General features: G+C 28.5%; 10 protein-coding genes and 1 long non-coding RNA gene across 16 annotated transcripts; 5 read left to right on the top strand and 6 right to left on the bottom strand.

The window, feature by feature from the left end:
• Positions 1 to 25884: 25884 nt before the first annotated feature.
• Positions 25885 to 28206, bottom strand: LOC147801360 (uncharacterized). The gene has a single exon (XM_087154479.1). It carries the CDS (start codon positions 28204 to 28206, stop codon positions 25885 to 25887), a length of 2322 nt encoding a protein of 773 aa, XP_087010605.1.
• Positions 28207 to 28208: 2 nt separating this feature from the next.
• LOC147801359 (uncharacterized) lies at positions 28209 to 30290 on the bottom strand. The gene is made up of 2 exons (XM_087154478.1): positions 29041 to 30290; positions 28209 to 28890 (listed from the first exon to the last, which is right to left on the bottom strand). The coding sequence occupies exons 1-2, from the start codon at positions 30288 to 30290 to the stop codon at positions 28209 to 28211; spliced, it is 1932 nt and encodes a 643-aa protein (XP_087010604.1).
• A 2729-nt stretch (positions 30291 to 33019) lies between these two features.
• Positions 33020 to 75902, top strand: LOC107456646 (ER degradation-enhancing alpha-mannosidase-like protein 2). The gene is made up of 9 exons (XM_016074557.5): positions 33020 to 33261; positions 40785 to 41041; positions 44444 to 44569; positions 60391 to 60602; positions 63026 to 63167; positions 68103 to 68227; positions 68313 to 68451; positions 70925 to 71046; positions 72836 to 75902. The coding sequence occupies exons 1-9, from the start codon at positions 33152 to 33154 to the stop codon at positions 73862 to 73864; spliced, it is 2262 nt and encodes a 753-aa protein (XP_015930043.1). The 5' UTR covers positions 33020 to 33151; the 3' UTR covers positions 73865 to 75902.
• On the bottom strand, positions 47534 to 49673 carry LOC147801358 (E3 SUMO-protein ligase ZBED1-like). Its single transcript, XM_087155094.1, has 2 exons — positions 48350 to 49673; positions 47534 to 48272 (listed from the first exon to the last, which is right to left on the bottom strand). Exons 1-2 carry the CDS (start codon positions 49474 to 49476, stop codon positions 47570 to 47572), a joined length of 1830 nt encoding a protein of 609 aa, XP_087011220.1. The 5' UTR covers positions 49477 to 49673; the 3' UTR covers positions 47534 to 47569.
• Positions 75903 to 82314: 6412 nt separating the features above from the next.
• Positions 82315 to 257624, bottom strand: Epg5 (ectopic P-granules autophagy protein 5). Of its 3 annotated transcripts, XM_087155460.1 has the most exons (48): positions 257493 to 257624; positions 257165 to 257232; positions 254074 to 254145; positions 239856 to 240476; positions 237249 to 237416; positions 236207 to 236423; positions 230919 to 231055; positions 230588 to 230799; positions 225498 to 225594; positions 220350 to 220458; positions 220119 to 220272; positions 213707 to 213835; positions 211741 to 211886; positions 207763 to 207911; positions 203796 to 203936; positions 201309 to 201473; positions 191859 to 191975; positions 188356 to 188621; positions 187326 to 187466; positions 183577 to 183688; positions 175164 to 175388; positions 171090 to 171323; positions 168480 to 168637; positions 160547 to 160701; positions 155764 to 155845; positions 152992 to 153115; positions 150039 to 150159; positions 148229 to 148397; positions 143781 to 143871; positions 137165 to 137230; positions 136948 to 137090; positions 133557 to 133731; positions 130683 to 130880; positions 128600 to 128731; positions 125218 to 125299; positions 124144 to 124295; positions 122537 to 122572; positions 122280 to 122454; positions 116660 to 116833; positions 115809 to 115987; positions 113525 to 113704; positions 106449 to 106612; positions 99927 to 100129; positions 97803 to 98048; positions 96616 to 96850; positions 90529 to 90613; positions 87465 to 87583; positions 82315 to 83596 (listed from the first exon to the last, which is right to left on the bottom strand). In XM_087155460.1, exons 2-48 carry the CDS (start codon positions 257207 to 257209, stop codon positions 83254 to 83256), a joined length of 7644 nt encoding a protein of 2547 aa, XP_087011586.1. In that variant the 5' UTR covers positions 257210 to 257232; positions 257493 to 257624; the 3' UTR covers positions 82315 to 83253. The 3 variants fall into 3 exon arrangements, with proteins under 3 accessions (XP_087011586.1, XP_087011587.1, XP_087011588.1); XM_087155461.1 differs by lacking the exon at positions 239856 to 240476; XM_087155462.1 differs by lacking the exons at positions 236207 to 236423; positions 237249 to 237416; positions 239856 to 240476; positions 257493 to 257624 and having other exon boundaries at positions 257165 to 257186.
• On the top strand, positions 243311 to 245299 carry LOC147801357 (uncharacterized). The gene has a single exon (XM_087155463.1). It carries the CDS (start codon positions 243589 to 243591, stop codon positions 245221 to 245223), a length of 1635 nt encoding a protein of 544 aa, XP_087011589.1. The 5' UTR covers positions 243311 to 243588; the 3' UTR covers positions 245224 to 245299.
• A 10107-nt stretch (positions 257625 to 267731) lies between the features above and the next one.
• LOC107456647 (fatty acyl-CoA reductase 1) lies at positions 267732 to 301862 on the bottom strand. 4 transcript variants are annotated; one of them, XM_016074558.4, is made up of 13 exons: positions 301677 to 301862; positions 288127 to 288290; positions 283469 to 283585; positions 282215 to 282390; positions 280939 to 281011; positions 279175 to 279284; positions 278150 to 278327; positions 276993 to 277037; positions 276788 to 276906; positions 274149 to 274391; positions 272725 to 272854; positions 269755 to 269882; positions 267732 to 268104 (listed from the first exon to the last, which is right to left on the bottom strand). In XM_016074558.4, the coding sequence occupies exons 2-13, from the start codon at positions 288220 to 288222 to the stop codon at positions 267981 to 267983; spliced, it is 1539 nt and encodes a 512-aa protein (XP_015930044.1). In that variant the 5' UTR covers positions 288223 to 288290; positions 301677 to 301862; the 3' UTR covers positions 267732 to 267980. The 4 variants fall into 4 exon arrangements, with proteins under 4 accessions (XP_015930044.1, XP_015930046.1, XP_015930047.1 ...); XM_016074560.5 differs by lacking the exon at positions 301677 to 301862 and adding an exon at positions 300371 to 300642; XM_016074561.4 differs by lacking the exon at positions 301677 to 301862 and adding an exon at positions 299660 to 299829.
• An 8939-nt stretch (positions 301863 to 310801) lies between these two features.
• LOC107456641 (glutamate receptor-interacting protein 1) lies at positions 310802 to 368259 on the top strand. The gene is made up of 19 exons (XM_016074550.4): positions 310802 to 311390; positions 335549 to 335620; positions 336095 to 336166; positions 338782 to 338845; positions 339489 to 339634; positions 342269 to 342428; positions 343803 to 343948; positions 344058 to 344202; positions 345783 to 345964; positions 348512 to 348712; positions 350061 to 350238; positions 354047 to 354264; positions 355525 to 355740; positions 356029 to 356173; positions 357222 to 357367; positions 362529 to 362557; positions 364293 to 364431; positions 365455 to 366128; positions 367702 to 368259. The coding sequence occupies exons 1-19, from the start codon at positions 311345 to 311347 to the stop codon at positions 367927 to 367929; spliced, it is 3207 nt and encodes a 1068-aa protein (XP_015930036.1). The 5' UTR covers positions 310802 to 311344; the 3' UTR covers positions 367930 to 368259.
• Positions 365311 to 386836, bottom strand: LOC107456644 (uncharacterized). Its single transcript, XR_001585737.4, has 5 exons — positions 386699 to 386836; positions 384790 to 384862; positions 377285 to 377470; positions 367723 to 367897; positions 365311 to 365727 (listed from the first exon to the last, which is right to left on the bottom strand). It is a non-coding gene; the product is annotated as an uncharacterized LOC107456644 (long non-coding RNA).
• Positions 386781 to 440834, top strand: LOC107456643 (monoglyceride lipase). The gene is made up of 7 exons (XM_016074552.4): positions 386781 to 387261; positions 396658 to 396764; positions 418684 to 418820; positions 423635 to 423745; positions 425601 to 425774; positions 430651 to 430782; positions 440509 to 440834. The coding sequence occupies exons 1-7, from the start codon at positions 387143 to 387145 to the stop codon at positions 440605 to 440607; spliced, it is 879 nt and encodes a 292-aa protein (XP_015930038.1). The 5' UTR covers positions 386781 to 387142; the 3' UTR covers positions 440608 to 440834.
• A 31145-nt stretch (positions 440835 to 471979) lies between these two features.
• LOC147801356 (uncharacterized) lies at positions 471980 to 477534 on the top strand. Its single transcript, XM_087154477.1, has 4 exons — positions 471980 to 472463; positions 473316 to 475689; positions 475792 to 477121; positions 477520 to 477534. Exons 1-4 carry the CDS (start codon positions 471980 to 471982, stop codon positions 477532 to 477534), a joined length of 4203 nt encoding a protein of 1400 aa, XP_087010603.1.
• Positions 477535 to 488154: the final 10620 nt, after the last annotated feature.

The raw sequence follows: 488154 nt of genomic DNA, 5'->3' as shown, positions 1-488154 counted from the left end.
CATTAAAAATTTGTATTTATACAACATACCTTGTAAGTTCCTTATAAATATTAGTTATATGTTCTTTATAAGTCAAAAATGCATAGTAATAAACTTTTAATTTTCTTAAGTATCAAAAAGAAAATTTTTTTTTAAATATATTTAAACAATTTTTGTGCAAAATTTTTCTGCACATGCATTTGAATATAAATTTCTGAGATTTTAAATCTGTTATTTTACCTTAATTTTAATTAAAAAATATTTTAAAACCTGCTGATTACCTATAGTATAATTAAATTTCAATATAATGCATGGCAACTGTTGGTAGTTTTGAAGTTTATATATTTTCTTGGCAAACTTCAGTTTTTGACATTTTTGACGGGTTTTTGACAGTTTAAACCAGTATTATACCCTTGTCATGTCAAAAACCACTTTTTGACGTCAAAAACCCAACCCTGATTTTTTATACCTTATAAATACCTCAATATCGTTAGTAGAAAAAAGGTATATTTTTTATGCCTCGTAATTACCTCACTCTCGTTAGTTGAAATAAGGTTGATTTTTTATACCTCATAAATACCTCTTTTGTTACAAGTGTAAGAGTAACAACCTCGTATACCTTAAAAATCATCTTATCAGTCTGGATGATTTGAAGTGAATTTAAAACAACCTCAAAATAAGCTTAGGTATAAATAAAATGACTTCATATACCTCAATAAATACCTTTTTATCGTTAGTTGAAATAAGGTAAGAAATTTTATACCTCAAAAATACCTCTTTTGTTACAAGTGTACGAAAATAAACCTGGTATACCTTAGAAATCTCCTTATCAGTCTGGTTGATTTGAAGTGAATTTTAAACAACCTCAAAACAAGCAGAAGTATATATAAATCAACCTCGTACACCTTAATTACAACCTTTACGTGGTATAATTTTTATTGCTGTTTTCTCTGCAACCTTAAATATACCTCAAAACAACCTTAATACCTCAAAAATACCTCACATCAACCTTAAATATACCTTAAATTTTCATAAGGGTGAGATCAATCAACCCATGCATGTGCACGTTTATCGAACAGAACGGGGAATTAACCGTCGCTTGTTTTTGATCAGTGTATTTTTTCGCGTCTATTACGGGGGACTTCCCGCAGAGCCGCTTAATTTTTTCCCCCGCACTTCTGTTCTCGTCGTCAAAGTGACAAACTTGTTTAGTTTACTAATAACTGTCTTGACTACCAGAAATCCTCTGATCCCACTTGTGATAATGTTAATTATCACAAGTATTTGCTTTAATATGTTAATTATCACAAGTATTTGCTTTAATTTTGTTTTCTTAATTTGCTTTACTTTTATTATCTTAACTCTCAATTTATTAGTTACGAATTACTGCTTTTAACTTCATTTAACATTCACTTTACATTTGAAAAATCTATCAATTTATAATGTACATGTTTATTTACTACATTTTTTTAATTATTAACTTTAATAGATTTATTGTATTTTATAATTTTTTTTATGCAATTGTAATTTATTTATATTATCAATTAGTGTTTTTTTTCCTTTTTCGGTCATGCACTCCCCTCATGTGATATTTCCCAATCTTATTTTTTTGCACGTGCGGTAATCTGATATGCGCTGCACCCATCATCTTGGCCCCCTCTTCCTAACACCTGCGTGGGAGGATTTTGGACCCTTTTTTTAGTTGCAGCTGCATCCGATGGTCAACCGTGAGTATTAGATAGTTTTATAGGTTTTTAATGTCTTGTCCCCTTCACCGCGTGACTTTTTTTCTTTTTCTCACACGGCTGTGTACTTTTAATTGCGAACCGGACGGTAATCGTCTTTTTTAACCTTTAGCCTTTTTGACCTCGCTTCCCCGTTCACACGAGGGTGTCGCGAACCCCTTCGACCACGTGTTGTCCTTTACTTGCTCCTTCTATCGGCCAATGGTTTCTTGAGGGGTTGAATTTTGAACAACCCTTAATTTTTTTCATTGGTCTACTTTTAAGTTGTCCTACCCCTCGTTTCCCTCATTGGCTTTTCAAGGGTGACCCCCGAGCTTACATAAGGTGATGCATGACGGAAAAAAAGGATTCTGGCTCTTATCTCAATATGTGATTGGATTTTTTGAATGACAAGATTTTGATCTGGTGATGTAAAAAAAATGTTGGAAATACTTTGTGAAAAATATGGTTTTTCTATTGTGATTGTGAGTTTACGAAGGCTATGTTATAGTGTTTGCGTCGATGTATAACAACGATTCAAAATAATAAACAGATTTATTTTTACGAGTTACCTGCGTCATGTGTCTTCATATTATCACCTTACAATTTAGTTATCAACGCCATGTTGGGGTGAGTAGTCATTGTTTTTTTAGTTAGCACAGATGATTATCAATCTCACAAGAATGTGTTTTCCTTTAAATATTTCTGTATGCAATTCTCCTTATCATTTATATTAATAGTTTTTGTTTATCTACTTATTTTTCTAAATTTTTGGCCCATTGGACCTATTGGGTTATTTCGGAGTTCAACAATGCTGAACCACCACTATTCGGCCCTTTATTTAACGCGATTTAATGTATAATTTTTTTACCTTGCCATATTCATTTAAGTATTATTTTATTTTAATTTGCTATGCATTCTTGTGGGTTTGCCTTGCCACATACACATTTTTTTATTGTATTTATTAGATCATGTACTTGAGCTGTGAATCAATTGTCTCTAGTTAGTGTTTTAGGCATTATTCTTTCATTAGGTCATTTAGCATTAACCTTATTTTTAATCTTAACTTTGATTAATTGTTTTAATTTCATAATTTGATTATTTTCAATTTTCAATCCCTTTATGACTTTAACTAACTTATTTAAATTATTAAACTTTAAGAATTGGTGCCGCTCCTTTTTTTTTAATTTTGTCATTTATGCATATATATTCTATTTTTGGTTCATTTTATATGTTCAGTGTATATTTATATTACAACGTGATCTCAATAATGAGTTTTAATGATGTATATATTTGTTTTATTTGTATGGTAGGGGCATTATTTATTTATAATTTCATTGATTATGAGTGAGGTTTAATGTTTAACTTAATCCTTTATCCTAAACAATTGTTTTGTTTACTTAATGTTACTGCGAAATCACAAACTGATCATGAATAGTAATAATAATATCCAAGAGGGTGTGCAAAACCCAAGTAATACTAATCAAAGTCAATTCATCAAAAAAAATATATCAAATATAAACATTCAAAATTTTTCGGGCAATGAAGACGTAAAATGGTTTTTGTCACAAGTAGATGATATAAAAACACTAAACAATTGGGACGATTCTGTGGCACTGGTATTTCTAAAATCGAAACTTGAGGGAACGGCTTTAAAGTATTTTGCGCAATCTCCACTATGCAAAAATGCATTATTTAAAGATGCTTGCAATGCTTTACAAAATTTCTTCTCAACTGAAACTTCTGGTTCCGCCGCCCTCGCATCCTTTCAAGGCATTTGCCTACTCGAGGGTGAGTCGATAAAAAGTTTAGCCCATAGGCTCCAAGTCGCAGCATCCAAAGTGTACAATAATGTACCAACCGACTCGTTAGATCAAATTTTGGCCTTACAATTCATATCTATAATGCCACCCGCAATCAAGCAAAAACTCATTTTTGATGGCGAAGAAAAATTCCAGTCACTAGTTGATAAAGCTCAAAGATATATTCAGGCTGAGCAGTCATTACAAACTGCTTCTTTCGCCAACTGCATTTCGGCAAATAACACCATAGATAAACTTCAGAATAAAGTAATTGATTTGGAAAAGAAATTAGAAGAGATGTCAATCTCAAAAGCTTCCGTGAATCAGATCAGTAGCAATACTTTTAAACCAAACCCCAATAATGTTAACAGGAGTTTTAATCATAATTTTCAACACGCCACAAGTAATCGGGGCTTCAGGCAAAATAACTTTAATCAATTTAATGGCACACAGAGACAGAGGTATCAAACGTCCATATTTTGCTTATTTTGTGGTCGCAATAATCATGTGATGGCCAATTGCCGTCAGTACTTAAACTTGAATAGACAAAACATTCCTCACACCAATTACACAAGTGCTCATAATTGGTACCCAGTGCCTTATGATCATTTACACACACAACATGCACCTCCACAACAACATGCTATTCCACAACAACACACATTACCTAAACAACGATCTTCATTCACACAACAACAAACACAGCAACCTCCGTTAAACTGAAAAGTCGGGTCAGAAAGGGTGAACTGGTCTCGGCAAATCCTCACATAACACCCAATAAGTCTTTTTTTAATAAACATGTTTCATATTGTAAATCAATGGATATTCAAACCTTTTTAAATCTTCCTATGTCTAACACTACTAAATTTAATAACATTAAACATTATTTTGATTATGAATTTCTAAAAATTACTAATGATAAACCTATTTCCCTCATGATTAATAGTGTCTTTGCTAATAAATCCTTACCCATAATTGAACTAAAATTTAACAAATTAAAAGCTCTATTTTTATTAGACACAGGCTCTTCAGTATCTTTACTAGATAAGAATGTTTTCCGCATCTTATCTCAATTTCAAACTTTAAAACGATTATCAAGAAATGTCATTATCTCTACTATTAATTCTTCCCTAAATTTTGAAGCTTGTATTGATGCCTCTTTCAAAATTAACAAGACTTTTTTTAAACATCCTATGTATATCACTTCTATTCAAAATCCCCATTTTTCTGGTATCCTAGGATATGAATTTCTCCTAGAGCATAATTGTATAATAGAACCTCAAAAACAAATTGTTTCTTTAAATGGACAAATTGTCCCTTTTATTAAACATGATGAGAATACACAAAATTGTTACATCCAATCTGATTTAGACTCCCCTTCCATTTCTCAAAATATTGATGAGGTTCCTAAAACATCATTGGTGACCAATGAAATAATCAACATTAACCAAACGAATGATTCTCTCATATCAAATTTCAATCACTCCGATGAGTCACTTGATCATAATAACGTTAATTGTAATAATTCTGAAACTGTACCTCCTTTATCTGATAAACTGTGTGATGAGCAACCAACGTCTGAACAGAAAACATCTGTTCCTATCCTTCCCACTACTGAAAAAACAGAGACTAATCCCAATAATAATTCGTCAAACTTTGATAAAAATTATAATACATCCTATATCAATAATCAGTATATATTTAATGTAATTCTTGGCCAAAAGATAAATTTAGAACCCCAGGAATCTCAAATTGTTAAGCTGAAAATTGTCAACCCCCAAAATATAAAAATTCATGATATTCTTTTTAAGCCAAATGACATTCGAAGCATTGAGCTTCATTTTGCTGTACATACAGCTGTAAATGATACTTTCACGACTGTAGTTAAAAATTCATCATCAAAAACTGTTCACCTTAATAAATCAACAATTGTTGGTGAAGCTTCTTCTAATTTTGATATTGACCCAGATTTTAATTCTGTTCCAATTGAGGACATAATTAATACTTTCCCTGAAAATAATTTAGATGAAATATTCATCACTAATGATTCGCCTGTTAATGATAATCAAATGTGTAATTCAATTCAAGCATCTGATGAAATTTTAAAATTGAGGAAAGAACAATTATCTACTGATGATTTTAACCTTAAAAATTTAAATGAACATGAGAAGTCCTCAATTCTTTCTTTATTAATGAAAAAGTATTCAGCTTTTTCAAAATCTCTTAAAACTCTAGGTTGCACGGACAAAATTCTTCCTGATTTAAAATTTAAATCTATCACCCCCATTAAGACTCAACCGTTCCCCATTCCTCAAGCTTTACATGAATCTACACAAAAAGAGCTTGATGACATGATTGAAGCAGGTATCATTGAACGAACAGTTAGCTCTTGGGCTTGTCCCCTTTTACTTGTAAAAAAGAAACAAGACCCTGAAAAATCTGATGCCCCACCTAAGTATAGATTAGCACTTGATTTAAGATTACTAAATACTATTATTGAGCACTCTACTTATCCCTTACCTAACATTCATTTTCTCATTAATCAGCTATCAAAATACTCTTATTTTTCTGTAGTTGATATGCGTAGTGCTTATTTTCAAATCTCTCTCCCAGAAAATTTACAACAAATACTAACCTTTGTTACACCTTTTGGTTCTTTCAAATCTAAGAGATTAGTTTTTGGCTTGAAAACGGCAGCTTCTACTTTTCAAGCGTTACCCAAGTAGCACAATTCACAAAAACGATATCGTAAAAACTTAGCTTTGAACATTGTACAATATCGTAGCGAAATATTGTACTATATAAAAATGGACCCCTTTTATAACGTATATTCAATATTGCAAAACAATATTGTTCGATATTGTAAAAACGTTGGGGAACGTCGATCGACATCTCTCTGCATTTACAAACGTTGTACTATGCCAACCGACATCGTCAACACGATATTCAAAAAACGAATGCTGTGGAATGCCGACAATCGCCAAAATTACGTTATTTGAGAAAGTAAAAATTAGCTTTTGAAAATATTCATGCCTGTTTGTAACCTGGAAAAAGCTGATAACAGAACCATTCTAGCTTGTTTAAAATTAAATTATTTGACATTACCAAAACTTATAGAATTTTAAATTCTGCAGCTTAGTTATTAATATTTAATAAGTTTGGGTAGGCAGGTATATTTTACTAATATTCTAGAAAATAAGCTAGAAAGTAAATAGTTTTGTTAAGATATTTCTTCTCTTTTTCAGGGTACAAGCAGCCATTTACACTGAGAAATAATTTTAATATTTTAAGTGATTTGTGCAATAATTTTCACAGCATCTATATTTTACTATGTAGATTAAAATTACAATATGTTTAATTTAAAACGATAAACTTTTTTGCTGTGACGTTTTAGTACTATATAATCTGTATTTTACTTAAATAGTATGCATGGAAAACAAAATTCCTTATCTTCAAAGCATCAGGTTTGATTTTAAGAAAACTGATTAAAAAGAAGAAAAAAAGCAATATTTACACTGATATTGTCATAATAAAATAACAGGAGTCACTTCCTCAGATTTCTGATTTAAAAAAGGGTAAGCATGGCAGAATAAGCTGCGATTTAATTTACTTATAGCCTTTGTCCATTAAAGTGTTGCCAAAATATCTATTCAGTTATCTTATTATCTATTCTCTACGGTTGTCAAATCTGTAAATGAAATATAGTTTTTATTAAACAGTAAAGAATAATATACTAATTTCTATAATTTATTATATTCTTTAATACAATCAATTGTTTCTAAAACAAAACTGTCAGTTGAGACAAACTTAGTCTTCCTGCCTTCCCGGTCGTTGGCGGTGGCAAGAACTTCACCAAATTTTTCAGCTTTTTCTAGTCAGCTAGTTTCTTCAAACAGTCTGAAGGTAGCAGCTGAAAAAAAAAAAAAGACATGACATGAACTGGGGTTAATTTTAACATTTTTAAATTAAAAGACAAATAGTTATATTGAGAACATTACATGAACTAAAGTGGACAGAAGCATAACGCAAGTACTACTAGCAGCGTTTATGCTAATCCCTAGGTTGACAATTCTTTTGTATAGAATCAGAGCAGTTTTTATGTTTTCAGTAAGTTTATAACATATGGAATATGAGTAAGTTTACAGTAAGAACCTTACGACCCTTTACGAGTAAGTTTATAACATATGGAAAATATTATATTTTATAATATAATAGATGGAAAAAAGTTTTTCTTTGAATAATTTTTAAAAATTATTTGGTCACCTTTCGATGAGGTGATCCGGGTTCCAATCCCAGTATCGGCAGGGATTGGAACCCGGCTGGGTCAATACGAATTCCACATCTAACATGTGCTTACCACAGTGCTGATTCAGATATAGTGAAGTATTTTGTGAAGGTACCGCTAAGTGGTAATAAATTTGGCTTGGACACAGATCCCTGTTCTTTAACTATTAAAACAAAGTTTCAATTAGCAAACCATAATTTTATTTAAAAAGTGAGATTTTTTTCTCTTGATTTTTAATATGATAGATTCATCAATAAATAAATAAATATTTAATCATTTTTATATTAAAATATTCATTTTTAATCTTATATCAAAATAGATAAGTTAAGCTAAAAAAATTTTTTTTTAAAAATATGTACTCATTGGAATTTTTTTTCACAAAATTTCTTTATAGAAAATCTGATAATGTCAAAGATACTATAAACATATTATGAGGAAAAAAATACCAGTTAATAACTCTACTGCTTCAAATAGACTTTAAAAGGGAAGAATGACACTATATCAGGAAAAAACATCTGAATTCATCAGCCCCCTTTTTTTCCCTTCTAATATAACCTCAAGCTTTAGAAATAGACATTTTCCACCAATAAAATATAATGTAAATTTTAATTCCATGCTTTTTCAATCAAAAGGTAGAATTTTAATTTACATTTGCATTTTTTTTAAAAAAAATTCATGTTTATTAATTACTTTCTACAGCTATGCAAGTCTATATTAAGACAGCATTAAATGTGTACTTTAATCTGTACACATTTAATGCTATCCAATCAATCTCAAGAATCAAAAAGATTTTTAAAAATGTAATTTCAAATTTGTTGGAATTTAACATACACCAAGAAAGAAAGTAATTTCAATAACTAAAATTAATTAATGCAGCAATTTATTTAAAATAAATTTTAAAACTAAGAAAAGAAAACAATAAAAGTATCAATAATTTAAAACACTGTTTTTTAACTTTCAAAATCAATGATTTAAAAAAAAATCATTTGATTTAAATCATGTATTAAATCATGATTTGAATCAAGCTGATTTAAATCAACAAACCCTGATAGCTAGTAGTTGAGAAAAGACGCCATGAAAAACATTACAAAACTTTAAGAGTGGCTAACCTTTGAAACATACAATGCTGTAAAATGTAAAAGTATTAGAGTTTAGAATACAAACTAAACAAAATAAAACAGGAAGGACCAGGGTAATTAATTTAAGGAATAACTGATCCATTTTAATACAAGATAATGACTCATGAAAAAGTAAAGTCTTATTACAAATTTTAAAATTCTATGTCTATAAAATTACCCAAGATGGCGTTTGTAACAGCTGAGAGGCTTTCAAAACACTGTTTCCCTTTTCATTCTAATTTACAATACGTCATCGCCAATTCCAAGATGGTGCTGAAGTAAAAGAGCATAGATAGCCTTTACAGATGGTTTCAAAATAACATATCTGAAAGAAGAAAAAAAATATATACATATATAATGTTTTAATAACCATTACAAAATGTATCTCATATTTTATCATCAATTAAGACCATACAAGTAAAACGGGCATGGGATTGCTGAAGGAAGGAATTATCTAAATTTTTCATTTTTATAATATATTATATATGACTTCAGTCACTTTTCACTAAAAGAGTTCTTGCATTAGTTCTTTACTTTGTATATGAGAAGCTTTCAAAGCAATTGCCTTTGCATAAATATATTAAACATTGCAGTATCAGATCGTATGTTTACAAATTCAATTATCACAAATTCTAAGTATAAATTGTGTGCGGAGAAATACCTATACCATCAAAACACTTATCACAGTCATATTTGACTTCAGAATCACATACGTTAAAATATGTTGCAAAGTTGGGACATATTCAGCTATGGATTGCTTTTCATTATGTACGGGGTATCTGCGACATTTAAGATTTTCAAATCCCTGACTTTCCATCAATAATTCCAAGAAGTTGTCGTGACTTACCGAAGTTACTATTTTCTCCGACAAAAACACTAACAATAAATTTAAAAAGGCAATATAATAACATTAATTGAAATGATAGGTATAACCAAAGCTGTTATACTCTGAATCCTTGAGGCAGAATTTTTTCGAGCTATCTGCGACAAAACTCTCTAGCACTAATATCTTTCTGCAAGATACCTTTCATAATAATAAACATGTATGCTGCTAATTTAAAATAACAAAAGCACTGTGTTTAAAAAAAAAAAAACTATATATAACTTTTTTTAAATTGAACATGTAATTTTTATTATAACATTACATGTAACATTTTCGCATTTTGTTGGGAGGCCGGGGGACACAGAAATTATTTCCTTTACCTTTTGTAACTAATCATCACAATAAAAAAAATTGCAAATCATTAAATACGCAGTAGTACTTGGCAAAAAAAAAAAAGATTGACGACAAATTCACACGAATCGGTCGCCTCAAAAGAGTGTTTCATTTCTAGATTAGGCTGTTGTATAAAAATATCGCATGAGAAATCAGCAGCAATAACTGATAAAATTCAACACAATTATTGACTTAGAATGTAAATACCCAAATACAAGATTCAAATTTTTCAGGTTGTTTATCGGGATATTTAAATTCAACATCAATAACTAACGAAAATACAACAGAAAAAATACATCAATTTACGCTACTATTGGCGTATATTGAACATGTCAAAAAGTTATTATTTTAAGGCATGATTAAAATATAACTGGTAAATTTCTGTCAAAAAATAAAAAAAGGTAATTTTCGTCATATTTCAAGTCTTTTAAACATTTTTTTAGTCCGAGAGGAGCAGACAAATTGTTATAGTGCACAGAACCAATAAAAGTAAACAAGATCTTTGGGAATATCAGAATTGAATAATGTGATATAATTTAATAGTTAACAAACTTGGACTAAAAAAAAAAGAAGGGGAAATTGGCATAATTCTAGCAAATATATATACACATATCAAAACCCTGTCTGAAATTATTTATTACTTAATTAATGAGCTATTATTCGGTTCGGTAAGTAAGATGTAGACATATAAAATTTTCATGATTCAATTCTTTTTATTTTGTAATTTAAACAGTATATATATATTAACTAAATACATTAAACACAATAATAATTAAACATATATATATATATATATATATATATATAGCTGCAAACTTGTACGGTTGAGAAAAAAACTTCTTACTAGCAGCAATATTAGAGATCTTATTAAATCTTCAGCAGACATATTAAATCAATCTAGTAGACATACTAAATCATCAATTTAAAATTTCGAAAAAAAAAGACATTTCAATCTACCATGACAAATTAATAATTGAAAAATATGCAAATATGATCTATTTGCTAGCTCGCTTAGCTCTTAAATTTTTAATTAGTTTAAGTATTAAAAAATATTTTTCATCGAAAGTACAAGTTGCAGGTGTGAAAAAATATAAACATAAGCATGTCAGAAGGCTTAACACCTCCAAACATACTATAAAATTTCGCCACTGTTTTGTGAATATGAGAATTGAATAATGTGATATAATTAAATAGTTAAGCTGCCTGGACATGAAAAAATCAATGTAATTCTTGGAATATATAATTATATATATTAAAAACAGAACATACCTGCCAAGATCAGAGAATTCGCTCACTTCCACAAGGTGCATTAATTCTCCTTCATCTTCAGCTGGTTTGAGTTTTCGGGCTCGCTAAATCGAAATCATTTTAATTCCACTTACATTATACGCTAAGATATAAATCTTATGAGACGAAATTGGATTTAAATATACGATAGCATTGTTGATGAGCTTAAAGTATCAGGAATTAATGATATTTACCCATATCAGGATGATTTTCTGATTGGCTCATATGATTTTAATGATTCTCTCACTAAATTAAATGCACTTCTTGATATTCTAATTAAGTATAATTTGACTCTTTCACCTGACAAGTGTACTTTCCATCAGAAGGAAATTAATTACTTAGGTTTCTTCATTTCGGAAAATAAAATCATGCCTGTCGAGGCAAACATTAGTAAAATAACGAGATTTAAACCACCTCAAAATTCTAAACAAACGAAACGTTTCTTAGGGGTTTGCTCATTCTATAGGCATCTTATTCCGAAGTATGCTGAACTTACTTATCCTTTAAATCAAGCATCTATTAAACATTCTAAATTTAGATGGACACCTGAATGTCAACACGCTTTTGAAATTCTTCAAAAAATTTTCTTTTCAACTCCTTTCGTCAAATTACCTGATTGGAATAAACCGTTTACCCTTAACACTGATGCATCCCGTTCTGCTATTGCTGCTGTTCTTCTACAAGAACATAACAACTGTCTTCACCCAGTTAGTTACTATAGTAAAACCCTTTCTAGGACAGAGCAAAACTACCCGGCTCTAAAACTTGAACTTTTTGCCATTTTTAAGGCTATTACTGCCTTCAAAACATTTCTGTATAATAGGCATTTCACTTTACTTACTGATGCTAAATCATTACTGCATTATAAAAAGATTCAATCTCCTGCAGATCTTATAACCAGATGGTTACTGCAAATCAGTGAGTACGACTTTACCATTAAGCATGTTCCAGGACTTAAAAATGTTCTACCTGATTATCTTTCTCGAATTACTGATATTGATTATATCAAAACTGATGTTCCCAACCAGCAGACTGATAGACAATTAATTCTGCCTTTTGTTGAAACTGTCAATTCCACTTCATTAATTGATCCAGCTAACGAAATTTCTATTCAAACTATTATTCATGAGCAAACAACTGATTCAAATACTGCGGAAATAATCAAATCTCTTAAGGAGAATTCCCTATTAGACTTACATAAACTTAAGTCATTTTTCATTGATCCTAAAACTCAACTCCTTATGTTCTATTCTGATAAGAAATTAGAACCAAAAATTGTTCTTCCCCAGTCTCTAAAACTGAAGGCTTTATATATCGCTCATTTCTCTCATTTTGGTTTCCAGAAAACTTATAAATTTCTTACTGATAAGTATTTTTGGAAAAACATTTATTCCGACTGCAGAAACTATGTTATGTCATGCGACATTTGCATTCGAAATAAACATCACACCCCAAAACCTTCTCCTTTCTTAAATCAATGGATTCCAACATCCCCAGGTCAGTTTATTTCTCTTGATATCTTAGGTCCTGTTCAGGGTGGTTATGTATTAACTATTCTCGATCATTTCTCTAAATACCTTGTTCTCTACTCCTTAAATAACTTAACTGCAAATCATATAATGAAGCACTTCATTAATTACATCATCAATCATGGCAGGCCAGCCTTTACTTTAACCGATCAAGGTACTCAATTCACTGCTGAAATATTTCATGCAATTAACTCATGTCTAGGAATAAAATTAGTCCATACAACACAAGCACATCCGGCTGGAAATGCTCAATCAGAACGAATTAATACCTCTATCAAAGCTACAATTAATACACTGAAAGAAAGAAACATAACATTTGATCTAGCTGTATCAATTCACCAACACATGTATAATTCCTCTGTACACTCGTCAACTGGATTCAGTCCTAATATTTTACATTTTAGTAGAAACTTGTCATCAATTTTTGACACATTTCAACCTGACACCCAAGCACAAATGCTTGATACTGCTAATTATCTTGATCAACTTCTACAGCAGTTAAAAACAACTTTCGAAATTGCTTATGATAATCTCTTCACTTCACAAGACCAACAAAATAACAGACAGCTATCTATATCGAAACTTCGAAACATTCAAATTAATGACATTGTCTATCTGAAAGATTCGTGTACTTTCAAACCAAAATTTATTGGTCCTTACACTATTGTAAAGAAAATTAATTCTCATATTTTTGAAATTCAATTACTTGATAATCCTCATTCACAAAAAAAATGTGTACATATTGATAGACTTCGAACTGCACCTCCTAGACACAATCATTTAATTCAGGCCCCTTCACAAAACCAAATTACTACTCCCACTCATCAATATAATCTTCGTAAGAGACCTACTATCGTTACCGCTGTGTAACTTCTTGATTTTTTTCAATTCTTATCTCGCAACGTTCTTACGAAATTAATTGTCTTGGTGTTACGTTGTAAATTCTTACCTTATGTGTTGAAATAAGCTCCAGATCTCTTTCACATACCCTGAGAAGACGTTCTCAGTTAAAAAAATTTTTTAGATTTGTTTTTTTTCTCTCATTTGGTTCATTATTTTTGCCTCGGTTTTTCCGAGACCAGTTGTCCTTCTACCTTCTAATGTAATTGTATTTCTCCCTAACTCAATTGTAATTTAAAAAAAAAAAAAAAAAAAAAAAAAAAAAAAAAAAATACAGATACCTAGGTTATGTTAAACTTTTTTCTTTGTAGGATATTAAGCATTTTCTTCTTTCTTGTTTTTTGCCAAACAAGTGATTCCCATAATTTCACCAGACAAATTTGTCATTTTTGCTCAATGTATAAAACTATTGTTCTCTGTTATGATTCATGGACAGCCCTATTTGCAAATACTGAGTAAATAATGTTTGTAAGGATTAAATTTTTGTAAAAAAAAAAAAAAAAAAAAAAAAAAAAAAAAAATCATAATTAGTGGGAGAGGCAAATAATTTTTTTCGTGTGATTTATTTCACACAAATTCTTGATTCATGCAAAATTGATTTTATCAATTTATTTTTTTTTCTCAATTTTCCCATTCACCACAAAAAAAAAAAAAAATAAATAAATAATATCCAGTACTGGTTTGTCGCGTGTGAGACAATTGATTTTTTTTCTTTTAATGTTACTTCGGTGTACATATTATTTTTTTGTTGTATTTATCATGTGTATATTTCGTATACTCATTTTATACCAATATTTTTTGTATCTCAAACGTATTACCCTGTTGAGATGTATACCGATTCATACACTCAAGCATTGCACTCCATCATAAATTCATTCAAGTGTGGATGGATTGAAATTATTTCACTTTATTTTATTTTCTCTGTCATCAGTGTTGTGCATATAAAGGACATTAATTATCCCTTGATGAGTTTAACACACATGAGTAATGTTCAGTGTGTTTAGAGTGGATGATGAATCCATATTTGTGTGTGTATTCAAAAACACCCATCAACAATTGGTTTCTACATATTGCAACTTTCATACTCACTAACTAACCACGCTAGCACGTTAATAACCACGATATTTGTCACAATTGCATATAATGCTATTGATTGTAATGAGAAAGCGTCGTGCCCATTCAGTGTTATTGCAGCTCTTGCCAGATCTATTTTCGACGAGTGTGCAAAATTTAAAATATCACACAAGCATTTCACATTCAAAAAAAAATGTCTGCATCTTGAATCAACTGAACATCTTGGATCAACTGCCTCATTGATAGACTTCCCATGCCTTCTTCCGGGAGTTGCTGTCGTCGGTTGGTATTAGGAACATATCCGGAATGTTCTGAAATACCTGTCCTCCGAATGATGATCTCCACTTCGTCAAGAGGTTCTACAAATTTCCCAGCAGTGTGAATACAGAACGTATGAGTTGGTTCTTCAGAACAATAGTGATCTGGTGTACTGTGGTAATAAAGTGGCTGGCAATAGTGGTTACGTTTGCTTCGATACAGTGAGATTATCGCTGATATGGTTCAGTCTCCTTCAAATAGACTATTAGTGAGCATGATACTGAAATTTCGTTAACGTTATTTTTGTAACGTTATTGGTTGATCATACTTAAAGAAATGAAGATATGACTGAGAACTTTGAACTTTTTGACACATGGATTTAGAATTGTTGCTTTAGTATAACATTTTACATATCTGATGTCATGTGAAGCCTGTTTACATGAGTTGTTTTCTTTTACGAGTGCAATTCTTGAGAGTACGCGCCTCACAATCATCGTGTCTATTCCGTTTGCTTTATTTGATTTTGGCCATTCTACCCTACTAATTTTTTTGTTTGGCTCAAAATTTATTTTTTTATTCATTTTGTTGGTAAATACCAGCAGCTGTTTATTGAGGATTATTCGATCAAATATTTTGTTCTAGCACATTGAGTGAACAAAATCTATCCATTTTTTTTAAATTTTTTTTTTGATAATTATCCCTTCAAAAAAAAAAAAATAATAATAATATTTTTTTTGCATCGTCACATTTTTTGTTACTTATAAAGTGTATAAGTTAACATAAATTTTTTAAGTTTTGATGCACTGTGGGTATACAGTCTCAGCAACATGACAATTTATCCACTTCTTCATTTGAATTTTAAAATTTTTTTCATTTGCCTTTAGAGCAAAATGTGTGTTTATATATATATATTCTAATTTTTTTGATGTATGTGGCTTGTTATCTGTGCTTTCTATTTTTGTCCACTCTGCTCACCCACTCATTGCCTAGGCAGTCACAACAACAATCTGATTTGTATCACTAACATGTGCAATATAGCACTCAATCATCTCATCTTCCAATTTTTTTTCACATTTGCAACAACATGAACTTTCTTTTCAAGGAACTTTAACATAAAAGAAGACAATGTATTAAAACTTTAAACCTGTATACACCAATAATTACTGAGGGAACGTACCTCAATTTGTAAATCATTTTGTCTTCCATTTACTCTTAAGTTGATACATGTAATAATTGAAATGAAAAATTTTATTCCCGTTAGGAATATAATTTTTCTGGGAGAAGGTGGAGAATTGTGATAATGTTAATTATCACAAGTATTTGCTTTAATATGTTAATTATCACAAGTATTTGCTTTAATTTTGTTTTCTTAATTTGCTTTACTTTTATTATCTTAACTCTCAATTTATTAGTTACGAATTACTGCTTTTAACTTCATTTAACATTCACTTTACATTTGAAAAATCTATCAATTTATAATGTACATGTTTATTTACTACATTTTTTTAATTATTAACTTTAATAGATTTATTGTATTTTATAATTTTTTTATGCAATTGTAATTTATTTATATTATCAATTAGTGTTTTTTTTCCTTTTTCGGTCATGCACTCCCCTCATGTGATATTTCCCAATCTTATTTTTTTGCACGTGCGGTAATCTGATATGCGCTGCACCCATCATCTTGGCCCCCTCTTCCTAACACCTGCGTGGGAGGATTTTGGACCCTTTTTTTAGTTGCAGCTGCATCCGATGGTCAACCGTGAGTATTAGATAGTTTTATAGGTTTTTAATGTCTTGTCCCCTTCACCGCGTGACTTTTTTTCTTTTTCTCACACGGCTGTGTACTTTTAATTGCGAACCGGACGGTAATCGTCTTTTTTAACCTTTAGCCTTTTTGACCTCGCTTCCCCGTTCACACGAGGGTGTCGCGAACCCCTTCGACCACGTGTTGTCCTTTACTTGCTCCTTCTATCGGCCAATGGTTTCTTGAGGGGTTGAATTTTGAACAACCCTTAATTTTTTTCATTGGTCTACTTTTAAGTTGTCCTACCCCTCGTTTCCCTCATTGGCTTTTCAAGGGTGACCCCCGAGCTTACATAAGGTGATGCATGACGGAAAAAAAGGATTCTGGCTCTTATCTCAATATGTGATTGGATTTTTTGAATGACAAGATTTTGATCTGGTGATGTAAAAAAAATGTTGGAAATACTTTGTGAAAAATATGGTTTTTCTATTGTGATTGTGAGTTTACGAAGGCTATGTTATAGTGTTTGCGTCGATGTATAACAACGATTCAAAATAATAAACAGATTTATTTTTACGAGTTACCTGCGTCATGTGTCTTCATATTATCACCTTACAATTTAGTTATCAACGCCATGTTGGGGTGAGTAGTCATTGTTTTTTTAGTTAGCACAGATGATTATCAATCTCACAAGAATGTGTTTTCCTTTAAATATTTCTGTATGCAATTCTCCTTATCATTTATATTAATAGTTTTTGTTTATCTACTTATTTTTCTAAATTTTTGGCCCATTGGACCTATTGGGTTATTTCGGAGTTCAACAATGCTGAACCACCACTATTCGGCCCTTTATTTAACGCGATTTAATGTATAATTTTTTTACCTTGCCATATTCATTTAAGTATTATTTTATTTTAATTTGCTATGCATTCTTGTGGGTTTGCCTTGCCACATACACATTTTTTTATTGTATTTATTAGATCATGTACTTGAGCTGTGAATCAATTGTCTCTAGTTAGTGTTTTAGGCATTATTCTTTCATTAGGTCATTTAGCATTAACCTTATTTTTAATCTTAACTTTGATTAATTGTTTTAATTTCATAATTTGATTATTTTCAATTTTCAATCCCTTTATGACTTTAACTAACTTATTTAAATTATTAAACTTTAAGACCACTGAAAACTATATTGGTGTTCAGCAAGAGGGCGGTAATACCGAGGCGGAAAGAAATTTAGAGAATATTAAGTTTGAGTTTGAGAAATATCCCAGAAAGCATGTAACCTTACGACAACCTTGTGTTTTAACTTAATTTTCATAGTCACGAAAAGGTTCGCAGTAAAAACCTTTTTTCAATGACGTAAAAATATTGCAATTTCCAACCTTTCCTCCTTAAAGAAAAACTAAATGATTTTTAAATCTTTTTTAAAAAATATTGTTATTTAGGTTGTTATTTTTTAACAAGCAAATTGTAAACCTTATTTTTTGCATTTTTGTTTGCTGTCATGATTAGGTTTGCAGAAATATTAAGCGAAAGCCTTTTCCAATGGAAACGAAATAAAGCAAATATTAACCTTTTTAGCGAAAATATAAATAAATAATAAGAAAATATTTTGCAAGGGACCTCATTTAAGGGAAAGCAAATAAACGAGCATAAGACCATGTTTTTGGATTGTTTTTTAAGGTCTGCGAAAGTACAATACAAAAACTTTCCTTTAAAGGTTCCTCGACACAAGTATAAGTAATAGTTCTTTTTTAGAAACTCTTCATTCGAACAATCTCATTAAAAAATAAATAAAATTTTAGGAAATTTGAATCTGGAGTTTAAAATTGACTCTTCAATATTTTTTTACAAATTCTATTTTTTTCTCGAATTTGGCTTTAGGGGTCCTATGCGTTGCGCTTCCTTTAAAATGTGTGGCCTTCTCTCGTTCATTTTACCTTATTGCAAACCTAATTATGTTATAGCAATAAAATATCCACGCGAGGAGAATTTATTTAAAATATTTATATACAGAAAAAATTCGCCCAACAGTCTATTGTGAGCTAGAGGGTCATCGATATTAAGACTCCACGATTTATGACTAACGAGGATTGATGGTGAAAATAAAAGCAGCATTGTGCACCTACCGCCTTTATTTCCCTGACAAGCTGGTACCCGCTCTAAAGCTGGGTGGATTTAAAACCTAGACCCACAGTTTTTTTCATCATATCTTTGGAGAGAATTTAAGAACATTTTGTTCACAGAACTCGATGTATAGTGTGCAAAATAAAAGACAGACCACCCTGAATAGATTTTGATCTAATGATTGAATTTTCACGTTTTATAACTCAATCTTAATTTTTCGAAGGGGTGATCTCAAATGTGCCAATTAATTAGTGCAGGCGATTATTTAAGTTACGAAATTAAACACAAAAATGTGTTTTCTCTGAATAAACATACCTTTTTTCCGACGGATTCAAATTTTGAGCCCCCAAAATATAAGGGGTAGCCACACTCTGGGGAATATTGTCCCTATAGTTTGATCATGAGGGAGATCCAAAGTTTGGATGCCTCTATCTTAATTTTATATTTTGCATATTTCGCCATATATAGAGACCTTTTTAAGCGAGTTAAAAAAATTTTGAACATAATTTTAAAATTCGTTTATCTAAAGGTATTTGCATACAGAAAATAAACTTTAGTGGATTTTATTATTTTTTATTACGTTATTAAATAATAGCTGGAAAATTTTGAATTATAAGGCATACAACTTTTTATACAATTTTTATGTATGTAATTTTACATGGCAAAATACAAAATCGAGCTAAATCTATCGAATTGTTCCTGTGTATATTTAAAATTCGATTTCTCAGAAACTATTCAACCGATTAAGCTCAAATTTTGCATTTTGTCATGTGAAATTACATATTTTAAAAGGATGTTAAAATTTTATACCTCTCAATTTAAATTTTGTCACTGCTGTAAAAGATTTTCTCGAAAAAGTTTATAAGTTAGCAGGTATGTAAATGTTCAACCATTCCTGAAATTTTGCAGCAGTTTTTTCGTGTCAAGAATTTTTTCTATACATTATCGGCAAAACACTGTTGAAAATAAAAATTTAAAATAAGAAAAAAAAATGTAAAATGAACTAATATAAAGAAAAACAAGTTTTTCTAAAGGGGGGGGGGAGAGGCTAAAAGTCTGTTTAATTAAGTCGTTCAAAAAATCGGAAGACAGTATTTTAAATCTGTTCTCTTTCTTTTAATGTCTTATTTGAGTAATCAAACAAATATACGTCTAAAATACATAAAATTGAAATGGAAAAGGAATAAATAAAATTTTAAACGAAGTTCTTTTAAAAACTAGAAAAACTTCTATTAATTAGCCTTATTGCACCGAAACTTTGAGGCAATGCTTAATGTTCAAACTTCAATATTCTTATATTCTTATTCAATTAAAAATAATAATAAAAATAAAGGAAAATAAAAGCAAATAATCTCACTTGTTGTTGTTGTTGTTGTTACTTTACGTCGCACTGGAGCTGCACAATGGGCTATTGGCGACGGTCTGGGAAACGTGCCGGAGGCACTCACGGAAATGCTCACGGTTTCGGCACCGCTTGGCGCGGTCGAGAATAAGCTCTTTGAAAACCGCAAAATTAAGAATATGGTAACCCAACCGATCTATGCGTCACATCTTGCTACAGCGTGCAACCCTATTACGTTGATTGAGTAGGAAAATGATGGTTCTATTCTAGTTAAAAATTTCTTTCTTATTCACTTCTATCTTCACACCGCTCTTGTATTTTTTATAAGCGGTTTTCGTTTTGAATGAAAAATTCATACTTAATTTAATGTTTATGTCTCAGAATTTTATTTAAAAATAGATTCTTGTAAGTATTTTACTTTTCAACTTCTTTTTTTTTATTTTTATTATTGTTCTTGAAAGTGTAAAATCTATTGTTTTTTTTTATTTATTTTATTTTACTTGCTAAGACAGTTTACCATTCTTTACTATGCTATATATATAAAGGCTTGTGTGCTCACTATATACTAAAGCATATTGCGTTCAGTTTCCAATTCAAATGTAAGAAAATTTTATATAAGGTATTTTTATTGCAGTACATTGCAAAAATTACCTTTATCGCTAAATTCAGCATTTCAGATGCGTAATTAGGAAAAAAAATTAATTCTTTTATTCCAAATGCATAATGAAAATTCTTCACAATGAACATATTGTTTCGCTAATAATGAACTATAATAGATTTGAGAAATGAGTTAAAGAAGAACTTTATACAGTTAAAAAAAATTGCCTCACTTGTTTGCTTTATCAGATGGAGGAGATTTTATTAAATCGTTTTTTCTCAAATAAAACATTTAATCAGAAAAAGGTGATAATTTTCAATTGGAAATATATATAAGAAATTTTTCGCAAAGGAATCGATACTTTTACGCAAATAATAAATTAAGATAGATCTGAAAAAATAGACCTGAGAAAGCAATTAATACATTTAAAGTGCTTTAATTTAACCTTATCATTTTAGTCATTCGTTTGCAGTTTCAAAAGCAATAAAAGTTTTAAAAAAAAATGTTTATTTCATTCTCATACGCAGCACTTTTCTTTATTCTTATTACTTTATTCATTTTCAATAAGATGAAGATTTTAATGACACTATTTCAATATTTTGAAAGTTTCAAAAATTATAAAAATTCAGAAAAAAAGTTTTATTTAATTTTAATCCGATCAAATTTACTTTAACATTATTTTACTCAAATGCAATTTCAAAAGTGATGAAGTACACGAACCAAGTTTTATTTTATAATTATACGACTAAAAATTTTGCCATTTCTTATAACATTACTAAATAAGATATTATATAATAGTATAAGAAAAAAAAATGAATGGTAGATTCAAAATAAATAATAAGAAATACTTCACAGAAAAATCGATATTTCTACACAAATAATAATTAATTGGGGAATATCTTAGGAAATGGATCTACAAAAGCAAATTATACAATTAAAAATAATTTATCCTTAGATAATCCTTAGATATATATATATATATATATATATATATAACCATATATATATATATATATATATATATATATATATATATATATATATATATATATATATATATGCTCTCTTAATAAATCTAATAGCACGTAATGTATTCTTTTGACAGAAAGTTTTATGTCACTAGAACTATTTTGTTAATATGAAATATATTTCAGATGTTTTTGTAAATAGTTTTAAAAACTTAAATAAACATGTATAATAAAATTAGTTACAATTCCTTGACATAAGAGTTTCTCTGTTTCTTCAGTTTGATTAGACCAATCTGAACTTAAGTATACATAAAAGTAAAATATAATTTATATTTCAGGGCTCTAAGAGAACTTTTGCTTTTATTTGTTCTTTAGCATTTATGCTATTTTTAACCTAATTGATTTGTTTTATCCACCGTGATTGCTTGCATCTTGAAAAATATCTATAGTTGATTTATAGAGAAAATTACATTGTCAACTTTTATCATAATTAACAACACTTAAACTCGAAAAAAAGTTGTTCGCAAGTATAACACTAGTTTCCATTGCAAGCATTTCAATTATAAATTTGGAGTTTAATTCAAAAAAAAAAACTATAACTTTAAACGCGATAAAATGATTTTATTAAAATTTAAATCAAATCAGTAAAAATAATATTTCATTTATCTATTTAATTATTATTTTTTTTTAACTAAGAAATTGAAAATAAAAAATACTTCTGAGATAACTCCAAACAAGTCAATACAATCAATGTATCAGAATACGTCATCAGGTCAATGCCCTTCACAGTCATAAAATTTTAAAATTAAATTCCAGCTTAGAAGTTCAGATTAAAACTAAATTTGAAAGATTTCATTAAAATTATTACTAAATATTGCAAATAGAATTTTGTGTTTTAATATGTGAGTTACATGATCTTATGAAAACACAAAAACAATGAAAAAAATTGTAATAAAATAGTGAAAACAATTCTATCCCTTGTTTATAAACACTACGCAAAAGCAATTTGGCGACAGAGCAGGTTTGACTTAAAATTTCCGCCAAGAATGCCAAGCGGTGCCGAAACCGTGAGCATTTCCGTGAGTGCATCCCGGAGGATAATCTGAAGACATGCCATCACAATTTTGATCCTCTGCGGAAGGGATGGCACCCCCGCTTCGGTAGCCCGACGACCACCTGCGCGCGAAGTTGAGCACTTTACGGTAGCACAGTTTAACGAGGACCAATACCGCACACCCTCGGTCCCTACGCAGACTGATCCAAGTGGTCACCCACCCGCACACTGACCGTAGCCAGTGATGCTTGACTTCGGTGATCTGCTGGGAACTGTGTCTTAACGATCAGTCCACCGCGGGACAATAATCTCACTAAATTTAACTTTTGGAAATTATTGCAAACCCCTGATTCTCCTCCCTCTCAAAATACTGTCTTAAAAACTGCTGCTTACGTCATGCGCAACTTTGCACTAATATTACAGCTGCAGATCATTTACACTCTTGGAGTTTACTTGCGTGACTAAAGTTTAAAATTGAAGTTTCTTAATTATATTCTGTTTTATTGTTCCAAGTTTAAGATATTTCCCTTTCGCTGATATAAAAAGTAGGTACACGGATTAATTTGCATTTCATTTGCCTTATTAAGTATTTAATTTACGCATTGTTATTTGTTGTTTTAAGATTATCAATTAATATTAACTTAAGAATTTAAAACTTAAATTTATGCTTGGAACGGCCTTACCTAAAGGACATTAAATGGTTATTATGCTCCCTTCTTAATTTCAATAAGTTTCAAGTAAACACTGAAATACTTTAATTTACTACTGTTATTACTATTTTACCTTATTATTATTTTTTTTCTGGATGCATGAAGTGCCGATAGATTCAAGTAAATAGCATTTACAATACATTTATAGTTATTATAAAAAATGGAAATTAGCACTAACGTTAGTTAGATTTACATTAATACCAAAATATAGCTCAGCAAATAAAAATAATATTTCAGAAACTGAAGGTTTATCCATATTAAAAAGTTTTATGAGGCTCCAGACTATTTATCAGGATTTTAAAATAGAAACTGTGTATTACTATAATTTGAATCTGATTTTTACCAAACGTAGCATTTATAATATTTTCTTAACCCACTTTCGAGTGTATTCATGGCTAGAAGATTGCAATTTCGGTAACTTTCCAATTAGCTTAAGCATTTTTAATTTCAAGACAGGATAATATATGTTTTATTCGTTTTCTAATCACCATAAGTAGAATTGGTTGCTTATAGGAATAATTGTGATTCATTTTGAAATTGGAATTCATTTCAGAAATTTGATCTCTGTAATTGATCAAAAATCGTCGAATACTGTCAATTTTCGAATAATGGTCATGAAAATTTTTTTGACCAGTACTAAGACATCCTAGTTCAGTTTGTTTTAGGCGATAGTTCGGGTTCAACCTGGAAGATAACGTGATCGATTGTAGCGGCTCTTGAGTGCTTCAAATATAGCGAAATACTCAAAAAGCTGTGTTAACTTTAAGAGATCCACACATTCAATCGCTCTCCTGTCCCGCAGTGGACTGATCGTTAAGACACGGTTCTCAGCAGATCACCGAAGTCAAGCATCACTGACTACGGTCAGTGTGCGGGTGGGTGACCACTTGGATCAGTCTGCGTAGGGACCGAGGGTGTGCGGTATTGGTCCTCGTTAAACTGTGCTACCGTAAAGTGCTCGACTTCGCGCGCAGATCGTCGGGCTACCAAAGCAGGGGTGGCATCCCCTTCGCAGAGGATCAGAATTGTGATGGCATGTCTTCGGATCATCCTCCGGGATGTTTCCCAGACCGTCGCCAATAGCCCATTGTGCAGCTCTAGTGCGACGTAAATTAACAACAACAACAATCGCTCTCCTCCTAAACATTTTTGGCAATATTTTCAGGCTGGAAAACTTTTAAAATATTGACTACCTTCCATATTTTGAGGATCAAAAATTCAAATCTATCGGAGAAAAAAAATCTTTTTTTCTGGTTTTGTAACTTAAAATATCGTTTGTATAAATTAAATGGCATGTACAAGATTATGTCCTCGAACAAGAAAAAAAAAATTTGAGACTCAAGATGTAAACCATTTACGTATTAGATTGAAAGTTATTTAAGACGAATAATTTGTTTTGCACTATACATAAATATGAAGTCGAATCAATAGATAAACTACATTCAAGTTCCGAAAATTTTGTGGTAGAAGCAATCCATCAATAACTTTTTTAAGCGAATCATGAAATTTTTGCACACTATTATAAGATTCGTTTATCCAAAGATGTTTAGGCAGGAGAGCGTTTAGATGTTAGGCAGGAGAGCGCAAGGTTTGGGGTCCTGTACGTACAATATACGTTTGTGTCTATGTACATACATACAATTCATGTGTATATGCATAAAATTTCATTCAATATACGCAAGTAACGCACACAAAAATTTCCTCTTATTTTTCAGAGAAAGGAGCATATCTGACGAGGAAGTAATTTATTTTAATGAAGATTGTTTCTCTAATTCCTTCATGTTACATATGTTGTGTATTCACTGGTGGTCATTATACCTGTGATTCGAATTCAACAATAATTACACAAATTGTAATAATAAAAAGGATTTTATTTCATTGTGGTTCAGTGGTTAAATCCAAACTGAAACTTAAGAAGTGAAGAAAAAATAATAAGAAATTGTTTGCGCTCAGCGCCATCTGGTATCATGAATCCTCAACACTCCCCACTTGAACTCCTCCGAGTTCACTTAAATTTTAAACATAAAAATTAGACAAAATGTAACATAAACAAATTTTAAAAAAATAACATTTAAATGCAAATAAATTTGAAATGAGATGCAAATATTCACTTGAAAGATAATAAAAAATAAAAACATAAACTATTAAAGTTTATCATTATTCATTTCAGTCATTGAGTTCTAAAGGATAAATAAGTTGTACTGGGCGTTTATATTCGCCGTTGGATTTGCGAATAAGGCAAGATCTTACAAGTCCATCACGCCCTTGAAATACTTTTGTTATAATACCTATGTCCCATAATAGTTTTGATTTTGTGGTGCCCTCCATCAAAACCACATCTCCCACTTTCAAACATTTTGTGAAGTTAGGAGAAGTAAAGTTGTGTGCAGATCTCAAATTAAACAAATAGCGCTCCTTCCAGCGCTTCCATAAATTAGCCAATAATGTAGCTTGGTATTCTTTTCTTTTTATAAGAATCTTTTTGGTGGATTCTCTATGGATGGTTTCTATGAAATGGGCTGGATACTCTGCCTTTTCTTTACCAGGGGTTAAAAACTGTGATGGGGTAAGAATTTCCGGTTCACCAATTTCGTTAGTGACGTAGGACAAGGGTCGAAGATTAGCGATGGTTTCGATTTCAGTCAATATAGTGGTCATCTCTTCAAAATTTAAAAGAGCTTTTCGAAGTATTTTCTTTAGAGGCTCTTTGACACTTTTTACCAATCTTTCATAAAATCCTCCCCACCAAGGGGCAAGTTGAACGATGAATTTCCAGGATATTCTTTTAGCAGCAAGAAAGTTTTTGAATTCGGAATTTTCCAAAATATCAAATAATCTTTGAAGCTCTTTATCGGTACATTTAAAAGTCTTGGCGTTGTCGGAGTAGATTGTATGACAACCACCTCTTCTAGAGAGAAATCTTCTGAATGCGAGCAGAAAATTTGAAGTAGACATGTCTGTGACTAATTCAAGATGTATTGCTCTCGTGACTGCGCATGTGAACAAGGCTATATATGATTTCTTTATTCCATTTTCACCCTTGATGTAGATTGGTCCGGCAAAATCAATTCCGCATACAGTAAAAGCAGGAGTTTCACTAATTCGATCTTTTGGAAGCTGTCCAGTCATTTGGGTAGAAGGCTTGGCTGCGTATCTGCGACAAATCAAACATTTCGAGACAACCTTTTTTACTAATTGTCTTCCTTTAGGCACCCAAAATCTTCTCCGAATTTGTACTAGAGTGCTCTCTACTCCAGAGTGAAATACATTTTCGTGTTCTCGCTTGACAAGCAACTCTGTAAATTTAGACTGTCTTGGTATGATTATAGGCTTTTTCTCCTCGAAAGAATAATCTCCTTCGTTCAATCTTCCTGTGATTCTCAGGATACCTTTTTCATCAAGAGAAGGAGCTAAATTGAAAATAGTAGAAGAAGCTGGAATACGCAAACTAGATTGGAGAGCTCGTATCTCACTTTCAAAGAATTTTGCTTGAGTAAGCTTTACTAGTATATCTTCAGAATTTCGGAGCTCTTCTGCAGTCAAAGTGTCCATATTCGGCTTAACTTTCTTTAAACAGTTCAAATATCGCACTACCCACGCTATGGTTCTAACAACTTTTTCGAGGTTGCTAAAGTTAGCGATATTTATCAACTCAAGTTCTTCACCATCTACACATTTCATAACGGTGATTTCATTTTTACGATACTCAATTTGTTCATCATTTTCTTTGAAGAGTTTCAATTCTGGCCACATTTCGGTCGGAAGGGACAACCAAGGTGGCCCCTTCCACCAAATGTCGGAATTCTTCAATATACTCATGGAAGCACCTCTACTAATAAGATCGGCAGGATTGTCAATTCCGGGGCAGTGGAACCAATCCTTAGGTTGAGTAATCTCTTGAATTTCTTCCAATCGGTTACGCACAAATTGTTTAAAACGAATGGCAGGAGTTTTTATCCAGCAACACACAATAGAGGAATCGCACCAAAAGAAACTGTCACACGGAATTTTTATGGCTCTAGTAATAGTTCGAAATAATCTAGCAGAGAGGAGGGCACCTAGTAGCTCAAGTCGTGGTAATGTAATCATTTTGAGGGGCGCAATTCTACTTTTAGCTGAAACAAAACATGTAGAAATATGCCCATCACTAGTTTCTGATCTGATATATGCTACTGTACCATAACCCTTTAAGCTGGCGTCAGAGAAGATATGTAACTGTGAACTTATAATTTCTTTGTTACCTGCTTCGAGAAAATAATAACGCGGTATTTTCAAATCATTAAGTTCACCGAATTGTTTACATATTTCGCGCCACTGATTTTCCATATCTAAGGGTAGCTCTTGATCCCACTCCAATCCGCTTTTCCAAATGCTTTGAACTAGAGATTTTAGAAGCATTGTAAAGGGTCCCAAAAATCCTACTGGATCAAAAATACGCCCAATGATTTTCAAAATAAATCGTTTCGTTATTTGCCCTGTGTCTATCATTTTTAACAGATATTCGGACTCAAAGTAAAATAGATCTTTTTCAGGATCCCAACAAACTCCCAAAACTTTAAATGGAAAGCCTCTGATTGACCTAACGATTCCTTTTCATTCTGAACATCTATACCTGCATTCTTCCATAATTCACGTAATTTTTTATCATTTGTTTGAAACTTTCTCAATACCATGCCCGCATCCCGAAATATTTCAACACAATCAGAACTTATTTGAAATGCTGTACCTGTACTGTCACTTCCCCCTATGACGTCATCGACATATACCCTTTCATTTAGTAATTCATACGTAAGAGGCTTTGATTTTGCAAACTTTTTAATATGCTCTTTAATAGTAGCCGCTAAGAGAAAAGGGCTACAGTTGATACCAAATAGTACGCGGCAAAATCTATAAATTACTGTAGACGAATCATTATCGGGGTCATCTGACCAAAGAAATCTTGTGACATCTCGATCTTCTACATTAATCCCTATTTGTAAGAAAGCTTGTTGAACGTCCCCTATAAAAGCAATCTTGTTTTCCCGAAACGCTAGCATAAGTTCATATATATCAGGGTATAAATTTGGCCCAATATACAAACAGTCGTTAAGAGACAATTCATTTTTTTTATGCGCGGAACCGTCAAATACAATCCTTAATTTGCTAGTTAGTTTATCGTTTCTTATAACAGCCCTATGAGGTAAATAACATTGTTTATAATTTTGGGGATCAGTGTTTTTAACTTTCTCAATTATCCCTTCATTTTCGTAAGTTTTTATAACTTTTTTATATTCTTCAAACAAGGATTTATCATTTTTAAATCTCCTCTTTAATTTGTCAAACCTCTCTGAAGCCAGCTCAAAGTTATCATTTAACAAATGTTTTGTATTTGGTCTCCAGAGAAGTCGCACACTATACCTATTATTTTCAAAATGCAAATCAGAATTAAAATCTTTTAACAATTCACTTTTATTATCAACATTTTCTTCGTTCATAGTATTTATTCCTAATCCTTCGAGGTTCCAAAACAAAGAATAATCAACATCAGATATTATAGTATTGTTTACAATCCTACTTAATTGGCAATTATTCATGAATCTCCCTTGAACCACAAAACCAAATAAACTATCGGTTGCAACGAGCCCTTTTCCGAGCCTCAAAGACGTATCAGAGATTACGTCATGTAGGAAATCGGCGCCGATCAAAATGTCTATATCAGCAATTTCTCCGGTATCCGAAAGAAAAATATTATTTTTCCTTGCTAATTGTTTAATTCTCTCATGGGGTGCGGCTATTTTCCCACACGTTATTTTTTCTACTACAAATGCTTCAATGCAAACATTTAATTTTTTATCGTTTTTGTTCTGAAGATTCACTTTCACTAAATCATAAGAACATCCCTTGGAAATTTTTTCTCCAAAACCGAAAACATGCAACCGTTCAGTTTTAATGGTCCTGAGGTTCAACTCATTACAAATATCCCGTTTCAAAAAACTGCGATGGCTACCAGAGTCAAATAAAATTCTAACCAACTTCTTTACATTACCATAAATCAAATACGCTAAAGAAGTCTGTAAATAGATCATTTCATTTTGTTTTCGTTTCGAAACACATGAAGCGGTAACGGATGCCAAAATATCGTTTTTCTCTTTCGACTCATTATTAATTGCTGATTTATCACAAATTAATTCGCTATGCGGTTTCTTACATGCGGTTTCTTTTTTTTCTTCGATGGTCAGAGAACAATCTTTCGATTCGTGATTTTTGGAATTACAAAACAAACAAAATATGCTGTTAGATGCCGAAACTAATGCTGAGGAAGATGAGAACTTCCGATTATAATTATGTTTACTATGGCTCTCCGACCTTTGCTGTGTTTCGAAATGAACACTTAGTTTTTTAGAACTATTAGACAACACATGTGAGGCTTCTCTACATTCTACCTCTTTTCTAATAAATGAAATTAGTTCATCAATATCAAAATCTACACTTGATTTTCTATTTTTATTATAATCTAAATTTAAATCCTCTGGTAGCTTTCGTAAAATAACAGGACAGAGTAAATTACCATAACTACCTTTTGTTACATTCATTGATTGCAAACTGCGAATGTGGATTTCACATTCGTCATAGAACTTACGTAGAGCTTTAATGTCATATGAATTTCTTACAGAATTAATTGATAAAAGTTTATTCATATGACTACTAATAATTAAATCTTGCCTACCAAATCTTTCGGTTAGCAACTTAATAGAAGAATCATAATTACTTTCAGTTAATGAGAATCCAGAAATTGCACTCAAAGCAACTCCCCCTAAATACATCTTAAGATAATTAAATTTATAAATTTTTTTAAGACTCTCATTACTATGTATAGCTATGTTATAGCTATTCCAAAAACTGTGCCACTCACAAGCATCACCAAAAAATTTGTTTATCTCCAATTTAGGTAATTTAACGTTAGCAACGTGCGAGATATTTCCATAAGTTATATTTTCTTGTAAATTATTGCTACCACTATTAATCGTTACTTCCTGTCTTGTAGTCTGGCATTTCATTAAATATCTTTCAATTTTGCCTTTATAAGCCACTACTCGATCTTGATACTCTTGACTTTGTATGATTTCACTCTCTAATTCATCGCTTTTACCAAAATAATTTTCAATTTTCAAATCAAGATCCTTTAAAGTTTCGTTTTTTACATTTAACTGGTTTAGATAATCATACAAATCAGGATAATCAGGAAGTGTTTCTAATAACGATTTATCAATTTTATTTATTAATTTTGTAATCAGCTGTCTGATTACTGCTCTTTTGGACTTTAATTTTTCAAAATCATCCATTATAAACAGCTCGCACGTTACTAAAACAAATACAATACAACTAATACAATGAAAAATCAAAATAAATTACCGACTTAAGGGAGACCAAACAAAACAAATGTTAACTTACATTTCATGCAGGTGGCCTATTTTCGGCCGGTGTAGCACCTTGATTCGAATTCAACAATAATTACACAAATTGTAATAATAAAAAGGATTTTATTTCATTGTGGTTCAGTGGTTAAATCCAAACTGAAACTTAAGAAGTGAAGAAAAAATAATAAGAAATTGTTTGCGCTCAGCGCCATCTGGTATCATGAATCCTCAACAACCTGTAATATCATTTGCTTATGTATTGACGAAATAGTTGATTTAATTATGGTACATCTGTTTTGTATTATTCACTAATGGTTATTATACAGATAATATTTTTATATATTGACAAAATGCCTAATATAATTATGGCATATCTGATTTGTACTAATGCACTTGTCATATACTAATTGTTATGATAATCATAATATTTATTTGTTGTTGTGTGCTAAAAAAAATATGTTTGGAATTTCTACATTCATTAAAGGACTTTTTTTAAAAAATATTTTGTTATCATTAAGTTTCCTACATTTATCATAGAATACATATTAAGTAAGAGATAAATAATCAGTTGCATTTTATTTATTTTGACAAAAGAAGATATTTCATGTTAATTTTCTTTGATATACAAAAAACTGAACATTTTTGCACTCATCAAAACTTCTCACACTGCATAAATTTCCGAATAAGAAAGAAGAAAATACGCAGACCCTCTTTAAGTATTACTTACGTTCTATTTATATTGTGTTTTCATAAATCGTTGAATAAAAAAAAAATTCATATTAGACGTTATTTTATCTTGTAAATCTTTAAGTTCTTACAGCAAAGTAAGTCAAACTGATAAAAAATGACTATTTCCCCCAAAATAATCAAGCGAAATTGATGGAAAGGAGAATTTTCTTCGGGCTGAGAAGCTATAAGAAGTAAAATATAAAACAAATAATGAAACGTGCCGTCATACAATCGTGGGAGAGATGACATCACGTTCAGAATGACGTTTTAGCTGACGTACACTAGCAATAGTATTAAATTGCATTGTCAATGAAAATCTCATGACAAGGTGGATTTTAACTGAGCATACGAAACGCTGCAAACAGAAACCTTATAATTATGTAGATTTAGAATGATTTTTCATCTTAGAACTAGCGTTATTCAAGTTTTTTTTCTCTTGAAAACCCTAAGACAACCTCGTTTTAAGGTTGTTAGGTAGAAGGTTGTTTTCCAAGGTTTTGTATTAGGGTAATGTGCGTAGAATAGAGCAGATTCTCGCAGACCTCGTTTTAAGGTTAGAAGGTTTACACGTAAACCGTGTAAAAACCCTTTTTAGGTTTACAGGAAAAGGTTTTTGTTGGGTGAAAAAAACATTATATTGCTATCTGGGTTCGGATCATCCTCAGGGATGTTTCCCAGACCATCGCCAGTAGCCCATTGTGCAGCTCTAGTGCGACGTAAATGAGCTACAAAACCAACAACCTCGCACTAGAGCTGCACAATGGGCTACTGGTGATGGTCTGGGAAACATCCCTGAGGATGATCCGAAGGCATGCCATAATAATTTTGATCCTCTGCAGAGGAGATCGCACCCCCCGCTTCGGTAGCCCGTCGATCTGCACGAGAAGTCAAGCACTTTATGATAGAGTAGTTTAAGGAGAGCCGATGCCACCCTCCCTCGGTTCCTTCGCAGACTAATCCAAGTGGTCACCCACCCGCACGCTGACCGCAGCCAGTGATGCTTGACTTCGGTGATCTGCTGGGAACCGTGTCTTAACGATCATTCTTCCGCGGGACCTCTAGTGCGACGTAAATAAGCTGCACCAACAGCCTATCTTTCACTCTACAATAAGCGAGCTATAAGCAAAATACTGCAAGGAGCTCCAAAAATGCCTGTTAGTCAGCATCATCTTAAAGCAAATCCTGCAACCTGGATCAATCTCTTGGTTGTTGATAATCGACGAGTAAAACTGCACCTGCTATTTTCGACTAATGTGATTTTATTGTTATGTTTTTTATTACGGCAATGGTAACGTGAATGTGGAAATATGCGTTACGTGTGTATCTTTTGTTATGTTTATATTTTGATCTTCAGTATTATTACTTTTGAATCGCATTCATTTCGAACATTTTCTGACGATGATGTTAAAGTGTATAGGTAAGCAAATAATAACAGTTGTGCCATACGGTTAATTTCTAGATGTAATAGATTTCTGTATGTTGAAATTATGAGATAGGTATTGAAAATCATATTCTTTGCCTTGTCTCCCTTTATTTTTGCATTTGCTAATTCATAAAGGTGAAAATAATTGTAGGAATAATTAACGGAAAAAAAAATCAAGTTTTTGTATCCTACCTGACAAATTTTTAAAAACCTGACAGGATTTTAAAGATTTGAAGCATTGAGAAGATTTTCGTATCGGTATCTATGTCAAAAGTGGGATATTTCCGTATTGTGATCTGCCGCTCAACAATCACCAAGTTGCCAAATTGATTTTATATTGAAAAAAAAAAGAAAAAAGACCTGTAGAGGTTAGCTAAGAGTTATACCCTTGGAGTTGGTCCCTTTCTGTGATGTCTTTATTTTAGTTTCTTGCAAGCTGCTAAGACTTCATGCTTATTCTGCCACAGATCATGATAAGGAAATCTTCCCGTCAAAAGAATTACAAAGTTTTTTACCTTTCTTTTAAAACTTGAAAAACGACATGACCAAATTAGACCAACTCAGAGATAATTTGTAACTAGAAAATTTCAATATCATGATCTTTCACGCCAACTACAATCGTTAAAGAGATTTTTAATTTGCAATTTGAAAAAAAAAAAGCAAGTAGAGGTTTGCTCAGAGATGACCATGAGTTACACCCTCAGGGCGCTTTCTTTGTGTGATTCTTTTATTTTATTTTAGTTTCTCATGGGCCACTGCCTGGTAGTAGCCAAAACTTGGTGATTATTCTGTTGCAGAGAACGATATAGAAATCTTCCCTAGCTTACAAATTCATCTCCTTCTGTGCTGTTTTTACAGTTTCCCTTGGGTTGATGCCAAGATTTAGCAATTATTCTGCCATAGATCACGATAAAAATTATTTTCCCCCAATGAATTTTAAACTTGTAAATTCTTTTGATAAGAAAATATTTAGAGGTTTTCAAGAGGGTATCTATGAGGGAATATTTCTATGTCTTGATCTTTTTTGTTAATTACTGTTGCCAAAGCTCCAAATGGATTTTGAACTCACAAATTTAAAGTAGAGGTTTGCTTGTAGGGAGTATGAGTTATACCCCTCGAGTTGGTTAGGATTTTTATCATAATTATGAGGAAGCCAAATATTGCCAACCTCTTGGTGATCTACAAAAAAAAGGTCACCATGGGGTTGCTAGACAGATATAAATCTGGTAAGGAGAAGAAGAAAAGGGGAGAGAAAAGGTGCTCCCTAAGAGGAAGGAACTAAAGGACAGTAATAATGTCATGATGTCTGGAATGGAGAGAGAATTGATGTAACAGGTATAGAAGATTGAAAAAAAATGTGAATTCTAATGAAACATGTCAATGTAAGTTCTAAAAAAACAAATATTTAAAAAAAAATCAAGGATAAGCATAAATGAATATTTTCTTTTGGAATCCTTATTAATGGATGTTAATCCATGTTGACAATGTTCATTAAAACCGATGTAACTTTAATCAAAAAAAAAAGTTTGTCAAACATAATAATTTTACATTTATTTGTATATTATTTATTATGTTATTATTGAAACAATTTTAATTAAAAAATAACTAATATTTTTTTTAAAATAGAAAATTAAATTAAAATTATACAATTAAATTTCAACATCTGACTGAGGGATTCCAGTTGAGTGCCATATCAGTCACCGATGAATGACACTTAACTTTCATTCATGCCGCACCAGTCATCTGTGATTGAAAATGTAAAATATGATACAAACAAAAGTTTTCACTTTGTTTTAAGCAATTTTTTTTAGAAATTTGATTCCAGTTTAACAGAAGGTAAAAAGCAATATTTCTGATTAACTAGTTATGTATAATTCTTGTGAATAAAATGCATGTTTGTTGACCAGATGAATTTAAAGTAGTTTAAGCGTTTGTTATAAAATGTTTATCAGCTTTAATTTTTAGAAATTTTGTTGTTCTTTATTTTAGACCTGTGTTACTTAAATTTTTAAAAAAGACTCTTCTACTTCTAAAAAAATATTGATAATTTTTTTTTTTTTTTTTTTTTTTTTTTGAGAATGGTGTCTTTTTTGGCTTTAAGGTCTTGAATGCATCCTAAGTAGCACATAGTGATTTTATTTATGAATCTAAATATAATTATATTATTTATATATTTATTCTAATACATTATTCTGGTTCTGTGCAAGAGCATTTTCTACTTATTGAACTGCTTTAAAGTTTTGAGCAAAGATGTTTCTCTTACTTATTTGGCGAGATTTTTTGTACACAAAAAAAAAAGATCAAAACTGCTGTTCTTAATTGCATTTTAGGATTTAAAAAATTAAAAGAATTTTTTTTTTTTTCATATCATGTAACTAGTGAAAAGTGTTTTAACTATGCTTATGGAACATTTATAATGATTCTAAGTAGATAATAAGTTAGGAAACTATGTTAACAACTTAAAATAAGAGAAATGCAGTAAGCTTCATCAGGAAAAGGCCAGAGAATTTCTTTCACAGTTTCTGTTTCCGTTGCCACCCTGTAAAGTCTGTCTTTAAAAGCAAAAACATTTGTAAATCGTTGAACAGAAATGAACAATTTATTTATATTAATCTAATTTTCCTGAATGTTTTTAATAATTAATGGAAATTTTTTTAATTATTAATGCATATTAATTCTCAGTCAGACATTTAATGCAAGAGAAAGGTTTTCTCGTATTGAATTTTTATCTTCAAGTGAGGTTTTATTGATAAATGTCAAAGAGAAAAGGAGTGACATTTTAAATGCTATAAAATTTTCTACTCCTGATCAGTCAAATTTGAGATTTCATTTCTCCGAAAATGATAATTTGTTTCAAAGATAGATATTCAGTAAATTTACTTAATTCGACTGCTTTGTAAAATCTTGTATGGTTTAATAATTCTTATGTTTTCCTATTGTTGAGATAAATATTTTAATCGTAGATGTTTTTTTTGGCAAATGTGTGGATAAAACATTTGGTTTGCTGCAGAGCCAAAAACCTATTAAAATAAAATATTCAGAGTATAATTTTTATAAACTTTTTAGATCTCACAAACTTAAATAATATTACCCTTTTTACTAAAAATATATAAATAGAAAACATCTTATGAAATAAAGAGTGTTCAATTTATTTCATTTTTTTAAAATTGTTTTTTTGATTGAGAAACTGTCAAATGAAATTTGAGAAGCTGTCATAAGAATTCATAAGAAATAACGTTTAGCTTTGAGAAGACCTGTTCCGAAAATGAAAGTGCAAGTAAATTACATATTGTATCTGGTGTCTTGGGGTATTAATCCACTTTTAGATGCACCTGGATTTCAGCCCCCACCCCTCTAAGAAGCTGCAGCTATGATGGAGATAATGATATAGGGGGTTAAAGAGGACTGGTAGACTTAGGGTTGCACACCCCTTCAACTTCAGAGCATGATGACCACATTTTATGTATTTATCTAAATTATTTAAAATCCTTCCTTATCCAAATGCTTTTTTAAATATAAATTCCAGAAAAATATGTTATTAATTGCCCAAAATGTTTAATTCCCCCCCCCCCATTCAAATGGAGCTTTTACAGAATTTGTCGAAATTTTTTTTTGATTTCCACACCTGCGCTGTTTCTAACTACTATTTTAAACACAAAAAACTTGCTAAATTATTATTGGTTCTTTTGTTTATTTTCAAATTATTAAGTGAAAAAATGCTATAATTTATCATTTTGCTATCATTTATAGACACAGCGGTCGCTGTATCTTATTAAAAATATAGCGGTGGGACAGAATATTAACAAATCGAATAACCAAGTTGAAAATTTAATGGTATTTTTATTTTATTTACTTTTTATAATTAACAATTGATTAAATAATTCTTTTTATAACTTATCCACAATAGCCCCCTCACGTGTCTACATTAGTGGTTAATTTTTTTTAAACAAAACGATTATTAAAAAAGTATACTTCCAAATTATTAACATCATAATGTTCGATTTTTTCATTCAAAATGAAGATAAATGTTCGAATTTTCATTAAAAGAATACTACAGGAGTTGCACAAAATAATCGAAAGACTTCGATACTAACACATTTTTTGATATTTCTCAGAAAATACTTAGAGAATCAAATAATATATTTAGATCCTGCGATTTCTTATACATATCAATGAAATTTAAAGCTTTTTGAGGGTTGAGGCACCGAGAATGAATAACAAACGGAAAAAATGCTTTTGAACACCCTATGACAAAAAAATTTAGTAATAAATTTGTAACTTATTATTTTGGTTCTTATATACAATAATTGAACTAAACTTCGTAAACGTAGCTTAAATATTTTTGAAAATATGAATATTTTTATAAAAAATTAGAAAATAAATTTTTTTTTTAAAAAAAAAACAAATTTTTTTGTCTTGCGTTTTTTTTAATAACTTTAAAAAAATTCAATAAAATAAAAAAAAAACTTTGAATTAATTTTAAATTGATTGAAGAATTATTGACATAAAATTTTTTAAAAAATGTTAAAAACTGCTCCAAATAAGTGTAATTAACGTTTTTTTTATACTGCACATATACGCAAAAAAATAACTAAATAAAATAAATAAATAATTTAAAAAATTTTCTTAATTTTGTAGTGCATCTTATTTGACAACTACTTAAATTTGATTTGAATATCTTAAGCAATTTTCTAAGGAGTTTTTTTCTTTTTAAAAGAAACCTCAAAATAACAAAGGATTTTCCACAAATTTCATTTTGTACTATTAAACAAGATTTATAAATGACACCGGTTGGAGATTATGCCGATTAAAGTTTCTTTTCTTTCGCATGTTTTATTTCCTAATTCCATCACACTTTGTTGTCCAGACCATCATTAGTAGGATATTATCATTTGTTAATAAATCTTGTTTAATAGTACAAAATGAAATTTGTGGAAAATCCCTCATAATTTTGAGCTTTCTCTTAAAAGAGTAAGAAAACTACTTAGAAAATTGCTTGAAACTTTTTTCATTTTTAAGATATTCAAATCAGACTTGTTAGTTGTCAAATACGATTCACTGTAAAATTAAGATAATTTAAAATTTTTTTTTTTCCGCACATGCGCTGTATAAAGCAACTACTTCAATTACTCTTATCTGGCACAATTTTTATTATTATTTTTTAAATTTTAAAGCAATAATTTCGTTATCAGTTTAAAATTGATTCAAACGCTTTGTTTAATTTTTTTAAATATTTAAGCTGTAGCAAAAAAGATAAAAAATTCGTTTTTATAAAAATGTTCATACATCACTATAAATATTTAACCAAGGTGTACGAAGTTTTGCCCAATTATTGCATATAATATCCAAAATAATAGTTATGAGTTACAAATTTATTGCACACATTTTTTGGCACAGTTGTTGAAAAACATTTTTTTCCGTTTGTAGCTCATTGTCGGTATCTCAAACTTCAAAAAGCATTAAACTTCATTGATATGTAGGAGAAATCGTACCATCTAATATCTTTTAAATTTATGAACTGATTCTCTAAGTATTTATTTTTTAAATATTAAAAAATGTGTTAGTATCGAAGTCTCTAAATTATTTTGTCAAACTCTTGTATATATGATTAGACACATACATATATATAAATTTAAAATAAAAAATTTTATTAATGCATGTTATTCCAATGTTTTTTTCATTTTTATTTAATAAAATCTCCTCTCCTAAAGATTGCATTATTACACTATTCTTTTCATATCCTTCTTATCTAGGAGTTTGCTCCGGCAGCACACCCCTGTACGTCATTACAAACAAACTACTTAACTAATTTGTTTACACCTCAACGAATAATTTTTACATAATTCTAACAATATTTTCTAATTGCCTTCTTGCGAAGTATGTAGCTAGATTTGAGGAAATAAAATACTTGGGAAATATTTATAATTAAAATGACATAATCAGAAAGCTATAATGGTTAAATGAGATATATAATTTTTTCCCTGTCTTAAAGCATTTTAAAACATGTGGTGAATTTATTATACTAAAAATTTCATGACACAAATTTATTCAATTTTTATTGCATCTAAGGCATTAATGAAAAACTAACTTTTTATTTGGTGAATCCGTTTGTTTTAAAATATATCTGTGAATAACAAAATAAAGTGATTAAAATAAAGGTGATTAAAAAAAGAAGAAGAAAAGGGAAAAAAGAAAGAACTATAGAAATGAAGATTGGTACATAGTCAGGTAAGCGAAGAATCACTTTAACCAGTTTAATGATCCAACGGAAACAGAAACTAGCATCCACACAGAAATCGGTACTCTTCTACTACATTTTTCATTCCGGATTCAAAAAATAAAAATAATTGGTTTTGTTGGCGATGATCTCGTAAGACAATAAAGAATCATGCATAGTACACACGCAGAGCATTCAGAATTCTTTCAAAACAATCACTCAAAGACTAATAACAATGCCTTCGATATTTGACGGGTAAGGAAGGGGATATGAAATTCTCCTCGAAGGAAAAGTGGATTAATACCCCAAGGAACCATTGTATCTTGAGAGTGAGTTTTAACTTGAGAGATTTCAAAAGGTAAATGTATAGAGAGATATATATATAGAAAGAAATTTAAATGTTGGAAATTCAGGTCAGTCAATTTTAACTTGACACTATTATAAATTTTGTGAATTTTATGGTGTGATAGATAAAATTTTACAACAGGTAAGCTGTTGACTGCCCTATGCAATCGCTTCTGATTTATTTTTTTAATTTTTTTGCAAAGTTTGCATTTGTAATCTTTGTCAAAAGAATTACATGTAAATAAGAAAGGTATAAAGCTTTTTACATTGAAATGTGTTAAGGGAATGAGCTTTCATGAATTTTAAATGTATTATAAGAATAATATTTTTCATATTTACATGCATAATTCCTTCAATTTTAACCAAATTTACTTGAACCTTTAACGATGCGTAATACAGTTAAAAATGGTATTCCTTTCATAAGTTTTAATTAAGTAAGTGTGTACCAACTTGCTTTTACACAACCTAGGCGAATTTGTACAAAAATGTTCTTGCTCAGCAAATTTTTTAAATTGAATGTCAATGAAAAAAGTCATTAATTTTATTAGTAAACTATGTTTCAAGTTAACAAACTTAAAGCAAAATAAAAGAGAACTATATAAAATTCATATGAGCTCTTTTATTTTTAAGTAATTTAGGTGAAAAAGTAAAAAAAAGTTACTGTAAGTATACCTATATGAGAAACACTGTTCAAAGAAAACGCTATTTAAAGTTTACAAAATTCATTAAAATCATTAAGCTTTAGAAACATAAATATTGGCTGCTTAGTGTGTATTTTTTATTGTTTTTATTTTTAATAATTTGATACCTCTTTATATAATTATATTTTTAATTTGTACTAAGGGTGTTATTTTATTTAACTAATATTTTATTTTAAATAATATTTATTTAAATTCTTAATGTAATTCAACATTTAATTTTACTCAAATATATTTTATTTTGTTTTGATCTTTAGAGAAAAAGTTGTGCAAATGTTTCAGCATGCTTATGATCACTACTTAAAAAGCGCATATCCCTATGATGAATTGCAACCAATTTCTTGTCGAGGCATGGATACTTGGGGAAGCTTCTCTTTAACATTGATAGATGCATTAGACACTTTGGTTGTGATGAAGAACTACTCAGAGTTTCGCCGTGTGGTTAATACATTGCTGTCAACTGCAGATTTTAATGTCAACATCAATGTGTCAGTGTTTGAAACTAACATCAGAGGTAAGTATTTAACCAAAAACTAACAGTAAATTTCAATCTGTTTAAACAGCTACATATTTAAAATTCGATGTCTTGAGAACTATTCCTCTTATTTTGTTATTCAAAATTACATGCTTTAATTGATAAGCATAGTTAAAGTGCAGCTCTTGAACCATAAAGATTGAGACATGTGAAAATCTGGTTATTAGATCAAAAGTTAATCAAGGTGTTAACTTTTTGCACATTGTACTGTATGCATGATTAAAAAATAGGAGAAAGCTCTTCATTACAAAACCCAAACTATAGTACAGGGTGCCTAGCGTTTTTTAAAGTGCTTAAAGGTGCTTATTTTCAATTTTTGTTTTTTAAAAGCCCTTAAAGGTGCTTTTTTCCATGGAGGTTTTTATATTTTTATATTTCTCCAAAATTTTATATTTTTCTTTACCATGTTGATTTTCGCCACAAATTTTGCAAAAAGACATTGTCTTATTTAACGTTTTCCCAATTAATTAACCCCAATCTATTTTGGCGTACCGCCGGTCTGTAGTGTATGAAAACACCGTGTTTGATGAAATGCTTGCGGGTCCGCACTTGCGTATACTGAGCTGGGGTGGTAAGGATTTTTGACTCTCATGATGTGCAACCCTGCTGCATTTTGCAAGATATTCTCAATTTCAGACTTCATTTTATGCCCTCCGTAATAGAATTGAGAAATCTCTCGAAATTTTGCTGATTACGGGGACCAACTAAGCATTGTAATTTTTTTTCTCTCTTAGTGACAGAAAATTTCATTTCTCTTGTTAATTTCATTGTTTGTGATGTGCCATCGTCTTCGTCACTGTAAATAAACTGGATAAAACCATCAATTGTCAGAAACTTGCCAACCCTGTCTAATGATATTTTTCAAAGTGCTTAAAAATATTTTTTGAGTGCTTAAAAGGTGTTTATTTTTTGTTGACTACACCTGTAGTATGTCTGTTTATGAGGCATTATTTATGCGTTTTTCATACACTCATGGACAAAAAAATTCAATCGTCAAAATGAAATGAAATTTTACACACGTAATGACTACTTTGATGTAAGCAAATGATTAGAAAATCAAAGATTATTGTTTTTCTTTGATTTTCTAATCATTTACTTATATCAAAGTAGTCAATACGTATGTAAAATTTCGTTTCATTTTGACGACTCCTTCTTGGTGCGCTAATATTTTTGTCCATGAGTGTATGTATCATTTAAGAATTTTTAATTTGTCCCGCAGTGGACTGGTTGTTAAGACACGGTTCCCAGCAGATCACCGAAGTCAAGTATCACGGGCTGCGATCAGTGTGCGGATGGGTGACCACTTGGATCAGTCTGCGTAGGGACCGAGGGTGTGCGTTATTGGTCCTCGTTAAACTGTTCTACCGTAAAGTGCTCGACTTCGCGTGCTGGTCGTCAGGCTACCGAAGCGGGGATGCCATCCGCTCTGCAGAGGATCAAAATTGTGGTCGCATGTCTTCGGATCATCCTCATGGATGTTTCCCAGACCATCGCCAAAGGCTCAAAAGCCAGCTCTAGTGCGGTGTAAATGAACTACAATTACAAATTTTAATTTCTGACCCTCAAAATAGCCTCAGTCTGGAAGTTATGGTCCCAATTATTTAACAAGAACAGTCAAAAGTTTGAGCCCCTTAATATTAATTTCCCCTTTTGCTTATTTTTCTGAGAATATTAAAGCAAATCGAAACTTTTTTGTTTATTCAAACATAGTTTCTTCTGAAAAATAATTCTTTGCAATATCTTATCATTTAATTCAATAATGTTATTAAAACTTTTGAATTGTAAGACATACAAATTTTTACATTATTTTAGAGTATATATTTTTAAATGACAAAATCCAAAATTTGAATGATATTGGTCATAATTCTTCGGAAATAAAAATTTAAATTTATGATTTTTTAGAAATTTCATTGTTAAGAAACTTCAACCAATTTTGCCTAAATTTTGAATTTTGTTCTAAACAAATGTTGAAATATACAAAAAGTGAAATAAACCTTAAGGAGCTCAAAGTTTCCACCACTTTCTTAGTTAAACTATAAAGATGTTGGTTTCCAGAGTGCGGTTACAAACCATGAAAATCTTATTATATTAGTTAGTTCATGAAAATCTGATGGTAAAAGCATTGCTTTTGACTTGAAAAAATTTTTTTACTACAAAATTTTTAGAGGAAGCCAAAAAGTTGAATCTTTACCTTGAACATATAAAATGTTTCATAATAATTTCATGATTCCTTAGTGTGTATGAAGTTAGTTTTATAACTTTGTATATTGTCTAACTATGGATTAAACCAAATTATAAGCATGTTAGTGTTGCAGTTCAATGAAATGTAATTTTACCGTATTATACCGAACAAGCACCCCAACTCGATCAAAGCCCCACTGCAATTTCTAACAAATTCAGATGAGTAGTGAATACTGAATAATAGCTCTTTCCATTAAATACTCTCACGTCACCATTAAATACTCTCATTTTTTTAATATCACTGGTGTATTAAGATCAAATTGAAATGTCATTGCTTTGCGGAAAACTAAAAATGAAACTGTGTAAGAGAGACAGGTTTAAAAAGAATGTGAGTGAATGAATTGTTGAAAGAAAAAATTAAGGCTTTGCTTTCTTAGAATTATTCAGGAGAATACTAAAAAATTGGTTCGGTTCAAGGATGCACAGTTTTGCCTTTGTTTTTTAGGAAGCAGAAATGGTTTGCTTCATTCCTATTTAGTGATGTAAAAGTTGTTACCCAGAAAACAGACATTCTTAATGATTGTTAAGATATTATTTTTCTCAGTGATTTCTCTTTTAATTGTTTTGAAGATTTTGATTAATTTTTCTTTAAAATTTGCTTTAAATATGTTTGATTTTATATTCATATTACATTTTTCATAATTTCACATGTTTATTGTTCAGAGATTGCATGTATTGCAATTGTGTTGCCATTTTTCTAGGAAAAACAAATGATGCTGTTATTAAAAATTCTCTAAATTAAGATACATTTCAAAGATCTATATTGTTTTTAATTATACTGTTAAAGTCTGTTATAACGATGATTCAGAATAACACAAGATTGTTTGAGTGAGCTTGTCATTATAAACATGTTATATATTGCATGTTTGCCTCAAAATTTGGGGGGAGGTTAAGTGACATTTTATTTGTTTGGAACTGTTTGAAGTTTTTTCTTGTTTGTAAAAACTAACCTTGCTACTATTTAAGTAAAATTTCTCAAATCTTTATAATTGTTATAAGAAATAAACAGTTGTTAGTTGCATCTTATAGTATGCCTCATGTTTTATGTATATCAATCTTAAATTTAATAAATTTCTATATTAATAATTTTTGACAAATTACATTGTACTTATAATTATTGTGCTTTTATTTTTGTTAAAGTTGTTGGAGGTTTGCTCTCTGCTCATCTTCTATCCAAACGAGCTGGTCTTGATGTGGATCCTGGTTGGCCTTGTTCTGGACCATTACTAAATCTAGCTGAGCAAGTAGCTAGACGATTATTACCTGGTGAGGTTTTAAAGTTATGTTAAAATGAATTCCCAATTGTTACAACTTACCAAACTGTTTTAAAACTGCACTACAATAGAAGATCTGTATAATGCAATTCTATTGACTGCAATTCTCCATAAACCGCAGTAACTTTACAATTTTTAAAGAGAACTAAAATTTATATGCTGGTTTTTAGCTCTAATTCACTTGGTTATTTAAATTGTTTCGGTAAATAATAAATACGTTGGTGCATATTTTTGTTTCAAACTGTATTTTATAAATGATTTTAAAGAATTTATATTAATCTGTTCCAGTTGCATATTGCCATGTTTTGTCGATTTACTGATATGAGAAATAATCTATATAATACTAAACTTTAAATTTCACATTATAAAAATCTTCTACTTTGTCATATTTCAGGTCTTAAATAGATAGCAATTAGAATCAGAAAATTTATTGAATGCCACTAAGTGAATTACAGAATGTTTTGAAGTAACAGTTGTATTTTTCCTTGCCTAATCATTTATAATTTTTTTTTCGAATTGGGAATGACCTCATTGATGTTTAGTTTGGGGGAAATAATTTAGCTATGTAGACTGATATAATTTTATGTGTAAAATTGAACACCCAATGTAAAACTTGATCTTTGACTAATTAGATATCTATGTGAATTTCAATACAGTACAGAACCCGTTATCCGAAAATCAGAAAACCGGAAAACCAAAAAACTGGAACGAAATTTGATAAATTTTCCTGCCATTTAAAAAAAAAAATTTTTTTTCCTCATAAAATTTTAGGATTTTTCTTTCTTTTTTGAAAGATGTTCACCTTACCATCATTTTGGAAATAATCATTAGTGTATTACTTAATCTTTTTTTCTTCTTTTTAAGATTATTTCCAAAAAAATGTTTTTTTTAGTTGGGTTTAACAATAAAAAAAAGGCTTTTTGTAGCGATTCAGAAAACCGGAAAAATCAGTTATCCGGAATAGCGATGGTCCCGATCGTTCCGGATAATCGCTTCCCTATTGTATTTCTTTATAAAATTTCAATAACATACATACTATTTAATCCAATGGTAGGTCACTTGCTCAACTTATCCACTCAGTCTTTTTTGAACTTTTAGATACAGGTTTTTCAGCATAAAAAAAAGTTTTCCATGTTATTTCATGTGAAAGTAGTGTGTAATGGGAAGTTTCAACGCAATTTTACCGGGGGGTTCAACGCTTGCAGGATTAAAAATGTTGGTTTCCAATTATTCATTATTCTCAAAATTTAAAAATAACTACTGACATTTCTTAATACTATTCAATTATCTTTTTTATTTGCTTTACTAGCAAAATGCAATGCAATCAATGTACTATAGTACATTAGTGGGTGATTCCTTTTTGTTTCCTAAGCTTTTGTAGCAACTTCATATGAATTCAGTGTGTCATGGTGCTTCATATGTACTGAATGCTGTACAAAGGATAAAGTCAGAGACAAGACTTGGTCTAGTTAAGCTCTTTAAAAAAGGTGTTAAATGTTTCCTTACAAAAAGTGAAACTAACATAATAAAAACACTTCTGTTTACATTGATGCTTACAACAACTAAAATAAATAAAAATATAATCTAGCAAAAGTTAACTCATTAAGTGAAACATTTTATTTGCTTCACAAATTAAGATGAAAAAATTCTTCTTTTTGAGCACTCAGATCCACCTAAACATACCACACATAAATTAGGAAAGCAAAACACATTTGGAAAAAGAAATACAAAGTTGACAATGAAAATTAAAAATGAAATGTGGGAAAAAAAATTAGATTATGGTGAGTGAAGTGATGGTGACCAAAAGTGGCAAATCAAGGTAGGATACATTTCCAAGTAGTATTGTGAGTCATTAATTAGAGAATCAGCATTTATATGAATAAAACAGGATTTCTAAGCATCAAGATGAGCTGAAGTGAAAGGGGTGTCTAGAATTTTTGTATTATTGAAGTTCGACAATAGAAAATATATCGAATTTATGACGACAAACACATCTGTCATGTTCTTTTAATCTAAATTTTTATAACATGTTTGGTTTGTCCAATTTCCCCAAAGTTGCATTGGTTAAGTATGTGGTAAATGCCCAATGAAAAATCAGCAGTGATTTCCAGTGCTGATTTGATCTTTAAAAGATGTAAATTAAATTTGTTACCAGGTCTGGAAATGATTCTAGAACTAAAGCGGTGCAGGATGTTAGTAATTTTGTACAGGGTTGCCACAGGCGACTAAAATACTATTTGCAACTATTTTTGGCATGAAGCGACTATGGCAACTTTTTTTGCCTGAAAAGGCTGAAAAAGCAACTATTTTCAGAAAAGGAGACTATTTAGAGTCTTTTCTCCACTCCTAGCAATGTTTTTTTTTTTTTTTTTTTTTTTTTTTTTTTTTTTTTTTAAAGCATAAATTGGGTGGAAAATCTGCACTCCAAGATAGTTTCTGAACACACTGAACTTTTTTTTTCTTAAAAAATTTTGAATTTTAAATTTGAGTCTTCACTTTTTAATTCGTTCAATCTGCACAGACTCCATTGTAAGCATTTCATTTCTCTATCGCCTTTTCAATGATTATTGCTACAAAATTCTGCATGACTTTAAAAAATTTTTTTTTATGATGCATGAATTTCGAATTTGAGTAATCACTTTTCGCACACACACTAGGGCTGGGCAATGTCAGAATTTCGATATTGTGGTATATTGTGTGCTTCATATCACGATATTATGATATACCGCGGTAATTAAATTGTTATGCATATTATAAATGCTAAGACTTTTTTGCAAATAAAAATTTATGTGTTTAAAGAGCATCATTTAAAAAGAATGGGGAACTTATCCTATATTAGCTCGCAGCATAAATATCCCATAGAATCAACTAATTATGAAGCATCATCATTTTAAAACAGAAAAATTTTATTAATATAAACATCAATTACTAATATAAACATCAACACAATTATAAACATCACAACACTATTTCTCAAAATTTTGCAACACAATTAAACATAATTGGAATTTTTACTTAGAAAGATCTGCATCTCAGCTTTGTCAGGCAATAAAGATGCACGATCTTTAGTAATAACATTGCCTGCTACACTGAATACACTTTCAGATGGTACACTTGTCCCTGGTATTGCAAGGAAGCGCCTCGCAATTAACTGCAATTTCGGAAAAGAGGCATAATGTCTTTTCCACCACATTAATGGGCATTCCGAAATGCTAATTTTTGAAATATTTAAATACTCATTCATCTCCCTCTCAGATTTTGCTATTGGTGTACATTCCCTAACATTTAAGTCCTCTTCTTCATCTGAGTCAAAAAACTTAGCAAGTCCTTTTCTTTCTGTTTGAGTACTGGATGAAGAAGGAACACTCATTTGTGGGTCATCTTGCATAGTATATGATTCAGCCATAAGTTCAATCGCTCTACTTTTAACTGCAGACTCATTTTCTAGATATTTAACTTTGAATCTCGGATCACATAATGAACAAAGACCCAAAATCAATGCCATGGATGAATCTTTGTATTTGGCCTCCAGAGCCCCCAGAATTTCTTGTTTTATACTCCTGCTAACTTCAGAGTCACTGTCATTAACTTCAAGATTTTTTTTTACTTTATTCAACAGCGGCAGAACGCAGGAAGCTGTAATATAGTTGCTTCCACTTAAAGATTTCGACATTTCTTCAAGCAAATTCGTGACGCTTACAAAATCTTGAAGAACATTTATGTCAGATCCCTCAAGCATTAAGTGTTTTCTGGAGGGATAATCCAGCAAAACTTTGCAAAGAGGAAGCTGGTTGGACAAAAATCGCCTGCAAAGTTTTGTTGTGCTTCACCAACACTCGCACATGCACTCGGCAAGCTTTCAACGTTCATACTCAATTGCTCTTGAGCTCTTTGTAAGTCTCTTTTCATCTTCCATGAATGAGAAATCGTGTTCTGTAGCTTTTTCAAGCGAGAAATTGCTCTCTTCAAAGAAGACTGTTGTAAAGATTGGTTGACACCAATGTTTATATTGTGGGCAAAGCATGAAATCTGGTTTACATTCAGATCTCTGATTGCTTTAACAATGTTAGTGCCATTGTCTGATGTTATTGAGGGCAATGTTTTAACATCAATATTCCACTCTTTTAAAGTATTACTTAACATTTCAATTAAATTTTCTGATGTATAGTCCTCTATGAAATGTTTGCAGTTCAAACACGCACTTAGAAGTTGCCATTCATTAAAAATAAAATGAGCAGTCACTGCTAGAAAAGGAGTATTGGTTATCGATGTCCAACAGTCAGTAGTGATTGCGATATCACAACTCTGTATGGAAGATATTTCAGCCTTTATCTTTTCAACCGTATCATTATATAATTTCGGGATAGCTACAGTTGAAAAGTGCTTTCTTCCAGGCAGCTTATATTTTGGGTTCAAAACCCTCACCATTTCGTTGAACTTCGGATTTTCCACTGTGGCAAATGGCTGCATTGATGTTGCAATAAATTTTGCCACAGCTTCGGTGCAATTTTTAGACGATTTACTGTCCAGCGGTTGAAAATCTAACATAGTTTTTTGCCGCTTTTTCACACTTTCACTTGGGTTCTGCTCAGCATCAACTGGAACTGAAGGATCATCAACATCAATGGCAGGTATAGTACTTCTTGTCAATTGTTTGCTTGAAGTGTTTAATTCCCTAAATTTTAAAGGATGATGATGCTTTAGATGACTTGTCAGGTTACTTGTACCCCCACTTTTTGATCCAACAGTTTTTGAGCATAATTTACATACAGCAATATTTTGGTTTAAAATCCGGCCTTTATCATCAACTGGTAAACCGAAATAAATCCAGACAGCGCTTTTAGTGTTGGGCTTTGATACTACCTGGCAATATCCTGGACAATCAGTAAGAGCATCCATAACAGAAATATTCTATAAAAGAATAATAATGAAATCAATATAAATTTTTTTTGACAAAAGTTTTCAGTCTTACTTTACAACTCAATAATTAACATAATCCATAATGTGACAAAATCTTTGCTATTATTATTATTTTTTTAAATTTTTTATTTAATTTATAAAACATAATTTTGGCAAAAATAAACAGAAATGAAAAAAAAAAAGTACATACAATCAAAAATCTTCCAGTGTACTATTTTAAAATAAGACTACATATTTTTTATAAGAAATTTAATTCAAGAAAATTTACTCTTTGATTTTTTAAAATTCCACAAAACTGCAATAGAAACTAACAATCTTTCAAGTTCCAAAAATTCAAGCATTTTCTAATGCAAGTGTTTTGCTAAAATTTAAATACAAAAATAGTATAATTTTATTAGAAAAAAAATTGCAGCCTTTACTCAGGGATGAGATTTTTCCGCTTTTTAGTGGATTTACGCCTTTTTCACTTTTATCTCTTGAATTTCAGCTTTTTATCAAAAATTCAGATTTTCTAAACATTTCATATTTTTTAATAAATATTCCGCTTTTTCAGAAAATTCACCGATTTTCAAAGAGAAACAGAAAATTGAAACTACATAGTTACCAATCCTTCCTCATTTTTACTTATTTTAGCTATTTTCTCCCCTTTTACATGCAGCAAATGAGATTTTTCGCATTTTTACCCGCCCGCCAGATAGCTCCGATTTTCGTAGTTCAAACGACGCTGCTTCTGACAAGCCTTTTACAGGTCCCAAGCCTGGAATCTGCTAATATCCCGATTCTTATTCACACGATTTTAATATTTATTTATTATTTTCCTAACGGCAGGCACTGAACTTTAACGTTTTTCACCGAGGAAGATGCCAGAAATGTTACTCATTTAACGTTATCCGGTGGGCACCTGTGAACCTAAGTCACGGAGGCGAGCGACATTACCCACGCCACACTGCCACATACCTGTTTTACAGGGCGGGCCACATTCACACAATAGAGAACAAAACACAGAGTGAAACATCCATGCCCTGCGCCGGATTCGAACTAGCAGCCAATCGCTTGCAGTCAGGCACGCTAATTACTCGACCATCGGCCGGCACGATTTTAATATCAAACATAGCTTTTCAGATTTGTGTGATATAAAAGTTGCATGTTGCGATTCTTATTCACTCGATTTGAATATTGTACGTTGCGATTCTTATATCAGGGTGGCCACCCACCTGGAAAACCTTGAAAACCTGGAATTATCAGGGAATTTTTTTATACTGGAAAAAACCTGGAAATATCAGGGAAATTTGGATAAAAACCTGGAAAAATCAGGGAATTTTAAAGAAAAGCTGGAAATTTTTCTTTGATAATTTTTTTAATTTCACTAATTTAAATTATTTGCTAATTTTCTTAATTTAAATTATTTCATCCATTATACCCACTTTTTTTTAACGGAAATGTATCGCCAAACAGTTGAAATATCATCAACTTAGCAATACTTTGCTTGCATCAAAATTTGCTCCATTATAGTTCTGTTAAACTAGAATGCCATATAAAATTCTCCCACGGTTGCTAAACAAATGTGGAAACCTTTGACCGCTATGGGAATTTAGGAAAATTTAGGAAAGATTCTGGTGGAAAAAGGGATTAGGTTATTAGCTTCTGTTTTTAAATTCTGTCCTTGGGCTGAATCCATTTATGGCTCAAGTTTGTTCCGATGCTTTGGTGGTTATTTTTTTTTCTCGATTTTGACAAAATGTTTTTGTATTTTTAACTTTATAAAATTCTCCAAAAATTAGTTGGTTAAATTTTATGATAATAGATTTTATATCGCACTCTTTTTCTTTTTCTACTCCCATTCAAAGAAATCTGTGAATTATTTTTTCTGAGCAAACCAACGAATCACACATTTTTTTACAATCGCTAACAGCAATGTTTGTCGACAAATTGTTACAATTGTTGCATTAATGGCAATTTTTTCTATTTCATTTTAACCTCTTATAACATATTTTAATTTTAAAAAAAGGCTCCTTTGTTGGTCAATATATGATTTTTGATTCAAAATTTTGTACCAAAACATTAAAAAATAAATAAAAAATCTTGAAAATTTTCAAAATAAATTATTTTTTTCAAGTATGATATGTTAAAAAAGTAACATTTTGAATAAAATATTTTATAATATAGACACTTTTCTTGTACACATCCTATACTTTATAAGAGAAAAGAAACAAAAACCTGGAAATTTTAAGATTTTTATCTGGAAAACCTGGAAAAATCAGGGAAATTTGAAATCTGATTCGAGTGGCCACCCTGTATATACGAGGTTTAAAAATCCGATATTGTGATTTGTATTTACGCCCTTCTAAGACCAATGTAGCGATTCGTATTCGCGCGAGTTTAAAATTCAATGTCTTGATTTGCTCATGCGGTTATAATATCAAACATTAATTTTCGTATTTATATGTGATTTAAAAATAAGACATTAAAATTCACATTCTAAAAATTATGCATCATAATTCTTATTTATGCAATATAAAAATTACGCATCATGATTCGTATTTACGCGATCTAAAAATTATGAATCGTGATTTGTATTTACACGTTTTGAAAATTCTATATCCCAGTTTGTATTTTCTCATGTTCAAAATCGTATATCTAGTTTCATATTCATGTGATTTCAAAATCCATAATTGTTATTCATCTTCATGCAATTTTAAGATCAACTATCGCGATTCTTGTAAGAAGTAAAATTTTTTTTAAAAATTGGTTACTATAAAGGTGACCGTTTTTCTAACGACGATTATTAGTATCAACATCTGAGAAACTGAAAGGGAATATATTCAAAACTAACATTCTGTGCTTGCAAGGAAGAAAAAGTAAGATTTGTCACAAAATATATGAAGATGGACTAACGACGAAATATAGCAAACATAAAAGATATAGCAAACAAAAGCAATCACTTAAAAAGTGATTAATTTTTTTTTTTTTTTGGAAACGGAGTTAATTAACTCATCATCAAAATTTTAAATTATAATTGCTGTTATTTATGCTATAAAATGCAAAATTCTTATCAAATGAAAAATAATTATCTAAACAGTTGCTGATTGTCATTTAATTTTTCAAACTAAAATAGCAATTTTGTATGTTAAGGAGTTACTATATATTTCTACTTCACTGTTATTGATATGTTTCACAGGGCTCTAGTTAGATTAGACTATAATATGAACATAATGATTCTGCCCATTGTAGTTTTTCCCCCAAAATAATTAAAAAAGTAATATTACTGATACATTTGCTATAAATCACATAACAGTATTTATTAAAAGAAATGAAATATTTATGTATATACTCAGTAGTTTTAATTTGCTAAACCAGGTAGTTTTTCAAGTAATAAGTCTCTTATGTGAACTGAGGACAAATATAGTTTCCAGCTTTATTTTTTCAATTGGTAATTTTTATTTTCACTAAATGTTAAGTATCAATGTAATCATTAATATAATAATAGATTAGTACACAATTGTATGTCAACACATTATTTATTATCTTAAACTGTCTGGAATTTATTATTAAAGGGTTGCGCTTGCGTAAAATTTACTAGTGTAGAAATTCAGCTTTTTTGCCTTTTGGCTAATCTCATCCCTGTTTACTAGAATATTTCGCCTTTACTAATAAATATTTCGCCTTTATTAAAATTGCAGCCTTTACTAATTATTATATATTAACTAGAAAATATCAAAAAAAAAAAAAAATCAAATCCCTAGAATCAAAACAATTGTTTTCAAATGTGCTACTTAAAATACTAAAATATTACCTAAATATATTTTTAAAATGAATTTGAAGAATTCGATAAATTTCCACTATTTTCTAAAATTCAACAAAGCCTTAATAATAATTTTTTTTTAAAAATTTGCTAAAATTAAAGTAATTTTTTTATTTTAAGCCATTGTAAAAAAAAAGGTAAAATATATTATAAAAGTATTAAAATATTGTATTAAATTACAGCATTTTCTAGAATTCTTCATAACATAGATAAAAATGAATAAAGGATTTCAAATGGTTAAAATCAAAGCAATTTTTTCAAAAGACGCTATTTAATATTTAAATTCTAAACTTTTGTCAGCAAGGCATTTTTTCTTAAACACAAAATTTTTTAAACTATAAATTCCCGCAAATCATTGCTAAATTTCAAGCATTATTTTTAAATGAAGGCTATTTTAAATTTAAATACAAAAATATTATAATTTTAATACCGTTTTAAATAAAACTGCAGCATTTTCTAAAATTCTTCAAAGCATCGATAAAAATAAAAAGAATTTCAATCGCTAAAATCACGGCAGTTTTTTGCCATTTTAAATACTTAAATATTACTTAAATATATTTTTTTAAAAATTAAAACTGCGGAATTCTATAAATTCTCGCAAAACATCGATACATATGCATTTGATTTTCTAAAATTCAAAGAAACTCCAAGTGCTAAGTTTTTTAAAATTGCTAAAATTCAAGCATTATTTTTCAATAAAATTCTAGAATTCTTCAAAATTGCAGATAATAAAAATGTAAGAAATTTAAATCACTAAAATAGAAACGATTTTTTTTGAAAATGCTATTTCAAATTTAACTACTTAACCATTTCTATCTGAAATTTTTTTTTCAATTCAAATTGTGAAAATTTATAATTTCCACGAAACATCAACAGAAATGCATTTTGGGGGAATATTTCCGCATCGTGATCTGTCACGCCACTTCATTCGAAAAGGGGCGAAATGGATTTTAAGTTTTTCAAATTAAAAAATAATTAAATAGTAATAAATGATAAAATAAAATATACGAAGAGGTTTTGCCCGGGGGTTCAAATTCTTCTGTTACTTATTATTCAGCCACAGATTACGATACGAAAATCCCCATTTTTTCTAATCGAAAGTATTTTTTCTGTTCAGTAATAAATAAATAGAGATAATTTAATGCAAGACAAATAAAAAAAAACAATTTTTTATTTAAAATTGCTGAACTTTGAAACATTTCTCAAAACATCTATAGAAACGAAATTGCATGATTAAATATTTATTTATGCATAAAATATTTATTGAAAATAATAGATACATACCTTGATTATTTTTATTTCCTCTGTATTATTCGTTTTTCACAGGAGATCCAAAAGCAACATCGACAATCTCGGATATTTTTAAAATCAGAAGCACGCTATTTCAAAATGAAACCAAAATCAGTAACTAAGTATACCGTGGAGGGTTGATATAACGTGCGGGTGTTTGAAATCCGATATCGCCAATACCACGGATATGACGCATGCGCTTTAAAGTCAAATAATACCACAATATATTGTAGGAGAAATTTCTTGCTGCCGAGAGGAGGTACCGTAAATATTACGCTCAAGCCTTTCAGTTCTTCACCCCTAAATCAATCACGTGCCAATTTGGCAAAAAAATCATAATTTAGAATATTAGTTGAAAAACTAAACATCTCTTCTACTTAGTTTATTATTCACTGATAGATGGACTAGATGACAGCTGGGTATTTTTGATTAGTTCAGTTCAAACTGTGAAATCAGGCACTGAAAAGCAAAAAACTTTCTACACTTGTTGAAATATTTCAATAAAAATAACTGTATTTTTCTGATATTCTGAATTTTTAGTAAAATGAATTAGTTATGACGCTTGAGATTAAATAGCCCATTGTGCAGCTTTAGTGCAACATTAATATTAATTAAGTATTACTACTTCTACAATTTGAGATAAAGCTTATTTTTTACATTTTAATGATTACTTAAAACATAGTTTATTTAATATTGGTGAATTATGTTTTAAACATAGAATGAAATTATTTATTTATGGAATGTGGATGCATGTTGTAGGTTTTGTTTTTTTTATGATATGTTTTGCATTGCCTTTGGTCTTTTACGATGATGTTCATTGAAAAATCTTAAATTATATACTTGGAATGCTTAGAAAACAAATGTTTAAAATTTATCATCCTTGTCATTCATTTTAAAAGCAAAACGTTTAATGAAGATAAAAGTTTATTAATTTTTGTTGAGTGTTAAGACATGTAGAGAATTCATACATTGAAAAATACAAACAAACATACCATGCATTTAAAAAGATGTGTGCATTTCATTTATGTATATACAATTCTTCTAGAAATTCCATCAATTAACTTTAATGCAAATTATATGTTTATTTATAATTTAAAACTAATCAAATAGCATGTTATGCTTTATATTTTACAAAAAATTAATTCAGTAACTTCATCATTATGCAATTCATTATACATTTAGAAAGCAGAAACATGGCTGAAATAGTTATTTTCATAATCTTTTTTATTTTTATTTTATTAATCCCTTTGGTTATAGTCAAGCAATATTTTTTAGTAAACACTACATATTATTCTTACGGTTTGTATGCATGTAGAATATATTTGAAAAAGCCCACATTGGCTGGCTTTTTCATAAAAACCTGGGTTTATGCAATTCCTGTTAAGGAAACACAACAGAGTCTGTCATCAAGAATTTGATAAATCTTCTATCGCTTCACCTTGTTGGAACCTTGGTTTAATTAGTTAATGCTTTAAAGTAATGCCAAAATTATTTCACTTTTTCACTTCAGCTTATCTTAATGTTCTTGAGTCTAATTTCATCAGACAAGTGATTCTTACGCTAATTCGTAGAATTCTGCGAATCTCAAGACTAATCTAAAATGTAAATTTTGTTACGGATGAAAAATCTTTTTAATGAGACATTTATTTTGCCCTTATCTGCTTCCTCTTTTTTCATCATGCATTTAATAACGACTTTTTACGCAAATTTTTATTTGGCTATAATTAGATTGAATTAATATTTAATACATTATGGAAATTTCGAATTGCGCATTTTAATAAAGACTTTTTAATGCACTTGATACCATTGTAAATCCGTGTTCTGATCCTATTTTCCAGTTGCAGTGAATGAATTCGATTTTCTTATAAATTTTGAAATTCCAATATTATTACCACATGCAAAATTTGAATCGCACATTTGAGGCATCACTTTCTGACACGCTCAATTTGCATGGATACCAACATCAATCCGTGTGGTTTTTCGATCGTTTAAACGGCTATTGTTACTATGAATTTTCTTAATGTTTTTAAAAATAAGTATTTTTTTACCATTATTATTACAACATGCAAAATTCAATTTTTGCATTTGATAGTCACTTTTTGACACAATGATGCCAATGTTTTTCTGATTTACTTTTTTTCACAGTTATTGCTACTGATATTCATACGGTTTTTTAAATCCATATATATTTTCATACAATATTATTTAGAAACGCGAAATTCGAAATGCACATTTAAATTAATTTAAATAATTATAATGTATTTTATTGAATATATGTCCCGCAGTGGACTGATCGTTAAGACACAGTTCCCAGCAGATCACCGAAGTCAAGCATCACTGGCTGCGGTCAGTGTGCGGGTGGGTGACCACATGGATCAGTCTGTGTAGGGACTAAGAGTATGCGGTATTGGTCCTTGTTAAACTGTTCTACCATAAAGTGCTCATCTTCTCGTGCAGGTTGTCAGGCTACCGAAGCGGGGGCACCATCCCCTCTGTAGAGGATCAAAATTGTGATGGCATGTCTTCGGAGCATCATCAGGGATGTTTCCCAGACTGTCGCCAATAGCCCATTGTGCAGCTTTAGTGCAACGTAAATGAACTACAACAGCAACAAATTAAATATAATAAAATTTAATAAAATGCACATTTAAATAAAATCCTTGTATTGTGATATAAATATTTCCAATAATGATACAAATAGTTGCTACCGAATATTCACTATTTGACATAATAATTCTATGTTTTGTTTCTTACAATCGATTTTCTGTCAGTTATTGCTACTGATTTTTACATATTTTTAAATACTCAATATTTTTAGTGTGATATTATTTATTACAACACTTGATTCTTGAAATGTACATTTAATTAACCCCTTTTTGTTGTGTCAAATTCATGTGATTTCATCATAAATACACATGGTTTTATCATCAATCTTTTTCAATTATTGCCATAAATTCATGATTTTTTAAATGTCTTTTTTTAATGCGGTGATGACTGCTAAAGTGCAAAAAAGAAGCAATGTGTAAAATGTAAAAAAATAAAATATAATATAAATTTTTTAGATATGTAATTATTAATATTAGATATTAATAAAAATTAATTAGATAAGAATTTTTCTTTTTCTCTTTTTAAACTTTGTAAATGTTAATGACAGAATGGCAGTTTTTTAAATGACAGCTTTTTAAATATCTTCTATGTGTATAGATCTTTTTTAAATACCTATTTTTAAAATAAATAGATTAAAATAAATAAATTAAAATAATATATTAAAATAAATGGAATCTATTTTAAATACAGTACAGAACCCGTTATCCGGAAATCAGTAAACCGGAAAACCAAAAAACCGGAACGAAATTCGATAAATTTTCCCACCATTTTTTTTAAAAAAATGTTTTTTTCCTCATAAGATTTTAGGATTTTTATTTCTTTTTTGAAAGATTTTTACCTTACCATCATTTTGGAAATAATCATTAGTGTATTACTTAATCGTTTTTTCTTCTTTTTAAGATTATTTCCAAATATTTTTTTTAGTTGGGTTTAACAATAAAAAGAACGGCTTTTTGTAGCGATTCAGAAAACCGGAAAAATCAGTTATCCGGAATAGCGATGGTCCCGATCGTTCCGGATAATCGGTTCCCTACTGTATCTTCTATGTATATGAAAAGAGAAAAAAACACTTATACAGGGCTGCCAACTTTCTCCGCCTTTTTAAAAATTTTATTCTAGCGGTAGCTAAGTTAATTTAAGGCATTATTCTTTATTCATTTAAACTTATTTTCCACACCACTTGATATAAATGATTTAAAAGTTCATATGTAATGCCACTTTGCTCCAGCTCTTTCGTGGTGAGGCTTTTAAAATGTTAGGAAAATGGCTTTGTTTTTTTGAGTTTTTTTCAAATCTATTTTGTCATATCTATTTTGTTATTAGTTTGTTGCGAATCTTAAGAATGGGCATCTGTTTTCACTGCTCAAAAAGTGGAGTTTTTTCACCTTAATTTTTTAAGCTAATGAACTTTTTCAAATAACAAGTATATCTTTTTGCTTCAGTTTCTTGAAATTTTTATTCATTTCATGGCAAAGGTTTAGTCTTAATTGAAATAAGATCTAATGAAACAAGTAAAAATTAAAATTTTAGTATGCATGTGAAAATTGTTATTTCAAGTATCAAAGTGTAAATTACTTTGAAAAAGTTTTTTTGTTTTCAAAAGGCTGATGAAATTGGAAATTTAGCAAATTTCAAAATTAAGAACAGCTTGAGGGAGGTGGTAATTAATCAGAATGTTCTAATGTTAACATACATTTCATTAGACTCATTCCCTTTGATATTAAAAAATTTAAAAAAAAGGTCTTATTGCTGCGGTATTTCTGTTAAATTTTTTGTGAAAAAGTACAAAATTGCTAAAAAGGACTAAAATTATAATTTCAATTTTTTTTGAGCCAAAACTATAACAAGAATCCTTTTTTATAGACAAAATTAAAAAAAAAGAAATCACAACTTTTTGATTTTTAAGTTGAAAAGTATAATATTTCACATTATGGGGAAAAAATTAATGCGTGAAAATTTTTTTTTATGACCAAAAACAAAAAACACTATCTTGATTTTTTTTCCCCTGTATTGAAAATATGATTAGCATAAAGTGAAAAAATTATGAACCAGGAACATTGCTATTGTACTATAAAACCACTTATTTTTTTAATGATCAAAAACAAAAAACACTATTTTGAATTGTTTTATGTTGAAAGTTATGTTGCTGTTGACTTGTGAAAAAATTGACACATTGAAACTTGTTACTTTACTGTAAAAAATTTCTTGAAATTTGCAGAAAAATTTCCAAAAAATAATTTTGATGCAATCTTTTAAAGACTTCTATCTGTATTTCTGGCATTTTAATAGTTTTATTACATAGTACTCACTGCCACCTTTTCAGTGACACTAAAATTAAGAAAATTGGCTCTTAAATAAAAAAATATAGGCATTAAGAACATATGAGCCACCTTCTCTAGTAATGCTTCAAAATGGTCCCCATATCATTGTTTTGGTTTAAAAAATGTGAAATTTTTTTGCTGTTGTCTTTCTTTTAGTATGTATTTTTTCACAAAGCATTCCATAAAAAATCTGCAACATGACTGATAAGGCTATTGGATAATTTTACATCAAATCAGCCATTGGCCATCAACTTAATGTGACCTGGTAACCTTTTTTTTCCTTTTTGTTTTTCATCCAGTTAATTCTTCTAAATTTCGTTTATATGCCATAAACTTTTCCAACATTATTTTGTTTATTTTTTTTTTTTTTAAAAATATGATTTTTTTTTAACCTTTGCTTTGTACAGCATAGTCATATCTAGCTTTTCTCCCCTCAAACTGTGCATTCTATCTAATCAAGTTAGATTACAAGATTATGGCCAATTAAAAAAGTATTTATTATTGTGCTATTTATTTGTAACAAAAACACATATTACAAATCTTAGTCATAAAAAATTTCTTGTCCTTTGTCTGCATTGCTGAAATCAATACTTTTCCAATAGGTGATCCACTAATAATATACCAGAAATTGTTATAGAATAATATTAAGCAATGTTAACAATGTAATAAACAGAATTACTATTATTTTATTTAACTTCTACCTTAAGCTTTAATTGAGATATAGTTAAGTAAGAGTCATAAATTTTATTTTTCAGATTTAAGTAAGATCAACTACACATATTTTCTTTGGTGTTTATCTTATCAACTTAATGTATATTGTTTGATTTTTTACTGGTTTGAATTTTGTATTTTTATAATTCCTTTAATTTCTAGCATTTGAAACAAAAACCGGCATGCCTTTCGGAACAGTTAATTTGCTCCATGGTGTTCCTGAAGGTGAAACCCCCATAACATGCACTGCTGGAGTATCTACCTTCATTGTTGAGTTTGGAACACTTAGTCATTTAACTGGTGATCCTATTTTTGAAAAAGTTGCCGTGAATGCTTTGAATGCTCTATGGAAAAGGAGATCTCCAATGGGATTGGTGAGCTTATTATACATTTTATTACCTTTCTATCATTACAGTTAAAATTTTATTGACTTTCTTAGGACCTTTTATAGAGTCTAGTTTTAACTACAAAATGTTTAGTGTAAATATCCAAACTAACCTCATGCAGAAACTTTTTTACATACCTTTGCTCGTTATCAAAATGTTGAAGTTTTGGTGATTTATTATTTTCATGATGATAATTATAAAACTATCCCTATGACAACAGTTCTGCTATGACAACAGTTCTACATCTTTTTAATCTTAGTAATGTTAGTAAAAATCACAAAATTCGTTAGTTCAAACTTCTATTGTTAACTAATTATTTACAGATTCAGTCTTACTGGCAGGATTAGTTGCTTCAAACTTTTAGGGAATTTAATCATTTTGTGTAAAAAAAACCTCAATGTTTATTATCAAATTTTTATGGTGATTAATTCAGGGGTGTGATGCCACAATTGGCATACACATATTTATTTTCTATCTTTTAAAATATCTTTCATTACTTAAGCTGATTTTTTTATTAATGGAATTATTTTTAAAATAAATCAAAAACTTAATCTTTTAAACGAACATAAAATATTTATTTCTTCTCTTCTAGATTAATGTAACGGATACTTTTTTTTATTTCATTACTAATGCAGACTTATATATTCACTGTTGCCTTTAATCGAAAACAAAAAAATCTATTTATAACTTTTTATTCTAAATTTCCAACGGCTAAATGTTTTGGTTGCATGGTTGTAATAATTCACATAAATTTGTTGGCGACTCGTGATCGCCAAGGTATTATTTTAACTCTATATTGATATGCTGGTTGGCCTTGTTTTGGCTATGCTATATTTTAATAAATCGCCAATTTTGGATCTCCTACCCATGCTTCTGTGTCCGTTGAGAACAAATTACATGTACTTTTTAATTTGGCTTTTGACTAGGCAGGTTGTGGGGGATTCGTCTCCCCTGGCCTGACCTATTTTAATATTATTATGCAAAATTGATTCAACTGAAATTCTTATGGATAATATATTTTTATATTTTGTAACTCGAGCTCTGCAAATATACTACTAAATAAAAGCCCTTTTTTTATTAATTCTAATCCGGCTCAACTATTGTTTTCATCATCCCCTGATTTCTGCATTAATCTTCAGTTTATCAATATCTCCAACTACTCCTCACCACCTGAATATTCCATCATCACTGAAAATACATCCCAATATAAATGACCCACTGAATCATTCTTTTTCTCCATAAGGGATTTATCTATACTTTTCAGCAAAAGCAGTAACAAATATTTTAGGGGTATTTTGTAGTTTCACAATTATTAATTCATCTCTTAACTTGATTTTAAAAATTATAGATTCCAATCAACAATACAGTAATCATATAAATTTTTTTTGGCATCATATATTAAATTAAATTCATAAAAAAATGTTGAGCAGCATATTCAGTGCATTTTCGTTTCAAGATTTAAAATCCTACTGAAAAATTATTTGGTAAAAAAAAATCTTGAATTTGATTGCAAATTTTAATTAAATATTGGTATTAGAAAATAATTAATACTAGTTTTTTTTTAAATGTGATAGTAGTTAAAAAATTTGTCTATATTTAGATCACTAACCATTATGAGTCAGTGTTTCATTTATAAAACTAGTTTTACTTGAATTTGCTAAAACTTTTTGTCCTAAACAAAGTAATTCTGAAATTAAAAATAATACACAGTAAAATCTGCCTTTATTATACTTAAGGTCAGTTCTATCAGTTATTAATATTATATTTGCTGGCTTTAATTGCATTTATATCAATTAAAAATATCAAGTGATACTGATAATTTTTGTTAAAATAGCTCTGGAGTTTTACTCAACACTTACTCAAATTTGAATAACTTTTAAAAACGAATTTTTTTCTTTTAAAAAAATTTCAAACTGGCTGTCCGATACATAGCATTTTGTATTACATCTCTAACATCCCTGTTGTTTGCTTTTTTTTTCATCTCTTACTTAGCAGCTTGATCCACCTTTACTACCAATAAAGCATTGCGATAAATAAAAACTTATTTATGCTAATTTATTTCTTTTATGGCAACATCACTGTGATCTCCAAGTGATGGACTCTTTATTCCACGTTTAACTACATCATTAGTTTCTAATTATATTATCTTATTCTAATTATCAATCAGTTATTCATCCAATTGGGCCTTCCTACCACTGTTATTGTATCTTTAATTAAGTATCATTAAAAGTAAGTTCTTAACATATTAAAGTTATTGTTTGTCATGGCCGAGGTTTAACTGTGTAGTAGTTAATTATAGTTAAACTTTTGTTTTTGTATTGTAGTTAAACTTTTTATTGTGTTCTACAATATGATGGTAATTTTTTCTGTTACAATATGAAAACATCTCATACTTTTTTTATTTATGTAAGGTAGGCAACCATATTAACGTTCAAGATGGAAAATGGACAGCCTTAGATTCAGGTATCGGTGGAGGTGTTGACTCTTATTTTGAATACTTGGTTAAAGGAGCTATCTTGTTTCAAGAACCTAAGTACTTAAAAATGTTTCGTGGTGAGTGGTTTATACTTTTAAGCAAAATTTGCAAAAGTTTTTTCCTAAATCATGTTTTATCGCTTCTTTATGCTATCAATAATAGTTCGAAGATTTAACTTAAATATTATAAAATCCACTGAGTCATTTGTCATGATTTTAGTTATAAATTTCTCAAAACTGTATGTTTAAAAATAAATACATTTTTAAATAAACATTAATATAATCAGAAGGCATTTTATAAGATACTATAAAATAATTCATAGAATTATTACATTATTTATTGTTCTAAAAGTTGTGGTTTAGGTCCAATATAGATACCTAAAGTTTGCCTCCTCTCCCAAGGTGAGCTTTTGCTACCAACTTAAATTTACTGAAGGGTAAAAGGTAAAACTTAAACATTACTATCTAGGCAAGTTAAGCATCGTTTCCTATGTATTTTTTGACTCTGATTGTGAATGAGATCAAAATCTAATCAATAGAATGATTAGTTCAAAAGTTTTAGGGGAAATACTAGGTATAAAGCTAATAAATTTAGATTATGCCTATTTTTGTTTGTCTGAAATGCCTATGTAAACAAATGAAGTCATTAGTTTGGTATTGTTTTAAACTGAATTGAATGAAACTGAAATAAAGGTAATAGGCTTAATAGTTCAAAAGGTTAAAGTTTTTATGCATGAAAAGTGCAAATTTATACTGTCTACCTATGTGTCTGATATTACTACTATGAAATACCAATCAAGTAAACTTGACCTTCAAGATAGATCATTTAAGCATTTCACCCTCTCATTAGTTTTAGAGAATGATTTGCATATTTTTCTTTTACTTTTTTTTCTTCATACCTGCAGCAGAAGAAAAAGGGAGAAGAAATCATCCTTCTGACGATCCTTATAAGAGACTAGTCGTAGGGTGATAGCGGGTGGGGAATCTGTCAATGGTTTCTTTGGTTGAAAGGGAGAAGCGTCTGTTATACTATTGTTACATTCTTGCCATCTGTTTTTCACCTGCATTGTTGGTAATTTTTTAAATTATTATTGATTGTAAATTATAAAAATCAATAGCTGCAAAATATAAAAAGATGAAGAGTAATAATGAAATTTTGAAGAATCAATTCAACAAAATAGAATTTTCAATCTCAAGTAGTAAAAAAAAAACACTGGATAGGCCACCCCATCAGTAATGCCCCAACATATCTCTGCAAAATAATGATACTAAAATAACGAAATTTACTTGTCAGAATAAAAATGTATAAAAAAAAGTAGAATTGCAAATGCCATTAAATCTGAAATGCCAAAGACCTAAAAAAATCGATAAATGACAATGCCTTACTTCAGAATCAGCACAAATAGAACATTTTTTAAAAGTAATACCCTAGAACTTGACATAATATCGTATTTAAAATATCTAAATTATCAAAAACAAGTAACCGTTTACAAATAGTCATTTCTGAAATCTGAAATTCGAGTGTTTTAATAAAATTATGCCATATGTAATTAAAAATATCTACAAAAATGAGAAATGTAAAAATATGTTTTAAAAAATGTCAAAAAATAATGTGGATTTACCATGGAATCGTAGCGAATCTAGCAGTTCAATATGTGATAACTGAAATTTGTATCAACTGAAATTGAAATCACGTATTGTAATTACATCATATTCAAAACATCATAATGTGAAAAGCCGCGTGAAAATAATTTTAAAAAAAACTGTGCAAAAAAATAGAAGGGTTTGTGCACCCTACAATCCCCTTCTAGAATTAACTGTGCATTGATGATTTTATATATTATTGATGATGGTATGTTTTTATTGGTGGTGTTAAATAAATTTTGTTTAAAGTGGGAATTTTATTTAGTTTGAAATATTAATCATATTTCTTACATTTAATAACTTAAAATCCATACTTATTTAAATATCATATGAGCCTGCAGAAATAAATGCTAAAAAGATTTTAGTTTCATACGAGACTTATTAAGTAAATTTTTCAAGTATATATTAATTTAATTCTTTATTATTTTTCTATTACATCTTTTATTAAAATTTAATAATGCCTTTTTTTTCAGGCTCTCTTGTATCTAAAATAATAAAATAAATTAAGGGTCTGTGCATGTTTCTCTTAGAACTCCTGAACCACTTACACTTTAGTACTACTCCTGATACTTGGATAGCAACGGCAAAGAACAAATTTAGCCCCCTGATCTTGAAATTCATTCAAAATTTGCAACTAATTTGTTCCGTAGAGTTGTTTGAGAAATAGAATTTTCTCATTGGTTAGGCATTAGCCTTTGTTTTGAATTAAATTATCAATGTTTGCTAGTTTATACCTCTATTTTTGGTAAAAATTATTTTATTGCTCTTATTTTATATTCATTAGGTCAGGTAAAGTAATTGATAAAATTGAACATGAATGATGCTTAGTTTTGTTAATTAGCACTGTTGGTATTTCATGTTCAGTTTTAATATGTACCAAATCCATTAATACAGTGTATTAATATTAGTGTATTTGCTACCTATTTAAACAGAATTGATATGGCACTGTTTTAATATAAATATTGGAGAAGTACATTTTTACAGTTCCTCTTAAAGAATAAGTATTGGAAAAAATTGCTTGAAATTGAAACAGATTTTGATTATCATGAGTTGGTCTCGAGCAGCAGCAATATGCTAAATACTGTTAATCGTTATTGTGATGGAATAAAGTTCTTAAAAGGTGTTATGTTTATAGGCACTTGCATGTGCTTGTTAGGCACTATTGGTATTATGGTGATTAGTGCAGTTTTAATAGGTATCAAATCCATTAATACAGGTATTATGCTAGTATATTTGGGAACTATTAAAACTGCATTAATACGGTACTGTTTTAATATAAATATTGGAGAAGTACATTTTTACAGCTCCTCTTAAAGGATAAGTATTGAAAAAAATTGCTTGAAATGGGAACACATTTTGATAAGCATGAGTTGGCCATGAACAGCAACAGTATGTTAAATACTGAATACAGTTGATCGTTATTGTGATTGAATATACTTCTAAAAAGGTGTTAGGCATATTCTAATAACAAAGCCACCTGAAGGGCAAAAATTTATAATAGGTAAGTTTTTTTTAATTGTATCAGTATAGAGACTTAGATAAAATAAAAAACTTTTAACAGAATCTCTACTTAAAAGCTCTCTGTAAGTGATTTAGTGACTCTTTTAACTAATTTAAACTTTTTTATATACCAAGCAGTATGCCAAATACTGAATACAGTTAATCGTTATTTTGATGAGGTGAAATTCTAAAAACGTGTTTTGCTTATTCTAATAACATAAAGCCACCTTGAAGGGCAACAATTAATAATAACTGAACTTTATTAATTCTGTCTGTTTACAAACTTGATGAAACAAAAACATTCTGTGAACACAAAATCTCTGCAAAAAAAAAAAAAAAAAAAAAATAAATAAATAAATAAATAAACTTTCTGCAAACAATTTATTGACTCTTATCACTACTTTCAACTATTATTTTTTTTAAGATTTAAACTAGTGTTATTAACTTGCCAAATTTTCTGTTTTTGTATCCAATTTTTCTAAAACTGACAGTGGTGTAAATTATAGAAATTTTGACCATTTAATTATATATATACATAATATTTATTATGCTGGATGATGCAAAAATCAGTTTACTTTTTAAAAACTTTTAAACTATTTACAATAGAAAGATGTGGTTTGCACTGAAATGCTCAGAAACACGAGGGATTTTTTTAACTATGAAAAAAATATTTATACTAGTTACATTTTTGACTGAAATATGGCATTGCAGTTAATTTACTGTCTTACAAAATTATATTACAATCTATTTTGAACAATAAAAGTTTTTTTCACATTATAGCTATTCAATGTGTTTCCCATCATTAAGAATTACAACCGCTAGATGATGGAAGACACTCTGCACAGTGTTAAATAGCATTTCAGAGGGTATATTACACATATAGCTTCTTTTAACTGGGCCAAAGACATTTGCCGTTCTCTATGTACCCGTTACTTTAAATAGCCTCACAACCAAAAGTCACAAGGTGTAAGATCTAAAGTCCTTGAGGGTTTTTGTGAGGAAAACATCAACTGAGTAGATGATTTTCAAACGTCGACCTCAGAAGTATCTTGGCAGGAGTTGTTATGTGTGGAGACACTCCATCTTGCATAAATATTATTGAATGGAGTGCTTGCCTTTCTTGTAGATAAGGGATGACTTTATTTTTGAAGATCGCTTCATATCATATATCTGTGACAGAAACTGTTCTAAATGTGTCCCCATACAGTTCCTTAAAGAAAAAAAAGGACCAATGATGAATGATGTGGTAAAACCGCACTAAACTGTAACCTTTACGATATGAAGCAAAATTTTTCGCGAGCAATGTTCAGGCATTTATATATATTATGCATATCTGTCTGTATATATCCTTTGTATATTACTTTTAAATTTGTGTATGATTTCATTCAGTTCTGATTTATATACTTCCTCCCTGTGCAAAGCCATTCAGTTGTATGATATAAAATGTTAATTTATTTGCCCAAAAACCTAATTTTGAAAGCACTATTCTGTTCTAAGTATAAAGACTATTGGTTCCAATCTACTACAAAATGTAAATTTATTTGCTCAAAAACACATTTTTCCTGCTCCAAAACAATTATGCTGCTGTTCCACCCCTGTACTTCGGAACTTTTACTTGTTTTATATTTTTTGGTGTCATTCGATGTGGTGTAAAAAATGCATAGGAAACAATGCCTCAGTTGTCTAGATAGTAAAGTTTTTCCTTTCAACCCCACTCTCCCTTGTTAATTCATGAGGGAGGCTTACAATCATCAAGGGACTAATCGCATCTTTCCATATTGGGCAAGCTTTTCCCTAATTATTTCTGTTTTGGGTTTACTTTTGTGACTTGGAACTGGCTTAATAATTAAAAAGAATGTTTTTTTTTAGAATATGAAAAGCTTATTTCCAAATTCATGAAACGAGATGATTGGTACTTCTGGGTTAGCATGAACAGTGGCCAGATTACCTTGCCCACCTTTCAATCATTAGAGGCTTTCTGGCCTGGACTTTTGGTATAGTTTTGATAAAAAAGTTTTTCCTCTTGCCAAGAATATTATTTTGATTATGCTTGTACTGAATGTTTGATTTATTTTTCAGACTTTAGTTGGTGATATTGAACAAGCTGTGAAGACCCTGTATAATTATCATCAAATATGGAAACAGTATGGATTTACACCTGAAATATATGATGTTGCACACAGTCATGCTAAACGAGAAAATTATCCTCTTAGACCAGGTTTTAATCATAAATCATATGAATGCAGTATATTTACAGTCATATTTACTACTTATTTTAAGTTTTTATCTCTATATGTTATGCAAAGTAATTTGAGAAAGACTGCTATTTTTATATATTTGTAATTTATACAGCATTACTAATAGAATATGTTTGAACACATAATCTAATGCAAAACTGCCAAGACCAAAGATATTTGTACCTGTAAACTTGATTGAAAGCCTTACAAAGGTAGTATGTCTGGCCAGCCATAGTCTTGATCGGATTATATCCAGTATTCGAAAACATTAGTATCTTCTTTGGAGGAAATAACGCTTTTTGTTAATTTTCTAAAAGAAGGTGCAAAGCTGAATTGTTTAAAATGTCTTTAAATTTTTTATTTATATATTTTATTTTTTAAATAGCAATTATAGTTATTTATATTAACTATTTAAATCATAAGTAGCTAAATTATTATGAACCCAATTTTCCAGAACTTGTTTTTATTTATTTTGCAAATTATATGGTCTAATAAAATTCACAAAGACATAATTACCAACTCTCGGACTTTTTTGCTAGTTCTCCCTCTAACTTGATTTTTCACGCGTTCCTCCTACTTTGTAATACTTTTAAAGTTATTTTTACCAATTTTTAAATAATTTCCTGAATTTTTTTTTATGCTTAAATAATCATTTTTATCTATTAAATGTTTGCTAAAAATCCAAATATGCTTACATTGAAGATATGAATAAGCTACTTTGTTTAAGCACTTAAATGAAAACATAAGCCTGAAACGAAGCACCGTTTGACATTTTTTAATTATACAAATTTTCAGTTCTATTTTTAGACAAAGGGCAAAGATGATTGTAATAAATCTGGTAATTTCTGCATAAATGAGTTCTTTCTGTGTTTTAAATTTTTAAGAAAAGTTAAAAATTCTGCTTTTTTTTGTTTTAAGTCCTACCTTTTCTTATCTACAAAAACAGGATTTTATCAATGACCACAATCCATTTGGAAAATCATTGTGCTGATGAGCATCTCTGACAGAATTTGCTTATAATCTTCATTTTTGTGTATGGATTTTGTTTTTTCTAGATATCTAATATTTCCTCGAATTTTAGAATTGTCTTGTTAATTTTATTGTTCTTTATTTAACTATTTATTGTTTTAATTTTATTAATATGGTAGACTTTTGTTTATGTTAAAGGATACTTACTAAAATACCGAATAAGCCAACCTTTGCCCCTCTTGTCATTTTAGGTATAAGGTTCTATACATACGTTTTTATAAGGCTAACACATAAATGATTAAATAAGCACTTAAATTGAATCAAATTATGAAAAGTCGAAAACATTCCACTCTTTCAGTAAGTTATTTTTTGAACTACAGAGCAAAAAAAAAAAAAAAAAAAAACAATTGCTGTTTTTCTTGTGTTAAAAAAAATATCCATTTCTCATTTATGCAAATCATAAGTTTCTAAAAGCAGAATTGGCCACAATTAACGTTTAATGCATATACCTCTTACATTAACAGCTAAAGTTTAGAATATTTTTTCATGAAGTACGCTTATTACTTGTTTCACTTATACTTATATAATTAAGTACTTATGTTTGTTATGAGTTGCTTGTGCTTTTGTCTGGATAATTGTTTTATTCATTTTTTACCTAATGGAACATTTTATTTATTTATTTATTTCCGTCAAGAAGTAATGTCCAAGTTTTAGAAAAAGTTCAACAAGTCTGCATAACAATATTTATAAGGCTTATTGCTATTTGGTTTTCAATTTGAATGACATATTTTATTGGTTTATCTTTTTTTTGTATAGGAATACGGAATTTTTTTTTTAGATATTTCTGTGCTGTAATAAGATTATTTCAATTTTTTTTAATAAAAGAATGATAGGAAAGTTAGAAGTTTACGTTGTTATGTGTTAAAATCTGAAATTTGTTCATTTGTAAAAGATTAAAAACATTAATCCTTGTAATTTGTGCAACCATAACTACTTAAGTTATGTAAGTAAAAAACTTTAAAAAGAGTTAAAACAATATTTTTAGCACAGATAATGGTGAGTTAAGGCAGAAATAAAGAGACCCAGATGCAGCATATAAATCACTGTGACTTTATCTTTCTAGTTGTCATCAGAGCAAGTTCAGCATATATGAATTGCTAACATGTTGAAAATTTATAAAATTCTCTTTTCCTCACTTCTGCCAAAAGCCACTGTTTCTATTGTTAAAGATGTTATATCTACTTTTTATGTTTTTCACCTTTTGATGTAAGAATTGCCTTTTAGAAAATATGAAATTCTTTTAACAGTTGACTCTGTGAGCTAGATCATTTTTTTAAACATTATTCTTGTAATTTTGCTATCCAAAAATTTATTTTGTGAGCTAGTTGTTAGCTATTTGATATGAAATAAACAATACTTATTTTTATTCACCCTTAGTTTGTGAATTTTCATTTTATATTTATTTATATTTTTTACTAATTTTAGAACTTGTGGAGAGTGTTATGTACCTTTACTATGCTACTAAGGACCATCATCTACTTGAAATTGGTGTTGATATATTAGAATCTATTGAACATAGTGCAAAAACAGAATGTGGTTATGCTACAGTATGCTTTTTAATGTCTATTGTTATTAACTGTTAACAGGATATAAGTATCTGTTTCTAAATATTTTATTTGATATAATTATTAGTTTTTATGTCTTATATAAAAACTTTCAATTAATTTTATCATATCATTTTGATACATTCATTTTCAATATTTTACTAACTATCATTTAGGGTACAGCTTGTTATTTATTCATTTATTTTTCTTCATTGATAGTTAATTTTAAGAACTGAAAATTATAATTTGAAAAGGATAAAAAAAAAACTCATATTTTTACCTTGCAAATCAAAATACTTCATCTTGATAAGATTTACAATTATTTAAAAGAAGGGAATTTTTAAATATCAACATATCAACATTGGTAAATATTTTTTTTATAACCTTTTATTCTTTATCTCTTTTCATACAGAGGTTAGAGAAGTTTCATTTTCTGTTGAAATCTGACCTTAACACAGCTATACATTTGAACTTGTGGAGTCTTGTTCAAGCAATAAGGGAGGGGAAGGGGCTTATCACTCTTTTCATTCTAAATACTTGTTTATATTTGACAGCTTAAAAGAAGTTATTAATCAATGATTGATCGCTATTTTATGCAGGGTATCTGCTAAGTCATGAAAAATCTTGGAAAGTCATGAATTTTGGTATTGATCAAAATTTGTCATGAAATGTCACGATTTTAACTATTTTTTAAACAAATCAGGGAAAGTCATGGATTTAGGTCGCCAAAAAATCTAATTTTTGAAATGGAATCCCCCCCTCACAATTTCATGGTGTTCCGAATATCTGAATTTGTAACAAAATCCCCACTCACAGTCATATTTTATTAAAATAAAAAATGTTCTTTAAAAATTATGGTGTAAAAAATATAATTTCTGGAGCGAATTGTCTTTTAAACTTCTGTGATTTCAGAATTTTTGTTATTTTTATAATTTTTTTTTTTTACCAATTTAAAATTCTAGCTGAAGCAAGTCAGTCATTGGCAAATTTTTTTATATTCTGAAATGAGAACAGGAAAATCAGGAGTAATTCTTTCCTTTCTGATGAACAAGTAAAGTATCTTTAGAATATAATTCTACGGAAAAAAAGAAGAAAAAAAAGATTTGCTTTTGTATTTTTTTCCAGCTATTTTATTGCTTCTACTCTTTCTTTAGTCTGTTTTTTAAATTTAAAATCTATTATTTTAACAATGCAGAATACCTTTTGGTTATACCTATCATTTCAATTAATGTTATTATACAGCTTTTTTAAATATATTGTTGTGTTTTTGTCTGAGAAAATAGTAACGTCGTTAAGTCATGAAAAATTATTGGAATCAGTCTTGGTAAGTCATGAATGTGAAAATCTTAAATGTAGCAGATACCCTGTTTATGGTAGATTTTTTAATTTTCCAATTGATCTTTTCTATAAATATAAATAATATTTTTAATATTTGTTTAATTTTTTTATGAACTTTTCAAAATTTTCGTTATTTGAGCTTTTGTATTGGTTGAACTCCAAATAGTCATTTTTTTTACTATACCTGATTTCTTTAACTTATCACCTGCACATTTTTTTTGTATGTGATAATAACATAAAAAGTAAATTAAAATTAATTTTTGGTTTTCCTATAAAAAGCTAATTATTTATGATTTTTTTTGGATTGAAACAGGGAAAGAATTAAATTGTATAATTTTTAAACTAAAAGAAAAATTCTAAAATGGCATTGCATAATTGTCTGCTGTAAAATATCTTTTTACTTTCTGGAATTCTTTCTTTTGCTCTTTTACAGTTAGCTCTATTTTTTTTTCAGATTAAAAATGTACTTGACCATAAAACAGAAGATAGAATGGAATCTTTTTTTCTTGCTGAAACAACTAAATATTTGTATCTTTTATTTGATCCTGACAATTTCATTCACAATAATGGATCATGTGGAGAGCTCATACAGATGTCGGGAGGGAATTGCTTGATAGGTGGTGGAGGATATGTATTTAATACTGAGGCTCATCCCATTGATATTGGTGCTGTCTATTGTTGTAGTGCTAAACATCAAGATCATGAACTACTTTTGTATGAATTTCAAAAAAATTTGGATTTACATTCACTTCTTGAAATTAAAGATAATGAAGAGTTTTTCAAAGTTTTTAAAGGAAATCGAAAACAAAACCCTAGGCAAGCAAATTCCAAGTCTATTAATCTTGCTGAAGTAAATGTTACAGCGACTAGAATTGTGCCAAATAATTATTCTATGAACAAAAAGGAACCTTCTGTCAGTTTTTCTTTTTTTAGTGATGTTTGGAATGAAACTATTGAAAATTCCAGCTATAATACTATGTTTTCAGCTAGTTTCACCTTTGAAAATTATAAGAAATTATTATTGTCTTTTTATAAACGAAATTCAACAACTAAAAATAAATATAATAGTTTGTCAAACATCAATTCAGGTCTAAGTGAAACAATTTTAGTTAATATTAATTCAGCTAATATATTTGTCAAAAATAATGGAGTTCTGAACTCTTTTTCAGAAGAAAGTGGAATTTCTAACAGTACTTATGAACAATTGCAGCTTAAAAACAACTCTTCTTTGGCTCCATTGGAAAATCAGTCATATGAAATTAATGGCAATTTCTTTGATACTAATGTTTTTAACAAAACAATACTTCAAAATTCTAATGTGACTTCAATAGATAATGATAACTGTCTACAGGAAGATGAGGAGGAAGCAAAAGTGCTGCAGCAAATTCATAATGAGAATTTTTATAATTATGAAATTCTTAAGTGTCCTATTCAACCCTTTCTTTCCAGATTGAATGTTATGGGAGAAATGTTTAATGTGTAATTTGAGTACTTAAAACTATTTTATACTTACTCCTTATCTTTTTTTATTATTATTAATTTTCAATTAAAATTACTGAATCATCAGGAGATTCTTTTAAAAAATTCATCAGTAATGATACAATTTAGCCAAGAAGAATAAAAAAAAAAGCTTTAGCTATTACACATATTGGCCAATAAATTAGAAATCTTAGATTAATATTTTATCCCCTTTTACACTGATAACAGTTCGTATCAAAGAGGGCATCGATTCTACCAGCATCTGGAAGGCATTATGTCCAGGTTGATTCAGCATTTACAGACTTTTGTATCCTGTAAATGAGATGGAAGAGAAAATTGCTGTCAAATGTACCTGGCCAAATGTCCCAAACATTTTCTATTAAGTTAGTTATGTTCCAGGCTTTGCGGTGGCCAGGAAAGGTGTTGGAAGCTCAATTGATATTGAATGAACTTTTTTTGAACGCTTCTGACGTGAGTCACCCATGATTCTGTTGGGGCATATTGCCCATGATGTATGTGCCACCTTCAGATTAAAATATAACATTACAGAATGAATCTAATCTGCTACTATGTCCAGATATTGCACAGCTATTTATTTACTCTCGATAAACAACAGGGAATCACTTCTATAACAGCAGAACATGTCCCGCATCATGATACTCTCACCAGAGCTTTGAACAGTGCAAACTAAAAAAGATGGGTTAATGGCTTCATCTTTCATCAAAGCAAAGCAAGGTGTTGCGTTTTTTATCCGTCCACATTACCCATTTCTAGTTACAGTGTTGTCTTACTTGACACAATGGCAATAGAATTCTAGCCTTTTGGACAGAAATGAGAAGTATCCTCATAGGCATCTGACCACATATTCTTATTCTCAGTGATCCTTTAGGTATAGTTTGCATCGAGATCAGTTGAGAAGAACTTTGGTTGAAATTTTTTATTAGCTGAAGCAAAATGGGGTCTCTTTTTTTCCCCTGTTGCACAATTCATTGGAGGCGACGCTGATCAGGGTTTTGGTAAATTGTGTTTGAACCATAATTATGTCTTCTAGATGAGGACTGTGGTTTCTGTTTCCAACTTTTGAAAACCTTTGATACGAAATTTAACCCTTTTTCAAATGGCGAAAGATCTGTCATTTTTTCATTCTGCTGTGTTTACCGTTAAATGAGTCTGCTCATTTTACTTATACTAACATTCTGATGCGGTGTAACCAACATAAACATTTTTTGCATAGTTTGCTGTTAGTGAGCATTTAATATAAAATCTTATAGGTTTCTAATTTATTGGTCTGATTTCTTCTTTTTATATAGCATGAACAACTTTGACAATATTGTTGAAAGATGCCATTAAACATTATAAAATAAATGTCTTTTCAAGCTTACCATATATTTTCCAAGATACATTAATTTTCTAATTCGTTGTGATATCCTGAAAACTTTATTATTTCACTCTTATTGTTTTCTAACAAAAATAATTGTTCTATTATTGCATAAATGCTATCATACATATTATTTGCCCTGTGATAAATATTGAGAAAGAATGAACTGAGTAGTGATACATTTATCAAAGAATATGTCTGAGTATAGTTTAAATAGATTGAACTTTTTAAATGGCTAATGATAAGATATTATAGGATAATATTCCTATAAAATTAAATAAAACATAAAAATAATGTTGGTTTTTCAATAAGTTTATTGTACCCTATATTTATATACAGCTGACTAATAAAATAATAATTTGTGCAAGGCTTTGAGATTTTAATAAATTATAATTTCTTTACCTTTATAAACATGATTTAAAAATTTTTCCAATTTATTACCATGATTATTAATGGTATCTAATAAGTTATAAAATGAACTAATATTTGGATAAAAATTTAAAACCTTTTAAATTAATGTCTTATCCTTTTAAATTAATGTCCTATCTTTTTAAATTAATGTAATAGCTTTTTAAATCATGTCTAACATTAAAACTATAACATTAATAGTACAAGCTTTAAATTACATTTTATCTTTCTACATTCAAAATTTAAATAATAAAAAGAATAACACTTTAAATAAATACAATATAGTCCTTTTATTGTATTTTTTAATACTACAGTGGTCTTTCATTAATATAGTAGCATTTTAGTGGGATTTGTTAATGAATGCAGTTTAGCTCACAGTAATTACTATCTTTTATAGTAATATATTTTAAAGACAATATTTGATGAATAGAAATTAAGGGATAATAACTAATTTGTATTTTTATATTATTTCTTTGGCCATTACATTTTATTGCATTGTTTTATTTTTATAATTTTTTTCCAATGTAACCTTATAATAGTAAAATTCCTAAATTGTAGAGATATTTATTTATTAAAATCAAAATAACCTTTATTTAAAATTTTTTGATGTATTTATTCTTTTGAAATAAGCATAGCTTTGTGCATAACTTTTATAAAGCATAACTTAATAAGCATAACTTTTTTAAAATAAGCATAGCTTAGCAAAGTTAGCATACTAACTTTGGTTTGCGCTGTTGAAAAATCTTGTTTCTTACAATAAAGAGAGGCTAATATACTTAAAGACTTAATGTGTGGAATATTTAGGTCTGTAGCCAAAATTTCTATTCAAGGAAGTAATCCCACCTTTTTATTAATTGATAACTTTTTGTTCAAGATTTGTACATTTATTATCTATATTTGTTTATTATGTATTAGTATGACAAATATGATTTTTTGCAATTCTCATAGAAGAAGTTTAGAAAATGCTTAGTGATTCTATCTTCTTTATCCATTAAATGCTGTTTATGTCCTATAAATCAGCACCAATCACGTAACTTAAAAACTTTTTTAATTTAAAAGATTACCACTTGCTTAGTCTTATACATTAAAATATATTTAAACAAATTATGTATTGACTTTTTATCTCCCAAATTATTCTATGAGTTATATTGTTGTAAAGTAATTTATGGAAGTTTTAAAAGATTTGTTATCAATAGCATTTGTGCTTCTAATGTTTAATATTTGGGTCATAATAGTACCATCCTCTTGTGAATTGGAGCTTTTAAATGCTGTTGATAACAAGGAATTTTATGCAAGTCACAGTTAAAATGATGAACCGAAATCTTCAGAGGGTTATTCAGCAGAAATTAACTCCATTTATTTTACATTGTTTATTCCACCCATTAAATGCTCAACTTTGCTATGCTGTTTTTAAATGTTATTTCTCTTATTAATTGAATTGCTCAAGCAGCATCCTCTTAAATGTTAACTCTTTATTATCTAAGATTTTTTAGACTCTCCGCTTGGGACTGCTCAGGCTCTTTGTAACTCTTTAAGTTATCTTTATGAGACAGAACTGTTATTCCTTCCTCTTCCATTCCAACTAGGTTTTGGATATTATTGTTCAACCTCTTTTTATTGCTTTTTCTCTGCTATATTTGGTTTCGTATTTGTTTTACTTCCCAAATACTGCTGATCCTTTAGATGAGATTTTCCAGACTATTCATGTAGCGCTTCACATCTCAAACATTGTTTATCTCTTAGATAAGATTCTTCAGAAAGTTTATGTTGTTCATCTTTCCACCAGTTCTTATTTTAAAATAAATTATAACTTTCTTATAGAAAATTTTATCTGAATTGCTCTGAAATTTCGTTCTGATGAATCTTACTTTTATTTATCACAGATATCTTTCTGTGAGAAATTTTCTACAGCATTGCAATTTCTGCACATTAAAAGTTTTTTCTAACTTTTAAAGTTCTTGTTTTGAACTGTTTTCATTGTTCAAAAGCAATTGCTTTTTACTCGTACAGCTCATATTTTTAACTCTCAAACTTACATCAACAATGTTTGAAATAAAATGGAATTAGACTTTAAAAATATGATAAACTGTAAAATATGATAACAATAAATATTTAAAAATATGATAAAGTTTTTGTTGAAAGCAGTTTCATATTATCAATCTAATCAATAAAAAAACCATAAAATATTATTGCGCCAGTATATCCACTTGTTTTTCAACTCAAAGGAATCACTAACATAGCATGTCTAACATATTCTTACATCCTAATTTCTGCAAATTTTTCAATAATGTGTACAAACCCTTTTTTTCCCCTTTTCTATTCTTATTGCACTTAGGGAGGTATGGTATCCTTATCAATTTGTCATGCTAGGTATAAAAAGCTTTTGGATTATTTCTGAACTATTTTCTTGTCATTTTCCTTTTGATTTATTCTCCTAAATGTTTTATCTATTATACTCTTGAATATTGAATCTATTGTTCATTGTAAATTATTACTACTATTAAAAGTATTAACTGCCATTAAAATTTAAGCAGTAAATTGAATAAAAATTTCAAATAATTTTCCTGCAAATTCTAGCATTTCCAAAAAATAGCTGATTTTGGAAGTAAAATTCATGTAAAAGCTTGCAACCCTACTTATGTAACACAAGCAGTCGAAAAATCCTACTATGAGATTTGGGGAAAACCTCTTTTAATATGTAGTGTTTTTTATTTTACATTTAGCAAAAAAAGAAAAAAAAATTCCCCAAAAACTATTGTGAAATTTTTTTTCTATGTTTATATAGAAATATTGTAACATTAAGTTTAGAATGCTTAATTGCAATTGAAGAATACATCTTCCCATGCACACATTACAAATTAGTTTTAACATTGTAGGGCATGATGACAAATAACTAATATATACTATAATATTCTATATACAAAAAATGTTATGGTACTTCATCTTCTTCAGTCCAATGTTTTCCAGGACTCTTTAATGTCCTAGTGCTCTCTCTTTCATTTTGTTTGTTTCTTCATTTGACATAGTTTCTAGTTTTGTTATCTTAAGTATGTATAATGGTAGGTTTTGCTGTGAGTATAACTATCCTGTTTGTGTGCCATTAAACTCTACATTTGCAACTTTGATAAAACTAAAATTATTCTGGTGCTTATTTTGACTGTAAATTAAGTTTATAGTTTAGAAAATTCTCCTTAAAATGGGTTAAAAAAAAAACTTTCCGCCAGTACTAGAGAAACTTGGTGCTGGAAGAGATTTTTTACCAATCACATTCTTTCAGTTCACTAATTTCTAAATTTCAGTTCCCTGTAAATAGCAGTTGCCTAATTTCAAATCCCCATAAATTGCAGATACCTCTATAAAGATAATTATTTTTTGGTTAAATGAAACAAAAATTTCCACTTAAAAGCTCATGCAAATCCAGATTTTATTTAATACAATATTTATTTATACATTGATTATCAACGTCGTAAGTCAAATAAAATTTTTTAGATCTTAAAAAAATTGTTTTAATAAACAAATATAGATAAAAAAAAAGTTCTGTAAATATTAAATTGTTGATTGCTATATAACACTGTATATTATTAACTGGTTTTCATTCAGTGCCTTAAGTACTCTGGTTGCCTTACTGAAATCTAATTAGTTTTTAAATGTTGATGTGTATAATATTGTTTATTAAATTGTGATATCCAGTTGTCAAAAATTTGTGTTCTTAAAAACTGATGCGTTAGAAGTGTAGTAAATTAACCACAACTTTTTATAACATTTCTACAAGTGAAAAATATTTTGTCATATACATAAAAAATTTTACAGTTAAGAGAAGTTCAAGTTCATAATTTGAAACTGTTATTGATTTATGCTAAAAGGGATCAATTTCATACTTTTACTGGTTTTTTAAATTAGTTTCTTTATTTTTGGAAATTCTTATTTTATTTTTTTATTATCCTGTTTACAGTTGTCTTACTCTTCTTTTATTTGTTGTTGGAAAATTAGTTTTTTTTTTTTTAAATCTTTGGAGAGTTAACTTCTTTAATTTTCCTTCATTGTATCAACCATATTCAGTAAAGTAAATTTTAGTAATAATTTTTAATCTCTTATATTTTTTCTTTGATGATTTCCTTTTTATGTGATGGAATCAGAACTATTTCTTTATTTATGACACGTTATTATTGTTGTATCATATTTGAAAACAATTTTATAAAATGTTTGTTTTTTCATTCAGTAAAAAATACCTTCTAAATATTTGTCTTATTTATCTGATCTTTAACTGTGAAATTAAAGCTTATAACAATTAGCTCATTGTCATTATAATCATATTTTATTAATTTTTTGAAAGTGAAATACTGACTTTCTAATGAAAAATAATAATAAAGATTATGAAAGTATCTAAATTCATTCAGACTTTGTGATGTGTTTATTTTAAATATGGCATGTTTTACATACTGGCTAAAAAAGGGATATCTAAAAGACACTAAAATTTGATCTAATAAATTTTAGATTCATATATTTAATTATTATGTTTCGAAAGGTGGAAAGTTTTCCTAACCTTTTTTTATCTGATGGTGAAATAGCACTTTTCTATTACTGTTTATCTAACTTGGTCAGAAGAACAAAATTGTTATATAGTAAATTATTTTTGTTTTCTTACATCTTTTGTGACTAATGTAAAAACGAAGGTGCTATCTACAGGCATTGTCAACATATATAAAGGACACATATTCTTGTATTAGGGGAAAAGCACCCTTTGGTTATTTAATTTAAAGAAAATAAATTTTCATCACTACAATTAACAAAACGATTTTATACATTTTTATTTTCTGAGTTGCCAACTCTACTGGTTTTTTTCATTAGACTTCTGGATTTTTCTAGCTTCTGGTTTAATTGAAAATTCTCTGGGGTTTCTGTACATTTAAGAAAGGCAACATTTCTATAGGAATAGATTACTCGAGTCTTAAAAATAAATGTTACTACTATGTAATCAATGTTGTGAGCCTCATTTAAAGTAATAAGCTATAAGGCTGAGGACAGGCTGCTTTTGCTTTCCTCAGTGAAATAGATATCCCACAATTACAAATTGATAATTTGTAAGCAACAAATCGTTTGTGGTCGCCCCCTTTCACATGGTGGATGCTAGAGGAAGGGGGTTTGAATGCCAAGAGGACCACTCGTCTGGGGAGATAAGGAGTGATAGATTTATGAGGAATTAGGAATGCCTTATCTTAACAATTTAATCTTGTGGAATATAACATTTCTTTCAATTTGTTTTTGTGGTATATCTATTTCACTGAGGGACGAAAAAGCTGCTTTTTCCAAGCTTGAACTCAGGCTAAAGTTGGTGCAAGTTGGAAAAAAGGCCAAGACTGAAAATTTTTTGAGGTAAACATAGCTTAAAATGATTTAATAAACGATCTGAATCTAAGAAGCAAAAAATGAATAAACATTATTTTTAAGAGGAATAATGTTTTAGAATATAAAATATTAGAAAAAAAATATTATTGCTGAAAATATGGAAAACGAAAAAAATTTAACAGTTTTAAAATATTAATCTGCCATTTTGAACTAGAACGATTCAAGCAGGAAGGGGAAATTCATGTTTTTCTGGAACAATGCTTAAAATGATCTAAATCTAAGAAGCAAAAAATAAATAAACATTATTTTTAAGGGGAATGATGTTTTAGTATTAGAATATCTAATCAATAAAATATGAAATATTAGAAAAAAAATATTATAGCTTAAAATATAGAAAACGAAAAAAAATTGACATGAAAATAATAATCCGCCATTTTTAACTAGAATGATTCAAGCAAGAAAGGAAAATTCCCGTCATTCATTAAGGTGGGTAGGTGGAGGAGAAAAATTCATTTCCTCCTTATTTGTGAAAGAAAATAAGTGTAAAGAGATCATTTAAGTTGAGGGTGGGGAAATAACAAATTATTGTTTTCTCTCCAATCATTGGCTATCAATCAAGCATAAAGGAGGGGCACGCTGATCGGGTTCTCTTTATTTTTTCTTCTATGACTGAAAGAATCTGCTAAAGAAAGAATGTTACCCCCTTTTTCCCCCTGCCTACTAAATATTACATGGTATGGGGAAGAACGAATGTTTTGTTTCTCAAGGATGTGTATCCTTTTAGACCTTTTCAAATTTTCCATTTTGACTCCCCCTCCACCTTAAGGCTTGCCCCGTTTACCCTTTTCCACAGTATTTCTTTTTTCAATAAAAAGGTTCCAGGAAATGCCTCTTTTACTAGCCACCTGCATAGGAAAGGAGGGGGGGAGGGGACTCAGTTGCAGTCTTTTGATAACAAATCTCCCTCTTTTTCCTACATTCCAAGGGAGGAGGAGCACCACTAACGGTCACTCAATGGTCTTGGTAGATCTTTACTTCCCCTTTCTGGTGATTTATGGGTTCGATGCATAAATCAGAGGTTCAGTGCAAGCTAGAAAAAGAGAAAATGTGTCAAAAGATCTTTTTTTTTTAAAGGAAAGGGGAAGATGGAGAGATGTTTATTTTGATTGTAAAAAAGTGTCCAGGAAATCGACCCTTCCGGGAAAGGGACGTCCGGATATGGGACGTTGCACTGTATTGATACTGATTAAAAGTGGTCCAATATATAATCAAGCTAGTTTTTGAATATTTTAAGACAACAAAGCTAAAAAATACAATTCAAATGAAAACTAAAGAGTTAGTATCACACTTTATTTGTTAATAATGTCATGAATATACAACATGGAATGAATCTTTACAGAGTTGCTGTTTCTTATTTATGTCAAAAAATTACTTTAGTATCACAAATAATCAAATACAATAGCGAGCCCAGATGTTTTTATGAGCTGTGTTAGAACATGGTGCGTAGCATTTTTAAAGAGTGTTTATTTTCGATTTTTAAAAGCCCTTAAAGGTGCTTTTTTTATTGGGTGTTTTTAAGAAGTGCTTAATTTTCCTTTTTTCAAAATGAGATTTTTCCTACGAATTATGCAAAAAGACACAGTTCACATTGTTTTAATCGTTTTCGCCATTCGTTTTACATGATACAAACTTCATGATTTCTGACAATTGTCAAAAACAATGACAGAAGTTTCTTTTTTTGACATGACGGTTAAAACAAGATAAAACCGTCAACTGTCAAAAACTTTCCAACCCTGCCTAATTATATTTTTTGAGTGCTTAATTTTTTTTGTTGAATAATCTGGCTACGCACCCTGTAGAAGAAAGTACAGTACAGAACCCATTATCCGGAAAACCAAAAATAACCGGAACAAAATTCGATAAATTTTCCGACCATTTTAGTAAAAAAAAATTTTTTTTCCTCGTAAGATTTCAGGATTTTTCTTTCTTTTTTGAAAGATGTTAACCGTACCATCATCTTGGAAATAATCATTAGTGTATTACTTCATCCTTTTTTCTTCTTTTTAAGATTATTTCCAAATATTTGTTTTTTTTTTAGTTGGGTTTAACAATAAAAAAAAAACGGCTTTTTGTAGCGATTCAGAAAACCGGAAAAATCAGTAACCCGGAATAGTGATGGTCCCGATTGTTCCGGATAATCGGTTCTCTACTGTAGTTTTCTGGGGCAAAAGATGGCAAAGTTACCAGTTCCAATTCTGTATTTACAAACCAATACTATATAAAAATGTTTGTTTAGGAAAAACCAATAGTGAGTAACTTCTTAAAAATTGACGACTATCTGAAAGACAATGGTTTGAATTTAAAATGTATTCTATTGCACTACTGACTAGTTCACGAAGAGCAGAATAAGATTTGTTTTTTAATAAGGAGCGCAAATTTTCCAAAGATTGAATGGCTTCCAAACTAGGACCTGGCTCAGATGGAGATAGTTTTTTAGCATCTTTGGGCATGTGTCCAGTTGCCATTGGCTCTAATCGAATTCCAGCATTGACAGGTAATTGATGAAGAAGAAATGCAGAGATAATGCGACAAACAAACCTGAAACTTTAAAAACAATGAAATTACAAGTAAAGAATTTATTTATAAAATGGCTATCCTCCTATTTTGAGGGTAAAAAACCAAATCCCCCAGAACGCTTAGTAAAGAATGATAAAATCGTAACTAGGAAACAGTACGAATTTTTTTAAAATTTATTTTAAACTAATATTTTTTTGTCTTCCTATAATATATTTTTATTATTAGAAAAGATGATACTTGCTTTACTTGAATTTTTATTGCCAAATTGCACTGTGAGGAATGACAAATAGCATAGAAAAATAATACTTGAAAAGTTATAACACTGTACTATTCGATATGCCTATTAGAATAGTGTATAATGCTTTAGCATATTAATAAACGCATGTTCTTAATATTGGTCAATGGTCTGTCGAAAACTTTCTACTGTTTTTATATTTAGCTAATCATATGAATGTAAAATGTATTCAATATGATTTACATAAATTAAATAATTTATTTAAAAGGAAAGAATTGGAAGTAAAATGCCGTGAAAGAAAAAGTCATGAAAATTAGTTTTAGGGTAGTGAATTTTTTCTCCTGGAACCTGGCGAACACCTTATTAAACTTTTAAGACCATGTTTCTCTTCCAATTCTGTTATTTACAGAATCTGATTCTGTGTCAACAATTGATTTCAGGTTTGCCACCGGGGTATGACTCCAAAAACAGTAGTTTTACTTGCTTCAGATACGAAAAAATCTCTAAAATTACATACCCTCCAACTTATGAAGATTTTGAAAATAATTCTTTCTAGTGGTAGCGAACCAAAGTAGAAATTTTTAAAGCAAATGGATTTCTCATAAAACTTTTATCAGAACTTAAGAATCTAGCCATATGGCCTGCACTTTTGTAAGTAATAGTGGACAAGTTACGCTAAAATTAATTTTTTTTAAATATTAAGACATTAATTTTGCTACCGTCTGAAAAGAAGATTTCTGAAACTACGGAAATTCCGTAGCAGTTGGAGGGTATGAAATTATGTCTCTTGTCTTCTGGATTGGGTTAAAAATTACAAGGCTTCGAAATTGACGAGACCCAAAATTGGATCGACGATGGTTATAAAATAAAAATAAAATTGATTTAACCAAAATCCAATTCAGTGCACCGTCAGTCATTAGCGTATGAAAGCTTACATGTTTGATGAAATACTGGTAGTTGGCATGTAGCTGAGCTTGTTTCGGTCGGAAAGATTTTTGTGCTCTTATGTGCAACTTGACTGTATTTTGCAAGAGATTCTGAATTTCAATCTTAATTTTCAACCCTTTGAAATTTTGCTGTTCATGGGAACCAACTAAACATACTACATTTTTTCCCTAACAGTGAAAGAAAATATTATTCCTCTTGTTATTTCCATCGTTGGTGAAATGCCATAATCTTCGTCACCGGCAAGAAAATGGCTTTCTTGTGCTCTTCTATAAATAGATTAGTACCATAATCCATGAACTTGACTTGGGAATCATTCACTAATTACATATTTTCACATGGGTTCAGAATAGTCTACAATCTCAAAGCTTAATCACCTCAAAATTTCTATCTCCCTTTTATACATTTAATTTAATAAAAATTTGGGGCAGAGATAGCTTGGCTGGATGGGCGCTCTAAGAGTGTAGTAAACGGTGACTGGTGCACATTAAATTTGTCGGGTCACAAAATTCCGCCTGTTCTCATAACAAATTATACCTCTGGGGTGGAGTATAATATTGGAGATTGATTGTTCTCTGGTTCAGGTCAAAATTACAATTTATGGATGAATGAATAGAGGTGCGATTGGGTCCCCCTATGAAACAGGTGTGGCAGAACTCAAATTCTTGGTCATAGATGGCGTCACTGGAAAACAAGTACAATCTCACTCCCTCTGCCTAAATGGCCAACAACAACAATAAAAAATAAGAATTTTTTATCATAGGATTTTTACTTCAGGGTGCCTCTCTTTTATTATTGTATTATTACTTATAAGATTTCCAGAACTTTTAAGTTCTTTTATTAAAAAATTCAATATTTAGCTGCAAGGTTTTAAAAAAGTATGAAGTACTTTCTCTATTTAAGTACTTTCTCTATTTGAAATGCAGCAAAAAATCTTATACTATTCAGATTTGCCATTCCAAAAAAAAAAAAAAAATTTATCTCTTAATGGTTTGATTTCAAAATAATTCAAATAAAAAATTCAATAACCTCAGATTTGTTAAATATTATGTGTATGGAACACATAAAAATTTACTTCTGTCAAAAATGTTTAACTTCAATACTCATTTTTTAAATTTCGAAATTATTGCAAGTTTTTTTGATCATTTCATTAAAGAAATACTCAATCAAGTAACAAATTTTAATAAAAATTAATTAGGGGCCATTCACTAATTTACATTAGTAATATGAATTTATTAAGATTTTCTTAGTTTGCATATCTTTATAAATTTGCATTCTTTACACTTATCTTTATGAATTTAGTATGATCAATAATATTCTTCTTAATGTTTTGTTGAATATACTTTCATAAATAATTTTTTTAAATTATAGTTTCATTATTTTGAATTGAAATTTAATTTTTTTACGTGATAAAATAATTGTTAAATTAAAAAATAGAATGAGAGCCACTCAAAATTGAATATATTTAAAAATGTGCATAAATTGTTTTTATGGAGCCGAATTCAATCAAGAAAAGAGTTTCTTGTCTGAAATGAGTTATTTTAACATGATTATGTAAAGCTTTTGGTAATTATTTTGCGTTTAAATATATATATATATATATATATATATATATATATATATATATATATATATATATACACATACCTTAGGAATACAATATATCAATACAACCTTTCAATAGGAAGACATTTTTTTATTATAGAGCATATTCTAATAATTATTATTTCTTTAAAAAAGTGCTTTAAAATATTTTTGAGTGCTTGAAAAGTGCTTATTTTTTATTGAAAAATTTGGCGACACACCCTAATAAACAATCATCCAAGAGTAATTGTAAATGCACAAAGAACAAAAATATAAAACTTGAAAAATCAACTGACAGTATATCCATGTCTTATAAATTCTGTTTATTGAAAAATGCACAAACAATAATAAAATGTGGAATTAAGTTTTTTTTGTCTAGAATTGCAAAATGTCAAATTAAAAATAATTGGAGCATACTAAAATTAGCAAGCATGAATTTTTTTAAAATTTTTACCAAAAGTTGCACTAATTTTTTGTCAATAGTTTATTATTCTTTTGAATTATTTTTTAGATGGGGCATGCATGAATAGAAAATTATGTTATTTAAATTAATATTGCTAGAATTTAAGAAAAATGAAATGTTCACAATTATTTAAACAATATTCTGAACCTTATTACAATTTTGAAAATCCTATTTTTATTTTAGAGGTAAATTAATTAATATATTTAGGGTTAAAGTTTCTTGGCATCAATTTTTAATCAATGCAAATATCAATATTGCATTAAATGTGCTTTATTTTTGATTCAGTAATCTGAAAATATTGACACCTTATCTTTTGGTGTGTAATAATTTTCTTAATAATAAAATTATTTTATAATGATACGACCTGTAGATTTTTATGACTTGTTTAATTGCTGAGTGACATAAGAATATATTAAAAAACTTGTATTGCAAGTACAATTTATTTAAGATCAATTTATGCAATGAACAATCAATTATAAATGTTATATTATTAAGGAAGGAATAAGATATTTAAATCGTGAAAAAAAAAGAAGAATAAAAATGCTATAATTGAAATTTTAAAATATGAAAGGATATTTTGTGAATATAAAGATACAAATAAAATGACAAGTAATGTATATCAAAAGTATGATTAGCATCATGGTAATGTTATTAAAAAGTTTTCTTACTTTACAGATAAATGAGAACTAGATCCCAGCCCAATGGCACCTAAAATTCCATTACTAGTCTTATCTTCACCAAGTAATGATATTCTAAGACAAAATGCCTTCAATGATCTCTGGACAACCTATAATATATTAATAAGCAAATTAAAAAGGTTTAATAAAAAACTATTGCATGATTATTCATTAATTTCAAAATTGTTTAAAAAAACAAATGTACTTTTACTATTTTTTAAATAAAAGTTCCAATTATTTATTTAAACCTTTAATTAGCATATGGTTTTATTTTTTTTTGAAATGTGTTAAAATTGGTTAAACAAAGGAAAGCTTCCAAAAGCAAGTTATGATTAAATGTTTAGATAAATTTATAAACAAAGTGTTAGAAGATTTAGCAAATTGGCAGCAACGGTGAAGAAATATTAAATAAGACAAAAAAACATCCTCAATTATTGCTGTTTACCAAGTCTCTTGATTGAATAGCAAGTAATCATTATTATTTGTTAAAAACAGCAAAATACCAAATTTCAAAACTTTATCAAGATACAATAGCCTATACATGCAGATTTTATTTTCATATCAGTAATTACATATTGTTTAGTTTTTACATGTCTTTTTGTAAATGCTTGTAAGCAATTTTTGGAACTTGTCCAATGATAAGAAACGAAATTGTTGGCTGATTTTTAAAACTATGATGTCTTTTTAGAGCAAGGTTTCAAGAAAAACTATTTTTACTTTAAAAACAGAGATGCAAAGTTGCTCTCGATTGCAGATGAATATTTTCTAGTGGTAGCAACATTTATGTTTTAATGTACGATTCTTAGTTTAGCAATTTGTAAAATATTTCCCCATCATTACTTCTAAATAATTCAAAGGCTTATATGAAATGCCACTTTTTTACAGTTATTTAATATTGAACCTTTTAAAATTTTTGCAAAATGAATAAAAAAATATATAGATTTTAGTTTATAGTTCTCAACTATTTTTTTTATAAACATTTTGTAGAATTCTTAGCAGTTGACACCTCTGTAAAAATGCTAAAAAGCTTACCATTTTTATAACACAATTTGAATTTTAAAATATTACAATATGTTTCTAAAATTAAATATAGGAAATTCAAACTTGCCATAGTCTATCAAATTATATCTAAACATTTAAAACAATAGGTATCCATAATGTGCTAAATATGGATCTTAAAAAAATAGCTTTGTTCAGTCAAATCTTAATATTATGAACTTGATGGGAGACATAAAAATTTTATGACAGTGACAATTCTGGTTACAGAAAATCAAATAGTATTTCAATAAAATAATAAATATTTTTTAAAATATTTTTTTTCAAAGTGAATATCTTGATTTTTCATTTGATTATGAAGAATCAATGAATGGATGAATCATCCATAAAGAATCCCAGCCCCTCTCCTTTTTATTATTTTCCCCAATAAGACTTTTTTCAAATTACAATTCTTATTCATTTATATTAAGTGACCCAACCACTGTAGACTTCATGCTGTTAATTATATCTTTGTATTTATATAGTTTCTAATTTCTGACTCTCCAAACATGGCAATTCAAAATTTTTTGCATGATTTTTCTGCCCCAAGTCAAAAGTAATTTTTCTTTATATTGTGCAGTTATCCAGGTTTCCTTTCCATGAGTTATAACTGGTTGGTAAATTTTTAATGCCTGATATACAAGATCTAAATATTTTCTGGAGTGAGAAAAAACTTCTGTTTCCTGCAGTAAGTGCGGTTTTAATTTAAGTTTTAATGGAATTATTTTTAGTCACTATAGATTGTGATCCTTAGCTACTATAGTGACTAGGTATGTAAATTTGGATATTGTTTCAAACTACTTCATCAGTGATTTTTAGTGTTGATGAAGCTTTTCTTTTTCTCCTGTACACCACCATGCATTTGGTCTTTTGACTGTTAATTACCAGTCCTATTTTCTTAACTGCCTTATCAAATTAATTATTCATTTTTCCAGATGCCCTAACCTCTTTCAATATTTCTGATTCTACACACTCTCAACACCTACTGAAACAGTACCTACTTCATAAATATCAGTTCCTTTTGAATTTATTAAATAGGCAAGTTCTTTCCTATATCATGAACAGTCTACTTCTTTAGGAATAGATAACTCAGGCAATTTCTTCTCAAACATGGTAATTTTTCTTGTTAGGGGTTCAAGAAATTATTTTAAATTGTTAAAAAACAGTTTTTAAGAATTGGAGTTCAAAAAGGATTTTAAATTCTTTAGAAAACAGGGGAAAATAATTTAAGTGATCAAAAATATTTTGCGAAATTGAGGGTTGTAAAGAAATGTATGTACAAGAGATTTTTTTTTATTAACAACATAAAAAATACATAGGGCACTCAGATTTTTTTGTGATACAGTGTACTCTCGAGAAAATTTTTTTGAGATAGCCAGTTTTTGAGATAACAAGTTCAAAACTATACAAGTTCTAAAAATTAGAATAATATATTCTAAGACAGTTCTTTGAAAAGTAGAGTCATGGAATATAAAAATAAGTACTAATAGATATGTATGTAATGATAGTTGGCTATTACTCTAAATACAGTAATGATATTTTTATTTTTAAAAATAAGGTTTACAATTAACTTATATTGGGATTTTTCTGAAAAAAATTATTTTCTATTTTGTAAAATATTTAAGAAAACAAGATTTTGAGAAAAAACTCTTCGACAAAGGAATTCAAATTAACATTATGTGGATATGTAATGCCAAGGGGAAATAAATATTTTTGACATAACAAGGTTTTCAAAATATAGAAGTTTGAGATATCGAGAGTAAACAGTGTTAAAACTGTGTTATCAAAATTTGTATTATCCAGATTTGATTGCATATTAAGACAACATTGGTAATTATTTAATTAGAATATTACATAATTAATATTATTTTTAAAACACAAAAAAATCCGATGAAAAGTAATAAAGACTATTGACACGATAAATTTAATAAGGACAAAAATTAGTAAAGACAAGAAAAGAAAAAAATACTGTATCACAATAATGAAAAGTGAAGACTAGAATTTAAGAAATAAAAAATACCTGACATTCATCTTCATAAGCAAGTAGAATACTTAATTCTAAAACTTTATCCCACAACAACAAGCACTTTCCTTCATCAGACTCTCTACAATTGATTCAATATTAAAAGAGAAACATTAAGTAATTGACTGAACTATTTATTTTTCAAAGAATAAAATAAAAAGCAAAAACAAACAAAATAATTTATAATACAAATCTACTAATTGATGAAAGTACAATAAAAAAAAATAATTATGTGAACTAGCTTATTTGAACTTAATATTTTTAGATTTTCTGTTATTCAAATAAAAACAAATGAGTTTCTTCCATGTATCACCAGGATGTGATTCTTTTGCAAATCCTAGGATTTCTCATTTTTTTCACTTTCCTTGCTTTTTCCAATAAAATTTTTTTTGCATAAGGGAAAATATTTTATTAGGAATTTTATTTTCCATAGAGCGAAAGTATTGAAGCCCTCATTCCTTCCTGTGAAGTTCTAACATACAGACCCAGAGGATTTGTTGCACTTATGGACCATGTTAAATCAAAGCATAAGTCATTTCTTCAGATACGGAAGGAGAATTTTGCACTACCTGGTGAATTGATTTAAATCCAATTTTGTTCATTTTTCTTACTTAGCTTATTTGGTTTTACATTTTAAGTATTTAGATTTAATTATTAACTTTAAAGTATTTTTAATTGATTTTGAAAATTACCGTGATCGAGATCAGAATGTGATGACGTAATCACCAGAAACAAAACTCGTTTACAGAAAGTTTTCTACCACGATGAGTTGAAATATTTCTAGAAAATAGTGCTGTGCCATAAAAGGAATTTTTTGTTTTCAGTGTGGTATTATCCTAATTTTGGCATTTAACATCGGGTTGAAATGGAAAGTTACAGTAACTGCGGACAAGAGATATCTTTTATAAATTGTTTTTTATTATATAGATCTACATTGTCTCGAATATTTTTCTTCAAAAATAAAAAATAAATTGCAAATCAAGACTAAAATAGAAAAAAAAGAGCAGCGTTATAAAATGTTATTTATTTTTTGTGTGGTCTAATGAAAATAATCTTTATTTTGGCTTTGAACATCGTGTTCAAGTGGAAAGTGACAACGGACAGACTTAGAGCAGCGGTTCCCAAATGGTGTCTGATAAACCTTAGGGTTTCGTGGAAGAGGTTCCTCAGGTTAGTACTTTTTATAATCAGTGATGAGTTGTGTAATCTCTGATTACATAATATATATTTAATAATATATTGAAAATTTTGGTTCATACTCATAATATATTTAACGTTTTGGTTGCCTTTATAAAATTAACTAAACTAAGATGCCAAAGAAATAGAAATTGCATTTTTAAAAAGAAAATATATTTCTTCCAACAATATATTGAACAAATTATGAAAAAAAAAGTATTCATAAAATATTGCATTAGCACTTCCTATTGCGCTTTTCAAAAGAAAGGAAATAATTTTTCAATAAAGAAATATGTTTAACTAATAACCATTTTCAACAGCAGTTTTCATCTCAAATTAAATCATAATTCGATTTTATTTACTCATTCATGTATATTAGACTAGATTTAGAACAAGGACTGCAAATTTGATTGTCGGAAATGAAATCTAATATAAGATTATTAATGATACAACTAAGAAAAATCTTCATTCCTCTAACTGAATATTTTCAATGTAGTTTTTTTACGTTCACAATTATCCCAATAAACAGAATCTATATAGTCAGTGTTCCGCCGGAAGAAGAATGATTATTTAAGGTTCAGCAGCCAAAAAATTTGGGAAACGCTGTCTTCTCTCATGTTGGCTAGTTCGTCCAATTGCTTAATCCAGCAGTTACCTTGTCTTCTGTGTTAAGTTCAAAATTATAAGACAACAGAGTTTGGGTATTGAGATTTTAACTCAGAATTGGGTCGGCTGTTCAACGGCAGTCATAAAATAAAATCAAAAATAATTGCAGACAAGAGATAACTTTTATGAATTAAGTTTTTTTTAGAACTATTTTGTCAAGCTTTGTTTTCTTGAATAGAAAATGAAGGAAAAACAAGCAACAAGCTCTCTCTCTCTTTCATTTTTTTTTACTGTATAAATAAATTTTCAAAAGAGTGTTAATAAGTGCTGGAAAATTTTATTGTAGTAGATTTTTGTTATCTTTTTCCTTGCAAGCATATTTATTGCGACACACGATTTTGTTATTATAATCAATTCTATTACCTTAAGTTACGTACTGTTTTTGTTAAGCAAGATTTTATTTCCAAGATTATTTTTCAAATGATGACATATCACTTTAACTCTATAATTTCATTATTTTTTTAAAAAAATTGGCTAATTTTAGAATCCCCCCCCCCAAACTGTACAAAATTTTTAAAAGCAAAAAATATTTTTTTGCTAGCGGCCTATTTTCGAGTATCTTTTTTCTGCTACATAAACAATACTGGAAAGTAATAATAAAAACAATTTGATAGAAATAAAAAGAAAGAAAAATAATCTTTTTCCTTTCATAGAAGCTTTTTTAGACTGAAGGTCAAAGACAGTAGAAACTGCTAGAAAGTGATTGAAAAGAATAATGATGGTTGTTTTATTTTCGTTTTCTTTCTAAAGTGGCTGTTTTCGTTTGATTACATATTTTTTTTTGTTTATTCATGATTAAATATATAAAGAAATGCTGAAAAATTCTTACAGAAGTTGTTGAAAAATTTTTAAGACTTAAAAAAAACCAAGCAAAAAATTTGCAGGGGGATTCCACTGTCCATATTTCTGGATTGCAACTATTTAGGTCAGAAAGATAGTTACAAATATTTGAAAATTAAGGAAAAGATCCCATGATGAAGCTAGACCACTTATTATTTAAGGATTTATAAAGCTATTTATTTGAGTTTAATATTTCCTTCAACAAGAAAAAAACTTACAAATTGTTAAAGAGGTTAAAGATTTACTAATGGAAAATGTTAAAAGTTTCATTTAATATTTTGCAACTAATGATTCGATCTTCTTTCTTTTTTTGGCTTTATTGGATTTTTCTTATAACAATGCTACAACCAGACTTAGATAAAATGAAAAACCTGCAAACACAAAATCTCAATAAAAAAACTGCACACAATTCCTCTAACTAGTTTCAACCTTTTCGCTGCTACCACATTTGAGTAAAATTTGTTTGAAAAATCATGGATTTTTTAAAAAAATGTTTAATTGTTATAGAACTTTATATTGGTTTATACCACAGGAATGAGTTTGAAAAAAAAGAAGCTGAAAAGAGAATTCAAAAGTGTTACGTGGAAAAACACTTTTTAAATAATTGAAAAATAGCTGAAATTTTGGCAAGAAAGAAGTATGTAGGTAGCATTTATCCAAAGTGTGTAGCTAAATCTTTCGACAAAAAATAAGCACCTTTTAAGTATTTTTCAAGCACTCAAAAAATATTTTTAAGCACTAGATACATTGACAAAATTAAAAATAATTGTCAAAGACTTAACACGATTATGATAAAATAACTAGTTTCTGACAAAGAACTCTTCTTGATTATATTAGCCATTATAAAATGATCAAGAGATTTTTCGGTTCAATATCAGAGGATGGAAAATGAAGCTAGAAATTGAGTGTATCTTGCAAAATGCAGCAGAGTTGCACATGTGAGTGTAATAATCTCACAGAACCCTGCTCAGTAGACGCACATGCGGACTCACAAGTATTTCATCAAACATGTAAAATGATTGGCTCTTTCATACGCTACGAACCGATGATACACTGAAATAAATTGTGGTAGAATAAATCGTGAAAATGTTGAATAGAACAATGCGAAAAGCCCGATTTTGCATAATCGAATCGACATGGTAAAGAGAAAATCTCATTTTCGAAAAGGGATAATTAAGAATTTTTTAAAGACACACAATGTAAAAAGCACCTTTAAGGGCTTTTAAAAAACGAAAATCGAAAATAAGCACTTTTTAAAAACGCTACAAACCATGTTATCTACAGAATGATATCAACATTTAAATAAAATATCAATGCAATATTTTATTTATTTATTAAAATTGTGTGAGTATGAATCTTAATACATGATTTTTAAATCACATGAATACAAATCTTGACATTTAATTATTAAAATCGTGTGAAAACGAGTATCAATGTTTGATTTTAAAATCTCATGAATATGAATTTTGATGCACAATTTTTAAGTCACCTTGAACACGAATCATAATTATGGCTTTTGATTCACATGAATATGAAATGCGATGTTTGATATCCAGACAATTTGTGAAAGGTTCTGTTTTTGTAAAATTGTGTAAAAACTACTCCTAATTTGTGAATATAAAATAAGCGTTAAGTCATATTCTTTCAACAAGGGTACTGCTTTTGTGAATTTGTACAAATAGGGTCCTTTTATTGCAAAAATTGCTAAAAACCTTTTCAAGAAGTTTTTAAATTGTAAATAGATACAAGATTCTGCAGAACAATTGCTGCTACTAAATTAGAGATGCAACATACAAGTATTTGGTATTTAGCCTATACTGCTCAACACAGAATATTCATTTCGGACGAATAATGGAAACAAAATCACTCATGTTTTTAATTATTTCAATTGACATATTTTAAATAACACAACTTAATTATGTATCACTTTTAATGTGTTATGCATTAAGTAAATTTAAACAATTCTTGCATTTATAATATCTTATTTAAAAAATTGCCAAAAATTAATTTTTATTTACATAATATTCTATTAATTAATTTTATGAATGAATATAAAATTATCATTTATTTATTTACAAAAAAAATTATTATTTAATATCAATAGTAATGTGCACACGATGTTTGTAAAAGTAGAAATATTTTCTTAGAATACTGCATTCAGAATTTAAACTTAGGGAAACTCAGTTCGTTTTGAACTGAGATTCGATTAACAAAACAATAATGAAGATAAACAAATTTGTGAAGGGTTTGATTAAAAGATAAATTATTTTGTGAAGGGTTCGTTTTTATTAAACGATATTTTGTGGAGGGTCCATTAACGGACCCAAATTTCTTCTAAGCAGACCCCTGGATACAAAATCGTAAAAATACGAAACATGATACACGATATGTGATTTCAAACAAGATTAATTTGAAATCGCATTTGCGTCAAAAAAGGTTTTTTTTTTAACTTTTGTAATTCGAAAAAAAAAAAACACTAGGCAAGGAAAAAAAATCCGCCTCTTCATGTTTAGACTTGAAGAGGTCTAGACTTTTTTGTTAGTGATAATAATTTTTTTTCTGTGATGTTGACAAAGCTTCCGCGAACTGAGTTCATGTATTCTTTTATATTATATGGGTCTTGCTGCAACTACAAAAGTTTTCAGTTTGGTGAAAAAAATAAAACTACAGTACAGAACCCGTTATCTGGAAATCAGAAAACCGGAAAACCAAAAAACCGGAACGAAATTCAATAAATTTTCCCGCTATATTTTAAAAAAAAATTTTTTTTTCCTCATAAGATTTTAGGATTTTTATTCCTTTTTTAAAAGATGTTTACCTTACCATCATTTTGGAAATAATCATTAGTGTATTAGTCCATCGTTTTTTCTTCTTTTAAAGATTATTTCCAAAAAAAAAATTTTTTTACTTGGGTTTAACAATAAAAAAACGGCTTTTTGTAGCGATTCAGAAAACCGGAAAAATCAGTTATCCGGAATAGCAATGGTCCCGATCATTCCGGATAATCGGTTCCCTACTGTACATTTCTTCCAAATGTTAAGAACCAAAACTTAATATTCTTTTTTAATAGAAAATCAGTGAACCATCCCTGGTATCATGGTTTCTACAAATTTTACATTGCTAAATAGTACCTCTCATTCAACACAATAAAGGATAATTTTGATAAACACTTTAGTGTTAGAAAATTTAGTGCAAACTTCTAAAGTTGGTAATTATTAATTATTGTTTTAATCGTGTGAAGAACTTAGGTTTGTAAAGTGCAAATTTTTTTTTGGCTCAAGGAAACTTTTAAGCAGCAGTTAATTAATTTAAATGGTTACATAAATATAATCTAAAAATAAATATTAAGCAGAGGGCAAGTAATTATTTTAATGTTAATTCTTTATAATAAAGGGTACTTACTTAACATTTTTCAAATCAGCTCTTTGTATCCAGTTAACAATATTTGTTAACAACAGTTTCTTAGTTTCTGAGGTAGAGGATTTTAAAATTCTCTCTAGCACATGACAGTATAAAGTGAGAAAGGCGTTTTTATATACACAGGTATTAATAAATTCGTCTCTTGACATAGCTTGGATTTGAAAGGAGTTGTTAACAACATTCCATATAATCTTAACATCATCTGGATTACTCAATTCTAGAAAATAAACAAATGAGTTTGAATAATTGAAATTTAGGATTGAAATGTAATTGCGTTTGGCACAGATTTAAAAATGAAAAATTATGCTTCTAATTAGTTTATTAGTCAATTAGCCTTTTTTTTCAATTGTGACCCATCTTTAACATAATAGAACATATAAAGATATGATTTCAAAATAGAATGCATGATTATTACTCTAAACAGCTAAGCTAACATTTTTAATTATTTCAAGAAACTTATTATTTCTCGTGAATATCGTGATAAGCAAAATCATGTACTTATAAATGAAGGTAATATATTCTTTCTGGCAGCATGAAATATCAGAACAATTTTTAAAAGCCTGATTAAACTATAATTATAAACTTGTATGTTTTTTTAGTAGCAACAGAGGGATTAACATTATAAGTAAATCATTTTGCCTAAATTAATAAAACATTATTAAGAGATTGTAGAACAGTTTTATTTTACAGAAAAGCAAGCAGAAAACATTCTAAAAGAAATAAGTTATAGGTTAATAGAAGTTAAATTTTTTACTCTCTGTTTTGGGTATTTTTTTTAATTAAGTAAGACATACAAATCTCACTAAAAGAACTCTATTTAATAAACATAAGGTAAAATAATTTAATAAAATCCTAAATATGTTAAAAGTAATTTGTTTTGAACAGCAGCTTCCTTTCATAATTTTTTTTTCGAATTGAAAAATAAAAAATATATATTTTTGTAGGAGAGCTGAGATTTATGTTTGGAAAGTTTCACTATGAAGTAAAAAGCATACATATTTTAAAAAAATCCTACTTGAAGCTGTATTAAAATTTTTCTTGTTTTTCTTTTTGAAGCAAATAACAGACTCGCATTATTTAATATCCTAACAAACTATGCATTGACAATGAATCTTAACTATTCAACAGGTTCAAGTTAAACACAGATCAAGAAAGGAATTTGTTATTACCTATATTAAAACGAGATACAATGCAGCATTCTGCAACAGTAACTGCACTTGAAACTGTGTTTAGGCATTGACAAGCTGTTTGAAGACACGGTAAAAGAACTGGACTAGTGTGGTGGCATTTCAACCATGAGACAACTGAGTTAACAGCAATTTCTTCAAGACTAGATTCCGGTATGTTATTAAGAAATCCCAAAATTTCCCGAGCCAATGGCAATGCATGCGACATTTGTTTGTCTGGCTTTATATCTAAAAAATAAAAGATATATTATTATTCTAAAATGGAAGTAAATAAAATAATTTTTATAGTTTAAATGAATAAAATTTTAAATCCACCACCTTAAAATTTTAAATCCAATTTATAAAAAATAATAATACAATAAAACCAATAGCAGCAAAAAGCAATATGTTTATAGAAGATGCCTGTAAATATTGAAAATATTTTGACATTAAATTTCCTTTTGCCAAGTAATGCAAAAGACAGTAAAATACACCAGTTAGTTAAACAGCAATGAGGGTACAGTAATAGTCATTTTTAACAATCTGAGTATTTGTTCCAGGTTTTTTCCAAATTTTAAGCAGGTTGCTTTTCTGCAATAAAAATTGGTTTTTGCCAAGTAATTTAATGACAAAGTAGTGCATAACTGGGAAACTTTGTAAAGTTTTACAAATAATTGTAACACTATGGGAATATCAAATTTATAAAGAAAAATGCTTGAAAAAAAAGAAAATAAAAAAAAATGTAACAAATAAAAATTTATTTGGTTAATAGGTATAATGTTTACAAATTTTAGAAATTGACTAAGGGTAAATTGAGTTAACTGAGACTTAGTATGTGTGCACCCAGAGTTGGTCTGAAACAGGTCTTAGGCTGAAAAAGATATCTTTAAACAAGTTTGAACCACTGGTCTAAAACATGCCTAAAATCAGCTATTTTCTATTTCAAATAAAAAATTAGTTACTACATGCAGAAATATTTAAAAAAAATAGTCAAAGAAAGCAAACTCTAGTTAGATGAAATATTACATTTGCTCGGTGAAAGTGTTATAGGTAATTAAAAAATAAATAAGAATTTTAATTCTTCTATAGTTTCTTCAAAAGAATTACTTGCAATTGCTGAGCAAATATTCCTTCCAGTTGAGTTTCGTCAATTATTGAATCCATCAAAGCGAAAACAGTTGAAGCAGTTTTTAAATCGAAAACTAATCGTTTATTTTTAAATGTGCCCCAAAAGGATGTAAATGCTAGTTTATCTTGGTTTTTTAAAGAAGGTTGAGCAGACAGAAAGCATTAGAAAAGTCGAAACAGTAAAAAAAGCGGTAAGTAGAAAAGTTTAAAATGATATTTTATTTTGTATCTTAGTAAGTGAGAAAGTCGAATGTTTAAAGATGCTATTAATTAATCATATATCTAAATTTTTGTTACTGTTAGGAGAATCATTTTTATTTCTTAACCAAAAGTATTGGGCATGACTACTGGATTGTATTCCGTTCAATTAATCCTGCTTCCACCATTTCATCTAATTGCTTAAGAGTTTCTTGTTGAAGAGTTCTAGGCACAGCAACTTCTAAACTACGAATAGGATAATCATGAATTTTTAACTGTTATTTTTGCATAAATACGGTCTGCAAGATTTAATAATATTTTATGATTGCTAGTCCTTTTTGTTTATCTGTTTAGTGCCTGGATGTTGTTTATTTATATTATGAACCTCTTCATAAATACTTAACACAGTATCTTCATCATAATCAATGTTTATGTTTTGTTGTATATTACTATGTTTTTGTGCTATTAATGGTACCCTGTTGCCTTTAATCGTTATAGAATTATCCTTAGGAGATTATTGGATATTATGCATAAGCATGAAATCATATCCCAATAACAATTCAAAAAACTGAATTATCTAAATATGAATGAAACTAGAAAACTAAGTTGTTACTAATTTACACAAAAGCTCTATTGACATTTAATTACATAATGTACATCTTTGCATCTATGCTTTAATTATATAATATACATCTTGCTTTTGTAAAAGCAATTAGTGAAAATATATTTTTTACAAATGCACAACATCTAAACAAATTTTTCAAATAGGTAACTTTTTCAGAGCAATTAAATGTTAATTACTTCTTAATAAGTTATCAATGTCACTGAGTAATTCTGGCAGAATCTTAATTAAATTATGTTCATTTCTTAAAGGTGATTCTTTTTTAATAATGTCTTGAGATAAAGAGGTACTGAAATAATGAAAGAAAATAAGTTGCTTTGGTTGCATATTGAAACTTTCATCTCCAGTAGTCAATGTCATGCCACAAATTATTTTCAAAAACCTAAAAATTAAAAAAAAATTCTTTAATAAGTTCAAGACACATTCAATGAAATAACTATCAATAAGTTTAGCAACAGATAATCATAATAAAAAAAATTATGAGAACAGTAAAAAAAAGATATTCTTGTACATTTTTGGGAAGAAAGTTAACACTGAGAAAGTCTTTATTATGCACCAGTTTTGAAGTGATTTAGCCTATGATATGGAAAAATCATTTTTTATGTTCTATAGTCTAAAATAAATCATTAAATGTACTTAAGATCTAAAAAAGTAAGCCCCATTCAATCTAGAAAAAAAAGTTTAAATTAATATATTTCAATTTTATTTCAAATTATTTCATAAAATTTGACTTTCCTGTAACTAATCAAGTCACTTCAGTTTCATTCAGTAGACAAAGATTTATCATCGACTTAGTGATAGCCAGTTATAAGTCCAATAAAACTTATTGTAAGATAACAATATTAAAACAATTGTTGTTCATTAAAGTGTTTTCATTTGGCATATAAAGAAGTTGACAGCATAACAAAACTTATAGAATTTTTTAACATATAAATAAAAGTGAGTGAGAGGGAAGAATAAGACTAGAAATTGTATATTACAGGTAGTATAGGGTTGATTTATTTGATGGCTTTCGAACAGAAGCATTTACAAATTCTTTGCAGCATTTTCAAACAAGTTTAAATAAAACTATTATTTGATAACAACAAAAATCCCTGAAATTATTTCTCAAACATTAAAAGCAAAGAAAAATTTAATTTTACTTTTGCCAGGCTCAGAAATAACTCAAAACTGAGAGGTAGGTCTTTGGTTACACATTTATCAAAAAGTAAGATGGAATAACCATTTTATAGTTCTTATAATTTTTACAAGCTTATTTTTTGTGTTAATCAGTGAAATTAGTATCAAAAGATTGACCTCTTCAGTCCTATCATGATTATTTAAACTGCTCTTTTATATAAATGTATTTTTTAATAAAATAAGACAATCTAAAATTTTTTCACGAATATCAAAGATAATGTGTGTGCTCATCACTTCATTAATTTACCTACATTTAAATTTCTCTTATTTAAAATTGTTGTAAATTGAAAGATTTAATTTGACATTTATATGCAATCATTATAAAAAAAACTGTAGATGGTATAAAGATGAGTTTTTTTAATTTGGTGATTTTGTAATAAAACATAAGTTAAAATGTAGTCTAAAGCAGGTATTTTAAGAAATTTGATGGACTTTTTATATTTATTTAATAAAATTTTTTCTTTTTTTTTTGTATTTTATCACTATAATGAAAACATGATAATTTATGTAACTCAGCGGTTCTCAAACTTTTTCGAAAAACAGCGCTTTTTTTCTTCCTCAAAATAAAATTTTTCGACAGCTACCCACTTAAATCTATGAGATAGCAAATTTCTCTTTCAAAACCTAGTTGCAAGACAGTTTAATGAGATTCTTTTCTTCTCAAGAAATTAAACTCAGGCAAAGCACTGATGTTAAAAGGATATTGAATCAAAGCCAAACTATTGAAGCTTTCATTTTGATAATATTTGTCAAACCATATGATTAACTATGAAAAATGCTCTTAAAAATGTTTCTATAGAGTGAGAGAGCAAGTTCATTTTGCGTCAAAAATTGATGCAATATTTAAAGACAGTCATTGTACTTCTATTCATTTTTCTTCTTTAAAAATTGAGTTTTTTAATGACTGCTGTAATCTTGTAATGTTTTCTAGTGACCTAAAAAGGTACATGACTTTTTTGTTGCAGTATGAGGTTCAGAGTATTAAAACGTCTCAAAAATATTGCAAAAATATGCTAGTTTTACTTTTAAAAAATCTTCCCCAGTGAAGCAGTTAGCATCTTTATGGCCTACTTCTTTAAAAAAAAAATTCATGTTGCATATAGAATTATTATTGTATTACAAAGAGGACTGTTTGTTTGCCATAACATCAGTTTTTTTTAAAATTCTAGCCTTCAGTGGATAAGTTTTTAATCAGTCTGAATAATACCATTAACACTTGCTTACCAAGACAGGCTGAATGATCTACTTGTAGAAAACTAGGCATTTTCTTTTTATCAAATAGGTTGTCTCAGTATTCATTCCTTACCACTTTTTATCCTGCTCATATTTCAGTTGGGGAGGTTGAAATTTCTAAACAAGTTTTGATAAGTGTTTTACAGGGAATTTAATCTTTCTTTACTTTTTTTCCATTCTACAGTTAGAAAACCACCCATATTTTAGAATTTTAAAGCCCATACATGACAGAAATTGTTCCAATAAGGCTCAGTGTTGTAACTTTTTGGGTAATTTTAACAGGTGCAGCTTAAAAACTGGAAAGACTTTGTGGCTCATCAGAGTGCCGAGACGCACACTTTGGGAAATGCTTGTTATTTGATGTCTGGCATTCATCGGGATTGGTAACAAATCCTGCTCGTGAGAAAATGTTTTCTTTACGGGAGAAGTCAATTACTACTCCACTTTTTATCTACCTGTAAAATAATTTATGCAAGATGCTCTGTACCTTGTAATTGGTTGATAACGTGGAATTTCTATGTTTAAAAGGAGAGACTTAATCAGCTTTCTTTCCCTTTGTTTGGTAAAGCTATTATGTAAGATATTTTCAGAAGTTGAGTTGCTATGTATAGTTATGATTATGTTATTTTTCTTTCATCAAATCATTAGTATTTTATTCATGTGTTACAATAATCAACTAAATATATATTTCTGAAGAAGCTTCATTTTCCTGAGTTCTGCCACCACTTAAACTCACTCTTCCATTTATTAATGTATCTATGTAGTGATGTCGGGTGAAAGAGGCCCATAGTGAAAAGTGTTAAGTTTAAAAAATATAAACATTCAAATTTATTAAAAAAGAAAAGAAAAAAAAGAGAATATTTCTGTAATGGACCTATTAGATATGAGTTATCCATTTTGTCTGTATTTTTATAGAATAGTATGTGTATAAAATATATGTATATGTAAAGAATATTTTGATTTTAGAAGAGTGATAAATTTTGAATTTTTTCAGAGTTAGTTTTTCTCCTCCATTGAATTGACAATTATAACTTGATGGCTTCATGTTGGTTTAATACTTCTTTACATTGACAAATTAAGAGTTATAAAGCTTGTTTAATACGAACTTTTCAAAATGCAAATTTTTATTATTAAGACTTCTGTTGGACACCTGAAATTTCTATATAATCACACATATATAAAAAAGCAGTTAACCCTAGATCAGTGGTGGGGAATCTGTGAATCAGACGGGCCATTTGTAATAACTAGACAATCATAGCGGGCCAAAGAATAATGCTTAATCGTTAAAAAATTTATGTGTTCTTTAAACATATACATATATTATTACATACACTTATTATTTTAATAGTAAAAAAGCAAAAGGAAAGAAAATTATAAGCACAAAATATAAAATGAATTTAGTGTAGTTCTTGATGTGAAGTATTATCACTTTATTTTCTGGTGTCATTACTGGTTGATGGTGCATGAGAAAAATGAAATTGAGATTGTTTCTTCAAAATTTCATCATAGTCCGGTTCCATTTGCGAAGCAGAAATTCTTAAAACTGATGAAAGGTGCTCATCTGTAATTCTGTTTCTTAAAGAAGTTTTCCTAAGCTTCATTGTTGAAAAGATTTGTTCGCATATATAAGATGAGCCGAAGATTGTCATTATCTTCATTGCATGAGTAATTAGATTTGGGAAATTATCTGGACTTAAATTTTTATAAAATTCTAGTAATGGTACTGTATGAAAAGTTTGTTTCAGGAGAGTATTACAGTTCAGTTCTATTAACTCAAGTTGAAATTTTGCATCAACTTCTTCGTAATTATCATTGAATGGGGTCGCAAAAATACTAAACTCTGGTTCCATTTTTTTAAAGTCCTGAAATCTCCCTTCAAATTCTGAAGATAGTTTTCTCAAATTAATTTCGTATTTTTTAATCTTATTGTTTGATATAGTGAATTTCAAAGATTGTATTCTTGGAAAATGAGAAAAATCAGATTTAGAGATCTGATTAGCAAATAATAATAACTGTAATTTGAAGCTTTTCAGGTATTGCCAAATATCGTGAAGAAACTGATTTTTCACTTGCAATTTGAGATTAAGTATATTCATGTGTATGAGGAGGTCTGTGAAAAAAGCGAAATCATAAAGCCACGTTTCGTTTTCTAAGACGTCAAATTCATTATAAATGTCTTTATCAAGAAGAAAATTCACAATATCGTCTTTTAAATCCCAAATTCTTTCAAATACTTTTCCAGCACTTAACCAACGAACTTTTGAATAATACAGGATATTGGAATGCTCAGCATGTATGGACTCCAAAAACTGTTGAAACTGGCGATGTAATAATCCTCTGGAACGAATCATATTTACTAGTTTTACAACAATATTAAGTATATGGTCAATATCTAAAGTCGATTTACAGAGAGCATCCTGATGTATAAGGCAATGCAAAAAAACAACATCATTTTCCGGATACTTAGAATTAAATTTCCCAACAAATCCTTGATTGATTCTAACCATATTAGGAGCACCATCTGTAGTTACATTACATAACTTATCAATAGGTAAACAAAGTTTATCGATCAAATTTTCAAATTCACAAAATATATCGGCACCAGTCGTTGCTTCTTTCATTGACTGCAGCCCTGCAAGTTCTTCCGTAATTTCAAAGTGGGCGTTGATTCCTCTTACAAATATGAGTTAACTGTGCAGTATCGCTGATATCTGTACTTTCATCCATGGTAATTGAATAAAAAATAAATTTTTGAGTTTTTGTAGTCAGTTGTGAAATTAGATTTTTATCAATATTTTCTTCTTCTTGAGAGAGACAGTGACTGAAAATCATTCTTCTTTTCAGGGCACATAATATCGCACACATCTATCATGCACTGCTTTATAAATTCACCATCTGAAAATGCTTTATTAGATTTAGCAATATTATAAGCCAACACATAACTGGCTTTCGTAGTGAATCTTTGAGAATGATTAGCTCTGTGAAATAATTGTTGTTGACTTGATAAATTTTTTATTAAATCTTTCGATTTAATTTTCTTAACCTCTTCACTTAACGATGAGTAGGAGTGGTTTCCATGTTTGCTCTTGAAATGGCGTTGAATGTTATATTCTTTTAAAACTGCAACAGTTATATTGCAAAGTAAGCACACAGGTTTTTCTTTAAATAAAGTAAAGAAATATTTCCACGTCCATTCTTCTTTAAAAACTCGACATTCTGAATTCACTTTTCTTTTTTTAGCGTCCATTTTAGACGTTACCTACTACGGAGAACAACACACAGAAACGCAATTGGCGAAAGCTTACTGCTAACTAATGTTCTTGCGCGGGTGTTTGCGCAGGTCCTCTTAAAATGAAATTATAATTTTATTAAACTTTTATAACGTTTATACAAAAATTGTAAAGCAGTTTGAAGCAAAGGAAACAAGAACTAGAGCAGACGCAAATCGCGAAGCTTTTTGGTTGTGATTGGTCAATTTATTTGCATGTTACGTCACAGTACCCTCCTCTTTGGATATTCATGGGCAAAATTCTGTATTCATGAAATTAAAATTGTTCTTCAATATTTTGATAACTGTCAATTAATGGCCTATTATATTTTGGAGAACTTCGCGAATTTATATTTCCCAGGCAAGATTGAGTTCTATTTTGGAAGATTAAAATTGCCACTTGAGTGTAGGAACGAAAATCAGTTTAGAACTGCTTTTTAGTCTTCGGCCCACGGACTATTGAGGCAGTGGGAGTTTCGGGGATTACACAAACTATTACTCGAGTCACAGCGGGTCGTTGCAGATGACTGACTAAGTCGCTAACTAACTGATCTTCGGGCGGCCTCGCTTGTATTTATACCTACCTGCAAGGATTGTTCAGGAATTGGATTTTTCCGGTTCTTTCGAGAAAACAGAACAATGATTCAAAAATGCGAGAGTGTCTGGAAGTTTCGAGCGAAGATGAGTCATCTGTTTTGGTCGGATGGATTAGTCCAGAATACTATTGTGTCTTGAATATCACTACAGGAAGTTTTTATGCGGGTTGTCACATTACGAAGTAAGAACACGTTCAAACATTCTCACGACAGCACTCTTAAACAGGCCGGATTAAACTTTTCCGCGGGCTGTAGTTTCCCCATCACTGCCCTAGATCATAGGACACTAGTGCATAGCAGGTAAATATAAAAACTATATTGCTAAGGGGCTCAACACTTGTAGGGTCTGTGGGATTGAAATTCAATTATATTTTGCTTTTTATTTAAATGTTTAAGGAGAAAATGTAATTAACTATGCAACTTACTGCAAAATATAAAAATTTGGACTTCCTTGAGGATCATCTTTAATGATATTTTGAGGATTATATGATGAGTAATACAAAGTTAACAAACTTCGAACATCTTCCAAAGTCAATATGAACCATGGTAGATCTTCCAAAACTCCTATTTTATTTTTATGTGCATTGCTCTAAAAGAGATAATAGGTTTGGTTTATATGAGACTTTATCAAGAAAATACAAAAACATTATTGAACATAAAGCTGAATGGAAAATAAATTGGAATTAAAATAAAAATATAAAGTTGAATGGGAAAAATAGGAGGGGGATATATTTGTATTTTTTTTTAATACTGTTTATTTTAGGAGAATAACATTTAACAAAGTAGGCTGTTCTGCAAAGAATGCAAGCTTGAATAAATTTTTTTTTCATGTGAAACTATGAAAGGTTAATGTTTTTAAAATTAGGTTGACATAATATTAGTACTTCTGTGGAAAGAAATATGTTAAGTATTAGAAAAGCAAACATTAAAAAAAAAAAAAAAAAACTTTTTAAATTTCTGAACTTACATTTCTTTATAAAACTGAAGTATGAAAAAATGCAGGGAAAATTCAATAAAGAAATTTTTAAGGTGATACGGTATAAACTAAGAATAACTTTTAAGTGTTTACTAAAAAGTTCATTAGTAAAAAACAAAAAGTAACCTATGCATTATAGTGTGTGAATTCTGAATTAAAAACTCGTTAACATAAATTAATCAAACATCGATTTCGTTTTATTGAGAAATCTTTCCTCGAGTAATTCAGAGTTAGTTTTTTTAATTAAAAAAAATTAAATTGGGAGAATCAGGTAAGATTGGATAAGTGACATTTTCGATTTTAGTGAAATTTTCAGGATATGTTCTTTGCGTAAAACTGTTAGTGAATCCGTTTTTTATTTTTTTGAAAAAATTTTCCCTCAATTTTTCTTCTTTGTAAGGCGGGGTCAAAGTTGAAAAATACTTCTATTCAAACACACACACAAAAATCACATATATTTACATGCAGTATTAATTTTTATCAAATGAGTGGACCATGGCACTGACCATTACTTTGTGTTCTACTACTTCCACACTAACTATTAAGACATAAATACTTTTAATGGACCTTTGCACTGAAGGTCAAAGGTTATTCAACATTTTTTGAAATTAAGCTTTTTTCTTAGACTGTTAAAATCTAATTCTGACAACAGTAAACCATAAAAAGATTTAGTTTGCTATGACATACTAATAAGTATTACCTAACAAAATCAACATATGTGTGGTCGACATTTGGCGTGATCTTAAAATTCACCTTGGAGTAGCAAGAAATTGGAGGTTTGTATAACTTTCAAGACATTAACTGTCTTTGCTAAAACTAGACAAATATTTTATTTTATTTTATAACCGTCGTTGAACAGCCGACCCAATTTCATGGGTTTACGACTACTAACGTTCAACTCCGTAGCCTTGTAATTTTGAACCAATCCAGAAGACAAGGAAACTCCTGGATAAGTACCCCCAGAGGTATTGATTTGTTGTGGGAACATGGAGGACTTAGACTTGACAGATTTAACGTGCATCAGTCACCATTTACTACACGGGGAGTCTTCGGCCGGCGAGGATCGAACCCACGACCTCTTGGATATGGGCCCAGCGCCCTACCGACCAGGCTATCCCGGCCCACTAGACAAATATGAAATTTTCTGGAAAAGAAGCCTTAAGTATAGCTTAAAAAAATTTCACAGATATATAGATAGTGACTTAACTGTTATATAATATGGCCTTATGTTTTGAGGCTCAGATCTAAGTAATTGAATACATAAATAATCATGGAAAAAAAAATGAAAATTATTTTAAAAATAGTGATTTAAACTCAACATGAATATCTGAAGTTTAAGGGGGAAGGGAGAAAACATATTCGTTGCTATCTAGACAGTGTAATTTTTTACATTGATTAGAATGACAAATCTAAAATCGATAGATTTAATTGTTAAGAAGTTATTTAAGCTAGATATAGAAACAGAGCAAAATCTGATTCATACATATTTATATGCATGACAGTGCTATACAGGTATGTGAGGTGTTGATTCCATTGTATTAAGCAATCGATAAGAACAGTTCAATTCATTAACAATTTAAAAGTTTCAAGTAGATGACTGCTAACTGTATTTTTTATGCACAAATCTTTTATAACTTATAAACTTTAGTGAACTGAAGTGTTTCTATCAATTACTTAAATACATCGGAATCAATAGCTCATGTGCCTGGATAGCAATGTCAGATAGATTAATATGAAAGAGTTAAAATTGTTGTTTCGATATAAAACTCAAATAACTTCTTGACCAATTGATATATTGACTTGCATAAAAATTACACCAGAAACATATCACTTGCCTAGACTTTAACAAGTATGTTTTGCCCCTTTGCATCTTTACTCTCAGTAAATTCTAGATGAAGGCTAAGGCTCACCTAAGGAGATGGTGTAAACCTCAGATATTCATATGGCTTGAATCATATTTTTTAAAAACAATTTACAATTTTCCTATAACTATTTCTGTATTCAATTACTCAGGTGCATGCATAAAAATTTAGGGTCATATCATATAAAAATTGAATCAATAACCTTAGTTCTGAGAATTGATTTTGTTTCTGCTATACTTAAGGCTTCTTTTCCAGCAAATTTCATACATGTCTAGTTTTGACGAAGGCAGTTAATGACCTTGAAAGCTGTGCAAAATTTTAGTTTCTAGCTCCTTTAAGGACAACTTTAAAGTCACTTCAAATTTACACCACATACATATTTATTTCTTTGGGTACTACTTATTAGCATCAGTGGCGTACCAGTGGGGGCGGTGGGTGCGGTCCGCACCGGGCGGCACTTACCTTGGGGCGGCATTTTTTATATTTACTTATAGTTGTAAAAAGCAACTTATTCATTTCATATTTATTTTCTTTCTTGAATAATAGATGATTATTATGATAATTATAAGTTTAATATTTGGTTTATATAAATTATGATTAACTATATGATTTCGAATATTATTCCTCGGTGTATATAAATGCATTTTAGTGTTTTGAATTCTAATTCAAGAACAAGATAATAATTTTATTTTATTGTATTCATTAAAATTCGTTGAATTCGTAAAAGGATCTTTACGATTTTGTTCGGCAATTTTTCCTAACTAAAATTTTTTGATATCAGTTTATAAATGTCATTTCTTTTGAAAAGTTTATATGATTACTTTGAAGTGATATATCAATATTTTTTTAGCAGGGCCGGCGGAAGGCGTGAAGGCAGAAGACCGCCGGTCTGCTAGGTCTGCAAAGCATTAGGGCGCCGGTATAAGAACTATCTTTTTCAGACAACAAAATCTAAACGAGACAAAACAAAAATACTGACGAAGTTATAATTTCAGGAATCGCAAATAGATAAATATACTCAGTCCGTTTTGAAGAATTGTATTTGGAATGATAAATTGCATATAAACCATTTTGTTCATTCGCGATTCAATCTTTTAACAGTGAAGAGTGAAACAAATTATTAGGGTGCCAGTGCATTTGGAGAGTTTATTATAGGTAAGTATATTATATTACGTATAGATATAGATGTTATTCTAAATGCTATTCAGAGTAGTAAAATGACTTTGCCGTTTTCTGTACATAATATACTATTTATTTCGACAAGTTATATTTTTATTATATATCCCTAGGATGAAACGAGTAAAAGAAAGTGGTGCGTCATTTAGAAAGAAAAGGAAGAAAAGGGAGGAAATACAGACTAAAAATACTGGAGCACTACTCAAATATATCTCCCATAAGTCAACTTCTAGTTCTTTTAGTATTGTTGCCTCAAATACGGGCGAAGAAGCAGCCCTCGAAGGCGAAAAAACATTTTCCAATGTTGTTCAAGAGGAAAGACCTGCTTCACACTGGCGAAGAAGTAGAAAGTTCATCAAGTTCTGATGAAGAATCTGCTGCACAAATTATTCCGTCTATTTCTATGAAGGATATTGGATTATGGCCTAACAAAATTGACGACAATACAAGAGTATTTCTGGTACGTCAAGGTCCCTTTGCAATTCAAAATTTTGACGCCGACTTCAGCGAGGGAGTAAAACGTCCTAATAATACAATCAAAGCCAAAGGTGAAACAAGAAAACTGAGTCAGGACTGGTTTTTTCAAATTTTGCCTAATGGCGAAAAGCTCTTACGATCGTGGATGGTATATTCACCATCGAAGAAAAGTATTTATTGTTTCTGCTGAAAACTGTTTGATAATCTTTGTCAAGCAGGTTTTAATACGGAAAATGGTTTTGACAAATGGTGGAAACTTAATCCCAAAATTAGTTAACATGAGGTGAGTCCACTGCACATTCGATCATATTCCAAATGGAAGGAATTAGAAATAAGACTTGGACGTGGCGCAACTATTGACAAACTACAACAACAGAATATTGATAAAGAAATAAAAAAAATGGAAGGAAATTCTAACAAGAATACTTGATATAATTAGATTCTTAGCAAAACAAAATTTGGCGTTTCGAGAACATCGTGAAAGTGTTCATCAGGAAAACATCAATTCAATGGAAAATAGAGGAAATTTTCTTGAGCTTGTTGACTTATTGGCTAAGTACGACCCAGTATTACATGAACACGTAGTAAAAATTAAGATGGGTAATAAATATAGTATCTCTTATTTGTCGCCGAAGATCCAGAACGAATTCATAGAGCTATTGGGAGGCGCAGTCAGAAAAACAATTATGGATCAAATAAAGCAGGCTAAATACTTTTGTATTATATTTGACAGCACTCCTGACATTTCACACAAAGATCAAACCAGTCAAATTATTAGATATGTAGTTATTGATGGTAGCGAAGTTAAAGTTGTGGAATCGTTTATTGACTTTGTAGAAACTATAGGAAAAACTGCTGGTGAAATCACAGATATGATTTTAACGAAATTAGAAAATGACGGTTTAGATATAAAAAATTGCAGAGGACAGGCTCACGATAATGCTGCCGTCATGGCAGGAAAGCACAGCGGTGTTCAAACTCGTATTAAAGAAATAAATCCAAATGCAGAATTTGTAGCATGTACAAATCATTCTTTAAACCTGGCATGTTTACACGAAGCTTCTACAGCTATCAATTCCATCACATTTTTTGGAACTATCGAACAGTTGTTTTCGTTGTTTTCTTCTTCCACTCATAGATGGAATATTTTACTTTCTGTCACTGGTCAAGGTGTTAAACGCAGTGTAGAAACTCGCTGGAACGCTAGAGCTGCCGCGGTAACTATCGTAAAAAAACCCATTTTTTTTTACATTTTAAGCGCTTTGGAAAAATTGACACCTGAAGAAGAAAATAGTAAAACGAGATCAGATGCTGGAGTATTACTCAATTCTATGCAATCTTTTTCTTTTCTATGTTACCTTCATTTATGGAAACCCGTCCTTTTGGAAATTAATGACGCTCAAAAATACCTGCAAATAAAAGGGTTAAATGTCCACCAATGCCATATATAACTAAATTCTTTGCAAACACATTTCATGGAACAAAGAGATACGCTAGTACAAAACGCTGTTATAGCAGCCAAAATAATTTGTGAAGAGTTGGAGATATCGACTGAGCGTCGAGTTAGAAGGAGAAAAAATATGAGTGGGGAAAATTCGCGAGACGTGGGGCTATCCTCAGAAGAAGTACGAAGAGAAATGTTTTCATCTATGGACAGAATTATAAAGGAAATAAAAGAACGCTTCGATCAGTTGCATGGCCTTGTAAGAAAATATTCGTGTATAATACCGTGTAACCTACTAAATGAAGAATTTGAATGTCAAATAAATGACTTGATTGACATTGATAAAGAACAGTTCCATATTGAAAGAAAAAGGATTCAGGTTTTTATGGCTGTACCTACACTAAAAGAAGAGGCAAAACATTGGAAAAACGGGGAGAAGGGCCCTCTTGATCTGCTAAAATTTATTCAGCAGTATAGGTTAGAAAATTCTGTTCCCAACATTGTAATTTTGTTAAGAATTTTTTTAACAATTTCAATCAGTGTCGCTAGTTGCGAAAGAAGCTTCTCAAAATTGAAGTTGATAAAAAATTATCTTTGTTCTACAATGAGTCAATTAAGACTACAAAATCTTGCAATATTGTCAATAGAACAAGAAATTACAAATAATATAAATTTTGAGAGCATTATACACGATTTTTCTAGTATGAAAGCTAGAAGAGTAGATACAAATATGTCTAAAAAATTTAATCTGTGTATTAATTAATATTAATTAAATAACTTAATAATTTATTTATGTGTATTAATTTATAAAAACCACTATTTGATTGACTTATAATAGAAAGGGCGGCAAACTGGAGATCGCCCCGGGCGGCAAAAGTTCTAGGTACGCCACTGATTAGCATGTATTTATTGAAATATATACCTTTGTAATACATTATTGGTGCGAGTAGATTTTGACGATTCAAGTCTATATAAAAAACAAATAGAGAAAATATATAAAGAAAAAGAGTCTACATAAAGAAAATACCTTTATATTTATGATTTTTTAATGACATTTGACCTTCAATGCAAATATCTACTGAAAGTTATTTATATTTTAATAATTAGTGTGAAAGTAAAACACAAAATAATGGTCAATGCTAACTCCATTCATAAAAAGTATTACTGCATGTAAATAGATGTGTTTTTTTAAAAATTCCAGTGGATCTGCAGGTTTGATTTTACAAAACCTTGAAAAAAAAAATTTTTTTTTGCAAAAAAAAAAAAAAAAATTCTAAAACTCTTACATAAAGAAAATATCCTGAAAATTTCAACAAAATCAACTATAAAACTCTTCTTGACAATAAAAAAAACTGGCACTTAAGTCATAAGTGGGAAATGTAACTTTAGGTTTATTATCTCCTATGAAATGATGCGTTAATATATTAATTTTATACTGCTGCTAGTGGATCCTTATCATTTTTATAAGAGTAAGAAGGGAGTGTATAACATGCGAAACACAACTAAAAGAAATTAAACGTTCAATAATGTAAAAGTCAATATATTTCAGAATATCTGAATTATTACCTGAGTCAATGAAACATCTAGTCCGGATATAATGAGTAGTTTACCAAGTGTAGCTAGTATTTTTTGAACTTGTTCACATGATTGAAATATACCAATATTTTTTATCAGATCTGACCATGGTATTTTTAAACTTATTTTCGCAAGGAACTCTTTACTTTCATACAGATCACTTTGAAGAACCTAAAATAGTTTTTTAATTATAATATGAGAAGTAAATATTTTAAAGGTATAGTATAAAAATATGCTAATTTCACTAATTTACATGATTTGTCTTTTAATTATAGACAATAGAATGAAAATAAGGAGCTTTAAGGAAAACTAACTACTAAGTCATCAAACACTTGAAAAAAAAGCAAGATACAATCTTGAAAAACCTTTTTAAAAAACAACACTCTTTAGATACAATTTGTATAAAAATTTCCTTGGTGCATTATCTGAGCATTATTTTCCTACTAAATAGCACTGAATAATTTATAAAACTTGTAATATTTTTCGAACTGGAAAAAAGTAAATTATGTATAGAGTGCTAAAGAAAGTTATTTGTAAATGAAAATCAATTTCATCTTAAAATTTGATTATCATCAATCCATGTTTATTTTAGGAAAATATCATAAATACAGTAATGAGTTTTTTAACAACACAAAAATTTCTATGTAGAAAACCTACTTGTTCAAAAAGAATGAGCTTCATTTTAACACTGAGTAACTATAGCAGTTTGCAAAAGCAACAAATATATTTTAGGAAATAAACATATATTTTCTTTGCAAATTTTTTTAATTAAAATTATGTAACTTTCCAAACTTTCTTGTGAAACTTTAAAAACCTTAGTTAAAACAAATAAAGAAAACTGCAATAAGCTTTTTGTTGCTATTTGGAAACACTCTTCAGGACAATTGGATTGCTGCATGCAGAAAGGGTTTCTTTCTAACTATGTTTTTAAAAAAACTTCTTACTTATATCAGTGTCAAACATCCGAAAAAATTATATTTTTATGAATTATTTTTTTATATAAGCAAAGGGGAAAGAAATTATTTTAATTTTTAAGCAAAATCTAAATTGAAGTGTTCAGGCAATTTCTGAAAAAATTAATTGAAAATAACTAAAAAAAAATCATAAAAAGCAAATATATAGAAAGAAAGTATTAAAAAAATAAATGGAAAAAAATCATTTTTACAGCATATTATTTAATTTTTCCAAGCATAATGTAGGGCAGGATTTATTTCTTCATCATGAAAATAAATATAAAATACTTTAAAATCAATATTCAATACGTAATATGCTTTTTTCAGTTTCTGTTTTTTCTGGGTACTGTAGAACCCAGCTGTTTTAATTGGTATTTTTTTCTGTACTTTAGAAGTTTAATTATTTTTAAAATTTATAAGTATTAGATTACGAATATAAAAAAACTGCTTTTATATAATTTTAGTACTTTCAATTAATAAAACACTTAAAATATATCTGCAATCTCAATAAATGCATATTTATATTTCTGTGTGGGTAAGAATTATCTTATAGCAAAGGTAAATGAAGGTAAGCAACATAAATCATTGGAAGGCAGATATGAATTACCAAGCTCTAGAACAAAATGTTCCATTTCTGCAAATCAATCAGAATCTGTGATATCTACTAAGAATCTAGAAAGGCAGTGATTTCTCACGATCCCCACAGTTTTTAGAAAATTTTTAACACATAATACATAAATAATTTATAAAAAAGAGAAAATGCTAGAAAATAGTAAATTCTATAAAATAGAGCTGCAAATGTAATAGAGCTTGTTTTATTAAAGTATTCAGATTTTTTAGACTACTGCTAACCGAAGATACAGCAATCAAGGACCCTTTCTTGTAAAACAAGAAAATTGCCTCTCTGTACCACATTAAGAAATCCTTAAATTAACGTTATTTGAGTATACATTGGTAGATGCACTGCCAATTATGCTGAAATCATGATTATGACAAAAAAGGCTATTAAATAAAGAAAATAAAAAGAGAGAGATCATTAGGGTAACTCAGGTTTATGAAACACGTGTATATCTGTAGAAGGATAAACTGTATGAGGCTACATATTCAATTGGAACTACAGAGTTTTGTTTCATTAAACATTATATATTTAAGGTAATAAAATCAAATAGTATTATAAACAAGTCAAATGCAAAAACAAAATTGAAATGCGAGCAATAAAAAAATTAAGACAAAGTTCATTTAAGTGTCTCAGAGTAGTAAAATTGCAAGAGCAAGCAGCTTAAGAAAAATGAAGTGAAAAGTCCCTTCCGAAAAAGACTTACAGTGCACATGTTATCAATGTCTTCTGGATCAGGATAAAATTGATGCCAAGGTAAGTTTATATACTCTGAATGACACACTGAAATCGAATAATGACGTAATCCAGGCTTTACATAAATACTGACATACTGAGTCCAACAATGAGAAAGAATATTTCTGCTCTCTTCATCTCTGAATTCAGCTAAAAAAAAACAATGTGTAGTTTAAGTAAAGGGGAAAAATCATTACATAAATGTACAATAACATTTTATAAAAATCTTAAAAATATTAGCACATAAAAACCCATGACTTACACTTTTTTTTCCTATTATTATCCACCACAGTTTCATAAAAAAATATTTCGTTAGTCATGGCATAACCATCAGGAGCATTCATTATTTGTAGCGATAAAATTAAAATACATAGTTATAATAGTTCTGATAATTTAAAAGAAAAGCAAAACATTTTTCTTCCAAGAGGTAAATATATTAAAAAAAGATAAAAATTTTCTTTTATTTCTTAACTTTGTTAAATGAAAGTATTTGATGAGTCAATATTTTTTTTTCTAGAAATATTAGAAGGGGACTTTTAGAGATGTCTAATTATAAAGGGAAAATAAAGCTCTTCCTGATGTCAATTGTCAGATGAGTAAATTCAAAATGACTATTTGAGCATAAAGCTATAGAAAAGGAAAACAATTAACTATGATTAATTTCCTACATTTGTTTAATTTTAGCATTTATTTTTTAAATAGGTCAAATAAAAAAAATAACAGCCACATTATAATGGGTGAAAATATCAAAAATGTTATAAAAATGTACAGATTAAGTAAATAAAATAAAAGTATCATACACATTCTGTTAGAATACTATACCTCTTTGTAGCAGCTCGTGTAGATTAGTCAAAGTTAAAGTAAACATTTGAAACATATATCTAGCATTTTCTATTTGAATATCAGACCAGGGAAAATTTAAGTGAGAATTATGAACAGTAGGATGTAACCATGGAGTAAATGAATCTGAGATTAATTTCCATACGTTGACAACACCTATGATATTGAAACAAAATAATTTTAGAAAGAGGAAAATAAATATGCCATTAACAAAAATGAAATTTACAATGAATAAATTGATATCCAGTAGAACTTGGATTATTGAAACTTCTTACTAAAATTAAACAAGTTAATTATGCAAGGAATTAGTTTTTACTTACTTGGCAGATAAGTTAAAGAAATTCTACAACTGGTAAGACGAATGAAGGTAGTCGTGACTAATTCGCACATTTATACATGGGGCCTTCATATAAAACTCTTCAGGGATAAGATTATAAAGAAAAATTTGGAATAATTTAAAGAGAAATTTTAAACATAAATTTGGAATCAGAGCCTTCACTAAAAAAATTATTATAAAAATAGACCGTTCATAAAATATTTTATGGAAAAACGACCTTTTAAAAAATATAATACTATAAAAACATACAATTCACAAAATATTTTTTCTTAACTGGGCTGATCATTTCATCAGAATCTATGAAAAAATATTTTTGTGTCAAAGCCTTTCACTAATTGGAAAAAGAAGATGGCTAAAACAACAATAGTTTGATTCTACGGAATTAGATTTTAATGTTATTGGAGTAAAAAATTGGCAGTTTGTGGCAAAAAATAAATTGTCTTGGAGAAACTTCAGAGAAGACCTTGGCTCATCCAGGGCTGTTGTGCCAAGTATGATAAGGATGAAGTTAAATTTATAGAAGAAAAATTTAATGTTTTTGCTTTACTGTGAGTTGCTAGTGTTGGTGTAACAGGCCCTTATGGGAAACCAAAAACTATCACCAGATGGCGCAGCAGAAGTATTAACTTTTCATTTTTCAAAAACTTAAAAACAGTAGATGTAATGCAACTAGAGAAGCGGCTTGACACCCCTCGTAGCTTACTCAATCTTTTCATCACTTTATAATTATCATCTATCATTTAATGTAAATTCATCATCTTTGTCATATTTGTAATTAAATTCAATAAATGTTTTACGATAATCAAACAGGCGGTCATAAAAGAAAAGAGCAAGAATTCATTTTAGATTGAACAGTTGGGCATAATTTAGGATTTAAGAACTACAACCTTTTTGAAAGACTATTATTTTTTGAGATTTTTCCAAAAATCAAAAAAATATCTCTGAAATTGAAAGAGCAGGACTCAAACTAAAAGAAGCCACTTCAATTATAGTTTTGGATTCGCAAAACTGAGTAGATTTGTCACAATTTTTATAAAAATAGGATGATAAAAATTGATCCCTGCACTCAGTTGTACAGCTTAACAGACATAAAATTATCCATTTTTTATATGCAATAAAATTTTTTCGTTAGTTGAAGTTAATTGTATGATTCAGATAAAGAAATTTTATAGTTGTCATTTTTTTATTTTTTTTTCCAGTTTGACGAGCAAGGTTTTCCTTTTGCTAAAAGGAAATTCTTGAAGTTATACACAATTATCTTAATTGCTAGAATTCACAAGCATAAGTATATGATTAGAACGCTGAATAATTATAATCCAAAACATTTTGATTTCTGAAGTATGTTAAGATCAAACTGCTTCAGATAATCACCCTTTTAATGCAATTAAATAATAGATACACTTCTGCTAAAAAGTTTGGGCTTGCTTTCAGACATATCTGTAATTTTACATCAGGCATTTAAAAAACATTAAAATTAATAAAAGACATTTTTGTCCCATGTTTATAAGCAAAATTACAATCTATGAAGCATGCAGAACCCTTAGCTTTCTAACCTTACATATTACATTATATGTACTTGCGCTGCATTACTTTAACTCTTTAAATACCGAGCCCTCCAAACCACAGCATGCCCAGAATACCGCAAACGCCCGAAGTAGGAAAACAAGTTGCAAAAATTTCCTACCCCCAGTTTTACTCTGGAATGACAGAATGACTGATCATCTTTTTATTCACCTGTGGAAATATCCCCAAAATAGGAGTTCAAAGGAAAGAAAGACATAATTTGAGGCAACAATATCGCTAACGTAACGAGATTTATAAAATGTTAATAAATGCTTGCATTTGTTTTTGGTGTTTATTTTTTTTAAATTTTATTATTTATATTGAAGCATAAGTATGTAATTCCATGTAATCCAGTTATACAAAATCTAAATAAAGCATTCAAATTGATAATAATATTCTCGCACAAAAAAAATCCTTTTTTTTTCGTTGTAAAATAAAAACTAATATAATTCAATAACTTAAATGATTGAAAAATAAATTTTGAATTTCTTAGACACCAACATTTAAAATTAACATCAGTCATTAAGGAGAAATTAATTTGGTGATAGTACTAAAATATTATTCTACCTAAATGTGTTTCTTATTTTATATCAATTTACAATATGAAATAAGAGAAACTTTTCTTATTATTTAACAAGGCTCTGAAACCATTAAAAATATTATCCCCAGAAACTATAATTCCTCCTCAAGGTATAAAAAATATTTTTCGCTTTAGCCAGCATTAACTTCATTTCAATTAAGTAAATTTAATTCATTTGTAAATTATATTCCTTCAAGCGCTGTACCATAAAAGAGTTTGTAAACTTGTGCATAAAAATTAAAAAAATGCTGAAGAACTGTTTTAACAATAATATTTTAAGCACAATATTTCTATATTATTTTAAAAAATCAAAAAGTTCAATTTTTTTTCAAATAAATTATCTTATCTGGAAACTATATTTTTATGTGAATTTCAGTTCGGTGCATTGGAAAAAAATTTCAAGTTTGAAAATTAAAAAGTATAATAATTAATAAAATTATTTGTTATAAGGTTCTTGTAAATAATCTAAATTGTTTAACTAATTTTTAATTATTTGAAAGTTAACGACTCGAAATAGATGCCAAATTTTACATATGTCTTTCCATAATTCATATAAAAATATTTTGAAGCATCCATTTCTTCGTTTTTGAAACATCCATTATTGCTGTAATTTTTCCACGTGTCCTCTTCATACGAGTATTTGATAATTTTTCTCAAGAATTTTTGAAACATTGTCGTTAAAAATAAAAATGCATAAATATGTGTAATTAAGTAAATTGATCTAAAAAAATTATATTCATAATTAAAACAATAAAACTGCTTTTGAATTTCTATAAATAATTGCTATAGTAAAAGTAAGTTTATGTGCAATTTAATAAGAATCTAATATTTGGAAAATTATCATAAATTGAAAAAGTGGATTGAAAGCAAACAAAATAAATGTTCATCTATATAACAATATTTTCAAAGCTTATCAAATATATATATATATATATATATATATATATATATATATATATATATATATATATATATATATATATATATATATATATATATACAATGTCTAAATTTTTATATACTAACTACTAATTTTTCTTAATTTCATTTTTAAAAATTTTAATGACTATATTAAATGCATAATTTTTTGACCTCCGACCCCATCGTTAATCAACCGGACAGCTATTCTTCACGTATGCTAGGGAACACAATTACTTCCTATTTCAACAATGCCTTCTAGGCTAAGATTTATCTTTCTGTCACGTTTAACTTGTAATTATTTCTTTTTGAGTATGGGACTAAATTGTTCTGCATTTTACTGAACAGTTGGAAATCGGCATCTGTTTATAGACATATGGTGCAGTATATATGGGTGTGGTGACAAGAAATTTCTTTGAAAGAAAAGGGGAATATCAAAGAAATTTCTTACACTACCACACTGTAATTTTGGTGACAAAGATATCAGTCCCAACTTCAGGTAGAAATGGAGAAAATCTACTATATGACATGTTAATTTTCATTTAACAATAGCCTTTAGAAGCTATGCTGATAACGCTTATCTTCTACAGAAATGAATGAGTAAATTGTAACACATCTGGGTGGTCTGACAGCTGAATATAGAACATTCATTATGAAGGAAAAAATGCGTTCCTGAAAAATTAGAGTTAACTACAGATAATCCTCCTGTGAAGAAACCCTTTTGTAAGAAGATAAGGCGTAAACTTGAAAATAAATAAATTCATACAAATTTAACTATTTTAAGAGATTTGACACCAACACATTCTCCACTAGTAAAATTCGTGTTTTTAGACCAGGTGTTAACAATTAATAAAAAAAATGGGTCGGTGCAGCTTCAAGTACAATACCTACGTAATAACAAGCATTGAAAAGGTGAAAATAGCGAGGCATTCATAAAAAAGCAAGACAACGTGAATGATTTACAGTTGTCGAACTACAAATGCAGAATAAAGTTCAAATTTCAAATAATAGTTTTGGTACCCATCAAAGCAGTTTTTTCTCTTGGATCCTACTGTTATAAATATAAAAACTATTTTGTAAGGCATCAAAGCCTACGATCTAATTCTAATAAAATAATGTTTGATTATTTATTTTATATTTAAAAATAGATTTATAATTAATTGTATTTAGTTTTCTATCAGTCTTGTAGAATAATATATTTTTAAATTACTGCCATTTCTTTTTTCTGAAAACACTGTAAATTTCGAGCTGTTTATTATCTTGAACAATTGATATATTTTTAAAGGCACAATAACTAAATGATTTAATGTTTAAAAAAATACTTTATCACCAATACTCCAGCTTATTCTTTTCAACGTAAGTAATCAAAAAAGTTCAGATAAAAAGAAGTAGCCAGCTTAATAATTTAGGTTAATTAATTTTGAGTTTATACTTGTTTCTACATATCTCTCTGTCTTTCAAAAAAGTAAAAAAATACTATACTTCTTAACTATAAATTTTAAGCTTATGAGAATATGATTTTATTATTACAATAAAACGTTTCATTTAACTTTTTCTCGAGAAGTATTATCAGAAAAAGTTCAGTCGTTAGGGGCAACAGTAGTTTCAGTTGGTGTTACATCTTCGAATTCATCTTCATCCCTTGATTCATAAAATCCGACTCATCCTGTCTCATCATTGAAAATTAATTTAATTGAAAATTATTTTCGGTCGAAGGACCTTTACAGAGAAAATACATTTTGGTTTATATATATATATATAAACAGGAGAAAACAACTTTACAAAAGCGGAATGATATAAAACAAAACTTTTGTTGAAAAATCCCTCTGCTTTCTTCCCTTTTTGTAAATTACCTTCAAGGACGATTACTGCCACACCTCCCCCATTGTGCGTTATTTTTCGAAAAGGGGGAAGAATCTCTAACTCGTTTCACGGGCACTTCGGGCGTTTTCGGTAGTCTAGCTTACGAGGCGTCTCGGGCGTTCCGGTAGCGAAAGAGTTAAAAAAAGTTAAGTGCTTTTATTTTTAGTTAATATGAAATTTTAACAAGCCATTGATCAAGTTAATATGAAATTTGGTAAAAAGTTTACAAGATTTCAGTAACATATGCTTTAAATGAGATTAATATGATCACCCTTACAAAAATTTTAAATAAAAAAATTTTCATTTTATTTATAATTTCCTTAAAAAAATTTCATACTTACTGCAAAATTCTTTAGTGAAATTTTCAGTCAATAGGAGTAACAAAGAATGATTTAAAAGAGCCATGTATAATCCAAAAGGTTTAATATATTTGGCATGTGTCTCATAAAAGTCTAATACTTGACATTGCCTTGTTCTTTCAAATTTTTCATGCAAAAACTCAAGAGTATCCTTTACCTAAATATGGACATAAATAAAGTTACGTATAATTTTAAAAAAATAATCTCGAAAACTCTTATTTGATAATTAAATATATTACCTGCAGAATGTTTATGGGATTACTAGAGACATATATCTAAAAAATGGAATAAAAGTAATGAGTTTTAACATGATAAACTAAGAGAAAAAAGAACACAGGCAAAGGACAGCAGAAACTATTTTTATCCTAATTAAGAATATTTTTGTAGTTCTTTGTTTAACTAAGTTTTTAGATAACTGTGGAGACTTAAGGTTTACAGCATGGCAGGTTGGCTGATTTAAATCAATTTCGTTTAACAATGTTTTAAACAAACGTTCGTTTAAAACTTTTGCTCAATAAGACAGTAAAATTAAATTCTTAAAAACATAGCATCAAGAAATTCATGTCCAGAATGTTTTTAAATACATTTAAATAATTATAGATTGAGTTAAGATAATATATCTACCAAAAATTAATCTATCACATGATGAATTTTTTCAGATAGTAAAATGAAAATTTAATTATAATTTTAGGTAGAAACATACTATGTGTTTTGTAAAAGTTTTAACACAAAACAGTGAGTTAATGTATTTATATGAACTTTTAATTTACTTAAATGTAGTGGTGGTTTAAATCATTTTGAATCTGTTCATAATGCAATCATTCATAAATACAAGGAATAAAAAGAAAGCATACATTTTATTATCACTTTAAACATAATATATATAATTTTACACAAAATGGGCAAAAATTGGCAGTTATGTAATAAGATAAACTTTTTTTGATTGGAAATAGATAATTACTGTGTTAGACAGATTATGATGGAAAAATAGGCTGGATTAAGAAACGTCTGTTTAAAACAAAAATTTCGAACTGTCTCTAGTAAGTTTTAAACGTATATTAAGATAAGATAAAAAACTTAAAAAATTAATTGAAAACCAGGTAATAGAATTTTGATAAGAACTACAAAATTCAACTAAAATGATCGATGTTGACCGAATTCTATTTGCTGGTCTAGTAAATTAATTTGACATTTTAAACTCAGATCATGCTATTGCAAAAAAACTTACTGGCAATTGCATATTGTAGCAAACTTTTATTAAATATACATACATATACATACAAACAAATATGCCTGCTTAAATTTCAACCCTTTGGACATTTATACTTTTGTTAATGCAAAATATTTTTAAAGAAAACTGACTGCCTATTTTCTATAGATTTATTAGATATCGATGTAAGAAAATAAACTCATTAAAATTCATTATTTGGTGTATAAGGGATTGCAATTACCCAAGCCTAATGAACCAGTAAGGTTGGTTTAAAGGCAAAAATAGCAATTAAAATCAGGCATTTGGATCCAAAGATTTTGGAAATATACTCAACTCATTGTCTCAAGTTTTTTAATAATATGTATGCTTTTTAGACAAAGTCTGTGCCGATTGTTTGCTGACTTTTAATTAGTTACCAGTTACTCAACAATTAAGTTTTAACAAAACATAAGAGATATTTTGATTTAGTGTAAACACATAATTCTAGTTTGTACTACATATAACTCTAAGTGTCAATTCTAACGGATAAATGAAACATGACAAAGGTCAGTTTGAACTTTTATGTAATCGAGGAGAACAAAAATAGGAAAGGTGAAACAAGTAATTAAGTCCAGTACTATTAAAATTCGTGTTTACCTGTTGATCAGGAGGTAAAAGCATATTTTGTGCAAACTTTTTCAAGGCATTTTGGATTTCATGCATAGAAGATTTTTCATTTAATCTAAAGCAACCAGTACAGCATATTGTTTCATAGAATATATCAGAAGATATTTTTTCTTGTTCCATACCTACAAATGAATTTAAATATACTTACAAACTTTAGTTTTATAAACTGTAACTTTATATATATTTGAAGAAAAAAACATCTTAACTTGATATAATTGTCAAAAATTACTTACAAAGCAATAACAAAGTGCTACAAAATTTTTTTATTGAAGAAGAAAAAATGGGTACATATAATACCTGTTAAAAAATTTTTTGATCTTCATTTTATTCTATTCTTATATCATATCTATTATTCTTTCCTACTTTTATTATTGCATAAGATTTAGAAAATCAGTACAAAAAGTTGAAATACTGCAGAACCTCAATCATACAATAGAAGAGAGCACTATATCCCTAATTAATACTGTTTAAGTAAAACAGCTAATGTCATGAAAACAATCAATACAATACATTATATCTATATAATAGTGCTATGATTTAAAAAAATATATCATCATGATATAATGTTGTAGAATTTTGATAGATAATTTCTTAAAATAAAACTAGGAATAACATACTAAATATACTGAAATTAAATATATTTGTTGATATTTTTGTCTGTTGTTTCAAGTTTTCATTTACTTGGGACCAGTTTTATGATCACTATAAAAGATAAAATAAAATTTCTATATTAATTTAAAACATTTCAAGTAAAGAGTTAAAATGTAATTTAAAAATATATTAAAAAATAACTTCAGTAATTTGAACTCAATTTAAATAATATTCTTTAAAAATGCTATTTATTAAAGAAAAGGTGAAAGAATGAATAAATATTTTTGATTAAAACTTTCAACTCAAATAATAATAGTCACTTTTCAATCATATGTAATGATAAATTTTATCTACTAGTATTTTAAATCTTAATAAAAAAAACAAAGATATTTATAGAAAAAGTACTTAGAATATTTTTGGTAAATAACCGCAGTAAAACTTATAAAAAAATACCTTCAATACAAAACCTAGTAGCATCACAAAACAGTTCAGGAAACATCCATAGCATCAAGGCAGAGTATTGTTTTTTGAGAACCTATAACATTTTTAAAATTATTACAAAACTTTTATATCATAATACATACTTCAGTTTAAATATGTGCCTATTTTCTATGAACTAATACAATAAACTAAACCATCATAACTGTAACAAAGAATAAAGCAAACAACTGATATAACACTGGTAAATAAGCACTTAAGAAATTGCCAGACTGAATAGTTTTTACTAAATTAAAATTTGTAAAACATATGTTATCAAAGCATAAAAGTTATCTAATGTAAATCAAAATAGTTAAAATGATGCTTCAAGCTTTACAGAGGAAATACAAATTTAAAATTGAACTACAAATTTCTTAATATTGAAGACAAAAATGTGTTAATTTTAATACAGTAATATTTTTTAATTAAATCAACCACTATATATATATAATAGGGGTGCACAACCTTTTTGAGTGAAGGGCCACATGCACAGCAGGCCACATGCCAAAGTATTTAGATAGACATATTGGCAGTAATTCTAGGTAGTAATTGTTATATAAACATCATTGTTCTAGGCACTAAATTATTTTCGCCAGTTAACCTTGTAATATCTTTGCATAAAATTAAATACTTTTGAATGTTCAAAATTAGAAATTGCAAAATTGGCTACCTAAGAAATATGAACAGAATTTGAGAATCAGAATCAATTTATCAGAAAAAAGTTTTAATAAATTGAAATAATTAAAAAACTATCGCAAAATTCATGTTTTTTTTATCATATTATATAACACAAAAGTCCATTTAAACATAAATTTTAACATTAAAAAATTGGTTCATAGAATTCAATTTAAAAAAAATAAATATTCTAGTTATCAAAATAAATGCAAGTTAAATACTTTGATTTAAAGAAAGTTTATAGGGTTAAAATTGATTAAAATAAAAACCAAACCCTTTCAGCAGAAAATGAGAATTAGCATTTAGTAGGGAATATACTTAAACTTTAAAACATTTATTTTAAATTAATTATAAGAGGCATTGGCTGAGAGAGGGAAGAAAAAGAAAGACAGAAAACATTAATTTTAAAGGAACTATTTTCCTTAATAAAAGACTATTTACAACTTTTGCTACTTGTTTACAACTTTTTATGATGAATATTTTTTTTTAATATGACACTTACTATTTACAATTAATACACATATATATTAACAATTAATAAAATTTACAATACTTTACGAAACTTATCTTGGTAACATTTTTTACAGTTAAAATTCAATGATATACAAACAATTTCCCAGCATATAATCACAAACTTAGGGTTTGGGTCGACTGTACCCAAACCCTAAATCATGATTAACAAAAAAAGCTTCATAGCTGAAACAAAGTTTAGCAAACACCTGACAGGAATATCTGGTAATTCCCAGGTCTTAATGCATTTCATATTTAATTTATATATATATAATTTTAAAAGAATTATATATTAAATATAATCCATAAATAGAGCTAGTATCTAACGCGCAATAATTAAAACCTTTCCCAATAAGAAAGTAATAATATTTATCTAATTATCACAGAAAATGTGATGATGTGTCTTTAGTAGCTTAAGAAATTGATCAGTCCCATGTTACTAAGATCTATTAATATTTAAATATATTGTCCATAAAGATATAAAAACCCTCATTCCAAGGTCAATTTGCTCTTCTCTATCTATCCACCAGCATGTAATGTTCTCATTTCTGGGCCTGCGGGTCTTACTTTAATAAAATTCTATTATTTCTCCATGTTCCTGTATATTTCTCAATAAAAACTGGCCAAACTACGAATTTACAATGTTAATGCTTTCAAAGCGTAACATATATATACATACATATATGATAATAATTAGGGAAATTGGAATAAAATGGATTGAAATCAAAAGTAAAATCTTTCTTCAGCTTCAGGGTGCAATGATTTCGCAAGGGAAATTTGAGATTAAATGGCTAATGTCATTAAGTTATAATTGGCAACTAAGATTGAGTTATTTCCCTCTAAAAACATAAATAAAACAAAATTAATTTACTGAAAAAAAGCACTGTACTGGAAAATTTTGTCCTATTCAAGAGTTTAAATAAAATTTTCAATAACAACAAAAGGTAATGTATATTGTCACACCTAAACATAAAGTTGGTACAAAAACATAAAGATATTGAGAGCTATTACAACAGCTATTTGAAAAACAAATTACATTAACAGAATTAAGTGACAATAACTGATAATGACATTAAACTTTTTAAAATAAATATTAAGAAACATAAATAGGAATTACAATTAGAAACTTAAAATTTTTAAATCAAAAAATACTTCTTTTTCAAATAGATATACACCATATATCCCGGTGTAAAAATCCACTTACTGTATAGGTTATTTGCTAAAAGAAAACAAATATGAAAACTTATAAAATTAAAAAACAAAAAGATTATTAAAACCCAAAAATATTCTCAAGTTAAAAAAGCTTAAAATTTATTACTGGTGTATGAATAGATCCCATGATTTCAGAAAAATATTGTTTTTTTTAAGTCCAATTATAGAGGATGTACTATATATTAAAATTGATAAAATTTTATAAAAATAATAATTTAGGCATAGATTAAAGCAAAAAATAATATCTATCTTTTAGTACATATTAATTGAGACAAGTTGTATTGATTGAGTAATAGAATCACTATCAGAAATTATACTTTTTTTGGAAAAATATTTTTTAGGTAACTATTTCCTCTAATTCTATTTCCTTTGCCCGGATTTTTAAGTTATTTTAATTAAATTCTCTTATTCTGTAAGATTGATTAAGTTTCTTGACTTTTTTTCAGTTTTGTGGAAACCCCAATAACCGCTTTTATTAAGGAATTTATTTCTTAAATCAAAAATTTTCCTCCTGCACATATCAGGTAAAAGTTGTACATGAATAGAATTCAAATAAAATACATTTTTATAAATAGTTGTGCACATTTTAGACCTTTTTCTTTGAATAAATTACATGGTCTTTAAAGGAATCAATAAGAACAGTTTTGATTTCTTCAACAGAAAGAATTTTTTTGCCATTCAAATGAATTTGTTAGTGAAAATTTGAATTAAGAGGGAAATTTGAATATAGAAGATATTTAGCATTACAGGCATTTTGATCAAACTTTAGCTATAAGTTGTCATAAAGTTAAACTCATAGTTAAGTCAAGCTTAAAGCTCATCTCCACAACAATTAGTTGGCCATATACCCCAGCCATCGTGAAAGACACCAGGGACATACAACACTTTTTTTGTATAATTCAGATCAGGCTTGAACATTTGTAAATTTTAAAATACAGAAAAATATTTTTTATTTACTAACCTCATAAAATGGAAGATCTTCTTTCTTAATTTTATAGCCACATGCAAACAAGGCAGAGCATATACAGTCAAAGATTTTTTTTCGGACAGAGATATCTGGTTTTTGTTGTTCTAAAATTAGTTTGATATCAATCTATAAAAAATAATTTTTGGTAATTATCAATAGAAATGCAAGTGAATCAGGGATATTTTATAATAGATGAGAACAAAAAAAAATATTTTTTATATTGACACTAAGATTTATAGCATTTAACAGTTAAGTTTTAAAATTATCTGAATTTCAAGAAGTTATTAGGAAATTTGTTTCTTTAATGAAAGAAAAGTGAGTCAAACATTGTTATTCTAACAGATTCAAACTGTGTAGTTGAAACTATATTTTTAGGATCAATTTTTAACTGTAAAACTTCGTTTTGACCAGTTAATCAACTGCATTTAGCACAAGTTTCCACCTGTTTTTATTTTTCTTATTTTTCAGAAAAATTTAAATTATTTTATGCTTAAGAAATAAATAGTTTGAATTACATAAAATAGTTGTGCCAGAGAGCAAACACAAGAGATGGAATTTCCTTAATGGTATCTGCAAAAATTATTGTTTTTAAATATAAATTTGTTATCTTTATAGAATGAATTAAAAGTGAAATATATTAATAATACATTTTAGTCCCCTGTGTGGCATTTGAAAATAGAAATTTCTATATGGCACTGATATTTGGTAACTTTTTCATTAGTCTCATTTAATTTATACATATGAGTCAAAAGTAAATGAAATTAAATAAAAAGCTTTTAACTTATAACTTTTTTATATGCTAAATTAAATGCAGAATATAAATTCTAAAGTTTCAAGAAGTGATATTTTGAATACCCGTATCTTTGCATACATTATATGAAATTTATGATAACATTTTTTTTAACTTTCATAAAAAAGATGTGAATTTAAAATTATTCAACACATTTAAAGTTATTCACAAAAGATATTTCACAGGCAAGGATTAAGAACAAAGGCTGAAAGAATGAGGAAATTAAGAAAAAAAAAAAGGCATACAAATTTAATTACGTTAGTTTATTTGGATCTATTACTTTACTCTTTAAAAAGAATAACATTCATAAGAGAAGTTTGAAAAACGGAATCGAATGCCATTTATTTTCTTAAATATGCATTTTGAATAGTGTCATTTTTCTTAAACATACATTTCAGGCTATGTTCATATTAAAGTCTCTGATTAATGATTTTCAGCTATAACTATTATCTTAAACACATATTTTGGGCTGTGTCCATTTTCTTAAACATACATTTTGAGTGGTGTTTAGAAAAAAAAGATCGTTCTAATCATTATAGCATGTTTTACACAACTGTAACCAGAGTTTGCCAATATGCATATGGATGTCTATTTTATGTATCAAATTTAAAATTTAGCCCTAAAAAATTTTACTGGGAGTAAAAATACTTCTTGTAGAATTTATATTAAAATTGTTAGCTCTTTTTTTCAGTAGTAGAAGAAGTACAACATTTTCACAAATCAATCATGGAGTAAAATATCTGGAGTGTACAGACTGTGATAATTACACATACTTAAATAAAGAAATATAACTTAATAAAGAAAATAAATACTTAAATAAAGAAAAACATGGTTTAAACTTGGTATTTTTCATCTATTCTGTTAGCTCAACTCGTAAGTCAAAATTAAAATTAAATCTGGTTCACCACCAACACTCGAAAAAAAAAACAACTACTTTCTAACTTTTATAATGATTGGCACAAATTTTATTAATAATTTTTCAGTTATACCATATTCTTTAACATAAAATATATTACAACACACTTTTACTTGTTATAAAAATTTAAATTAAACAATTTTTTGGAAAAAATATTTTGTGCCTGAAACTAAAATGAATTAATTTTTCTTGACTTTATGGTTATTTCACTTTAAGTCCCTGACATTTAATTGGTTTTTCTAGATTGATAAAATTCTTCATCTTTTTCTCTGTTTCCTATTCTGTGGCTCCAAGACCTGCCATTCTGAATAATGGTTGATGTGTGGTATCACCCATAAAAATAAGTGGCACAAGACATAATTATATATTACCTTACTAAGTAAGACAAAGGCAGAATTAAAACTATCATGAGTCACAGCATAGGTAACAATTTCATACAAATCAGGCAACAACAATACTGGAGCAATATTTGGCAATAGTAGATTAGAAGCTAGCACACCAGAATTCTCACAGTGTACTATAGCTGTTGCTAAAGGTAATAATTGACTTGCTTGGCCAAGAATAAATTCCTGGAAAGAAAATATAAAATTTATAAATTCAAGTTTTCACAAGAAAAATATTTATCTTAAATTCTAAAAACACTCAAAAAGTAAGTGAAAATTAAAAAAGTAAAGATTAAAAAAGTATGCACCTTAACCTATTTTTACATTAGAACACTGGACAATTTGAATGACAATTATTGTAATTTTTACGGAAATTGTAGGAAAAAAAAATTTTCCTACTTACTTAAATTATTTTTCCAAAAACAATAAGCAACACAATACATCTGTTTAAATTCCAATTCTTGATTTAAAAAATAAACTTTTAATGAGTGTTCTGATTTTTCTTAATTATACATAATAAAATCATATGATATACTTAATATTAGTGTATATAATTAGGGCCCTACAAATTATGCGGAAATTTTTAAAAAATTATGCGGCTAGGATGCGGCGATTTTTAAAAATTATGCGGCGTCTTTTGAAAATTATGCATGCAGGTTGCGAATGACCCAGAAAATAATTGAAACTGAAAAAAAATCTCTTAAAAAAAAGTTTAATTTTTTTTCTCCTGTTTTAATAAAAAAAAGATTTCAATGAATACAGTAAAGATTTCAACTAAATTACCTTCCTATGTATTGTACATCCATTTTCTACATCAGAACAATTATTAAAGTTTATTAAAATGGAGAAAAGTTAGTCCAGAAGCTACGTTTTCTTTCAAACTCTGTCTTTGTTTTGTAAAAATTTGGCCGTAGCAGGATACAGCTCTTTCACAATGTACTGAATTAGGAAGCACTTGTCTTGCTTTTTTTGTAAGTTTTGAAAATCTCTCTGAGACTACCTCTGAATTCCAGAATCTAATTAAGTCCTGGTTTGAACATTCTTTTACATACTCTTTGTAAGCAGCATACTCAAGTTTTATATCTTGACCACTCATTCCTGGAATATTCTTGAATACATCGTCGTCTTCAATATTGAGGTTGACTATTTGTTCTGGATCGAAAACTCGAGCAGCTTTCATGAAGTTTAATGCAAGTTGATTAAACTTGGGCCCGCGTTTTTTGAATACGTCTAGTTCTGGAGAGTAGTAAGTATTCAACCTTGCAATTGTTTAGTGAAACACTTCTTGAAGAAATATGTTGCATGAATCTTTTTGTGAGTATGATGCCTGAGAATTACATCGAAGTTTATTGTAAAAATCTTATTGTAAGCTTTGTGAATAGATACACTACATGTTTCGAAAAAGAGAAGAGTATCCATTAATATCTGAGCGTGTTCTGTAATAAACTGAAAGTCTTTGCAAACGTACTTGCTTTCCACCAAAACTTTGCACTGATTGCGACAAGCAGCGTCAGGAGTAAGGTTTATTTCACTGCTAAAAAATTCCAGGAGTTCCAGGAACTACAAAGAAAAGAGGTGGGACTGGAGTTTGGGAGGGGGGTCATTCTTCCCCAACTTTCTAGCTCTGTGGTCTATACCATAGAGGTGACCTCTATGGTCTATACACCGCGAAAGCTGTTCAACCAGCTTCCTATTGAAGAGGATGGCGACTGATAAGAAGCTATGTGCCAGGGGGAGGAGATTCTTGGAAAGATCAGACCACCTGACCAAAAAGATTCTTGGAATTGAAAAAGAAGATATATTTCAATTGAAAAAAACTCTTGAGGAGAAATTTATCTGGTAAACGAATACATTTTGCTGAAAAATAAAAAAATATGCAGATATGCTGCGATTACGCGGAAAATTGTAAATTATGCAGATAATTGTGAATTGTGCGGGTTTCAGCATCTTCGCATAATTTATAGGGCCCTATATATAATGTTTCAATTAAATTTTGTGACAAGTTAAATATATTGATAAGGCAAGCTAAATATATTGGCAAACATTATGAAATGTTTCATTATAATACAATTTAAAAAAAAATTTACCTGTTGAGCATTACCTGTAAAGCATTGTCACAATACAATTAGTGTACTTATTGGAATTCAGAAAAATTAAGGAGATTTTAAGGAAAAATTAAGTCCTAAAAATTTTATTAAGTAGTAAGATTAAATATTTAATTACTTTAAATTTGGACTTAATTTGATCAACAGCCTAAATCTAACTGGATGTAAATTTAAATAATTGTTAAAGTGATGTTTTTTTCTAACATGTTATTTTAAAGATTTTTTTAGTCCTTGTTTTGAGAGCTTTTTTATGGGTTTGTTTCAATGTTTTTTCCAAAGATCTTTTTTTCTGTATACCGTTTACTATGGTGTGGACAGTCAAGATGTATACAACACTGAAGTATACCTTAGATTAAGGATGCATTTTCATGGGATTTTATATGAGCTGTATTTTGAACTAGATATTTCTATACAGTATATATGTGAAGTGACTTTATCTGACTGTTATCTTAGCCAATGTTATGTTCATGAGTATGCAATGTAACAGTAAATGGCATAGTAAAATATAAATGGTTGAAGAAGTATATCTAAAAAAATGGTGGGTGATCGAGACAGTTAGAATATTTTGAATCAGCACATTTAAATTAACGAAGAAAATATATTGAATACTAAGATATTCATAACTTTTTAAAATTTCTTTTTATCATATTATTTATAGAATATTGAATTATCTACTATTATCAACTAGACATTCTTCTTGAAACTCATTAAAGCAATTACTATCCAAGAAAATAAGGTATTTTATAAAATTTTTTACCTTTCCCAGAGATTCTATAATAGTGGAGAAAAACTGTCTTGAAGGAGAAAAATTTGAGACAGTTGGTAAAACTTTATCAATAACTTTCAACTCATGATAAAACAAAGCTTCTCCTATTTCTCTAATTTTTTTAGCACTTTCACCTTCAGCTGATTTTAATTTCAAGGATAAAGTTCTAGAAAAAAGAAAAACAATTTTAGAAGATTTAATAGTTTTCAAAGAATACTTTTTAAGCTTAATGAACATACATTCATTAATAAAAGTCTCAAACATGTTGAGAATCTTTTAAGGTAACGATAAATTCAGGAAGTGCAAAGTTTCAGTTTCAAAAACAAGTTTTAGTCAGGTTTGCATGCGCAGAAATCAATTTCTAATTTAATAAAACAATATGTCATTAGGTAGTTTTACCAGATGGGTTTTAACAGGAAAATGTGTTTCATATTTAGATTCTGACTGTTGCTATAATTTCTGAAGCTGATGTTTTTATAATTACTAAAGTGTCACTTAGAAACTTCCACTAAGCTCTTCAATGTGTAAATTGGTGTATTTAAAAAAAACACTGTGATGTTAGGATAGAGTTGGATATTTTTTTTTCTGGAAGAGACTTGAAAAAGAAACACTTCCTGAATTAAAAAGAAGAAACGTTTCCTTATTTTTTATGTACAATAAAAAAAATCTATCGAAAAAATGTTACTATACATTAAAAGGAAAAATAAAATTTACTGTTTTTATTACCCTATAAAAAAATTTCTGTGAAAAAAAATAGTGCAAGAAATATGCTTACCTAATAGCTTTTTTTTTTGCCTGCATAAAATTAAATAATCATTTTGTACAGGTCTTACAATCCAAACTAATATATTACAGTATTTGATGTTTCAAAATAGATATATTAACCAATCTACATTTTACTTTACTTTTGTGGCATAGCTAGCAGTGAACAAGAAAGAGTATATGTCTCCAGTTGTAGCATTGGAGATTATTCAAATTTATGAAGTTTTTTTTTAATATGAATTCTAGAAATTTTTTTTATTTCTTTTTAATACCCCCCTCTACAGTTTCATTTGCCAATTACAGGCCTAACAACTACTAACAATTTTTATCTTCCTAAAATTGAATAAGATGTGTGTAATTGTTGTAGTTTGCTATGCAAGTAGATTTAATACTTTTTCAAAAAATTATTTTTTTCTTTCTTTTACTAAAAAAAAAAAAAAAATAAGAAGAAATATATACAAAAAAAATTACAGAATGTTATGAATTTGCCTCCCTCTAAATACATACATTTTTCACGATTTAAGAAATTATTGATTCATAATGTACTAAATGAAGTTAAATTGTTTCCAAAAAAATTAAAACTGAGTTGCTTACCTCAAATAAAAAAATTATAATTAAATTAAAATGAAAAATATATAAAAACTTATAAGATAAATAACTTAAAGTACAGCATAGTTAAACAAATTTTCTTAGGTTATTGAGGTGAAATACATTATTGTAAATTAATCTAAAAGATTATTTAGATGGATTTTCTATTCATATCTCACTTCATTTTATAAAGAAAAAGCAAAATAAGAGATGGAAATAAATAAAAACAAATGTAATGAAAAGAAGTGGTGTCTGAAGTAAAAATAATTAATTACTAATTTACAATAAAAGTATTTATTATTATTAAAACCTTGTTTTAAGCAGAAGAAATAATTTAATTATATTAAATCCTAGTGGCACAGTACAATTATTTATGTATCTTGGTGTCACATGCAAAATACCAAAAGGGTATCTAGAGAATTTATTTTGTACATCAAAATTTGAAATGTTTCTACACATTTGCGCAAGATAACTTGCTTTGTTACAGTTCACTTTAATTATTATTTTTTTCCAAAATATTTCAAATGATGTATCATTTCATTTAACAGCCTACAACTTATTAAAAACTGATATTTATAAGTTAAAAGTCATTATTTCTGAATCTTAAATTTTTTACCTTGGAAATTATATCTTGTTTACTTAATATTAAGTTTAAAATTTTGGTCATCTGGTTGCCCAACTTAAAACTTGTACCTGTACAATGCAGAACAAAAAACAATGTTTCGTTTTCTTTCTTTTTAATAAACAAGTATAAACACATTTTTTTATATTCTAAATTTATACATCATTTAAAATATTTTCCATACATTCCATTGTTTTTACAAGCTTTTTAGGGTAACAGGAGAAACAGTTTCAGAAATATCATCTCTGGAATGTAAGCAACATTTACAAACTTTTGACACAGTGATTAATACACAATTCGAATTTTGAATCAAAGATCAAATATTTACCAACAAAACAGTAAAATTTAATGTTAACATCTAGTTCGTTCATAAAAGAACCTTTTAAAAAAATTAATAAAATATGTTATAAAAGATTAAAACGAAATCCAGAAAATTAGCATCAATGCAATAATTGTAACGATTTTGCTGTTAGCGATTCAAGAAAATGAGTAATTGGTTGGCTTTGCTGAGAAAAAATAATTTATAGGATGGAAGTACAAAAGCTTTTAGAAAAAGAGTACAAGATAAAATCTATTATTAAATTATAACGAATTATTCTTTGGAGAATTTTATTATGTTAAAAATACTAAAACATTTGCTTAAAAGAAAAAAATACCCCCAAAGCATCCGAACAAACTTGAATGGTGAAAGAATTTAGCCCACTGACTAGAAGATAAAAAAAACCTACTTTTATAAACAGAAGCTAATATCTTAACCCCTTCTTTCACATCCACTACAATTTTTGTCGTTCCTAAACTGCATAGTCCCATGATCTTCAAAGAGCTTTAAGATTTTTTCATTCTTTTAGCAACATCGGAGCATTCAAGTTTAGCACAGTAATAATGGAGAGAATTTTAATGCAAGCAAAGTATTGCTACATTGATGATATTTCAACTATTTGATGATAAATATCCATTTAAATAAAGTAGATATATTGGATAGTAAAATAATTTAAATTACAAAAAAATTCCCTGATTTTTAGGTTTTTTCCAATATAAAAAAATTTCCTGATAATTCCAGGTGGGTGGCCACCCTGACAATCCATAAGTTGAAGAGAAGAGGAAAAGGTAAGAATTGCCACTTATACTTTTAATGGGGTTTTATTCTGAACAAAGATAAATAAACTAAGAATGCTAGGCATAAGAGAAATTGAAAGTTACCAACTAAGATAGCATGTCTTATTTTTTAGAAGCTTATTTATTTGTAATTAGTTATACATCAGTTTATTAATTTATAATTAGTTACATGCCGGCTTATTGAATTTTGGATGAATTTTCAAAGAAAAAGTATACTTCTGTTTTATATATGGACGGGCTTATATTTGGAAATGTATCATAATTAAAAACACATTAACATAGTTTTAAACATACTTGATGTAATTTTCAACATGAATTGATGCCGAACACAGTCGATGCATTGGAAAATTCAAAAGTTGCTCTGTAATCATTCGATGGTCAACTTGATTCTTTTCTAGTTTTTCTTGTATTCTTAGATTAGGACTATATCGACGAACCTAATATATAAATAAATGTTACATATTAAATCAAAAAGTTATTATTATTATATTTTTAAGTTGAAGAGACTTACTTTTAATTTGAAATGTCTTGGGCCAGAACAGTTAATACCTTTAGAACATTCTTTCTTAACTTCAATCTAGTCAAAGAAAAATATACAAGACTTTTTTTAATTGAATAAGTTACATTACCTAAGATTTATATTATTTGAATGCATAAGAGATGTTGCAATGTTAAAATAATCCTCAGGTGAACAATTTTATTTGAATAAATGAAACCAGACTTATTCGTCAGTGTTATAACTTTCAATACTTGAGAGAGAGTAAATGAGAGCGTAAAAAAGTTGTTTTAAACATCACAGACACCTTAAAAACAAGAACCCACACAAATCCACTTAAAACAGACTGTTATTTTAATAATTTCAAAATGTTTACCCATTATGCACCAATGGGACTAAGTTCCACTAATAATATTTTTATACAGCATTGAAAAGGAGCAAAATATCCCATCGAAACTTTCTGTTTGCCATTAATAGTTGGCAACACATAATTATTTTAAGTTAAACATCGCATATGGAACTATTTAGTTGTTTATATATCATTTGAGGCATTTATTTTATAAACTTTGTTTTTTTGACTCTCACTTTCTATCTTAATCAATTTTACAAGTAAGTCTTCTATATATTCTTTTATTGATTCTTTAACAAGGGTCTGTTTAGAAGAAATTTGGGTCCGTTAACGGACCCTTCACAAAATATCTTTTCATAAAAACGGACCCTTCACAAAATATTTTAACTTAAAAACGGACCCTTCACAAAATGATTTTTCTTTTAATCGGACCCTTCACAAATTGGTTTATCTTCATTATTATTTTGTTAATCGAATAAACCCTTTCCAGGGCAGAAAACAAGAAAGATGGATGTAAACGAATTAAGTTTTGTCTTCGGCAGACGATTCTTCCATTATTCGTCCGAAATGAATATTCTGCGTTCAGCAGTATAGGCTAAATACCAAATATTTGTATGTTGCATCTCTAATTTAGAAGCAGCAATTGTTGTTTATTTTTTAAATTTTAATTTTTTCAATTACAATTTTACAGTGTTGAGCATAATCTTGTATGTCTATACAATTTAAAAACTCCTTGAAAAAAATTTTTTTTTTGCAATAACGGACCCTATTTGCACAAATTCATAAAAGAGGACCCTGGTTGAAAGAATGTGAGTAATTTTTTCACAATTTCACGAAAAACGGACCTTTCACAAAATGTCTGGACTGACCCCTGTTTAACATTTTTCACCAGTTATGAAATAAAGCATTAAATGTATATCTCTTAATAAAATTTCATAATGTGTTGGTTTTTTCTTGGGGCTTCTAAGTCGGTGAGGCTTCTAAGGCGGTGAGTTTTATATCCATACTCAATATTTTTAAAATTATATTTAGAATAGTGATGACTTATTTTAAGTGGTTTGGTTACATTCATTTGAATATTTATGCATGATTTGCTTTCTCTAGCAAGTTGTAATAATATTTTTTTATGTAAGTTCAATATTTAATTTTTATTTGCAGATGTATATAGAAGTCAAGGCTTGGCAGGTGAACTTGACAATTGAAAAAATTAAAAGTGTGTGGGCCAAAATTCCATCAGCAACTAAATACAGTTACACAACAAATGTAATTGCAAATATAAAAATATCCCAATTTGAAACAACAATAAAAAATTTAAAATAATTTCACTGTAAATGTGGCTTACATTTTAATATTTCTAATTAATATTTAGAAATCAAAAATATATACATAAGTATTTATTACTCTTTAAGTTTTTATTGTATAACTTCTGCTATTAAAGTATCATCAGTTATGTACTGAATCCTGACGGGACTTTTATTCAGTCAAGTTAAAAACATTATTAATTTATTTAAACCTAAATTAATTTAAATTCTGAAAAATTAGAAGATATTGAATAGTAAAAAAAAGTATTCGTGAATATATAAAATAGAAATTTCTTAATTTAACAAAAAAGTTTCACAAATTTGTGATATTTTTTTAATAATATGGTAAACAAAGAGTTAAGAAGCACATTTGCCAAGTAGAATACAAGTCTCTTTAGTCAAGACTTAGAGTATTAAAGATTTATATAAATCCTGGGTCCTGGGAGATACAGCTGAGATTAAGAAATTTTTTTATTTTTTCTATGGCTTTGAATAAAAGCCTCAATCCATTATACATTTTACTCAATACATTTTACTAGTTCTAATTTCAGTAGAACATTGAATTTAAATATCATGACATAAGGGTAAAGGGGAGAAGTTTAAGGATTTCCAAGATATTTCTTATCAGTCTTTAGCTACACCAATGAGCAAAGAGCTATTTTACTTAAGTTTCTAAAATAGATTTTTAATTTTTTAAGAAATCTCTGGCAGACATATAAAACTATCCATATAAGATATATTATTTTACAAAAAGCTTGCATATTTTAATCAACATATAAAATTTTGACGGCAAGATCTAAATGGTTCATTTGGTAAAAAGCTTCAGATAAGGCTGAAGGAGCTTTCTTCAAAAGAAACTATTGCCAATGCTTTAAGATAGTCATGATGAACTTAGAAATATTATAACGGTTGGGAATTTCTAAAATCTGCATCAGAAAAAATTATAAGTCATTCTCCCTCATTGTTAATAGCAGTTTTCTTGTTTACCAACAATGGGTTTGAACACTGACTTTAAGCTTTTCACTGGCCAAGAGGATTTGAACTACTGAAACAAAACATTAACACCCAGGACCTTTGAGAACAAGAACAAACTAATGTACACAATGAAAAAACATGGTTTCTCTTAAAGTGGGTATAGAAGGTAATTCTTACAGATCAAGAAAGTGCTTCAAAGCTCTTCATGACGGTCTTACACTATTGGTGGCAACCATTTAAAAACTTTATAAATTATATGTTTCCTATGCCTTCTTTTCCCTTAGACAAACTAAATCACCTACCACAATTTTCAAAACAGCACAATTAAAATTTGTGAAACTTTCTATTTAATTATGTTATGTAGGCGACTGTAAAATTAAAATGTAACAAACAAAATAAAAATGGAATAATTTAATAAAAATCAGTTTAACCTTTTAAATATAAAAAATAAGTGTTCGCAAATAAATAAACTTAGTACAATGTTTGTTGAATAAATAAATAAAATTGTTAACATTATAAATCGTTAACTTAATACTATTTGAAATTTAACTGACATTCTATTTAATTATGTTATGCAGGCGACTGTAAAATTAAAATGTAACAAACAAAACAAAAATGGAATAATTTGATAAAAATCAGTTTAACCTTTTAAGCATAAAAAATAAGTGTTCGCAAATAAATAAACTTAGTACAATGTTTGTTGAATAAATAAATAAAATTGTTAACATTATAAATCATTAACTTAATGCTATTTGAAATTTAACTGACTTACTGTTTTCTTGTGGACGAACTCTGATTTACATTTTACTAGTAAAAAATCATACCATATTGGTGTGTTGTAGAATAATTAACGGTGATTGTGTGGATAGGCAGAGTTGGATAAAACAAAAAACTTTCTGTGAACACAAAATCTCAATTAAAAAACTTTCTGCATGCATTGATTAACTCTTGTAATTAGTTTCAACCTATTTTGTTGCCATCTCATTTTGGGGATATTTGTTTGAAAATCTTGGATTTTTTTGAAACTGTTCCATTTTTATTAAACTCTTTACTGATCTATACCACAGTGATGAGATTAGTAAGAAACCAAAAAAGATGAGAATCGATATCTGAAAATGTCACAAGCTATAACTTTGTAAATAATTGAAAAAATACCTGATATTTGAGCAAAAAAGTGTATGTAGGAAGCATTTATCCACAGAATGTTATCAACGTAGTAATAAAAATTTCGAAGCAAGATTTTATTTAAATTGCGTGAATATGAATCTTAATGTTTTAAAGCAAATAAGATTCTTGACAATTTATTTTAAAATCACGAGAAAACGAATCTCGATGTTTGATCTTAAAATCCTTATGTAGGAAGCATTATGTAGGAAGCATTTATCCACAGAATGTTATCAACGTACTAATAAAAATTTTGAAGCAAGGTTCTATTTAAATTGCGTGAATATGAATCTTAATGTGCGATTTTTAAAGCAAATACGATTCTTGACATTGAATTTTAAAATCATGAGAAAACAAATCTCGATGTTTGATCTCAAAATTCAGCGAATATGAATCTAGATGTTTGATTTAAAAATCATGAAAATACGTATCTCGACATTTGATTTTGAAATCATGTGAATACGAATCTTGATGCTTCATTTTAAAATCATGTTATTATGATTTGTGATGCATAATTTAAAGTAACTTGAACATGAATCATAATAGGGACTTTTAAATCCTGTGAATACAAAACGTAATATATGATAATCGCCTAAATTGGAATCATGATGTGTGACTTTAAATCCTGTGAATGTAATTTTGAAATCACGTATGCATTGGTTGGAAAATGAGTAAATATGAATATTTTTTTCGGGAATTCCAAAAAAACCACAGGCCGAATTTCTTGCGATGGTGACTAATTTTTCGGGATCGGAGTTCATGCATATTATACAGGTTGATGGATAAGTTTGTTTTACTATGTAAATTCTAAAATGTTCTCTTATTTTAAAACTATCCTTATTTATTCGGGGATGAGAGAAGTCAAAGTAAAAAAGAGGAAACAAGAATGAATACACATGCATGATTTTAAATTGAGAGAATATGAATCCTGATATGAGGCTTTTAAATCACGTAAATATGAAACTCTATATCGAATTTTAAAAAATTCGAAAATACAAATCATGATGCGTAATTTTTAAATCACGTAAATACGAATCACGATGCATAATTTTTAAATTGCGCAAATACAAATCACAATGTCTAATTTTTAAAGCACGTATAAATACGAAAATCGATGTTTGATATTACAACCGCAAAAACGAATCAGGACATTGCATTTTAAGCTTGCGCGAATACAAATCGCTACATAGGGTTTTAAAAGAGAGTAAATACAAATCGCGATATTGGATTTTTAAATCTCGTAAATAAGAATCGCAATGTACGATATTTAAATCGCCTGAATAAGAATCGCAATGTTCATCTTTCAAATCAGGTAAACACGAAAATCGATGTTTGATAATAAAATCGCGATTTTAAAAATGCATGAATACAAAATGCGATATTGGATTCTTAAATCTCATAAATAAGAATCGCAACGCGGAAGTTTTAAATCAGGTAAATACGAAAATCGAGGATTGATATTAAAATTGTGTGAATAAGAATCGAGATATTTGCAGAGTCTGGACTTGGGATTTCTAAAAGGCTTGTCTGTATTGCTTTTGTTTAAACATAATAAATAAAAATTTACAAAATTAATTGAATGAGCAAATAAGTATTTTCACTGCAAATCCACTTCTATTTATTTATTTTTCTTTCCTTTCACAGCAGACAACAGGGTGACGACGTCTGAATTGCGAAAATACGAGTTATCGGGCGGACGAATATAAATACAGAAAATCTTATTTTCTGTGCGTAAAAGCGGAGAAAATAGTTAAAATAAGTAAAAATATGGAAGGGTTAGCAGCTATGTCATAGTTTGAATTTTCTGTTTATCTTTGAAAATCGTAAATAAATAAAATTATTTTACTACAACGACTGAATTAAAAAAAAAAGAAAAAAAAAAGCAGATAATTATAAAAAAAAAACGAAACTTTCAGAGAATTGGAGTTTTTGATAAAAAAGCTGAAATTCGAGTGGCAAAAGCGAAAAAATATCATCCCTGTATAAAGGTCAACCAGTTTTATCCCAAGGAAATGATTTCTAGAGAAACTTCAGAGGGAGGAATGAGGACTTCAATACTTTCGCTCCGTGGAAAATTAAATTCCTCATAAAATATTTTAACTCGTTCAAAAAAACTTTTCCGCGGAAATTAGCGAAAAAAATAGAAACACCTGGAAAAAAAGGCGGAAATCCGCAGAAAAAACTATTTTTAGTACAGTGTTATTACATTTACATAAGATTCATACCCTAACAAACAATAAGAAGTTAGCCCAATAAGTAGCGTCATTCTGTTTTGCTTTGATAACCTCTGCTTGCGGTATAAAACTGAGTGTAACCTGGTATAATGTGCGCCTAATGGGACCGGTGTGTCCATGCGGGGCTTTCAAAAATTACAATGCAATGGGGGGAAAAGATAACTACATTCAAGGTTGAACAAAACTTTTACAGGTTCTAGGACAAAATTTATTACGGGCATGTGCCATCCTCAAAGCACAAAAAACATTATTGGCATATTTTGTAAAATTTTCGATGATAAGAAAATACAAATTGTAAGTTTATATAAAGAAATTCTCTGTCATTTTCTTAAGAAAAAACATTTAATAAAAGCTATTTTTTCTGTTACCCCTGTTTAACTGTTTTCTCTCGTCCCTCGAATACGCCCTTGACTACATCACATGTAAATTACATTCAAAACTTTTTTAAATTGTCATATAAAATAGAAATGTCTGCTACTTTTTTTACTGAAATAGCAGTATTTCTAAATTTTCCATGTGGAGCCTTAACCTCAAACGGCCCAAAACGGGATGATGTAGGAATGCTTTACAATACTTTATAAATAAATAAGTAACAAATATATATTTACCTTAGTATCATAAATATCATATTCTTGAGGAACTAAATTTTCATAGTCAAAGTTAAGTTGCGTTAGTTTGTTTGAAAAATCTGTAAAGCTTCTAAAAAGAAAAAAAAAATAGTTAAAAATATTGAATAAAATGAAAGTGTATGAACACCATGAGATGTTGACAAAGCTTGATGTGCAAAAGTTTAAAAAAAAATCTGATCTATTCTGATCTTCTTTTTAAGGTTTTTACTCATTATCTTAGACTCTCACTAATACGTAAAGTACATTAGCTAGTCTTTCACTTATTATTTTAGATTCTTACTGGAACACAGTGGGTTAGATATATATCTAAAAGGCAATAGCCATTTATAATATTTCGTAATTTAAAACAAAAATTATTCCAGATTTGAGCAATATTTTTTTGTCATCTTTAGTCATATTTATTTATTAGTTTTGAAGTTGTAAAGGCATGCAATATCAAGTAATGCAATAGAAAGTGCAATTTTAATAATTAATAAACTAGTGCAATTTTAAGTCAGCTTAATTAGAAAGATTCATTAAAATTCTTAAATATGGAAAAAAAAAGAAAAAAAAATTCAGAGCTCGAGAAGCAAAAATAATGACTGTTTGAAACTCATTTCCTTTCAAATGATGACAAATCAAATAATGTATGAAATATTTTTAAACTATTTTCAACCATTATAGCAAAAAACTACAAAAACGTGATTAAAAAATTGACATGAATTAAACATTAGTTTCAAATTAAATTATAATAAAATTTGCAATTTAACAAAGCTATATTAAATAAACCTTGTATTAGATTAAAAAAATATGAGTTATTCAATAAAAAATAATAAATGAATGATAATTAACATCGTTTTGTTACTAGTTAAATAACAGTTAATTAAAAAGTTTAGTATGATAGAATAATAGATGATAAATAAAAATTACTACTAAAATATACATATAAAAAAGAGAAAGTAAGCACGAGTTAAGTCAAAACATTCTCCTTCACGTATAAACACACATTTTTCTCTCTTCTTTCATTTGGTAAGAAGGGTTAGTAGCATGGGCATTAAAATAAAAATATCATTAAAAACAAGCTCCTAACTTAAAAAAATAAATCAATCCTTTTTGATAAATTCAAAAAAAATATTTAACAGGGTACAGAATTGAGTTGATATTTTTTACAGAAAAGATTTATAATATAAATCAAAACAAAGCCAATCTGCTGGTTTTTCTTTCAAATATTATTAATATTCATAGTTTATTTCTCTCAACAAAGTTTTTTTTTTTAACTGCTCTTGTCTTTGTAACAACTTTAAGGTGTGCACATTAAAGCAGTTTAAATGTTAAGTTATAGCTATCCTAAATTCATGAAGAATTTTGAAAGGATTCCTGTAGAAACAAATAATGGAATTTTTTTTTAAAAAAAAGGTAAAGAGATTTATTTAATTCGATTGTCAAAAAGAGTCCAGAAAATAAGCGTTTTCGGAAAATAGACCTCCAGGTATTTATAGATAAATTTTCCTTCAGTTTCAGATTAAAAAAATTAGGTGGTTGTAGAATTGTTAATAGGACATTTGACGGTGTGACCTTTCTACCAAACATTTATCTAAAGATCCTAAGTGAAATAAAAAATTGGATATAATGGATAAGGTTTCTCGATCAAATTTATACAGTTTGTGGATTGCCACAGATCAATTCCAGTATTGTTAATTAAGAATTTTTTTAACCAAGCAATTAAAAGATTGAATATCAAATGCAATATAAGGTCACCACTTAATGCTTTTGAGAATAAGGACTTAAAAATGAAAATTAGATTTTATAAATTTGAAACATTAAGCAAACCCATTACTCAATTATAATATTGGTTTACACCAATTCAGCAAGGACGGGTAAAGGAGACTTCCGCAGAAAATTAACACACTTGGTAAATGCTGAAGCATTTACTTTATTGAAATCTAGTAGGGTGGGTATTTTGTCAAGAAGAAAGAAAGCAGTTATAAAAAACTAAACAAACTGGACAAAGAGGAAGAAACTAAAAATGATTAATACAACAAATGTCTTAAAATAGGCATTATAAGAATAGCTTTAATTTAAACAAATCATACTTAGTACAGTACCAGAAGTTAAAAGTTTTTCACATTAATGCTTTAAAAACAAACTACAACTTAATATTTGTTTTAGTTTCATAGCAAATTTCCAGATCTATATATCATATTATTTCAGAATTGATTAGAGCACTCAAACTTAATACTATTTGACAATAAAAATTAGTATGCAATTTGAACTTGTGAATTCACAGTGTGACTAGTAGCATAGTTTAAGTTTAGTACAGTGTAACGTCCCATATCCGGACGTCCGTTTCCCGGAAGGGTCGATTTCCTGGACACTTTTTAACAATCAAAATAAACAAAAAACTCCCGTTTCCTTAAAAAAAAAAGGTCTTTTAACACATTTTCTCTTTTTCTAGCTTGCACTGAACCTCTGATTTATGCATCGAACCCATAAATCACCAGAAAGGGGAAGTGAAGATCTACCAAGACCATTGAGTGACTGTTAGTGACGCTCCTCCCTTGGAATGTAGGAAAAAGAGGGAGATTTGTTTTGAAAAGACCGCAACTGAGTCCCCTCACCCTCCTTTCCCATGCAGGTGGCTAGTAAAAGAGGCATTTCCTGGAACCTTTTTATTGAAAGAAGAAATACTGTGAAAAAGGGTAAACGGGGCAAGCGTTAAGGTGGAGGGGGAGTTAAAATGGAAAATGTGAATAGGTCTAAAAGGATACACGTCCTTGAGAAACAAAACATTCGTTCTTTCCCATACCATGTAATATTTAGGAGGCGGGGGAAAAAGGGGGTAACATTCTTTCTTTAGCAGATTCTTTCAGTCATAGAAGAAAAAATAAAGAGAACCCGATCAGCGTGCCCCGCCTTTATGCTTGATTGATAGCCAAAGATTGGGGAGAAAACAATAATTTCTTACTTCCCCACCCTCAACTTAAATGATCTCCTCTTTACACTTATTTTCTTTCACAAATAAGGAGGAAATGAATTTTTCTCCTCCACCTATCCACCTTAATGAATGATGGAAATTTCCCTTTCTTGCTTGAATCATTCTAGTTAATATTTTCATATGTCAATTTTTTTTCGTTTTCTATATTTTAAGCAATAATATATTTTTTTCTAATATTTCATATTTTATTGATTAGATATTCCAATACTAAAACATTATTCCCCTTAAAAATAATGTTTATTTATTTTTTGCTTCTTAGATTTGGATCATTTTAAGCTTTGTTCCAGAATGACATGAATTTCCCCTTCCTGCTTGAATCGTTCTAGCTCAAAATGGCGGATTAATATTTTCATAACTGTTAAATTTTTTTCATTTTCCATATTTTCAGCAATATTTTTTTCCTAATATTTTATATTTGATTGATTAGATATATTTTAATGCTAAAACATTATTCCCCTTAAAAATAATGTTTATTTATTTTTTGCTTCTTAGATTCAGATCATTTGTTAAATCATTTTAAGCTTTGTTTACCTTGGGGGTCTATTATAGGGAAAAATCTATTATACGGGACTTAATGGAGTCCCACCGATTCCGGATACGCGACTTAACACCGTATATGATTTGTTAATTTAGCAATAATGAAAAATTTTAATAGGATTTCTTGCAGTTCTTTATAATAAATATCAGATGTGGTTTTATTATTCGAATTTATGTAAAATATTGAAGACTTAAAGTTATTCAAATTTCTAAAGAAATTTATTACATTGATTTTTTTTCCAATCCTTGTTTTTTAGTTTTCATATATTTAAAAATGATAAATAAATAGCTTAGAAATTAACACTATTATTTATAATCTTCCTTGTCAGCGCAACAGCTTCTTGCACACCATGGCTGCCTCAAAAGCTGACAAACGCCAGCACTTCCTGTCCATGGCAACTCCCTTCCAATCTTTAGGGTTTTAAGGTCATTTTTGCTGTCATTGAGCCTCTAGTAGGAGGTCTACCTATGGGACATGACCCCTTGGAGTTCTTAAAGGTGACGTTTTTCATGGTACTATTTTCAGGGCTTCTCCACCGATGACGCAGCCATCTCAGCCTATCACTGCAGATTATTTGAGTAATATTTTAATTTTTATAATAATATTTGTAATATTTATAATAGATTGCAAATATAAACTGTCAATTTTTTTTCTCGATATTATAGTTATTTCTTTATCTTGAGTTGGTTGAAGCCTATATTTTCCAGAGTGGCTTTTTCAACTGTGGATGAAATTTGCCATCCCTAATTTAGACCAACCTTTTGTGGATATGGTACAGAGCACCATTTGCACCAGCTAAGATAACTTTTAATTTAATGTTTTTTTACAACCTAATATGATAGTTAATTAAATGTAATTAAATTTTTAATTGAATTATATAAAGATATAATTTCAATTAAAAAAATATAAACTCACTTGGCTTTTTCAAAAATCAGTCTCTGATTGGTTTCAATTAGCTTACGCAGTAAATCCCAAGAAGACAAAGCAGCTTCCTCAATGTCCAGTGTTGGTGGTTCAATATCAGCAGTACAATTGAAAGATTTTGCATTACAAAGCTTAAGATGTCTCGTGATCCGATCAAAAGCTGGTTAAAAGATAAAAAACATCACAATTGTTGACAGTGTTTGTGTTAGAAGGATAAATACAGTGGTCTTTCATGTGCTTTTCTACGTTAAAGCCTAATATGACATGAACAGTTGCTAATCGGGTTTAATTTTTTAAAACATTTATTAAGCATATAATAAATGCAATTAATGCTTATTTTAAATAGTGAAAACAAGCATACTTTGCTATTTAGAAAACCTGAGAACTATAGACAACTGATTTCTTAATTCCTTCAAATTTTAAAGATTTGGGAGGAAACATATTCTTAAAATTACATTTTCTAGATTCACATTAGACTTTCTCTTGAATATCACAGTGGTGTGAGTGATGAGCTGTGATTGCATTTCCAGCAAACTATTTCAACTTTAAATAATCATTATCAAGGAAATTGAAATCCAAATACACTTGCTCAGGCAATTGCATGACACTAAAAAGGATTCTGAAGCAAAATACGATAGAAAATGGCTTACACTTAATGGAATACACACAAATATGTACCTTAAATTCTTTTTACAATATTTCCTTTATTTAATTTTGTAATACAAAAAATTATTGCCCATAGAATGAATTCATTATATATTTGAAATCAAAATAAAATGTTTCATAACAACCAGCTATCCTAATTCATTTAACAGACAAAAGGTGTATTTGTGTATTCTTATTATTTTCTATAAGGGACACCCTCTACTTTAGGAACAATTCTATTGGTCAAATTTTTTTTAATAGAAGGCATAATGTGTCTACATCAAACCAAGACATACAGATAAGTTTCAAAAAGTAAGAGAGAGGTAGAGAAACACAAAAGTATAATTAAAATATCCTTTGTTAATATGTTTATCTCTCTCTTTTAATGATTACTGCTTCAAGGTAGAAATGAACAATTCAAACATGTGATGGAATTAATGATAATTTAACATATAAAGACTTTTGTGGGTAGGGAGAAGATGCCATACCATCCAGGAACCCCCATGGCCATATAAGAGAAACATTGATCAATGAAAAAGTAGTTAGATGGTCAGACTGTTCAGTTATAGTGATGTATTGCTAATTCTAGAGAACATTCTAATGTGGAAAATGTAAGAATATGTATATTTTTAGATCATGCGAGGGCTGTGAAGTTATATAGAGAAGAGAAGTTTAGTGTTATCTATCAGGTTATGAGACATGCTATTATGGTGGTTTGATAAAAGAAAAGATTAAAATTAAAATAAACAGTGTGATAAACACAGTTAGAAATTGAAAACGCTTTTTTCGAAATTTAAGGCAGAGATTTGGAACAAGTAAAATTAATTTAGACTTCAAAACACCAAATACTTGGTTTGACAAGTTAAAGCAAAGTCATAGACTATAAGTAGCAAATAAAGTTTAAGACTTTGTAGACAAGAAATATCAGTAGATATGCAACATGCAGAAGAGTAGAAAAATAATTAAATGAAATCTGTTTACCTGAATTACTAAGTATTTTTAACTATTAATTATTTTTTAGTTTTAATGTAACCTCTGAATAAGGGAACTTTTATTTAGAGAAAAATGTCTGGTCTCAGGATGCCTCTTATAGGGAAGTACAACAGTACTTGCATATCTTTACACAAAAAAATAGTAATCATGAAAATCGATTTACAGTTCTTATCTTGCGACTGAAAGCTCTCCATAGAAAAGGATTTTTTTACAGTCCATGAGGAAAGTTTTTGTCCTAACATCTCTTGCATACCATTAGTAGATATTAAATCAAACCAAAGTTCCTGTAAATAAAGCAAAATAAAATTTTAAAATAATTCAGTTTTTCAAAACTTCTTATAGTAAATATCAACCAAAGCATTAAATTGTTTTAGTGTCTTAAATTATCTATTATTGCAATTATATCTTATTCCTACATTCCCTGGACTGCTTCTTTCCAAAATAAACTTCCTTCAAAATACTTCATTGGAGCAAAATCAATCAAAAAGTATGGCAAATAAAGGGGTCTTACTTTTTTTCAAAAAATTGTATAAATTTTTTGTATCAGGAAAAATCTAAGGGTTTTGTAACAATTTGTATCAGGAAAAAAAAGAAAACGTTGAAATATAAAAAGATCTTTTTGTAACAAGTAGACACAAATATCACATTACATATAAATAGATTTCTTTTGAGATCCATTTAACATAATTTTTTAAAAGATAAAACAAAAGCAATATAATAATTATTTTATTTTTCTAGGTAAAATTTTTTTTGAAGTCAAAATTGCACGTAGCTGTAAATTTTTAAAGTAAACAATGAACTATTTGTTTAATAATATCAAAATAGATCATATCAAATAACAATAGAAAGTGCATTCAAGTTTTAAAGCTTAAAGCTTATTTCAATCATGAAGCAATTTTCTGGGAAATTCTTTGCTATACATATTAATTTTTCTTCACTATCATAATGAAAATAATCATCTTCATAATCTTGTTCAAGTAATATTTTGTTGACTTGCTGCCAGGTTGTCTTGTTGCTTCTTAGAACACTGCGCTTAAAAAACTATGCACTTAGGCAAACCCAACAGATTTGAGATCTGTGAAACTAAGCGAATCAATGGTTTTGATATTCACAAAATTTCAAGAATTAATGAAAAAATCACACACCACCCAATAATGTAAAAGGAAGTTACTTACATGGTTAACTTAGCATCGGGACAACATGCATATTAGAAAAAAATGAATAAAAAAAAATTAGAATTTTTTTTCAAAAGTTCATGCAGAAAGTCAAACTTGTGCTTTGGCACTAAACTAGTCAAAACAATACATTTGCATAAATTCTTTCGTTTAGGTTGGTAAATGTGTAGGACCCCTGCAACTTATTATAAAGAAGAATAGCAAGTATCCAACCAAAGCAAATAGGTGGAAATAAAAAAAACTTGCATCATAGGAAAAAAATTAAGAGAAATAAATATTAGAGTTAATTATGTAGTCTTTTGCATCAAAATATTTTTTACTATACATGAATGTTTGTGCAGCTAAATAAAATCCCTTAAAAATAAATTTCAATTTTTGAAATACAAGTAAAATGTAATTTGCCAAAGTAAAGGTGTCATAATTAGTGATAAGATTTCAAGGATTCACATATGCCTTAATTTTAAAAGGTAATACTAATTCTCACATTTTTATATGCTTTATATTTTAATTCAATAGCATTGCTATTTTTCGCCAACATTGCCAAATTTTTTTCAGATAAAATTTTAAAAATGTAATAAATTTTATGTTTTATCATAAGTATTTTTTTTTTCTCTATAATTCAACTCTGCTTTTGACAACCAACAATAAATAACTGTAAAATTATATCAAATTGAATACAGATTATACATCTCTAGAGCTTAATAAAATAAAAAACAATTTAAGAAAATAAAATTATTAGCAGAAACAATGAATAAAACACATTAAATGTTATGAATTAAGAGATATTAAATAATATTCCATAAGTATAATACTAGATTACACTACCAAACTGAATAGGTATTTTAAGAAGAAAAGAATGACCTCAAATATTATAAACATTAAATTCTGTTATTTAATGGAAAACCTTATTTAGCATATTTTCTAAAAGTTGAGTTTTAGGGTTATTAAAAAAATATGAAAAAATGAAGAAATTGTATAAATAATTGATTTTTTCCCCTCAAGCATAGATTTCAGGATCTTTTTGGCAATTACATTGAAAATTAAATTGTTAGCATTCAATTATAGTGTCCTGTGAACCATATTTCTCACACATAGTATACAGATCTAGGCCAACTTGTGCCTTTACTTTGACATGTAAGCTGTTTTTCTTAATTCAGTTTGTGTATTTTGTAAACAGAACTCATGCTGTCAATGATGACAAATATTTTATGACTTTTTAAATTTAACATAAAGCTTACTTTAAAGGATTTGTCAGTATTTCACTCTAATATGCATAGGTATGATTTGAAGAATGGCAATTGTGAATGTTTCTGTTTGGTAGTAGAATGACATGTAAAAATGAATTACTCTGAGTTCACAAATATGCATTTCTGCTGTCCTGGATCGTTTATTATTTTCAGTAATAGAATTCAAAATATCACCAAAATGGATAGGAAATGGTGAATATCTAGGTAATTGTCTATTTCAATAACTATACAAATAAAGGTTAGAGGAAAACATTGAATATCTACCATACAGCTTGAAATATGCATAATTTCATACAGCTAATCTAAATTCACATTTTCTGCCAAATACCACATATGTATACCTAATTTCACACATTGAATATATATTTACAGTGTCTATATTGCAGTAACTCTTAAGTTAATTATATGAATACTGTTTATTAGTGTCAGGTTTTAGTGCTCCAAGCATAATTTAAAGTAACTTGATTTCATGCTAGATGCTAGCTTTTGTTTCAAAAAATAAAAAATGGAATAAAAAATGAATAAGTGATAGTAAAAAAACAAAATTTTAAACACAAAATGTCTAGCAAAATTTCGTACACTTAATTTGAATGCAGTTGTAGCATTTTTCTAATAACGAGAAAGAAATGTTTTTAATAAAAAAGCAGACTAATTAAATTCTTAAGAGAGAGATAAGAAGAAATTTTATAATTACTTTATCATCATTATAAATTAATTGCAGACGTTCACAACAATATTTTGGATCCAAAGCAGAATAGCAAACATTCGGAGTATGTAGATTTAGGTCAGTAAGCCACAAAGAAAAACCTTTAAAAATCCTATAAGATATGAGCATATATCATTAAAATATAATTTTTTTTCATATTAAATTAGCATTACAGGCATACTTGTGTGTCAAAAAAATTTCAGTTTATTTATTTTCCAACAGCAATTAAATATGCATTGCTTTAATAAAAATATGTAGATTTTTTAAATAAAAATATGTTTTTTTAATAAAGCTCCATTCTTGAAGAAATTATATTATTCTAACAAATAAAAAGATTAAAGAAAATAATGACAAAATAGATAAATATAACAGTAACAGGTTGTGAAACTAATGAATCTCCCTATAAAGATAGCAAAATATTTACAAATATGTAAAATTAATACATATTTTTTACTTTTTTCCATTAAACGAGAAAGTTATTATTTTTTTAAAAAAATGCGAAATTTAAAAAAATGTTTCTTATTTTAATGGTACTGAAATTATCAGAAATTTTTAATTATATTAAAACAAAAATTTTTAGTGGAATAATAATATGCATACACATAAAATACAGCTTTTCTTAAAGATACACCTAAGAAATTATACTTATTAATTCTGGCATGAAAACATATAATTTGAAAATAAATAAAGAATTGAAAAATATTGCAATTAAGAGATATTTACAATTTGAGCATTAAGCCCTTTTGGAAATCAATGATACAGGTAACTAAAATTTTGTTGCATGAGTAAAAAGTTCATAGGCACGAATTTGTGAAAATAATAGCTCTTCAACCATTTCGAAATGCATTACAGAAAATATTACTTTTACACTGTTATGATAAACATTTTACTTGATTATGATTTACATTTTACTTTCATAGTTTATCTATATACTGGTAATACTTATAATGTAATTATGCTACATGAAGCAACAGAAAAAGAAATCAAGTCATTGTTTTTCATATGCAAGTTTGCTGATGTAATGTACACAAAGAACTAAATCAAGTTTCATTAATTTTCTGATAAAAACCTACATCTTTCTCATTTTGCTCTTTTGGAATACTTCTACATACTTTATCACAACCTTTAAAATGCTAATTTCTTTTTTACAACAAACGAATTTTAAATAGCATATGTGAGCTTTTGACACCCCATTTATACTAACTCTATAATAAATCCACACAATTTTGTTGATTTTAGGTAGTACAGTAGAGGACCCCTAATCCGGCAGGACCTGAAATTCGGCACTTAATCCGATCTATTTTTTTAAAAGAAATTTTTATTAATAAGAGAAAAAACTAAGTAACTTAGTTTAACTTCTGTTAAACTAAGTAACTTCCTTTTATCTTTCAAAATCCAAAGAATTACGAAATGCACCCCACATTTCCCTCTCCAGTTTGACCATAAATTAGCCACACCCTTTTGACAATGAAACTACCACATGGGGTACAAAATGAATTCTATTCCTTTTGCAGCTTCTTAAATTTGATGTAAATTAGAGACTTTTGTTTTTTTATAAGATATTAACTGTTAATTTTTTTTGTTAATTGATAACTTGTTTTTTTAAAATCATATTTAGTTGTTAGCTTGTTTTTTTTTATCGTTATTAGTTGTTAGCTTATAAAAAAAATTTTGTTAGCTTATAAAAAATATAAATTGTTATTTTTATTATATAGATTATTTTAATTAATGAAATTTCTTAAGATGGGACAGTTTTAAATTCACCTCATCATAATCTACAATCAAAACTTAACTAAACTTATTGAAATTAATTAGTTTTCTGAAATAAACAGTATAATAATTGAATTATTGTAATATACGGGCGCCATATTGGAATTTCCAAAAGAGATCCGAAATTCGGCAAATTCTGAAATACAGAATTTTGTCGGTCCCGTGAGTGTCGAATTTGGGGTCCTATACTGTAATTGTTTTAAAATATGTCTCAGTTAAGTATTTGCAATAAAATAACCACACTTCGTAATATTTGGCTCTAAATTTGACCTAATTAGGACAATAAGAGTGATATAAGATCTTAAACTATATTTATGCAAAGATTAAATTCCATTCAATATAAATTTCTCAGTCACACCTGTCATAAAACTATTTTTCATCATGCCAATTGAATAGTTATCTAACAATTCATCCACTACCAACATTGTTTTAAAGTATTCACTTTCATAATTTTATTTATAGTCGTAATGATTTGATTCAAAATATTATAGGACTGATGGGATTTATTACCTTACTTCTAGAGGAATTATTAAATTTTCAGCTCTACCAGAACTTAACAGAGCTCCAACACTTCTATGTTGCTGATGAAGAGCGATTATGGTACTTATAGTAAAAGAGTGCAAAAATAAATGGCTAGTAAAAAAGTGGGTTTATTGTAATTTTTGAATTTCTATCCAATATGTTTTGAGCATCTTTTAACAACATTTTTATAGGAAATCAACAAGGAAACATTATACACTGCAAAAAAGCAATTAGTGAAAAATAAGTAATTTAATTTGCAAAAGTGCATTTTTTTATCAATTATAAAATTATTTTGAAATTAATCAACTGCAAAATTAATTAAAAAAATTTAACATTATAAAGTGCTACTTCCCCTAAAAAGTTGAATTAACCTCACTTGAACCAAACTATAAATATTTATTTCTCAGTAAGAAAGCTAATACTCTATATCTACAGTGATAAACAAAATTAGAAGGATATTTTAGTTACCTGCATAGTTCTAAATTGAAGGACTGTTCTTTAGTACTTTTACATTTTTCAACACCTGTCTTACAAGTCTTCAAAGGTTCTTCTACATGAACAACAGGAAAAAAGCAGGCATATAAGAAACAAACAGTTTTAGATTCAGTTAGTTATGCTTATGTTCAGTTCATACTTAAACATACAATTTCTAACTACATGATATTTTAATGTAAGATTTTTGTTCTTTCATAATTTTTTTTCTGGAACTTAATTAGATTCCTAATTATGTAAGGAAAAGAGATTTGTCAAAATATAATCACAGGCAAAAATCATTACATTAATGCAGAAAACATGAGTAACCATACTTAAAGATTTATGTAAAAGAAACAGAAAAAAAACTATATACAATGATTTTTAGTAGTTACGCCGTACCTGAGAAAAAAATCGCTAAAAATTTTAATTATGAACTCATAGGTTGCACCGCCGTAAAGGCTGCACTTCCGTATTTTTTTCTTTCACTAACATACAATAAAGTTTGAAATGTCCCTAGATTTACTCAATTATACTGATAAGTACTACATATTAATCCGGTTACGACTCACTTTCCAAGTACAGAATTAAAGTTTGAAATTAAATAAGTTGTTTGCAGTTAAAAGAAAGAAGGTAACATCTTTAAAAAGGGGGAACAGTGGCCTCCACATCGGTAGCCATATCAATTTTCATCAAATATCACATGAGTGAAAATACACTTGAAAAATAATAATCTTTAAAACAAAATCTATACTTAGAAGACAGTTATTAGTTATCAAATCTTTTTTATTATTATGAAAAGAAAGAATTGAGTCTGACTTACTCAGGTTGTGTAGCCAAATGTTAAAAAAAAAAAGCACCTTTTAAGCACTCAAAAATATTTTAAGGCACTTTGAAGAAATATCATGAAGAAATATCATAATCAGACAGCATTGGCAAGTTTTTGACAATTGACGGTCTTATTTGCTTGCCTGACGTAGACGATGGTGCATCACCAACGATGAAATTAACAAGATAAATGAAATTTTCTATCGCTAATAGAGAAAAAAAATGACAATATTTAGTTGGTCCCCGTAATCAGCAAAAATTCGAGAGATTTTTCAATTCTATTACAGAGAGCGGAAAATTAAGTCTGAAATTGAGAATCTTTTGCAAAATGCAGCAGAGTTGCGCATTAGACACAAAATTCCTTACCACTGAATCCAGCTAAGTATACGCAAGTGCAGACCAGCATGTATTTCATCAAACATGTAAAACGAACGGTGTTTTCATACAGTACAGACTGACGGTACGCCTAAATAGATTGGGGTTGAATAAATTGTGGCAAAAATTAACATGGTAAAAATAAATATCACATTTAGGAAAAAAGGAAAATTAAGCACTTTTTAAAAATACCCATGGAAAAAAGCAAAATGGAAGTTTGTTAAACGGAAGTCCGACTGTATAACCAATTAGAATCATAGTTTGAGAATGTGTATGCGATAAAAATAAACTAATCACAAAATGAAAATAAATCGCCAACTTCTTATTTATTTTCAAATATTTCCAATCTCATATTTAATCAAATCCATCAAAATCAGATTCTTCACTTTTGGAACAAAACTAACGTAGTTCAAAATCGAGTTAATTCTCCACATCAACTTTGTCATCAGACATCAAGCAAAGAATTATCTCTCACGTAACTGTAAGATAAAAGAAAAAGACGAAAATGCATGAATGGAATTCTGTAGAATTAGTAGGAGAGATGAGCGAAAGTATTTAAAGAAGGCAGTGCTATATGTTAAAATACCTGTGCTCCCTCTTCACACATTAGGTCGCCTAATTCCAGGAAGAATAGCTATATCATTCACTAGTTACAATAGTAATACTAGGCCAAATGGAACCACAGTCCATAAAATGCAGATTCTTCAGTGACCTTCAACCTTCAGAATTGAAAATGAACAGCCAAAAAGAAAATGCATGATTACAGCAGTCGCGGGAGGGGCAAAACTCGCTGAAGATGTTCTGTGATGTCAAAAATATTTATGACAACAACAGAACATAAATTTAGTGTGAGTGAAACTAAAAAAAAGAAAATTCCGTCTCTTCCAACTGAGAAACATTTCAAATTCGAAAGGGAGAAAAAATGTTTATTTCCTTCTCCCCTCAACCTCCTGCTACCACTATCACAATGGCTTGTGTGAGGAAGTCTAGAATGACAGCAGAACATAATGAAAATTAAAAACTAACAAACTGTTCATTCGATCACGTTATAGACAGGCAATTTTAATTTTTTGTCTATTTTTCATTTCATTTCAAAAATTTGTTTTATTAGGAAACTGTGTTTTTATCTTGCTACATAGAAAGGGCAAGGTGCTGAAGTTTCCTCATAATTAAAAGATCAGGGTTCTAAAAAAATATATTAAAAAATTAAGTTCTTTTTGCTTATTTTTTCAAACCAAAACAGTTAAATATAAAAAAAAATCATTTAAAAACTACTTTGGGAAATAACTTATTGAAGAAAAAACTACGATTTCATTTAATTTAAAAAAGAAACATTTCTGATAAAACAAATCTCCATTTTTCTCCCCAAAATTTACGCTTCAATTATTTATTATGAAACATTTATATCAGTGATAATAAAATTTTCGGATGATAAAAAAGTTTTAAGTTTAGTACAGTGTTAAAAATTTTTAAGTTTAGTACAGTGTAACGTCCCATATCCGGACGTTCGTTTCCCGGAAGGGTCGATTTCCTGGACACTTTTTAACAATCAAAATAAACAAAAAAACTCCCGTTTCCTTAAAAAAAAAAGGTCTTTTAACACATTTTCTCTTTTTCTAGCTTGCACTGAACCCCTGATTTATGCATTGAACCCATAAATCACAAAGGGGAAGAGAAGATCTACCAAGACCATTGAGTGACCGTTAGCGACGCTCCTACTCCGGAATGCAGGAAAAGAGGGAGGTTTTTTTTCAAAAGACCACAACTGTGTCCCCTCCCCCCTCTTTTCCTATGCAGCTGGCTAGTAAAAGAGGCATTTCCTGGAACCTTTTTATTGAAAGAAGAGGGTAAGAGCAGCAAGCGTTAACGTGGAGGGGGAGTTAAAATGGAACATTTGAATAGGTCTAAAAGGATACATGTCCGAGAAAAACATTCATTCTTCCCCTGACCATGCAATATTTAGGAGGCGGGGGAAAAAGGGGGTAAGATTCTTTCTTTAGTAGATTCTTTCAGTCATACAAGAAAAAATAAAGAGAACCCCATCAGCGTGCCCCGCCTTTATGCTTGATTGACAGCAAATGATTGGAGAGAAAACAATAATTTGTCACTTCCCCGCCCTCAACTTGAATGATCTCCTCTCTACATTTATTTTCTTTCACAAATAAGGAGGAAATTAATTTTCTCCTCCACCTACCCACCTTAATGAATGACGGGAATTTCCCTTCTTTCTTGCTTGAATCGATCTAGTTAAAAATGGCGGATTATTATTTTCATAACTGTCAATTTTTTTTCGTTTTCTATATTTAAAGCAGTAATTTTTTCTTCTTCTAATATTTCATATCTGATTGATTGGATAATCTAATACTAGAACATTATTCCCCTTAAAAATAATGTTTATTTATTCTTGCTTCTTAGATTTAGATCATTTTAAACTTTGTTCCAGAATGAAGTGAATTTCCTCTTCCTGCTTGAATCCTTCTAGATCAAAATGGCGGATTAATATTTTCATAACTGTCAAATTTTTTCGTTTTCTATATTTTTAGCAATAATATTTTTTTTCTAATACATATTTTATGTTTGATTGATTAGATATTCTAATACTAAAACATTATTCCCCTTAAAAATAATGTTTATTTATGTTTTGCTTCTTAGATTCAAATCGTTTATTAGATCATTTTAAGCTTTGTTTACCTTGGGGGTCAATTATACGGAAAAATCCATTATACGGACTTCTGGAAGTACCACCGATTCCGGCTACGCGACTTTACACTGTATACGTATCTGCAGAAATTAGATTGATGCATAGAATAAAGAGATTTTATTTTCCAGTTTCATGACAATTTGAAAATAAAATAGTTATAAAGAAAGTATAGATAAGGAGAAGAGAGAAAGAAATATAGCATATTAGTTTATTTTTAAGTTACAAATCGGAATTTGTAACTCCATTTATAGATGACGTCATACGGTTTTTCGTCAATCAAAACTTCTTTTATCACCTCATACTTTAATTTAAAAAATAAATACGGGAAAAAAAACGTTTTCAGAGCAAACATTGCAAAATAGGCTTGTAATATTGATAAATCTCTGTAAAAATCAAGTGTTGAATAAATCTACTGCAATTGCAAAATTATTACGCATGGCTTGTGGGAAATGAATTTTCGCAAAGCATGACAATCAAACTTTAAAACACAGACAGGCCGAGGCCTATCTACTGGAAACTACTGTAGCTTTCAGAATCATTTCTTATTCCTAAACAATTAAAAAAAACAAATTTTGAAAAAAAAAGAAACACATTACAAAACTTAGTTAGCTTAATTTATCAAATATTTATGAAACAATTTTGCATTATTTACATAAACAAGTTAAATATTATTCCTGTGGGATTTGCATATGGTGAATAATAACATTTCTATTTTTGAAATATTGAAAAAACAGAAAGAATCTAAACAGTATTATAATAACTTAATTGTAAAAGCTGACTATTGATAAACATAGCCTATATAAGTGGACATATTGGCAGTATTAATTAATCACAATTTTGTTTTACAAACATAAATTGAAAAAGTAATCAACAAACCTGGGTTCTCTGATTCTTTAGAATGTTTAGTTGTTTGCAATTTATCCAACCAAAACTTAACAGATTCATCCAAGCACTTTTTTAACCTTTCAAATAAAAGTCTTGAATTACCTGTTCTAAAATAATATTCACCCAGGCTTCGAGGAGCTTGAGTTCTATAATAAACAAATGACAACATAATTTCTAAATTGATAAATATAAATTAGATCAAAGGAAATGGAATTATTTAAAAAACTTTTAGATTACACTAATAAGCGTATATTTTTTAAAATTTTAAATGAAAGGTTCCACATTCAAACAAATATATCAATAAATTTATGTATAAAAAATAAATAGAAGACTCTAAACTTTAGTTAGTTGATTTCAATGAACACTAAATGGTCACCCAAAAAGAGAATAGGACATACTTTGTGCAACATAGCATAAAGCAAAAATAACACGAATAAAGGAACAAAAACGGACACAGTTGGTGAGTTTATTATTCTGCACACAGCTCAAAATCTAAAACGTAGAATTTTAATCAAAATCTTAAAGAAAACAGAGGTAGTCCGAAATGCATGTTTAAAAAAATTAACGCAACCTAAAATGCATGTTTAAAAAAATGAACACAACCTAAAATGCATAGTTAAGAAAACGAACATTAAAATTTGTTTCCATTTTTCATACTTTCTCTTGTCAATATTGTTCCTTTGCAAAGAATAAACAGATGTATCCAATAAAATTTGTAACATGATGTCCTCCACTTGCCTATATAACTTCATGGAATTTTTAAAAATAGTCTTTTCTGATAAGACTTTAAAAGTCAACAGTTGTTTTTAGAAGGTTGCAACCGGTCCTATATATTTATAATAGTAGTACAGTACCTTTTATTCAATATCCAAAAAACCATAAAACAGGGAAATATTTTGTTTTCACCCCATTTTGAATTAGAATAATTGAGACAAAATGCAAAAATTCCAGTGATCTTTGAAATTGAGACAAGGGAAAAGTGTGGGAGTCTTTGATTTAGAAGGAGGAAATGTATTAGATATGCTTATCAGTGAACAGAAGGTGGAAGGGTAGTAAAAAAAATACATTGCTATTCTTATACTATGTAAATATAATAAAATAAGAAAAAGTGAAGAGGAATTACAAATTTTTAATTTGAATATGAAAATTGCTAAAATATGACAATTTCTTAATTAATAATTAAGTAGGAATATAGTTAGCTGTATAGCAACAAACCTTTTATCCAGTTTCCAGAAAATTTGGAAAAACTTTGCTGGCTTTCCCACCATTTTCAATTAGAACAACTGAGTCATCCTTGATGCTAAATAGATGGAAAAGTGGGAGAATTTTTTTCTCAATGCACAATCAAATGCAAAGGAGCGGCAAACTTAGATAAAATTAAATGAACCCTTAATCTCATGAAAAAACTTTCAGCAAGCAAATTATTGACTCTTGTAACTAGTTAACCCTTTTGTTGCCACCTAAATATTAAAAAATTTGCTTGAAAATCACTGAATTTATTAAAAGTGTTTTAATTTTAATTTTATAAAATACTAAAATAATTTTTAAAAATAATTCCAGAATTGAGGTGTTCTTACTAAACCAGAATTTAACGAGATGCGCCGAGAGCCTTTGCTTAAAATCCCATGACGTCACCAAAAATCGATAATATACATAGAGGTGAATTTGCAAACTGAATGCTGAAGAAAAAAAATGCTTTCTGCCAAGTAGAAAAACCAACTGCTGTCAATCCGATTCTCTATGCCTGAAAGCCAAATGGAATGATGTAACCACATTAGGTGGGTCAGAGGGCTAAAGCCATGTGTTGTAAAACAATATGAAATAGTAGTCTGCCACTGAACGCCGGATGTAAAGCATCGGCTTCGATGAACATAATTTTGTATTTGTGGTATTGCTTTTATGATGTTTTGTTACCATATTTTTAATTCTCTGAAGGGCGCCACCCTAATAATATGGAATTTGTAAAATAAATGTATATATTTTTGATTGTTGATGAAGCCCATCATTTTGTGTTTTCATCAGTGTTCAGAAGCAGAACAACTATAAGTTTTTTATTTTATCTCAAAAATATAAAATGTACAAAAAACAAAGAAAAGAGTAAGAAAATGAGTATAGTTATAGAAAAAGTTAAAATTATAATAGTCAGTTAAAATAAAACTTTTTGTTTAAGTCATTGTTAACAATTCAAATTTCTCCGAAGCAATTCTAAACCTTAATTTTGTTCTAAATGCAAATATAAATATATATATATTATATATATACAGTGAAACCTCCGTTAAGCGGACATTCATAGGACCAAAAAATTTGCCCGTTTATGAGAGTTGTCCGTTTACGGGAAGGGTACCCTAATAACGAAATTTAACACCGTAAATTGTTTTTAGAATATTCTCAAAGATGTAGAAATAATGAAATAATACCTACAAGGATATTGTAAATATCTACAAGAATATTTATTTAAACAATAAGAAAGATAAAAAAGAATATATAAAGAAGTTTGATATAAATACATAATTCTGGTTGTAGCTACAGATAAATAAATATAATTTTCCTATTAGCATAGATACTCAAGTTAGACATATGATGCCAAATAGGAGCGTACTGTCCTCAATCCGTTTCAATTATTAGGTTCACATCCCCTTACACCAGCTTATCATTTGATAGGGAACATGGTTAATACCTTCTTGGAAAATAAACCTCCCATGATTCACAGTAATGCATACCTGTAAGTCATGAGGACCTATGGAGATGATTATTCACAATTGATCAGCTATCAAGTGTCTGAATAAATGTTTCATTTATATAAACACCTCAAAGATTGTACTTCTGTTCCCTTTTTTTTACCCCAGTTGTGTTAAATACAGTCTTCAAATTGATAAGAAAATTAAAAAAATTTTCAATGGGGAAGAAGCATTGAGAGAAGTCATTTCAACTTGAGGGGTCTCATAACCTGTGTGGTCCAGATGAAAAGATCAAAAGATGCCGATGTCAGAATTATTTCAGGAGTGCAGTACCATTTTCTCTCCTTTCTTTACAAAGATAAGGCAAGGTGACAGGAGAAAGATTGATTTTTCGGTGGTGAAATAGCTTAACAATATTTTTAGTTATGGATAAGGCAAAAAGTTTTATTTACATGCTTTAAAAATGGTGAAAAGTTGCATTTTTTTAGCTTGCAATTTATTTTGAAAAAGTAGTGTCCGGTTTGTAGAGATAAAAAACAATGTTTCAGGACCAAAATGACTGTCCGCGTCCGGTTACGGGAGTGTCCGCTTGGCGGAGAATGTACGTAATGGTTTATTCATAGGAGATTCCCGGGGAATTAAAAATATGTCCGTATTGAGAGGCGTCCGTTTTGCAGGAGTGTCCATAACAGGAGGTTTCACTGTATATACAGTGGTGGCCAAAAGTGTGGACACTTTTTGAAAGTTTCATGTTTTCCAACTTTGTGTGCTTGTAGAATATATTAATTTTAACTTAAATACAAACGTTTATATATCAAATTGAAGGTAATTTAATGTAAAATGTAATAATAAATACAGTATTACAATATCTGTATTGCGAAAAAAGTTACGCAATTAATAGTAAGATCTATCTCAGATTTGTATTTTTTTAAAGTGATACTTACACAATCAATACTTAGTAGGATAACCCTTATTTTTTAAGACAGCTTCACAGCGTCTTTTCATCGAGTGAACGAGTGTCTGGAGTTCATCTTTCGTAATCACATGGTGCAAAGAATCAATTATAGCTTCACTTAGTTGTCTTTTATTGGATGGACGTTTTTTTCGTACAAGAATTTTCTAACATCGCCACAAATTTTCAATTGGATTGAAATCAGGGCTGTTTCCTGGCCATGGTAATATATCTATGCCTTTATTTTGAAAGCATGCTTTGCATACTTTTGCTGTGTGGCATGGAGCTGAATCCTGCTGAAAAATAAATGGTGCGTTGTTGGGGAAGAGATCCCTGATGGAAGGTATCAATTTTGGTTTCAGGACAGTTTCAATGTATTTTTTGGCATTCAGGATGCCAAATCAGGCAGAAAAAAATGCACAAGTGCTACTAACGATAGAAAAATTAAATGGCTATGCCATCATGATAGAAAAATGTCATCAGATGCCATTAGATGTGAAATGAATGCAGCTGGTATTGCAGTAAGTTCAAAAACAATAAGAAGAAGGTTATCAGGATTTGGACTACAAGCTAGAATTCCAAGGAAAAAACCATATTAAATCAAAAGCAACGCGAAAAACGAGTTAAGTCGGCAAAAGAACACATTAAATGGTCAGAAAATCAATGGAAGCAAGTAATCTGGAGTGATGAGAGTAAAATATCGCTCTTTGGAAGTGATGGTAGAAAATACGTGAGACGTAGAGTAGGCGAAGCGCTTCACCCTGATTGCATTGAAGCAACTACAAAAAATCCAACAAATGTCATGATTTTGGCATGTATCTCTGCAGATGGTGTGGGCCGAATTCAAGTGATTGATGGCATCCTGAATGCCAAAAAATACATCAAAACTGCCCTGAAACCAAAATTGGTACCTTCAATCAGGGATCTCTTCTCCAACAACGCACCATTTATTTTTCAGCAGGATTCAGCTCCATGCCACACAGCAAAAGTATGCAAAGCATGCTTTCAAAATAAAGGCATAGATATATTACCATGGCGAGGAAACAGCCCTGATCTCAATCCAGTTGAAAATTTGTGGCGATGTTTGAAAATTCTTGTACGAAAAAAACGTCCATCCAATAAAAGACAACTTATTGAAGCTATAATTGATTCTTGGCACCACGTGATTACGAAAGATGAACTCCAAACACTCGTTCACTCGATGAAAAGACGCTGTGAAGCTGTCTTAAAAAAATAAGGGTTATCCTACTAAGTATTGATTGTGTAAGTATCACTTTAAAAAAATGCAAATCTAAGATAGATCTGACTATTTGTTGCATAACCTTTTTTGTAATACAGATATTGTAATACCGTATTTATTATTAAATTCTACATTAAATTACCTTCAGTTTGATATATAAACGTTTGTAGTTAAGTGAAAATTAATATATTCTACAAGCACACAAAGTTGAAAAACATGAAACTTTCAAAAAGTGTCCACACTTTTGGCCACCACTGTATATATTATATATTATATATATATATATTATATATATATATATTATATATATATATTATATATATATATATTATATATATATATATTATATATATATATTATATATATATATATTATATATATATATTATATATATATATATTATATATATATATATTATATATATATATTATATATATATATATATTATATATATATATATTATATATATATATTATATATATATATATCTATTATATATATATATATATATATCTATTATATATATATATATATATATATAAATATATAAAGAAAAATAAAAAAGGATCATAGTAATTATATAAGTAAAAATTAAGGTAGTATTGTCAAGCTGAAACACAATATTTTTAGTTTTGATGTCAACAATACAATTCAATTTTTCACAAAAACGATTGTTTCCATTGCTAAATTCAATGTTCAATTCAAATTTTTCTGAGGCAACTCTTAACCTCTAAATATTATTTTTTTATGTACACATTTCTAAATGTCAGTATTCAACCACAAAACAACTTAAAGTCCTCAAATTTAGCATGAAGTTGTAAAATGTAATGAAAGAGGGTCATAGCAATAATGTAAGTAGAAGTAAAGTTAGTACTGTAAAATTAGAACAATATTTTTAATCAATGAGCCAAGTTCTTCAAGAAGCAGTTGTAGAAGTAGCTGGATAGAAGTTGTAGAATTTCTTTAAAAACACAATTGTTAATTTGGGCATTTGGCAATATAACACTTATAGAATTGAAGGATTTCACCCTTGATTGACCAACATATAACTGACCGTGGCTATACACTGGTTTAGCTAAATCTAAATTTTTTTTTATCAATTTAAGATTCATAATTTAACTCTCATTAAATTTAACTTAAAATATGAAATAATAAAACGGCATCTAATAATATAACAAAACATGGAATAGTAAAGCGCTCAACTCAAAATAAAATAGCAATAGCATAACATTTCTCATTTCTGCCAATGAAGAGGAACTATTTCAGAACTCAAAACAAACCAATCGTTTTTTTCTCAGTGACAATCGGAGATGTGGCACACCCATATTTGGTTAGAATCGAGGACAAATGCTATTGTGTTTATGTAATAAGTTCACAACTTCTTAATTATGTGGATAAATACGAAAAAAAGTTTAGAGATTTGTACAAAAGGCCTTCAATTAAAAATGAAAACTGTTGCCAATGCAAGAAAAGAAATATCATCGCTTTTATTGATGCATACATATTAGCGTTTTATATAATATAGATGATGGTAAAATGAGAAATTAATAAAAAAAATATAAAACATTTATTAAAATCACCAAATTAATATAAAACATAACGAATGAAAAACGTGATATATTTAATACCTAATTAAAAGAAAATTCTAAAATACAATGATAACCTATCAATCAAATTAAATAAGAACCACACTTAAAAATTAACAGACGGAATTGAAAGTTGAAAGTGCTAACTTGATTTTAAAACCTGGGACAAAGGATATAATGCAATCAAGTGAATAAAATATAAAATCTTTATCATAAAATTTACAAATATGAAGAACTAATTTTCATTAAGTACAAATTTTATTGTGACCAGGGAATGATAATTTTATTTTGAAAAATTCTTTCAATAAAAGCACATTTAATTGTTAAAACTACCAGATTCCGCAATTTGACGCTAAAAACGAATTTAATAAAAATGTAATAAAAAACTTATGCACAAATTAAGTAATTAAATACTAAAACATGTCAAATATTTATTTATTTTTAGATAAGATTATATCTGCATACATAAAACTTAAAAGGTCATGCTAAAAACACTACACGAATTTATCAGCAACTAGCATAAGAGGGAAAAAAATCTACATGGAATACAACCAACATAGTAATAAAAGACTAATAATAGATTAGATAAAAAAAATTAGATGTGAAGAATAATTGATCAATAATTATTGATTTTTTATCTTTGGATCTTGTAATCTTGAAATGTATCACTAGTAAAAAGAGAAAGCAGCAATCTGCTTCATAAAATATTGCTTATGTGTAAATAATCTTCAGCTTTTATTTTTTTTAACCAAACAGAAAAAAATATTATGAAGCAAACGATTTTTAACGAAAGCGGATGTGATTCCACATCAGGCAAAACTTACTAATGATACCGCAACTCTGAGAAATCAGAATTCCCTAATAAAAATATTGCTACTTTAACAGATAATAAACATAGTAGTATATAAAAGACAATGACGTAGACAATAGTATAGTAGTAGTAAAAAATAGAAAAATATCAAGAATGATAGTAGACAATAAAAAATATTTTGTTTCTAATAATTAATGTATTATCCGAAATTATAAAGTACTAATTTGTCAAAATAAATTAAGGATGGCGAAAATTGAGACACAAAAGTGGATTTAAAAAAAAACCTAACAAGTCAATACTTTCAAGGCAGAAGTTTCAAGTTACTTAACTAGGACATTCATTTGACATCACTCCAGGAAACGCTTAAGAATAATCGGAAGAAGTTGATTATTTTTTAAATCCCCTATTGTGCAAGCACAAATTAAGGTAGAGTAAAATCGCACAATTTGATAGGTTGTCAAATTCCCAGTTTTGGGGAAAATTAAAGGCAAAAAAAAAATTTCCCTTACTTTTTTATCATATCTCATTTTCCCTGACAATTCCCGGTTTTTCCGATATTCTCGGTGGGTACAAATCTAATGATTTAGTGTATCTAGTATGCAAATATAAACAAAAATGAATAAACATATAATAAAAGTGTACTTTGGATTTACTTACTCTAAAGAAATTCTTTGAAAGTAGAGTAGAAAGAACTGTTGCCACATTATTGGCAAAGATGGGTGAGACACAGGAGTGGCTATTATTTGTTTACTCCATCTATAAATTGGGAGAACATCTGGAGTTGGAAGTGGAATTTTTAGAAAAAGAGCTGACTTCTAAATAAAGAAAAATATTTATACACTAAACTGAAATAAGTAGAATAAGCCAACATAATTTATAAATTTTTGAAAACAATGTTTCTTTGAAGAAATACAAACCTTGTGTGAAATACATAAATATGTAACTCTTAAGACACCATATAACAGAATAAAACGAACTATATGTTTCAAAATGGTTGTGCCATTATTCATCAGGTAGTTAAAAATGATAATAAGATAAAATGAATGTAAAGAATCAAAAGGACAAACATTTTAACCAACTCAGCAATAAGAAGAAAAAGCTAAGACAAATCAAAAATTGGGAATCTTAAATGATCCCTATTTATTCAAAAATAGGGGTAGTTGTATTAGTTCAGTAACATGATATCTTCAGAGCATTAAGGAAAAAATGCAACTGTATCTTTGCAAGAATTTAAAAAAAAGAAAGATTACAATGTAATACACTAGAAAAATAATGTTTTAAGAGCTTACTTTCAAACAAACAAGGTAATAACAATTCAAACACAAACCCTATTTCATGCAAAAATAAGACCTTATCAAAAAGAGCCTTACTGCAGTGTTTCAGAATTATTGCAAGCAAGATTTATCTAAAAATTTATATTTACAAAAACTCATAATTTGATACTCATTGAAACTGAAATTGTGGCTCCAAAGACGAAGAAAAATTTGTGTATAAAATTCTCTAAGATATAAAAAATCTCATTATAATGTGTCTGAATATAAGAAATTTTGCTTCCAAATAAAGAATTATTCAATGAGGAAAAAACAACTCTTACAGGGGTCAGTCTAGGTTTTTCTGAGAGGTACCTATTTTGCGAAAATTTAGACATAATTTGTGAAAAATTAAAAATTATATTGAAAAATCAACACAAAAATATGGTAAAACTATGGATTTATCGTTTCTTAAGGGATACAAAAATAAAATTTTAATAAGAAGTATTTTGTGAAACTATCGTTTTTCATAAAGTTGAAATTGTGAAACTACCATTTTTCCTAAAGTTGAATTTGTGAAGGTACCGCTAAACGGTAGTAAATTAGGCCTGGGCAGACCCCTGTCTTATGACATAAATGTTAACGAAGAATGATATACATAGCTAATAAATTATAGATATTGTTGATAGTATATTAATAACAGTGATTACACTATCTGGTCAAAAATATCCTGATTTTCAGTGGTGTGACCTCAGAGAATTCTGAGGCATATATTACTATGTTTTTGGTCCCCCTTTTGCATTTATTGACAGTTTACACGTGTCAGGAGAGATTTGCAGTCTTTTAACAGGTGGCTACAGGAATTGATTCCTAGGCATGCATCACAGCTGATGTGTGTGCAGTAAGTATTTGCAATTCAGTTGGTTACAAAATCAGGGTTTTAATTTGTCCTAAAGGTATTCCATGAGATTTAGATTAGTGCTCTGAGAAAGCTAGTCTAGTTTTCGAATAACCACTTTGAAAAACCACAACTGTCCAAATCTTTATGTGTGAACAGAGTAGTTACCCTACTGGAAGAGAAATGGGCCTTCCTGACATATTGCCATGGAGTTCTGACAGCAGTATTGTCCTGAATAATCACATACATCTTGGAATTTAGCACTGGACCTAAAGGTCAAACTATTAAAAACATCGAAACCCACACGCCGATGATTTTATTGACTGCTCAGATACTTTTTTCCAGATAATGTAATTGAAGAATATAGTAAAAAAATTATGTTTTCATGTAACTATACTGTATTATTGAAGTACAATGAAATTTAAGCACCGTTAAGTGCCTTTAAAAAAAAAACTAAAAAAAAAGCATCTTAAAGTTTTTTTTAAAAATAATATTCACCCTGCTTGGACCCTACAAGCTTGATAAATCTATATAAGTTGTGTCTAACGTAGACATTTTCAACTAATAAATTAGTGGCATAGAAGCCTTGTGTAATCACCCTCTTATATCTTTAAATACTGACCTAAATAAGTCTGAATTTAAATAAGAATACAAATTTTAATCTAACATTATAAAAATATAATAAAGTTGGGAACATAACAAAATAACAATTGGGAAATAGTAAATAAGAGCATTATTGAAAATAGTCAACATTATCAGAATAAAACTTATTATTAAAATTGGAAAATATTATCGAAATCAATAAATAAAAATTAACTTACAAAATCAATATTACAATTTAAAAGCTGGAAGTTTGATTTTAATGACATTAATTTCAAAGGATTTTGATAGTATGTGCATGGTAATACTATATATTTTCAAATAATTGTTATAAAAATGCAGTGATTGCTTATGAACAACATTTCAGCGAATATTTATAGTCATCATGAGACTTTTTAGCAACTTAAAATAGAGGACTTGTAATTACTTCTCAAGTTCTGGAGCAATTTTATTTTAGGTTAAAAAACAATTATAACAGAGATCACATATGAAAGTAAGGTAAATGAAATAAAAATATACTTTAATGGCTAGGGAAATACTGATTTTATCATCATTGTATATTTCATTTTGAACTCTTTTCCACAAAGCTTGCATAAGTTCTTGTTTTGATTCAGACCAAATAACACTGAATGCTAACCATGCAAATTCTGATGATGTTTCTTCTTGTAATATTGAAAAAAAATTAGAGTCATTATTTTTATTCCATTTGTTCCAAAATGATGAGTTAGCAGTGTTATTATCGGACAAATGAATCTGAAAATGAAATAATAAAAGATTAGAAACAAGAATCACCTGCAATGATATTTAATGTACTGAATAAAGAAAAACAATTTGAGAAAAAGGTTCCTAATAATCAGACCTTAAGATACAAATTTTATTAGTAAATGTGAGTAACAATAAGTAATGATACTTCTGTAGAATTTTTGCAATTTCAATTTGAATTTTTGCATTTTTCTCATTTTAGATTGAGATAAGAGCACTGGCCTCACGATGGTGATCCGGGTTCGATTCCCAGCGATGGCTGGTCGAAACAAATTATCATTTGACAAGTCATCATTAAAATGCTAGATTGTCTCCTGCACCTTCCAAGAGCCTCAACAATGCAGAACGACCAGTCTGACGATTGTGTTTATCACATAATATCATTATCAATATCATTATCAATATAGTTATCAACTATATCACATAATTTCCAGGCAAAAGAGTTTCACCCACATATAACTAACTCAAAGTACAAAATATTGAAACAAGATATAATAAATTCTCAATCCTTATAAATTTCTAGACCAGAAAACTCTTTAAACTTTGAGAGAAGAATAAAAAAAAAAAGTGGCTGCCTCCAATAGAAACAATGTAAATTTCTGATAATTAAAACTTTTTATTTTATCAGATAGTGATCAGTATGTCAAAATAATGTGCTATGGATCACTATACGAAGTCCTTAAACTTTCTATGGTTTAATAAAGATATCACAAATTTGAAATATTTTTCACTGATAATAGAATTTAATTAAAATATTTCAGTTAATCATTAAGAGCAAACATTATTCACAAGGGTATAATATATCATCAACATACAGACAAAACCACTTAGTAGAGAATAGGAAAAAAGAAATTAGTTAAAAATGGATTTCAAAGCTGGTTTTTACTCCCAAAATCATAAATAGCTAATTAATCAGTTAAAAATTACATTGTCATGAACAAATTTAAATCATTTCAAATTTAAAAAAAAGGAACTTTTTGTGACATCTTAAAAAATAAGTGAAATCATCTTATTAATTTTATTTGTGTACGTAAATATCTTTACATACTTGCAATATAAGCTTGACCATCTGGAATGTGACTGAATTGGCTATTTCGATATATTTGAACACCTAAAAACTCGGGTTTTTTATATTCCCTTATTTTTGAGAAAATGCAGTATCAATAAACACATACAAATTAGCACTTATCTCATGAGTACTCAAGCTCTCTGGTAAGTTTGGGCAATGTATTTAAAACCAATTAGTGCATATCTAGATAGAGGTTGATAAGTGTCCTAAAGAGCACAATCCGGTAATAAACATTAAGACAGAAGAGATAACATTTAATTTTATTTAGTGTACTATATTTTAGATAAAGTGTTTTTAGATAATTTAGATTAGTGTCTTGTTACTATAATATGCAGAACAAGGGTCCCAACTAGATGAAATGCCTCCCTGCAATTTCAAAAAATTTGGACAAGTGGTCCAAACAAGTGGATTTCTTACAAATTTTGACAAGATGTTTTTATTAATCAATCACAACTGTGTCAAGCTGAAATTTAAAAGTTCCCTCTCAGGATAATAAAAATGAAACAAAAAAGAAATACAAGGGAGAAAGAGGGCAAAGGGAATGAATAATAGAAAGTAAAAAAATAGCTTTGCTTTCTAAGAATTATTCAAGAGGATGAGGGAAATAATGGTTTAGCATAAAGGTCCTCTTTTTACTCTCTTTTTCAGGGAAGCAAAGAGTGTTTGTCTTATTCCTGGTTAATAATGTAAAGAGGAAAGGGAGAACCTGCGGCAGAGGGGGAGAAAGAAAATGGTTGAAGGAACAGTAGAACAGAAAAATACAATGTATGTGTATTACTCTAATACTCAGTCCTAGTTAATAATGTAAAGAGGAAAGGGAGAACATGTGACAGAGGGGGAGAAAGAAAATGGTTGAAAGAACAGTAGAACAGAAAGATACAATGTATGTATATTACTCTAATACTAAGTTTGCATTTAACAAATGATCAATGAAATAATAAGCTTTTATTATTTGGGTTTCTAGGACTAGCATCTTATAGAAGTATAATAGAAAATAATTCAAAGAAAGCAATTTTTTCTTACAAATCACACATTATTCTAATGTTGTAACTAATTTAAATATCATTGAAGCTTAATTTTCTAATAAATAAAAGCGACATGTTAAAAAACCACACCATTTGTTTTAACAAAAAATTTAAAATATAAGTTTTTGACAGTAATTTTAATTATTTTTTAAAAAAGAACCTTTTTCAAATTTTATAAATTCTAATGCAGGAATGAAATTGGTCATCGGTAACTTTTAACTTCATTTTAACTAGAAAGCATGCTTTTTACTCAATAAATTTGTAATTAATATGTTAAATTTTATATTTATCTCTTATTTGTTTATTGCTCATTGATTGCATGCGTCATAACGTGCTGACATTTTTCATGAAAACAAAATAGATCACAAATGTGGTTATTAAGAGTTAAACACATTTCTGAAATCTATTTTTGTAATTATATTTCAAAAATCTATTGAATGAAATTTTAAGATTTTATACATTATTTGTATTTCTTATGAATATTATTATTAGTATTTTTGACATACATCATATCACTGATATTGCTATTTTACCGATTATTATCGGTATTTTACAATCATTACTGTTTAATTGCCTCCTCACAAAAAAACACATTTTTTGTCAAACTTTGAGGGGATGCTTAACTGGTGCTTCTATAAAATTTAACCTAATATTAGATGATTATTTGCACACAAAAATAAGAACTAATATTTTAGCTAACCATAAGCTTTTGTAGACATAAAATATTTAAAAACCACATAATGTCAAGAAAATAAGATAGTATAGTGTAACCTCAAAAATCCATAAACTTTAGAAAATCAGGCAATTATTTTTAGGTCATGGCAAAAAAAAATGAGCTAAATCTATTTTGAACTAAAAAAAAATGTGGAAGTTTATCTGTCGCAATACTATTATGTTAAAAAATAAGCGACTTTGTAATAATGTGGAAGCCTGGAGTAAAAACTTCATTAAAAGTGCACGACAAAACCATATGGATTTCTGATGAAATCATCATGAACCAAGCATGTCAAAAAGTGAAGCTCAATTGCTCGACTAGAGACTCAGTTTGCATGTCATAATACTACTGTATTGAAGACATTGGGAATTTAAATGCTACAAAGAAATTCACTGCAACAATGCCAGAAAAGCATTTTAGAAAACTACCTAGATTTGCAATGAAATCTTCATAGGTTAAGGGTTTAAAAAGTTTTTACTCAAATTCGCAGGTATTAATGCTATTGCACGATTAAGAACTTTTACAGGCAAACAGTACAATTACAGGCAAAAACTTATGGGTAAGAAGACACAAATTAAAAGTGGAATTGGCAGATCAAAGAGTAATTAGGTACTCAGTTGTGCAGTTCAAAATTTTCCTGTTGCGATGAAATCCTTTCAGGAGCCTGTCTAGGTTTTTCTGAAAGGTACCTATTTTGTGAAAATTTAGACATAATTTGTGAAAAATTCAAAATTATATTAAAAAATCAATACAAAAACATGGTAAAAATATAGATTTATCGTTTCTTATGGGATACAAAAATAAAATTTTAAGAAAAAGTATTTTGTGTAACTACCGCTTTTCCTAAAGTTGAACTCGTGAAACTACCGTTTTACCTAAAATTGAATTTGTGAAGGTACCGCTAAACGGTAGTAAATTCGGCCTGGACAGACCCCTGCCTTTTCATAACACCAAGCAATTTGGATTTTTGAGATTCTGCCGCACTTTTAATTTTTGCACAAAATAAATAGGCACATACTTACAGCACCAAGAGTATAAAGGAGATCCAAAATACTGTCTCTAGTATAGGAGTCCGTAAAAGCTATTTGCAAAACAATATCTAAAAGATAATGTATTTGTTTTGAATAACCTTTAATACATGATTTCAATGATGGATGGGCCAACACTTTTAACAGAAGCTTGATCCAGAGTTTTAAAAGAGGTAAAGCACATTCAATTGTCAAACTACCAGCTTCTGCAATTTGATGCTAAAAAATAATTTTATAAAAACTTATGCACAAATTAAGTAATTAATACTGAAACATAAAAAAATTCTTATTTTTAGATAAAATTATATCTGCATACATAAAAATTAAAAGGTCAAGCTTAAAACTGAATATGAATTTATTAGCAATTAGCATAAGATGGAAAAAAATTTGCATGGTATACAATCAACATACTAATACAGTAGAGAACCAATTATCCGGGATGCTCGGGACCATCGCTATCCCGGATATCTGAATTTCCCGGTTTTCTGGATCGACCAAAAAGTGTCGTTAATCGATGTTTTATCGAACCCGAAGTACAAGGAAAAAGTGTAATGTATAAAGTAAGAGAAAAAAGAAAGGTACTCCTAACTTTAAAAAGAAAAAAAAAATGGTAGAAATATAACATTTAAAAGAATAAAAAAATTTGCAAGTTTAGACAAGAAAATAAAGTTTAAAAAATACAAAATTCTCATATTTATTTTTTAAAAATAATTACAATTCCTAAAATAAATAATCTAAACAAAACCAATGATTAAATAACGCAATATATTTCATACCTAATTATACGGGGGGAAACGATAAAATAAAAGGAAAACTTATTAATCTAAATAAAAACACTTGAAAATTATCAAACCGAAACGATAGTTAAAAAAGGCACTAGCATAAATATTAAAACCCAGAACAAGGCAAGATCAACGGAATTCAAAAAAAAAAAAAAAAAACCTAATGATAAAATTTATGAATAAAAAGAATTAATTTATTGAGTGCGAAATTTATCGCGAAAAGAAAAAAAATCAAGCGTAGTGGAATCAGAAAAACAAAACTGCAATCTGCTTCATAAAATAATCCTATGTTTAAATTAATAAACAATTCTCCTTTCATTTTAATTTTTTTTGTTGATAAAAACAAGATTTTTAATTACAGCAGATGTGATTCCACACCAAGAAAAACATGCAATTGATACCGCACTTCCAAAGAATGAGAATTTATTCAAAAGAAAAAGATTTTATTTTTATTAGTCGATGTCAAATAAATATATTTTTCTCTTTTCTTTTTCTGCTCACTGATATGCATGCAATGCATTTTCCCCACCCCCGTCGTAAATCAAGCAGAAAACGAAATCAGCATGCCACACCCTTGAGTTTGATTGACGGCCTAAAGGAAAAAATAAAGCATTCCTCCCTTCCCTGCCTTCAAGGTCACGGAGGAAATGACGCTTCTCTGGGTAAACGGGGAAAAAAAATTTCCCCTTCCTTACATTTTCTTCTACAACTTCAAGGATGAGTCCAATTTCAGCTTTTTTCGTTTTAGCTTAAAATCGTTCTAGTTTAAAATGGCGGGAAAATCGAGCAAAATTTTTCCCGGTTATCTGGATACCGGATAAATGGTTCTCTATTGTATAACTGTGAAGAATAACTATTGCAATAAGATTAGAATGTGTGAAACATTACAATTTTAAGTAAAGAAAGTAAAATGCTTGCTTCAAGAGAAACACATACACCTGGCAAGTACATGTTCATTCAAAAAATTATCTTGCCTTTTTTTGTCATTTATTTTAATATGTGAAACCATTAGCTCTTTTTGTTATATGAGGATGTTCAATATGGTTTTTCTTAACGAAAAGAAAATGTTTAATAGAAATGAAAGAAAACATTACTTAAATTGCAAAGTATAGATAATAGATAATATAAGAATAATAAGATATAGATATAAGATTTTAAATCCATGTTGTACTTCAAATTTTAATAATTTCTAATGTGTGCAGACTTCTTCTGTGAAAACATTCTTTATCAACTCTAAAACAGTTAACAGATGATAGCTATATAGTGCATAATCAAGTGATTTTGTACCAGTAGGTATTACTGATAATAGTAAAATAAAGCTTATATAATCCATAATTATTGATATCCATTTATTTCATTAAAAAACTGAGATAGTCATACAACTTACCTTTTGCTTAAATAAATGGTCTAAAAGAACTGCCCTACTATATTGCAAAAAAGACTTTCATACAAACATCTTTTGTATACAAACATCTTTTTTCTGAGAAAGAAGTGAGACTGTTAATTCTTTAAATATTTACAGCTACTTAAGAATGTAAAAACCTTAGAAGGCAAATATAGATTATTCACTCAGAATTTAAAAAACCTATAATGCATTGGCACTAAAAATGAAAATAATCTATTGAAATGCCATTTCTTGGGTTACATTTCTGCAATGCTTGGTGTGTCATTGCAGGACAATAATTTGTTGAAAATAAATATTTTTGAAATACTTAGAGGTGCCAACTTTCTAAACTGGCTATCAGAAGTACAATAGCATAGAAATATACAGTTGACATTCATGTAGTTCAAATTAGCGCAATTATAAGGTGTATGCGCAACTTTATTCAATAAAGGTGTAAATGCTATTATACATGCCATCCTTAAAAAAAATGGGATATAATTTACGAAATATATTCAACGGATTAATGGCTTTTTCAGACAAAAAATTGAAGCAATAAATTTGTCAATCCACTTGTTGTACTGCACATAGAAAATTATAATTTTTCTTAAACCTCTCAAATGACCATGCACATACTAAGCAAATGCCTCACTCCATTTCCTACTAACAAATAGACCTTAACAAAAAAGAAAACATCTGATTTTTATGGACCAAAACATCAACCTATCGAGAATTAGAAGGTGAAAAATGATGTTTCATATAACCTTTTTTTTTCTTTGATAGGAGGGAGATTAGCCTGAACCACAGTTGCATAAAAAATGTGTGAACATATGGAAGCAGTAAAAATGAAAATGTCAAAAGCATCACTGGTTTAAACATATAATAAATTATTAGAAATTCTAAAAAATGCAAAATTAAAAAACAACAAATTGAAATAACTGAATTGAGAACACAGGGTGCGTAGCCAAATTTTTCAACAAAAAATAAGCACCTTTCAAGTACTTTTTAAGCACTCAAAAAATATTTTTAAGTTTTATATACATTAATAAAATACAAAATAATTTTCTTTGCATGATCATGATAAAGTAACTAGTTTCTGACAAAGAACTCTTTTCTTGATTATATTAGGCATTATAAAATGATCACGAGACGTTTTGGTTCAATAGCAGAGGATGGAAAATGAAGCCTAAAATTGAGAATATCTTGCAAAATGCAGCAGAGTTACACATGAGAGTGCAATAATCTCACCAAACTCAGCTCAGTAGACGCACATGAGGACTTGCAAGTATTTCATCAAACATGTAAAATGATTGAGGCTTTCATAATCTGAAGATCACCGGTACATCAAAATAGATCTTAATTGAATGAATTATAAAAAAGTTGAACAGAATAATATAAAAAGTACGATTTTACATAAGACATGGCGAAAATTGACATTACCTATTCGAAAATGTTACTTTTGAAAAGAGAAAATTAAGCACTTTTTAAAAACACCCAATGAAAAAAGCACCTTCAAGGGCTTTCAAAAAACGAAAATCTATTATAAACACCTGCAAGCACTTTTAAAAACGCTACACACCATGGAACAAGAAGCAATAGAAACCAGTAACAGGGGTGATCATGGATTTATGAAAAAAGGCCTTACATTTTAACACTGAAAAACACTATAGATGACTAAGACATAGATTTTCAGATTAACACACACTTTGATCATTCTGAAGTAATAAAAATAAATAAATAAAAATAGATTCAGGAAAATGATTTAAAATTTTCTAAAATGATTATTTTTTAATTAACTATGTAAGCCATGAATTTGGATGTTACAACTATGTTTTGGAATGCAAGTTAGATACAAAACTCTTACTTTGCTTTCTATCCATAGAAATAATTTTTGTGAATAAGAAACATGATGTTTGATTTTGAAATCACTAAAAAAATATGACTGATGTATGAATTTTAAATATTTTGAGAAGAAATCACAATTATCGTATTTTATATTAAAATTGCGTAAATATGAATCACATTGTGATTTTTTTTTAAAAATTACATTGATTGAGAACTTAAGTAAAGTCAGCTTTTGAGCAAAGAAATAGATACTTTTGAGAAAATGTAAGATTCTTTTTAAAAAAAGCAATGTAAAAATTTGTGCATTTTTTTTTGATGAAAAAACAGGGAAAAAAAGTCTTACTATGGAAGATCAAGAGACAGTAAAAAATTTGGGAATCTATCATTAAAAATAGTAGAGTGGGCCTTTGTGTAATACATAAATTTTACTATCAAATAAAATAAACACTTAAGCAAAGGAACCAAATTTAAAAATATACTTCACTAAAATTTAATACTTTAATATGAAATGATAAAATTGAATTGATTACTTCGAATCAATGTTCTACTTTTTGGTCAAATTTAAACTAACCCTTTATATTGCCATTTTAACATTTTTCATTTGAGCAACTGCACATTTTTCCCCACAACATTTCAGATTTCAATTCATGTTCTCATTTTTTCTATAAAGAGAGAAGATGAAGTTTCAGCTCTTAAGAGTTGAATGAAAAACAGTCTATTTTTTCCTGATCAAGTTGAAAGCTCTGTTAGATGCAGCACTGCTATGCGAAACAAACATCAAAGTCAAAAGTTGTTTTGTTAGTGCTACAGATTTTGTTTTCTGCCACATTCATCAGGAAGATACTTTGTACCACATTACATTTGCACTATTATTTTTAAATCAAAATTAGTGAGCTTTCACATCAGAAAATAAATAAAATTTTGCTGCTAGAAATTTTGCTGAGGAATAATCTTCTTGTTACATGCGCCTTAAGCATGAGCTGGCTCCAGTCTGATTTTCTGGGGCCCTGAACCAGTCTTGAGAATTTCTCCCACATCATTCAGCATTTATATTTAAGCTCCATGGCAAAATTACCAATGAGCAATGACGGTCCGAGACAAGTTAAGGAGCTGAATCGTGACTATCCCACTGTACGTCAAAAAGAGCTTCTTAAGCTAAACAGGAACAGTTTGAAGAAAATCATTGGTCTTCTCACTGGACACTGTATCCTCAGGAGACACCTATACGTAATGGCTATTGAAACTAATCCTCTTTGTAGAGGTTGTCATCTTGAAGAGGAGACTTCACGACATATACTATGTGATTGAGAGGTCTAATCTGCTCAAAGATTTGAGCATTTAGCGCAATACTGCACGAAGACCTGGGAACTGCAAGATGTTCCTGTAAGGTGTCTGCTAAACTTTATTTTAGCTATAAGGCTTGCTTGCTAATCATGATTTGGGTTTTGGGTACAATAGAGCTCTGGTTGATGTGCCCTGCTCTCTAGAGCTGCCCATCCTCTAAATCTAATCTGATCTACATGCGCCTAAGAAAAGGATATTCAACAGGAAATTTTTGTGAAATAAATTTATTAAGAATTGAACAAACTTTTCTCACATTTGTGAGAAAAAAAAATTGATTTTATCGCTCTAAACTTTTTTTAAGTGATCTCTAGTATTTCTTCCTATTACTAGATCATTATCAGTCTTCTGATATTTCTTTCTACTACAGTCAAGATTTCATAAAATTAATGGTAGAACATCAGTTGCAAATAACTTATTGAGTCTTATTAGATGTCTAAATTAATAAATCTTCAACCACTTTTATCAATCCGTAAAATAAAGTTCTTGCTGAAGAAAAGTATTGTAACTCACAAAAGGGTAAAAATATTTTCTATAGTAAGAGGTATATGAAGTAGTTTGCCTTTGAAGATTTTACAACTTTTGTAAGGATTAAACATTTCATTTTTAATATTTATCAATACATAAACAGAAAAACCTTACAACACAATCAACTGAAAATCCTAACTTGAAAAAGAAAATTAAAATAAACCCATCGTCTGAAACGTCTAGGCAGTCTATTTCACCCTTGACCTTAGTCTACCAAAAAGAGAGCTTGATGGAATGGGGAACGATGAGACTGTATTTCTTTGATTTTATTACTTTAACATGTCATGTTTGCTTTTATTTCTAATTTGTTGGTTTTAAAATTATATAATGTAGAAAAAATTTATCAAAAACAAAATTTTACAAAAAACAAAATTTTAAAACTTTTGGCAGTAAAAGAGGAAAAATAATGTACTTTAAAAGATTATTACATAAGCTCTCAAAAAATGCAATTTTTTTAAACTTAAACAGCAAGATCATAATTTTGACTAAAAATTTAATAAATTAATTGTAAATTATTCTGATAGTATATATCAGTTTTTTTAAACTAAATTTTGGTGTTCGGTTTTAATGTTAGATAAAATGCAAGAAGCAATTTTATATGTATAAAAGCTTACTTAAAATTAATTACTTCAACCAAGAAATATATATTGCACACAGACTTGTGTGCCATAGTTTCATACTTTTTTCTATTGGTTCTGCTTCAGTGGGAAAAAAAACTGTTGAACTACATGAATTCTTTTCAAGAGATAGGGGTACAACTTACAAACTATTTGTGGTATAGAGTAGTGAATGCAGACTAACACTATATTTATGATGAAATTTAAAATCAAATTTAAAAATTATACATTGTAAGTACAAATTTTTTTTAAAGCTCATTGAATTGTCATGCTTCACTGGTGAAAGCAATTGAAAGGACAAAGTTTGTTTTTGCAATATAAGAAACTAACAAAGCATATAAAACTAAACCAGGCCAAAATATCAACTGATACAAGAGCAATATATGGGAAAACAAAAATGGGCACAACCTGTACCCTAAACAAGGAAACTAGTCACTTGTCCAGCACAGCAACTGAACAACACCTTATCATTGAGAGAAAAACACGTCGGTGTATGATTGCCTCTAACAGTTACATCTGTGTTTCATACTAATTACCAGGGTCTTTATCAATCCCTGTGGCAATTGCATTCAATTTTGCAGCAAGGCACTTTTCAGCTTCTTGATGGTCATTAGAGCTGGTTTTCAACAGTAAATTGTGCATCAAAGTTTATCCCATATGTGTTTAAAATTATTAAGGTCAGTGAGCATCGTAGGCAACTACAACTGTTGAATGTATTCTGATAAGAGGTATTCGTCCACCAACTAAGCTCTGTGTGGACAGGCATTTATCGTAGAAATCGATGAAATTTGGTCCATATGCTCCACAGGAAAATCTCATAGGGTGCATGGATCTTGTCCCTGCACAAGCTGACCTGTCAGAGTACCTCTATCAAACACACGAAGGTCCGTCTGCCATGACCATGAGACCACCTCGACCATAGTGGCCCTTTTCGACAATGTTAGAGGGCTGATATTGAGTCCTGGATTCTCTCCAGATGAGAACATGTGTTGAGTCTGTCCAGACTGAATCGTGACTAATTACTAAAGAGAACCCATTCCAATCATCTGCTGTCCAAGATGGGTGTTCTTAGTATGATGCTAAACAATCTTTTCTGCAGTTCATAGTCAATAGAATGCAAACTACATGGTGCCCGGCACACATACCACCTGCATTAAGTCTCTGGGTGACTCTTATATGTGAAATGGATATTCCTGTTGCATTATACTGGTTGTGAGACAGTTGCATCATTGTCACAGGCTTATTCCTTTTGGCTAGAAGCTACAAATCAGAGTTGACCCGGCATTGTTGCTCTTTTTCAGCCATGGCTAGGTTTGCGGACCACTGTTCCTACAATAGGTAGCCTGTGATAGGCCTGTTTAAAGTATTCCATCTATTTACCCTATACTGGCATCATCTAGACAATGATGACTGACCATACTAAAGATGGATGAGCAAAATATAAGGATTGGGCTAAGCTATGATGTAAAACGGCCTAACATTACAAGCCTGGGCAAGTAAATTACGTCATCATACAGCCACTACCTTATGACATCACAGTTTACCGCAGTGCACAGATGTCTGTGAAGAGCTTAGTTATTATCTTATACCTAATTTACATACAGTCATTGCTTATTTTGTTCTTTTTTTTCAAAAGAAAATGTTTCTCATTTATTTGTTTTCATTGGTGTAAAATACACACAATACATAAAGTACACATAAAAAATACATACAATACATAAAGTACACATAAAAATACATACAATACACAAAAATACAATATTCCAGATACCTATTCATAACTTTTTCTGATATCTGTGCACGAAAATGTTTATTTTTCCAAAATTTAGTAGCAAGATTAATAGTATGTATCTCTTTGATGCATTTATTAAATATAATTCTAAAATAATTCAATGAAAAGATTTTTTAGCTACCTTTATCATTGAGGCAAGCTTCAGAAGAACTGCACCAACAATAGCTTCTCCTGTTATCTTTGAAATTACTGACGCATCTGCTATCATTAAACTACCCATAGCTTTGATGAATCTAAAATTTATAAAAATGAAATTTTAAAAGAGACAGCAAAAACAATGAAAACATAAAGTTAGTTATAAAATACTATATAAATCAATTTACAGTGAGAAAATAAGAGATTAACTAATTAAATAATTTAAGAAAATAATAGAAAAAATAAACCTTAATGAAAACCATAGGTGGATACACATGTGATGATTTGGTTTTAAGAAGTATTATTAAATAATGCATGATTTAGTGGTTGTTACATTAAACACATAAATGAATCAGAAATAACACATAAACAAAAACATATTAGTAGGCACATTCATCCTTTTACAATATAGAAGAAATAACTAAATCATTAGTGCAATTTCTGCCAACATCAGATCACAGCAAGGCAAACAGGATTTATTGAGCTACAAAAGGCATATATCAATTATTTTACAAAGAAATCCAATTGTGGTATTGTATACAACTTATGAATATTTGCTTTATAATATAAAAAACTTATTTATATTTAACCTTTGCAAATTAAAATATATGCTTTAAGCAATTTGCAATCAATGTCATTAGCAGGGCCTACGCTAAGCATTCGCCAGATGCAATAAAATCGTAAATTTGGCAAACAAAATAGTGTTTTGGTGAACGATTTTTTCCAGTAGAAAGAAATGAAAATTATGTCAAAATGAATGTTTCTAAGCAAATCAGTATTTTTTAATTCGATTACAGTAATTTACGGTAGATGCTAAAATAGTTTTCTATGGGGAAAAAAATTAATCATAAAAAATGAAGATTTGAATTTGGCGAAGACTTTCGAAAAATGGAGAATACTTTTGATATTTAGCTAATTTACTGGCTAATAATTTGAAATACAGGCCCTGATTTATTTAATTATGAAAAGTTGATGTGATTTCATTACTTCCTCTTTAATGTAATTTATGTAATCATTTATGAATTACCAGTTTCGTGTGTGAACTAAACTCATTTTTTTTATATTTACTTCCACAACATTGGATTAAAATATTTTAAATAATTTGTTATTATTTAAATAGGAACATAAGAGGTATTGTATACCACATATGAATATTTATTTTAAAACATTGAAATATTCTGTTATATTTAACCTTGATAAATTAAAATACATGCATTAAGTAATTTGCAAACAATATCATTAATTTAAATATGTTACTTTAATATGGTATATTTTTGTTAAATTAATTTTTAATTAAGAAAAATAGTTGTGATTCAATTTCTTCCTCTTCAATGTAATTTATATTATCATTTATTAATTATTAGCATCGTGTGTGAACAAAACCAATTCTAATTTTTTTAATATTTGCTTCCACAATATTGGGTTAAAATATTTTAAATAATTGGTTATTATTTAATACTGAAAGAAAACACAAATAATTAAGATCAAAAGGATAAAACTTCTTTGAAAAAAACGCGCTAAGAAGCAGCAGAAATTTCAGAAAAAAGTATCAATACAAGAAACAAATGAAATAAAATAAAAATATGACCACCGAAGCCGACGTCTTCAGGGGGTACCGGCCTCGGTAGCCATTAAAAACAAAACCATTTCTATTTGAGGGAGAAGCAAAAGCTTAAAATATCTCCCTCAGTACCCCGATGGTTTTGTATAGAGGTCCAGGAAAAACAAGATACATTCAAAAGAATAAACAAATTACGAAAAGAAAATCAATCAAAATCATCAGAAAATTAAAAACTCACAGTCACAGGTCAATACAAGAAACAAATGAAATAAAATAAAAATATGACCACCGAAGCCGACGTCTTCAGGGGGTACCGGCCTCGGTAGCCATTAAAAACAAAACCATTTCTATTTGAGGGAGAAGCAAAAATTGAAGTTGATTCTTGACCTGTGACTGTGAGTTTTTAATTTTCTGATGATTTTGATTGATTTTCTTTTCGTAATTTGTTTATTCTTTTGAATGTATCTTGTTTTTCCTGGACCTCTATACAAAACCATCGGGGTACTGAGGGAGATATTTTAAGCTTTTGCTTCTCCCTCAAATAGAAATGGTTTTGTTTTTAATGGCTACCGAGGCCGGTACCCCCTGAAGACGTCGGCTTCGGTGGTCATATTTTTATTTTATTTCATTTGTTTCTTGTATGGTTATTATTTAAGTAATTGTCTATTAGAACATTTGTTTGTTTTTTTAATTTTATTTTTGAATGATTAATATCGATTAATTCTTAGTTTAATTTTTACTAAGAAAATTAACAATATTTTTACTTTACTCCACATATTTATTTCTGGCATTTCATTGTTTGTGGAAAGTTATCTTATTATGTAGTCCTCATATTGTTACTGACTCAAACCAAATATCCTTTTCTCATGGGAATTACTGTGTGACCTTTGCAGATGAGGATGCTTTCATCACTAGTTTAAGACTACTATAATTTAGCTACCATCATCTCCGCAAACTATTTAAAAGCTGCAGATCCACCTAGGACTTTGAGGTAACTCCTTTTGTTTTAATAGCTCCTAGAATATTCTTTTTTGACTTGTGTTACATATTCAGCAACCTAATTGTGACCTTATTCTTACTTTTTTCTAGCCAAATTTGGCTTATTCAACTTCAGTCCTAAACATTGATTGGGTGCACAATCATTACTTTTGCCAACCATTTTAGCTTTCCAGCCAATGTAAGCCAAGATTAAAAAGACGATGTCTCGTCTGTTACTGTGTCACTTGCAATTTTTTTCTCACATTTTGTATTGAGAATGCTTAGCAATAAAAGGCTTTCTAGAAGCCTGCTGTTTTTGTCGGTCGTGTGTGTTTGATTTTTTTCCTAATGAAGTTTGAGAGCAACCTTTAATATTTTATTTTAAATATATTTTAGTTTATTTTCTGTAGCTGATGTCTTTTTGGTCATAGTGAGGTGAGTAACGATTTTTTTTATTTAAATATGCTTGGTTTTCATTTAGATGTTTCTGCTGGGCCTGCGGCAAAACCTATGTGCTGCACTATGGATAGTGATAACTAGTTCTAAATGCTAATACTCTATGCTGATTTTTCATTTTAATCTTTTCGGCTATTTAATATGCAACCTTTTTTAATAATTTTTAATCTCCTCACCACACCAACTATCATGGATCGCCATCATATTTCTAAGGCTGCAAATTATTGTATGTGTTGACTTGTATCTAAGAGACACATAGTTTGCAACAGTATGTTTCTAAACTAATCTCTATACCACCCACGTCCTTCTCCAAACTAACAGTAACAAGCTAACAGTAACAGTCCAAACTAACTTATGTAACAAGAGAGATTAAAGAGTAAAACATGGAAAACTTGGCTTTTATTCTCAACGCATTTTTTATTAAGTTGCTACCAACAACTAACACATAAATAAAAAAAATCTAAGATTAAGCAGATGAATAAAAAACCTTGTTTCAAGTCTTAAAATCTCTGCAGCCAAAAATATAATTATAATAACATGATTGGCTAAATTAATGAAAAAAATTTTTTTTTACACCTTCATGTGCAAATATGATGTTAGAAATTTTCAGCAGGAGTCTCCATACTTATTTTATTAATGCCTTGATGAATATGCTATGATTTTGAAACATATGTATTCATTAATCAAGTACTGTTAATTATAGATAAAATGAAAAGACAAATAAACTGAAAAATACTTACTCTGTTTGTGCTAAAAGTTCATCAGAATTTTTCTCAAAAAAAGGTAAAACATAGTAAAGAGACTGAATAGCTGCCAAGTAATGCTGATTATTAATGAGAGATATCAAACAATCTAACCCATATTTCATCAATTTTTTTACCCTAGAACATATCGCATTCCATTAAAAAAATCAAGCATATTATAAGTTAATTTTTAATTTACATTAGAAGTACATTTAAGTATATTTTTACTAAAATTATCATTAAAATAGTGGAACATTAAAAGAGATTGAGAAGTGTTATGACATTTTTTATGGTGCCTGATTAATTCAATGTAACATTTTCTTTACAATAAATAATATTGTCAATGTCAGTTTTTACAAATCAAAATAGCATAAAAAACTAAGTTATTGAATAAATCAAAACAAATATACTTTTCAACTATAAATTTTTATACTTCAAAAATAAGGTAGAAGTTTATGGATGCTAAAATTTAGCATAGCTAAATCAAAAATAATGCTTTAAAAATAATTTCAAAAACTTGTTCTGTTTTCAGAGTCAAAAATATTTGAAGTATAAGAATTTGTAAATAAAAAAATTATAAAAATGTGCAAGTTTTTATTTTTTTTGAAAGTAAAAAGCCTCTAAAACTTTAAACATAATAAGTACACAATTTTAATTTCATTCGATGCAGGATGAAAAAATTAAGGCTTCAATAAAAAATATTTCCCAACTTTGAAATATTATGAGCATAATAAATTCTTATTAATCAATATTAAATATTTAAATTATTTCTCATCAACACACAAAATTTTAAAGATTTTGTTTCTTGCTTTGGACAAATAAGTAAATAATATATACATATATATGAGATGCAAGTGAGATATTGCATCACTTCTCTAGTATCACAGATCTATATTTTTGGTAATTTACTCTGGGAATCATGAAATACAAAACAAACAGAAGATATAATAGATTAACTCTAAAATAGCTCAGATACTCTACCAATATACCATAGTTATAAATGTTTCTATCTATACATGAAACTTACCCATGTCCAATATCTGTCATCACAAGCATTAAGTAACATGCTGCAGGATGATTTGATTCATATGCTAACTTCAATGGATGCAGCCAAAGGTCCTCAAAAGGATTAGGTAAATCATGAATTTCTATTAATCCATCATAAACATTTACCCAATTCGGATGCTTGCTGTCCAATGCATGTAGTTTAAGAGAGAATAAAAGTCTCCAAGCCCAAGGAACGAAACCTTCATCTTCTTTAGAAACACTTTTAAGTGAAGTATAATGCAAGATCTAAAACAATAGTAATATACTAAAGCAAAAAACCAACATGAATAAAGCACAAATAAAAGTAAAGAAATGGACATTCAGTTTCAGTCTTATAAATAAGAACTTGACTCATTGATGATGGTAAAAAGTAATGAGACAAACGCATGCAATGTGGTTTAACCAATAGAGACAGAGGATCACATTTGAACAGAATAATGACAAGGGGAGGTAAGAAACAAGAGTGAGGGGATTTGGTGAGAACCCCAGGGTGATACAGAATAAATTAGAAAGTTCCAAATATTGGGGAATGGGATAGTAGAAAGATCATTAACGAATTTTTTAAAATTTAGAATGACTCTCAAAAATCAAGTTCTGTAGATGAAGAGTAGTGTTGAATGATTTTAGCAGAAGGAAAAAACCTGTGAGTTGATTTCCAAATATACAAAGCGATGAGATTGGTGAATGTCCTGATTTTAAACATATATTTCGTGTTCTTTAAAACAAAGATTAAAGGTACATTTAGTTTGTCCAATATACACAAGACCACAGTGACACAAAATTTGATAAATACCCCAGCTAATAATATTAGTCACAGATCTTTAAGGTTGATGAAATTTAGTTTATTTACATGGGAAAAAAATTACTTTAAACTTAAATTTACTCAAAACTGTCGTAACTAGAGGACTGATCTTTGAATAATAAGGTAAAACACTGAAATTGTTAAAGTTCTTGTTTGTGAATTTGATGGATTGAGAGATTAATTTTCTCTTTTTTATGAAATCAATAATATTAGAAGGAAAACCAGGATCAACAAAGGCACCTAAGCCTTTAAGGTAAAAGAGCTCTTCATTGAGGACATAACTATTTGTACATATTTTAGAAGCACAATAAACAAGTGCCCGTAAAAAAACTTTAATTTCCAATAAACATTAAATTAGAAATTTTTCCCAAATATGAATATGCTTTGCAGGTTGTAATAATATTTGAATTTAAAAAACAATGGGAAAATCAACTGCATTAACAGCAAAAAAACGGAATGGTCGAAACTGATGAAGCAGCACGGGCTGGCTCTAATGCAATTTTCTGGGGCCCTGAACCTGCGCTGGGAATTTCTCCCACCTCATTTAGGGCATCCATTTTCAAGTTCTACGGCAAGATTGCCCATGAGGAGTGGCGCGTTGCTGATGGTCAGAGACTAGCTAAGGAGCTGAATCGCGACTGTCTTAGTGTATGTCAAAAGGAGCTCTTAAAACTTAATAGAAACAGTTTAAGGAGGATCATAGGTCTTCTTACTGGTCACTGCATCCTCAGGAGACACCTGGTCGATGTGCCCTGCTCGTCAGAGCTGCCCAACCTCTAAGTCTAACAAGGATTTACAATGGTTTTGGGCGTGTTGAAAAATATTTACGGACATGTGCGATTCAAAATTTCCATGTTGTAATATCATATAAAACATAAAATCAATCTAATTGTAGGCAAATAAAAAAGATGTTTAATTTATCAGATTGATTAGATAATTCTTCTGTAACAAATCAGAATTTGCAACAAAATTATAACTCCTTAAAATACAAGTTTTTAAAAAATATACTAGTTTTATAGCACAAATATACTACAATATACAGAATTTTTACGTTTTTCTCTAACAAATCTGCATAAAAAAGTTATTGCAGGTGAATGAAAGTTTGGGAAGAAAAACAAAGGGTGCTGCTAAGGGCTAAATAAATGCCTTGTTAACGAGATTTTGCAAAAGTAATAAAATGTATATGTTTGATTAGCGAAACTGTGAGTAAATTTTGGGGGATTATAAATGATTGGTGGAATTCCATAAATCAATGGTCTTGAGATTCACGGAAATTCATGAATTAGCAAAAGAAACGCATACCTGATATGTTTCATTATATCGAAATTATGCACTAAATTTAGCAAAATATACCTGAATACAATGTTTGCTTTATCATTGATGCAGTTTCAGTTAAAATAACAAGTAGATTAACGGATAAAAAAAGGACATTATTTTAGTTTTGTGTGGCGCAGTTCTAAGAGCATTGTACAATTCTTAAAAAGTGCACTTTTAATTCCATTAAATTTTAATAAGAACTTGTCTAATCCTCTTAAACTTAATTTTTCTCTTTATCTAAATTAAGCTTAATGCTTGATTTTTGTGTCTTTTGATTGTACAACCTGAGCATTATGAATCATGGATTAGCATTTGTTCATTCTAAACCTTAAAAATGACAGAACTCAAGAAACGGAGTAGTCCACTATAAGAAAGGGCATTAAAAGGGTGTGTTTTTTGGGGACCTAAAATATTTAATTTTTCTTCTAAAACAATTATTACTGCAATGATTTTATTCATTGCATATTCTACAAATTAGTATTAAAATGTTAAAAAGTCTTATAGGTTAAAATTTTTGAGTATTGTAAGAATTATAATTGCAAAGCATAACTACTCTTATTTGTATTCCACATGTCATAACAATTAACCACATCACAATGACAAAAAAGACGTACACAATGACAATGACGATAAAATTATTGGGAAGCAAAGTGTATTTACAATGGAACCATCTTTAATCTAGATGGGATGACTCTTAATTCAAAATTTATGTCATAATACAATCCTGTTAAAAATATCAGAATTTGAAAAACCACGTGGAAAGGGCCGAAAAAATTATCAGAAATTCAGACCACAAGAGGTTATCAGCAATTCTAGTAACTGCGTTTTTTTTTTGTTGTTTTTTTTAAGCAAGCCTCTGATTTTTTAACCGAGTTTCCTACTTGCTAGTGGTGGTCACGAAGGATAAGGCTTTACATTTTCATGACCAACAGCATGATGGTGGCAATGTGATTAGCATTGCACACTAGTCTGTACTTGCTAGACAAGTTGGTAAACATTGAGTTGAAGCTGAGACTGCTTTAAGTCACAACTACGGATCAAAACTTAATTCTTCACAACGAGATCTAAATGCCTTAGCCAAAGATCCATTGTGATTAACCTACTATATATAATTGTAATTTTAAAGTTCAAAGTTACTGATAGAGTTATTGGAAAACTGCTAATAGAACTTTTAGCTATTAGGAATAGATCATTTACATAATGTACTTCCTTTTTTTTTGCTCATATAAAGAAAAGATAAAGAATTGTTATGTTTAAAGAATAACATGCAAGGAATTTTTTTCCTAATTATATCTTAGTAAATTGTTTTATACAGTGGATCTTTTTGTACACAAAATATTAGGTAATTTGAACAAATAGTTTACCTGGTTTAAGCCACGTGATACACTCCATTCATTTCCATTATTATCAAATTTCATGTAAGCTTGCAAAACTAAAACTGCAATTTCTCTGTGTAGTTTAAGGGGCAAAGTCAGATCGCCCTAAGACAAAAAGAAAAAAATCACAAGAGTAATATAACAAACAAATGCTTAAAAGTAATTTATAAATAGGAATAAAAATCTGAAATCTGTTTATTATCTTGAAAAATATACAGGGTTGCTACAGGGGTCAAATTATTCATCAGGTCTTTGATACACTAGTATCTACCGGTAACATACAGTAATCAAATAAATAAACAGTCCTCATCAGGTCTCAAATAAATAGTCCAATGAATCATATAATTACACCGCTAATTTTCAAACAAAAAAAAAAACTTGGTAATGATTAGTGTTAAACATACTATGATTTTGACAGATTTGAATTTCTGACCCTAAAGATATGAGGGGATGCCACAATCTAGAAAATATGGTCAATTATTAATCTAGAAATTATGGTCAAATAGAGAAAGATGAGGAATCAAAAGTTTGAACCCCCATAATCTTAATTTTACATTCTATGTATTTCCCTATGTTTTAGGAACTTTTTAGGAAAATAAAATTTTTTAAATGTATAATTATAACATTTGTTTAACCAAAGGTAATTACATGCAAAAATAGTTTTTAATGATTATTTATTACTAACTTATTTAATAATGGTCCAAAATATTTTGAATTGTAAGGAGTGCAAAATTTTACACCAATATAAATATATGATTTTAAATGATAAAATGCAAAAATTTGACTGAAATCGGTCAAGTAATTTTCAAGAAGTAAAACTTTAAATATGACCTTTTTAAAATCGAATCACTCAAACCTTTTGACCAATTTATATATATTTTATATTTAGTCTTTTAAAATTGCCTATTTTAAAATTGTACAAAGAATTAAATACCTTACAATTTAAAACATTTTGACTATAATTAAATAATAGAAAGATATAATTATTAAAGATTAGTTTCGACATGGAATCAACAAATTCAAATAAATAAAACTTATAATTAAGAGTAAAAATGCTTCAATTCACTTAAAAAGTTCCTGAGATATAATAAAATATACAAGAGTAAAATTAACATTAAAGGATCCAAACTTATAATTGCTCTTTTGCCTAAATTATTGGGAGCATTTTTTTCAGATTGCAGCTACTCTTGATATTTTGCGGGTCAAAGATCCGAAAAAAAAAAAAGTATTTTATTTCAGAGAATATAAGTTTTTTTGTTTGATTACAGAACTAAAGATATCGCCTGCACTAATTAATTAACAAGTTTAAGGTTAGGCCACTAAAGACCTGGTTTGTTAAGACAAATGCCTTCTCTGGGCGTCAGTGGGAGGTTGATGTACCCTGACGCCAACAAAATACCGTTTTGTAAGCTCAGCATGAGCAGTCGTTTCAACTCAGACATTATCTCGTACTGGGCATGCGTTAATGACGTAAACAAATATTTATTTTGATTTTTGTAGCTAGTTCCTATAACTTTATATGTGTTATTTCCGACCAGTGCTTTAGAGGGAAAAAAATGACCTTTTAATCTGTAACCACAGATTGTTTTAAGCACAGAATCTTTGTATGATTTATATCTTACATTATACAAATTAGGTCATTTTTTAAATTTCAGATATTGATTTCTCCTCGAAATCAAAATCGTGGCTGATTTCAATGCTCTGTTGGCTGTTGTCCGCCATTGCTTCTGCCGTTAATGTTACATTGCAATCCAACAGCAGCTGATTCGAACGGCAGTTGTCGTTCAAGCTAAGCATTTGATGACAAACGCTATTTAATACACAAATTGATCAATCAGAGGTTAGGGCTTGCTTCAAGCTAACGATTTGTAACGCCGACCTGTCCTAAGAAACCAGGCCTTAAGCAACTGAATCTTAGTTCATGACAATCCAATCATTGGATGAAAAGTTATTAATGTCTGTACTTTTCTATTTTGCATACTGCACAAGGAAGCGTGTGAGTGACATTTTTATATCTCTTACTTAACATTTGCTTCAAATCTTTAATGAAATTAGACAATGCAAGAATCGGCAGTTTTTTATATTAAGATTATTTATTATTCTAATGATAGGAATAATGCTTTGCATTTACTCCATCAGAGCTTATTAATGCAAAACAACCGATGGACAATGAAAACAATTCTTTCAATGTTTATTTGAGCATAATACTTCTTTTTTAAATGACACCTAATACTTCTTTGTTCCAGACCTAGAACCAGGGTTGAAAAAAAAAATTAACTAATCAGAAGTTTTACATAAAAAAAAGAATTGCTCACTATTATATTTTATACATATTCCTCTTAATTTATTTTTAAATCTGCTAGAATCTCATTTTAAATCACATTTGTTTTAAGAATATAAAAATGAACTATTTATTTAGAGCTTTGAATATTGTTACAAGGTTTGCAGTCTTAGCAATACCTAAACAATTTCTTATTTTACTGCGTACAAAAGAAATTTTGAAAACATTCGTTTTAATCCTCCTGTTGAACATGCAGCAGTATGCAACTATTTAGTAATAACATGTTCATTTTCCTCAATATCTTTTGACAGGCAAACCACAAAGATAATGGGAAAACGTCAGTCTGCTTTAGTTTTCCCAAATTCTTCAGAAGGAAGTTTAATGTTCAGCAATGAGATGCTGTTTCTTTTCTGCTCAACATTTCTATCATTACATCAACCATATGGGGGAAAATAGTGCTAACTTCACTAGATCATTAATATAATTTTTTTAGTTTAAAAATAGATAGATTTATATGTTTTCATCAATATATATTTGAATAACTTGAAATATTATTTAGAGATAAATGATTTGAAATGAAAAAAAAAGAACTTTAAATTTATAAGATTACACTTTCTGCCTTACAGTTCTTAGAGGGCAATTCCACCATTATGGTAACATTTGTCATCTTTGAATTTATATAACTTAATTAAAAATCATCAAATGCATATTAAAATATTTGTAGGGATATCTCTTGGAGTCCACTGCACTTTCTCAGAAACTTTTTAACTTTCATAAATTTAAAAATAAATAAATAAATAAAAACTGACTGTTACGAACATAACTTACACTAATATCAAAATTGCACAGTGGACAATTAGTTTTCATATTTCTATTGATTTTTCCAAAATTAAAAAAAAAAAAAGTTTTTTAATACATATTTAGAAGATATGATAGTTTCAAAAGCATTCAAGTATTAAAGATTGTGACTTTTGATAAACATGAAAAATGCAAATTACTTTGTAACGGATGTAACATTTGCTGTTATGAACTCTCTAAATCTAAATTATAGATCAGTTTTTACCAACTAGGAACATAAACAAATAAAAGATAGCAACAAGAAAATTACTATAATTCAGAATAAATAGTTTTAATGATTTTATGAACACATTTTATAAAAAAGCAAGAAAGAACTTTAAAAACAAATTTTTGAGTAAAACGAATATTTTTGTACACTTCCTATATACAAGAGATTATTACATAATGATTTATAAAGCAAGAAGCTCATTTTTTATTTATGTTTGCAATTAAATAAGAAAGAAGTAGTGTTCATATTTTAATTGTTATATAAGAAATTTACAATGCCTCAATGAACTTCACTACAGAAAAAAAATTAGAAAAGCTTTTTCCTTTGGTCTGTGATAGGCTCAGTTGGCACTTTTTTTATTCAGGTTTTTCTATCATTGCTTAAAATGTTGAGCCGCACTATCAGAAAAAATATCAACATACTGAAGATGAGGAAGTTTTTTTTATTTTGTAAATAAATTGACATAAGGCAAATGATCTCAGATCATTGCATATGAATATTTTCCTTGTACAGTGTATACAACTGCTGTGCAAGTGATAATTAGACATTTGTCTAGTGTGCACTTTTTACTACATTTTGTTGCTGCGTAATAGAGAAGTTCTCCCTATAATCCACCTGGCGAGTACATTTCTTGTCTGATTTTAGCGTTCTCAAAAGTGAAGACTTTTCTCTTTTTTATGTAAAGCGATTTAGTGATGGTTTAAAGCGATTTAATGTTTTAGTGAGTGTTAAATTAAATTTAGAACAGTTTCAAGAAAAAAAAATCTCATAAATATCACAAACTTGTACAAAAATAATAAAAAAATATGTTTCTTTTTTTTATTTGAAATTAAATTTGGTAGTTGATAAAAAATTTCAGAACAAATAACTTAATTAACTTTTATAGTTCTTAATTTTAAAAGAAATAAAACTACAGATTGTTTGTCATTCGGAAGTTTTTCTGTTACCAGATTAGAATATTTAATCACCATCAAGCCTAGGTAAAAATGAAGAAGATTTAGTCACTGGTCTGAAGGATCAGCTACCTAAAGATATTAGTCTGTTCACATTTTTGCTGGTTCATATGTCTCAATTTATTAAATTTTTAAGTTAATAAAATGAATTTATATGAAAAATTAGATTACAAAGTTTGTGTAGTGTCAATGTCATGATAAAATTTGCTGTTTCAGAACAAAAACAATCACCAAAACATGCAACCGAAAATCTAAAAAAATTAATACATCCTTTTACATTGGTTGCTAGTGTCTGGGACCACTGCTAATTATTTCATGATGGTCTGAGTTACATTTTAGTGGTCTTGAACTAACAAACCATCAATGATTTAGAGCCCTGACATCAAATGTTGCTGATATTTAAAATGCAATTTATTTTTAAAATATTATAAACTTTTTAGTTAAACATTCCATCTAAAAATATTTGCCTAATAAATATGTAACATTTAAAATGATATAGTATTGAATTTTTGTATAATTAAAAAGAACAAAAATTTAAAAATATAATTGTTTAGTCTCTCTCAAATATATCTAAAGATTGATTTATTTATTTTTTAAATTCAAGTTCATGATTTGTTACGAATGTGGATAGGTTAGATTCATAAACACAAAATGTTACGTTTATTACAATTGCATGCTTGGAAAAAATTGCTTTGGCATTTAACTTGTCATTAACAATGATAAAAGGGCCAGAAAAGATTTTAAAGATATAGTTAAATAATGAAAAAAATTAACCTTTGCTTAATTTTTGTAACAGACACAACAAAAAATTTGCCTATCAAAATTATTTTTTCAAAGAACTACTTATTCTGTACATAATTGCAGTATAATGTTACCAAAAATGATCAAAATAGGTAAAACACTAAAATTTTTTTATTTAATATTAAAATGGACTAAGTAAATAAATCCTTTATTTCACATAGTTCTTGAAAAAAATGAAACAAGAGTTCCGAGTTGAAAAATGGTGGTAATTACAGGGTGGTCACTCAAAACAGATTTCAAATTTCCCTGATTTTTCCAGGTAAAAATCTCAAAATTTCCAGGTTTGTGTTTTTTTTCCTTTTTTCTTATAAAGTGTAGGATGTGTACAAGAAAAGTGTCGTTATTATAAAATATCTTATTCAAAATGTCATTTTTTTAAACATATCTTGAAAAAAAATTTATTTTCTTACAAGATATTTTTTCATTATTTTTTAATGTTCTGGTACAACATTAATTTTTAAAAAATTAAGATGTGGAGAAAATAATATGTTTAGCTTGCAGAATATATTGTTGTTATTGAATAATTTTAGTTGTTTTTATTGAATTTAATGTGTTACTTTAAGTAGTATTTGCTCAAAGTGTACCTACAAAATGACAAAATCAGAATAACCAATAAAACCTTGGATAAGTATTGTTTAATATATTTTCATTAAGGAAAAGAAAACCGTTTCAGGTGATTATATATCAATAATTTTTAATAATTACAGTGGCTCCCAAAAGTGCTCACTCACTTATAACTTATATTGAAATAGGTAATAAAAATTCAATAATTAAAATGAATATTTCACAATGGGTATTTGATAATAAGATGTATAATCTAATCTTAGCAAAACTGCACGGAATATTTTAAAAACAAAGCAAAAGTTAATTTTTTAATCAAATAGTAACAAAAATGTTACCCCACGAAAGTCATCGTACATTTAAATGTTTTGGATCTCAGAATTAAAGATATCGTCAATTGCTTTTTTTATTTAATTATTTTTTATTAAATTTTTCATTTCTTTATTAGCAATTTAGTATCAAACCTATAATAGCAAAATTATATTTTAATTTTTGCTTGTTAACTCCGTAATACTTTATTTTATCATTTAAAAATTACTTGTAGTCGTAATAAAATAGACCAAATTTGATTATTTGTCTTCATAAGAGGTAAATCAGTAATGAATATGTTAAATTAGTTTACGGTATTCAATTGAACTGTGCAATATGTGATAAAATGCTTAAAAGAAGGACTTCAAATCAGAGATTAAAATTATAAATTTTGTGGAAAAATTCATAAATTTGCAATTGAGTGTTGTAAAAGTTTCTGTAAAAATTTAAAAAAATATTCTGCACGAATTTCACCTGACAAAAAAAAAACTAGTTGCACGTATTTTCAACCTTTAAAAGCTATTGTAGATGCTAAAGGAAACTCCACTAAATGTTAATTTAACGAAAAATTAGATTACTAATAGACTGAGTTTTTTCTTTAAAAGTATATGATGACTTTTGTGGGATAAAGTTCTTGTCATTTTTTGATGATTGATTCCTTAAAAATAAACTTTTCCTTTGTTTTTAAAATATTTCATATTGTCATTTAAAATATTTCAGTTTTGTTAAGATTAGAACACATCTTTTATCATTAAATATACATTCTGAAACATTCATTTTAATTAATGGATAGTCTTATTTCATTGAAAGTCATATGTGTATCAACACTTTTGTGAATCACTGTAATTACAATTCAATATAAAGCTGTACTGTATACTGCAATATACTGTATTTCATCTTACCAGTGCTTTTTATAAAATTCACTGATCATATTTTCCTTAAACCAATATCTCAAGTCAAATTTTTAAATAATGGTATTGTGAAATAGTATTTTTATTTTAAGAGACTCAGTATAAAAAAATTAATGTCAGAAATGTAAAATTGTCTAATTTTTAGTTCCATACTCTATAGAAGAAAAAAAATAGATAAAATTCCTTAAAATTTATACTTTTTTGATTTTTTTTCTTATTTGAAATTAAAACATTTAAAGAATTCCAATCTAAACACACAGTTTTTCAGTTTAGCATAGTTAATTGTTTTTGTTTGAACAACTGGAATCTTGAACAGTGCAGAACTAAAACACTAAGTTTCGTTTTCCTTCTCCTGACTAAACACATATGAATAAAAAAAAATTATTTCATGTATATATATAATTTAATATGTTTCCTATATATTCCTTAGTCATTGTCAGCTTTTTTAGGTAAAAAGAGGAATAGTTTTGAAATATCATCTCTAGAATGCAAGCAACATTTACGAACTTTCGATATTGTGACAACTATACAATTCGAATTTTGAATCAAAAAACTAATATTTACCAACAAAACCGTAAAATGTGATATTAATATATAGTTAGTTCTAAAGAAAACATTTTTCAAAATAAAAATATACTATAAAAGGTTAAAATGAAACAGAAAAAATTAGCATTAATGCAAGAATTGTAACAATTTGTCGAAAAACAATTTGTCGACAAGAATTAAAACAATTTGTGTGCGTGATAGGTTGGTTTGCTGAGAAAAAATAATTTACAGATTTCTTTGAATAGGAGTTGAAAAGCTTTCAGAAAAAGAGAGCAATATAAAATCTATTATTATTAAATTATAACCAACTAATTTTTAGAGAATTTAATAAAGTTAAAAATACAAAAACATGTTGTCAAAATAGAAAAAAATTACCACTCTCAATTGCGAAGAAACTTGAATCATTGTGTGAACACGGGCAGAATTTAAAAACCGAATCCTAACCCCGTCTCCCACATCCACCATAATCTTTGCCTTTCCTAAATTGTACAGTCTGCATAGAGATCAAAGGTTTCTACATTTGCATGGGAGAATTTTATGTTGTATTCTAGTTTAACAGGGTTATAATGGAGCAAATTTTGACGAAAGCAAAGTAAGTTGATGATATTTTAACTGTTTGGAGATACATTTCCGTCTAAAAAATGTGGGTATAATGGATGAAACAATTTAAATTGAGAAAATTATTAGCAAATAATTTAAATTAGTGAATAAAAAAATATATAAGAAAAAATTTCCAGCTTTTCTTTAAAATTTCTAGGTTTTCCAGGTTTTTATCCATATTTCCCTGATTTTTCCAGGTTTTTTCCAGTATAAAAAAAATTTCCTGATAATTCCAGGTTTTCAAGGTTTTCCAGGTGGGTGGCCACCCTGAATTATTAACAAGCTACAAAACATTAAAATACACATTTTTAGTTTTAAAATAATATACAAAATGTTAAGTTTACTAAAGTTAGAAATTTTAACACTTCCGTTTACTATTTGTGGAATTGCTTTGCAGTTAAAAATTTAACAAGAATATTTTTTAATAATAAACTGATTTTTTCACATGCAAAAATTAGATTTTTCCATACCCAAAAGTATATAATTATATAAATTTTAGTATTTAATTAAAATTTTTTGAATTTACTATAACTTAGTAGTGTACCTTAGCTATTCTCTTTACAAGAGCCAATAAATATTATCCTAAATAAATTAAAATGGCTTTTCAGGCAGTGCTCTTCTTTTTTGATAAATAGAATTTGTTACTGAGAATTTCTAGTGGTAATTTAGGATGAGTTGTAGCTGAATGCCTATCATTTTCTGAAACAAACTTAATGCTAATTTTTTTTAAGTGGACTGTGACCTAAGAAGGTGGGAATAAAACCTGTATCGACAGCTATATAATTAGACAATTAGTATTAAGTTCATTTAGGAAAATTAATGGATTTAACTGCTAAAACTTTGTGCACTATTTAACAGTTATCATTATCATAAGCCCAAAAGATTACAGAAATAACATTGCCTGAAAAAGCTCCATCAGCTTCATTGGTATGAAAATAAAATAGTTTATTTTATAATATAAGGATAGATTTAAGAAAGATAATAAAAGTATTAATTTTTAAATCTAAAAATAATCATGATTGACATTGTTACCAAGAAACACGGATAAAATTAGGTTTCAAATGCTGTATTGTTAACATTACACATTAATATTACTTTTTTACTATTTTCAAACAGCTATTTGTATTAATAAGTTAAGAAAGTGATAATAATTGAATTTTTAAATTGAGTGCTTTTTTAAATGACCTTAAAATATTTTTCTATTAAAAAAAATAATAGACCATCTATTTATTATTTCAAATTAGAAATTTTACACTTTATAATCAAAGATATATTTAAAAAATGTATTTGTGTTAAAGTAATAGTTTTAAGATAAACTTTATTTATAATAAACAATTTTTGTTCAAATAATTTATTAATTTAGTACATTAAATAATATATAATATACAATTAAAAAAAATTTCCAACAACCTGAGGAGAGAATTTCCAGTTCATTTTTTCAAGTAAAATTCGTGCAATATGGTTTTTTGCCATCGATAGATTATAGGACAACAGCCATTGAGAAATATTAACAATATCTTTTGGTGTTGGAATCCACTGCTCCAAGGAAATTTTTTCCAAAACATAAGTAGCATGCTGAAATGTTTTTAAATTAATACATGTATTCATCTAGTACCAAAATTTACATACAAGATATAAACTCATGTATAAAAGTCAGATTGTTCAAGTTATTTAAATATTTATTTCTACTTGAAGTTAAAGCAATATTTTATTATTTAACCAGAACATATTTAATAGCATTAAAATTCAGATTGTTTTATAATCTGCAAAAACATTTATTTATTTTTCTATTTTTGCAATAATTATTAAAACAAATTTCAATGCTTTACAAATTAAAGCTTTTTATAACTCTAAGTTAATAGCAGAACAAGCTGCCATATTTGTAGTCCCTGTCACAAAATAAATTGACATTTAATAAATTGAATTTTAAAAATATATTAGGTAGAAAAATATGAAACAATTATATATATATATATATATATATATATATATATATATATATATATATATATATATATATATATATATATATATAATAAATAAATACAAGAAAACACTAAGAAAGTTAAGGACCCTGAGGAATTAATCTTACTTCGTAATCATGATGATAATATTAATTTCAATTTTTTGGATTTGGGTATTATGAAAGTTGAAAATATCTGCTTTGTTGATTTATACGATAAAAGAAATGATTTTAGTTTTAATATTAATAAACTAGTTACTTGGAATTCTAATGTTTCTAGGAGCATCTATTTAAATACCACTTTTAATGAAATGAACAGAATTAAAAGAATATGTAGTAATATTTATTTATCCAAAATACAAATCGATAAACTCTTTCAAAATCTGATAAAAAACAATGGATACCCAACTAATGTAATAAAATTTTATATAAAATCATTGAATTAATCGTATATTTTGGTGGATATATTTTCTAAACATTTTTTTTGTTAATTTTTATGATTTTCCCATGTGCAAATCCATTTCAGGCCAAAATTCATTGCCAAAATTATTTACTAAATAATTTCTTTGTTAATTTATGTAATTTTTCCATGTGCAAATCCATTTCGGGCAAATCCGTGGCTATAATTATGTACTAAAAATTTTTTCTTTGTCAATCTTTCCATGTGCAAATCCAATTTGGGCAAATCCGTGGTTAGAATTATTTACTAAAAATTCCTTTGCTAAATAATTTCCCTTGTTAATCTATACAGTTTTTCCATGTGCAAATCCATTTCGGGCAAATCCGTGGATAAATTGTTTGCTAAAAATTTCTTTATTAATTTATACAATTCCATGTGCAAATCCGTGGTTAAAATTATCTGCTAAAATTTTTTCTTTGTTAATTTTTCCATGTGCAAATTCATTTCGGGCAAATCCGTGTTAAAAATTATCTATTAAAATTTTTTCTTTGATAATTTAAATAATTTTTCTATGTACTAATCCATATCGTGCAAATCCGCGGCTAAAATTATTTACAAAGCAGGCAATTTATGTTTCTCTTTTCTATTTTATATTTTTTCTTAAATAAACATCTATCTTCTAAAACTATTTATGATCAATTTTTAAAATTATCCAGTATAATATTACCTTGTGTACATCCATATCGGGCCCATCCTTGGTAACTAACAAATCAAAACTCAGAATAACAAATCACTTCAGCAGTGCAGTAAGAACGACACTTTAGAACCCTTTTGTTACACTCAATTTGCGCTTTAGTTTTCATCTTTTGTTTTCATATTTTGTAATCTGGCAATCTTTCTGCGAAAACATTTTTAAATCATTCTTGAAAAATAACTGTCCATGTAAGTTGTTATGATTTTGCTACTCGCTTTATAGTCCCCCCTTTTTAATGTTTTTTATTTTTATTTTATTTTTTATTTTTATTTTATTTTATTATCTGTTTTTACATGTTATATTTACTTTTTATGATCTATTTTTATGTAGTTATTTTACAAAAAAATTTTTTTGAGTGCTCCTCACACTATTGTATTAATATATTTTGCTTTGGCTTTATTGATACAATATCAGAAAGCACTCTGTTTTGCGGATATAATCGTGTGGGCTGAAGAAAAGATTATATCTTTTTTTTCCGGTTTTTTAATTAACATTTCACTTTTTTTTTTTTTTTTTTTTTTTTTTTTTTTAAATAAAATATTGTTTGTTGTTTTTTTTCATATGTCTATAATTTTTCTTTGTTTTATTCTTCATTTTGAACTTTTATATATATATATTAATAATATTAGATTTTAGTTTGTAACATTAAATTCTATCCAAAAAGTCTCAATTTCTATATTTTCATAAGATTCAAACAGTTCATAAAAATTTGAATAATTTTTTTTAAAAGCAATACTAAATTAACTCAATGCAGTTGTTTAAAATCTAAAGATAAAATACCTTAATAATTTTCTCTCCATCAGTTTGGTTTACTTCTTTTAAAAAAGTAGACATAAGATAAGGGTGCTTGCCAATAATAGATCTGAATATTATAACACTATCCTTCAGCAAATGATGGAGACTATCCTCAACAAAAGTAATCTAATGTAAAGTAAATGTTTATATATTTAATTACAATAATTCGGAAATACATCAATATATATTTAAACTATTGCAGAAACTTTGAACTACTAAAAGTATTTTATCAAAAAGCCTTTAAAAATGAAGTGAAGAAAAGAAAAGAGAAATTATACAAATAAAAGAGCATTTGATTTCATTAAATACTATAAAGCAAAGTAAAAAAAATTTAGCATAGTTAAAATATATCTCCCCGTACAGTAATTTTTCATAAAATATGGCTCTCTTTTTAAGAAACTAAACATGATATGAATAATGTATACTAGTTCAAAATGATAAAGTGTATAAAAACAGGAATAGTAACACAGTAGAGCTGCAATGGCTCAGGGGATAGAGCATTCCCCTTCCATTGAGGTGAACCGGGCTCGAATCCAGCAATGGCTGGTCAATCCGAATCCGGCTTGCACCGAACACAGTGCTGACGTAAAATATCTTCAGTGGTAGAAGGATCATAGTCCATTCTCCATCAAGCTAATCGTGGGAGGTTCTTATGGTCTATCTCTCCATATAACGCAAATGCAGGTTAGTTCCATCAAAAAGTCCTTCATGAAAGCAAATTTCACCTAATGCTTGATCCAGGAGTTCCATTGTCTTCTGGATTGGATTCAAAATTACAAGGCTATGAAGTTGAACATTAGAAGTCATAAACCCAAAAATTGTGTCGGCTGTTCAGCGCCGGTAACAAAACAATAAAAAAAAATAGTAGCACAGTAAAGCAAATAAAAGTGCATTAATAATAATCCTAGTTGATTCCAGAATCCTAAATACATAGTAGAGTCAAAAAGTTCCCAGAATAGGTCAATTACAAATTATCTAAAATTAAACAATAATTTTATTTTATTAGACTTCAAAGTACTTTCTTCATGCATCTACACACTTCTTTCAGCCTTCGTATAACTGTTTAAAACACTCCTAGAATCCCTTTTTTGAGAGGTCCTTGAGCTGCTTCATTGCATTTTTGATTACTTCATCTGAACCCACAAACCGGTGGCCCTACAATTTCATTTTCTGTCATTGAAACAGGTACAAATCTGTTGGTGCTAGGTCAAGAGAATAAGGAGAGTGTCTCTAGAGTGGCTATACTCTGTTTGGAAAGTACTTTATTACAATCAAAGCGCATTGTGGGGGAGCATTGACACATAAAAGAAATCAATCATTTGTAGCCCACTTTTCAGGTTGTTTTCATCTGATTGTATCTCATAGTCCTTTAAGGATTGCTAAGTAAAGTTCTTTATTGATAGTTTAGCCTTTAAAATAAACTTGTAGAGAATGACCCCCTTGTAATAAAAAAACTTTCCCTCAGTTTTTGTCCAAACAAAACTTTACTTTCCTTTGTGATGCTTTCCATTCACATGACTGACGGTTTGTCAAAAGGTCATAGAGAAAACACCCTGTCTCATCACCTGTTATTATTTTCTTTAAGAAGCTGTCCGCTTCATCAGCCATGTAAACAAATCCTAACACATGTTCACTCCTACTTTGTTTTGTTCAGGTGATAAAATTTTTTGAACCATATGCAATTCAAATCATCATGAAGAATGCTGTGAACATTCCCATGTGAAATTCCAAGTTCAGAGACAATAGCATCAATAGACAATCACTTATCCATATGCAAGATTTTTCGAATGCGCTCAACATTTTTATCTGCGGTAGAATAAGAGGAACACCCAGTCCGAAGATTATCTTAGATGGTTATGGCACTTTCACGAAAACGCTAATGCCACTCATACACAGCCATTTTTTCTTTCTTTTGTGACATCGTTTTTGTATGCTTTCTGCAGCATTTCGAGCGTCTCAGAAGGAGATTTCCCTGGTAAAAAGCAGAATTTAATGTATGCTCTAAAGGTGACAATTCAAAGTTCGACAAATTAAAAATTTGCTCAGTCAGAAATGACCTGCAGCAAATGACAATAGTACTAGAAATGAATTCTAGATGGCTGTTTTTTTTTTATTAGTCCTGCCAACCTCTAAAAAATATTTCCCTTCCAAAGAATACCTGAGTGAATGTAGGTGAGCATTCTGGGAATTTATTGACTCCACCTTGTGAACATTGTTGAAAAACATTTATGGCTTGAGAGTTTATTTCAAAAATGACTAGAGTCAAGTTTTTACTCATAAATCAGGAACAAAATACACTATTCAAAATAAAAGGAAATAAAAGAGCAAATAAATAAAAACAAATTCACTTTAATCTTATTTCTTGATTTTACATTAACAGTTGTAAAATTTATTTAAAAAAAAAAACTCAGGGTTGTTATTGGTTAAGCTAAATGTTAAATTGTCAATGATGATAAAAAGCAATAAAATAGACTCATTCATTTTAGCTTTGTCTTGAATTTGTATAAACATACGTATCCAACACTGATTGTCTTCATCAGTACAAATTGTCAAATGGGTGAAGGTGAAGTAAATTTCTACTTTATGAAAGGTAGCAGAAATACTTAAACAATAAAATTGTCCAAGGATATTCAATACAAAGGATTAATAGATTTGTATCATGAAGCCTATTTTTGTAAAGCATTTTATCAACAATCTATTTTTCTGAATACCACACAAGTTAAATTTTAGTGAAAAGTACAATTTTATATAAATTTTTTTTTTAATATGACATTAAATAATAATGTTAACTATTCAACAACAACAAAAAATTGGTTTTAGATCTAAAGAAGACATAGTGATGGGACGTATAATTTTATTTTAATATTTTCTAAAATCTGAAAAATTTAATGATAAATTACAATGAAAAATATGATATATTATAGAGATAATTCATTATAGGTACATTAAGTTACTTATTCGTTAATGTATCATTCATTAATTAGAAATTCAAAAATTTTAATTTTCGAATAGAAATTTTCTTTTCTTTATTATTTTCATTATTAATAAATAAGCACATATTTGGCAGTAAGAGTTTATAATGGTGCTAATAAACTAAAATAAAACTGTATCAGTTTCTGAATTATAGCAAAAAATCTTTTTCCAAGAAAATCTTTTTTTGGAATTTAATTTTATCTTCCTCTTTATATGCTCTTCTTTTGAAATTCATGAAGCATCTTACACTAAAAAGATCTCAACAATCCCTCAGAAGTCACTGGTAATATTAACAAGAGAATTGCATATTCTAGCTGTTAAAGTTAGCACACCGGCTTTAATCATATTTTAATTGCTCAACAAGTTTTAATTTTGCACTTCAAATAGCTGAAAAGAAAGAGACAGGAACATTGAGGGAAAAAACATTTAAATAAACTCAATTTAGCTCAAGTTGTTGATATTTAATTTATATAAACAGATACATATCCAACATTATTTACATTACTACTTTATTGAAGGAGCGTCTAAAAATGGTACTATATATGTTTCGCTTAAAAAAATATAATTTATTTAAAAGGAAGATATAATGTAATATTTGGTTGAAGTAATATAAAAATCATAATAATTCTCTTCTGATTATAATTAATTCATATTTTAAAAAAAAGGAAGAATACTTAACTTTAAAAACAAGCATTTTGAAAGCAATATTAGGTACAAACACATAGTTTCATCATTGGCTTTTTAAGCAATTATTCTCCATTTGGAGATCCTTTAAACATTTAAGATTGTAAACTTGAGGGGAAGTATAGCTTTATGTACGTAAAAAATTTAATAAGTGATATACAAACATCAAACATGAGCCACTAATGATGGAATCAGTAAAAAATTATAATTAAAATTTATAACTAAATTTATTTTTGTGAATCACTGAACAATAAAACATTTAATTTAACGAAAGAATTAATTGCATAAATCTTACTTGAAACAACTCATGCACAATAAACTCAAGAAGATCTTCATTAGGATTTCCAGATATAACTATGGATTCATAAACATGAAGGAAAAATGCTTGATCACTACTTTCAACTTTTTTTAATTCTTCTATCAACACAGAAGTAGGAGAATAATCTGAAATAATAGAAATATTATGAAACTTTAATGGAAATGAGTATACCAATCAAAAAAAAATTTTTATACAATTGAAAAGCTGTTTTCTTAATTTTCTTTATTTTTAAAATAACTCCAAATCTGTTATTAATGACATAGAATTTTTGATGGCTTAGCATCGTAACCATCGGTTTTAAGCCTCTCATGGTTAAAAGTAACTTCAATTAAATTCATTTAGTCAATTAATTCATTCATTAATAAATTTTTAACTAGGCAAAATGTTACAATTAATTTCAAAATAAGTTAGCTTTAATGAGTTTATTATTTTGGATATCTCTTGAATGAATTTAATGGAGCATTTGAAACAATTATATAGTGTTCCTTCTTTTTATTGTTTGAAACCAATGGAATTCTTAGGTATATACTTAATACTTATTTCTTTTTTTCCGAAATACAGCTACACTAGTTATTTCTCTCTCCCAAAACCTTTCCTTTACAGAAATAATTTAAATTATTAGTTTAAACGAACATCAATTTTTCTTTAATTCATAGAGATATGATCATTTTTGCTTTCTTTTTCAAAAAAGGAGAGAAATTTATTCCCTTTAAGGATTCTTTGTATGAAATTTATCAAAATTTTACTCAATTATTATAATGAACATAGCATAATGTGGACATAGGTTATAGCAGCTAAAAGTGTTCTTTGAAGTTTGCCGTAACAAGAGGCAAATGTATGTAATTGGAATGGGCAGTATTTACGTGCATACCAAATGTTCTTCCTTTCGACATTTTAAGTTTTTGTCGTGTGTGTGGATGGACAAAATATAATTGTCTTGTTTGAAATTCAACATTAAGTTAAGCGAGTTCCTCACAATGCATCTTAAAATTCTTTATCCTCTCCAACTTTAACTGATATATACAACACTTTTTTCACGCAATTCAGATTGGGCATACGCATTTGCTATTACAAAATATACCAAATTATTATGCAAGACAGAGGTAGTTTTTCTTTTATTGGACAGTTAATTTAGTTCAGTTTTTTAGATGCAGGTAGTTTTTTTTCCTTTTTTTTTAAAAAAAAAAGAAAGATTGAAGTATTTTTTTTTTTTGAATTGACATTCTCTGATAGCATATATTCATAAATTTTTTACTTTTAGTAATGACTTATTTCTGGGTATCTTTCATAAAAACTTAAAATAAAAAAAACTAGTTTAAAATTTGAATAAAATAATATTTTTCAATGATAAAAAGAGATGGGAATTATGTAAAATATTTCGTGTCTTAAGCATTTTCCCCCTTACTAATTTCAGTTCTTTATTAATAAATCACATAATTAATTTCAGTTGTTAATTTCATTAGAGATAATCAAGGATTTAATGTGCTTAGTTTAATATCAACAATATCAGTGTCTTAAAAATTGAAAAGCAGTTTTACAAAAAAAAAAAATATATATATATATAATAATACTAAGCATATCAGGACAGAATTTCTGGTAGCAGTATTCAAGGTCATATTTTCCAGCTGGGGAAAAATGAGACCTACTCTAAAAATAGATTTTGAGAAACACATTTGAGGGTTATGTTGTAACCATGCTAGTCCTAACATTAGTAAAATTCTCATTTCTCCAGTAAGTCTAGGGCAGAGGTTCCCAACCTTTTTTGAAGCTCATTACCCACTTTGCAGGTCAAAAAGTTTTCAATGCCTCCTCTATATTTCTTCAACAAAAGTTTATCAACCAAATTAAACACGCTTTTTAATTCTTTAAATTTTCTGATATGATGCACTTTTAACTGTATCATTATTTTATTGAAAATTCTTACTGATCAATGAATTTATATTTTAACTTTTATTTAGCTTTCACTAAAGTAGCCCCAATGAAAAAATTTAAAGTGTTTGCATAGAAATCAATTCACTGAACCACCTTTCAATTTAACTTAGCCAATCAACTAAATATTATCAATTTAAATATAAAACTACACATTTTTAATATATCTGGGAAAAGTAATGAACATAATTGGGTAAAACTGAGATCTTTCAATGTTTTAGGTACATGCATTACAAGGTCAAACATATTTAACAACCAATGAAATCCAAAGAAGAACGTGAAGAGTTTAAATGCCTTAAACCTCTTGATCTTTTTAAACATTTTGGTGAAATTGTACCCCCTGCTTATATGGAAGTTCAATAAAAATAATTTAAAATTCATACTTATATCACAGGAAACTTTAACATAATTAGAATACAATAGAATTCTGAAGTGGATACTGCAAAATAATAAGTTACGAATAGCTGGATTTGAAATCTAATAGCTAGATTTTAAAAAAAATCTAATTTATGCTATATTTTCAGAAAGAATTGATTTTTATTGCAACATGTTAAAATTTAGTGCAATTTGTATTAATAAGAGTTTTATTTCAATTTAATATGAGTTGTAACTGTCTAATTTATATGAATCGTCTATTGAATCAATGCAAATATATATACGCTTAATTTTATACGTTGAATATTATTCAGTTATGGAAATTTTTACCTATTAATAAATATGATCATGATGATATTTCTACAAAGTTTTTAAAGAAATACAATGAAATCTGAAGTCTATGAAACATGAAGATATAGGCAGTGGGCTTTAGAATTTAAAACTTTTAATAAGCCACAATATCTTTAATCAGCTAAAAGTTAAATTTAATTTTAGAAACCACATACAGAGTGTGGAATTAAAATTTAGCAATGACGTGCTGAGGTGCATACACAATGAACACAGAGCTAGTTATAGATTTTATGAAAAACTTACTACTAAGATTTTTTTAACAGTTGCATCATAAATATAGGAGTTTTTTTCCATCCAAAGTAAAGTTAATAAAGATGAACAGTTTATAATTGAAAACAGTAGTATATTTTTTTCTCACAAAATCTTGCTATATACGGAATGGTTTTGTTGCAAGTTTTCCTATTGTCTTGTTTTTAGGTCTGTTTCAAATGCTTCAAAAGGGAGAGCTTTTGGATGAAATGCTTTTGATTCTTGTATTCAATTCAAAAATGTTTATGACTCTGCTTTGTAGAGCAAAAGCCAGTAGTGGCACTATTAATTGTTTATGCAATTTCAACGTAATTGTTCGAGTAACACAACTTTTGGCGTTCAAATCATTTGAATACAAGTAACATAAAATTAACATAAACTTAAAATATTTAAGAAAAATAAAAATGCAAGTTCAATGGCACACAAACAACAGGTCCATAACAGGAGAATGCCCTAGTAATGTAAGATGACATTTCCGGTCATGGTTTCCTAGGTAATTCTTAATCTTTATGATGTGCTCTACTTCCCTTGTTGTAATATTTACGGGACATCCTATGTATGTATGTATGTATGTATGTATGTATGTATGTATATGTATATATATATATATATATATATATATATATATATATTTATATATATATATATATATATATTAGGTTACAACCAGTGTAAAATACTAAAAATCAAATAATAATGGCATTAAATAGAGTTTAAAAAGAATCACCAATGTAGTTTGTCAAAATTGTCTTAAAAATGTATAATAATAGAAGTGTACTGGAATTTTTTAATGTATTATTTTGTGCTCCCCAGGTAAGTATGGTTTGCAGACATTAATTGATATTTAAATAGAAGAAATGGATTAAGGAACAAGATACTCTGCCCACGTTCTCTTAAATTAAAATTAGCATAAATGCTCACAGGTTAATAATAATTTGCATAATGTTTTAAAATATTTAATGTAACTAGAAACTGAATTTTAAAAATGAGGTCGATGAAAATAAAGAAAATTTAATTTGAGAAATATTAAAATTAAGAAAATTAAACAACCTAAAAGTTTAGCATCCACATCTCTTTCATCATATATGTTTTCTGGAGTAGTGCTTGGTGAATGAAAAATCCAAACAATTTGCCACAGGTTTTTTGGTGATACATTTTCAAAAGGAAATGCAGATAAAAACTTCCATAATTTTATTCTAAAAAACAGAAATTTAAAATTAAAAATTCATCTTTTCAAATTTTTGAATGAAATGGCTACATATACAGTAAGAATTATAATACAGTAGAGAACCAATTATCCGGGATGCTCGGGACCATCGCTCTCCCGGATGTCTGAATTTCTCGGTTTTCTGGATTGACCAAAAAGTGTCGTTAATCGATGTTTTATCGATCCCGAATTACAAGGAAAAAGTTTAATGCATAAAGTAAGAGAAAAAAGAAAGGTACTCCTAACTTTTAAAAAAAAATGGTAGAAAAATAACATTTAAAAGAATAAAAAAAATTTGCAAGTTTAGAAAAGGAAAACAAGTTTAAAAAATACAAAATTCTCGTATTTATTTTTTAAAAATAATTACAATTCCTAAATTAACTAATATAAACAAAACCAATGGTTAAATAACGCAATATATTTCATACCTAATTATACGGGGAAACAATAAAATAAAAGGAAAACTAGTTAACTAAATAAAAACACTTGAAAATTATCGAACCAAAACGATAGTTAAAAAAGGCACTAGCATAAATATTAAAACCCGGAACAAGGCAAGATCAACGGAATTTTAAAAAAAAACCTAATGATAAAATTTATGAATAAAAAGAATTAATTAAGTGCGAAATTTATCGTGAAAAGAAAAAAATATCAAACGTAGTGGAATCAGAAAAACAAAACTGCAATCTGCTTCATAAAATAATCCTATGTTTAAATTAATAAACAATTCTCCTTCTATTTTTTTTGTTGATAAAAACACGATATTTAATTACAGCAGATGTGATTCCACATCAATAAAAACTTGCAAATGATACCGCGCTTCCAAAGAATGAAAATTTATTCAGAAGAAAAAGAATTTATTTTTATTAATCGATGTCAAACAGATAAATATATTTTTCTCTTTCATCTTCTGTTCACTGATATGCATGCAATGTATTTTCCCCACCCCCTCGTAAATCAAACAGAAAATGAAATCAGCATGCCACACCCTTGAGCTTGATTGACGGCTTAAAGGAGAAAATAAAACATTCCTCCCTTCCCTGCCTTCAAGGTCACGGAGGAAATTAAGTTTCTCTGGATAAACGGGGAAAAAAATTCTCCCCTTCCTTACATTTTCCTCTACTCAAATTCAAGGATGAGTTCAATTTCCGTTTTTTTTCATAATCGTTCTAGTCTAAAATGGGGGGATAACCGATGAAAATTTTTCCCGGTTATCTGGATACCGGATAAATGGTTCTCTACTGTACATGTTATATTAATAACCATATGAGAAATATGTAACATATGCTAAGAAATTATACAATAGTAAAAGGCAATTACACTAATTCTACGACCTAACAAAGCTGATAGAAATGTTTCGATTGAATAAAATATTCCATAAACTTTCTACTTGAAAAGTTGACTTTTTATTTCAGGTTTAAATTACTAGATTTAATATAAAACAATAAATTCAATATGCAATTGAATTAAACTTCAAGATATACAAAAAATTTAGTGCACTAATTTTTGATTATAAATTGCATTGTTAATTAATATTTAAATGGAATAAGTAAGACGAATTTAGTTTTGGCTTAATATTTTTATTTTAAGAAAAAAAGTTGAATTTTGTAACACTAATAAACTTATTATTATTTTTTTAAGTTAATACAAAGACACCTACCATATTAAATTTAATAAAGTGGCAGTTTTGATAAAAAAAAAATGTAAAAATGTATGTCCCACTTACCAATTTACCTCTTAACTTAAACACTAACATTGAATAAAGGCCTTCATCATAGTATAAGAATCAAAATTTTAAATGTAACTTACTTGCGAAAATTAAATATCTTGAAAACAGCAGAGAAAAAAAATTTATCAAAGACTGCCTGCAAATCTGTTGAAACTGTATCTAACGTACGACAATATGTCCAATGGTCTGAAATATAACATACAATGTGCCTGGAAAGAAAAAAATATCAATCACTATCTATAATTAGTCCAAGTGTTTATTTTCAATCATGTTTACATCAACTAAATTAAGAGTAGAAATCCTTACTTATACTGTAATCAAGGCATAAATAAATTGTCTCAAATTTGAGTGCTTCAAATAAGGAAAAAGTTACTAATTTTTCATGCCAACTATAGTTTCATTCACTATAAATTTTGAAGTTAAATATTGACAGATGGAAACTAATCAGTTTCACATCTATAGTCTTTTGCAATCTAAAATGGTATAAAAAATTGGAAATTAAAGAATGCTTTAAAATATATCACATATTAAAAGGTAGAAAAGAGTTTATATTCATGGCTGTTTTATTGTATCAGCTAAGTGAACTAATGGCAAAGTGATTGGTCTGCAAAAATGCTGGCTAGAAAAGTGAAGTTAATTGACTCCTTAACCCATCCTATTCAAGGCTGCACACAGATCTCGGAGATCGCAAGCAAAGATGTTATGAAAACTCTGTATCATTCTCTATGCAAAATTAAATTCGACTTTTTCTTGATATTAGCTTTCAAACTTTTTGGAAATTCAAATAACATATTATTTCCTTTCAAAAACAGTTTTAAAAATTTATTTTAAAATTTTCCGTTTTAAATTTTATTATTAAAAAAGAATCTAACGCATATATCGGCACTTTTTTAGCTACATATTGTTTGATAACAATAATAATAATAATAATATATATATATATATATATATATATATATATATATATATATATATATATATATATATATATATATATATATATATATATATATATATATATATATACAATGGAAAGTCCCACATCTGGAATCGTTGAGACTTAGACAAGTCCGGAAATAGATTTTTCTGGATAATAGGTCTTTAAGGTAAACTAACATAAAAACAACCTTATTCAATAAAAAATAACAAATGGAAGATAATTAAAATCAATTTCAATCAACAACGTATATATTACACGTAGTTTGTCAATTGCTATTTTAGCAACTATTGTTATTGTATTGTTTTTAAAATCTTGATATTTTAATATGCCATTACAACATACTGCAAATTACGAATCACACACTTCAGTTAGTAATAATTTTTCCGACGATTCCACAGTGAATCTGTATGCTCTAATACATTATTTCGTTCAGAAATTTTTGAGTTGCACATTTTGCACTCGATTATTAATGATATATCCACAATCCCGTGTGGATTTACAATTACATTTTGGTCAATTATAGCTACAGATTTTCATTGCTTTTTAATGTTACATTATTATACACGAGAAATTTCGAATTGCACACCTTATTTATTTATTTATTTGATTCACTCAACTAGGGGCGATTTTTGCTATCCACCTGGTTTTGTTATATGCATTTTCAACAGCTTGAAATTTCCACATTTTTGATTTAATATAATATATAATCCTATTATGATGTGTGAATTCTGATTCCCGCTTTTGAAAAATCACTTTAAGGCACACTATAGTCATGACAATTTCCTCAAATCTGCAATCTTTTCAAAATGTGAAATTTTTGCACACTCTGAAATTGAGCGTGTGATTCTAGGCAGTAATAATTCATCCTTTCATGTGAAGAAAAATACATGATTTTTTTGTGATGAAGTGAAATGCCAAATTTTGTTTTCGTGATATCCTATTTTTTCATATTATGGCGGAAATCGAATTAAATCAAACAAAAGTTGGAAAATGGGAGAAAAACATTAGGCGGAGAACTCTCATATCTGCATAATTTTTTAACAGGTCGGAAGTAAAACAAAAAAAATTATTTCAAAAAAGGGAATAGTTTTGTTTAGTTTGATTGTTGGGCGATTCTTTCGTTACGTGTGTTACTTTTACACGACATATTTCAACTTTAACACTTATTATAATAAACTTGTTAGATATTTTTTATGTTTTTCTTAATTTGTTGTTAAATCTATATGTGTTGTAAGTTTACAAAACGAAGATTGAATTCGCAAATTAATTTGATGTTGAAAAAAAAAAATTCTGAAATTTTGTTACGTGTGTTACCCTTTATAATGCTAGATATTTGAAACTTTGAATATATTCATTTAATTCTGTGAAGTATAAAGGCAAAAAATTAAGATATTTTCCTTTATAGAGAGATACAATATCGAAGCTGTGTTTAGTGATTTTTAAAAATTTCTTGCAACAGTAAAAACTTCTTTATTTTGGTGAAATTGGTGCGTTACGTGTGTTAACTGAACGTTACGTATGTTACCCTCTGTGAATATTTCAACTGAGAAGTCATAAATGTTGCACTAAAACATTTATTTATTTTAATTTAGCAGAAGAAAAACAATTTATTCTAGCAAATAAAATAGTTAATGGTCTGGAAAGATGGTTGTAGCCCTTCTTTATACTGGTTTAGAGAGTAAAACATAGCAAATCTTAGGCACATCTATTCCTTCAAAATCATTTCTGTTTGGAAACAAAAATATGCATATTTTCCAATTATTTTATGCAAATATTGCATTTTAAGTTTAGAAGCATGTGCATTTGCGTCAATAATGTTCCCGAGATAGAGCATATGTCGTTTTAATTTCAGTTATAGGTACACTTCTGATCAGGAGGGAACAGAAATTGACTTACTGACTATTTGTGTGCCACAATGTGCATCTATGCATCTTATTCAAGTATCTAACGATACTTATGCATAGATTTTATGCTTTGTATTACCGTTGCCATGTATTGATCTTTTCAATTAATATCTTTATTTCCTTTTGGCTAATATATAATACTGTTGTATTAGGCATGAGTTGATTGATTAGCTTTGCAAACAACACTGGATAGCAAATAAATTTTTTTGCATAACAACACAATGATATAAATAACTTTGCTTTTTGCTTCGCTTTCAAGATTTTGTAATACACACCTATCCCATAGAAGGAACTTCTGCATGTGATATCGTAAAATATTTCCAAATTAATTTCTTTTTCTATATTTTGATTGACAAAATATGAAATAATTCAACCATATATTTATTTTTAAATTCTTAACTTGACTTATTACTATAGAAGGTTTCTGTTAGCTCATCTTCTGAAGTAGAATCGTTTTTAAACAGTCTTAAAATAAAAGTGTAGACATTGTTTCACCTTTGTCTTTGCCTTAGGAAAATATTGTAAAGGACTCTATTTTAAACTCTTTAGGAGAGTATCGTCTAAGACAACAGCTGCTGTGAATAACGGAACTGTGGCTGGATAGCATAATGCTGATTGAAATTCGTTTTGATATTCAAAAGAATATGTCTCTGCAAAGTCAACTTGAATTTCCCTGGTTTTAATGCTAGATATGTTTGTTTGGAAAGTATCACCTCGGATTCTTTTAACTCTTACGTATTATTGAAAGTTAGTTCAATTTTCAAGAGTTATTTCAAAACATTCTTCTTGCACATTTGCCATTATATATTTTTTATTGTGAGCTATTGTCATCTTTTTCTCATCGTTACCAAACTACAATAAATTATGGTTAGAAACCTGTAACAAGCAATGAGAAATAAGTATCAGAAGCCCCCTTCTAACAATTAGATCCAAAATTTCTTTTACTTTATATACATAAATACTTCTACCATCACCATGTATTGTCATAAACTTAATTTTAGCCTTCCAATTAAAGAATAAAAATTTCATGATATTTGTTTTGATTCTAAGTTTTACAGTAGCAATACATTTTTTAGTCATAAAGCACTAAATATGGAAAATTAAACAATGTTTAGGATGCAACTGACAAAAATCAGTATAAGCCTCTCTTAGAAACATTGTTAGATAGTTCTTTCGTTTTATTGCCTGTTTCTCCCCGTAATAATCCAGAGAACCAGCTCTTGTTTCAATACAAGCATAGTATAAACAATCTAACTTTTGAAGAAAATCCATTTATTAATAATTAAGTTCATCTGAAATACTTAGTGGTGAACCTTTTACATCATTATCAATCTGTTTTGAAAGTTCAAATCTAACTTTCATTATTTCCTTATTTTCTTTCCTTTGAAGTGCAGAATCTTATGCTCTTTTCTTTTTTTCTTCATCTTCTTATTCTTTTAAATCCAGATAAGGACACTATTTTAAGCTTATCCATTTTATAATAATCTAGCAAATGCAGTCGAAATATTCTACTTAAACATAAACGTATAACAAATAGAAGTTTGGGAAAACAATTTCCAAAAGTTTCAAAATTATCGTCTTATTATGCTGTTTGTTTATTAATGCTTATACCGACCTGATTTTACAAAAAACCACAATCTTACAATTCCGTATTTGGGGCATTGAAGTTGCGCGGCGGTTATAAAAAATGTCCGAACATGATTTAAATCTTTTATTGAAAATAAATAAATAATTAAAGTGTATAAGTACCTCTAACACACATAACAGTAACGCGCGTAACTTTTCGTTACGTGTGTTACCTTGAATAAAATTAATTATAAAATTTTAACTATTGGCAGTTTTAATTCGAGAATTTTTTCCGTTGCATATCTTGCCTTCTTAATTTATAAAACAAAAAATTTTTAAATTTTCTTTTTTACTAAAGTTTTTACAGAAAAAAATGCAAAATTATGTTACAGGTGTTACTGGGAAATTAGACTATCTTGATTAATCGACTTTCAAACAAGCAAAAAAATTCAGGCCAAATTAAAAAAATACATTAAACAATGATAAAAGAGTAAAATAGCTATATTTATTACTAAAAACTATTTTATTGCTCTTTAATATTTTAAGAACTCCATTAGAATATAACATAACAAAGAAGAGAACTCCTGTTAAAATTCATAGTGTTCCACCTTTTGTTAGAATTCACATAAATATTTTTTGTAATTCAAAAAACTATCTTAACTATTAAAAAATGTACATCTTCTAGATTCCGAAATTGTGTCATTTTTGATTTTACGATAATTTTGAAGATTTAGTCACTCAGGACCACTTTTCGTGGAATCGCCCTGTTACTAAGTGTCTGGAAAAGATACCTTTCTGGAAAATGAATGTCTGGATATGGAACTTGGTACTGCATGTAAGTATGTGTACAAATATACTGAGATGACAAAAGTCATGAAATAGCAATATACAAATATACAGTTGACAGTAGTATCACATACAAAATGTGTATATGGGTAGAACACTGGTAGGACTTACCCGTGTTTAAGATATCAATGTGAAAATTTTTCTGTGCAGTTATGACCATAAGATGAGAATTGACAGACTTTGAATATGGAATTGTAGTGGGAGCTAAATACATGGAACATTTCATTTCGGAAAGTGTGAGGGACTGCAACATTCCCAGATCTACTGTGTCAAAAGTGTGCCGAGAACACCTAATTTCAGGCATAATTTCACATCATGGATGAAGTAGTGGCTAACTGTGTGCACCTAATGACCGAGATCACCAACTAAGTGCAGAACTGTCAGATAAATAATATAGGGCCAATTAACAACAAGCATCAATGTGGTACGTGTCCATTAGAAGAGTGCAGCAAAATTTGGCTGTTATGGAATATGACAGAAGACTGACTCGAGTGTCTTTACTAACAGCACATCCAATGCTTCTCCTGGGCTCATGACCATAATGCTTGAACCCTAGACTGTAAAACCTTAGTTTGGTCAGAGAAGTCACGATTTCAACTGGTTAAAGCATATGGGAGAGTTTGACTGTGGAACGAACACCACAAAGCCATGGTTCCAAGTTGTCAACAAAGCATTGTGGGGGTGGCTTGCTGCACTTCATAGATCTAGAGGAGGTCCGACACAATATTAAGAGGTATCCCAAGGCTTTTGTCACCTCAGCATATGTTTATATATAGAGAGATTTAAAAGATAAGCTAAATCCATTAATTAGAAAGTACTTAATTTCATAAATACAGAGAAGTATCCCCTAAAAGGGGGTAACCATAAGTATCGATACAAAATAATCAAAAATGTGGTCGTCTAAGTTATTTTCGTGTTCCAAATAGTGTAGTTTTAACTATCAGATGACCTACATACATTTGCATAAAAATTTTGTGCCAAGCTTTGCTTTGTCTCTCACATTTATGTGAAGATAAACATTATAAACAATGCTTTAGAGCTTAAACATTCTCTTAAAGAGCAGAGTTTAATCAGTAGAATAGTAAAAAAAAAATTTAAATAGCTAAATCGGCTATTTCTTTTTCAGAATAATGAAATATGAAAATAGAAATTAAACAGTAAGCAATTTAGAAGACTTAAAGAAAAGGTATGCTTATTTTAAAGACTTGTACAACAATATACTTTACAACAACTAACCTGATCATGCTACAAATGTATTCTAAAGATAACGGAAATTCTTCCTTTGACAATGCTTCTAACCCACCATACAATACTTCTAAAAGAGCACTTGAATAAGCAAATATCTTTATTAATCTCAATTCTGATGGATTCTTTATAATTACTTCAGCATCTATAAAAAAATGTGTTTAAAACTAATTGTAACAAATTATTTAATTAGTTCTATCACAAAGTAATATGCTTTTTTACCTTTAGAGTTCAATAAAATATGTTCACACATTTTTGCTATTGATATTTGATTTAGCAGAGATACTAGATCACCATCAGACCAATTTTTAGTAAGTTCAAAATGCTCTTCCTACAAATATTTTAAATAAAAGCAAAATTAATTAAAACTAATATTTCTTAATTATATTTCTATACATTATAATATTAAATACATATTATAATAATTTCTTAATACATTAATATATATATAAATATATATCAAAATAAGTAAACTACAAATTAGTTAACTAAGTTGACTTTACAAATGATGAACACACAACTGAAATTTTATTAAATATGTCTATAATTAAAAGTGATCACAAGATGAAAATTTCCAGACTACAGAAAAAATTATCTTAAATTAAACAAAATAAATTAATTTAAGAACACTAACAAAACTTTGTTGCCCTAATAACCTGTCTATTCAATTTTGTAAAATAATTAAATGGATAATTTAAGTATAACCTATTTAATAAATTTAACTGTTTTCTGTTGAAGCACTTTTTGATGAAGTTACAAGAAGTTTTTGATTACATCATATTCTAAAAAGTGCAACAAAATTAAAAATGCCAAGTATCCAACAACCGCAAGACTCTAAAAAAACTGAACATTAACATAAAAAATTAATATTTAAACCAAATCAGTCAGTTAGGAATCATATAAATTATAAAAAGCCATATATCACAATGTTACTTTCTCAAAATCTAGAAAACAAATTTATATTTTGTCAAATATGATTTTTTTACTTCAAGTGGAAGTGTAACAAGTTTTATAGTTAAAAAATTCTTCGGTCATTTTTAAACTCAACTATTTTTGAGAATTGTATTTACGATTGCTCAAAAATATGTTTTGCATGAAATGATCATTGGATAAATGAATAAGTAATTCATTTATCCAATTCAATAAACAGTTTATAAATGAATTCAAAATAAGTTTTACTTTCACATTCAGTTTCAGAGAAACAGTAAAAATGAGAGTGTTCAACAGTAATAGGAAAATATTATAAAGAGATTTAGTAAATAAGTCTATTTGTGTTCATATTTTTTTAAAATCACACATCATGATTCATGCATATATGCATAAGAATACATTAGAAATTTATCAAATACAGCACTGTTTTATAAGCTTGGTTAGAGATAAAATTTATAAACTATACTATCTTTATACATGCATACATAAAAATGCATGTATAGAAATACAGTACAGAACCCGTTTATCCGGAAATCAGAAAACCGGAAAACCAAAAAACCGGAACGAAATTGGATAAATTTTCCCGCCATTTTTTAAACAAAAAATTTTTTTCCTCATAAGATTTTAGGATTTTTCTTTCTTTTTTGAAAGATGTTCACCTTACCATCATTTTGGAAATAATTATTAGTGTATTACTTCGTTTTTTCTTCTTTTTAAGATTATTTCCCCCCCCCCCCCAAATTTTTTTCGTTGGGTTTAACAATAAAAAAACGGCTTTTTGTAGCGATTCAGAAAACCGGAAAATCAGTTATCCGGAATAGCGATGGTCCCGATCGTTCCGGATAATCGGTTCCCTACTGTATATTGATTCTGAACTTAGGAGTTATTTTACAAAAGCAAAAATAAAAAGCTGGTTATAAATTTAAGTTATCAGTTATTTAATGCATAGTTTTTTATGCAACGAAGATAAATATTTATTAACCAAGGAATATATGATTCAAAGGTAATAGATGATTTTACCTCGAAAAAGTGGGAGTTTTTAATTTCTGTTCACTAATATTTTATGGGGTGGTAAACAGGATTACACATTGGGGATCTAAATTATTTCCAGAAAATATGTTTTCCAAGAAAAATGGAGAGAATATCATTTTTTTTATGGTTTAAGATAGAAAATTTCCTACCAACTCTATACCTGCTATCGGTCAGAAGGGAAATAAAATAAAGAATTATGAGTATGGGAATAATGACTATAACACTGGAATGATGTCTCCTCTCATTACTTCAGCAGTGGTAACTAGAAAATTTACAGAGGCTTGAAATTTATAGAAAAATTCTTTTATGGGATTTAGTAATATATATAAAAAAAATTCTTTCATCCCTTGAGAGGAAAACTATCCCACTCTCCCCAACAGTCCATTTTCATTACTAAACCTTCTCTGAAAATCATAATTTTAAAAAAGTAATAATATTTCTTTATCTTTTGTAAATTTTTCACTTAATATGTACTTCCAACAACACTCATATGAGTTTTCCCACACCCTCATCAATTCATTCTCAACTCCTGAGTAGAGAGTTAACCCCTTAACCCCCACACATTTCAAATAACCATAATTTTCTTAAAAACTTTCCTATAACCAAGATGTTTAGTCTCTCTCTTTTAATCTGCGTGTAAATCAAGAAAGTTTTTTTCCCCAATTTTATACTTATTCTAAGCAACAAAAATGGTCCTCCCTTCCTCAACTGTCTCACACCCTAAAATCAAAATTTTAAGAGCATTTTTCACTTAATATTTAAGATCTTTTTTGTTAATTTTTAACTAATTAAAATTTAGAATATGAATCTTAATATTCTGATGCAAATGAAAAGTTTATATGAAGCAAAAATAATAATCTAACAAAGTGAAATTGGAAAAAATCATTTAATCAGCATATTTGGTACAAAGTTGGTTGACTTTTCTAATAATTATATCAATGTTTTTTAAGGGTGAAATGTATTTTTCAGTTCAATATGAATGATGTTATTCTGAAGTTTTGTTTTTTGTAAAAAAAAATGCTAGGTTTCTAACAAAAAATAAAATTATAGCCTCTGGGTTGCTATATTCAAGTTTTAAGACCTAATCATTGCTAAGCAATGAAACTATAAACTAGTTAAATTCTGTATGCGGTATGTCAAGTTAATTTAGATTATAAACTTTTATTTTAACCATTACTATCTATAGTATTCCAAATTTTTAATAAAAAAGTAATAATATAAACAAGTGTATAACAAAAAGAGGAGAGACTTTAAGGCATATACACACATTTTACTTGACCATTGATTTTTCATACAATGAATGTTAAGGACAGGAATGATAGATGCTTTACAAAATGAACATGTGAAAATGAAATTAAGATTTTAGGTATATTTATTATCTTTCTTTCTTTATCTGTGGAAGAGTTCAACTTGACTCTCCTTGAAAAATTAACAGCAGATATAGAGATAAATATTATAACCAACCTAGTATATCATGCACATTATTATTATGCGAAAATGGTAATTTTTATACTAAACTTAGAAAATAAAACTTTTGTTTCAATTTTTTTTTTTTACTTTGTTAGATTGTTATTTTTAGATCGATAACAATATGATATCGACATAGTTGGAAGAACAAAGCGCTCAGTCATTGACGCTTTTGTAGCGCTTGAGAGTGCGGCGAAGGAGATGGGACTAGTTATAAATGCAGACAAAACCAAGTTTTTGATCGCAACAAATAAAACTCCTGATCGATCTCCTCTGGAGATAATGACTTACTCTTTTGAAACTGTTAACCAGTTCAAGTACCTAGGAACCTTGATCTCTAGCCACAACAACCTGAAAATCGAAATAAATAACAGAATTTCCATGGCTAACAGAAGTTTCTACGGCCTCAGAAACCAACTGAAATCCAAGTTCATCAGTGTGAAGACAAAGTTAAACATCTACAAAACTTTAATCAGGCCTATAGCTACGTATGGAAGTGAGTGCTGGACCCTAAGCAAAATAGAGGAGGAAAAACTGCTAATTTTTGAAAGAAAAATTTTGAGGAAAATCTTTGGATCTCTTCAAGAGAATAACGTATGGAGAATTCTTTACAACCACGAAATTTACAAAAAATATGACAAATTCGGTGGGACCGACATTGTGAGAACTATTAAAGCATCACGCATTAGGTGGCTGGGCCACCTCTTCAGAAATTCTGATGCCGTCCCTGCCAAAAAAGTGACTTTTTCCACAATTGAAGGGACGAGACGTAGGGGACGACCACCTACAAGATGGATAGACGACGTGGAAAAGGACCTCAAGCTGTTGGGAGTCAACCGATGGCGGGCCGTCGCACCGGACAGGGCCAGATGGAGGAAAATCTGCGAGTCAGCCTTGGCCTGTGAAAGGCTGTTGCGCTTATGAAGAAGAAGAAGATTGTTATTTTTGTTTTATGTTTTCATTTGTATCAAAATGTTAAGAGTCAAAATTTAACTTTTAATTGCTTGAAAATTATTAAAAAAAAACTTAATATTAGATAAAAAAAATGACCTTAAATTTGATTTTATGGGAAAAGAAACTTGGGGGGGGGACTACATTTTTGCTTAGAACAAGCATAAAATAACTGAGGAAAAAACATACATCTCTTACTTTATTTACACACAAATTAAAAAAAAGAGAGACTGAAAATCTTATTTCAGGAAAGTTTTCAACAAAGTTATGGTTATTTGAAAGGTGGGGGTTAAGGGGTAAACCTTTTCCTCAGGAGACGGGAAAACTAACAAGAGTGTTATCAGAAGTCTAAATTGAGGCGAAAACAGGAAAAAAATTAAAAATGGAAATAACTGGTTTTGGTGGAGATGTAGGAAAAATTATGAATATTGAGGGGGTGGGGAGTTCTCCCTGCAGGGGAGAAAATAAATTTTACTAATTATTACTAGATCCCACAAGAGAATTTTTTTTTATAAATTTTTAACCTCAATAAATTTTTCACCACTGAAGTAGTGAGAAAGATATCATTCCAATGCTATAGTCATATTTCTTTAATTTATTAAGTTATGAGCACATTGTAGGCATAGAATTGGTTGGGAATTTTTGCTAGTTTTCAAATATGCCATAAGAAATTTTTTTTACGTTAAACCACAAAAATATTTTTAAAAAATCTTGATTTTTCCATTTTTTTTTAAGGAAAATATATTTCTCAGAAAAACTTTTGGTTGCAAAATGTAAATTCTTGCTAAGCACCCCAAAAAGCATAAATATACAAAAAAATAAAAACTGCCAATTTTTCCAGGTATCTTTCATTTTTCAGCACTTTCGTCTTAACTAATATGTTCATGCAAAAAAATTAACAAAAATCTTGAAAACAATAAATATATAATGATGAAAATTATAGTATGCTACTTAAATCTATGACTATTTTATTAGACCAGAATTACATACTTCCTCTCCATCAGAGTCTAATACAGTGAATGCTACATCAATGCAATCTACTGAAGCAGCTCTCTCTTTCAAGTCTTTCAAGAAAAAATCTCGATCACTAGAGCAAAAAATGTCAAATTCAAATAAATGAAATCTTTCAATCAATATATATATTTAAAAAATAATTTCAAAAAACCATTAAGAGTCCATTTTATATTAATTGCAATTAAAAGTTTTCTAAAATAAATAGTTTTTTGATAAAATAAAAAAATTCCAAAATATTAAGTCTCATTAATTTAATCATCATAATATTAAGTCTCATTATTTCAATAAATTTAAAAGACAATAAATACACCTAAGTAAACAACAAATTTGAATCCCATTTTAAATTTACAACAAAACCTTGATAATTTAAATTACGAGCAATCTACATTAGATAATCAAAATTTTTGAATTAGAGAAGGTTAACTTTTTTGTTTCGATTATCCACTTCAATATTATTAGGTATTCAAGATAATCAGTTATAACATAAAATTTCCTTTTAACAAAAATTAATGTCATGACAGTTAAACTAAACTACTAATGCATAAGGAGATGAAAAAAGAAAAATTATAACTTTCATAGTCCGTCAGTATCTTTGGCAACAAGATTTTATTTGTTCTCACAGAAAATGGACATTCCTAGGAATCAGCTCATTAAATAGTAAATCATGCAGAACAAACCTAGAATAATTCAGAGTCTACATACAGTTGTGCAATGTAGCTAACTTGTCTTTATTCATCAAACATAATGATGCACTTATGGAATTTTTTATCATAACTAAAAATTCTTACTTTGCAATGTGAGGCACAATATTGGCATTGGCAGAAGCGGAATTTCTTTAAAAGACATAAAGTGTTTTGCTTTTTTTTTACTATCTGGAGTAATTTTTTAAACTATTTAGAATACTTTCATTGAATATGGGAGAAGCTGGAGTCTTCAGAAGCTTGAGCATCACAGCTTATATAAAAGCAAATTAAAGAGGAAAAAAACCAAATATTATATTAAAAATACACAAGAGTCAATTTTCAGGTTAAAAAAATAGACTTTAAAATTAAGAGAGATTTACTTGCTGTTTATTCAAAGAGGGAAGCAGAGAAAAAACTCAATAAAATTTCTGTAAAACTGCATTTTAGGTTCCATTCAGGGGCACTAAAAATTCAGGTTTTCTCCAAAAAAAATTTTTCTCAAATTAGCCAGCTTATTTCTTTTGTCATAGAAAAAAAAGATTAAATTAGATATTTTCCAATTTCATCACCAAAATCTGAATACTGCAAAAATTCCAATAAGTATTTGCAATTAAATAGTATAGCTTTTCTATTTAAGTTAATTTAGCAACATAAAAAAATAAGACTTTGAGAGAAGAATTTAATTTCTCTTTTGACTACCTAGCCATTTTAAGATTTATTACTCTTTGTTCTGAAAATAAAATCCCATTGAACTCAACTTACTAGTCCGGATTGACATCATCAACATCACTTCAGAATAAACAAAAATAAATCAAATGCTAACGAGAACTATCTGAATTCTGATGCCAGCATGTAACTTTTTAAGTTTGTTGTTCATTTGTATTTCATGGGGGAAAATGGAATTAATAAAAAACATTCTTTTGCAACTGTCACTTTTGTTTTTCCTTTTGAATTGCTGTTTTTAGATATTTCACTTTCAATTTTTATTTTTGTATTTACAGTAGGGAACCAATTATCCGGAATGATCGGGACCATCGCTATTCCGGATAACTGATTTTTCCGGTTTTCTGCATCGCTACAAAAAGCCGTTTTTTTAATTGTTAAACCAAACTGAAAAAAAAATTTTTTTGGATATAATCTTAAAATGAAGAAAAAACGATGAAATACACTAATGATTATTTCCAAAATGATGGTAAGGTAAACATCTTTCAAAAAAGAAAGGAAAATCCCAAAATCTTATGAGGAGAAAAAAAAAAATTTTTTTTTAAAAAATGGCGGGAAAATTTATCGAATTTCTTTCCGGTTTTTTGGTTTTCCGGTTTTCTGATTTCCGGATAACGGGTTCTGTACTGTATATGTTTTGTAGGTGCAGTTTTAAGATAGTTAACTAATCCAGTCAACCCATCGTACTTTAGCTTTAGAAAATGTTACAAATAATCTCGGCCTACATTCAAAGTATATTGTAATTCAATCCAATTACTAATTTTGCAATAGATATGAAAAAATTTATAAAATAAAGGTTAAATTTTAAAATAATGACTAACATTAAAGAGAGGGATCTATTGAAAAGTTGTATTCATAAATTAAAAATTTGTATTAAAAAATAAAGAGAATATATAAAGACAGGGATTGATTGAAAAAAGAATAAGAATATTTATTTGTAACATTTTTGAATATTAAAAGAAGTAATAACTTATGGAGGAGAATGAGTAATTGAATTTTATCATTTTTTATATAGTGTTATTGTTATATATTATAAACCATAATATAGAAAAATATAATTTTTTATAATATTTTTTATTTAGTAGATAGTTTATATACCTTAAATATGAATAATAATGAGAAAGAATTGCAATTTGTTACAGAAATTTAATATTATACCATAATACGAACAATGTGATATATTTCATACTTTCTAATCAATTGAAAGTTCAAGTAGTTTTTTTTAGTCAATTTAAGTAAAAGTTTAGCACAAACTGAAAACTGAATCCTTTAGCTCAAAAACTAATTTCAAGATAACAACTGAAGTATTTCTTCAGCAGAACTACCAGATAAAAAGACAGATCATTATAAACTAATCAGCAATGTTATGCAACATATTTCTAAGAATATTTTTACAAAAATGCCAGGATTGCCACAAAATATTAAAAATAGAGAAAAAAATTTTTTGTTTCAATTGATATTTGTTTTCATAGAATAGAAGAAAGAGTACCGTAAACCGGGGCGAGTCTACCCATTTTAGTTTTATTTAATTTTCACTATTTTAAATTGCAAATAAATTTTTTTTACCGACGGAGGACTTAGTTCAGATGGCGCTGTAGTAGAGTGATCCGTTTTTATTTATTTGGTGTCTTTTTAACCCACCTGTTCAAACGTCTTTTGAGAGATTTGTATTGAAAATCAGCAAACTTTTAGTTGGTGCTCCGTAAGTATATTATTATTATTACTATTTTCACTTTGGGTAAGTGATAAACTTATCTAAGACAAAGATTACATTAATTTTATATGAAAAAAAAAACAAAAAGAATGTAAGTTTTGCTGTTGTAAACAAAAAGCCAGAATTCGCGGGGCGAGTCTACCCATTCGTATTTAGTTTTAATAAAGCATAATAATATAATTTAGAACTTTGTTTATATTAAAATTAAGTCATTTTAAATGAATTTGAGTATATTATTTTAATTCTGCATTGATAAATTTATCATTAATAAGAAAATTTATAGGTTAAATATAAATATAAAATATGTTTATTTTACCTATTTTTTAAATTTTTATATTACAAAATTAACTTTTTTTATTTAATGCAAGTTAAATAAATTATTATTTATTATTACAGATGGTTCGAAATTATATTCGCAAAACAAATGGATTTAAATGTTACAAAAAAATGCCATTGCCACCTGAGATGGAAAAAGCTATCCAAAGGATAAAAGCCAAACAAATAACAATTCAAGAAGAAAATTTATATTAATTTTAATTTATTTTTATCAACAATAATCAGAAAAAAATGTTATTTTATAATGTTAATGATTATAAAAACAAAACTGCGATCAAAATGTGATAATCGATCAAATACTCAGTTTGTGTTATTTTATGAATAAAAAAAATGGAATATATAATAAAGCTATGAATTTTACTTCATAAATATCCTATATAGTAACAGAAATAACAATTTAATAGTAAAATTTGATTATTTACAATGTTAACATTCATTTTAGTAGAATGGGTAGACTCGCCCCATACGAGAGATTTGTCAGCAGTTCTATAAAAATATACAGTAACAGCGTAACTGTTAATATTTTCTAAAATCGATTTCACAGCTTTAATGAGGTTTACAAAAGTTTGACCACTTGAAAGTTGACAAACTGAAAAAATGGGTAGACTCGCCCCGGTTTACGGTATTTAAAATTCTGACAAAACAAGAACAACAAAAGAGAAAAAGATAAATAGAATTGTTTAAAGAAGGAAAGGTAAGCCCTTAATAGTTTTCCCATATGACTAACTCACAAAGAAGTTCAAGTTACTTTTAAATACTTTTTTGGCAGTTTATTAAAAAAAAATTCTGGTCAACCTTATTAAGATTTTAGAATGGCATTTAGTATGAACATTAAACAAATTTAATTTATTTCATAGAAAGGTTACAACGATTACATTCTCTTTTATTACTTAGAATAAATTTGGTTATTGATAACAGTGTTTACTTGACAAGACAACTTGACAGGTTTTACTATAACTCTTAGAAAGAATAGATGACTAACTAGCAAAATAAGGAAACATTTTGTATCTTCTATGCATGTGCAGATAAAACTTATTTCATTTGAAAACTTCCATCTCCTCTCCTATTTTTAAAAATACATTAGTACTGATTAATGAATTAGAAATGTAGTCTAACCACAAAATGACATAGGGTCTCATTGATTATTTTTGTCAAACAAAACAAAATTAGAAAATAAATTACCATCAAATCCCATTCTATTCAAAGTTCTTTCTTGATATAAAATATAAACTGTTTTTAAAATCAATTACGGATTTCAGTTTTTTCTGAAAACACTGAAATTGCTCAATTTCAAATATCCAAATGAAAGACATTTTTTGATTCTAATAATAGTTTAATAAAAATTAATAGAGTTAGTTTTAGAAAAAAAAGTTTAAAACATAATTCAGTTAATTTACATAAATGTAACCAAATAAATTTAAAAAAAAAAATAGGTACTCCCAACATTTTTTCTTACTTTCGAACCACGAAAAATTATTCTCTTTTAGAAAATGTCCGCATAATAATAAGTAAATACAATTAGAAATTAAATAATGACATTCTCTACAAATTCTCTGAGTTAGTTCTAAAATTTTAAGAGAATAATAAAATATGAATTAGAGTTTACTCACATAGCAGGTTGCAAAATTAAACGCAAAACTAACAGCAAGTAATAGAGACAATGACAACTAATATTATCTTTAAAACGATTAGTGCAGCTTGTAGACCAAGACAGCTGAATGAATTCTGATGCCCATTTTTCTATGCCATAAGGACATCTTATGACATGATTCAGTAAAAATATGTTATCTGCCATATTTCCCTTTTGAAGCAGAATGGAAACCTATTGAAAAAAGAAAGTGTTATAAAACTAACGATTCAAATATCAAGGAAAATTAATAAATAGATCAATAATATTTGAATTACATTTTTGAATTACACAAAAAATAAAAACCACAGTACCAGATATTTTATCCATTTTCGGCTAACTTCTAAGAATTGTTTATCATGAGATGCCTGGCGTTGGAAAGCAAAAATTGTAGTAACACATCTCTTAAGCAATTGTAGCTTTTCAAGTCCAGATGGTGAAACTTCAGTGACTAGGGAAAAATATACATTTCTAAAATAATAAATTGCAGATTTCTTCAACAGAAATAAAAAAAAAAGACTACTTATAAACTAAAAGCATAAGAAAGATAACTTTAACTAAAATATGGCGACAAATTTTCAATACCAACCAAACTCTTTAACCCAGCATCTTTTGTAAAGATTTTAAATTTTAAGAGAAATTTAAGTTTCTATTAGATTCTTGATTCGGCTTCTATACATTGCATTTATAAATTATATAAAAGTAAATTTTTAATTAGAGATTACTTAAATGAAATTTCTATTAAGGAGCCAAAAGTTTTAGATTTTAATCATTGAATTACAATCCAAAATAACAGACTTGAACGGAAAGAACATTAAGTTTTCAGTCAAATTTGATTCATTGTTGCAACAAAATTGTTTCACATTTGTTCCACCAAACACTAAGAATTGTGAGTAGATAGGAAATAAAAATGGTATTTGAAGGGCTAGTTTTAGGATTCAGTACACAGAAGTGCTAGAACTTTAAATTTTTTTCATGATGAGCTTGGTTGCAATATAATTTAGTGACTAAACCTTGACTAAAATCATAACACTGAACTAAGTTCAGTCTATTCAGTGTTAAGTTGTACTTAGAAAACTTGATTTACTGAAAGAACCAAGAATAATAGAACTAGTTTTTTTTGTTCAAGTTAAGCTCCAGTGATATACAAAAACAAAGGTGTGGTAGTTGGATACATTGATCCAAGATACCCAATTGGTTCAAAAATGATGAAAAAATGCATATTTAACATGGGAAAAATCCATTTAGATAGCAAGCTTTTTTCAATTTGAAATGCTAGAACTGCTTCCAAAAATATCAAATCCTTTCAGATTGCTAACTTATGTGGCTCTGGTTTGGTGAAAGTTTAAAATAATCAAGCATTCAGCACTTGTGAGATACAGTCAGTTACCAGATTTCCCAAAATGGAGAATACCAAAGCAAGTGAAAACAACAAAAAAATTTACAAATGTGAAGAACCAATGTGATGATTGATTCTCTGGTCAGAAGGTAGGTGCAATAATGATGAAAGATACATGGAGAGCTCATCTCTATTTATGATCACCCCGATCTTGCACCTAGTGACTTTCATCCTTTCAAGTACCTGAAGTTCTTTTGTGTTGACAATCAGTTTTGGAACAGCCATGAAATTAGATCTGTTGTTACCTAATGTTTGCATTCAATAGCAGCAACTTTCTTTGATGAGAGCATTCAGATATTCATGTCCCCATACAATGTTGTTACCAATGTGAAGAAATAGTTTGACTATGGGACTTTATTAGTTAATAAAAGTTTGTCCCAAACTATATATTTTTTTTTGCTTAGCTGGACTTACTTTCTGTGTTGTGTTTCCCTCATAAATAATATTTGCTATCTTCTGAGTCAGATAGTTGTTTTTGTTTACATGATGTCACTGAGTAATTCAGGATGTGAGTTTCTCCTTATATTTATCATTTAAGTGATATCTGATTTGAGGTACATGGCATGAAATATTAATTGTTTTCTTTTGTGATTACATACATTATTTATTTATTTGTGATATTCATTATATATGGAGGAATCATGTTAAGATAATGATAAGCCAAAAGTTTTCAACAAATGAATTTTCTTAGCATAGGTTAGAAAACAGTATAACAAGCAGCCACCATAAAACCAGTTCAATTATTTGTTATATCACAAGTTTCACCTCAAAGGTTATCGTTATTATAGCAAGAAAAACTGAGATTATTTATTATTCAGCATATGATAGTCTAAGTTTCATAAGTTGTGAAATAAAACTAATTCAATAATAGATTACAAGCCCAAAAATATTTTGAACCTATCAAAAATGCACCAAAATAAACAAAACTATATAGTGTAAAGTTATCTCTTCATATACATCAATAACTACTAAGGCATATTTCTAGTATTTCAAATGGAGTCGAATTTGACATTTGTATTCCTTTTTATTATTCGATTATGTTCAATATTTTTTAACAGAAAATATTTCTTTAAACTTCTTATAATGAAATTTGTTTTAACATATAGATTTTTATTTTATTTTATAAATTGAATTAATACTGATGCAAATAATTCATAAGTATGATATTTTCATATTACAGACAAGCATAGGGAGGAAGCATTCTTTTCCAAGCATTACTAAAAAAACATTGAGATAATGTTTATTTGCATGTTAATTGTAGCTGTAGAGTAATATAAGCACATTGCCAGTATTCAGTTATTCTTTTATTAATAAGTTGTAACATTTATGAAATCAAAAGGGATATTTCTGAATTTATTAAAAACATTAACAGTAAAAAAAAGTTTTATGAATTTACCGCATAAAAAAAATTTATTGCAATACTGCTTTAAAAAATGCTAATATAAACCTTGGTTTTGCTACTAGTTTTTTAGCACTAGCAAACTCTGTGACAGATTTTAAAAAATAAAACCATGCTCTGATTCAGAGTAATATATTTTTTTTACTAATATATACTTTTATTTTCAACTAAACATTACTGCAATCTATGAAATAAAAAAGTTATTTATTTTAGATTTTTTTAAACAATGTTTCATATTAAGTATTAAGTTAGAAACGGAAGAATTTAATAAAAATATTATTACAAATGTAAGATTAATACATTTTTTTTAATTCCTTAAATTTCAGTAGAAAATTTTATTTGTTTAATTCATTAAACAAATTCATTAAATTTAGTAACTATTTGATCAAATGCTTTAAAAAACTTTTCTTGTTTCTTCCTACTTTTAAGTTTATAAACGATAAGAAAAAGTGATTTTCTTTATAGATTCCAATAATTAAATCTGCTTCAAAAAAGAATCAGGGTTGGCAGGTTTTTGACATGTGACAGTTTTTGACGGTTTAAACCATGGTTTAAACCGTCACGTCAAAAACCTCACTGTCAAAAATGTCAAAAACCTATATTCATATGTGAAATTTAATTAATACATAAAATTTATGTATTTTTTATAAAGGATAGTGTTTCTAATTATGTTCTAGAAAAAATAAATTTAAAATTTTGAAGAAACACTTATATTTTGAATAGTGACCAAAATCTTGTACTTTTGAAAGCTCACATCATTTGTAATATTATGTATTCATTTTCATGTGTTATTGAAAATCTGCAGTGATATAATTAAGAAATTTATTTATAACCATATTTAGTGTATAGTATAGATTATACTAAAAATTAGACATTTTTAAAGATAAACATTAGCAGTTTTGTACATTAGACATCTTTTAAAGAAAAATCTTTTTAATATTCTTTTAAATCTTCTTAATAATCTTTTTAACACAAGACAATACAAATTTAAGTGCTTTCTGTTAAATACACAGAGTAGTTAGTGTCGATTTACAGTATATTCAGCCTATTCATTTACTATGCTGAAAATTTAGTTTATCCAAATACTTGTGAATTTCATTTTGCTGAATACTATATAGTTTTGTTGAATATCTAAATATTCAGCTGTTGAATAATTACTTCTTGCTTTCAAGATATGCATTATTTGTATTCTTAATACAAGTGGAGAATAAAAAATTAAGAGATAAAAATTGTTTTAAAATGATAAGAGTAATAATTATAAATAAATATAATAAACAATATGAATTATATTTATCATTATTCACAAATATAACTACTTTTAAATTCAAATTAACATACTAGATAATAAAGATATTCGGTATAACAAAAATAAATTTTAATAATTAATTTAATTTAAATAAATTTAAATAATGCAAATTAGGGTCTAGAAGTGCAAATCTTAAGAATGGTACAATGCTATCAGAATTGCGTCACATAAACCAAAGTAATATCCTTTTATTCATCTTATATTATAAGTTATTTTAGCCAAACTGTATTAACAAAATAACAAAAATTTAATACCTGAAATATATACTGATATTATATACTTAGCATGAAAATCATAAAAAGCAGTGTTATTTAAACTTACGCACAACTATAAATATTTTATATTAACCAAAATAGTAATAATTTGATTACAATATGTTCTACAGTCATGATTTTGTTTCATTCTCCGCATCACAAATTTTGCAACTAATCATACTACAGCAATACCAAAAAAAAGATGCTTCTTTTTCATCCTTTTTAGCAGTATCATGTCCTAGTCTAAACCTTTTTCTTGTTGATCTACCCTCATCTGGCACATCATATGTTTTTAGAATAGCAGCCAGAATTTTGTGGTTATCTTCATTTTGAGCATATTCTTTTTCTGCTTGGGCATTCATTTATTTCTTATTTTTCCATAATTGTCTTATTTTTTCAAAATTAATTTAATTTAAAAAAAAAAATTTTATACACTTGTATCAAATTTGTATTTATACAACATAGCTTGTAAGTTCCTTATAAATATTAGTTATGTGTTCTTCATATGTTAAAAAGGCATAGTAATAAACTTTTAATTTTCTTAAGTATCAAAAAAAAAATTTTTTTTTCAAAATATAAATATTTAAACAATTTTTGTGCAAAATTTTTCTGCACATGCATTTGAATATAAATTTCGGAGATTTTAAATCTGTTATTTTACCTTAATTTTAATTAAAAAATATTTTAAAACCTGCTGATTACCTATAGTATAATTAAATTTCAATATAATGCATGGCAACTGTTGGTAGTTTTGTAGTTTATATATTTTCTTGGCAAACTTCAGTTTTTGATGGTTTAAACCAGTATTATACCCTTGTCATGTCAAAAACCACTTTTTGACGTCAAAAGCCCAACCCTGAAAAAAATGCTTGATCAAATGTTTAATTTTTAAGACACTGTTAACATTGTGGTAGTTTTAATCAAGCAAAACATGCTCAAAAAATACTTTTTGTGAAAAATTAAAATGAATTTTAAAAATGTAATGAAATTAATAGTTTTTTAATTATAATTATCAGTCATTACTTCAAAACAGTAAAAAGAAGAAAAAAAGATTTTATGAAATTTAAACAACCAATTAGAAATTACTCTTCCTCTAAGAGCTTCATAATTTAGTGTTACAGTCACATAAATTTTAATTTATAAAAATAAGTTATAACAGTAATCTAATTTAAACATTTCCGCAAATAAACATATCTCTTTGTAAAAGCTGAATAGCAATAAAACAAATATATATATTTACTTACCAGAGCTTGTGACAACCAAATTTTGTGTTACATTATAAAGATATTGTTCAATACGTAGCTTTGCCAGCTGTTCAGCATATAAATAAAATGCATCTGAAAGAACATATTCTGCTAAACTTTTTGTTTTCTCAATCACATTGGCAAATATTTCTTTTTCTAGTAATTTAACTTCATACACATATTTTGCTTCAACTTGATAACCATCCTTACATCGACCCTGTACAGAAAAACATTACAGAAATATTAAGAACAAGTAACAAAAAGCATGTTTAAAAACGACTAGAATTATCAAATCTAAAGGTATTCCTAATAAATGAAATTTTTTAAAACATACAAAAACAGGAGAATTTTTGACTGGAAAAAATCCAGTAGTTTGTTGGAAAATCTGGTAGAGTTGGCATATATTAATAGGCACACTAGTCGTTTCAAGAATAAAAACACATACTTATTTTAAATAAAAGCATTTACTATAATATAGCAGTTACTATTTCCAAAGTTAACAAATATTTTAATGATGAATATTCACATGCATTCAGAGCTGTCAGAGATAGTAACTTAAAAACACGATAGAAAAAGCAAAAACAGTATTCTCAACAATATTGTTAAGCATTAAAATGGATGAGATGGTATTATAATAGACAGAAATTTTCATAATATAAAAAACTTACAATGAAAATCACTTATTTTAATAAAAATAAAGATATTATTAAATGACTGAATTTAACTGATAAGTATTAGATAAATATATTTAAAAATATCAGACAATTTTCACATAAATAGTAAGTTGACTGCTTCTGATATCAAAATGATTTTGAAATACAATTTATGTTTTTACATTACTTGTAAAATTATCTAAGAATAGTTTAGCTTTTTATACTTTTAATAAAGTTTGGTAGAAATTAATACCCTCAATACAGGAGTAAGAAGTTCTTAAGAAATTCCTATCAATATTATTTTAAAATTTTACATCAGTTTTTATTAGCAATGTCATAAACAAGATACTTTTAAAGCATTTAACGATGTTTTATTAAAAATGTTTTACCTTCTCTGAAATTTTGTGTTCTTGAAGAGACCACACTGATTCTCTTTTCCTTTTCAATTGAGAATTTAAACATTTAATTTTGGAACGTATTTCAAGAGAATATTTTCTAGACTGTTGATATACATGAATCAACTCATACAAAGGATCATTCTCTACTCCATAAGTTTGCTAAAATAAAAAAAAATATAGCTAATACTTGCTAAAATAATATAATTAGAGATATAAATTACAATAGATTATAAAATAGAAGAAAAAGTACCAGACTCTAATATCTTTAAAGATATTCCCCTTCTGTTTGTTTTTTAATAAAAACATGAAAAAAAAATTTGTAAACCACTTTGATAACAAAAAATATAGCAGATCAAAGCCTAGTTGTGGCACAAGTATTAATGAATACTATTTCATAATTGACATTGGTGCTTTTTGTTCAAAAAAATTTGTTCATGAAAATAAAATTTAATCTTATAGAAAATGTTTTAAATACACATTTTTTAATGAAAACATCTTCAGGAATGTCAACATAATTTTTTTTAAAAAAAATTACGAATGGAGAGTTTCTACCAAGTTATGCTACTATGTGAAACAAATATTATTGCATTACGAACACTGTGATAAATAACAATAAATTTTGTAAAATTCATAAAATTTTATACTAAGTTCTTTTATACATTTTTTAAAGTTACTTGCAATAGTCAAAAGAATTGAAGTCTCTGGACTACAACACACTTTCTTAAAACTCAACTTTAAATCTGTTGTAAAAAATAGATTAATTAAAAAATATGTATTTTCATGTCATATTATGTAGTTGATTAATAGTATCGCTGGACTAATCCCCACACAGTTAAAATTGTTAGCATGGTAACTTAGTACTGATATCCTATTAATGAATACAGAATAATTAATTGTCTTACATAGTCTGGAGTAACGGAAAAAGGTTAGAATTAATAAGTAAAATATATAATGAGGCATACATTTTTATAGTTTATGACAGGATTGAAAAACAAAAAACAGATTTTTTTCCAAACCAGGTTTTTTAGGTTTAAACCAGCTTTTCTTTTAAGCAATATGTATAAACCTTTCAATTCAAATCAACTAATCCATTCCAAAATATTTTATAGCATATAAGTATTTTACTTAACCAATAATAAATGTTTTCAATAAACAATTAAATAATATTAACTTTTGTTCCTTAATATAAGGATAAAATAGAAAAAGAACCGAATATTTTAAACATGTTCTTATACTACCTTACTCCACTTAACATGCAAATAAACACTCAACATTTAAACTTTAGTAATATATGTAAAAGAGTGGTTCCACCTATTGCTTGTCTGTAATGTAAAAATGCTATGCTTCAATACTAATTAATTAAATATTGTATGATGCATATGAAATATACATATTTTTTTATTCTGCATAATCAATACAACTTTTATTATAGGGCAATATATTTATATATTAATAATAATAATTTGAAAAGAATAGAATAATAAAAAGGAACAAAAATGACACAGATTGTATGCATAGTAAAAGTTCAGTTTTAGTACTAATGATTTGATAATAAATAAAGGATAAACTGCTTCTTTTTAACAAAATAAAGCTTTAAGTTTAATAATAACTGAGTTTGTAGTTGTCCTGAAATTTACTAGTTGATACTGATTATTCTTTTAATGCAACAGTACTAACTAAATCTTCTAATTAATAATCTCAAACTGTTATGAGTTGCTTGGAGCTTTATTAATAGAGTTTTATTTGAAAAATTATTTAAACAAATTATGAAGAAACTTTGGAATTAAAAATATGATAGTAAGTAAACTGGTACACATATAATGTACTAAACAATGTCCTGGCCTTTTCTATAGCCCACCACACAGCCTTCTATTTAATTTTTAACTTATGCAGCATTAAATTAAATGAAATACAATGTAAATATTGAAATTAATTCTGAATATTTTTGTGCTAGAATTGATTTTTAATACAAAAAATGTATTTTGAAAATATTACAAAAATGAATAAAATCATAATAAAATACAAATTTGTTTACACTGATAATAGAAAAAAAATTCTTAACATGAACCGAAAAATAAAATATAAAACTTAGACAAGTACTTCATTTCCATTTTAATTTTGATTGTAACGAGCATAGTTTGTCTTTAATAAGATAGAAAAAAGTTTTTCTAACTTTTACTTTAACTCGTACAATAATTACATTATTAAACTAATTTTAAAAGTAATCAGAAAATGAAATTGGTGATGCTAAATTAAAAATTAAGCCTTTTTAAGAAATTTTCATATCAATTTATTTTTAGATAATTTTGCAGGAAAGATACGATATGGAAACATTTAAAAAACACATATTTATGTATGTATGTTTAAAGAAATGCAGATTTCTATTAAATTTAAAAGGGAAAAATATTTATGAGAAAATTTAATAATTTTTCACTTTCCTTTATTTAAACTATTACTAAAACTATTTATATGAACAATAAAAAATGTAAACTTTTAAGAGAAATTTTACAGAAAAAAAGTTTTTTTTAAACCAGCTAATCCTAGTTTATAACTAAAATTTTTTATTTAAAAAATAAAGATAAATTATTAAAAACTTACGTTTATAAATTCTTGATATTTTTCGAGGACTTCAGATTCCAAATATCTTAAATATTCTTCTTTAAAAATAGTTACTTGTTTTTGTAAAAAAATGATGTTTTCCAACTTCTCTCTGTGCAAAATACTTTTTAAATTAGGGTACATATTTTCAGTGGTAGCAACTGAAATTTGATTTTTCTCATTATCATGCAATGATAATTTATTTAAGGGCACTTTAGACAGTTTTTTATTGCACTCATTGGATATATTGCTCACAATTTTAGAATCATATAACTGATTTTCTTTTTTCAAGTTTTTAACACAATTTAAGGAATCAGAAATACACTTTTTCTGTTCATAATTTTTCGTATCAAATTTGTTTTCAATATTTATATCTAAACTCTCATCATCACTAGTCAAGACAATTGGTTTCAAAGAAATTTCTCCTTCATTCAATTTAGTCCTTTCAGTATCTTCAGTACTTTCATTTTCAATTTCAAGATGTTCATTTTTAAAGGCTGCAGATGAAAGAGATTTTAAATCTTCTTCATTATGGAAAGAATCTACACCACTTCTTTCAATTGCAAGATGTTCCCTTTTGTTAAAATCTTCAGTTCCAAGAGATTTCAAAACTTCTTTTGGCTAAAATGCATAACATATGTATGTGTGTCTATATATATATATATATATATATATATATATATATATATATATATATATATATATATATATATATATATATATATATATATATATATATATATATATATATATATATATATATATATGGTTGATGCATAAGTTCCCACGTTTTTTTTTTAATTTAAAAAATTTGCGTTGAAAATAAAATGTTTTGGCATAATCTTTTGTGTTATTCGAAAGGGAAATTTTTGCTCTATAAAATAGTGTATTTCACTCTTTTGGTGACTTTCATTTTTGTTACTAGAGCATTTAAATATAGTATCAAGTCGACAAAAATGAGCATTTCTGACACCACTTTATTTTTGTGTTTAATCGAGGTGCCAAAGTCATGGAAGCTGCTAGAGAGATTTGTGTTGTGCGCCTACAAATGCTGTAAGAGGCGTTTTGTTTAATTACGTCAAATTACGGGCTTGGTTGGACAACATTTTCAAGATGCTTCCAGGTGATTTCTACCGAAGAGGCATCGAAAAACTTGTTAAATGTTGGGAGGATGTCATAAACAACAACAGAGAGTACATCATTGATTAAATTGTTGTTATTTTATGTCAAAAAATAAAGTTATAAATTTTTCAAAAAAAAAAAACACGGGAACTTATGCATCAACCCAATATATATATATATATATATATAATATATTTATATATATATATATATATATATAATATATTTATATATAATATATTATATATATATATATATATATATATATATATATATATATATATATATATATATATATATAATATATATATATAATAGAGAGAGATATTATCTATATATAAATGCATATATTATAGGTATATTAAAAGAGTATATTATGTAAAACAAATTGTAATTAAAATAGTAAAAGCAGACTTTACAAAGGAGCAAAGATTACATTAAACCTCCAAGCTTTGATCCCATGGGGGTCATTCCACAGAATTTCAACAAGCATGAGTTGCCAGACCATTTTTGATTTTTTTCATACTTAGTATGTGGAAACATATGTACCAAAGAAGTAAAAATCCATTTGCAATAAAATTCTATCTTCTTAATTTTTTTAATTAGGGGGGCTTGAAAATGGCGACCTTGCTCATTTTTGTGAAATTCAGGGGTGTCTTAAATTTTACATATTTTCTAAACTAATAGAGATAAACAAAAAATTCAAAAAGATATTAAATCTGTGTAGTTTTTCAAATTAAATCATGTAAAATTTGTGGTTTTATCTGTACTTAAAAAAAATTGTGAGCACTGTAAAAAAAAAACGAAACATTACTCAAAATGCCAGTTTTTGAAAATAAATATCTCATGAAGGGGAAGAGATAACAGTTTGGATTTTTTATATGTGTTATTGCTACATATAACATATTCCTGGAAAAAAAAATCAGGCAGTTATTTCCTTTCCCTTCTGAATTATAACAATTGCAATTTTGAAAATTTTCAAAAATTTGCATTTTTGACACCCTGTAACTCAAAAGGGGGAGGTGGTATTCACATTAAATTCGTCAAGGTAGGACCTCTACATATAACATCTATAATCTGTAAATTTTATTCTGTTATTCCAATCAATCTATGAGATACAGGGTCTTGAAATTGGATAAATGACAATCAGCTGTGAAGGACTTAGTTAGGCCTAATCTACCCCAAGACAAGTATTAAAAAACAAAAAAAACATCTTTATTTTTATTTTAATGCTTCCTTTTTATTATTTAATAACCCCCCCCCCCAAAAAAAAAAAGAAAAAACACTATCTGCAATTTAAAAAAAAAGAAGTTAAGGCAGCAGAATTGGGGGAGAATACCTCAGCTTGTATATTCTCCCTTCCCCCTACTATTTCTTTCAATAAACAATAAATACTGTTTATTAAGTTATTGCAACATAGTATTGTGTTTTGGTTTCAGTTGTGTTACAACCAATCAGGTAGAACTTTGGGTTTTAGTTCTCTGTCTGAACAGCCTATCAGCTTTTGGTTTAAGTTTCATTTTATTAAATAGCCAATAACAGACAAGTTACACTTTCCCTTACTTTAGGTTTGTGTTTCAACTTATATTAGAGCATAAGCAAGTCAACTGGTTATTTCTACTTTGTGGTATATTGTTGAAATAGTAACTTGTGAAGGGAGTAATTTTATAGCATTTTTTGTTTGTTAGTTTTTATAGAATGAAAACATGAAATGCTCTATTAGTGAAATTACTAAGGAAAGCTGTGAAAACAGTTCTTATAGTTCAATTTCAGAAATCAAAACTATTAATGACTTAAGCCTAACTGATAAGGAAATTCTTAGCTTAAGAATTCCTGGAGAATTCCATACTATTTGCACTTACCATGAAAAAAAGTATTTGCACAAATATCACCATCTTTTTGGCCAAACTTGCTGTGATCCTATGTCAGTACATAAGAAATATATTAAAAAATCTCTTCGTGAAATTACTGTTGAATTATCTAAGAATTTTTTGGGAAAATTGGCAATAATCCCCGGAAAATCTTTATGTTCTGCATGTTATATGAAAATCCAATCATTGAATAATGAGCTCTTTGCATGTGAAAATTTGGATAATGATGAGGATCCAGAATATGAACCTTCATCTTCAGCAATGAGTGACTTAAACAAGGTCTGTGAAGTCATTGGTGTCTCACCTTTGAAAATTCAGAAATTAAAAAAAGAGAAAAGAACAGGTGCTGCAAAGAAAAAATTACTTAAAATTCAGCATAATGTAAAAAGAAAACTTGAAGCTAGTTTTGATATCAATCCCAATAATTCAGATACAGATAGCAACAATGAAGAAAATTTTCATTTTGATTTGATGGAAAAACTTAAGAAAAAATTCAAAAGGTAACATGTGTATCTGAAAAGGTAAAGACTTTAAGTCTGGTACCTACAGCATGGTCTGTGGAACGCACCTCGGGTGAATTTGGTGTCAGTCAATATTTAGTTCGCCAAACTCGGAAACTTGTTTCAAATTATGGTATTTTGCCTGATCTCGAAAATAGGAAACCTGGAAGTGGTAAGACATTAAGTGATGCTGATCTTAGAGAAGTTTACCAGTTCTATAATTCTGATGAAGTCACAAGAATGTGTCCAGGCATGAAAGATTATGTAACAATAAGAAATTCAAATGGAGAAAAGAAACATGAACAGAAAAGACTTATACTCTGTAACCTAAAGGAGCTACATATTAAATTTTGTGAAACTTTCCCAGGTATCAAAATTTCCTTTTCTAAGTTTGCAGAATTGCGCCCTAAATGGTGCATATTGGCTGGAGCTCATGGTACACATTCTGTATGTGTATGCATGAAGCATCAAAATGTAAAATTAATGATTAGTGCTGCTAAACTTTCAATAACATATAAGGATTTGCTGTCAAAAGTTGCTTGCAATGTTGAAAATGAAACTTGCATGCTCCATGGTTGTCCACAATGTCATGGACTATCACTTTTACGCCAGTACTTATGCGAAATAATGGAAACTGACAATGAAATTATTCATACTATAAATTATAAACAGTGGACCACTACAGATCGTTGTGAATTGTTATCTTTAACAGAAAGTATTGATGATTTTATTGAAAGGTTAACTGATCAGGTTATAAAACTTAAGTCACATCATTTTATTGCTAAAAGTCAGTCACGGTACTTAAAAAATAGAAAAAGTAATTTGAAACCTAATGAATGTATTATTCAAGGTGACTTCTCAGAGAATTACACATTTCTGATACAAGACGAAATTCAATCTTACCATTGGGAGAATGCACAAGCCACTCTCCATCCTTTCATTTTATATATTCGGAAAGAAAATGATGAATTGGCAGAAGTAATAAGCAAGAGTGTCTGCATAATAAGTGATTGTCTAAGTCATTCAGTGGAAGCTGTTTATACTTTCCAAAAGGAAATAATCAAGTTTTCGAAAGCCTGTGCTCCATATGTAGAAAAAGTGGTGTATTTTTCTGATGGTGCATCAGGGCAGTACAAAAATCGAAAAAACTTTGTGAATCTCAGTCACCATCAACATGATTTTGGATTGAATGCCGAGTGGCATTTCTTTGCCACTTCACATGGCAAAGGTCCTTGTGATGGCATTGGAGGCACCACAAAAAGACTTGTCTCAAAAGCCAGTCTACAAAGAATAACTGAGAATCAAATCATAACTCCAAAAGATATGTTCAAATTTTGTGAAGAAAATATTCCTGGAATTCAGTATATTTTTGTATCACAATTAGAGGTTCAACAGGCAGGAGAATTTCTTGCCAACAGGTTTGCCTCCTGCATTAGAATATTAAATACACGAGGTTACCACAGTTATGTCCCAATAAGTGTTCATACTTTAAGAGTTCGAGAAATCTCATTTTCTGAACACTATACTGACACAAAAATCATAAAAGAAAATACAACAGAAGATATTTGTTTTGAGAGTATCAAGAAAGAAAGCTATATAGCTTGTATTTATGAACAAAAGTGGCTTGGAATAGTTAAAGATGTATCTAATGTTGAAAAAGATTTCAAAATTCAATTTTTTCATACTTCTGGACCAGGTACTAGCTTTAAGATTTCGAAAAATGATAGTGTATGGGTTGAACAAAAAAATATTCTGATGATTTTATCTCCTTTGGATTTATCAACACCAACAGGACGAGTGCACAACATTAAGCCAGAACTAAGTGCTACAATTTCAGAGCTTTTTTTTAAAAAAATTGAAGCATTAAATAAATGAAATGTAAACTTTAAAAAGAAAAATTAATTTTTTTGTTTTTCAATAGTTGTTCAATGGCAGATTAGGCCTAACAAAGTCCTTCATGGCTGACTGTCATTTCTTCAATTTCAAATCTCTGTATCTCACAGACCAATTGGAATAACAGAATAAAATTTACAGATTATAGATGATATATGTACAGGTCCTACCTTGTCAAATTTAATGTGAATACCACCTCCCCCTTTTGAGTTACAGGGTGTCAAAAATGTAAACTTTTGAAAATTTTCAAAATTGCGATTGTTATAATTCAGAAGGGAAAGGAAATAACAGCCTGATTTTTTTTCCAGGAATATGTTATATGTAGCAATAACACATATAAAAAATCCAAACTGTTATCTCTTCCCCTTCATGAGATATTTATTTTCAAAAACTGGCATTTTGAGTAATGTTTCGTTTTTTTTTACAGTGCTCCCAATTTTTTTTAAGTACAGATAAAACCACAAATTTTACATGATTTAATTTAAAAAACTACACAGATTTAATATCTTTTTGAATTTTTTGTTTATCTCTACTAGTTTAGAAAATATGTAAGATTTAAGACACCCCTGAATTTCATAAAAACGAGCAAGGTCGCCATTTTCAAGCCCCCCTAATTAAAAAAATTAAGAAGATAGAATTTTTCTGCAAATGGATTTTTACTTCTTTGGTACATATGTTTCCACATACTAAGTATGAAAAAAATCAAAAATGGTGCGGCAACCAAAAAAATAAATATTTGTTGAAATTCTGTGGAATGACCCATGGGTAAAATTGCACCGAGATTTCCTTGCTATATACTACTCGCCATTGAATAACAACCAGAACTGAAACCGGTTTTTTGATGCAGGAAGATTTGCAGCTAAAAGTTCAAAAAGGTTTAAAGTGAGAGGCCTATTATTTTTAATAGATATTTTGAATTTCTAACTATCTTTTCAGCAATATTAAAAATTATTTTTGTACATTATTTAACTATGTCCTGTTTCAATTTTTATGTGTGAGTATTTTTTTTTAATTTTTTTTTATCATTTCTTAGAAATTACTAAAAGAGGATTTTCAAAATCAGACCATTTAATGGCCTTGTTTCTGAATAACTGTGTGCTCTGAACACAAGTTAATAAAATTTAAATATTTTATTAATTTTAATATTTTATAAATGCATATTAAATACTTTAACAAAATTTTCAGAGTTTTAAAATAATTTAAATGAAAACAAAATGATAATAGCACAAACAGATTAAACATTTATTATACTTCAACTTTAGGAAGCTAATATTTAATGAATTATAAAAGTTTTTATATATGTCAAACATTAAAACTTTTTTAAAAAATTACTTTTAATATTGAAAATTAAAAAATGTATTTTTATTTGAAGCACATAGATATAATCCTAAGCACGACTCATGAATTCAGTGGTCTTCATATTTGTAAGGACCTTGCATAAGAAAAACGTTAATAGAAATCAAGAGTTAGTCATTGAGTTAGAAAATAAAATTTATTTAAATATTTTTAAACAATTGTTTAAGTGGGATGGGAAAATTTCTTCTATCTAATTTATAGGCTTTAATGCCTATAAAATCAGTAATTCAACTTAAGTAAAAGAATAATGAAATTAAATAAAATAGAAAAAATTTCTAATAATTTTTTCATTGTATTCAGATGCTGTCCGATAACATTAGCTGGCAGGCCACAGGTTAACAATTAACAATTTTTTTAAAACACATTAGACATTTTGATTAAATGTCCAGCTTTTTCAATAAGTATTTTTGATTCTTTCTATCAAAATTATAAAACTAAGACTTTCTCTTATAAAACTGTTCTACTTAAGAGCATGGACATTTATAGATACACCTGTATAAAACTTTAATAAATATGTTTTGTCATTTCATTATGTCATTTCATCAAGCATCTGTCAATCATAATTTAATAATTTTAGTAGCACATTAATGCTAAAAAATTTAATCCCTTCTTTGATTAAGGGGATTAAAGCAAAATTTTCAACAACAAAAAAAATTTTTCATCTTAACATAACTTTTTGTTAAATTTACGGAAATGATTTACGTAAAAGTTACAGGAAAATGCAACGCAGAATGCTCTGTGATATGTATGATTATGTGAATTAGTGCTCTCAGTTGATTAATGGATTAGCCCACTCCTATCAAAACATGTTAGTAAAATACTATCATTTTAACTCTTTTATTGAAATGATTTATATTCATTGAAATTGGCCATGCATTTATAAAATATAAATCATCGAAATTGGCCACTTATTTATTTGTAATACCTTTTAATGAAGGTTGCAAAAGGTTATTGACAATTATGGAAAAATAAGAAATAAATGAATGCCCAAGCAGAAAAAGAATATGCTCAAAATGAATTTAACCACAGAATTCTGGCTGCTATTCTAAAAACATATGATGTGCCAGATGAAGGTAGATCAACAAGAAAAAGGTTTAGACTAGGACTTGATACTGCTGAAAATGATGAAAAATAAGCATCTTTTTTTTTTGGTATTGCTGTAGTATGATTAGTTGTAAAATTTGTGATGCAGAGAATGAAACAAAATCATGACTGTAGAACATATTGTAATCAAATTATTACTATTTTGGTTAATATAAAATATTTATAGTTGTGCGAAAGTTTAAATAACACTGCTTTTTATGATTTTCATGCTAATAATATCAGTATATATTTCAGGTATTAAATTTTTGTTATTTTGTTAATACAGTTTTGGCTAAAATAACTTATAATATAAGATTAATAAAAGGATATTACTTTGGTTTATGTGACGCAATTCTGATAGCATTGTACCATTCTTAAGATTTGCACTTCTAGACCCTAATTTGCACTTTTAGACCCTTAAAAGACCCCAATTTGCACTTTCAGGCCCTGTTTATAAGAACTCATCCAATCAAAGTAAACATAGTCTTTCATTTTTTCTAAATTACAATTGCTGTATAACTTTTTTATTTTTTCATCATATAATGTCACCATTGTGAATATAGATTATAGTATGGAGTTCGTTCTAAACCTTAAAAAGGGCAGATTACACAAAAATGAATGAGGCACTATATCCTTAAGAAAGAGAATTGTATTTCATATGAGAATATAGAGAATTGTATTTCACATTAACTATTTCCTTTTTTGAATTTTGCAAAGCATTACTATATGAAACAAAATAATTAAAAATCGTGAAACCTTGACAGTAACTATAGAAAACAATATAGACGACAAAATCGGTCATTATCAGACTTTAAAGGGGTTACAAAAATGTGTGTTTCGTTTCAAGATTTGGTTGTTATTATAAATAATATTGTATTGAAGATATTGGGTCTTTAAAACTAGGTAAAATCAAAAGCAATAACAATCAAAAAAATTGAAAAGGAAAAAAAAAATGATGGAAGTAAATACTAAAAAAAAAAAAAAAAAAGCTTTAACAAATAAATACTCAAATGCGTAATTTGAATTTCCCACATTGTCTGAAATATATCGGGATATTTAAAACTACATTAAAATTAATATCAATAATTGCCAAAAATATAATCAAAATACTACATGGACTTACGATACTACTGGCACAAATTGAGTGCATCAAAACGTAATTATTTAAATGCACGATTCGAATTTTACGCGTCGATACTGACAAATACCGGTATTTTAAAACACACGTAAAAAATCATTAGTACGATCAAAAACTGTAGAAAAGTCGAAAAAACAATGAAATCGACACATTCAAAGCAGATAATCGAATGCGAGATTTGAATTTCACGAGTAATAAAATTATATAAAGAAAATACAGGGAAATTTTTGTTTTTACAAGTTGAAAATTTGTCAGTAAGTGGGTGTGTGATCACTTTGATCTGTCTGCGTAGGGACCAATGGTGCGTGGTATCCGTCCTTGATAAAACATTCTATTGTTAAGTGCTCAACTTTGCACGCAGGCCGTCAGGCTACCAAAGCAGGAAAGTCACTCCCACTGCAGAGGATCAAAACTGCAAGGACATGTCTTCCGATCATCTTCAGGAATGTTTCACAGAAAGTCGCCAATAGGCCATTGTGCAGTTCTAGTGAGACGTAAATAAAGCACCAGAAGTACCTACCAAATGTAGCAAAATCAATTGAACCACCTAATGGATTAACTATTTTATCGGCATAAGCAGAGTGTGTCTAAGAGTCCTCGTGTCCTTGAATGGCAATTCGAATTTCGTTATTAAAAATATTGAATCGATTTCATTTCCACCATATTAAAAAAAAAACATAAAAATGAAATGCACCGCAATGATGAATTTATTCACGTTGTTGAACATTAGTAGTCGTAAAACTAAAAACTGGGTCGGCTGTTCAACAATGGTTTCAAAATAAAATATGGTGTTCTTTAAAAAAATGAAAGAAAGAACACAGAACTATGTTTTAAATTTCTGGAGTTTTGGAAATTCTTTTATTTTATTTTACTTCATTAAAAATAAATTCTTGCTGAAGCAGGGTTCGCCAAGTGGGCCCACTTTGAAAAAACCCGCCCGGGTTTTAATGGGTGGGCCCACCTTGAAAAAACCCACTTGAAACGATAAGTGGGTTTTTTTAAAAAAACATTTTTATTGGAACTTATTGTTGCACATTTAATTTTATGTAATTTATTGTACAGCATGAGTTTGTCAAATAGAGTTGCAGGATTTATATAATTAAGATTCTAATATTTGTAAAGTAAAAGGAATTCGAATCTAATTTTATAGTAGGTACTATTGAAAACTTTAAGTGGGTTTTTTCAAAAAGTAATATTTTAATGAAATTAAATCAAATAGAAATTTAATAATATAGTCTGAAAAGATCAATTTTTCAAATATAGTTGCATGCTTTATATATTAATAAACAGGTTATTATTGATTCATATGTTTAAAAAAATTCAAAGGAAACTTTTTTTTTTCTAAGTGATACATTAACAAATTTAAACAGTTTTATTTTCTGGCTTTAAAAAATAAGCTAAAACTTTCTATACAAGAACATTTTAAAATTATTTATCTAAAAATGAAATCATTTTCCTAGGGTAAATTATTTGACAAAAAAAATGGAGTAAGTAACTGATACTCTTTATAATTATACGCAATTTTAATTTCACTTTCTATTAATATTATTATAAAAACATGGAAGACCATTAAATATTTATTTCAGTTTCTTATTAAAGTCAAAAGTCAGATGAAATTTTAGTTTTTACTGACTATAATTTTATATTGGGTTTTATACATATATATATATATATGTATATATATATATAATTATATATATATACAGTCGACTCGTGTTATAACTACCCTGTGAAGGAGTCCCAATTCACATCCATAAAAGATAACGTTATTTTACTCTTGCTATAACGACCGTAAAAATGGTCAACTCTTAATATAACGACCCTCTCTGAATTTGAACACAGCTCTTTTCTAACTTCCTATTGGAAACTGGGGTTGAATGGTTGACCTTGAACAAGCACACCTCCGTTAAGTCCTGTTAACATGTAACTTCTACAAATTAATGCGCATCAAAAAATTAATGTCTTCGTATAATGAAGCCTCGTTTATGTTCCTCGGTTTACTCTTCTTCATAATACTGCAGATTATGTACATAAAAAAAATTCGTTATATATACCGCAAATAATGTACATCAAAAAACTAATTCATTAGAAACTAGATTTTTTTTGTCACACTATGTTTTTCAATCTGTACTTTAAAATAAAATTCTTAATTGGTAACAGTTGTAAATCAATTGTTAAAATGTCATTATGTTTTATTAATGTATGTATCTTATCCTTTTTTGGTTTATAACATGTATACCACAAATAGTATATGCATGCATTATGACGTTTAAAACCATTATGTGACCGATTTTCAGAGGAAATTTGCTCATTTTGATATAGCGACCATTTGATATGACGACCAGATTGGGGCAGTCCCAATGGGGTCGTTATAATGCGAGTCAACTGTATATATATACAGTAGAGAACCGATTATCCGGAACGAACGGGACTATCGCTATTCCGGATAACTGATTTTTCCGGTTTTCTGAATCGCTACAAAAAGCCGTTTTTTTAGTGTTAAACCCAACTTAAAAAAAATATTTGGAAATAATCTTAAAAATAAGAAGAAACGATGAGGTAATACACTAATGATTATTTCTGAAATGATGGTAAGGTAAACATCTTTCAAAAAAGAAAGAAAAATCCTAAAATCTTATGAGGAAAAAAAAATTTTTTTTTAAATTGCGGGAAAATTCAGTGAATTTCGTTCCGGTTTTTTGGTTTTCCGGTTTTCTGAAATCCGGATAATGGGTTCTGTACTGTATATATATATATATATATATGTTTAATAAATATAATATGACATATTATTAATAAAAAAAAATATTTACACAGTAAAACTTAAAGTTTATGAGCACTAAATGAAAAAACCCAGATTTCTCCGGGTTTTTTCATATAAAACCCAATTTTCCCCAGGTTTTTTCAATAAAACCCAGGCGGGTTGGAGGTTTTCTAAAATACCCGGGTTTTTTCAAACCCTGTGCTGGAGCCAGCCACTCATCGCCGAATTTTTTTAAAAAAATTCTTAAATGAGAATAGAAAAATCGCGAGCTTTCCTTTGTTACGTGAGAAAGGGGTCTTCGGAATATAATTCGACAGAAAAAATTGTTTTTTTTTTTAAATTTAAATTCTGAATCGGCAAAAATGAAAAATCTTTTTGCCTTTTTCCAAGAACTTTGTAACATTCTGCAACAATGTCGCCATGATTCTACCACGAGGTACTTAAATAAGTTTAGTCATTATTGAAAAATAATCAAAACTTAGTTATATTATTGGTATGGGGTAAAAGGAAAATAACTAAAATAGTTTTCCATTAGAAATATTTAAAATAAATAAAAAATAGACTAACACCCATTTAAAAAAAATTTAAATTTGTAAAGCTAAAAAAAAGTGAAATAGTAAAAAAATTCCTCCTAATTCTTAAACAAAACTTAAATGGTAAAAATAATATTTTCTGGGAAGTATAGCATCTTAAAATGTTAAAAGAGATTCTTATAGAAACTCTTTTTAAAAATGTCTTGTTACCTTAAAAATGCACAGAGAAAAATTAAAAATATGCACAAAAGCAAAATAGAAAAAATAAAAATCAATCTTAATTTTTGAACGAAAATTTTTAAGCTGAACATCTCAGTTTTCCAATCATCATCTTTCTTAGGAAAAAAATTATGAAAATTGACTTAATTCAGTGTTTTCACTACAGCGCGAGAACGCGAGAATCTCGCATATTTTTTTATATTCTCGCATTAAAAAATGATTACCGCGAGAAATTCGCTCATTTTATAAACCAATTTCAAAATTCGCGAATTTCTCGCATTTTGATAGAAATTTCTCATTTGCGCCATATAGAATAAAATCCGTTTCACTTTTCTTCCTGGATCTTTTATTATTTTCAACATCTGCCCCATTATCTAGCTTCCCTATTTACCAGTATTGTTCAGAACCTTTAAGAACAACAGAACACCATCCTTCCGAACCACGGAACCTCTTTCAGAGCGCATTTCTCTGCAACCACGTGTTTACCGTAGGTAAGGTTTCTTCATGTAAGACATTCAAATTTCTTGCTCGTTAATGTAAGATGGACAAATACCTTATAAAGCTAATATCTTCTGCTCCGAAACGGACAAATGAAAATGAAACAAATGTGGGTAGAAACGATCAAAACGAAACAAATACGTATTTGAGCAACCTAATGAGAATAGCTGATGAAAAAGTAGATGTAGAACATTTTCCATACGATGATGCAGCAAAAATATTCAGTGTTTTAAAAATTAGAAGATGTTAAAAATGCATTATAATTAAAGAAATGATTTTTTTTTCAAGTCTCTTTGTGTTTTTTTTTTTTTTTTTTTTTTAATTTTTGAAATCTCACTTAACTTTTTGAAATCTCACCCTGTTTTTGAGAAAGGGTGAGAAATTCTCACCCACTTTTTTTCTGAGATGAAAACACTGTAATTGCTGCATCATAATAAAAAATTTGATAAAAACGGAAGTTTTTTAAAAAAGAAAAAGCTAGGTAGAAAATAAAACAAAAATCATTCGTAATTTTTAAATTAAAAATTTGAAGATAAAATTCTCAATTTAACTTTTTCAAAATATCGTATTTTTAGAAAAAAAATTTGGATAAAAGACTGACGCTTGTTAAAAAATACTTAGTCATAATAAAAATGATAAGAAAAATTAATAAAATAAAGAAAGCTAAAGAGAAGGACAGAAAATAATTGTTTTTAAAATATGATTTAAACTTTGAAAATCACTATTATATGTCTTACCAAGCAGGAAAAAAGTGATAATAAAGAAAGAAATAAGTCTATCAGAAACATTCCGTTAAAATGATGCTCTATAATAAAAACAAAAAAACAACAAATGGTTCAGGTTTGGTTTTATGGTTTGGATAGATAATTGTTATGAATGAGTGCCAAAACCTTTTATCTAAGCTTTATGTATTCAAATGCGTTGGCGGAGAAGATGTTAGAAATAATGACTTTTAATTAAAGATAAAACATTTTAGCACTCAAAGAACAGTTCCCGAATTTTATGCAAATATAATAGAGGGAATCTTTTAAAATAGTTAGTTTCCGTTTTCATGTCATCGTTGAATAATAAAAAGATTACTGGTTATATTAATGCTTAATTTTATTACGAAATGATTAAATAAATAATTCTAAAATGATATAAAATATGCAATGCATATTTTTTCATGACAATAATACATGTCCCTATCTTAGACGTCTATAAATGCATTAATTATTTTTAAGGTAAATCTAAAAACTCACTTGCGAAAAAGACACAGTCAATGTTGCTGGAGAATTAACTGCTTCAACTTTCTTTCTTGGTAAATCAGATTTCTAAGAAAAAAAATCAATAATTATAAAAATATTTTATCAGCCTTTACTTTTGAATCAGTTTCGAACATGAACACTTGGAAAAAATCATTGCCCTAGTGGCATTGAAATGAAAAAATATCTTTGTATAAGTTCTTACACAAATTAAAATCATGAGAAGTTTTAATAAAGTCTACATATTAAGACCTCATAGGGATAAAATATCAAGAAATTTTTCCAAAAAAAATATCAGGACATAGATTGGAATGACTAACTAAATAAAGTGCAATTTGCTTTACCTAAGAAAAAAAGGCAAAATTATTTTTTCTTAATATAATTCCTTAAGTATTTTTTACATAGATGAATAATACACTATCATTTATTACACAAAAGCAGGGTTCATGATTTTCTTGATTTTTATTCAAACACATTGTAAGAACTTTAATTTATGATTAAAAATACTTTATAAATGTTTAATCAAAATTAACTTAATAATAAAATAATATAAGAATATTTTAGAAGATCTAACTTACTAATATAATTTTACATTACAATACATAGCTTTGAATGATAGCAGCCATTTTGAAACAAATGCATAATTGAAATATGAAGACTAGATGAAATAGAGAATTTAATTAAAGTGGTCTGTCTAGGTTTTTCTGAGAGGTATTGATTTTGTGAAAATTTAGACATAATTTCTGAAAATTAAAAATATTAAAAAATCAACATAAAAATATGGATTTATTCGTTTCTTACGAAACACAATAATAAAATGTATTTTCCTTTGTTGATTTCCAAAGTTGAATTTGTGAAGGTACCCTAAGCAGTAGCAAATTTGGCTTGGACAGACTCTTTAACTATTAAATTAAAGTTTCAATTAGCAAACCATAATTGTAATTTAAAATTGTGTTTTTTTTCTCTCTTGATTTTTAATATGACAAAATAAATGTAACAGATTGTGTTTATAAATGTAGTCATTCATCAAAAAATAAATAAATATTTAATCTATATATTTTTATATTAAAATATTCATTTTTGATTCTATATCAAAATAGATCAGCAAAAAAAAAATTTTTAAAAATCTATGCACTCATCGGAATTTATTTTCACAAAATTTCTAAATAGAAAATCTGATAATGTCAAAGATACTGTAAACATATTGTGAGAAAAAAATACCAGTTACCAGTTTATAACTCTACTGCCTCAAATAGACTTTGAAAGGGAAGAATGACGCTATATCAGGAAAAAATATCTGTATTCATTAGCCTTTTTTTTCTTCCTATTTTTGGCATATTAGGGTAATTTCTTTTTAATATAACCTCAAACTTTTGAAATATACATTTTCAACCAATGAAATATAATGTAGATTTTAATTCCATGCTGTTTCAATCAAAAGGTAGAATTTTAATTAAGATTTGAATTTCTTTTTTCAAAATTCATGTCTATTAATTACTTTCTACAGCTATGCAAGTCAGCATTAAATGTGTACTTTCAATCTCAAGAATTAAAAGATTTTTAAAAAATGTAATTTCAAATGTGTTGGAATTTAACACACACCAAGAAAGAAAGTAATTTCGTTAACTAAAATTAATTAACGCAGCAATTTATATAAAATAAATTTTAAAACTAAGAAAAGAAAATAATAAATGTATCAATAATTTAAAACACTGTTATTTTAACTTTTAAAATCAATATATATATATTGATTTTAAAATTGATATAATTCAGTTGATTTAAATCAATGATTTTTTTTAAAAAAATCATTTTATTTAAATCATGATTTAAATTGTGATTTAAATCAAGCTGATTTAAATCAACGAACCCTGCACAAAAGTAACATTTTTAAAATTTAAAGAAAGGAAATTTTTTTTTATCCTATACACTTTTTATACATGAAAGAATACATATACCATTATCGCAGGTGATATTATTTCCCTTTAAAAAAATAAAATTACATATTTCTCCCTTTTACACATTTTGCAAGTCATCATTGTAGAGAAAAACCACATGATTTCAAAAACCTGGACAACATCTGCCAAAAAGAAATTAACAATGATTGACAGAACTTGGGAACATCTTAAATAATGACAAGTTTTACATGGATCACAATTGACAGTAACTAAAATAAACTGTCTGCATGTAACATGCATGGTTTATAATCACAATATCAAAGGGAAATATTTTAGACAACAGCAAATTGTATACAACCTGCCTGAAGCCTTATTTAGAAGTAACGATAAAGTAAGAGCTGTTGGTGAAAATGATGAAAATTATGTAAGAAACAAGATATTGTATAAAATATAGATATAAGTACCAAGTAAAGCATCTATAACATTCTAAATAACAGTTGTAAGATTTATTATTTACTTTAAAAAGCACTATTTATCTAGTATTCAAATTTCCCCTATTTTACCCAACAGACAATATTTTCCAACATTGTCACAATTCCCTACTTAACTAGTTTAAATTTCTAACTTCATTACTATTAGAATTCTAGTTATAGCAAGAATCTCTCCAGTTTTCTTCGAAAGGGAAAGGTGGGACGATTAATGTTAATTTTTTTAAAATCAAAAATTTCCATTTAAAATCAATTTGGCACCTTGGCGATTGTAGTTGGTGTGGCAAATATGATACGGAAATATCCTCGGGTAATAGGCGTAAATAAATATCAGATCCCCACAAATTTCGCAGCCAAAAGAATAACTTCAAAGTTAGAGCATACAGATCTTTCTTTAAATTTTTGTAATAAAACAAGCTTATTGTTTTGCAGTCTCATCTTAATTTAATTTGAAAAGAATAAAGAAATGTTAAAATATATATGTTATACGAATACTTCTTTACCTTCATAATAGAGTTGATGTAAGACATGATGAAATTCGTCAGATATAGACAAACCTAAACGGAAACTTTTACTTCCTTTAGTAATACACGCGAGCAGAAAAAAAAATTTTTTTTTTTAATCAAACAGTATCTTAACATGGAATAAAATAGCTGTAAGTTAGTACAAATATTTTTTATTCAACTCTATAAATCTAATTAATACCTTTTTATTCTTCTTAGCCTTGGGTGCTTCTTTCACCATTTCCATATTTATTTCAAAAATAAGACAACCTAAATAAAAATAAGACTTCTTCTTACTTATAAGAATTTAACATTAAACCCGTTTAAAGGTAATATTTAATGTCATTTTTATTATAATTGACAATAAAGTGAGGAAATTGAGAAAATAAATATATTTCATAAGGGAAATATTGGATTCTAAATTTTTTATGACATAAATTTGAATAATTTAAGCAAAAATTTAAAATTTGGACGGATAATTTGATTCAAACAGACAGGATAATAAAAGAGTGAGCCGCAATACGACTTACGCAGCACATCTCACATTTGATCAGAATGTTTACAAAACAAAGGTAATTTTCCGTTTTCCCTTTTCAGTAGTTGCCATACACTCAAGAATTAAATCTGAATCTGTATTTACGAGCATAGACTAGCCGAGAGACAAATGCATGCTTATAGATGGCGCTTAGTAAAACGAAAAGGGTGATCAAATTGATGGAATTAGCATTGCGTCACAATTGACTCCTTTAACAGGGTCGTACCCTGTTAAGGGAGGACCCCGTTATTTTGAACCTGTTATTTTGAGACAGGATTATACCCTGTTTAGTTGTTTTTAGGTATATTTGAGGTTGCTGAGAAAACAAACCTAAAATTTACACCTCGTAAAAGTTGTAATTGAGGCGTACGAGGTTGTTTTAAATACACTTCAGTTCATTTTGAGGTTTTTTAAAATTCACTTCAAATCAACCAGACTGATGATGTGAATTTTAAGGTACACAGGTTGTTTTTCTGATACTTATAACAATAAAGGTATATATAAGGTATAAAAAAATTTATCATATTTCAACTAAAGAGAATGAGGTATTTATTGAGGTGTATGAAGTCAGTATATTTTTACCTATGTTCATTTTGAGCTTATAAGTTGCTTTAAATTCAGTTCATATAAGCTAGATTGAGGAAGTGATTTTTACGGTGTACCAGGTAGTTTTTTTTTAATATATTTATTTTTTTTTTACACTTGTAACAAAAGAGGTTTTTATGAGATATAAAAAAGTTTACCTTATTTAAACTAAAGAGAGTGAGGTATTTATCGAGGTATATGAAGTCATTTTATTTATACCTAAGCTTGTTTTGAGGTTGTTTTAAATTCACATCATATCAACTAGATAGAGGGAGTAATTTTACAGGTTATTTTTTTGACATTTATAACAAAAGAGGTATTGTTGAGGTAGAAAAAAATTTACCTTATTTCAACTAAAGGAAGTCAGGTATTTATTGAGGTGTATGAAGTCATTTTGTTTATACCTTAGCTTATTTTGAGGTTGTTTAAATTGCACTTCATATTAACTACCTCACTTCCCAGAGTTCCGTGCGAGACGGCGAATGGCGTGTGTGTTGACAATCGAAGGAATATGTGAAATTCGATAAGTGTGTTTGACATTTATTAGTTTCGTTTTATCACTTTTAATCAAATATGCTTCAATTTTCAAACTTACATTTTATTATTTTTGTTTAAAGACACTTCCTGGTTTTAAATAATTATAGTCGGAGGATATTCTTTGAGGCTATTATTGTAGGCTTAGCAATAAAGAGAAAAATCGGAAAATTTCTCGTCGCTGCTTAGGGTAACGTTACTTGTGAATCGTTACAGTGGATTACGCACAGTATGTTTTATTGTTTGCCATTTATTCAAATATAACTATTTTTTTATTTTGCTCAAATGTATATGTTTTAGCGTGGCAGTATGCAATCCGATTAATTTAATAAAATGTTCATAATTTCTCTTATAAATAAATCATGAAAATTGAAAGATTTAAAAATAGTAATTTTGCTTTGAAATTCTACTACTACAGTATGCTGATCGTTTGCTTGGATATCTGTATGTATATGCAAAGTTTATATTGTTGTTCATGAGTGAAAATATGTATAATAACACTGCATTTTAAATCTGATTAACTTGTTATTTTTTTGTAAAATATGTATATATTTACAGAGCTTATCCACAAGTAGTTCCCTGACATTGCTGAGATGACCTAGGCTGTAAATATTGATTGATTGATTTTATTGAAATTACATACATTTGCTGACTTGTGTGCTCAATATAGGCTTATAAGTCATTGTCAAGTAGACAGTACAGATAGAACAATTCAGAGAAAGACATCACAAAGAATACATCCAGGGTTACGGCGGGATTCGAACCCGCTACCTCCACGCTTAACAGAGCGTTTGAACCGGTGATACCGCTCGGCCAGGGAGGCCCCGGCTGTAAATAGAACATGTGCAGCAACGAGAAAGAAGTGGCTAGCAAGCTACTGCCCAGCCTTACTCTCGAAAATAGTTCTGAATTTATACCAAAATGAAAAACTAATCTCTCATAATAAACTACTGAATTTATGTATTTGTTTAAGACAATAGTTCGCCTGATATTTGATAATTGAAAACTAGTAACTTTACTAGCTCACTTTTTCACGCTTGAACTCAGAACTATTATTTTTCACTACATGTTATTTATTATTTTTTTTCTTCTTTTTATTGCAATTTACCCTTGTTAATTATTCACTAAGCAGATTGCTATTACTAGAGCCCGGATTTTGATGACCTAAAAAATCTCAACTAATGCCCTTAAAAAGTGCAAAAAATGCCCTTAAGAAGGGCAAAAAATGCCCTTAAAAATGCAAAAATTGCGCAAAAAATGCCTTAAATAAAGTAAAAATATTGAATTAAAAAAATGTTTTGCTCTTTAAAATTATTATGAGTCATTTAAAAGATATAAAGCAATGCAATACTTGTTCTACGCTCATTAAAGTTTGAAAAATATGTTTTGTATCCTAAAATAACAAAAAAAAGGAAAATATATTGACACCAAAATATTTTTATTTTGTATAGAAACTTTAATGGATATAACAACTTCCATCTCATAATATTACTAAATATCAGAATTACATTGGATTATTAAATGTTTTTTGATAATTTGAAATGTAAACGAGCGTCTCTTGTCTGAAAGTAAATTTTCATTCCTGCAAAAACTTCTTTCAACGTCTACTGATGTTATAGGTGCGTACTTGAAAAAGACGGTCTTACTTACTGACAATTCTTCTTCAATTGAAAAGATGTTGCTTCACCTGTTAATATCCTATAGATTTTCTTTATTGTTTGGAAGCCAGTGTAATAATGAAAATTGATAAAAAATAATAAAAATTGTAAAAAATTAACAGAAAACCTTAAAAAATGCATTTAAATGCAAAATACGCCCCAAAATTTCAAGAAAAAGGCCCTATAAATCTAAAAAAGTGCTCTAAAAGACAAAAAATGTCCAAAAATGCAAAAAATGCAAAAAAATGCAAATGTCATCAAAATCCGGGCCTTAGTTATTACTCATTAGAATATTAAGCAGAACTAAGTAATACCCGATTTCAAGTTTACCTGACAATTTGTTTCAAAGTCATGAGCATTTTTTTATGAGGCTACTTATGGCTCTTTACATAAAAAATTACCGAATTTTAGATATCTGAAATTTTTTAGAAATAATCTGAAATTTTTTAGAATGATTTCTAAATAATGAAATTTTTTAGAAATCATTATACTGACTTAAGTCAGTATAATGATTCTTATGTAGTTTTAATGCTGAATTGAAAAAAAATCAATTGCAAATAAAAATATTTATTGTTTGAAAGTTATATGCATTTTTTTTTTTTTTTTTTTTTTTTGAATTTCATATCCTCTGGGATATGTTTTTATATTTAAAGAAATGTTTGTTGCAACTAACGATTAGTTTTATTCCCCTCGGTATTATAAGTTACATAGGAAATATTTTACTCAATTTCTTTTAAAAGAATTATTTCAAATCGTTGTCTCTTAGACATTTCCCTCACATTAAATTGCTCTCAACTTTAAAACAAATGTTTCTATCAGCTTGTGATAAGTTTTATTCGATTGAGTGTAAAAAATTTATAATAATTGGTACATAACTTTAAAATTTTATGTTGTAAAACGAATGTTGATTCTTGATTTCATTGATTAAAGTATTAAAATACCTATTTTTTAAGAAACTCTGATGTGATTGACAAAAACCAAAGTCCTTTTTAGAATCAACGTCAAAAATTAAGGCCTTTTTAAAATCAGCGTCAAAAACTAATTGCTTATTAATTTCATGAAGTCTGGTAAAAAGTTTAAAAATATAGACTAGAGTTTAAGGATTTGTAAGAAAAAAAGAAAGAAAATCTAATTATCAAACTTACAAGTATCATAATGAAAGATGTAGGTTCAATTATGGGAAAATAAAAAGTGTTAAAATTTCCTAAGATTGGAATTATATGTATGAACATTTGTAAAGGTTGTTAATGGTAGTACTTTCTTCGGTGTATTTTATTTCGTGGCTGTGTATTTTATTTCGTGTGTATTTATTTCGTAGCTAAAAGCGTGACAGGTACTGTCGCGCTTTTATCTACGAGAAATGAATAGAAATGACAGTAGTGGAATGCCATTTATCAGAAAAGAAAATTAATTTCATCCAGTTAATTTAAATCATGAAAAAAGCAATTTCTAATATTTTAAAATCTGCCACTGTTATTGCAAATATGACTTTATTACTAATTTATATTTTTTTTCTTATTTTAGATTCCAATACCTCCAGGTTCCAACAGGTAGGCGGAATCAATATTTAAATTAATTTTGTTAGTTTGTAAAAAAAAATTCAATTTTAATTTTAAATAGAAGTATTTTGAATTTCAGCTGACTAAAATTGTGTGAATTTGCAGTTTTATGACTTTAAAAATTCAAGCACATTAGACAACTATCTTATAAAAATATGAGTTCCCACAAATAATTTTTTTAACTGTAGAATTCGGATAAGTGTCATTTCAAGAATATTTAGTTACATCTATTAAAATTATAGAAGAATTAAGTATTTGAAGCTTTCTTTTAAAGCTAAACAAAATAAGCAAGTACTGCCGAAGGTGTAATATTGAAAACTTTAGGTTGATAATTGAAGATCTCTACTAGTGAAAAAATGTAAAGATAGGCATTATTTTTTTTGATAATATAATGTTTTTATAGGTTAAAAATTAATAAACTAAGTGGATCGTATAATACTTCACGTTTGGGAATTATTACCTTCGCAAGAATTAAAAAACAGCTTTACGTTGAGCTATATAAGCCTGAATTGTGAAATGTCGTATCTTAGGTTGATAAATTAATACTTTTAAAAATACAAAAAAAATATATACTCGAGATTACGAAATAATAACCAAAGGTAGAACAAGAAACACCTCATGTTAATAAAAAATTACCTTTAAGTGCCAAAAAATACATTTGAGGTTGATTTATAATATCCTGAAGTGCAAAACGGCCCATCTTAAGTTGATAAATAAATACCTTTACAAGCATAAAATTAGATACCTGAGGTCGAGCATAATACACCTCATGTTAGTAAAAAATTACATTTCCAACTGTCAAGAAATACACTTGAGGTAATCGATGGTGCTAAATGAAACATCTTAGGTTGTTGAATAAATACTTCAACAAGTGTAAAAAAATGTACTTCAGGTTGATAAGTAATAACCTAAGGTTGAAAATGAAACCCCTTAATTAGAGAAGTAAATATCTATCTCTCCACAGATGTAAAATTAAACACCTCAGGTTGATATATATATACCCCTGGATGTATATTTGAGGTTAATTTTGAGGTATTTATTTGGACCCTTTTCAACTTAACGACGTATTTAAACAACAACCTCCTTTATACCTTGGAAAAATACCTCATTTATACCTCAAAAATACCTCGATTTTTTCGTAAGGGGAATTTGTTATTAAAATGTTTAGTAGAACATATGCTAAAAAAATGCTAATAATGACTAATAAATTAAATTAATAACTTTGTCACAATCAAACTCCGCACTTATTTGCCATTGTTAATTATGAACCAATGAAATTCAATTGTAAGTTTTTTATTTGCCCTAACGAAACGAACTTTAACTGTTATAGATTTCTTTTAGTTAAAAGAATACACGGATCTGAAACATTAAGCAATACATTTTAATGAAAAATTGAGCTTAATGGCACTGTTCAAGAACTAAAAGAAGCGTAACCAAGTAAATGAGCCTTTACGATGAAAAGTTAAAATCAGTCTTAAAATTTATTCAAATTGTCAATTATATTGCAATATTTATTGAATTGGTAATTAAAATGGCATGACAACCAGTTATATTTAAATTTTTAAACGAAAGAAGAAGAAGAAAGAAAGTTTTAACTGCTTTTTTAGAAAGTTTGCAACTGCTTACTACAACTTATGCTGCGAAGCGATATTTTCAAATAGATAATTTTGTTTTCAGTAAAAGAAGTAAATTAGATACAGTCTGATTTCTGATCTCAAATCTGCCGTATTTCGTAAGATATTAATGTTATTAAGAAATTCTGGTGAGTTTAAAGTGAAAATTTGCTTTAGTTATTTATAGATATATTGTTAAAAAAGGTGACATGGTTGCTAGATTTTGAATAACTTGTTTTTTTGGCAGTCCTGATTTGGCCTCTTTCCATTCGTTTATTACTGTTTGTTCTTGTTACAAGCTGTGCACCATCTTACGTTAGTGTTAGCACCTTTACCATTGTAAACACATGTTATAATTAATCAAATACCACGTTTGAAGGAATCTCAAAACACAATGATCACGTTGTGAGCCAAATGGCTTTAAAATACACCGGAAACAATAACCCGGAAGTATACGCGGTACGGAGCTTGCAGCATTCCCTAGTGTGGAAAACACCATCCACATTGAGAATCTAGAGTTGAGACTTAACTGATAAGTATTAATTGAAGGTACTCAAATATATTATTTACGCACAGTTCGCAGAAAAATAAATGGACCACCCTGAATAACTTTTGACCTTGTGATTGAATCTTTTATAAGTTCTAGGACTGAATCTTAATAGTTCAAGGGGGTGACTTCAAATATGCCAATTAATTAGTGCAGACTATATTTTAAGTTACGAAATCAAATACAAAAATAAACTTTCTTTGAATAAACATACCTTTTTATTTCGATATATTCAGATTTTTAGCCTCAATTTTGGAAATATATCTAATTTTAAAAATACGATTTTTTAAAAAAAATTTAATTCCTCAGATACTCTTCGACCGGTTTCGTTTAAATTTTATATTTTGCCACGTAAAATTATATTCTTTAAGAAGATGTCGAAAATTTTAAAATTAAAAATTTTTTTGACTCTTATTAAATAATATAATAAAAAATAGTAAATATTTACTAAAACTTATATTTTGCATGGAATTCTCTTTGGATAAACGAATTTTTTAATTGTGTGAAATTTTTTTTAAAATTTGCATAGAAAATATATAACTAGCATTAAGAGGTCCAAACTTTGGATCGCTCTCCAGTCCAAATAATTGGGACCATATTTTTCAGATTACGGCTTATCCCCTATATTGTTGGGATCAAAAATCTGAATCCATTGTAAAAAGATATGTTTATTCAAAAAAAGTACGTTTTTGTGTTTGATTTCGCAGCTTAAAATATCGTCAGCACTAATTTACTGACATATCTGAGGTCACCCCCTTGAACTATTAAGATTGAGTTCTAGAACATGGGGATCCGATCATTAGATCAAAAGTTATTTTGGGTGGTCTATTTATTTTAACTTTACCCACTTAAATGATTTTTTAAAGCTATTTGCATTCATTATGTCGCAATTTTGTTAAAAATTATTTTAAAAAATGAAAAATTGCTGTCGTTGACTGTTTGTAAGTTTACAAAAAATTTTATGAATTTATAAACTATTTCCCTCTTGCCCATAAATAAATTCACCTCTGCTAATACTTTTACTTGCTGTTAAAATGCTTCTTCGCTGATCTTAAAGCAATGTTATTCTTAGACATAAAACTTAAAGCTATTCCCCCCTCATTCCTTGCTTGTTGAAAGGTTCAGAGAAGAGAAGTGGAACTGGAAATGTCTGGAAAATGGGATACTTAATTGTCAAAAAAGAACTTTTATTCTGCACATTTTTCTTTTCATCTTTAGTAAAGAACTCTAACGATAAAGAAAGTTAATCTAAGAATATATGATTAAAAAAAACTATCAATATATTTTTCAAACAAATAACATTTCTAAAAAAAGAAAAAACTTGTAATTTATAAAATATATGTCTAGGTCGGGACGGGATAGCCTGGTCGGTAGGGCTCTGGGCCCATGTCCGAGAGTTCGCGGGTTCGAACTCCGCCGGCCGAAGACAGTAGTAAAATGGTGACTGATGCACGTTAAATTTGTCGAGTTGCAGAGTCCTCCATTTTCCCATAACAAATCAATACCTCTGGGGATACTGAATTGGAGATTGATCGTTCTCTGATTTAGGTCAAAATTACGACCTGTGTATGAGTGAATGGATGTATGAATGGGATCACCCTATAAACAGGCGAAACATAATGGGTGTGGCAGAAGTCGAATTCTTGGCCATAGATGTCGAAACTGGAAAACAAGAACAATCGCACTCGCACCCCTCTGCCTTAACAGGCATACGAAGGCAAGCAATAAATCTAGGTCTCGTTCGGCGTCCCTCTAACCAGGTGCTCCGGGCGACCATCCGCCTTGTTCGCCCCTTTCGTCGACCCTGACTGGCCATAGATGGAGAATTGCATAAAGCTAATGACAGTTGGCGTTAACGGTAAAAATTTACAATATATGTTGGATTTTAATACAATAAATGTAAGTAAAAACTGGCAAACCCACCCAGAAAAGTTCCGTCAAATTTTATCATTATTCATAAGGTACCTATTATATAGACTGATCCTGGAGTTAAAGGAATACGTTTAGAATAATTTAGATTTTGATTTTCAAAATAAGAGAAACTGTTGTCGAATTTTCTAAGAAATTGCTTATTTGGCAATACTTTTATTTCTGGGTTGTTGTGTCGTTGCGTTGATAGCATAGTTAGCGGTTCTATGAATATTTTAATTCTAATCTCACACTTGTTGGTCAAGCAAACGAATGAATTTTTGGTAATAATTTTGTGCAAATTGCTAAGATTAAAAGAAAGCTCATTGAAAAGCGATATTTATTGCAAGGCAAGGTAATACTTGTTTCATAGATTATATTTTTCATACTATATATGTAAAATTTATTTTTTAGTTTGAATTAACACTTTAGATATTACGTTACAGTTATCTCGACATGCTTGAAATTTGGATGCACGTAAAAAGGAAAGATGATGGAAAGGGTAAAGAGCCCTTTGCTATAGAGCCCTTTGCTATAGAGCCCTTTGCTATAGAGCCCTTTGCTTTACTACTTCTGATTCATTTTTACGCCTAAGCATAAAAACAGGCCATCTTTTAATGTTATTCTAATGTTTGCAACTTTCGCTGAAGACATAAAAAACTGAAGATAACACTCTAAACGTGGCAACATTTACACTATATGTAAATAATGATATTAGTTTTAAATTAGTTCATGTCCCATAACCTTTTAGAATTGCAAATTACGGAAAAATGTTATGAATAGTAAGACTACTTGCAAATTTAAATTCAAGTCTCATTAATAAGATTTCCTAGAATATCAAGCCTGTTTACATATTGTCTCGTAGACATTACATAGGCAGAGGGATACACATTTTTGAGAAACCAATTAATGGATTTTTAAACATTTTTGAAATCTTCTCAAGAATGGATAGACGCGTTGAAACAATCTTAAAAACTTAGCTTTTGGATCTTCAAAATGAGGAAGGAAATGTAAAATAATTAATATAAAAAACAATGAAGAAAAATCTTGAAAAAACTCAAATCAAAACTGCACTACATCGTGATAAGCTTCTGAAGATCCTACCTAAGAAGATGTCTTAGATCCTGAAAAAATTGGTACTATTAGTCGTATAACACATTTGCAGTTTTTTTTTCTTTTACAAAGATTGTTATGTTGATTCACAAGAAATACTCTAGCTATCAAATTGCCAATAAGAATCGCAAATTACGACCCTTTTGAACTTTTGGCGCTTCAATTTAAATAAATATTACATTTTGAAAGAGTAGACGAGCTAGGAAAGCCAAAGAATACAGAGGAATATATTCTTTGTCTACATTCTTTCTCTATATTCTTTGGTTAAGCGTCCTTGGAAGGTAAGGAGCTCCTGTGTGGCTCTCTAATTTGCATCGTCAATTTTTCTCCAAATAAACAAAATGATAAAATGAAAAATAGTTTTCTCATAAAAATATGCAGTTTGAGGAATCCTTAATTACTGCAATAATAATTGTATTAATGATCGAAATGTTGTTGTTTAAAAGATTGAGTTAGAGTGATTCGGTGTTTTTTTCGGTCGTAAAGGGGTTAAACTGGCAACCGAAACCTTAAAAAAGAAAAGTAATTAACATGAATCCAAAATCAGTAGAATAAACCCCTTACTAAAAATACGATACTGACTACAAATATCCATTTATTCAAATTACTATACATCCCCATAACAAGATAAAAAAAATTCACAAAAAGAAAAGAAAAAGAATTATTGAGTGTTATGTGAGAATATTATAAAGCAAAAATAAAACTAAAAAATAAATAGATTTAAATATTTTATTGGTAAATATAATTGAATTAAACTTTTGCAAACATCATAGAACTTAGTGGTCATAGCAAAATTAACAATGAAAATATTGCGCTATTTATATAAGCAACTTTTTATAAATATGTATAGTGAATTATAAAAATGTGCACATAAGCATAATGTAACCAACAACTTTATATTCTTAAGTGTTAAAACACTTAATGTTGGAATTATTAATCAAACTAAGTTCAATTAAAAATACTCGTTCAAGAATTTATAGAAAGCTGGCTGTCGTCTTTAAAAAATATATTAGAAACATATTCATAAAAGAAATAGTAGAAAATGTAGAAAAGAAGACACCATTTCATCACTGTTGTTACGAACCACCATCTGGAAAAGAAAAAAAAGAGTTTTATTTTACCATAAATTTTTAATTTTAATTTATTTTTATTTGGGGGGAATTTTTATTTTTATTTTTTACTTAAATGAAAAAGTGAAATTACGCTTTATTACTGTTTTCAAATGTCATGAAAACTTAAAAAGTTTTTACTATGTAACTTTTTTGAAAGAAGAACTTTTTTTATTCTTAAATGTAAAATAGTTAAGAAGCCTATTCTGCTGTACTAGCTACGAAAAGTCCTTTTTTGCTACGAAAAAGTTAACAATAATAAAGTAGATGCGGATATAGTAAACGTGACGTCAGGCCTAATTTTTCCCGATTAATATTCATAATTATTAATAATAATTCAATATATAAAATAAAACAGATGAAATAAAAATTATACTTTAAAATTACTATTGATAATCCGCAATTTGAATTAATTTTTACCTTTTTATCTCGTAACATCGAAGGGATTTCGTACAAGTACATACATTTACGTCACACGAGAGCTGCACAACGGGGTATTGGCGACGGTCTGGAAAGCATCCCTGAGGATGATCCAGCGACAACATACATACATCACATCCCGTTTTACATGGAGGACACATTCCCACACCATCCATCCATCTACTGATCGTAATTTAGACCTGGACGAAAGCACGATCTCCAATCCAGTACCCCCAGAGAGGATTTGTTATGGGAAGGGGATTTTGTAAGATCCTTTATCCCTGTAATTTAATGGGCACGTAGTTTCTGCCGGTGCAGAGTTCTTAATGTTTTCTTTTATAATCACAAGAGGTAGTAGGCTTAGCGATTGATAGCAAGTAGGCTCCACCTCCTACTTGCTATCAATCGCTAAACCCCGAAATTTCTGACGCAGTTCCTGCCGAGCGAGTTTCTCATTCTTTTCTCCTAAGTTTTATTTAAAAATCCGATTTGTATGTCTTGAAATTTTTATATATTTCATTTTAATTTCATCAAAGGCTACGCCCTCTGCTATTTATTGCTCCCCAATCCCCAGAGCTTTACAATTTAATGTCTCTAAATAAATTTGAAATTTAAACAAATGAAGACGCGTTGTTGATAATTTCATGTGTGTCTTCTAAATTACATAAGAGAAAATGAATTTTCGTAAATATGCCGAATAGCCTGGCAAAATGTGACGAATAGTGAAAATGTTTGGGGGGGGCCACAGCGAAGTTCCGTGACCTTCCATCTTGGTGTCCTTGGTACTCGAGTATTTTTCTTTCTAATTTATTTATTTCATTTGTTACGACTATTCATAATCAATTCTCAAAAAAATAAAATTTTGCGAACGAGTTGGTTCATTCACTTTTTAGGATTTTACAATATTCTGGAGTATTCGCAAAATAGACTAATAATTTTCACTTGAATTTTTTATCGATACTGTAATTAATAACTTAGCTCTGACTTCAGATTGAATTACTTTGTAAAAGTAAAAGCTGCTTCAGTGCTGTGAGATAAATAATTATGAAAACTAATTTAGTTATTTTTATAATATGTTAGGTTTTCATTTCTGTTTTAAAATTTAAATGTTTTTAAACATATTGCAATCGTTTTAGATAATCTAAAAACTATAAGCACAGAACAGAATTGCTTAAATTTAAGCAATTTAAATAAAGTCAATGTACACTTACACTTTTGCCTTTTTTCTTGCATAAGGAATGTTTGAATCAGGTTCATGAGCTAAAAATTTACGACCACCATACAAACAGTCATCCATATACTGAATCCAGTCAATATCATCGGCATTTAAGAAAAATATCTAGCATAAAAATAAAATAATATTTTATCTGTTTTTGCATTGCGCGCCATAATAAAATATGATTTAAATTATAAATAATCATAAAGGTAAAAGAAATCGTAAATAACTAATATTCCAAACAAAACTGTTCATTCATTATTGTGTTTTATTTCAGACGCAAAATTTCTGTTAAATTACAGTATTTGAGCTAAAATATATAAAAAAAAATTATTTTATCATTGTTTGAATCTCCATTTTCTTAACTTCTTTCGATGCCGATAACAATCTTTTTTTTTTTAAATGTGGTTAAACTTTCTGGATAAAAAATTAAATATTGCTATTTATTTATTTGAGTAATCATGAAATACAACATTTCATAAGTTTTGTTTGTGATGTTTTAAGGGTATTTTTATTATTAGGAATAGGGTCGGCTCACTGAGGAGATCACTAATATGAACCATCATGTCTATTTCAATATTATAGGTCAGGGGTTTCCAACTTACATGAGGCCGGGGGCCACACTTAAAAACACAAATCAAATGGTCACTAATATGAACCATCATGTCCATTTCATTATTCTAGGTCAGGGGTTTCCAACTTACATGAGGCCGGGGGCCACACTTAAAAACACAAATCAAATGGTCACTAATATGAACCATCATGTCTATTTCAATATTATAGGTCAGGGGTTTTGAACTTACATGAGGCCGGGTGCCACAATTAAAAACACAAATCAAATGGTCACTAATATGAACCATCATGTCTATTTCAATATTATAGGTCAGGGGTTTTCAACTTACATGAGGCCGGGGGCCACAATTAAAAACACAAATCAAATGGCGGACCGCAACTTTGTCAAAATTTTATGTAGGACTCTTTTATGTTTGAAGGAACATTAAATATTACTGTCAGAATTTTATCAAGTTGTACAAAACAAAAGTATTGAATTACAAATTAAAATAAGAAGTAGATTTTTAAAAATATTTCATTGTTATTAATAATATTTTTAAAGTATTAAATAAATAATAAAAATTCGGGCCACAATAACTTTAATGTGCACCTATGTATTAAAGAATTAATGTACGACAGACATCTAATTGTTAAGATATAAAACTTTAAAAAGGTTGGTATTAAAGCTTACATAGTAGCACACAAAATGTTCAATGAGAAAATTGAGGTTTGCAACCACCAGAGAATAAATATTTACATTTAAAATTTACAAATGTGCGTGTAAATATTTTCGTCCTAAATGAGTGGTTTCAAAAAGTTAACTTGGAGAATTTCTTCGAGAAAATTTCTGATACGCACATGCTAAATTATATTCACAAAATACAAAAAAATGAAATGGAAAAGAGCAACATACACAATTATTTTTGTGTTTGAATAAATATTTTCTTGGATGCAAAACCTGAGAAATAAATTTTTTGCACCGTTGGTATATTAAATTTCACAGAAACGTAGAAATTAGACTTTTATTAACGAGAAAAGCATTTTATACCCATATAGATTTTTTACGAAAATTGTCCGCAAAAAATGACAACTAATATATTTTAGCTCGCGGGCCACAAAAAAAGGGTCCGCGGGCCGGATGCGGCCCCCGGGTCGCCAGTTGGACACCCCTGTTATGGGTGATCCAGGCATTGTCCAGTGATCGAAAGTAGGGCACAAGTAGTGAAACCACTGTAGTCGCTACTTTTTTTCGTAGTTAGTAGTGTAATGTGCTACTTTTTAAAAAAAAATGGTGTAGTGAGTAGCTTGATACAAAAAAATTAATAAATAAGCAAAAAATAAATAAAAAAGCAGTGGTTTGTAGCGTTTCCTAGCAACTGCTTTTAACGTTAACTTAAAAAGAAATATGGCTATAACGTTACTAATTTTTCGAATTGGCTGTGTGCAAATCTTCACTGATTTGTCAAAAGTGGCCCTGAGACTCTAGCTTGAGCGTTAACAGAAATTACATATTTAAAAATCACGTTTAGCTATTGTTTAAACTAGCCATTACGAAAAATAGATAATTAATCACTTCAGGCACGCTTTCACATGTCAATGCACACTCGTTAAGCACTGATGTTATTTCAAACGAAGGGAACTTATTTTTGATGTACTTAATTTCTTATAGGAAATAAAAAAGTATTAAAAGATTAAAAAACAGCAAGTAGTTGATAATTTCGCATTTTTCAAATTAAATATTCTAATGATTAATATTCATTATTATTATTTTTTTAATATTAAATATTATATATAATGATGGAAATTAATAGGTGATTGCAAATACTTGTTTCTCGCTTAGAATTGCCTTTAAATAAACCCATTTTATAATCGTGTTCAAAAATGGTTTGATTTGCTGAATTAGTTTTGAAGTTATAACCAAATACGTAGAAAGAGAAATTAATATTAAGGGGCTCAAACTTTCGACTCCTCTCTTGGTCAAAAATATCGTAGCAATATTTGAGGCTACCTCCAATATTTTGTGCATCAAAAATCCAAAACCGTCTGAAAAAAGGTATGTTAAGGTAGAGGAGGTATATTTTCGTGTTTGATTTCGCAACGCAAAATAATGTTTGTATTAATTAACTTAAATATTTAAGGTTAGGCTCTCAACCCATTGAGTAGAAGTCCCAGAACGGGAAAATATGATCATTGGATCAAAAGTTATTCAGAATGTTCTTTTTTTTTGGTGTATTTTATGTCAAGAATATTAAGAATAATATTTTCTACTTGTCCAATAAATAATATGCATTTTTGTAACAGTAAAAGTTTAAATGCGCAAAAGGATTTTTTTTATTAAGACAGAATACAAATAAAACATTTATGTAATGTTATGTCTGATAGTTGATTTGAATAATGTTTCGAAATTTCCTACCTCTTGATCCTTATCCTGCAGACTCTTTCGAAGGGCAGTGAAGTTTTCAAGTTTGCAAATCCAAGGTGTTCTTCCTAGTCTGTGAAAAATTCCATATAGGAAGTTGATCTTCTTATATACTTTTATCAAACTAAAAAATAAAAATCAGAAATATTAGTAAAAACGTCAACATCTCGAACATTTGATGTATTCAACACGTTAGTCATCGATGACGGAAATTGAAATTTACGTTTAGGCCGTGTCAGTCAACGGCGGCTGAACACTGAACTTTCTGCTTAGGCAATGTCAGTTCCCGGTGACTGACAGTGTAAAATATGTCAGAAAACTAAAAAAATTGCATTGTTTTAAGTATTTGCTGAAATATTTTTAAAATTTACTTAATTTCTAATTATTGCGAAACAAATTTCTATTTGTTTTAATCTGTAAGCTGTGTGCTTGGTATTGCTATACCACAGAGATAAAACACTGAGCAGATGTCGGAGGACGACTATGCTAAAAAGGAACAATTTGAGCTTGTAGTAGTGATGAAATTGTAGGCTACCATCACTAAAACCTGTATAATATTATAACTTAAATACGCATTTATTATGTTTTAAGAAATAAAATTTAAGAAAAAATTGGATTTCACCCATTTTTTTCTGTTGACTTCCTTCCTTTATCTAGATTTATTTTCGTGAAATTATTCACAATCGGTGCATTACATGAGAAAGAAAACAATTTAATTCATTTTACTTCATTTTTTTAGTAAGAAAAAAATCATTGATTTTTTTACACCTCCAGAACTTTTGAATTAGTTGCATAAAGCATATACCGAAGAGCCATTACATTATGACCACCCTGCTAATAACATGTAGGACCACCTTTAGCCCTCAAAACTGCTAGCACCCGCCGTGGCATTGATTCCAAAAGGTGCTGATAGGTAGTCTGAGGTATCTGGTACCAAGCGCTCACCAAACTGGTCCTGCAATTCCCTCACATTGCGAGGGGGTAGCGTGGCAGCACGAATTTGGTTTTCCAAGTAGGACCACAAATGCTCTATTGAATTAAGGTCAGGTGAATTTGGGGGCCAAAATATGACTTGAAAGTCACTGGAATGCTCCTCGAACCAATCCATGACGATTCGACCCTTATGACATGGTGCATTATCCTGTTGGTAAACACCATCCCCCGCAGGAAAAAAATTGTTGCAATGAATGGGTGAACCTGGTCGGCAACTATGTTCAAGTAGCTTACAGACGTCAGGGACTGTTCTATGAGGATTATGGGTCCTAATGTGCCCCATGAAAACATTGTTCCTGGGTGAGAAACCATGAAAACCTGGGCGAGCACATTGTTATAGATGGAGGGTGGTCATAATGTAATGGCTCTTCAGTGTAAATAAAGTAGGCTGATTGAATTTATGTTTGATAAAAAATGCAACTTACACTGTCTTTCCAGTAAATATGAAGAGAAGAGAATCGACAATAATTGCTGGTATCCATTGATCCCAAAGAGCATGGAAGTGATAGGCAATAGGATTATAGTGTATAGTAAAATCCGGGTATCGAAACACATTTGCCAAAGGATATTCGTCTCTTTTCTTCAACACAACTTGCAAAATAGCTGTATCACCTTCAGGAAGCTTATCATAGTCAATCACGCAATTCACTACAAAAACATTATCAGGCCTACAATGAAAAGGATTTAAATATTAACAGTAATAATAAGATAAAGAAATTGATGAGAATAAGGCTGTAGTATGAATTGATAATTCTCCTATCAGTTAGTTGACTTGATTGAATAAGAACTTAATTAATACATTAAAAAGAAAAATATAGCAAAAACATTTTCATATGGCAAACTTATAAAACTTATGTTAAAACTATTTGTAAGAGGGATTTTCTTTTTCTTTGAGATTAAGGATCACAATTTTAACAGAAGGAAAGCTAATAAAATTCACTACTTTTCCTGCAATTGCAGGATAATTAGAGAAGTTGGTTTCTGGTATTGTTTTCAATCTTATACACTGTAAAAAATTCCAGATCAAATTACGGTAAAAAGTTCCGACACTCCTTGTGCCGGAACTTTATACTGTAAAACACACTTTTGCCGAAACATGTTACGGAACAGCAGACCGCTCTGTGTAGGTGGCAGGGAACTGTCCTTGCATCAGAAAGGTTCTGAGTTCGAATCCCGGGCTAGGCATGGACGTTCTTTCCTTCCTGTACTATCTGTCCTCACTGTGGGAGCGACGTTGGTCGACCTAATATGGTGCCCCTGATAGAGAGGCCAACAAAAATCGCTCTGTATATGCCTGAATTAACGGATGTTAACACAGGTGGGCATTGGAAAGAGAAAAAAAATGTTACGGAACAAAAAATCTGACATAACGTAATTTTTACTGTAATAATTATACCGTAAAGTAACTGAATCATTCCAATTGAATAAATATTACTGCAAAAATTACGGTATAATATTTACGGTAAAAATAGATTTTACAGATGATGCACCATAAATGCCGGTACTTTATAGCGTATTTTGATCCAGAATTTTCTACAGTGTAGTCGAGTGAAACAAATGTAATATGGTAACAGAATAAGGCTTTAAACTTTTTGGCGTTATAATTAGAATTTATTTATATGAATATTATCGACGTATCAATTGAATAATGAAAGATTAAATTGTGAGTCAATCCTTGAAAAAGCATTCGTTGGATGCTCGAAAGTAGAATTGAGAAGTATATAGAATGCTTAATAAATAAGACCTTAAAAGTTTAATACTTAAAGTTATTTTCAAAAACATTTTTCCCTCATCAGTCGCATAATATATAGTTCAGGGGTGGCGAACCTTTATACACCAACGTGCCAATTTTTCTAAAAAATTGTTTAATGAGGTCATAGACGTGCCGTCAAATAATTCTGACTTCGTGATTATTGAGAAAATAATAATACTAAATACTCTTTATTTACATTGAAAAAAAAATATATTTTGCAATATCTTAAAATAACTTAAAGTAACATCAGTGTGACTTCTGTTGTTGCAGATTAGATGACAAATAACTTATATTAGGTTGTAAGATGTTAGTTCAAGCAGGACTGTTGTTTTTTTTTGCTAGTAATTTATTGTTGTCTTGTTTTTTATGGTTATTAACTGTTTTTTTAGCATTAAATGTTTATTTTTTTATTAATAATTGATTATTATTTTGCTTGTTTTTGTGAATTTTAATTTAATTGTTACATATGCTTCATAGTGTAATAATATTTGTGTAATAACAATTGTGATTGGTGGCGTGCCCAAAATATTGTGTCTCGTGTCATAAATGGCACGCGTGCCATTGGTTCGCCATCCCTGATATAGTTTATTAATTAAGGGTTATTTCTGAGACTGAAGTCAGTTAAACTAAATATTGTTTGCTACTAACAAACTGAAAGTCCCTTCATAGTGATATGATTGGAGTTTTTGAGCTATCATACCAGCTTGAAATCATTGCCGATCGAAGTTTTTAATCGGTGTTTAGAAAAATGGATCTTTATTCATCAATAATTGATCTTCTTTAACTTATCAGCATTGTTCAAGAAAACATGGATTTTCAGAGTTTCCCTAAAGTAAATGTTTTAACTGAGTATGGATTTTCTCCTTTATTTTTTAATTATCTTTCACATCAAGCAATTAAAAAACACCTACATATTAAAAATATATCTTATTGTTTTTTAAAATATCAGTATTGGGACTTTGCTTTTAAGTCATTTTTTAAAGATTTGTTTAAAGAAGAAGAATATATATTTAAATACGAATAAGTTGATTAGCATGTTTACCAAAAATAGTTAATGTTCATACTATAAGGACTGCTTGATTATAAAGTTTAATGGTACAAGAGTGTAGCTGATTGTGGTTATGCTGCGCAAAACACAGATGAAATTGATAAATCAATGTAACAAAATCAAACACTGTTGTCCAGAGCAAATAAATAAAAATATGAAAAATCTCTATGGGGACCAGTCGCAGCATCCGTATTTCGATGAAAAAGTATAACCTCCATTCATACCTAAAAGGTATTTATAAGTCTTTAAAAACTAAAAATTACTTTTTTGTGCCTACATGCCAAGCACTTGCAATCATGCTGTTGACGACTATATCAACTGGTATAAGGTTTATTTTTAATCCTCTCACAGACCTAAGAGTTCGTAAGACGCCTTTTGCACCCTAGAAAAATAATAATTGTTTCATTTTTGATATTACAGTCATATGAAATGTATAGTTTTCAAACTTATATTTTGAAACATACTTACAGCTAACATTAATCCGGAAACTCCTTGGACTGAATCAACCCAACCCTGGAAATAGAAAACATTTTCCTTCATTTAATAATAATACTCTTAGTTTAATCAAAATAAATAGAGAATTGAAATTCTTCTAAAGATTCCTTTTTCTAAAGATTCTTTGTAAATTATGATAAAATTGAAGAAAGGAAAAAAAAGGAGGGAAATTGAATGTCGATAGTAAGATCTGAGATTTCAAACACATTGAGTGATTTCGCGCAAATTTAATGATAATATATTCATCTTAAAACACATTTTTTATATCGTATTTTCTTATTCCTTTAAACAAAGATATATAAGGATCTTGTATCTGATTATATTTTTGTATAAAGAAAGGGAATAAAGGATTTTAATATGGTGATCTATGAGCAAGTATGTACCAAAAATCTGTCAATTTAAAGTAATTCAATCCCTTCCTTGATATAATATAATTTCAAAAAATAATATAAGAAAAGAATTAGGATAGAGATATACGAGTGTAATAATGGAGATATCTGAGATTTACATAATTTTTTTAGGATATATATCCATCTTAATAGAATGTATTTTATTGTCCCATTTAAATAAAGTTACATAAGGATCTTGATTATCTATTTCGATAAAAATGGTACTAAATTATTTCAATATGCTAATTTACTAGTAAGTATTGCTAAGATAGTCAATAGCTTTACCGATGCAGTTGAATTCCGAATAATTGACATCTTAGGGACCAGGTAGGTGTATGTCGGAAAATGGAAATTAGGGACCTTCTCAAGTCGATGCTTTATAGTGTATAAGCGTTGAGTATAAACATCATGAGTGAAATTACTTTAAATCTATAGTAGCTAAAATAAAGTTTAAAAAAATATCACTTGTATTTTATTTTTCTATCATAAAGATTATTAAAAAATTAGAGTAACATTTTATTTTTGCTAAATTGCCTTTTTTTAATGATCAAATTTCATATTTTTCATTAAAAAAGTAATTTGGAAACACCAGCTGTAATAATAATGAAGCATTTGTCGGAACACTTTTAACACACTTTGAAAGGAGTTCGGATAACAGAAATATTGAATGATCAGGCTTCGGATAATTGGGGTTCTGCAATATCTTAGAGTATTTTTATCTTTAAATTAAAATATGCTTACCGGAAATGGGTCTTTCCAAGTGGGACTGATGTTGCAAGGCCTAACAATGGCAGTAGGCAAATCTCCTCGGTTTTCTTCGACAACAATCTCACCGAGTGCTTTAGTTACTAAATATGTTGTTAATTTACCCTCCAGCAAGTAGTCACACACAGCTTGTTCACTGCCTGGATCCATCCACCTAGAATACCAAAAGTTTAGTGCATATGATATTCACTGAAGTTTTTGTTTAATTAATTAATTTGCGAAAGAATGATTGCATTAAGCTATTTTAGTTTGAATCCAGGATCGAATCATAGCTTATGTTCATTTCAGTACAATTTAGCTATTATACTGTACAGCGGAAAATCTCAATGCTATACTTATTCAACTGCGAAAGGAAAAAAAAGAAAATAAGAGAAGACCACAACATGTAGAGGAATAGACAATACTGACTAAAACATATATTACAAAGCGTTAAAATGTAACAGTGTTGAAGTATTGGAGATACCCAAATTTAGTTTAAAAGTAATTTCAACTTAAAATTTTAAAACATGTATCACAAAAATTAACTTAGATGAAGTTTAATTATTGATTGTTTCGATTTCTGAATTAGCTCATTTTTTAAAAAAAAATTATTTAACTCAACTTAGCTAACCAACGTAAAGTTGCCATCCAACAGCAATTGCAACTATGTTTTAAGATGGAAGCCTAAAACTTGACCTATTCTTCTTAATTCCTTGCAAATGTACTAAGAATGAACTAAAATCACCCAGCTGCTAAAATTCTTAAGAGCTACCTAGAATATTTTATTTTCAAGCATAATGACCTCTGTAAAACATATTATTTTTACTTGGTTATTGTCTTGTTGAGTGGAATAACAATTATTGATTTCAAACAAAATTAAAAATAGTTTATAAACAATATTTACAAAGTTCTCTCTCTTTAAGAATATAACTGGAAAATTTAGTATTTATTTCTTGAAAAATCAAAGGTTTATAAGATTTTTCATTAGTTACTTGGTTAAGGTTGCGGAACCAAATACTTACTCTAAGGCATCTAAAATTTGTTTTGGCGTAACTTTCATTTTAGGAACACGCTCCAGCACATAACCATCATCTTCTCGTCGAACATATGATGTAGATACATGAACCACTGACTGAAATAGAGGTTACAACAATACTTTTTTGTCATAAAATTTTCAGTGGCAGGTAAACAGTACGAAATAATTCAATAAGATTTCTAAATTTAAAAGCAATTTATCAATTATTATACAATTTGATCAATTGGTTGAATTATTGAAATAAGTATCTCTAAGACAGGCGATTGCGCAATAACAGAATACTAAATTACTATTGTAAGGAAAAATCTGAAAATGTTTGAACAGAAATATGATCTCGCATTATAATGATAGGGGCAAGGATGAAGTGTGAATGCTATAAACGGAAGGTCTTCAATTATTGTTGTTGCAGTTTATTTACGTCGCACTAGAGCTGTACATTGGGCTATTGGCGATGGTCTGGGAAACACCCCTGAGGATGAACCGAAGACATGCCATCACAATTTTTGATCCTCTGCAGAGGGGATGGCACCCCCGCTTCGGTAGTCCGACAACCTGCACGCGGAGTCGAGCACTTTAAGGTAGAACAGTTTAAAGAGGACCAATAACGCACACCTTCAGTCCCTATGCAAACTAATCCAAGTGGTCACCCACCCGCGCACTGACCGCAGCCAGTGATGCTTGACTTCGGTTAATTGCTGGGAACCGTGTCTTAACGATCAGTCCACTGCGGGACGGTCTTCAATTCTTATTCGTAATTATTATTGTAATGAAAAATTAGAACAGAAATATGATCTCGAATAATGATGATAGAGACAAGGAAAAAGCGTGAATGCTTCGAAAAGATGGTATTCAACGGTAATAATTACTTTCTGCCGAGTAATTGAAAATAACAGTGTAGTGCTCTTTATCAGATTTCGAGAAGTGACTTGACAACTATATTATATTATACAACTATATTCTATTGTTAATACTATCAACTAACGAAGCTAAAATGGAATATCAAAAATCTAATAAAAAAAACTTGTAACAATTCTTGTAACACGTAGCTTATGATACGAAAATAACATATCTATAAAAATCCAAATTATAAATTTTTTGTCCCTTACGTTGATTTTTTTATTGCACGCTAGTATTGTAATAAAATATTTGAAAACATTTGATTAGAAATATGATCTAGTATTATAATGATACACTGTAAAAAAAAATTGGGATGATCAAATTACTGTGTAAAGTGTCGACACTTTGGGTGAATCATCCGTGAAATCCATTTTACAGTAAAATCATTTTTATCGTAAAATATTATATCGTAATTTTCATAGTAATATTTGTTTTATTAAAGTGATTTAGTGATTTTGCGGTAATTATTTCTGTAAAATTTACGGTATATCCTATTTATTGTTCCGTAACAAAAAATCGGATATTATATAGAATCCAAAATATCCGATTTTTTGTCCTGGTGCAAATGGATTTTACGGTAAAACATACCGACACCCTGAGTGCCTGTACTTTTTACCGTAATTTTATCCGTAACTTTTTACAGAGTAGGAACAAGGAAAAAGTCAAGAATTTTCAGTCAACAAATATTTCAAGAACCTGCAAAAACTAATATTTCAATAGTTATCTAACTATTCTGCTTGAATTTTTAAACTGCATTAACAAACAAAATGGGATTTAAAATAATAAAAGCATGAATGATTTTAAATTAATTTTTAAACAAAACTTATCTGACAAAAAAACAACAACAACTTACTATGACATGAGGAAGCTCGTGACACATATCCACAAATGCTTTAGTAGCAATTACATTGTGTTGCACAGCTAGTCTGAAAAAAAAAGTGAAACAAAAATATTACTCAATTTTTGAGCTGGAAAACAACATTGAGTATTTTTGGTACATTAATATTATTGTGATGGGTAATAATATTAAATGTCACTAGTGCATTAATGTTATTTATTGAATAGGTAACAAAATTGAGCATTTTTAGTATTTGGTATATTATTGTTATTGATCTAGGTAACAAAATTTATTGCTGGAAGAACTAAAAGACTTTCTTATAGTAAATAATTATTTTATTGAATTACTATATATTGTTTATTCTAGTTAATACCTTTTGTCATCTTTTTGGCAGTCGCATAATTCCTAGCTCATAAAATTTTTGTTTTTTATTGCCAAAAGCTGATCCATGCGTTTTTTGACCTCCTCATTTGAAGTAAAGGTATTACCGTCTAAAAATTTCAGCAGAGACCGAACAAATATTGTAGGCTGCCCATTTCTCGTCCCCAGTGATGATGCTCTTCAGAAATTGATAATTTTTCTTGATATATGAGAAGTAAATCACAGACGTTTAATGCGACGACAAATATTTCTTTCCGTAAGAACATGAGGAACCTATATCTTGAGCTTTGAGAATGTACCTAGGCGTTTCAAATCATCATGAACGTTGAAATTCGTCAAATTTAATCTCATCACAGTGATGTGTATCTTAATATAAATTTTATGTAGTATAGTGTATCTTAGTGTATCTTAATATAAATTTTGCCGGATCGCAATTTTGTAAAGCAGTTTTGGCATTAGCGTACGGTCAATACATCTTTTTCATACACATCAGATAATTTTTCTCTTGCTTGAACAGCCTTTTTACCATTTCGAAACTAAAAAAGTAAAATATGCCTAAAATGCTGCGTTTCACTTTCTTTATTCGAAAGGGCACTAACCAAAAATCACTGCATGGAATCAATCGAACGTTTTTACAAGTAAGCCTTTTATATCAGCTTTCAAAATTTGCAATGATTATACGACGCAAGTGTGAAGTTGACTGAAAAAATACATAGACGTTCTCTGTTAGAAAAAAATGAAATTACTTTCAGAACAATCCAATATTATTGATACATTAATATTGAGCTAGAATTAAACATCTGACTCCCTCAATAAAGTGGGTTAAAAGAAACTAGTTTCGAATTTACCTCTTTATTAAGTTTTTAAAATTTTATTTATTTTATTCTAAATGCTAGTGCAGCATATTTACCGTAAAGGGTCGTTAAATTGCACTCTTGCCGCTGAATGAAACACTATAGAGACGTTGTCTTGGAGTAATTTGAAGTCAGCATCTGATATTCCCAATCGTTCCTTCTGGAGATCACCTTCAATGTATGTAACTTTCTTTGGAAAATTCGGAAAAACTTCTTTCAACTTTTTAAAAAGCTGTAAAATAATGAATTAAAAAATCGTTAGTCACTGTTTAAAAACAACACGAAATATTAATGAAAGATATAATAAAAAGCGACATCAAAGAATACGCACTTTTTGATGTAACATACGTAAAAGAGGTAGATAAATGAAGATGTGAAAAAATGAAATATGAAATTAAAATTTTAAAAATTATCTATGGCTATAAAAAGCAACAATAAAAATAGAATGCAACCGAACATCCGGTTTTTATGGTGGTGGAAGTATAATGGTGTTGGGGTGTTTCTCGTGGTTTGGACTGGATCCGTTAGTTCCTGTGGCTGGAAACGTGAACTCTGAGATTTATGTAAACTTTCTGGACAATGCTGTTCTCTCAACTGTATGGCAATATTTTGGGGAAGGCCCATTTCCCCTTTAGCAAGATAACTGCTTCATTCACACATCGAGGCTTGTACAGATGTGGTTTGACGAAATGGGTGTTCAAAAACTGGACTAGCATTCACAGAGCCCCGATCTAAATCTCATAAAGCACCTTTGTGACGAATTGGAGAACAGATTACGTAGCCAGTCAAATCGACCATCCTTACTGCAAGCGCTCACTTCAGCTGCGATGGAAGCCTGGAAGTCAATTCCTATGACCACTTATCAAAAACTGGTGGAAAGTCTTTCCAGATTGTCATCTACGCAAAAGGGGGACCAACATCATATTAATATGTGTCTATCGGGACTCTCTAATTCCATACTACTGGGTGTCCGGATACTTTTATGCCGGATAGTGTATAGTAATATTGGATGGCACACTTTTTCAAGATTAGACGTAAATATCAGTCGGAAGTAGTAACTAAAAAGCCTTACGACGAATTTTAACCCCCCAGCGCCATCTGTAATTAGCTTTACACAGTCAAACATCCATAGAAGATCCTTCCTTCCACCCCGATAAAATGTTAAATCTATCAAATTTTTACAATTAGAATTTTTAAACAATAATATCATGTAAAAAAAAATAAAGATCCAAAAGAAAGCCTTAAACATAGGGAGTGGAATAGTTAATAAACACAGGATACATTAAGTTGCGAATGGAATTCCAACTTACCTCCGTTTTAAAAAGTTTCTCTCCTCGAGCTTCGGGTGAGAGATTTCTCTTTGGTCTTACAAGAAGGTACAACATGGTGATTCCCGGGCAGCATCGTAGAAGTTTTTCAACGAGAACCTAAAATAAAAAAATAAAAAAATTATAGATTGAATTTCAAATAATTCCTTTATAGAATTTTGAAAATATGAAAAAATCTTTAATTTACTTCCAAAATCTCATAGCTTTTTAAAAATCAAGGATTATGATACTTTTTTTTAGCATAATACTAGCATATTTTGTGTAAATAGTATTCTTTCTTTTTCTTCTAGAGGCGTGCAATATATTTTTTTCATGGTTCTTATTTATATACACAGATATATATTTTGATTTTAAAATAATTTCTATAAGTCCCATAAATGCTTGTACTTAGTTAAGAAAATTTCAAACTATTCCCTTTTCTTCTATCATTACATAAATATATGTCCTTTAAATTTAATGGGCGTACTCTGTAAAAAGTGTGGATCGTATTCCGGTAAAATGTACCAGTACTTTATGTGCATGCATTTTTTTTTAATCATAAAATTCATTTTTTGATGTAAAATTTTACGGGACAAAGAATCTGGTATACCGTAATTTTTTACAGTAGTATGTACTGTAAAATCACTGTAATTAAATAAATATTACAGTGAAAATTACAGTGGAAAATTACTAAGTAAATATTGATTTTATGGTAAGATGGATATGACGGATGATGCACCCAGGGTGCCAATACTTTTTACCGTAAATTAATTCGGAATTTTTTACAATGTAATAGAAGAAATTTCTGAGAAACATTTTAGAAACCTTAGAAAGATCAGCTTTAGAAAATATAGTAACAATGGGAACAATGACCTAATGAAAAACGCTAAATTCTCTCCATAAACCTAATGAAATGGGTTTTCAAACGTAAAATTTTGCTTTATTTTTTCTTCAGAATGTCACTTAGAACTTCTTTCATTAGGCTCTTCAATTCTGGTGAGGCTCAGACAAATCACCTCGATTTTCACTTGCCGATTTTTTCACTCTTGGACATTTCGTGTCATTTTTTATTTAGATTTCTAATTCAAGTTAGAAAATTCCCACAACATTATTTATTTTATTCTCATATAAGCTTCATTTATCTCAATTTCTGTTTATTTTGTTATAGTTTGGGAGATATAATTTTTTTTTAAAAAGTCAAATTCAAAGTTTTAATTTTTTAATGAACTACAAAAATAAGATTCAAATTGAGAATGCATATTTTATTTTCAATAGTCAATCAAAAAAAGTTTTTGAGCCTAGAAGAGGTAAAGAACGTCTCCCTAGATAGAAAAATCGTGGAAAGACATAATGTGTGTCTCATCACTTAATTATGTCCTAGATCTTAAATATTCAGTTAATTTTTTTAGAATTAAAAAAAAAATTCTGAAAATCTGTCGATATTATCTATTAGCAGTTAAATGAATATACAGTAGTAATAGTAAAAAAAAGGTACGATTTGAAATGTAGTTTAAATTTATAAAATACTTTTACCCTTGCAGTGATTTTGCTATAAGTATACTTTAGTACTAGGGTATACACTAATATATTTAGTTCAGTATGTGTAAAGTAAGTTTATTTGTAGAATGTCTGTTACATTAGTGCAAAATTGGTAATTTTCTCAAGCTCTAAATAAACTTTCCTATCAACTGAATACGAGAAACTATGGTAAATTCGGTCAAATCTGCGTTTTATACGTGTTTGAAAATTACGTTTTGTTACAAAACCAGCCATCTCCGTATAAGGCAAAAGCAGGTTTTTATGATGAGTTCAGTGACTGTATACACATTTTTAATTTTATTTTCCTTTTTTACAATTTTTTTACTATGAATAAGTGTATTGAAAAGAAGAAAAACCGACTATGTATTTTGTTTACAGTTTACCATGTTTGCGTTCGGTATTTACGCACGCACAGTATTTTTAACCAAAATATAAGCAGTTATTGACGTACATTATTTGAACATTGCATAATAATATTTACCTATCGCCAGTTGATATTTTAGGAAGATATCATATTATGTACATAAAAGAATAAATGGATTAAAAAAATCTGTATATAATATAAGACATCAAAATCTATCGTCATAAGAGTTTTATTTTTGTATTTATAAAAAAAATAAATATTTATTTTTTTAAGTACTTCTGGTTAGCCTTCAATGTTATGAATTTTCTAATTTTTAAATCAGTTTTAAAGTCTACCGTTAAATAAAAAATAATTTTTCATTGGTTATATTTCTGAAATTCTAATTATATAACATAATATACCAGTTAATTATAATATACAGTTAAAATTAAACACTTCGACTAACCGTTCTGCAATTAATTTATTAAAAAGTTTGGTACTAGAAATTTAATAGGTGATTCGCAGGAAAATATAAATATTTAGAAATTCAAATTAGATTGAGTGACATGCCTTGAATGGAAAAAATAAATGCTTATTTACCCATTCATGCCTAGCACAAAAAGTGGCTCATATATGAAAAACTACTATCTGAAAAAAGTGGTAATTTACTAATTTGTTTATATCAAGTATATATTTCTTTTTGTTGCCTATCTTTTGAAAATGTGACTTTCTTCAAGTTCAGTTATATTAGTACATATTATTATATTATGGTTGGCAGAACTTCTTATCAGCGCAATAAATGCTTGCAATGACCTATTTGTTCTACCACTTTTTTCTTTTTAAAAAAAATTAATTTTCTTTTTAAAAGGACGCTAAGCATAAATGAGTTAAGAGCAAAGTGTATTAAAATTTCAAATATAAAGTCATATTCATTTTTTTGAGGAAAAAAATCTTTTTTTTCTCATATCGCGCCAGTACAATATGCTTTTTTGTATTGCACTAAAAATGTTGTTTGTTAAAAAACATTCAATAAATTTTTAAAGTTTGGTTTTCGCAGAAGTTGAAATGAAATTTGCTACATTAAATAGATTTATGAGCTCTTCGATCGAATTGAAAATTCGAGATTTTTTAATTTGGATATGCAAGCTTTGGATCACACTTTTCTTTAATTGTGTTTGCCTTAATCAATCACAAAAGGTTGACTAAGAAACATGTTAGATACATTCTACATCTTATTTAAAATTTTAAATGACAATGGATTTAATGCACAAAAGTCTCCTAAAATCATTTGATCTGAATAATTAATAATCTACAATAATCATGTTATTCATTAGTTCTGCGATACATTTTGGAATTTTCGTTCCATGAATTTAATAGATAATTCAGATAAAAACATAAAATGTAAAAAATTCCCACAGAAAAGTAAAATAATAAACGAGTTTAAAAAGCTGTTAAAACCTAGAAAAGCAAAAAGTTTCATTTTGAGTTCATATAGGAATGAAAAAAATGATCAACTAGTTCTAAAAGCAATGATCAACTTTCACAGTCCATTGATATACGAAAAAATGGTTTCCCCAAAATACATACCTTATTGATTGTTTAATGTAACAGTTATTTGCTTACCTACGGCAGAGTTTCGGTAGAACAGCTTATTAAAAATCTATGTCAAATGCCAAATGATGTACCATATTAATAAAATGTTTTACGTACCTTTATTAGAATATCTTCTTATACACAAATGCCAACACAAGCATAATTTTAATAAAGCTGCTTTAAGAAAAGAATCATGTATAGATATTGCCTATTTTCAGGGTATCCTCATTTTATATTTCGATTACGTCCTTGTTGGAATGCTAGGACACTCAGGAATAGTATAATTGTTCGTAACGTCAAACATTGTTAATTTTTTTTTTACTCAAATCTTTAATAACAGACTCAAAATAAATAAATAAATATCAAAAAAGCTTTGAACTTTAAATCCAAAGAAAGGTTTTGACACTGCTTAACCAAATGTATAGTAAAAATAAAGTGCAAAAATTCCAGAATGAAAAGTGCGATATTATTGGGTCGAGAACCTTTTGGTTATTTTCGAAAATATTCATAATTTAAGTTAACCACTTAAGATGTTTCTAAATCTTGCATTAATACAATTACTATAAGAATTATGGAATGAAAAGAATAGAAGATCATCATTGCAAAGTAAAGTAATTAAAAAAAATTCTAAATAAATAGATTATTACAAGTGTTATTACTTTAAAATAAAATAAAAAACATTAATCAATGCATCCAGGTTATAGAATATTATTTGTATAATTTTCCTTTTTGACATTACTTTATAAATTTCTAATCTAATCCTTAAAATATGACACAAAATATTCACAGTATGTGTGCAAAATCGAATTTTTTATTTTTATTTTGATTTGCCATCGCTTACGTATGTGTAATAAATGAAAAGCTCGGTTGAGGAATAAAGTAAAGAAACAGTAAAGGTACGTTTACAAAACAAATTTTTTCATTAAAAATTGTGTTTCTTAATAGCCTGGAGAAAAAAAAATTCTGCACAAGCAGATGAATTTTTCCCGCAAAGTGTAGAATTTCAGTTTCACCCTAAAATGGACATTGATAGATGAATTTGTTTTTTCGATTAAGGCATTGAGTTTAATTTTTAAGGCATTATAGCTCTTTGTTAAGGTAACGATAAATATATATTAACAATAAAATAACATTATTGATGTTATTTTGCACTTATTTTTGTCAATTATAGATCAAAATCACTTACTTTTCCTACTAAACCAGTACCACCAGTTATGAAAATGGAGCGTCCAAAGAAAAACTTTTGGATTTCTGTTAAATCCAAAAAGGCATCTGAATCCATTTTGCTGTTTAGTCACTTGAATCTTGAATCAAGTATTTATATTTGATTCTCAAAAAACCCGATTGATTCTAAAAGAAAGAAATAATAGTTATAATAAATGAGAAACATAAGCATTGGTGTGTTTTTGTTTTAACTGCTGAAAATGTTATATAAAAACTTCTCATTTATGTTCCCCAACCTATGAATTTTACTAAAAATGTCGTGCCGTGTAAAAAATCAAAAAACAATACGGATTAATTGTAAAAGTTGTAATTTATCATTGCATTTATCAAAAATAATAAACACAATAAAAAAATTGAATTTGCAACCGAAACTTAATTAAATGCATGGTGTTATATTTTTAAACAAATCGAGTGAAAATTGAAGAAGTAATCGATTCTACCAGTATGCAAAATAATGTTTTGAGAAAACCTTATTTTAATGAAATGAAAGCTCCTCATATGCCTGTCGATACAAAAAACTGCATCCTCCCCATTTAAATGAATTTCAACTCAATAGTTTTTGGAAAATGTTTCATGCTATTAGTTTTATCTTACACCTTATGGAAAATGTTCTATGTTCTGAGTTTCAAATTATAACTTTTCAGAAAATGTTATAAGTTTTAACTGGCGCTTTTTGAAAAAAATTTGTAAATACAGAAGACCTTTTGAAAGATATTTTTTAAAATCTTTTCTAATTTAATTTTTACAATGGGTATTTTATCCAGGGCCATCCGTGCTGATTTTTAAGTCTAAGCAAAAATATTTTTGAAGCCCCGAGATCTCCAAAAATAAGGGTAATAATAAAAAAGTACGGAGTAAAATAAATTTTATTCCTGATTTTATAATGAATTCAGTCTACAAGTTTTAGTATTTAAGACAAGGAATGCTGCATTGTCAAACAGATTGAAGGGTTACGTTGTCATTAAACTATTAGATATATTTTAACATTTTATTATAGGAAAATAAGTTCTTTTATTTTTGAAGAAGCAATCGAGGAAAAAAAGCTTTTACTAAAGAAAAAAACTGCAAGAAGTGTCTTTTTTTAATTTTTTTTTTTTTTTAAATTAAGTTTTATTTGAGTCCGGCGCCCTAAGCAGCCGCTTACTAGGCCTATACCTTACAGGGCTATATACCTTACCTCGGATCGGCCCTCTGATTTTATCTGTTACTTACATGTTTAAACTTTCGAATTTTCGTAATTGACTATGAAAATACAAATTTTGGTCATGCAGACGAATATGTATTAATATTAACTGGATCTAGTTTCATCCTTTTGTATCCATTAAGGATTGTACAAATTGTAACTAATAAAATATAATCAATAATCTTGTATTAGGGATTTTAATTATAATTAATTATACATAATTGTAATTAACGGTTACAGTTTTTATCGAGGTCAAAAAATCATAGTAAATTATTTCAGTTGCTAAATTTTTGGAAATGCTTTCTTCTGAGTGATTCAAATACAGTATGCAGATTTCATACAGATAATAAATAGATAATAAATACAGATAATAAATACATCGCATTTTTTTCATTGCATGTAGGGAAAAGTCTCAAAAAACGTCAAGTCAAAATAAAAAAAAGCATTTTTATATTAATATTAAAATTTTAAAGTTTTTCCTGTTTCACATGATGTTAAGTTTTAATTTTTGAATACAATATCAGAAAAATATCGAAGCTAAACTTTTACCGCTCTATTTATTTATTTGAATGCAACATTACTGATGCTTGTTTTATTGTAAAAAAAATTAGTTCAAGAAGACTGACTTTATTCAATGACTAGAAAATTAGAAAATTCTATTGTTATAGTTCTTCCTTTTTCTTTTTTTTCTTTCAAAAATGACTTTCGTTTCAAAACTAGATAAGCGACAATATGTCCTGAATGAGAAATTACTGCTGCGAAGTTTGAGATTTTCCAGGAATGATAACTTTAAGATGGTTTAGGTTAGATAAGAATTTTGAGAAGTGGTTGTCTCACAATATAACTACACAGAAACTAAAACAAGAGTAATATTATTAAAACAGCTGATAACATAAATAAACTAAAGGAAAAATCAGCATATTTGACTAAGGTTGATAAGTTAAGAGAATAAATATAATGACACTTGGAAATACAGTTTTATTTTTCAAAAGATGATTTTGAATTGATGTTAGTTAAAATGTTAGTTATATAAGCATCTGTCTTTAAATTACCTCGTAATATTTTTAATTAATTTAAAATGTCATGAAACTGATTTCTTTTCACTGAACTGAATTTAAAGTATAATTTATTAATTTAAAAGGTTATGAATTAATTAGTAAATAATTAAGAAAAATAAAATACTTTTTTTATGGAATATGATTAATTAACTTTATTCTTTATGATTGTTTAGCTTATATTATTATTATTAATTATTATTATCTTTATTCTTTATGATTGTTTAGCTTTAACTATTATGAAATTCATTTAATTTACTACTGAAAATTGGTTTTAAAATTAATTTTTAACGTTTATATTTAGTCGAATAATACGCTGATTTTAGGGTGTAAATTCTTAAGTTATAAATATAACAATGATGTAGAACAAATCCATGCCACAGGGACAATCAGAAATTACAATTTTACACAGGTTTTTTTACTGAATATGAATAAAATTATTTATGTATTCACAATTCGCTTTAAGATATTTCAGGCATGCATGCATATTTGCAACATATTTTTTGGCGAATTTATTAATTAATTTTACGCGTCACGTATGAAACAAAACCTTTAATTGCTTTAAATCTTATTCAGGAAGAAATGATCATACTTTACTCTGCAGCCACAGAAATATCAAAAACTTTTTTATTTAGAATGGCGAAAGCCTGTTTAACATTTTAAATAATGTGTGAGATTTCTTTTTCTGTTGAAGATGATCTATAAAATGATTTTTAAACATAAGATTTTGGATCTCAATACAAACATGCTAACGTGAAAAATTTAGCAAAATCTTCTTCTAAAGTTTAATGATTTTTTAATATACTTCTAGTTAAAAAAATTTTACTAAATTTTAAAATACCGCTCTTCGATATCCATATATTTCATGCAATACTGGAAAGAAAATTTTTTCAAATTTACCTTATAATAGTTCAGTGACAAAAGAAAAGTGTATCTCGAGTTTACAAAAGTTTAACTTTACGAAGAACTTTAAGAAACTTTACGAAGCAGAATAGGAGCTGCAAGCAACTAAAAGTTTGTGAAAATCATTTAACTGCAAAATTTCAGAAACAATTTATTTTAGATAATAGCTAATAAAAGATATGGAATTCTTGGGCTGTTTCAAACTACAAAGGAAAATTCCTGCATTTAAAAATTTTACCAAGTGCGTAAAGAAATTAACTTGTACTATAGAAAAATACGGCCATTGATATTATTTCAATTGAATTCAAAGTAAATAAATCTTTACATTTTCCGTTAAGTTGAACGGAGAAAAATATTCTGGTAAAATTAACATACTGCATGTTAATGACATTTCCTGCACAAAAAAAAAAAAAATCATATTTTTAGCAATAAAAAACCAAAGTAAACGGTATTTAAACCTAGCATTTAGTACTGTTTCCGTTTGTGATGTATCAGTGTACTAGAAAACTTTGTTTTAAAAATGATAGTTCTTATTACCACACCTTTAGAAAAAATTCGAAACTGAAAAGTAAATTTAACAGATTAAATAGTTTTTATGGCATGTCTAAGGTCATGATAAAACTACTAAATTTTATCACATTTAGCGAATTTTATCACATATTATAAAACTTTATTATATTTTTAATTTTAACAAACTGATTACTAAAGCGCTTCGTTTAAAATTAACTAGATTTTATGTGCTTCTCACTGCTGAGTCAGAAGCATGATAAATTTTACCATAATCTGGTAGTTTTGACCTGACTTTTTTCTGAGTGTGACTTCCTCTTAACACTTTTTTGAGCTAATATCTGTATACTAAAAAAAAAAAAAAAAAAAAAAAAAAAAGAATGCAGTTGTCATCGCATTCGGAAATGAAAATGTCACTGATACGAACATTAGTTCTTGAATAATTATATGTCAAATTCGATTTTTTTCCCGTCGAATAATTCAATTTAGCAAGGTAATTATAATTTTAAAAAAAAAATTTTTTTTTTTTGCAGTTAACCTATATATTCAAAAATTTTTAATTCTTCTCACTTAGTTTAAATTTTAAACTAGGGTTTGGAATAATTAAATATTTTAAATTACCATTTTTTTTTAGATTTTTCGATGCAAAGTAAAAACTAAAAGCAGAAAATTAAAAATTTTCGAGCGATAGTGAGCCGGGGGCTGAGCCCCATTGTGTAGTTAAAAGATTCTTTATTTCTATAAAAATCAGTTTACGTTTCAGTCAGTCGGAAATTTTACCTTTTTTTGTTTTTCTTTGTTCTGTTTTACTTTATGCACAGTTTTGCTGAAAACGAAGTGCAGAGTAATGTGTTATCCTGTTAATTGATTTTGTCATCTGATATTATAAATGTCTTCTGATGTTATAAGGTTACATCAATTAAGAGTTATTCGTAATTATAACTAATTTGTTAAATGTATACTGTACTAGGGCACAAAACGAACTTTGAAGGATGTTTGTTTCTTTTGAAAATTTCTGGGAACTTCTATCTTAGAGAATTTTGATTAATAATGCAAGAGGTGTGGGACTAAATTTAATTAGATACAGACATATAATTCGTCCGTTGAACGAATTCAGAGTTTGGATATTCTACTGTAGTTTAGTGTTTTTGTATCTCTTTCTGTTTGATTGAAAAATAGGTTTTTGATCAAGATTTTAATGCTGTTTTATTTTTTAGAAGATTTTAATTAAAATAAGAATTTTCATTCTTTTAGAAGATTTTAATTAAAATAAGAATTTTCATTATCAGAAGTTTTTTCTTTTCTTTTCGAAATTTAAAATGCTTAAGATGTGCACTGAAATAAGTAAACATTAAATTTGATATCTAATTTCCGCTTTGTTATAATTCTGCTCTCGCAATTCGTAAGCTATTTTAATACAGAATAAAATAAGTTGCAATTATAACACATTATATATTTATAGTTTACTTTATATTTTAGTTATACTTATTAACAGAAGAAGTTTTAGCCGTGCTTCCGATTCCAGCTCTGAATTATTGAACAAACTTAACTGAAATAATACGTTTCGTGGATTCTAATTTTTGAATATTAAATTTAATGATTTTTAGTTAAAATACAAGTTTTAAAAATAATGAATGAAAAATTATTGTTATAGTTAAAGACTTTAAAATTTTGTATGCGTTTAAAGAGACTAATAGTAAATTAAAATAAATAATATAATTTTGCTCTCGCAATTTGTAATCTATTTTAATACGGAATTAAATAAGTTGTAATTATAACATATTATAATATTTATAGTTTACTTTATATTTTAGTTATACTTTAACATTAACAGAAGAAGTTTTAGCCTAAAAACATTCAGAGTCTCCGATTCCAGCTCTGAATTATTGAACAAACTTAATTGAAATAATACGTTTCGTGGATTCTAATTTTTGAATATTAAATTTAATGATTTTTAGTTAAAATGTAAGTTTTAAAAATAATGAATGAAAAATTATTGTTATAGTTAAGGACTTTAAAATTTTGTATGCGTTTAAAGAGACTAATAATAAATTAATATATACCTAATCAGAATTGCGATTAAAATTTAAGTTTTTTTCTTTTTCAAATTTATAACATATGTTATTCTAAGATCATGAGAGAGAGAAAGAGGGAGTGAGGAAAAAAAACATTTAAAATTCCTATCACGTCTGAATAAAAAAACGATGAGAGATAAAATCACTTCATTTACGTTACGATTTATCCTTGGCAGTGACTGCTAATAACCTCATGAACTTATATGAGGTTATTGTCAATGATGAAATACTTACGGGTGTTTTTGTTAATTGTGTTTAAATAATCGCAACTAACAAACGAATTTAACGAAGTAGAAATAGTTTCAAAAATAAATATACGTAAGAGAAATAACACTGTAAAATGTAAAAAAACATATATATCATTATTATTTTAATTTTTACAAAAGACTATAATGTCAAATGTAGCAGATGTAACGGCAAAACTATATATTGCATTTGATCCAATATTCATCAATGTTTATCATATGTTCATCAATGATAGCTTTAAAATATCTTTCTCAAAATATAAGAAAGTTTCTTTGAAAATACCCTCTGCAGAGGATCAAAATTGCGATGGCATGTCTTCGGATCATCCTCACGTAGGTTTCCCAAACCATCACCAATAGACCATTGTGCAGCTCCAGTGCGACGTAAATAAAACACCTACCTTAAAATTTAAGTTTAAACCAAGATAAAAATAAGATAGATATAGCACTTTTTGTATTAAAGCCCAAATGAGTGGGATAAGTTATTGCAATAATTTATTAATAATTACTCCCTGAAGGTAAACTTAACCTTATACGTGTTTCATGAATTTTCTGAGTTGGGCTTAAAATTTCAAAAATACGTAAATGAGTATCATTGTCTTGATTCCAACATGCAAACATCGATGATGATAAAAATTAAAACAATAATCAAATATGGACATAAGAAAATGAAAGTACAAGAATTAATGTCAATATGAATTCACACTGATATTTATTTGTGTGCATAAAACTTAAAAAATTAATAATACAAAATCTAAGTTATAAAATTAATATTATCAATGAAATAAAATTATTCATTCTTATTCTTTCTACCCTGTTTATATTAACATGAAATTCATCTGCACATTTTTGTGGTTTATATATTTGAAACAAAAAATAGTGAATTACTTTATAATAGAAATAGATTTCATATAAAACTTAATCTGTAGTTACACAACTTATGAATTTAATCTAATAAATAAAGTATAATTTGCTGTTATAAAATTGTATTGAAAAACTAAATAAATATTATAAAATTATTATTCTCACTTAAAAATTTTGTTTAAAGAAAAATTTCAAAATTTTGAAAAAACTACTTCCTTATCATATCATTTCATTCAAATTACATTTAATTAAATATCTATAGATATTTTTTAATCAGATTTTTTTCAAAGATAATTCTTTAAATTATTAGTAATTGTTTGCAAAAAATATTGTAATGATAATAAAAAAAATAATTAAAAATGCTATAAAAAGTAAAATAAACTAAATGTAATACATGAAATAAATTAAAAAATATAGTAATTATACTTTTAGATGGAATCTCTAAAAAAAGTAATACGATAACTCCTAATATAGTTATTAAGAATAATAAATAAAAATATTAATAGGTAATAATTGAGAAAATACCGATATTCTATATTGCGAGATGGGATCTATGATATAACTCTTACTATAATTTCTAATAGAATTAGTAAGAATTAAAAGTTAATAATTGAGAAAATACTGAAACTCTATAGTGTGAAAAGGAATCTCAAATATAACTATTATTAAGAATAAAAAGCTAATAATTGAGAAAATACTGAACTCTATAGTGTGAAAAGGAATCTCAAATATATAATTTATTATATTACTTCAGCTTTTAATACAACTATTGCAAGTTATAACAAGAGTTTTTTAACAGTATAGTTTTAAATAGTAACAGGGAATAAGTAAGAACTTAATTCTAAGCATTAAATGAATAATCAATGTTTTGAGGAAAAAGTAGAATCCCATTTTTAAACAGTGGAAAAATTAGCAAAAATCATATTTTGCTTTTACAAATACATGTCGGATAAATGCGGATAAATTAAAAACAAATTTACAGTTTCTGGAAAAAGGGTTCTAATTTTGAAAATCTTAAAAAATAATTTTGTTTCTTAGGCCCGGTATTAGAAATACAGAAGATTAAAAAAATTAACCTGCCTTTCATTCTTGATTATGGCATTCGACAAAAATTTTTGAATATTGCAAAGTTCCAAAATATTTTAAAGACACAGAAAATTTTTTGAAGAAATTATGGGTATTAAAATTTTGCATTTTACAATAAGTTACTTTTTAGAAAAGAAATAATACAGTTTGACAACTATGTATTGGAAGATGCTTTATATTTATATTATATTTTTAAACTGAGGAAAAATTACCTATTAAATAAAAAAAGAACTATATTCATTGAGAGAAAGAACATTTTTTGTCACGTTATGTATTTTTATTAAACTAAATTGCATAAATTTTTCCTTTTAAATTTACATATAGTTAAGTGCAAATTTAGACCTCTTAAAAATAAATGTATTTCTTTGTGAAAAAATCATGAGATTATTTTGGATAAGCGAGTTTTATAATAATGTTAATTAATTTATGCTTAATATAAATCTTTAATATCATTTTGTGCACCCGAGATATAGCGTAATGCGCAAAAATTGAAATGAACATTAAGGAATCCAAACTTATGAATGCTCACCTAACTAAACTATTAGGACTATATATTTCAGATTGCGACAACTCCCACCTCCTACAAATTTTGATGGTCAAAAATCCAAATCTGTCTGGAAAATGTATGTTTATACAGAGAAGTACATTTTTGTTCCTGATTTCGCAACGTAATGCACTAATTAATTTAACAAGTTTCAGTTCACCGTTTTAAACTATCAAGCTTGGTTCTTAGTTCATGACAACCCGATCATTAGAATAAGTTATTCAGGAATACACATTTCTATTTCTAAATTTTTATTTTTATTTATTATTATTTTTTTGCGAAATTTCGGAAGCTAGTGTAGCTAAAATAAATAAATAAATATATAAATAAATGTCTGCATCGTTTGAAAAAATGTAATTTAAAAACAAATAAACATTTATTAAAAAATGTTTCATTGAATGTTTTTGTATTATTATATAAATAAACGCAATAAACGCATTCATATAAATCAAATAAAGAAAATTAACTATCTCTCTTAAAAGCCTGTAAGGTTGATAGCCAATTCCAATATATTTAGATAATATATATACATATGTATACATATTTATAAATAAATCTACTTACCGCATGAGCATCAAGAACTATACCATCTGCTTTACTTAGTACATATTCTACTTAAGGAGAAATTTTTTAAATCTTCAAAAGTAAAACAAATGACAAGGGACTGTCTTAAACCACAAGGGAAGGAAAAAAAAATTATGCCGAATGACATCATAAAACCAGGAAAGGGTTCATAATTGCCCTTTTCCATTGTTACGATTGCACTCATTTTAGGCTTTGTTCTTTCTGATTTCTTGACTTTTAACTTATTCTGGTTATGTAGTTTTCCTCCTCCTCGCAATTGTTTCAGTATGAAGACATTGCCCAATAACCACGTGGTTAGTAAAATGTCATCACATATTGCATAGAAAACTGAGAAAAAACTTGTTTTGATTCATATGAGGTTTGGGTGCTATAGCAAGGATAAGACAGGCAATCTTTACACATTGATGAACTTGCACTGGTTATATCATTCAGGGAGATAAAAGTTCACAATGGAAACTGAATTTTCGACTAGGATCTCACTATTGTTTGAAAATACATGCGCGCAAGGAATGCAATTAGATAGCATCGCTAAGGAAATATAGACTATAATGATGATCTTCAAATCCAAGAATAGATGAAACAAAATAGTAGCAGCCTATTTTAAACTATTCCATTGTTCACTCAAGGCCTTCTTGAAAATCGTTATGAATCTTAAGCAAGAAAAATGGGCTTTTACTAAAGAGTTTTAATTTAATGTTCTGATATACCAGGAAGCAGTGTAGAATTATCACTCATCCATGCATTAAATCGTATTATTGATTTTTTTTGCAGAAGTTCCGAATAAAAAACAATCATCTTTATTGTTCATTTTGTAGACAACAGAACTTAATTAAAAAACATTTTTTTTACATATATTTGGTACTTACTGACTAACTATGTGCAGTCAAGTTGAAATTTTTAATCTTAGGAATACAGAGGCAAAAATAATACTTATTAAGCACCTTTTGTGTAATTCTTATGTATTTTTTTTAAATGTATAATTGTAATGCGTTCGCTGTCGATCTTGTGACAGTCCCATGAGTAGCGTTGAGGGCCGTGCTAACTCAGTCGAGGAGCATTAGACTTCGATCTGGAGGGGACCGGGGTTCGATATTCAAAGCCGCTAAGAACCACCTATATACGTGTTCGTAAAATCTGTGGATTCGAAAGTCCTGTGCTGGCCGCTGAGCAGTACCATAGGTACAAGTATCTGGAGAAAATTTTCCTCCCCATCAGATCTATGTTTAAATTGTGGAATTGGCCTCACGAATGAGTGGTGCTGCTAAGGATCCAGGGAGTTCCGAACTAAGTCGCACGTTCATCCTAGCGGTACTCTCTTATCAAAGGAAAGGTGTTCCTCACTATCTTTATTCGCAAATCCAACGGCTGGCGAGCTTGGTTTATACAAGTGTCATTAAAAACAACAACAGAGTAGCATAGAGTTAGTGTGAGATTGGCAGTAAACTTGTCCGTTTATTGTACTTTAAATAGCAAACGTGAAATTACAGTTTTAATAGTAATGCATGTTAAATAATGCGTGTTTGAGTTCAAATGACGTATATGCATTAAGGTTCTATCCTTAATGCGATAAGTAGCAGAAGTAATTTTAATATTCTTCACATGTAAAGTGTATTTCATGAAATAAGCTTGACGACTAATAGGTCATTACAATTAATAAATTATAAAATAATTTGACTTTTTAATGAAAAGAAATAAATTAAACAGGCATTGCTTTTTTCTACAAACATTAGAATTTCTTGTTTTAAAACATTTTAATTGAAATAAAATATTTTATTTTTAAAAACATTCAAACCGCAACTATCAATTATTCATTTAAAAAAAATCACATTTTGTCAATATACATCACCATTCTAAAAATTACAACGATCTACCAGTTAACGCAGAAAGCCGCTGTATTTTTGCATTGCTAAAGCTCTGCATCAGACATGTTTTTAACAATCATTATTAAAACTTTCAGAAATGAGGCGTTATGTAATACTTGTAATAGCTAATAAACGTGAAAAAAATAATGTATAAAGGAAATATTATTTTTTTCATCATTTTTATTCATCATTTTTTTAATGTTTTTTTATTTATTATAAAATCTGAAACAACTTATTTTAATCAAAATATAATAGTTTAAATCTACTTGGTCTATAAATTAAAATACTTTAAATGATATATTTAATGGCCTTTTACATTGTTTAATAATTTTATTTTATATATCACTAATTTTCGAGCTATTTCAAAAATACTTAATAACGTTATTAGTATTTAAGTACTCGCCGAGTTATATGAAAAAAATCTTAATAATAAGAGAAAATTCGATTAATTAAGTAATATATAAACTTATTTGCATTGTTATAGTTATAGTAAAGTAATAGTATATGCTTAAGCTTAACTTAAAGATTGATGAACTACTATAAAATTTAGTAGTAGAAATGGCATAATTCAAAAACTTTTACTTACTTATAACTCTACAAGCCTTACTTATGTGTTAGAATTCAGGTAATATTTAATTAGCTAAACGAAACACTTTCTCTCGTCTGGAAAAAATAAACTTGTTCTACCTATCATTAACTTTCGCTGCACGCTGCTTTTGAAATATTATAGCCTATTACAAGTAAACAAGTCAAGGAAATCTTCTCTTTCTCAGCAATATACCAAATTCCAATATCTTGGAGTTTATTTGTCTAAATTAGTTTGCACACATTATAATTAGTACACACGGAAATAGCATCCAGGTTAATTTTAATTGCATATTATTCATTTTGTAATATTTATTATGTTAATGATATTACACCCTTAAGCCGGCTTTGGTTTGTACTATTGACACACAACAGAAACAAATTTCTTAAAAACTGCTAGAAGTTCAATTAATTTAAGCTCTTACCTGTTAAATGTTGTAGGTTTCAGTATCAGAAAAAATATATATATAAATTTTTATATTCTGTTTTCACTTTACATGGAATGAGCCGTCATTTAAATATGTTGAAGAATAATTTAATTATACCTACATAGAGCTTACTATACCATGTTCAAAAATCTAGAATTATGATTGCTTTAAAATGTAAATAACTAAGTAATTAATAACTAAGTAACATTAACTCATCCACTAAACATTCTCATTTTCATTACTCTTTTTCATTCACAATTTGTCCTAATTAAAATTTCACTTACCTAACTAATGTCATTAATTTTATATATTACTTGATATAATTAAAGGAGCAACTTTATGACTACTGAAAGCTGAGAGTTAACCATCAAAACAAATTTTGTCACGAAAAATTTTCAGTTTTATAAAGTTGAAATTTTTTTCTCAAGTTATTCCAACCACTGAATATTTTCTTTACTTATCGGAGAAAAAACAATATAATTATAATTGAGTTTTAATTATTATTCTTTGAAATTAAGAGAGAAACCGTCATTACCGGAAGACACGGCAAAAAATGAAACTACAAACCGCGTGATTTAGCATCTAAATTACTTTCTAATGACTTGATATTCGATTAACAAAAACAAAATAACTTTTTCTACCGGGAAGGTCACCTACCTCTGATTTGATTCGTCATATTAAACTTATATGATAGTCCGTTAGCAGTTAAAAATGTTTTAAAGACTATGTTCCAATTAACTATATAAAAATTCATTTTTTATTTTTTACTTTTTTTTACGGATCAGTAATGTTTTATATATATATATATATATATATATATATATATATATATATATATATATATATATATATATATATATATATAAATTTTTACTATATTAGCGTTTCAAATGTTGAAAGTCTAAAACATTATTCGTGTTCTTGTTTCAATCACTTTTTTACAAGACTGTCAGATTTCTAAGCTGTGTAAATTTAAATTGTTTCCATTTTTTTAAAAAAAGTCTACATTTTTCAGCTATGCTGAAAAAAACATACAATTCACAAACATTTTTTTATCACATTTATTTAAATTTTTGACCAGTTCTACTTAGATCAAGTGTTAATTTTTTTTACCCATAAAAGCTTTTATTTATTTATTTTAAAACTTCAAGCATTTTTCTTAAAAACATTGCCCTGGTGCCTTCTTCTTAACTTTCAAATTAATTCACAATTGTAAATGAATAATAATCCTATTTTTGTTTAAAAAAAATTATGATGTAATTTTCCTAATAAAATCTCTCCGAAAATGCCCATTTCTGATTCCAATCGTACGCGTGGCCCTGAAAACTAATGAGAAATCGACAAAAATGATAAATATCTTATAAATGAAATCAAAATGACATCTAACAACAACTATTTTTTGTAATGCCAAGTAATGTCATGCTTTTCTTATTTTATTAAAAATTTATATGCCATTTTTTAAAAATTAATTTAAAATTCAATTTTTAATAAAAAAAATTACTGTATCATTTTTGTAATATGTGTTAAGACCTTTTTTTTAAAAAAAAAGACTGCAAAAAGAAAACTGACAAGAAGGGAATAAGGACTTACCTTCAACCTTCTCCCAATTTTAGTAAATGTTAAAGTTTCTAGTGTAATCTCAAGCTAAGAGAAAGACAATAACATTGCAAAAAGCAAACTCCTGAAGGAAGTAATTCTAACACGCAATGAAGTAAACCACCCTCCCAATTATTATTTACAGGTATTAATTGACGTTTATGTACTTGAAGTGTAAGTGCATTATCTTTTACACGGAAACTTCTATGTAGACACAATATTCAAAACAAGAGAATTAGTAAATTAAATAAAATAAAAATTTTGAAAGGAAATTTGTTTTTGTTTCAGCCCTAAACTATAATATTTGAGGTGAAGGTGAATTTCCCCCAAAAGAACCTCATTCAGAATGTAAAACAAGTTTCTACTGTTGTTTTTCTTTAACATGAACATGACCCATATATAAGGTAAAATACGTTGACGAGAATTTATTTACACAATGTAAACTAATTTTTTTAAATTCTTTTTATCTAATTTTTACAAATAGAGGTTTTTGCATTTAGTTTAAATTTGTTATTGCTCCATAAGGAAGTAATTTAGTTTTGTAATATTCAATTTAGATTATCCGAATAGGAAGTAGTTTAAATGTTTTATTACAGACTAAATAAATTTTGTAATAAAGAAACAACAAGTATTACAATAAATTAGATTACATATACTTCATAGCTGTAAATGATGGCGCACAATATACAGTGCTCAACATAAAAAAGATATTACCCTGAATAATTTTTTTTCTAATGATCAGATTTGCGTGAATTAATTGCAGGGTACTGAACGTAAATGATTGTTCAAAGATCAACCTAAAATATGCTGCTATTTAGTGCTAAAAATTAATTTGCAGAAACAGATTCACAAATGCTCAGAAGAAACATAACTTTCATTTGACGGTTCGGACTTTTGATCATCAAAATATTGGGAGAAGCCCTACTTTGCAAAATATGGTCCAGATTGTATAATCAGAGGAACGGTCAAAACTTTGTGTCCCTTAATGTTAATGTCACTTTTTGCGTATTTTATCAGATCTCGGGAATTTTTTTAAGTTAATCGAAAATGCTAAATTTAATTTGACCAAAAATAATTTCACGAGAAAAAAATTAATAGTTTTTTTATTACTTTTCATTACTTAAAATTCTATTTAGTTGGAGTGGAAAAATTTTAATGAAATTGGTTGAATATTTCTTGAGAAATAAAATCTTAAAACTTCTTTTTTAAATTTATAACTTAGAAACTGCTTAATCGATTTCACTCCAATTTTGTATTTTGTCATTTAAAATTACTTAGTTTAAAATGGTGTAAAATTTGTTTAACCTTATTATTTCAATATTTTTTTCGACCCTTATGAAATAAAAGGATAAAAAATATTAAAATTATCTTTACATAGATTTTGAACAAACGAATTTTATAATTGTGTGCAAATATTTTTCGATTCGCTTTGAGTGCAGAAAGTGAAATGAACGTTTCGAGTCCCAAATTTTCGACCGCTCTCTAGCCAAAACTATTGGGCTATATTTTTCAGTTTGCCTCTTCCCACTACAGATGACTTTGGCCTCGCTTTTGGAGGCCCGAACCTGAAGAATTTTAATCTGATCCCAATCGAGCCCAAGATAGATGGGATTTAGAGCCCGAGTCCGACCGACTAAGATGTACTTCGGAAAAGATATGAATACTAATAACCGTTTCTGTTTGAACGTATTTTTCGGAAAATTCACAATACATTGATTCTTACTTTTTATTACTAGACTTTATCTCTCACTGTGTTTTTTGAAAGCTTCAGTGCTATGTAGACTGTTCTATGTAGACCTTATTCTTTGTTGAATAAAAAATATATTCACATAATGTGGTACATTTCTTCTGTTTGAAGTTGCTGGTCACATGTAAAATTTAAAGTGTTTTTTTTTTTTTTTACTTTATTTTACTTAATTTATGGAGTAAGTATATATGAATATTTTTTGCACCACACAATAATTTAATAATTTAACACAAGTTTTTCTATTTTTTAATAATTAAAACTATTAAAAAATAACGATGTCTTATACTAATTCCTAAGAGTAAGTCAAACATGAGACATCTTTTTAGTTATTTTATAGGTGTCTAAAGTTATGTTAGTCCCTAGAGATGGTATAAGGGATATGAGCTTTAGTGAACTTTATAATAATAAGTGAGCGTCTTTAATTATTTTCTCAGTCGTTTGTATATTATTTTGTTTACCAAATGATACGCTCATGCGCGAGTTTTCGTTATACAGAGTAATTTTAGATTTTTTTATCTTCATTTTATATTTAATATAATATGAGTTTTAAAGAAATAAGGAAGTTTTTAACCTTATAATTTGTGGTTTGGCAGAAAACAAATCAGATTTTTCAAAAATTTCATAGATTTTTCTACTACTTCATTTCGCAAACATTATTTATTTCAATCCAAATGGTAAAACATAAATGGATTGCAATGTTTTTGGCCTGCATTCAATAACTAAAGAAATGAATGTGAAATTTATTTTATGTTTCATATTAATTTTGATTGATCGAACTTAAGTCCATTTAAAAAGTAGTAAGAGAACAAGTATTGTCGAACCGCATAAATTTGGTCTACACACTCAGCATCAGTTGAAAACCTAATAAAATAATAATGATATCTCATGAGCTACTTTCTTGGTTGTTAAATGGAAGAGAACTATTTAGTTGTTATTGTTATAATAATTTGTCTCATAAATGCTCCGATTTATTCTATTTTGTTCTAACAAGGCTTCAAAAATCGGTGACATTTATTGACTTTTTTATTAAATAAAAAAAAAAATAATTAAACAAAGATAATTTTTTGTTGATTGTCTTATTTCGATTTTATTCCTTCGCATTCCTTATTTAAAAAGACTTGCCAAAAACAAATTTATGCGCATGTTTTAAAAACCAGCTCTTTCGCTCGTCTACCCCCTCCCCTGAACGAATTTTTCTTTTCTTTTTTAATGCTTTTGCTCTAGCACCATTGTTTGAAACAAACAAAGGCATTTTTTAAAAAAATATCAAAAACAACTTCCATCGAATTTTTTGAAAAAGTTTTAATTTTTAAAATATTTCGAAACTAAAATTAATATGATCATTCAAAAAATTTAAAAACGTATTCTAGATATTCTAGATTTTTCAAAATTTTTTTAAAAATTTAAATATTAATATTTACAGAACATAAATTTTCTAAAAAAAATAAATATTTCAACCACAAAATAAGATTGACATTCTCAGCTTTTTTCAAATTCAAAATTAGGTCATAGCTTATATAAAAACCAGCTGAATTTGAAATGCGGTTTTAATTAAATTTAAATAAAAACTTCAATTTTCCTAATTAAAACTATCTTAAAATAATCACAAATAATAAATTTAATAATGAAAAAATTTGGAAACGTATTACATAATTCCTTAAAAAAATTTAGTTTAATTTAAAAAGGCTTCATTTAGATAAATGTTAACAGAATATTCATAAAATTATATTATTACAATTACTATTTTTTTTGTAAAAGAATTTTCTTTGTCCCTTTTCATCAACATTTAAATAATAATTCAGGTGAACAATTTTAAAAGGTATTGGTTTAATAAGTATTGGAAAATATTTTAAACAATTAAAAATTGGAATATATTTAGTATAACTTAAATATAGACGATCAAAGGTCAAACTCAGGGGACAATATGGAACACTGGTAGGGATTCATGTAAGGCAATGGATCTAACATGAGACAACTGTTTTTTTATTCTTTTAAAACAGTCAACATTTTTGATGCTTTGATAGATTAAACAAAACTAAGTACAATTCCTATTTGGTTTTTATTGCAAAAATCGATAATAACAGAGAAAGTTTAAAAAAAATAAATTTGAAAAAATCTAGGGAAAAATGATTTTAGAAAAATGTACCAAAGTTTCATTTGAACCAAAATTTGAAGAGGAGAGTTAATTTGTTATGATTTTTTTTTAGTTTCGAAAAGTGAATAAAATATTATTATTTTTTTCCTAAGTTTTTTTTATTACTTTTCAATAAAAAGTTTTTTATAAATAGAGGTTTAGTTTTCAAAGCTTATAAAAGAAAAGTTCCATATAGTTAATGTGTTTTAAGGAATTACTTTCTAATTTTTTCCACTCTAAATTATCATTTAATACATTAGGAAGAGCGTTTATCACAGAGGATTTATGCAATATTTTAAAAAATTGCTTAAGGAAAGTTTTTACAGGCTTTTCTCAGCAGTTTTCACAGTCCGAATAAGAAATCTCTAACTCGTAAGAAAGTGAATCAAAATACTTAATTTTCAAGCAATATTGTTTATAAAAACAGCTTTCTCAAGAAGGGTTATATAAACAACTTCGAAGAAAGTAAAATAATAAACTAACTCAATTCTCGAAACAACAATAGCGTTCAGAAGTTTCCGTTTAAAGTAAATAATCTGCTTTTTGAAGGAAAAACTGGCGGAATTGTATAGCCTTAACTTGGGTTTTCATCAACACACTTTAATTAGCTACATACTCCGGAAGAAACAATAAAATGTGAAAAATATGAAGCAGTTGTTTTTTAATGATATCATTAAAAACAAATAAGGATTTCTTTAAGAATATTATTCTAATATTTGTTTCTTGCCAACAAACATTTTATGAGTACGGGGATTTTATTATTTCAACTAAACAAGGGCTCATTAAAAAAAGTTTGGAACACATTTTGAAAAATATGTTATTAAATGAGCGCAGAACTTGAATTTTTTATGCTATTTTAAAACTTGATTATCTAAGATATAAATCATAAACCCATTTTTAGGTGTAAGAGTATGAATTTACAATTTAAAATTTAGGGGTTAACAATAGTTTTTAACATTTGATTGTATCGTGCTTAGAATTTTTTAAATGTTTGATGCAATTTAGGCTAGAGTTTTACAATTAAAAAAAAAAGGAAAAAAAACTAAAATGTACTTTCATTTTTTTCATACCACCAAAATAATTAACTTTAATACTAACTCTAGTAAATAAATTGGTTTTATTGTCTATATATATATATATTTTTTTTACAGAAAATTATTTTTACTTATCAGTTCTTAAAAGCTGAATTGCACCTCTTAGTGAAAAATTTCTGCCAAACATTTTCGTTTCAGGTAATTTAAATATTGATTAAGTAAAAACAAATGAGTTAAGAAATTTTTTGGGTTACACTAGTTAAAACGAAGTTTGAAACTGTTTCAACAGTCGATGGTTCAGAAACAATATAAAAAATATTTTTGGAAACAGAACAAATTAGTTTCCTGTGATATATTTCATTGATAATAATTTAATTAAGGTCTAACAAAACTACTTTTTTAAGTTTTTTATTATAAATTCTCAAATCAACTGTGTCGTCGAAAAAGTAGGTGCTTTAAAATTGAATGTGAAATGTTTAGCTCATTAAAGAAAGTTTAAAGTTTTTCTTATAGATTTTGCTAATCAAGTTACTAAGTGAAATCAATAACGGTTTATTAGCATTTCTAAAAAAATAAGGATATTTGATTCTTTCAAGGAATTTGAATTCAAGTTCTCCCCTGGACTCCTGGGCCTCTAACTTCCAGTCCGACCCTGTCTTTACGAATGAATTATTCAGGATCCTGAAGACAATAAAAAGAAAAAGAACTTTATTTTGAGAGACACGACCGTCGCAAAATGTTGGTTATTTTAATTATCTTTAAGCTGGAACTATACAATTGTTATTTTGGCGGTCTGACTGTAGTGCGTTAAAGATTAATGCATAATTTTTATTAATATATAATATATAAAAAGCAAACAAAAGGAAATTAATAATAACTAAAAATTAATTAAAAAATAATATGGAATAGTGCAATTGTTGTGTATTTGATCAGTAACAGTTTAATTAGAATGTAATTGGTTAAAAAACGCGATCTATAACTAAACAAATTTTAAAAGGATGTAATTTTAACTGGATTCTCACTTGCAGTATTAAAATACATTATCTGAAATACAAAAGCAAAATAAGGGCAATAACTTTTTAACTGACTATTATTTATTTCCTATCATTTGCATTTGGATTGCTGCCTGTTACAATCATTTTTACCCTCAACGCGTAGCAGTCAAGCCTGTAGACAAACAGCAGTTGTTTTATTTAAGTCTTTATTCTTGTACAATATATGAGGATTCTTTTTTTATTCATATGAATGATTAGATATTTCCTTAGAATTCTTCTCAGACTATTATGAATTCTTAGTACTATTAATGCCTCATGCACCCAGCATTTAAATATATTGTGCGTTATTAAGTAATCAATTTTCAAAGAGAAGCAAAGCACTAATTTTTGTCATACTACTCAATATTATTTTTTAAAATTTATATAAAACTCACTTCACTTATATTGTTGTTAGGTTTCACAAAACTGTAATAATATGAAAAATTGAGTAATTATAAAGTTAAATTATGTTGTTGTTGTTTCTAATGCTGCTTGCCACACGGGCAAGCCTACTTGGTAAAACCGAGCAAATTGAAAGCACAGTGTGCGTTTCTTGTTGTTTCAGTGTCGCCATCCCATGGCCAAGAATTCGTCTTCAGCCACACACACGTCACAGTCCGTTTTATAGGGTGGACCCATTCATACATCCATTCATTCATCCACAGATCGTAATTTTGACCTGAATCAGAGAACGATCGATCTCCAGTTCAGTACCCCCAGAGGTTTTGATTTGTTATGGGAACATAGAGGACTTTGCAACTCGACAGATTTAACGTGCATCAGTCGCCGTTTACTACTCGGGGAGTCTTAGGCAGGCGGGGTTTGAACCCACGAACTCTCGGACATGGGCCCAGCGCCCTACCGACCAGGCTATCCCGGCCCAAGTTAAATTATAAACTGCGTTTTCAAAATATTACGTGCATAGAACATTTTTAATTACATCTTAACGTTATTAATAATAAAAACCTTTTATAAATTCATGAATTCGAAACTATTATGGAATTACCTACATTCTCACACATAAGAAATGTGATAGTTTGTGACTTTTACTGATAATCAATAATGTTTTTATTTCAAATTGAGTACATAATGTTATTGGATTAGGTTAGTAAATCGCGCGTTTTTGTACTCTCTGTAATGAGTCAGTAGAAATAGATTTTTTTTTCGCATTTATATAAGTTTGCAACTCCTGACATTTTCCCACTTCTTTTTTTTCAAAAGGTTTGAAAAATGTATGTTATAATTGTAAAAAAATTATTCTGCAAAAAAGAAGCGGATAATCACGCAGTCTTTAACTGTTAAAGAGTTTTTTTAAGGAAAAATCTCCTTAAAATAACTTTAAAAAAGAAAGCTATGCATTATTGTTATCATTATTATTATTTCGCGTTTACATTTTTGATTATTTTCTTTGCTAAGGACCAACATGAATAACTTAAACAGCCCTTTCGTCTCATTCTATTAATTTTGGTTCATTAACAAAACAAAAAAGAAAATTAAGGCAATAATAAATTTGCGAAAAGAAGTTATAAGTTTAACTTCGTAAGATGACAAAAAATGCCATAAAAATCGTAACCTAACACATGTAAAAGCGAAACTCATAATTAAGCATTTTGGAATTTAAAGAAATATTTTTTACAATATTGATGAAAATCAATGACATATTATACAAGACAAACTGCTCATGCCAAAATAGTTCCGAAAAGCTGCGCACCATTTCTACACTCCACTCGTAGCACCGGTAATTGGAATAGTCTGTCTGAGTTATCATGTTTTCATAGCATGTTCCAATTCTTAACATGGTAATCAAAGACTTGCAATCCTTAATTTCTTCATTTAAATAATATTAGAGCTGAGTATTCTAAGTATATACTACCTAATACCCTTAGTATGCCTTTTCTAAAATTACAGTATAGTGATTTATTTTTTCAGACATGAAGGAAATTTAAAGTTAATTATAATCGAGCCTACAAACTTAGAAGTCGGGAGTTCAATTTCTTGCGATGGCACTGGAGCATTTATTTCGCAATATATTTTAAGGTATTTTAAATTTATAAATCAAGTACTAAACGCTTATTTTGCATTTATATATATACATATTTATTAATTTCAAATTTGTTAAATTATATATTCGAATACATACTTAAATTAAATTTAGATAAAAAAAATTATAAAAATATTTTTAAATTAAATATTTTAATTCCTTTATAGTTTACTACCTTTGATACATTTCAAAATTGCATAAACAACTGCAGCATCTCTTTTTTAATTTAATAAATTGAAGAAAAAAATTATTCTAGTTTTCTTTTTGTTATTAATAATTTTGAAGTAAGGTTTTACTAAAATTCTTTAATTTAGAAAAAAAAATTCCATTTTGGCAAAAATCTGTCCATTTGAAGAAAAATATTTAAAATTTTTAAATTTGTAATGATTAGAATGGAATTATTAGTATGAATTATTAGTGAAATTGAATTATTAATATTGAAATTGTATTCAGTTCTTTATATTCAAAATTATTTTAATTTTACAAGCAAATCACGTTTATATATTTTGTTCTTAATAAAAATATTAAACTAAAAATAACCTATAAATAAACTAAATATTTATTTTTTACTGTTAATTGCTTAGCAGTGATACATACAACTGAGTTAATAAGTAAATTTATATGATTATTTATTATTTAAAATAAGAACAGAATTTTATCAAAAGACATCGAAAGAAATACATAGGGAAAATACATCGGGATTAAAGAAATACATTACAGACATTAAAGAAATACATCGGGAAGAAGTATAGTAACAAGTGTTAAGATAATTTAAATTAGCAAATTAATATTTTTCAAACTTAGCAGTTAGTTCTGTTTGGTCATCATGAAGGATTAATTTACAATTTCAAATTAGCAAAAAGCCAACATAATTAGAAAAATTATTTTCTATCTACTTAAATATAATCTTTCCAAAAAAAAGTTTGACAAATTAAAAAATTTAACATGCTAGTAGCATTAAAACCTAGTTTTCTTTAGCATGATACTTCAAGTTTATTTGAAATAATCGTAACGAGATGGCAGCACCATTGACAAAATAGGTATTTTCGCACAATACTGCAATCGTATCGTATCAATGCAACATTTTTTTTCAATACATGGAACCGTTGTCCCTCCTAGATGGCGCCCTCAGTGTTGTTACAGAGAATCAAAATCGTAACCTCTACTTGCAAAAAATTATGATGTATTTTTTACCGGTTTCACATTAGCAAAAAGTAAATAAGCAGACTGTTTTGCATGGGAGTTTCGTTTAACAATTTTTATTGTATTTACTCACCGCCTTATAATTTTTTAAACATTTATTGTCCTATTAAATGTGAAATTCGCGCTTGCTGAAGTTTAGAATTTTGTACATAGTAGCTTTTGTGTTGTTTTGACTTTTAACTTTCTCTAATGAGAGTGCGCATGCGTTCGATGAATTCTGTTCTTGTTTTGAGAAACTCTCGTTCACATTATTTGTTTGTTTTCTGTTGTGTCCCGAATTCGGCTCGAATTTTGATTTTTTATAAAAGAAGAAGTTTTAATGAGCAATTTTTTGTAAACATTTTTTTAGAAGGTAATGTCTGTTCTGACAATAGTATCTGAAGTATGATATGATCCAATTATGTCAGCTAATAAATATTGAATAACAAACTATTTATTTAAAATAATTTGAATAAACGTTAAAAGAAGGATGCCTGGTTGGGGATCCGGTTGCTTTGGATCATTTAAGAAAAATGGTAAGAACTTTTTAATTTTAAATTTTTTTCCTTAAAATTTTTTACGTCTGATAACAATTTTCAGTTCTAACCCTTTTCGGATTTTGTTTTATTTTTTTTATTTAAAGTACATGGATTTACTTTACAAATATTATATACATTTCATAGTTTTATTATGGAAATATTTTAAATATTCATGATATTATTTATTGAGTAGGAATTTAATTTAATTAAGCATTTTAAAAATTTTGTATTATATGGAGAGGTTTTATTAAAAAATGATTATGTTTTGAAATCAATTGGTCTGTGATTTTACATTCTTCAAATGTAGATGAATTGTTGCTGTGGTAGTAGCTAATACTTACTCAGTTGGGTTATAGATGGTTAGGGTTTTGCTTATTTATTGCTCGCATCACTATCTTCAGTTTTTTTTCTCAACATGAATAAGTTCAATTCCTTACAAATGCGAAGTCATTGTGGTTTGTCCCTGTCATGATTATTTCAGTTTAACTACTTAATCCAAAATTCCATAATTTTAACTTGAATGTTTTATATCAGAATTAAGCATTTAGTCATCAGAATCATTCTGTGCTTTTTTATGATATTTTATTATCAGCAAAAAATGATTACCAGTCTATATAGCTAATGTGCATTTCTTAATGCTCAATTCTAGAACTTTGTAATATACCCAGCTTTGTAGATAAGGCAAATTTTAAGAAACAGTATTGCAACAAATTTTTCGATATTTGTCAAATATAGCAACAAACTGATTTTCCAATGGTCACGCAGGTTTAATAGCTTAGTATGTGCTGTTGAACTTATTAAATGAAGCTTTGGCTTGAATCTTATGTTTTCTGTGGTTGTAATATTATAATATTAAGTTTTCAAATTTATTCTATTATTTAAAAGATATGGCTAAAATGATTTTGTTCTATCTAAGAAAGTTTTCTTTGATCCATCAGTTTGTTTGGGAAATCACTGTAAACTGGCTGCATATTGTAGTTAAATTTTCTGCAATAGAATATTTTATACATGATAACATTGAAATTAGTTAGGTTTTCCGATTCAGGACCACACGATGGCTAAATCAAAACTGCTTAGTCAATCATGAAAATGTACACAAAGTGAGAGTAGAGCTAATGAGTTTGAGGGTCAAAAGTACCCACCCATAATATTATGAGCATGCTTTTTAATAAATTGTCTATTCTCAGGTGTGACAATTGTATAGCCCAGAAGGGATTTTGGTATCTCTATAAAAAGTCACCCTCAAGACTTAAATCAGTTGCCAATTTGATAAATGAGAAGCTGTATCATGCTAATGAAAAACATAATAAAATGAAATAACTCAAAAGTTTTTCGCATCAATTTTGAACTTTTTAAAGTTTTTTTTTAACCCTATTTAATTAACTTTGTGAAATAAAGTGGTTATGATACTTTACTTACTAGGAACTGCGAGACAGTAATTGAAAAAATATACAAGTTCCCTAATCCATAAATACAAAGAGCTTTAGTACTAAGAAAAATTGAAAAGTGTTAGGCTGATAAAAAATTTTTAAAACACTAAAATTCATACATAATATTCAAAACCATGATAAAAATTCTAATTTTAAAGCAAAAAAAAAAACTAAATATATCCAAAACAATACTTGAAATATAAATCACCAGTCGCTTCAATTGTGGCCATTAATTTACAGATATTACTATATAGTAATTGAATTTAAAAATAGTCTTATGTTTACAAATTTTCCTATTTTGATTGTCATATATTTGAAATTTATGGATATTGAAACTATTAAATTTAAAATACCACCTTTAAGTATTTTTTGGTTTGTAATACCCACTCAGAAAATACTTAAAGTTGAGCAGGGCAATAATCTTTGTATGAATTTGAAACTTTCCCCTTGTGTCTGTGTTGTGTGTGTTTTGTCTGAATGACTGATAGTTTCTCTTAACTTATGTATTTTTTTAAAAGAAAAAAGTTAGAAATTTTGTTATTCGAGAAATTTAGAGTATTTAAATTTTTATCCTTGTTTAATATAAACAAAAAGTTAAGTGTATATTTTCAATATATTATTTGCATATTTGTAAGTTAATTTATTTATTTAATTCACGTGTTTTCTCTTTTATTTAATAAAATACAATTAATTTCAGGTTGTTGACTTAATGAATGCCTTTCCAATATAAATTGGTCATTAGGTACATTTTCATTAACATAATGATATTGTTGTATAAGTGTATCATAAAAAAAGATATTAAAAGACTTAAAATAAGGCAAAAAATTTTATTAATTATTTACTTTTATTGTTATTATTGTTTGTTTTTTTTGTAAGGAGCATTTTAAGTGGGTGGTAATCTAGAAAAGGTTGGGAACCTATGCTTTAGAGTGAAAGATTAGTTCATGCTATTATATTGTTAAATAATATTTATTCATTTTTTTTAAGAAACTTTCTTCTTAATGCAAGATATTAAAGACAAACTTTGTTCATAAAATAACTAAAATATGTTTTGAAAATCTCTGAACTAGGTATACATTAATTTAAAAAAAGAAAAGCTTTTTTTTTCTTTTCTTTTTTGTAATAAAAATGCAAATTTACTGTTTGGAGTGTGAATGAAGGATTGATGATTTTGACAATTATTACAAATTTTAGCAGAAATCAGAGAAAAAATTATACAGAGGGAAACATTTTTTTCTTTCTTTTAATTAATAATTTAGAGAAATTCTTCAAATTCCTTGATACTTTCTAGAAGATTTTTTTAACTTAGATATTCATGGGTAAAATTGTATAAATATCCAAAACTAACAGCATCCAAAAGTGGTTTTAATTTAATTTAATGTTGGGGTCTACTTTGGAAAAATTTGGATCCTTTAATGAACTTTTCTCCAATTATTTTATCGTTAAAACGGGTCCTTCACAGTATGTTTCATTTTAAAAATTGGGCTTTCGTTGAAATTTTTTCTTTAAAAACGGAATAGATAACATTATTTAATTTTGATGCTTTGACTCTTTGAAAAGCCTCGTTTTTGAGTTTTTTTTCTTTTCAGAAAAACAATAATTTTTTTTCTTCGCTTAATCACAAAAACAGGACCCTATCAGCAAAAAAAAAAAAAAAAAAAAAGGAGTCTACGCTAAAAATATAATATGAAGTTTGCATACATAAAATACGGTTTTGTAAAAAATGATTGAAATGTGAAGCATAAAATAATAGAAATGAAAATAGGGTGCCCAACCTTTTTGAATGAAGAGCCACTTGTACTGCAGGTTAAGTAATGAATGACTGCATGCCGAAGTATTTAGTCATGCTGACAGCAATGATGATTGTTTTAATGTAATCATCGGTGTTTTAGACGCAATTCTTTTTATCAGTCAACATATTTGCAGTAATATATTGTCACAATCACAATATATAAGCGTAAAGTTAAATTTTTTTAAATATTAAAATTCGTTCAAAGCTGAAAAATACCGAACTGATATTTTTTATTTAAAAGAAAAATTCCTTCTTATCAAAAAAAGAATATATATATACATATATATATTTTTTTTGATAAGAAGGAAATATTTTTCTTATGAAAAGTATCAGAGAGAGTTTGGTATTTATTTATATATTGTATATATATAAATAAAGATGAGGAAAAATCAATGGCTTTTTATCTCATCCCGGGACACAAAGGCTTATTTTAAATTAACTGTAGTTTTCATGAAAGAAAATAAATAAAAATTTTCTGAGAAATGTAAATGCAAATGAAATATTTTAATTAAAAAATTTCATGGGATCTAAAATGATTTAAAACAAAACAGAGGCATTTATAGCTCAAAATAAGATTCAACATTCAGTTGGGATGTAGTTGTTCCAGTTCATTTTTAACTTAGGACATATAAATTTAGTGAATTAAGGAATATTTTATGAATGTTACATTTTAATCGGTTTTTTAAGCGCTTTTTTAAACAACATAAAATTGGAAGCAAAGTTAAAAACAGTAAACAGTTTAAAAACCCACTTCCGAATTTTATTTTGCGTGTTGTAATATTATTGTATTAAAAATATTGAAATTATTAAAAAAAAACTTTTGGAAATGGAAAACTATAAAAGAAGACGAAAAAAAAAAAAAAAAAAACGATTGAAAAATAAACTGGATTGACGATGAAATCGGCACAAATAAGGTACGTCCAAAGTGATTATTAAAATGCGCGATTCGAAACTTGCCAAACATTAATAATATTGTATTAAAAATATGGAAAATTTCTGTGCAAAAAAGCTTAGCAATTACTGTAAAAAAAATAGAAAATTACTTAGATTAATAGTGAAATAAAATGTAATATCGAGATTTTCAAAAACGATAATGCATCAACAGATAATATAAACGAAGTTAATATCCGGATTTTCAGAACACTGTGGACACTGAAAGAATAATAAAGAAATAAAAAAAAAACTTTGATTTGCAATGAAATCGGTACAAATAGAGTGCACATTTAAATACGCGATTCGAGTGTGTTATTAATACGTATTAAAAATATCAGTATTCTCAAAACTAAGTGGTAATGAGTGTAGCGTAAAGCTATTGTTAGAGCAGTACTATTATATGGCGCAGAAACCTGGAAACAGACTAAGATCGAAATACAAAAATTAGAAACCTTTCAAAACAAATATTTAAGATTTATTTTTAAAATTTTCTGGCCCTACAAAGTATAAAATCAAAATCTATTAAAGAAAGCTAAAATAGAAACAATAGAAGATGAAATTAAAAAACGAAGATGGAGCTGGCTCGGACACATCCTTAGAATGCCCAAAGAAAAAATTACATCTGTTGCGCTTACATGGGCCCCTGATGGTAAAAGAACAAGAGGAAGACACAGACTTACCATCCAGCGCATGTTTTTGGGCGAATTAAAAGAATGTAGAATATCTGGCTGGGAGGGAGCAAGATCTATTGCTAGAGACAGGAGGCGTTGAAGGGATATGCTAGAGGCCTTAAGTGCCCAAAGGCACGTAGAGGATAAGTAAGTAATGAGTGTAGCGTAAGTGCCGAAAAACGATGGAAAAATAGCTTGGATTTACGACAAAATGGAAGCTAATAAAAAGCTTCAAAAGTGATTATTTAAATTCGAAATTCACGCATCGTAATTATGTCATATTAAAAATATTGGGATTTATTAAACTTGGGAAATTCTTAGCATTTACCACCAAAAAAAGCGAGTTATTAATTCGATTGCTGGCGTCGAAAACTTAAATGCGCAACTCAGAAATTTATATATATATTTTTTTTATGTTCAGGCCGTAGGCCGCACATCGAGAGCTGGCGGGCCGCAGGTTTATGCACCCCTTCTCCAAAGAATTATAAATACAATACTAGGAGGATGGTCTTACACCAAACAAATAGAAATTTTAGCCCCGTTTCTTGTTATTTTTTCTGAGATTAATTTCATCTATGCACAAAATAAATTTTCAATAAGAAGCTGGTTGCCTCGTAATTTTTAAGGTAGTGGCTTGTTTACTCTATAAAACAAACAGTAATAGTGAGAAGAAAAAAAAAGGCGTGAAAAGCTAAAAATTACTGCTGAGAAGATTTCACTAGTCTCCTGTAATTCTTCTTAATTTCTTCTTTTTTAAATAAATTAATAAATTGAATTAATAATTAATGAACTAATTTGTATTAATTCTAGTAAGATCAATTAAAATTACTAAAATATTATTGATCAACATAATTTAGTCGCTTTCCCAATACTATTTCGTTTTGCGTAAACTGAACTAACGCATTCACATTACAACGATATGCATATGTACAGTATAAGCAAAGCAAAAGATATTATAGATTATAATGAGTTTTCTAAGTTCAATATTTCATAATAAGCTTGTTTATTCTGCGTACCTACTGAGTTTATCGTAGAAAGATCTCGTTGTAGTTCGTGAGAAATCAACTTATTCTAGAACTTAAACCAGTTGGGGGCTTTAAGGGTTTTGAAAAGAGATCCTTGTTCTATATAAAAATTGTAGTTAGTAATTAAAAGGTTAAAAAGGAATACCTTCGAAATATTCTTTGCTCCAGGCCTTAAATTGAGATTGATATTTCATTCCTGTTTTCATCGGTGCAATTCTTCGTGTGAAGAATATGGCCTATCATAAAGTTTAGAGGGACACATATCAAGAGAACATGTATGTGTGTGATTTCTACAAATAGTCAATGTCCATAATTTTCATCATTGTTGAGTATTTGAATTTTTGTTTATAGCATTTTTAAGACTTGAAAGTATTATGGGTGCGGGTACCCCATATATTAACCGCCAAGTGAACAAGTATAATTTTAGCAACTTTTTCTAAAAAGTTATTTTAAAATTTTTTATGTGTAATTAAAACACTTAAAGCTGATTATTTGAATTGGAAGCATTTTCAAACTTTAAAATACTGTGGGTAGCCCATATTTTAACCACTAATTAAGCAGATACAATTTCAGCAACTTTTTCGAAAAATTTATTATAAAATACACAGAATGTTGCAATCAATTTTAACATTCTTGAGTCTCACCTGTTGTAAGTTAGGTTGGCATATTGCGATATTGCTCTGCAGACTTTATAATGAAACATGTAACGATGTAGCCTTAAAAACGTTTTAAGAATAAGTTTAGAATATCTCAAAGGCAACTATGAAACACCTAATTGATGAGCATATATTTTGATATTTTTTATTTTTATTTTCTACACCTATCAGATTTCCTTTCAAAGCTTCTGGGGGTGTTAATTTCATTTGTTAAAATGATTGAAAATACAAATGCTTTGAAAACCCACTTAATTTGTTTTACGATATTAAATGTCAGCGGTGTCACGTTTGCTAACCCATCTTCTAATGCACCCCTCTGTGAAGAAAAAAAATCACCTTAGTCTTTAAAAATAGAATTTACCTCTATTTTTCTTCACTGTGTTTTCACCCTTCCCTGTGGTTTGTAGGCGGATTCTCATTATATGTTACCACAACCCTATGGATTGCCCCTCACACCCTTTACAAATGCATCAGATATCCTAGTCTTCATTTTTCATCGAAGTTGGATATGTCTTGCGTATACTTCATTTTTAAATCTTTTTTCATAATTTGGGATTACGAAATTTATTTGCAGAAGTTAAATGTTTAATTATATAAGAATTATGGTAATAATTATACATTTTAATGGCAATTTTTGGCTATGAAATCAGTTTGGAGGAGTATTGCTTCAATTGAGACTTTCGTTTATTTTGATTCGGATTGCTGATAGACTTTATGTTGGTTATTTTATTTTTCTAAATGTAAACTTCGCGTTTAAACAAATGACTCATTTTTGGGACTTTACTTTAAGAGGTAAGTTAAATTGTTTGTGTTAATTTTTTTTATTTATTTGATAATACTTTTACATAGTTTGTTTCAACAACAGGGATAATTTGTTTCAGGCAATCAAACTGTTTTTGATCTTCCTTATTAGTGATTTTACAGATTTCAATAAAGTTTTTGTTTCTCCAAAATTGAAATACTTCTTTGCTTTGTGTATTTTTTAAATAAATTTTTGACTAGAATTCAAGATATATGTGTATGTACACCCACACACAAGCACCCCCGGTATATATATATATATGTGTGTGCTATGAAGTGGAACTATCTTCTAATAAATAGTGGACTTAATAATTATTTCAATTTTTCAAAGCGTTTACTAATATATATATATATATATATATATATATATATATATATATATATATATATATATATATATATATATATATATATATATATATATATATATATATATATATCTCGAAAGTTTCATTTAAATAGATTTAATGGTTTGATTTTTAAACCTTATCTAAAACAACTTGATTTTTTCCCCACCAGAGTTAAAAGAAAAACTTTCTGCTCGCTTTGATTAACTCTTGTTACTTAGTTCCAATCCCTTCGTTGCCTCCTCATTTTGGCAAAATTCGGTAGAAAATCACAGATTTTTTTTTTTTAATGTTTAATTTTTATAGAACTCTGGTATTTATTCATACCACGAAGATGAGTTCAGTAAAAAAGCTGAAAAAAGAAATCCAAAGTTGTTATCTACAAAAACATTATTTAAATGATAGTAAAAATGCCAGAAATTAAAGAAAGAAAGAAGTGTATATAGGAAACATTTATCCACAGAATGATATCAACGTTTTAATAAAAATATCGATACGAGATTTTATATATTTATTAAAATTGCGTGAATATGAATATTAATGTATGATTTCTAAATCACGCGAATACAAATATCGATGTTTGATTTTAAAATTACTTGAATACGAATTCCGATATATAATTTTTAAGTCACTTGAACACGAATCATAATTGCGGCTTTTAAATCGCGTGAATACGAAGCACGATATTTGATATGAAATCGTGAAATTACGAAACACGATGCATGATCTTAAATCGCGGAAATAGGAATCGTGATGTGTGATTTTAAATCATGTGAATGTAATTTTAAATCGCATTTGCATTGGTAGAAAAAAACGTAAAAACGAATTTTTTCCCCTCTGGAATTCGAAAACGACAAACTTTCTTTGAAGAGAAGGTTTATTCTTTAATTTTTTAGTATAAGTAAAAAAAAATTGCGAGATGGTGAAAAATTTTCCGGAAACGGCTTTCGCACGTTCGTGTATGTTATACAGGTTATTATACTCCCACCTTAAATTTTATTAATTTATTTGAATTTTTGACCATCCAGATTGTGCGGCTTTGGAGGGCAGCCGCAATCTGGTTAGATAGTCCCAATAATTTCGGTAGGAGAATAATCGAAAGTTAGGACCTCTTGTTATTTTTATTTTTTGCGTATTTAGCATATCTCAAGAAGTTTTAAAACTAGTCGAAATTTTTTTGCACGCAATTGTAAAATTCCTTTTTCCAAAGATAATTAATTCCATGTAAATTTTTTTTTAATATCTCATTTTGTTTAATATGAGTCGAAAATATATTAAAATTTTGTATTTGTTTTAAGAAATAACAAAGTTTAAAATAACGTAAAAATTTGTTTACATCCCAATTCAAAATTTTTTGACTGTTATTAAATAAAATATATTAAAAAAACTATTAAAGATAATTTTTTACTTTGAAATATCTTTTAAGCGACTAATAAGCTAAATTTGTAATTGTGTGCAATTTTTTTTTTTAAATTGCTTGAAAATTTTTCCAAGATATGAGGAGGTGTGCAAAATGTATAATAATTAACATTAAACTTTAAACCGCTGACTAAACTACCGGGATCATAATTTACATTGCTGCAACCCCCGCCACCCCCTTAATTTTGAAAGTCATGTATTCATTTATCGATTTGAAGGTCATAAAATTGCTGGAAAAAGGGGGAGTTTGGAAAGAGATAAAATAAATTTTTGACTATTAAATAGACGCTTTTTATTTTAAGTTGCTATCCTGTGTATTTTTTAATCACGGTAGAATAAGTACCAAATTTGTTTTTCAACTATATATATATATATATATATATATATATATATATATATATATATATATATATATATATATATATATATATATATATATATATATATATATATATATATATATATATATATATATATAAATATAAAGAAAGGCAAGGAAGTTTTATTATCAAGTCTGAGTAACTTAAAGTAATACGACTAAATAATAGACTAATCTAGAATATAATTTGTTAATCTTGTAATAGGAAGCTTTTTTACTTCCTGATTTACGGTCAGACATTTTCCCTGCATTTTTTTCTCTCTTTACGTTGGCTATCAAACAGGCCGCTCTTCTTAGACTAATATCAGTAAGGAGATATGCATCCGCTTTCGTCTTTAAGAAAATAAAACTTGGAGAGCTAAGTTAGAAAGTAACACACAGGAGCGAGGACAACGAAGCGTCAAACCGCTAAGTTTTGCCATCTGCGTGAGCGCATAAAAACATTAGGACTAGTAGCTTCTCTTATGCCATTTGCAGCCCAAAATAAATCTCTTACAAAGGGGATCAACCACAAATTGGACTATTTTTTTAAAAATGAATGACGTTTTCATATGATTAAAAAATTTGTCTAATTAAGTTGCGTTTAGTTTTCGAAAAATAAAAATTTTCATGAACAATGAAAGGAAAAGTTGTAGCTTTTATAAAAAGTTGCCAAAAATAAAGACATATCTCGCTACTGTCCAGGTCCTTATAAATTTTGAGTTTTAACTTAAAAAATTATGTAAATTAACATGATGTGATTTTTTAAATGAAGTGCGAAGAAAAAATAAGTATTCTAAAATAACTTGAGATCCAGTAACAGAATTTTCCCTTACAACGATTTTAGGGACCCATTTGGAATGATATGTTAATTATGTTTCATAATGAAACCGCTTCATAAGCAGGCAAAAAACATACTTAATATTAACTAATATTTTTCTTTCTAAGGTTTAAAATTCTTACCAATAAGAAAAGGATTTGAATTCATTCAATAAGGTATACAAATTTTTGCGTCTGTATAATTTTTAATGTTTTAATTTGAAATATGTAAAACGATTCGTAGAAATTAAAATTTTCAAATGACTTTTGATTAAAATTAATTGAAAAGAAAATATTTTTCAATAGTTATTTGACAAAACTTGTTTAAATTATTTCGAATTTTTTTTCATTAAATTTTTTGCAATTTTTTTGCTCTTTTTTTTATTAAAGAAATTTTCGATTATTAAATGGAATATTCAATTGTGTGTATTTGTTTTTTTGCATATAACTATGGTGAGCGAGTAATATAATGATGTACTATAAGTTTCTGTACGTTAACAGTCTCATAGAAAAAAGGAGAAAAAAACTAACTAGAGCTTAAAATAAATAACATTGAGAGATTCAAAGATTCTACAGTACTATTGGCAGAACTAATGTCACTAAAGTGCGTTTGTGCATCATCTGGTTTTGTACCTTCCCGCTAAGCAATATATCAGCGAAATCTTATCATTGTGTCAAATGTTAGTTTTTTCCCCCTCTACTCAGTACTTGTGGTATTTTACCTTTCGTTTTTGTGTTCCTAATCTGCCCTAAAAGCTTGTCATATTGGTTATATAGTAAAGCAAGTTTAAGTAAGTACCAGCAATTCGAATTATTTTTCAAAAGCCACAAAATTTAAATGTCTAATTGATTTTCTTTTTTTATCGCTCACTTGGACTTCGTTTATTTCCTTTCAATTCGATTTTTTCATATTTAAACCTAGACGACCACAAAAACAACTTAACTGTGACGAGATATCGAGAATTCCTTAGGGATAGCTTTGTTTCATGATGTTCGGCTCATAGACAATAAAATCGACTTTTTTACCCGATGAGTAATTCAAATTATTATTTCTTTATAATTTCAAGTAATAGATTAAATTAATAATTATTAACAATTTAAATTACTTAATTTAAAATTATGATCTTACAAAATTCATCTCATGATGAATTATGTGAGATTATTATTTGAAATAGGTATGTTTTGTTACAAAACTAACGATATTGATAACGACTGAAAGAAATTTGTACACTTTAAATTTTCTAAAATAAAATTGTATTAAATCTTTGCAATAAATGATGAAAATAAGCTATTTATTCTTTAATATCAGTAAGCAGTGATGGAAGAGTGCTATGAAATCAAAGGAATATGCATTGAACTAAATAATAGTTGAGTAGGACTCCCAAATCAAAATGGCTCCCAAATTAACTCAATAGTTGAATTGAGAGCTTTGTGTTCGAAACAGCACAATACTATGGTTGAATCGCTTAAAATTCTTACATTTTGTGAAATGAGATTTAAATGCTAGCTGCCTTAAAATGCCTATATTTTGTGAAATAGGATTTCTCAGCTCTGTTTTAGAAGGCATTTTGATATTTTTAAAACACTTTTATGTAAAGATATTCTAAAACAATTTTGCGGAACCCTAGCGTTCCGCGAAAGGTTCACGGAGGTCCCAAGAGTAAAAAGTCTTTTTAACTAGTTTTAATTTTCGAAGCTGCAATTAAATTTTTAAAATTTCAAATTAATAGTCCATTATTTTAATGTTTTTATGAAATTATTTAATTGAAATGCTTGTAACGAAAGAAATTTCTAAACAATGTTTTTTCTAATAGTAATATAAAAAATGAAGTATGAAAAAGATATGCATTTGTGAAAAATTTCATTAGTATTTCGCACTGAAGAAAAATAACCATATTCAAAAATCAAGAATGTGTTCTCTGATAACCATTCTCAACATTTATTTCCTTCCTTTTTTGTTTCGATTTTAACAAGAACCATATTTCAACTCATTTATTTTCAGTTTATACATGCACTAAAATCAAATTAAGAACTAGACTAGATGACGCTCCAGACCTGTGAATTCAACTGTCTGACATAAAACCCAATTTTAAGAGTAATATTGATTAAACGATATGATGAAAAAATTTCATTCTTCATTTATTCACAAATTTTTTTTCTCAAAATAATTAATAAAATTTAGATCATTACATATTTTCAAAATAACTAGTCTTTTGTTAGTTGATACATTCACAATTGCTGATGAAGCATATTAAGTCTAGGAGTTCTATCTAAAAAAGACCGATCATTTAACCCTGACATTTATTCTGCATTTTTGTACAGAATTCTATTTTCGAAAAAAAAAATGAAGAATGCGTTGTCTTTTCGCCATTCAACAAGGAAGTGTAAAGGCAGTATGAATTATTTTTTATTCTTAGAAAGCTAATTTAATGTTCTTATCATTTAAAAAATAAATGGTTATATCATTTTCTTTCCCCTTACAATTTAAGACTAAGATGAATCGAGAAATCTGATCCCCTTTCTATCTTTACATTATCTGTGAAAGATTCCTCTTATACGACCGCCCACTCATACTAAGTTGAAATATGATGACGCTTGAAAAAAAAAGTTTGTTTATTACTGTAAGTCATATGCATCGAGATATGGTTCCTTTTTTTTCACTCTAAAGCTCTGGTGGTTCTCAACATTAATTAAATATTCCATAGCTTTATTAAGTTCACGTGCATAAAAATATTTATTGATTCAATTAATAGAGTAAAATTAATTAGGGATCTAAAATTTACCCGACAGACTAGGGAAAAGACGAGGGTGGAATTGAGGATACATTCAAGATAGATTCGTTTATTTATTATTACTTTTTTTTATAAACATACTGTCATTTTAAACTAATGATATCTAAAATTTCTCTAACTTGAAGGCATGCATTTTATTACGGATGAACATTGCTCCATTGCTGTGGAATGTTGTGTGTGTAAGAAAAAAAATATTTCCACAATAACTTTAGTTCTATTAGTCAGATTTTCATGCGCTGAGTTCCAATCTTAATGTTTTAAACGAGTGTCCTTAAATATGTTAATTAGTTAGGATAACTTATAAGTTACGAAATCAACCACAAAAATGTACTTTCTCTGAATAAAGATATTTTTTTTCCGGACTGAATATTTATTTTAAATTTTTTCGTATTTCGCCATTTCCCGAGTAATTTTTAAGAGCATCAAAAACCTCTTGTACACCACTAAAAATTTATTTACCTAAAGGCAAAAAATATATTTTAATAATTATTTAATATTTTATATTAGTCAATTCAATAATGGTCGAAAAACTTTTGAAATTTTGAACGTCATTTAAAATCTGACTAGTTTCCACAAAATTTTAAACTGAAACCATTTTTGAGATAGTGTCCCGCAGGCACAGCTCATAATATATACTATATATATGTTTAGAATACCAGTCGAAAATTAAAAGCATTAGGACTCGCAAATTAATATTTAAGCAAGGAAGATACGAAAAAGAATCATTAGTGAGGAATGGTAGGATGAAAAAAAAATTCGTTTTGTAATCAAACGGAATTTTATTTGCCCGATGAAACTTGAAGCGTTTCTCTCTATTTCTCCCGGAAATCAGACAAGTTTCGATACTTGAAGTTTATTTGATTTGCTTTCTAATTATGTTTTTATTTAGAAAATGTTTTTTATTACATTATCAGTTAAAAATTATTAAATAATGATAATTTCTTTCTAACCAATCACTTTTGTCCCTCCCCCATAAAATGCTTTTAAGGGAACAGTACGGACAAAATGTTAGAAAATAGTATTTGGCTTAAACCTACTTTGAGTTAATATTTTTTTCTTTCTAAAAAATAGTCTTTAGAGGGGTTAATATTGATAAAATAAAAACTAAATTATTAAAGTAGAATAACGGTGGAGAACAGTAGTGACGACTATTAAATATATTGTTACTTTTTAGCTGATTTGGATGCTAAATTAGTTGATCTATAATTTCAATATTTAATATATTTGGTTAAAATATGTGGCCCTTTAGTGGTCAGTATAAGAAAATTTATTGTGAAGAATAGTGGAGAAGTGAACTGAGAGACATCATTTTTTTAAGGTATTATGAAATGATAAAAAAAGGTTAATGAAAAATATTATATATTTCTAGTAACCTTACAATATACTACAAAAATATGCACTACAAAATAGCTACATAATAGCTACAAAAATATGCACTATTTATTTATTGTACTTTGTATTTAGATTGAAAATTTACATTGAATACCTGACTATATGGTTAAGACTATACATGAATAACTGACTATATGGACATTTTATTTATACAAATTGAGCTGTTAGTCATAATATTTATGTTATTAATAAATTTATTGCTTTTAGAATGTGAATTTGGACGGCTTTGAGAGAAAAAAATATTGTAAGAAAAATAAATTGATAAAAAAAAGCGAGAGACACAACAGAGTAAACAGAGTAAAAAATTTTGATGTTGATGTAAATTAAAAACATTTTTAAATTCAGAACTGTAGTTATCGTGTAAAAAATTATATAAAATCGACAAAATAACAGTTCTTTGAAAGAATTAGTGTGAATATATTACTGAAAATGTGCTTGTTTTTTAAAAGAAATATTTTTGCAATAAACCCATTCAGTTGATTCTAATGCGCACGAAAATATGTGTTATTAGTAAACAAAAGAATGAATAAATAGATAATTATAACACTGAAAAAGTAAATAAAAATGTGACTGCATGCACTGTAAAAAATTTTAGCTTGCCACAACACTAAAACTATTTACAGTGCGCTTTCTGGAAAATGCATCATGAATACGACCTATTGGAAAAGTTCGAATTCTCAGAAACTATTTGGAATCTGTATTCCTTACGTTTAAATTTTATAAAATTAAATTGTAAAAAAATGATAAATAATTCGTAAAAATTGAGGAACTCGTAAGAAACTCTTTGTGGTGTTTGCTTTATACATTACTCCTAATTTAAATTTCCGAGTTGTGTCCGTACCGCTTTATATATGAGATGTGTAATATGATGAAATATTTAATTACGTTTGTGCTTTTTTCAGTGTTCAGAGAATTCTAATTTAACCCTGTTGAGTTATAACAAAAATAGAAAAATATATCTAATCTACTTAGTTAATATTACATTAGTAACTCGATTAATGAAAATTTGCTTAGCATAATCAAATGAAGATCAAGGGGAACGGTTTATGTCTATTTTTCACAAAAATAATAGTTGGATCGACATCTTTTGCATTTTGAAAATTACTAAGTTTGAATAAATCTGCTAGACAAGTCTACAATTTGTTAAGTTCTGACATGGAAATCGTTTCTCCCTGTGAGTTATTACGTAGTGAGGATGGACAGTGCTGAGGAAAAATTGGCTCTGTCCTCCTTGAAATTCGTGTTTTCTCAGAATCATCTCTCATGGACATAAATCATTTTTCCCCTTGATCGTCATATATCTTTAATAATTACATAATTTGCGAAAAAAAGTTATTTTTGAGGGAGTGAGAACTTGCTTATAACTTATTATATTTTTTTTTACTTAAATTTTTTTTGTTTACTTTTCTGCTGGTTTTGTATTCACTAAAAGTTTCCTATTATTTTCGATTAACTCACAGATGACCTTTTTGTGCATCCATTCATTATTCACCCCTCCCCCTTGAAGTGTTGATAAGGGGCTGTCTCAAAATGGTCATTTAGTATCCACTTAATTTTCCTTCACTAGAATGGATGTGATATTTTATTTGTTGGGAGTCTAAGTCATGTTGGTACAAAAAGTAACGATTCAGCTGATTCTGCTGCCCCATTTGCCATTTTTCTCTTAACCCTGTCTGTACTCAGATATAAAACGATATGTTCGATAGTTTATCACACGCTATAGCATTTTTTTAATAAACTACGTACTACTTATGCTGTTCGGGAAATCATTTTGCTTTTTTGCGCGTTATTGGTATTTTAAATTATATGTTAATGTTTTATTGTATTTACGATTTTATTCACGTTCGTAAGTATATCATACTTTCGTACCGTTTTACCTACATCTCGCAATTATATTGTATTGATTTCTTTTACCTGGTTTTATTCACTTGCACTATTTTATGGATTTCAATTTTATGAAAATAAAAGTATGTTATCTACTTTACTTTTTGATCTGTTTTTACGTATTGTTCGGTGCATCATGTCCCTTTTTTTGGACCTTGTAAAGAAGAATTCCTCCTTAGGAAATTGCCGTCTAACCGTTACATCTTTAAATATAACTATTATTGAAATAATTACAATAATGATTACTTTAAGAGTAAAACAAAGAGCCCGGTCTAAGACATTGACATAGACTATTTGAACTTAAAAAGTGGGCCTTAGATTACCATTTATACCTCATTTTATATATGTATATATATATACACGCTCATGGGCTACAATAGTGGTAAATATGAAAATACACATTCTTTTCAGCAGCAATACTAGCACAAGTCATAATTCAACTTGAAGGTAATCTTCGTTTAAGCAAACTAAAGTATTTCTTATTCATTTTTCTTAGCAATGAAAACTTTAAACCCACTTATCTCAAAAAAAAAAAATCCGAAAAAAGGAACAAAAATAATAATAAAAGTCCGGAAAATAAAAGACATAATCTTTTCACCAGCTCACACGATTATATCCGCAAAAAGAGTGCTTTCTAATATAGTATCAATATAGTCAAAGCAAAAAATATCAATACAATAGTGTGAGGAGCACTCAAAAGCACTATTTACTTGCAGCTTATGCGCAGTAAATAAAACTTATTGTTTTTCTTAATTTTCTTCGTTTTTTTTCTTTTTGTCCTTTTTGTATTTATCTATTATGATATAATATATATATATATATATATATATATATATATATATATATATATATATATATATATATATACAGTCGAACTCGTTTATAACGAGCACAAAGGGACAGTAACATGTACTCGTTAAATCCGAGTGCTCGTAATAAACGGGTCCTTAAGACAGGCGTGCAACCAGAAGAGGGGGGGGGGGGGCTTGGGAGGTCAAATGATTGAGTTTACTTAAAATTTAATTAATACTTACTTACTTTAATTATATTAATTAATTTAATTAAATACTTTTCTTAATTTAATGACAACTAACCCCCTTCCCTAGCATTTCTTTATCATTTTGAAAAAAAGATAAGACAGAAAGACTAGAAAGATGAGAAAGAAGACTGCAAGACAGAAAAATATTGCTCGCTAAAACCGGGTCTTGCTCGTTAAAAGCGACTTCTGTTCCATAGACTTAACATTGATCCAACCAAAAATTCTCATTTCCCTCGTTAAATCCGAGTTCTCGTTAAATCCGAGCTCGTTATAAACGAGTTCGACTGTATATATATATATATATATATATATATATATATATATATATCGTTAAGAACGCATTTTAAATAACATATTTTTATTACTCATTATGTAAATTTTCATTGTTATGGATAAAATTATTATTATTATTATTTTGAATGAGCTTCATCATTCCAAAATGGCAACAAAAGACGGGAATAAAAAACAGTCGTAGTGATTTGTTGCCTCTCCGAATATTTATGTTTTCTTTCCATTACATGCATTTTCTCTACTCTAACAGAGTGCTTTTGATCTCAGAGATAATTTTTTCCTCTTCCCTTTTCACTCTTAAAATAGTTTTTATCTCATAATCAACGTGTGAAAAAAGGAAAACACGGAGTTTTTGATTTTGTTTTTGCCAGGTTAGAAAACTTAAATAATCGTGGTTGACTCACTTCTCTTTAGATTTTAGGAATATTATTCGAAATAAATGTTTTTAAATTCTTTATTTCTCTTCTCCTTTTATTAGAAAGAATTTGCTACGAATTTCTATTTTTTATTTTTTTAATGAGTAGTTCCTTGTAAAAGAATAGCAAGCTCGGAAAAAGCAAGAATTTACATCCTGATTTTTTAGCAAAAATGAATTAAGTTTGTATTTATTTTTCAGAGAGGTCTGCGCTTAAGTATTGACACTAATGTAATAAAGATTAAGTTCGTATATGACCAACGTAAGGGCTACTTCCCAATAAATTTTGAGAAAAGGGTCTTGACAACTGCACTGCTCAAAGCAATTAAAGGATATTGAGGCTGTGGGTTGATCTTGCACCAGGAAAATTGTTTGAATAATTGATACATTATCGACAGGTAGTACGCTATATACGATAAAAATGACATTTGTTTGGCAGAAAAAAATGCGTTTTGCTGAGCATTTGGGTACAAAGGAAAGAAAGAAAGAAAAAAAAAAAACAATTCGTGCATATGAGGAAAGTAAAAAAAAAAACGTGTTTCCTTAAAAGAAAATTGTTTTTAGTAGGGGTATGGTTTCCCCGGACGGCCAGCAACGTGGAACACCTTTGAGACATCGACTCAATGAGGTTATTAATGAGGGGCTGGAGTATTCTATCCCATTCTTCCAAAAGGGCTCTTTCCAGTTCTTCGAGAGCTATGGGGGGTGGTAGGCGTCCAGCAATTCGCCTGTCTAGAATGTCCCAAACATGCTCGATTGGGTTCATGTCCGGAGAACACGCTGGCCAATCCATTTGTATGATTCCTCGCTTCGAAAAGGAAATCATTCGCCAAGTTAGCATGATGTGGCCTGCAATTATCGTCCTTAGACAACCACGATTAACATGAAGTCATCTCCAATTTCTGCAACGTAAGGGACTACAATAGGCCTCAGGATCTCATCCCTAGGTCGGTCAGAGCTACATTTCGAATGATATGGAGGTCGGTTCGCCCATCAATACAGGTGCCGGCATAGACCATCACTCCCCCACCCCCGCCAAATCTTACACTTTCGTGTACGAGTGCAGGATTCTTTCTAGTGCCACGTTTCCTCCCGATGAAAATACGCCTATTATCTGTATGAACAGAAAAACGGGACTCGTCAGAGAAAAGAACGTTGCTCCATTCATTTCTCCTCCAGTTCACATGCTTTGTTGCCCACTCCCTGTGAGCGCGACGGTGCCTTGCTGTTGACGTGACACATACCATTGATCAGCGAGTATACCGATCAACATGAAGGCGGTTTCGGGCAGTTTGTGTCGAAACTGTGTTGCCAGTAGCTGAGCGAAGGTGTTATTGAAGAAGAGTGGCATTCATATTTCGGTGTCTCCAAGCCGTTAGCTTTAAATAACGATCTTTTTTGGGCGTTGTTGCACGTCTACGCCCTTGCCCTGATCTTCAGCCTACATTTCCAGTCTCCAAGAAACTGTTCCAGATCCTGGAAATCACACTTTGTAAAACTGCAATGGCGTCTGCTACTTCGGCTAATGTTTGGCCCCTTCTAACCGGCTAACAACTCTACAATCTTCTGGTTCGATTAAATGACTTCATTGAGACTTCGCACTCATCGAAACAACGCGCTTACTGAATGTCGATCATTCTTTTCCTGTTTGTCTTACATTAAGTTGAAAGTCAAATGAAATTCGCTGCCGCTTGGGCGTCAAACTCAAAATTTGCATACTGCGAAGTTTGAAACTAAGAAAAGTTTGCATTTGTTTGTTTGTTACTATCTTCTTCCATTTTACACAATAAAAAGTTGCTTATATCATTATTTTACACAAGACTTAAAAAATCCTTTAATCGTTTTGAGCAGTGTATTTTCTATCTATCGTTGAAATAGAATTACAATAAACGTATAAAAAGAATTTTTTTTTTTGAGAAATTGTAAAAATCTCAATTTTAAATTTTCTGTCGCGTCTTTTCCGCGCGCAAAAGTCTGTATCGGCTTTTGCGCGCCAATATACAATTTAGCTTAATTATTCCTTCTTTTTTAAAAAAAGAAAAAAAAATGGTACAAACGTAACTACTATTTCCCCATACATAAAACAAAGGTTTTACAGGCGTGTGATAAATTTTACCAGTGTCTAAGAGATATGCATGAATACCATTTTTACAGATTATCACACTTAAAATGAAAAATGGGAATGATTTAATTATGAAAGTGATAATCCCTACATTTTCCGTAAAAAAAATTTTTCTTTATAATTCACTAGAAAAACATAATTTATTAAAATTTATTTAATGATTTTCATCTTTTTTGTGTCTGTTTGTTTAATTCGCGAAATAGTCGATTAGAGATAAAATATAGCTAAAGTTTGCTTACAATATTTAGAAAACGAATATAACTTGTAGTATTGGCGATCGAAATGGGCTTCAGGTGGCGTAGAGCAGAACTCGCTACCTATGGCAAAGTTTCGCGTGCTTTCACCATTAGCGTGTGGAGAGTCGTAGAGTAAGGAAGTACGTTAGTTTCTGTCTTGATTTTCATGTAGATTAAAATATTTTAATTTTTAAAACTATGTGAAACTGAAAACTAACTTAAACGTAGTTCTAAAGGAAAGTATCATGGAAATTTAAAAAAATATTTTTATCAAATAAAAAGAAAAATATTAAAAAAGGGAAAATATCGTAGTACATTCCCATACAACTAAAAAGGGAAGGAAGAAGGGCCAAAGGCATGAAACCGGTCACTCCCCGTATTCGAGCGTTACGATCGCCCATTGAGACTAAAAACCTAGAGCTTCTGAAATTTGAGCACTTTAGCTTGTCGAAAAGTGCTTGAAATATCGATTGATGTTAAATTCTATATGGAGATAAATTTTGATTTTTAACAGTCAGGATATCATTGAAGCTTGCTTTATCAGTAGGTACTGAATTATACTTGAAATTTTACCACTCTAGCTCAGTGTTTCCCAACCTTTTTTGTGCCGTGCCTCACTCAAGCCTTTCTAAAATTCTTATGCCCCCCTATGTAACATACACATAATTTTTAATATTAAAAAATTGAATTGTTCATGATAGGTTTGATGATAGGATTGAATTGTAAATGATAGGTTTCAGTGAGAAATCTCTTGAAAATTGTTGACGAAACACAGTAAGTAAAATTTCGACTTATAATAAAAAACTAAAATTCAAATTCGAAATAATTTTCATAAAGATTTTTCTATAATAGTTTAATATTTTAATTTAGAGAGATCCTTGCGCTTGCTGCACAGAGATTTTATGTTAGTTTCCAATTTGGTCAGCTTCAGCCTCAAGTCTCCCCACTGTGTTATATCCAGGCGATTTCCTTTTTTTTTTACCAGTAAATCATTTACAGCACTAAATCCACATTCAGTTAAATATGAAGATGGAAACGGTAACAATAGTTTTTTGCATATTTGGTTGAATTTGGGTATTTGATTTCTGTTTCCTCACAAAGCCATGCCATCACTCTTTTTATATAAAATAAAGTTCTAACTGACTTATCATTTTGCATTTCTGCGAGTTCTTCTTGATACTGCATATTTCATATAACAGACAAATGCACTAACATTGGCTGCATCATCCGTGTTGAAAAATCTATTTGTTTTAAATCAGAAAATCTTTCTTTTAAATCAGCCGATAGAATTTTCAGATGATCGACAATAACAAGTAAAAGCGGCATAATTTACTTTTAATTTTTGGGGACAATTAAACTGATCCAAGTTTTTGTTTTCAGACTTAACTCAATAAGGGTAATGAAACCAAATATCTTCGTTTTTGTATCAACAAGAGTTTTATTTGTTCCTTGAAGTTGCTTATTTAATATATTTAGTTTTTCAGAGATATCGGCTAAATAACTCACAAATGCTTTACCTTCGACTGTTAACAGATACTTCATATCAGGTTTGTCGCTTAAAAAATCACTAAGAGTCTCAAGCAGTTCCATGAATCTTTTCAAGCAGTTCCATGAATCTTTTCAAGCAGTTCCCTTTAGAGAGCTATCTTACTTCAGAGTGAAGTAAAAGTCTCACATGGTCTGCATTTTGTTCTTCACAAAACAGCTTGAAGAGGAGCTCACATTTGGCATTAGCTTTAATAGCATCGATACACTTTATTACTGAGCAGGACACACTTTATTATAGCAGGCGAGATGTTTTTAGCTACCAAGTTTCTCCTTATGCACAACTTTATTCCCTATGCAATAACACAATGCACAAGAATCATTTCTGGATTCTCATCTTTTATCAATTTTAAGTAGCAATTTTTCTTGCCCATCATATTAGGAGCACCATCTGCAGCACAAGATGTTATATTTTTCATTAGTATATTATTGACATCTAAGTAGTTTTTTTTAGCTTATTATATAATATCTTTGGAGGTAGTGGTGCTTTCTAATCTTTTACATATCAACATTTCTTCAGCAAAATGCCCTTTATCAATATATTTTACGTAAGTTATCAATACTGCCACACTGTCTATCAAAGTTGATTCATCCATTTTCACTGAGAATTTTCTTGTTTTTAGCTTGTCAACTAGTTGTTTTTCAATATCTTCACTCATTTCGTCTATTCTTCTGCTTTTCAAGAACCGTTTTAAGAAATGCTGATATTGACGGCTTTATTTAATTCTTTCCTATAGTATGATTTCTTCCAAATTTAGCGATGAATAAAGAAATTTCATAACTAGCCTTAAGAATACAATTATGGGTTGAAGTGTGAGCAGTAAATAAAGACTTTACTGTTGCATTGCAGGCATAAAAGACATAGTATGGTATTGATTTCTATCACTGAATGTTGCGAAACACTACAGAAGTTGCGACGGGCCATTCAGATGCGAACGACTGCATTGTTTAGCGAAATTTTAAAGCGTCAAGGGGTCTACGCTGCCATATGCCGCAGGGAGGTTAGTTAACTTGACGACGCCAAAAACCCAGTTGATATTTTGGTCTCATCAATCGAATTTATAATATTCATTGACCGCAATTATTTAAGAATTTGCTTTTCTTCTTACAATGTTGGCACCGAAATCTAGCATTGTATTTAAATGGTCCGGAGCAAATAAGTAAAACTCTTGTCGAGTCCATTTTCGAATTACCCCCCTTAACAATCAAATTACCCCCCAGTGGGGCGTGGGCCCCACGTTGGGAAACACTGCTCTAGCTGGTCAGAATCAACTATGAATTCTATTTGGCAATATAACAGCGTTAAAATGTGCTTGTAGCAGTTAGAAAACTATTTAAATTTCTATTGTCATTTTCAAGTTTAATTCTCATTTCAAATTAAACTGATCGTTAAGACACGGTTCCCAGCAGATCACCGAAGTCAAGCATCACTGGCTGCGGTCAGTGTGCGGGTGGGTGACCACTTGGATCAGTCTGCGTAGGGACCGAGGGTGTGCGGTGTTGGTCCTCGTTAAACTGTGCTACCGTAAAGTGCTCGACTTCGCGCGCAGGTCGTCGGGCTACCGAAGCGGGGGCACCATCCCCTCCGCAGAGGATCAAAATTGTGATGGCATGTCTTCGGATCATCCTCCGGGATGTTTCCCAGACCGTCACCAATAGCCCATTGTGCAGCTCTAGTGCGACGTAAATTAACAACAACACCAATCAAATTAAACATTTTTCCATGTTTTTTTTCGGGGGGGGGGGATTTTAAAATTTTTAAAATAAGAGTATTTTAGGATCCTACATAAATGTTGTTTATAAACCTTTTTCTCCTTTGTTAGAAAATGTAAGCAAATCACAAACCCATTTCCCCTTTCAGGTACTTCAAATTTTCTTAGCTAATTCTGTAGTTTATGATATCAGACAATATGTGATTAAAAAAGAAGTTGTGGTTACAGCATTTTGTATGAGAATGTTTATTGTAAATTTGACTGCCGAAACCTACTAAATTTTGTTTCATGTGAAAACTTATTTTTGGCTCAATAGCTACTATCAACCCAATTTTAGTTTTATTTACCTATTCTGCACTTTTTTGTAAGTTGTGATTTCTGCTTTTTCTTAACTTAAACTTCCTCGTTTTTTTTAAACCCCTTGACAAAATTTTAATTTTCTTAATAAAATTATCCAAAAAATATTTTTATTGTAGGTGATAATTTTTATACAAAGCAGTGTGGTTTAGAAGCTTCTCATGATGAAAGGTTGTCCAGCTTTATCAGTGGTAAGTAATTTTTAAATATGTTTTAAATGTACATTTCACCATTTGATTTACTGATTTTTGTTCTCAAACATATTTCGAAGGGAAACATTAAAAAGATGTACCTAATATAATTAAAACCTTAATAAGATAAATACTAGTAATTTCCTGGATTTTAAATTTCCCTTCATTAAAATTTAATTGTGAAAAAAAAAGTATTTCTTTAATTTTGATGTGTTGTAATTCAAATGATTGCACTATAATCATATCATAACTTTTAGTTATTTGATCATTTATAAAGCCTGTTGAAAACACTACATACATATTATCAATTTAGCAACTTAAAAAAAGTACTTAAAATATGTTTTATTTATCTCACTTTTATTAGAAACTAAGTCCATTAAAAAATAATAAATAACAATTGATGTTTTCTTGTATTCTCTCCTTAACAGTATATATATATTTTTTAATTGCTAATATTTTTTTTTTATCTTTTAGAGGACAAAAAAGGAACATCATTTGTGGAGTTGGAGAAAAAAGAAGGAATGACTTTAGGACTTATAATTTCAGGTATAACTTTAAAAATTTAATCTTATTTTCTTTTGAATTACATATCAAACTGCATAAAAATGTCTTGAAATATCTTAAAACTTGCTAATTTCGAAGTTGCAGAACTTAACCATAATACTTTTTTTATTTTTCATTTAAATTTCAATAGCTTTCTTTATAGTTTGATATATTTTCACATGATATGAACTTTTTAGGTAACGTGCATAATTTTCTACATTTATCATACATTTCTCAATCAATAATATGTTAGCTAAATTTTTTTCAAAAACTAAACATTAATTAAAATTTAAAAGGAAAAATTGTTGATATGATCTAAGATTCTATAATAATGCGAGGGAAGTTATTTTAGAATTTTTAAACAAGGAACTGTTCACCCAAATGTATACTTTTAATATTTTTGCATTTAAATGTAAATCTATATTTTTAGTTAGAATACAAAAATATTTTGTTTCTTTAAAAATATGAATGTAAGCTGTTGTAAAAATTGAAACCATTTTAAAAATAGTTAGGGACATATAGGTGTTTCTATGTTTGCCCTTATACTTAACATGGTTGCTTTCTAAAATAACTGTTTTTTATTTTATTTTCTGTGTTATTCAATGGGGAAACACTACTAGAGAAGGAAATTTTTGCATTAATTGCCCAAATATCTAAATGGAGGGATAACAAACATCGTTGTTTGTGTTAAAATTAAAAATGTAAAAAGTCAAAATTACTATCAATGTATGGTAATGGTTCAAAACTTCATAGCTGATTTTTTGACACACAAAACTGTATGGGCAAAGTTCAAAATCTTGAATTAATTAACATTAATATAATAATTAATATATGCATTAAATTTAATTAAAAATATTTTATATGTTATATAATTTTAATAAGTTCAAACCTGTAATTTAATTTTAATAATAGTCAAAATATAAAATTAAAATTTTTTACAAATATTTTATTATTCCAATTTAAAAAACAGAACGTGAAAAAGCTTAATGTTAATTTAGGAAAGTTAATGTTTTAACGATTTAATTTTTTTCTTTTAATTTGTAAGAAAATTTTTCATTTTTAACAATTTATGTATTAATTTTAATAAAAAATATTTTATATATTACGTAATTTTAATAAGATCTAATTCATAATTAATTTAATTTTAATAAAAGTAAAAACATTAAATTAAATGTTTTTTCATATTTTATTTAAATTTTTAAAGTAGAATGGAAAACGCTTAATGTTAATTTAGGAAAGTTAATGTTTTAAAGCTTTAAATCATAATGACTTTAATTTTAATTTAAATCAAAAATATTAAATTAGTTTTTTTTTAAAACTCACTATTTTAATTTAAAAAATAGAATAAAATATGCTTAATGTTAATTTAGGATAATAGATGTTGAAGTTGTAAACCAGCAAAGTTTTGCATTTGCAAGCATATGGACCGGGAAGTTTTACACCTGTAAAGTTATGAATCGTTAAAGTTTTATTCAAATGAAGTTATGGATTGGCGAAGTATTATACATGGGAAGTTTTGGATTAGTGAAGTTCTGGCAGGCAAATATTTAGCAAGAGAAGATTTGGCCATAAGGTTTTGACCCTGAATCTGATGTATACACTTATATTTTTGTGGTTCATTAAGAAAATAGTCAAGGAAGGGAATTGTTAACCCAAGTGATAGATCAAATTAAATGGAATGAGTATAAAAAAATCCAAAGGTGTAAAATCTTATTTTCTACATTTTTCTTTTACCGTAACCATGTTTTAGTTGATTTTCAATGAGATGTTTACTCAATGTTGTCTTTTTGCAGGATTTTTAATGCTATGCCATCCATCATTTTAAGGATGGTCTTCTAAAAGTTAGTTAAAAAATGTATGCAAAAAGAATGAATTTGGAAATTACAGTGCCCACCACCTATTAAAATTGCATTATGAGAACATTTACTTTTATAAGATAGCTGATTATATAAACTAGATTGTCTACTTTTAGGAGAAAAAAATTTTGAAGTTGAACATTACAAACACATTGGCAGCTTTAATTGATTGTTCCTTACTTATTTTTTACTTAATTTTATTTTATTTTTACAGAATCAACATTTGACACTTTAGTTAAACATGAGCTCCAGTTTTTTTAAAAAAAAATTAAAGATGGTTTTAAAACATTATCATTTTGTTTGATTACCAAGATTGAAAATTAAAGACTCAACATCATTTGAAAGTTCATAATATTTTGTAACTTGTCAGTATTTCTATTTATTTTTATGATCAGGTGCTTTTTCTGACATCTATTGAAGATAAATTTACATTATTGAATGAGTGATGATAGGCGATCATCTTTCAATAGGCATTATCCTTTTCAAATTTGATTTTAATAAGCCATGATCATGATTTTATAAAAGGATAGTTTTAACATGTTTTAATGTTGTAATGTTTCCATTCTTGCAAATCTAGTTTTCAAAAGTTGCTTATTTAATAATCCAATGCCTTTATAAGTGGTAATCACTGTATTAGGATTCTGTTTTAGATTCTTCTTATTGTGAGAGTAAGAAATGCAATTTACTCAATTGATGATTTATTTCAATGTATATGAGTGTTTATTTCAATGCCTCCTGATTGAAAAGTATATGTTGTTGCAGGTGGTATTGACAAAAATTCGAAACCTAAAATTGCAAATCTGAGGCCAGGAAGTATAGCTCATAGGTAATATTTTTTTTTAAATTTGCCTTAGCCTGTACTTTGCAGCATTTTTATATTCAACTAATGTTTGTTCTATCTATCTGTGTGTGCGTGTGCGTGTGTGTGTGTGTGTGTGCGTGTGTGTATACACATACAAAATGCTAAGTTAAACACCTTTCATGTGGAATAAATTTAAAATAGCAAGGGATATCGCTAAAAAATTTTATGGCCCTTTCTTTTGCTTAATTTAGGATTTGTTTTAGTTGAACAGTAAACGATGCTATAAAAAAAGACATAACCATTTCAGGACTCTTAACACAAACTTTTCTTAATGATGCCAACTGGTAGAATGATTCTAGTATTTGCATAAATTTTTCCATATGTACTTATTTTTATTACAAGTAAATTAATTTATTCTGAGAAAAAGTTGTTTTTGATCCCATTTTCTAATTTTCATTTTTTAGCCGAAAAACTTAGTTATATTTTTTTAATTCATCAAATTTAGTACACGGAATGTAGATACCTGCTTTGTATAAATTTTTTGCTTTGATGTGAAAAAAATGATAAACTAAACTTGTCTTGCTTATTTTATATTTCTTTCTTATTCCTTACTTATTTTACTATTCTGCTCTAGTTTTGACTGTGTTATACTTTTTTTCTGTAATAGAAGTGATGGTCTTGCTGTTGGAGATCATATTATTTCTGTAAATGGTATTCGAACTTGTAAATTGAAACACGAAGAAATAGTAAATTTACTGAAAAATGCTGGAAGTAAAGTTACGTTAGAAATTGAGTATGAAATACCTTCTCCCAGTAAGTGCACGTTGCTTTTAGTATTCGTAACTAACTTTATTTTAAAATAAGAAAACATTAATTATTGCATTGATAAAGATTTTGACCTTGAAGCAATTATTTTGTTCATATTAATTTTAGAATTTTCGAATGTAAGAAAAGTTTATTACATTCCCATGTTTTTTTCAGTAGGAAACTAAACAATATTTTAAGTTTAATTTCATTAGATTGATTTTATTTAAATAAATTCATCAGAATTCTTTTTCGATCTGTTTAATAGTTATTTTTTTAAGGAAAAAAATTAATAACTACAATGTGTAGAAGCCAATTTGAAAAAAACGTTACTGCAAGCAGACATAATTTTTTTGAGCATGAGTTGAGAGTGAAGTAAGAAAAACGCAAGACTATTCTACTCATTAGATTTTGTTTGAAGATTTTCTTCCAATAATTAAGAAAATAAATGTTATAGATTTGAGATAGATAAATGTTATAAATAGTTTTCTGCATTGTGCAATAATTATTAAAAAAATACTTTCAATGTGATACCTCTAATGATATTAAATAAATTCAAAGAAATTGAAACAGTTTCATATTACCAGAGTGAAAATTTCATTCACTTCAAAAATAAACAAATAAGAGATAATAGTCTACGTATTTCAAGCACTTCAAAAATAGGCTCCTATTTTCAAGACTTGCCAGACATGAATATATTGTTTAATTTGAAATAAAAACATAAAGTTGCCTACAAAAACGAAAAAATGAAGGCAAGAAGCAAAACTAGAAAAACCACAGGAGGGAAAAAACAGAACAAAAAAGATCATAATGGTTGAAAGGCAAATCAAAATAAAATGCATTTCCATGTGTTATGGAGAGAAAGTAGGAACTAATGTTGTTAACAAGAGAATCAGCATTCAAATTAATAAAACAAAATTCCAGAGCATGAAGATGAGCTGATGTAATTTGGTGATGATGTAAGCTGATCTTAAAGAGACTTAAATTTGATTTTATTAACAGGCCTGAAAATGAATTTAAAACCAAAACGGTACAGGATATTAGCAATTTTATTACAAACGAGAGAAAAAAACGGTAAGGTTGCTAGTTCTCTGTAGGGTTTAGAAGAAAATGGGTGTTTGGATCTAGTGAAATTAGCCAAAGCTAAATCAACTATAGAAGGGTTAAACCCACGGTTAGCATCAAACAAATGGATGAAGTTGAGTCCAGAGTTTAAGAGAAAAGAGTCAAAGCAAAGGTTAAGTGCACAGAAATGAAAAAGAAGGTATGAAAAGCAAACATTTTCTGAGAAAAAGGTTGATTAAGGTGAAAACTAACATGAGAGAGCAAAGAGACGGCAAAATGTTTACGATAAACAGAGGTAGAAAAATGATCAGGGTATTTAGTTTTGTTTATTTTTTGAAGTGAATGAAGTTTTCTATCAGGTAATACTTAAAATGATAGTTCATAGATATTTTTTAACTGAAATCTGTTGTATTATAGATAGTAAAAAAAACCTTCAACAGAAAAAACTTTTCGAAGAAAGAAATAAAGAAAATGTCACTATAAGTTTAAGCTGTTATTAGTGTTGAATTCCATTAATTCATCTTTTGAAAAACAGAGAAATTTTGATTTACTTCATTTTTTAAAAAATAGATACTCTAGATTAACAAGTCAAACATTGCAATGTCAGTTTTTTATGTTGCTTACAATTTCAATATATATGTTCAGACAGCGCAGTTTTAAATTTAAATAAAATATAGACTGTTGGTAAGTCAATTGCATTCAGAAAATATAATTTTAAGGCAAAATAATGCAAGTAATGATGGTAAAAACATTAAAGTAATTAACTTTATTTGCTTTACTCCACTATTCTCTTCTTTCAAGAGGGGAATTTCTGAAAATTTTTATTTCTCTAGATAAAACTAAATACCATGAGAAAAGTGTCAGATTGTCTTTTCACAAACCCATCCTTCATTTTAAAACAACTCAAAAAGCAAAAAAAATTATTAACAAAAACAGTTTTGCACTACCAAAGGCACTTACATCAACTCTTGCTACACTTTTAGAGTCTGTTTACAAAATAATGATGTCCCAGGTTGACATGTCCCATTTTATGTGAATGTATTTTTTGAGTGTTAATTAAAAATATCTAGTATTCATATTAATGTGATTTTTTATAGTATTAGTCTTTTCAATACTTTATTAATGATTTACAATTTTTAAAATCATTAATATCAAAAAAAGGTTGCTTCCTTATTGCTTGCTAATGTTTAAAAATCGATACTCTGTTTTGTCATTGATTATTGGCATAATGGCTGCACATAATTTCTCAGTAAATCATAGTTAATTTTCTTAATTTTTTTCTTTTTCAAATGCTTAATATCATTAGCATAAAATAAGCATTACAGCTATATGGTGGAAACTAATACTAACTTAAATGTGTTTAAGTGCAAAAATGTTAGATCTTTTTTTTGCACTTAAGTGTAGCATAATTTTTTATAATATTAGTTGTTTTCTAATTTCAAAAAGTGTATTAAAAATAAAATTTAATTATGGATTTTAAAAATATTTCTTAAAATTATTTTTAGGTAATTATTTTACCTTAATAGGAAATGTCTATTATATCAGAATATATGTTTTCTTTTTATAATTATTTTACAGTTGATAGTGCTATTCCTTCGACATCAAAAGTTATTCAAGTGAAATTAGAAAAAGAGAAAGAAAGTTTTGGTTTTACATTAAGAGGTGGCATTAATAATGTTCCAGGGAAATCAAGACCATTAACTATTACTCATGTAAGATTTGGAGGTCCAGCTGATAGGTAAAAAATGATTTGATATATTTTAAGACATTTAACTATCTAACCTTAATTTTCATGTAAATTAATTTTAATAATTAAATATTTTTCTTAATTTTTTTTGCTTTTTAATGCTGCAGTTTATTTGATGCATTATGTGGAAAAAGAAGAATTGTACTTGTTAGAATAAGTATATTTATTTTTTTACTGAATCAAATACATTTATGTATAGTTATTTTTTATTTACTTTTTGATGTAATTTGTGATGAAACTGAGTACAAGATTTTTTCATATCATAAATTATGCAATTTTCGATAAAAGAAATTGCTGATTATGAGAGTTTTTTATATAATTTAGTTTTGATGATCTAAATTTGAAAAAAATATTGCTATATTAAATTTAATAAGTCTTATTAAAGTTTTTATGGATTACAAAAATTCTTGATATCAGACTTCATTAGTTCAAGGACTGGGAGGATTTTAGTCTTTCTAAAAATGTTTAACAAATCGAAGACTAAAGTAAAACAGACTAACAGATGTTTAATTTTTCATATTCAAATTCATGCCTCAAAAAGATGAACTTTTACCCAGAAAGAAAGTAAAATGATTTGTGTAAAGAAAGGCAAGTCTTATGAAGTATGCTTAAAGGAAGTAAAGTGGCCGGAGACTAGGGCAAAAAACATAGATACAGATTCTAGGGTATATTAAGAAGTTTAGAAATACATAGGGAATCATAAAAATACAAATATTAAAGTGCACAGGGCATCTTGTTTGAATGAATGAACACTGAAATTTCAAGAAGCATGTAACAGCCAATTTTAATTTTTGGTGCATACAATTTTTATGAAATAAGCATTGAGAGTTGGCATCATCGGAATTTATGCTCTTTCCTTCCCTTTAACTTAAGTTAGATGCTCCTACTTGCTTTCTTGATGTATGCTTTTCTGAAATATATTTATTCGTTTTTTAGCACCCATTACAGCCACAGCTGTTTGTGTTGTTTACTTACATTTTTTCTGTTACATTCTTCATTATATTTAACAATAAAATATGTTCCTTGTAATTTTGTAATAATTAATCTGGTGTCTAGCCAACAATTTATTTTGTTATAGTTTTTGCTTTCTTTTGTTGTATCTTTTTCTATTAATTTATTGGAAAAAGATGCATTATTTTAGAATTTATGCATAAATTTCATGTGTACCTAAACTTTTTTGGCTAACAGTATAAGGATGTATATTTGGATATAGGTTGTTCTTTCTTAATCTGTTACATTTAACTGCTAAGTTTTTAAATACATTGGTGTGTTTTTTTTAATATTATCTACTATTATGATAGATATATGATAAGTATTTAAAACATTGATTGTATCGAAAATAAATTCTGTAATATTTCACTTTAGAACTGGAATTATAAAAGCTGGAGATAGACTTCTAGCTGTTGATGGAATAAATCTGTCAGCAGCCAACCTACAAGATGCTTTACAAGTTTTAAAGCAATTGAAACAAACAGCCTTATTTACAATTGAATATGATGTTTCCATCATTGGTATGCTTGTTTAATTTTTTTTTTTGTTTTCAAATTTCTTTTGTTTCTTCAACATTTAGTTTTCCTATATATGTAATAATATTTATCTAATTAGTAAAATTGTCTTCAGATGCAGTGAAAAATGCTACTGGCCCATTGTTGATTGAAATAGATAAAACACCTGGCTGTCAGTTAGGTATAAACTTATCTCGTCTTTCTGTGCCTGAACATGCTATTGTTATTGAAAGTATTCGCCAAGCTAGTATTGCTGAAAGGTAGATTACTTGCTAATTATTCTGAACAATCTATTTTAAATGTATTTCTGCAGTGTAATAATAAAATGTTAGCTGAATTTATTTTTATAACAACTTTTTACTTGAAGTTTAAATTGGTTATTTGCATGTGAATTTCTTTTGGGAGGTGGTCTTCATTGTGTGACAAACACCTTTTTTAAAATAATATTTACTGAAATTTATCTAAGTTATTTAAAATTTACTCTTCTTCAAATATGAGGGATAATGTAATAATTGCAACTGAATAATGATCCCAATTAAAATAACTAGGAAAAATCTAATTCTTTTATTTATTTCATAATCTGTATACATACAGATATGAATTAAATGTATAAAATACGAAAAAAAATAAAAATTTGCTTTGAATTTAAAAAAAATTATTTATGAAAATAGTTAATATCTTTGTTACTTTTTTCCTTCAAATATCATTTATTTATTTCTTATTAATTTCAATTGAATATAAAGTTGATTTATCCAACTCTTAAAATTTTTTAGTTTTTATTTAAAAAAAACCTCTTTTTTGTGCTGTCTGACTGACTTCTTGCAAATAATGAGAGTTTTAAATTGATTCTTAGTCACTGTTCTTAGTGACATTTTTTCTTTTGAAGTGTTTTAAATTAGAAGCTTTTCACAGAAATTATTTTTTTGTATTTCTTTCTTTTTATCAAATTTTTTTTATTGTTCTTACAATCACTTCTTCATGCTTGTTGTACAGAATACTTCTTTGTTATTTATATTAATAGTTAACAATTTGCAAGGATCTGGCAAGAAATCAGAAATAAAAAAAAAGTGAATTAAGCCTAGAATAATTGAAGAAATTAAAAAAATGGATGAAGTTAAAATTAAATTTTAAAAATGAAGCTAGTGACTGGCCAATTATATTTGTCATTGTACTCTTGTTAAAGCTTAGTGACATTTCTCTATGTTGTAATTTGAGTACTGTGGCCTACAGTTTTGAAAAATAATTTTTTTCTATTTTACCCATTGAGACATTATTTTAATGAATGTGATTTTTTTTAAGAGACTTCAAAGAGTGAGATTAAAAATTTAAAAAATCTAAAAATTTTTTTTATTCTTAGAAATAATGGAGTGATAATGATTTCTAATGCATATAAAATGATTCAAAATATTTTAATTACGTTCATATGCATATAATATGTGTAGAAGAGTATGTGTGGGAAATTTAAACTAATTGCAATTTCTTATAACATAGAAAAGTTTAAAAAAAAATCTTTTTTTCTAACTAAATGGCTTTTTAAATATCTTCATAATTAGTTCTCCATTGAAAAGATTCAGTGTTGGCTTAATTGTTGTGTAAAATCAGTCTAGTATTTTTTAAGAATTTTAAATATCACAACTTGATTTGAGCAGACCAAAACCAAGTTAGACTGTTTAGATGATTAAAAACTGATTTTTATTTACTATTAAATTTGAAAATTGTTTTATAAGAAAGAATTTTAAATCAATTTTGCTCTAAAAATTCTCTATAAATTAATTTGAATTCAAAATTTTTTTTTTGTTAGAGAAAACTAAATATCATTAAAGTCTTGCCATAATTCTAGATGTGGTGCACTTCATGTTGGTGATCATCTTCTTGCTATAGATGATATTAAAGTTGACTTAATGACCTCCGCTGAAGCTATGCAGCTGTTGAAATCCTCTTCAGGAGAAACTGTGAAATTAGAAGTTATACCATTTAGTCAGCTAGCTTTAAGGTCAACCCCTGAAAATTATACTCACAGAGGTAATTTAGATATTAAATGCTATTGTTTTTTTTAAATAAGCTCTGAAGCATAAGTGTTTCTTTTCAACCCATTATTTGACATTGATTTTTTATTAATTTTTTTGTGGTATATTTTAATGATTTTGAAATAGATATTTTTATACATTGTATTAAAAAGATATTTTTTCTTTACAAACTAAAACTAACTCAGGATCTTGATCTGCACATTTTTCTTTAGTATAAATGAATGGATTTACTATGCTGATTTTTAGCTTTATGACCTGATATTCTTGAATTTTGTGTGCATTCAGAACATCTCATTTTTATGATTCAAAGTTTGCTGACATTGTCTTGATATTACTGATTTTTCTGATACAAAATATTCAGTTCTTATTTGTCTTGATTTTTTTGATTTTCCTGATATACTATTCCTAATATATTGTTTCGATGAACATGCAATTTTAAAAGAATCATTTGGATTTTTATAAAATTTATTTCGCTAGAAAAAAAGTAAGAAAAACTATACCTCTCAATGTCGAAACTGGTAAATTTTTATTCAAAAAGTGAATTTTTGAAATGTGTTTTAGATAAAATAGTGTTTTGGGTAAAAAATGGAACTCTTTCTTTATCCTCCCCTTTTCTAAAGAAGAAAGAATTATTGCTGTATTGTATCTAAACAAAAAATTTTTTAATTGACCCTTCATTTTTTACAGAGATGTTTTTAATATTTGTCATTCTATACCTTTTTCCAACATAAATCAGTGACAGACTCTTGACCCCAAGGCCATGCTCATCAAGTATCTCACTCATAGGCTACTGAGGAAGAGCAAGTTTTTTTTAAAAAAAATTAAAGCATTCTTCTACATTACAATTTCATTTCTTTTTAATAAATGGATATAACTATGCACTTTCTGAACTCCAAAATATGCCTGATATAAAAGTTAAATACTTCTGTGAGTATCCTGTTCCTATTCTTGAAAATATAGGAATTTCATCAATTGTATTGTTAGATTGTTGTCTGATATAAATTAACTATTATTTTGTACCTAAAAAGATCTGTGATTATTGAAACTGTGTAAGTGGCTCAACATTGTGTATTATTTTGGATTCTTTTACAGGCTTTTTTTTTAAATATAATTGCAACAGAGACTATATTTTTATTTTTTAAGAGAAGAGGCTGGAGTGCCACTCTTCTGTCTGAGAGACAAAAGTTTTTTTTCCTTAATGCCTCAATGCATTATTTTTGTTAAAAGTTACTTGTTTTCACTAAAAGTTTTCCTTATCCCTAGTAATTAATTGTATTGCATTCCCTTTATAGATTGTAGTCAATTCCTTTAATAATTATTATTATTTTAATTTTTAGTAAGTTTTGAAAATAGTTGTTAAATTCAGGGTTTATTTTTAATTAACTTATGGATTGTATGGTTTTAACACACTTTAAAACTTAGTCGTTTTGAAATGCTTATATCATCGTTTTATTCTATTTAATAATGTTGAACGTATAATTCTTAAAAATTGAAAAAACTCAATAGTTTGAATTCAGGGACAGCTGACTAATTCTTCTTCATTCAGACTTATAACCTTAATTAAGTCTTTTGGTCATCTCATGACAAAGAAACTCAGCATTTTTGATGTCAACATTTTTTTCTTAATATATCCGATTACTAATTGGAAAAAATTTTAAAGACAAACTAAATAAAAAAATTTGAGAAGTAATTTTTTTTTCTTCTCTTGCTTATCAATAAAATTTTTTAAGATGCTGACAAAATGTAGTGTTTAAAGTGAATATTAGATTAGCTGAACTGATGTTCTGATTTTGTTATTTTCATAATGGATTATATTTTTTATAACTATTAGTTTGTCCAAATCTACAGCCTATTTAATCTGTAAATAGTGTAAAAAATAGGAAATTATGTGAATGGAGATTTTTTGATTAAAAATTCAATCAAGAATTAATATGTTATTTATAGTATAATCTGTGTAGTAAAATTATGATAATTTACAAACATGCTCTTTATTAGAAGTGCACTCCTCTATATTAAACTTAACTTCTCAAAAATTAAGAAAAGGAAAGAATTAATCTGTAATTTTTTATAGCATTGCTAGTCATCATAATTTGGAAAATTTATTGTTCGTAAAAATCTCCAAAATTCAATACAAGTTTAATTGTTTTGTTAGGGATTTTGAATAAGTTCATTGAAGTGTTATTGTTTTTTCAATTTTAGAAATTTTTTCAATAAGTCTGCCTTATACTTTTAAAACTGCTATACCAAACTGTGGCACCATTACAGCAAGTTGGCTATCCCACATTTAAAATATGCATGTTTCAGTTTCATTTGTGTGGTTTTTTAATTTTGGTCTTGTTTTTAATTTAGTACTTATACATTTTAGCACTTGTTCACAATTTACTCTATCTTTATATCTCAATCTTTTCTTCTGTAAATGAGTTATCCTGTTTATTGCTCTAATTAGTGAATATTATTTTAAGTATGGCTTGATAATTTTATGCATGCTTGATAATTTTTTTCCTTTAATATATATATGTTGAAGTTATATTTTAATTTTTAGGATTGGTGTCTACACGACTTTCAGCTGTCAGGTCTAGTTTTACTAATTCTGGTTACAACACTCTTTCATCTCTGAGTGCTGCTACTTACAACTTGCCTAGTCAATATTTATCAATACCATCTCCATTAATAACAAAAAGAATTAATGATGGGGGTAATTTATGCAATGCTATCCCAGATGTCTTACCCAGTTCCTCTGATGGTAAATTCAATTTTTGAATACTTACATAGTTTTAAAGATTGCATTCAAAACAACTAAAATAATTGGAAATCTAAAGTAAAAATAAAACAATTGCTACATTGAAACAGGATTAAAAGCTTGATCATTTATCAATTTAAAAAGTGATTATTAGCTGTAGAAATTAACTTCACAATCTTTGACTAAGTTGCTTTTTGACTATCAGTTAAAAAAAATTTAATATTCTGCATTGTATACATATGCACTAAAATATATGATTTCTTTCTTGTCAACTTGTCTGTGTGGAATAGCATTTTCTCTCTTTTGTACATAAATATAAACAAAAAGTACCGACCTCAAAATTATGCATAAAAGTAAATGCAAAAAAAAAAAAAAAAAGAAAAGAAAATGCAAAAAAAAACATTTAAAAAACTGTTAATTTGGAATTGGGTTTGAGAAGAAATAGAATAAGAAACTTGTGTGCTTAACCTTAACTCTGTTTATTAATGCAAATGATAATTAATTACGAAAGTTACGAAATCAGATCCAAAAGAACATATCTCTTTTATGGATGGATGGGACCTGGTAGACACTCTTATATTTTTGCATGTTTTAGTAAAGGAAATTTTATTACACATATTTTACTTGGTGTTAATTTGAATTTTTATGAGTTTGAATTTTTTGAGTTTCTTACGTTTGAAATTGCATTTAGACAATATGACTTTTCACACAAATCAAAACTCTTTCTTATTTTTGTAGTCTTCTAATATAATTAAGTTGCAAAAAACTGCCCAGAAAAGTTTTTAAAGTCCACACAAATCCAAACACTACGTTGTTTTTGCAGTCTACTAAGTATTTAAGTAATGGAAATTCCTAAGAAAAATTTTGTGAAAAGGCAAATCTTTTAAAAGAAATGCAGTAGTTCTTGTTTATTGAACTGGTTTTAAACTATTATGTTTTTGAATTACTTCTAATTTTATTTAAACAAAAAATAGTATTCAAGATTTTTTAGCTATACTAAAAACACTATTTTTAATTGTCTATTTGTTTAATTTTTCCATCAAAGCAAAATCTTCCACACAATCAGAGTTTTGAATTATTTTATTTGTTTTCACCACTTTCTAGTGAACTGCTGCTATGCATAAACTTTTTGAAGTTCTGACCTTCTTTTTATTAGTTTGTTTGAGAAATTTTGGAATTCAAATTATTTAGAAACTTAACTTTGTTTAAACTTTGTTGTCTAGAAAACTAATTAACTTGTCTAATATAATTTTTTTTAAGTTAGAGGAAGGTTCTGAGCAAGATAGAGAATTTTCTTAGTGATAATATATTAAAATATTTTGTATATGCTAAAATAAAATTGCTCTTTTAGCATCTTTAAGTTCGAATACAATCTGTACAAGTATTGCCCATGCTGATAGGACTGAAGTAATTTTACATGCAGATCACAAAGGATTTGGGTTTAATCTTCAAGGACCATCTTTTTCATCAGATATACTAATTACTCCACCATTTATTACCACTATTGATCATGGAAGTCCTGCTGAAAGGTATTTTTAGTTTTCATTAATTTAATATGCACATATTTTAGGATATTATACCGTTAAATGACTGATTTTAGGAATCAAAGTATTTATCAAAGAAGATAGCCCTTTTCTAAAAAATCTAAAAATATCAAAAAATTCAATTTATATAGATTAAAAGAATTCAAACTTTTTAATAAATATTTTTGATTATTTTTTTTAATTAAATAATAAATAAATATAAATTTTTTTTTTTTTTTTGCAGAACTTTATTTTGGGTAAATGATTTTATAAATGTGTGATTTGTAGATTGGAGTTTTGAAAATATCAGGGATGAGATTCTTCCGCGGATTCGCGGATTTCCGCTTTTTTTCAGATTTTTCCATTTTTCCCGCTAATTTCCGCTGAAATTTTTTTTTGCACAAGTTAAAATATTTTATGAGGAATTTAATTTTCCGCGGAGGGAAATTACTGAAGTCCCTTTTCCTCCCTCTGAAGTTTCTCTAAAAATCATTTCCTTGGGATAAAACTGGTTGACCTTTATACTGGGATGAGATTTTTTTTTGTCTCTCGAATTTCAGCCTTTTTATCAAAAACTCTGATTCTCTAAAAGTTTCGTTTTTTTTAATAAATATCCCGTTTTTTTTAAAATTCAGTCGTTGAAGTAAAATAATTATATTTATTTACGATTTTCAAAGATAAACAGAAAATTCAATCTACGCCCTAGCTGCTAACCCTTCCGCATTTTTACTTATTTTAGCTATTTTCTCCGATTTCACGCACAGAAAATAAGATTTTCCGTATTTTTTATCCGTCGGCAGGATAGCTCGTATTTTCGTAATTCAGACGTCGCTGCTTCTTGTATTCTGGCGTGAAAACAAACAAAAAAAGAGGAAAAAAATAGAGGTGGCTTTGCGGTGAAAATATTTATTTGCTCATTCAATTAATCTTGTGAATTTTTATTTATTATGTCTAAACAAAAACAATACAAACAAGCCTTTTAGAAATCACAAGTCCAGACTCTGCAAATATCTCGATTTTTATTCACGCGATTTTAATATCAATCATCGATTTTCGTATTTACCTGATTTAAAAGTTGCACATTGCGATTCTTATTTACGCTATTTAAATATCGTATATTATGATTCTTATTTACGACATTTAAAAATCGAATATCGTGCTTTGTATTTATGCATTTTTAAAATCGTGATTTTATTATCAAATCTCGATTTTCGTATTTACCTGATTTAAAAGTTGAACGTTGCGATTCTTATTTAGGCGATTTAAATATTGTACATTGCGATTCTTACTTACGAGATTTAAAAAATCAATATCGCAATTTGTATTTACGAGCTCTTAAAGCCCTATGTAGCAATTTGTATTCACGCGAGCTTAAAATCCAATATTGTGATTCGTTTTTGTGGTTGTAATATCGCATTTTTAAAATTCGATGTAGAGTTTCATATCTACGTGATTTAAGAGTCTCATATCGGGATTTATATTCACATGGTTTACAAGTTTAAAAATCGCACTTTTTTTGTCACATTTTTGTTTATATATATATATATATATATATATATATATATATATATATATATATATATATATATATATATATATATATATATATATATATATATATATATATATATATATATATATATATATATATATATATATATATATATATATATATATATATATATATATTTGGATTTCCTCTTTTTTACTTTCTGACTACTCTCATCCCTGAAATATAGTTAAGCACTAAAACAAAACAAAACAATAACAATGTTATTGGATTTAAAATTTCAAGTTTTCTCTTGTCTTGCAATCAAGTGGTTCAGATTGTGGCTATTTTGAGAGTTGAAACCCTACATTTCTGAGAAATTTTTTTATTCTGAGTACTTTTTTTTAACTAATTTTCTGACTTAAATATTGTCTACTCAAATTAATTACTAAATAATTTATGAACTCTCTTAGATTATAAAGAATTTTTATGAAATTGGGACAAAATAATACCATTATCATGTCAAAAGTTTTTCAGATTATAGCACTTTTAGTATTCTTTACCATTCATGAATTAAAGTAATAAGATTAATAACACTTTTCATATCATCTTTTTGGCATAGAAATATTATTATCATGCTGTAAGTCTTGCGACTTATTAACTACAAATTGGTTGATGATTTAAAATTTTCTAAACTACATAAGATCCTAGAATTTTCTAAACTACATAAGATCCTAAAATTTTATAAACTATATAAGATCGAATTTTTGAAAAACATAAGTTAATTATTTCATATTTTTATCGAAAAAAATCCATGTGTTTTGACGTCATATGTTATCATTATTTCGTCATTTTCTAAGTTTCATTCTAAACAAGATATAAAATTTTGTAGCTGTATGAATAAATACTTGAAAAACGAGCAGAAATCGCATAGCAGGAAAGTAAAATTAAATATCTTAAACAAATATTTAAAAAATTGAGTTGGATTAAATTCTTTGTTTACAAAACTGAAAATTATTAGAATTATTTTTCTCTTTCCTTTGTAAAATTTCCTAATTGAGGATGTCAAACTTTACAGTTTGGGCTTAACAGCAGTTGTACTCAATTTCACTTATACCATTTTCTGTGCACAAGTAAACACTTTACTTAATATGCAAGGTGTCCTTTTTTTAAAAATTGTTTCTGTAATTTTAGTCACTAATATAAATGATTGGAAATAACTATAACTATAAGGATCAAATTTAGTTTAATTTCAACATGATACTCATCAGAGTTGACATAATTTTTAAATTACTTAATTGTTTAAAAATAATAATCATTGCAATCAATCATTAACCCACTGACGGTTCTGCACGTAATAAGTCGCATTTTAGCTTGCAGTCTTCTCTGCATAGCAAAACCGGTTTTCCCATGCTAATGGATAGGGGAACTGTATGTAGGTGAGAAACATTCTCCCAAATTTGCCCATTTCCTTTACCGCCAGTGGGTTAAAGTTATAATTTAAATCAACTGCTATTTTTTTTAAAAAAGAATATTTGATTCTAGTTGAAAATATTTTCATTTGGTATAAATTATAAATGCATTCCCAATGTTGTTTTTTTTTAAAAATTTGATTCTATTGTTATTGAAGGTTTTTTCCAGGAAAAGGGGGAAAGGGAAGTACGTGAATTATTATTTGATGTTCAAAATAGACTTATTAATAAAAAACAAAACAAATGTAGATACAAATGTTACATAACTTTTGAATTATAATTTTCTATTAACTATATATGAAATAAGTTTTGATAAATGAAATATGGTTTAATGTAAAATACCATTTAATAAACATAATTCAAACATACTTTTTTAATTTAATGCTTATTTAAATACAAGTAACTTTTAAAACTTATGATGTAGTTTGTACTGATAAATAATAAAGAATGTTTCCTGATCAAAATTAATTTGTTCTACATTTGATATCTGACAAATTAGGTCTTTCTTTTTAAAAATTCCTTGTGAGCGTTGTGCTTGAATGAAAATAAATTGATTGTAAATTGATAATATGATTTTATTGAGGGATTAGTTTGTAATAAATAAATTTAACCATTTTAGCTAGAAATACTAAGCATTTCTGTTGTAATATTGCTTTTATCATTATTAATAAATTTTAACGGAACTTTGATTGCTAAATGTAAAAAAATGGAGAAAAGTTTGATTTAAATAAAAATTTCTGATTTAAATAAAAGCCCCGATTTTTCAATTTTTTCTGAAAATCAAGAGTAGCTTTTCACTAATTGCTAAAGGCAATTGATCCGGTGCTTAATTTTTATAATGTCTTTGTTTCAGGTGTGGAGTTTTGCATGTCGGTGACAGAATATTGGCCGTTAATGGGGAAACTACTGAAGGAAATTCTCTCGATGAAGTTACTAACACAATAAATAATTCTCATCCTCGTGTTACTCTTATTACTGAATTTGATGTTGCTGAAGCAGTTGTTCCAAGTAGTGGAACATTTATAGTAAAATTAGTAAAAAGTAGTGCAGCATTAGGTATTTCAGTTACTGGTAAGACACTATTCATAATTTCATGCTATGTTTATATATCTTAAAATTTAGCAATAAAATGTTTGAAATTTTAATTGATCATATTGAGGATAAAATTTAAAATACATTTGAAGAGATAGTAAACACAAAAATGTCTCCAGTTCAGTGTTTTCATTATTTAAGGAGACTGATAGTAGAATAAAAAGAGAATAAAATGGAATAAAAAGAAGAATAAAAAGAGTTTAAAGAATAAAACGAGTTTAAAGTTTATACATACCTATTAAAAACAGAGTTACTAGTCAGAATTCTTAAAGTCAATGTCGGAAATTGGGTTAAAAAATAGTTGTAATTAGGGTAGATAGTTTCAGGCGTGCAGCTCTAAGCTTTTTTTTAAAGGTTACGGGCATAAATCCTTAACTTTAAGCATGAATGTTTAGAGTTTTAAAAAAATTAGTTTGAATGTATATTTCTTAGAATAATCTGAATAGCAATAAATAAGTTGTTATTTTTGAAAGAAATTTTGTGTTCAAGAACTAATATCAAGCTTTTAATCTGGAAGTTAATTTATATAATTAAATATGATGTTAAAAGTGCTAGAGTTTCTTTACTTGAGTAAGAAAATCTTTTTGATTTGTTTTTTTAAGCTTTTAATATAACTCTTTAAATTAGCAAGAAACGAAGGAGAATAGACTAGCCAGGACTGATTCTGCTTTGATTTCACATTCAAAAAAACAAACAGAATCTTGTTATAGAATTAAGTAAAAATTTAATCAAATGGTTCTTGTTCATTTGTCTGATCGCCATATGTCAGTTTGTGTCTTGTGTTGAGTTTTTTCCCATAATGATGTAGTTTTTATAATTTTGAGTTAAAAGTATTAAAGGATATTTTTCCATCTTATCATACTATAGAATACAATTATTCATATTTTAAAATTTATCATAAAAAATTTTTAAAAAAACTTGTGAAAACTTCCAGTATTAAATATGTAAAATACTTTTTTATAATTTGTACAACATAGCAGATATTTATGTTTTAATAAGGATTGGATTATAACACTTTTGTCCTTAGAACATCACCAATGCTATGAATTAGGGCTGTAATTGTTAAAAGGTTTTAAAATATTCTTATTCCAAAGTTATTATATATTTTTTAAATCGTTATTTTTTATTTTATAGTTCTTTTAGCAGTTATCTTTATTTGTTGCCTTAAGCTTTAGAAATACTGTAAAACTGCATATTTGTTAGAAAGACTATGTGACCCATTTTTTACTATTCTCATAGCTCCAAGAAACAGACAAATTGGGGAACCTTTGATAATAGCAGATGTTAAGAAAGGAAGTGTTGCTCACCGAACTGGCTCAATTCAACCTGGTGATAAGCTACTTGCCATTAACTCATTGAGAACTGAAAACTGTACAGTTGAGGATGCTGCAGCAATTTTACATACCTGTACAGACATTGTTAAATTACGTATCCGAAAAGATGAAGCTTTTTCTGGTAATGCTGTTATGTTACTGATCTATTGATTGTGCCAGTAACATATTCATATTTTCATGATAATTTTCTAAAATTGAAACTTTTAAATCTAATATCTCTAATTCACTACAAAATAAATGTGTAGCAAATGATAATGACAAATGCCTTGTAGTATATTATTAATTATTCTATTAAGGAACTATTTTATTAAGAGCTTTCATGCATAACAATTTTAAATGGTGGCATGACACTATTTTAAATGCTTTTTTTAATGAAACAATGTTAATAAATGTATATTAATATTTTTAGAGGATCCGGATGCTACTTGTGCTATCATATATACAGTAGAATTAGTTAGGCATGGTGGGCCATTAGGCATCACTGTGTCTGGCACAAAAGAACCTTTTGATCCAATTTATATATCTGGTCTCACAGAAAATGGACTGGCAGAAAGGTAATTTAGATTGATGAACCATTCAGCACTAATTTATATTAAAATATTTTTGATTATTAAAAATGTGTCTGTTAACTTATTGAAAAATTGTTTTTCATTGAAAGCAATATTTATTTTAACTTTCATATTCAAGATATAACATTAATTTTATGTTGTGATTGACCTGATTTTTTAAATATGCTCAAACATAACTGTTCTGAGTGATGATTAATTTTAAGAAACATAATACTTTTAACATTTTTAAGTTTCAGTATGGCAGTGTCTGTTGCAGTAAATAGTTTTTTTTTTGTAGCAGTAAAATCTGAAAAATTAATTTGTAAAAATAAATATGCATGCTTTAAGGTTAATAAACTAATTTTCTGAATGTATTTAAAAAGAAAAAATATTAAATTTGTTAATTCTTGCATAAAAAGTATATTTCAAGTTACAAGAAGTGTTACTTAAGTAAAAAAAAATCTAGTTATTTATTTATTTAAGACATAATAATCTGTTCAAATTTTACAAAAATTTAAATATGTTAAAGTTTCTAAAGCTACTTTAGAAATTTTTAAAACTTGATAACTGGATCAGTATGACTATCAGTAAGCTATGTAGCTCCGGTATAGCTGATAATTTCTTCTGCAACTGTATAGCTACGTGGATATTACAGCTATGTAGTTTTACCCTGTTTCCACTTGCAAGTAAAGAAAGCTTAATCATTTTGAAAATCAGTTTAAGAAAGCTTAAACCTGTTAGTGAAAACAAGGTATTAAGGAAGAGACAGCAGCAGAAAGTAAAGTATTCTTATATTTGAGATTCCACTGTATGAAGCTATACTTTTGAAAATTGGTCTCTTAAATAATCATTAGTTACTTATTCATGGTATGCGAATTCTGTTAATGTACAGATCTTTGTCAACTACATTATTATAAAAGCAGTACTTTTTTAATAAGGTACAGAATAAATTATTGTTTGTTTTAAACTAACAAAAAGCTAAGTTTCATAACATTCAAAATAATATAGAAATGTTTTAAATACTTATTTAATACTTTCATTTACTTATGTTTAGAACTGGTGCATTACACATAGGAGATAGAATTTTAGCAATTAATGGTCATAGCTTGAGAGGTAAAACATTAAACGAAGCTATATGCATTTTACAAACATGCGGTGATGTGGTTACTTTGAAAATTTCCAAGTGCCCTTGCCCTGAAAGTGAGTATGTCTAAATGAGTAATCTAATATCATTATCATTAGTAATCAGATGTTTATTTTTAAAAAAAATTGCTTGTTATAGATTTTTTATTTCTCTAGACAGATATTATGCTATTGTATTTTGCTATGCATATTCTCATTTAAAGTTTTAATTGAAATATTTAGAAAATGTCCCAACTATCTACAATTCAATTGATCTGAAATCTCAAGTAACCAGAAGTTTTGGAAAGCTGAGAAAAATGTTATTTTATGGCCCAAAGAAAGTAAAACATATAAAAATCCCTTTTTCTTTCATTTATATCAAGGGATTTCTAAGTGTGTGTCAGTAGGATGCAGGGAAATGGGATGTTGTGTGCTACGAGGTGTCAATCACTTTAAGTTTAACATTAATTCTTTACTATAATACTCTGTTGCTATTCTATATTCTGCTGCTGTATGTCAAGGAAATTATTTCAAGGTAGGGTTATTAACTTTTCGATACATGTGAGTGTCCTGTTTGAAGAGAAAAAACTATGAAGGTTCTTATTCCCTTTTCTACTTCATACTTGAGTCAAACTGGATTTCCCACAGTTAAATTTTTTAAGAGCAGATGTTTCTCAAGAAAGAATTGCCCACAGTAGCTTTATCCCATAATTAGAAAAGTTATGTGATGTGTAACTGATTTAATGTGGATGACAATTTCTCACTACTTTCTTTGAGTGTGGATGTATTTTCTCTCATATTAATACTTATAATTTTAAAACTTTTGTTATTAATTTCAGTTAAAGTACTTGAGCTGGTTTTAACTATGAATTGCATTAACCATATTTATATTTTTATACATTCCCTAGTTTTTGTTTCATGTCCTCCCACAAATTAAACATACATTATAAACTGTATACCTCAAAAAAAATAGGATACAATTGTATAGGGGTAGTATACTATTTAAATGTTGTAAAGGTGTTAAACTTAAAAAGAGTTTAGAAGCCATTGATGTTGATGCTAGACTGTTGAAAATTCAATTTACTAAAACTTTTGGTAAATCTCAATAAAAGAAAAAAAAATAATATTTTTCTTTTTACAAGACAATTGGAGCTGTAATTCTTAAAAGCCTTAACTTTCTTTTACTTATGTTTCTCTTGGTTACTTTTTACTACATATCATTTTTCCCTCTTATCAAATCTTTACTAGTATTCATTTTCAATAAATAAAATTGAAGATTTAAATTGCAAGGCATACAGAGCCTTTGTTCTAGGTTTATACTAAAATTTTTTTAAAAACTTTTCTTTCTTTTCTGCATTCTGTCGATTCTGCTTTATTATTTGGATTTAAGAGTTGTTGAGTACTTTAGAATTAACAACAATATTTTAAAATGAATAGCTTTATACACACAAACTTTTGTAACTTTATGTACATTGTTATATCTAGCTAAAGAGGAGTTTAGTGAATCTGTAAATATTATGACCTATAAAAAAATATAAGTATCTCAATTACACTGTGGTGTAACAAAAAAATGCTTAAACCCCTCATACTATTTCCGCTTATTCTTATATAAATGACCTCTTGAATCTGAATATACTCAGGAATACATTCATCCACTCAGGGATTCTAAGGACACACCTAGTTTTATTAGTTTTTGATAATTTTGTAACTCTATGGGAATGAATTTGATTTGAGGAAGGGAAGGGAATACTTTTGATCGTTAATTTTTTAGGGCTAGATAGAGGAAAAATTCTAAGACATGTACAGTTACATACCCTTCAAAATTATTTTTTTCCATTGGTAGTAAATTAGAGCAGAATTTTTTTAAAATAAATAAAATTTTGAAACTTTTATCTTTATATGTAGTAGTGGATAATTTTTTTAAATTCTAATTTTTAAAAATATGAACACATTATTTTTTCTTTCTCAAAGAAAAATAATATCTGAAGCTATGGCAATTTTGTAGATTGTATGCAGCTGTATCAAAAAGGGAGGTTTGGAAGATTTCCCCATTAAATTATGAAAAAATTGTTTTAATGCTTCTTCTTTCTTATAAAATTTGAGATTATTTTCTAGTAAAAAATAATTCAGCACAAATTTGGCTAAAAATGTGTGAGATAAGGAGGTTAGAAAGTCTTCATCGTTGTTGTAAAGAGAGTGATCTTGAGGGATTTATCCCCTAAAATTATATGTATATAATAAAAAAAATGCAAGTTTTGTAATGTTTCTCTGCTTTTTTTCTTCCCCAACCTACAGAACCTTTTTTCTCCCCCAATATATCTGCAAATAATAAAAATAGTGAGGCCAAGTTTTAGCTAAACAAGTCTAAGGGGGGTGCGATTCAAAAGCTCTAACACGAAGGTTTGAATGATTCACTGTATGAGGTCTTTCAGAACTTCAGATCTTGAGGGATTTCTCCCTTAAAATTATATATATAAAAAAATGCTAATTAATATTTCTCTGCTTTTTTTCACAATTTTTTTGCTTATTTTCTACATATTCCAGCATTTATAGAACCTTTTTTCTTCCCCAACCTACAGAACCTTTTTTATCCCCAATATAACTGCAAATAATAAAAATAGTGAGACCTCTCTAGCCCTTCATATGAAAAGTAACAGTTAAATTAATAATTTTCCCTCCTTGCAGGGGTCCAGAAATTTGGTAGATTTACTGTGTGAGGACTTCCTAACCTCTCTTTTCTCACCTTCTTTTTAAAAAATTGTGTCTAACAAGTTTTCTTATTATTGCATAATGTTTAAGAAAAAAAAATTAAAGCTGGTTTATGTGGGAAGTAATTATAAATTGTGAAAAAAAAGCAGAAAAAACAATTAGTTTCGAGGATTTCTTTCTGACAATTTTTTGGGGGAAATTCTTCAAACTTTTACTGCTTTACTATAGCTGCTCACATTTTAGAATTACTCTAGCTCCCAAGAAAAATTTAATGCTTAAAATTATCTTTTACTCATCCCTCAAATCGCAACGTTATTTGAATTTTCGAAAGTATAAGTAGAAATTACTTAGTTACATATTGTGTGTAGGCGCTTTTTATTGCTCATTGTTGTAAAATAGTACGCAAAATTATTTATTTTCATACACGTCTCTTAAAGTCTAGAATATTGCTGTTGTTCTAATACCTAACTTATTAAAGAGTTCAAATTTAATTTGATTCAATATTATGACAGTTGTGCTTTAATAAGTTTTCTGAGAACTGTATTTTTCCCAATGCTTTGACACATTTTAAATTCTTTTCTATGAAATTTTATTATTTTTACAGCATATGCAAAATGTGTACATCCCAAATTGTATAAATGCTTTTGCCTCTCAGCTGACATCTAATATTAATTTGTAAACTATAAACTGAATTTCATGTAGTTTGTAAAATAATTTTTCTACTAAATGGATATTAAAATTGCAGTTATAATGTAGAGCTTGCCTTTGAAACGATTTTTTTTCCATAGAATGTTATGTAGAAATTATTGAGTTACACAAGCATTAACTGAATCGAACATCTTAAAGTTAAACTAACTGTTTATTCAGCATAGTATAAAAAGAAACAAGAGAGAACGATGATTATATAAAAAAAATATTAAAGAGAACAGGCTTCATATCTAGAAATTGAAGTAGTCTTACTGATCTGTTGCCAGATTACATAAATATATTAATGCCAATCATTTTTCTTATTAATCCCTTAACTGCCGCAGGCGTATATATACGCCTTCCCGAAGTACGATGCTTTGCATTGCGCTGCTATAAATAGAATTACACCCCCTACTTCAGAATGCAGTAAAATGGCCTTGAAAGTGTTTGCTTTGCGAATGTTTTACTTATTTCGGAGGAGGGGAAATGGGAAAAGGATGTTATGGAAAAGTGATATCGTATTAATCGCTTGTGTGTATTTATTTGAGTAAGGTCGGATTTATTCTATTTTTCGCTTTCGTTTCCCGTATGTATTTGGTGCTTTTTATTCTTTCCATCAACGTCTTCGAAGAAAAATGCATCGCGAAAATGTGCTGTTTGTTCAAGAAAAAAATTCGTCGTGAATCCCGCCATCAGTGCGATGAATGTGATGTTGGTTTATGTGTCGAACCATGTTTCAGGATTTATCATACAACAGCTAAGTTTTAACATCTTTTATATTGTATTTTTATTATTTAATTTAAATTTTGTATTTTCTTTCTTTCCTTTTCCTTGTCTTGTAAAATTAAACTGTTTTTAAATTGCAAAGCGTGCATCATTTTCCCCACCAAAACACCGAGTAAGAAAGTGCACTTGAGTGAAAAACGGTGGCACTGGGGAGTGAATCACATTAATTTTACTCGGCAGTTAAGGGGTTAACACATACATCCATACTTTTCCTTGTTAAAAAGAAGAAAAAAAATTAACTAATAATTTCAATTCATAATAATCCTAAGTTTATTGATAAAGATAATTTCTTTGGCAAATTTATAAAATTTGCCCAACCTAGTCCTCTTTCCACTATACATGATTAATGATTGTGTTATATAATTTGCTTAAAGTAAAATCATTTTGGAATTTATTGATATTTTAGTTTCCAAATTTTGTGAGGTAAAAAAATCTTTGTTTGCGTCCCAATAGTCAGTGGATTCCTATTGTTTTTTTTTAGGGTTGATTGAAGTTGACTGAAAAGATCCTCACTAAACAAAGTGTATTTAATTCTTCAAATGTTGATATCAATTTAAAAAATTTTGTCTACCTTTTTTCCACTATTTAGCATTCAACATATTATTCAGAATTTTTCTTGTGGCTATTGGTCAATACTTGGTGAAACTTTTTTCTTTTTCTTTTAATATGTTTATCTCTTTTAAATTGAAAGATATTTCTAGATATTTTACGAAATATGTTTGCAAACAAAAATAGGTAAAATTTCATTTTTCACAGAAAATTTTTAATACATCTCAATGAATTTTGTTTTTCAATCCCTAAATTTTTTTTGGGAACTACATTAAAGTGAAAATAAACAGCAATTTTGGAGATTAACACACATCAGTAATCAAGAAAGTTACAGCTTCCTTATAACCTAATTTTGCTCCTTAAGTAAGCAAACATTTTTTGAAGTCTTATCTTAATTCTAGCTTTTGCTAGAAATTGCTCAATTTTATAGTATATGTTCAAAAATTTAAAATTCCCAGATTAAAATGGATTTTAATGTTCCTGTATTAATTTTTTTCTATTATTCCAGAAACTGATGATGAAAACATGAAAATTAAGGTATTTATTTTTAAACTTTTAAATCTTTAGCATTCATTTTTTATACATGTATTTTCGATACTCATTTGATTAATTTTAGTCTGTTTAGCTTTAATATAATTGTGATTTCAAACATATAAGTCATTCAATTTAACATAATATTTCAATTTTTAAAATAATTTAGTTTTTGTACATTTAATATATCTTCTTTGCTGTTTTATAATTATTTCCTGCATGAGTTGTTTAGATTGTCAGCTGATTTAGTTTCAATACTTGTGTTAATTAAATTTTCAGATTTGATTTATTTGGTTTATTATTCCTGAACCATTATTACAACATGGAATATTTAGAATTATAAGTTTTTTCTGGAAATAATAGAGGATGTAAGCAATCTAAACTTATAACATAATTAAAGGAATTATGTAAACAGAATAAAAGAGTGACTGTTGATTATTGTGTTTTGTTTTCTATAGGTAACATTTTAAAAAAATTATTTGTTTTTTGGAAATGGATAGTTTCTTAAGTTTCTAAAAGATAAAGCTATCTATGAAATGTGTGCAGTTATATTTATGTGTTAAAGCGCTCACAGTAAGAAATAGATTATTTGTATGAATTATTTTTGCTAGAAATAATTCAATTTCTAGTGAAGTTATACGTAATTCTACAAAAAAAAATTTTTTTTTAACTCTATATAACATTTTTGTTTGTATTTTTTTGTTGAATTTAGTAAGCAATATATTTAAAATAAATTTTCTTTTATTTCTTTTTTTTAAATTTTTGCAGGAAATAAAATAAAAATAGAATACCAAAAAGAAAAATTTAATAACTTTATAATGTTATTACGTAATGAAGAATTTATTTTATTACAAGTGTTAGTGAAAGCACTATTTTCTATCAGAAATTAAGATCGATGAAACTTTTGGTGTATTAGTGACTACCAAAATAAGTACCTGCTTTTTCATCTTATAAAAGTTTAATAATTTTCTAAAAATGATAATAATTTGCGCATTTATTCCATAAGAACATGATGAACTAAAAATATTTGTTTTTTACTTTATGAAAGTATAAATAGATTTTTTTTATCTGGGATGTGGCAGGTTGAAAACATTTTGAATAAACGATAAAATGTTGATTTCTTGGTGTTTCATAGCCATTGCTAGCCATTCATTAAATAAAAATTAAGTGGCAAAGTATTTAAAATGCAATAAATAGATAAAATCTATGGTTTATATTAAGAATAATAGACCAAGTTTTCTATGTTGTCTAAAACTTTACTAATTAGACAATACTACAATACATTCAATCCTATGTCTTCTTTTCTTTTTATTATTAATAGGCTCAGTCAAAATATTGGATTGAGTGTTGAGTTAAATTGTGCAACATAAAGGTTATACTAAGGGATATACAGTGCTGGTTATACTATTTAGGTTGTACAATTTAACTTCTGTCTTTCTTAGTAAGTTGTAAATGAGGACATAAAGATATTTCCTGAAATGCTCCTTCTACTGTTAACATAATTTCTATTGAACTTTTCTAACGCTGTTTTAAACAGAAACTGTTAGATAACATAGCTTTTTCTAACTTTTTATCTAGTTAGAAAACCACTAAAATGTTTCTTAACAGTTCATTATTCATAAGCACAAAATGAAAAGGAACAAAACATCTTCTTTTTAAATATTTTTTTAATTGTGTATTCTAATCAGTTATTGCTTTATCTTATTGCTTTAAAATAAATTTTAGTGGTATTTATTTTTAGTGTGTTCACTGTGTTCCTGAAAATCATATAAAAACATTCACCACCCCATTATCTAGTGTTGACAGTGCTGTTGACTCATGGGATAGCTGTAACCAAAATCTAACTGCTGGTATTTCTCTAAACAAGACTAGCTTATATGGTAAACTTTTTCTATTTCAAATTTCTTTTTTTATGAAAAGAACTAATTTTTTTATGCATGTCAATCTTAAAAATGGTGCTCTATGCTCTGTATTTTAACTATAACTTTTTTCACAAGTAGCTGTTGAATGTCAAGTTATTTTAGATTGAAGAGTGGCTAAATTTTTATTGTTACAAATAATTTTTTATTAATTAATTTTTCAAATTTGTAATGTAAAAAAAACTTATTACTTATCTTTTAGGGATGCTGAAAAATAAATTTGGGTTCTATTTTTCATACAAATGAAGACCAAGGTTTATCCAATTAATTGAAAATTGAAATAATTGGACAACTTTTAAAAGTAGTTATAGCAATGTTTTTAGGTAACTTTCTTTCACACTAGGTAACACAGTTTAAAATTTAATAGCTATTTTTTTAAATATCCAATACAGTTGATGTGCCAATGTCATATGTATTATGCAATGTTGTCTCCGTTTTTCCTTCCTTCAGTCTTTTAACTATTTCAATATTTGGATGTAAATGGTAGAACAATCTATCTGTACTTTCCTATCATATTTGAAAACACTTCCTACTTCTGCAAAAACAGTGTGTGTATATTATCATAATATTTTAAAACTAAATTAAATTGGAAATGCATTGTTCTTCTTTTTAATACCTTGGGGGAAATTAAACTTATTCTTATATGGGTAAAATTAGTTTTCTCCACTTCCCTCTTTGAAACTAGACAGAACAAACCGGAGAGAAAAGAATTGTTTTTCTCTTTCCAAGGGCATAGCCTTTTTTACTCCTTTCAGAGACTCTGAAGGTAAAAACTTTTTCAAGACAAAAGATGAATGTTTTTTTGTTTTGTTGAGAAAACAGACAAAATGTAGTCCTTGATCGATCATGTTAATTGAAAAATTTTATTAACTGGTATATGGATAAACAGCACTACCATTCTTTTGTTTCATTTTACTATAATACATTAATTTATAAATTATTTATATATAACTGCAAGTCTAATCTTTTTTAATTTTTATGTAGATCATTCTAATAGTGATAGTAATATAACTGCTTCATATCGAAATTCAATTCAGCAGTCTGGTAGAAAAAGAAATGAAGATGAGCATTTTTGGGATCATAAAGTTCAGAGATCAAATAGCTATTCTGGCAGCCAGTCTGTGCCATCAGAAGGAGAAAAAGAGAGTTGGCACAATGTCTTAGAAGATTTGCAAACTTGTGGACAGTCAAGTTGGTTGCGTCAAATTGAGCAATCAATATTAGGTCTAGATGAGTGCAGTCTATCTCCTAAATCCCCTGATGATGAAAAAATGGATAACAGATCAAAAACTCCATCTGATACACTTTCAGAAAATAATTTACATGAATTAAACTCTAAAATTGAACAGTTAAATACAAGTATGAAAGATAAAAACAATTTCACAAGAGTTCAAGACCAAGGAAAATTTAAAGATTACTCATACAGACATAGCTTATGTGTTGATTCTACTAATTTTTACTGTCCTTCCTCATCTTTTTCTGCTCCATTGCCTATAGAAATCCACAAAGTGACTTTATTTAAAGATCAGATATATGAAGACTTTGGTTTTAGTTTGTCTGACAGTGAATATGAAAATGGAGTTTATATTAACAGTATTCGCCCTGGTGGACCTGCAGACTTAAGTGGATTAATCAAGCCTCTGGATAGAATTTTACAAGTAATTTACTTTTTCTTTTAATGTAACTATAAAAATTGCATAATATTAATTGTTCTTACAATAAGTTTTTTTTATATATGGATTGGAACATAAATATTTTTACCCACTGAAACTGAACTATGAACAATATTTAAGCATACCAACAAAAAGTAGTTTTTAATAATTTGAGAAAATCAATGCAGAAACTATTCTATGTTACAATGCAGAATGTCTTTTTTTTCCTTTGTCAATTTAGGATGATCAAAGCAAGTTTTTAGAAATGTTTTTTCACTTTTGCAATTATAATTTAAAATTTTTTGATACGTTATTAAGAGCTGATTTAATAAACGATTTTTTAACCAATGGATAAGCATGGTAAAAACATTTGTCATATCTTTTGAGTGGTATTTTCTTGCCTTTCCAGGTAATTTTTTTTTAAAGGAAGCTTTTATGAATCTGATTTTAAAAATAGTAAAACAAACATCCTTAACTTCATGCGTTTTAGCAGTTTTATTTTCTAAGAGGATTGTCCATTTTTTTTCCTGAGGAATTTTTAGCACATTTATTGGTTTACAATTATAATGACCAGTTCCATTGAACTAAAAATTAAGTTTTGTTTGTGTGAGTGCCTCCTCCAACAGTTTTCGTTAATATGAACAAACTAAGTAATTTATAATTTTGTATTCTCAGCTCCAAAGTTCTTTTATATTTTAGGCCATGTATAAATGAGTCATTTAGCTTAAAATCCATATTAAGCCATATGTAAAAATTTGACAAATGAGAAAAAAATTTCTTATATGAGTATTTGATTATTTGTGCTTGCAAAAGAATGTGACCGTAATTGTTTTATCCCTTGCACAGTGACGCTTTTTATTTAATGGGCAGGAGGAGTCCATATTGGACCCCTCTCGATGCTTTTAAAATATAACGGGCACTGATCTTCTCTACTATATGATGATAAAAAGATATTAAACCAATATTTGATCCAAAACTTTTTAATTTAGGCATAATTTTATACTTGAAGTAATCCTAAATTTAAATTTTCGATATTTTGCAAAGAGATACGGAATTATCCATCACATAGCAAACAGGAGTTTATTATGGAACCCACTTTAATTTATCCAATTTCTCCGGAAAAAACTTTTTTTTCGAGTAACTATTTTTTATTCTGAGAAATATCATTATGCATAGTAAATATTAAATTTGAGCAGACAGATAACAAAATAAAACAATTATTTCACATAAATTGCAAAATGGGATGAGTTATTTACCGTGCATAAATACAAAGCTCTTCATTTTGAAATATTTTTTGGCTCTAATGATATCTGTTAGAATAGTCACTCATGGCATATATTAGGATGGACAACAATTGAAAAATTATTTTTATTATGAAACTATGAATGAAGAATTGAAGTTGGGCTTACAATGGACCCACTTTGCCAGGCAAAAGTTAAAAATAGTCTTTAAACTAAATGCCTCAACTATTTTAAATCCAGTAAATGATTTTGAAAATATTGTATTTCTGTTGAAATTTTGTTGTCTTAACTTTAGTGTTAATATTTATCATATTAAAAACCACTTTTTATCATTTTAGGTAAATAACGTCAAAACATACAATGCTGGCCTGATTGTTCCTTTAATTGCCTCTTCTGGTGACAGAATTGAATTAGTTATAAGTCGTCAAGCATATGACAATGTATCATCATCAGAAAGTACACTAGGCAGAGCTAGTAACTTGAACGCTTGGCATGAAGAAGGTGGTGAAAAAGATGGCAGTTCATCTCCTTTGTCTGAAACAAAGACATATACTAAAACACTTTAATTTTTAGTCGAGCTAAATTAAATGTTTATAAAGTTGTACATTTTGTTGCAAAAACTAATTTTAATATGATACTGGTCTTGTATTGTTTTATGGTGCTACAATTGTGTTCATATTTCTGTATGTACTTTAAAAAAATAGTGTATATAAAGAGTGTGATGTTATAGTCAAAAGCAAATGCTTCATACCATAATATTTCTCAGGTTTTCCATATTTTTATAATATATATATAAATGTATCATGTTTGTTTGTTTTTAAATATATATTGTACAACAATGAACACTTGATTTTTGAATCTGCTTTTAAAAAAGTAATAAAGGAAGAAAAATGTTTAAAATTGTATAAATTTTTACTGTTGTATAAATCGGGTAATCGTGAATTTTGTGTCTATACTAATAAAATTAGGATATTTATTTTTATAAATAAATTAATACAAATTATGATTTGTTAAGATTTCTGAAATTAAAAACTTTTCATAATTTGTAATTAAGAGTGGCACAGAGTTTTTATGCACAATGAAATCTATGTTGTAATTTAAAAGTTGTTTGCTTTTGAAAAGTTAACATGTGTTTTAATTATGTTTGTGTTTATGTTAAAGTAAAAAATTATAGAATGTTTCATGAATAACTTGATAGTTTTTTTCTAACTCATTTATGAATTTTTAAATTTTTATTTAAAAAAAAAGGTTTATTGTCAAAACTTCTTCATTCATCAACTATGTATCCTGCTTTCACTAATTAATTTGCTTTACATTAAGTAGTAGTTGGAAATATATTCTTTGTAGATCTGATTATTCACAAAAAATGTGTCTAGTGTTATGTGAGACAGGTGATTATTAAAAAATTATATAAATTATTGAAAAAAAATGTTTTAAATTTATATAGCTTAAATTCAGATCTTTAAAATGATTATAACCAAAAAGCAAATTTTATTTAAAGATTTGAAGTTTGTTAAGATAGTTAGAAAGTCTATTTGAAAAAGTAAATGAAACTAAAATAAACAATATTTTATTTCGAAATTGGAAAAATGTAGTTGTGGAGAAATATTTTTACCAGAAGTATTAAGACAAAAATCTTAGCAACTGCTCAATGACTCTGGCACACATGTCGATAAATAAATGTTAGAAAAGAATACATAATAGCATTCATAATAATAATAATACAAAATAACTGTATAGAATATATAATAGCTTTCATTTGTTCTAATTCTGAAATGTCTTTCATAATTTTTTTTGTTTGTTAAAAAGTACTTTTTGAACGTCCATAAGTTTTATTGCATTTTCTGCAAAATATGAAATTCTGATTTTTTTCTGTATTTACTAATATTTATTCTTCAAATAATGTGATATGAGGACACTTTTCCCGGAAAAAAAAGTGCCCATTTATCTCAAAGTCGGGAAACAATTGTTTTCTAAAGCTACATCTAGCCAATAATTCGTAAGTAGTTTTTTTAAACTGTTTGCTAGTAAATTTGAAATAAAGAAATGCTTTGCAGCATATGTTGAATATTGAACTACCGATACAAGGGTATTTATTCATATATGTTTTGAATTTTTGTTAATTTCAAAGGGGTAAAAGAAAAGAAACTTTTTGATGATATTGAAATGTGTTATAGGATGCTGGCAAGAGGGGCCAATAAAAATTTATCCAAACAATACATTTCATTACAACAAAAAAAAGATTAAATAGTTTTGAAATTCTGATTAAAAATTGTCTTGTTTCTTAAACTTAAAATCAAAATGTAATCAATATTAAAAATGTAGTTTTTCTAAAAGAAGCATGAGATAAAATTTTTATGTCATTAAATTTATTTGTATGATTGAATTTAATTATTATATACATTTTAAATTTTAAGCTTTTTAAATTTTTATAATTTATGATTTGTGTGCTTGCACTGAATATTTAATCTTAAAACTTACCTTTTTAAGCTGAATTTTATTTTAAATTATGTAAAAGGAAATGAGAGTTTGTTTAATAAAGTTGCTATGAATATACTTATTTCTTCAGAACTGAATTAAAGTATATCTTACTGTTGCCTATTACTTTTAACAATAAATCCACTTTCTGCCAATTGTGCTATCCATTCAATCCACTGCCCATAAATCGAAGTTTACTATGAAATTAGTGATGGAACATTCTATACTTTACTTTTCAATATATCTGTGTATTAACTATAGATGAAGGATTTTCGAGTGATATTCTGCGAGTCATCTAAATTATGAGTTGAAAATTTTCTTATTTTGTACATACTAATTATCTATTGAATAAGGCAATGGTTACTGATATTTCATCAATCCAATTGGGTTTAGGATTAAAATGTAAAAGTTTTAAAATCATTTTCATTAGTTGCTGAATAATTGCAACTATCAGCAAATAATTTTAAATAATTTTGTTTGATTCTCTGACTGTATTGTAAAACTGCAAGTGATAATTTTATTCAAACCCTTTGAAGTTAAAAACTTAAGGCTTTTTTAAATACTTTAGATTTAAATAGCACTATTGGCAGAATAGAGGGCCAATTTTTCAATTAAATATCACTATCACTTGTGTATTGTCTGCTACATAATGAAATAATTGAAAAAATGTTTTTGTTATTCAATCATTAAATTGATAGATCTAAATAAAAAGGTTTACTTTAAAAAAGAAAAAGTAATGAACAATTGAATTTTCTGAAAGTTACACCATTTTATAAGCATGTGTCGAATAACAAGGCAAATCAAGAAAATATTAAGAAATAAGTGGGAAAGTTTTGTTTTGATACATTGTGCAGCTATATTACAAAAAATTGGAGGAAAACCTGCAACCTACTAGTTGAAACCTACCAGTTCAAGAAAGCCTACTAGTTTTAAGCATTATACTAACAAAATCAGTTACATAATTATATTAAACTTTTTTATACTTAAAGTCTTGTGATTTGTGTGAAAAATGCTAACTTAAAAACTTTAAGCTAAAAATTAAAAACTAGTACTTCATGATATATTCTAAAGTTCCAGTCTCGTAAATATAGTGTTCCAGTTTTTAGAGAAAAATTTGAACAAGCTTTAAAAATATGTGAGTGATAACTGTTTCCCAAATAGGGAGAGGAAAATTTTATTTATGTGTTTTAAAGGTTATCAAGAGTAATTACCCGAAGAAATTAAAGTTAAGTAAAACGAAATGTACAGCCCTTAAACTGTTAATGGAAAACACAACTGTGACTTACAAAAAAAAAAAAAAATTTCAAGCTAATTTATTGATCATGTAGTAAATTTTATAAAATTTTGGAATTATGTATAAAACAGAAATTTTCTTAAAACCAAATATAGATATAAATGATAAATAATGTAAGACTTTCTTGGAAAAGTATCTGATAACAGTGGGGGTGAATGACTTTTCTATTTTTTCTACAATTGTATCTTAAAGTAACAGTGTACTTATGATAGGCTTGACATAATGGCAATAAAATAGTCAATCTTGTTTTCAAATTGTTCAGCAGAGCGTTTTTGGTGAAACATACTGATTTCTTTAGGCAAAGAGATGTTTCTTTTTATTTTGCTGCTATCTGGGGGAACTTCCAGAAACTTGTATAGTACTTATCACTAACAATATTACGGAAAAGTTTAATATAAAAATATAGCCTGCTTGCTTTTTCATTTTGGCCCCAATTTTTTATAGCCTTTTCTTATAGAAAATTCTTCTTCTAGAATTTTTCTTATAGAAAAAAGATTTAAGGAATTTTTAAATTTCCTGTAATCGATTAAGCACAAAAATATCTCTGATGTTACAAAACTTTCAGATAGTTAAAATAAATTCGATTTTATTTTATTTTATAACCGTCGTTGAACAGCCGACCCAATTTTTGGGTTTACGACTGTTAATGTTCAACTCCGTAGCTTTGTAATTTTGAACCCAAACCAGAAGACAAGGAAACTCCTGGATCGAGTATTGGAAGAAATTTGCCTTCGTGGAGGACTTTTTGATTGAACTAACCCGCATTTGCGCTGCATGGAGAGGAGGACCACGAGAACCTCCCACGGTTAGCCTGACGGCAAGGGGACTCTAACCCATGATCCTTCTACCACTGAGGATATTTCACGTCAGCACTGTGGTCGATGCAAGCCGGATGCGGAATTCGTATCGACCAGCCATCATCGGGATGGAACCCCGGCTCACCTGATTGGAAGACGAACACACTATCCCCTGAGCCATCGCGGCTCAAATAAATTCGATTGTCGCTTGTTGTTTGGATAAATTCTGGTTACACAACAACTGGTGTTTCTTGTTTTTTCCTTGTGTTTCCTCTTTTTTCTCTCCCAATCTCTACTAATCTAATCTAGTTGTTTAGATATATTTAAATTTATAATTGTTTAAATATATAATTATATATATGTATATTTAACTTGAATATGTAATATCGTTTTTCTTTTAACCTTGAGTTTCTCTTAGTTAAGCCGCATCCGGATCGCAAATGTGCCATCATAACTGATACAGCATTACGAACGGACATGGTCTAGTCCATAACATGAATGCTGTATTGATTTATCAATTGAATCTTAATACAATTTGTCCATATGAGTAGGTTATTGTTTTGGAAACGGTTTTCTATTTGGGAGAATTGAAAAAATATTCTTAGTATACGTCAGGAGAAATCTGAATCAATTTGCAATGGTGGGCTGTTATGTAGAGCAGAAGCGGCATAACAAATAGCTTGTTAATGATGTATTTAATACTTTCTCATTAAATTTTTTTCCCATGTGTTCAATTAATGCGTATACAAAAAGTTTAAGAGAAGGACTTCAGGATTTTGTGGCCAGCCACACTTTTTTCTAAAGTCATATTTTTACATCCAACTTACAGGTCTATCCTGTTCAGTTCTATCTTTAGAAGTTTCTGGAATTTCTCTTTGATAACAGCACAGAAACATCTTATTCATTCCTACATAAAAATAGTGGTGTTTTTAACAAGAAAAAAAACACCAGGTAGTAAAGAAAACAACCTCTTGTCATTTTTTTTAAGCGTAGTACTATTAATTTTATTAAAAAAATATCATTTATAAGTTTAAAAAAAAAAGCTCTAGGTAATTATAGTAACCGCAGAGCAAAATGTTTCATATCTTTCATCGCATAAATCTGAGGGAAACAAAAGCTGCATTACAAAATTTTAATCCCTCTCTAAAAAAATTTACTTCTTCGCAACATTTCTAGAGCATTCTATTCTTTCTCTCCCTCCATTAGACTTAGTATTGCTAAAGAATTAAGTGCAATAGAGGCAGAGGTCATCTCACAACATTTTGGTAAAAGGTCTAAGAAGCTGAAACCGATAAAATAAAATATCAATTACTAATGCCTTAGCGGGTGTTATTTGTAGTAAGTAACGTATCTACAATTTCTAGTTAGTAAACAAGGAAAAGAAAAAAAATGAATTTTGTGATTTTTTAAAACTGGAATGAAAACAAATAGGGAGGGTAAAAGACTTATTATTGATTTTATAAAAGATAATGTTTTGAAACTAAAATATTGTAAAGAAACGGAGAGCTAAGGAAAAATTTAATAGTGTACCACCAATCCGAAACTGAAGCTGCACGTTTCTGAGTTATTTTGTAAGAAATTTAAGGTTTTTGTGAGATTATTTGACACTTAAACAAAATAAGTTGATATTAAATAGAACTTTCTGATTTTTATCAATAATTTAGGTTTACAAAAAGTAGTTAAATGCAATAGAATCAGTGATAATCTCAACGACAATCAGGTAAAAATTTTAAGATATGGAAACCGATAAAATAGAAATTTATCGATAAATATTGCGTTAGCGGGAGGTTATCGGTAACGTAAATATTTAAGCTTCGTATAAATTAATTACTTTTTTTTTCGTGCATGCGTGCTCTATTGACGATTAGCTCTGTGTACTGTACGCACCTCTAACCTAACTAATGCAGGGACGAGGCAGCATTCTCCAGTATTAACAAAAGTTATTGATGGCTCTTTAAAGATATGAGTTTTTAAGTTTTCAAGTTAAAAATGACATATATTTTACTGATGTTTATATTTTATTAATAAGAAAGGAACATATTGAATGATCCTTTTTTAGTGAATAGTTAAGTATATTACCTTTAATGAAAAAATTAATGGAATACCGGTAAAACTATTTTTGAATATAATATCTAATTAATTTGAATAAATTAAAACGTCATTTCATCGAGTATTTTTAGAGCAGATATTTTTTTTTTTTAAAAAATAAGATGTTCTAAAAAAAATATTTTTCTCAATTGAAATTTGTAGTAAATATTTTTTCAGTCTTTAAAATGTGGATCTTGGATAAAAATGAAAATACACATTGACTAATCATTGATAAAATATTTGCCTAACAGCCTAAATTATTGTCTCGTCTCATGTAAAAATTTTAAAACGTTTCAATTCTTTCGGATGCCTAATATAAAGAAAACACCAGGCAACAAATTTAAAAAGGTAACAGAGTTTAAAGATTAAATGGGGCTACAGAGATTAATATTGTTAATTTCCGACTTGTCAACTTTTGATGTGATTTAATCAACTTCAATGTACTGAACTAGAAAGTCAGAAAGAATCAAAATTGACAATTTTTCTTTTTTTTTTTCTTTCTAATGCGTACGCATTAGTTACAAAAGTGCATTACATATTTTAAAGAAATTACTTACTTAAAAAAAAGATATCAAACTGAATAACTTTCGTTCTAATAATCATATTTTCACGTTCCAAATGCCAATCTCAGTGGTTCAAAATGTTGATCTCAAATACGCCAATAAATTAGTCCTAACTATTAATTAGGCAAATAAGTTAGACACAAAAATGTACTTTCTCTGAATAAAAATACTTTTCTTCCCAGATATTTGGATTTTTGATTATCAAAATATGGTCCCAATAGTTTAGTCAAAAGAGCGGTCAATTAAAACTACACATTTTAAAGTATAAAATAATATGAAAATGTATGCATCCTACAAATCCTACAGATTCCTATTTAATAACAGTCAGGACAGTTTAATTTCTTGTATGGAATTATTTTTAGATAAATGAATAAGTGTGCAACAAGTTATCAATTCGCTTAAAAACCTCTAGAGATATTTGAAATAAGCAAAAAGTAAAATGTAGTGGTTCAAACTTTCGACTTCTCTTTGAACTTAACTATTAGGACCATATTTTCTTGATTACATACTAGATTACATATTTTCTAGTTATGATGTGGCATTAGAATAATATGATGTAGAAACTTCACTTTTTAAACCGTTGCTGTCGTATCAAATGCATACATAGTTGTCATATTAGTCGAAATTAGTTTTTGTTTAACGAAAAAAAAATAACTTACATATTTTAAAAGTTGCTGAACTTTTTTAAAAATTTTAAGTTTGTTGACATTACCCCCCTTGCCGAAAATAATCAAAATCACTGCCTTATTCTCGATTTTTTTCACATTTTTATGAGCCCAGATAATGCCCCTTTGGAGTAAGCTTTTAAATATTAAAAATTTAGAATACAAACGATTTTCATCTTAACAAAACTGTGGCATTTCTCCATATTGACGTTTTGCGCCATTTTCAGAATAAGTATAGAGAACGGTGGCTTTAGATAGGCTAAACTTGACCTCACAATCATGAGTAACAGTTGCAAACTTATAGCAGTTTTAACAATTGTATATTATTCGCAAAAAAAGCATCTACATATGATGACGGAGCCTTCGAAAAAGAGCCTTGAAGGGAAATACGCTATTACGCCGAAAGCACATTTTGTAAAATATCATTTTGAATTTTATACATATCCAAATCCTTTGGACTTAAGAGAACAGTATTTTCTTTACAGTGGAGGCTGAAAAGCAGACATATAAATGGAACTGTAAAATTCATTTTTTAGTCACGCGGTAGTTGCTTCTAGTCTGAGTTAATAAAAGCTAAATCACGAATTATTCGCGATTATTCCATCAAATAATAATACAAATTTTGAATCTAATTGCATCCATCAATTTAAAAGTTTAATCGATTAACATATTTTGCTAACAGTACATACAACTATTTGTCTTTTCTTAATTTCAATTATTATAGAATTATTTCGGTAAAATTTTTCAAGAAAAGTACTTATTTTTTTAGAAAAAATCTTTTTATCCACCGTCCTCATGGATCAAGTGTGTAGGTGTATTGATCTGTAAGATATAATTTTTCTATGTACCATTTTTATTTCAAAGATGAATTAAAAAATTTGGAATTTTTTTTAATATGCTTATAACATAAAAAGGATACAATTTTGCAGATTTTAATTTATCTGAAAATTTCAAATTTATGAATTTAATCTAAAAACAAACAATAATAGAATGGATAAGGATAATTTAAATTAATAATCACAATCAAATAATAATTTTAATAATTACTATATTAATAATAATAGTTACATTTTAAACTCTAATTTAATTGCCTGTGTCTTAGAAAAAAGATATCAATACGCGTACGGAAATGTTTGCCCTCACATGAGTCAAATTATTTTCATAAAATGTAAGGTTAAGGTTTCATGTTTTTATGCATTATTTTTCACTTCAAAAACTTTGTTAAAGAGGGGAAAAATACAATTTAAAAGATTTTTATTACTAATTAAAATTAAAAAAGAGAAAAATAATTGATATAAGACTTTGTCCGAAACATTTAATATTAGACAATAGTAGTATTAACTAATAAAATATTAACCTTTTTACTTTTATTCACTAAATGTTTGCAAAATGATAATTTTTTTAAAGTGTTAGATAGTATTTAACTTTGCTAAATTTAAATCGACGATGATTCAGTTTTTTTTTTTATTTGTCTGAAATATTAGGGGAGAGGGACTTCTTGAGTTTTCTAATTATAGAGGGCATATAACTACCATAACACATACCGGCTAAGATGCACGTGCCGTTCTGTTGAATCCCTAAAGATTAAATCTTAAACAGTAAACCATAATTCTTTGTAATTATTATTTTTATAGTATGAACCCACCAGCGTTACTTTTGCAATTTTAAAATTTTCTATTTTATTTATTATTATTATTATCAATATGCTTCGACAGTGTTATTTTATTTCAAAAACTGCATGCACGCTCAGAATTCATAACCTCAATCTATTTGATAAATAATTTTATAATAATTAGAATGGAGTATAGATAAATAGATATGCGCACTGATACCATAATCTATTAATAAAATGAAACTTTATGTATAAGGATATAGTTAGATGTTACGGTAGATTAGAAGCTACAATATAAAGAGTCCGTGGCAAGCAGAAAAGTCAGAAGGGAGAGAGACAGTGAGATAAACGCTGAATTGCTCATAAAAATTACTTTCATAATCCTAATTCTTAAAAAAAGAAGAAAAAAAGCAATAATAATTACCTTATCATTGACGTGTAGAGGGGGAATGAAACGGGCTAAAGTCTCCACACATTCCTGGTGGTGTGTAGATATCTCTTTCTTTTAAGCTTTTCCAGGAAAACTATCTAGAAGGTGGGGCTCTCTTTTTTTCTTTCTTCTCAGTTTATTCCAAGAAAAGTGCCTGCATAAGGTTCATGGGACGTATTTCTTGAAGGAAAAATAAACATAATTTTAAAACTTTTTTTTCTCTTTTTTTTCCTTTCTATTTTGAATACCCAATACCCAAGATAACCATTTTCATAAAACACAAGACTGCAATTGATGCATGAATTTATCACAAAATTGTAAGTAACTAAAGGAGATTTGTGATTTGCTTATTTTTTCTGACAAAGGGAGAGAGAGAGTTCATATATATATATATATATATATATATATATATATTGGAGTATACGCTTGTTATAGATTTTACGAACGCCTGAAAGTCAATTTTGGTTGAGAGGTTCCTTTCGGTTTTGAATTTGTCGTTCGTTTTTTCTTATTTATGTTCAGTTGAAAATATTGCTGCAAGAAAAATATTTATTTCATTTATAAAGGTTTATTTTTAATGATCTAAGTTTATAAGACAATTTTCAAAGGTCAACTGAAATTTAAAAATTTATGAAGGAGAGGTTTATCTTAGAAGCTAAAATGTTTGAGATTAAAATATTAATTTTTAAATTTAAATGTGTAAACATAACGCTTATGAAGTTGTTTGAAACACAAACCAATTTACTTTTTAATTATTTTTAATAAATAATATAATATTTTAACTATAGAGAAAGAGTTTTGAGCATAAATCTGCGCAGAAATATTTTCACTACAACCTTCATTTTTCGGTCTTGAACTCAACTGTAAAATGTGCAATGTTAAGTTATTTCATCGTTGGCAAATGACCCTTCAGAACGAAATATGATGGAGATATAGATATGACCCTTCAGAACGAAATATCAATGATTTCGATTACATCTTGAATCATTATTTACAAGGATTTTCATGAGAAGATTAATTTTGAAACACGCCGTCTCAACTGAGGTTACATTAGATAATTTTTTTTCTTCCCCGAGACAAGTTTTTGAAGGTTGGGATTTCCCTTTAGGGCTCTGCGTCACTACTTTCGCTGGCACTTGCGTCAAAGCTTTTTCCACAATTTAAGGTTATTTATAATATTAAAAAACAAGACGAAAGAAAGGAATGATACACTTTCTAGAAATTTAGTATATCATGCGTACAAACGCATGTCTAGAAATAAGCAATAAAAATATAATAAATGTCTTATTCTGTTTGTAAACATGTTTCTAATATTATAGTTTAAATTGTAAACGACTTTATATTTTCGCATGCCACTCATTTACATTTTGGAATTTAGTATCTGATTTCGATATGTATTCTAAATTATTTATATTATTGTTAATATTGATTAAAATTTCTAACATTTTAATACTGTCCCATAAATTAAATAAAAAGAACTGAACATACAACTGTTTCGATAGCATAAGCAAGCATTATTACCAGTGCCAAGACACAATAAACGAAATATAAATATATTATAGAATTTATCGAGTTATGACGTTATTTTAAACTATTACATTATTATTGTCCCAGAGTGGACTGATCGTGAAGACACGGTTCCCAATAGAACATCGATGTCAAGCATCACTGACTTCGGTCAGTAAGCGGGTGGGTGACCACTTTGATCAACCTGCGTAGGGACCGAGGGTGCGTGGTATCTGTCCTTATTAAACTGTTCTACCTTAAAGTGCTCGCCTTCACGCGTAGGTCATCGGGCTACCAAAGCAGGGGAGCCATCCCCTCTGCAGAGGATCAAAATTGCGATGGCATGTCTTCGAACCATCCTCAGGGATGTTTCCCAGACCATTGCCAATAGCCCATTGCGCAGCTTTAGTGCCACGTAAATACAGTGCCTACCTACCAACATTAATATTGATTCAAATTTCTAACATTTTAATACAGTCGCATTTATTTTAGTTTTATTTCTTTATGACTGGTAAATGAAAAGAGCTGATTACATATAACTGTTTCGGTATTATAAACAAGTATCATTACTAGTGCCACGTCAGAATAAAAAGAAATATAAATGTATTCTAGGATTAATCGAGTTACAACGACAAGTTTTTGCAGGAGGGGGGGGGGAATCGACTAATTGGATAGTTTATATATTCAGTCGTTGTGATGCCACTAAAGGCATTATATATTTCCTAAGCCTTTATAATTTCTTTAATTTCTTAAACTTATTTTTTAATCACTCTTAATCGAATTTTAATTGAATTAAATCAATTATTTAATTTTTATTACATTTTGTAAAGAGCGAATATTAAATATATAATTCTTTTCTTATCGATCAATGTAACGGCTAACTTTTTATTTCAATACTAATGTAGACACATTAATTCATTAAATCGAAAAAAAATCTATTTATAACTCTTTATCCTGTATTTCTTACCACAAATATGTTTCAGTTACATGGTTATACTAATCAGGGGCGTACGCAGAATTTTTTCAAGGGGGGTGTTCATAATTTTCTGAAACTACTAAAAGAAATTCGAGTATGTAATAAAGCACTATTATTTCCCTAATTTAGACAGCTGGACAATTTTGACTTTTTGACAACATTTAACCAACATTGTTTAGTTAAATTTTGATTTGATTTTTTAAGTTTAAGAACATAATGTAATATCTTCTGAAAAAAGTCCAATGTCATATGGGTGGGAAGTAACACTTTGAGGGCCACTTTCACATTCATCAGATTTTGTTATGCTAGAAACGTTTTCTTTCACGGAAGTATCACATTTCTGTACAACAGAAAAACTTACATTAGTACTAGATGCTGTTACCTCACCAATTTCAGGTCGTGATTTTTTCTCAAAGTAATTAAAAATTGTTAAATTCTTGCCTTTTGACATCCTAAAGATCCAAGAACAGCAAATATATATATATATATATATATATATATATATATATATATATATATATATATATATATATATATATATATATATATATATATATATATATATATATATATCACGTGATTTTGGTTTCAAAAGTACATGTAACATGTACAAGTAAATGTTTTTTCTGTATTTTGAGAAATACCATGAGAAAAAAAAGTAGGCATAAGGCACATAAAAATATATAGTCTTACAAAATAATAGCTTGCATAATTTCTACTAAAGTTTTTATTTTTGCCATTTTGTCTGAGCTCAACGGTGGTGTTTAAACCCCTAAACCCCTCCCTTGCGTACGCCACTGATACTAATTCTCACCGTCTTGTTAGCTACTCGCAATCTCCAAAGATTTTTCAAACCTAATATTGATTATAGGGGGTTGGCTTTACTTTTGGCAGTGTTATTTTTTGATAAATCGCCAACCATGGATATCTTTCCATGCTTCTGACTATTCGTCTGGAACAATTTAATCACTTTTTAATTTGGCTTTCGATTAGGCTGGTCATGGGGGATTTATCTCCCATAGCGTGTCCTCATTATTATTATTATGCAAAATTTAATATTTAACTTAGAAAGTCTTAATAAAATATAATTTGTATCTCGAGCTCTACAAATATTAAATAAAAGTGTTATAATAATTATGATCCAGTTTTCATCTTCAACTGTTATTTTCACTATCCTGTTTTCATCACAATTTTCAATTAGTCAATTATACCATACGTCTCCAACCACACCTAATTTTGTCATCATAGTCGTCAATGTGAAGTTATTGCAGGAAAAACTGACTAATATATAAACTATCCAATTAGTCAATTTCCCCCCAGCAAAAACCTCATTTTGTGACTTGATTAATTCTGTAGCATCTTTATTATTGCTTTTTATGCCATGTTTTGGCATTGATGATTATTTGCGGATTCGAATCCTGCTCAGGGTATAGATGTTTGCTTCTCTCTCCGTGTTCTATGTTCTTTCCTCTTTGTGTGGATGTGTGAATGCGACCTATCCTATAAGCGGGTTTGTGGTTGTGTGACGTGGGCGAAGCTGCTCCACCGCCGTGGCTTCGCCACACGTGCCCACTGGGTACCGAGAAGAGAGCAGCAGTTTTGGCATTTCTGTGGCCAATGGGACAAACCCCAAGTGCCCGCCATTAAAAAAAAAAAAATTATTTGCGCTGATTACGTTGTTTTCTGCTTTATTTATTCAAACATAGAAGATAATCTTTTCTTTTAAAGATTACTTTTTATGATTAAGCCTTAAAATTATGCTTTGTGATTACGTATTTGAAACTTATTTTTGCAATAAAAATTAAAATGTGTACATTTAACACTAGATTGCCCAAGGAAGTCAATTTTGACTGCTTTTTAACAGCTTTTTCATTTGCAAAAACTATACAAATAATAATGCATAAATTATTTTTCTCCCAAGTGAAGTAAATTTTTTTATTGTTAATATTTACTAATATCTTGTTATATAACTGTAAATAATGCAAAAAATATTAAAAATTAATTAAGCAAATTTATTTGCACATTAGTTATTCTTTCACAATACAGTCATTTTAACTGTATATACTAAGGTAGGTATATACTAAGTTATAACAATATAGGTAAACACTAAGTTTCAGTCCTTCTAGTGTTGAATAAAATATATCAAATGGAAATAATCACATCAAAATCGTTTTACAGCTCTTTCAGTTATCAGGGTAAAAAATTTGCATTTCCTCTATAGTCTTATTATATGAAGAGAGGGAAGTAACACGGACAGTATTTTAAAAAGAGAATACATCTTAAATAATAATAATAAAAAAATACATCTTAAGAACTCTTCAAGCTTATTAATTTTAACATTTCTTGATCAAAATTAGTATAAGTTTTATCAATCGCATTGAGGAAAAAAATAGTCGTTATCAACAATTATTTTGCCTAGCAAATAGAACAAAAAAAAAAGAAAAAGAAAAAAAGGATATTTTTCTGAAACTGTAACTTATGAAAAACTGACTAAATTTATAAACTATCCAATTTGTTGATTTTTTCCACCTGCAAAAATTTAATTTTATAACTTCATTAATTATGTAGTATCTTTATACCGCTTTTTATGCTATGTTTTGGTATAGTGATGATTTATAGTAGTATTTTCCATTTATTCTGATTACGTTGTTTTCTGCTTTATTTATTCTGGTTGGTTGGTTGGTTCTAATGCCACTTGCCACACGTGCAAGCCTGCTTGGTGAAACCGAGCAAATTTAAGGCAGAGTGTGCGATTTTTGTTTATCAGTGGCGCCATCTATGGCCAAGAATTCGACTTCTGCCACATCATACACCTGTTTACAAGGCGGACCCATTCATACATCCATTCATTCATCCACAAATCGTAATTTTGACCTGAATCAAAGAATGATCGATCTCCAATCCAGTACCCCCAGAGGTATTGATTTGTTATGGGAACACGGAGGACTTCGCTACTCGACAGAATTTTAACGTGCATCAGTCACCAACTACACGGGGAGTCTTCGGCCGGCGGGGTTCGAACCCACGAACTCTCGGACATGGGCCCAGAGCCCTACCGACTAGGCTATCCCGGCCTTTTTTTTAAAAAAAATTCTAGCAACGATGATAATTTTGTTTTATGATTACTTTTTATTATTATGCCTTAAAATATTGTTTTACAAACTTTCAAATACGTTAGTATTTGGAACTTATTTTTGCAATAAAAATTAAAAATGCGTAAATTTTTGTGAAATGTATCAAATGGAAATAATCGCATCAAAGCCGTTTTACAGCTCTCTCAGATATCAGTGCTTGCTAGAAATTTGCATTTCTTCTATAGTCTTATCATAAAAGATTAGATTACTGGCAGTATTTTAAAAAAACAAAAACAATTCATTTTAAAAACTCTTCAAGTCTATTAATTTTAATATTTTTCCATCAAAAACAGTGAAGTTTTATCAATCGCGTAGGGAATAAAAAAAGTCTTTCTCAACAATTATTTCACCTAGCAAATAGAACAATAAAAAAGGATATTTTCATGAAACTGAAAGCGAAACATTATTATGTGATTGATGATAGTCAAACCCTCCTTTCCAGAAATGTATTTTGTAGCTAAAAATAGCTCAGATCAGTTTCCGATATGTTCGTGTACCTTGAGGAAAAGCTAAAGTTACGTATTACTCACTTTTATCATTTTTTTTCTTTTACCAGCGTGACTGAACGATTAGATTAAGTAGCTAAACATTTCTTTTTATCAGTTCAGCTTTTCCGTAAACATTCCGTACAAAACCGCTGAATAGATTAAACTTGACACTCATGCCCTCTCGACTTTACTTTTTAACTTGTAATCACTTATTCTCAGTAATAATATTTGATTAGAAACTAATTGAAGTGGAACAACTATGTCAGTTATTTTCAAGAATAAGAGTTCAGGTTTGTCCTTATGATGTTATTGAATTATAAATCAGAATTGAATAGCATTTGCGTTTTCAATCTTGTCTTGATTTATCGAACATAAATTAAATAATAAAGTGTTATTCTGAATACGATATTGGATAGCTTTGTTTGAACAAATACAAACTTATCGATTGAAATTGGAGAACATTATTCTTCTGCAGTTTTATTCCTAAATCCTACCATTTGAATACATATAATAAATAAATGATGAAATACTTTTGTATTTTATCATTCTTATCATTATTTTATCATTCTTTAAAAGTAATGAAGTGAGGAATTTGTATAATGATAACGATAAAAATGCTTTTTTTTTTATTTTTTATTTTTTTTTTTAATGAGATTAGGACACATAATACATAAGCACGTAGTTGTTAAATTATAAAGAATTTTACATAATTTTTAAAATTAAATACCGTTAAGCTGAAAGTTGAAATGTTAGATATTGTTAGTGAAACAAACATGAGATAAAATTAGGCAAAGTGTTTATATTTCATTTTCACTGCGGCAGCAATTTAAAATAAAAAGAATACTTTTTACAGTTACTTTCAATTTACAGTTTTATGGGTTTCCATAGTTTTTATTTATATGCGAGATTCTAATTATAAGAGGATCTTTAATGGTTAGTTAAGAGATATTAAAGTAATCTATTAAAATTATCATAATTCCAATTAATTTTTTCCTATATTAGTAGATTAGTTAATTTAAAGAATGAATAAACAATTGCAAGGTAATACAGTTCAAAATTTTCAACCATATTTTCAGTCGTCATCTGAGTGGTATCAAATAATCTTTCGTTCGAATTTATTTTAAAAAATAAATGCATAATTTTCATGTTTTTTAGCTTCCTAAGTTAGGTTCCTATGTTAGAAAAAGAAGATTTCTAAGTTATCAGAATTCTAAGTTAGAAAAAGAAGTTTGAAAACTTACTTTATAAATAAATAATTTTTTTATGCATAAAGATTTTTTGAAATTGTGCCACCAAATGATTTTTGTTAAACAGAAATAATTGACACCGGAAATCATCGTTAAACAAATGAACAAAAAGCGAAAATAATAAATAAATAATAAGCAGGATACTCACAAATAATTTCACTTTCCTGCTACGATATTGAATAATTTTACTCGTAGCTGTTGAATAATTTTTCAAAGCACATCTAAAATAATAGTTGATAAAAATTTTACTATCACATAATAATACTTTTTCTTCGAAAATACTAAACAGCGTGAAAAGAAAAACGTTATTATTTATTCAGATATTTAAAAATTTTAAGTATTTCACAAATGTCATCTTTCTGATATCTAAATAATTATTATTTTTGCTACATTATTAAACATTATTTTTTCTATGAACGAATATGATGTGCTTATTTTAGATTATTTTTTATTTCTGCGATTTAGTAAAAGATCAACCAATGTAATATTTCTAAATTATTAATATGTAATTTGATGTTTAAATTTCTTGATAAAATGTTGCAGTCTAAAATTCGTGTGTCTTTCGTTTAGCGGAAACAATTTCCTGTCCATTCGTTTCGATATTAGCGAGGTCACGAAATATGAATTCAACCAAAAATATTAGAAGTAATCAATAAATAACGTGAATGAGTTGCTATCTTTTAAGTATTATAGCCCATTTTCCTTATTCTTTTTGTTTATAAATCAAGTGAATTCTTCTGATATTATTATTTTTTTATTGTAATTTATTCCAAATATTGGAGTCACAAAACAGTAGATTATGAAAGCATAACGCAGCGAAGAGTTAATAAAACTCTTGAAATTGGTATAATGGTGTAAATTACAGGATTTGGCTTAAAAATCAATTTAAAATAGTAAATCGGTAATCATATTTTTTGCTACATCATATTTTAATATCAAAAACTAGTAATCATATTTTTTGCTACATCATATTTTAATATCAAAAAATAGTAATCATATTTTTTGCTATTACTGCATTTTTGTTTAGCTAATCATCGATTCACTAAAAAATTCTGCTTGTCCTTGTGTGATGAAGGAAATTTCATTCTACGCAGGTCTGGATAGCGTCTTTATTATTATTACTATTTATTTTGAAATTGAATGAGAAACATTTCGGCTATAAGGTAGGTTTATAAATAACTTGGTAATGTCACGAAATGGGGGAACAAATCAAGCGTTGTCTATAAAGCTTGAATTATTTTACTATATATTATTAATAATAATAAATTGCCAGATTTATAAAAATAATTTGGTCATTGTCATAACATTTTTAAAATTTCCAAAACATTTATTAAATAAATTTTAGCTCCGTTTTTTGGTTCACATTTAAGAAAAACGAAAATAATTATTGAGTAAGTATTCACCTTCATTGCCCTAGTTTTTCGCGATGCAACTTAGACCTATTAATCGGAATTATGAGAAATTTAAATGATGGTTTTTTTTCTTTGTAAAAAAATATATTTCCAAGATTTTTGCATATTTTTAATTCCTGGAATATTTTTTGGGGGAAATTATGAGACTTCTGTTTATAAAGGGGAAAATACCAGAAAAGACTCTTAAATGAGTGAAATAATTTAAAATTAATTTATTATAGATTGACTGAATTTGTGTAATTGATATAATAATATTGGAGCTTTTACTTTGCGTTTATCTAACAGTAAATAAGTAAATAAAATAAACTTAACTATATCACTTTTTTAAAATGAATGTGGCGAATTCAAGAAAACAATTTATCTCCGATTTTTGTTTTTGTTTTTTTGTTTTGCTTTGTTTCAAAGAATACGTAGTTGTAATTTTAAATAATAAATAAGAGTCTAGATTATCAAATAAGATTAAAAAAAAACTATTATCAAATAAGATAAAAATTCTATTAGCATAAAGTTGATGTCCTGTTAGTGGCATGGATAGAGGGGGAAAGAGGTGACATCTTGTCTCCGGACACAGTGTTGAAGGAGCCCAAATTAAAGTTACATGATTACAAAAAATGAACCATACATTATGTTTCACACAATACTCACGTAATTTTTTTTCTTTTCCGTTTGGGTTTTTAGACTCATTCTGTTTAAGTGGACATTTTTCTGAACAAATTTGAACTCAAAGAGTTCGGGTCAATCACCAAGTTCATACGCAATTTTGTTTCGAAATTTTTGACACTTTTTTTTCCTGGCAGTTAGTTTCGAAATCTATTTCCTTACTCCTTTTCATCTTCAACCTTATGGTGTTTCGTCCTCTTCACATCTCCCCGGCTGCGATAAATCGACTATCCTTTATCTGAAAAAGTGACTTCCATCCAATCAAAGAGGAAGAAATGCTCGCAGGGTGGAGACCTTCGAAGTTACTCTTTTATAAATCTCTTTCATTCACCGGCGTGCGAATTATCGGTTTGGTAACCAGTGTGACTAGACCGGTTATTGCCAGGAAGGTATCTTATTGTTGTTGTTTACTAACGCGGGGTAACAAGCATGCCTACCGAAGAAAAATTATCACAAACCTTCGATATTGAACACTACAATGGAACTTTCTTGAACAATAAAAACCTAAGCATACATTGTTATTATTGGAAACCAAGTGTTGAACCCAGGTAAGAACTAATGCAATATTTTGTTTATTTTGAGGAATGTGGAGAAGTTGACAAATGGAGAAAAGTGACGCAAAATAATTTTGAAAACATAACTGTTTTTAAATATTATTATTATTTTTTTGCTGAAAATTAAAAAAAAGTTTTAATATTACTAATAATAGGGCGTGAGGTTTTAATCTTATGATCAGAATATTATTGTTTATTTTGAGGAATGCGGAGAATTTGACAAATGGAGAAAAGTGACGCAAAATAATTTTGAAAACATTATTGTTATTCTTTTGATGAAAATTTAAAATTTTTTTAATATTTTCTAATAATTAGACGCGAGGTTTTAATCTTATGATCTGAATATTAACTTATTTTGATAATTAAAATATGGAAATAGTTGTTAAATTATGAATTACAATTATGAGCACTACAATTTATCATTCTTGAATAATAAAAATCTAAACATACATTGTAATTGTTGGAAACCAACTGTTGAACCCAGGTAAGGGCGAATGCACTATTTTGCTTATTTTAAGAAATGCGGAGGCTTTAAGAAATCGAGAAAAGTGATGCAAAATAATTTTGAAAACGCAGTTGCTTCTAAGAACTATTATTATTTTTTTTACGGAAAATGAAAGAAAAGTTTTGATGCTTACTAATAATAGGCAGAGAGGTTTTAATCTAATAATCTATATATTAACATGTTTTGATCATTAAAATATAGGAATTATTGTTAATTTATTTATTACTTATATATATTTTTTAAATGAATAAAGTTGAATTTAACCGTTGAAAAACCAACGTATGAATCTAATGGCAGGTTTTCATTTGCTTATTTCTCTGAAAAAAGGGCAATGCCTGTGTAAGACTAAACTCCCTTTACCGCAAAAAAAAAATAATAATAATAATTCCACGTTAACGGTAAATATAAGTAAATTTGAAACAAAAGCAGAAGGAGGTTGGAGTTTTGGAAAAACAATCGACATTTCAAAAGAAAATTTCCTAAAAAATCAATTAAATTTCTAGGTTAAGTGCAGTAAGCGAAATTTTAGTTGCTAAAAATCAAAAAAGAAAAAAAAATTTTAAAAAATTATAAAAATAAAGTTAAGAAAATTCAATGTTGGGTTGAATGTAATATGTCCATTATGGGATAAATTACTTTTCTTGATTAAAAAAAATACATTTATCACTTATGATGTAACTAAAATTGCGTTCCCTCAAAATAATCACAAAGTCATTTGAAACATCATCTATTAGATAATAGAAAGATGCATAATTTTTCCTCAATTAAACTTTTTACTTTAAAACCAGCTCTTGTTTATTATCTTATCTATTATGTATTAAGAAGTCGTTCAAAGATTAGTTAAGCAAGAAATTTAATCTTTCAAGCAATGGGGTTTTTACAACATCATCATGTTACATGAATATATATATATGAAAAAAATTACAAAAAAAAACTAAAAAGCCAGAAGAAAAATAATAAAAGATAAAATTTCGTCGTGAACTCACATGAATATATTAGCAAATTAGAATGCTTTCTGATGTTGAATTAATATAGCCAAAGCAAAATACACCATACTATCTATGTATGTATATACACAAAAAAATTTGGTAAAACAAATTTTTTGAATTACTAAATGCAACCGCACGTGGACTTATAAAAAATTATGTGTATGAAATAAAAAAAAATTTTTTTTTTGTTTGACATGGAGATCTTGAAAATGTGCTGCAAACAAATAAGTGAAAATCAATTTTAGATTAATCAATTTTAGAAAATACAAATAATCTAAGAGGTTTAGTTTCTAAAACAGGCTCAATCAGTGCTTTATTTTAAAGAGAGTTGGTGCAATTTTTTCATTGTTTATTTTTATTTTAAATATTATTGAACGGATTTGCCCAATTTTTGACGAAAAAGTCTTTTTTTTTTAAAAAAAAGTGAGCATATCGACTTTTTAAAAGTTTATTTTTCCTTCCTAGCATTAAAATTTTTTGATTGCATGTACAGTGTGTTCTGTAATATCCGCCCTTAATGCATATTTTTAGTCTTCTTCCAAACTTTTTTTCACTAAGTACACACGATAACGGTCACATATTAATGTTTAAGCAAAGAACAAAATAAATAAATGAAAATAAATTAATACGTAATAAAAAACTAAATTACTATCGAAATCTATTGAATCACTAAGAGGAACGTGGTAATGAAAACATTAAAGCCTGTTTGAGTGTCAGAGAAAATAGAAAGGAGTTTAAAGGCAGTTATTAGAAACGACTCCAAGTTTCACATGGCATTTCAACTGGTTTTGATATTGAACTGGTTCTCACGTTTCTTTTTCGCTTAAATAACATTTGTGACTCTTAATACGAATACTTTTCTGACTTCACTTTTGTCAAGGATTCTAAAGGTATTATACATTAAGGGTAGTCATACTGGAACACCCTGAATATTAAACATCTAAGTAACTACAATGAAGTTTTCTTTTGATAATGAGACATAACAAGGAAACGCTTATAGTTTATTTAAGTACGCAACTATGATTATTTAAATTTACTTTTTCCATTAGTTTTGGTTTGGAAGTAACATAATTATTACGAAAGTTTTGATTTGGTTTTACTTAATTTTTGAGTCAAATTTGCATTCAAGTAAGGTTTTATATTTCACTTTTGGGAAAATATATTGTTTCTGAATACTTTTCATAAAAAAATTTGGAAGCATTCGTTAATGTAACAATATATACACATATATATATATTTTAATTTTATAAAAAAGTGAGATTAAAATTGCATTCTAAAACCATGTGGAATAAAATAATTATCTGTGCTTAAGCTGAAAGCGCGAATACATAATTACGGGTCCAATAATTTTCTTGCACTCTCTGAATCAGCAAAAACATGAAACTTAGAAAGATACAAATTAAAAAGTGAGATTAAAATTGCATTCTAAAACTATGTGAAATAAAATAATTATCTGTGCTTAAGCTGAAAGCGCGAATACATAATTACGGGTCCAATAATTTTCTTGCACTCTCTGAATCAGCAAAAACATGAAACTTAGAAAGATACAAATTAAAAAGTGAGATTAAAATTGCATTCTAAAACTATGTGGAATAAAATAATTATCTGTGCTTAAGCTGAAAGCGCGAATACATAATTACGGGTCCAATAATTTTCTTGCACTCTCTGAATCAGCAAAAACATGAAACTTAGAAAGATACAAATTAAAAAGTGAGATTAAAATTGCATTCTAAAACTATGTGGAATAAAATAATTATCTGTGCTTAAGCTGAAAGCGCGAATACATAATTACGGGTCCAATAATTTTCTTGCACTCTCTGAATCAGCAAAAACATGAAACTTAGGAAGACACAAATAAATAGAAATAAGAAAAGAATAGTAAAGAAGAAACATTTCCGAATCCGTGTTTTTCCAAAAGGTTTCAGCAGTAACTGTTATCAGCTATTGAATTTTCACAGCAATCGATGCAGTAGTCATTGTATGGAAATCTGAATCAACTGGAGGAAATGATTCTTTTTCTTTTTTGATGCGTTGCAGAAAGGATAATATCTTGCAGTATAATTATTATAAAAGAATAAAAAAGAGACTCAGTATAATTTCTTTTATTTTTACGAGTGTTGTTTAGCCGTATCACATTATTCTGTAGTGTTGGTAGCAAATGATTAGAAAGTTACCTTATCAGAATAAAATAAATAAATAAATAAAACTGTAACTAGGTTACAGTAATCTGATACTATTTGTTTCTTCCTCAGTCTTGGATTATGTTCCTTTTACGCATTATTTTGATTCTGAAATTTTAATGATGAAATTCTGATACGAATTCGAAATTTAATTGAGATCGATATAATTCTAAGTGAAAACAAACTTGGGTATATATTTTATCTGACTAAATAATAACGAAAAAAATATTCCGATGATTTAAAAATGATTCCAAAAATTAGCCATGTACGGTATCTTTTGTTCAAAAGCACATTCTATATGCAATTTTATGTATAAATTTAAACAAAAACAGTAAGAAACACAAATACACAAGTGGGCGACCTTTGTGCTAAAATACAAACTGAGGTAAACAACGACGTTGTTTACCTTAGTTTGTTTTTCAGTAAGAAACACATCAAATCGCTCTTTCAATTATATTAATAATTAATTATTTTGCAACAGCATTTGATAAGTTACGAGATCTCTTAAAATTAAAATGCTACCATATTTTTAGACGTTCTATTTGTTATTGTATTTTTAAATATTATATATTTCTTTACAATACATTAAACAGCCTTATGTAATTGTATTGAACACTTTTGAAATTTCTTATTTACTAAGATTGAAAATGAAATATGAATGAAGTTAAGAAATTTTTCATTTTTAATACGAATAGTTTCAACTAAAGTTATCGTTCACTTAAATGTTCTTATATTTTATACTAACATTCTTACATAGTAAACCAAATCATTATGATAATCATAAAAATCCTACCATTTAGGAGTTTCCTTATTAAACATTACAGAAATGTTTAATAAGGAAACTGTAATTATTTGCAGTAATTTACAGTATTAACAGTAATTTACAGTAATGTTTTTAATAAAATTTGTTAAAAATATTCTTATTAAATGATAAAATAAAAATATTTTTCTATAAATTTTATTCAAAGTAATTGGTGAATAGTTTGAGTAATAAATTTATCTAAATATTTATTTTTGATAGCACTGTAAAAAGTTCTGGATCAAATTACGGTAAAAAGAAACAGAACGTTGGGTGCATCATCCGTAAAATATTAAACCGTAATTTTAACAGTAATATTTAATAAATTAAAGTGATTCAGTGATTTTACGGTAATTATTACAGTGAAAATTATGGTATATTAGATTTTTTGTTCCGTTACATGTTTCGGCAAAAATAGGTTTTAAGATAAAAAATACCGGCACCCTGAGTTATTTCGAAATTAATCAATTCCACTTTTTTTTTTTTTTTTTTTGCGGGGAATTAAAAGACCAATTATACTACTAAGAGTTATAATATATAAAATCTCAAACTATTTAAAATCTTGTGTCATCAAGACCATAGTCATCTTACAAACCATTTTTATAAAATTATTCGTAGTTGACTCGGAATACACAATTTGTAATTGAAATATTTTTCGTGAAATATGTCTAAACTGAATTTTTAATTTTAGAAAAAGAAACAAAAGCGAAGAAAAAGAAAGTTGGCCAAGAACTTTTAAATAAATTTTTCTCTATCTAAAAGTCCTTGTGGAATTCCACAAATTTAATGTCTTGACTTAATTTCTCTAACAAAAATTAATATTTCTTGACATAAATTCGTTTTAATTTAAGTGGTTCAATGGCAACTTCTTCCATTGACCGAGAGTCTCAGAATTACGTACAATTTAGAGTCTTCTTTCAAGGATATCTTTAGAATTAATTATACTGGTTTGCTTTCTTTCTCTAGACAAAGGTCTAATGGTCTTTTTTTTTTCTTCACTTTTTTTTCATCATTTCATTTTGTTAAAGCGCAACACTAGATATTCATGGTCTTATGCAAATTAAAAGAAAAAATTCCTATGCATTGTCCTTCAAATAATGGAAAACTACGTACTTCTTTTTTTTCACCCTCAAGAAATTGCTCATCCGGCCTTAACCTTGTAATTTTGAACCCAACTCAAAAGACAAGAGAATTTCTGACCTCTTCAATGCTCTTTCATCAAGGAAAATGAAATAAAAAGACACAGTTCGAATGATGAAGAAAAATAAAAGTATCATTGATTAGCTTGACTAAGTAACCTTAACAAGAAGAAAAAAACTTCGGTAAATTTACTTGTGCTGTAAGGTAATGATATGAAAAAATCAACATTAAAAAAAAACATGATTCTGCTAATAAAAACCAGAATTTACGGCATATAAATAATTTATTTGGTAATTTTTTCGCTCATGTGGTAACGATTTACCGGAAATTCTGGTTTTCAAATTTTTTTTTATTTTTAATGGCGGGCACTTGGAACTATTGTCCATTGGCCACAGAAAGTGCCAGAACTGCTTACTCTCTTTTCGTTACCCAGTGGGCACCTGTGGCGAAGCCACGGCGGTGGAGCAGCGTCGCCTACGTCATACTACCACAACCCGTTTATAGGGCGGGTCACATTCACACACAAAGGAGAAATGACATAGAACACAGATAGAGAGAAAGAAACATCCATGCTTTGACCGGGATTCGAACCCAGAACCTTTCTGATGTAAGGACAGTTCCCTGCCCCCTACACAGGCCGGTCGGCGGTTTTCAAAATTATAGTTCCTATTACCACGCATTAAATAAAAAATATAAAACTGAAAAGTAAATTTAACCGAACAATAGTTTTTGCACCATGCTCTAAGGTACCATATTTTCCACAGTTCGGCTACTTCCCATATTTTGATAATCAAAAATCCAAATCAGTTGAGTAAAAGGTCTGCTGCAGAGAAAATAAGTTTTTGTGTCCGATTCTGTAACTTAATTAATTCAGCATTAATTAATAAGAATATTTGAATTCTCCCTTAAGAGATGCTATTATAAGCACTCAGTTCGTGAAAATCCGATCATTAATGCAAAAGTTATTTAGAATGATATTTTTATGATTTCTGTACATTAAAGTTTAATACATTGATTGCGGGTATATCACCCGATTTTGCTCAATAATTTTTAATATTACTGTTCTAAGTAACAATTTAAAAATTATTTTATAGTTACAAATTTTATATTTATAATAGCAAAACGTTTAAAGATTTGAGAATAAGTTTAAGCTGTATAATTCATAGTTTATGCCTATTGAAAACTAGTGTATAATGGTAATATAAATGCAAGCAAATGTGGCCATTTTACGTTAGTAAACTGTACCCTAGGTAATACCTCAGAATTTTTTTTATTCCAAAAGTTCCGATGGAATAGGAACTGTTCTTTATGGACTTGTCATTTGTTTTCATTTTCAGGAATCGACTTTCTTTTTGACGCAGAATTTTTTCCCTGGCGCATCCTGGGAGAAAAAAACTCCTCGTTCTTAATTCATCTAATATATCTTAGCGAAGCAACGATAAAATAATCGATAATCGAAATCGCCAAATTTCAATTCTGATTCAAAGAATTTAAGAACTATTGTTTTTCAAATAAAATCAGTTTATGGTATCAGTTTATAATAAGTTTTATGGTGATAAAATCTAATAAATTCCCTCCATTACCTTACACATATTTGTAAATAACGTGGACTTAAACTTTTTTCTAAAATAGTAAGTCACTTTTAGATTTATCATATAATGTAATGAGAGTGATCTGATTATATCTGGCATTGGTTGCAATTAGTGCTTATTCTCAACCTAGAAACATCAAAAGAAATTAAATAAATAATAAAGATTTGATGAATAAATTATAACATTGGCCTTACTTCTTGTCTTTGCAAATGACAGATCTTCTATTGAATTTCTAAACTTTGAGCCTAATGTTGTCACAATAAATATGTATTTATTGAATTTTGGTCTTTGTAATTGACAAGTTTCAGCAGGATGTCTTACTAAAGGCTCTCACATTTTATAGTACTCCTTTATATTCATGCTAAAGCTCAATATGTTGTAACAATTTAATCAGGAATTAAGTGTTTCAAGCAATTCATAGTTTTCTATTTAGGTCTTTTCTTCAGATAATGTATGGATTGTTTATTTCTTGTAAATAATTATCGCCCAGTTTGAATTAATTTTTTATTAATCTTCAATGCATTGAAAGACATTTTGCTCTAAAAGGATATTGAATTGCTATAGTGCCTATCGCCAATAAAGTAAATTCTTTTTTTAAAAATAAGTATGAATAAAAATGTACGAAAAGAAAAAGTAAGATTACGAGAATCTATATTAAAACGCCCATTGAAACAGTTGTAAACAACGCGTGTCAATAATTATATGTTTCACCTCAAAACTTGAAATGCTTGTCATTCTTATTTTTTTGATTTCATTATCAATAATGAACTTGCAAAAAATATAATTCATGTATATTTCAAATATAGATAACGAAAGTCTATTATTGATAACGAAGAATAATTTTTACAAAACAGTTTTTCTTTATTTATTAATTTTATTTTTTATTTTAATGACCGCTTATTTGACTTCAAACATAATGCGCACAGTGACTTCATCAAAATTATTGCTATCTAATTTATCTATTTATAAAAAATGTTTACGAATAAACTTATTGATAAGATTAATTTTACATGTAAATAACCAATTTCTAACGGGGCACGGAGTGTTCGGAGTACACCAAAACAAATTTTTTAATAAATCAGATACTTGCTCTAACTGTAACCAAAGACAAACCATAGAGCATTTTTTATATTATTGTGATCGGTACCGAACACTCCGAAAAAATTATTTCTTCCAAAAAACAGACCAACAAATTTTTGCAGACAAGGTTTGTAGAGAAATTATCAAGATTATCATTAAAACTACTCTTGAGGAACAAATGGAATTAATAAACAAAATTGACAATAACTAAAATTTTAACCTGCTTAATCTAACCACCTTGCCAAAACTTTTTTTTGGACCACATTGCCATTTTAGTGTTTTAATTTGACTTTTAACTTGACTTTGCATTTTATACATGCTTTAGGTTTGTTTACAACCTTTGGATTTTAATACATTTGGTATTTTACATTGCGATTGTATTTTATACATGGTTTTTAGATTGTTATACACCCCTTTTAACTCTTACCTTTTAGTATCTATTGGTATTTTGTCCTCTGTTTTTTTGTACTTTAATTGAATTTACTCTGCTTTACTTGTTGTTCTTCATTTTAACTACCTGTTACTACTTCACCCTCACTATTTTGGTTCCACCAGCAGGATTCAAGCTGGCTTGATTGGCTGGATCCTTTCAATGCCCTATTGGCAAGTGTATACATCTGTGATTTTGTCTTAGTTTTAACTTTTCAATTTTAGCACTATATTCATTTATGTCATTTTATCCTTTCACCTTTTGGCGGTTTTATGAGCTGTATTTACGGCGGTTTTTGGTGAATTGTTAGATTTTTTGTCTTGTATTAAGGGTTCCACCAGCTCTGGCTCACAGCTCACTCAGTTTTTACTGGTTGTCTCAGGGTTCACAATTTTTGTATTATATATATATATAATTTTTGTATTCTATTTATATGAGGGTTAATAAGTTTTGTATTGTATATATACATATAATTTTTGTATTTTATTTATATAAGGGTCTGTTGACCTTTTAAATGATTCATTGTATTTGGCGTATGGGCCTATTGGCCTAGGCCGCTGTATATATATTAAATTTACATGTAAATAATTAGCAAAAAATATTTTTTCCCTATTATTTATTTTTTTAAACTTGTGCATATTTAAATTTTTTTGTGATTTACTTTTTTTTTTACAGAGCGCTACTTTTAATAAGCCATGGCTATGCAGAACATACTGGACCTTACGAACAGTTAGCCAAGGAAGTGTGTAGCAAGGGATTCTTTGTTTTTTCACATGATCATGGTAAATATATAACTTATATACTGTAGAAAACTTTAGTGCATCTTGACATAAGAAATAAAAAAAAATTCGGGCAACTAGATTACATCTAAGTGGTCTAGTACAAAGGACAGATCCTGCACGGAGAAAAAAATTCTGGCAAAATTACTGCGCTGCATGGTAATGACATTTGTGGTAAAAAAAAAAAACCATGATTCTGGTTAATAAAGTCAAAATATACGGTATTTAAACCATTTATTTGCAAATTTTTCCGCTCATATGCTAACGGTTTGTAAGAAATTCTCTTTTTTTTTTTAAATTATAGTTCTTAATCCATATATTTAGTAAAAAATACAAAACTGAAAATTAAATTTAACCGAATAAATGATTTTTCCGCCACACTTTAAGGCATCATGATAAAATTACCAAATATTACCACATTTACCAAATTTTATCACATACATATTAGAAAACTATACTTTATTATTAATTTTGCCAAAATCATTACCAAAGCGCTTCGCTAAGAATTATTTTGCATTTTGGTGTTTCTATAGAGCCAGAAACACGGTAAATGTTATCCTATTCTTTTAGTTATGATAATTTTTTTTTCTTCGGTGTGGCGTAGCACTAAGAAATTTCTTTACACTATTCGGTGTAAAGTAGTTGCCACCGTTTTCGGTATTCAGTAACTCAAATATTTATATTTACAGTACGATAAGATACTCATAAGAGTCGGTAAGTTTATTTTTAGAAGACAATATAAATAAATTAAGCGGTCAAAAGTTATACATTGCAAAATTATTTCCTATAGTTTACAGAGACCTAAAAGTTTGAATATAAATATGTTATTTCAATTAAAAAGTTTAGTGATATTAAACTCTAAACCTTCACAGCGAACTTTTCTTTCAATTAATGTATAGAAGTATTGAAGGAAACCACCAACTAGTAATTAAATGTAAACAATCTAGATATTGTATCCAAAGCGCGCAAACATTGGTGTTTTCGAAAGCAAATATTTAAGGTATGGTTTAAGAGTGCATGAACTTTGTGTAAATTTTTCTCATTATAAGAGTTTTAAATTTAAATTGTATATAAAAGCTCGATTTGGTGCTAACTTTAAAAAAAAGTGTTATTTCATATACTGTTTGGATTGTTCAACATTAAATTCGGAGAGATAGTATATCATAGTTTTATTAGTGTAGTTATTGTTTATACGTTAATAATCACACTATAACATTATTATTATGACCCATATTTAAAGCAACAGATTTTCAATGCAACATTTTCATTCACATTTAAATTTGAAGGTTTTCTAAGGGATTTAGAATTTTTCATAATTTCATAACATTAATTAGAATTAATAGTACATTAAATATCAACCAGATGTTTTTCGCTTGGTATTATTATTTTAATGATAAATTTCCAGTAAATTAAGATTACTGTAGGTGTAGCCTTATACAATTTTCAGTATTTGCATTTTTAGAATTATTTTTTTACCGAGTAATATTAAAATAACTCAACAATTACAAAAAAAGGAGTAAATGCAAAATTTTTACTCCTCTTAAATATTAATAAAAAAGTTATTAACAAATTTCGTTTACAAAAATATTAATATGATCTTTTGAAAATAATACGAAATATACATAAAAGATGACTTGTTGCCATTCTTTCAAATTTAAATACATGTGCGTTTAAAGTTAGATAAAATTCGTATAAGAACAAAATAAAAATGACATTTGTTCTATGTAAAAAAAAAAACAGAAATAAAAAACAAAGGGTCGTCAAATCTTCTTTTTTTTGTATTGAAAAATGGACATAAATCGCTCTTTCCCTTTTCAATCATTACTTCATTCTAGACCTAAAAATTTAAATTTTCAGTTAGTAGCCAGTGGTCGGTAAATTTTAATAACTTCGTAGCCACTTTTTTCTTAAACTTAATGAGTCAAATGACTTTTTTGTTTGTTTGGATTAAATTATATTTTTTACGAAAAATCATATCAGATAATTTATGGCTATAAAAATTTAATTGAACAATAGAAATAATATAAATATGAGAAAAAATTTAGTTTAACATACTGACTTTAATCAACTTTAATTAGAAATATTTGGACAGACAAAATACAGCTAAGATATACATTATAACTTTGAAACATTAGAATTGATAAAAAAAAAATCTCCTTCCACGTGTATCTTTCCGTCTCAAATTGATGAATCCTGAAGGATCAAAATTTTAAATGGGAAAATTGGAGTTCTTAATGAAAATTGTGTTTTTTATAGTCTTTCTGCACTGCTGCACTTTATTAATTAAAATTTTTTTTTAAAAAAAGGGAAAGAATGAACTGATGTTTAGTTATTTTAAGTCACCACTTTTTTTTTTGTTGACTCGGGTTATTTTCAGGTCAACTTCATTCAATACTTCCAAACATAAATATTTATTGCTATTATACTAGATTTAAGTTATATACATAAATCAATAAAATTATATATAAATAATTAAAATTGAAAAGGTAAGATAGAAAGATAAGAAAAATTATTTAATGTAAAAAACGATATATACATATATTGCTTATGGATTTAAAAACTAATATTCTTGAACACTTCATCTGAGACTCAGAGATTTTAGGTTTGTTTTTGAATGAAACATAATTTTAAGAATGCAAGTAAAATGAGTCGAGCTATTTCGCATTAGCATTTTAAGCATAAATGGTAACAGCAATTAGAAAATTAGAGCAATGTATGGCTATTACCAGCAGATTTGAAAATATCAATATCATCTATCTTAGCAATCGGCATCAATCAGTTATTCTGACCAAACTTCCGTTAAGACTAATCTCTGTTTTAAAAAGGTTTTAATCAGTAATTTCGAAGATTAACATAGGTATGTGAAAGGTCCATTTAAACGATAAACATTTTTGTGGAGGATCCGTTTTAACAACAAATTTTATGAAATGTCCGCTAATGAACCCAAATTTTTCCTAAAATGAACCCTGTTAACTATATATTTAGTTTTAATGTAATATTTATTGTAAATAAAAGGCGAATGTAAATATCCTAATATTTTTTGTGGTATTCCCTGCATTTGGAAAGAAAGTTAAATTTACGAATGTCGCTCATTTCACTCAGAGAAAAAAAAGTATGGTCAAAATTACCAGAATATGGCAAAATTTACCGTGTTTCTAGCTCTTTCTTCTTTGGTGGAAGCACAAAAATGCTAATTTTTAAAGAAGTGCTTTGTTAATGATTTTGGTAAAATTAAGAATAAAATATTGTCTTATGATATGTGATAAAATTTGGTAATTTTATCATATTTTTGAGGATGTCATAAAAACCATTTATTCGCTTAAATTTGCTTTTTAGTTTTGTATTTTTTACTGAATGTGTGGTAATAAGAACTGTAATTCTAAATCGTAATTTCTGGTAAATCGCCATTAAATGAACGGAAAAATTACCATATGAATGGTTCAAATACCATATATTTTTCATATTTGATTTTTTGCATTCATATACTATATATATATTTTACTAGAAATGTCATTACATGCAGTACGGTAATTTTATCAGAGTTTCTTCTGAGTTTTCTACCGTCAGATTTATTACCTAAAAATGTGCTCAATTTTATTAAAAAATAAATACGCAAAAAATTTTTGATCAATCGTATTTCACATAGAAAGGAATCATGTTTACATCGATTTGCTGAAATTTCGAATAAATGGGTCTACTGATATGCTAGATGTCATATAAGCCAATTTAAAGAAAGATGTCGGTATACTTCCGTATTTTAAGTAAGCGTTACGTTGTTCATGACCAACAGAGGAGATATAATGTTCAGGTTATTTTAAAATTATAATGCACACCTTTTTAAATACAGTCAACACTCGATATAACGATTCCCATGGTACGAAAAAAAGTAGACGTTCTATTGAGAGATTGCTATACAGTCACTGATTAAAATTAATGAAAATATTTACATATATTTCATAAAAACTGGACTTATTCTGGCAAAAACATGCTATACTCTAAATGAAATTATGAAATTGACTAATATGCAGTTTTTAATATCAATAAAATAAAAATATTATTTAATTTAGTATATTAAAGGCTAAAATTACATTTAATTTTTTTTAAAAGGCATCTTATAATATTGCGCATAAAGTTTAGACAGTCATTCAATGCTTTTCTAGATTTTGAATTTTCGCTTTGCAAGAGCGATGTCATGAAAGTAATTCACTTTTTTTTTTCATCCTTACATTACGATATTTAGTTATTGTAAACAAAGAGCTTTTAGGGATCTTGAATAATTTGTGTTTTTTTTTCTGTCAGCTTCCTTTAGAATTTTTTATATGCTACACTGCATTATACACTGCTTAGTTGCAGCCATTTTCACTAAATACAGTCGGACTTCTATTTAACGAACCATTTTGCGAATTTCTCTATTTTGCGAATTTTTTTTGCGAACATTTTGGAAATTTCTTCGTAAAATAACTTCCAAATAGCGAAGTGAATTTTCTATTTAACGAATTTTTCTTTCACATCCACTTTCCCTATTTAACTTCCACTTTCCCCATTAAAAATTACTTTGCAGTTATAATTTTATACAGCAAATAAATATAGTCAAAATTGTATGCATAAACTTAGCTGTTTTTAGTTGAAAATGTATGTAACATAATAGTGTAACACTGGATAATGTTTTGCTCTATTCTTGTTTTCTTTTATGCCTAAGATTTATAAAATAGGTAGCAGATACTAGTTTACAAGATAAAGGTGTATCAATTGCTTTTTTAATTATGTCTAGCGTTCATGAATTTAAAACCCATTTTGTGTTGTTTAAGCCCTTTAAAAGGCGATTTTCTATTTAACGAATTTTCCATATATCGAACTTATTATCGGGATTTAGCAACTTCGGTAAGTAGAGGTTCGACTGTAATATGTGTCAGAAAAACAAGCAAAATTGAAAAAAAAAAAAAATAAAGAAGAAGAGAGAAAAGCAAATAATACCACGTGAGGTGAGTTAACTTCACATAAAATCACCTCCTGCAAAACTTCGCAGAAACAGTGAGTCTATTTTCAAACGAGAAAAATATGATTGATGGGACTCTTTGAAACGAAATTTTGAAATTATAGAGGAAACTCTGATTTCTAAATGACTTCAAATTCTCAGCAAGGGTAAGTAATCAATTTTTTCGCAATTCTTTTGAGCATAGACCTCCTTTAGAATAGGTGGTCCTGTCACTTTCTCTTCATTCATAGAGAATTCAAGATGTATCATGTAAATTGATCAGCAACAACAAAAGAAATAGTCGTTTGAATAGTTTTCCGGTGAGTTTTGTCATTGACTTGTTGTCAATGGAAAAATTTTAGTTCTGAAAGCACAAAAATGGTTTCACCTGTTTTTTGAAGTAATTTTCTGGGAATCAAAATAAATAAATCAAACAAAATTTCTGTCACTTTATTGGAATGACTGGAATGAGCGTAAAAATAACATTGTGTTAAAGGAACAGCAAGCTGGACTTTATGTTACAGTCGTTATAATGGAAAGGTCGCAGTAATGGATGGTCGAACTAATGAGCGTGGACTGTATAAAGATAATGAAAAGGAATTGATTCAGACATCTTTAAGAGTGATAAATGCTTTTTATTTCCTTATTCTTGTTCCGATCCGCATTAAAAAGTTAGAAAAATAAATGACGAAATTATACTCGTATAAGAAACATTCGCGTACGTTTTTTGTATCACGTTTATGCTTTTCTATGCAGGTAGATGGTTTGAGAGGGGATACCAGTAATCACAAAAATTACTCGTTGTCTCAGCAAATTTATTGATAATTTAACAAACAAAGATATAAATATAAATTTAGAAATTTTTTCGTAAATTTATTTATAATAGAATTTATAATCTTTTGTAATTATTATATAATAATAACCATAGAATTATTAAATACGAGTAAAGTAAGACTTCTCTCGGCCGATATTTGTTAATTATAGGTTCTATAACTTTAGTTTTTTATCCAATTGGTCCAAATATAGCAAGGTGTGCTGCAAGCTGCTATTTTCATACCATACGATATTTTACACATATTTTATTTCAATAATTTGTTTTAAAGAAAAAAATTTTTCAACAAAATGACGACATATTGAATGAAAAATGTTTTTACTGTCGACTATGTCAATATCATTCAAAATTCAATCAAAAACTATAAACACAATCAAAACTATCCTACGCTTTACGAAAACTTCATCAGTAAGTGTATACAGGGCTCAAAATAAAAATGTGACAGCCAGATAACTTTCAATCAAAGGATTGGATTTTAATGAACATGAAATCTTCGTGGTTCGAAAACGTAACTTTAAATATGCCAAATAATTAGTACATATGATTTTTTAAGTTATAAAATCAAACACAAAGTTATACTTTTTTTTAAAATAAACATACACTCTTTTCCAACTAATTAGGATCTTCAACTTTCAGAATATGGGTGGTAACCGAAATCTCTCTGGAAAATATTGCTCTTAAATTAGAAGAGCGATCGATAATATGGTTCTTTTAATGTTAATTTAACTGTTTGCACATTTCGTCATATATCTAAAACTGTTTAAAGGAATCAAAATATTTTTGCACACTTATAAAAGCAATTCAAAGTAATACGTATATTTACACTATTTCAAATTTTGCAATTTTTGAGAACAAAATTTAAAACTACGACTCTTTTTTAAACTTTATAGCTCAGAAACTGTTTCCCTAATTCTGCTCAACTTTTAATAAAATAAATAATAAAAAACAATAATAATCAAAATATATTTTCTAGGAAATTACCTTTGGATAAACGAGTAATAATGGTATATATTTCAAAATAATAATGCTATATATTTTACACGTATTCTAAAATCCTAGCTTTTGTCTGTTTCTGTTACTTCAATTTATCTTCCAAATATTGTCACTCTGTAATTACTTTGCTTTTATTCCTTATTCTAAGCTCAATGGCTCAGAAGACGGAATTAAAGCTTTCAGCATCTTTTATATCTTATTGACAGGGGGCACAAAAACTGAATGTGTTCCTGCTGCAAGTTGGAACAAAAGTTATAAAGGAATCAAATATATTTCCCTATAATTAAAAAAGAATTTCAATCTGTAATGTTTATTTTTTAAATTTATTTATAATTGTATAATTGTAAAAACTGTGTTAATATAAGTATATTGAAGGAAATCAAGACGCAATCTTCATTGATGTGAGGGAAAAAAAGTTAAACCAAGAACGGAAAGTAGAAAAAATGTTTTAAAAAAATGGTAAAATATAAAAAAAGCATGAAGTGTAAAAAATTACCCTATTTTACAAAAGAGGCCATGAAATGTAAAAGAAATGTCATAAAATATTAAAAACACACACAAACACACACACAAAATCTCAAAAAATTCTAAGAAATGTCCTGAAATCGAAAAAGAGTCCAACAATGAAAGAAAATGCAAATATTGTCAAAATTCAGGCCTAATTATTAATGTTGTTTTTTGTGTATTTTTGCTTCTCATGCATTTTTCAATTATATGTGGTTTATTTTCATAAAATTAATTGGAAGTGATTCAGAAAAATTAACATTTAAGATTTTTCTGAAATACCTCATAGATAGCTTAAACTAAAGATCGATAAAGCAATTTCTAGTTCACCCCATACATTACTAGATCTTTTTTTCTATTTCTTTCCCTTTTTTTCCTAATCTCTTCCAATGAGCCCAGCCAGGTGTGAACAATCTTTTTAATGTCCAAGAAGATTGAAAAATTATCCTCAAGAAAAGATGTGAAAAGAATAGCTTTCATTTTTTACATTTTCACAATGAACAAATATATTATTAAATTAAATGTTTTTAACAATATTTTTTATATCTTAAATGTTCAAGGGTTATAGTTTGCTTAAAATATCAGTTTGTATGCAAGAATTAAGCGAATATAATTAAGAAGAATAAGAAAACTCTTTATGCTGTTTATATAAAAGACAAAATCCAACGTTATAAGTCATAAATATTAAATTACAATAGTTGAAAATTGCATGGAGGATCGATGCTTAATTGGTGCATCATTGTCCTCGGCACGATAGAATACTTATATGCTTATTGAATGCCCTGTTTGATTCCTTACTGTTTGATTAACATGCTTAGTTTTTAAAAACTTGTAATGGTTGCCCTCTTTTGTAAAAATAAAAATATAGTTTACGTGAAAGTGAAAGCTCACACAACAAAGACGTTTAAAAAAGTTAGTCTTTTGTTTAAACTTTACTGAACTTTTAAAAGTAAAAATGGTATAAAAATTTATGCTTAATTCTGAGTAAAGTTTTATGATCTTAAAAATCAATATTATAGCATAAAATACACATTAAAATGTCTAGTAGCTGTAAGTCAAGCATTTTAAAAATTGTGTTTTCATAATGTATGTTGTATAATTGATATATACTTCAGTTGTATAAAATATAAATATAATTGATATACGTGATTAAAGTGTATCATTTTTGTGTTATCGTATAATTAAAAAAAAGAAAAACCACAAAAATATTAATTTACTTTCAGTTAAATAAATGATTTTTATTAAAGATATAAAATACAAATGTTTACACAGTATGATTAATACACACACACACCTGTCCATAATGACTTTAAGACTAACGACAACCAACATTTGATTTACTTTTAGATTGGATATAATAGTAATTAATTTTGTTTGGAAACATAAATTTACGCATTTCTATTATATTTTTATTTTTACCAGTATATGTTTGAAGAATATTTTAGCTTAGCTAAAAGTAAATATAGATCATTCATTGTTGTGGACACAAGTGTATATATATATATATATACATATACAAATTCGCGTAACTAATCCTAAAAAAAGCTTCTTCAATTTGGGTAAGATTTTGAGGGGTCCACCTAACACATGGCTAACTATTTAGTGATTGTTCCTTTAATTAAATTAGGAAACTGTACTCAATTAAATTAGGAATATTTTGTCATTAATTAAATTATATTTAATCACGATAAGTATACAGTTCATATTTATAGTTCCCAAAATAGACGGTGAAGTTGTTGTAATTTGGAATACGCTGCCCAAACGGTTAAACATTGCATTTTTGCGATTTTGGATATAACTTATAAACCGAATCAAAAAGTTTCTTGGATGCAATATAAACATATTTATCTGAGTTTTTTTTCTTAAGCGGTTTTAAGTAATAACTTATTATCTTTCATTTAATGTGTACAATTTTTTGAATTCTGGATATCGCTTTTAACCAGTAAATTTTTCACACCACAATTCGAGACTTTAGAACGTCTTTTAGCAAATGTAATATAAGTTGTTCTAATAATCCATTAAAAAATATTTTAGGTAATTTTTTTAAACAACTTATATTTCGTTGTGAAATAAGGTGAAATAAGGTTTTTCTTTAATGTAAAGATTTTTAAAGCTAACAGATTTTGTAATGAAGAATGTCATTTTAATGGTTTCAAACTATTGTTAAAATTGTGTCAAGTTATCCATGAAAACTTTATTTTATTTTCGACACAAAAGATATGAACAATAACTCAAGAAGAAACCATAAGAGTTACAAAATAAAGTTGTCTATTAAGAAGTTCTGACGCAGAGAAAGTAACCTTCTCGGAAGGTCACTCTTTGTAAACTCACTTAAATTTGATGATACGAGAGAAAAGGATTATAAAAGGTTTCCCGCTGACCAAATATGTTGAAATGAAGTTACAATGATGAACCAATAAAGAGAGTTGTTGACCCTTTTCACGGTAATATTGCACAATTTGCTACCTAACGTTCGTATTGCAGAAAATTAAGTTCATCTAAATCTTCAATTTGTCCTCTTATGTAGCGAAAGTTGCTAAGCTGTTTAATTGCATACATTTTATTTCAAGGCTTTTAGATTCAGATGACTGTATATAGTTAATTTTTCCACTTTTTTTTAAAATTTTCAAGGCTGTGTTTCTTAATGGCATTTAATTAAAATTTTTCAATTTAACTTTGTTTTTAAATTTTGCAATATCATAATACTGTAGTTAATATAATGTCATAATAAAGATAAGGAAGCAGCTATTAATATAATTAATTGTTAGGTATCATTATAAAAATCTCATACCTCTAAAATATAAAGTGGTAATAGAGAAAAACTAATGCGAATGTGATGTAAGCTGCAAAAAAATCCAGTTCAAATTACGGTAAAATGTCGGTACTTTTTACCGTAATATTTTTCGGAACAAAAGATATGATATACCACAATTTTTACAGTAATATTTATTGTAAAATCACTGAATTACTGTAGTAAGTCCTGCAGTAGACTGATCGTTAAGACGCGGTTCCCCGCAGATCACCGAAGTCAAGCATCACTGGCTACGGTCAGTGTGCGGGTGGGTGACCACTTGGATCAGCCTGCGTAGGGACCGAGGGTATGCGGTATTGGTCCTCGTTAAACTGTTCTACCGTAAAGTGCTCGACTTCGCATGCAGGTCGTCGGGCTACCGAAGCGGGGATGCCATCCCGTCTGCAGAGGATCAAAATTGAGATGGCATGTCTTCGGATCATCCTCAGGGATGTTTCTCAGACCGTCGCCAATAGCCCATTGTGCAGCTCTAGTGCGACATAAATGAACAACAACAACTACTGTAGTAAAATAATTATTACTATAAAGTATACGGTATAAAATTTTACGGTAAAAAAGGATTTTCAGGAGTATTAATTTTACAAATGATGCACCAAGGGTGCCGGGGTACTTTTTATCGTAATTTGAAATGAAATTCATTTTACAGTGTATTTAGCAATGCTATGGAAGCGGATAAAATAAAAATGATGCTGTTTCCTCACTTATTTCGATTTCATATGTTTTTTAATGAAATCGTAACAAGTATGCCCAAATATGTGGAAAGCAGTCAAACGTATAAGCGCTTTAAATGATGAAAATATTTAATTTCAAAAATATAAAGTCTTACTAATAATATGTTCCGGATAGTTAGACTCTGTTTTGATTAGTTTATTTGCTTAAGAATTTTTAACATGATTTTTCGGAATTTTCTGTGACAGACTTGCATTGAGAAAAAGAAGTGACAAAATTAACAGAATATGGTAAAAAATTACCGCTTTTCTTGCTTTTAGAGGACACCAAAGAGTACGATATTTTTATTATTGCGTTTTGGTAATGACTTCAAAATGTAATGTTTTGGTCTTGGCTTGTTTATTGTTCGCCAAGGTTTTGGTAATATAGAACCAATATGGTAATATAGCTACCAGAATATAGTAAAATTTACCGTGTTTGTGATTCTATAGGAACATCATAAAGTACGGTAACTTTCACCGAAGTTCTTTGGTAATGATTTTTGGTAAAATGCAGCAATAAAATCTGGTTTTATTACCATCCGCTTTGGTAGTAAATGTGGTTAAATTTGGTAATTTTGTCATGAAGATATCTTTGAGCAGGGCATTAAAACTATTTCGGTTCAATTTACTTTTCAGTTTGTATATTTTTTCTAAATGTGTTTGTATATTTTTACGAACTAAAAATTTAAAAACTGGAATTTCCGGTAAACCGTTACCATACGAATAGCAAAACAACCAAATATATGCTTTAAATACCGAATATTTTGATTCATTACTAATTATTTTATTTATTTACTTTTATTTATTTCTTTTACCAGAAATGTCATTGCTACACCGTGCGAAATTTTTTTTTTACCAGAAATATTATTACCATTCAACTACGGTAAATTAACAGAATTCTTCTCTCCGTGTATGATGATGTTTGATAATAAATTTTGCAAATCTGCTATTTATTAGCATCTCCACCTTTATAGAACCCCTGAGCGAGAGATTCGCACGTTTCCTCGTTGCTTTACTAGGGCATAACAATGATGGCAATATTTTTCTTTCTGTTACATTCAATGCAGCATAAAACTTTTTTTACGAAAATCATTTTGAAATGTGCACTTTTGTACTCCTTTTTGCATATAAGGTTAATGATGCGTCAAATCTATAAATAAATCAAGTCCATTCACTGACAACAGATTCGATAAAGTAATTTGTTGTTAAAATTTATTTTTTTGTTTCTATTCAACCAATTTTCTTCTAAAATATTCAGAAACAGTATGTTTAGAAATTCGAGAAAGAAAGAAATTCGTTTAAGAAATTCCAATATCTTAACGGAGTCTCGAATATAATTTTCAAAATGCTGCTCAAAATTATATATTCATTTCCAACCGGTAATTGTTGCGAATTTTTTTAGCAAAGAATTTGAAAAGGACATGAATTGTTCTTTATCTATCATACAGTAGATATTTTTTAGCCACTTTAATAAAAAATATTCACAGTTTAAAAGATAAAGCAATAAAAAGAAAAATATATGTTGCAAAAATGGAAAAAAAATCTCAAAACATTTAAAAATTGCTAAAAAAAACTATTAAAAGTACTGCAAAAATAGAATAGTTTTAAAATGATAAGCAAATGAATCACCGGTTTGAACTACCTTAAACCGGCTTGAACCACCTCGAAATTTACAAAAGAAAGTTCTCTTTAGCATTAAAATTTTATGCTACACTTATGACTTTTCCTTGTTAGACATAAATTTCATTTCGCTACGTTAAAGTAAAACTATGATATATAAAAGTATTTACTACTATCCATTACATAAAACTGAGGCACGGGAAACTAGTGTGTTAAACACACTTCAATTAATCACTTGAAAACATTATTCATGTCAATTTTCCCAATCTGTCATATTCCTGGAGCATACTAATAATAGAAAGGAGTATACTAATAAAGAAATAACTAACCGTCACCTGAGTCCAATTAATACAGTGCCGCCATTTTAAATAAACCGTACCAAGAAGCATGATGAAGATAAAAGGTAAAACGTAAAACATGGTAAAAGGCCTTGCCATCGAATTGTTAAAATTACCAAATAAATGGTACAATGATCATGGTACATTCTGAATTTTACAGTGTCGAATAGTTTTATCGCTATTCTTTATATCAATGGTTCCCAATGTTTTACGACTATGGAACCCTAATTGAAGGAGTATCTTTTAACGGAATCCCAAATATATAGCGGCCGTGAGTATATTAACCAAAAAAAAAAAAAAAAAAGAAAAAAGACTGCTAACTATTTTGATCATATTTAACGTAATTATTTAATTGTTGATCATGATTAACTGAAAAGCAAATTTAACGGAATAAATGGTTTTTATGCTATGCTCTAAGGTATTACGATGAAATTACCAAATTTTACCACATTTGCTACCAAGCAGCAAGGTGATAAAATAGTACTATATTGTTAATTTTATCAAAATACATTACCAATTCTCTTCGGTAAAAATTACCATACTTTTTGGTGTCCCATTAGATCTAGAAAAAAAGTAAATTTTATCTTATTCTGTTAGATTTGACCATACTTTTTTCTCAGTGTAAAAATAAATATATATTTTGAGTATGTACTTCATTTATTCATTTAGAGAGGGAATTATTGTAAAGCATCTATTTAACTTTCTGCAAGGAAACAGATTGAGGGACTCTAAAGTTATTTTATAATAGATTTGTTACGCATCTATTTAACTTTCTGCATGAAACAGATTGAGGGACTCGGAAGTTATTTTATAATAGATGGCAACGCATCTATTTAACTTTCTGCATGAAGCAGATTATTTCACTGTAAAGTCAATCTACTTACGGATACAGTCAAAAATAGAAATTAAATGGTTACGTAAACGGAAGTGGTTGGCATGTGATATCAAAAGGTTGATTAAAGTGAGTGAAATCAATTTTTGAATCTTGTTAGAACAAAGCGAAACATTTTAACTGTTTATTACAATTACTGAAATTTATTATCTATTATTGTGCTTCGATAACGAACATGATAAAAAGATAGGTACAGCAAATATTGCTTCAGCACTTTTATCTATGTTTTAGATGCATTAGAGATGAAAATTAAGAAACTTTCAGATTTTATATGATAGACAGATTTTAAATTAACCATAGCAAAATCATCTTTAAGTGCAATAAAATAAAGATGAATTCATGATAATTGTATTAAGTAACTTATTTAAATATTATTGGGGCTTTGTGTAAAAATCAGTATTGCTTTAGTATTGCTATATGAATAAATCTTATATTTTGCTTGAAATTAAAGGATTTCTGATTGAACATAAAAAAGCTTATTCTTGGATATGAACGTTTATTTTGACTGTTTAAAGCATTTTTATCAAAATTCATTGTTCAGTTATTAATGAAATACGTGTTTATTTGATCAAAGTGTTCCTTATAAAAAATTCCACGGGGAGGGTGGGCTTGTTTTCTATTGACATCGGGCTATCCGTTGGAGGTTTTCGAAGTTTGCCATTCCTCTGACAACATTTACATTAAGAAAGGCAGTTATATGGAGGCAATTTTTAATTTCCAAAAATCCTCAAAGGCTATAAAATAAGTATTTCACATTTAAAGTTGAGATTATTTTTATCAATTAAAGGTTTTTTTTTTCTCTTTCGTTTAGTAAATGAGACACACTTTTTTTTCCCCTAAAATGCAATTAAGCAGGTACCGATTTTTTTCGTCCTCCATCATTAGTGGACTCATTTATCGATTTTCATCCAAGGAAAATAACTTTTATTGCTTATTGGATAAGAAATTATCGCTTCTATAGTGCTAACTCCTTTTAAAAATTCGCAAATTGGAATATCGGGAAAAGATAAAGTTAATAGAAATTCAAAAGCATTTAAGTAGATTTCTAATTAATATTAAGATTGCTTATTCCGTAAGCGGAAAGAAGATTGAATGAAGTAAGCAGAATCGAAAATAATCTTCAAAACACAAATTTAGCTCAAAAGAAATAAAAGAAAATAATGATGTACTTGATTTGAAGTACGTACTACGATACACTGCACAACGATGATCGACATACTTTGAGTTTTCTTGGATGCTAAGAACTAATCTTAATACGGAGTGTCACTAACTTAAACTTATGAAAAAGTTCAAAACGATATTTTATACAATTATAATAATTATTATTTTTTTTTACAAAGCAGCTTATTTTTTACGCCAAGTGCAGTGAGATTCAAAGTCATGGTGAAGAATTTGCTAACGATATTTTTTGTTCTCTTTATCATTACAATAACCATCTCTCTCTCTTTCTCTCTCTGTCTCTCTCTCTCTCTCTCTCTCTCTCTCTATATATATATATATATATATATATATATATATATATATATATATATATATATATATATATATATATATATATATATATATATATATATATATATATATATATATATATATATATATATATATATATATATATATATATATATATATATATATATATATATATATATATATATATATATATATATATATATATATATATATATATATATATATATATATATATATATATATATATATATATATATATGAAGTTATAGAAAGATAAACTGATGCAATAAAAAGTCTTTTGTAAGAAAAAAATTTCCTTAAAAATTGAAAATATCATTTTTTTTAACATCATTGCTTTGTCAGTTCTTTATTGTATTGTTCATTTAGAAATAAAAAACCTTCTTGACTATGACCTTTATATGTTTTAGGAAAAAATAATACCATTGGTTGTGCTTCGCGCCATAGTCGTTACCCAAGCTATGTAGATCAATAGCTTACATATAATATGTAGATTAATATCGTTAATATCGTTTTTAAATATAAAAAGATATAGAAAGATAAACTGATGCATTAAAAAAGTCTTTTGTCAGAAAAAAAAGTTCCTTAAAAATTAAAAATATCATTTTTTTTAAACATCATTACTTTGTCAGTTCTTTATTGTTTATTTAGAAATTAATTCGTTGAAAACCTCTTCTTAACATTGACCTTTATATGTACTTGAAAAAAATAATATCATTGATTGTGCTTCACGCCATAGCCATTACCCAAGCTATGCAGATCAATATGTTACACATAATATGTAGATTAATATCTTTTAATTCTTTTTGAGCATAAAAATAAATAGGAAGATAAACTGATGAAATAAAAAGTTTTTTTTAAGGAAAAAATTTTCTTAAAAATTGAAAATATCGTTTTTTTTTAATCATCATTACTTTGTCAGTTCCTTATTGTTTATTTAGAAATTAATTCGTTGAAAACCGTTTTAACAATGACCTTTATATGTTCCTGGGAAAAAAATAATATCATTGGTTGTGCTTCACGCCATAGTCGTTACCTAAGCTATGTAGATCAATATCTTCCATCTATCAGTGCTTCGATTTCTCGATTACGTTCATATTTTTCTATAACGTTTGTGAAAAAAAATATTTTTTCTTTCTCAAAATGTTCTTTAAAATACTTATGCGTAAAATTCCTAAGTGAAAAATGCAGACTCTGAACAAATGTCGCAGCTTGAAATGTCGTCATATTTCACTCTCTTGTAACTTTACCATTTGTTTTTTTGAAAACTCCCGAAAAAGCATATTGTTATTGCTTACTTTTTCAACTTTTACATTTGTATTATTTGTATCGATTTTGTAACTAAAATTTTTCTCTCAGGTTGGTTTTATACTTTTGTTTTTTTAAACTATTACTTGTTAGTATAAATGGAAATCTTGGTCCCGATAAGAATAAATAAATTGAATTCCGAAAACAAACTCATAAACATATTTGAATTAAAATTTTTAGCAATTTAAATAAAAAACGAAATTATTGATAATTATTTTTAATTCACCATAAAAGTGAACATTCTTTTCAATATGGAAAATATATTAGTCATTAAACAGTTTTATCAAATTTTATATTCCGGCAAAATAAGACATTTGAGAAGTTTTGCTTGTAAAACAATCTTAGTACGCATAGAAAGAACGAATAATAATTCTAGATAAATTCCACCCAGAACCCACGACTCGTATGTGACACGTGACGCGTGGAGGCGTTCTCGTTGCCGCGTTTTTAAAAGTTAATTTCTATTATATTCTGAAAATCTGACTTATTCTCCCACTTTCCATTAAGCCAGTAAGTTAGAAAAATAAAATTTGGACCATAGGTTCCTTGTGAGATGAATAGAAAAACAAAAAAGCTTCATTTCGATATTTTGTAACTATCGGGGTAATTAGCCTAATTGACAGTAATCCTAAATATCAAAATAGGAGTCTCAAACTTCGGCTACGTGTTCCTAATCACATATAAAGAAAAAGCAAAAAAGTTTCACTTCGATATTTTGTATTTATCGGGGTAATTAGGGTATAACTATCCTAAATATGACTGTATAATGCTAAGTAACACACGTTTACCCAGTGGAAAGTCTCAAATTTGGACTATGTGTTCTTTATGAGATAAATAGGAAAAAAAGAAGTTTCATTTTGATATTTGTAATTATTGAGGCTCATCGGCTTAATTAGGGTATTTAGCCTAATTGGCAGTAATGCTGAATAACGTTTTTACCAAGATTGAAATCTCAAATTTGGAACACGTGTTCCTTATGAAATAAATAGAAAAACTGAAAAAAGTTGTTCGATTTCTTTCTTTTGTAATTATCAAAGTATTTTGTTGAGTAGTTAGCCAAATTAACACTGATACTTAGTAACATGCGAATACCAAGATAGAAGTCTCAAAGTTACATAATGTTTTCCTAGACAGAAAGAAAAACTGAGAAACTTTCATTTCTGTATTTTGCAATTATCGGGGTAATTATCCTAAAATTGACGCTAAACAACACGTTTTTACTAAGATAAGAACCTCAAATTTGAAACATGTGATCTTTATGAGATAAATAGAAAAACTGAAAGGCTTTATTGCGATATTTTATAGTTATCGGGGTAATTAGGCGCTACTACTCCAATTGTAAAATGTGCTGTATGAAACTTTACCAAAAAGATAGAAGTCTAAAACTTCGAAAGAATGAGAACAAGACTGGATCGATAGGACTAATAGTTAAAAAGTTTGGAGAATTTCAAGTATTAATATTAAAATTCTTCACCTATTTAAGTATTTTTTTTTTACGTATATATCTATCAATTTTTACATATAAAACATTAATTATTTCTAAACTATTAGTCCGATCAACTTACTTTTGAAATTATTGAACTAAACATAAAAACATACATAAGAAACATTGCTTCACTTATCCAGATAGCAACATCAATAATCGTTAAAAGTACAAAAATAGTACTTTTTATACAAGAAACTAGAACGCCTTGAAAATTAGTCCCATAGACTTGGTTTTGATCTCGGTTCAATTCAGTGTAAAAAAGTACATAGTATCTAATCGTTCGTTTTTCTTTATGGCCATATCAGAAATGTAGATAGGTATAAAAATTTTAATATTTAAAAACTTGAAAAATTTTGAGCTATTAGTTCTATAAATTTCGTTTTGGTCTCATTCGTCAATATGTCACTTAATGTCTTACATGTCCATAGAACAGAGTTCGAGCCCCCCCCCCCCATCACTTAGTGGAGGATTCAAATTTCAGACTGCAAATTAGGCCTAATCTGCAACTTTAAAACATATTTTCTCTTTTTACTCTTAATTATTCCGCATTAAGCCATTTTTTTTAAATCACGGGAACTGGCTTATTATGTATGTGTATTACAATTTTTGTTTTTCATCATAGAAGCCGTAAAAAATAATCCTTAGCAAAGGTTTTCTTTAAACAGATTCAAGGATTTCAGATAGGAAAAGGAGGAAATGACTTGGCTTAACTAGTTTATAAATAAGTTCTAAGCACGTGATGACGCACGTTATTTTGGGGAATCTATTTATCGGAAATTTTAACCACGTCATCTTTTTTAACTGCTCCTTTTCCTCAATTTTCTGAAACATGATGATTTTTGAATATATAGTAGAGGTAATGTATAAATGATTTTCTTAATTGCGATATTTTTTTAACGAAAGACAAATTTAATGGCAAATGATAAAGCTAAAACTATCCATGGAGGCGTTTTTCAGGAAGTTTTATAAGTATATCTATATAATAATCTTATCTGCTTAATCGAACATAAAAATGTCCTTGAACAAGCATATTAGTGTTCGTAAACAAAATAACTAATATAATGGCTGAATTTTATTTCACTATTTATGGAAACACATTTTTGTTTCAAAAATATTCCCTTAAAATCATTCATATTTGAGTAAAATTACATTTCTATAAGTTTCATATAAGTCTAATAAATCGCATCCAGTCTGTGGAATTGAACTGATTTCAGATTTTGTTACAGCAATTCGGAAATATTGAATCAGGAAGTGGTCCTTAATTTTTAGATTTCATTTATGCATTAGAGATTTTTAAGGTCAATGTCAAGGTCACGAAAATACTTTTAACAGAAAATTCTAAGTCTATACATAAAAGCTACGTATTGTGCGCAAGAAAAACAAAACTGATTATTCTGAATAACTATTGATTTAATGATCGGATCTTCACGTTCTACAACTCAATCGTAGTGGTCCGACAGGGTGACTTCAAATATGCTAATTAATTACTGCAGACGATATTCTAAGTTACGAAATCCGGCAGAAAAACAAACCTTCTCTGAATAAAAATGCTTTTTTTTTTATAGATTCGGATTTCAGACCCCCTAAGTATAGGGAGTAGCTGCAATCTGGGAAATATGGTCTCAATAGTTAGGTTAGGAAAGCGCTCCAAAATTTGGACCCAAAATTTTAATTTTACTTTTTGGATATATTGTCATATCTCGAGAACTTTATAAGCGAATTGAAAAATTTCGGCATAGAATTATAAAATTCGTTTATCTAAGATGATTCCATAAAAATAACATTTAGTATATATTTATTATTTTTTTTAATAATGGTAAAAAAAAATTTAATTGTAAAGTATATAATTTTTTACATGGTTTTAAAGAATGTAATTTACATCGCTTAATTTAAACTTGAGAAAAAGCGGTCGAATAGTTCCTGAGAAATTGAATTCTAAAAGTACGATTTCTTCTTTTTATTTTAAGTTACGAAATCAGACACAAAAACATACTTTCTCTGAATAAACATACCGGTTTTTTAACGGATTCGGATTTCTAATCCCAAAGTATAGGGAGTAGCCGCAATCTGGGAAATATGGTCTCTGTAGTTAGATCAGGGGATGGCTCCAAAGTTTGGATCACTAATGTTACATTTACTTTCAGCGTATTTCGCTATATCTCGAGAACTTTTTAAGTGAATTGAAAGATTTTTGTACACAATTATAAAATTCGTTAATCCAAACTTTGGAGCTCTCTCCTGACCAGACTATTGGGCCAAATTTCCAAAATTGCGGCTGATTTTCCCAGATTCCAGATTAAACTTATAGCTAGACTTCAACGTTTTATAGTTTGTTTTATCGAGTCTATCATAGGTGCAGATAGCTAATAATCTACAGATAAAACTACAAATTTTCTTTCAAATACTAATGAATTAGTTTCCTTTAAAATTGTACAAATGAAGCCTTATATTCATGGTTTCCTTACAAGTGATGTTGTACCTTTTAAGATAATAGATTATGCTTTAAAAAATGTACAATGCATTGAATAAATTTTTTTTCTCGTGCAATGGGTTTTTATTTACAGAAAAATAAAATTATCGAAAATTATACGAACATCCTTTTCATTGCATTACTTAAACGAATGATTTTCTTTGCTTTACTCTTGACAAACGGAACATTATCAACAAATTCCTTAAAGTTAGATTTTAGGTTGCTTTTTTCAAAAAAAAGTTAAGTTTAAGTTATATTAGACAATTTTGTTCATTCATAAATGTTTGTTTTTAGTTTTTTTTGTTCGTTATTTTCATATAATCTGTTTTAAATTATTGTTTATTATAAATTAATTTTTAAATACATATTCTAGTTCTTTCCCATCTTTCTCTAATTTTCCTACTTCTACTATCTCAATTCGATTGTAACTTTCGTCCTTTTTACCAAATTGTGATTTGCCTAATAAGTTTAAAAATAGAAAGAGAGAGATAGACGAAATGTAGCGATAGCAATGTAAAGATAGACTAAAGTAGATAGATTAGAGTAGAATGTAGAGATAGACTAAAAGAAAAATATAGCATTTGGAATATTGTTAGAAAATATTTTACACAATGCGGCTCAAGATAAAGGGTATTTTTATGGAATAATCTCAAGATTAATTCATCCTTCGTGAGTTTTCAAATCTGGATAAAGCTTGAAATGCGTGTTTATGAAAGTGTACGAAGCTCGAAATCCAGTTATATAAAAATGGACACAGCATTAAATGCGTGTTTAAGAAAATGGACACAGCATTAAATGCGTGTTTAAGAAAATGGACACAGCATTAAATGCGTGTTTAAGAAAATGGACAAAGCTTGAAATACATGTTTACGAAAACGGACTCTACAAAAAAGGCACCCTTTTGGTTGTCAACCAAAACTTCACTACTAATCACGTTAACTGTGTATTACGTGTTTATTTTTATTTAAACACAAAGCATATATTCTGGGCAAAGTCCAGGACTTTGGTGTTGGGGTGGCTAGGTATATTAAATATGCAACTTTTCAAGCGATGTCTTAGTATTCAGAATTCTAAACCACAAAGTAAGTTATAAAACACTGAATTCCTACAGCTTAAATTCACTGCCACTTTAATGAAATTATAGCACCCATTGCAACCTTGCACAAAAACAGTTGATGATTTTTAAAGTATTCTAAAAAAGACTAAGTTAATAAAATATACCAAGTAAATTTATTAGTTTCTTAGATTTATTCTTTTAAAAAAAGAACAATATTTAAAAAGAAGTTTAAAAAATGCAATCAATTGCTATGTCCATTTTCGTAAAGACGCATTTTGAGCTGTGTCCATTTTCGTAAACGCACATTTCGAATTGTTTACAGATTTAAACACTTGCTGACGTTACATAATCATACTGTATCCAAACTAAGAGTATTCATATTATAATTTAATGGTTCATTTAAGTTATTGATAATTATTTTTTTATTGTTGTAGCTGGTCATGGTCACAGTGAGGGAAACAGAGCTTTCGTAACGGACATACATCATCTAGTTGACGATACTGTTGCACACATTCAAATAATAAGGCAAGACTATCCAGACCTTCCACTATTTGTTTGTGGTCATTCAATGGTAAGAAATTTCATTAAAAGGAGTTTTTCTCATCACTATTATTTATCTACTTTTTTAGTCCCGTAAAAAAATTTTCCAGACCAATTTTAAATCGCTGGTCAACTTCATAATATTATACATTTATCATAGATATAAAGTGTGTGTGTAACATAAAAAGCTTGGACTAATCTTTTTCTGTCATTTCCTTATCTAAATCTAAACATTCTTCTTAATTTATTATTCAAAACTAAACGTTATCTCACACTCAAATATTCACCTTCTGTCGTTTAATCTATTTTTACTCTATTTTACTTCGATAAAAATAAAGCACCTGTTAAATATTAAGCAGAACAAGAGTAACACCAAATTATCAGAATATTGCAAAAAAAAAAAAAAAAAAAAAAAAAAGAAAGAAGGAAAGAAAGAAAGAAACTATATAATAAACTTAAGTTACTTTTAGAACTAAAATTCCGTTAAGTACAGCAGCGATACTAGACGGTAGACGCTGCTGAAAATAACTGTAAGAAAAATAACGCTGTTGGAAATAACAGTATCTAAATGCATAAATATTTTTTATAATCAGTCTTAGGATTGATTATCGAAATCTTCTAGGCTAGGATGGCCACATTTGATATGAAAAAAGAATGAGTGAAAGCATTTTGGTTAAATATTTCACAACTATTAAATAAAATACTTTGGAAAAAAAACCCAACCATTTTAAATCAATTGTTAAATAAATAAATAAAACTACTCGTTTAGGATTTTTTTTTAACAAAAAATCACCTAGAACAAACAGGGGATTGAATTTCATGGTTTCCCAGTGATGCAGTACGCTATTGAGTCTGTCTTATCTAAAATTCTCGTCAATTTATTAATACCGTGTCCTTGCCTTGTTATTGTGTATGCAATGTTGTGGTAAGGAAATATAGTTTTATTTTCATTAATACTATTTTTGATTAAAAAATATTTATCACTGAATAAAATTTCACCGTGCTTGCTTAAAGTACATTTTTAGAATTCTGTCAGAAATAAAGCAGTTGCGAAATTACAATTTTTTTTTATCCAAGAACGGAATGAACAAAACGCTATCGATATTTGTTAGATCAGTAGTGAGAAATAATGAGAGATCTAAAGTATCCAAACCAGTTTGATTGCCTGACAAATCTTGGAAGTCTTTTAATTTCCGCCTTTCACTTCCTCTCTCATTCCTTTGGCAATTAAGCAGACTTAGTGACTTACATTCTCGTTTTTTGATTACTGCTTATCCGGTATATTTCAACGTGTTTTTGGCATTTTCTTCGAATATTTAAGACCCCTAAAGTGCATACTTCGTTGACTTTATTTTTGACAAGCATTCTAAAAATATATTATTGATCAAGATAGTGAAAAAAGTGCATAAATTTTAGTTTAATAATAAGTAAAAAAAAAAGTGTCAAGTAAGCATTCATTTCTAAATTTTTTAAACATTATTATGAGCTTGTATACAATATAATGAAAACAACTATGAGCGTAATTTTTATTTTAAAGATTTAAAATTATTTCAATATTTTATAGGGAGTTAAATCATTCTATATCAGAAAATTCTTTTTCCTTTAAGTTGTTTTCTAAGCTACTAATTAAAAACGTAGTAATATATTGGTGGGTTTGTTTTCTCAATCTGCAGTACATCTCCTTAATTTTTAAAACTGCAATGTAAAATCTAGGCCAATATATAGAAGTACATCATGACAAAATTGACTTGTACTTATAGATTTGAAATAAAATCTATAGCAAGCATCGGTGGTTCAGTGGTAGAATGCTCGCCTGCCACGCGGGCGGCCCGGGTTCGATTCCCGGCCGATGCAATTATGATTTTAATATGTGTTACGATTTTCAATATTAAATTTTGTTTTGTCATATTACACTATAAATAGTATTTTATTCATCAAGTAAATAGTAATTTTTTAAAAAAATAATTATGAATATTTGTAATCATTTTTACCAAAAACAAATTAAACATTACTATTAGAGTAAAAACTTAAATAGCATAAATATTAGAATTAATTAATTATGATAGTTTATATCTCAGCCGTTCACCTCCTAAAAATATGAAAAATCTCGTATAATAATTTTTCAGAGAATTTCTCAAATTTAAAATCTCAGATTTGAATCTCAAATTACCATTTTGAAGTTGCAGAAATATCGATTTTGATTATAATATTATTCTAAGGATACTGAATTCACAATAATAGGTTTTAAATAAATGTATACTATCCTGCTTATGATTCAAATTGTTAAAGCTTTTTTTAAGTTAAAAACGGTCTCATTAAGGTAATAGGCTCTTTTAAAGTTTTTTTCTTCTTTTATAAAAGAAACTACTTTTTCTGTAGTGTCATTTTTGTTTAATTTTTATGGTATTGTATCCCTTTTCATTTTTTTGCTATTATTACATTATTTTGCTAGAGTATCTGCATTTTTTATTTTAAATATTCTTGAATTTGATAAAATTTAGTTTCAATTAATTAATGTTTATGCTTTTATTTTGAAATATATAAACAAAAAGTATTGTTTTGTTTAAACAAAATATATTTGAACTGAAGGTAAAAATTGGACTATCTTTTTTAAAACATTTATATAAGATATTTTTTTAAAGGTTATATTTTAAAACATTCTTCAGATATTAGTTCGATATTTTATTTTTTAACTTTCTAAATATATTTCAAAAATATTTGCTTTTTTCAGAAGAAATTATTCTTACATTTTTAAAAAAAAAAATTCAATAAAAGAGTAGCCGAAAAGTTTACTTATTGACCGAAAACAATTTTCTTTTTCATTTATTCTTTTAATTTATGAGTATTGAGCTTCTTTTAAATTTAACTAGATGGCAGCACTAAGTTTATTGACGTGAATTTTTCAAAAACTTTCCATTTCAAAGGAGCTTCAGAAAGATTCATAGTGGCGTTATCTAGTGACGTATATATAAAAGAATAGGGAATTAGACAATCAATTATTATTATAACCGAGAAGAACTTACAAGTGTTTTTAAGTATTCAACAAAGGATTAAAAGGATTTATTGCTACGAGATTTCTACGAATATTGCTACGAGATTTCTACGAATTTTTTTTTAGTTAATAAGATATATTCAAAACTGATTATTGAATGGGAAAAAAAAATATTTTCCTTTGTTTCGAGCAACAAAATTAGAAATATATTTGTTATTATTGTAATCCTGCTAAATATATTTCCGCACTTCGCTTAATGTAAACACGATATCAATATATATAGAGAAAAAAAGTGAAAAAACATAAAAAAATCATACGTAAAGTAAAAATTACGCGTTTTAGTGTTCTATTAGTGTGAAAATTTTTGAAACTATGATGATTATAGAATAGAAATAGGGCATATTTCTTCGAAAGTTGGAAGGATACATAAAGCACTTCTTTGCTCTCGTAAAGCTGAGCAAACATCGTTGTAAACTTTAATCTTGAGGGGGGAAAATAATAAGAGGACGCCTCGGAATCATGGGATCGATATAATCAGGAAGGAAAATAACCTACTAACGAAGAAATCAAAAACAACCCAGAATAATTTAAAATAATGACATTTTTGAAACAGAGACAAAAGGAAACATTTAGTATAGAGATAAAAAAAATTCATGCTCTTTTTAAAAAAAAATTTTTTTTCTTCGAATTTTTTATTTTAAAATAAATAAGTATTGAACGAATCTAAAACTTTAAGGTCAAAACTGAAAGACGTGCTATTAAAGCATTGAATTATTATTATTATTTATTACTTTTCTTAACGATTTGAAAAGTTTTGGAATTATATCCATAAGAATTTGTGTTAAAGAACTACAATTAGGAAGAAATCGGTTTGTTTGTTTTTGAGAAATAAAAATACATCTTATTTCAACTAGCGATTTTCGTTAATGTTGGCATATAAAGTTACATATAGTTTTACATAATGTATAATATTTCATAGCGAATTGATCATTATAAAATTCGATCATTATAAAGGAGTTAAAAAAAATTCAGATTTCACCATAATAATATAATTTTTCTATCATTAATAAATTTAGTTATTGAAATAATCTATAACAGCTAAAATTTTTAAAGCAGTTTTCTTAAGGAAAATAAGTTTCATAATGGTAAGAATATTTTTTTTTTAGATTTGAGCTGTATAAATGTGGTGAAGATTTAGTTAAAAGCGGAATCAGTAAAAATATCAACAAGGATAAACTTAGATTAAACTGATTATCATATTATTTACGTTCATGTCATATTATCACTGTTATATTATTTAGCTAAAAACAAATAACAAAACAAAATATCCAAAAAAAAAGTTATTTTTCTTCAGAAAAATAAACAAAAATATTTGTCTAGCAGAGTCAATTGTATTTACCTGCCACTACTTCATATTGTCATATAAACATGAAATAGTGAGTGACAGCAAAAAACATAGACTAATGCAATAATAAGATTTAGTCGAACAAAAATCACAGACTAATGTAATAGTTGCTTCTATTTTACATTTGTCTCCTTTTTCTTATTAAATTACTACAATTGAAGGGCTTTTATTGCATGGGGAAATAGAAAGATTAGTCATACTTTTTCTGAACATGTATTTTTTCATCAAACTATTCCTTAGTATTACTTCCAGAAACATATGTTTCTGGAACTTCTACTAGATAACAGCACCATACACAGAAACATTTTATTGTCTACGGGGAAATAATAACGTTTTCGATTATAAAATGCTCGCCTAAATGATTTGTAATTGTGTATTAATATTGTATTACCCCAGACTCTTCAATTGTTCAGTCAATAAAAGGTATAACTTATAATTTTGCTTTCAGGGAGGTGCTATCGCCGTTCTAACATCCTTAGAAAAAAAAGTGAAGCTTAGTGGAATAGTTTTGATTGCTCCTGCTTTGGCAAAAAATCCAGAAACAGCAACATTTTTAAGGGTAAGTTTGTAAACGTATGCTTAAAAGAAGAAAAATGTTAAAATGTTATCTTTTCATTTAACAGAATGATGCATGACTGTTAAAAATGTATGTAACATGTTTAAAAGAAAATATATATATAAATATGACAATGTGTTTAGATTAAATGTACGTATATACTGTGCGAAAAAAAAATAATAATAAAAAAATAGACCTTGAATAATTTTTAATTTTGTTCTAACTGTCGGATATCAGGAATAGTTCCTGAAAAATTAAATTTTTAAAAAAAGGGGTTATTTGTTTAAAGTTTGATATCTCAGAAACTATTCATCTGATTTCACTCAAATTTTGTAGTTTGCCATATAAAATTCCATTTTTTAAAGTGGTGCAAAAATTGTATTCTTTACAATCCAAAATTTTTTCTACTATTATCAAAGAAATTAAAAAAAAAATATGTACTATTGTTTTTTTTTTTGTATGAAATTTTCTTTAAATAAGCGAATTTTAAAATTTTGGGCCAAAATTTTTTAATTCGCTTAAAAGCTGTTCAAGATATTGCAAAATACACAAAAAATAAAATTAACCTTAAGAAGTCCGAAGTTTTGTGACCATATTTCTCAGATTATATAAATTACAAAACTTTTTCTCTTTTTCCACTGTTCGAAATGTATGTCTTTAGTTTACTTTCTAAATTCCACATTGGTATGCATATACATACATGTATGTCCATTGCATGTGTAAATTATATGTGTTTCTAATGTACATATGTACAATATAGGTATATATGCATGCCAAACGTATGGCTACAATGTATGCCCAATGTATAGTGCAGAGGGCAAAAAAAAAAAAAAAAAAAAAAAAAAAAGGGTCACCTTAATTAAATAACTTTTGATCTCAAGATTGGAAATTTTTTTCCCGACTTTTATTAAATAACGATGATACAGTGAAATCTCTGGGGAGCGACCACTCTCTGTACCACAGTTAAATGGTCGTTGGCCTCTCTTAGGGCTTTAAAATATTATCCTTTATTGACTTGAAAACGTTATCGAAGGTACATGATTTTTCACAAACGATTTTAATTTTAGTCAGTATCATTTTCTTTACGAGAAAATGCTATTTGTGTTGGCATCGTGGAATCGATGAATAAGATTGAGCGTCAATAAAAATGATCCGTATTGTTTTTAAATAAATAAACAATTATGATATTTGTTCACTTTTGCATTTTATTTTATATCATAAAAATTAGCTTTAAAAGAAGAGAAGACGTTTGTTTGTTTGAGATGCTTAGTCTTTTCTAAAATAGCTTTTTTTTCTTCCTAATTTAACTTTTTTTTCCTAATTTAACTTTTTTTTTCTAATTTAACTTTCAATTTTAAAAATAAATCATTGATAGCATCGTCTTTAGGTTGATTTTGGAGAGCTTCAAATACAAGGAACTCCATAAAAATAAATGTTTTTAAAGCTCTTCGCATAGTCGTGGTGGAATACGATTCCATTGCAATTCGTGATTTCTTATGTAACTGCGACCTTGCACCTTACGGTCTGTCATTTCAATATTTACAAAAGTTTTTAAATGGTAAAAATTTCAGTAAAAACGATATCCTTCATTTTAAAGAACTTTTTGCTGATAAGGAGCTGAAGTTCTATGGGCGCGGGATTATGATGTTACCAGAAAAATGGTAAAACGTCATCGAACAGAATGGAAGATATTTAACTGATTGAAGTTCATTTTTTGTATAGAAGAAATTGAGATCTAAGCATTAGATAAAAAGTTATTAATGTTACCTTATTTTGCGTATTGTAAAATAATTTATAAATTAAATATGTATTTTGATAATCGAAGAGATTATTAACAGTGTTTTAATTCTATTTTTAGGTAACAACAGCGAAGATAATAAACAAGTTCTTTCCACATTTTCCTCTTATTCGTTGTGATTATGCCTTGATCTCTCAAAATAAAAAGAATGTAGAAGTAATGCAAAATGACCCAATGAGATTTAAAAGTTATTGGCAAGTTCGTCCTATTTTGGCTCTCATTGAAGGGGCAGAAGTAAGTCGTTCTTTCATCTTCGTTAACAAAATTCTGATTAGTAATCGTTTATCATTCTGTAGTTTGTTGATGAAAAGGAACTTCCGTCGTAGCAAAGTTTAAAGTTGTGTGCTGCTTTAGAAACAAGAATTAGCGCACTTCAAAAGGGGAGTTTTTCTCTACTCAGATCCCCTTTCTCTTGCAGACACAAGCGTGTGGGGACGGAGTTATCGACCATGCCAACCTTCATCTATCAAAAGGTACCTCGGGATTGAATCAAGTTAGCATGTCTTATATACCAGTGAATTGATGTTTAATTTTCGTATTGGTAGTTACGCCACAATACTCCCCAACCAGAATTTTATCAGGGATAGAATTCGATGAACGGGTACCACTAGTTGCTGTACTTGTGAAAGACCGGGAGAGAGAGTCACCTGTTTTTTTTTTTTTTTTTTTTTTTTTTGAGTGCTGAAAGTGAGAGGTGTATTAACTTCACGGTCGTAGTCGCTTGAGTACTGAATGTGAATGGTGTATTAACTTCAGTGTCGTGTTCGCTCCTCTGTTGCCTTTAGCCGTCGAGTGTATACGTTGTGTATGATTGTGAGCAGCAATACTGAGCAGCAGCAGCGTGAGGAGGTGGATTAAGACGCAGTCACAAGTAGCAAGTCAACTGTTCAATGTGGCTCATCCAACGAAGTAGGCGTTACTGTCAAGATATTTGCGAAGTGGGCGATACTGCGTGTTCAAATCACGTCCGGGTCACCAATGTGGGGGCGGAGTTATCGACAATGCCAGCCTTCATCTATCAAAAGGTACCTCGTGATTGAATCAAGTTAGTATGTCTTATATACCAGTGAATTGATGTTTAATTTTCGTAGTGGTAGTTACGCCACAAGCGGAAACCGCTTCTGTTCCAGCCGAGTGGCAAAGGCAGTTCTTTACTTAGACAGACTATACGCCTATGTCGAGAGATTTTCCCTTTCATTTCTTCGTTTACGAGGTGAACCACAATTAGATGTCAAGGAAACTAATGTTTGAATATATTTTCTCCTTGATTTTTTTTTATTTTAAGAAAATCTAGTGCCCAGGGTATAACAAAGTAAGTTCTGCAAAGTTTAAAACTAAAAAACTAAAAATTGACATACATAGGTGAAATATAGTGGAAAGAAAGTAATAGTGGAAGTAAAGCTCAATATTGGACTAGCATAAATTTGAGACAATTATAGATTTTGCTGTGAAAAGTTGTGTGAAAATTTAAACAATCTTTATTGTACTATAAACATTTAATATTTTTTTAACTCATATTCTTCGAGTTATTAAACTTAAATTAAAAAAACCTCGAAAGTTTTATAAATACAATTTATTTTACTTTAGTTTATTTTTAAGCTTCATACGCTTTTTATATAGTATTAAGACTAGCATAAATAAGTTGTAATTCACTATATTTTCATTTCATTTGAAGAATCTGCTATTTGTTTCTGTTTGACGTTTTTAGGCAAAGCAGGCCTTTAGCGGGTTTTTTCTTTAATTTGTTTTTATAAAAAGAACATCTTTACAAAACTATTGATTGGTAAATTATAAGAAAGTATCTGTAATGGTGTTTTAAAAGGGAATATTGCTTCAAGTAACTGAGAAGTAGCAAGCTTTAACACTACGCAAAATTTTATTGCACTATCTTTTTGTTGTTGTTGTTGTTCATTACGTCGCACTAGAGCTGCACAATGGGCTATTGGCGACGGTCTGGGAAACTTCCCTGAGGTTGATCCGAAGACTTGCCATCACAATTTTGATCCTCTGTAAAGGGGATGGCACCCCCGCTTCGGTAGCCCGACGACTTGCACGCGAAATCGAGCACTTTACGGTAAAACTGTTTAACGAGGACCAATACCGCACACCCTCGGTCCATACGCTGGCTGATCCAAGTGGTCACCCACTCGCACACTGACCGTAGCCCGTAATGCTTGACTTCGGTGATCTGCTGGGAACCGGGTCTTAACGATCAGTCCACTGCGGGACACTATCTTTTTGATTTAAGTTCCAATAACTCCAAAAACGCGCTTATTTTTTTTTCTCCATAATTTTTAATGTTTTTACACTACAATAAAATTTGCCTACACTAATTTTACAAGTCGCAAAATTATATCAATCAAAAGTTGAACTGAACTTTTTCTTATCATAATTCGTGCATGCTCAGTGTTTCTCTTACTATTGGAGTTTTACTCAATCTAAAATTGTATGATCACTATTAAATATTATCTTAATCTAACTCTTTGTAAGAATTCTTATGAGTTAAATTTCAATAAAAAGTGAGGTAAGAACGCTGAAGTACGGAAAAGTTGTTTAATTGAGTAGAGTAACACATATGCATGGCATTTTTAAAGTTCTGGTACAATGCCTTTTCATGTTTTGCACTTTTCATGCCTGGAAATTTAGAAGATTTCAGGTATTAAAAAAAAAAAAACATTCTTTGATATGGTATAAATGTTTGATAACATATGATGTAATACAAATAATATATAATATAGAAAAGTGGTTCCTAAGAGGAGATCCAAGGAAACCTAGAGTTCCTAGGAAGGTACACAAGGGTACCAAGGGTTAGGACTTTTTCCGGACATTGCTGATTTTTGAAGCCTGCAATTATATTTATATTAAATCTATAATACACTTATTATTTATATGCTAAAGAAAAAAAAAGCTTTTTTTGGTAATAATATATTTAACAAGTTTTGAAAATTATATAATTTTACAAAAAATTGTATTGGTATTTCGCAGAAAACTTTTTTATTTAAAATAAAACGACTAAATTCAACAATGGAGAAATATGTTTCCTTAATTACCATTATCAACGCATATAAATTTTTTTATTGTTTTCATTTCAACTAAAACCATAATTCAAATTATTTTATCAATTTTATACTTATGCGTATTATTTTATCAATTTTATACTTATAGAGGCCAGGACGGTTGGTAGGACGTTGGTCTCGTGTTCGTGAGAGCGTGAGTTCGAAACTCGCCGACCGCAGATTCCCTGTGTATTAAGTGATGACTATTGCATGCTAAATCTGTCGTGGTCATAAAGTCCTCAAAATTCCCATAACAATTAAATAACTCTGAGGGTACCGAATTAGAGATTGATCGTACTCTGGTTCAGGTCAAAATTAGTTCTACGGATGAATGAATAAAAGTATGATTGGGTTCTTCCTGTAAAACGGGCTGTGACATGTGTGTGGCTGAAGTCGTATTCTTGGCCATAGATGGTGGCATTGAAAAAACAAGAAACTCATCATCTGCCGTAAAATTCGCTTGATTTATGGCAGACTTGCAGGCATTCGCTAGTGACGTAAGTGACAACAGCAACAACTTTGGTAACTATTCATAATTGCAAGACTGTAAACAAATTACTGTATTGTTGTCCACCATCTTTAGTGTTGAGGAAAACCAAACATATTTTTATGTATAGAACTGTAGTTCGTGCAAAAAGTTATATAAAATTGAAAAAATAAAAAATAGTTTGTAAAATTAGAGCGAATATATTATTAAAAATGTGCTTGTTTTTAAATAAATCGTTTTTTAAAAGAAGTCATTTAATTCATTCTATGTGGATGAAGCTATGTGTTTTACTAAAATTTTTACAGTGTAGAAATTAAAATGTCGGGATTCCGATAAAAGAATGTCGATCAATTAAGAGTTCCATAGCAGAAAAAATTGGGAACCATTGATGAAGATACTACACTTAAAGATATTTAAAAAAGATGTATTAACTTATGATGCTATGATGCAATTAATTTATGATGCAGATGATATGTTTATGAAACGGAGGTAACATAAAATTTTTTTTAAATGGAAGTAAAACGTGTAACTGTTTCGATGTCTTCTAATGCAAAATCAATAATTTATTTTCAAAAAATAGTTACATTGTTCAGTTTTGTTTTTATATTAAAAAATGTTAAATCATGTATGCTATTTTATTTTTTATTACTTTTTTAAGAAATTTTGCGTTATGATTACAACGATAACTGCTAGATATCTGTACATTCATTTGCTTCAATATCAATTAGAACATTTTCTATGGTTGGTTGTGAGCAGTATCAGAGAAAAAAATAATGATCACATAGGTAAAACATGCTGTAAAAATTTTTAATAATTTCTAAAATGTTTATTGAAAGCACAGTTTTAAAAAGATGATGTAGATTATGCAGTATCCTTCAAAGTTCTATCTTTAATTAAAAAAAAAAAATTAAAGAATTCAAATAGCATGCAAAAAAACATTTTAAAGATTTGTTTTTGTTCCAAAAACTATTGTCTTTTTTTTTTAATGTAAAGTCACTCATAACTTTTTAAATAATGGAGATAGGGAGATATGAGCATGAATTATTTAAATTCAATTACTTAAGTCAGTTTTTTGGGGAATGTGACCCATAAATACTTTATCACTTATTGAAGTCATAAGAATTGAAGTCACAAGTTTTTGATCCTGATCATAAGAAGATCAAGGAGGATGAACGGTTTATATCCATAAAAGTTGATTCTGAAAAAAAAAAAAAAAAAAAAAAACGAATTTTTTTCGCTCGCCGGAATAGTTTTTCCTTCTTTACTGTGCTAAACTCTCAGTGAGAACCGATTTTTCCATGTTATTGATTTGTCAAGACCTTGTAATCCTCAAAATGATACATGTGATTATCCAAACGTCATTTTTGGGGAAAATGGACCTAAACTATTCTCCCCCCCCCTTGATCTGTGAATTGTTTTCTATTGCTTATTATTATTTTAGGATGTTTTTATTTTAATTTTTATAGTGTATTTTTGGTGGAGAAATTTTTCGTTTTTATGAGAAAATGAATATTTTGGAATATTAGTTGCATTTAGTGGTATAATAGTATTTTCCTTAAATATTTAGGAAATAACTAAAAGGACAGAAGAAGTACAAGTACCATTCCTTCTTTTTCATGGTGATGATGATAAAATCTGCCATGTTAATGGCTCGGCCAATTTTCATGAGAAAGCTCAATCGAAGGACAAAACATTTAAAGTAAGTATACCTTAATTTGAAAGAAAAAAACCTTTATTTTTTTTTCAAAAAAAGTGGTTTTTGGTTTTGAAACCAAACGCATTGCAACCAAAAATTTGAAATGTAATAAAATTTTGAGTTTCAAATGTCCATTTGTAAATATTTAAAATGAATTAGAATTAGAATATTTAGAATTAATGAATTTTTAAGCAATTATATTAGAACGAACTGCATGATATTTTTCGCTTTTTACGAATCCGTTCACTGTAAATTTTTTGTGTGTATCTAAACACTGAGAGTGGCAACTTTTAAGCACAAAGTAGTGTTTCACTGTCGTTAAACACCTAGAATGTTTCATTACACTACTTGGTGAAAAGTAGCTGTCTCCCAGGTTTGTTGCTCTGTAACACTAAAATTTATAGTAACAGTTAGATATGATATACTTACGAATTATAAAGTTACGATGCATACGTATAATATTTCTTCAAATAAAATTAGTTTGTTAATCAAGCATACACGCAGAACAGATAGAATGTTAATATGAATACGAACAAAACCGAAATGAATAGAACTGAAATATTATCAAATTATTTTATAAAATTGTCCGATTTATGTAAATCTTATGAGAACATAAATATTTTTATTATACAACTAAAATCATACATGCAATTTAAAACAGTTTATATGAGTAGTTTGTCAAATCAATCCGACAAAATGATTGAAATTGCTTTGCAAATAATCGATCACGATTTTAATTTTTCATCAATCAGTAAAGAGGATTTATTGTTAATTGGCTATGATCAGTTTGGCAATTTAATCCAACAAGAAGCACTCATATTCACCAATGCACTTTATGCAAGCCGCCATCTTGGCCATCATATTGTCACTATCTTGAAATCACATAATTATTTGCCTTTAAACTTCTAACAATGATCCCAAAACATTTGTTATACACTCTTAGAAATTTCTCGAAAAAAATTGTTAAATAACAATTTATTTAAGGGTTATTTTACCATATTCAATCAAAAGAATCAAATAATCATAAATAAAATAATAATCAAACTGTTAAGCGTGAGAAAAACAGTTTATTAACTGCTTTCACCTAATACGGTTAAGCAATCAGAATTTTATAGCACCAACTAAGACCATCTAATGAAGCCACTTAATTCTTTTCAACTGCGTATTTATCATAGCCGCGTGGGCTAATCTGTCAATTTAATGGCCGGCAGAACTGGGGTTCGATACCCAGTATTGACACTACAATATTTCCTCCACTCCCTTCAGCAGACGAAGAATTTCCTGTGTTCGGCACTCTCCAATGCCCATTACCTTACGAAAGTCGAGCTCCTGTGTCTAGTTTTTTTTTAAACGTTTTTGAAAAATGTTAGATTTTAATTGTTAAAAAACAGTATAGTTTTGTAATTATGGTTTTATAACCATACTATTTATAAATGGTTACAAAACCATAAGAGTAAAAAATGTTCTTTACCGTAAACCTTACGGTTAATCGGATGGACAGACAGCTGCCAGTTATTTTACCATAATTTTAGAATGAAAATTCTAACAGTGTAGGTTTAAAACATCCTTTACCTATATTTCATACAAGAATTTAATTAAAAAGTTTTCAAGCATTATTAGCCAAATCCAACCATCCAACGAAGCCAACCATTTTCGACCCGCAGATTGGTGTAAGCTTTATAAATTATTGGTGCAAACATTTAACTACATCCTTTGAAGAGTGCAAGAACGCTCGATTCAGTATTAACTTGAAATAAAGCATGCCCCATTCACGGAAATTTTATTCATGACTAAATTTAGTCAGAATAAATATATTCTGAATGATTATCCATATGAAAATTTAATTCATCATTCATTATGTAAATTGATGTAATGATTGATGAATAAATTCATTAGTCATGACTAATTTTTCTGATTAAAATTTTGAATAACTAGCGAAAAATGCAAGCATTATGTTGCTTTCATTGCAATATCCTCCTTGATTACAACCAGAGCCGGATTATACCTTTCGTAGGCCCTAGGCATAGCCGTTTTTGGGCCCTCCCTTCCTTCCCCCACTCCTTCCCTCTTTTCAAAATATATGCTAAAATTTTCTTGCATATTTTTTTTACATTTTTATTAATATGGATTTTAATTTACAAATTTGTTTATCGAACTTTATCTGCAATACCGACATACTGCCGATATTGCAGTTGATATCGATTTGGAATTCGACAGCATAATACAAGATTTCGTTGAATCGAAAAATCGCAAAAAAGTAATATATTAGATCATAAGATTCTGCAAAATAATTTATTACCGAAAAATATTACATTTTTATTTGTATCTTCATAATTTTGTGCAAAATACACTTGTTGTTTTTAAAGCTAAATTATTTTTATCAACAAATTTTTTTCTCCCAAGTTTTTCGTAGGCCCTAGGCACGTGCCTGGTGTGCCTATAGAATAATCCGGCCCTGATTACAGCAATCGATCGCAAATGTAATTAATTATAGATAATGATTGTTTAGCAATTAACTACTTGCTATGATTATGATTACAAGTTATTACAGTAACAAATAATTATTATTTCTCATTACAAGTGGTTATGATTATTTATAATCACAACAAAAAGTGATTGCAGATAATCAGAATTACAAATAATCAAGTCCTGGGATTGCAAGCCATCGTGACTACTTGTAATCGTAAAGTAAGATTACAAGAAATCCTAATTACAATAAGTTATCATTGTTGAGGATTTATAATAACAGATGGCGCTGAGCGCAAACAACTTTTTTTATTATTTTTTCTTCACTTCTTAAGTTTTAGTTTGGATTTAACCACTGAACCACAATGAAATAAAATCCTTTTAAATATTACAATTTGTGTAATTATTGTTGAATTCGAAACATGGTGCTACACCGGCCGAAAAATAGGCCACCTGCATGAAATGTAAGTTAACATTTGTTTTGTTTTGGTCTCCCTTAAGTCGGTAATTTATTTTAATATTTTATTGTTTTAATTGTATTGTATTTATTATAGTAACGTGCGAGCTGTTTATAATGATTTTGAAAAATTAAAGTCCAAAAGAGCTGTAATCAGACAGCTGATTACAAAATTAATAATTAAAATTGACAAATTGTTATTAGAAATACTTCCTGATGATACTTTGTATGATTGTCTAAATCAGTTAAATGAAAAAAACGAAACTTTAAAGGATCTGGATTTGAAAATTGAAAATTATTTTGATAAAAGCGATGATTTAGAAAGTGAAATTATACAAAGTCAAGAATATCAAGATCGAGTAGTGGCTTATAAAGGCAAAATTGAAAGATATTTAATGAAATGCCAGAGTACAAGACAGGAAGTAACGGTTAATAGTGGTAACAATAATTTACAAGAAAATATAACTTATGGAAATATCTCGCACGTTGCTAACGTTAAATTACCTAAATTGGAGATAAACAAATTTTTTGGTGATGCTTGTGAGTGGCACAGTTTCTGGAATAGCTATAACATAGCTATACATAGTAATGAGAGTCTTAAAAAAATTGATAAATTTAATTATCTTAAGATGTATTTAGGGGAAGTTGCTTTAAGTGCAATTTCTGGATTCTCATTAACTGAAAGTAATTATGAGTCTTCTATTAAGTTGCTTACCGAAAGATTTGGTAGACAAGATTTAATTATTAGTAGTCATATGAATAAACTTTTATCAATTAATTCTGTAAGAAATTCATATGATATTAAAACTCTACGTAAATTCTATGACGAATGTGAAATCCACATTCGCAGTTTGCAATCAATGAATGTTACAAAAGGTAGTTATGGTAATTTACTCTGTCCTGTTATTTTACAAAAGCTACCAGAGGATTTAAATTTAGATTATAATAAAAATAGAAAATCAAGTGTCGATTTTGACATTGATGAACTAATTTCATTTATTAGAAAAGAGGTAGAATGTAGAGAAGCCTCACATGTGTTGTCTAATAGTTCTAAAAAACAAAGTGTTCATTTCGAAACACAGCAACGGTCGGAGAGCCATAGTAAACATAATTATAATCGAAAGTTCTCATCTTCCTCAGCATTAGTTTCGGCATCTAACAACATATTTTGTTTGTTTTGTAATTCCAAAAATCACGAATCGAAAGATTGTTCTCTGACCATCGAAGAAAAAAAACAAATGCTAAAAGATCAATTTCGCTGTTTCCGGTGCTTAAAGAAATATCACACATCCAAAAAATGTTGGAATAAATGTATTTGCACATTATGTAAGAAACCGCATAGCGAATTAATTTGTGATAAATCAGCAATAAATAATGAGTCGAAAGAGAAAAACGATACATTGGCATCCGTTACCGCTTCATGTGTTTCGAAACGAAAACAAAATGAAATGATCTATTTACAGACTTCTTTAGCGTATTTGATTTATGGTAATGTAAAGAAGTTGGTTAGAATTTTATTTGACTCTGGTAGCCATCGCAGTTTTTTGAAACGGGATATTTGTAATGAGTTGAACCTCAGGACCATTAAAACTGAACGGTTGCATGTTTTCGGTTTTGGAGAAAAAATTTCCAAGGGGTGTTCTTATGATTTAGTGAAAGTGAATCTTCAGAACAAAACCGATAAAAAATTAAATGTTTGCATTGAAGCATTTGTAGTAGAAAAAATAACGTGTGGGAAAATAGCCGCACCCCATAAGAAAATTAAACAATTAGCAAGGAAAAATAATATTTTTCTTTCGGATACCGGAGAAATTGCTGATATAGACATTTTGATCGGCGCCGATTTCCTACATGACGTAATTTTTGATACGTCTTTGAGGCTGGGAAAAGGGCTCGTTGCAACCGATAGTTTATTTGGTTTTGTGGTTCAAGGGAGATTCATGAATAATTGCCAATTAAGTAGGATTGTAAACAATACTATAATATCTGATGTTGATTATTCTTTGTTTTGGAACCTTGAAGGATTAGGAATAAATACTATGAACGAAGAAAATGTTGATAATAAAAGTGAATTGTTAAAAGGTTTTAATTCTGATTTGCATTTTGAAAATAATAGGTATAGTGTGCGACTTCTCTGGAGACCAAATACAAAACATTTGTTAAATGATAACTTTGAGCTGGCTTCAGAGAGGTTTGACAAATTAAAAGGGAGATTTAAAAATGATAAATCCTTGTTTGAAGAATATAAAAAAGTTATAAAAACTTACGAAAATGAAGGGATAATTGAGAAAGTTAAAAACACTGATCCCCAAAATTATAAACAATGTTATTTACCTCATAGGGCGGTTATAAGAAACGATAAACTAACTAGCAAATTAAGGATTGTATTTGACGGTTCCGCGCATAAAAAAAATGAATTGTCTCTTAACGATTGTTTGTATATTGGGCCAAATTTATACCCAGATATATATGAACTCATGCTAGCGTTTCGGGAAAACAAGATTGCTTTTACAGGGGACGTGCAACAAGCTTTCTTACAAATAGGGATTAATGTAGAAGATCGAGATGTCACAAGATTTCTTTGGTCAGATGACCCCGATAAAGATTCGTCTACAGTAATTTATAGATTTTGCCGAGTACTATTTGGTATCAACTGTAGCCCTTTTCTCTTAGCGGCTACTGTTAAAGAGCATATTAAAAAGTTTGCAAAATCAAAGCCTCTTGCGTATGAATTACTAAATGAAAGGGTATATGTCGATGACGTCATAGGGGGAAGTGACAGTACAGGTACAGCATTTCAAATAAGTTCTGATTGTGTTGAAATATTTCGGGATGCGGGCATGGTATTGAGAAAGTTTCAAACAAATGATAAAAAATTACGTGAATTATGGAAGAATGCAGGTATAGATGTTCAGAATGAAAAGGAATCGTTAGGTCAATCAGGCTTTCCATTTAAAGTTTTGGGAGTTTGTTGGGATCCTAAAAAAGATGTATTTTACTTTGAGTTCAAATATCTGTTAAAATTAATAGACACAGGGCAAATAACGAAACGATTTATTTTGAAAATCATTGGGCGTATTTTTGATCCAGTAGGATTTTTGGGACCCTTTACAATGCTTCTAAAATCTCTAGTTCAAAGCATTTGGAAAAGCGGATTGGAGTGGGATCAAGAGCTACCCTTAGATATGGAAAATCAGTGGCGTGATATATGTAAACAATTCGGTGAACTTAATGATTTGAAAATACCGCGTTATTATTTTTTCGAAGCAGGTAACAAAGAAATTATAAGTTCACAGTTACATATCTTCTCTGACGCCAGCTTAAAGGGTTATGGTACAGTAGCATATATCAGATCAGAAACTAGTGATGGGCATATTTCTACATGTTTTGTTTCAGCTAAAAGTAGAATTGCGCCCCTCAAAATGATTACATTACCACGACTTGAGCTACTAGGTGCCCTCCTCTCTGCTAGATTATTTCTATCTATTAGTAGAGCCATAAAAATTCCGTGTGACAGTTTCTTTTGGTGCGATTCCTCTATTGTGTGTTGTTGGATAAAAACTCCTGCCATTCGTTTTAAACAATTTGTGCGTAACCGATTGGAAGAAATTCAAGAGATTACTCAACCTAAGGACTGGTTCTACTGTCCCGGAATTGACAATCCTGCCGATCTTATTAGTAGAGGTGCTTCCATGAGTATATTGAAGAATTCCGACATTTGGTGGAAGGGGCCACCTTGGTTGTCCCTTCCGACCGAAATGTGGCCAGAATTGAAACTCTTCAAAGAAAATGATGAACAAATTGAGTACCGTAAAAATGAAGTCACCGTTATGAAATGTATAGATAGTGAAGAACTTGAGTTGATAAATATCGCTAACTTTAGCAACCTCGAAAAAGTTGTTAGAATCATAGCATGGGTAGTGCGATATTTGAACTGTTTAAAGAAAGTTAAGCCGAATATGGACACTTTGACTGCAGAAGAGCTCCGAAATTCTGAAGATATACTAGTCAAGCTTACTCAAGCAAAATTCTTTGAAAGTGAAATACGAACTCTTCAATCTAGTTTGCCTATTCCAGCTTCTTCTACTATTTTCAATTTAGCTCCTTATCTTGATGAAAAAGGTATCCTGAGAATCACAGGAAGATTGGACGAAGGAGATTATTCTTTTGATGAGAAAAAGCCTATAATCATACCAAGACAGTCTAAATTTACAGAGTTGCTTGTTAAGCGAGAACACGAAAATGTATTTCATTCTGGAGTAGAGAGCACTCTAGTACAAATTCGGAGAAGATTTTGGGTGCCTAAAGGAAGACAATTAGTAAAAAAGGTTGTCTCGAAATGTTTGATTTGTCGCAGATACACAGCCAAGCCTTCTACCCAAATGACTGGACAGCTTCCAAAAGATCGAATTAGTGAAACTTCTGCTTTTACCGTATGCGGAATTGATTTTGCCGGACCAATCTACATCAAGGGTGAAAATGGAATAAAGAAATCATATATAGCCTTGTTCACATGCGCAGTCACGAGAGCAATACATCTTGAATTAGTCTCAGACATGTCTACTTCAAATTTTCTGCTCGCATTCAGAAGATTTCTCTCTAGAAGAGGTGGTTGTCATACAATCTATTCCGACAACGCCAAGACTTTTAAATGTACTGATAAAGAGCTTCAGAGATTATTTGATATTTTGGAAAATTCCGAATTCAAAAACTTTATTGCTGCTAAAAGAATATCCTGGAAATTCATCGTCCAACTTGCCCCTTGGTGGGGAGGATTTTATGAAAGATTGGTAAAAAGTGTCAAAGAGCCTCTAAAGAAAATACTTCGAAAAGCACTCTTAAATTTTGAAGAGATGACCACTATATTGACTGAAATCGAAACCATCGTTAATCTTCGACCCTTGTCCTACGTCACTAACGAAATTGGTGAACCGGAAATTCTTACCCCATCACAGTTTTTAACCCCTGGTAAAGAAAAGGCAGAGTATCCAGCCCATTTCATAGAAACCATCCATAGAGAATCCACCAAAAAGATTCTTATAAAAAGAAAAGAATACCAAGCTACATTATTGGCTAATTTATGGAAGCGCTGGAAGGAGCGCTATTTGTTTAATTTGAGATCTGCGCACAACTTTACTTCTCCTAACGTAACAAAATGTTTGAAAGTGGGAGATGTGGTTTTGATGGAGGGCACCACAAAATCAAAACTATTATGGGACATAGGTATCATAACAAAAGTATTTCAAGGGCGTGATGGACTTGTAAGATCTTGCCTTATTCGCAAATCCAACGGCGAGTATAAACGCCCTGTACAACTTATTTATCCTTTAGAACTCAATGACTGAAATGAATAATGATAAACTTAAATAGTTTATGTTTTTTTATTATTATTATTATTTTCTTTCAAGTGAATATTTGCATCTCATTTCAAATTTATTTGCATTTAAATGTTATTTTTCTTAATATGTTTATGTTATTTTTGTCTAATTTTTATGTTTAAAATTTTAGTGAACTCGGAGGAGTTCAAGTGGGGAGTGTTGAGGATTTATAATAACAGATGGCGCTGAGCGCAAACAACTTTTTTTATTATTTTTTCTTCACTTCTTAAGTTTTAGTTTGGATTTAACCACTGAACCACAATGAAATAAAATCCTTTTAAATATTACAATTTGTGTAATTATTGTTGAATTCGAGTCAATCATCATCAAAAAACTACAGGTCATCTTAAAATCAATTAATTGTGTAGATAAAATCAAGTAGATATGATTACATCACGATTAGATGTAATCATAATTTCAAGTGGGCTTGATTGCATTGTAACAGGGATTGTAGGTAATTGAATACTTTTAAAACAATGCATAAATTGTATATGTAAATGAATTTTTTAGTTTACTATTGTTTGGTTTATTAAATGAAAACTTTTAAACATAAAACTACACATGAAAATACGAATATAAATACACGAAAAAGACTTATATTGTAATTACTTGTAATCACAATAAGAAACGATTACGAGTGATTATGATTGAGTTATCAAAAAATATGATTACATTTAATCGTAATTGCGAATACATGTAATAAAAATATGCAATTACAAGTAATTACGATTACGTAATATATGCTTATTCAGTTTATATGTATGTATTATGTATGTAACGCATAAACATACACTGTATTCAAGTGCTCATGTATGTACAACATATTTATGTATTCGCACAGTAACTTCTCCTACAATTATTCGTTAGATTATGATTGCTGTTTAAAATGACTTTTTATAATCCTACTTATTGATTACATTGATTGCTTAAAATAAAATATTTCGGCCACTTGTAACTGTGTACCAGATATCGCGTCTTGTTGTGATTACAGGTAATCATAATAACTTTTTTATCTGAAATCGTTGTAACTTATAAAAATAATTACAAGTAGTTTATTACCATGAACGTTTTATTTGTAGTTGTCCCAATCGTAGCCAATTAGAGTATTCCTTTTTCATTTTTTTGAGCAGTGAAATTATTCAGTTATTCTTTACTAATGAATAAGGAATAATGATTGAAAATGATGAATGATTTATTCTTTATCTAAAATGTTTCTGACTAATAAATACATCTTTATTCATTATTCATGAAAATATGTATTCATCATTCTTTATTCATGATTCTGAATAACAAATGCCCATCTCTGAAATAAAGTAATTATTCAAACAAATTTCAGAATTTTTAAATACTAAATTTGGATAGGATTTATCACAGTTTTTACAGTGTTGAAGAAAGGGTATTACAATTTATGATTTATTGTTGTTTTAGGTGTATCCTGGTGGTTATCACAGTTTGCTTATGGACCTAGACGAAATTGCTGAAGATTGTTTTGAACAAACTGTCAAATGGCTTGAAGCTAGAGTCTGAAGTATAGTCATTACAAAATTTTTTTTGAAGAGAAATCAGCATTTCAACAAATGCTGTTTCTAAAGAATTCACTGAGGGAATTCATCTGATGCATCAATAAAAACGAACATTTAATTGTTGATTTCGCATCATGTTTTAAAAACTTTATAACGCACACACTAATTTCTATTGATTGTCTGTAGTATTTGCAACAGTAATCTCAATAAATGAGTCACTTGTTTGGGAAACAATTGAATTATTTATGTATGTTAGCGTTTCTTAAGCTTGTTATCTCTAAATTCTACACTGCTAGAAATTTCTCAGAAAAAATGGTTACTTAACAATTTATTTAATAGTTATTTTACCACATTCAAGCAAAACAGTCAAATAATCATAAATAAGATGACATTCAAACGATTAATTGCGAGAAAAACTGTTAACTAACCGTAATATTTCCCCCAGTCTCTTCAACACATGAAGAGCTTCTAGCGTCCTGCACTGCCCTATTTGTGACTCTGGGCTGAACGATACTCTCCTTCACGCATATATGGCAGCACTATAAAGCTGCTAAATTATCCCCGATGCCCAGTTAAACTTTTTTTTTTTACGGTTTTGAAACCATGCTAGTTGTAAATGGTTAAAAAACCGCATTTGCTATGTATTCATAGCTTCTTAAACATACTAGCTGTAAACGGTTTCAAAACCATAAAGGTGAACAATGTTCTTTATCGTAAACTTTAAGGTTAATTAAATGGACAGACTGTTGCCTGTTATTTTACCATAATTTTAGAATTAAAATTTTAACAGTGTATGTGAGAATTTCAAATTTTTTCTTCCATCGTGCAATGAAAAGAATAAACAATTTTTCATTTTCTGAAGAAGTAAGATAACATTTCCATAATTCATTAAAAGAATATTTATTCATGTATAATTTAACTTACTTAACGTGTCTGTAAATGAAGGGCAAATCTTACAGTCAAAGTTTTGACTACTTTCAGATTATTTAATTTGTTTGAGCTTGAAGTACAAATCTTAATTAAATAAATTGAAGTGGTAAGAAATTATTTGATTTAAAACTTCATTCGCTTCAGAAATATACAAATAGGAAATAACAGTCGACATGTTTCAGGCACTTAAAAACGAGGCGATTATTTTTGAGCGCTTGAAAAATATCGACTAATATTTCTGTAAAACCACTGATATTTCTGACAATCATATTTTTGAAGCGAAGAAGTTTTAATTGTTTCTTTAGAGATATGTGTAGAATATGTTGCCTATCAATATTTCAACAACTTTATATAACAGGCATAACATTAAAGTAAAACGATAAATCGAATAACGTATTTTTTTAAGAAAAAAGATGTGAAGTAGTCTTGAAAGATGTGAATAATTATTTTTTCACATTTAATGCAAAAATAGAGTTAGGTGCATTATTTTCATAATAAGCTTACATCACCATTTAAAAAATTAAACTTCCTTTGCTAAATTTATCTAATGATCGGATTTTTATGAATTTACTAGCATACAAAGGGTAAATTTTAAATATTCTGATTGATAAAACATAATTTTTACATAAATGTATTGCAGACTATATTTTATGTAACCAAATCGGACAAAAATATATTTCTCTGAATTAACGTACCTGTTTTTTACAATGGATTCACAATGTCCTTTGAAAAAAAAAACAAAAAAAAAACAGGATTTTAATCAAGAGAGCGGTCAAGTGTTTGAATTCATAAATGCTTACTTTTTGCGTATTTCACAGTATCGCGGGAAAAAGATTAAGGAAATGAAAAGGGGAAAAGACATTTGCGCCCAGTTTAAAATATGCTTATTTGAAAATAATTCCCTGCAAGAAGAAAAAAATTCAATAACCATTCATTTTTAATTTAATGAAGATCTAAACACTTTTGAACTGTAAGGAACGGAAATTTTTGCATAATTAAGATATAAATAATGAACTCCACAATATTGTATTCAAATACAATTATTAGATCAAGCGTTGTTCAAATTTTTGTTATTATTTGTTTATTTATTTGCACGCAGTATATTTCCTGAACACTTAAGTTAAAACTCGAATAAGTGAACAAGATACGAGGCATTTTTAATTAATACATATAAATAACTTGAGTACGGTCGGTAAGCCGTACTTTTTCCAAAGATTGCAATTTTAGATGAAACTCTTCTTTACAATTTTTTTTTAAAATTTAATTCTTTACATTTCATAGCGTATTGCCTATGAAATTTTGAAAATACTCATAGTTTAGCTACTACATAAATTATTTCAAATAATAGAATGCACTGGCGTTGTAACCAGCCGGGGGGGGGGGTCTGAGGGTCCCGATCCCCCAAATAATTGGGAGACCAGGGTCCATTATTTTGAGAACTATTATTTGTTTCTATATCTTTTACTCTTTTTTTTTCACTCTCCTCTTCTTTCCCTTTTTTTACATTGTTCTACTTCTTACATTATATTATTAAAAGAAATTTAATTAAAAGAAAATTAATTTAAAAAAATGCACAAAAAAATGAACTGCATAAAAAAATAAAACAAGTGTTTAAAGAACTACAAGAATTGTCTTATCCTTCAATAAGCACAAGAAACACTCTTTACATAGTTCTTTTTCTTCATGCTCTAACTGATAAAGATTGATTCAAAGCATCCTAACTTTCCACCACCACTGAGGAGTCATTTGATACCTCAAAAATAGCCGCCTCAGTTTACGCTATGGGAAATAAGTGGTATTTTTTGCCCTGGGCTTCTATATCTATAGGATATCAGCAGAACCATCTCTTTGTTGTCTATCTATTCATATATTGTCTCAAACAGGCAATTATCTAGAATTTCTGGGAAAACAGATGTACTAAGCTTTTAGGGATTTAAGTAGGGAGAGACTATTGTTGATATTTTTTTATTTTTTTTGGTGATTTTGGCAAGAGACTTTCTCTGACATACAATCATTCTAAATCTTCTCTTACAAAGCACTCGGAGTTCTATTCCACTATAATTTAAATTAACTATTTCCAGTTTAAAATTTTGATAAATATAAATATAGTATTTTGTTTAATTGTTTAACTTAAATTATTAGTTCTTTTTTTATCAATTTGACAATTTAATCGAAACAATTTTTATTTATTTATTTTGCATTTATAATTTTCTAAATAAATTGCGCCATCAAAAACTCCAGTTCTTAATTAAGTTTATCTTTTGATTACAAGAACTCATTAAATAAATATATTTCTTGGTAGGTAAGCAAATGCTTGTATTAAATTACGTAATACATTTATAATTGTATGTTTATGTATGGTTAGAATTGTTTTATGTTTCTTAGTTTAGATATCAAATTTATTTGCATAGTACATTAGTTCATGTTTTTACCCTTCGCTGTTTGCGCATGAATCTATTTTTAATGCACGGAGTTTTCTTATTTTATACTTATAAAATTAATGTAACTTTTAAATTTTTAAAATTATAAACCCAAACTTAGAATTTTTAGGATTTTTCAATTACTTTGTTTTAATTAATAAATCAAATTCACGTTTAATTTTATAAAAAATTTGCATATAATTTAATAAACAATTTTGAAAGAAAATTGATAATTTATGTCCTTATACAAAAAATTAACATCAACTTGCATTTTGATTAATTAAAAGAACAAAAAAATATTTCAAATGCAAAAGTTTACTAAAAAAATCCATATGATTTTATTATGCTCATTAATAAAAACAGTAATAAAAATATACTGTTAAGAATTGGATAATTTGTTAAACTTGATTTATTGTATGAGTGTGTTAATCGTACTTTATGCAGTTTTATTTATTTTATTTTTATCAAAATAACATAGAATTTTTAAAGTAAATATTTGTGCTAATTAACATTTTCAGAATTTTGTATTTTCACAAATATTTTTTCAGAATTAAAAGTATTAATTTTTTAAAATTTTAATACTGAAACTATAAATACTGCTGAACGAGGAAGAAAATTAGAGTTAATAAAAAGGTAAATACATTAAATAAAACATGCATAAAATTTATTCCGACAGCTATTATAAAGTATCATAGCTCCTAAATATTAACACTAGTTTTGGCAATCAATTGAATAATTTTATTTTCCTCTTTAAATACAACAATTTCGATTTTTGAAGCCATATAGGGTAAAATGGATCAAGATGAGAAAAACTCTAAACTGAAAACTTTTTTAATATTCTTAAATTTTCCACTTTTGTTTTTATAGTTTAGAGTTTCGTATATACGTATTTTTTTAATCATGATAATCTTTACTGTAACCAATGTTTGAGATAGTTACTCTAACATTTTTTTTTAATGTTGTATTCTTCATCTCAGAAATGCATATCAATTCAAATTCATAGTAAAAAAAAAAGTGTTTTCTTTTTGTTTAGCAAAGCGTTTTCTTATTTTTCTCTAAAAGTTCGACTACAATAGGATTCACTTAGGATTGCATGACATAATAATATTCATTTATAAATTTCATGTCATTCAGATAGAAAGTTTTAACAGACAAAACAGTTAAAACATTTTCTTTTCAAAATAAAACTAAATTTTTAAGACACTGTAGATATTGAATTTAAGCAACTTTACTTTTATATCGATGTACCTAAAGACACCTTACAATTTGAATAAAAACTTAAAGGCCAGTGAAAAAAATTTGAGAAATGATAATGAAAGGATTTAAATGTTATTGTATAATTAATTTAAGAATTAATATATAACGCAACAGACTTCGTAATTTATTATTATCAGAAAAAAAGTGTTACTGTTACAAAATTAGTATTTCAATTAAAATCAACATAAAAAAATAATATAAAAAAATATAAGAATTTAGAAGCTTGTTTAAGAGTCGTTTTTCCAAATTACTTTTAATATTCTATAGTTTTAATAAAAGAAATTAGTTTTTAACTAAGTTAGGTTTTACACCATCGTAATATCGTCTTTCCTCACTCGTGGACATAGCTTCTTCTTTCGGCTTCCTTTTTTACCATAAATAGTCTTTCAATTTTAAGAACTTAACACTAGTCTTTGATCTTGATCTATCTTTATCATCTCAATAATACGACTATTTATTCTTGTTGAAGGAAAAGTTTCGATCTGTACTTTCCATGGTCAGTTAACCTCTTACCTTCACAATTTTCACAAAGAGCATCAAAACTTCGAAACAAATGCGTGGCAAATTTGCAAATAGAGGTTTCGTTACTATCTTCGTAGTTGCCATAGTTTTTTCTTTAATTATATTTATTTTTAAAAATTACTAGTGTCATTAAATTTTTTACTTAGGCTAAAATACTAATTTTGTGTATAAATTTTTTTTCTGAAAGCATCATAATTGCAAATCTTGTTTGTCGCGTTATTTCTTAATACGCGATACTTTAAGAATTTCTTAACAAGATATACTTAAGAATTGTATTTTTTGATTTTCTTAAATGTTTTCAGTAGTCTTAAAAGTTTTTACTCAGACTGTACTTTCTGTTATAGTTCATTATAGATATTACGATTGATTTGTAATTTTCTGCAAACTTAATATAGTATGTTTTTTTCATTGAATTATGCACAGGATGCGCCGTTAAGACCACTTCTTAGATAAATTTCAAGAATTCTTGTGACAAATGAAGTAAAAAAAAAAAAAGGATTACAAATTAATACTTAAGGGGAAAAATTAAATCAAATCCTGACCAATCATCAATTGAGAAGGCGAGATTAAAAATGTATGTCCGTTTGCCGAAGAAACCTAGAGGAATTGAAAGAGACTTCAAGCGTAATTCAGCAATCAAACTGGCTTTCCTCCAGGAATTTTCTTGTCTTCTGGATTGGGTTCAAAATTACAAGGCTACGGAGTTGAACATTAGTAGTCGTAAGTCCAAAAAATTAGGTCGGCTGTTTAACGACGATTATAAAATAAAATAAAATAAAATAAAACTGGTTTGCCACAATGGCTCAGGGGATACAGCGTTTGCCTTTCAATGAGGTGAACCGGGTTCAAATCCCAGTGATGGTTGGTCGATACGAATTCCGCATTCGGCTTGCACTAACCACAGTGCTGACATAAAATATCCTCGGTGGTAGACGGTTCATGGGTTTGAGTCCCCTTACCGTCAGGCTAACCGTGGGAGGTTTTCGTGGTTTTCCTCTCCATGTAACGCAAATGCTCTTTAGTTAAGTCAAAAAGTCCTCCACGAAGACAAATTTCTCTCATTACTTAATCCAGGAGTTGACTTATCTTTTAAATAGGGTTCAAAATTAGAAGTCTACGGCATTGAACGTAAACAGTCGTAAGCAGAAGAAATTGGGTTGGTTATTCAACGACGGTTAGAAAGTCAAACTGGTTTTAAAGTTTTCAATTTCGTTTATCCTAATAGTGATTCTTAAGATTTTCATATAGTTTTTTCCTGCACTTAAATAGTAGTTGGTAAGTTTTTTTTTTTTTTACAGAAGCAATAAGGGCATAAATTTAATAAGGGCAAGACTAATTTTTTCTCAAGTAACAGTCCACGTTTGGACCCCCCAAAATAAATTTTATCTGACGACGCCAGTGATAGAATGCTCTAAAATGTTAGAACTGTGATTTACAAATTACGTTATACATTTGAAGATATATAGGAAGGATTGAAACTGGTGTATTTTTAAATAATAAATTGCTTTACTATCAAATAAGCATTTCCTAATACAGAATATCCTACCATTTGAAAAAATACAGAAAAAGAAAAAAAACTATAGTGAGACTGGTAATTTTTGAATATTTAAGCTTTCTTGGACAGTTCCTACTTCTCCTATTTCATTTTACAAATAAATAGAATTTTTAAACACATTAGAGTGAATTAAAGGTTAGATCTGAATAAAACAAATTTTAGGGGTTATAGAATTATCAATGAGCAAACTAAATATTATAAACAGGGAAAGATTAAGACATGGGCTTCAACCCAGCGACCCCGCCATTTAAAAGACTGCTTTTTTCCTTTCCTGCCCCCCCCCCCTCGTTCAATACAATAAATAAAGTCGCCTTTTTGAACTTTCACTTCTTAAGAAAAATTCGATTGATTCAGTTCAAATTTTTGATATGTCCATTAAAAATCACACTGTTAAAAATGACGTTCAATATGTATACTGTCTTATTCAAATTTTCCTTTTTTTACGATTTTTAATATTATATATATATCTTCATATATAAGAAGAGAATGGAATGATAACACATAGCCAATCACAGAAGACTTCTGGTTAGTAACGCACAAAACAGCTAATCAAAATTGAGAGCGCATGTGTGTGAAAAGGTAACAATTTTTAATAATGCTGTCAAAAAATACAAAATGCAAGCTGACCTCAAATAAAACTCAGAGGACTTCGAATCAAATAATTAAGAAAACTCTACTATTACGTTTATAAAAAGGAAGATTTATTAACTCAACAACAAAATTATAACATCGCCATTCCCCCCCCCCCCAAAAAAAAAACAAAAAAACAAAAAAAACACTTATTACGTAAAGCTATAAAAAGACTGAACGATTATTTATGCAAACGATGATATATGATTATTATGAAATAAACTTTATGCAAACGATTGTTTATGACATCATTAGATAAAAGTGTCATTAACGCAATATTATCCAGTGTTTATTAATAATTTTGAGTGGCATTGTAAAAACATAGTTGTTCTAAAGTTTTATTATAAAATGTTTGTTTTGATAGAACTCAGTTATTTATTTTAGAATTCCAATATATTTTATTAAAGCTCTGATAAATCGGGTAGAGTTATTAGAAGCACAAATCAACACTCTCTCAAAAAACTATTTACATTCCAAATTATCAAAATATATTGAACAGAGTTTACTTTAAAATACTTATATCTTTTATAAAAAATGGATCGCTGTGAATATCTTAGGCGATATCTACAGCGACATACAGCTCAACATAATTTAGCAGCACAAAATTACCTGGAAAATAATCGTAGTGCTATTAATACGCGACGGCGGAATGCGCGGCAAAGAAACGTTGAAGAGTCAAGACGTTTAAATGAAAACGAATACCTTGGTGAGTCTTTATCAGACATTATACCCCCTTTTTCCGTTGGAACACTTAGTAATGAATGTATAAACTGTGGTGCTCTTTTGTTTCCAGCAGAGCATGGCAGAACGAAATTTAATTGCTGCCATCATGGCAAAGTTGAGCTCGCCAATCTGGAATATCCAGTAGTATTAAAAGATCTTTTACTTGGCAGCCATTCTGATGCAATTAACTTCAAACAGAATGTTCGATCGTACAACTCTGCATTTGCGATGGCAGCTTCTTGCCCATCTCATGAAATTTCTTTTAAAGGGATCAGTTGTCTTACTTTTAAATGTGATGTCAATGTTACCGCGACAACACGCTTGATTCCTAGTAATCAAAATCACAAATTTCCTTAACTTTATATAAGTTTATAATATTGTTTGTATTAAAATTGCTTTATATAAGTTTATAATGCTGTTAATAAGCACCTCTGCCATTTTACAATCCTATCATATTCTCTCTATGTGATGTTGGCGCAGAAAAATTACCAGCTAATCTCCAGGAAAGCAACTTTAATTTCGTTCGCGAAGCAAACAAAAAGCAGGGGGCGGAGCCCTCTAATCTATCTATCTATCTATCTATCTATCTATCTATCTATCTATCTATCTATCTATCTATCTATCTATCTATCTATCTATCTATCTATCTATCTATCTATCTATCTATCTATCTATCTATCTATCTATCTATCTATCTATCTATCTATCTATCTATCTATCTATCTATCTATCTATCTATCTATCTATCTATCTATCTATCTATCTATCTATCTATCTATCTATCTATCTATCTATCTATCTATCTATCTATCTATCTATCTATCTATCTATCTATCTATCTATCTATCTATCTATCTATCTATCTATCTATCTATCTATCTATCTATCTATCTATCTATCTATCTATCTATCTATCTATCTATCTATCTATCTATCTATCTATCTATCTATCTATCTATCTATCTATCTATCTATCTATCTATCTATCTATCTATCTATCTATCTATCTATCTATCTATCTATCTATCTATCTATCTATCTATCTATCTATCTATCTATCTATCTATCTATCTATCTATCTATCTATCTATCTATCTATCTATCTATCTATCTATCTATCTATCTATCTATCTATCTATCTATCTATCTATCTATCTATCTATCTATCTATCTATCTATCTATCTATCTATCTATCTATCTATCTATCTATCTATCTATCTATCTATCTATCTATCTATCTATCTATCTATCTATCTATCTATCTATCTATCTATCTATCTATCTATCTATCTATCTATCTATCTATCTATCTATCTATCTATCTATCTATCTATCTATCTATCTATCTATCTATCTATCTATCTATCTATCTATCTATCTATCTATCTATCTATCTATCTATCTATCTATCTATCTATCTATCTATCTATCTATCTATCTATCTATCTATCTATCTATCTATCTATCTATCTATCTATCTATCTATCTATCTATCTATCTATCTATCTATCTATCTATCTATCTATCTATCTATCTATCTATCTATCTATCTATCTATCTATCTATCTATCTATCTATCTATCTATCTATCTATCTATCTATCTATCTATCTATCTATCTATCTATCTATCTATCTATCTATCTATCTATCTATCTATCTATCTATCTATCTATCTATCTATCTATCTATCTATCTATCTATCTATCTATCTATCTATCTATCTATCTATCTATCTATCTATCTATCTATCTATCTATCTATCTATCTATCTATCTATCTATCTATCTATCTATCTATCTATCTATCTATCTATCTATCTATCTATCTATCTATCTATCTATCTATCTATCTATCTATCTATCTATCTATCTATCTATCTATCTATCTATCTATCTATCTATCTATCTATCTATCTATCTATCTATCTATCTATCTATCTATCTATCTATCTATCTATCTATCTATCTATCTATCTATCTATCTATCTATCTATCTATCTATCTATCTATCTATCTATCTATCTATCTATCTATCTATCTATCTATCTATCTATCTATCTATCTATCTATCTATCTATCTATCTATCTATCTATCTATCTATCTATCTATCTATCTATCTATCTATCTATCTATCTATCTATCTATCTATCTATCTATCTATCTATCTATCTATCTATCTATCTATCTATCTATCTATCTATCTATCTATCTATCTATCTATCTATCTATCTATCTATCTATCTATCTATCTATCTATCTATCTATCTATCTATCTATCTATCTATCTATCTATCTATCTATCTATCTATCTATCTATCTATCTATCTATCTATCTATCTATCTATCTATCTATCTATCTATCTATCTATCTATCTATCTATCTATCTATCTATCTATCTATCTATCTATCTATCTATCTATCTATCTATCTATCTATCTATCTATCTATCTATCTATCTATCTATCTATCTATCTATCTATCTATCTATCTATCTATCTATCTATCTATCTATCTATCTATCTATCTATCTATCTATCTATCTATCTATCTATCTATCTATCTATCTATCTATCTATCTATCTATCTATCTATCTATCTATCTATCTATCTATCTATCTATCTATCTATCTATCTATCTATCTATCTATCTATCTATCTATCTATCTATCTATCTATCTATCTATCTATCTATCTATCTATCTATCTATCTATCTATCTATCTATCTATCTATCTATCTATCTATCTATCTATCTATCTATCTATCTATCTATCTATCTATCTATCTATCTATCTATCTATCTATCTATCTATCTATCTATCTATCTATCTATCTATCTATCTATCTATCTATCTATCTATCTATCTATCTATCTATCTATCTATCTATCTATCTATCTATCTATCTATCTATCTATCTATCTATCTATCTATCTATCTATCTATCTATCTATCTATCTATCTATCTATCTATCTATCTATCTATCTATCTATCTATCTATCTATCTATCTATCTATCTATCTATCTATCTATCTATCTATCTATCTATCTATCTATCTATCTATCTATCTATCTATCTATCTATCTATCTATCTATCTATCTATCTATCTATCTATCTATCTATCTATCTATCTATCTATCTATCTATCTATCTATCTATCTATCTATCTATCTATCTATCTATCTATCTATCTATCTATCTATCTATCTATCTATCTATCTATCTATCTATCTATCTATCTATCTATCTATCTATCTATCTATCTATCTATCTATCTATCTATCTATCTATCTATCTATCTATCTATCTATCTATCTATCTATCTATCTATCTATCTATCTATCTATCTATCTATCTATCTATCTATCTATCTATCTATCTATCTATCTATCTATCTATCTATCTATCTATCTATCTATCTATCTATCTATCTATCTATCTATCTATCTATCTATCTATCTATCTATCTATCTATCTATCTATCTATCTATCTATCTATCTATCTATCTATCTATCTATCTATCTATCTATCTATCTATCTATCTATCTATCTATCTATCTATCTATCTATCTATCTATCTATCTATCTATCTATCTATCTATCTATCTATCTATCTATCTATCTATCTATCTATCTATCTATCTATCTATCTATCTATCTATCTATCTATCTATCTATCTATCTATCTATCTATCTATCTATCTATCTATCTATCTATCTATCTATCTATCTATCTATCTATCTATCTATCTATCTATCTATCTATCTATCTATCTATCTATCTATCTATCTATCTATCTATCTATCTATCTATCTATCTATCTATCTATCTATCTATCTATCTATCTATCTATCTATCTATCTATCTATCTATCTATCTATCTATCTATCTATCTATCTATCTATCTATCTATCTATCTATCTATCTATCTATCTATCTATCTATCTATCTATCTATCTATCTATCTATCTATCTACACAAACATACATCCATGCAGAGCAAGGAGAAAGGACGATTATGTCATTTTTCACAAAAATGATATTGTAATAAAATGCTTTGATTGTATCACCGCATTAGATGACCGCAATTATTGCATTTTGATGATTATTCAATTTTGAGAAATCAATAAGATGGAAAATTGGTTCTCCCCGAGAGAGAACCAATCACATGAATCTGGGGAAAAATGGTTTCCGTCCAGGAGTTGAAAAGACAAACAAAGAAAAGCATAGGGAAAAAAAAAAGGCCGGTAATTGTACAGAGGAAATATTGATTGGAGAGAGATTTCGAGGGAAAAACGCTTCTTGTCCAATCCGATTTTCAGATACTTTTTTTTTCTTCTCAAGAACAAAAATTCTAAATTTTGTTTTAAAATTACAGTAAATAATTGAAATACTCATGAATATTTTTATTTTTGCATTTTCTTTCGTATGTTAGGTTCGTAACACTCTCATAGCTTAAAATTCGTTTATCACAAAATCCTCTTCAATGGACATAAATAGTTTTCCCTCTTGGTCTTCATATATTATCCATTTTGAGCAGAATATAGTTTGATTTTCTTATGTAGTTTTTGATTGAGAAAAAGATTAAGGTAATATTCTTAGCTATTTTGCTATAAGTGATAAATAATAATAACAAAAATTAACTCGCGAAACATATATTTACATGTTGTTAAAATTTTAAGTAAGCTAAATGAAGCATGATAAAGACATTAAATCCGTCGTTAGGATATTTTTAATTAGGTAATTTTACTTCTTGAACCCTATACGTGTTTCGTTAGAGTGTTAAAAAAAGCAGAGTAATGTAAATTAAATGAATCTCTAAATTTTTTTCATCCTACCAACATTAAAATAAATGTATAGATTTTTATTATTACATAAACAAAAATTTACCTTAAAAACAAAGATTTTTTAAATAAAAAAATAAACCATATTGTTCACTAATAATTTTATAGTGAATATTTTTATAAAATGCCTTTTATATAAATATTATTTTTTATTATTAATTCCATAGGTAAAATCTGAGCGAACCCTTCTATAAAACGAATTTGAATTTTTAAATCTTTCTCTTACTCGATATCTATTTAACAATACGATATCTTCTATCCACTTAAACATGGGCTTTTTTTGAGCAGCGATGGCTTAGGGGATAGAGCGTTAGCCTTCCAATAAGGTGATCCGGGTTTGAATACCCGGCGATGGCTGGTCGAAACGAATCCGCATCCGGCGTGCACCGACCACAGTGTTGACGTGAAATATCCTCAGTGGTAGACGGATCATTAGTTAGAGTCCCTTTGCCATCAGGCTAACCGTGGGAGATTCTTGTGGTCCTCCTCTCCATGTAGCGCAAATACGGGTTAGTTCCATCCAAAAGTCCTCCACGGAGGCATATTTCTCCAAATACTTAATCCAGGAGTCTCCTTGTCTTCTGGATTGGGTTCAAAATTACAAGGCTACTGAGTTGAACATTGGTAGTCGTAAACCCCAAAAAATGGGTCGGCTGTTCAACGATGGTTATATATATATATATATATATATATATATATGCCCTGTTACGGTTGGGTATAAAAAATGAAAAAGTAGCATATAAAAAAAACAACTGAACTTGGAAGAAATATGGCCGAATCATAAAAAGACAATTAATACAATTACGCATAGTGTCCGAATAACCCATATCTAAAAGAGAAACAGGAAAAAAAAACAAGTATTTACCTTGAGTTATCTTCTAGAAAATCTATAGGAATAAATCACTCAAAGAAAGATAGTCACTTATAAAAAACCAATAGTTCTTTTATTTTGGTGAATCCATGTTGAGAGACAGGAAAATAGTGTCCAATGGTGGAGTAGTGGGTGAAGGTCAGGAGCTTCAGTGCAAAGGAATTTTTTAGATGAGATTTAGACGACTGTTGGTTGGTGATGGATCATTTTAGTAGTTTACTGGAAACACCGGTCTTTCCGCACAAAACAATCGGTTGGAGCATTTCCCAGAATTTCGGATTCTTCTCGGCTTTGATTTTTGAAAAGGTTTACTGGAAACACCGGTCTTTCCGCACAAAACAATCGGTTGGAGCATTTCCCAGAATTTCGGATTCTTCTCGGCTTTGATTTTTGAAAAGTTAAAAAAACAGCATGACGACAAGCTCAGTCATAGACTACTCCAGAAAAATGCATTCCTTTTCATCATAAGTTATCCAATACATCGACAATCCAACTCTTTGAAAAATTTTGGAGTAGCTTCTACGGTGAGGACAGCCATTAAAAAAATGCTAACATGGCAGCTGATGAGTTAGTTACAGAGAACAAAACAACAAATAAAGATGGCGCAAGGAAGCCATTCTTCCAAAAAGCTTCTCCACCTCAGGGAGGTGGGAGCAAAAAAATATCGAAAACTCCGTTAAGCGGAGGGCAGCAAATTATTTGACCATCAAAATATCGAAAAGCCTCTCGTCTTTCGCGCTCCTCCTTTTTATAAGATACAAAAACTTAAAGTTGAAGTTGTATTACATGTTGTGCAAGTTAAAGTTAAATTATCTAAAAATTACGAGTTGAGACGAAAAATTGATTATACGTTAAGGTATCCGACTACCTTCGGGACAAAATTTTTGAAAAATAAATATTTTTCACAACATTTTTGCAATTTATATTGTATATTAATTTAAATAAACATATTTAATAGAGAAAATTTTAATATACAGGAAATTTTTTGTTTAAAGAGTATTTTTTAGATAATTTTAATGAAAATAACTCATTAACGGAAAACACTCTACACAAAAAACTATTGTACATGCAGCTATCAAACTTTTTGAGCCGTTTCGTATAACCCTCTGAAGTGTTATGAACCTCAACTTAAATGATAGCATGAAATTAAAAAAATTTATGGAGTGTTAAGCATATTTTTCCATTTTTTTCACATTTTCTTCACATTATCTACTGAAAAATATCTCATAAAACAAAAAATAATGCAGTTATCTGAATTCTGGAGGTCTGTTACATAACCACCAATACAAGAAACAATCTCTGAAAGTTTGAAGACAAATTTATTATAATTAGTTGAGTTATCTTGTTTTCCGTAGACAAAAAACAGCAAAATTGTCATTTTGAGAAAAACACAATTAAAGTTTATAATTACATTTTTTCTAAAAACTATGAATGTTTTTCAGTAGGAAGTTATTATATTTTATAGGGGGCACATTCCTTCACACATTTTCTTAGTTTTATTTAACGTAGCGATATTTTAACGTATTATTTAGAGATATTTTAACGTATTATTTAGCGATATTTTAAAGTATTTAGTGAATAACATCAAAAGTCTACTACTTATAAAGCATTTAACACAGGAACAATTTTTTATTAGACAACAATCTTACTGTATTTTCACACTTTAATATATATGTCTAAATATAGTTTTTATTAATAATTAGAAGTAGAAAATATTTTTTATAATATTTATAATAGCTCAAATCTAGAATTTTCTTCTAAATGCAATTTGTTATCATAGCAAACCGGACAACACAATGAAGCTAATATCACCATTAGGATCTCAATATCAATTATTCGATTGCCACACAGATTGTTTTTATCCAAAGGCATCAGTTCTTTATTGACATCCATAGAAATCGATAATTTTGAAGAGCTTGAAGTAATAGATTCATCTGCTTTACACAAGTTTGAATAAATGGTATAATCAACTTTACTCAAATCATCGCTTTTGGTGGCATGTTGATTACCGTAATATTTACGTTTCTTAGATCGAGAAGTACGTCCTTTACCCATTTCAATAAATTCATCAAAATAAATAACAAATTTTTTTGAAAGAAAACAATAAATTTCTTCAAAACAAATCAAAATCAAGATATAGAAAGTGCGCTTCAAATGTAAACAAACTATCAGAAAATATGCTAACTTTTCATGTTACCCACAAACAGTAACCACGAAACGTAAAATCTAATTAAAATATAATTCGGATTATTAGCCGTGAGTTTAAGAGCTTTTAAAAATTAAATATCTAAGAAAAATAAACACACAAATAGAAATGGAACCGAAAGTATTACCTACTACCGGCTTCATTTTTGTAATTTCCGGTAAGTTGGACAGCTGTCATCTGTTACTAAAATAGCTATAACTAAAGTTCTGCTTGACGTGCATTCAAAAACAAAACAGTTTTTAAAACTAGAAAAATTGGGCATTATTATAAAGCAATAAAATAAAAAAGTGATTTTTTGTGAAAATCCTCTTTTTTAAGGTAGTCGGATACCTTAACAGTTACGGTTGAGAAACACAACATACACGCGGAGATGAAAGATGCCGACAACCAGTGCGAATTCTCAGAAACGAAAAAGGGTGGAATGTTCTCGAAAGAAAGGGGCTCTTCAAGGAGCTGGTAAGGAATTTTAGGGGGAGAATGTCCAAATTGCGCTACCGCTTAAGGGGCTAAAGAAAGATGATGAAATAAAAAAATGTATTACAAAATTATAAATAAAGTCAAAAGAATTAGTATTATTGATTAAAAAAAACAGGATATTTAGAAAATTAGGCTGTGACCTAATGTCACAATATATATATATATATATATATATATATATATATATATATATATATATATATATATATATATATATATATATATATATGTCACGGCGAAAGACCGAAATCGGTGGTTGTTGACTTTCACCGATGAATGTCGACAATCACAGATATGCTTCGGTGAATGTCCGAAATATTTATTACATTCGATTTGATATGAATTTATTCGTGGATATAATTACATTTATTCGATATTTTAACCCTACACTGATGTTTTTTTAAGGTTAAGTGCCACTGCCCGGTATACATTTGCCAGGTATACCCTACACTGATGTTTTTTTAGTGTTAAGTGCCACTGCCCGGTATACCCTGCACTAATGTTTTTTTAAGGTTAAGTGCCACTGTCCGGTATACATTTGCCTGGTATACCCTACCCTGGTGTTTTTTTAAGGTTAAGTGCCACTGCCCGGTATACCCTGCACTGATGTTTTTTTAAGGTTAAATGCCACTGCCCGGTATACCCTGCACTGATGTTTTTTTAAGGTTAAGTTCCACTGTCCGGTATACATTTGCCCGGTATACCCTTCATTGATGTTTTTTTAAGGTCAAGTGCCATTGCCTGGTATATATTTGCCCGATACTCCAAACACTGATGTTTCTTCTAATCTATCGTCAGTTAGTATTAAAATATAGAATAAATATAAATATATCAAATAAATATAATAATATTAACGAATAAATTAATATAAAATTGGATATAACAAATATTTCGGACATTCACCAAAGTGACTATGTGATTGTTGACATTCACCGGTGAGAGTCAGAAATAAGCGTATTTAGCAAATATTTCGGATATACACCAAGCGCCTACGTGAATGTTGACATTCACCGGTGAATGTCGACATTCTCCAGATTTCGGTGTTTCACCGTAACATATATATATATAAAAACAGGTGCTTTTTGTGTGTTTTAATAAAATGGTTTTTCAAAATTTTATTAATTGCATTATATTAATGACACGCCGACTAGTCTCTGTAGGGATCAGGGAACTGACCTTGCATCAGAAAGTTTCTGGGTTCGAATCCCGGGCAAGGCATGGATGTTCTTTCTTTCTCTGCACTATCTGTCCTTACTGTGGGAGCAAAGTAGGCCCACCTAATATGGTGCCCCTGAAAGAGTGGCCAACAAATCTGCCCTTCAGATGCCTGTATGACGTAGGTCATTCCCCAGACGGGCATTGGAAAAAAAGTATTGATGACAATCTTATTTTTTATAGAAAAATAAATAATTTTCATTTAAAATGCGCTATTAAAAAACAAGGTTACCTTCCAACGTAATAAAATGGTACATTTTTATAGGCACATTATTTATTTGGACAATTCAGAAGGTCAGGCAAGTTGGAATAGAAAACAACTTATAGAAATTATTACGACTCGAATAGTTGCAAAAAAAAATTCATAAATTGATATTTTAGTCACTGTCATTTGAAGTTTCATTATTTGGTCTCTCAGTCAGATTCAATTAGTTGTAAGTTTCGAAAGTCAAAAGCTTTTCTGCTCAATTTCAAAAGGTTTCTCAGAAGCTTTTACTTTTCAGATTTGTACATAAATTGCTGATATGTAGACGAATCCTGATAATTTGATGAAATGATTGTTGAATATTCTATTTCATTAGAAATAAATATAAAATTTTTTTGATGCAACATTTCAAGATTTAAACTGCAAAAAGGTTTTAATTACGAAATATTCTGAATATTCTCAAAATTTACACAGAGAATCTTAGGTTAATAGATTTAATTTCTGATTGAACAAATTGCTTTAATATCAATTTCTATGAATTCATGTCAATTTAATTACATTGATTCAGGGAATTCGCTATGTTATTTCAGGGAACTAGTTACTTTGGTTAGAGCGCAATATACAAACTACAAATAATATATTTAGTTAGTGCATAAAATATATTTAATTGGTGACTAGTAGGTAACAGATTTTAAATGAAAATTGTGAATAATACTTACTGGTTAACTAAATAATCGGTAGGGCATATATCAATCATGTTAAAATTGATCTTTTTCAATGAACCTTTTCTATGAAACTACTTATGAAATCGCTTTGAAAATTTTTGAGATTATATCAGTTATATGCTGCGATAATGCTTTAGAATAAACAGGAATAATGGAAAACTTTTGCTCGAAAATGATGAAACTTTTTAAGAAATTAAAAGTTCTCTGTTCATATTTTTTTTAATTTTTTATAACCGTCGCTGAACTGCCAACCCAATTTTTTGGGTTTACGACTACTAATGTTCAACTCAATAGCCTTGTAATTTTGAACCCAATCCGGAAGACAAGGGAACTCCTGGATCAAGTATAGGGAGAAATTTTGCCTTCGTGGAGAGCTTTTTGATGGAACTTACCCGCATTTGCGTTACATGGAGAGGAAGACCACGAGAAGCTTCCACGGTTAGCCTGAAGGCAAGTGGACTCTAACCCATGATCCGCCTACCACTGAGGATATTTCATGCTAGCACTGTGGTCAGTGCAAGCCGGATGCGGAATTCGTATCGATCAGCCATCACCGGGATCGAAACTAGGTTCAACTCATTGGAAGACGAACGCTCTATACCCTGAATCATCGCGGCTCAGTTCATAATTCAAAAAGGAAATTTTTTCTTGCCAAAGATATTTATTAACAGTATCACAATGTAAACAGGTCGATGTAAATATTCTGCTAAAAAAACTGCAGCAATATTTTGTTAGATGCTGCTGCATCGAAAAAGGTCAGTTGCAGCATTATTGTTATATGCCTTACCAACTCCCCTTAATGGATTAATTACTAGAGTGTTTCTAATAGATTACTTAAATATAACATATGTTATTCCATTGAATTTACCATCAGATAATAAAAGAATTTCTGTAATAATGGGTAAACAATGGAAATTGAGCGTATAAAATTTTTAAGATGAAAATTTAGTCTACACAACTTAGAAAGTTTACCGCAATCCAATAGCAAATAATACTGTAAATAATTGAAGATCAAAAGGGGAGAATGGTTTTTGTCCATGAAAATTGATTCTGAGAAGAAAAAAATTTGCTACGTTGTTGATTTGGTAATCCTCAAATGCAACAAATGGTGATTCAATCATCTTTTTTTTGTGAAAAACGGACATGTTTCTACCCTCTTGATCTTCAATTTTTAAGCTACTTATTAAATAATAAGTTTATTTTAATCTGTGATTCATTCCCAATTCATAGGTGCAGTGATCTTATGTTTATGGAAGAGAGAAGCATTAAACTGCTAAACCACTCATAATTAAACGAATAGCGTAGCTTTATAATTTTAATTTTATTAAATTCTAATATTTTGTAGACCTTGGATGTTTTTTTTTTCTTTTTAAATTTCATTTTTCTTGTTGCTTGAATCACAAATAATTTCTTGTTTTATTTGCAACGCAACAAGTTTGCCGAAAATCAGACAAAGTTTACAAAATTCCAGATTAATGAAAAATTTTGAGGTATCTTTCATTCTGGTGTCTTCCATCTATTTCTTAAACTTCTTGCAATTTTCCGATTGATATATCTCTGAATTGATTATCTATTATTATTTATCGATTAAAAATGTTATTAATTTTCTGAAACGAAAGTTTTCGAGGAACTATTATTATTACCTCTTTCTTTCTTTCTCTCTCGCTTTTAAACGAAGACAAATGTGAAGAACTGGGTAGGTAAAATGTGTAATGTTTCGCCTTCGTATATTGGATATTTCAGTTATTTTAAATTGTGTTTTAGTTTTTATCAATAAATAAGAAGCCGTGAAGTACTAATTTGTAAAATAAGACCACTTTTGAGAAATATAATGCATGACATCTTGGTTCAAAACATAAAAAAAATTAACAACGAAACTTTAGAAAAAAAATGCGTTCAAAATTTAAATTTTATGCTTTTTTGAAACAACCTTACAACAAACTCTCTTGAATTTCCAGCTGGAAGTCCAGTTGTAGTTCTTTTGGTATATCAATTTTTTTTAAAAATATATATATTTATTTTATTCTGTTTTTTGAACAGAAATCCCAAACAGAAATACCAATTACCAACCAGTTTTTTTCCCAACATTTATGATTATCAAAGCAAAACAGTTGCATAATCAACGAAAAACAACAATTTCTTATATGTTAAAGAAAGCTTCCTCAAAATCTAGAATTGATCATACAATATTCAATGCTTCGTGTTAAAATTAGTTGTTTAGAAAATTAAAGTGAAGATGTACTAAAAACTCATAAAAAATTGCAACACTTCATAAAAAGAAAGAACAGAAACAAAAGAAATACATGACCTCTAACTAATTTTTTTTAAAAGAACTTCCTTTTATTTAAAATAAAAACTTTTCAACAAAAGCATGAAAATGGTACTTGCTAAATTGCTACTTGCAAAAATATATATTTCCATTTGCTTGAATACCAATCATTGGTTGGAAAAAAAGGATAAAACTATATTTCTTAGTACGTTGTCCAAAAACGAAAATTTTAGATTGGAGTTTTGATCATTATAAAAGATAAAGTTTGGTTAAATATAAAATCAAAGTTATTATAACATGCTAAATTAACATATTGTTACAAGAAAAATTTGAACCAGAACATTAAGGCTGTGGCTCCTAATTTTTTCCCCAACTCGGTAACCCTAAATTATCAACTCTCTTTTGGCCGAACCCCAGTAGTTTATGAATAAAGTTTCCTATTTATTTAGATAATAATAAATGTGAAAAATAAAAGGTTCTTCGTTTTATCAAATACTGTTCTTAAAATTAGGTTTTACGTTAGACAGTTTAATGTAAACGTCTAATTCTGAATTTGATTACAGTGCGTGCATAAACTAACTATGAATACGCTGAAATATGGTTTCCGTTGAAATAAAAACTAAAAAAGACGAAAATAAAGATGGGGAATGGTTATTGGAGAAGCATACTTCTTTATTGTTGAATTTGATTATTTCATAAATTAAAAAGCTCGATGCGAAATTCTGATGCAGTTAATTGCACTTCCTTTTTTTTTATTAGCATTTTACTTAGATAATTTAATAAAAATAACCGAAATATTTAGCAAATAATAGATAACTGAGTGGATAGTTACAGAAATATAAAAATGATAACTGGCTTAAAAAATGTCTTAGCCTCTTTGAACTCTCTGTTACTCTTCCACGGATACTTAGGGTTCCACTGAACACCTGTTGAGAAACGCTGGATAAGAGATATAAATTTGACAAGTCTAAATCAACCCGAATATGTAAGGCAAAATTCAGTTGTATTGTCTAAAATATGCGTTGGAACACATATAGTTTCTTCGCTTGAATGAAATATACTATTTATGCAAGATTTTATTTGTCAACATATTTTTCAGAAGAAAAAAAAAAATATGAGTTATTGTAATGAGTGAGAGTAATATATTTTTTTTAGAATTTAAAGAAATAAGCAAAATAAAACACTTAATGGAATTTTAAGTTCCTGTTTTGGTAAGTAGGGATGAAATCTCCGTTATTTAATTATTCCAGTCACTTTTAATCCATGTAAAAACCATGCTCTACTTGTACTTTTAAGAGCCTAAATAAATAATTCATTTTGCAAACTGCATTATCGAGAAAAAAAATGTTTGGTATATCGTTTTGCACTTAAGATTTTATTATGTAAGGATAATGAAATTAATTAACGTTATATAGAAAATATACTTTTTTTATACTAATAAAACGTATCGTTTCCAAAATTTCACTTTACTGACAATTTTTTTTCATCAGCTTAAAAATATTACAATTTGTAAATAAGAAAATATGAAAAGTGATATAACAGTCATTTGAAGTCTTATTTAATCATTTTTTTTAAGCTTTTGAAAATTTATGAATCTTCGTTTTTCAGGGTTTCTATTTGTCTGAAAAAGATAAAATACTGGCATTTCTGTGTTTTTTTTCGGAAAAAGTAGTTTTTCATATTTGCTATTTCTATTTCATAATCACATTATATATTTTACATGAGGAATTTTTGCAATATATAATTGCCATAAAGAGTTAATAAGTAGTGAAAGGATTATAGGCAGTTAATTTCTTCTGTATGAAAACGAAAAAAATGCGATGTTTTTACAACTAGTCTTTTTATCTCTTATAAATGACAAACACACCTAATTTTTCTTAAGCGATTACCGTGAAAAACTTTTCCCCATTTTTTTCTAATTTTTTAATAAACTTAAATTTATTCGTGTTTAGAAAGTAAGAGGTGATAAAACTACTTTATGCAGGGACATCCGTTTTCCCCAATAATAAGGATATGAGATCAAAATTTGCAACAGCGGCGTATAACAGAAGTCTTTTACCCATGACAACACTTCGCATGCTTTCACCTTTAGCGTGTGGAAAGTCATAAGAGTAGAAAATGCGTTAGTTTCTCTCCTGATTTTCAAACAGATTAAAATTATTTAAGTGGTTGTTGTTGTTTTTAATGCCACTTGCCACACGGGCAAGCCTGCTTGGTGAAACCAAGCAAATTTAAGGCAGAGTGTGCGTTTCTTGTTTTTCAGTGGCGCCATCTTTGGCCAAGAATTCGCCTTCTGCCACACCATACGTCGCACTCACTTATAGGGCGGACCCATTCATACATCCATTCATTCATCCACAGATCGCAATTTTGACCTGAATCAGAGAGCGATCGATCTCCAAGCCAGTACCCCCAGAGGTATTGATTTGTTATGGGAACATTGAGGACTTTTGAAACTTGACAGATTTAACGTGCATCAGTCACTTTACTACACGGGGAGTCCGCGGCCAGCGAACTCTCGGACATGGGCCCAGCGCCCTGCCGACCAGGCTATCCCGGCCCAATTATTTAAGTTGGTAAACTATATTGAATAACTGCATTGATCATAATACATAAAATAAGAGTCTTGGGAGTTTTAGGAAATAATTTTAGCAGTCTGAAAGCGAAAAGTATTTTGAAAAGGGAAAATCGTCGTTTTGAAAAGGGAAAATCGTTGTTTTGAAAAAGGAAAATCGTCGTTTTGAAAGGGGAAACTCGTCGTTTTGAAAAGGGAAACTCGTCGTTTTGAAAAGGGAAAATCGTCGTTTTGAAAAGGGAAGTCGTTTTGAAAAGGGAAAATTGTCATTTTGAAAAGGGAAAATCGTCGTTTTGATAAGGGAAAATAGTCGTAATACGTTCCCATATGTAGAGGAGGAGAGAGAACGGGGAAGGATCCAGACATGGAACCGGGGTTGGCAGATTTGTATTCGATGGATATTTGTTCGATCGCAAATAAGAATTCCCCGCCCCCCTGAAAATAAAATAAAAATAATTTTAAAATCGATGGAGCTGGTTTTGAAATCTTAAAATTTTCAATTAATAATCACATTAAGTAAAAATAAAAAATTAAAAAAAAAAAAAACACAAAAAAACACGTGCAGTCACATTTTGGTTTGTTGTCCTTAATTTAGACAACGATTTTGACCTCATAAAAATCATATGAGCACTGGACATTCATCAAATTTATTATCAGATCGCTCATTTAGTTCTCAGAAAATTGTCATAATAAAGTGTTTTTTAATCTGATCATATAATAAACTTAAAATTAGTGTAATTGTTTAAATCGAATAAATAAATAAACTACTGGGGAACAACGAGCTATGCCATAGAGACTATTCTTTGAAATTACTGATAAACTTTTCATATTTCTTATCAGAAAAGAGTAACAAAACGACCTTCAGGGAGAAATTAATGTCTTTGTTGAATGAAGTATATATTTTTATTTATCACTTCATAATTCTTGAATGCAGAAAACCTTTCTGAAACTTTTTATGTTATGATTCTTTCATTTGTTATGTTGCACATAGAGCTACCAAATAAATAAATAAAGTAAAAGGAAAAAATAGGGAAAAACTGATTCAGTTTTAGTTTAAACAGATGTCTTAAAGTGGACAGTGGTCCTTTAAAATCTTAAAAATAAACATATTTTTAATTTCAATATTTTACAATGAATGCAAATAATATTTTATCTCTTTGACGAAGATGGGACACTGGTGTCTCATTATATATTTTTTCGGATTCTCTAATTATAAATAAAATATATTCTGGTATTTTTTGATTATCGATAAATCTCATATTTTCTAAAAAAAATCTGCTAAATTATCGGAATTATATTTATACTAAAATATAATACCCATGTTGTTTTTGCAAAACTTTTTACATTCATATTAAAAAATATGTCCATAATTGATTTAGTAAATGAAGAAATGTCAATGATGAATAACTATTTCTCTTAGATCTAAATAACTGCAAATTTGAAAAATTATTTGCTTGGAAGTAAGCCGTGTTTGGAAGATTTACATTTTACGCAGAAAAAGACACCGATGTTTCAGGCTGTATATAATAAACATAAATAATTAAAATGCTAAATATAATATTTTTCTCTTATTTTGTCCTAAATTAATACAAAATTATTATTTATTATTGAACAAATGCCAGCCATTGACTATTAGGTCATTAGGCTTCTATCTCTCCAGTACTTCTTAACATTACAGTCAAAGTTTTTTAGTGCCGAGCACGTGTACAAATGCGCAGCAGTCATGGCTTGTCCGGAGTTGCATGAAAGACAATCTGATGATGTAGTCAGCTTGAGGCGAAATAAATGAGAACGTAGACAATCATGTCCGGTAAAAAATCTAAACATGGCTGCTGCAGAAGCACGGGGAGAATCCGGAACACTGTGAGTTCCACAGATCATTTTCCAGGTCTTATCTGTAGTAGCCAAACAAATACAAAATTATAAAAAAGTATGAAAAATATGTTTAATAAAATTTCTGCGTCAAAGGGTTAAAATATGTGTAAATGCAAGACACCTATTTTTTTGTGGGAACTTATATGCACTTAATGCAATGTCATGCACGCGATACTTGTATGCAAAGCTTCATAAAAAAAGCATCGATAGTTTAAGGAAAAATTAAGGTTGTTACGTTGGATATAAATTTGTTACTACAATGGGCGCAGAGCTACTAAAAAAATGAGCTGTAGTTTATTTTTAATTTTATAAACATGTTTTGAAGGAAGGGAGAGTGAACTTTCAAAATTTTTTAAATGTACATTCATTAAAAAGACATTTGAGAGGAAAATCTAAATCTGTTTTTATCTTAAAAGTCTTATTGAAGTCATATAAACGTTTAAAACTAAAAAAATATACTTTAAAAACGTTTAAAACTATAGTGACTTACAACTATAAAATTGTCTGGCAACTTAACTTACTAAAACAATTATATCTAAGGAGGCATAATAATAATCTAATAAAGCATTATTTTGACATTTAAGTGTATTCGAATTTTATTTATACCATTTTTAAAGCCATAAGACACTTGCTGAAAACTAAGGGCAAGTATGGAAAATAATCGTAAAATGATTTTTAAAAAAGGCGAAGTTATTATACGTTAAGCAGAACTAAATGGCAAAATCTAGAATTTGAATTGACGGTTTTAATCTGTTTATGTTTACGGTTACAAAGCAAGACTATTTTGTCAACCGCAAAATATATAAAGAAAATATCCGTAAAAAGTTAAAGAAAAGAAAGAGTTTTTTATATTTTGCTAACATTGGTTGAAAACAGAAAAAATCTGCATTTTCCTTTAAAAAATTTTTCTGCGTAAAATATGTTTTTACAATCATCATATGGGTCATTCTCACAAAAACAGTCATTTTCATGTCCCCAGTATATTTTATGTTTGTTTTACAGCTTACGAAAAAAAAAAATACAGGGAAAGTGTCCTTCGGAATGCAAGCTAACAAAAGAATAAAAATAAAATTATCAATTTGTATTTTTTATTTATTTTAGGTAATTAAAATATACCAATGTGTCATTCCCTCACTTGTCCCCACTGCTGATTTAAAAAAAGAATAAAATTGCTCCTGAAATAAAATTTTTTTTTTTACAAATTCGTGTTTTTTATTTCAGAATACTGAAATATAGAATTCAGAAAATCAATTTTATATTTAATTTCTGATAAAAATATTAACACAGTACTATTTTAAACTTTGTCCCCAGTGTTTCGCGTCATTCCCTCACAACAATGTTCTTATCACCTGCGATCTTCTTAGAATAAAAATATTTTAATAAAAACTTCAGAAGTTAACAACTGGCATCATAGAATAAAATTGCAGTATGTTTCCATCTTCAACTTAAAGAAGCTTTGCTGTGGAATAAATTTGAATGAATCAAACCAGGTAAAATTTTTTGCATTTTTCATTCCCTCATGTCATTTTTTAAAGTAAAATAAAATACAACTTCATCGAGAAAGTGGATGATTATATGTTGCTTTCTTGTATGAATATAATTGTAGGTGATTGATTTCAGAAATTAATTAGGCCTAACTGTTATTTTTAAATTTTATTGAATTCGTCATTATCTCACTAGTGTATAAAGTGAGGGAATGACGCTGAAGTGAGGGAATGATTCAAGATGAGTATATTATCAAATTTTTTTTTGTTCAATCGTGCCAGCCAATTTTATTTCCCAAACCTGTAAAAACTATTAAATATATAAGACTAAATTATAATAAATATTAGATATACTTAGTACGGTATCATTTTCAAACTTTAGGTAGATGTAACTTACACTGGTTATCATAAATTAAGGAAAATTCACAAAAATCGCGATAACTCAAGAAATTACACATGAAATTTTATGAAACTTACCCACAATATACAACACATAGTAAGGTATTAAACAACATAAAAAGAAATTATCAGACATTAATAGTAGTATAGAAATTAGCACATGTATAAAATAAACAAATTGGAAGTATCGGTTTGCAATAGAAAAAGTACCTTTAATATGGAATATGATTGCCTCTAGAAGCAATACAGCACAAACAGCGATGTGTGATGCTTTCAATTATGCGGTCTATCAGTTCAATAGGAAGTGAGAGCCATTGCTCTTGTAAAGCAGTTGCAAGCGTGGCAAGGGTCTGAGGGGGCGGATTGATGGCAGATACACGCCTCCCTAGAGCATCCCAAACGTGCTCGATAGGATTCAAGTCCGGGGATCGAGCTGGCCACTCCATGCGAGTAATTGTTTCCTGTTGAAGATAATCATCAACAATGCGAGCTCTGTGTGGTCTTGCATTATCGTCCTGTAACAGGAAGCAATCACCAATTGCCCCGGCATATGGGCGCACATAAGCATCAAGGATGTTGTCTCGATAAACCTGAGCATTCACGGTTCCCCTTGGAAAGACATGGAGGTATGTGCGCCCTCCTAAGGATATGCCTCCCCAAACACAGACACTGCCTCTTCCGTATGCATCTCTTTCACGGATGTTTGATGGATGATAACGGGTCCCAGGTTCTCTCCATATCAAATAACGTCTACTGTCACTTTCTAGACTAAACCTGGACTCATCCGTAAAGAGAACAGGCCTCCATTGATCTGACGTCCAGTGGACATGTTGTCGGGCCCACTGCAAACGGTCTCTCCTATGGCGTGATGTGAGCGGCACGCAAATGGCTGGTCGTCTCGCATACAGACCACCTTCGTGGAGCCTTCTGCGCACAGTTGACGTTGACACCAACCTTCCGGTGGCTGCAGCAAGAGAGGATCTAAGATGTGTCGGAGTAGCGGTTCTATTCCTGCGTGCACTTAATGTCAAATATCGGTCATCGGCACTGGTCGTAACAGTTGGCCGTCCTTGACTGAACCTCCTAGATGCCGAATCTGTGGTTTGAAATTGCCTCCAAAGTCTATGAACCACAGATGGACTCACATTTAGCCATCTGGCCACTTCTGATTGACTCTGCCCTGCCTCTAGTCTCCCGATGGCTCTCCATCGTAGTTCTTCAGGCAAATGATGCCTAGAGGTCATTATTACGAATTGGCTATCTCAGATTTTCAATGTCGCAATCACAGTAAAATTTGTGTGCTTTCTCTCAAACTTGGACTTTTATGCTCCAGGCAGATGACGTAAGCCGAGTGCAGCGCCACTAATTTGCATATTGCAATTTTACTCAGCTACTCTTAGTAGACAACATATGCAAATTTTGCACGGTTTGGCTTACTTTTGAAAGAGTTATCGCTATTTTTGTGATTTTTCCTTAATTTATGATAACCAGTGTAGATAAAAACATGTATTAAAATAAAATATCATTCCCTCACTATTAGTGTCATTCCCTCACTTTTCAAATAGTGAAAATAATTAATTTACTTATTAATTAATTTGAAAAATAAATTAAAAAATTAAAAAATTAATTTATTAAATTAATTAATTTATTTATTAAATTAATTAATTAATTATTAATTATTATAAATTAATTAATTATAAATTAATTATTTAAAAAATTAATTAATTTAAATATTAAGTATAATTTATAGGATATATACTTTCTTTATAATGCCCTTACATATTTCTATTAATATAAAAAGTTTCAGAGCTTTTTATTCACTTTACTTTTTTGGGATTTTATGAACTGAAAAATGACAGTTTTCGTGAGAATGACCCATATCATGTTTTTCCAGTATATAGTAATTTTTTACAGAGTAGATACAAGCAAAGTTATATAAAAAGTATTGATAATGTGGAGTTTTAAATAACGCAACTACTTAATACTGCAACTATTTAATACTTACTACTTACACTTAAGTAAAATATTTCTCTTGCAAAACAAGTTTCTAAAAATAATTTCAATTTTAAGAGCTCTTGGCACAAATGAAGTTAAGAACAAATATTAGAAGAAATGACTTAAATCTTATTACTTTAAAATGCACTGTTTTATTTATTTTTCTTTTTTTTTTTTGAAAAACATAAAAAAATTTTTGTATGCAATTTTATGAAAGTTGAAAATTTATTGTTATTATTTTTTTTTTAAGTTTAGTGATATACGTTTTACAAATATTAAATACGTTCATCATTCTCAGCCTTAAACCTGGGACCTACGTTTATTAATTTTGGACTATCTTATCGAAATTTCACCTTTCTTATCTGAGTGTTTCATGTACTAATAAAAACATGAAATTATTAGCCCTAAAATAAATTTTAAATAGATTAGTTAAAATAGTTTTAATAGATTAGTTAAAATTTGAGAAATTTGGAAAAAATAGGCAAAAATTGATAAATTAATATAATTTAATGCCCGATAAAAATTAAAAAAATTTAAGATTTTGCAGTTATTATTGTAGCATTTTATGTCTAAAATTTTAAATTTGTTAAAATTTCTTTTCTCAAGAAAAATTTCTTAAAGATCTATTTTTTTATTAATTTCCTTCAAACTTTTTTATGTTTAAATTTTAATTTGCAAAAAACTGAGAAAGAAACATGAAATAATTTACATGAAATTCGCTCCAATGCATGCATTTTTAAGTCAGAGAAATTGTTTAAGTAGAAAGCGCGTTTTATTTCATATTTATTCCACAGAAGGTGCTCCATAATCACAGTGCTTCATATATATTTTTGGAATCCTTTTCAAAAATAAATTAAATAGGAGTCGCAAATCGGTATTTAAGTAAAGAAAAAACAAAAACGCTGTAAAAAACAGACGAATCACTAGTGAGGAAAGTAGGAGTTTGATTGACTGATTTATAAAATATGGAGGTGTTTTTCGATATACATATATATATGTCACGGCGAAACACCGAAATCGATGGTTGTTGACTTTCACCGGTGAATGTCGACAAACACCAAATACGTCGGTGAAAGATCGAATATTTCCTTACATTCTTGTACATTCGGATCCTCACCGGTGTATGTCGACAATCACAGATATGCTTTGGTGAATGTCCGAAATATTTATTACATTCGATTTGATATGAATTTATTCGTGGATATAATTACATTTATTCGATATTTTAACCCTACATTGATGTTTTTTTAAGGTTAAGTGCCACTACCCGGTATACCCTACACTGATGTTTTTTTAAGGTTAAATGCCACTTCTCGGTATACATTTGCCCGGTATACCCTACACTCATGTTTTTTTAAGGTCAAGTGCCATTGCCCGGTATATATTTGCCCGATACTCTAAACACTGATGTTTCTTCTAATCTATCGTCAGTAAGTATTGAAATATATAATACATATAAATATATATCAAATAAATATAATAATATTAACGAATAAATTAATATAAAAATGGATATAACAAATATTTCGGACTTACACCAAGCGACTATGTGAATGTTGATATTCTCCAGATTTCGGTGCTTCACCGTAACATATATATATATATATATATATATATATATATACACTGGTTATCATAAATTAAGGAAAAATCACAAAAATAGCGATAACTCTTTCAAAAGTAAGCCAAACCGTGCAAAATTTGCATATGTTGTCCACTAAGAGTAGCTGAGTAAAATTGCAATATGCAAATTAGTGGCGCTGCACTCGGCTTACGTCATCTGCCTGGAGCATAAAAGTCCAAGTTTGAGAGAAAGCACACAAATTTTACTGTGATTGCGACATTGAAAATCTGAGATAGCCAATTCGTAATAATGACCTCTAGGCATCATTTGCCTGAAGAACTACGATGGAGAGCCATCGGGAGTGTTAAGAATTGCCACGAGGCGGCGCTCATATCATATAACACATTATTATTCAGTTGCCATTCAACTCTAGAACAGAGAACATCTCCTGTTACTCAAAATGATCTTGTCAATTTTATGTTATTAAGTTTGTAAATAAATGTTTATGTTTGTTACAGTCCGCTACTTTATAGCTCAATATATCACGAACACTAAACAAAAAGTGGTCATCGCCGAGCACGAAGACAAACCGAACGCTTGTGGAAATTGAGTACGAAATCGAAACGAACAATGGCTTTGGAGCAAATAACAGTATTTAACCGAAAACGGGGTTATATACGAGGACAATTGACAAGGATTGAAAATGCACTTCTGCAAAATACTGATTTACCTGTGGACAATACGGACATCACTCAAAAATTATCAACTTTGGATAAACTTAGAACAAAGTTAGAGGATCTACGCAGCGAATGCTATTCTACTTTGTCGGATGAGGATTTGCCAGATTTTGAAGAAAGTTTAGATGGGCTGCAAATTGACCTCGAAACATGCGAGGTAAGCTTTCAAAAACTTTTAAATCCAAATTCTAATTCAAATGAAAATGGTTCGTCCTCTGGTAACTGCAAACTAAAATTACCGTCAATTAATCTTCCCGAATTTTCAGGTTTATATGTTGAATGGTTGTCATTCAAAACGCAATTTATGTCTTTAATTGACGATAACAAACAGTTGTCAGAACAACAAAAATTGTTTTACCTTCAGTCGGCACTTAAGGGTAACGCTAAACAATTAATTACGGTAAATGATACGTACAACAGTTTATTCGAAGCATTGAAAAAACGATTTGAAAATACACGGTTGCTAATTATGAGTCATATTGGTGAAATATTTAATTTTTCTAAAGTTAAATGTGAATCTGCGTCTAGTTTAAGACAGATGCTCGATAAAATTGAAAGTAATTTGCGATCATTAAAACAACTAGAATTAGAAACGAACCCTCTTTGCGAAGCAATATTAATTTATATAATTATTCAAAGAATTGATATTGACTCACGTAAATTATACGAAATGGAATTGGGTTCGGAATTACCGAGTTGGGAAAAATTTATGGAATTCTTAACTAAAAGATGTCAAGCACTAGAAAATGTAAACAGAAATTCAGGCGAATTTAAACGGGAACCAACCCCGAAATTCAAAACTCTAATGGTGAAAAACGAAAACAAAAATAATTGTTTATTAGGATGCATGGAATCCCACCCTATTTTCAGATGTAAAAAGTTTATCGATTCTAATGTAGATGACAGATTAAAATGTGTTGTAAGGAATAAATTATGCTTTAATTGTCTCGGATTTCACACAATGTCTAAATGTAAGAAAATTCATTTAAAATGTAAATCTTGTAACAAGAATCATAGTACAATGTTACACGGAGCGAACTTTTTCTTCGATAGACAAAATCAAAACAAAAATACGGGTGTGGCGCCAATGAGCAGGGAAGAAAGAAATAATTCAGTTTCGGAACAAGAAGTTACGCAATCACAAATGCAAAATGAAATTAATAACAAACCGCAAGAGGCACCATGTTTATATTCTTTTAATGTAAATAAAAACGTTCTTCTTTCTACAGTGAAAGTTAAAATATTGCAATCGAACGGAAAATATTTGCATTTGACAGGGCTATGCGATTCTGGAAGTATGAAATCTCTTATTACAGAAGAGGCAGCTAATTTATTGGGTTTAAAAAGATCGAGTTGTAGATCAAATTTAATAGGATTAAAAAATACAGTATTTCCGATAACTGAGAAGATTTATTCGCGTATAAGTAATGATGAGGAATCATTTAGTAAGGAACTCGAATTGTTAATTTTGCCAGAAATAGCCGGAAATGTTCCTTCGGAAGAAATAAATATTTCTAATTTGAATTTACCCGAAAACGTAAAGTACGCTAATCCTAATTTTTATTTACCGCAAAAAATATCGATTCTTTTAGGAGGAGACGTATTTTATGAATTGTTAAAAGGAAATCAAATTCGATTAAGGGGTAATTCTATTATTTTAATTGAAACAGTTTTCGGGTGGATGGTTACAGGTTCGATCCCCTCTACACACCCACATGATTCCAAATGTTATTTCATACAGGACAATGTTGATGAAGGGTTAAATAAATTTTGGGAATTAGAGTCAATTGGGATAGTTCCAAATGATAATACAGATGAGGAAAGTACTGCTTTAGCTCTCTTTAAAAATTCTGTAGATTACAAAGAAGGGAGGTATCAAGTTGGGCTACCATGGAAACATGATTTTAGGGAATTAAACGATAACTTAACTGTAGCCAGAGGACGGCTAGATCATTTGATTAGAAAATTTGAGAGACGCTCAGAACTGTATGAAGATTATCGTGAAATTCTGAAAGACTATGAAAATCAAGGCATCATAGAGAAGGTCCCAAAAGACAAAGTACAAACAGATAAACCGCTATTTTATCTACCATTTTCCATGGTTTACAGAGAATCAGTCAGTTCTAGTAAACGAATAGTTTTTGATGCCAGCTCACATGAAGAAGGTGAACTTTCCTTAAATGACTGTTTATACGCAGGACTTAGCCTAAATCCCCTGATATTTAACATGCTCATATTTTTTCGTTTGAATGCTGTGGTGATCTTAGCAGATATCGAAAAAGCGTTCCTTCAAATATCGTTGAATGAGACAGATCGAAATGCAGTGAGATTTCTTTTTCCAAGTTCGAACCCGGCCATAAGTGAGCAGTATGACATAAATATTTTTAGATTTTGCAGAGTTCTTTTTGGTGTCAACGCCAGTCCCTTCTTGCTTTCTGCCACAATTAAGGAACATATCAAAGAATATCAAGAGTTGCATCCCGCTACGACGAATATGCTCAATGAATGTCTATATGTCGACGACTTCATAGGAGCTCTCGACGACGTGAAATCTGTCTTTCAGATGTCGGACGAAGCCAAGAAAATTATGGCAGAAGCAAGCATGAATCTGTGTAAATGGAGTTCAAACAGCAAGGAACTAGTACAATTATGGAAGGATTGCGGGTTCGAAACCCATCCCATTCATTCGGAAGCCAATCCTATAGCCAATTTACACAAAGTTCTAGGACTGCCATGGCATGTGCATGAAGACTACATCTCTGTAGAACTGAAAGACTTGCTTAAATTCGATGGAAAAGAAAGCATTACTAAAAGAATTGTTTTAAGAACTATCGGAAAACTGTTCGACATATTGGGTTTTCTTAGTCCATACACAATAAGACTCAAGTGTTTACTCCAAGACTTGTGGCTTAGAAAGTGTCCGTTGGATACGGAACTTCCACCAGACATTCGCCAACAATTTATTCAGTGGAGGTCTGAGTTACCTGTCATTTCTAAATTACAAGTTCCTAGAATGATTCTAGACTCCAGTCTAGATGATGCCAAGGTACTTCAAATTCATGTATTTTCGGATGCCAGCCAAAGAGCATACGGAACAGCAGTGTACCTAAGAGTGAAGTACAGTGACAAAATCACAGTTAATCTTATAGCATCAAAGAGTCGTGTTGCTCCATTAAAGAAACTGACTCTTCCAAAACTAGAACTAATGGGTGCATTACTTGCAACCAGACTTGCAAAAGAAATAGAACAGATTGTAAAACGAAAAGGATCCCCCACAGTTCATTTTTGGACAGATTCCCAGATCGCATTGTTCTGGATCAAAGGACCTCATCATAAATGGAAACAGTTTGTTTCCAATCGAGTGAAAGAGATTCAAGCCCTTAGCAATCCTGAATCTTGGTCACACGTTCCCGGTAAACTTAACATTGCTGACATTCTTACGAGAGGAGTTAGTGCAGAAGTTCTTCTGAAAAATGAGGTCTGGTGGTCAGGTCCCGAGTTTTTAAGAAAAGATGAGATTTCAGTGTTTGAGTGCACTAATTCTATTGCTGAAAACTCTTACCTTTCAGAGTTAAAAAAAGGTTCCTCTGTTGAAGAGGATATGTGTTTTGCTTTAACTAATCAAAATGTTATGTTTTATAATTACCTACTTAAAATTACCAATAATTTTTCTAAACTTGTTCGTATAGTTTCATATATTTTTAGATTTATCTATAACTGTAAAAATCCAAAGAACAAGGCAGGTAGGTATTTAGATTCTGAAGAATTGAACAAATCCGAAACTTTTCTCTTAAAATTTGCCCAAAGTGAATATTTAGAAGAATTGAATGCTTTAATGAAAGGTGAGAATGTGAAAGGTAAAAGTAAATTGTCTTCTCTTAATTGTTTTATTGATAAAAAGGGTCTTATACGTGTTGGAGGTCGAATTGTAAATTCAAGTGTTAATGATTGTACTAAACATCCAATTGTCCTTCCAGCAAAACATCCCTTAACCTATATGATTGTACATTATTTTCATTTGAAATATTTACATGTCGGAGCACAAACTTTATTGTACTTAATACGTCAAAAATATTGGCCTGTGAACGGCAGAAATTTGTGCAGGTTTGTAATACACAATTGTGTTACGTGCACAAAAAACAAACCAGTTTTAGAGCAACAATTAATGGGTCAGTTACCTAAAGAACGAATCGAACCTTCTCCTCCATTTACCATAACAGGTATTGATTTTTGTGGACCATTTTATATAAAATTTAAAGGACAAAGGAAAGGTGTTTTAAATAAGATATATGTTGCAATTTATGTATGTTTCTGTACTAAATCAATACATTTAGATTTTGTAAGTGACTTAACATCAACAGGATTTATAGCTAGCTTGAAAAGATTTTTTTCTAGAAGAGGTAAGGCCTCTAAAATTTTCACTGACAATGGACGAAATTTCGTGGGTGCAGACGCTGAACTGAAACGGCTTTTCAAAATTATTAATTCACCAGATGAACCTTTGGCTCAATATTTTGCCGAGGAAAAAATTGATTGGCATTATAACCCCCCAAGATCACCAAATTTTGGAGGATTATATGAAGCCGGCGTTAAATCTTTTAAATTCCACCTAAAACGGATAGCGGGAAACTCCAATTTTACTTTGGAAGAATTCATTACAGTTTTAGCAGAGATTGAAGGAGTATTAAACTCCAGGCCATTGACTCCATTGTCAGCTGATTTCGAAAACTTTGATACCCTAACACCTGGGCATTTTCTTATTGGGAGACCCATCACTTCCATTACAGAGCCCCAACTTGCAGATATCAATGAAAATAGACTCAGTAAATGGGAAAAGATTTCTAAAATTTCTCAAAAAATTTGGAGACTTTGGAAGAGAGATTATTTAAGTAATCTCCAAGAACGCCACAAATGGCAGTTCAGTAAGGATAATGTTAAAATTGGAACTTTAGTGTTGGTGAAAGAAGAGAATTTGCCAGCAACTAAATGGTTAACAGGAAGAATTGAGGAAATATTTAAGGGAAGTGATGGGAAGGTAAGAGTTGTAAATATACGTTTGCCACAAGGCAATATACTTAAAAGATCAGTACGCAACATTTGTATTTTACCTATATATTAATTCTTGTGTTAAAATTTTCATTATAATTGTAAAGTTGAAATTACGTGTATGTATATTTGATGTTTTGTATGAATATTGTCAATTTTTCATTTTATTTTATTATGTAATAAGCATTGTAGTTAATAATGATTGGATTTAAACATCCAATCGGCGGGGAGTGTTAAGAATTGCCACGAGGCGGCGCTCATATCATATAACACATTATTATTCAGTTGCCATTCAACTCTAGAATAGAGAACATCTCCTGTTACTCAAAATGATCTTGTCAATTTTATGTTATTAAGTTTGTAAATAAATGTTTATGTTTGTTACAGTCCGCTACTTTATAGCTCAATATATCACGAACACTAAACAGGGAGACTAGAGGCAGGGCAGAGTCAATCAGAAGTGGCCAGATGGCTAAATGTGAGTCCATCTGTGGTTCATAGACTTTGGAGGCAATTTCAAACCACAGATTCGGCATCTAGGAGGTTCAGTCAAAGACGGCCAACTGTTACGACCAGTGCCGATGACCGATATTTGACATTAAGTGCACGCAGGAATAGAATCGCTACTCCGACACATCTTAGATCCTCTCTTGCTGCAGCCACCGGAAGGTTGGTGTCAACGTCAACTGTGCGCAGAAGGCTCCACGAAGGTGGTCTGTATGCGAGACGACCAGCCATTTGCGTGCCGCTCACATCACGCCATAGGAGAGACCGTTTGCAGTGGGCCCGACAACATGTCCACTGGACGTCAGATCAATGGAGGCCTGTTCTCTTTACGGATGAGTCCAGGTTTAGTCTAGAAAGTGACAGTAGACGTTATTTGATATGGAGAGAACCTGGGACCCGTTATCATCCATCAAACATCCGTGAAAGAGATGCATACGGAAGAGGCAGTGTCTGTGTTTGGGGAGGCATATCCTTAGGAGGGCGCACATACCTCCATGTCTTTCCAAGGGGAACCGTGAATGCTCAGGTTTATCGAGACAACATCCTTGATGCTTATGTGCGCCCATATGCCGGGGCAATTGGTGATTGCTTCCTGTTACAGGACGATAATGCAAGACCACACAGAGCTCGCATTGTTGATGATTATCTTCAACAGGAAACAATTACTCGCATGGAGTGGCCAGCTCGATCCCCGGACTTGAATCCTATCGAGCACGTTTGGGATGCTCTAGGGAGGCGTGTATCTGCCATCAATCCGCCCCCTCAGACCCTTGCCACGCTTGCAACTGCTTTACAAGAGCAATGGCTCTCACTTCCTATTGAACTGATAGACCGCATAATTGAAAGCATCACACATCGCTGTTTGTGCTGTATTGCTTCTAGAGGCAATCATATTCCATATTAAAGGTACTTTTTCTATTGCAAACCGATACTTCCAATTTGTTTATTTTATACATGTGCTAATTTCTATACTACTATTAATGTCTGATAATTTCTTTTTATGTTGTTTAATACCTTACTATGTGTTGTATATTGTGGGTAAGTTTCATAAAATTCCATGTGTAATTTCTTGAGTTATCGCGATTTTTGTGAATTTTCCTTAATTTATGATAACCAGTGTATATATATATATATATATATATATATATATATATATATATATATATATATATATATATATATATGTAGAGAGAGAGAGAGAGATCTTGGATTTTTTATTCCATTCCAGTGATTACATTTCTCTCTTTCCTGGGGGAGGGAGGGAGTTAGCGCCGTGTATTCCATCACTTCTGCATATTACTTATACACTTTTGAGCAATCTTTTGTTCTGATTACATCTGGATTTCAGGTAGGCCAAAACCATTCCTGTACCTCAATTCGCCTACTTTTAGTATGTGTTTAGAAAATTTAATTTGAATGATTTCGACAGGAGAACACACTATAAAACTGTTTTAAAAAATTTCAAGAGAAGGTACAAACTTTTAATAGCAATTTTTTCTTTATTTTTTAAAGTCTCTTTCTGAGAGTATTTTAAAAGAACATTTATCTTAAAACATTTTTGACTTTTCTTTCATTTTTGGAAATTAAATAGGATAATTTTCTTTATTGCCTAGAATTGGTTTATATCTAAAATTATTGAACTATGGGTTTCTTGAAATGGTTAATATTTTCTATAGTTCTTGCAGAATACATTCGGTTAGTTAGGAAAGAGGGCGAAATATTTCATTTTGAAAACAGCTTCCTTCAAAAGTGAAAACAGTTTAAATCATTCTTATGGTTAGCAGACATGAAAGTGATTTCTTGGAAATACATTCTTGCAATAGAATTTTCATCGCTATCTAACTAATCACTAATTGTTAATTTAAACTATTATCTAGTTTTAAATTTTAATTTTCACATTAACTTAGAGTTTCATAAATTTTAATAATTTGTTTACGAATAAGTCATTCAGGTAAGTAGTTATTAGGGCTTCTAAGAATTAAGAAATCCACGGTAATTTTTTCCTCGAATTTCTAATCATAAAAGCATACTTTTTCGTTATTATATCAAATCAGCTTTATTTTGAGATGGACAAATAGTTCTTCTCTCTGATTAAGATCATTTTGATGCAGTATTAGGGATCTATTAATTAATTAGTTAATGTCTTTATTTGGACTTGAAAGTTAGCTTTATTATAGTAACTGATTGCAATGTTTGAATACTTATCGATATTTTCAGCAGAGGTAATGGCAGGCAATGACAGGTAATGATAGGAAATGACTGAGATAATTGGATTAAGTAGGGGTAAATAATTTTAATGGAATTTTAAGAGATAGTGTAGATACATATTTTTAGTTCATTATTATTTCGCAAGTGTTGGATTTATTATAATATATTTTTAATCAAATTCTTTTAAACTTAACGATATTCAACTTGAAAAAAAGTGTGACATAATTACCGCACTGTATGGTAATGACATTTCTGCATAAAAAAAATAGCCATAATTCTTGTTATAAAAAAAAACCAAGAAATCAAAACATACGGTATTTATTCCATTCGGTAGTATTTTTTCCGTTCCTATGGTAACGGTTTACCGAAAATTCTGGTTTTCAAAATTATGGCTCTTATTAACACACATTTAGTAAAAAAATACAAAACTGAAAAGTAAATTAAACCGAAAAAATGGTTTTTATGCCATGCTCTAAGGTATCATGATAAGAATAGCACATTTAACCACATTGACCTATTTTTTTCACCTATTATAAAATTATATTTTATCGTTGATTTTACCAAAAATCATCATTAAAAGGCTTTGGTAAAAATTGCCGAGCTTTTAATGTTCCTATAGATTCAGAAAAAAGGAAAAATTTAAGATATTCTGGTAGTTTTGACCATACTTTTTTCCTTAACCCCTAACGATCTGTTAATTTTCAAGAAAATGGCCTTAAAAGTGCCTATTTTTTTGGCTTTTGTATTTGCATTACGTATTTGATTACTGCTTCAACTAGTTTAAAATAAACTACAATTACCTTAAAAATATCCTGGTACTGCCATCAGGTGTGTAAAATGAGAAATAAAATGTTTTTCGGGCAAAAGAAATGAATTAGTTTTATTCTTATTGGCGCGTTACTACTGAACACTCCTGCCCGTCAATATCACGGGAGCGAGAAATAGCGGGCGAAATCTCACCCCGTCATTTTCACGGGAGCAAGAAGGAAGGGTCTAATGTCCTTAAGCGTCCAGTGTCTTTTCCTAAGTAATGCTTTAGGCTGATTTTCGAAGGCTCTGTTGCCGCATAAATGATGCTTTTTTGCAAATAATATGCTATTTTCATAACTGTTTGAAACAGTTACTCATGACTGTTAGATCAAGTTTAGTCTATCTTTAGCTAGCACTCTCAATGTTTATTCTGAAAATAGCACAAAACGTCATTATGAAGAAAAGTTACAGTTTTGAGAAAATGAAATGAGTTTGTGTTCGAATTATTAGAATTTAAAAACTTACTCCAATGCTGCATTATAAGGCTAAAAAAAAAGCAAAAAATGAGAATAAGGCTTTGATTTTAAAAATTTTCATCTATTTGGAAAAATGTCACCAATTGCACAAAATTGTAGTTAAAATCACTTGGGAAGTTCCATGACAATGGAACACTAATCAGTTTTTACAACTGTATAATTTGCATCAGCAATGTTATCTCTGCGAACAGGGAGAAAAATAAAATTTGACCATCTACCTTTGTGGTTCGTTAATATGTTGATTTAGTCTGTCTCCATTGAGTCATGTCAATTTTTATGAAAAAGTTGCTATTAATTTTGCCAAATATTGTTAGCTTAATGTTTTGGATACATCACCTAACATTTTAAGTGTGCGCAGATTAGTTGTTTGTTGATGAGCCCCTTGTTATATTCAATTAAAAAATAATAATTGGGAGAAAGAAGATTTTTTAAGTTGTACGTATTTCTGATGTTATGTTAATTGGTGCTGCTTTAATAGGTACTATAAATACTAAGATAGCTATCAATATACCTATTATAGTTACTATGGAAATAAGTATTTTAGGGCCCACAGAATAGGATAAGTATCGGAGAATCTACATTACTTCTAACCGGGGCCTCTACCCCCTGAAGACGTCGGCTTCGGTGATGATATTTTTATTTTTATTTCCTTCGTTTCCTTTATTGTTACATCACAAAAGATATTTTCACGCTACGTAAGTACTTTTTTCTGGTATTAGAATATTATATTGTAACAAAGTAATTTTGTTTAAACAAATAAAAATTATTAACCGAATATGTAAGTGGATACACTAGGACTGGGCGATATAAGAAATTTTATATCGTGATGCATCGTCAGTTTTGCATCGCGATATAGCGATGTATCGCGATATAGTATTTTTGAAATTCATTTACTTGTAAGGCGCAGAAAGTCGGATTTCTATCACAACTTCATACTCAGATTGATTTAAATCAATTTATGAATTTGATGTATGTGTTTTGCTTAAGAAAGATATTAATGTTATATTTTCTAAAAATGATCGCGCAAATAACGAAAGATTTCTTAGTTTAAATATAAATAATAAAAAAATAAGTGAAATTGAAATTTATCAATATATTTACCTAAGAATATAGAAAAAAAAATTAAAAAATAAGTTCGTTAAAAATTATTTCTATGCTTAAAGCAAAGTGCTAAATAAATTAAACAAAAAAAAAAACACTTTTAAAACAACAATATTTATTATTTCACATAAATATTAAAGTTAAATTGAATAATTACCGAATTCTGAACGGAAAAACAAAGTAAGGTTTAATTTCTTAAAAATAAAAACAAAAGAATTATGATATTCGATAATATATTCAACTGACAATATTGAAAGAAAATTAAAAAACACGATTATACTCTTTAATAAAACGAAGTGCTAAATGATTTTAAAAAAAGAAGTCGCAATCGCAAACATTACAAATTTTTTTGAATAAACAAAGTTGATTGACTTATGTCCAAATCCAAAAGAGGAAAAATAAGTTTTGTTATAATTTTATTTATAAAAATGAAAACAACTAAAGATTTATAAATATAAAATCAGTAATAAAAACCCATGAAATTATTATTTTATCCAAAAAAATTTCAATAAATTAAAATAAAGTAGAAAATAGCCTAACAAATTTAATTATTTTTTAATTTAATTCTTTATGGGCACCTTAAATTAGATTTCCATTTCTAATAAATTCAATAATGTAAAATAATACTTAAACATATAATATCAAAATTAATTTTCAAATTTAAAAATAAAAAAAAAAAGTTTTGTTTCAAAAAAAAATTTACCTAATTAATTAAGAAACACTTCTTTATGTATTCTTTTCAATAATAGATTACGTTCAGAACAAGGTAACGACGGCGATCATAAAGTCAGTCCCACTGAAAATAATCTACAAGAAACGATCTGGTCGCGACAAAGAAGAAAAAAAAAACTAAGAGGTGCGGAAACGAACATGCGAGATCACGATATATGTTCTCAAAACTGATTCTGATTCTACCGCTCATCAATCAAGGCCGTTTCAATATAACGAAACGAACATCGTCTTCCCCAGCGCGAGTTGGCATCGGAACGTAAGAGATCCTTGCGTGTCTTGTATCGTTATATCGTATATCGCTATATCGTTCGTCTTCTTTACTCGACGGCTTAAATCAGATTTCTGATGCATCGCCTGGAACGAAAGTCGCTGTATCAGCCTGCCGATACAGGCGTTAAATCGATATGTCGCGATATATCGATTTATAGCCCAGTCCTAGTGGACACCTTAATTAACATTTCAATAAAAAAAATAGTTTATTTAATTAACTAGCTTTGTTTTTAACAAATGAAGCTGAAATGGCGTCTTGGGGACGATTGTAACAATAAGTAAAGGGACGATTGTAACAGCTGAAAATAAATAATCTTATGTTTACAAACCATTACTTAATTCTTTAAGAACCACCAATAGTTTCCTATATCATTTATATTATATTGCATGTGCATTATTTTATTTGTCACCTTTCGCAGCATAAATTAAAATTTGTAACCCCTTAAAGTTAAAAGTTTAACTCTTTAGGTCTCTGCTCATAATTATTTTTACTCCTAAAATATCACTACTATTTTGATACTAACTATGATAATATGTATAATTAACTATGTTTTAGTTGAATTTATGAACTGTTACAATTGACCCCGTAAGTGGGGACAATTGTAACAAGTGCACGACTGTCAAAAATTGTTAATAACTAATATAATAACATTTAAAATAAGGTATTTTTTTTTCTAGTAGAGGATAGTCTACTTTACTCGTCTGTCAGTTAATACTAATTATATATGGGATCTTTTGTTAGTTAAAAATAGTTAAGTAAAAAATGATACAATTGACCCCACTCTTCTCTACAGTTTGAATGCGTAATGAGTCATATTTTTTTAAAATCCGCTATATGAGGTTATCCATTGATAGAGCATAAAAGTTGTAAGTTCGGGAGGGCGAATTTAGGGCAAATGTCATGGAACGCAGGAAAGTTAATGCAGAACTGCAAAGCTGTGAATCCGTTTGTGCGGATAAAATGTACAGTGCGCAAAGTAAAAAAAAAAAAAAAAAAAAAAAAAAAAAAAAAAAAAAACGGACCATCCTGCATAATCTGTGGTCTAATAATCGGACCTTCAAAATAAAAAAGTCGTATTCTTAAAATAGGATTTCTCAGGAATTATTCGATCGATTTCAGGCAAATTTTGGATTTTGTCATGAAAAATTTTATTCCTTTTAAACTAATGTAAGGAATGTTTATTTTACAATTAAAAATTGTTTCGACTATTATTAATTAAAAAAATGAAAATAATAAATGTTTACTAAAAGTTATTTTTTTACATGGATTGTCTTTGGATACAAAAATTTGATAATTGTGTAAAAACATTTTTGAATTCGCTTCAAAAATTCTCGAGATATGGCGAAATACGCAAAAAGTAAAATTTACATTAAGGGGTTTAAATTTTTGACAGCTTGCATGACCAAACTATTGAGACCGCATTTCCCAAATTGCAGCTATGCTCTATATTTTGGGGGTCACAAACCCAAATCGGTTGAAAAAAAGTTATGTTTAATCAGAGAAAGTGTGTTTTTGTGTCTGATTTCGGATCTTAATATATCGTCTGAGAACGTGAAAATCCGATTATTTATTTAAAAGTTATCGAGAATGGTCCTTTTTTCCCCGCATTGTACAAAGGCGGCTAAAGTAAAAGTGAAAAATTGATAATTTGAAAATATCAGAATGCTGTTTCGCTTCTAAAACATCTAATGATAATATCATTTTTCTTATAAAGTTTGTAACTAAAAATGCAATCAAAGAAAAATCAGTGATTAAGAAATACTAAGAATTATAAGATAATCTGTAGTTGTTGCTCCTGAACTTTTATCGTTTTGTAAAAATATATTAATGTTGAAATGTTGAATGAAAAATATATTGATGTTGAAATTTAAATACCTTAGTATTTATTAAATAATAAGTAATTGTAAATAAGTAGAAATAATAAGTAAAGTAACTACAGATTTATTGCTTCTTATCCAATGAGATGAGTGTGCCTGGTGTTTTTTTTTCAAGGTTCGCTATATTGGGTTCAAAATTGGTCAATTTTAATTTTAAATCCCCTCGTAACTCCACATTTAATTTATTTCTGTACCTAGTTAAGATTGAATTTACATGACTGAAACCAGCTTCAATTAGGAATTTGGAAAATAGGAATTTGGAAAAGCTAGCATAAAAAGGCTGAGCTATTTCATAAAGTTCTACATATTTTTGCATTATATTTATATTTGTCAAAATTTACTTATTGTTAAATTTTTAAAAAGCGTCTTTGCTTCAAGATCCGATAATAATTCAGCAAACTCATCTTGCAGGTTGATGTCCACGTTTTTGATGATGCGTTTATTAATTTATGTTCTATAAAGAAACTGATATTAAGTCAATTATAAAAAAAATTCACAAATTTTACATACTCAATTAGATATTTGGGATTTACGTATTAAGAACTGCTTTCTCTTCGACCCTTCCGATTCGGATTGACCCCCATTCGACCCCCTGGCTCAGATCGACCCCCAATTTTGTTAATAGACCCCTGGGGGTCTATATAGACCACTTTGGCGACCTCTGGTCTAGTGGAAGAGTGTGTTGAGGTGTTAAGTAGCATTTTAAAAACTCTTTTATGTGTGCGTATAATGAACACACTGGCCTATGAATTAGGAACCTTAGATGAATATTTTTTGATTCTCTTTTGAAACGATTCGTAGTCGTGAGGTATCGATTCTACAGGAAGCATTTCTTTTTGCAGTGCTCTATATTCAGAAAATGTCTTGCATTGGATACGTTGGCTATATAGACTTTAAAATCCTGTAAATTAGACAGAAGAGGACACGGTTCGTAGTCGTGAGGCATCGATTTTACAGGAAGCATTTCTTTCTGGAGTGCATTTATATTTAGAAAATGTCTTGCATTGGATACGTTGGCTATATAGACTTCAAAATCCTGTAAATTAGACAGAGGAGACTGAGGACACAGTTCGTAGTCGTGAGGCATCGATTCCACAGTAAGCATTTCTTTCTAGAGTGCATTTATATTCAGAAAATGTCTTACATTGGATACGTTGGCTAAATAGACTTTAAAATCCAGTAAATTAGACAGCAGAGGACACGGTTCGTAGTCGTGAGACATTGATTCTACAGGAAGCATTTCTTTCTGAAGTGCATTTATACTCAGAAAATGTCCTGCATTGGATACGTTGGCTATATAGACATTAAAATCCTGTAAATTAGACAGACTAGGAGGTTGGTGTCAGATGTGCCTTTCCAACATGTTCCAATTAGGTTTGGATTTTGAGTTATCCAAAAAAAAAAAGTGGTTGAAGTTAGATTGATGTTCATTGAATCAACTTTTATACCATTATACTACGACGTACAGTGCGGGAAAAAATAGACCAATCTGCATAAGTTTTGTTCTAATGATCGGATATTCGTATTCCAGGACTCAATGTCAAAGGTTCGAAGGGGTGACCTCAAATATGCTAATTAATTAGTGCGCACGATATCTTAAGTTACGAAATCAGACATAAAATTTTTTTTCCCTGAATAAACATGCGAAGTGAAATCGGTCGAATAGTTTCTGAGAAATCAATTTTTATGTATACCGCTTTTTAAAAATTCGATTTCTCGCGAACTACTCGTCCGATTAAGTTCAAATTTCATACTTTGCCTTGTAAAAGTATATTCCTTAAAATGATGTAAAAAATTGTACACCTAGCAATTCAAAATGTGTTCGACTATTATTAAATAAAGTAATAAATATTTACAAAAAATTATTCCTTGCATGGAATTATCGTCAGATAAACAAATTTTATAATTGTGTGAAAACATTTTTCAATTCGCTTAAAATGTTTTCGAATGGTTAAATTAACATTAAGGGGTCCAAATTTTGCTCCGCTCTGCAGACCAAAATTTTGGGTCAATATTTCTCACATTGTGGCTACCCCTATGTCTTAGGGGTCAGGAATCTGAATCTGTTGAAAAAAGGGTATGTTTATTCACAGAAAGTGTATTTTTGTGTTTGATTTTGAAACTTATAAAATATCGTCTGTACTAACTAAATAGCATATTTGAATTAACTTCTTTGAAGGTCACATCTTTGATCCTAGAATGTGAAGATCCACTCATTAGATCAAAAACTATTCTGAGTAGTCCGTTTTTTTCCCATACTGTACAAATGCATAATTGGAACTGTCATCTTCGGAGTGAAAATGTAACATTACTTTACAGTGAAAGTGTAATATTACAAATCTTTTGACAATATAATATTTTATTAAACTAAATGATTTGAACAAAAAATATATTTAATTTTTTGGGCATTATGAGCAAATTTAAAAAAAAATTATTTATTCTAATGAGAAATTTATTGATATGCAACAAAATTTAATGGAAATAGTTTTGTCCCATCTTTAGTAATAAAAACTTCTTTCTTTTTTTCGAAAAAAAAATGAACAAATAGGACCACTGTAAATAAAATTAAATTTTTTAAAACTTAAAATGAAAATACTTCAAATTGTTTAAAAACTTATTGGAGTTAAAATTTATAAAATTCAATTGACTTGTAAATTTTGATTGATATGATTATTTCTCATCACTTTTTAATATAACTTAAATAGATATTACTTTGTTGCTGCGTAGAATGTAATATGTAATATAAGTATGTCTTTTTTCAATAAAAGATTATTACCGTATTGATAATCTAATGAGTCCTATATTAATAAAGATTATATATATATATATATATATATATATATATATATAGATAGATAGATAGATAGATAGATAGATACACGAGATAATGCAACAATTTTTTAACATTTTTCAAAATTTTAATTTTCTATTCTAAAAGCTTCATTTAAAATATAAATAAATATGGTTTTAAGTTTAAAAATAGGATGCGAAAATAAAAATGCAGAAATACTTTTTTTAAATATGAAAAAAATAAAAATAT

The sequence above is a fragment of the Parasteatoda tepidariorum genome, chromosome 11 (assembly GCF_982258835.1).
Source record: "Parasteatoda tepidariorum strain Cologne lab strain chromosome 11, Ptep-v5.0, whole genome shotgun sequence".
NCBI lineage: Eukaryota > Metazoa > Arthropoda > Arachnida > Araneae > Theridiidae > Parasteatoda > Parasteatoda tepidariorum.
The sequence above is the reverse complement of the archived record's forward strand: the minus strand, read 5'-3'. Positions and strand labels throughout refer to the sequence as shown.

Coding starts and splice junctions, on each gene's coding strand:
- LOC147801356 (XM_087154477.1), top strand. CDS start 471,980: ATGGCTTTGGAGCAAATAACAGTATTTAACCGAAAACGGGGTTATATA. Junction 472,464..473,315: donor CCTTCAGTCGGCACTTAAGG/GTAACGCTAAAC, acceptor TTCTTTCTACAG/TGAAAGTTAAAATATTGCAA. Junction 475,690..475,791: donor TCCTCTGTTGAAGAGGATAT/GTGTTTTGCTTT, acceptor ATATATTTTTAG/ATTTATCTATAACTGTAAAA.
- Epg5 (XM_087155460.1), bottom strand. CDS start 257,209: ATGGAAATGGTGAAAGAAGCACCCAAGGCTAAGAAGAATAAAAAG. Junction 201,474..203,795: donor ATGGAGAGAAAATTATTAAG/GTATTTTATCTT, acceptor AAAACATTTCAG/CATGCTACTTATGTTTTGGA. Junction 106,613..113,524: donor TAGATGTTTCATTGACTCAG/GTAATAATTCAG, acceptor TATCTCTTTTAG/AGCAATGCACATAAAAATAA.
- LOC107456641 (XM_016074550.4), top strand. CDS start 311,345: ATGCCTGGTTGGGGATCCGGTTGCTTTGGATCATTTAAGAAAAATG. Junction 357,368..362,528: donor CAAGTGCCCTTGCCCTGAAA/GTGAGTATGTCT, acceptor CTATTATTCCAG/AAACTGATGATGAAAACATG. Junction 362,558..364,292: donor ATGAAAACATGAAAATTAAG/GTATTTATTTTT, acceptor ATTTATTTTTAG/TGTGTTCACTGTGTTCCTGA.
- LOC107456646 (XM_016074557.5), top strand. CDS start 33,152: ATGCGTTACGTGTGTATCTTTTGTTATGTTTATATTTTGATCTTCAGT. Junction 68,228..68,312: donor CTTTCTGGCCTGGACTTTTG/GTATAGTTTTGA, acceptor TTTATTTTTCAG/ACTTTAGTTGGTGATATTGA. Junction 71,047..72,835: donor CAGAATGTGGTTATGCTACA/GTATGCTTTTTA, acceptor TTTTTTTTTCAG/ATTAAAAATGTACTTGACCA.
- LOC107456643 (XM_016074552.4), top strand. CDS start 387,143: ATGCCTACCGAAGAAAAATTATCACAAACCTTCGATATTGAACACTAC. Junction 387,262..396,657: donor AAACCAAGTGTTGAACCCAG/GTAAGAACTAAT, acceptor TTTTTTTTACAG/AGCGCTACTTTTAATAAGCC. Junction 418,821..423,634: donor TTGTTTGTGGTCATTCAATG/GTAAGAAATTTC, acceptor TTTTGCTTTCAG/GGAGGTGCTATCGCCGTTCT.
- LOC147801358 (XM_087155094.1), bottom strand. CDS start 49,476: ATGGATGCTCTTACTGATTGTCCAGGATATTGCCAGGTAGTATCAAAG. Junction 48,273..48,349: donor ACCAGCTTCCTCTTTGCAAA/GTTTTGCTGGAT, acceptor AGATTTTGTAAG/CGTCACGAATTTGCTTGAAG.
- LOC147801357 (XM_087155463.1), top strand. CDS start 243,589: ATGTGTCCAGGCATGAAAGATTATGTAACAATAAGAAATTCAAATGGA.
- LOC107456647 (XM_016074558.4), bottom strand. CDS start 288,222: ATGGATTCAGATGCCTTTTTGGATTTAACAGAAATCCAAAAGTTTTTC. Junction 276,907..276,992: donor TTTCCGGATTAATGTTAGCT/GTAAGTATGTTT, acceptor TTATTTTTCTAG/GGTGCAAAAGGCGTCTTACG. Junction 268,105..269,754: donor GCAAGAAAAAAGGCAAAAGT/GTAAGTGTACAT, acceptor TTTCTTTTCCAG/ATGGTGGTTCGTAACAACAG.
- LOC147801359 (XM_087154478.1), bottom strand. CDS start 30,290: ATGAATGTAACAAAAGGTAGTTATGGTAATTTACTCTGTCCTGTTATT. Junction 28,891..29,040: donor TTTGAGCTGGCTTCAGAGAG/GTTTGACAAATT, acceptor TTTACCTCATAG/GGCTGTTATAAGAAACGATA.
- LOC147801360 (XM_087154479.1), bottom strand. CDS start 28,206: ATGATAGACACAGGGCAAATAACGAAACGATTTATTTTGAAAATCATT.